Below are 541858 nucleotides of genomic sequence, written 5' to 3' on the forward strand. Positions count from 1 at the left end.
TAGCAGCACAGCAGTATACACTTGGGAGGGAGTTCCCTGGGAGTCATCAACATTGACTCCTGGCCCCATGAAGGCTCATGGCATCAGGTCAAACATGGGCAAGGAAACTTGATTACCATGCACTGCCCTCCCTCAGCTGATGAATCAGTGCTCTGCCCATGTTGGAGCCACTTGTAGGAAACACTGAGGGTGGCAAGGGTGCAGAATGTACTCTGTACAATGAATGTGGCTCTGTAGCCCCACTGCTGGTCAAATCCTAAATGACATAGCTGCTAGACTGGGTCTGTAGCAGGTGGGAACAAGAAGGGAAAACATACTTGACTTTTTCCTCTCCAACCTGCCTGCTGCACGACAGTATCAGTCGGAGAGACCACGGCACAGCTGTTGCGGAGATGAAGTCCCGCCTTCACATTGAGGATACCCTCCATGTCGTATGGCACTACCACTGTGCTAAATGGGATAGATTTGGAACAGATCTAGCAACTTAAGGCTGGGCAACCATGAGGCGCTGTGGGCCATCAGCAGCAGCAGAATTGTATTCGAACATAATCTGTAACCTCATGGCCCGGCATATCCCCCACTCTACCATTACCATCAAGCCAGGAGATCAACCATGGTTCAATGAAGAGTGCAAGGGAGCATGCCAGGAGAACCAGGTATGCCTAAAAATGAGGTGTCAACCTGGTGAAGCTATAACAAGGACTACTCGTGTGCCAAAAAGCATAAGCAGTAAGTGATAGACAGATAGAAGCAAAATATTGTGGATGCTGGAAATCTGAAACAATAAACAAAAATTGTTGGAAAAACTCAAGCAGGTCTGACAGCATCTGTGGAGAGAAAGACAGAGTTAACGTTTCGAGTCTGTATGACTCTTCATCAAAACTAAAGAGGGGATCAAAAAGGGGTGAGGATGGAGGAGAGAGTTCATGATCTGAAGTTGTTGAACTCAATATTAAGTCCAGAAGGCTGTAATGATCCCCTTTTTTCAAATATATATTTTAAAATTTTTATATATAAATTTTTTTTCTATTTCTATTATTTAAAAAAAATTATTTCCATTCATTGTTTTATCCCCACCTTTTAGTCTATTTCGATCTTTTTTCCCCACACCGTCCCCTCCCTCCACCCCCACTAGGGCCACCTGTCACTTACTCATTCTGCTTTTTACTCTTAATGTCACCATTAGCACCTCCTTTGCCAATATCACCACCATCAACACCCCGTCAACATTTTGTTTATGACATCTTTTGCAATCTCTCCTTTGCCTTCACCTATCACCGGCCTTCTATTCAGCTTCACCTGTCCCACCCCCCTTAAACAGTATATATTTCACCACATTTTTACTTCTCTTTAGTTCTGAAGTGATAGACAGGGCTAAGTGATCCCACAATCAGCGGATCAGATCTAAGCTCTGCAGTTCTGCCACATCCAGTCATGAATGGTGGTGGACAATTAAACAACTCACTGGAGGAGGCTCCACAAATAACCCCAACCTCAACGATGGAGGGGCCCAGCGTATCAGTGCAAAAGATAAGACTGAATCATTTGGAACAATCTTCAGCCGGAAGTGCCAAGTGGATGATCCACCTCGGCCTCCTCCGGTCGCTCCCCAGCATCACAGATGCCAGTCTTCAGCCAATTTGATTTACTCCATCTGATATCAAGAAAGGCACTGGATACTAAAAAGGCTATGGGCCCTGACAATATTCCGGCAATAGTACTGAAGACTTGTGCTCCAGAACTTGCTGTGCCCCTAGCCAAGCTGTTCCAGTACAGCTACAACATTGGCATCTGCCTGGCTATGTGGAAAATTGCCCAGGTCCTGTACACAAAAAGCAGGACAAATCCAAACCTGCCAATTACCACCTCATCAGTCTGCTCACAATCATCAGTAAAGTAAAGGTCATCAACAGTGCTACCAAGTGGCACTTACTTAGCAATAACCTGCTCACTAATAGCCAGTTTGGGTTCCACCAGGATCACTCAGCTCCTGACCTCATTACAGCCTTGGTTCAAACATGGGCCAAATAGCTGAATTCCCGAGGTGAGGTGAGGGTGACTGCCCTTGACATCCAGACAGCATTTGACCAAGTGTGGCATCAAGGAGCCCTAGCAAAACTGGAGTCAATGGGAGTCAATTTGTGACTCCTCAGATACTGAAACAGTCCATTCCAAAAGGAGCAAGATCTGGATAATATCCAGGCTTGGGCTGACAAGTGGCAAGTAACATTCGCAACACACAAGTGTCAGGCAATGACCATCTCCAACAAGAGAGAATCCAACCATCGCCCCTTGATGTTCAATGGCATTACTATTACTGAATCCCCCACTATCAACATCCTTAGGGTTGCCATTGACCAGAAACTGAACTGGGCTAGCCATATAAATACTGTGGCTACATGAGCAAGTCAGAGGCTAGGAATCTTGCAACAAGTAACTCACCTCCTGACTCCCCAAGCCTGTTCATCATCTACAAGGCACAAGTCAGGAGCGTGATGGAATACTCCCCATTTGCCTGGATGAGTGCAGCTCCCACAATACTCAAGAAGCTTGACACCGTCCAGGACAAAGCAGCCCACTTGTTTGGCACCACATCCACAAACATTCACTCCCTCTACCACCAACGCACAGTAGCAACAGTGTGTACCATCTACAAGATGCACTGCAGGAATTCATCAAGGCTCCTTCAACAGCACCTTCCAAACCTACGACCTCTACCATCTGGAAGGATAAGAGCAGCAGATAGATGGGATCGCCACCGTCTGGAATTTCCCCTCCAAGCCACTCACCATACTGACTTGGAAATATATTGCCGTTCCTTTACTATCGCTGGGTCAAAATCCTGGAACTCCCTCCCTAACAGCACTGTGGGTGTACCTACACGACATAGACTGCAGCTGTTCAAGAAGGCAGTTCACCACCACCTTCACAAGAGCAACCAGGGATGGGCAATAAATGCTGGCCTAGCCAGCGAAGCCCACATCCCGTGAATGAATAAAAAAAACCAAGACATGGAAGAGAGGATGAAACAGGGAAAGGAAAAGAAAGACTTGCAGTTATATAGCACCTTTCAGAACAGTCAATGAGGCAATTCTGAAGTGTAGTCATTTGAATGTAGGAAACACAGCAACCAGTTTGCACGAAGCAAACTCCCACAAACAGCAGGATGACAATGATCAGATAATCTATTTTTGTGATGTTGATTGAGGGATAAACATTAGTCAGGACACTGGAGGTAAATCCCCTGTTTGCCTTTAAAATAGTACTCGCCTTCAGAATAGTAATCTTGAGAGAGCAGGTGGGGCCTCAGTTTAACATTTCATCCGAAAGACAGGACCTCTAACAATTGAGAGCATGCCCTCAATTCTGCATTGGAGTGGTAGCCTCGGCTTCTGTGTTCAAGTCTCTGGAGTGGCTCGTGAGCTCACAATCTTCTAACTCAGAGTGTTACCAACTAAGTCATAACTGGCACAATGATATCAAATTGGCTAGCAAAAAATTATAGGCCATCCTCAAAAGTCAGAGAGAGAGAAATAAGTCTGACTCGTATTCTTATTTTGAACTAGTCTGTTATTTCTTGACGAATGATTGTGTGTTGGATTGTGGTATTCAGCAAGTCTTGTACAACAATTTTCAATGTCTTCCATTGGGAACAGCCAGCCAGGGTTTTTTTTCCAGAACTTGATAGAAGGACAATATATCCGCTAGAAATTAGATTGGGAATCTCAATACGCCAGTGCAAGTATACCCTTACAGTCTCCACAGAATCTTATCTAGGGCAGAGCATTTCCCATCTCAAACACAGTCAGCCACAACAGAGGATGTGGCTGAGGGACAAGGACTCCCTAACTGGGATCTTCCTTGCCGCTGACCTGAGACTCTGCTGGCAGACAGAATACCCAATGAAAGCAAATGCACCAGCCCATTGAACAGCAAACGTAACAACCGAATTGGATGGCATTTGATTGTAATCTGGACAACCCTCAAAGATTAAAGAGTAATGGAAATTTTTTGTAGCCCCTTTATAAAAGAGGCTGATGGAAACACAAAGGCCTCTGATTCCCTGCTGGAGCAAAAAGCCAATCTTACATTTTGTGGCCTTGTCACATTGATTGGCACCCAAGATGCATCTCTAGTAGCACAACAGCCTGTGCAGCTCATTAGAATTAGGGAACCTTGCCTAGTCCATGCCTTCAATGGCCAGGTTTTGGCACATCCTGCTGGGCACCTCATCCCATCACATCTCATATTGGGACATCGATTGTTGGGACCATTATTTTTATCCACTACACATGAACAGGGAAAGTGATTTGTTTTGCTAAATGCTTTGACTTCATTCAGATACTGGCTTTTTATTGTCTCTGAGAATTTTCACGTAAAATTGCAGTACTTTGATCGAAAATGTATGCAATAAATTTGTCACTCACAATAAGTCACTTGTGCTACACCTAGGTCCATGATAGACTATGGGTGTTTTACATTACACAAATTGCATCATGTAACTTCCATCATTAGATTGGAGACCATTTGTTTCATTTCATAGACGCACATTTTTTATTTCACAAGCACTTGAGTATAGCACACATATTGGTGAGATACAGTGATGTGAAACATCTGCTTAAGATTTCACATAGTATTAAGCAGTGTGGGCTTCCTTTCTGGAGGACCACACAACAGGATCTCCTTCATAAGCGTAGCAGCACACTCCAACAGAGGAAGAGAAGCTGATTTAAGAGGGATGTACAGGACTGTTGTTGGCACCCTTTCCCAAATACCACAACTATCTCTTTGACCAGATCGAACAGCCCATGGGTGTCCATGTTCAGTTAAAGCCCCCCTCCCATCAATCCACCCACTTCTCCCTCTCCATACCACCACCAACAATTAATCCTAATTCTGAAGCATATAACACAGATTTACAATAATATGCCATTATTCCAGCAGACTTCTTAGGAAGAAGAATCTGGTGTTAAACACCAACAGGCATTTGGCTGTGGGGGTGCTTTTTTTTATTCATTCCCAGGATGTGGGCTTCACTGGCTGGGCCAACATTAATTGCCCTTGAGAAGGCAGTGAAGAGCTGCCTTCATCAAACCACTGCAGTCCCTGTGGTATAGGTCATTTTTTTCAGACTTTGATACAACTGAGTGGCTTGTTAGGCCATTTAAGTGTCTGGAGTCACATGTAGGCCAGATCAGGTCAGGGCAGCAGATTTCCTTCCCTAAAGAACATTAGTGAACCAGGTGGGTTTTCACGACAATGGTTTCTTGGTCATCATTTGACTTTTAATTCCAGGTTTTTATTGAATTCAAATTCCACTATCTGCCACAGCAGGATTTGAACCCAGGTCCCCCAGGTCTCTGGATTAATAGTCCAGTGACAATACTGCTATGCCATTATCTTCCTGACGGCAGGTAATCAGTCAGCACCGGGGAAGGTCAAGGATGGCTTTCCCACCCAGAGGTCAATTAAGGCCAATAGATGGCTACTTTTGATTTCATAATGGTTTAGCATAAGTCCTCCATCTTTGTATTCAGTTCCTCTATTAATCAAGTCAAGGAACCCAAATGCTTTTTTTCCAGCCTTCTCAACTTGTCCAGCTACCATCAAAAATTTGTACTCATACACCTCCAGGTTTCACTGTTCCTTCAACCTTTTAAGAATTATATTCTTTATTTTATATTGCCTCTTCTCATTCTTCCTATCAAAATTCTCTCCATTAAATTTCATCTGCCACATGCCTTCACATTTCCCCAATCTGGCTGGGTCCTCCTGAAGCCTGTTAGCATCCTCCTCAATGTTTCCTACATTTCTAAGTTTTGTGTCATCTGCAAACTTTGAAATTATGCCCTTGGATACCCAGGTCCAAGTCATTAAACTCAAGACTGGGCACCCATGAGGCGCTGTGGGCCATTAGCAGCAGCAGAATTGTACACAACCACAATCTGTAACCTCGTGGCCCGGCATATCCCCCACTCTACCATTACCACCAAGCCAGGGGACCAACCCTGGTTCAATGAAGAGTGCAGGAGGGCATGCCAGGAGCAGCACCTGGCATAGCTAAATATGAGGTGTCAACTTGGTGAAGCTATAACACAGGACTACTTGCATGCCAAACAACATAAGCAGTAAGCAATAGACATAGCTAAGCAATTCCACAGCCAATGGATCAGATCTAAGTTCTGCAGTCCTGCCACATCCAGCCATGAATGGTGGTGGACAATTAAACAACTCACTGGAGGAGGAGGCTCCACAAATGTCCCCATCCTCAATGATTGGGGAGCTCAGTACATCAGTGCAAAAGATAAGGCTGAAGCATTTGCATCAATCTTCAGCCGAGAGTGCCAAGTGGATGATCCACCTTGGCTTCCTCCGTAGGTCTCCAGCATCACAGATACCAGTCTTCAGCCAATTCGATTCACTCCACGTGACATCAAGAAAGGCACTGGATACTGCAAAGGCTATGGGCCCTGACAACATTACGGCAATAGTACTGAAGACTTGTGCTCCATGACATGCTATGCCCCGAGCCAAGCTGTTCCAGTACAGCTACAACCACTGGGACATACTTGGCAATGTAAAAAATTGCCCAGGTATATCCTGTACACCAAAAGCAGGACAAATCCAACCTGGCCAATTATCGCCCCATTAGTCGACTCTCGATCATCAGTAAAGTGATGGAAGGAGTCATCAACAGTGCCACCAAGCTGCACTTGCTCAGCAGTAACCTGCTCACTGATGCACAGTTTGAGCTCCATTAGGGCCACTCGGATCCTGAACTCGCTAGAGGTTTGGTTCAAGCATGGACAAACTGAATTCCAGTGGTGAGGTGAGAGTGATGGCAAGGCAGCGTTTGACTGATTGTGGCATCAAGGACCCCCAGCAAAAATGGAGTCAATGGGAATCAGGGGGGAAAATCTCCACTGGTTGGAGTCATACTTGGCACAAAAGAAGATGGTTGTGGTTGTTGGAGGTCAGCCATCTCAGCTCAGCTCATCACTGCAGGAGTTCCTCAGGATGGTGTCCTAGGCTCAACCATCTTCAGCTGCTTCATCAATGACCTTCTTTCCATCATAAAGTCAGAAGTGGGGATGTTCGCTGATGTTTGCACAATGTTCAGCACCATTCACAACTTCTCAGATACTGAAGCAGCCCATGTCCAAATGCAGCAAGATCTGGACAATATCCAGGCTTGGGCTGACAAGTGGCAAGTAACATTTGCGCCACACAAGTGTCAGCCAATGACCATCTCCAACAAGAGAGAATCTAACCATCACCCCTTGCTGTTCAATGACATTACCATCGCTGAATCCCCCACTATCAACATCCTGTGTGTTACCATTGACCAGAAACTGAACTGGACTAGCCACGTAAATACTGTGGCTACAAGAGCAGGTCAGAGGCTAGGTATCTTGTGGTGAGTAACTCACCTCCTGACTCCTTAAAGCCTATGCACCATCTACAAGACACAAGTCAAGAGTGTAATGGATAGTGGCAGCAGTGCACAAGATGCACTACAGGAACTCACAAATGTTCCTTAGACAGCACCTTCCAAACCCATGACCATTACCATCTAGAAGGATAAGAGCAGCTGACACTTGGGAACACCACCACTGGAAGTTCCCCTCCAAGTCACTCACCATCCTGACTTGGAAATATATCGCCATTCCTTCACTGTTGCTGGATCAAAATCCTGGAAATGGGGGTACCTACACCACCTGGACTACAGCAGTTCAGGAAGGCAGCTCACCACCACCTTCTCAAGGGTAATTAGGGTTGGGTAATAAATGCTGGCCTAGCCTACAACCACCACATCCCAGAAAAGAATAAAAAATAAATAAACATATCTAGGTCTAAAACAGCAGATGTCCCATTGGGGACACTGCATTAAATATCCCCCAGTCTGAAAAACAGCCATACGTAGCTACTCTCTGCTTTCTTTTGTAGCCAGTCATAAACTTTCATTTTACTTCAAGACATGTATAAAGGGGCCAAGTTAGATACAGGCAACTATATCAGTCTATTTTCAGTCTTTTGTAGAATAATGGAATTAATTATCTGGTATGAAGTTGAAGATTCTGACTTCAGAGATACATGGGCCAGCCATTCCAGTTAATGCAGAAGATTGTGCCTGGCGGGAAAACCTGCCTTTGACCCCAGTGAATATTTTGAGTACAGGGGAGCTTCCTGATTAGTATATGAATGTAGAGCACCCGTACTAGTCAGGGCACATCTAGAGTCCCCACCATTTAAGGGAAGTCAGCAGGCCTGGTGTAGGTGTACAGGTCGAGTAGGAGATTAAAGGACTCCTGCTTCGGAATCAACACCAAGGTGCCCCTGGAAGTGTCCTGGAAGGGGGCTGCTTTCAAAAAAAAAATCTTTATTGAACCTATACTTCCTCAACCTGCTATGTTTCATTTATGTTGTTTCAATTCCCTATCTATGGTCACTGTAAGATGTTCTTGGGTCAGACAATAATTTGAGCATTTTTTACCTCATTTGCAAAAGCCACAATTAGAAACATTGGGAAAGGAAAGTAATCCTGACTAGCTGGGGCTATAATAGGGTTAATGTTCTTAACTTGTAAAATGCACGTCAGTCTCGGATTCACACTGTGGGCTCTGGCTTAAATTTGCCATTTTGAGGCCCAGAACTGCACACTGCCCATACAATCAGCTCTAACCAAACTGCAGAGGAACACTCCATTCGCATCAGTGTGTAATTGCTGTTTCCCACACCAGCTATCCTGGTGGGTTTTGAGTTAAAGTGGTAATTAATGTCTTAGAATAAGCAGGCTGATGCCCTGGGCTGGTTTCACTAGGAATCAAATTGTGAGCATCCAAACTTATTTCAGTTCTGACCCTTAATGTCATCAGGAAAAGATTTTCAGCACATCAGTTAGATTCCAGCTCAAGACCCTGAGGTGATGAGATGGTTTCCAACAAGGTTTCATGATGCTTTAAAATTCATAGCCCCATTGTATGTTCTACTCTCAGTGACTTACATATTCCCAAATATGTCCAAATGCCATTTAAAATGAAAGCATTTCATTATTTACAAGCTCAGTAAAGATGCTTTTCAATGAAATAGCATTATTCAAAAAAGCGTAATTTGAATTTCTAAGAGTTTTGAGTCATTTTCAGTTTTGTTACACTGCAAGGATGTTTCTGCAAAATGTCAAATTGTGGTTCAGATAATGATTCCACGGCACAGTGCTGTAATACTGCCGATTAAACAAACACGGCAGGTCATTTTTAAATCCATCATGAAGAAAGGCTTAAGCTTTCGGGTCCCTTTTATTATTTGCCTTTAATTTATCAGAAAATATTGAAGTCTCAGAGTGATGTAATTGCAATGGCAATGCTGTATGCTGCTTGACATATCCAATGAGTTTACCAAAGACTCTTCAAAAAACCCCCTCTGTGGGGTTGGTGACGGCACATCAGCACAGAGATTACTAACCACTTTTGAAGATCAAAGGTCTAAATAGTGATAGCACAGATTTTTTTGAAAGACTGTTGTGGCAACATTTTACGCATATTACGTGTGACTGAGCAACATCCAGTGATCCCATCTTGAGCACTGTGCTGAAGAATGTAACAGATAAACAACAAGTGGTCCAATCCTCAGTTATCACTATAACAGGGGCACTTAGTCAGAACATCATTGCTTAGTTCTGATGTCTATATTATTTTTGTTTATCCAAGAATAATTCCGTCAACATCCATTAATGGCAGGCTGCTGAGATTTTCCAGATTTGAAAGCCATGAACTTAATTTTTGGGCAGGAGATGAGTGTGGGGTTGGTGCAGCAAAAGGCTCGGGCTATTTCAACTCCAGCCTCAGTACAATATCCTTGGACTGAAACTGACCCAAAATCTTGTGGGAACAACAAGGAGGCTGGTGAGCTGATCCATTGTGCCTGGTTGCAAAAACCTGGCAGTTAAAATTAAAGCCGGCAAGAATTCAGCACCAATTTAACCCCCTCTACCCATTGCACATCTCATCTTCGTCAGATTTTTTTTCATTCATAGGATGTGGCATCACTGTCTAGGCCAGCATTTATTATCCATCCCTAATTGCCCTTGTTCAGAGGGCATTTAAGAGCTAACCACAATACTGTGGGTGTGGAGTCACATGTTGGCCAGACCAGGTAAGGACAGCAGATTTCCTTCCCTAAAGGATATGAGTGAACCAGATGGGTTTTTACAACAATCAATTCATGGTCATCATTAGACTTTCAATTCCAGATTTTTATTGAATTCAAATTCCACCATCTGCTGTGGTGGGATTCAAACCGTGGTCCCTAGAGCATTACCCTGGATTACTAGTCCAGCAACAATACCATTACACCATCGCCTTCCCCGATGTAACCCTGAACAGTTATAAATCATTCATTAAAAATAAATACCCACTCTTGATATCCATGAGGAATCTCACTGCTCAGTTTAATACTGTGGCACGAAGATCAGAATGGAACTGGCCTGTTAGCTGTCTTACTTAAAAATTCAATATGTTCAGAAATAATTCGGGAATAGGATCCATGGTTATGACATTATAATCTACAAAAATGTAGCTCACTCTTGGCAATCACATCAAATTGGTAAAAGGCATTGGCTTCAGGGAAAGAAAAGGTGCCACAAGTTAATCTGTAAACTTGCTGTGCTGTGGCCAGCATTGTCTACATATGTTTGGTACAGTTTTTCCTCTTTGTGTGAATGAAACCTGGAGTGGAAACCTGAAAGAATAAAATGGTGAGTGTAGAGACCTGAGAGTATAAAGCAAAAAGAGTGAAGACCCGAGAGTATAAACCACTTTCAAATGTGATTCAATAAATTCAGAGTTTTCACCCTAAATTGCATTACTCAGCAAGCTTAGCAAATAAGAGTGGTAGCTAAAAAGGCCATTGCTATCCTCAATGATAAATCCACTCCCTTTACTGCCCTTCGTCCATACTGATAGTCTGCCAGTGGTACTCAGATTGTACGGTGGGATGTTTCCCTTGTGAAGGGAGAGGTTGTTGGAAGGGCATTTCTAATGCACGTGTACACAACTTGAAAGTACTTATTTACCTCAGTGCTATGGTTCACATTACGTATGGTCTACATAGAAGAGATATGTCAACAGGAGCAAAAACATTCGAAAGGTGCTTAACAACCACGATTTTCACGATTAGCCTTTCTAGGACAGGAAGACAGCAACCAAGCACTGCATTTAAGAGGGGACACTTTCTGAGGGAAAACGCAAGGTCAGTGCCCTCCCCCAGTCAGATAAACACACACACATACACACATTGCTTCAGGTGGATGACGACGAGGAGACTGAGGCAGGAATGTTTTGAACGACAGCTATGTGGAGATAGTCCGATGATACTGCATTAGCAACAGCAAGAAATGGATGAAGTCACAGAAAATGAAATGGGAAAGGGATTAGGAGATATGTTGGGTGCTGTTCTGCCTGGCTGAATCCACATTAATCAAATTGGTCAAGGCACTGGCTTGATATCGAATAAATTGTTACAGTCTTCATTCTTAGTGTCAATGTATCCAGCTGTAAAGTCTTATCATTGAAACTGTCGGACTCTGGAATACAGCTGTCCTGCAAGCACACTTTAATCCTAGCATGACACTTTAGACAGAATGTCCCCACCCCCCACTTGGTTATACATTATCTAGTCTTTGGGACATTGGCAACCGAATGCACAATACGAGTATTCTTTTAAATAACAAATGTTAATAATCCAGTACGATGAGCAGCAGCACAAATTCCAGGCAGCGGCATAGCCGCTAAATAATTCAGACCCTCTCCACAGAACAGAAATTGAGCTGAAGTTCCTAATTATCTTTAGGCTGTTTTAAAGCATTTACTCAAAAAAAAATAAGCAAAAAGAAAAAATTCTGCACAAAAGGAAGTTGTGACAAAAATGTGGGACTAACCTGTAGCTGCTGTTGTTTAATGTTTTATATTTCAGACCTAAAATAATAAAATCATTTGATCCTTTAATTATGCCTAAAAGATTAAGGAAAGCCGAAAGAGAATTCAAGCTTATCACATTTCAGAGTGGGAACAGCTCAGAGAAGGCAACATTCTTGTGGTAACTGTGTTCTGCGCCACAGAACAAATATCACAGATTAATTCTCTATTTACATTTTTTCTACTTCGATAAATCACGAAATTAGCGGAAATAATTGACCCTAAGCAAATTGGCGAGAACATCCCTGGTGCGGTCTCTGATAAACAGCCCTAGCCTTATGAGCTCAGCCACACAACGCCAGTTTGGGCTGCAAAACATCCATTGTTGACCTATTTTCACAAGACACAAAGAAGACACCCTTGGGAGCAATTAATGTTCACTGTGGCGCTTCTCATCTCCAGGTAATCAGATAAATTAAAAGGGATATTACTAAAATGGCCTCAAATCGTAAATCTGGTTTACTTCTTTTCTATCGTCAGCTTTGAGAAAAGGAAACCGATTCAGCTGCGTGGCTCATTCCCTGAAGGGAGTGAATAGAGAAAACGAACAGGAGAAATGTGTCTCAGCTTCCTGCAATTAGTAAGGATGAACAATTTGGATTTCAGCTCCAGACTCACCTTGACAACTTGAACAGCCTTAGTTCCAAGTTTCAAAGAAAGCCCAACAAGAAAAGTTAGGGTGTAGATCATAGGGGCAACGAATCACAGCACCGTGGGAGGCCATTTGGCCCATCATGTCTGTGCTAGCTCTTGGAAAGAGCTATCCAATTAGTCCCACTCCCCCACTCTTTCCCTGTAGCCCTGCAAATGTTTGTTTCAAGTGTCATTTTTTAAAGTTATTATTGAATCTGTTTCCACCAGCCTTTCAGGCAATGCTTTCCAAACCATAACAATTCACTTAGTTAAAAAAATCTCACCCCTGATTGTTTTTGTCAATTATTTTAAAGATATAATCTCTTGTTACTCATCCTCCTATTGGAAACTCTTTCTTCTAACCTACTCGATCAAAACCCTTCATTTGAACACCTCTTTTAGATCTCCCCTAAGTCTTCATTGTTCTATGTAGACCAATCCCAGCTTCCCTCATCTCCCCTGATAACTGAAACACTTATCCCTGGGACCGTGCTAGTAAATCTCCTCAGAACCCTCTCCAAGGCCTTAGCATTGTTGCAGGCTGTATCAAGCTTCAGGTTTTCAGAAAAATCCATTCTAGATTCAAGTCGGCTTAATCCTTTTGAGAATCCTTACAGGTAAATGTATGTACACACACATACACACACACACACGCACACACATAAATATAACATATACTCACACATATAACTGGGGGCAAAGAGGGTTCATACAGTGGAGTTAATTTCCAACCTTAAAGCCCTATTCTCCCTATTTTTCATATCAATAGACGTGCTTCATTGTAGCTTCATGGAATTTAAACACAGTCTGCACCGCCCCTGCAACCACCCCCACCCCCATATCCACCCCACATTAGCTCTATGTGGCTCAGATAGAAAATGGAAACAATAAGGTGCACCATCCTCTCTACACACTTCCAGTTGTTCATGACATCAACTTTCAAAAGATTGGTGTGAATCCTAAGAGGTGTCATGCATGGGAGGAAGGAACGACTCTTTAAAATTGTCCATCTCTATCTGTGAGCTGTTCCTTCTCTCTAAAGGTTTAGGCCAACCTGAATCTGTGATGGATTTTTCTGAATACCTTGAATCTGAAGCACAGGTTGAAGTCTAGCGCTCTTGCTGGTGATGAGCTTGGAAGCGGAAAGCGCATTTATTTAGGTGGGGTGGTGGTGTACCTGAATCCCACCACCTTCCTGCCTCTACCAGAATTAAGTTCTGGGCAGGAAGGCCTATGGCCGACCTTCCTGCCCTGTCACCAACTCGGGCCCTTAAAAGTGGCTAATTAATGACCCCTTAGGCCTATATCCCATCACTGCTGGCATTAACCCAGCTGCAAGCTGGCCTGTCGCTATGAGGTGTGCATGACAGATGCACCTATGTGGACTGCTTATTTCCTTGGGGGGCTGGGGGTGGAGGGTCGCTCAATTGAAGGCACTCAGTGCCTGATCGAAGGATTGGACATCAAGAAGTGGGGGGGCCTCTGAGAGCCGCCTCCTGCCCTTGCTTCTGAGCCCTCAGACCCTCTTCCCATGACCCTAACCCCAAGACCCTACGTTACATAACTCTGGCCTGGGTCCTCTGTGATCTTGTGACTTGGGTGTGGGAGGTGGGAGGAGGTGGAGGTTGGCCTTCCAGCAGCAGTCATGGCCTCCTCAGCTGTTGAACACAAGAGCTGCAGGCCTCTGATTGGCCGACAGCTCTCACTAGGCACCACTTCTGCCCCTAGGGTCTTGATTCCAGGGGAAGGCTCACTGGTGGCTTTGCTGCTGCCTGATTAGCATGTGGCTCAGTGAGCTCTCCCAAAAAGAGGCATCTCAGGCCTCGCGCCAGCTCTGACACTGGCAGGCGATACCCCCAATGCCACAACAAGACCCTGCCCACACTTTTAATAATTTCAACAAGTTTAGACTCAAACAACCCTAGTGGCGCTGCTTGGACTGAAGACCTGTGGGCCCTCTGATTGGCTGGCAGCTCATGGAAAGTGAGCCTCGTCCAGAAGCCACAACCTCAGGTGGCAAAACAGAGCCGTGGCTTCCAGGGCTGGCAGAGGCAGGCTTACTCCCAACTTTCCAGCAGGTGGATAAGACCACTGCATCCACTTTACATCCTGGCCATTGTTACAAACCCAATTATGAAATACCTGTTGTGTACAAAATTTAATGTCAATGTGAAAGACAAATTTAAATGTATTCGTATTTCAGATAAATATGGTAGTCAAATGCCAACCTCTGCCGACCTGTTGAATTGATTGAGCCCTGGTTGGGCCTAATTCTGTTTCCTTCAAGTTCTAATTAATGGCACAGTGTTACAAGTGTTAAATTAATTATAGCACAAGATGCTGATGAAATTTAGGAATGTGCTGTTCAATAATCATTTAGTACATCTGAGTACTCCAGAGTTTGGCACAAGTGAATCTGTCTATGACAACTTTTGTTCTGCTGTTTTTAAAATTAAATAAGAGACTTTTTTTATTCAGTTAGACATCTTCTCCTGAAAACAGCTTATATGGCAGTTCGGGAAATTTTCATCTGCCTAATATCCCATTCGTGCTGAAAAATATGTTCCGGGTAGACAATTCTTCTTCAAAAAATCTTCCTCCAACTTGATTTTTGGCCAGCGTTCCTGACAGAAGAAGGTGGGAGCCTAAGTGAAATATTTAAATTGCTTATACTGCGCAGGTTTTTGCTTTCAACTGGGAAAAGATTGCTCTGTGAGTTCTGCCCGGTGGAACTAAGCGTTGAACATCCTAAGCAGCAATTCTCACAGCGAGCGTGCAGGGCACTCCGAAGAACTGAAGGGACAGAAGACTGGAGGTTGGAAAATGTTATAAGTCTGTCCAATAAAGAGCAGGCGGATAAAGCGGCAAACTGCCTAACATTGATGGTGGCGAAACCTCTGGAGGCAATAATTCAAGACAAAACTCATTGTATTAATTGTCACTTGATTTTTTATAGGCAAACCCCGTCAAATTAATCTTCGATGACATAACAGAGAGGGTTGTTGAAGGTTGTGCAGTTGATGTTGTGTATATGGATTTTCAAAAGGGTTTGATAAAGTCCCACATAACAGATTTGTGCCCATTGAAGCCCATGGGATCGAAAGTGCAGCGGTAGCATGAATTCAAAATTGGCTGAGAGACAGAAAGCAAGCAGTGAACAAATGCTCTTCAGACTGGAAGGAAGTATACCCCTATGATTGGTTTTAGATGGTTATTTCTGATATATATTAATGCCCTGGGCAATGGGATCATAATTTCAAAACCTGCTGTTACAACCTGGATGGAAGGAGTGCATGAATTATCAAACCCCACTACTCCGCAGGCCATACCATTAACTTAAATGTTTAATTTCTCACCAAAATGGCCAGTTGTGTACCTGTACCTCTAGTACCCAGAGGAGGAGACACCATTGATCCTCGTATAGCCTCTGAGAATCTCTGACTCCTGTCTGGCTGAGGGGCAGCTCACTTGAGCTCTGTGATCAGGGTCATATGATAAAGATGAGGCAGGGGCGCTAAGGAGGCCCTCACAACTGCTAGATTTCTGGAGGATGATGACCGCATGCGGTGAGGAGACACCATTGATCCTCGTATAGCCTCTGAGAATCTCTGACTCCTGTCTGGCTGAGGGGCAGCTCACTTGAGCTCTGTGATCAGGGTCATATGATAAAGAAGCAACCATGAAACCTTTAAAAACATCTGATCCCTTGTCCACTTTCAGCACCTGAGCCCTTCAGGAGCACAGTGTCACTGGTCACAGATGCTGAAGAGATGGGGGCCAGCCCCACCTTAAAGGTGCTGAGAGCACACAGAGAGAATGATGGAACTCTGTGACACCTGTCTACAACATTCTGGCAGCAATGACAAGCACCATCGAGGCACAGGTATCACTAATATGTCCAGGTTGTGTGAGGCTGGACCATCACTTTGGTCTGAAGGCTGCACAAGGCACAGGGAAGAGACCCTGGACTGAGACATCTGCCTTTATCTTTTGCAGAACGGTTTCACATCTGAGTGACACAAACACTGCCCATCAGAATAAGAAGCCATAGGCAGCGAGACAACCTTGGGAGTTTATTTATGATAGTGAATAGTATGTACAAGTGATTAACACCCATGCCCAGGCTGCACAACTATAACTTCTCAATTTTCCTAACCCTGCCGCTATGTCTTGGTGCTCCCCGGACATCCACAACAGAGGTGGAGACAGCCTGGTACATCCTGTCTGTGATGACATTGGTGGGCATCCTCTGGATGGCTGAGAGCTGGAGGACCCCAGCCTGCTTTTGGGGTCCTGCTGTGTGGCAGTGGCACCCTCCTCGGCCTATGGAGCTGGAGCTGCTGTGGTCACAGGAAGAGGGGATTCTGATGGTCCGGACACTCCCGCAGTCACCTGGGTGGATGGCCCTGGGTGTGCACCTGCTGATCCTCCTCCCTGTGGGGGCTCAAGCACACTAGGCTGCCTCCTTGAGGAGAAGGGGTAGCTGGAGTGAGATCAGTCTGCCCCAGACCACTCTTGTGTACACACTGTTGGAGACCAACTGTGGTGTCGGCGATGGAGTTCAGCCTGCACAGCAGTGCAGGAGCGACATCCTGGGCCAAGGCCTCCATGGTGACAGCCATCCTACCAGTGTTGACTTCAGTGCATTGGTACACTGGCGCTATCACCTGAGCCTGAAAAGGGACGGACTCCTCCATCGTGCCTTGCAATCTGAGGAGTGCAGCGGACATCCCTTCCTGCTGTCCCTGAGCTTGTCTTTGCAGCTCCAGCAACTGTGACACGACCGAGACCAGAGGCTCATCATCTGACTTGGACTCAGCAAATTTCTGAGGCCTCCAGCAGTCCTTCAAGTGCCGGACACCTGGGAAGTCCCTGCTGCCACCTGCTGTAGATCAGAAAATGCAATGTGCTCATCAGGTTGTGATCCTGAGCCTACTCTAAAGCTAGGTCCCTCCAAGGTGTATGTCTCTGCGCTGTTGGGGGTGTGGGTGAGCGCTGTGATGGGTCTTCATGAAGGGTTTCAGCAGATTCCTCTTTTGAACTTTCCTTGGGTCTTGACTGGAGGCCCTGGGTCATGGATTCTCTTGGCTGTGTCCCAGAGATGCCTGTGGAAGCAAGGAGAGATAATTAGTGCATGGCAGTGGCCTGTGAAACAGGACACATCACTCACAGCATGGTTATCTGACGGATGTTGCAGTGCTGGATCCTCACTTGGTAGAGCACCACCGACCTCACTGTCAGCACAGGAACAGACCAGATCCTTACTGGCCAGCTGGATGGCTCTGTTTTCAAAGTCTGTTTGGAACTTGATTTCAGGCCTTCCTCCACCGATCTGTGACCTCTCCTATTTGTTATGTACCAGCTTGTCCTGCATGAAGACAGATGGAGAGAGTATAAGCAGGATGTCTGCCAGGGCAGATGATAAGTGTGCCCGGCATGTGCGGGTGGTGAGTGATCCCGTGGACAGGATGAGGACAATGAAGGTGTGTGTGAAAGAGTGAATGGTGATGTCACTTGAACTGGCAGTGAGTGAGGGGCCTGTGGATGTCTGATGGGTTTGTGAGTGTGTGAGTTGAGAGTGATGGGAAGAGTGACTTACTCTGGTGGAACGGAGGAGATCATTCATCTTCTTGCAGCACTGGGTTGCTGTCCTCTTTTGCAGGGCATTGTCGCTGACCACTGCTGCTACCACCTCCCAAGCTGGATTAGTGATGTTGCCGCCCATCCTGCGATCAGATCGGGGGTCTCCACTGCGTCCAAAAGGCACTTGATGGATACATCATTGAACCTGGAGGTTGCAGTCCTGTTGCCTTTTGGGGCCATGTCTTCCGTGCAGCAGTAATGGGCAGAAAGCATTGAGAGGTGTGTGTGTAGCTGCACTTTAAATATGGTACTCGGTGTGAATAAACAGTGAGGTGATGGCATGATGGGCAAATGAGAGCCTGCCCACCATATTTCCTGAGAATACATAATTAATGCGCGGGTTTGGGATGATATGGCTTGAGAAGCCGCCATTGCGTCCGGCGGGTAAAACAACATTGTTTTACCCACCCACTACCGCACTTGGTGAGTATCTGGGTTGATTCCACCCATAGAGTCTCACTGCAGAAATCGGCTTTGGAGGATGGGCATTATAGAGTAAAGAATTAAGTCTGCAAGGTCTCGACGCCGTCAACCTGGACCTCTCTCATGTGCAGTTGGGCAACTGGTACCGGTAGATGCCTGGAAGTTCCCACCAGCTGTCCAACTTTCAGGTCCAAATGCAGACCAGTTACACACAGATGATGGTTCTCTGACTATATGTTGATAGCCAAACACAATTTCAGGCATGGTAGAGAGAGGGAGCCTTCTTTCCTCAGCTTGTTCCCCAACAAGACTGCTTTCCAAAACAAGCAGGTCCACAACTTAAGCTTTTTTTCTCTTTCCTATATGATTGCCTTTTTTGTGTCCCTGCTTCATTAATTAAAAAGCTTTGCAATTCAGCACAAACAAACAGCTCCTTCTCAAGTGCCATGTAGGTCAGGTGATCTCTTGGAAGAGGCCTGTTTGTTTACAGTTCCAATGTGAACTTATGGCCTTTTTAAAACAAACCAGGAAAGCATCCACATGTCCAGATCATGCCAAATCCACCCATTTTTTAAAAGATAATAAAAACAGAAAATAGTGGAACAACTCAGCAGGTCTGACAGCATCTATGGAGAGAGAAGCAGAGTTAACGTTTCGAGTCTGTATGACCCTCCTGAAGACAGACGTGAAACGTTAACTCTGTTTCTCTCTCCACAGATGCTGTCAGACCCGTTGAGTTTTTCCAGTATTTTCTGTTTTTATTTCAGATTTCCAGCATCAGCATTAGTTTGCTTTTATGTTTGTAAAAGAAAACTTCAGCCTTGAGAGATATGGTTCTAACACTGCAAATGGCACACTGTTTGGAAATGTAGTACACCATAACAGACTTCAGGGGGAAATAGAAATGGGAAGACACAAGGTGGATGAAATTTAATTCAGATAATTGCAAAGTGATGCATTTTGATAAGAAAAACGAAGAGAGGTTGAATAAATTAAATGGGGAAACTTTAAAGGACACGTAAGAACAGAGAGTCTTGGGTGCACACCTACACAAAACATAGAAGATGGTAGGACACGTCAATAATGGAGTTAAGAAAACATGAGATTCTTGTGTTACAAACGTGTAGTTCTAATAGTAATAATTGTTTGGTAGTCCAGACCTTGAGTATTGCTGAAGAAAGAGACTTTTTTTGTCAAAGCTTTTCATTATGCACTCATCAGGACAATTTGCAGCTCTTTCTGAACTTGTTGTGAATTGTGCTGATGAGTGCAAGACAAAAAGCCTCAGCAAAAAAGTCTCTTTTTTCAGCAATACTCAAGTTTTAATGTTATAGATTTTCATTAAAAAAAGCTAAACTTCCTTTTAAATGGATACAAGAAGCCTTAAAGATGGCTGCCAAAAGTCACCTGACCTTTTTCAACTGCGACGTGGTCAAGCTCTAGAAAGCTCCAATGGATTGCAGGTAGACATATCCAGGCATGCAAACACATTTGAAATTCAATTCGCATTTCCACATGGGTAAACAGAAATTCATTGTGGTTTCCCTGGAGGTGTAAATAGCTCTTTCTTATCTCCTCAAATCTGGGAGAATGGAAACCGTTCAAGTTAATGGATGAGACATTTAAAAGGTTAATTACCTTGGCTAAAAAGGAGCTGGAATTTCAGGAAAAGAGTAAGAGCAAGAAGCTCAGAAAAAGAGGGGAAGAGGAGAATGTAATTTCCAGCTACAGAAATTGGAACTGGAGCTGCAAGAGATTAAGATGAAAAACAGCTTGAAACTGCAGAGGGGAATCTCAATCTTCCGAATGACAGCCCAAATCCCCACACTCCCAAACAGGCCTCAAAGCCCTAAAAGTCTCTAAATTTGTTCCCAAATTCAAACAGGGAGATGTAGAATCCTTCTTTACTGTGCTCGCTATCTTTAGCCTTTTTATCATTAAAACCTTCAAGGAAGATGCCAGACAAATCTAAAGCTAAATCAGTTGTTGCTTCTTCATCTGGGCGCATTTCCTGTTCACTTCGCAGACTTAAACCTTTAGAATTATGTCTTTGAATGAGCATGTTCGCAATGGCCTTTCTGTGCCAGTAACTCAGGAGGAATAGCAGGAAATTACATTCTCCTCTTCCCCTCTTTTTCTGAGCTTCTTGCTCTTACTCTTTTCCTGAAATTCCAGCTCCTTTTTAGCCAAGGTAATTAACCTTTTAAATGTCTTTAAGTGAATTTCTACCAATGGTACCTCGACACCTTCTGCAGTTGGTCATTTAACTATCACTCTGGAACATGTCCTGCTTCTCTGTGGGAAGTCCTCAATTCTCCCTGCCTGCAGTGTCGGCAAACAACCAGTATCCCGGAGAATGTTAACTCGGTATCAGGTTGGTGACGATGGGTATAATCTTAAACTTGCCCATGCATGGGGTTGACCTTCTGCTAGAGAATGACCTCGCAGGCTGGAAGGTGTTACCCCACAAAACTCAAAAACAGTCCAGAGAGGCTGAGCAAACTGAACAATTGCAGCAGCAGGAATCTGTATAGCAGACAGCTGAAAGTTTCAGAAGCCCATGAAGGTTGAAATGGCTCAGCCTAAGTCCACAGAATGAGGGAAATCAGGAAAATCCCCAAACAGGCCAAGACACAGTGAGAGAGATGCTCTGCTTAGTTGAATAACCTGTGGGGTGTCACCTGATAGTTAAAAGGACTGAAGCCAAGCCCAGTGAGTGGAAAGAGGCAGAAAAGAGACCTACAGAATTCCCAAATCAAAAAGCACCACATCTCAGAGGTCTCAGAGTGATCCTAAAGGATTAATGGCAGCTAGCACTGAATTGGATAGCCCTGTTTGTGCTGAAGCAGCACAAAGATTAGCCACACCCATCAATGTGGAATTGCAGAATGCACAAAAAGTACGAGTCCCTGAACCATGGTGTCAATGAACTAATTTGTGAGTTAAAGGATATAGATTGAAGGTGTTAGAGCAAAAAGCAAAAACTCAAAATGCAGAAGCTGTGGATCTAGCTTGAAAAGATTAAATTAAATCCAATCTGATTGGAATGAGGAAAAACTGAGAGATTTTAAACTGTTCAAAGAACACACCAGACAAGAACATATCAAAGATGAAAGCAAAGTGCTGCAGAGGCTGGAAATCTGAAACAAAAACAGAAAATGCTGGGAAAACCCAGCAAGTCTGGCAGCACCTGTGGAGAGAGAAACAGAGTTAACATTTTGGGTCTGTATGACTCCTCTTCAAACATTCTTGCTAGAACATTAAAAACATCTGAATGACATTCTTGTATCAGCAAAAAGAGACTTTGATCCAAGAAGAGATGAGTTACTGGCACAGAAAGGCCATTGCGAACATACTCATTCAAAGACATAATTCAAAAGGTTTAAGTCTGCGAAGTGAACAGGAAATGCGCCCAGATGAAGAAGCAACAACTGATTTAGCTTTAGATTTGTCTGGCATCTTCTTTGAAGGTTTTAATGATAAAAAGGCTAAAGATAGCGAGCACAAAGAAGCTCCAAAGTTAAAATCGATGCAAACTGTGGTAAAAACTTGGAAAATAGAGAAGGAAGAGAATTCCAGATAAAACCTCACTGGAAAATGTAAGAGGGAAGCTGTATTGCATCAGCCATTTGTATGCGTGTAAAAAAAGTGCATTTCTTTATCTCATGTTTCCTCAATGTAATTCTGGAAGAAATGAAAACATATATATTTATTTTTTTCTGATAAGGGGAAAGGTATGTCATGAAAGTGTAGTTGTAATAGTATAGATTTTTGTTAAAAAAAAAGAGCTCTTAAGTGACACAAGAAGCCTTAAAAATGGCAGCCAAAAGTCACCTGACCTTTTTGAACTACAATGTGGTCAGGTTCTAGAAGAAGTAGGTTACAGATAGACATATCCAGACATGTGAAGGCATTTGAAATTCAATTCGCATTTCCACAAGGGTAAACAGAAACTGATTATAGGTTCCCTGGAGGTGTGAATAGCTCTTTCTTATCTCCTCAAACCTGGGAGAATGGAAACCACCCAAGTTAATGGCTGAGAGATTTAAAAGATTAATTACGTCGGCTAAAAAGACAATGGGCAGAATTGTCCCAGATTTGCACTGTGTGATAGTGGGTGGGAATAACCCACCGGCTGCAAAGCCGGCTTTTTGCGCTGTATCGTCCCATTCCCACCTCATTAATTATGCAGCCAGAGGAAACACGCCATCTTGCTTGTGGGTGGCCTCTGATTTGCCTGCCACCCCTTTACCTCGCTGTTTCCTCACATAGGGCGCCATATTTAAACTGCGGCTGTGCGCACACTTGTCAATGTTTGCAGCCTAGGAGGGCACTGGTGAAGACCTGGCCTCAAAAGCCAAGAAGGGTGCAGCCCCCTCATTCAGTGAAGCATCCCTGGGATGCCTTCTGGACACCATAGAGGCCCACGACAATGTCCTCTACCACCACTCTGGCAGCAGGAGGCTCATCAGTCTCACTACTCCGGTTTGGGAGACAGTGGCAAAGGTGGTCAGCTGCACACAAGAGGTTGGCCATCCAGTGCATAAAACACAAGAGGTTGGCCTTCCAGTGCATAAAACGGATGAATAATCTCATCCATACTGCCAGGGTAAGGCAATGATCTCATCACTCAAAACTCATCCATTCACAAGGCCATTGCACATTCACTGGCATCTCACTCACTGACAGCTCAAGGGATATCACCACTCACTCACTCATTCACACACACCCTCAAATCATCATCTGGTCTTGTCTCCTCTGGAGACTGCCTCTTCAGCCCTCACCATCTTGAGGCCACTTGCACAGATCAATATGTGCCCCCCACACACACCCTGGGATACCCTCCTTCCTCAGCACAGCCCTTGCCCTGCAACCTTTTCCCTTGCCTGAAGCCATTTCTCCCCCTTCCCCAAAGAAGCCATAGCCCTGCAGCCTTTGAAAAGCCACCCCCGCCTTACGGCTGGTCTGGTAGGTAGAGACCTGCCCATAAAAATGATGTGGTGCTGCCTGCGAAGTCTGGCGCTAATGACCATGAGTGCTGGCCAAAACAAATCTCAAAGTCCCCAGCGCAGTGTGGCTTGCCAGGTGCACATTGCTTATGTACAGTTGTGAAACACATTGGCATGATCCCAGATGATCCAATGCGGGTGGATGATTCTGGTGAGCAGGGCTTATAAGTGGATGCAAATATATTAAAATGATGTTCCTGACAAGCGGCAGTGGGAAATGCAACCCATCATTGACAGGCGGAGAGGACGATCGCAAATTGGTCTCATGACAGTGTAAAACTGACTTTTATACTTATCGGCATATTGTGTGCTCATGCCTGCCATGACACTCAATGCCAATGGTGGGTGGAAACTTCCGGCCAATAGAGGGGACCAGGACAAACCCAATACCTAATATGGAAGCATGATCTGACAGTTTGGGATAGCAGCCATTCTAAGTTTTGGAACTGTATGAAGTCTGGCTGAGAACAGTTATTTTGTGTACAGAACCACAGGAAGAACTGTGAGAAACATATCAGAGAGGGTCCTTGGCCAAGGAAGGACAAAGAGGAAGGAATTAATAAATCAACTGCCATTCTGCTGAAAGAGTCCAGGCAATCTGCAAGTGCTGTAACTGCAGAATTAGTGAGAAATAGGAAACCTTCTCTCTCTTCCAAAAATCTGCTGACCTGCTGAGCCCAACTGAAAAGTCAAACCTCAGAACAGTCGACTGCAGAAGCCATTGCGGCTGCTAAACCGAACCTCAAGTTTCAACCCCCTTTACTTCGGAAAGAAGGAATTCAAGCAACGGGTCTGCAATGATATCTCACAGAGGTTGATTTCAAATCTCATCTTTAAATATCTTATTGCTTTAACTGCATTTTAATTTTTGTATCTGTATTTTAGTTAATAATTTTATCACTTTTATGATAAGTAACTTCCAGCGGTAGTTTTGTAATAAACTTGCCTGTATCTTGTATAAGACTAAAGCTTGTCTACTGGGTTATTTTTAAGTGGAACTACACATAACTTAAAGGGGGGCTATAGACAGACACACACAAATTCTTAGCTCACGGACCACTTTAAGGAAACACCTTTAATGCTGTCAAAACATTTCCCTTATAGAGTCATGGAGTACAAAAACAAGGCCCAGGATTCTCATGCCCACTGGCATCAGGCGGGTTCAAAGGCGTGAGCGGACACTATGGCGAAAAGGCCAAAAGTCGGTTTCACGATGGCATGGAACCAGTTTGCAATCATCTACTCCACTTGCCAATGGTGGGCTGTGTTCCCCACCATCAGACATTGGGAACCTCATTTTAATACACCAGTATATCATTATAAGGCCAGCCTGCTGGAAGCATTCCCCCATGCACTTGGCGGACTGCACGCCACACAGGACTTCAAGATTTATTTTCCTACCTTGCTCCGGTCTGCTCACGCAGTCATCAGCACCAGGTTTCACAGGCTGCACCGCATCACTTTTGGGGAGGGGGGGTCACAGGTAGATCTGTACCTACCAGATCAGCCATATGAGGGTGGATTTTCAGCAGCTGCAGGGTTAGGGCATGCTTGGGGAAGGGGTGAATTGGCCTAAAGCAAGAGAAGAGGCTGCAGGATGAGGGCTGTACTGGGGAAGGGAGATAACCCAGGGTGTGTGTAGGGGCTTATGTTGATCTGTGCAAGTGGCTTCAAGATGGTCAGGGCTGAGGAGGCAGTCTCCAGAGGAGATGAGGCCAGATGGACATGTGAGGGTATGTGTGCGAGAATAGGTGGTGATGTCCCTTGAGCTGGCAGTGAATGAGATGCCAGTGATGGGCTTGAGTATGTGAGTTAAGAGTAATGAGATGGTTGCCATACCCTGGCTGCATGGATGAGATCATTCATCCTCTATCTGCATTAGATGGCCAAACTCTTCTGTGCAGCATTGTCACTGATCACCACTGCTATCACTTCCCAAGCCAGAGTGGTAATGTTGCTGCCCCTCCTGTGACCAGAGCGGGGGTAGAGGACACCACAGCAGGCCTTCATGGCATTCAAATGGTGCTTGAGGGCCGCAATCTTCTTGCCTTTTGGGGCCATGAGTTCTTTGCTGCAGTCCTGGTCTCGATGCACTGAGTTGTACTTTAAATGTGTACTTTAAATGGCATGATGAAGCGGCGAGGTAACAGCGTGGCAGGCAAATCAGAGCCCGTCCACCATGGAAACAGCATCTATCCCGGGAATACATAACTAATGCCGCCGGTTTGGGAGATGCGGTGTGAAAATTTGCCAACATCGCTTTACTTGCCTGCTACTGCACTTTGTGCAAATCTGAGACGAATCCACCCAAGGAGGCTATGGTAAATCACTGGGTTGACCTCAGCTAGAATATTGTACGGAATTTAATCCAGGTGATGGGAGCCTGTTAGCTGGAGAGCTGGCAAGAACCTGCGTTACCTCCTCTGGATAAGGCCCACCGTATTAAGCGCAAATCAGGCACTAAGTGGCGAGTGGCAGGCTTTCTCCGGGATCAAGGACCTGGGAGTGGAAATCCTGCCCTTCTGTAGCTGCAGTCTGGCAAGTTTCCGTTACAGGCAGCACCACTGGGAGAGGTGGAGCTGTCTGCAATGCACGCACCTGAGGCCCAGGATCAGAGGGGGACCCAGGCCACAGGTGAGTGAGGGCAGCTTGGGGCACAGGGTCATGGAGAGGGGCAGGGGGTCTAGAAGAAAGGGCAGGATGGTAGTTCTCAGTGGACCCCCCCCCCCTTCCTGACGCTGGGTCCCTCGGTCAGGTTTTGCTTGTCAGGTTTCCCACATGGTGACGCCCCCCTGAATACCAGCAGTGGTGGGATGAGGCTCTTAAGGGCCTCACTTGGCATCATAGTGGGAAGCCTGTCCACAAGCCCTCCCATCCTGCACTTGATTGAGGCAGAGGTGGGAAGGTGGCAGGATCCCCACCACACACCCTTTAGCCCAACTAAAAACCCCCCGCAACTCCAAATTCACTCAGGGGAGGGAAATAAATTCCGCCCATTGTGTCCACATTTTAGGAAGAATCCTAAGGCCTTGGAGAGGGTACAGAAGAGATTTACAGAATGGTTCCTGGACTGAGGCAATTCAATTATATGAAGGGACTAAAGAAGCTGGAATTATTCTCATTAGAGCAAAGAAGGCTAAGGGGTGATTTAATGTAGGTGAAGTTAGGAGGAGTTTTGATAAGGGCAATATGAAAACTGTTTTCACTGGCAAGAGGGTTGGTAACCAGATGACACGGATTTAAGATAATTGGAAAATAGTCCAGGGGGGTGATGGGAAGACATTTTTTTACTGAGCAAGTTGTTATGACCTGGAATGCGCTGCTCGATCGTTTAATGGAAGCAGATTCAATAGTAACTTGCAAAAGAAATTGGAAATATTCTTGAAGAGGAAATGTTGCAAGGCTATGTGGAAAAACCAGGAAGAGTGACTGGTTGGATAGCTCTTTCAAAGGGCCAGCACAAAAATGATGGGTCAAATGGCCTGGGTCTGCTCTGTATCATTTTATGATTCTATACAGAAGTGAGAAAAGTAAGAAGCATATCAAAACAGAGAGAAGCACAAAGACATACCAAGGATAGATACAGTGAACACAGAGACAGTGGGGTAGGATGTAACTTTGTGTGATAGTGTAAACGTGGTGTAGGCAAGACAACAGCCAGTTTCAAACCTCTCACAATCTTTCTGTGCTGTATTAATCAATGATTCGATGATAGCCACGGTACTGATTTTTGTTGGGTTAAGAGGAATACAAATACTCTTATCCCAGCCCCACAAAGATCGTCTCCCTCACTGGGAATCTTACTCTACCCCCATTCACACCTCCAAGTTGCCCCCTGAGGTTGCTTTCCCCTATCCAGCGATAATATGCAGCTTGGCTTTTCAACCCGCTCACAACCCCCTCACCACCCACAACCCCACCTGGGAAGGGTGAACTGCCTGTCAGGGCTCAGTGAGTGCAGTGGCTAATCAATCACATTTATACAGCGAAGCCTAACCATGAAACTAGGGTAGGTTACTCACAAGTGTCAATATCAACAAACAGTGCCATCGTTCCACCACCTGATATGCATGTTACCTGAAAATCAGACCCAGTGTGTTTCTAAGAGCAAGAAGAGAATGGAACTGGCTATTTAGCTGTGAGAGCCATCACAATTCAGCTGGACCATTCATTCGCTTGTGACCTACACATGTTCATTTTCAGTAGGGTGTCACAGAGTAGCAATCCTGATTAAGAACCCTGGCCATAGAATCATAGAAGTTTGCTGCCGATTTGCCTGTGCTGGTTGTGTGCTGGAGCAGTCTAAAGCTGATCTCACTGCCTTCTCTGCGTAATCCTGTACCTGCCTCTCTGCTTCACGTGTTTTTCTTACTTTTCCTTTAATGGATGCAATAATCTCTGCGGCTAAGGATCCCATGCACCAGCTTCCCTCTTAACTCTGTGAGAATAAATTCACAACCTCTCATCACTGAATCCCCAGAGGCAATAAGCTTTCCTTACGGAAACACTACATAGTTTAAAAAAAATCCTGATTGAATCTCCTCTTAGTCTTCTCCAGTTTAAGCAATCTGCTTTCTATTCTTGGGATACTGGAGGCATTTGACTTCAGCTTGTGCAAACATTACCATTGCAGAGACTGGGATTAAATCCTGCACTGTAATACGTGTGCCAGACAGTTACATTCACCCACTGAAGCTTTGGTTCAGCTCTCATTCTGATTTATTGATAAATGTCTGTACATAAAAATTAAAATAATGTCGAAGGCCTGTTATATTTAAAATGGTGCAAATATAAAAGAGGAATAACGATCTGTGTTGAAACACATAAAACACACAAATGTGATCTGTAGTTTAATTTCATTATTGCTTTAGCTAATCTATTTATTTAAATATAGGATAGCATAAACATATTCTGAAACAACACAACAATATGTCATTATACTGTGGTTGTAAACCCACGGTAATTATAATATTACAAACTTACATCGCATAATTGTGATAAAACAATTATGGAGAATGGCACCTGTCTATCCGAGAGATACCATTCCCTTTTCACAATTTCCACCCCATTATGACTTTGGGTCAAAAAGTAACTTTTAATTCGTTAAGTTATAAAACCTGCTGCTGCTTAAAGGGGGTAATGACAACACTAAAAGAAGCAGACAAGCTGAGTAACAAGGAGGAGAGCTAGACCATAGAAATGAGTGGCAATTTTTAGGGAGCTGGAATTATGTGTCCTTGTGAGCGAGGTATGGAGCAGGAGGAATGGTCACTTCTGGTTTGGGAACCAGATCTCCACCATAGAGAAACTGTTCGCATTGGCGGAAGGATCAAGAACCAGATAGCACAGATTTAAAGTAATTGGTAAAAGAAGCAAAAGCAACATGAGAAAAAAACTGGTCTGGAGTGCACTGCCTGAGAATGTGGTGGAGGCAGGTTCAATCGAGGCATTCAAGAAGGAATTAGATGATTATTTGAAAAGAGACAATGTGCAGGGTTATGGGGAGAAGGTAGGATAATGACAGGTGAAATGCTCACTCAGAGTGCCAGTGCAGACACGATGGGTGAAATGGCCTCCTTCTGCACTGCAATAATTCTGTGTTTCTGTGATGAATATGGTCTACTCTTTGTCTCTCTCTCCCCACTTCCCGACAAAAGTGAATGCCACCTGCTTTAAACCCCCAGAACTCCTTTGAAGTTCAACAACTTCACCAGAGCAGCGAAGATAAATTAGCTGCTTTCTTTGTGTGAGCCAGTCTTTCGTTCATTACTGTCAGTGACAGAGGAGTCAGGTCAAAGTGAGATCTGACAATGGGGAACAAACACACCTCAGATGTCAATGCTTGGGTCCTGACTCAGCAGGCACAGACCTCTAGGCTCAGCTTTCAAAGGAATGCTGGACGAGCACTACAATACATGGAAGCCAGATTGACCGTGAACCTGAGGCAACAGGGTGTGGTTATGGTAAAGTTGAATGTTATTCTTAGTGCCAATATTTAAAAAGAAAAAAAAGAAAGACTTTCATTTATATGGCACCTTTCATAACCACAGGACCCTTGAAAGTGCTATATAGACAATTAAGTACATTTACGTGTTATAATGTAGAGAATGCAGCAGCCAATTTGGACACTATAAGCTTCTACAAACACAATGTGATAATGAATAGATAATTTGTTACTGTGATGTTGTTTGAGGGATAAATATTGGCTGGGACAATGGGGAATAACTCTCCTGATGGATAACTAAGAGTTTCAGGACCCAGAAGCTTTGACATAAATGTTAACTCAATCCCAAGAAGCTCATGATACTAATTGTGGCCAAGCACTCAGGCCCTCAAGTATCACCCAGGCACAGCACCAAGATGGGTTTAAGAAAAACACCAGGGTACATCAGAGATAGACTTGATAGTAGTAGGAAGCAATCGCTGTAAGCATATATCTGCACAGCAAAACTATTTTTTAATATGAAGTTTAGTGTACTTCTGTTCGTTTTATAGTTCTATGTTTGAGAAGAAATTTGGAGGTTAGTTAGCAATGGAATGCACAGTTCCTTCTGCACCTTCTTTACTGAACTGTTCCTTCTGTGTTCAGACCACTTTTGAGACATCACTGATGGTCTGTGGTTTCATTGCAGGTTACTTCCTTGTTGGTTTTCTTCCACTTTGGCATAGCCTTACTGTCCGTGCCTATCTTATTTACTTCTCCTGCTGCTATTGATATGCCTCATTTTAAGCACATTATAGGGCTGCACATGGCGAAGTCCATGGCAATGATGGAGGGTGGGAAGGAAATAGATTTCCCTGAAAAGCAACTTGAAGAATCGTTTTTTAGTTGCAAAAGTTAAGAAAAGTTCCTAATTGTCTTGGCCATGCTCATGTTTCAGATAAAATTTAGGAACATTCAAAGCTTGTCAACTCACAAGAATTAGGGGCAGGAGAAGGCCATTTGGCCCCTTGAGCCTTCTCCGCCACTCAATAAGATCTTGGCTGATCTGATTGTGGCCTCAACTGTCCGTCCCCATATCCTTTGACTCCCTTGTCGATTGAAAATATATCTAACTAGGCTGTGAATATTTTCAATGACTCAATCTCAACTGCTCTCTAAGGAAGAGAATTCCAGAAAATGACCCTCTCAGAGAAAAAAAAAATGGCCTTATCTCAGTCTTCAATGGGAGACTCCCTAATTTTTAAATGGTGTCCCCTGATTCTAGACTCCCACACAAGAGGAAACATCCTCTCAGCACCCACCTCATCAAGTCTCTTCAGGGATCTTATATGCTTCCATCAGATCATCGTTCATTCTTCTAAACTCCAATGCGTATTGATCCTACCCGCTCAACCTTTCCAAGATAACCCCTTCAACCCAGGAATCATTCAAGTGAACCTTCTCTAAACTGCTTCTAATGCAATTATATCCCTCCTTAAGTAAGGAGACCAAAACCAGGGGCAGGAGTTTCAGGTGGTCGGGTGGGCATGGTGGGCGGGCTCGGGAGCAGCTGGGAGACCGTCTGCCACCTGCGATTGGCTCTCGACTGCGATTTCATGTTGGCTGGCCCATTAACCGCCAACCAGCGTGAAAGGCACACTGAAAGGCTCTGTACTGCTGCGGTGGTGGTGGGGGGGGGGTGGGGGGAGGAGCGCGAGCACAAAAGCTTGCGCATGTGCAGGGGAGCGCACACTGAAAGCTCCCTGAAGGCAGGGAGCTGAACAATTTTAACATCAAAAATAAAGATGTTCAAAATCTGAAAAAATTGTCCTGACATGGGACTCTGTCACAATAACATCAACAGAATAAAAATTCTGCCCAATAATTTATATTTATTTTTTTATTTAATTGTGGAAATCTCATCCCACCCATGGATGAGGTTTGCTAAAAAAAATCAAAAGGCTTCCTGGCCTATTTGCCCACCTGCCAACCATAAGGTTAGACGGGCAGTAAAAAATAGGATTAAATTAATTGTTTAAGGGCCTTAATAGGCCTCTGAATTGACAGCGGGTGGACTGCCGACCCTCATGTGCAAAATATCAGGCAAGTGTGAATTGATGTCGGGACGCTCACCTGTGGGAGGTAAAATCATGCCCTAGATGCGCTCTCACCAATACCCTATACAGCTATAGCATAACTTCCCCACTTCTATACTCAATTCCCCTTGCAATAAAAGCCAACATTCCATTTGTATTCCTAATCACTCACTGCAGCTGCATACCAACCTTTTGTGATTCATGGACCAAGATACCTGGATCCCTCTGTATGATAGAATTCTGCAGTTTCCCTCCATTCAATATTATACTGCTTTTCAATCCCTGCTGCCAAAGTGGGCAAGTTCAAATTTTCCCACATTATACACCATCTGCATTATACACCATTTTTTCCCCACTCACTTGATGAGTCAACAGAGGGATTTAAATAGGTTATATCCTCTTGACAACATGCTTACCTACCTATCTTTGTGTCATCAGAAAATTTAGGGACCATATGTTCAGTCCCATCATCTAAATCATTGATGTAGATTGTAAGTAGTTGAGGCCTCTGCATTGATCCCTGTGGCACTCCACTAGTAACATCTTGCCAACCTGAAAATGAGACATTTATGCCTACTCTCTGCTTCCTGTTAGCTAACCAATCCTCTATTCATGCTAATATCTTATCCGCTACACTACGAGCTCTTATTTTGTGAAGTAACCTTTGATGTGGCACCTTATCAAATGCCATTTGGAAATCTAAGTGCACCACATCTACAGGTTTTACTTTATTAACATTGCTTGTTACTTCCCCAAGTAATTCTAATAAATTGGTCAAACACAATTTCCCTTTCACAAAACTATGTTGACTCCACCTGATTGCAATACAATGCTCTAAATGTCCTACTAATGCCTTCTTAATAATGGACTCTAGCAATTTCCTTATGATAGCCATTAGGTTAACTGGCAAATAGCTTCCTGCCTTCTGTCTCCAGCCTTTCTTGAATAGAGGTGTTACATTAGTGATTTTCCAAACCCACTGGGACCTTTCCAGAACCATTTGGAAATATTGGACATTGATTGGAAATTGATCCACAATTTTGGAAGATTACAACCAATGCTACTATCTCTTCAAACTCTCACTGCTGCCTCTAGGTAACCCTCTATCTCTGGTAATTAACTTGTGACTTCCACAGCTTCTGGAGTCTGGGAAAAAGTAGAAAAAGGAGAATTTCTTTCCTCCTTTGCCCTGAATTTCCATGTGTACTGAATTCCCAACTATTCATTCAAGCAGTCTCCTCTCCATGCCATTTGAAAATCTGTCTGCTTATATAGAGCCTCTGATGACTCACTAGCTAACTCAGTTTTCTGTCACAGTAATTAACACATATTGAACAAACTACTTTCAGCTGCTTAACAGATAACTACTATAGCCAGGCAGCTCCCTGTTTAACTACGCTATTTAACTCACTTGAGGTTTGAAATTTCCATGTCAGGACCTGACTTGGAAGCTAAATTTAAACTTGAGAACTTACCACATCAACCCAATTCCCTACTACACACTCAGTCTCACTCTGGCATAGTCTCCTCTCAGTGCATCCCATTTCTCAACCTGGTTCGCCAAATTATACAACTTATTCCCCTTTTCTACAAGCATATCTCAATTTAAGTGCAATTCTGGTGTAAATTTTGCAATGTTTGTGACAGAGAATTGAATCTTCAATCCTGAAATTTCAGTATTTTCCTTACCTTTCATTATCCCTGTACCATGGGTTTGACCCGAACTTGATCTAGTACCCTAATAGTACAAAAAGCATCAAGGCCACTGCTTAGCCATACTAATTAGCCCCTGATCCATAGATGTCTGCTCCATACTGCTTTAGAAATGGCAGATTTGGACTACAGGTCAAAATTCATGCAGTTGTTTACACCCTCAAGCCAATTACTAGAGGGGATTCTGACTTTCAGTAATGGCATCAGGGTCAGAGCAATTTATTTCAGGATTGATGGAGTTGGTTAAGCCGAGAAAGTTAATTATTACAAGAGGTCCAGGTCACCAGAAGATTAAATCTCACAGGAAGCTCACTTCCTCCTTTGCAATGCCAATACCAGAAGGATCTCCTTCCTCAACTTCCTCAAGGAAGCGAGAAACAAGAATGTTCCCAGACTTGCAGGGCATTGACTGGATACAACGGGAAATTGCAAACATACAATATCAGGATTAGAGTTTAAGAACCCAGGCAACTTCAAAATTATTCTAGAACACAAGTGCTCAAGACTTTGCAGTTTTATTGATCAAACTAAAATTGCTTCCCCAACCACATCAATCAAAAAAAACCTAGATAAATGTTTTCCATTCAAGACAGCTTAAATAATTTTATTTTCTTCAACACCCACAGAAGCTAAGAAATGCAAGGGACTGCACAATCTCAACCCCAGTATATCAAACATAGGCCATGGCAGGTTAGACTACACCGAGGAGAATAGTAAGAAATCAGCTAATCCATTTGCAATTCTCTGTTTAACCGGTCAAAAATTACATCCAACCTAAAGGAACTATTCATAAGGTCTTTGAACTGTAGTAAACAACCTCTTATTGAAGGCAAAATACTGTGACTGCTGGAAATCTGAGATAAAAACAGAAAATCCTGGAAATACGCGGCAGGTTAGACAGCACCTGTGGAGAGAGAAACAGAGTAAATGCTTCAGGTCTACAAACCTTCTGTTTTTAGTACACTATTCGTTGTTTTTTTTTAAATCAGGCCACATTGGACTATATTTTTTTAACAAAAACATTAAGCAATTGAAAAAAAAGAGTTTTCAGTTTTTCTGTACAGTCAGGACTTTAAATGAGATTTTTTTTTAATTGATCAAAAACAGGCCAATACAAAGGCACCATTCAAAAATAAACACTTGCCATTCCTATTGATCAACCATGCATTAATGTTTCCCTCAATATTTATTCAACCCAAAGTGCTATTTTGGCATGTTATTACTTTCTTAATGAAGCAGTTAAATATTGCAAACATTTCCTCATATTTCAGTATTTACGAAATTTTTAAGAGTTGAATGTTAAATCCAGACAAGCCAATAAGAACTATTTTGCAGAAGTTGTAAGCACCGGGCCCTTAACATTCCATTCTATTCACACACTTGCGTTACAAACCAATCTTCAACTACATGTACCATTGTACGTATCTCTCCATGATCGTTCTGTTTTGAATGTCTCTGTCTCAGTCCACTGCTCAATTTTAATCCTTTTGACCCCCACATAGTTCTCCAGTCAAGGAACAAGTCTAGTTTTCTATTTGTAATAAAATAGATTTTATTTTCCACATGATAGAGTCAGACAGCCCCAAGTGGCAGACTTGACATTCCTTCAATAACTGGCCCTTCTATTGTTCCTGAAGTATTTCAACTGTGTCCTTCCTAGGGCATAGAATTCATAGGGGTCAAATTCCAAACCCAACTGGGGAGCTTGTGACCCGGGCAGGGAAGCTGATTTCTGTAGATGTCGAGCCTCAGCTCATCTTTCTCAAAAGCTTTCCCTGCAAAAATTGTACCTCCCTCAGGGCATTAAAATTATCAGTAACCACTGCTTGTTCCCTATGGCACTGTGTACCAAAACCAATTGAACGTGCATTGGTATACGGCTTAAACAAAAACAGAATTACCTGGAAAAACTCAGCAGGTCTGGCAGCATCGGCGGAGAAGAAAAGAGTTGACGTTTCGAGTCCTCATGACCCTTCGACAGAACTTGCGTTCGAGTCCAAGAAAGAGTTGAAATATAAGCTGGTTTAAAGTGTGTGTGTGGGGGGCGGAGAGATAGAGAGACAAAGAGGTGGGGGGGGGGGAGGGGGGGTGTGGTTGTAGGGACAAACAAGCAGTGATAGAAGCAGATCATCAAAAGATGTCAACGACAATAGTACAATAGAACACATAGGTGTTAAAATTAAAGTTGGTGATATTATCTAAACGAATGTGCTAATTAAGAATGGATGGTAGGGCACTCAAGGTATAGCTCTAGTGGGTTTTTTTTTATATAATGGAAATAGGTGGGAAAAGGAAAATCTTTATAATTTATTGGAAAAAAAAAGGGAAGGGGGAAACAGAAAGCGGGTGGGGATGGGGGAGGGAGCTTTGAAACTGACGCCTCTAGAGTAATTCAGAGACTGATCTTGAGCTATACTGCTGGCTGTGCATCATTCTCTGCTCAGGCAAAACACACCCTTGGGTACAGATTTTACATTCGTGCACAGGCTTTCAAATGTTGCTTACATATTCAATGCAATCAAATGGCTCTTTACTAAATATAAAATAATATAGTATTGGCTATCCGTCACTAGTGAGGATGATTGTCCATGAGTCTGGAGATGGATGATGATGCCAATTTGGGATCTGCAGACCTTACGGCATGCAGGACATTTGTTGTCATGTGGGATGTCAGATTGTGTAGTATCAGTTGGGGTCATGGCCGCTCTTGCTTTCCCTCTTCATTTTGTTGGCGTTGGGTCTCAAAATGCTGGGATCCCTCCCACAGACTCTGCTGCCATCTGGTTCAATCCAAGGAGTTGATGTCAATGTTGCATTTCTTCATGTTATCTTTGTTATCCTCGAAGTGCTTCTTGAGTCCTCCTCCAGTGCTCTGCCATGACTAAGCTGGGAGAAGAAGTCCTGCTTTTGGAGCCTGGTATCTGGAATCTGAACTATATGACGAACCCAATGAAGCAGATGATGGGTGATCTTGGCTTCAATGCCTGGGGTGCCTGCTTGTGAGAGCTCACTGATGTTGGTGCATCTGTCCTCCCACTTAATATGTAAGATCATCCGCAGGAGCACTGATGGTATGACTCCAGTGCTTTGAGGCACCCCCTATTTGTTGCTGATATTTCAGCACCGCACAATAAGAAAGGGATCATGACCAATAGTTAAAATCTAAATGCAAACAGTTTTCTAGAAGTCAGGTTAGATGACATTAAATTGAATCCAGGCTGAATTCACTGAAGTGTAGCTGCAAATTCTGTGTTAATCTGCATGAGTTGAATCCATGCAAAGTATGTAATATAAACGGACAAGAAAACATTCATCAGTCAATCTGCATCTTCAAGGTGAGCTTTCCTCCTGTAGGTTTTTTTTTGGTAACAGAGCCCTAAAAAAAACTTTCAGCTGGAGCAGGATTTTCCTTCATTTAACTGAGGTGATCTTATTGAATGGCGGAGCAGCCAAGAGAGGACATATTACCATCCCTGCTCCTATTTCTTACCTTTTTCTGTTCTGGGTGTATCTTTTTGAGACTCTATTGGAAACACAAGCCTAAGGCAATCTCTACCACACTTTTGCCAGAATGGTAGAAAATATTTGCTATCAGTTTTGATGGCATCAAATCTAAAACTGAACACAATGAGAAACAACTGAGATATGTAAAGATCTTAAGCAGATCTCATGTGCTGTTATTCTCATTTTGTTTTAATAGCACTGAGAGGACACTGAGAAACAGCATACAGTAATAACTGTTTATTCAACATGAAATCTTTAAAAGTGAATGCGCTTTCAATTACAAACTGTAAGCGTGGCAGCATCAGCCCAGGCAGAAGACAGTTATGATGTTGGCAGAGAAGAACAGTCTGTATTTTTAACTTACCCTTAAAGTGTGGTATCAGGACAAACTGATAAGGGTTGGGCTATGGGGAAAAAGTTGGGAATTGAGCTAATTTTGGCCCCACAATGGGTCGAATGACCTTCTTCTGTGCTGTGTGATTCCATGTGTTAATGATTTTAGGATAGAAGGAGTAGATGTTAGGGAACACCATCCCTCTCAACTTGTTTCACTGCAGACCACAATGTGTAATATGTGAGCAGACAGTTTAACACATTTATCAGAATGAGCAGAACCCAATGTCATTGCATAGCACTTACAAAATAAAGCTTCTGTGTTATCTTTCTTGATCACGAGTACAAATATAAATGAAAAATAATTTTATTTGTGTATTTATTAATTCTTGGGATGTGGACCATCCCATTTATTGCCTATCTCTCTTACCTGGAAACATGTGTGAATTGCTAGACAACTTCTTAGGGTAGTTAAGAATCAACTGCATTGGTGTGAGCCTTGGATTACATATAGGCCAAATCGAGTAAAGAATGGTAGGTTTTATTCCCTAAAGGACATTTGTGAATTAATTGGGTTTTTATGACAGATTGACAGCTTTGTGGTCACTTTTACTGATGCCCAATTCTTATTTCTAGACATTTAAACCCAAATCAAATTCTCAAACTGACATGGTGTGATTTGAAGTCATGTTCTCTGGATTATTAACCTATGTCACTGAATAAATAGCTCAGTAAAATAACCACAATGCTATTGTATTCAGTAACATAATGATACAGAATGAAAAGATTATGCTTCTTTTTAAGATTTATTTTTAAACTGATGATGAGAATTTTGCTTCCTTTCAATTTTCTCACATCCTCACCTGAAGATGTTAACTTATTCTTGGTATGTTACTATGGTTATATTTCCTTGTATATAGTGGTTGTTGGACTCTATGGCTCAGTGTTGCACAAGGAAGGGCATTTATCACAATACCCTATTGGTAACTCTTTAACTTAACTAGCCTTGGAGTTAGATAGAAAATTAACAGAACTATTGGGGGTATTCTGTTAAGTTCTGGGTAGCTCACTTTGGGAAGAATGTGAAAGCATTAGAGAGGGTAGAAATTAATTATGAGAATAGTTCCAGGCATGAAGGACTTCAGTTGCAGAGATAGATTAGAGAAGCTGGGGACTGTTCTCCTTAGAGAAAAGAAGGTTGGGAAGAAATTTGATAGAGGCATTCAAAAGCGCGAAGGGTCTGAACCAAGTAGATAGGAAGAGATTGTTCCCATTGGCAGAAGGACCAGAGGACAATGACTTAAAGTGAATGGTAAAAGAAACAAAGGTAACATGAGGAAAATCTTTTATACGCTGTGAGTGGTTAGGATCTGGAAGTAGGGTGGAGGCAGATTCAGTCAGGACTTTCAGAGGGGAATTTGATAATTATCTGAAGGGGGAAAAGTGCAGGGCTATGGGGAAAAAGCAGTATAGTAGGACTAGGTGACTTGCTCTTGCAGAGAGCTGGCATGAACACAATGGGTTGAATGACCTCCTTCTATGCTGTAACCATTCTGTGATCCTTCATTTCTCTTTGATGGTTAAATAGATGATGTGGAATCTATGATATTGTAGAGTGTATTTTATACATTGAGTGGCTTTTTATTGTTCTCCTTTTCCTATGCTTTCATTAATTCCATTGCAGCAGTTGGAACATTTTACATCTGGCTAAATTGGAAGTACTGTCTTTTAGTTGTTTCTTGATACAAATAATTGGATACTTGTCAGTCAGATAAAATAATTTGCTAAAGTAGTACATTATATTTTCATGAAGTTGTACCTTGATCCAAACAGCTGCATTGTTATATTGTTTAGGATTTTAGATCATTTGGATGCTTTTAATGCTTGAAATTTAGATTTCTTTTATGGAGGCATCAGTAATTAAACATTACCACACAATTCTACTTTAGTAAAGCAAGATGTAAACAAAATGGGGGAAGTCATGTGCAGTACTACAATAACAATCCATTGGCATTCCAGTGGAAATTCTGCAAGACGCAGGCGTATGCAACTATTGTCTGAATACTAACTCTTAACTGAACCCATGGTGGTCGGAAGAAGTCTTTGTTCAGAGAAGGATTCTTTACCTCTAAATGAGCAATCTACCTTGTTAGCTACTTGCTGACTAGGGTGTGGTTAAAGAGTCTTGTAGTGGTAATATAAAGGTTAGAGAGTAAAATTATATTTCAAACATATTGCTGAAAAAATTATAACTGATTGGGTGAAATGTTTATTATAATTATCTATATTAAAAACTCCCCATAAATATTTTGACAGATTCATAATTTTCCTACAACATAAAGAAATAAAGTGTATTTGTAAAATAAAAATAGCCACAATATTTTACTTTTGCTCAGCGATAATATCTGCATTATAATCTATTAATAAATTGTACTGCAACATCCCCAGTAATAGCGATAGTATTTGATGGGTTTCTACACAAGCAGTATGCATTGCATCAGTAGTAAAGTACTCCAGGGATGGTTTATGCTATATAATTGTCAAATGTAAAGTTTGCTGATGCAGTGAATTATATAGCCAAGTTTAAGCTGCGAATAAAACTGCATTTAGATTTTTTTTAAAGGCACATTGGATCTGCTATTCTATTCTTCCCATTGACCTGCACATGATCTGCCATGCCTGCAGCACAAATCTCTCTGTTGCTTGTTGCCATGGTTACAAAAAGCTAATGGTAAACCAATGGGCTTTCTGCAGCATTGCTGAAAAGGACCAGCCATTTTGGTTATGGGAACACACTGGAATAATGCTCTGCTTTATCCAGCAATAAAACCAGCTATTGAGGAGAAAGTCCTGCATTCCAGATGATTCTTGTGTCTCAAAATGCCACCTCACTAATGCTTGACTATCAGGCTGTTAATTGTTGCTTCTGAACTAAATTGAAAAAAAATCTGGAGTGCAAAGGGACAGATCTACACGCATCTGCTATCAGGGAAACACAGGCAGCGTTTTGTGTGGTAAAAGAGCGTTTTGCTGTAATGTTACCTTAACAGTGTAACTGTTGTCTGCAAATGCTGAGCAAGTAGAAGGGTGTAGCCCCGCTCTGACACTGTTTATGTACATTTTCTGCTGCTTTATTTGGACAGACTCCACTGAAGAAGCAGGTGTGTGATTTATCTGGGCTTCAGATAGGCTGCAGCCACTCTGGTTTTATATGCTGCTTCCAGCCAGGCTGCTGCATTTGGGACATCTGCTGTGAAGAGACTTGAGTTAAACCTGGTCAGTCGGGCTGCTCAGCTGGTCTCTCTCGTTTAAGGTAAGCTGAAATTATGTGTATTTCCCCTTTAATGACAGGGAAAGGAAATTGAGCGCACTAATGCAGTTTCAGTGGCTGTTGGAGTGTGCGAGTGTTTCTACCCGAGAAACAATTCACCTCTAATACCACAAAGCTGCCAGTCTTTATACTTCAATACTTGCCATTAAACTGGGGTCATTGTGTTCACTGTAATTGTAGTTTAAAAGCCCCGCTTCCCAATTTCGCGGGGGCTCCCACATCGATAGTTGTAAAAATCATACCACACCGCTGTTCAAGGACAGCAGTTTGTGATGTTCACATTGTACAAACGTATACACGGTACTCGCATGCTGGTCAAACAGTTGGAGCTACCAGCCATCAGAATGTACAGTGACAACGTTCCCCAGAGAAAGACAAACCCTCATTAAAAATTAAAAACTGTACAATTTAAAAAAAAAACTACACTGACGTCTTTGACAAACTCGGACTGGTCTTTGTTTTCTTTTTATGGTGGTTATAAATTGCAAACGCTGCAGAATTTGTGTTCCGGCGTCTGATGGATTATTTAAACATGAACCTATGATCAGTGTGAGATTAAATTGTATTATGGCACCGTGTCCATTCTGTCCAGCCGTGTAAAGAGCTGGGAAAAGGCTTTGTTGGCCAGTTTTAAAGATCTGCTCAAACTCAAATTATGTTTATTTCTCACTGCAGGCATCATTAACTGGTAAAGCTGTTTTTAATATTTAATCTCAGGCCACCGGAAAATAATCACTTCCTCAGCTAATTCCTTCCTATTAAAATCATTCTGGTTAACTTGAGTGGTCTTGAAGCGTGCAATAAATTTCATGGTGACAAAGGAAAATTGTCATGAAATGTAGCATGCATCTTACTTGTTCTGTAACTGTAGGTGTGGCAAGTTGTGTTTTGCAAATGTCCTCAAGATATATTTGTTTTCTTGCTCTCTGGAGTGGAAAAACAAAAGAAATGCATTCTGGAATGCAAGAGTAAAGATCATTCAGTAGACTTTTTTGACACCCCTTTTGACTGAGTATAAAACTATATCTGTGCTGGCTCAATCAGGTTTTCTTCTAAAGGAAATGTGTGCAATTTATATATTATCATCAGTGCAGTATAATTACTGAGAATTTTGCTGTATACATTCTGTGCGCTCATACACCATATCCTTACCCTGTGGTGGTTTTGTTTTGCAAATGCTGCTTTTGCCATCAATGTTAAATAAGATTTTTGTGGCAATTTCAATCATATTTTCAGGAATCTCCTTGTTTAGGGAGGGTAGTGAACCCCTAGGTCTGCTAACTTGTGGACGTAAAATATATATTCCCCATAAATTATGAAGATAGCCAGACACTGGTACTTTCTGAAAAAAACTTAACTTTCATTGCTGACAAATCTTTCAATGGTTATAGCTTCCACATTAATAGAGAATTTTTTGTCTGCAAAAGATGCTTTATGCATTGTCACAAAATACAGTCTTTATGCAGAGGATTTGCTTCTGTTCTTGAATTTTTGCTGTGGTTATATCAGTTATAATTGATGCATTATCATGCTCTAACTTCAAATTTTTGAAAATAGTTTAGACTGAAATAACAATTTGAAAAATCTATCAAGATTGTTTCTTTATAGATCAATCAAGGATTATGCTGTCTTGTGGCTCTAATAATACCTTTCTCCTTTTTGGTAAATTGTAGCCTATTATAACGAGACCCTTCTGTCACCCAGATAAGTTAGGTTAGGTAAAAACCAAAAAAGATCTTTCTGCCAAAAGATTCATGACTGTATTTATCACAATTTCTGTTTCTGTCTAGAAGGAGGTCATTTTTAATGACCTAGACAATGAATCTTTTATCTCGCTACAAGAATGATATTTTAATCATCCAAAACTGACTAGGGATTCCTGGAAATCTATTAGCTGCATGCTGCAAAACCTATCTAAAATTAGCCTCTTCTCTCCCCTGTCTCACATTATTACCACCCTAATACTCCCCAAGAGTATTCCTTTCAATTGGGGGGTGGGGAGATCTCTGCTGGTTTGCTATTTGTAGTGAAATTCCAACATGTTCTTTATACAAATATTTGCAATTTCACTAGGGACAAGATAAAATTTCCTGACTGCAGCATCCTCCCCAATGACAGGAGGTTATCTACCTAATGGATCAGCCAAAGGGAAAAAAATAGCCTTCCGATCTTTTAACAAGCTGCATTTTTTTTTTACTCCTAATCACCATAATCATTGAGTTCTCTGCCTAAAGGCAGGTCTGACCCACAGCGCGACGACCTCCCCCACAGGCAGGGCATAGAGGCAGGTTCTAAATCCACCCCAGCCGGAATGAATATTCACCCTGCACTGTTGGCACCCATCTGAACCACACTGGCCATCCAGCCACCTGAGCCAACTGGCCCCCGAAGTAGCCTTAGTTGCTATGGCAACATAGGCTTTCACATGCATGCTGTAGCCTGCTGCTATAGGTAGTGATGGTAGAGGCTCCAATTTCTTTCCATCACATGGCTGATCAGGGATCTCTCTCACTCTTACTGCCTGCCATTGGCGTGTGTTGGAAGGCTTTGTAAGTTGATATCTGTTTGGCTGCATTATGAAGGTAGCTTCCTTGGCCATCAAGTCCTGGATGGGGTTTGAACCCGGAGCTCCTACTTTACCTAGCACTCATCCTCTTCTAGCTGTGTCAAGGTGTGTCACTTTCTGTCTTTCTATCTCCACTGTGTGTGTGTTCAAGCTCCATGCTTGAATTTCAGCGCATAATGTTTCAGGAAGCATTGGAGGTATTGTTTCTTGGAAGAAACGATATCCAACTGAACCCCTATTCTGGTGGTTCAGGGAATTCTTAAAGATCCCATGACATTTTCATTGAAGACTATAGATTTCTTCCAGTGTGCTGGCACATGTTTCTTCTCAAAACCAATATCACCAATAAACAGGCTCTCAGTTATTTATCCCAATTACTCTTTAGTGGGACTTTACTGTGTGTAGAAGCTTACATAACAGCAGTGACTGCACTACACGAATACTAATTGGTTGTGAAAGGTTTGAGGGCATCCTAAAAACATGATCAGGCTCTCTACAAATGCAAGCTTATTGTGAAGAAAGTCTAGACGGTGAGTGAGACACATGCATGAGTTCTTGAAGATTCTGGGAGAATCAAGAAAACATTATTTATTAAGCAGCTACCATTACAAATAAAATGGACATAATGACTAGAAGTACAATAACTATCATTGAGAAAGTTGACAACTGCACTTGTGATTTCATTACGTTCAGATCTCTCAGTTAAAAGGGCCCAGCTTTAATGTACCTGAATCTAAATTTCAGAATCAAAATGGGGCATTTGCTGACCTTTATGTCTGTGCTGTTAAGCTGTTGTTAGGGCAATGGAGACATTCATATGGGCTGCTGCATGTTTAGACTGTGTCAGGGGCTTCAAAGTAGATGTCTTTTTTTTAAAACCAGCCCAGTCCCAGTCACAAGTCTTCTGTACTGGTTAATAAGTTATCAGGTACACTCAATGAGTCAATAGAAAAATCAAACACTGCACTAGCGCCACCCCATTGCTAATATACCAGTAATCCACTTTCCATATTCCCTTCCTATGATTATACAGTTAAGAGCAAAAATTGTAGAAGGGACCATTTAACTTTGATATCAAGATCAAGAGCTCCCTTCAGAGCTGAAAAAGAGATTTTCTGAAATTGCCTTTGGCTTAGGAAGGAGCTCTTGGTCAACCAGTGAAGCGACTACGTGCAGTTTTAACTGCTGTTGGTGCAACTCGGTGCGTGGGAACCTCCTGATTATGATAATGATCATGTCCCTGAAACACAAAATGAGGGGTTGTGTTTTCCTCAGGACGGATGGAGATTCCGCACTGCCCCAAGTGGACTGGGATTTTGGGGTCAAGTTGTTTATGTCCATGATAGTGGGCCAAAAACATTGATCGTTTTTCTTTACTTTGTGCATCAGAATACTGCATTACTGAATGTGTGCCCATTTTAAAAAAATATTGAACTTTGGTCAAGGATACAACAAAGCTAAAAAGTTAAAATTATAACTGTACATATCTTTTCTAAGACAAAGTCAACAGTTACTATTAATTATTTCTAACCTGCTGTAACATTATTGTCCACTAATGTTGGTTATAGTTTTAAAGAGGTAAATACAAATCAAAAAATGTTATTTGAACCTGTGTTTTAAAAATTAATAAATTGCAGAGAGTACATGGTATGTCATTCAAAATATACATTTTTAAAAATGCTATCGTTTTAGATACAACAACTTCTGAAGGGCAGTTCCTGAAGAAATAAAGGTAAACTTGGTTTGACTGCAATGGAGGGTTACATGGTGACCAAATAATAAAATGAACCCCAAAAGTTTTGACTTTTAAAGTCCAAGTGGCTTTAAGGCAAGTCATCTTTTTATAGGGATCAATTTTAACCCATCCACCCAAAGGGATAAGACAGAAGGACTTTTAAAGTTGATTGACTGGACGTGCTATCATGTTCCAGTGCTAACCTCTCTGGCAACTTTAATATTCACTTTGTTGAGGTGATTGAAGTGCCTGCCAGAGGCATGCAAATTGGGTCCTGATTGCTGTAATTGGGATCTTCGGTGCCACCAGTAAAAAAACACACCAAAGACTTGCCCAGTGGCCAACTTGCTGAGTAAAACCTGATGGGATTGGCTTCAGGCGCTGTCTGACACATTAGGAGCTCTGTTCAGATTAAGGGGATCTGTGCGTTGTTATGATTTTCACTCCGCGTGATTTTCATCTTCAAGTTTTGCTTGTTCTATCTCTTTTGCCTTAATCCTTAGAAGGAAGATGGTGGCGCAGTGATAATGTCACTGGAGTAATAATCCAGAAGCTCAGGCTAATCCCCTGGGGACATGAGTTCAAATTGGTTGGTGAAATTTAAATTCAGTTAATAAAATCTGGAATTGAAATTTAGTCTCAGTAATGGCGACCATGAAACTATCTTCAATTGTCACAAAAATCCTAATGTCCTATAGGGAAGGAAATCTGCCATCCTTACCAGTGAGTCCAGATCCATAGCAATGTGGTTGACTCTTAACTGTCCTCTGAAATGGCTGAGCAAGCTACTCGGTTCAAGGGCAGTTAGGGACAGGAAACAAATGCTGGCTTTGCCAGTGATGCCCACATCAGATGCCATTTTCAATTCATTTGTTTGGAGCAACAGCCTCAGTCATCAGGATGAGCAGTAAGGTAGACGTGTGAGAAGACAGCAGCTTTGGGGTGCTGCTCCTTGGCATTCCCCAGCTCAGAGTCTATTGGCCAAGTGCCGGAAGCCAATCCCATAAGACTTTCCTGGATGGAACTGAGCTTGGCATCAGGAGGCTGTGCTACATCAGGCAGGCTGGAGTGCATAAGCAGAATCCCAATGATCTATCTAGCAGGGCCAGGAAACACATTTACTTCCCATTAACACCAAGGTGGAGAAATTTGTCCGTGTAGCAGTGCTTCTAGAACTACTGTGTCCCTGAGGAATTGCTCAACTGATGCTAGAAGAAGCACGACAGGAATGAATTCCTTCCCCAATACTCAACTTGAGAGAGTGCTGTAGTGGCTGGCTTCTGTTATGCTAAAGACATTATAGCCTGCACTTGCTTAGCCATCAAGACACCAGTAGATAGCCAGAAGCTTTTGTTCACAGGAAGGGCTATCACTCGGGGTGTTGATCACAGGAGGATCATACAAATCTGCGCCAGTTTTAAAGGCTGTTGTCAAAACTGCTTCTTCCTGGAGGACTTGTTGAGGTGACAATGGCTGTCAACAGCTGGGTGCTCACACCGCTGGAGGCCCAACTCAGATTATAGCACTTCAACTGTTGCTGGGCCCATTTCTCACCCTCTTACCCAACATGGAGTCAGAAATCCTAACTGGCTTTCTGACTGCATGATGGATAAGAGGGTGGCAAGCGAGCAGACTTGCTGCCATCCAGAGAGCTGGCAACAGGAGCTGACCCCACTGCCACTCTTGTGGGACTGCAGTTCATCATTCCCACTGATCCATGGGAGAGCAGCCTGCAGGAGATGAGTAACTTCTTGAAGGGTGGTGATGCAGTGTGAGAGGACACCACTCAAGCTGAAAGCAGACTCCTTTGTATTTTCAGCCTTGGTATTGAAACCGCATGGTGTAACTGCTTATATAATGCAAGTAATTTTCTTTTCATAGCTGAAGTCCATATCTCTACCCCTCTCAGCAAAGCTGGTAGAGTGTCTTGCCCTTTAAGCAAGTCGTCCCTTAGGCTGGCCTTGCCACCATGTCCTGTTCACTTCTGGCTGCATTGCCATGTGCAAACCCCTGTAATTCACTCAGTAACCCACCCAGGGTGCCAAGGTTGGTGCTGGTCCATGAAAGGGATGCTGCACGTGCCAGTGCTCGGCTCACCTACTCCTCTGAAGTCGTCTTCGTGAGGCTTTTTACTGCTGAGAAAGAGAGAAGGGACATAGGGGTTCAGTGCAGAGGGTTGTTGGAGAATCTGTACTAGTAGTCACCCAAACTGAGATCAGCTAAGTAAGCATGGGACTGAGAAACTGAGAAAACTGGGGCCTCCTTTGTATAAATAGCTCAGCTACTCATTGATTCAATGAGGTGCAGTGTCAGTGGGAGCCCTGGTTATTATTTGGAAACTATTTAAAAACAGTAAGAGAAAAGGACAATGTTGTTCATTCCATTTATAACTTGTAGAATCGTGGAGCAGTTAAGTCGAATTCTGGTTTATTTTATTCTTTGTATAAACACTCTATGCTGCTGGAGCAACAGCCAACTGGGACCTTTGGACAGACACACAGGTATGGGTCTTGGCCAGATGATCAGTGAATTCCTGGTGTGGGGCCTTGGTAAACACAGTCTCTTTCCACAGATCCAGGGTCAGGTAACTGTAGGTCTTAGCAATGGCATCAAAAGTAGCTTTAGCAAAGCTGCCCAGTGTGGCTGTGCAGCCTCTGGCTGAGGTGTAGCAATCGTCAATACCAGCCATCTGAAGCAGTTTCTTGGGTACAGGGCCTGAGACAATACCAGTACCTTGGGGCGCAGGGATAAGATGTACCAAGACTGAACTGCAACGGCCAGTCACCTTGCATGGTATGGTGTGTGGCTTTCCAATTTTGTTACCTCAGTAACCACTCCTTACAGGGATGATTGACAGCTTTGCCAGAATAACAGCTCCACGAATGGCAGTGGCCAATTCCTTGGAACACTTGACACCCAATCCAACATACCCGTTGTAGCCACCAATAGCAACAAAAGCCTTGAACCTTGTGCATTGACCAGCACGGGTTTACTTCTATACAGGCATGATCCTGAGAACTCCGTTCTTCAAGGTCGATCCCATGAAGAAGTCAATGATTTCAGACTCCTTGATAGGAAGGGGGAAGAGGTAGATTTCCTCCAGAGTTTTGATCTTTATATCCTTTACCAAACGCCCAAGCATAGTTACTTGGCACCCACTTCTTATCTTCAGCCTTTCCACCATGAGCACCACGGCCTCTGCCACATCTCCTACCGTGGCCTCGACCCCACCCACAGCCACCAGAGCCAAAGCCCCTGCGGAAACCTCCCCCACCAGTGGCGTTGTCCACCATTTGGTGATAATTTTCAGTCTAGGGTTGTTTTGAAGTGGCTATTGATTAGTTCAAAGCAGTTGTACAGCAATTGTAACTTTCTGTGAAGAATGCATGTATCACTGAGTGTTATCAACCAATCAATTGATCGCTCTTCGTTTATGCAAAGTTGCAAAGTTAGTGAAAACCAGGTTCAAAAGGCTGCCAATTGGTGTGGCTATGCCATTAGCCAAAAACCTCTGACAATTAGCTAAATACAGTCACAGTAATAAAGGTTCATTATTGCTTTAATGGAACATAGGGACAGGAGGAGGTCATTTCGCTCCTTGAGCTTGCTCTGACATTCAATGAGATTTGATCTGTAACCTAACTCCATACTCCTGCCTTTGCACCATATCCCTTTACCTTTGGTTAACTCAAATTATCAATTGACCTAGCATCAACTGCCATTCGCAGATGGAAGTTCCAAACTTCTATCATCCTTTGTGTATAGTTACTATTTCCTAACTTCACTGTTGGAAAACCTAGCTCTAATTTTTAGGCCATGTCCCTTGATCTTCAGTGAAGGTCAATAGCTAGAAAGAGAGAAACTGTTTCCTCTTGTCGGGAAGTCCAGATGAAAAAGGTATAAACCTTAAATGTTGAACCATACCGCTCAGGGGTGGCATTACGAAGCACTTCTTTGCACAAAGGGTAGTGGAAATCTGAAACTATTTTACCCAACCCCCCCCCCCCCTCCAAAAGTTGTTGAGGGTAAGTTAATTGAAAATTTCAAAATTGAGATTTTTGTTGGCCAAAGGTATTAAGGGTTATGGAATCAAGGCAGGTATGTAGGGAGAACCTACAAATCAGTCATATTTTAACTCAACAGCAGAACATAGTTGCAAGGCTAAATGGTCTATTCCTAATCCTAAAAGCCAGGAGCGGCCTTCCTCTAAAACCTCTGCTACAAAGATTTCCATGTTGGATACTAGAGTGTGTTTATACTGAGACACGCTGTACCTAGTTACTGCAGTGCAAACCTTTTTCCTCTATAATTTTCATTTTAGTTTACTGTCAGTTTTCATTTTGTGATATTTTAGCATCCACCATCATTAAGACGGTAATGCCAGATTCCTGTCACTAATGGCATTGTTGTCAATATATGAATTGGCTTTAGAGGCCACTTACTGGATCACAATGTCCTTTTAAAGCACTGTTAGCTAACAACTGATTTCAAACAAACATTCCTCATTATATGAGAGGACAGCCTAATGCCTGTTGGCTTCTTTCCGCTGGAATGACCACTGTGCTTGTTGGTGATGGTTCCTTGTTTTTGTATTTATCCCAGAAACACATTGTGATTGTATTCTGCTGGCAGCAGTAGTGGAATATCTGCTGAGCGTTACAAGGCTAGCTTGTGCAGCCCAGCAGCAGCATAACCCTATAATTTTGGTTCTGGCATCTATTGACTTCTATAACCCCTAATGCAGCTTTACAATCCATTTATGTATGCTTTTTAAAAATACTAGTTTGCTGTCATTTTCAGCTTCATTCACTTCCCCTGTTGTCACTTTATGTCTAACTGCACTTGTTCACCTTGTGAATACCTTTTGACTCCTTTTCAGCCTATATTCCTATATATAAGCAGAAGAAGGGATATTCAAACTTAGCCCTGTGAGTGCAGACCTTTTAAGTAACTTGGTTGAATCTGTCAATCACAGATTTTAAATAAGAAGTGATGTAATGTCGGAATGGTTATGGTGACAGCTTAGCAACTTTAAAAATGCACGTGTGACATCTTTTTGGCTTCTGGCACAGTCAATGATACAAATTTGTTGTCTCACCTCCCCCTATTCATTCAGGGTCATGAGACTTCATCGTTGGAGCATTACAATATTACACAGAAAAAGCTCAACCAGCACATGGTTTGTACTTGGTAGTTAAACGGTAGATATAATTCCAGGTGCTCACCCTGTTTTCCATTTGCTTTCATCCCCATATCCCTGAAACTCATGGTCCTTCAACCACATAGCTAACCTAGGGGTGGATTTAAACACAAAATGGTTTGCCACTTGGGGGAGGTGGCGGTGTAGTGGTAATGTTGCTGGACCAGTAATCCAGAGACCCAGACTAATGCACCCGCCAAAACCCACCAAGGTAGCTGGAGTTAAAAGCTCGCCTAATGGCAACCACAAAACCATTGTCAATTGTCATTAAAAAAAACCATTTGATTCATTGCTGTCTTTACCTGGTCTGGCCTACATGTGACTCCAGACCCTCAGCAATGTGGTGACCCTTAAGTATCCTATGAAGTGGCCTCGCAAGCCAGTCAATTTTATCAATTGGTTGCCTGCCTCATCGAGTTGATTTTTTTTGTCTGTTAGAGAGGGTGGAAGTCATTTAAATGTTGCTGATTCACTTGCTGTCCAGAATGGGTGGGTGCAGATCTGATGGCCTCTCATCTTCCAGGAAAGTGGTAGGGAAGGGAGTAAGAGTTGGGGGCAAGAGAGGCCCTGGCTTTCCTTGTGAGGTCTAGAGGAACAGTCCTGCTTCCCCTGTCACGACAAAAAGAAATTTTAGGTTTGAATGGTCTGTTTTTGCTTTCAGAGCGGCTGCAGACCCACTTTCCCTGAGCAGAAAAGCTGCTGGCTTCCCTGTTCAGGCCCCAGTCCAAATCATCTGGGTCCAATTGATGTAATAGGCTCCTGATTTGCATATATTTAAGTTTCCTGCTACTTTAGTTGAGCACTTAATCTGACTGCAAAACCTGCAATTAACATGGCAAGCAGTTAAAAATGATTGGGGTGTGAGAGGTAAGTGACCTGTTTACTTTTTCAACTGCTCACCCACCTGGATTCTGCTTTGTGGGTAGGATTAAGATGCACAACCTGGTCTTAAAAGTTAAGATGGTTTTAGCTTCAGTCACAAAAGGCAGAATTTTACACTCTTTCCCGCACCCCCCTCCCCTCCCCCCAAGGCCCCAGGGTGTGTTGGCAGGCCATCAGGGGGCTGTAAAATGGTCACTTAAGGGCCTCTTCCCACCCATGGCACAATTTGTCCTGCAGCAGGTGGAGTGTGGCGCTCAGTTTGAAGCCGGACAAGTTCTATTCTGTGGGCTATTGGTAGGAAGTAGGGGGTACCTCCTTTCAGGCCTCCCTGGGCCCATTGGCGACCTCCTTATCCCCCAGCCCTCCCCAACAACTTGCCACTACTTGACTCCAGTGAAAATCTCCACTGGAGCCTGCTGCAGCCCCAGCAGTGGCTGACAGCTCTTGGATGCAGGATGGCCTCCCAGAAGGGGAGTATTAATCAGCTGCATGGCAGCCTGCCAGAGAGGGCAGGTTCACCAGCTCACCGTTGACTTTTTCACTGGGGGGTGTGCGGGCAGGAACCCTGATGATAGGTAGAATTCTATCCAAACTCTGCTACTGTGTTCCACACTCTTCCACCCCTTTCCACAGTCTCCCATCTCTTTCTAAAATGTTCATTGTGCTTTCTATCCTAAATCTCCTGCATTTCTTATGTCCTGTCATTCCAGACTCTGAAACTACTTAAAACAGTTTGCCTGTAGCAACTTTGTCCCATTCCTTAAGCTTAAACACCTCTCTCTCATCTGTACATATTATTACTGAATGGAGAGTCATTTTGTTTGATGGTTGCTTATGGGAAAGGAACAGTGAAGCAAATTTTTTTTTTTATTTTGAATTCTGAGTGTCACAACAATTTGAAAAAGAATCTAACAAGATCACTGCTGAAGTAGCCAATGTTCATTAGTGGCCTTGTTTTAAAAATCCTATTTGTAAAAGCTGCCTGTAAATGAGATCTGCTGCTCCTGGTGTTATCTTGAACTCATCCATGCCCCCTGCTGAGGCTGCACCTGTTCTGTGCTCATGACTGACAGTTTTACAAATGCTGCCTGTTTGGAGACCTGGCGCGCACAGGATATTTCTCTAATTTGCCCCCACTGACAGGAAGCCAAAATTCACACATTGATCAGGGGGCTAGAGAGGACCCAGTGAAAAGTTAGTGTTGCCAAGAGCCAGTGAAAGGAGGCAATCTGTGTTGTTGTGGGTGCTAGCTCATAGAACAGTCATAGATTTTTGTAAATTTTAAAATTGGACTTTGTAACATTTTTAGAGGGAGGTGGTGGTGTAGTTATAATGTCACTAGGCTCATAACCCAGAGGCCCAGGCTAATGCTCTGGGGACATGGGTTCAAATCCCACCACAGCAGCTGGTGGGATTCGATTAATAAATCTAGGATATAAAACTAGGCTCACTGATGGTGACCATGGCAACTATCATAGGTTATTATAAAAACCCATCTGGTTCGTTTAATCCCTGTCGGGAAGGAAAATTGCCATCCTTACCAGGTTGACTGTTAATGGGCCTCTGAAATGACCTAGCAAGCCACTCTGTTCAATAGCAGTTGAAGATGGGCAATATTTTGTGTGGTTGGGGTCTAGACAGAGGTTTTCAGGGCTGCCTATTCTCTCAAAGCATGCTGCATGATTTTGTTTGTTTCTTAAATAAAGAGCAATAGTCATAAGGAAAGTACTTAGACATCTGGATTTCTACACGAGGTTGGAGCTGCTCCTCCTTTAAGGTCTCGCTCTCTTCTCAGTCATGTGGTCTGACATCTTATTACATCAGCATCATGTATGATTCTGATGTTAACCCTTTACACTACGTCTCCCCCAAGTCTTTATCCCGATCATATTTACATCACTTACATCACGACACCTCCCCTACCCGCACCCCCCCAAACCCAAAATTTCAGACATCACAGGGTTAGTCTTTTAAGGTGCTTTCATCAATCTCCCTGACCTTGTCCTGATCTCCTTTTTTGATGTAGAGGATATTCTGTACTCTCCCTTCAGTTAGTGTGAGTGTTATTCTCCTGAGTGTCTCTAAAGCTTGTAGGTCCTGGCTCTTTAGGATCTGGGTAGTAAGCCCAAGTTTCTATTAGATTTCTTTCCAAGGATATTAAGGTGCTGCAGTTTCTCCTTTACGGCCTATCTCAATCCTGTACGATCTTGGTTGTGGAATTTTTTCAATGATTGTGTCTTCTCTTGGTCTTGGACCCATACCCTCTCTCCCCAGGCTTCAGCACTGGTAACTCGTATGCTCCGGGCCTGGTTGCTTCTGGGTTCTTCCTCACATTGTTTTACCCTCCTGTGGTCATTCATGGTGATATTGGGTTTGAGTTTTTGTTCTAGTAACATAGAAAATAGGAGCAGGAGTGGGTCAATAGGCCCTTTGAGCCTGCTCTGCCATTCAATGTGATCATAGCTGATCCTGTATCTCAACACCATGCTTCCTCTCTCACCCCATACCCCTTGACACTTTTAGTGTCTAGAAATCTATTTCCTTCTTAAATATAAAAATACCTGGAAAAACTCAGCAGATCTGACGGCATCTATGGAGAGGAACACAGTTAACGTTTCGAGTCCGTATGACTCTTCAACAGAACTAAGGAAAAATAGAAAAGAGGTGAAATAGACGCTGGTTTAAAGGTGGGGGGAGGTGGTGGGACAAGTAGAGCTGGATAGTGGGCCAGTGATAGGTGTTGATAGCATCGTTCCCTCCGGGACACCCTGGTCCACTCCTCCATCACCCCGTACACCTCAACACCCTCCCATGGCACCTTGCCATGCAACCACATAAGGTGCAACACCTGCCCCTTTACTTCCCCTCTCCTCACTGTCCAAGGGCCCAAACACTCCTTTCAAGTGAAGCAGCATTTCACTTGCACTTCCCTCAATTTAGTCTACCGCATTCGCTGCTCCCAATGTGGTTTCCTCTACACTGGGGAGACCAAACGCAGACTGGGTGACTGCTTTGCAGAACACCTTCAGTCTGTCCGCATGCATGACCCAGACCTCCCTGTCGCTTGCCATTTCAACACTCCACCCTGCTCTCATGCCCATATGTCCGTCCTTGGCCTGCTTCAATGTTCCAGTGAAGCTCAACGCAAACTGGAGGAACAGCACCTCATTTTCTGACTAGGCACTTTACAGCCTTCTGGACTGACCACTTTTCAAATAATTTATATAGATTTTTGTTTTCCCACCTATTTCCATTATTTTTAAATGTATTTCCATCCATTGTTTTATCTTTGCCTTTTAGCCTATTTCGATCCCTTCCCCCACCCCCACTAGGGCTATCTGTACCTTCATTATCACATTCCTTAGATAATATCACCAGCTTCAATACCTCTTTGTCCTTTTGTCTGTGACATCTTTTGGTTATCTCCACCCATCACTGGCCCTCTATCCAGCTTTACCCCACCCCCCCCTTTAAACCAGCTTATATTTCACCTCTTTTCTATTTTTCCTTAGTTCTATTGAAGAGTCATACAGACTCGAAACATGAACTGTGTTCCTCTCTGCAGATGCTGTCAGACCTGCTGAGTTTTTCCAGGTATTTTTATTTTTGTTTTGGATTTCCAGCATCTGCAGTTTTTTGCTTTTATCCTTAAATATATTCAGTGACTTGGCCTCCACGGCCTTCTGCGGTGGAGGACTCCACAGGTTCATTACCCTCTGTGAAGAAGTTTCTCCTCATCTGAGTCCTAAATGGCCGACCCAGTATCCTGAGACTGTGATCCCTTGTTCTAGACCCCCCCAGCCAGAGGAAACATCATCCCTACATCCAGTCTGTCCATCCCTGTCAGAATTTTATATGTTTCAATGAGTTCCCCTCTCATTCTTCTAAACTGCAGTGAATTCAGGCCTAGTTGTCCCAATTTCTCCTTATTTGAGAAGGATTTCCCAGAAATCAGTGAACCTTCGCTGCACTCCCTCTAGGGCAAGCATATCCCTCCTTGGGTAAGGAGACCAAACCTGCACATAATACTCCAGGCATGGTCTCACCAAGGCCCTGTACAGCTGCAGTAAGACTTCATTGCTCCTTGTCTAAAAACCATCTCATATACACTCCAGGAATTCATCCACCACAGTGTTATTCCTAATTTGGTTTGCCCAGTCTAAAAAGCAGATTAAAGTTACGCCCATGATAACTGTAGGACTCTTGTTACGTGTATCTCTAATTTCCTGTTTAATGTCATCCCCTACCTTACCACTACTGTTTGGAGGCCAAGCCCCAGTAATATTTTCTGCCTCTTATTGCTTCCTAGCTCCACCCAGATTGATTCTACATCAAAATTTTCTGAGCCAATATCCTTGCTCACTATTGCACTGATTTCATCCTTAACTAATGACGCCAGCCCACCTTCTTTTCCTTTTTGCCTGTCCTTCCTAAATATTGAATACCCTTAGATATTGAGTTCCCAGTCTTGGTCATCCTGCGGCCATGTCTCTAAGCGCTATCATATCGTACCTGTTTGCATCTATTTGTGCTGTGAATTCATCTATGTTATTGCGAGTGCTCCATGCATTCAGATACAGTGCCTTTATACTTATCTTTTTAACATTTTTACACCTATGTTTTTATACTGTGGCGCTATTTGCTGCATGTTCTTTTTTCCTCTGCCTTCCACTTTTGCTGTCTACTTTCCTGTCTTTCATTTCTATCTTTGTTTCCATCTTTGCCTGCTCAGGTTCCCATCCCCTGCCAATCTCGTTTAAACGCTCCCCCACAGTACTAGCGAATACCCCTATGAGAATATTGGTCCTGGGGTACAACTCATCCAGATTGTTCAGATCCCATCTTCCCCAGAATCGGTCCCAAAGCCTCAGGAATCTAAATCCCTCACTTCTACACCATCTCTCCAGCCACACATTCATCTGGTCAATTCTTCTATTCCTGATCTAGCTAGCACATAGCACTGGGCGTAATCCTGAGATTGCTCCCTTGGTCCTGCTTTTTAATTTATTTTCTAGCTCCCTATATTCTGCTTGCAGGACATCATCCCCCATTTTACGCATGCTGTTGGTACTGAAATGGACCACGACCTCTGGCTGTTCACACTCCCCTTTCAGAATGTCCTGCAGCCGCTCAGTGACATCCTTGACCCTGGCACCACGGAGGCAACACACCATCCTGGTGTCAAGTCTGTTGCCGTAGAAACATCTATTTATTCCATTACGCTAGAGTCCCCTATCACTATTGCTCTCCCACTCTTTCCTAACCCCTACTGTTCAGCTGAGCCACTTATGGTGCCACAGACTTGGCTCTTGCTGAATTCCCTTAAGAAACCATCTGCCCCAACAGCATCTAAAATGTAATATCTGTTGGAGAGGGAGATGGACCCAGGGGACTCTTGCACTGCCTGCCTAGTGCTTTTACTCTGCCTGGTGGTCACCCATGTATAAGTCTGTCATCCATATGGCATATTACTCCTTCCATGTCTTCTAGAGTGTGAGGCATCTGAAGCAGAAGCTATTCCAAAGGGAAATCTATTGAAGCAATAACGACTGACTGGTGTTATGAATGTGGTCAGCAAACTGGACTCTTTGTCCAGAGGCAACTGCCAAAATCCAACGTTCACATCCAATTTGGTAAATTAAGTACTCTTGGACAATTTTGCAAGGCTCTCATCAACTGAAGCCATCAGCTGGATCTCAAGTTCCATTGTTTTACTTAGTGGAGTTAAATCCGCACAGATTCTTATAGAACCATTTGGCTTTGAGAGCATAACCATTCCTGAACACCATTTTTTTGGCATGGTGATTGATGAGATAATGCCCAAGAGTGGGCGATGAACTTTCCTCAGTGGTAAAGAGGCAAATTGGTGGGTGATGTGGTACTCGGCCTTTAGTTTTCCTGGGCCTGTAAACCATTTTGGAACATTTTGGAATTTCATCAGCAACTTCGTCCACTTTATAGATTAATTTCAGTTTTAGGTATGCCTTTTTGCTTAATAGAGGGCATTCTTGATTTTGAATGACAGAGAAGTTCGAGGATTTCTCAATCTTTATGTTTCAACTTTGCCATGAGTTGGCTTTTCATTTTAAAGTTGTCCCACCAGGACCTGGTAATTTATAGATGAGGGTTGCAGTGTAATCTGTTTGAGCCATTTGACTTCATCTGATAGAGATGAAGAAACCCCTGCCCGTGTCTAGTTTAAACTATGGTGTGTTCATCCACTTTGAGTTTAACACTCGATTACTTGTTTATAGTATCATTCATCTCCCTGAGGAAGTATAGTTCCTTTTCTTGTCGTTTTCCACTTCATGTATCTGCCTCTGTTTTAAAGTTTTTCCCTAAAGACTGTCAGCATTTGAGTGATAAAACCAGTTTTGAAGTGGCCTATTTTTCCACAGTTCTACCTCCCCTGCTGGATATTCTTCTCACTTATGTGGTTTGTTCGCCACGCTGAAGACGTTTCAAAATGGTGGTTGGCAGGATTAAGTTTTGGTGTGCTTTCTCTTTTGTGGCCTACAAACTGAATAGTCTCACTCGATCTCCTCCACGGGACCGCCTTCCCTGTGAACCAATGCCCAACTGTGTTTCCCAATTTCCATTTGCCTCACAATCTGCACTGCTTTTATTAAGTGTTAATTCCTCTCTTGTCTGTAAGAGATCTGATAATATTTCACCTTGGACAGTGATTACATTTCTATCACGAATCAGCTCATCCTATAATTGCAGTTCCCTGCCAGCCTATAGAGATTGTTCATGAACAAATCCATGTTTTCTCTTATTTCGCCCTCTCAATTATTAAATTCCAATGAATGCTGAAATACGAGTTGAAGGCTTGCAGGGCTTCTTCATGAAGTTGAAGTCTCTTCAAATCCCTACCTTACGATCACATAGTCAGCGATAGATCCTACTGCATAAAGTAATGTAGTGCCCCGATATTTTTTGTGTAATCCTGAATTAGTTCTGTACCTTGCAAACCTTTCTTCTCCAGTTGTCCTGGGTCTTTTGCGAGCTTTCTGTACTCTGGAATGGTTCTGGGAGTGATAGTGTGGATTCCATGCTCCTGTTGAGCCTTGGGATTGTTCCTGCTTCTGTGATGCTGCTGGCTGCTTCAAGCAGCTTCACTATTGCCCACTCTCCGCGTCAGTGTCCGTTTGCATCTGCTGCTCCCATGATGTTCTGACATCTTGGTGAGTCTTAATTTTTTTCTTTTGTACTGACTTCAAGGATCTCTTTTCTTGCCAGCCCTATATCTTTTTAAGGTCAACGAGATCTTTTACACGCTGCCACCATGTTTCTTCATGTGGTTTTGATGGGGGATTTTGGGATTGCCTCTTCTACCAATGTATGCTGTAGTTTCTTAAAACTCTTTATTTACAGCAAGTATTTACATAGTTGGACCTCTACATGAGGTTGGAGCTTCTCCTTCTTCCAGATCTCTCATACTTCTCAGTCATGTGATCTGACATCCTTATTACATCAGCATCATGTCTGTTTCTGGTGTTAAGCCTTTACTCTGCAGGCGACAAATGCTGGCCTTGCCAGTAAAGTCCACATCCCATCAAAGAATATTAAAGAACTCACTTAAATTACCATTAAAGTAACAGTAAGCAGGAGTACTAGTGATGGAAGTGCAGGCATTTGGTGGGCATTACAATTATTAAAACGTAGAAACTCAGAAAATCATGGAGATCAATGGTTATATAAGTTCATCCTCTACACCTACTGCTGAGTTTTATTTGACAAAGCTGCTTTGAATGTTTCTGTAGGTTTTATCTGAATTCCTATTACAATTCCAACTGGGCACTGCTGGTATGATTTTTATTCGCTTTAGACCTTCATCGGATGTTATTTGCATAATGTCAGTTCTGCCCTTGTAGTAAGAAATCAACCGAATCTTATACCTCCATATAGGCCTGTTGGCCAATTAAATTAGAACTATTGTTCATAATTCTCTAATAATTTTCATTTTTTATTTTTGTGCTTGTGCTGCAGATTGCAATGTCTCTGCAGATGTTCATGTTATTGTCTCCTGCTCTTGTGGAACTACTTTTGTTCCACTGTATTTTGGTGTTGCAGTATAGGAAGGGTGAGGGTGTACCAGAGGCGTACCTATTTTATTGTCACCACCTTCTCCGTGATCACTTGCCTTTTTCTTTTTAGGTAGTACAATTTGAACTGTTGTTTGCTTTTTTTTGTGTGTATTTGGCCACGTGTAAGGACTGTCACATCTCTGTGTGACCTGAACATCCACTGTTTTATCACTCTGCATTTGGTATTTCTTTGTGAAAAAGGGCCAGCTTTGCATTAACATATAATAGGCATATTGATGAGGAGAAAAATATTGCACAGGTCAAATCTCAAGAAGCAGCATGTGGAAGCTTACAGTTTTGATGCTATTACTAGGTGAATGTTTCACATATGTCCTCTGTTGTTCCAAACAAACTTTTACTACCATCAGTTGCAACATGATAAACATGACGTCTATAAAGTGGTGTGTGTGATAAGTGGTGTCCATTCTATAAATAAGTCACAAGCCATATAATCTATTTTCACTCTAAATATTTAGTAGGGCAGTTGGATGACAGCAATACAAGATACACAAAATAAAATCCATTTTACCCAAATACTGCAGCAATAATCATTAGATGGATTTATGTCAGGGACAGGATTAGCAATATAATGAATGTTCTATGTATATAGACAGTATGATGTGTGGTGGTGCTGGAGTGGTAATCCAGGCTCTGGGGACGTGGGTAGCTGGTGGAATTTAAATTCAAATAATAAATTGATTAAAAATAAATTAAGAATTTTGTTTTTGAAAAACTCGTCTCAGTAATGGGTGACCATCAAAACTACCCTGGGTTATTTTAAAAAAAAAAAACCCGACTGGTTCACTAATGTCCTTTAGGGAAGGAAATCTGTCTTTACCTGGTCCGGCTTACATGTGACTCCAGGCCCACAGCAATGTGGTTGATTCTTAACTGCCCTCTGAAATGGCCATCAAGCCACTCCATTCAAGAACGGTTAAGGATGGGCAACAAATGCTGGCCTTCCCAGCAGCGCCAATATCCTATGAAAGAATTAAAATGGTTATGAAGATCACTAACAGGAAGTAAGGTGGCGATTTCTTTTTTATTCATTGATAAATGTGAGTGTTGCTGGCAAGGCCAGCATATGTGGTTCATCCTTAATTGTCCTTGACAAGGTGGTGGTTAGCATCTGCAGTTCCTACGCCTTAGGGACAAACTCGCTGCTGTTGGAGAGGAAGCTCCAGAATTTTGAGTCGGCAGCGATGATAGTCAGGATGATATGTGTGTGTTTGTGTAAGTATTTAAAAGTCTACTTCATGAAAACGGTAGAACTGTGTGAGCCTGGAAGTAAGATTTAGTGCTAGAACGTGAACCGATGCCATGGGCTAAAAAGGAATAGCTATAAAGCTAATAACTACATATAGTAGTGCAATCTGTTATTTACTTGGGAGATTGCATATTTATCTTGTGTGGTAGCTTGGGATGTTGCTTTTATTCTTTCAGTTTTCTCTCCCTTGCCTGATGGTGGTGGCTGAACTGGTTATTGCCCCTGTTCTTATTCTTTGTCACTGTTGCCTAGTCTCACACAATGTGCTATTCAACTGCAGAAATCATCATAGCCAAGCCCAGTGCTGGTCACACATGATGTATGAAAGCAAAAATATATACATGCTTCCCAGCAGGGGAGATTAGATAGCAATTGGCATTGAAACTGTAGACAATTTTAATCTTCCCCTTCTAGTTCATTGAGCCTAATTGTGGGACCCCCACCATGCACACATCAGCGTCAAACCAACAGCTTTTCTGCGCTTTGTGCTACTCCACACTATACATTTACCCCCAGAGCCATCAAATTTTGCACCATTTTAATTTTCAAACATCAATCCCTAAAACATCTGAGAATTATTATTCACGCAGGCAGAAATGTACAGAATTAAATCTGTACAAGAACATTATGCACTGGGAAAGAAAAGCTCTTGACAGGCTGAAAATGAGTTTCAGAAATAATTCATTTCTTAAGATCTCGTGAATTATACATTGGATTTCTGGGGCTGAAAACCTAAAAAATCAAAACACTGCTTTCATGTGATCAGTGAAAGCTGCTTGACAACAATTCTTAAAGTTAACTCTTCACTCTGGTACGAGTAGTAGAATTAAACATAGGAGTACGTCAAAGCGTTTTCAAATTCAGCTGCACTCAATTCATTTCCCTTGTAACAGAAGTAGAAGTTTACACTGAAAACAGCTCACTGACTTTGAGAAATACTCTATTTGCTTCATGCTGTGCCAAGCTTGCTAAAAATCTCGACCTGAGGAATGAAATTTCTTGGGGCTTAGTGACTGAAACAGGAACATGGAGGATATTCGGCAAGATTCTGACTTGCCTTGAAACTGGTAGAATCTCTGCCCCCTCCTTTTGAGGTTGAAAGTCATCAGGTGAGCAGTGCCATGGTGGACATTCCCAAGCCAAGAATTCCCATGTCGCTGGATCACTTGGAACTCAGTGTACATCTGAAGGCCAATTCACTGACCGTAAGATGTAGGAGCAAAAATAGGCCATTCAGCCCATCAAGTCTGCTCTGCCATTCAATAAGATCATGGCTGATTTGATAATCCTCAATTCCACTTTCCTGCCTTCTCTCCCTTACTGATTAAAAATCTGTCTATCTCAGCCTTGAATATAGTTAATGACCCAACCTCTAAAGCCCTCTGTGGTAAAGAATTCCACAGATTCACTACCCTCTGAGAGAGGAAATTCCTCCTCAACTCTGTCTTAAACTGCCCTTACTCTGAGATTGTGCTCTCTGGTCCTAGACTCTCCCACATAGGGAAACAACCTCAGCATCTACCCTGTCAAGCTCCTTAAGAATCTTATGTTTCAATAAGGTCACTTCTCATTCTTCTAAACTCCAATGAGTACAGGCCCAACCTACTCAACCTCTCCTCATTAGGTTAATCCCAGATTTGGAGGGATTTCCTTGTGAACCTTCTCTGCACTGCCTCCAATGCCAGTATACCTTTCCTTAGATAAGGGGACCAAAACTGTTCACAGTATTCTAGGTATGGTCTAACGAGTGCCATGTATAGTTTTAGCAAGACTTCCCTATTTTTACACTCCATTCCCTTTGAAATAAAGGCCAATATTCCATTTGCCTTCTCTCTTACCTGCTGAACTTGTATGTTAGCTTCTTGGGATTCATGCATGAGGACCCCCAAATCCCTCTGTGCTGCAGCTTTCTGCGGTCTTTCTCCATTGAAATAATATTCAGCTCCTCTATTCTTCCTGCCAAAGTGCATAACCTCACATTTTCCCACATTTATATTCTGTCTGCCAAGATTTTTCCCACTCATTTAACCTATCTATATCCCTCTGTAGACTCTTTGTTATCCTCACCACTTGTCTTCCCACCTATTTTTGTGTCATCCACAAACTTGGTGATAGTACATTCACTTCCCTCATCTAGGTCATTAATATATATATTGTAAATAATTGAGGCCCTAGCACTGACCCCTGTGGCACTCCACTAGTTACAGGTTGCCATCCTGAAAATGCCTCCCTTATCCCAACTCTGTCTTCTATTAGTTGGCCAGTCCTCTATCCATGCTAATATACTACCCCCAATACCATGGGCTCTTTTCTTCTAGTAGCCTTCTGTGAGGTGCCTTATCGAACATCTTTTGGAAATCCAAATATACATCATCCACTGGTTCCCCTTTATCTATGCTGCTTGTTACCTCCTCAAAGAATTCAAATAAGTTTGTCAAGCATGATTTCCCCTTCCTAGAGAGTCCGGAAACAGGAGATTGGGCCCATCATGTCTGTGCCAGCCATCAAGCTCCTATCTATTCTAATCCCATTTTCCAGCACTTGGCCCATAGCCCTGTATTCTATGGCGTTTCAAGTGCTCATCTAAATACTTCTTAAATGTTGTGAGGGTCCCTGCCTCTGCCATCCCCTGAGGCAGTGTGTTCCAGATTCCAACCACCCTCTGGATGAAAAGGATTTTCCCCAAATCCCCTCTAAACCTCCTGCACCTTTACCTTAAATCTATGCTCCCTGGTTATTGATACCTCTGCTAAGGGGAAAAGTTTCTTCCTATTTACCCTATCTATGCCCCTCATAATTTTGTATACCTCCTATCAGATCCTTCCTCAGCCTTCTCTGCTTGATGATATTGAGTATTTCTAATTTCTCTGCTATACATCCTTTATAATAGACTCTAGCATTTTCTCAATGACAGATGATAAGCTAACTGGCCTATAGTTATCTGTTTTTTGTCTCCCTCACTTTTTGAATAAGGGTGACAGTTTTCCAATCCTCTGGGACTTTCCCAGAATCTGAGGATTCTTGGAAGATTCCTACCTGTGCATCCACTATCTCTGTAGCTACTTCCTTTAACATCCTAGGATGCAACCCATCAGATCCAGGGAACTTATTGTCCTTTAGCCCCATTAGATTCCCTAGTACTTTTTCTCTAGTGATAGTTATTGTATTTATTTCCTCACCACCCCCCCCCACCCCTTTGCCCCATGATTAATAGCATTCTAAAAATACTAAATAGTATCTTCTACCATGAAGACTGATGCAGAATATTTGTTCAACTCCTCTGCCATTTTCTGGTTCCCCATTATTAATTCTCCAGCCTCATTCTAAGGGGCCTTTATTGATTTTGGCCTCTCTTTTTATTTAAAAACTGTCTATTTTTATATTACTTGGTGATTTACTCTCAAACTTACTTTCTCCCTCTTTATTTTTTCGTCATTTTTTTGTTGGTTTTTAAAACTTCACAATCTTCTGGCTTACCACTAATCTTTGCCACATTGTATGTTTTTTCTTTCAACTTGATTCTATCCTTAATTTCCTTGGTTAACCATGGTTGGTTTATCCCCTTCCTAGAATCCTTCCTTCTCACTGAGATATAGCTTTGAGTCATGAACTATTTTCTTAAATGTCAGCCATTGTTGTTCATCAACCATCTTTTCTGCTCAACTCCTTTTCCAGTCCTCTCCAGTCAACTCTGCCCTCATCCCTTTGTAATTACCCTTAATTAAGTTTAGCACAGTTGTTTCCATCCCAAGTTTCCCACGCTCACACTGAATGCTAAATTCAACCATGTTATGGTCGCTGTTTCCTAGGGGATCTTTTACTCTGAGATCATCCATTAAACCTGTCTCATTCCAGATGACCAAAATAGCCTGATCGCTGGTTGACTGCAGAACATATTGTTCTAAGAAACAGTCCTGAATACATTATCTGAATTCTTGCTTGTGGCTACCTCTGCCAATTTGATTTTCCTAATCTACATGAAGATTAAAGTCACCCATGATTTAATGTACTGCCTTTTTTACATGACCTCATTATTTATTCTCTGTCCTACAATATGGCTACTGTTAGGGGGCCGACAGACTATTCCCACCAGTGTTGTCTTCCCTTTGTTATTTCTTACCTCCACCCATAGAATCTACATCTTCCGATCCAAGATCATTTCTTGCTATTATACTTTATTCCATCTCATACTAACAAAGCTACCCCACCGCCCTTTCCTTCCTGCATGTCCTTTTGAAAAGTCACGTACCCCTGAATATTTATTTAGTTCCTAGCTTTGATCTTCTTGTAACCATGTCTCCATAACGGCTATAAGATCATACCCATTCACCTCTACTTGTGCCATTAATTCATTCGTTTTGTTACAAATACTACATGAATTTAAGTAAAGAGCCATTAATTTTGCCTACATACCATTTTTTACCCTTTTGACCCCTTTGCTGCTTTTTTGTAATGTTTGTACACTCTATCCCTTCCTGTCACACTCTCTGGGTATCGTTAGCTAAACAGCTGCCCTGCAATGCTGCCATATCCTTTTGCTTTGTAAGTCCATGTATCCCCTCTGCAGAGCCCACCATGGCCCCCCCACCCACCACTCTATTTGGTTTGAAACCCTCTCTACAGCCCTAGTTATTTGATTTGCCAGGACCCTGGTTCCAGCATGGTTCAAGTTTATTTTTTTACTCATTCACGATATGTGGGCTTCGCTGGCAGGGCCAGCATTTATTGCCCATCCCTCTTTGCCCTTGAGAAGGTGATGGTGATCTGCTTTCTTGAACTGCTGCAGTCCACGTGATGTAGGTGCACCCACAGTGCTATTAGGGAGATAGTTCCAGGATGCGAAGTAATTGCGATATATTTCCAAATCAGCATGGTGAGTGACTTGGAGGGGAACTTACAGGTGGTGGTGTTCCCATGTGTCTGTTGCCCTTGTCCTTCTGAATGGTAGTGGTCACGGGTTTGGAAGGTGCTGTCTAAGGAGCCTTGGAGAATTCCTACAGTGTATCTTGTAGATGATACACACTGCTACTGTGCATCGGTGGTGGAGGTAGTGAATGTTTGTGGATGTGGTGCCAATCAAGCGGACTGCTTTGTCCTCAAGTGAAGTCAGTCCCACCAGAACAGCTCCCTTCTACCCCAGTACTGGTGCTCGTGCCCCATGAACTGAAACCCATTCCTCCCACACTAACTTTTGAGCCATGCATTTAACTCCTTGATTTTACTTACACTATGCCAATTGGCCCGTGACTCAGATAATAATCCCCAGATCATTATGTCGGAGGTTCTGCTTTTTAATTTAGCTCCTAACTGTTCAAATTCTTTAGCAGAACCTTCTTTCTAGTCCTATCAATGTTGTTGTTACCAAAGTGGAGGATGACAACTGGATCCCCCCACCCACTCCAAGTTCCTATCCAGACCTGAGTGAGCTGAAGCTTATTGGCTTCCATGTGGGCCATTGTGGATCCACTCCATGGAAGAACAGAGGTTATACTGCCTCAGGCTGGGCAACTGTGGGCCTCACAGGTTGCAAAGGATGGACTTGGGGTAGGGACCAAGTGTAATCCCCTTTCCCAGAGGTGGGTGGATTTTTTTTTGCATGCAGTAGGCAGGTGGAGTTCAGAGATGTGCCCACAGTGACACTCATGGTAGCTTATCAAATGAGCTTCCCCTTCAGTGACTCTTTAAACCCACCAGGGTCAACACTGGAGGGCATTGTCTGTCCCAGTATCATCATGTGCCTTAATGAATTTTGACTGCTTGTTCCTTTAGGAATAGTGTCAATATTTTTAGATCAATAGCTGGAAGATGTAGCTCAATATGAATGTGTCTAAGATTATTCTGGGAGCAAAGAACCAAAAAAAAAACGTATTTAATGAAATGTTAATATACGTTGTCACACATTGCCCTAATAACTCCATTTCCCCTTGCTTTTTTGTCAACTCACGTTTGAACTTAAGTTCACAGAAGGTAAATTTTGTGACATCTGTCAGTCTTCCATTGATTCCATGTTTAGTTTTGGTGTAAGACTGTTGGTCAGAGGTTTTGTGTAGCATTTCCTTTTTGTAGTAATATATAGAAGATCTGATCCAGTGAACAGACCTGGCATGGGCCCTGATGGACCAAATAGCCTCTGTCGATGCTGTACTCACTTTGCCATAAATGAGACTCGAGGGCTGGAGGCATCAAGCCCAATTCACCAGCCCATATACAACCAGAAAAAGCTGGAAGTATCCAGCAGGTCAGATAGCACCTGAGGAGAGCTAATCAGAGTTGACGTTTCAGGTCTTCATCAGAATTAGGAAAAGCTAAAGATGTAAGAGGTTTTAAGCTACTACTGAGGCAGGGAAGGTGTGGAGCAAAGAAAAAAGGGAAGGCCTGTGATAGGGTGGTAAGAAGGAGAGTTTAAATAGCAAAAAGGATGATGGTACAAAGCAAAAGAGGGAGCACAGCAAATTCAGAAGCTGAGGAATGAGAGATTCAGTCATGTACAGGATTTTATAAATATGGACTATTTTTGCGGTTTCACGGAGTCTTATTTATCTTGCATTTCAATTACTCCTACTCTTCTCACCTTGTACCGTCATCCATTTTGCCACTTTAATATGTTTCTCGCCACAGATGCTGACTGCCTTGCTGAGTGTCTCCTGCATTTTCTGTTTTTACTTCAGATTTCCAGCATCTGCATTATTTTGCTTTTGAATTTGTGCCTGCCCCTTGGAGTGTCATTGTAAAGGAAACTGTCTACACGATGTTTGTTCCAGGGCTTTCTCTGACCAGCAGTTTTAGGCATAAAACAAAGGAACAAACAAGAGCTGAGAGATGCTTGTAAATGTACAAGTCATAAAATCACAGAAATTTTATGGTGCAGAAGCAGGCCATTTGGCCAACTGCACTGTGCTGGTCAAAAGAGAGCTACCCAGTCTAATTCTGCTTTCCAGCTCTTAGTCTGCAGCTCTGGCATATCCAAGTACTTTTTAAGCGTGGTGATGGTTCACTGAAAGGAAAGTAAGTTGTGAAGATCACATAAGGAGACTACAAAAGGATACAGATAGGTTAGGTGAGTGGGCAAAGATCAGGCAAATGGAGTATAGTATGGGAAAATGTGAGATTGTCCACTTTGGCAGGACGAATAAATAGGCATGTCATTTAAATGGTGGGAGCTTGTGGAGCCTGAGATGCAGAGAGATCTGGGTGTCAGTGCATGAATAGCAAAAGGTTAGTATGCAGGTACAGCAAGCCATGAGCAAAGCTAATAGAATGTTATAGTTTATTGCAAGGGGAATTGAATACAAAAGTAGGGAGGTTATGCTTCACTTATACAGGGCATTGGTGAGATCACATCTGGAGTACTGTGTACAGTCTTGGTCTCCTTTTTTAAGAAAAAATGCAAATACATTAGAAGCAGTTCCGAGAAGGTTTATTGATTAATACCTGGAATGGGCAGATAGTCTTACGAGGCAAGCTGGACAGGCTAGGCCCATTATCCACTGGAATTTAGAGGAAGAGGTGGCTAGATTGAAACCTATAAGATCCTGAGGGGACTTGACAGGGTGGATGTGGAAAGAATGTTTCATCTTGTGGGAGACCTGGGAACTTGGAGTTGCTGGTTCAAAATTAGGGGCTGCCCGTTTAAGAGAGAGATGAGGCAATTTTTTTTTCTCAGAGGGTTGTAAGTCTTTGGAACTCTCTTCCTCAAAAGGCGGCGGAAGCAGAGTCTTTGAATATTTTTAAGGCAGAGCTAGATAGATTCTTGATTTAACAAGGGGGTGAAAGGCTATCGGGTATAGGCAGGAATGTGAAGTTGAGGATAAAGTCAGATCAGCCATGATCTTATTGAATGGCGAGCAGGCTGGAAGGGCCTAATCTGTATGTTCTATACAACCCCCCACCACTGACGCTCTAGAAGAACAGATTTTTCTCCTCACTTCCCTGTAAGCATACTACCAATTATTTTAAATCTGAGCCCCCCAGTTATTGAATTGTCTGTAAAGGGAAATAGGTCCTTCCTTTCTATTCTATCTAGGCCCTTCATAATTTTATGCTTTGTACTTCATATTTTGTAATGGGTGACATTCCACATATATACTTTACACTTGCCCTTTTTAATCCCTTCCCTCTACTTGCACCCCTGCCCAAAAAATACCACCAATTTTTGGCAAACACTTGAAGGTGAAAGAATTCCTGATGTCAAGTAATGGGAATGTAGGAAGAAATAGGACTACATGTGACCTTTGAGATTCATCTTTCACTCTATTTCACATAGCCCTCAGTCTGTCTCTCTGCAAAATATCTAACTGGTCTCTTGAATTTGCTGGCGCTGCCTCTCGTCCACTTCTTCACTGGGTGATTTTAGTTCCATATGTTCACTGTCTTCTGCATAAAGTAGTGCAGTGGGTTTCAGTAAGATTTGCCTCATTGTGTCATCTATTTGCAAACAACAAAGATTTGGCAGATCTAATTTCACACAAACAGTGCTCCTTTGATATTGATCACCATCATGTGCTTGGTTTAGGCTGAGTAGGACATTGAGAATTGAGCCCCAGTTTTTTCAGTTTGGATTTGACTAAAATTATAGTTTGTACATTTTAATGCAGTTTATTTTGGAGTCGTGTTTTTTTTGTGGTTGAACTGCAGTTCCACACATTTCTAAAATAACACTTGGCTTGGGAAGATGTTAAGCAAGACGGTGATTCCATTTCAAACATTCTACACGTGACAGTTGTTTTACATTTAATACATGCACATGCAGACTAACCCAACGTACTTTTTAAAAATTCATTTACAGAATGTGGGCATCACTGGCTAGGCCAGCACTTATTGCCCATCCCTAATTGGCCTTGAGAAGGGGGTGGTGAACTTCCTTCTTGAATGGCTCCAGTCTATGTGGTGTAGGTGCACCCACAGTGCTGTTAGGGAAGGAGTTACAGGATTTTGACCCAGTGACAGTGAAGGAACAGTGATATATTTCCAAGTTGGGTTGGTGAGTGGCTTGGAAGGGAATTTCCAGGTGGTGCGATAGTGACCACAACATGATACAGTTTAAGATTGTTATGGACAAAGAAATCGACAAGTTGCAAAAAAATGTTTTGGATTGGGGGAAGAGTGGATTTTAGTAAAATAAGGCAGCATCTGGCCAAGGTAGACTAGGAACAGTTACTTGGGAAAAACCTACAGAGGAACAGTGGGTGGTATTCAAAAAGGAAATGGGGAGGGGACAGACTCAACATGTTCCCTCTTGGGTGATAGGAAGGAGTAACAAGCCCAGAGAACCATGGATGACCAGAGATATTCAGGTTACGATGGGAAGGAAAAGAGAGGCTTTTAGCAGGTACAAGGGAAGCAAGCTTAAGAAAGCAATTAGGAGAGCAAAGAGGGGATATGAGAAAGTTCTGGCTGATAAAAGTAGGGAAAATCCCAAGATATTCTATAAGTATATCAATGGGAAGAGGATAACCAGGGAAAGAGTAGGGCCCATAAGGGACCAAGGGGGCAATTTATAGGTGGAGCCAGAGGACATCGCTAGATTGTTGAATGAAATCTTCATGTCCATCTTCACCTGAGAGAATGAGGATGAAGGTATCAAACTCTGGGAAAGAGACTGTGAAGTCCTTAAGCAAATTGATATAGGGAGTGATAAGGTATTGGAGGTGTTGGCAGGCTTAAAAGTGGACAAATCTCCAGGTCCGGATGATTTGTGTCCCAGACTGAGGGAGGCAAAGGAGGAGATGGAAGGGGCTCTGATCCGAATTTTTAATTCCTCTCTGGCCACGGGGGAGGTGCCAGAGGACTGGAGAACAGCTAATGTGGTTCCACTATTTAAGAAGGGTTGTAGAGATAAGCTAGGGAACTACAGGCCAGTGAGTCTCACGTCAGTGGTAGGGAAACTATTGGAGAAAGTTTTGAAGGAGAGTATCTATCTCCACTTGGAGAGGCAAGGTTTGATCAGGGATAGTCAGCATGGCTTTGTCAGAGGGAGGTCATGCCTAACAAATTTGATTGAATTTTTTGAGGAGGTGACCAGGTGTGTAGATGAAGGTAGTGTAGAAGATGTGGTTTATCTGGATTTCAGCAAAGCCTTTGACAAGGTCTCACATGGGAGACTTATAAAGAAGGCAAATGCACATGGGATACAGGTTAATTTGAAAAGGTGGATTCAAAATTGCCTTAGTTGCAGGAGGCAAGAGGGTGATGACAGAAGGATGCTTTAGTGACTGGAAGTGTCTAGTGGCGTACCACAGGGATCTGTGTTTGGTCCCCTATTATTTGTCATTTATGTAAACAACATAGATGACTATGTGGGAGGTAGGATTGTAAGTTTATGGATGACTCAAAGATTGGCCGGGTGTTTAACAGTGAGGTTGAGTGTCTTGGGCTACAGGAAGATATAGACGGGATCCTCAAATGGGCAGATAAGTGGCAGACGGAATTTAATCCTGAAAAGTATGAGGTGATACAGTTTGGAAGGAGTAATTTGACAAGGAAGTATTCAATCAAGGGCATGACATTAGGAAGTTCTGAGGAAGAAAGGGACCTTGGTGTGTGTGTCCGTAGATCTCTGAAGGCAGAGGGACACGTTAGTGGGGTGGTGAAAAAGGCATATGGGACACTTGCCTTTATCAATTGAGGCATAGATTACAAAAGTAGGGAGGTCATGTTGGAGTTGTATAGAACCTTGGTGAGGCCACAGCTGGAGTACTGTGTGCAGTTCTGGTCGCCACATTATAGGGAGGATGTGATTGCATTGGAGGGGGTGCAAAGGAGATTCACCAGGATGTTGCCCGGGATGAAACATTTAAGTTTTGAAGAGGTTGGATAGACTTGGGTTGTTTTCGTTGGAGCAGAGAAGACAGGGGGCGACCTGATCGAGGTGTACAAGATTGAGGGGCATGGACAGGGTGGATGGGGAGCAGCTGTTCCTCTTAGTTGAAGGGTCAGTCACAAGGGGGCATAAGTTCAAGATGAAGGGCAGGAGGTTTAGGGGTGGATGTGAGGAAAAACTTTTTTACCCAGAGGGTGGTGACGGTCTGGAATGCACTGCCTGGGAGGGTGGTGGAGGCAGGTTGCCTCACATCCTTTAAAAAGTACCTGGATGAGCACTTGGCACATCATAACATTCAAGGCTATGGGCCAAGTGGTAGTAAATTTTGTGAAGGGGAGGTCGTGTCTCACTAACTTGATTGAGTTTTTCGAGGATGTGACAAAGATGATCGATGATGGAAGGGCAGTGGATGTTATCTACATGGGTTTCAGTAAGGCCTTTGACAAGGTCCCTCATGGGCAGACTGGTACAGAAGGTAAAGTCACACGGATCAGAGGTGAGCTGGCAAGATGGATACAGAATTGGCTTGGTCATAGAAGACAGAGGGTAGCAGTGGAAGGGTGCTTTTCTGAATGGAGAGCTGTGACTACTGGTGTTCCACAGGGATCAGCGCTGGGACCTTTGCTGTTTGTAGTATATGTAAATGATTTGGAGGAAAATGTAGCTGGGCTAATTAGTAAGTTTGCAGATGACACTAAGGTTGGAGGAGTTGCAGATAGTGAAGAGGATTGTCAAAGGATACAACGGGATATAAATTGGTTGGAGACTTGGGCGGAGAAATGGCAGATGTAGTTTAATCTGGACAAATGCAAGGTAATGCATTTTGCACGGTCTAATAAAGGTAGGAATTATACAGTAAATGGCAGAACCCTTAAGTGCATCGATGAGCATACGGATCTGAGTGTACAGGTCCACAAGTCACTGAAAGTGGCAACGCAGGTGGATAAGGTAATCAGGAAGGCATATGGCATGCTTGCCTTCATCAGCAGGGGTATTGAGTATAAAAGCTGGGAAGTCATGCTGCAGCTGTATAGAACCTTGGTTAGGCCACACTTGGAATATTGCGTGCAATTCTGGTCGCCACATTACCAGAAGGATATGGAGGCATTGGAGAGGGTGCAGAGGAGGTTTACCAGGATGCTGCCTGGTCTGGAGGTTATTAGCTATGAGGAAAGGTTGGAGAAGCTCAGATTGTTCTCACTAGAGTGATGGAGATTGAGGGGCGACTTGATAGAAGTTTACAAAATTATGAGTGGCATGGACAGAGTAGATAGTCAGAAGCTTTTTCCCAGGGTGGATGAGTCAATTACTAGAGGACATACATTTAAGGTGAGAGGAGAAAACTATAGAGGAGATGTGAGGGGCAAGTTTTTTACACAGAGGGTAGTGAGTGTCAGGAATTCGCTGCCAGAGGAGGTGGTGGAAGCAGGTACGAAAGTGGTGTTTAAGAGACAGCTTGACAAATACATGAATAGGATGGAAATAGAGGGATACAGACCCCGAAAATGCAAAATGTTTTAGTTGACAGGCAATATGATTGGTGCAGGCTTGGAGGGCCGAAGGGCCTGTTCCTGTACTTTTCTTTGTTCTTTGTTTGTTCTAAATGGCATTAGGTAGGTAGGTCAGGTGTTTCTCATGTGTCGGTGCAGACTCGATGGGCTGAAGGGCCTCCTTTGCACTTTGATTCTTTGATGGTGGTATTCCCATATATCTGCTGCCCTTGTCCTTCTACATGGTAGCGATCATGAGTTTGGAAGGTGCTGCCTAAGGAGTCTTGGTGAGTTCCTGCAGTGCTTCTTGTAGATGGTACACACTGCTGCCACTGTCTATCAGTGGTCGAGGGAGTGAATGTGCTTTGTCCTGGATGGTGTCAAGCTTCTTGAATGTTGTTGGAGCTGCAACCTCATGCAAGAAGTGGAGAGTATTCCATCACACTCCTGACTGGTGCCTTGTAAATGGTGAACAGGCTTTGTGGAGTCAGGAGGTGAGTTACTTGCCACAGGATTCCTAGCCTCTGACCTGCCCTTGTAGCCACAGTATTTGTATGGCTAGTCCAGTTCAGTTTTTGGTCAATGGTAATCCCGAGAATGTTGATAGTGGGGGATTCAGCGATGGTAATGGCATTGAATATCAAGGGGCAATGGATGGGTTTTCTCTTGTTGGAGAAGGTCATTGCCTGGCATTTGTGTGGCACAAATATTACTTGCTACTTGTTCGCCTAAGTCTGGATATTGTCCAGGCCATGCTGCATTTGGACATGGACTGCTTCAGTATCTTAGGAGTCACAAATGGTGCTGAACATCGTGCAATCATCAGCAAACATCCCCACTTCTGACCTTAGGATGGAAGGAAGGTCATTGATGAAGCAGCTGAAGATGGTTGGACCTAGGACACTATGCTGAGGAACTCCTTCAGTGATGTCCTGGAACTGAGATGATTGACCTCCAACAACCACAACCATCTTCCTTTTTGTGCTAGGTATGACTCCAACCGGCAAAGAGTCTTCCACCTGATTCCCATTGACTCCAGTTCTGTTTGGGCTCCTTGATGCCACACTCGGTCAAATGCTGCCTTGATGTCAAGGGCAGTCACTCTCACCTCGCCTCCTAGAGTTCTGAATATCAATCTATTGTAACATTGTCAACTAGTCAAACGTTGTCATGCAGCACCCCCCCACCCCCCCCAATACCCCACCAACCCCATTTAGTTGCATCCAGAGGTCCTAAAAGTAATGATATGAGAGCACAAATAGCCGGCAACCTTAAGGCAAAGTACTTGATGTACAGCCACCAGCCTCATTTTAGCCACAAGGTTCTATTTCAATGGTCCTAATTGGAAATCACACTCTTCTGTCGGTTGGGTCTAGTCCATGATGACCTAATTAGTCTCTGTCAGAGGCTCCTGTTTTTAGTGTAACCAAAGCAGATCCTTTGGGTTAATGATGTGCGAGAGATGGATAATATATTTCCAGAGACTACCACAAGCCATGCTCCTCCATCAAGGAGCCATGCTCCTCCTCATGTTTCAGGCCATGTACATACACCTTACTGATCAACCGAACTATGTTTGTGTACTCACCCGTTAATCATTCTACTTTCCACCATTGTCCATTTGCCACATTCCTGTTTATGCTTAAATCACGCTTAGGAAAATGCCTGACAAAATACTATGAGTTGCATAATCTTCTGCCACGTCACCTCAACTGATATGTTTATACCCCTGGGTTTGCTTTACTTTCGAAGTTACCGTGAATATTGTTTTGCCATGCATAACTCAGACGGCTATTTTGAGCCCTCATTCGCGATATCACCGGGAGTGATTTAATTTGCTCAGATATCTAGGTATATCTGTAGTGTGGCCAGGGAAAAAACTTCTTTATTTCAATGATCACATGCCCTGGTGTGATCTTCCTTGACTTTGGGGAAAATAGCAAAAAGCACTGGCTTAAGATTTCACTACCAAACACCTCTTATTAGATGGGGGAAAAAGAGTGAGTAAATAGTAGCAGGAACAACAGCTTGCTTTTAGATAGTGTCATTAACAAACAAAACCATCCCAAAGCACTTCATAGGGTGTTATCAGACAAAAGCAAAAAACTGCGGATGCTGGAAATCCAAAACAAAAATAAAAATACCTGGAAAAACTCAGCAGGTCTGGCAGTATCTGCGGAGAGGAACACAGTTAACGTTTCGAGTCCGTATGACTTCAACAGAGATTTCTGTTGAAGAGTCATACGGACACAAAACGTTAACTATGTCCCCCTCCGCAGATGCTGCCAGACCTGCTGAGTTTTTCCAGGTATTTTTATTTTTGTTTTGTTATCAGCCAAAGTTTGAAACTGCACCATGTAAATAAAAATTAGCATAAGCAAGAATTAGATCGGAAGCTTGGTCAAAAGGTAAGCTTTGAGCAATGACTAAAAAGAATGGAGAGGCAGAGAGGTCCAAAGTGGGAATTGCAGAGTACAGGGCCTTGGCATCTGAAGGCACAACCACCAGTACTAGAGTGAATGAAGTTGGGGATGCATAAGAACAGAACATAGATTATTAAAGTAGTGATTTTAAGTTTTCTTAATTCCAAGTAATAGGAAATAACCTGTGATTTGTTGAGCAGTGACAAAATATTTTCCAAGGGCAGTTAGGGATGGGCAATAAATGCTGGCCCAGCCAACGAAGCCCCATGAAATGAAGAACAAAAAAAAATGACCTCCTTTTTGTCACTGCTCATAGTTTATGGTCTGACTATCTCTCCCTGAGTTCTTCAGACAGATTCTCTAATTTGTGCCAAAATTGGTGAAGTCTTTCCAGACTGAAACAAATAATGATCTGCTGCATTTTTGTTACAAATTCTAATAGGAAGTTTTTAGTTTGAACAACATGGTTGGAAAGCATGGCATTTTTCCACCCAGCAAGCAGCTGAAGGATGTGGGAGTGTGAGGTGGGGAGGGGGGGGCTATCCGATGCAACTTTCAGTGCCTAACCCATCAGTGTAAAGATATTGTTAATCCTGAGGCCCCCTTCCTCTGCCACTCACTGCTTGTGGGAGATAGTTATTCGTATGGAAACTACAATTTGCCTTGAACATAGAGGGATTTGGGAGAGTTTTTGAATCATAACACTGAAACTCATTTGCACCATGATGAGCCCTCTTTGTCATATGGTACATGCCACTGTTGCCATGAGTAAAAGCTCAATCGTGAAATACTGATTATTGCTTACAGTCACGGTTGTTAATCCCAAGAGCTAAGTGTTGTAAGATATTGTGTGTAGTTTGGTAGGCTTATGAAGAGGTTCTCAATCTTGTATAGTTTAACAGTAAGTGTTTATTAACTGCTTGTAACTATATACAATATGAGGTCTAAGTTGGAACTGTCTCCATGCTTGCCTGTACACATGCCTCTGTCCAGTACAAGACTAACCTCTAGACTCTGTTCATGTGTTCCTTTACATCACACTGTGTGGGCAGTACCACTACCCAGTCTCCCATTAACCCTTTTTTACGCCAGACCCCAATGCTATATTAAGCCATTTAGGATGGAAATCAGTAAGCACTTTTATCACACGTGAGGAGTGGAAATCTGGAACTCAAGTCTGGATTTTATGACTCCCTGCCGGGCATGTTTTTGGCGGGGGACACGTAAGATATAAGGGGTGGCAAGCCCACCACTTTCCCACCCACCCCTGAGCTGTCCCCCATAAAATCGGCAGCACACCTGCCATTTTTAAATGAGTAATTAAGGGTCAGTTGAGTTTGTTACCAAGCCAGTTGACGCAGATAATAGACTGCCCATAACCCAATTGGCGTGGGCAAGTGGAGGGAGTGGGTTTAAAAAAAGCAATTGCTTTAAAGGCAGGAAGGAAGAGGGGGTGGGGGTATGTCCTTTTGGGGATTGCCCTGTGCACATTAGGGTTCCCCCACTGCCCCCCAGGATGATACTCCACCCCTTTTGTTCTTCCCCACTTGACCTTAAAAACTCACTCCTCCCAGGCTCCCCAATCCTTCCCTGTCCACAGCCCCAGACTTGCCCCTCTCTGATAGCCATATCCTCTTCATCCGTGGGCCTGCTTACAGTCCCAGCAGCGCCCACTACTCCATTTTGGTGCTACTTTAATTGCTAGTGTTGCTGGTCAATCTGATTGGCCAGCAATTCTCGAGGGCAAGACCTCCTTCCACTGAGGGGCGGAAGTCCCACTGTCACCTCGTTCATGCTGGCCGCAGTGTGTTATTACTGTGGGGTGGCCTTGTTTAACACCTCTGAGCTGGCATCTGACGTTTCTTTGTTTGTGGAGGAGGGATTGGTGGGTGAGCAGTATGCCCTCTTGCCCCCACCCCTGTAAAATTCAGGCATTGTGTGACCTGGATAGATTATTCTTAATTAATGTGGGATTTGGAACCGAGATGGGTAAATGGAGTTTGTTACGCTCAGGTGAGGAGGGGCAGAATGGCGTTCTCCTTTCCACCACCCCCCCCCTCCACTCCTCTTTGGACTGCAACAGGCTTTTTTAAAAATAAGGATGTGCTTGCCAATTCAGTGAGTGTTTAACTGTTTAAGTGCCGTGAACATAAAAGGCACACGCAGACAAGTTTTCTTTAAGAAGAGGATGGTATTTGTTGTGCTTTACCTGGTTGAAGTCAAAATAATAAAAATGCTCCAACTTTCATGTCGACACGTGCTGGAAGTTCACATGCGCACACCAATAAGAGGGGGAGGATAAATTACATTGGCTTCTTAGAGTCCAATAAAAGTTAAAGGTATACGGGCCTTGTGGATTGATTGACTGGGATGGTTTCAGGCTGAGCTCTGTGGTCCCCCTGAATCCAATGTTAAAATAATTTAAATACACATATGGACAATTTAATTTACCTTTTCTTCTGGAGATAGCTGCTGGGTTCATTTTTTTAAAAAAATCTCTGCCTGCGTGCATGAGTAGCCAAACAACAGATAGGGCTCAAATTTACAACTTGGATGGGGAGAGAGAGAGAGAGACTCCACACGGGTCTAGCTGCTCTGGCATCTTTTCTGCTCCTTTCTGTGGCTTGGAGGAAAGTTTTTAAAAACATTTAAAGAGGGTTAGCTGGCTTGTCACATGACCTTGTCTTGCGCACTGACCAGTGACCCAAATATGGTTATGGCTAATGGATTCTAGGCTTGATTAGATTATGCCTTGGTGAATTCCTCTCTCAGCCAAATTCTTTAGTCTGAAGTGGTTACGTCTAATGCTTGTTCCCACCCATTTGAGTCTGACTGAGCTGCGAATGGCTCAGGAGATGTGGCTCATTCACATTCTTCTCATCTTTGATGGGTTCCTGCAGACAAGTTGGCTCCACTTAATGGCTTTGGAATTTGTCATGTACAGTGATGCAAATATTCAGCCATCTTGGAAGCTGTGGTGTTAAATCACTGGAATGTCACTTCGATCTTTTAAAAATTCAATCATTGGTTTTCAGCCAGTAAATACGTAGTCATTTTCAGTATAAAGCATGGTTTTGCAACAGAATTGAGTAGTATTCAGGCATGATCTAAAGAAATGGTAGAACATACTTGAGGGCGTGAATGGCTTCCTCTCATTCCTGTGTTCCTAGCCAATAGTTAATGAGCCAAAGTTTTTAAGCAGGCAGCATTAGACTGTCAAAGAGGCAGACTGTTCCTATTGAGAGCCCACGTGGTGAAAGTTTTGTACAATTGGAACATGATAAACATAGGCTGCAGAGTTCTCTTCAGCAGCTGATAAATGTAACATTGACTCAAATAATTATCTCTGACTGGTCAGGATTGTTGAATTAAGTTTGTGCTCTTCCTAGTTGAACAGTCTGTTTTGAATTACATATGTTATTTATCAGCATTATTAAAAGGTGATTAATTCATATAGTACCAGGGGGAAGGGGCAAGCGGTAGACCTCATTGCTGATCAAAGCAGATTATGCAATGAGTCACTCAAACACTGCATTTTCATGAATCCATTAGAACACATTCTGATTCAATCATTTGTAACTTAATGCATCGTTCCTGCAAGCAAACACTTAAAACTTTGCAATTAAAGCATCAAAATGATTTGGTTGACTTGCAGTACTTTAAAGCTAGTTTTTAACTACAACAGATTTTGCAGTGTTTTATCAGTACTAATTTAAACATATAATGGATTGAAATCTTCCAATGGTGTAATCACGAGCTGCATGCTCATTAAGTTCATCCTTGAGCTGTGCAATTAAAGTTGGCATTTATTGTGATGATAGGATGGTGCTGGGCTCCCTGCTTGATCTGAGAGATGAAGATAATGCCATAATGGCATTGGGCAGTTCCAAAACTGACTCAGTGACAATAACAGAATGGCAATTATATGTCCAAGTCAGGACAGTGTTCTACTTAGAAAAGACAAGGGCACCAGGTGCATGGGAACACCAGCACCTCCAACTTTGCTTCTATTCTAAGTAATGGAAGTTACTCGAGCTTGCTACCAAAGAAACCCTGGTGAGTTACTACAATGTACTTTAAAGTCATGGTGTGCTTGTTGCGGTGGAGATAGTGGTAGGCTGGTTTAAGTGTTGAGCAAGCATGTAGCTTCACCCTGGATGGAGTCAAGCTGTTTCTACATCGTTACAGCAGCACCCATCCAGGAGGGAATTCCAGCAAATTCCTGACTTGTGCCTTATAGATGGTGGAAAGGCCTTGAGGAGTAAGGAGGTGAGAACTGGTCACTGAAGAATCTCTAGTAGCCATGACATTAAGTGGTGCTCCAGTTTAATTTCCTGTCAATGGAGATCTTCAAAATGTGGATGGAGGGAGATTTGGTGATGTTGCCATTGAACATCATGGTTATTATGGTCATTGTCTGGCACTTGTGTCATGTAAATGTTACTTGCTAGATGTTGTTCAGGCCTTGCTGGATTTGAGCATGGACTGCTTCATTGTGTGAGGAATTATGAATTGTGCTGTGCAATTATCAATGAACATCTCCACTTTGGACCTTCTTGTAGGACAGGTCATTGAAGCAACTGAAAGTAGTAGGGACTTGGATACTCTCCTTTAGAGGAACTCATGCACCGATGTCTGGGGGTGCTGAGATGATTACGTCTGACAACTACATACAGCTTTTTTTGCCAAGTATGACTCCGTTCACTTCAGTTTTCCAAGGGCTCTTTGGTGTCATACTCTGGCCCATGCTGCCTTGACATTGAGGGAAATTACTCCTGCCTCCCTTTTGGAATTCAGTTCTTGTTTGAATCAAGGTTATAATAATCTCTGGTAACGAGTATTCATGGTATAATCCTTGCTTTCAAATCTCGCCACTAGCCAAACCCCCCCACCCCTCCCCAACACCCCCCTGTGCTGTCTCTGATCTCTTCCAGCCCCACAACCCTCTGAAATATTTGCACTCCTCTAATTCTGGCCTTTTAGTGCATTCCTGATTTTTTTTTCAATTGTTCCACTATTGTCAATGGTGCCTTCAATTCCCTCAGCTCTAAACTTTGGAATACCGTTGCTAAATCTCTCCACCTTTTGACCTCTTTCTTCCTTTAAGGCCCACAATTGAAGCCTACCTCTTAGGCCAGGTATCAAAAGGTTAGTCAAATACCTTCCTTTGTGACTTGGTGTCAAATTTTGTTTAATAGAGCTCCTGTGAAGTTAAATGTGCTATATAAGTTATTGTCCTTGCTTGTATAAGTATATACACACATATCTGTACTGTGTAGTGTGCATGGCATAAAAATTAGTATTATAAATAGGCTTGAAATCCATATTTTGTAAAAAAAAAAAAAATAATTTTCCATTTTCTCCTTTTTAAGACTCATTAGCAACTAATGGCTTTGTCTGTGCAGTGGAAAATTAACAACGTTAAAGGAAAAATAAAGACTGAGCAATGACTTGCTTGTTTCAGCTAAGGATATTGTACTGAAAACAAACAAACCTTTTCAGATTTTTGTTTGTAACTTTTAGAGGGAGAAATCAGGATCTATTGAACAGAGTTTGAGCACATTTGTGAGAATTGAACAATTTATTAGGCTTTGGTAGGAAATTTATTTTGTTCACGTGTCTTGGTCTGCGCAGCCCTGATTGACAATAGCGGTTTTCAGTCTTGATAAGTAGGGTAGATTGTTCAGCTGAGGGATTTGGCAGAGTTGTGTTTGTATTGAAAGGAGCGCTAGCACGCTTGTAAAGATTGTCCGGTTAATGGCTACATTTATCCACGGTAATTAATGATTACGCATGGTTAGTATTTTTGCCTTTGTACAGTTGTCGTGTGAAATTTGGAACTTTTCAGTAAACTGTGCTAAATATTGCTGGGTCAGAATTTGTAATGTCAAAAGCTTTAAGCTGCAACCATTAAAAATAGTTTCAATGGAATTGAAAAATTGTATGCAATCCTAAATTAGCTGCTGCCATAAATCTGAGTGGAGCCTGTGCTGTTAACAAGTCATCTGACAGCTGGCATCTAAAGAATTCACTGGTGCTACTTATGAAAAATCCACAACAGAAAGTGTTTTTTGTGAAGAAAGGTATGATGGGTTGAGATATATACACACACACTCCATCGTGGGTGCTTGCTCTTGAAGCAGCAAACTGAAGTGGTACATTTAGGTTAATCTTGGCCCATTGAGAACTGCCAGGTTAAAGGATCATGCTGCAACATCCTCACAGCACTGCCGCCAATCTTCATGTGCTCCTGAAAATAGCTCTGAGTTCTAAGACAAGGGCAACAGCTGTACTTGTTCTGCTGGATTCTGCTTAGAAACTTTGCAATGTTGGTCAAATCTAAGCTCAGAGACCACAACTCCAAAAGAATGAAAGGAGGGCAAAAAATTGTTTGAAAACTCAAATCAAAGTTGAATACACTGGTAATCACTCTTTATTTGAGTAATATAGATGCTAATGGTTTGTGGGATTGTGTCTTGGATTAGCAATTAAATTCTGTTTAACAGTGCACGTGCCCCAGAGTATTTACAGCATTTCTCCGTCTTTACACCTACTTGGTTCGGTTATTTAACCAGCTTGTCCTTCGTCCATTTATTTCTGTAATTTGTGGAGTTAGAATACAACTATTCCTCATAGACTATATGGGTAATTTCAAAACTTGAAGGTTGTTATGGATAAAATAATACAAGTGAATGTATACATTTGTGTCCACATTTACGAAGATAGCTATGACTGTATTTGTAAATTGAAAGTTAAGTGCATTTGTTTAGATCCGTTGTATGTTTATAATTGGATCATAAAGTGTATTTGCAAGGATCCATGCATCAATCAGTAGAATGGTTATCAGATTTTTCATCAGTGGCCATTTCTGATTTCAGTGATACCTTTTTTTATTTTGTATGGTAGGACAAGTGCTTGGCTTCCAACTAGAAAGTTGTGTATCAGCGCTGTAGATCTGCTCAACTTGAGCTTGCTCCGCTTGGTTAGGCCTGGTCAACAAGTGAACGAATGGAGTACAGTTCAGCTTGCTCCTGAATCAAAAAGTTGTTGGTTGAATTCCTGCTGCAAACTTAAGCACATTACCCAGGCTGACACTTCAGTGCAGAACTGCGAGTGCATGAAATGTTGAGGTGAAGTGCCATGTGCTTGTTTAGGTGGGTGTATGGGATTCCATATTTGTCTTCTGATGTCCATGCCAGCATTCCTTCACAGGTTCATTGCAGGGATTGCCTGCAAAACAAGTGTTTACACTGAAAATGTGATTCATTGGTGGTAAAGTACTTTTGAATCGTCCTAAGGTTGTGATAAGATGCTATATAATGTACACAATTCTTTTCATTAACTGACTGAACTTGTACAGGGCATTAAAACTTGTACAGGGCATTAATGGTACTGTTGACTCTTCCATCCATCAATTCTACCCATTGTCATGTTTTTGAGGAAGTGTCAATGTTAACCTTTGCACTTGATTAGAATAGGGCATATGATAGGTTATAATGTGGGGAAGGCCTCCCTGCCATTCTTGTTGCCAGTTTAACTGGCGCATTTTGGCAACATCCACATCCCCCAGACTGTGATTGCATCCGGGCATTTACCAACATACTTAACTTTACTGTTGGGGACCATTCCATTGGGCCTTCTGCTCCCTGAAATTCTGCCCTTGCCACCAGACAAAATACAGATTCCCACCTGGATTGGATGGAAGAGTCACCTCGGCGATGGAAATGAGCCAGAGGAGTTCAAATGGCCCTGGCCTCAATTCAGCGCAACAAGTTGAGCTTTGCATCACCCCAGGTTACGATCTCAGCTTCTTCCTGACCCTGGCATATTTTTCCTTATTTTTACTTTCATACTTGAGGAAAAGGAAATAGCGCAACAGTCCCTTGGTGGTACAAAGCTTGATTATTGCCGAAAAGAGTGACATGTTGTTGAAGCTTTTCATCTTGCACTCATCAGCATAAATGCAAGAATGCCAAATTCCAAATGATCACGAAATTTATACTCCATGAGAAAAGGGTGCTGATTGGTTGGCAAGTTGATTCCGGCTGAAGGGTTGCCATGGAGAAAGAAAAGCCTCACTTCAAACATAAATCAGAAATATACTTACCACCTCAGTATATAATCAATATGGGAAGAGTTGACTACAGAGAAGAAGCTAAAAGGGACTACAATAGAATAAAATGTTTGTCATCTCAAGAGTATTGTAGAAATCATGCACAATACCCAGGAACAAAATCCTTTCTGTCGAGTATAGAGGTTGAGTTGTGAATAGGGCATTTTACAGTGTTGTTATATCTTAGTGGAAAAGGTCTTTTAAAAAAAAGGTAGACACAGCCTTTTACTATTTTCACCTAAATCGTACTGAAAGAAAGAAGTCCCAAAGGAGTTGTGGAATTCAGGACTGGTCTCAAATGTTGCTCTGTGTTCTTGCAGAACAAACAGTAATGGTATGTACAGCTCTGGCCAAGGTAACAGTGTGTCTTTGTCATTGCTCTGAATGTAGTGTTAGATTTTGGTCGACAAAAAAAATAAACTCAGGAACCTTTGTTTACATAATTAGTTTCTGAGAACCTAGTGAAAAATCTGGTGTTTTTTTCCCAGAGTCAGGAGGCTTAAGTGGAAAGTTTTTCACTAAAAGTGTATTGTCAGGGTAGAAGGAGGTGATATTGTGCAAGAAGTACAAGATGTATTTCTAAGCAAGGTTGAAGTCATCAGGTATATTTTTTTACATTCATCACTCAGGCAGCAGCTATGGAGACAAAGAGATAGAGTTAATGATTTAGGTTACCGACCTGAGTATTTCCATCATTTTCTCTTTTTATTTCAGATTTTCAGCATCTGCAGTATTTTATTTTTTGCAGAAGTTGTTGCAAATTTACTGTAGCCATTAATTTCCACTTCACATCCACACTAAAGTTGTGTAAGTCAGGGTTCGATTCTGACTCAGCTCATATACAGGATGAGGCGCCCCAGAGAGCAGGGTTACCCACGGCCTGGATTGGGAGCGTATAAAACATTCCTGCAATGTCAAGTGCTCAGGAGTTGTCTGGGTCAGGAAAAATCAAGACTAGGCCAGCATTTATTGCCTATCCCTAATTGCCCTTGTTCAGAGGGCATTTTAAGAGCCAACCACATTGCTGTTGGGTCTGGAGTCACTTGTAGGCCAGACCAGGTAAGAACAGCAGATTTCCTTCCCTAAAGGACATTAGGTGCTTTGTAATTGGATATTTTCTTGCAGAAAAGCTTAAAAAATCTGGTTACAAGTCTGACTGCACAGCCAGCCTTAACCCAATAATCAGCAGCAGCCAGATATTAGTTATGAAGCAAAAGCATGCTTGGTGCTCGCTTGCAATGAGTTTCAATCGTGCGGCCTTTTAATAGTTTTACCAAAAAAAAATTCTCTTTGCCCTTTTCATTGGTGCTTTCCCGTTTTCTCTCTTCTTTCTGTTTTTTTAATCTTCTTTCATCCCCTACAGCTACAGTTTACTGCTGTTCTCTATTGCTGCTTTAGGGTTTCCATCCTGGTAGTGCCCTGCACTACTCAGTTGCAAGTCTTGATTTCTCCTGGCCCAGACAACTCCTGAGCACTTGACATTGCAGGAATGTTTTATACGCTCCCGATCCAGGCCGTGGGTAACCCTGCTCTCTGGGGCGCCTCATCCTGTATCCGTGCTGAGTCAGAATCGAACCCTGACTTACACAACTTTCGTGTTGCTGTGAAGTGGAAATTAATGGCTATAGTAAATTTGCAGCAACTTCTGCAAAAACAAAATACTGCAGATGCTGAAAATCTGAAATAAAGAGAGAAAATGATGGAAATACTCAGGTTGTTGACCTAAAACATTAACTCTGTTTTTTTCTCTCCACAGCTGCTGCCTGAGCAGCTGAGTATTTCCAACATTTTCTGTTTTCATGCCCGATCATCTACTTATTTTTCTCCTTTTTTTGAGTTAATTTTCTCGATCTTTTATTTTTTCCATCCTACCCGCTGCCTTTTCCCAGGCTTTTTTAAACTAATGGAGACCTGCAAAGGTGTGGTCGGATGCCAAATTAGCATTTTTTTTTATTGTAGCAGTATTTATTTAAATACAGGATTCCTAGTTATTCTTTCACCAAAGATTTCATCAGAATCAAAATTTCTCGCTCTGGCAAAATCTACATAAAGCTGTTCGTGTGTAAGAACAGGCCTAGCAATACAAATACAAATTTCGTCATGAACCTGGCCTTGTAACTTGTTTGCAGTCATAGAATATGAAAATATAATTGGGAACTTTTTTTTTCCTCCCGAGTTGAAAAGGCTGGTTTACACTTGATGCACCTAATTAATATTAGAAAAATAAATGCCCTATTTCCTTGAAATCTGCCGGTTATAATTTCTTCATCGATCATCTAATAAAATAGTTTCCTAACTACCAGTCTTGTTCCATGATAAGTCATTGTTCAAGATTCAAGTTTCACAGCAACATTTATAACTGCTCCTTTCTTGAGTCTCGGTGTATGCAGTGACTTGCCCATCAGAGTGAGGCTGTGTAAAATCTTCTGGAGGGTAACAACTATTTTCTTCATCTTTCTTTACAAAATCAATGCTGACATATTCTTTTAGTTTACTTGACCAGTTTTTCTAAACTTTTTCCATTCAAATCTAGTGAATCTTCATTTTTAGCACAAAAAAACTTCTCAATAGTTTGTATATAATTGTCCCTGCCATTTTGCCACACTTATCCAATTCCAATATCTCACCCAACCCACCCATGTCAACCTCTCGCTCTCATGCCATCCCCATTCCATTCTTTCCATCTCTTCCATGCCATCTCTATTCTGCTCTTGCCATACCCATCAATCCCTTCCCATCCCCTTCCTTTGGGAAACACTCTTTCAAGCTAGGGTGACTTTGTTGTTGGGCATCCCTAGCTTCCACTGTTTCTCTTCTCCACCAACTCTTCCACCCCACCCTGCTGCCACCACCACCATCAACCATTGAAGCCGCATGTGCTCCAGTCCTCTGCGCACCCCACCTGCCTCTGGGCGCCAGACACTCCCTACCAAATCAACACACCTACAGCCACATAACTTAAACTGACCAAGCAACAGTCCGGGCACATTAAAAGCTACAGTATTCCTATTATAGATTGAGTTGTCAGTGCTACCACGTTTTGACTTCTGGGTCAGAATGTTGTAGGTTCAAGTCCCACTTCAAAAGTACCATTAAGAAGTTAAAACTGAGGCCTCATCTGTGTTCTCAGATGGAGATAAATGATCCCATGATATTATTCAAAGTAGAGCAGTGTAGTTCTCCCAATATCATGACAACTATTTACCCCTCTGCTGACTCTACTAAGACTGGTCTTATTGCTGTTTTTGGGACCTTGCCATGTGCAAATTGGCTGTCAATTTCCTTAGGTTACCACAGGAGCTTTTTATTCTTTCACAGAATGTGGGCATTGCTGGTTAGGCCAACATTTGTTGCCCATCTCTAATTGCCCTTGAGCTTAATTGTCTGTGAAGGGCTTTGGGACATCCTGATGTCATAAAAGTTGTTGCTGAAATGCTTGCTTTCTCTGCTCAAGTTATGCATCTTAATTTAATTTAAATATTTCATGTTTTAAGTGTTTAAGGTTTCAAACCAAAGGATGTGCTGACATCATTTCACAGAACAAAGGATTTATGGTTATGCTAATCCTAACACGTGGAGCGGGCCTTGTGGTGGAACGTGGCAGTTGGTTGCTCTGTGGTCTAGATGGAGGGACTGGTCCACCATAAGGATCTGATCTACGGGCAGAGAACAAAGCGGCTTTCTGCTGACCTTCCAGTGAAGGGGGCAGTAGCAGCTCTGAGGAAATTCTCAGCCCTGCATTTTTTCAGGGTGGTGTTAGCACAGTCGCACTCATTTGCCAATCCCAAGTTGCTCTAAGAAAGTGGTAGGGGGCTTTCGATTAAGTGTTTTAAAACTGGCCTTGGTCCAGATTTGAGCGGGCTGAGAATCCTATCTAGGCCAGGCCAAGCTTGCTTGTTTCAATTCCCTCAGGAAACATATTAGCACACCAGTTGGACTTTTACAACAATCCCATGAGTTAATTGGTTTGTTTACCTGTTTAATTTAACTAGCCTTTGGGCGTTGCTAGTTCTGCAGAAAAGTGCAATAGTTGCTGCCCTTGCCACAGGGGCCGACAATTACTTTTTTGTCTTTTTATTAAGGCACTGAAGATGTTGTCAGCTTTAAGAAGCTTTCAGGAAAGCTCCCAGAAGTTTCTGTAGCTTTGTTGAGCAACAGCAATATAGCAGAGAAATAGTGAAATTTAAATAAGTTCAGGAAAAACAACAATTTACCTTTTCAGAGCAAGGATCCAGGAGATGAGGCCTTCCTTTTAGAGCTGATGGTATGTGGGCGCTTACCATGCGGAGCAGTGTTCAGGCACTCCACTCAGAATATGGGATCTCCCCTTGGAATCTGACCTTCAATGCACAAGTGGGTGATTCAGCCCAACTAGCACATGAATCCAATGTTGACTAGGATAATAAACACAGGTATAACATTTAGAAACAAAGCAGTCTAGTGTTTGACAGCAGCTGGATGCTTTTGGCAAATGTTAGCCTGACAGACTGCTTCACAATATATCTATAATAAATGTATTTGCTAGTATTCCATGCATGTTACAGTGAAAAATGAAAGCATGTCCTTGGCTAGTGATCTCTGCAATGAATGTTAAATACTTTATATGGCAGCAGGATAGAAAATGAGGGTAAAGGGGATTTAAATAAAAATGAGAAATAGATATTGGCTAATCTGGGGACTGGTGCAGCCAGTACTTGTACACAGTGCATTTCTATAATATCTAATCTATACAATATACATTATAATCTTTATTTGGCACATACCAGCATTCCTTACATAGATAATAGCATTGCATCAAGTGCTGGTGGTGATATGGATAGTGAGGTGACTCTCAAGTGGAGGAGTGCCTACAGTCCTCGTGCTTTCCACATTTATACCAAGGAGTATGGTGTAGATGGACGGATTAGTGAGCTGTATGAATTTGTTTCGGCTCTTTTGAAGTAGCATGGATAGCACTACATACTGAAGAGGGGTGTGATCTGTTTGGTTCATTAAATCTGAACATAATGAAGATTCATATCATCCATGTGGCGTTGCCCACAGACAGTCCGGAGGCATTGGTCAGAGAGTAGAGCAATTAAGGGTCCAGGGATAGAGGGCTAGGAACCCACTATCTTGGTACTTCATACCATTTGAAAATAGCTATGAGCAGCTGTTCTAAAGATACAGCGGATATGTGCCTGATGCAAAATGTTTCTATATGTGTTAAAGAGGCACAATTTTCATGAACTTTTTGTCCTTTGTGTTTGAATACACATTGTCACAGCCTGAATTATAAGAGTTGTGCTGTAAGGGCTTATTCAGCTGAGGTTGAGAGGCATGCACAGTAGTATCTATGTAAATAGTTAAGTGTCACCAATATGTACAAAGTATAGCCCAGATCCAGACTGAGCTAATTCCATGCTGACTTCTACACAGGTCTTTGCATACTCCAACACTGATTCAGTCCTTTGTCATGTCCCTTTACATCACACTGGCGGTACTGTTCTCCAGTCCCGCATTAACCCTTGCTATGCTGAAAACCCTTATACTACAAGTTGTCAGGGCCCATAGCCTTTGCGCTATCCAGTGCCTTCAGACGTTTCTTGATATGACGTGGAGTGAGTCGAATTGGCTGAAGACTGGCATCTGTGATGCTGGGGACCTCCAGAGGAGGCTGAGTTGGATCATCCACTTGCAAAGATCTTCAGCCAGAAGTGCCAAATGCTCCAGCCTTCCCTTTTGCACAGATGTATTGGGCTCCCTCATCATTGAGGATGTAAATATTTGTGGAACCTCCTCCTCCAGTGAGTTGTTTAATTGTCCAGCATTGTTCACGACTGGATGTGGCAGGACTGCAGAGCTTAGATCTGATCTGTTGGTTGTGGGATCACTTAGCTCTGTCCATCATTTGCTACTTATGCTGTTTGGCATGCAAGTAATCCTGTGTTGTGGCTTCAGCTCATTTTTAGGAATGCCTGGTGCTGCACCTGGCATGCCCTCCTGCATTCTTCATTGAACCAGGGTTGATCCCCTGGTTTAATGTTAATGGTAGAGTCGGGGAATATGCCAGGCCATGAGGTTACAGATTGTGTTTGAGTATAATTCTGCTGCTGCTGATGGCCTATAGCACCTCATGGATAAACAGTCTTGAGTTGCTCGATCTGTTTGAAATCTACCCCATTTAGCACGGTGGTACTGCCACACAAAACGGTGAAGGATATCTCCAATGTGAAGATGGGACTTCGTCTCCACAAGGACTGTGCGGTGGTCACTCCTGTCGATACTGTCATAGACAGATGAATGTGTAGCAGGCAGTTTGGTGAGGATGAGGTCAAGTATATTTTTAATAATATATGTGCTGAAGAGTCATACGGACTCAAAACGTTAACTCTGTTTTTCACTCCACAGATGCTGCCACACCTGCTGAGTTTTTCTTCCCCAGCATTTTTGTTTCTATTTCAGAGTTCCGACATTCAAAGTACTTTGCTTTTATCAAATATGTTTTTCCCTTTTGTTCGTTCCCTCACCATCTGCCGCAGACCCAGTCTAGCAGCTATGTCCTTTAAGACTTGGCCAGCTCAGTCTGTGGTGGTACTAACGTGCCACTCTTGGTGATGGACATTGAAGTCCCCCCACCCAGAATACATTCTGTGCCCTTGCCACCCTGAGTGCTTCCTCCAAATGGTGTTCAACATGGAGGAGTACTGATTCATCAGCCGAGGTGGGAACATTATATGGTAATCAGCAGGAGCTATCCTTGTCCATGTTCAACCTAATGCCATTAGACTTATGGAGTCCAGAGTCAATGTTGAGGACTCCCAAAGCAACTCGCTGCCGACTATATACCCCTGTGCTGCCACCTCTGCTGGGCCTGTCCTGCCGGTGAGACAGGACAGACCCAGGGATGGTGATGGTGGTGTCTGGGACATTATCTGTCAGGTATGATTCCGTGAGATGACTATGTCAGGCTTTTTCCCTGACTAGTCTGTGAGACAGCTCCAATTTTGGCACTAGCCCTCTAGTAAGGAGGACTTTGCAGGATCGACAGGGCTGAGTTTGCCGTTGGTCGATGCTGATTGGCCTGTTCCTTTTAGACGTTTTAGTGGTTTGACGTGACTGAGTGGCTTGCTAGGCCATTTCAGAGGGCAATTAAGAATAAACCACCTTGCTGTGGGTCTGGAGTCACGTGTTGGCCAGACCAGGTAAGGATGCCAAATTTTCTTCCTTGAAGGGCATTAGTGAACCAATCTGCCAATTGACAATGGTGTCATGGCCATCATTAGAATTTTAATTCCATTTTTTTTTTATTTAATTCAAATTTCACCACCTGCTGAGGTGGGATTCCAACCAGGGTCCCCAGAGCATTACCCTGGGTCTCTGGATTACTAGTCTGGTGATGATGCCACTATGCCATCGCCTTCTCTTAAGATGCTTATTGGGAAGCTGAGAGTAAACTGGGTGCAATACTTTTCAGTTACACTGGAGTTGTAAGACAAAAAGGCAAAAGTTCAGGGTCAGGCAAAGCAAATTTGCAACAGATGTCAAGCAGTATTTCTTTACATAGAATGTGATGAACAACTGGGCTGAGGTTAGAAAAGATGTTTGTTCGTAGCTGGGACACAGTTATTTAAGAAATATCTAGATACATGGGATTGGTATTCTGGAAGGATGAGGTCAAAGGGCCTACTTTATCTTGTGGTCATGCCCTGTTAAGACATATTTTTTGAGAAATTGGGCGAGTATTTGTGTTGTGCGTGCAAATTTGTGGGGCAAATCACCCTGGATGTCATGTTAATGCCCTCAGCAACACTTGTGCAGTGAACGTCAATTGGAAGTACGTCGAGAAGGCAGATCATGACGTTCGTCAGCATGCACTGCTGATTTGACATCAGTGGGACCATTTTTGAGCTTGATGCTCCAGCTAATACCCTCTCTTAACCTTGCGTAGCAGAAACGACCCCACACCAGTGGTATTTACAGGGCTCATCAACTTCTTGCACATTGGTTGATTTCTTCTGGTTGGTGCTACAAGGCTACAAATCTTTGGTTCTTTCTATGGTTGTTTCAACAGTGGTCTACAGGAAATGGTGCAGCAGGTGCTGGAGGAGTTTTGGCTGACTTGTTTCTCCACAAACCAGTTGCCCCCAGACATAGTGAATTAGTAGGCATTCCCCTTCGGTTGTGGCAAGACGTGAAGCATGAACAGAGGCCTTGCAGAGCAAGAGAGGGTGGTGGAGGAGGAATGAGAAAAGGACTCTCTTCGGAAGGCCAATCTGCCCTGGGTGTTTAGGGAGCAATCCTCCTAAGTGAACCTTAGCGAAGAACAATGGGGTGGATTCTTGGCTCCCGCTGAGGCTGGGATTAGAGGCAGGGTGTGGCTGAAAGTTAGTCCCACCAATTGGCGTGCCAGTCCACTGGCTCCATTCCACCTCCGAATCTTTTTGTGGAGGTGGGATAAGGAGCATTAGGGATGCGTGCCCATTTGAGAGCTAAATTGAGGCATTTTCCAGGCAGCCTCTCGTTTCCTGTGTAGACTTGGGCCAGTTTATGTGCCTGGAGGCAGGCAACCATTAGCTGGCCAAGAGGGACAAGCACTCCTGGGAAGCCTAGAGTCCCTCCCTGCCTACTTGGGCACAGGAGTAACCACAAGTTACCCTGTAGAGGACAACCACCACCCTCCTCCTGCCAGAATTGTGGTGACCTGGCTGCTGAATCTATTTTTTAAAGATATTTTAAAAAATGAGAGGGTGTCTCCATTTTGAAGTCCCCTTTCTCTTGCTTGCCTTCCAATACAGCCTGCTGTTCCTCTGGAAGGCCTTTGATTGGCCCTGTCTCCATGCCAATACAGAGGCCACCCCTGTGAAAATCCCCAGTGAGCAATTTGTTTTGCTCCAGAGGCAGGGTTTGCGAGCCTCTGTTTCCTATTCCTTGAGGGAAAACCCTATCCAATATGTCGGAGTTCTGTACTTTTAGAATCGTCCTTGCTGAAATCTGCAACCTCCGAGCAAGTCAAGAACTACATTATCAAGTGACTGTGATGAACTTTTATGCGCCTGGATCTTTCCTGTCCGGAGCTTGTGATATTTGCAACCTCTTGCCGTTTGCATAATGGAGATGAATGGGTCTGAGTTATTCTCAAAGATCTGAAGACCCTTCACTCTTGCTAGAGACAAGCAGGCAGGAGTGAGCATGTGACTTCACAAGCATCACAACCATCCTCATGGTGCAGGTTGCTATTGACTGCCTGCACATTGCTTTGTGGCTGCCATATGTCAACTCTGTCCTACACCGAAACGGAAAAGGATTTCACTTCTTCAGTGTTCAGCAGGTAGTGAATCATACAGGCTCAATACCCTAGCAGCAGTCACAATGCCTTTGCTCTGTGGCAGTTCGCTGTGCCTTCTGTACTTGAACCACCGCAGCAAAAGCTGGTTAGTGAGGGCTATCTGCTGACCACATGGCCGATGCTCCCAGGCTGCAACGTGTGCACAAGTGCCCGGCAAACATGCAATGGAAGCAATGCTGCCACACGAAACATGATCAAGTAGAACCACTGGCAATGCTGAAGCAATGGTCTGGCTGCTCAGATCGCTTTGGAAGAACCCTGCGCTACACAGCAGAGTGAGTGTCAAAGCTCATTGTGGTCTTCTATATGCTGTACAACCTCGTCATCATGAGGGGGCAACCTTTGAGCAGCTGAGGAGGAGGAGGGGGAGCAGAAATGGGCGAGGCAGCCAGGACAGTCCTGTTTTGCCTGTGAAGAACTCATTTGAATGTAACACCAGCTTCAGAGACTCCAATTTCCTATTCACCAACAGTGCTACACCTACCCCACAGCCCCCCATCACTGGGATTTTCACAGCATTCAATTGGTCACAATGAAAAAAAACAAAAACCGCCACAAAATAAATATTCCAAACCACATTTACAAATAAAATTGTCCATATTGCATGCAAAAGTCAACTCTTCGCCCTTTTCTATTCCCTTCGTGCAGTGTTCCCATGTGCCGTTGCCTGTCCTCGTGCTCCTGTGCAGTGCTACCCCAGTGGCTGCAGCATGGCTGGTAGAAGGCTGCTAACTTTCATTGGGGGAGACTGCAGATGGGCTTGTAGGGCATCCTTGTGCAACTTTGGGTCTAGAAGACCTGCCTTTGGACTAATTCCCATCTCAACATGGTTGGCAACAGCCTGGGCCAGCTGGCCGACAGGCAAAACTATGACACTCCCCAAAGCTGGTGCGTCAGCAATACAAGTAATCTGTTGGAGGACAGATTGCTGGGCAGTTGTCTCACTCTCCAAGCTCCTTTTGCACACTCTGATCCGTAGCTATTATGGAAGTAGCCTGAGCTTCCACTGCAGTGCTGAGACATTTTGGGTGGAAGCTGGTTGTGCCGCACTGGAATCTGAGTCACTGGCTGTCAGCTGCTGCATCATGGTTGGGTCCACAAGTGCGCACATGGAGTGGACAACCACTTTCATGTGGAAAAGGTTGGCTCCAAGCTCTGTGCAAAGCACGGTGTCATAAAAACTTAAGAAATAGAAGCAGGGGTCGACCATTCAGCCCCTTAATCCTGCTCTGCCATTCGATAAGGTCATGGCTGACTATTAGGCCTTAGCTCCGCCTTAATTTCCTTCCTGCATCCACCCCCCCCCCCCCATAACCCTTGACTTCCATGTAGATCAAAAATCTGTACATGTGAACTTTAAATATATTCCATGACCCAGTCTCCTGCTGTCTAGGGGAGAGAATTCCAAAGATATTAATGACTCCCTGAGAGAAGAAATACCTCCTTATTTCTGTCTTAAATGGGAGGCCCCTTATTTTGAAACTATCCCCTCTACTCGAGATTCCTCCAATGCTGGATTATCAAGGATTTCATTCTTCTCGGTGTCTTTTTTCTCCTCTTATCCTCAGTCCCAGGGGACTATCTGACTTTTTTCCACTCTGGGGTTGTGGATCCTGAGGTGAATAAAGAGACCAAGGTTGGGTCTGCACACTCTGCCACAGGTGGGGCAGGTAGTGTTTGATGAGACGTGCGGGTGGGATGCTCAGATTTTGGTGCGCTCCTTCTGCTGTTTGCGCTTGGCCTCCACCTGGGCCTGTCGGAGACTTTCAAAATGGTTGGCACCTTCGCGGATGCTGCTTCTCTTCCAGTTTGGGTGGTTTCGAGCAAGAGATTCCCACACATTAGGTAGATCCCTGAAAAAAAATGCCTACCAGTCAAGCCCCTTCAGAATCTTATGTTTCAGTAAGATCACCTCTCATTCTTCTAAACTCCAAAGAGTATAGGCTCAGTCTGCTCAACCTTTCCTCATAATCCCAGGGATCAACTAAATTGGTGTTGGCCTCCTCCATACTCGCTGACACTGGCCACAGGCTTTCTTGATGCACAAAACATTTTGTTGCCAATACCCATCAGCTGCCATCCATACACTGCCCTGTTGAAGTGCTCATCTGAGGTCTCTGCAGCATAACCAATGTGTGTGACCTTGTCCTCTGATGAGCAGGCACCTGCACTACCCTCTCCGCCTAACCTGGCTGCAGCCCATTCATGCCCAGTGTCTCATCACGTGCAGACCCCACCTCTAACCTATCCTTTATGCTTTGTGCAGTGCCCGTATCTAAGCTGGTGGCTGCAAGCCTGAAATCACGTGTCAGTGCTGTGTCCCCAACTGTGTTCTCCACTGCCTGGCCAGGCTGCACTCCTGGGTGGTGAAGGGTGCGGGTGGGAGGTGGGGAGTAAGAAGTGCCTCCTTGTACCATCTGCAGCTTGTGAATCGGAAGAGTGTATGGGATGAGGGGCAAATGGGATGTGAAGGGAAATCGCTGTGAGGACACATGAGAGTAAAAGGGACAGTTACAACATGAATATGAAATTAGCTGAGTGAAAGGAAACAGAGTATGAATGTTGTTTTTCGGACTGGAGCAGCATTGGGACCCGTGCTTCTGTTGATTATATATTAATGATCTAGAATTTGGAGTATGGGACGCAATTTCAAAATTTGCAAATGATGCAAAACTTGAAAATATTGTGAACTCTGAAGAGAGAAAGTCAAATTTCAAAAGGACATAGACTTGTCAGTGGAATGGGTGGACAGGTAACAGGTGAAATTTAATAGAGAAGTGTGAAGTGATTCATTTTGATGATAAGAACACGGAAAGGCAATACAAAATAAAGGGTACAACTCTAAAGGGGGTGCAGGATCAGAAGGACCTGTGGAGATGGGCACAAACAATTGAAGGTGACAGGACAGGTTGACAGAGCAGTTAATGAAGCATTTGCCATCCTGGCCTTTAAAAATGGGCACATGGAGTACAAGAGAAAGGAGTTGAGATGAGCCTGGTTTGGCCTAAATTGGAGTATTACATCCCTATCTGGGCACCAAACTTTTGGAAAAATGTGAAGGCATTAGAGGATGTAGAAAAGATTGGTTTGAGAATGGTTCCAGGGATGAAGAATTTCAATTATGTTGATAATTTCAGTCCCTCCCCTCCATGGTCTCAGCAATGGGTGCCCCAATAATGGCTAACACAGTCTCTCCCATGGAGATTTGGTCATGTAGCTGTGCTTGTCCACCTCAGATTAGCTCCTGCTGCCTCCAGTTATGCACCACTTTGTCCTGCAAGAGAGGAGTGTGTCAGGGAGTGTTGTGTAATCTGTTTGGCTCATATGCTTGTCATGGATGAATAGCTGAAATTGTGTGAGCTGTGCGATGTGGGTGTGAGGTTTGCAACAGTGTTAATTGTGTGAGGGTGATATGAAGTGTATGAACCGCAGGTATGATTCCTGATGAATGGAGATTGTTGGTAGATGAGGGATATGGAGGTTAGTGGTGCAGTTGAAAGAAAGAGACTTTTATCTGGGTAGCACATTCCATGACCACAGGACATCCCAGAGTGTACAGCCAGTTAAGTACTTTGGGAAGTGTAGTCACTGTTGTGATGTAGGAAAAACAGCAGTTTGTGCAGAGCAAGATCCCACAAACACCTGAATGGCCTGCAGTGGAAAGCAGCCATCTATCCTACTTTTCACTTCCTTCACCAGTACTCTGAAACCTTGGAGCCTGCTCTCTCCCATGTTGTCATTCTTCTGCTTCTCTGGTTAGTTCTTGTATATTTTCCAGTCACAGTGCACCTCTACTTTAAGTAGGGTTGCCAGATCTGGCTGGACATAGCCTGGGAGACGTTGGCGGAAGTGATGGAAAGCCAATGGTGTGGTGCAAGTGGGTTCTAAAGTCATGGTGAATGAACAGAGATTTGTGGGGTGGTGGTGGAAGGGATACTGGGAACATCATCAAGAAAATCTCAGCCATAACTGAGCTGCTTCACACCCTCTGGCACAGCTGCATCCAGCCACTACTCTAGCCTTTTACCTCCGCTACTGGTACTTCAGGTATTCCGCTTGACAAGTCATGTCACCGTCACCATTCCCTCACCCAAATCCTGGATGCACTGTCCTCTGGGAGTTGTTCCCTGCTGTCTTCCCATTTCCCTGCTCTCTGCTGTTCATGGATAGAGACTACATTTCCCAGCCAGTGTGTGGGACGGCTCCTTCCTGGTTTGAGGGGTGATGATGCTTGTGGACTAAACTGACCCAACTCACGCAATGGCTTCAATGAAATGTTGTTTTAACATCTCTTGGAAGGATTTCTTTGGCCACTGGGAGTTTGGTGCCCATTCCAGGAGACTCCTGGCCATTCTGTGAGGGTTGGCAACCCTACGTTTCAGAGGTGCGGGCTAGTTTTAAGTAGTGTTGGGAAGTTATGATTTTGGGCCCTAAGCCTATGCTGTTGATGGGAGCCAACTGCACACAACAAAACTAACTCAAATGAACAGGCAGCACAAAGTTGCCATGCCGCCTGCATATGCCAAGGGTAAAGGCAAGGACAAGGGCAGCAGATGCATATTCCTCTTCAAGTTATACACTATTCTAATTTGGAACTATGTTGCTGTTCCTTCATTCTTGCTGGGTCAAAATCCTGGAACTCCCTCCCTATCTAACAACACTTCAGCAAACAGACTGTAGTCGTTCAAGATGGCAGCCCACTACCTTCTCAAGGGCGATTGAGGATGGGCATTAACTTCTGGCCCAGCGAGCAACAGCCACATCCCATGAAAGAATAAAAAGTGCACAGAACAGAGTGATGGTAAATCAAGTAGTGTGATCTCCTGGCCTGTTGTCTGAGACTATTCAATTCACTCTCCCATTTTATCACTTTCATGTAACATCACAGTAAAAATTACATATGGATCCTCTATCTCTTCTCTCCCCAGACTAAAAATAAACAGTCTGCAAAGTATTCTTTTTCTGAAAACATTATGCCTTGAGACATCTGCATCTGCCAAATTGAGTGATGTTTCATAACTCAATAACACATTTGTAAGATACAACACAAAAATTACATCTGATAGCAAAAATTTCTAGAGAAAATAAATGACATTACCTTTTTTCATTTGTTCATGGGATGTGGGTGTTGCTAGCTTGGCCTCACTGCTTCACTCTCTGAATTCTGTTCAAGAAAACATAAAATTTAAGAAAACATAACTAAGTACCCTGTATAACTATATGTAAGCAGGACTTATCATTTGAGACAAAAACAGAATTACCTGGAAAAACTCAGCAGGTCTGGCAGCATCGGCGGAGAAGAAAAGAGTTGACGTTTCGAGTCCTCATGACCCTTCGACAGAACTTGAGGTGGTCACTAAATAGAAATTAATATAAATCATTGAACGCAATCAAAATGTCATGGCAAAAACGATAAATGTATGAAATGCCATTAAGAATTAAGAAAATATAATTTTATATTTCATTTCTTTCTGGAAACAGTTCTGCAGCCTAACATTGAGTAGAAAATTTGAAAAGGAAACCGTTCGTGATGACAAATAAATGAGAACTGTGATGTCTTGTTTTGCTTAAATAATGGGACCAAGAACAGAGAACTGGCAAACTTTTTTGATGGTTTTGAATTAATAGAATGCCATTTGTTGTCTGCACGGTGCATTTTAAATATGAGCAATACCTGCTACTTCAAGCCCTCAGTGGCACCTGTAAAGCTATTATTTTTGGATGACATGTACAAGATTTTTGAGATGCAGAGCCAAGTTGGAAGCTTCTGAGGTAAAATGGAACCTGTGTTTATCTTAAGATGTGATGAAGGTAGCATTTTGTGATGTTTCCCCCCCCCCCCCCCACCCCTCTCAGTTTACAGTCTCTGTTGTATTTGTGCATGTCCTTTACAGAGAGGATCAGTCATGTTTCACCCTAGAGTGAACCACCCGGATGAAGTTTATGTGGCCTGAACAAATAATAGCACTTTTTGGCTGAATACCTGAATCACATGAAGTCCTCTTTTTTTTTTTCTAATATAACCAGTGCTCTGAGCAGGGATGGTTGAACATGACCTTTCAGGAAAAGCTTGTCTGTGAGCGCTCTTGTATTTTTAGCGCATTGCGCTGCTGGTAATCTCTTGGTGCTGTTGCATGATCCTGACACTTGCAGCTATTAAGTCTTGGCTTATTTACCTTGGTGAAGGTAGTGGAGCAAGCATGGAAGATTGCTAAGTGTATTGTGCAAGAACATTGTGGAGCCCATGCCAATCACTGGATCATCAAGAACTTATTTTGAAGTTGTCTGTTGGCACCTAAGTACAGACTTAACAATGTATAATTCAGTTACTGATCATGTTTCTGTGGAGGTGAGCACACATTATTGGAGTTTAATTCAACACTTAACGAGAACTTTTTAAGTCCTCCTTGAACACCATATGCCTGATCCACTGGCCCTGGATACAAGCTTCCTGCAAATCTTTAAAGAAGATTTCAAGGGGATTAATCTCCCAAATGAAGAGGGTAAAAGCTGGTGGTTGGATGCATGGAGCACTGGGGCTAGAATTAGCTGTAACCCACTGGCTGGTGAAAGCTTCATTGTTCAGCAGGGCGAGTGGGGTTGTCAATTTATGACTCTCAAGCATTTAGGGTGAATGGTGTTTATTACAGATATGTCTCTGCTGTTTTCTCTGGGCAAGTTATATTCCGTTTACTGAAACTCCGTTTAAAAAATGTGGACATATTGAGTTTTTGAGTTTTCATCTACCCTGAAAGTCCCAGCTGTGGAAATGTTCTGCAATATTGACATGCATAAGTCATTTTATCATTGGACCTGTCTACACCAAATATGTTAGGGCTCTTAAAATGCTGCCTTGCCAAATCTAGAAAAAGAAATGGCAAGGGAAAAAATGGTAAATAAAAGTGTTGTTTAGCTACAACCTAGAGGCAAGAAGTGAAGCCAAATACACATGGATGTGTTTATATTGTATACGGCCCACAGGCAGCAAATCAATCTTGCCCTTGCATTTGGATTGGTGACTTTTCCAAACACGTGCTCACTTCATTTTTGTAGTTGTTTATCAAGTACTGAAACGAGAGTAAAACGTCCTTGTGAGCTAAGTGGAAAGGGATGGGTGGAGGAAGAACAGCTGGAGGGAGAGGGTATCTGTGTGAACTGCAGTTTGATTTGAATGAGTATTGTGACTCTGGGAGCGGCTCTGAACTAAGTCGAGATTTAAAAGTGAGGCATTTTGCGAGCAGTCCATATGGATTTCCATGTTTGGCTGGCTTATTAATTTTAGACAAACCAGGATGTTGCATATCCTTTCTGAATTTTTAAGGCTGAAGCTGTTTCACTTGTGAAATAAAGCCATGTCTAAACTAGGCATTAAAAAAATGTAGTATTCTCCAAGAGGGTGCAAGCTTCATCCCCCTGATTATCTGAGAAATAAATCACAGCAGTGCATGATACAGAGCAGCATTTAGAAGGAGTGTGTGCAGTTCTAGAGTAACTGCACTGAACACTCAAACGACCATTTCATCACAGTACTTTCATTCAGCACTCTTTGACCCAGCTATTCCATATACCTACTTCAACCCCAGCACAGGAACTTCACTGGGAATTGATGTGTGTAAATGGGGCTTCCACCATACTTCTGATAAAGTTACACTGGGTTGAGCAGAAGAAGCTCCGATGAAATTCCTGGCTCTTTCAAATGTTAAACAGGTAAAAATGTTATGGTATTTCCTGACCCACATTTTGGTCTCCGTTATCTGTATTCAAAGCTTTAGCTTTAGATCAAAACTGAAATCGTAGTGTTTAGAGTCCACATAACCTGGCCTTGTGTGTTTATTATAGGTTCAACTGAGGAGTTGGGCTCACACAAGTAACTGCAGCTGCTCTTGCCCTTATGCACAGTTTCACTGGAGGTGCGAGCTTCTGCTTCATGGTTTCTGCACAGCTGGCTGCCACCCAAGTGTAAAATAGTTAGGATTCTCTGAGGCTGATGACCAGGAATATACATTTTTTTACCAGCTTTTTCTGACCTGCCTGTCTTGGTAAATCCTGGTAAGTTTACTTTCCAGCTGTGCAGAACAGCAGGCACCAGCATGGGTCTTGCACAATATGAAAGCAGCTCATATCAACTGGAGTTCATTCCATAATGTTATTATGCAGTGACATCCCTGCAGTAGGAGGGTCTGAGATGCAATGTAACAAGCGTTACCAAATTAAGGGGAATTGGTTTAAATAAAGAATGCCTTGCTTCTAAGTAGCACCTTTCAGGTCACAAGTGTCTTGCAGACGATGAAATGCTTTTGAACTGTAGTCACTGTCATGTTTTTATAATGATATAAAGGCACCAATTACTCCAGGGATGCTGTAAACACGTTGTAGGTTCATTTATTAAGATTAGACAGATGAGAACATATATACACCAAGACAGAATTTGACTGACTGGCATCAGGGAACCCTAGCAAAACTGGTATCAATGGGAATCGGGGGTGAAAGCTTTCCACTGGTTGGAGTAATACATAGCACAAAGGATGATGGTTGTGGTTGTTTGAGGTCAGTCATCTCAGCTCCAGGACATTGCTGCGGAGTTCCTCAGGGTAGTGTCCTAGGTCCAACCATCTTCAGCTGCTTCATCAATGACCTTCCTTCCATCATAAGGTCAGAAGTGGGGATGTTTGCTGATGATTGCACAATGTTCACCATTCGCAATCCCTCAAGATACTGAAGCAGTCCATGTCCAAATGCAGCAAGACCTGGACGATATTCAGGCTGACTTGTGCCATGCAAGTGCCAGGCAATGACCATCTCCAACAAGAGAGAATCCAATCATTGCTCCTTGATATTCAATGGCTTCACCAATGCTGAAAACCCACAATCAACATCCTGGGGGTTATCATTGACCAGAAACTGAACTGCACTAGCCATCTAAATACTGTGGCAATAAGAACAGGTCAGAGGCTAGGAATTCTGTGGCGAGTAACTCAGCTCCTGACTCCACAAAGCCTGTCCATCATCTACAAGGCACAAGCCAGAAGTGATGGAATGCTCTCCACTTGCAGCTCCAACAACACTGAAGAATTTTGACACCATCCATGAAAAAGCAGCCCACTTGATTGGCACCCCATGCGCAAACATTCACTCCCTCCACCACCGACACACAGTAGCAGCAGTGTGTACCACCTACTAGCGCAACTGCAGGAATTCACCAAGGCTCCTTTGACAGCACCTTCCAAACCCACAGCCAGTACTACTTAGAAGGACAAGGGCAGCAGGCACATGGAAACACCACCACCTGGAAGTTCCCCCTCCAAGCCACACACCATCCTGACTTGGAAATATATCGTCATTCCTTCACTGCCACTGGAACACCCTCCCTAATAGCACTGTGGGTGTACCTACACCACATGGACTGCAGTGGTCCAAGAAGGCAGCTCAACACCATCTTCTCAAGGGCAGTTAGGGATGGGCAATAAATGCTGGCCTAGTCAGTAACACCCACACCCAAGAATATAAAAAAACACATGGATAGAAAGCTTGAAGACATCAGCAGCAGAGCTGTGTGTTCTGTGCTCTACTCAGGGCCAAAGGGAAACTGAGACTGGATAACATGGCACACTTCTCTTCTAGCGATGTTATGCTGCTATCCCTTAAAGGCATATTACCATATTAAAGGCCCCCAGTGTAATGTTGGAAAGATGGCTGTTAATTTGCATACAGCAAACACTCTCAAAGAGCAATGTGATGATAACCAGTTAATCTGTGTTAGTGATATTGAATGAAGAATAAATATTGGCCAGGATATTAGGGAGAACTCCCCTACAAGCAGGCAGGGTCTCAATTTAACTTCTTATCTGATAGGTATCTCATCTCTGACAGTGCAACACTAGAGAGGCAGGGTGTTGCCTGCCAGCTGGAGAGTTGGTGAAAGACCCACGCTGCCTCCTCCAGGGAAAGCCCACCGTTTACGAGCCAATCAGGCAGAGTAGGTCACTATAGAGGATAAAACCATAAGATGTAGGAGCAGAGGTAGCATTCGGCCCATTGAGTCTGCTCTGCCATTCAATGAGATCGTGGCTGATCTGATAATCCTCAACTCCACTTTCCTGCCTTGTCCCAATAACCCTTGATCCCCTTACTGATTAAAAATCTGTCAATCTCAGCCTTGAATATACTTACCAACCCAGTCTCTACAGCCCTCTGCAGATAAAGAATTCCACAGATTCACTACCCTGGCAAGTGTTTCACAGGATCAGGACCCTAGGGGTTGGAAGTCCCACCCACTAAGAATTGCTAGCCAATTAGAAAGCAGTAACTTTTTTTCTTTTGATCTACAGCACCACTGGGGAGGCAGTGGTAGTGTGGGAAATACACCCAACAGAGACCTGGTATGTTGGAGCGACTGAGGCCAGAGGTAAGTGACAGCCAGAGGGTTTTGTTGGGGTGGTGAGGGGTTTCTAGAGGGATTGGCAGCAAGGGCAAGGGACTGGATGGCACTTACCCCTTTTTGATACTGGATGCCTCAGTCAGGCACTTAGCCTTTGAACAAGGGTCCCCCCCCTCTAAAACCACAAGCAATCCACCTCGGATCTGCATGTCATGGTCACCACATGGTGACAGGCCCGCCTATCGCTGGATTAACACCAGCAGTGGTGGGAAGAAGCCCTCAATTGTGAATTAATTGCCCTCTTGAGAGCCTTAATTGGCATCCACATGCCTTCCTGCCATGGACCTAATTGGGGTGGAGGACTGGAAGGTGGCGGGTTCCCCGCTCTCACCACCATTCTGTCCAATCAAATGCCCAGTCTGCCTCCAATCTTTCCATGGGCCGAGCATAAAACACTGCCGTGGACTATTTCGGTAAGATCAGGCCCCTGGAATGAAAATTGAACCCATGACCCCTGACTCGGACAAGAGTGCCACAGCTAAACTTGGCAGCATCACCACAAAATTGGTAGTTTAACAGATTTAAGAGATCAAATGCAAATTGAAATCCAGTCTTTTTTTAAAAATTCATTCATGGGATGTGGGCATCTCTGGCTAGGCCAGGATTTATTGCCCATCCCTAATTGCCCTTGGGGTGGTGGTGAGCTGTTTCTTGACCTGCTGCAGTCCATGTGGTGTAGGTACACCCACAGTGCTGTGAGGGAGGGAGTTCCAGGATTTTGACCTAACAACAGTGAAGGAATGGCGACATATTTCCAAGTCAGGATGAGCAGTAGCCTGGAGGGGAACTTCCAGGTTGTGTTGTTCCCATGTGTCTGCTGCCCTTGTTTGTCCAGATGGTAACGGGTGTGGGTTTAGAGAATGCTGTCTAAGGCATCTTAATGAGTTCCTGCAGTGCATCTTGTACACGGTACACACTGCTGCTACTGTGCGTCAGTGGTGGAGGGAGTGAATGTTTGTCGATGGGGTGCCAATCAAGCAAGCTGCTTTTTCCTGGATGGTGTCAAGCTTCATGTGTGTTGTTGAAGCTGCACTCATCCAGGCAAGTGGAGAGCATTCCATCACACTCCTGACTTGTACCTTGTAGATGGTGGACAGGCTTTGGGGAGTCAAGACGTGAGTTACTCACCACAGGATTACTAGCCTCTGACCTACTCTTTTAGACACAGTATTTACATGGCTAGTCCAGTTCAGTTACTGGTCAGTGGTAACCCCAGGATATTGATAGTGGAGGACTCAGTGATGGTAATGCCATTGAACATCAAGGGGCAGTGGTTAGATTCTCTTGTTGGAGATGGTCATTGCTTGGCACTTGTGTGGCACAAATGTTACTTGGCACTTGTCAAACCAAGCCTGGATATTGTCCAGGTCTCGCTGCATTTGGACATAGACTACTTCGGTATCTGAGGAGTTGTGAATGGGGCTGAACATTGTACAACCATTAGCAAACATCCCCTCCTTCTGACCATATGATGGAAGAAAGGTCATTGATGAAGCATCTGAAGATGCTTGGGCCGAGGACACTATCCTGAGGAACTCCTGCAGTGATGTCCTGGATGTGATGTGTCATGCTATAAATGCAACAATATCCCCAACTTATTTCAAATGGCATAGTCTACACTTGACATGGTCAGAAGTGACATTGAAAATAGGCTTTCCTGCAATACCAGATTTAATCTGAAGAGGAATTACTTGAGAATTTAAATAATCGAACATCTGTGTGATGAGTTTATTCTATGTACCAGCTGATCTTCCTGTGACATTGCTCATTAAATATTTTAAAAGCATATTTACTATTTGTTTTGTATCTTACTATATATTTATTTCCTGCATTTCATAGCTTACCCTTCTATGCTTCATGCATCACTATTAAATCTATAGTAACTTGAAACAAAATGTTAAATTCCCTTTTCCACCCCACTCCCCATCTCCATTCATACTCTATTCATGATCTGGTGACACTTTTATGAGGAATTTCTTTTTAGTCATTCTGCTAAATGGCTTTGTTCTTATGTACAACCCTTCCTTCTTACCATAGACCAATGACAGTTGGTCATTCGGGTAGAGATTTTGTGCCCCTCAAATGTGCCTTTGTCCTTTTGAATTTTACCTTGCAATCTGTCACATCCAACCTGGATCAGAAGCATGCTGGGTACAGTATTGGCTTGGGTGGCTTTTACTTGTCCAGGGCCACCTGCCTGAATTATGCATTAGGCTCCTTAAAGTTGGGTTGCTGTGCAGGTTGTGGGACTCCCTGTGTGAAATTTAAATGCAAATGGAAGAGCTTGCAACAAGATTATTTAATCCTCCAAAACGCACCCAAGTATTCAAGCATGTATGGTGAATTTAGCATATTTGCCAGCCGATCATCTTCCTGTAGATTGTCCACAGAATTTTAAAATTATATTTACTACTGGTTTTGTATTTTCTGATTATATATGGTTATTTTCTGCTATTCAACAGAAGTGTGAATTGTGGGACTGTACCATGTTTTAACTGGCCTAACCAGTGGCCCTTAAAGGGATTTCTGGGGGCTGCTCGGAAGATGTTTGAATACATTTTGCATTTTTATTATTGTGGTTCCAGGCGAAGCAGACCTCCTGCTTCTGGGGCTGCAGAAAAAAAATTTTAAGGCCAATAGCAGCACGTTCGAGGCTCCTTCTAGGATCGCCATCTAAACTGTCTGCTTCAGTGCCTCTCCTGAGTGACATTTTGGGTAATGTACAACTCAATTATCCTTTTGGCTGAAAATGTCTACCTGATACCCTTCCTCTCCTAACTTCCTAATATTTGGGTTTTATCTCTGATCAGCTTTTGTCAACTCCTTGTATCTTAACTTCAACATGACTTGGAGTTGTCTTCAAGAAAACCAGTCCAACTTCTTTAACCTTTCCTCATAATTCTGTGCATCAGGAGTTTAAGTTATCTTTTGTTTTTTTCCTCTGCATTCTCTCGAGCAATAATATTCTTCTGTAGATTTGGTGACTACAACTGTGCACAATCTCAGACGGGTTCTGCCCAACACATTGTACAGTAACAATCTAGCCTCTACCGATTTATGCACCATTCCTCTGCTAATAAAACTCAATATTTGCCTTATTTTACTTTAAATATTTTACGCGCTGATGATTTCACATGAACCTTGCCTTTCCTGACTTTTATATGCTGGACCATTGCTTTATTGCACACAGAAGGTTCAGGTAGGAATGTGAGAGGGAGTCTAGGGTCAACTGTGTGGCCCAGCTAAGATTAACCATGTTTTATTGTGTATTTAGTTTCTGTGTTAGTATATTTACTGTTGATTTATTTTTAGTGTCACTCTTGGGCCAACAGTAGCATTCTTGCCTGAGTCATAAGATCACGGCCTAGAAATATCAATGTCCTGTTGGGGGGGGGGGGGTTGCCATTGACCAGAAACTGAACTGGACTAGCCATGTAAATACTGTCTACAAGAGCAGGTGAGAAGCTAGGAATCCTGCAGTGAGTAACTCAACTCCTGACTCCCAAAGCCTGTCCGCCATCCACAAGGTACAAGTCAGGAGTACCCGCCTGGATGAGTGCAGCTCCAACAACACTCAAAACTTGCCCATCCAGGGCAAAGCAGCCTGGTTGATTGGCTCCACATCCACAAACATGCATTGGCGGTGAATGGGATGAAAGTGGCAGCAGTGTGTACCATCTACGAGGTGCACTGCAGAAATTCACTAAGGCTCCTTAGGCAGCACCTTCCAAACCCACGACTACTACCATCCAGAAGGACAACGGCAGCAGGTAGATGGGAATGCCTGGAAGCTCCCCTCTGAGTCACTCACCACTCTGACTTGGAAATATATCGCCTTTCCTCCACTGTTGCAGGTCAAAATCTTGGAAGTGCCTTCGTAATTGTACTGTGGGTATACCTACACTACATGGACTGCAGCGGTTCACAAAGGTAGCTCATCACCACCTTCTCAAGGGCAATTAGGGATGGGCAGTAAATTCTGGCCCAGGTAGCAACACCCACATTCCATGTAAATATTTTTTTAAAAATCAGACCATGCCAGAATGGCAATATACAATCGCATCTTTGCTAATATGAGACTTAGACAAATTGCAAATGAGTATGTTGCTATGGTCTTGCCCCTCTTGGTCATAGAGGTCATGCAGTTAGGCGGTCCTATTGAAGTAAGCTTAGCTTAGTGAGAAGCTGCAGCACATCCTTTAGATAATATATGTTGCACCAGTGTGCTGGGGATGGAGGAAATGGATACTGATTTCAGTGGCTGGCACATCAAGTGGGCTACTCTGTTCTGTTGCATTGAGATTCCTGAGTGTCCATCCAGGCTGGTGATGCATATTTAATCACACTCCTTGTACCCAGCTTCTACTGTGCTCTTGTAGCCACCGTGTTGATATTGCTAGTCCTGTTAAGCTCCTTGTTAACCCCCAAGACATTTGATGGTGCATGAACTGACTCCATGTTGGTGTGCCATTAAATGTCAAGGGAAGATGGCTGAGCTTTCACATACTCGAGAGTGCCACGTAATGACCATCTGGTTTGAGTGTTATCTGTCACTCATCGGCTTGAATGAACCTAATTATTAACTCAATGCTGATGTTGGCTGCTTGTTCTCAGAAAAATTATGTATGGTCCTGAACACTGTTGAATAATCCATTTGAGGGTCTTCCCACTGACCCACATTGGCCTCAGTTTTGCTAGACCGCATGCTTAACATAGTCTGTTAAATCCTGTCTTGATGTTGAGGGCAGGTGCTCTCACTTTCCTATAGGTATTCAGCTCTCTTATCTGAACCTGAATAGATCATTGGCAAAAGGTCATTGGTGAGCTGAGGGTAATGGTGAGGCTGTGGGGGCAGTGATTTGTCAGGTTATATTTTTCCTCCTTCTATTGCTGGGACATTTTCCATATTGTCAGGCAAATGCTAGTGTCCTAGCTGCAGTGCAGTAGCTTGGCTAAGGGACTCACACTCGTTCTGCTGTGTAGGTTTTTACAGCATTTAATGCACAATCTAACTAATTGGAAAAGGGCACTTAGCCATGTTATCAGTCTCAAAGCTGGAAAGACCATAAGACCATGAGACATAGGAGCAGAAATTAGGCCATTCGGCCCATCGAGTCTGTTCCGCCATTCAATCATAGCCGATAAGTTTCTCAACCCCATTCTCCTGCCTTCTCCCCGTAACCTTTGATCCCCTTACCAATCAAGAACCTGTCTATCTCGGTCTTAAATACACTCAATGACCTGGCCTCCACAGTCTTCTGTGGCAATGAATTCCATAGATTCACCACTCTCTGGCTAAAGAAGTTTCTCCTCATCTCTGTTCTAAAAGGTCTTCCCTTTACTCTGAGGCTGTGCCCTCGGGTCCTAGTCTCTCCTACTGATGGAAACATCTTCCCCATGTCCACTCTATCCAGGCCTTTCAGTATCCTGTAAGTTTCAATCAGATCCCTCCTCATCCATCTAAACTCCATCGAGTATAACCCAGAGTCCTCAAACATTCCTCATATGTTAAGCCTTTCATTCCTGGGATCGTTCTCGTGAACCTCCTCTGGACCCCCTCCAGGGCCAGAAAGTGAACTCAATGATTTATAAGAAGGATTTTGTACTTTTTAATAGTGTTGAGTTCAATGCATTCCTGATCAGTGTCCCATATTCTATCTTCTGTAAACTTAAGGTCACCCAAAACTCTGCTGCCTGTGCCTTAACTAGCAGAGTCCCCATCCCCATCCCTGTGTTCACTGACCTACATCGGTTCCCGGTCAAGCAAAGTCTTGACTTTAAAATTCTCTTCCTTATTTTCAAAACCTGTTGAGGCCTTTTGCCCTCCCTATCTCTGTAATCTCTTTCAGCCCAATAACCCTCTGAGATACCTGCGTGTCTCTAACTTTGGCCTCTTGTGTGCATTCCCAATTATAACTGCTTTACCATTGATGGCCGGGCCTTCAGTTGCTGAGGCCCCAAGCTCTGGAATTCCCCCCCCTACACCTCTTCGCCTTTTTACCTTGCATTCCTCCTTGAAGCCCATTCCTTAAAACCTACCTCTTTGGCCAAGCTTTTGGTCACCTGACCTAATATCTGCTTTGTCTCTGTGTCATACTTTGTTTTATAATTACTCCTGTGATGCACCTTGGGTTGTTCTATTTATTAAAGGCACTTTAGAAATATAAGTTGTTGGTGGTGAAACAGTGGTTGGTTAAATAGAAGACGTTGCATGAGTTCTGGGCATAATTTGAACAATGATAGGAACTGACTACATGCGCATCATGAGCAAAGGTGTGTGTGTGTGTGTGTGTGTGTGTGTAAGAGAAAGAGCTTGGGGAGGCAGGACCAGTGGAAGTGTAACATTTTAAATTTTTATATTAAAGGATCAAGTATTAATGCGGAAAGTTACTTGAGGCATCTTAGTAGCTTTCATAATTAGTATTGAGGATTGTTTCAGCAGCATTGACTGTGAGCTAAGAAACTTTGTTTAAAAAAAATACAATAATTGCTAGCTCAGGAGGCTGGAATTTCACCAGAGCTGCAAGCAGTCTGAAGGTTAATATAGTAGCCAAAATGCATTAAAAATAAATGATACTGTGAAAAATTGAAGGAAAGCTATATTAATTTAGTGGCTCTTTTTTTAAAGTTCTTGCATCAGTTGATCTCTATTGCTATCCATTGGATTATTCAGAGGTTTGCAGTCAGTCATTTTGAGCCTTAGGCACCATTGTTCTAAATTGTCCGACGGAGATATTGAATTGTGGCATGACCTTCTGTTAAGATGGGACACTTTAAGAATCTTAATGTTAATGTTGCTTTAATCAAAAGAGAAAGTCCTAGACACATAGGAGATGTGAAAATTGACGAGACAGGTTTGTCTTTTGAATGGTCTTTTGTCAGAACTCTGTTCTGTGTAGTTCCAGCACTTTGAGAAATTATTTTAGAATTCCAATATTTACAATTGCTCTTTATCTTTTGCTTGTTGATATTCTTTCTTTTGACAGTGCTTTAAAATAAATTTCTATATTATATATTATGCACTCTACAGATATATAAAATTTAATGTTTGGGCATGTTACTGAATTTAATCTGGGACAAACATGAATTTTGTTTCTACGTATCTAATGTAGAGCAATATTATCTTCCATTCATTACTATTTTATTGATAAGCTCCTATTAAAGTGCTTAAATACGAAATGCTGTTTACTGCATGCCAGTGCTGAACTCTGTTTGCAAATATGTGCTTCCGTCTCTAACCTTGCAGCATGAGAAAAAAGCACTGCTATAAATTCATTACCTTCAATTAGGCTCAAATGTTTCTCAGCTTGTAGCTGACTGGAATGCAGGCTCATGTGAGGGGGATTGTTTTATGGTAACGCACTGGTACTCCAAATGTGGAGCACACATGCACGGTTGGTTAAACCTGTACATCGATTTCATTCCTGTGGAATGTCTTTTGCTCCTTCAGTGATTCACTGGTTCTACTTTCTTCCATTATACCCGTGTGCTGAATAGAATTCACTTAGTCAACGCAGTAGTCAGGTAAACAAGCTGAAATATACTTTCATACTGTACTAAACCTTAGAAACATGCTGATAATACAGATATTTAATTAAAAGCATGGTTTGTTCAGATTGTCATTAATTCTACAATGTAAAAGGGGAATCATGTGACAGCAAGCTAGGAGAGTTTTACTGGTTTATTTTACCCCCATTGGCATCTTATTGTATCTATAACAAAGATAATGTGTGTGTAACTCTATTATTTGACTTATTATACTCATATATACTTTATCCCTACCTAAAGTGTTTTTTTAAATAGTATTATATAAGCTCCCGTTTGCAATTTTTCCTCTGTTCCCTCATCAATTTGTGACTGATCAACTAAAGATTTATTATAAATGCAAATTGGAGTGAAACAGAGCCTGCAGAGAGTACAAATGTTTTCATTGTATTTTCTGTTCACAAATGAACGAGGATAAGCCAAATAGAGATTTATTTCCTGGTAATGAAATGATAAGGAACTATAAATTCAAGTGCACGGATGTGTAGGCATTAAGAAATACAAGCTTTCCAACTTTGTACCAAAACATGAAGAGCATTCCATCAAATATGCATTGAACTTTACTCCTATACATGGTGAAATCCTTGCTGTTAATTAACAATGTTGAGGATATGCATCTACATTAGCTTTCTTTACAAGTATTAATATGCAGAACAGATGTAAAATCATTTCTTTTACGAAGAAAACAAGACTAATTTTAAAGATAAGGCCCTTGTCACACCCTCCTAAACAACCATCTATGTGCTAGGTATTCCCAGGCTGGGCTTGAAAGACATGTTTACATTGGTGGAAGGATCGAGAACCTGAGGACACTGATTTAAGGTGATTGACAAAAGAGGCAACGTGACTTGAGGAAAAACTTTTTTTTATGCAGCCAGTGATTAGGATCTGAAATATATACTGCCTAAGAGTGTGGTGGATGCAGATTCAATCATGGCTTTCAAAAGAGAACTGGATCATTATCTGAAAAGGGAAACAAATTTCAAGGCTATGGGGAAAAGGCAGGGGAATGGTGTTAGATGAGTTGCTTGCAGAGAGTTGGCACAGGCATGATGGGCTGAATGGCCTCCTTCTATGCTGTAACCATACTTTGTGCTGCATTTTGTGACACTCATTCGTTCTTTACCTTGAAAGGAATGGCATTCATTGTTTACCTTCAAACTGGCAAAGTTTTAGTGGACTTTTGAGCACAGACTTCCTCTGTTCCGATGTCATTTTGAATTTGGTAACTTCCACAGGGGATTTGTGGCATCTGTGAACTAGGCAAGCAACAACGAGGCTATCAACCAATCAGATTGAAGAGCTCTTACAGGCAGCAGAGCAGGGAATATAAATCACACTTAAATCATTGTACAAAAAGTAAAATAAGGATTGGGACATGCACATGTGATTAAACGAGAAATTTACATATAAAGCAAACTATAAAATTGTCGAATATCTTGTTGAAATAATCTGCCATTTTAAAATTTTGGTCTGAGGGAATGAAACTCCACACTTTTTTTAAAAAAAAAAGCTTTCCAAGGCAGGAGATTTTGTTTATCAATAGTGATGAATTACTATTCCATTAACAACCTGATTGTATGCCTGATTGAACAAGACTTAATTTTATCGCCAGTCTTTATGGTGAGGATATTGGGTAATTAGCTGAAGTTAATGACAAATCACTGATTCTACAAAGACTGTGATGGCGCACACGGTGGAGGAGCAGGCTATCTTTGACAGTATCATTGGATTTCTGCTTTTAGCAACGCATGCGCAGTTGCCAGAAGTTACCATTATTTTTACCAGTAAAAATGCCAAGTGCTGATGACCTCACCATTGTTACCACCACAAATTTGAGGCCATGGTATTTTGTAACCCAGTTCAGGTCCATTATATCCCTAATGTATTTGTAGCCCCCATTTTAGTTCCTTAGGTTTCCATTTATTGCTTCTGAAATAAAAATGATTCAGATCACAGGCTAGAATTAAAAGGGCCTATCAGCCCATTGAATTTCTTCCTCCATACCATCTACCTTATTGGAAGGCAGCCACATCATGATTGGTTCCAGCTTGGGTTTTATATTTGAATATTTTAAAATGTGGGCAATATTGTACTTCGGAATGCTCTTCTAATCAAAAGAGTTATTATGTGCTTCATTTGAAGGAACACACATACAGTTAGAATCCTGGGGCTGGATTTTAATTGAGTGGGCCAACTCTGGCCACTTTCAAAAATGGCAGGCGGGACCCTGATGCAGAAGACCTGCCACCATTTCCAGCAAATCTCATTTGTCATCAGAGGAAGCGGGTGGGTATGGAATCTCCCCAAGCGGGTGATTTGAAATTTACTGCTGAGTTCAGACAAGCCCTGTTTTCACTGTTCAAGAGCTTTAACCCACAGTGTAGGAGTCACAAATTAATGGAATAGACATAAACAGACCTTATTTGCCCTTTCGAGAGTGTTTAAGTATGGTAATGTGAAGTTTTAAACATGAAAAAAACAAGCTGGAGCTTTTATACGATACGAACGAGGAGCAGGAGTAGGTCATTCAGCCCCTCGAGTCTGCACAACCATTTAATAAGATCATGGCTGATCTGATAGTAACCTGAAAATCTGCATCCCACCTACTGCCAATAACCTAGACTGCTTTGATTGGTAGGCCATCTAGTGTAGATTAGAAAAAAAACCCATTACCAGTTGTTCCTGCAATTTCAATAGAATTCTTTGTTGACATTTCCTAAGGACTTAGTCAAGCACTCATAATGATTCCACTGTAATGAGTTTCAAAAGCTACCAAAGTACTTATGTTAGCAAAGGGATGCTGAGTTCACATTTTGGTTGACGGTTTAAAAAAGCTATTAAAGGATTAGCTGTCTTTGTGATTACAGAATAAAAGCTTGTTTTTATAATAGAATGAACAGCTGAGGATATTTTTAAATAATTGAAAGGGATTTCTTTGGTGTCAAAGGTGTATAATTGAGAACTCTATTAGATTGTTATAAATTTGTTTTTTCTCCACATGGCTCCTGAGGTCTGCCCATAGTGGATCTGGGTGACTGACTGTGGAGGTGACATGGGGGTATGATGTAGTATAGAGGGGATATGGTGAATGGGTGAGGGTGCAAGTGATGAAGGTTAGAGGGCTCAACAGCTTCTAAAACAAATGGAACAAACTCCCAGAGAACCAAGCTAGGCCTTCTAACCACCTGCCCCTGTGGTCACCTACGATCTACTTCCAGGGTTGGCATGACCGGCACTATCTCGCCTCTGTCTCCCTGGAGCGAAAATTGGATGTAACATGGTTCCTTAAACAAAGGCAGGTCTGCTAAGTTGGGAACATTCCGCACTCGATCTCCCCACCTTAGTAGCAACATTCTGTCCCTAATCTTTACTGCTCTCTCATTGTTTATGAAAATGCATAAGTGTAGTTTGGGCATAATAGCATGTAGCAGGGATTTAGGAGCATGTTACCCATTAGAGTTCGGTAAGAGATTACAAAGACAGAACAGTACAAACAGCAATTATTAGATTCCTGAAGTTGGGTGGGGTGGGGTTCTTTTTCCTCCTAAATCCAAAGGATGAGTGTGTGGAGTCTTTCTGATAACTTACTCATTCATGGGATGTGGGCGTTGCCAGCTAGACCAGCATTTCTTGCCTGTCCCCAATTGCCCTTAAGAAGGTGGTGGTGAACTGCCACCTTGAACCACTGCAGTCCACGTGTTGTAGGAACACCCAGAGTGCTGTTAGGAAGGGTGATCCAGTGATGTGAGCAAAAGACCTCAGCTAGGATACTACTGGGGCCACAAGCTTTGTTGTTTTTTATTCATTTGATTGCTTGTTGCAGACCTCCCATTGATGGTAGTTCACCCATGGCTTCTACCACAGGGCATTGAGGGATAGACTATCAGCTGCCATTTTGAATTCATGGTTGATGAGTTGTTGAAAATGTTCTTTCCAGCATTGATGGATGACATTGCCATCCTTGAGAAATGTCATCTTAAAAATGTTTCTGTATGAGTATTGTTTGAAGTTGTAGTTTTATTGTATCACTTGACCACTGTTGCTAACAGTAGGATTCTAATTTTGAATAAAGAAAATGGATAGCAGTGCAAAAATGTAGGAAGCAAGATGCACTGGTTGTGACCAGCAGAAGAAGGGAATCTATTACTGCTAATCTTAGTCCGAGAGTGCTAGGTAGAAAACCACTGGAGATAAAAACTGTCAACACCATAACTACAAAAGCAAAATACCATGCTAGAAAGCTGAAATAAAACACTCACTAGGTCAGAAAGCACTTGCAAATGGAGTAACAGTGTTAATGCTTTAGTTCGATGACCTTTCATGAAGCCATATGGAAAAACAGATGTCTGGCCATCTGTTCAACATTGATACAGTTACCAGATGGCCTCATTATGAATAATTGACTGAACTCCAAGACTAATACATTCAGCCCTGTAGGCAGTTTTTACACAGCTGCAAAGGGGAATGCTATCTTTGTTTGACATTTAAAATGAGGTTGTAATAGGTTTTCTTTCTTTTGAAGTGGTTTTTCAATGGCTTTTTGTTTATTTGGACAAGATTTAGAGATGTCAGGAGGAATAAAGCTTTTTTTCATTGATGCTACAAATGGTTTGATTTACAACCTCAGAGTAAGAGAGCAGTTTTTTTTTTCCCAAGGAGCTTTTTAAACCCTATTTGTTTATTTTGATAGTTTCAGCAGCAGTTCAACTGACTGGCCAGATTGGCTCATTGGTTCTGTATGCTGTGGATACTGGAAGAGTGGGTATTGCAAATGCTTGGGGGGGTAATGGAAGTGGTCTGGAAGGGGTATGCTGCAAGAAGGGTATATGAGGGAGCATGGAGGGGGATATGAGGGGGCATTGGGGTTGGGTTTTGAAGGGGTGGGGGTGAGACCTCGAGGGCCTAACAACCATATACATGACTGGAACAATGTCCCAGTGAATCGAGGTGGGCCTTCTAACCAGCCCACCGCTCCACTTGCATGTCTCTGTTGCCACCTCTGGCCTGCTTCTGGGCGCAGCATCCCTGACCGCATCCCTACCCTGAGTCCCGGAGACCAAAATCTCATGGGAGTTCCCTGGCTTTTAAAAGCCGGGAATGTGACATCAGGAAATAACCCAACTTATGGTTCCTGACTCTAAGAGGAAAATCCAGCTCAAAACCTTGGCTTTGGCACAGATGTCCTCAGTATTGCAGGTGAAGAGAGGAGGAGTGGACAAAAAACATTAGTTCAATGTTTGACTGATAGTGGTTTTATCCCTAATTGTTTACTATCTTTCATGAAGGAATGATTCTGTTTGAGATGAAAAGCTGTGAGCTACCCCAGTCAAGTGCTAATCCATGAATAACTGTTTCATTAATAATTCAAAAACACTTTGGTCACACACTGTAACATTCTAATAAACTGTACTACAAAATATCTAGCAGCAATGGCCACTATTCACCACTGAAACCTGAGGTAGAGGACAATTTACACAGATGGTGTATCACATTACTTCCAAAGTTCCTATGGCACAACCCTATTCTCAAATTTGTCAATATTGAGTGACAGATAAAAATCTCGCTTTTGAGGGGCCAAGGGCACGGAAAGCATGGAAATAGTTGGATTGAAAATATCACACTCTTTCTTTCAGTGGGGAGGCTGGGGTCAAAGTACTTTGTTAGGCAACACAGCTTGCACTACATTTGACCTGTGCCGCACCTGACCTATGAATGTTTTTGTGGTGTGGTCACTAAATACCTCATGGAAAAATGTTCCAGTCCCAAAGCCTGCAGTCCTTCCATAATAAGAACTATCTCTCCTTTATAACATGTCTCCAAAAAAAAAATCATAGCATGCCTTAATGTTTGCAAGAATTCTTTAGGAAATTGCTCACCAGAATAATACAACCATATGCAATGTATGTTCTTAAATGTCACACTTTGGAAAAATAGAACTTTTTTGTTTAAATTTTCCCCTTTGGGTGGTTATTTGGAGAACAGTATGTATAAGACTGTCATTATTGCAGTTGCGTCACATTGGCCTGAAATGTTCTCACTCCTTGAAGAGCTTTTGGCAGACCTCTCAGGTGTGTGAAGCTAATAACCTAGAAACAAAAAGCAATGCACCATAGTTCTATTTTGACTGTGGTGAGTTGTTTTAATTCACAATTACAAAGACTAGAGTTGCTTTAGATGTGGTTGATCATTAACTAGCTAGCATTAACAATAACAGAGGTGAGTTGTGTTCGAATGAAAACGCCTGTCGGATTTGTTCCAATTCCAACAGCGTTGCCTAGAAACTACTTGCTCGGTAGCAAAAGGACTTTAGTTGGCTTTCGGTACCTGTAAATTCACTTGTGAATTAAATAGAGATGAGCTTAATAGCTTGAAAATCATTATACTTCCATCTGATAGAATGTATCTGGACCACAGCAGGAATTACGTAGGTTTTCAATCGTTACAGGACCCATGGAATGGTCATGAAAGCTTCTGAGAGCAGGTATGTACAAGACTATAGTGACCATCCCTTTCACATAGAAAATTAGTATTGCCACAGATTTGTTAAATCCTGACAATTCCAGTTGCCAGCTAACTGATTAAGCCAGAAGAAACACTGCAATAAATTAGTTTTGTATTTGTACTTTGGATATGCTAAGTAATACAATGAACTGGGAACAAGTGATTGACCTTGTTGCAGGGCACTAGACTGTGTCCTTTCCTTCATGAATATAACTTGTATGTTTGTTCAACACTTAGAATTTTTATTTTCATGAAGATTGATCAACTCTTATTCTAATTAATGAAACCATCTGATTCCTGCTATTTTTTTTTTAATGGAGGGTTACAGTGTATAAGAACAGTTTTTCATGCATCTCTTCTGTCCCCTGAAGCAAATTCTCTCTCAAGCTAAGGTGACATATCAGATTTCCCTTGGTTCAGAAGATGTTCAATTGCAGGGAATAAATCCAGGGACTTGTTTCTGCTATCATCTGAAACCCTTAATTAGATAAAATTCCTTTTTGTGTTGTGGTGAATGCGCAAGATCAATGTTCATGTAAGTTTTAAAAATGAACTCCCTCCAGATTTCTTAGAAATATGTGTATAATTTGACGTTATTCTGGCTGGCATTATATTTAAAAGGCCGATGAAGTTGCACTTTTTAAGAGAAATATTTTGGGCACCTACTAGTGGAGAAGACATTGCAGTTAATCCTTGACAAAGAGTTATTGTCATTGTGTGCATTGGTTGCTTGGTGCTGTCACCATACATCTATTGTTAATAGCTTCTTTATTGCAAGGTTAAACTCTTGTAATTTGTACTTGATTATAAAAGGAGTTACATTTCTTTTGTGCCATTCACCTTGTCCCATTGTAATTCATTACTTCACTGACTCCTACACTTGGTAACAAATCATGAGAGGAAAATAGATTCAAATACAATTCAGAATGGTAATACTGTAATCAGTTTGAAGTACCTCCATGAACCAGTTTTCAAAATCACATTAGCTAGACTAGCCTTTAAATGTTTACACAGTACTTTTATTACAACCAAGTGTTTGCTAATATTAGACTACGGTCAAATTTGCTTTTGTTTGACACAAACCTTTGCTGAAACTCCACCTTTCATTCACTGAAATGCAAAATGTAGCTGTTACCAACAGTGAGAAGACTAAATTGTCAACAACACAATAACAGATCATCCATAATATGGGTGCCCCTATCATCATTCAGTATTCTCTGCTATCAGTACCTGTGCATAGAGGAGAGCAAGTTTGAAAAAAAAATCTTTAATTTTTGTTGACATGATTCATGGGACTAAATTCTGAAATGCATCTGCATTCTTTTTCCTCATTGTAATGATTATCTTGGTTTTGACCTTAAACTGCTTTAAACTTTTTGGATCTAATTCAATAATTTTGCTTTGGTAAGTATGTAGTTGGATCGCTGACGAGGCGACTTTAAACAATGACATTGGTGATAAAAACTTCAACCAGTTCTCACAGTTTGATCTCTGATAAAAAGCAAGAATCCCTAAATTCCCATTAATCACCATAAAAATATTTTAGAATTGGGTGTGCAAAAAGATGGAAAGGAAACAAATAATCTTTATCACATTTTGCAAACATTGCTAGGAAGCTTTCTACAGTTGAGCCCTTTGAGGAATGTGTCATGTTTTTCAGTGTCACGTTGTAAAGTGTTGCCTAATAGATTGAGGCTCAGTAGTTCAGCATTGCTCCAGTTCATGCACAATGTACAGTAAATGCTGTCGTCATTGGACCATTTATGCAAACCTGTGGCTGACAGATAAAAGTTGTATGAGATAAGTGTACCAGTTAAAAGGCCAGATCAAACAGCCATTTACCTGTACCAATGCTGAGGTTAAAGAAACCTGTCTCTTTTGGTTCACTCCTCTTCATGCATGAATACTTCATTGATCCTTACTTCTTATGGGATTGATCTAGCTATTGATTCATTAGATGCTGTCAGCACATGCCATAAATAGAAGCATCATTGTTCGAAAGTAAAGTTGCCACTCTCCACTCTGAGCAGCTTGGAAGCAGTGTTAAGCTTCTGCTATTAACGTATTTATGATGAATCAAATGGAAATCATGCAGTTGACGATATGCAAGCCTGATGTCAAAACCAATGAATGGTGTTTGTTGCCTGGAGCACTCGTGCTATCTGTGCACTAACCAAGGGAGATCTCAGATTCTTTAGTAGAGTGAAACATGTATTACATATGCTGTAGACCAGCCTGGCTCTGAATGCTAGTGCAATACCAGTCAGCTGTTATGTCGCCTCAAGTCTGGTGCCTTGTAACACAATATTATAATCTGCCTTTCATTACAAGCATAATTTATGAAATCACATTTCGTGTAACTTGGTAGTTCAGCCTATGGGACAAAGATTTATGAGGATTCTAGAAGTAGGGCTTTATTTACAAGGTACATTTTAACAGGTCAATAGCACAGAGTTTTTTAAAAAACAAAATAAATGCTAGCAAGACAGCTCCACATTTTAATTTTTCTTAATCAGTAGCACACAAACTGGTGACACTTGGAATCCACGGCAAGGGAATTTTAACTGAAGATTTTTCAACAAGTACTTATGTCTGTAGAGATGAATTCATTGAAATGTTCATTTATCTAAAAAGAAAACAGTGGGCTGGATTTTATACCCCCTGCCCACACCCTCGGCAGATGTGTTTTCATCAGGAGGAGGGACATGGGTGGTTAGTCTACCAGCTTCTTACTGCACCCCACCCACCCACCGGGTTGATCCCAATAATACACCAAGTGGCGCAGGTGCTGAACTTGGTAGTCCACCCATCATTTTTAAATAAACAATTAAAGGTCTATTAGGCTTGTTAGCAAGCCTATTGACCAAGGTAATACACTGTCTATGACATAATACAGTTGGCATGGGCAGGCAGGCAGGGTTGGGCAGGCCATTTTTTTTTTGTGTGGAGGAGAAAAAAGGAGGGAAGGAAAGGGGGCACTTGATTCAGGAGGTGCCCTGGCACCCCTCTCCCCAAGATGACACCCCCTCCCTGCCTGTCCTCAAACTCACCCCACCTTCCCCTCCCTGGGCTCTCCATTCTCTCCATGATCTCAAAGCCCAAGACTTAACTTTCTGTGGCAGCCATAGTTCTCTTTTGTACTCCTCACTGCTGGGACTGAGCGCTCTGGCGATGCTGGGATTGCTAGAGATGCCTGCTAATCGGATTGGCCCAGCAACTCTTAAGGGTGGGGCTCACTCCACTGAAGGGCAGAAGTCCCGCTCTCAACCAATTTAACCTGCCCCATCATATTGGACTCAAAACATTCACTCTTTTCCCCTCCACAGATGCTGCCAGACTATCTGGGTTTTCCCAGCACTTTCTGTTTTTATTTCAGACCTCCAGCATCTGCAGTATTTTTGCAATGTGATAATAAGCAGATAATCTATTTTTGTGATGTGGATTTGAGGGATAAATATTGGCCAGGCCATGGGGGTTAACTTCCATTCTCTTTGTCAAAATAATGCCAAGGGACCTTTTAAGTCCACCTTAAGAGAGCAGAAAAGACCTCGATTTAATGTCAATAAAAGATGGTGCTTCCAACAGTGCAGCACTACCTCAGTACAGCACCAGAGTGTCAGCCTAGATTTTTGTGCTCAAATCACTGGATTGCCATTTAAACCCTTGTAGCTCTTACACAACCCCCTTGTAACTCAGGTGAGCGTGATACCAACTGAGCTACAGCCAACGACCTAAAGGCAATGAAGAGAGAAAGATGCCTAGATGTGGCTTTGTTTGCGCAGTTTGCTGTACCATTGGACAAATGACAGGCCTTCCCACACAGGTGGGGACAAAAAAAATAAGTGGATAAAGTTGCCTCTAGCTCCTTCCCTGTGACTCCTCCTGGTCTCGATCGCAAACAGCATTTGCAGAATCCAAGGAGCCGGAGGCTGCCTGGCCACCCTTACAGCCAAGGAAATTTGCATGATATGATCGAGCTTAAAGGAATTGCAAATAGGAAAAATAAATAGATAATATTGTACGCAGGGAGGATAGTCATATAATGAAGGGTGCACTACATGTGTTTAGTGGCTGGAAATTTCGTTGGAGCTACTCCTGTTCGTAGATAATACAGAGAATTGTACATGGCCAAATGATTTATTTTGCTTCCCTGCATGTTTAAGTAGAATAAAACTCATGGGCATGGCCTGCTTGTGTTCTGTTTGTACCACAAAAAAATTTTCATTTGAAGGGTGCCCAAGTGGGAAACCCATCAGGCTCATCAAGAGCCACTAGAGGCCAATTAAAAGGATTTCTAGTTTGCCATCAGGTTCTTGTAGGAGGCGGGGGCCGGTTTAGCTACCTGGAGGTGGCCTTCTGGAATCAGACCAGGGGACCAGCACAGCAGGTAAGCTTCGAAGCCATTCCTGCCAGCTTGGGTGTAGCAGCAGCCAGAGGTTGCCCTGTAGAGGAGCTCCCTTCCCCCCACAGTGATGGCCTGGCTACAAACGCCAGTTTTTAAGTCTGTCTTTTAAAATGTTGGAGTGAGGGTGCCTTCATTTTGAAGCACCATCTCCCTCGCTTACCTGCCATGACATCCTGCTGCTGCCTTTGACAGCTCACCCATTCCCTTTAACGGACTGTGAGCCTGCCCCCTGGACTGCAGCGTTTCAAGAAGGCAGCTCACCACCGCCTTCTTGAGGGTAACTAGGGATGGGCAATACATGCTAGCCCAGACAGTGAAGCCCATATCCCTTGAATGAATAAAAAAAATGACTTTTAATTGGGAAAATCACAATGAGTGACTGTGTTTTCCACATGATGCTGGCTTCTGACTCACATTTGAGCCTCACTGCAAGGTTCACAAGCCAACAGGCAAAATCCTGCCCCTGACCTCCAGACAGAGCAAAATCTAACTAATCAATATGTGTTTTGCGGCTACTGTACTTTCAAATGCTAACATGCCTTTGAAACCTACAAGAAAAGTGAGTGCATAATACAACTTCCACCCTTTGTATGGAAAGGTAATAATGGAGGGATATGTCTTGTCTTTTTGCAACCATCTTGCTTTAATTGCCCAGTTGATTATTTTATTCCCTAGTTTGTTGCTAGAGTGCATACATTAAAATTAAGCAGCCTTGTCATAAAAATGCTTTTGACTTGATTAGGTTTTGGATGTTGACTCAAATAGAGATCCTGTTTGGAAGAGACTTCTCTCATTGCTGGTATTATATTATGGTGCCATTTATGTGCCTTGTTGATTTCCACAGACACAAAAGACTTCAGCCAGAGGACCAATTGACCATTGCCAATTTTAAACTATGTTGATCTTGTATCTATTAAAAACCTAATGCAGATATATGCCCGATTTTATCATTGTCACCCACTTCCCAGGGAAAACTTGCTCATTGGTGTCTCTGCTGTGCCATTTATGGATCCTGTCCATTGTCTGATTTGGGTGAATTGTCCTCAATAACGTTGGTTAAAGCACTTAATGGGATAGGTAAAGCCTCTACGGACAGCGCCAGTAAGCCAAAAGAGTCCTTGCAACAGATTTGATTTACAAAATAGTTAGCCTGAGCATACTTCTTCTACATTCCTTGTGATTCATGCACTAGGACACCTAGATCCCACTGAACCTCAGAGCTCTGCGACCTCTCACCATTTAGATAATATTCATTTTATTATTCTTGCTAAAATGGACAATTTCACATTTGCCCACATTATTCTCCATTTGCCAGGTCTTTGCCCACTCACTTAACCTATCTGTCATTTGTAGCCTCCTTACATCCTCTTCACAATTTACTTTCCTACCTATCTTTGTGTCACCAGCAAATTTAGCAACCATACCTTCAGTCCCTTCATCCAAGTCACTTAACTTGTAAAAAGTTGAGGCCCCAGCACTGATTCCTGTGGCACACCACTCATTACATCCTGCCAACCAGAAAAAGACCTATTTATGGCTACCTCCTTTTACAATTAGCTAGCCAATCTTCTATCCATGCCAATGTTACCGCCTACACCATGAGCTTTTATTTTCCGCAAAAACCTTTTAATGTGGCACCTTCACCTTATCAAACGCCTTATGAAATCTAAGTACAGTAGATCCACTGGTTCTCCTTTATCCACAGCACATGTGACACCTTCAAAGAACTCCAATAAATTGTTTAAACATGATTTCCCTTTCACAAAATCATGATCACTCTGCCAGATTGTCTTGAGTTTTTCTAAGTGTCCTGCGAGAACATCTTAAATAATAGCTTCCAACATTTTTCCTATGAAAGATGTTAGGCTAACGGGCCTATAGTTTCCTGCTTTTTGTCTCTCTCCCTTTTTGAATAAAGGAATTACATTTGCTATTTTCCAATCTAGTGGAACCTTCCTCGAATTCAGGGCATTTTGGAAAATTAAAACTAGTGCATCTACTATCTCACTAGCCACTTCTTTCAAGGTCCTAGGATGAAGTCCATCAGGACTGGAGGATTTGAGTCCATTGCTCCAACAATTTGCTCAATACCATTTCCCTACTAATGATAATTTTCTTGAGTTCCACTCTTCCCTCCATTCCCTGATTTACAGCTATTTTTGGGATGTTACTTGCATTCTCTACATTGAAAACTGATGCAAAATACCTGTTCAATTCATCTGACATTCCCTTACTTTACATTATTAATTTCTCTGACTCACTTTCTATAAGCCCAGCGCTCACTTTGTTAACTCTTTTCTTATTTAAATATCTATGAAAATTCCACTTTCCATCTTTATATTTCCAGCTAGTTTTCTCTCATACTCTAATTTTTCCCTCCTCCTTAATCATCTTGTCATTCTTTCCTGTTTCTTATATTCTGTCCAATCTTCTGAACTGCCACCCATCTTTGCACAATTCTATGCTTTCTCTTTAAGTTTGGCAGAATGTTTAACTTGTTTAGTTACCACGGATGGCGGGTTATCACCTTGCAAAATTTGCTGATGGCACAAAGATAGGTAGGAAAGTAAGTTGTGAAGAGAATGTAAGGAAGCTGCAAAGTGACATAGATTAAGTGAGTGGGCAAACATAGAACCACAGAACACTACAGCACAGAAAACAGGCCATTCGGCCCTTCTAGTCTGTGCCAAAATATTATTCCGCTAGTCCCATTGACCTGCGCCTAGTCCATAACCCTCCAGATCTCTCCCACCCATGTATCTATCCAATTTATTCCTAAAACTTAAGAGTGAGCCAGCATTTACCACGTCAGTTGGTAGATTGTTCCACACACTCACCACTGAGTGAAGAAGTTCCCCCTAGTGTTCCCCCTAAACCTTTCCCCTTTCACCCTAAAGCCATGTCCTCCCATGTTTATCTCTCCTAATCTAAGTGGAAAGAGCCTACTCGCATTTACTCTGTCTATACCCCTCATAATTTTGTAAACTTCTCTCATATCTCCCCTCATTCTTCTAAGATCCAAGGAATAAAGGCCTAACCTGTTTAATCTTTCCCTGTAACTCAACTCCTGAAGACCCAGCAACATCCTAGTAAATCTTCTCTGCACTCTTTCAATTTTACTGATTTACTGATATCCTTCCTGTAGTTAGGCGACCAGAACTGCACACAATACTCCAAAGTTGGCCTCACCAATGTCTTACACAACCTCACCATAACATCCCAACTCCTATACTCAATACTTTGATTTATGAAGGCCAGTATGCCAAAAGCTTTCTTTACAACCCTGTCTACCTGTGACGCCACTTTCAGGGAATTATGTATCTGAACTCCCAGATCCTTTTGTTCCTCAGTGCCCTACCATTTACTGTCTATGTCCTACCTTGGTTTGTCCTTCCAAAATGCAACACCTCACACTTTTCTGCATTAAATTCCATCTGCCATTTTCTGGCCCATTTTTCCAGTTGGTCCAGATCCCTCTGCAAGCTTTGAAAGCCTTCCTCACTGTCCACAACACCTCCAAACTTAATGTCATCAGCAAACTTGCTGATCCAATTTACCACATTTTCATCCAGATCATGGATATAGACAACAAACAATGGTCCCAGTACAGATCCCTGAGGCACACCACTAGTCACAGGCCTCCAGGCTGAGAAGCAATCATCCACTACCACTCTGTCTTCTCCCACATAGCCAATTTCGAATCCAGCTTACAACCTCTCCATGGATACCAAGTGTCTGAACCTTCTGAACTAACCTCCCATGTGGAGCCTTGTCAAAGGCCTTACTAAAGTCCATGTAGACATCATCCACAGCCTTTCCTTCATCTACTTTCTTGGTAACCTCCTTGAAAAACTCTACAAGGTTTGTTAAACACGACCTATCACGCACAGAGCCATGTTGACTATCGTTAATCAGCCCTTGGCTGTCCAAATACTTGTATATCCGATCTCTCAGAACACCTTCCAATAATTTACCTACTACTGACGTCAGGCTCACTGGCCTGTAATTACCTGGTTTACTTTTGGAGCCTTTTTTAAACAACAGAACAACATGAGCTACCCTCCAATCCTCCGCACCTCACCCGTGGCTGAGGACATTTTAAATATTTCTGCCAGGGCCCCTGCAATTTCTACACTAGTCTCCCTCAAGGTCCGAGGAAATATCATGTCAGGCCCGGGGGATTTATCTACTGTTATTTGCTGTAAGGCAGCAAGCACCACCTCCTCTTTAATCTCTATATGTTCCATGACACTATTGCTTGTTTCCCTTCCTTCCTTATACACTCTGCCAGTTTCCTGAGTAAATACTGATGCAAAGAAACTGTTTAAGATCTCCCCCATCTCATGAGGCTCCACATATAGACGACCACTCTGATCTTCAAGGGGACCAATTGTGTCCCTTACTATCCTTTTACTCTTAATATACTTGTAGAAACCCTTCGGGTTTACTTTCACATTATCTGCCAACCTCATGTTGTCTTTTTGCCTTCCTGATTTCCTTTTTTTAGTATTTTTTTACATTTTCTATACTCTACAAGCATATTTGCTCCTTGTTGCCTATACCTGCTATACACCTCTCTCTTCTTCTTAACCAGATCGCCAAAATCCCTTGAAAACCAAGGTTCCCTATGCCTGTTAACTTTGCCTTTAATCCTGACAGGAACATGCAAACTCTGCACTCTCAAAATTTCGCCTTTGAATGTCTTCCACTTACTGAACACATCCTTGCTAGAAAACAACTTATCCCAATCCACTCTTCCCAGATCCTTTCTCATTTCAACAGAATTGGCCTTTCTCCAATTTAGAATCTCAACTCGAGGACCAGACCTATCCTTACCCATAATTAACTTAAAACTAATGACATTGTGGTCACTGGACCCAAAAATGTTCTCCTCCACATACTTCTGTCATCTGACCTGTCTGGTTCCCTAATAGGAGATCAAGTATTGCATCCTCTTTTGTTGGTACCTCCTATATATTGATTTAGAAAACCTTCCTGAACACATTTGACAAACTCCAAGCCATCCAGCCCTTGTACAGTATGGGAGTCCCAGTCAATATGTGGAAAGTTAAAATCTCCGACTATCACAACCTCCTGTTTTTTACATTGGTCTGCTATCTCTCTACAGATTTGCTCTTCCAATTCTCTCTGACCATTGGACGATCTATAATACAATCCTATTAGTGTGGTCACACCTTTCCCATTCCTCAGCTCCACCCATATGGCCTCTGTAGACGAGCCCTCTGGGCTGTCCTGCTTATACACAGCTGTAATATTTTCCCTGACTAGTAATGCCACACCTCCCCCTTTCATCCCTCCCCCTCTATCACGTCTGAAACAACGGAACCCTGGAACATTGAGCTGCCAGTCCTGCCCCTACTGCAACCAAGTCTCACTAATAGCAATAATGTCGTAATCCCATGTGCCAATCCACACCCTAAGCTCATCTGCCTTTCTGACAATACTCCTTGCATTGAAATAGATGCACCTGAGAACATTTCTATCACGTACAAACCTTTGATTTCTGTCTATACATGCATTCCTCGCTTGACCTTTATCCTCCTCCGCCTCACTATCTGCTCTAACACTCTGGTTCCCCTCCCCCTGCAAATCTAGTTTAAACGCCCCGGAGCAAACTTACCCACAAGGGTGTTCGTTCTCCTCCAGTTCAGGTGCAAACCATCCCATTGGAACAGGTCCCACCTTCCCTGGAACAGAGCCCAATTGTCCAGAAACATGAAGCCCTCCCTCCTGCACTCAATTCCTTAGCCACATATTTAGCTGCATTATCCTCCTATTTCTAGCCTCACTAGCACGTGGCACGGGTAGCACTCCTGAGATCGTAACCCTGGAGGTCCTGTCCTTCAACTTTGCACCTAACTCCCTAAACTCTCTTTGCAGGTCCTCCTCCTCCTTCCTATCCACCTCATTGGTCCCTACATGGATCACGACATCTGGCTGCTCCCCCTCCCTCCTGAGAATACTGAGAACTCTTTCCGAGATATCGCGGACCCTGGCACCAGGGAGGCAACAGACCCTCCAGGATTCTCGATTTCCCCAACAGAACCTCCTATCTGTGCCCCTAACTATCGAATCCCCTATCACTACTGCTCTCCTCTTTTCCCTCCTTCCTTTCTGAGCTGAGGGTCCAGCCTCGGTGCCAGAGACTGGACCACTACAACTTGTTCCTGGTAGGTTGTCCCCACCAACCGTATCCAAAACGGTATACTTATTGTTGATGGGAATGGCCACAGGGGTGCTCTGCTCTTTCTGTCTATTCCCCTTCCCTCTCCTGGCATTCACCCAGCTACCTGCCTCCTGACTTTTAGGGGTGACTGTCTCCCTGAAACTCCTGTCTATTACTGCCTCTGCCTCCCGAAATGATCCGAAGTTCATCCAGCTCCAGCTCCAGTTTCCTATCTCGGCTTCTCAGGAACTGCAGCTGGATGTACCTTTTGCAGCTGTAATCATCAGGGACAATCGTGCTGTCCATGACTTCCTACATGCTGCATTTGGAGCACTGAACTGCTCTAACTGCTGCTTCCATTAGCTATTCCTAATTTAATTGAAGGAACTTACCTTGCCTTACCCCACTGGGAGCAAGCTTGTCCTCAGCCTCTGCTCGCCGAAGCCTCTCGAGCAAAAGCTTCAAAGCTCCACTCCTTCACTGGGCCACTCACACACTGGCCGCTCCTCTTCAGCTTCCCCTCCTTTTATTTTCAATCTCTGCGCTCTTTTTCAACTGCCTTCTCTTCAAGCTCCGTGCTCTTTTTCAACTGACCTCCCTTCAAGCTCTGCGCTCTTTTTCAAAATGTGGCAAATGGAGTGTAATGTGTATTCTATAGTCATCAGGGACAATTGTGCTGTCCGTGACTTCCCACGTGCTGCATTTGGAGCACTCGACTGCTCTAACTGCTGCCTCCATTACCTACTCCTAATTTAATGTCTATTCTGTGTATTCTGAAATATCCATTTAAAAGTCTGCCATTGCTTTTCTATGGACCTATCCCTTAATCTCATTTGTCAGTTCACTCTAGCTAAATCTGCTTTCATGTCCTCAATTGCCCTTATTTAAGTTTAAACTACTAGCCTTGGACCCATTCTTCTCTCCCTCAAACTGAATGAAAATTAAATAATATTTATGATCACTGCTACCTTGGGGTGCCTTCACTATGAGGTTATCAATTCCATCTCGTTGCAAAGTACCAGCTCTAGTACAGCCAGCTCTCTGGTTGGCTCCAGAACATGCTGTTCCTAGAAATGCAGAATTATTACGTTGCAGAAGGTGTCTGCACCAGCTCTCCAAATGAGCATTATGATTCGACCATTCTCCTGCCTTTTCTGCACAACCCTGCACATGTTTCTATTTAAATAATCATCTAATGCCTTGATTGAACCTGCCTCCTCCACACTTCCAGGCTGTGCACTCCCAACCCACACTCGCTGCATGAAAAAGATTTTTCTCGCATCGCATTTGCTTCTTTCGCAAATCACTTTAGATCTGTGCCCGCTCGTTCTCAATCCTTTTACGAGCAGGAACAGTTTTTCCCTATTTACTCTGTCCAGCCCCATCTTGATTTTGAACACCTCTACCAAATCTCCTCTTAGCCTTCTCTCTGAGGAGAACAGTCCCATCTTCTTCAATCTATCTTCATAACTGAAGTTTCTCATCCTTGGAACCATTTTGTAAGCCTCTTCTGCACTCTTCCCTAGTGTGCTCATATCCTTGCTAAAATGTGGCACCCAGAACTGTACCCACTACTCCAGCTGAGGTCTAACTGGTGTCCTATACATGTTCAGCATAATCTCCTTGGTCTTGTACTCTCTGCCCCTATTAATAAAGCCTAGGATACTGTATGCTTTATTAACTGCTCTCTCCACCCTGTTCTGCCACCTTTTTAATGACTTATGCACATGCATACCCAGGTCTCTCTGCTCCTGCACCCCCTTAAGAATTGTACCCCTTATTTTATATTGACTGTCCATGTTCTTCCTAGCAAAATGAATCACCTCACACTTCTCTGCATTGAACTTCATCTGCCACCTATCTGCCCACTCCATCAACTTTTCTATGTCCTTTTGAAGTTCTATACTGTCCTTCACACAGTTTACAACACTTCCAAGTTTTGCATTATCCGCAAACTTTGAAATTATTCCCTGCATACCAAGATATAGATCATTAATGTATATCAGGAAAAACAAGGGTCCCAATACCGACCCCTGGTGAACTCCATGGCAAACCTCCCTTCCTCCAGCCCGAAAAATATCCATTAACCAATATTTGCTGTTTCCTATTACTCAGTCAATCTTGTGTCCTCGTTGCTACTGTCCCTTTATTCCATGGGCTATAACTGTTCTCACAAGTTTGTAGTGTGGCACTGTATCACATACCTTTTTGAAGTCTATGTACACCACATCAACAGCATTACCCTCATCAATCCTCTTTGTTGCCTCTTCAAAACAACTCCAAGTTAATTAAATCTGATTTTTCCCTTAAGAAATCCATGATGGCTCTTAATCAACCCATATTTTTCCACGTGACTATTAATTCTATCCCGGATAATTGTTTCTAGAAGCTTCCCATCACCTCAGGCAATTGTATAATTGTTGGCTTACCCTTACAGCCATTTTTGAACAAGGGCATAATGTTTGCAATTCTCCAGTCCTCTGGCACCTCCCCTGAGTTTAGGAAGACTAAAAGATTATGACCAGTGTCCCTGCAATTTCCTTGCTCACTTTGTTCAATATCCTTGTATGTATCGCATCTGGTCCCATTGCCTTGTCAACTTTAAGTTTCGACAGTTTATCCAATACCACCACCATATCAATTTGAACCCTTCTGGTGTCAGAGTCTCCTCCTCTGTCACAATGGCCTGGATAGCAACTGCCTCCTTGGTAAATACAGCTACGAAGTATTCATTTAACACCTCAGCTGTGCCCCTGCCCCCATGTGTAAATCCCCTTTTTGGTCCCTAATCGGCCCTGCTCCTTTTACCACTTTTTTTTTTACTATTTATGTGCAGAGAGAAGACTTTGGGATTCCCCTTTATGTTGGCTGCCAGTCTTTTCTCATAATCCCTCTTTGCTTCTCTTATTTGCTTTTTCACCTCTCCTCTCAACCTTCTGTATTTTCAATTGTATTTTCTATCTGACACCAGTCATATGTGTGCTTTTTCTCCTTTATCTTAATTTCTATCTCCTTTTTCACCCAGGGAACTCTGGATTTGTTTGCTCTACCTTTCCCTTTTGAGGGAATATACCTTGACTGTGCCTGAACCATTTCTTCTTTGAAGGTAGCCCATTGTTCAGCCGTAGTTTTTCCCACCAACCTTTGAGCCCAGTCTATCTGGCCCAGCTCCGTTCTTGTCCCATTGAAGTTGGCTCTCTCCAATTAATTATTCTTATTCTGGATTGCACATTGTCCTTTCCTACCATCATCCTAAACCTTATAATACAATGATCACTGTCTCCTAAATGTTCCCTCACTAACACTTGATCTACTGGGCCCACCTCATTTCCAAGAAACAAGTCCAACAGTGCATCCTTTCTTGTTGGTCTGGACACATACTGCAGTACAAAATTCTCCTGAACATACACTGGGAACTCTGCCCTTTACACCACCACTATCCCAGTTTATATTTGGGTAATTAAATTCCCCATTGTAACTACTCTATAATGCTTGCATCCCTCTGTAATTCCCTGCAGGTTTGTTCCTCTACATCCTTCTCACTATTTGGCGGTCTGTAGACTACACTGGCAATGTAATTTTTGTTTCTTAGCTCTAGCCAAATTGTTTCTAACCTTGAACCCTTTGGGACATCCTCTTTCTCCAGCACGGCAATGTTCTCCTTAACCAATACAGCCACCCCTCCTCCTTTTCTTCCTGCCCTATCTTTTCTGAACACCTTGTACCCAGGAATATTTAACACCCAGTACTGCCCTTCCTTGAGCCAGGTCTCTATTATCACCACATCATAATTCTGCATGGCAATCTGCGCCTGTAACTCTTTATTTACTATATTCAGTGCATTCACATAGATACAGTATAAACCTGATTAAGACTTCGTTACTTTCTCCCTTACTCGGACTCAGCCTATTAACTTGCTATTCTCTATTCTACTGCTATCTATCCCTCCCAGTATTTTGTGTACCCTGGTATTACTCTTTAATATTCTCTCCTGCCGTGTTACTATCCTGAAAACATTCAATGAACTTCTCATCTAGGCTACCTTTGCCCATCTGATTTTTCCAGTCTATATGTTGATCACTTTAGCAATGCTCTGCTCATCTGTTGAACCACTTTCCAAATCTGACATTGGTGGGCTGAATGACCACCATCTGTGTGTAGGATGCTACAGTAGTCTCTGAAATAGTATGATATTCTCCTGGTCTCCTGAACACAGGAGATGAGTGGAATGGCAAGGCAAATGGTCTAAATGTTTGGTTCACATCAAGAAACCGGCAGAATCCCTGTGAAATTTTAGAGTTGTCATCTTCAATAGTTTAATTCAAATTGTTTTCTGTTCGTCATTATTGGATACATGAAGGAAAAAGTCAAATTTGATATTTCATCCTTGAGATCAACACTGAGTATTTGTGTGTTCCTGGGCTATAGAATAATGAAATAAAACACCAGTCTCAATGCTTCAGTATATAATGCCTTATATTTAATCTGAACATGTCTAAGATAACACCTCTGAGACTGACTGTGACCTACTTGTAATTGCTGGTGCAAGTTGACGATCTTAATGCGATCATGCTAATACATTTACCTACGCAAACTAGCTTTTTATTTTATTGGAAATAAAGAACTTAAAGTGTCATAGCCAGAGCAGCAATACATTTTGCTTAATAAATATAAGAAGCCATTTTCCACGGTAATTTAAGAAATTCCAGGAGATTCCTGAGACTGCATTTTCATTATACTGAGCAATTGTCAGCTATTCAAGATGTGTTTTTTTTTGTTCACTCATGGGATGTGGGCTTCGCTGGCTAGAGGGCATTTAAGACATGGAGTCACATGTAGGCCAGATGGCAGATTTCCTTCCCTAAAGGACATTAGTGAACCAGATGGGTTTTTACAACAATCGTTATAAATCATTAAATTTTTATTGAATTCAAATTCTACCATCTGCCATGGTGGGATTTGAACCCAGGCCCCCAGAGCATTACCCTGCGTCTCTGGATTACTAGCCCAGCAACAATACCATTACGCCATCACCTCCCATGTCTATAATATTGACTGTGTTGAGCTGCTCGGTAAAGAGCTGGTTAACTGGTATAAGTAATGTGCATAACACTAAGTAAGACTAACACATGCTCAACTGCAAGCAGCCATGATTGAATTAACTTTATTTATGTCTTTAAAAGAGGGCAGCAGAGAGGGCAATATAACAAAATGATCTTACACAGTACTACATTCTCTACCTAATTTAAAAAACAACTTGTGCCATTTTACATTTTAATATACAAGTGACTAAGTTCCCAGTGTATAATATGACTAAACCAACATCAAGAATATTGGAAAATTTAATAGGTTGTACCGTATGCTTGCTTTCACTGTAATGATAACCAAAGCATATATGATCGATACTGCTAGTGACTTCCATGTTTAAAAAAAAATCTTTAACACCAATACATACTTAACAAAAATATCATCATTCAACAAGAAATAATGAATGGAACAACTTATTTCTTCTTCTTTCCTACATACTTTCAATTAACCCACCTGGCCTTTTTCTCTTTCTAAAATAAAAACCGAAAATGCTGGTAAAACTCAGCAGGTCTGGGAGTATCTGAGCTCTGAAGAAGAGTCAAACGGACTCAAAATATTAACTCTGTTTCTCTCTCCACAGCTGCTGTCAGACCTGCTGAATTTTAACAGCATTTCCTGTATTTATTTCAGATTTCCAGCATCCTCGGTATTTTGCTTTTCTTCGTTCTCTTTCTGTTGGGGTATCTCTTTCCATTTTTATTAGCTTAACTCTGCTCTCTCAACATCTCCATCTTTGTCAAACCTGAACTTTGACTACCAGCTCTGCTTAATTGTTAGGACTGTGACATACATTGAATTGCCTCAATCAAAGATCCCAAATCACTTTGGAATTTGGGTTAGAGAATGTTTCTTGTGCTCTCCCTTTGTCAGATTTCCTCTTTCAAGCAAAGGATCCATCTACTTGACACTTGGGAGTATCTCTCAAACCATCTTTACAACATGCTTCTCCATATCACCACAATAGTTTTTCACCATGATCTTTTGACCAGCACTGAATTCTAAGTTTTGTGCCCAGTGTACCATGACTCCTCTTAGAACATAAGACGTAAGAGCAGAAGTAGGCCATTTGGCCCCTTGAGTCTGCTCCACCATTCAGTGCGATCACGGTTGATTTGATAATTCTCAACCTGGTGAACCTTCTCTGAACTGCCTCCAATGCTTGTATATCTTTCCTTAGATAAGAGGACCAAAACTGTTCACAGTATTCTAGGTGTGGTCTAACTAGTGCCTTGTATAGTTTTAGCAAGACTTCCCTATTTTGATACACCATTCCCTTTGAAATAAAAGCCAATATTCTATTTGCCTTTCCTATTACCTGTTGAACTTGTATGTTAGCTTTTTGTGGTTCATGCACAAGGACTCCCAAATCTCTCTGTAATGTAGCCTTCTGCAGTCTTTCTCCATTTAAATAATATTCAGCTCTTCTATTCTTCCTGCCAAAGTTCATCACCTCACATTTTCCCACATTATATTCCATTTGTCAAGTTTTTGCCCACTCACTCAACCTGTTTATATCCCTCTGTAGACTGTCATTGTCTCCACTTGTCTTTCCACCTATTTTTGTGTCATCCACAAACTTGGCAATAGTACATTCACTTCCCTCATCCAAGTCATTAATATATATTGTAAGTAACTGTGGCCCCAGCACCGATCCTTGTGGCACCCTACTAGTTACATGTTGCCATCCTGAAAATGCCCCCCTTATCCCAACTCTCTATCTTCTATTAGTTAATCCTGTATCCATGCTAATATCCTACCCCCAAAACCATGAGCTCTTATCTTATTAAGTAGCCTTATGTGCGGTACCTCAATGAACATCTTTTGGAAATCCAAATATATTACAACTACTGGTTCCTTTTTATCTATTCTGCTTGTTACCTCCTCAAAGAATTCTAATAAATTTGTCAGGCAAGATTTCCCCTTCAAGAAGCTGTGCTGACTCTGCTTGATTATATTATGCATTTCCAAATGCTCTTCTATTTCTTTATTATTGACTCTAACATTTTCCCAATGACGGATATTAAGCTAACTGGCCTATAGTTAGCTGTTTTTTGTCTCCCTCCCTTTTTGAATAAGGCTGTTACATTGGCAGTTTTCAAATCCTCTGGGACTTTTCCAGAATCTTCACTTTGCCTTGCTTTCTTCTTGTCAGGTTTAAAAAAACTAAACCTTGTCTTAGGAGCATGTTTAAACATTATGGGCAGGATCTTTAGGTCAGTGAACAGGGGGCGGGGCCCACTCGCCGACATGTAAAATGATGTGGGATGACGTTGGGCAGAACTCCTGATGTCACTCCGCATCATTTCCGTTTTCAGGAAGGCGGGGGCGCAGCCGAATCAGCTGTGCGCCCGCCAACCTGTCAATGGCCTATTGAGGCCATTTAAAAAGTCATTAACATAATTAAGGGACCTGCCCATCCAATCTTACGGTTGATGGGAAGGCTGGGTGCCCTGGTGGGCTTAAGAAAAAGCATGAAACCTCATCCATGGGCGGGATGAGGTTTCATGAGGGTTTTAAGATATTTAATAAAGGTTTGAGATAAAGTGATGGACATGTCCCCTCATGTGACAGTGTCACATGAGTTGGGACATGTCACAGGAATTTGTCTTAAAAGTTTTAATTCCAAGCTGATCTCCCTGAGGCAGCACTTAGCCTCAGGGAGATCAGTGCAAAAGAGCGCACTCCTGGCTGAGGGAAACCTTCCCCCCGCACAGGGAGCGCATAGTGCTTCCTGGCGGACATCATGCTGGGGCGAGCCTTAATTGGCCTGCCTACGTAAAATGGCGGCACGCCTGCTCCTGCACTCTTTTTCTTCCCTCTACCCCCACAAACGGGGGGAAAAATTTTCCCTAGCTTGTTGGTGAGCAACCATAGTTGTAGACTATGGGATTATGCCAAGGGAACAGAAAATTGTCTAGCCTGCGTCATAAACATAGAAATTACTGCCTAGCTTGTCACCTAGCAGATAATTCTGCAAAGACCTCTTCATATTCTGTACACCTCTTTCTGCAGCACCATTTGATGCTGGGTATATGGTGGTATTACTTCAGTATTTGAATCTCTTCTGATGTAAACTGTGGACCATTGTCTGAGACCAACACCTCTAGCACCCAACCTCAATAGTTTTGGCACTTGTGATGTTGGACATAAACTCAACATTTATCCACTTTCCATATCTATTGATCAAAATAGCGCATTCTTTCCTTTCCACTTCAAAGAAAACAACAAGTAGTCCTTCCCAAGATTTTCTTGTGTTTGACCATGGAATGAAAGGAACCTTGGCTGGATCATTTCTCATTGAGACACATTTCACAACTTTCCATTAACTCTTCAATATCTCTATCTACCTTTTGAATACCAAAACTATCTTCTTGTCAATGCTTCCATAAGGACTATCCGTGTCTGATCTTGATGGAGTTCCTCTAACAATCTCACTCTAAATCTTGGTGGAATAATGACTCTTAAACTGCAGAGGAGAAGGCCCTGATCTACTTGGTTCATTTCGACGCAATTTCTCATCACACTCTCTTTTCAGGCCAGCCATTCATGACATAATTGAACACTTTACTGAACACAACATCCTTGCAAATTTGTTCACTAATTTCTCTGATAGCCACTGGCATGTCATTTGTGCATGTAAAGTAATTCACAGGTAACTCAGTGACTAGCAATGAATCAGTATTCACAGGAAATCTCAAAAGAATGTCTCTGCTTTAGCATGATCTGCTGACTTGTGATATTAAATAACATACTGATGGCTAATTTTTTCACTTTGTCCTCCTTGCTGAAAGAACACTTTTCACTCTCTTAGCACTTGCTCAATGTCAGACATACTCTGACTGATCCCTACCTTAAATAATTTGGTCCAGTTTAACTGCATTTTCATAAGCCAATTTCTTTCCATCAGGGATGCTTTGTTCCCTCCTCCTCCTAAGACCAATGGTAAGTAATAGGATGTATCATCATATTCCATCCTAACACTACCTTGACTTAGAACTGGAATACTGTTATAGTCAGTTTCACACCAGTTTTGCATGAGGGAATGTGGCTTAGGGACTTCTTGTACTCTGAGATAATGGACACGGCTGCAGCTGTGAAATCACCAATTTTCATTTTTACTATGAGCTCTGAAATTATACCTTCAGCCCTTTTACTCTCATCTTCTACGTGCTGTTTTTCTTGCTCCCTGACCCGAGTACAGCCCTTGACCTTTCTGATTGATAGCTCCAACTTTTGTTTCCACATCTATCAAATTGTGCATTCAAAGGTTTCCAGACTCCTGACCTAGCTTTAGATCTACCACGATCCTGACCTTGTTGATTGGCTGTGACTTGGAGCTTTACCGTGACCTGGAGCATTACGATTTCCTCTATTCCTGCATGCCTTCTGGATAAAATCAACTTTCCCACAGACATAGCACTTTGACTGGAAATGGGGGTATTTAAATGGCTGGTGGCTACCATGGCAGTGCTAGCAATCTACAATTCTGACACTGGGATTGTGAACTCCGCTGCCTTGACCTGGATCTTGCTGAAATCCTGGAGAGCCACCCTGCTCTCTCAGAAAAAGAACACCCTTGAAATTTGCAACCACCTCCTTCTGCCACTTCTATGGCTGTGGCCTCATCACAGGCCTCCTTCAAAGTCAGCTTACTGCCTTTATTCAAAAGCTTGGCCTGGATTTTATTGCTCTTTAGGCATCCTACAAACATGTCGCAAAGGTTGATTTCTAAGTTCACGCCATACTCACAGTGATAGGGTTTCTTTAACTTGAGACTATAATCTGCAACAGTCTCACCTTGGCAACTGCTTCCTTTCAAAGAATGCAAATCTCAGTGCAATCCCATTCTTAGTCGTGCCATGAGTCCAGAATCTCATTAATTTCACAGTAGTCCATAGTACTGGGATCTTGTGGACAACATTGTCAGACACTGCTTCAAAAGCATCTGGCCCCATCATGGTAAGGAAAACGTTTACTTTATCCTCACATCCTCATCTCCTATTTAATTCACTTTCAGCCATATGTGTAACCTTCGTTCATAATTACACCAGTCCTCTTTTATTCGGGTTGAATTCCCCTTTGGTGCCATTTTTTCCCCATTACTTAGCATACTGACTGACTTGTTTACCTGAACACAATGTGCAGATGGAGCAATCTTTCAAATTACTCAAAGTCCACTTTGAGTCCCAAAAATGTGTCTCAATGTTCTTCACTTCATCACCATCATTGCACTGAGACTAGCATACGCTCAATTACAGCCAGCCATCGTTGATGAACTGATTTTCATCTCTCCAACAGAGAGGGCAATATAACAAAATGCTCAGATCTTGCAGAATTCTACAAATAACCCAGGTTGGAATTTTCCGGTCCCATTGATGTTGGGCATCATGGCTGCCGGGCATGGTGAGGGTGGGGAGGAGACACACAAGAAAGCCAAAAGTTGGTTTCATGCCGGCATAAAAACACAGCAGGACCGTCTGATAGTGTCCACCATGGCGGAGTGCCAATTCTGCTGGAGGCTGGCATAAACGCAATTTGCTAATGGGATGCAACGTAAAGCCTGACCAGAATCATCCCCACCAAGCCAGATTTACTTTTATACTGGTGGGAAAACACATTGGACTAGAACGCGTCTGGACCAAGTGTGATTCACCGTTAGGGCCTTGTTCACATTGTGGAAACCCAAGGAACAGAAGGTGCTGGAGCCATACAGCTAGTGGGCCCTGCAGGAACACGTGCATTGCATGCTGGGAGGACCATCGTACACATGGCTCAGCCATGAAGCAGCTCACGGAAGGTGGGAGGTCTCCGCTGATGTTCCGAAGTAGACCCGAGACATCACGGTTTTAGCCGTGGGCTGCTACAGATGAAGGGTGGGGGGGTAGGAAAGTCCAGCTGTAAGTTGGGGAGGAACATGTACAGGAGTGGGGAAGGATGGAGGTGGGAGAGGAAGGTCTAGGTTTGACTGGGAGAAGATGTACCAGGGGTGGGTGAGGTTGGAGAGGGTCGAAGGTGTCAGGGAGGGTTGAAGTTGGGATGGGGAAAACAAAGTTGTGAGGGTGGAAAGGTTGTGGGGGGTGGGGAGGGGAGGGAGTACTGGGGAGAATACAGAAGTGGGGAGGTAGGTGTAAGAGAAGGACTTTTAGAGGGGGAAGGAGTCCAGGAGGAGGAAGAAGTCCAGGAGAGGAAAGGAGGGAGTAAGGGGAGATGTTCAGGTGAATGTGCAAGGTAGGGGTGTGTGGAGTCAATGACTGCTTCCTGGGGATTAAACTGAGGGTGGGCATGGTAAGAGGGAATGGTGAGTATGAGAGGGGGCAGAGGGAGCCGGGAAGGCGCGGGCACATTGGTAGCAGTAGAAGGAGTGGCGAGGGTGCTAGGTGGGGACTCAGGCAGATAGGGACCATTGGGGGTGGGAAGTAGGATGTCGGTGAGGTCAACGTGGATGTTGTTGGGATTCTTGGGAAGGCAGGGTCCATGCATGTTCACCTGGATATCCTGGAAAGAAAAGGGTTTGGGTTGGTTGGTTTCATTTGGGAGGGGGAAGGTGATGCCAGGGGGTTAAACAGTGATGGGTGACTGGGGGAGGGGAAAGGATGGGGGAATTTAGCAAAAATCTGACTGAGCATTGTTGTCAAAATCATAAGTGAATGGAGCCTTGTGTTGGATGGGCATAGATGCTGCATGGGAGTGGAATTAGGTGTGGGTGGAGATGCAGGACAGCTCAGATTGACAAGTGCAAGAGGGCCCCCAGCAGGCAGCATTGTAAGTGCTCAGGACAGAAAATGAGTTTAATGGATGAAAGCTCCACGTTCTTGGGAGAGCTCACACGAAGCTCCGAGAGGCCTTGCCACATACTCCCACCTCTCCCTCCAGAATCACTTGTCCCGCTGTGAGCAGCTGAACTGCTTGTGGTGGGGGGGATGTAGTGGGAAGACTCGCGAAGCCTGTGAATGAAGTTGAAAGACAACATTGCACGTTATTCAGTGAAAGCGAAGATATTTTCAGATTATAAAATGGCAAAATGTGTTCACCTGTGCAACCACTTGTGTTCAGAATTTCTTAACTTTTCTAGGCCTATCACTTCTAGGTGCTGTCCTGACATCCGCAGCAGGGGTGGAGACAGCCTGCACAATGGTTGGCCCTGTTGCCTATCATGACTTTGGCGTGCATCCTCTGGAGAGCAAGGCCTTGAGTGCCCCAGCTTGTTTTGGCTGCTCTCCTGTGGACCAGCTGCTCCCTCTGTGGTTGGGGGCATCCCAGGCAAAGAGGACTCGGGAGCGGACAGCCTCTGAGATTCCTGAGTGGATGACCCACTGATGTCCAGCTACTGCCCCTCCTCCCTTCGGATGCCCCAGAGCCTTGGCCTGACTCCTTGAGGGGAAGGAGCACCTGGAGGGCCATTGAGATACCCCATTTCCCCCTCGCGTTGCCACTGCAGGAATTCCCTCATGGCTACCATGATGGAGTACAGGTCTCTGTGCATCTCTGCGTTCTGCTGGACCAGGGTCTCCATGGCGTCCACCATCCTTCCCATGGAGACCTCAATATGTGCACATGTGGGCACCACTTCAGAGAGCAAGGGGGCACACTCTGTTGAGGAATTCCAGCAGCCCTGTGAACTGTTCCGCTGCCTTCTGCTGCCTCTCCACGATGAGTTGGAAGGCCAAATCCAGAGGCTCGTCATCTGACTCGGACCTCACAGATGCCTCTTCCCCCAGCAGTCCTCCAAGTGCCAGGGAGCTCAGCTGAACCTGCCTCCTGCTGCAGACGCATGCCCGCGCAGTGACCTCCAGATTGTGAACCCGAGCCTGCTCTAGATTTAGGTCCACCGAGGTGTGTATCTCTGCGCTGGTGGAGGGTGTGAGTAAACGCTGTGATGGGTCTTCCAGGCTGCTTATTTCCGGCTTTTCAATGGAGGGATGCGTCCTCTTGGCTGGAGGTGAGGACATAGATGGAGCCGAGGGACTGGCTGGCTGAGGGTGGCGGTCACTTGGCAGAGTTTCTTGTGAACCAAAGTAGAGATAATTATTGCATGGCAGCAGAGACAAAAGCAGGAGAGAGAGCACTCAGTTGCATTGAGAGAGGGATGATGTGGTGCAGGATCCTCACTTGGGTATTGGCCGTCGACCTCATCATCACCATAGGCACGGCCCACGTCGTCACCAGTCACACTCCTCAGTGAGTGAGGGGCCTAACGTGCCACTCCGCCCCCCTGTCTGGGACCTCTCCCTGTTGTTCTGAGCCAGCTTCTCCTACATGAAAACAGATGGAGAGTGTGATGAGGACACATGGCACTGTGTGGAATGTTTGTGTGGTAAGTGAAACCATGGATGGGATTAAGACGTGACCTCCAGAGGATATGGGCCTGAATGCAATGTGAGAGTGAGAGAGAGTTAATGGTGTTATCCGTTGAGGTGTGAGATCCCTATGGATCTTGTGATGGGTTTGAGAGTGTGTGAGTTGAGAGTGATGAGGTGTTTGACTTACCCTGGTGGAATGGATGAGAGCATTGATTCTCCTCCTGCACTGGGTGGCTGACCTCCTCTGTGCTCCCATGTCACTGACCGCCACCGCCTCCAAGGCCAGGTTGGTGACTCTGGTGGACCTCCTGCAGCCAGAGCCAGGGGGCAGAGGACATCACAGCAGCTTTCCATTGCATCCTGCAGGTGCCCCAGAGAGGGGTCACAAAATTTGGGAGCTGCTGTCGTCTTTGCTTTCTGGGCCTTCTAGTCCTGGTCTGTAGACATGAAATAGGCTGCACTCTGGTGCTGTTTAAATATGGCACCCGGAGTGAAGAAGCACTGAGGTCATGGCGGGGCGGGCAAATCTGAGCCCCTGCACCCCCCCCACCCCCCCCCATCAGTGATCCAGTGTGTTTCCTGTGAATGCATTATTAATGAGGCAGGATGTGCCAGGAATGGGGCGATATGATGCGAAAGCCCGCTATTGTGGCCGGTGGGTAAAACGCCCTTTTTCCTGCCCGCTACCAGACTTTGTGCAAATCTGGGATGATTCTGCCCCAGTAACTTTTCTGGGAAATGACTGAAGAATAATCCCAGTTTACAAATCGGGCTTTGTAATGCACAAGCCTCCACAGTTCATTTTGTTCCTAGGTGATTATAATCTGCTATCAATTCACTATTTCCCATGAAGATTGATGCTACTATTACAACAACAATTTGTATTTATACAGTGCCTTGCATATACTAAAGCATCCCAAGGCACTTCACAGGAGTGTTAATGAACAATGACACAGAGCCATGTAAGGAAATATTAGGTCAGCTGACTAAAAGCTTGTTCTGAGGTTTTAAGGAGTGTCTTTAAGGAGGAAAAGAGGTGGTGAGGTTATAAGGGAATTCCAGAGCTTGTGGTCCAAGTAGGTAAAGGCATGGTTGTCAATGGTTAAGTAAAAATTGGGAATGTGCAATCGTTCAGAACTGGAGTATGAAGTTCCTGAGGGATATCATGCTGAAGGAGGTTCCGGGGATACAGGGGATTTCCAATACAAGAAGCTGAATTTTTAGACACTTAGAAGCGGGTGGACGCTCAAAATGGCGCTGCCGGCCAGAGTGCTAGTTCCTCGGCTCCAACCCATCCTGGACTAATTTCGCAGAGGTGGGATATCGGGTCGGCTACGTGCCCACCGGCAGCTTAAGGCCAATCATCAGAGGCTGACTGGGATTTTCCAGTTGGTTTCTAGTTCTGCACAGCGGGTGGGGGACAATGCAACTGCCTGGGGGCAGCCTCCCAGCAGTAGACAGGGGCAAGGTGGGGCCAGCGCTTCAGGCAGGTTTAGAAGCCTTCTCTGCCTGACTGAGTTCAGCTGCAGCTGCAGCCGCAGACCGCCGTGTGGAAGGGTAGACTCTGTTTTCTGGAGCCCTCTCTCTCACACTCACTTGCCATGGCATTCAGGTGCTGCTTTGAGAGACGAGGGGATCTCCTATTGGCCCTTCAGCTTCAGGCTTCCACACACCATGCCTAATGAGCCCATTCTCTGGCCACCAATTGGCCAATTCAGGAAAAATCACATGTTTCTTCACACAGTGCAGGGTTCTGACCACAATTTGAACCTGGCAATGGGGTCCTGAAGCCTGCGGGGAACTTGAATCTTGTCCAAGGATGCACATTATAAATTGAATGGTCCGACTGCACTTTGTGTATTTCGCTTTTTCCTTGACTGACTCTTTATATTACCCCTTTGTGACCTTGAGCTCTGATACAATGCTTTACACATAACAGCCCCATTAACAAACTGTCAGAAACCAAAGTCCAGTGGAGACTTAGAAAAGGAAATACGAGGGGCAAATAGAATGTTTGAGAATAGATTAGCAATAAACATAAAAGGGAACCCAAAGGTATTTTATTATTCTATAAATAATGGAAAGGTGGTCAAAGAACGGGTGGAGCTCATTTCAGTCCACAAAGTGGATATTTGTGTGGAGGTAGAGGGCATGGCTGAGGTATTATATGAGTACTTTGTATCTGTCTTCCTGGATGTAGGAGGACGTAGTGATGATATTGGATAGGAAAAAGTACTTAAATGGTTAACAATGGAAAAGTCACCCAGATTGGATGGGATGCATCCTAGCTTGCTGAGGGAAGTAAGGTTGGAAATTGAGAAGGCTCTGGCCACAATCTTACAATTCTCCTTAGATATGGGAGTGGTGCCAGAGGAGTAGAGGATTGAAAATGGAGGCCATGATCAGCAGGAGGTGGGGAGAGGGATCATGATAAGTGGGTGTTGGTGTAGAGAGAGAGAATAAATGAGGTCATAATTGGCAGAGGTGGGCCTGAAAGCTTCTATAAGAGACTGGGTGGAGAGCACTCCAGCTGCTCCTGACCCACAAGAAGTGCTGGAAAAGGCACACTCCTTGAGGAGCTGGCTGTTCCCAGCTCCCTTTACCTTCTGGGTTTCCAACCCCTGGTAAGATTGTAAAGTAACAGCGATTTTTAAATTGGGCTCCCAGTTACATAAGCTAAATATGTTAATTAAATGATCCACTTTTTCATGGTGGGACATGTGGACACCCTGATACCCATCATCATAATGAAGACAGTGGGTGTTTTTGCAGTTTGTTAGGAACACATTCCCTCTTTCAACATCTTTAACTCCATACACCTCCAACCCCCTCTCATCTGTCTCAGGAGAAACCATGGAACCAGGTGTGATGAAAGTCAAGTAGACTGCCAGCTTGGACTATCAAAAGAAGCTAAGTGCTTGACATGCTAATGAGTAAACATGGATGCTGGCTTAGCATGTAAGATGTGAAGGGAATTTGCATTTTTAGATAAATGAAGAGATTTGGATTTCAAAGGGATCTTAGTCTGTTTACAACTAGCCAGATAAGCAAGGCCAAGGAATGTTAATGTTTTCTCAAATGTTACTGGCAATAGTGGCAACATGAAAGTTTTTATATTATGAGGAAGATACAGTTTTAAAGATATGTGGAACAATAGAACTTACATATTAAAGCGAGAAATAATATATGAAGGAGAATGAAAGGCTATGTGTTGGAAGGCCATGTAAGATCTTACAGGAGTGTGTGAAATAGCCCTAATGAAGCCTCCAGCATTTGTGCATGTGTCAGCTATATAACAAAACTGAAGTTGAGAAAAAGCCATTTGGAATTTCAAGTGGGTATGGTATTAATTTGCTGATTCTATTTTAAATCTAACAGCTATTTTGGACTGTTTCCTTAAAGGGAGTATAACTGGGGGCCAGGTTAATTAGAGATTTTAGGAGTTATTATAGTGGTAAGTAATTGTAGTCTTATATATGTGCTTGAAATCTTTTATATTTTGTTAATAAATAATTTAATTTAATTTTTAAAACCTCTAAAGGTCCTGTTGAATTTATTACTTTTGAATTCAGTGCACACATCTAGTAAAAAATACAAATTGCAAAATTGTTGTGATTGCACGACCAAGTTTCCCTCGTGGATTTGATCCACCTGACACACATCATCTGCCGTGTCATAACACAGGACCTTTGGGTCCACAGAGTTTACAACACAGAAGAAGGCACTCAGCCCTTTGGTGTTTGTGTTAGTCCATCAACTAGAGCTGTCTACTTTTGTCCTCGAACCTGCCCTCTTTCAGAATCTCATTTATAGCCTCACTTTTCAAATATTTACCAATTCTACTTTTAACTATGTTTTATCCTTTGCCGAAACAGCCACTTATTCAAAGCATTCCATCATCCAATGAATTTACGTGGAATCCCTTAACTTCCCATTGCATTCTCTAGTGATCATCCTGAGTTTATGTTGGTAACTTGAACATATGATTCAATTAAGAGGTGAACATTTCCACCCTTAAGAGAGATCAGCAGCTTTACCTCTTGGGCTTCAAATGAAATCACCTCAATGAAAGGGAGAGCTCAAAAATGAGACACATCATGTATATATCTGCCTATTAGGGGAGAGGTTAAAGACCATTATTCCAACAAGTCATATGCTTTCTGAGGTCATATTGACTAATAGCCAAGAATGACTAATTATGTATTTGCTATTTACCGGTCTTTAGTAAATAGCTGGATTTATTGGTGTAGGTAATATTTGCTGCTGCTCTAATTGTATGTCTGCTGATTACTGGGAAAATCACAGTAGTTTTCATTATAACACTAACTCTTGCCTGCTGAAATGTGAATCATCTTCAGTTTTTAGATGTGACTTTCTGCTGTACAATCATCTACCGGATGTATGAAAGTAGCATTAATATCCTATTTAATTAATAACCCTATTTAGCAAAATGCTGCTGTGCACTAGAAAAGCCAATCCTAGTTTGTACAGTCTAGACTCTTGGCATTTTAATGTGCCAATTGGCAGAATTTATTTTTGTTTTCCAATATTATTTGGAACGTGTTTCATATCTTGCTGTCTGATTTACCAGAGGAATAAAGGTTCTTCAGCTATTTTACAGCCTTTCGTAAAACCGCTTCCCCCTCTCATAAAGTTTGAGATAATGAAATAAGTTGAGTTGCTCACACACAGTGGCAGTTAAAGGTTGGTGCCTACCAATGGGTCGGGTGGGGTGGCCAGAAGGCTTGTTGGTGAGTAAGAATAGGAAGTTAATGCTGAATGGAGGTGGCCACTGGAAATCAGCAGCTGAAGTGGAGGTACAACTTGGTGAAGGTGGGATTCTTTAGTGTATGGGATAATGACCGCAAGTAAATTGAAGAAACATTCCAAAGTTGGCACATTCACCACAATGACCAATGCCAGGCTCAAAGATTGAAAGTAGCCCTCAGCTTTTACATTCAAGGGACAGTATTCCAGCAAAATGCTATATCGTTGAATTAGAGGTTGGATCTCTTTTTCACTATTATAAATATCAGGATGACATGGGGTGGGCCGGAGGAGAAGATGTAATGGTGGATCAAACTCCATGCTGGATATTTTCTTGAAACACTGGTTAATATTCACGTCCAATATCCATTGTGTTTCAGTCAGGTGAGATGGTAAAACCCAACTCCAACCTGCTATGTCGCATTTTACTGGGGGGCAGGTGACCAAGGAGGCGAGTCAGTCGGTCACCAATTTTAAGGAGGTTGCACACTTTTTTTAAAAGCAATTGTTTTTACTTACAAACATTGGCCAAGTTTCCTTGACCTCGAGAAAACCAGAATGTGAAAGGAGGTAAGACGGGCTGGCTCCATAAAGCATTGCTTCAGCTACATTTCCCCATAGTATTCGGGACCTCAGGTGAGACCAGATGGGGGGTGCTGAGCCCACACTTACTGGGTAGCAGGCTTAATGGTGCAATCTTCTGGGATGGTGGCCTCTTAACTGACTGCGTCTGCACTCTCAGACACAGCAGGTCCAATCAGAGGACTGGCAGCTCTGGAGCCTTGACTCCAGGAGAGGTGGGTGCTGTTGAGGTAGGTTCAGGACCTCAAGGGCACCCTCTGAGGCTTGTATTTAAAATTAAAACTATGAGGGGCAAAACCATTAGGCCCCTCAAAGTGGAGGGACATCCCCTCTGGGTGCTTGGGTCACATGTGTGGCCTTTTCTGCCAGTGGCACTGTCAATGGGGCAATGGAGCCTTTGGTCTCCACTGGCCTGCTGCAGGGAGTTCGCCTCCTTTGAACTGGCAGCCCCTGTGTGCAGAGTCGGGGAGGGGGAGAAAATGCAGCTGTTGGAGCAGAAAAATGCCAGTGAGGCTGCAAAATCTGGCCCAAGCGGGTCTGTAATTGGCTGTCTGCCTCTGCGGTGTGGGCAGCCAGCCTGTGTCCCCGCCTTCCCATGGAAAACTCTCTCCCTGTTGTATTCCTGCTATCAGGTGAGCCATCGCAATGCGGCTCAGCCACCGTTTTCCCCATAATCTTTCGCTACCTCCCTACCTGCTCTCTGCTTGTTTTTTTCTAATTGACAGGCAGCTAGCCTATTAATCAAAGTCGGCTGTTGGGCAGGAAAACTGTAGAAAACATTTGAAAGCTGGCATGGTGTCTGGGAAGCTCATGCTTCTGGGAACCCGATTCCTTTTCTCTCCGCTTTGAACGTACAGCGCTGTAAATATCAGGGCCACTGGCTCCAGGAACCCACATTTCACTGATTAAAGTTCGTGCTTCCCTAACTGATGGGTAGAGACCACTGTGGGTTAAAATAGACATCAGAAGAGGTTGACATTGCCAAAGCTGTAGCAAGTATGATTAGCATGGGCAGGGAAACTGAAATTACTTGTAAGGGGCACACGATCAATGAGGGGGGACTGCAGCCTGAGCCTGAATTTGGTTCAATGTGGAATTCGGTGTATAGGGGGAAAGAGGTGTTGTAGGTAAGGTTTACTGCAAGAAGTGTGACTTAGAATAGAGTGCTGGGAGTTGGTTAGTTAAGGGAGGTAGGGAAGGAAGGAAAAGAAGTGCTCTTTTGCTCCTTGCTTTCTAACTTTCTCAGCCTTCGGGAAGTGGTCGTACTCTGCTATAGGAGAAGAGCGAGTTATTTGGTGAGTATCTGGTTGTTGACTAAGGCTTATTCCATTCCTAAAGTTCAAAATAATCTAGCAACTTAAGGTTAATGAAATATATAAAAACAAAAGTAAAATATATAATTGAATAAAATAATTAAGTAGTTAATTAGAGCACATTAAGGATGTCAGGACAGATGATGTGTCACAGCCGCAGCATGTGGGAGCTCCTGGATGCCAGTAGAATCCAAGGCAAAAACATCTGCAGTAAGTGTTTGAGGTTTGAGCAGCTTTAGCTCGGGGTTTGCGTTGGAGGCTGAACTACAGACACTGCGATGCATTAGGTAGGGGACAAGTTACCTGAAGACTCATTGTACCAGGAGGCAGTCACACCCCTTAGGACAGGGTCTTCTGATTTGGTCAGTGGTCAGGAGCAGGAATGTGTGGCTGTGAGTGAGGCAGTTAAGGGGACTCTAAGAGCAGGTGCACAGGAGCCTCAGCCATTGCAATTGTCCAACAGGTTTGAGGTTTCTTCAGCTTGTGTGGGTGATAGTGGGGGCTGCAGGGTGGATGAGCTGACTGACTATGGTACTGTGGTACAGGAAGCCATTTAAGTGGGGGGAGCAAAAAGGAATGTAGTGGTAGTAGGGGATCGTATAGTCAGTCAGAGGGATTGACACCGTTCTCTGTAGCAAAGAGTGTGAATCCAGATGACTGTGTTGCCCTGTCCAGTGCCAGGGTATGGGACATCTGCTCGGGGCTGGAAAGGAACTTGCAGTTGGAGGGGGGAGGACCCAGTCGTTGTGGTCCTTGTAGATATCAGTGACAAAAGCAGGACAAAGGAGGTTCTGCAAAGTCAGTATGAGGACCTAGGCACCAAATTAAGAAGCAGGACCTCAAAGGTTATACTCTCTGGATTATTACCTAAACTACATGCAAATTGGCAGAGGACAAAACAGATTAGGGAGATGAATGTGTGGCTCAAAGACTGGTGTGGGAGAAGTGGGTTCCAGTTCATGGGGCACAGGCACTAGTGCTGGGGAAAGTGGGATCTGTGCCATTGGGACAGTCTGCACCTGTACCGTGCGAGCTGCATAAATAGGGAAGAAGAGAGGGTTTTAAACTAAATAATGGGGCAAGGGATCAAATTTGGGAAGATGTGGGAAATCAAAGAGAAGCAACAAGACGAAAGAGAAAGGTATTTTTACGGGAAATAAAAAACAGATCATGACAGAAAGGGATAGAGAGTACAAATCTAACAATAAATCAATAGGTGAAACTGGAGGTTATATAAAAAAAAAAGATATAACTGAAGGCTCCGTGTCTGAATGCACATAGCATTCGAAACAAAGATGAACTGAGAGCGCTCATAGGAATAAATAATTGATAGCCATTACAGAGGACATAGAGTGGGACCTGAATATTGAAGGATACAGGATATTTAGGAAGGACAGGAATCTAAGAAATGGTGGAGGGGTGGCTCTGTTAATGATGGTATTAGGGCATCCCACTCTTGTGCCAAGTTCAGGAAACCAGGATGTGGAAGCAGTTTGGGTAGAGATGAGAAATGGTAAAGTCACTTGTGGGAGTTGTAAACAGGCCCCCTAACAGTAGCCACATGGTAGGGTTGACCATAAAGGAAGAAATAATTGGAGCTTGTCAGAAAGGCACGGCGATAATCATGGGAGATTTTAATTTACATATCGACTGGAAAAGTCAGATGGACAAAGATAGCCTAGATGAGGAGTACATTGAATGTTTTTGGGATTGTTTCTTAGTACAACATGCTCTAGAGCCAACCAGAGAGCAGGCTATCCTAGACCTGGGCCTGAATCTTGCGTTCATCAGGTGTGCGCGATCGGTGGGCCCGGAAGCAGACACGAAATGTGGTTCTGCCTGCGATTGGCCCCTGAACGCAATTCATGCTGGTTGGCCACGTAACAGCCAACCAGCGTAAAACGCACGTTGAGAAAGGCTCAGCGCTGCTAGATGGTGTGGGAAGAGGGAGGGCGCCGAGAGAAGGGAGGTTGTGGGCTTGCACTCCCTGGAGGCTGATGGCTGCTGTGGAGCTACCTCGGGGAGCTGCAGTAATTTAAAAATGAAATCAGCTCAATAAACTGCTGTAAACTGTGACAATACTGTAAATGTAAGCACTTGGCAGCGGACTACATAGCAGGTGATCCCCTCAAATGTCGTGTTTTATTTTATTTAACCCCGGACTTTTCATCCCGCCCTGGATGTAGCTTGTAGTGAAAACGTGAAGGCTGCCTGACTGCTTGGCTTGTCCGTCAATCGTAAAAGTGGACAGGCCACATAAGATTGCTGACAATTACCTCAATAGGCTTAATTGCCTACTTAGTTGCCGGTGGGCACGCTTCTGACTCCCATGTTTGCCCATTGACTGTAACTTTGTGCGCAAGTACGGTGACGTTAGGACGCATACCTGACATTATTTTGCACAGTTTTACATGTGTTTGGTTAGGGCACACACCTGACCTTTGAACGCAAGATTCAGGCCTTGATTTGTGCAATGAGCTGGGAGTAATTAATGATCTCATCATAAAGGTGAGCCTAGGTAGCTACAGCCGTAATATGATTGAATTTTACATTCAGTTTGAGAGAGAGAGGAGTGGGTCTAATACTAAGTTTTTAAACTTAGATAAGGGCAATTATGAGGGCATGAAAGCTGAGCTGGCTAAAGTGAATTGGCAAATCAGGTTAAGGGATAGGTCAATGGAGATGCAGTGGCTAATATTTAAGGGGATATTTCAGAATGCACAGAATAGATGCATTCCAATGAATAAGAAAATGCCCAAGGGACGGACACACCACCCATGGTTAACTAGAAAGGTTAAAGATAGTATCAAACTTAAAGAAAAAGCATATAATTGTGCAAAGATAGTTGGAAAGCTAGATGATTGGACAGAATATAAGGAACAGTAAACAATGACTAAAAGACTAATAAGGAGGTAAAAATTAGAGTATGAGAGAAAGCTAGCCAGAAATATAAAAACAGATAGTAAGAGTTTTTAAAAAATATGTAAAAAGAAAAGTTAACAAAGCGAGCGTTGGTCCAATAGAAAGTGAGTCTGGAGAATTGATAATAGAAAACAAGGAGATGGCAGATGAATTGAACAGGTATTTTGCTTCAGTTTTCACTACAAAGGATACAAGTAATATCCCAGAAGTAGCTATAAACCAGGAAATGGAAGTGGGGAAGGAAGTCAAGAAAATGACAGTCACCAGAGAAGTTGGAGCTGCGGGCTGACCAGAGCCTGAGTCCTGATGGACTTCAACCTAGGGTCTTAAAAGAAGTGTCTAGTGAGATAGTTGATGCATTGATTTTAATTGTCCAAAACTCCTTTGACTCAGGGTAGGATTGGAAGATAGCATATGCAACTCCATTATTCAAAAAGGGAGGAAGACAGAAAGTTGGAAACTACAGGCCAGTTAGCTTAACATCTGTCATCGGGAAAATGTTAGAAGCTATTATTAAAGAAGTTATAGCTCAAGGTCATCAGACAGAGTCAACATGGTTTTGTGAAAGGGAAATCATGTTTAACCGACTTATTGAAGTTCTTTGAGAAAGTTGTGGATAAAAGGAAACTGGTGGATGTACTGTACTTAGATTTCCAGAAGGCATTTGATAAAGTGCCACATCAAAGGTTATTGTGGAAGATAAAAGCTCATGGTGTCGGGGTTAATATGTTGCCATGGAAAGAAGATTGGCTAGCTAACAGAAAGCAGAGCGTAGGCATAAATGAGTCTTTTTCAGCTTGGCAAGATGTAGCACGTGGTGTGTGACAGAGATCAGTGCTGGGACCTCAATTGTTTACAATTTATATAAATGACTTGGATGAAAGGATTGAAGACATGATTGCCAAATTTGTTGATGACACAGGTAGGAAAGTAAGTTGTGAAGAGTACATAGGTTAAGTGAGTGGGAAAAGATCTGGAAAATGTCAAATTGTCCATTTTGGTAGGAAGAATAAAAGAGAAGCATATTATCTGAATGGTGAGAGATTGCAGAGCTCTGAGGTTCAGGGATCAGGGTGTTCTAGTGCACGAATCATAAAAGACTCATATGCAGGTACCACAAGTAATTATGAAAGTTAATAGAATGTTATCATTTATTGTGAGGGGAATTGAATACAGAAGTAGGGAGGTTATGCTTCAGTTGTACAGGGCTCTAGTGAGGCCGCATTTGGAGTACTGTGTACAGTATTGGTCACCTTATTTAAGGAAGGATGTAAATGCGTTGGAAGCAGTTCAGAGAATGTTTACCAGACTAATAACTGGAATGAGTGGGTTGTCCCGTGAGGAAAGAGATTCGTTGGAGTTTAGAAGAGTAAGATGCAACTTGATTGAAATATATAAGATCCTGAGGGGTCTTGTCAGGGTGGATGTGGAGAGGATGTTTCCTCTTGTGGAAGAATCTAGAACTAGGGGTCACTGTTTAAAAATAAGGGGTCACCCAAATAAAACAGAGATAAGGCAAATTTTTTTCAGTTGGAGGGTCATGAGCCTTTGGAACTCTCATCTGAAAAGGTGGTTGAAGCAGAATCTTTGAATATTTTTAAAGCAGAGGTGTACAGATTCTTGGTAAGCAATAGGTTATCGGGTTAGGTGGGATGCAGATTTCAGATTATCAGATCAGCCATGATCTTATTAAATAGCGGAGCAGGCTCGAGGGGCTGAATGGCCTACTCCTGTTCATATGTAACCTTACCCATAAACTCTCAAAACCATATGCCACTATTGTAATGAGAAAAGCAAAGGAAATATAGACTTGCATTTCTTTCAAGCTTTTCGAGACCACCAGAAGTCCCAAACTGTTTTATAGCTAATTAACTACTTTTGAAATGTATTTACTGTTCTAATGTAGGAAACACGGTGTTGTATTTCTGTTTGCTAAATAGAAACTTACCAATATTGCACAGGATTACTAAGTTGAACCTAGGTTCAGTTTGTTTGAAGATGTAGTACAAGATTGCTCAGCAGACAGATTTATTATAAAGATTCAACAGCTATTGTTAACAGGAAAGTACAGCCGCCATTTCTTCAGACCACTGCTGCTAGCTAAGCTGAAAGCTCCACTGAACAATGCCTGCTGGTCACATGGTTTACACCAGGGCTACTTGCTCAGTAGCATATTCTTTCTTAAAGCGATATGACAACACATGACAGTCAATTTGCGCACAGCAAACTCCATTTAATAAATAAATATGATAATGACCAGGAAACCTGATTTAATGGTGTTGATTGAGGGATGAATGTTTGCCAGGACACCGGGAATAACCCCCCCACTCTTTTTTGATATAGTACTCTTTTATATTCAGCTGATGGAAAAATGAGCCATGGTTTAACATTTCATCTGGCACCTCCCGAGTGTGTGGTACTCCTTCAGTATTGCACTGGAATGTTGGCCTTAATTTTAGTGCTCAATCCCCAGTGGGAAGAAGTACCCCATCTTTCTAGCTCTGTAGCAACATATAGCCCAGGCTATAGGCAGTCCCTCCAATTATGTGGGAATCAATAGTCCAGAATTATAGGAACACATAGTCCAAATACAGCCTGTCGTTTGGGTTCTGTAGGAAACCATAGCCCAACTTACAGAGCGTTCTTCTAGTTTAGGTCTCTGAGTATTCTGTTTTAGCTGATTGAAAAGGTATGATCAGGTGAAACAGCAGTGGAAAAGGAATGGAGAAGAGACATAGGGTAAGGGCTTCTTCTGAAACAAGAGCTGGAAATCTGCAATAAAAGCAGAAAATTCTGGAATTAGTACTCAGGTCTGGCAGCATCTATAGACAGTGAAACAGAGTTTCATTTCAGTTCTGTGACCTTTCCTCAGAGTCTACTGAGTATTTAGAGCATTTTCTGTTTTTATTTAAGTATGCTTCTAGGCAGGCATCAAATCGACCAGCGTGCTTATCTTTAATGATTTGTACTTTTTGTTCAGGAATTTAGTGAGCGATTTGATGTCCTGTGACAAACATCAAGCTAATTTACAGGTTGTAATTTTAATGACACTTGCACCTTTTCTTTAGTGCTTAAATGGGTAGATTTATGGTCTTGTAATGGAATGCTGAATTAAGGCTGAGAATTTAACTTGACTGGTATTTTAGGTCTTCAGTGGCCACTGTCAGCTTGGCTCATTTGGTAGCAGTTTCTGACCCACATGATTGAAACCCCAATCCAGAATTTGAGCATATATTTTGAACTGGCATAGACTCTAGCACGATAAGTGCGTTCAGTTGTTGGATGTGCCATCTTTTGGATGAGATATGAAACTGTACCTCTGCCTGCCTGAAATAATTAAAAAAAAACAAAACCATGCTGGAAACACGGTGCAGGTCAAGCAGCCTCTGCAGAGATAGCAACAGAGTTAATGTTGCGGGTTGTTGACCTTTCAACAGAATTAGCAAAAGCCAGAGATGAACCAGGCTTTAAGCAATTATAGGGGCAAAAAAAGTTGAGGGGGAGATTGGCCTCCTTCTGTTCTGTAACAATTCTGTAATTCTGTCAATGGGAAGATCAGTGAAAGGGTAGAAAGTAGGGAAGATTAAATGATAAAATGGATGATGGGGAAGCCAAAAGGAGATGGTATCGACAAGTGGAGAAACAAAAGGTCATTCTAAGGGAGCTGTAAATGGTAACAGCAGAATCATTATCAGCAGTTGTTGCCAGGAGGGAGAAAATAGTCGTGGTTATGATCTGAAATGGTTGAGCTCCATGTTGAGTCCAGGAGACTGTAAAGTGCCTAATTGAAAGATGAGATGCTGTTCCTTGAACTCCAATTGAGCTTCAGTGGGACATTGTATGAGACCAGAAGGACAGAAATTAATATGACAAACTATTAGAAACTTATGGACTGAATTAAGGCCTCCCTGCTTTTCCTGTTCTTTACTGTTCAGTAGGACATTATAAAGATTTTATGGCACAGTATGTGGAGCAGAGCAGAGTTTCCCCCAACGTTTCAGCTTTCTTCCCTCCATTTTTATTTCTCTCATTGGTGTTATGGGATCTTGCCCTGTGTAGAATAGCTGTGTTTGCTTACATCATAACTCACTACTAACCAGGACTGGCTAATTGAGAGTATTTATCAAATAATAATTAGATGCCATTAAAATATATTTATTGAATAAGGTATAAGCAATAAGGTCACTCCTTCCAATATTTCTTGCTATTGACATTTAGATTTTCTTTCAGACCACAATTGGTGAACATTTCCAGAATATTTTGTAAAACCCAATCACTATTAAATTTGCTTTATAGAAAAATTTCTGCAGTTGATTGGCACATAATTACCTTGAAAATTATAGTGCATCAAAGAATGTTACATCAAAATGAAACATATAGACTATATAGTGAGGTATGTAAGAATGCAATATAGCTAAGAAAAAAATTGAAGAAAACTTTTCATTGTTGTGCTCAGCGTTGATGAATTAAGTATTTGTATGTTGGTTCAATAAAATGCTCTGCACTATACTTCCATTTTAAAAAATGTTCCTGTATCCTATACACAATTTATATCCTACAGACACCATGAACTAGATGAAAACAATTATATAAGTAGAGGTTTTATAGACGGCAATGATATATAGATCTGATATACAATATTTCACAGAAAACCTCATACATTTTTATCATTTTATCAATACAATAGAAGTTTCATTCTCAAAACACATTATTGGAACAGTATGAATTTACAAGGTGATTTTATAAAATTGCGTTTGTGGGTCTTGTTAAAGCTTCGTCTAATTTAGCATTCCCCTTCAGTTAGCAACTATGAATCATTTGATTCATCAATCTATTTATAAGAATGAAAGGCTCATAAAAGATCAGGACTTTTAAGACCAGCCTGTGCAGTTATCTCGGCCTCTTCATGTTCGCACGATCCAACCTGACATTTACTTCGAGTGCAGTAGCATTTGACTCTGACCTCATGGCTGCCTGTGGTTTATCTTATCAGGATACCCACAGAATAAATTCTACTGCTATTTAAAGTAGTTGAAGTCAGAATAATCTGCTCTGCTGCAAGCAATGAAAGGTCCTTATCTTAAAATATTACCAACAGGGGATAGCTTTTCATCTTGTTGCCTGTCGGGCAGCTCACATGCAGCCTTGAAAACTGTAAATATATGCAATAGAACTGGCAATCACTGCTCCTTAAGAAACTTAAAAATTTTGTATAAATGAGATTCTATTTTGTTTAATGACATCCTAACACTTGCACTAACATTTTCAAATGCATTAGCAGGAACATCTTTCACAGTGAGAAAACAATGAAGTCACCTCCATCATCTCAGGTACTGTCCCCCTCCTCTTTTATCTTCATCCCCCTCCTCCTCCATAAGCCCACCTTTTGACTCCCCTCTCTCCATGGAAACTGAAGCTTTATCTCCAACCTCCCATTCCTCTCAAGTTCTGGAATATGCTGTTACCTGTCAAACCTGTACTCATCTGTCGTACAACTCTTGTTTGAATCTCTCCAGCCTGATTCCCACCATTGAAAAAGTATCAAAATGTCCCTAATTGAAAGTCCTAAAAGGTGTTCTCTGTGATGATGATCCCAGTGCTCTATCTCTCCTCAACCTCCTTGACCTGCCTGCAGTCTTTGACATGGTTGACCATACCATTCTCTTCCACTAGCCTCTTCTCAGCCAACCTGCTGGGTGGGACTGCTCTCACCTGGTTTCATTCTCATCAGAGAATCATTTACAAAGGTTTCCCTTATCATTCCCACCCTCTTATATGTGGTATACCCCAGGATCTATTATCCTTGACCCCCCTCCTATTTATTAACTAGACGCTGCACCTCGGCTCCATCATCATCCAGAAAAGGCAGGTTAGATCCCACATTTAAGCTGTCGACACCCAAGCTCTATCTCTTTATTTTAAAATCCTCATCCTTGTTTTGAGAAATTCCTCAATGATCTCATCTCTCCCTATCTACGTAAACTTCTCAAACCATACACCCTCCAAGATCTCTGTGCTCTTCCAATTCTGGTCTCTTGAACATTCCTGATTTTCATTGCTCCACCAACGGCTGATGTGCTTTCAGCCATCTAGGTCCTAAATTCTGGAATTCCGGCCCTGACTCTCTTTCCTCCTTTAAGAAACTCCTTGAAATCTACCGCTTTGACCCATCCTAATATCTCCTTATGTGACAAATTTTGTTAATCTTTCCTGTGAAGCATCCAGGGCCATTTTATCGTGTTAAAGATGATCTATAAATGTAAAGGTTGTTGTCATTTCTCTTAAGCAGATATTACTGATGGATGGGTAATGAAGGATTGTCTCTTTAAGTATGACAATTACTTGGTATTTAATATATCTCTTCATAATATGTTAAAGCCACCTTTTGTGCTTTCTAGTCTGAGATGTTTAACCTGTTCATGAGGTGTTAAGTAGGAAAAAATGGTTCCATTGTCCCTCTTCTATTACTTTAGCTAACAGTTGTATTAAGCTAAGCTGTTTCCCCATGGAAATTATTTATGTTGTGAGTCGTGCTTTGTGTTTTCAGAAAAAAATAGTATTATATAAGTGGTGTTGAGAAACGGGCATAAAAAATATCTGACCTTAGCAGCTAAATCCAGAAAAATGCATTAATCAAAAATATCTTTCTACAGTAAATCATGATAGTGGCTCTGCTAATTGGGCTTGCTGAATATCAATGGATGATTAAAGCACACTGACCAGTACAATTTGCACCTTGTGGCATGACCCCCAGGCCTGAGCAAATTATATTATGCTTGTGGTAATCTGGCCTGCCTCCAATGGAGGAAAAACAGGTGTGGGTTGTAAAGTTCCCCTGAAAACCAGCATTGCCAGCCACCTAGTTGGACATCATTATGATGCTGAAAATGCTTTCCTATATCCCCTCTGAGCAAAGTTTCTCTTGAACTTACGGAACTGACTGATGTGTTCTGCTCTAATGATTTTGATACATAACAGATTCTGGATTCAGCAGGAACGTAGGGTTATTACTGTTCTGTTTGAGAAAGGCAAAAGGACAGAGCTATATTTGTATACACTTGTATATTTATTTACAGAGTTACACATGACAAGCACATACCTCCTAACAGCCACCACAGTTTCAGTTTATGCCTATTTCAAGGGGTTAAAGTGGATCACCAGTTAATGTCCATACAAGTAAATACAATTATTATACAAATAGTAATTTGGTAGAACTTGAGTATTGCTGAAAAAGGAGACATGCTGTCGAAGCTTTCGTCTTGCACTTATCAGGACAGAATTTGCAAGAATACCAATTGTAAAGGTTTACAGTTTAACAGTGAAAAGCTTCAACAGCATGCCCCTTTTATTCATTAATTATTATACAATTAATATTTTAGCACAAAGACAAGAAGGGGAAGTTAATCTGGTTTGTGTGCAAGAAAGATTGATGAGGTAAATGTTTGTTTTTCTTCCTACCCTCTTATTGTTCTGCAAACCTGAAAGCTTCACCACGTCCTGCTTTATTACATCCTTGGCTTAAATTATTTAGAGGTAAGGCTGATTTTCAGCTCAATATGTCAAATGAGATGTGGCACTGCCAAACAGTGAGATGCCACCTAAGTATGGGTGCTAATGTGTGATATCTCTGAGTAATTCTCACAGTTATGAATGAGCCCAAGTCTCCTTTCTTTCTTGCCCATTTCTCCTTTGAGTATATTTCTACAGAAAGTATTTGTTGTATTTATGGTTGCCTGTTCTTTAAGTGAAGGAAGATCTTTTGGATATTGCATTGTATTTTACAGGATCAAAATCATTTTCCATGTGTTAGCAGCTAACCATAACTACAAGAAACATTTTATGCAGTGCCTCTAATGAACAAACATATCCCAAGACACTCCACAAAGGCATAAGAATGGGCATCAAATAAAAAGCTATTAGGAAGAGTGATCAAAAATTGGTCAAAGTGGAGGGTTTTGAAAGGAGGTGGAGAGAATTAGAAAATCAAACCTACATATTTTCAGATTAGAATTAGGGAACACTATAGAACCATGCAATTTTCCATTTAAATACCTATTCTATTTAACCAAAGGTGTAACTGGATGTTTTTGCTCTCTGTATATTTGATATGGGATTTATTATCTTCTGTCTTATGTGCACTTGCCTGTTCCTTTGAGTGAACACCACTCCGTCTTTGCCTCCCCTTTTCAAATTAGAGCTCCTGTATATGAATGCTCAAAATGTTTGCATACACACTTATAACTGATGCCAGTTGTCTTTGTATCACTGCTTGCTGAACATGATTGGCGAATATTTCGTAAACCTTCCAACACTAGCTTGTACTTGAATATCCATTTGCTCGCCTGTGTTTGGTTACACATTTGATTTAAACAACATTTTGTTGCACATTTACATTACATAAAGAAGGCCAGCAATTCAACAAGTCAAATCTATGTGACCAGTCGTCTAACGTAGTGCAATATATATCAGCTTACCAAGGCTAGAGCAAAGATAGAATTACACATCTAACTACAAATGAATTACTTCATTTTTGCTTTCAAGACCTAGTCCAAGTTTGAAATGCTTCATGCCTTGTGTAAGTGCTATTTAATATTCCAGGAAAATGATGCATTGTGACACCTCGGAAAATTTGATACAGAAGGGAATGTGTTTCCTTGATTAGCTTATCTGACACTAGTGAGGGTATTTTGTCTGAGTTTTGTGGAGAAGGTAAATAGAGCTGAGTGCCATTGAAAAATGCACTGTCAGCTGGACAGGCTTTATAAAACTTCCATGGTGTTTGTTCCTGTAACTTCATAGATAGAAACTTCGTTTAGGTGACTTGGCGATCAAAAAAGGTACTTAAACTAAAAAGGACATTATTTTTCTGGTAAGTTTTTCTGCTTACATCAATTATTAGTTTAGCTTATTTCTTTGTTTGCCACTTGGGCAGGAGAAATTGTTTGCCAAGTACTAAATAAAGCCTTAGAGTTCCATTGACATTTTCCTGTAATAGTTGAGTCAAATGGACCAGAAATGCATTAAATACCTGATCGGTACTGAGTTACTGATGCCAATAGAGTCAGTGGTGGGTGACCTGCCTCAATATTTTGAGACTAGGGAAGGAAAGGTTGGTTAAAGTTCCTGTATTTGATTGTTATTCAGGAATCTTTATTGGAAGTTTGCACTGGTGAGGTCCTCTGACTGACTTCAGTAACTTCGATGGCAGATCCGCACAAACTCTGGAGAAACTGTACAAATGATCTTCTACCATCTCTCTGGATGTTACTGTGGTCACTATCCTACAAATTCAACTCCAACATTCCTTCACTATATACTAAAAGCATTTTAAACAGCCCCGTGTTGTTGAATAGCCTTTATCTGCCTTGCATGTATATAATTCTCATAATGTATTCACCTTGTGTGGTAACTTGGCTAAATTTCGAACACTCAAGCCTCTGAATCAGGAGGTAAGTATTATAACCTGTTTTTGCAGACATGAAGGAGTACTGAACTCCAATCTGCTGGTTCATGTGGACATGTAAGATCCCAGTATTTGGAAATAAAGCAGTATATCTTTTTGTGATTGAGTAACCACTGAGAAAGGCATGAGGATCAATGACTCATTCTTGTTTGTGAACAAGACTATCATACCTGCTGCATTTAGTAACTTAAGAATGTCAAGGGTACAGATAAAATGAACCTGAAACAAATGTTTGACACATCTGTAATGTAACTGGGTGCATGAACTTGAACTCTGAAAACATAAGCTGAACAAAGAGTTCAGTTTAATTATTCCCTCCAGGCGGTGGTGAATGCTTGGGGAAATAGTGGAGTCAAACAGCAACATCAAATTCAAAAGGAAGCAGAATTTTTATTTTGGCAAAAGAAATTGAGAGAGTTGAGATATAGCATGGTTTGTTTTAGAAACATGGAAAATAGGAGCAGGAGTAGGTCATTCTAGAGCCTTCTCTACCATTCAGTATGATCATGGCTGATTCTCTATCTCAGTGCTGTACTCCCGCTCTCTCCCCCCCCCCCCTTACCCCTTGAAGCCTTTAGAGTCTAGAAATCTAGCTATTTCTTTCTTAAGTATATCCAGTGACTTGGCCTCCACAGTCTTCTGTGGTAGAAAATTCCACAGGCTCACCAACCTCCTGAGTGAAGAAGTTTCTCCTTATCTCAGTCCTAAATGGCCAACCCCTTATCCTGAGACTGTGACCCCTTATTTTAGACTCCCCCAGCCAGAGGAAACATCATCCCTGCATCCAGCCTGTCAGAATTTTATACGCTTCAGTGAGAACCCCTCTCATTCTTCGAAACTCCAGTGAATACAGGGGGTTGACCCAACCTCCCCTTATATGACAATCATGCCATCCCATGAATAAGTCTGGTGAGCCTTTGCTGCATTCTCTCTATGACAGGAATATCCTTCCTTAGGCAAAAAGACCAAACTACACACACTACTCCAGGTGTGGTCTCACCAAGGTCCTGTACAGCTGCAGTAAGACATCTTTGCTCCTGTACTAAAGTCCCATCTCAATAAAGGCCAACATACCATTTACCTTCAGTGATTGGTGTACAAGGACATCCAAGTCCCTTTGTACATCAAAGTTCCTCAATCTATCAACATTTAAATAAAATTTTGCCATTCTGTTTTTCCTACCAAAATGGATAACTGCACACCTATCCACGTTATACTGTATCTGCCACATATTTGTCCACTCACTCAACCTGCCTAAATTGGCTTGAAGCCGCTTAATATCCTTCTGCACACTCACATTCCCACCAAGTTTCATGTCATCAGCAAACCTGGAAATATTACATTTAGTCCCCTCATCCAAATCATTGATATAGATTATGAATAGCTGGGGCTCAAGCACTGCTCCTGCATTACCCCACTAGTCACCGCCTGCCACTCTGAAAAAGACCATTTATTCCTACTCTGTTTCCTGTCTGCTAACCAATTCTCAATTCATGCCAGAAATTACCCCCAATCCCATGTACTTTAATTTTGCACACTAACCTCTTATGTGGGACTTTATCAAAATCCAAATGCACCACAACCGTTGGTTCTCCCTTATCTATTCTGCTAGTTATGTCCTCAAAAAACTCCAGTAGTTTTTTCAAACATGATTTCCCTTTCATAAATCCATGTTGACTTTGCCTAATCCTGTTGATATTTTCTAAGAGTCCTGTTATCATATCTTTATAATAGATTCTAACATTTTCCCTATTACTGATGTTAGGCTAACCGGTCTGTAATTCCATGTTTTCTCCCTCTTTTAAATAGTGGGGTTACGTTTGACGCCCTTCAATCTGCTGGGATTTTTCCAGAATCTGCACAATTTTGGAAGATGACAACCAACACATCCACTATTTCCATGGCCAACTCCTTCAGTACCCTGGGATGTAGATTATCAGACCCTGGGGATCTATCAACTTTCAGTCCCATTAATTTCTCCAGCACTATTTTTTTAGCAATACTAATTTCCTTCAATTCCTCCTTTTCACTCGACCTTTGGTTCCCCAGTATTTCTGGGAAGTTATTTGTGTCTTCCTCTGTGAATACAGACGATAGTTGTTTAATTGCTCTGCCGTTTCCTTGTTCTCTATTATAAATTCCCCTGTTTCTGACTGACATTTGTCTTTGTTAATCGTTTTCTTTTTACATACTTAAAAGCAGATGTAAAAGCTCATATATGTTCCTTGCAAGTTTACTCTCATACTCTATTTTCCTCTTAATCAAAATCTTGGTCCTCCTTTGCAGAATTCTAAACTGCTCCCAATCTTCAGGCTTGCTACTTTTTCTAGTAACTTTATATGACTCCTCTTTGTATCAAATACTATCCTTAATTTCTTTAGTTAACCATGATTGGGCTGCTTTTCTTGTTGTGTTTTTGTGTCAGGAAGGAATGTACAGACTTTGAGATGCACTCGTGTACAATTCCTTTGTAACCTTTGTTGCTCTTGGAAAAACAGAGATCCTGTATAAATGTAAGCAGCTGTATTTACCCAATTCCATTTAACTGCGTCAGTCAATATAACATTACCTTATTTTGTTTGAAATGTATCCCCCCCAACATACATACTCAAGTCTAGAAGAATTTTCTCATGTATAATAAATATTGTATTTCCATGCATAGAAATAGCCTGCATATCTTTACATTATTCGTACCTTTTAACATAGTTAAGCCTAGCTCATACCCCTTATCTTCCATTCTGCAAGTTTAACCAGATAACTTTTAAAAATAGTCCTCGAGTCACCTTTGTCAATCTTCTTTGAATTGCCTCCAGTGTTTCAATAACTTGTTGAGAATGGGCTGCTTGAAAGAATATTTCACAAAACCTTACCAGCATCAATTCAAGATAAAACAAACTATGTTGTCATTTAATTAAATGTCCTTGAGATGCAATCCTTGCTGATAACAGCTTCGCATTGACTGGTTTATAAGCACAACCAAATCCCTTTTTTTCCAAAGGACACCCCTTAATAAAGTGTAGAATCTATTGCCTCTACTAATAATTTTTGAATAAGTCTTGAATAATCATTTCATCGTTCATCGATTTTAAATTTGTATGGAGCCTTTTGAATGCAATCCATCATACTAATAATTGAGGGACATTTTGTCTCAGCCCATTTTATATTTCTAGATATACCCTGCTTAATATTTTGAACTAAAATGGGCCCCTTCAGTCTGCTCAGTCAATGTCCAATCCAATTATTTAACCAATTTGCCACTAATTCCTCTGAGAAGGCCTCAGTTAGAGAACTCTAATTCCAAAGGCTTTTTGAAAACTCAAGTAAATTAAATCCAGTAGATAAGCTTCATTCGGTTGATTCTATTATCTTCTCGATGAATTCCAGTTGATGAGTAAGGCATGACCTATTGATTCTTCTAAAAGCACGCTGACTGCCCCTTCTAAAGCTCTCAGCTCATTCGATGCACATTAATTCTGTAAATTATTCTTGAGTACTTCCCAACTGGTCCACAACACCTTGATTATATTATCAGTCCTCAAATCCAGCTCCTGTAATTTTGGAGATCTTGAAACTATTAACCACAACCTTACCATATTTATTCCCATGGAGATTCCCCATTGTGTCCCATTGTGCTTTGTAGACACTTCATGCTTTGCATTTTATGATCATTCATTGTCAGCTTTTTAGAGGCCAATTGCATCGTGTATCAGTGCTTTAAGGGCAAAAATAGCTTGGTTCCTCCACTCCAGCGTTATTCCTTTTGAGCAGAAGTGATTCTGCTCTTGACATACTGTATGTGTTAATTCCCAGGGGAATAGGGGTCTTCACCAGTTTGTAACAGCTGGAGTCCTCTCCAGTGACTAATACCAGGAGTCAGGTAGAAGTGGAACTGTGAGGAGAGGGAATTGTGGAGAAATACTTGGCAATGAGAAGGAACAGGAAGGAGAGAAATAAATGACAATGAGTAGAAAGGTGAAAAAAATTGTCAGCAGTGAAGGGCAGAGTAAAGGGAGCAGAAAAGGGAAGTGGTGCTTTTGGATGTAGAGGGAAATGGTGTTTTGAGGCAAGATAGAAAAAGCAGCACTAGCTTTCACCTTCTGGTTTTGATGGAGGCAGGAAACGAACCCCTTCAGAGGCTTATTTAAATATGTTAATGAGGCTGTGTACCTCGCATTTTAGCAGCCATTAATATTTATTTCCTGCAAGCTGGGTTTCCCAACTGCTCTGGAAACTTGGCAGCTAAAAGCGGGTGTGACGGGTGGGGTGGGGTGGGGGTGGGGTCAAGAAAGGCCTCATCCAGCCGATAAGTGTGTTTCCTGCACTGCTTGTGGACCAGGGGGAACAGGAGTGTTTCCCTGGTACTCCAATCAAACTTGCTTTCCTCCCTGCAATCCCTTTTCCTCCCACCCCCAGGCTCCAACGCACAATCTCTTCACCTTCCCCATCTCGATCCTGACCAAGAATCTCTCCTGCTTCAATCTGCAATCTCTTTTCTCTCTCTCTCACACACACACACACACACACACACACACACACACACACACACACACACACACACACACACACACACACACACACACACACATCCCCACCCTCCCACCCCCAAATTACAAATGTTCTTCCTCCACCCTGGATCATTCCCTCACTCTTTTTGCCTCCATACCTGTGACCTTCTACTTTAAGCGCCACACCCCTGCCCTCCTCACACCTGCCCTAGCCAATTACCCTCTCGCCCTGCCAGCCAGGAATCTGAGATTTAAAAATTCGTTTGAATCCTGCTTGAATTTGGTAGGATGTCTGCATTTCCAGGTTTCCCAACTTCTCCAAGGGAGAGGGGTAGTTGCTCATGGAAACGGCCCCAGTGCAGTGCAAAAGCTGTATAGTGAAATCGCATTCTGGTTGTAAAAGCAGTGTTGGATTGTGCTAGTTCAGAGGACAATGGCAGGTGTTGAGTGAATATTGGTGGAACCGTTGCTCAAGGCAAGAATGAGGATATGCCATTTAATGAGGACAAGAATATGGAATAACACAATTAATTGTTCTATTGCTAAGGTGGTGGTAGGTATCAGCCCATCTTGGGAGACTGTAGCCAGGGTGTGTGTCATTACTTGGTTGAACTGACAAAGTGTATATGTGCCCCTTTAAGGGACATTGCCATTGATTAGTCCCCTTTATGAGAGTTAGGGGCTTAAATTGCTTCCCTTCAAATCTTGGGCTCTTCCCAAAGTCAGAAGGAACCACCTAGCTTGCTTTATCTTTGTTGCGGATGCAGGACAATCTATTTTAGACAGGGTAACATCTGTTGTGTGCAGATTTAAAGTCTGACTCAAAGAATCTTATAGGTAAAAAATCATGAAATACAGTATTTTCGTTTTGCTTTTTCTACTTTGTAGATAACAGGAACAGAACTAAAAATATTCTTTTGACCATTATGTCTGGCAGTAATACCAACATTAGAATTTCAGCCGACTAACATAGGGTTGTCCAATAGAAATTGCGGACCAACTATGGGGGTGCCATTTTAGTTATATGCTCTACTGTTTGCAGAAAATGTGTTCCACAGAATACAGGTAAATATACTTCATGTCTGTGTATAACTAACGGGCATCTACCACCATTCAGAAACCAAAGAATTAAAGTAACCCCATCAAAAAACACACTCTCTCTCTGCTTTCTGTCCTGTGTGTTTATTGATAAAACGCTAAAGGTTGAAGTACACATAGGGCAAGTAAATATGACTATTTACATCACATACCCAACATTAGTATCTATTACTCTTTATTTACTAATAAGAAATGCTACTTACACTTCCCATTTAGTTACTTGTGGCTTATAGTTAATGTATTGGACAGCACATGTTTTAAAATGCTTCTTTATCAGACAAGGCTAAACCTCATGTAGACTCACTTGCATGGAGATCTTCACAGAACCATCACCCTCTCCACCCTCTCAGCTTGAACATACTTTGTGGTGATTAGATCCTTTAGAAGGAAAGTCTGGACAAATTTATTGATATGAGTTTCAACAATATGTCACTTTCCACTTTATGCTGTATAGTGAACGTGCTTCAAAGTAATTTATCGCATATGAAGCTCTTTGGGACATCACGAGCCATGTACCAGTATTTTCTTTCGTTGTAAAATAGGAATACAAAGAAAAGGAATAAGAGGAATTTTATCTATTTCGATCACTTCTCCAGAGGCAGTTTCTGACCAGTGACCTTAAAGGGGTGGACTAGGTTACATGGGATGTCGACAATAAAGCAGCATTTATTGCCCAAGCGTAGTTGCCCTGAGAAGGGGATGGTGAGCCTTCTCTTTGAATCGTTGCAATCCTTGTGGTAATTGTGCAACCATGATGGTGTTAGTTGAGGAATTCAAGATATTAATCCAGTGAAATTGTAGGAACAGTGATCCATGTCAAAGGCAAGATAGTAATTAACTTGGGGGGGAAATTGGCAGTGGGGATGTTTCCTGCTTAATAACTGCACTAGTATCTCTGTGGGCAGAGGTACAAAATGCAATGATATTTATGCTTTATATTTTACATATATTACAATAGGTTTGTTCACCCTTATTGCGGCTGCCAATTCAAAGCAAAGAACATTGCAACCTTAAAAATAATGTACAATTTTTTCTGGTAGATAGCAAATACAAATATAAAGCCTCTGATTCACCTGAACACTGATCAACTAATACAAAAAGGTAGTCCCAGTTTTATATTCACATCACCAGTCTGCACCCTATTGTCTTCATAAAAGCGAGACTAATATTGTTGCTATAAAACCTCAATTTAGAAAACCCTTATTTTAGTATCTTTGGACCCAAAGTCTGATTTTACTCCCAATACTCATCTTGAGTGTTGAATCTAGAGTTGAATCAACTGTTGTTACAGCCACTGGGAATTTCAGACAGGCATATGCTGAAAGCACCTATAGTATTTCCTGGTTACTCCCTCAACAAAAATCATCTATAAATGAAGCCCCAATCCAAATATACAACATTAAGCAATTAATCTCATTTTTAATGTTTAGTGAGCATAATATGCTTAATCTATTGCCAAATTCCACCTACACTGTGTAGGTCACTATAAAACTCAAAGCATTTGTATGTAAAATTTATTTATGGAGATGATTTGTTAATGGTGTGTATTAGTTTTATTTGGAGTTGCTTAAAATCGAGATTTAAAGCATAATGTCGATTGGCAAACTATCACAATTTGAGTAATCCATAAAAAACACAATTTGAATAATTTGGTAACAACACATTAGTTGTTGATGTTTAAATAAGACATGTAGACCTCATGAATGAGGCCCGGACTTTGCTGTGATAATGGCACCGAAACCGGTAGCAATTCCAGGAATCCGCACATGCACAGATTAATGTGCAAGTCCAGAAGTTGCTGTCAATGTGTACACTGTTCCTTATGGTTCGATTATAGGGATAGCCATAGACGACAATCTCCGTGGCGACCATGATTTAATGAAAACTTTTTCATTCTGTGTTGTTGGTCTTGCTGTAAAAATCCTTGAGAAAAGTTATTAACTTCCTGGTTTGTTGTGGGTGAGTGAATACTTCACTGTAATTGATTCCTTGCCTGCTTGCTGACATCACTGCTTCTGCTTGCCACAGTAAGCCTTGGTGCCAAATTTAAACTGTTGTCAGGAGAGGGGAAAACTGTGCTAGACAAATGGCTAGAACTTGGTGGGTAGTTTTCTTAGACATCAGTGTTGAGTGTCTTTGCTTTGCCAGTGACTGCAAATTCCTGGTCTAAATTTTAAATCTGGATTTTTTTCCTCCAATTTTGACTTTCTTGTATGTAATTAGACGGGCACATACATCCACAAGTGGCTAACCCTAATGGTGGGTATCTCTTTTTGATTTTGGAGGGCATCATGGTGATACCTGGCCCTGAACCTTATCCTTAAACAGCATCTACACATGGGAAAGCTCCAGGCTGGATCATCTATTATAGCGATCCAGATCGGGAGCGCTAGTAAAGTTTCCCTTCTCCAATCCAAGCTCCTGGATTGAAGCACTCTCTCTGCTATTCTGTAACTTTGGAATATTTTGGTCAGACATGGTAGCATTGGGCAGAATCTTCCGTTTTTAGTGGGTGTCTCACGCACTGCCTGAAAAGATGGTGAGACATTCGCACTGACCCTGAGGTGGAAGGCCCACCATATCTTCTGCCATCAGACACTGAAGAGGACAGCAGAGGGCATTCCTTCTGAATGAGGGCCTGGGTTACGACGCCCTGCCAATTTAGAGCTGCCGGCCAATCAGAGGCTGGCAGCCCTTGTAATTGGCGGCACCATGGAGGAGGTTGTCCTGATACAAACCCACCTCATTTTCAGGCCCTCCTGCCTCCTTTCTTGCCTTCTATGGGAGAAGAAGATTCCGTTCATTATCTTTGAGCCTACAGGGAGTCTTAGTCACCATTTGGTTAATCTGCTTTGAGGATGAGCTGCAATTACTTCCACAAACATCTAATGTGGATCATTTTGAAGAATATAAGAAGTAGGAGCAAGTTTGATCATGCACTCTTCCACCCACTCCCAGAAAGGAATGGCGATAATCATGGGTGATTTTAATCTATCTTATAGGTTGGCAAAGGTTACTACACAAAATAAAAGCACACGTTGTAGGGGGTAACGATTAGCATGGATAGCTGATTGGTTAGCCGACAGGAAACAGGGAGTAGGCATAAATAGATCATAGGAAAATGGGAACACAGGAGCAGTAGTAGGCCATTCAGCCCATCAAACATGCTCTGCCATTCAACACAGTCATGGCTGATCATCCACTTCAATGCCTTTGTCCCACACAATTCACATATCCGTTTATGTCATTTGTATTTAGAAATCTGTTGATCTCTGCTTTAAACATAATCAATGATGGAACTTCCATGGCCCTCTGGGGGAGGGAATTCCAAAGATTCACAATACACTGGGTTAAAAAAAAAAGTAGTCCTCATCTCGGTCTTAAGTGGTTTGCTCATTATTTTGAAATTGTATCCCCTAGTTCTAGATTCCCCAACCAGGGGAAGCATCTTACCTGCATCTACCCTGTCTATCCCTTTTAAGTATTTTGTAGGTTTCAATGAAATCACCTCTCATCCTTCAAAACTCTAGAGAATACAGGCCCGGGTTCCCCAATCTCTCTTCGCAAGACAGCCCTGCCATCCTGGAAGCAAAGTCTGGTGAATCTTCACTGCACTCCCTCTATGGCAATAATATCCTTCCTAAGGTAAGGGGACCAAAACTGCACACAGTACTCCAGGTGAAGTCTAACCAATATTCTTTACAATTGAAATGAGACTTCGCCGCTCCTGTATTCAAATCCTTCTGTGATAAAGGATTTTATGGAATACCATTAGCCTTCCCAATTACTTGCTGCAGCTGCATGTTTGGGTTGGTAAAAGATGTAATGAGTGGAGTGCCACAGGGATCAGTGCTAGGACCTCAATTATTTACAATCTATATTAATAACTTGGTTAGCAGCATCGAATGTATGGTTTCTAAATTTGCTGATGACACAAAGGCAGGAAAATAAGTTGTGTAGAGGGCATAAGGAGTCTGTAAAAGGATATGGATAGGTTAAGTGAGTGTGCAGAAATTTGGCAGATGGAGGACAATTTGGGAAAATGTGATCTTCTCCACTTTGGCTGGAAGAATTAAAAAACAGCATATTATTTAAATAGTGAGAGATTACAGAACTTGGGGTACAGAGGGATCTGGGTGTCCTAGTACATGAATCACAAAAAGTTTGTATGCAGGTACAGAGTGTGATTAGGAAGGAAATTGGAATGTTGTCATTTATTGCAAGGGAATGGAATGTAAAAGTAGGGATGTTGCGCTACAGTTGGTGAGACCACATCTGGAGTACTGCGTACATTTTTGCTCTCCTTATTTAAGCAAGGACATAATTGAATTAGAAGCAGTTCGGAGAAAGTTCACTCAACTGATTCCTAGAATGAGAGGGTTATTCAGCAAAGAAGGTTGGACAGATTCGGCCTATATCCACTGGACTTGAGAAGAATGGGAGGCAATCTTATTGAAACATGTAAGATTCTGAGGGGACTTGACAGGGTGGATGCTGAAAGGATGTTTTTGCTTGTGGGAGAGAGGCGAACTAGGGGATACAGTTTAAAAATAAGGGGTCTCCCATTTAAGACGGAGATGAGGAGAATTTTTTTCCCTGAGGTTCATGAGTGAGTGGAATTGTCTTCCCCAGAGATCAGTGGAGACAGGGTTATTGAACATTTTTAAGGTTGAATTAGATAGATTCTTGATTGACATGGGAGTCCAAGGGTATGGGGGCATAGGAAGGAAAGTGGAGTTGAGGCCACAGTCAGATCGGCCATGATCTTATTGAATGGTGGAGCAGGCTCAAGGGGATGAATGGTCTACTCCTGTTCCTAATTCATATGTTCATATGCTTCCCTGAGAGACCAAAAGTCTGTCTCAGCCTCATATTCAATGATGGTGCATCCACAACTCTCTGGGATAGGAAATTCCAAAGATTCAGAACCCTCTGGATGAAGAAATTTCTCCTCATCTTAGTCCCAAATGATTAGCCCCCATCCTGAAGTTGCCCTTTGTTCTATATTCCCCAGCCAGGAGAAACAACCCTTAAGAATCTACCCTGTCAAGCCCCTTCATAATATTGAATGTTTCAATGAAATCACCTCTCATTTTTCTGAACTCCAAAGATTATAGACCCAATTTATTCAGCCTCTTGTTATAGGAAAACTTTCTTATTTCAGGGACCAATCTTGTGAAGCTTTGTTGTTTGTCTTTTGTACAAGTATATCCTTCCTTACATATGGACACCAAAACTACACGTCGTATTCCAGATGCGGTCTCACCAAAGCCCTGTGCAATTGTAGCAAGACTTCCTTATTCTTGTACTCCAATCCCTTTGTAATAAAGGCCAACATGTCATTTGCTTAATTAATTGATTGTGCCTGCATGCTAGCTTCTTGTGTTCCTTGTGCAAGTATATCCAGGCTTCCCTAAAAATCAATATTTACAAGTTTTCAAGCCTTTTTAAAAAAAAATTATTCTGCTGTTCTATTCTTACAGCCAAAATCAATAACCTCACTCTTCTCCACATTATACTCCATTAACTACCTTGTTGCCCACTCACTTAATTGTTTATATCTCTTTGCAGCCTCTTTGTCCTTCTCACATGACTTCACATTGTTACATTCCCACCTAGATTGGCTTTATCAGCAAGCATGGATACGTTACTTTGTCTCCATCTGAGTCATTATTTGATTGTAAATTGTTGAGGGTCCAGCATTAATCCTTGCAGCACTCTACTATTCGCTGCCTACCAACTTAAAAATGCCCCATTTATCTGCCCTCCTACTTCCTGTCAGATAACCAATCCTCGACCACGCTAATATATCACCCCTAATTCTGAGCCCTTATCTTGTGTATTAACCTTTCGTGTGGCACCTGATCAAATACCTTTTGGAAATTCAGGTATACTGCATCAATTGGTTCCCCTGTAACTACCTGTTAGTTACATCCTCAAAAAACTCTAAATCTGTCAAACAGGGTTATCCTTTCATAAAACCATGTTGACTTGTTCTAATCATACTGTGTTTTTCTAAGTGCATTATTAATACTTCCTAAATGATAGATTCCAGTGCTTTCCCAATGATTGATATTGGGCTAACTGGTCTGTCATTCCCTGTTTTGTCTCTGCCTCCTTTCATGAAAAGCATGGTTACATTTTCTAACTTCAAATCTGCTGGGATGGTTCCAGAATCTAAAGGAATTTTGGAAGATCATAGCATCTGCTATTCTGCAGCTATCTCTTTTAGAACCCTAAGATACAGGCCATTAAGCCCGGGAGATTTGTTGGATTTTAGTCTCTTGAGTTTCTCCAGTGCTTTTCCCTTTGCTGATATTAATTACTTGAATTTTCTCACTCTTATTAATCCCGAGGTTCCCCTCTATTCCAGGCATGTAACTTGTGTCTTTTACTGTGAAGGCACAAAATGTTTGCTCATCTCTGTCGTTTCCTCAACCTCCATGATAGTTGTTCCTGTCTCTACCTCTAAGGGGCCAACATTTATTTTAGCTGCTCTCTTCCTTTTTATATACTTGTGAAAGCTCTTACAATCTGTTTTTATATTCCCAGTTAGTTTATCCCCATAATTTATTTTTCCCTTTTTTATCAACTTTTTGGTGGCCCTTGGCTGGTTTCGAAAACACTCCCAATCCTCCTCCTAATCCTCTTTGCAACATTATTAGATTAAAATGAGAGGCCTATACTGTCCTTAGTCTCACCAAGAAAGATCTATCTGTAGCTTACTCAGGCGTTTTTGTTTTGCAATGGAATCTATTTTTGTTGAATACTTTGAATTGCTTCTTTGATTGTTTCCCACTGTTTATTTACGACCATACTTTTTGGTCTATTTTTTATTCTTTCATAGTCACTGGCAAGGCCAGCATTTGTTGCCCATTCCTAAATGCCCTTGAGAAGGGCTGAGTCACCTTGAAGTGCTGCAGTTCATCTGGTGTAGTTATACACAAAGTGCTGTTAGAAAGTTGGTTCCAGGATTGTGATCCCACGACATTGAAGAAACAGTGATATTGTTCCAAGTCAGGATAGTGGGTGGCTTGCAGGGGGACTTGTAAGTGGTAGTGCTCCCAAGTATCTGCTGCCCTTGTTCTTCTAGGTAGTACAAGTTGCGGGTTTGAAAAGGGTTGTTGAAAGAGCTTGATGAGTTGCTGCATTGCATCCTGCTGATGGTACAGTCTGCTGCAACTGTATGTCGGTAGTGGAGGCAGTGAAAGGTTAAGTTTGTAGCTAGGGTGCCAACAAGTGGGAAGCTTTGTTTTGGATGGTGTCAAGCTACTTGATTGTTGTGGGAGCTGCACTCATCCAGGCAAGTGGAGAGTATTCCATCGCAATCCTGACTTTTGCCTTGTAGATGGTGGATAGACTTTAGGGAATCAGGAGGTGAGTTACATTCCACAGAATTCCCAATCTCTGATCTGCTCTTGTAACAACTGCATTTATATGGCTAGTCCAGATCAGTTCTGGTCAGTGGTAATCACCAGGATGTTGGTAGCACGGGTTCAGCAATGGTGATACCATTGAATGTCAAGGGGTGATGGTTAGATTCTCCCTTGTTGGAGATCTTCATTGCCTGGCACTTGTGTGGCATGATTGTTATTTATCAGCCCAAGCCTGAATGTTGTCCAGGTCTTGCTGCATTTGGACATGGACTGCTTCAGTATCTGAGGAGTTGCGAATGGTGCTGAACATTGTGTAATATTCAGTGAACATCCCTGCCTCTGACTTTATGATGGAAGGAAAGTCTTTGATGAAGCAGCTGAAGATGGTCTGGCTGAGGAACTCCTGGGACTGAGGTGCTTGACCTCCAACAACTTTCTTCCTTTGTGCTATGTATGACTCCAACCAGCAGAGAGTTTTCATCTGATTCCCATTGGTTTCAGTTTTTCTTGGGCTCCTTGATGCCACACTCTGTCAAATGCAACCTTGAAGCCAAAGGCAGTCACTCTCAACTATTGAGTTGAGCTCTTTTTTTCCATGTTTGGTCTGTACAGGAGTGCTGCTTTGGGCTGCATTAGAGTGCTTCAGTTGGAGTTTGGTGAGAGAGGGACTTTTAACAATTAATTTCTATCTAAAGTCTAATATTTCTTTTAATTTAGCAATGAACTAAAAGTTGCTCTTTGGGTTGGGAGAAGGTGAGTTTTAGTCCATCTTTAAAACAGGGATTATACAAGCTCTGCTTGCAGCTAGTAAATTATTTAACTGACTTAATCAGGTTTTCAGAAGTGAGCTTCAGACAGCGCAAAAGCAAGACATCTACAGTGCTGCTTTTGTCTGCACTGGAATGCTGCTTTGGGCTGCATCAGAGTGCTTCATTTGGGGTTTGGTGATAGAGGGAGTTTGCTGAAGAGGGAAGGAGGTGATTCTTTCATTTTCTACCTTTCCTCTGTAAGAAGAGTGGTGGCCTTGGCATGTAGGACCTGGTAAGTATTTATTCTGTCCGTGATATCCTCTAAGCTAGAGGAAGTAAAAGTAAAGGGAGTAACTTAAGGGTAAGTCATGGCAACGCAGCTGTGGAACATCTGCAAGGATGAGATCTTCGTGGATAGTATGTACAATGAGATGGTCACACCACAGGTAAAGAGTGCACAGGCAGAAAGGGAATGGGTGACCACCAGACAGAGTGAAAGCACTAGGCAGGTAAATGCAGGAGTTTCCTAGGTCCATCTCCCTCTCAAACAGATTTTCCGTTTTGGATACTGCTGGGGGAGATAGTTTCTCAGAGGAATGCAGCAAGAGTCAAATCCGTGGCACCATGAGTGGCTCAGCTGCACAATGGAGAGGAAAGAAAGAGTGGGAGAGCAATAGTCATAGGGGATTCTATTGAAAGGGGAGGAGATAGACGTTTCTGTGGCCACAGACGTGACTTCAACTGGTATGTTGCCTCCCTAGTGCCAGGATCAAGGATGTCACCGAGTGGCTGCAGGACATTCTGAAGGGGAAGGGAGAAAAGCCAGAGGTCATGGTCCATATTGGTACCAACAACATGGGTAAAAAATGGGATCAGGTCCTAAATGCAGAATATAGGGAGCTAGGAAATAAATTAAAAAGCAGGACTTCAAAAGGTAGTAATCTCACATCATGGCACTGGGAGTAATCCTAACATGATCAGGATTAGGAGAATAGACCAGTTGAATGCGTGGCTGAAGAGATGGTGCAGGAGGGGAGGGATTTAGATTCCTGAGGCATTGGGACCAATTCTGGGGAAGATGGGACCTGTACAAGATGAACAGGCTGCACCCTAGCGGGACCAGGACCAATATCCTTGCAGGGGTATTCACTAGTACTGTGGGTGAGGGTTTAGACTAGATTGGCAGGGGGATGGGAGACACAAGAGATGGAAACAAAGATAGGAATGAAAGACAAAAGTAGACAGCAAAAGTGTAAGGCAGAGGAAACCAGGGCTACCAGCAAATAGGGCCATAGTACAAAAAATGTGTAAAAACGTTTTTTAAAAAAAAGACAGGTCTAAACGAACTGTCTCTGAGTGCACACAGAGCATTTGCAATAAAGTAGATGAATTAACGGTGCAAATAGATGTAAGCGAGTATGATATGATTGTGATTGCCGAGACCTGGCTGCAGGGTGACCAAGGCTGGGAACTGAATATCTAAGGTTACTCAGTATTTAAGATGGACTGGCAAAAAGGAAAAGGAGGTGGAGTGGCAGATGAAATCAGTGCGATAGTGAGAGAGGATATTGGTTCAGAAAATCTAGATGTAGAATCAGCCTGGGTGGAGCTAAGAAGCACCAAGGGGCGGAAAACATTAGTGGGAGTTGTCGAAAAGCCTCCTAACAGTAGTGATAAGGTAGGGAATGGCATTAAACAGGAAATTAGAGGTGCATGTAGCAAGAGTGCTACAGTAATCATGAGTGTCTTTAATCTACATATAGACTTGGCAAACCAAATTAGCAGATGTAGCAAATGAATTCCTGGAATGTGCATGAGATGGTGTTTTTAGACCAGTATGTTGAGGAACCAACCAGGGAACAGGCCATCCTCGATTTGGTGTGGGCAATGAGAAGAGTTTAATTAATAATCTTGTTGTGCAGGGTCCTATGACCATAACATGATGTAATTCTCCATTAGGATGAAAAGTGAAGTAGTCTGATCTGAAAATCTAAACAAAGAAAAATACAGTTGTTTTTTTGGCTAAGATAGATTGGGGAATTTCATTAAAAGGCATGACAGTGGATAGACGATGGCTAATATTTAAGGAACAAACGTATGCATAGTTGTACATTCCTTTCTGGCACAAAAACACAACAGGAAAAGTGACCCAACCATGGCTAACAAAAGAAATTAAGTATAGTGTTAGATCCAAAGAGGGGTCATGAAAAGTTGTTAGATAAAGTAGCAAGCCTGAGGATTGGGAGCAGTTTAGAATTCAACAAAGGAGGACCAAGAGATTGATTAAGAGGGGAAAAATAGAGTATGAGAGTAAACTTGCAAGGAACATAAAAGCGAACTGTAAAAATTTCTGTAAGTATGTAAAAGGAAAAGATTAGTGAAGACAAATGTAGGTGTCTTACAGTCTGAAATACATTTTATAACAGAGAACAAGGAAATGGCAGAGCAATTAAACAACTACTTTAGTTCTGTCTTCATGGGAGAAGACACTAATAACTTTCCAGAAATGCTAGGGAATCAAGGGCCTAGTGAGAAGGCGGAATTGAAAGAAACTAGTATTACCAAAACAATAGTGCTGGTGAAATTAATGGGACTGAAAGCCGATAAATCCTCAGGGCCCGATAATCTACATTCCAGGGTACTGAAGGAGGTGGCCATGGAAATTATGGATGCGTTTGCTGTCATCTTCCAAAATTCTGTAGATTCTAGAACAGTCCTGGCAGGTTCTAGGGTGGCAAATGTAACCCCACTATTTAAAAAAAAAATGATGGAGGGAGAAATCACCAAATTACAGACTGGCGAGCTTAACATCAGTAGTGGGGAAAGTGCTAGAGACTATAACAAAGGAGGTGATATCAGGACACTTAGAAAATATCAATGGGATTAGACAAAGTCAACATGGATTTATGAAAGGCAAATCATTTTGACAAATCGATTGGAGTTTTTTAAGGATGTAACTAGCAGAATTAGATAAGGGAGAACCAGTGGAGGTGGTGTATTTTGGATTTTCAGAAAGCTTTTGATAACATATTACATAAGAGGTTATTGTATAAAATTAAAGCACATGGGATGGGGGTAATATGTTGGCATGGATTGAGAATTGGTTAGCAGGTAGGAAACAGAGTAGGAATAAATGGGTCTTTTTCGGAGTGGCAGGTAGTGACTAGTGGGATACCGCAGGGACCAGTGCTTGGGCCCCAGCTATTTGCAATATATTTCAATGGTTTGGATGAGGGAACCAAATGTAATATTTTCAAGTTTTCTGATGAAACAAAACTTGGTGGGAATGTGAGTGAGGAGGAGGATGTTAAGAGGTTTCAAAGCAATTTAGACAGGTTGTGAGTGGGCAAATACGTAGCAGTTGCAGTATAACATGGATAAGTGTGAAGTTATCCACTTTGGTAGATAAAAAAGAATGGCAGAGCACTATTTAAATGGTGATAAATTGAGAAATGTTGATGGACAGCCAGGTCCCTTTGTACTTGTACATTAATCACTGGAAGCAAGCATGCAGGTGCAGCAAGCGGTTAAGAAGGCAAATGGAATGTTGGCCTTCATTGCGAGAGGACTTGAGTACAGGAGCGAGGATGTCTTACTGCAGCTGTATGGGGCCTTGGTGAGACCACACCTGGAGTATTGTGTGCAGTTTTGGTCAACTTACCTAAGGAAGGATATACTTGCCATTGAGGGAGTGCAGCAAAGATCCACCACACTGATTCCTGGGAGGGAAGGATTGTCATATGAGGAGAGATCGGGTCGGCTATTCCTGTACTCACTGGAGTTTAGAAGAATGAGAGGCAATCGCATTGAAATATATAAAATTTTGACAAATGTACAGACCGGATACAGGAGTGATATTTCTTCTGGCTGGGGGGCCTAGAACAAGGGGTCACAGTCTCAGGATACGGGGTAGGCCATTTAGGATTAAGATTAGGAGAAACGTCTTCACTCAGGGTGGTGAGCCTATGGAATTCTCTACTACACAAGACTGTGGAGACCAATTCACTGAATATATTTAAGGAGGAAATAGATTTCTGAACACTAAAGGCATCAAGGGTGATGGGGAGTGAGCAGGAGTACGGCGTTGAGTTAAAGGATCAGCCATGATCATATTGAATGGTGGACCAGGCTCGTAGGGCTGAATGGCCTACTCCTGCTCCTATTTTCTACGTTTCTTTGTTTTGTCCAAGTCCATAATGAGGTCAGGAGCCTGTGGAACCTAAACTGAGCATCAGTGCGCAGGTTATGGCTTTGTTAGTTCCGCTTGATAGCACTGTCAATGGCACCTTCCATCACTTTGCCAATGACCGAGAGGAGGCTGATGGGGCAGTAAGTGGTTGTGTTAGAATTGTCCTGCTTTTTGTGGACAGGACATACCTGGGCAATTTTCTACATTGTGAGGTGGATACCAATGTTCTAGCAGTACTGGAACAGCTTGGCTAGGAGCGTGGCAAGTTACGGAGCACAAGTCTTCATAGTATTGATGGAATATTGTTAGGGCCTATAGGCTTGCAATATCCAATGTTTGCAGCCACTCCTGGCCTTAATGTAGAGTGAATCAAATTGGCTGAAGACTGGCATCTGTGATGCTGAGGACTTCGGGAGGAGGCTGAGATGGATCATCCACTCGGCACTTCTGGCTGAAAATTGTTTCAGATGCTTCAGCCATGTCTTTCGCACTGATGCGTTGGGGCTTCCCTATCATTTGTGGATGGAGATATTTGTGGAGCCTCCTCCTCCAGTTAGTTGTTTGATTGGCCTCCACCATCACAGTTGGATGTGGCAGGACTGCAGATTTATCCAAACAACGGTAGCCAGCACTCCCTTGATACCTAAGTAATTGGCTTTGTTTAAGTTTGTGATTTTTGTTTGTGATTGGGCTATGCTGCTTTCGAGCTTAAATGGATAATTCAATTGTATTACGACCATTATTTCCAATGGATCTTTTACTGTAACATTACTAATCAACCCTGCCTTATTGCATGATACTAGATCGAAAGTAGCTTTATCCCTCGTTCGTTCCACATTATTGCTCCAGGATACACTCTCAAAAGTATTCTCCAAACTCATCTTCCAGACTGCCTTTGACAATTATTACATTGCATATAAAGATTAAAGCTCTTCAACTTTACATTGCCTCTGTTACAAAATCCAATAATTTCTTGTTTAGTTATACCATTCAACAGAGTATTAACAACTCTCACTTTCCTCAGTACTAGTGCCAGTGCAACATGAATTAAAACCCATTTCCCCCACACCAATCTCTGAACCACACATTCAACTCTCTGATCTTATTTACCCTACGCCAATTTGCTCATTGCTCAGATATTAATCCAGAAATTATCATTGTGGTTCTGCTTATTCATTTAGCCCCTAACTGCTCATACTCCCTCAGCTGAACATCTTTCTTAGTCCTAAATTAAAAGCAAAATACTGTAGATGCTGTATGTATGTAATAGAAACAGAAAATGCTGGCAAAACTCAGGTCTGGCAGCATCCGTGGAGAGCGAAACAGAGTAAACATTTCAAATCCGTATTGTCATACGGACTCAAAACATTAACTCCGTTTCTTTCTCTTCAAAGATGCTGCCAGACCTGAGTTTTTCTAGCATTTTCTGTTTCTATTTCATCCTTCTTAGCCCTACCTATGTCATTGGTACCCACAAGGACCTTGACAGTTGGATCCTTTCTCTCCCACTCCAAGTTCCCAAGGAGATGTACTTACCCCTGGTACCAGGCAGGCAACAGAGTCTTGAGGATTCATGTTCTCAGCTGCAGCAAATAGTATCTATCTCCTAACTGTACTGTCCCCTACAACAACTACATTCCTTTCTACTCCCCCACAACTGCACTGTGGTCAGTTTGCTCATCCACCCTGTAGCCCTCGCTCTTGTCAACACAAGCTACAAGAACCTCAAACCTATTGGGCAGGAGCTGAGGCTCCTCCCTTGCTACCTTGCAAGTCCAACCTGCCTCACTCATAGTCACACCCTCCTGCCTCTGACCATGGACTAAATCAGAAGTACCTGGCCTAAGGGGTGTGTGACTTCCTCCTGCAACAAAGAATCCAGGTGACTTTCCCCCTCCCTGATGCATTGCAGAGTCCGAGGCTCAGACTCTCACTCATCAACTTGGAGCCAAAGTTTCTTGAGCTGCAGGCACTTAAGGCAGATGTGTTTACCGTGGATCACACTAGTATCCACGAGGAGCCACATGCTACAGCTGCAATACCTCATCTGCCCTGAAATTTTTTGTTCTGTTTTTTTTTGACTAACTAGGTTTCAAGTTTAGAAATTTCACCCATCTGTTATCTATAGTTACATTAAGTAGTTTAGCTAATTAAGCTATAAATGTAATGTAATTCTTGTGTCCCTCTAGTACCACTTTAAACTACTAGCCCCGTTTAGAGGGATACAATCTTAAAACTCACCACCAGTTACCTGCTCACCTAATTAATGCCTTTGAACACTTCCCAGCTACTGGAGCTGAAAAAAGGTATAACACACAACATCTCCTTCCCCTTCTGCACTGAATTCTCACCTGCACCAAATTCCCAAGTTAGCGCTCATTCCTTACCGCACTTGGTGTGGTCACCAGTCGTCTACAAAAGCAAACTGTTTTTGCGACTGGACAAAGTTACAACTGCTATTGTCATCTTCCTGCCATGGTAATTAACACCTATTCAGGTAACCACTTTCAATTGATTGACAGGTAAGTAACTTGCAGTTTAAAAGTTCTAAATCAGAATCTGACTGTTAATCTAAATTATACCTTGATAAAAAGTTACACGATAGATTCCCATCAGTGCCAAGTTCCCAAGTTAGCACTTGTCCCTTGTCACACTCAGGCCTTGTTGTCTCTACTCTGCACAGTTGAAAAACCTGCCTGACTTTATATCTTTTCTGTATAACTAACATTCGACCAACATTTTATGGAATTATTAATATGACTACGATAAATAACATTCATGGTCAGTGTTGTTAGTCGTTTTGCAAAACTGCCTCCTTCATGCGGTTCAGCCACAGTCAAATGGTGTACACTATTGTCACATTTGTTTCATTGTTTCAATAGCAAAAGACTGGACCTTGAGAACAACTTCAGCTGTTGTAGATAGTGGGCTAGCGAAGCAATGTTATAGGATTGAATCTCAGTGGCAGAACTGAAATACTTGCTCGGTTAAAATATTTTAGAAAGTATATATTTATCAACAAGATAATGATTAAAAAAAAATTGCTCACAGCAGCTGACATGAAAGATTAGAAGGTGTCTCTACATCATCAAAACAAATCAATCAGCAGAGGGGAATTCAGAACATGAAGAAAGTAGAAAAGAGAGAGGATTTTACCAAAACAATTAAGAACAATAAACATCAACACTATTGTTTGGATTTGAAACCAAGGGAAAGAGGACAAAACATTTTGTTCCAGTAATGAAAGATAATCATCACAATCAATTAAAATAATTTTGCAATCCATCAAGTAATGACAAAGTAACAAATGCACACTGAGGCCTAAATTTAGGCACATTTTTAAAATAGTTTGCAAGAGACTCATTTCAGAAAAATGGCTATTGAAAAGAGTCCCAAATCAAAAGAGGTGGATTTTAGAACAGTAATGATAAACAGTCACAGTATTACTGACTTGGGAACAAGTAAGGTCTCATCTCAAGGGACTCTCAAGGTGTAATGGGAGCAATGATTTTCATACAATTAGAACTTTTAGTTTCCACTATTATATCCATAATTATTCTTATGGTAAAGCTGCCTTAGATTCTAGTCATCATTGTTCAGCCAGGTTTCCCACTGCCTCTTTCATGTGGTACTAATATTGATTTAAGTCCAAGTTAGAAAAAAATAGAGTCTAGCTCCTCTCCTTTGGCAGAGGCAAATATTTGAAGAATGCTGGCAGTCTGGAGTTTTAAAGACTAAATCTTAGTTATGTTGTCCAGTCTCTGAAAACTTCAAGATTTAAAAATCAAAAAGCTCTGTGCAGTATAGATACTCAAAAAGCCACAGTGAACATGCCTGATATTAAATTAAATGTTAGCAAAAATAGTACACTGGAGACTTCATTATTTCATGTCTTTTAAAAAAGAATCTACATAAGTTTTGAAAAGCAAAGTAGGAAGGTAACTTTAATCTTTTGCTTAATTGGAGTGTGTTTTGGAAAACAAATCTGTTGTTGCTTATGTTTCCTGCTTTATTATAATAGCTACATCCATATTATTAGTATTACATTTCCTAAATAGGTTTATCCTACAAGGCTTGTTTGTATGTTAGTGAAACATTTCGCCCACAAAATCTGGTATTGTCCGTATTATCCTTAAAAAGTCTGAAGGTCGTTCAAGGGTCATGAAAGGACTTGATGGAATGGATGAACATTGAGGAAAAACGTCAATATAAAAAGCATAGGCTGCAATATATTCCAGCTAATTATTATCCTGTTGTAATATAATCAAATGAAAGATAACACATAAAGATAGCAATGAGGTCTATTCAAATTGTCGTGTCTGTGGCTCCCTTGAACTGTGGGTGGCCTCCATCTCCTTTCTCCCTGATTGCCATTTAATGGAACATTTTAAAAGGAATGAAACAGAACAGACAGAAATACTTACTGGTGGCACTAGAAATGTAAAGTTGATGAGTGCTGACCAGAAGTGATTTGTAGAAGGTTCCACTTATTAACACTAGCTATTTGTGTCGTGACCTCCTTCTGAATTGAATCTTTCTGCTCCTAATACCACACATTCCTCTCGTAGCTTGGTGATTAATTTTCTGATAAAACAAAAGTGAGATTGTGAAAAATTCTTGCATCCAATCTACCGTTATTCTAGAAACAACTGACTGGCTGAACATTGTGGGGGTAAAAACAGAATAAATTGCCCATATTAGCAATTGTTTTTCCATTGGGACAGCTTGCCTCATCCAAAGACGAACCTCGAGTCAAAGTATTTGAACGACGTATTCTTTCTCTACACTGATGAAACGCCACTCCAAGCTACCTCCCTTCATTTCATCCCCTCCCCCCAACAGGTTTGCCTCTCATTTTCCCCTCCCCCAGTATCAATCTTTTGACCTTGCTCCCTCCCCACCCCCAAGATTACCCCTCTCACCTCATCTCCTTCCTCCGTCAACATTGCCTCTCTCCACCCAGCCCTTCTTCACTAGACCACAACCTATAGCCACCTTCCCCTTCCATTTGCTATGGATCATCCCCATGGGCCCCCAGCTGCAACCACCTGCTGCTGGTTTTCCTGCCTGGCAGTTGGCCAACTGGTCAACTTGGCCAGCTGTCAGGTGCAAAATAGAAGAAAAAATATACTGAGGTTGTGTCATTAAACCCAGCAGGGCCTTTGCCCTTTGGCATCAACATTTATCTTGGCCATTTTCTTGGCCTCCTTCTTCCCTTCTCATGAATCTTGGGACTATTTTGTACTATATCAAGTCATGCCTTTCCACAAAAGCTTCCATATAGAATGAAGAGCACTTAATGTACCTTTTTCTGATCTATTAGTGAAATATGTGGCAAATGCCTTCGAGTTGAGACGTATATTACAGTATAGCTGTTTCACAGTTTTGTGACAGAAGAAGCTTATATATCTAGTTCTATGTGGGAGATTACTTTATCGGATTTAAATGGGCATTTGTACTATCTTAGATAAAGGCTTCTCTATCACTTAATAACATGCAGTTAAGTGAAGCACTGGTTATATTTATGAGCATTCCTCTTTGGATATATTGCAGCAATTTTAGGACGTGGTATCCCAATTAAAAAGTATAAATTCCAATCTGTTCCGATAAATAAGACAGGAACCCATCTCCTTCAAGTAGGAGGGTTTGCAGAATGAATGATCTAATGGTCTGCTGTTACAAATCACTGAAGGATTCTTGCATTATTTTACATTGCCATGTTTGGCAAAGGTTTGGTCTGGACTGCACTAAAGCAGCTGTATCCTATTTATTTTTCAGGGGTAAACTGAATTTTCTGGAATAAAGCAGCTGGTCCTCTTATCGCCATGAATACAGGTATGCTCAGATCTCTTAAGGAGAAGGTTGAACATGTTGTTTGCGTTACCTATGCTTAAGATTATTATACACTCCAAAGGAATTAAAAACAGAAGTTCATTGAATTTTATTTGAAGAGCAAGTAAAGGTAAGATAATTCACACTTCTACCCGTTTCATGAGTTTTTAATATCCAATGCATAAAAGCTGCTATACTTAAAACATGAAATTATAAATTAAATACTGAGACATATATTTTGAAATGTCTGTCTAATCTAACTATTGAATAGCAGATTGCAGAAGCAATTTGCTACATTCCATTGTTTTTTTTTCACCTGAATTTCATGTTTCTAGCAAGTCTTCTGAAGAAATACAGGATCAAAACATCTGGAAAACAAGCTTCGTTGAATTTTTTTCCACAAAAAATGCTTCTATTAAGATGATGGCTATGTTCATATTTTCTATTTCTCTCGTTACATTTTTGCACAGTTTGATCTCGCCTCTCCTGAGCCTTGTTCTAGGGTATTGTTCCACATGTATTGGATACCTCACCTAATTGGCCGTTTGCTGTTTGTGAGCTTGACAGTAGCAGGCTACTCCACTGTGGCAAATATCACTACTGAATCCAGTGCTTTACTCACACAATGCCTGCATGTGCATTTCTAGCAGAGATCACAGCCTCATTAGCAGCAGGGACTTGTGTAAAGTTTCAAATAATTACAGCAGCTAAAGATAAGTTTGGTCCTATGAGTATTACATAAATACCCTACCCTGGAATATTATGTCAATTTTCTCCTCAAAGGATCAAACTCTCTTTTCCTCCTATACATCTGGTCACCATCCAGCTTTCATTCCTCTAGAACTTATTTCTAGCAATGATTTTTCTTTCCATGAACTAGGGACACCCAGGATGCTCAGAGCTAATATACTGGCTTCATTGAGAGCAGTGCTTGCTGCTGGCTGTTTTAAAAACCCTGCTTCTCAGCTGATTGAGAGACCTGCCTGGCTCCCTGATCTCCCTCATGGTGCTCAGTGCAGTGTTCCCATGCAGCAGCTCTGTAAGGAATAAAGTGAAAACTCTTGAAGTAAAAAAAAAGACCAACAAAATAAAAAGTGAAGAGAGAGTAAAAATAAATGAAAAAGTGACGGAAAAGTGACAAAATTGAGGGAAGGGGAACAATAGGGGAAAGAGGAAAGTTTTTTGTTTGCAGATCTGCCAATATTAAAATTCTTTGCTAGCGGACGGTGAGATTTTGGTGGGTCCAATTTGTCGAGGGTTGAGAACAGCTGAATCAGAAACTTTGTTGAATGTATAATGAGGAATGACATCAGATTCGAGCAAGACTTCGCATGAAGATGCGGCCAGGATATGCATGTGGATAGGCCTTTGATGCGCTGGCATTTTTGTCATTGGCTGTGCCAGTGGAGCTAGAGATCTTCATATTTAGAAGGATTTGTCTGCTCATTTGATAAATTCCCTGATCCATTGTGGAATGGTATGATTACTGTTTAAAATCCTTCATGGATTTCTTTCCCCATTGTGTTTGTGTTTAGATGGGCACCAATATTGTGCTAATAGCTGTACAGGGTTATTTTCTCTAGAATTGCTGTTAAACCTATTACTTGCAGACCATTATCAAAACAGCAGGAGTCCCAGCAGGGCAGTGACACAAAATGAAAGAGGGAGCATGCATTTCCCGTTTTGTCAAGTACAAGATTGTGATGGCTGGTCAAAAGACCCATTTATCCCAAGTCAGCTACTTAAAAGGGTTTGTTTACGAGATAGATTTGCCAATTGGATATAGTTTAATGAATCACATTTAGTTTCAAAAGATCACGTGAGCAAGCATTGAAGTATTGACTGAAAAGTAAATACAAAAGCTCACTTAACCCTGACTTTTAATATGTATTCTGTGCAACTAACACTTCAAAAATTGGTAATATAAGGAACCTTTGTTGAATATTTAATCAAATTTAATCAAATCATGTACAATTTTTAAAAATTAATTATCACTTCTCGCAGATGTGGATTTGTCCCAATCTCTTTCGATATGCAAGCTACTAAGATTATTATTGTTACCATTGACTCTTTAGTGCAGAGGCAACAGGTGGGCATGTTGGACTGTAATAAATAGCGTATCTTTTAATATTTAAATTTCATCTGGAGAGTTATTCGTAAACATTTTGAACAGGTGTTTTTCTTGCACTACTCGCATAAATTGTAATCTCTTTTTTAAGGTAGTTTCAATGACCCAGCTTCTCACTGTAATATGTGCTGTTACAAATGACTAAAACCTGTGTGGTCCTTCCTATATTGTTTCTGGTGTTAAATCTGCAATAAGGCTGCCACATAGTGGTTATATTTAAATTAATACAAGCTTTTACTAAAATCTTTCTGTCAGGGAATATTTTGAATTTTGTCCATCAACACAGCAGGAACTTCTAATGGACTTAAATTGACATCTAATGCAAATTTAAAAGAATGAAATTATGTATCTGAATGTCTACTTTATAATGGTAATTTTCCAACCCTGGTAAAGGACCCTTAGCCAGTGGCAGCACCTGTAATTCAGGTACCCAAATTGCCACAGACATGTCTCCATAGTCTGATAATGATCTATTGATTACCACGTAGACGTTCTGACACAAAAAAAATTCCTTTAGGTGGCCTGTGCAACCAGTGATTCCATATGTCTGACCTAATATCATTCTCAAACTCAGTTTTGCCTTACTCGAATAACTGTTTCCAGGACTCATGCAAGCTTCTCTTTTACAGCACAGCCCCTATTACACACATCAACCTCCAGCACCCTACCCAGGTTCTCTTTTCGCACAGACTCCATTTACACCCTAATAAAAGAAACCTAGAAATCTTTGTCTAATACAACTGCAACTTAAAAAAAATCAAGGTTACCTAGAAATGAATGATGAATCTAATGGTGCATTCACAGTACAACTAAGATTGCTCTGTAATAACACTGCAATTGTAGTGTAAGTACACCCCGAATCCAGAGTCGGGGCTTGATCTGGCACCAGACCAAAGTTCCTTGGAGGAGAGTCTCGCTCTGCTTTGCTTTGGAGTCATATTGCATCTTGATGCTTTATTTACTGGACAAATTTATTATGAGCACAAAGGTTAAATGCATCAGACTGATGCTTTAATACCTTGATATTTCACATGTTTTAATCCAACTTGTTGGAAATCTGACGTCCTTTTATATAACATGGTCAGCGGTAGCAGCAAGCTCACAATCCATCAGCCTAAAAGTGGACCGTATTTGGCATATGTCTCTCTGGTGGGTTAGTCAATAGTTAGTAAACTACTGAAATGTTAAAAGTCACTGTCATTTGCCCTTCTGATGTCCAATAGACCAATTGGAAGTGAGTATGTACCCTCATGCTTGATATTGTTGGTAACCTTGTAAGGAGATTGTTATGGATGGTGATGGGCTTCTATTCATGTTCTGCACCCCGATGGCTAAAGAAAAGAATTGAATTTGGTTACTAATTATCTTTCTATGTGTGAGAATTTTTTGTATCAAGGAAAAACTGTTTCTCTCCTGCATAATTCAGGCATAGGTAGTAATTTAGATGTTTGAATTTTTATTCTGAGCACTGCAGATTTTGGACTTTTTTGAAATGTAATCCAATGCTGAACTGTTTCAGATCTTCACAGGAATTGTTCAAAATCCCTTTTAAAGAGGGCCAGCCTTTTATAAACTGAATTGTGAAATTTTTTTTTGACTTATAGCACTGGATTTATGACTTGGGGATGACAGTCTTTTCTGACATTTACATTTAAGATTTCCCAAGGATCACATTTTTTTCAGTCCCTTAGCTGGGTTTTCTGTGGATGTTGAAGCAAGTTGTCCAAAGGGAATACTAAATTTCCTGTCTGAAGCATTGTGTGACCATGAGTAGCCCATGCGTATGTCCACAGGCGAGACCATTGCAATCTCCCGCCCAGCAGAGAGGCACCTTCAAATGCAGGGGCTACATGGGGAAATAGGACAAGTGAAACCTTGAAGCTAAGGATTATGTCAAACCTTTTACGTCTGTTGCCATCTTTCGACTAAGGCAAGATTGTAGTGCATACATAGGAATTTACCGGTTGTGAACCAACAATCCCAGAGGACTATACTTAACCCTTTTATGGTCCAGTATCTTTTCCTTCTTTGCCATAATATTACAAAGTAGCTATTCCATGTCCTTAACTACACTCACCCACCTTATCCCACTATTTATTTGCTGGATTCCTCGTGATGCAAATATTTTACAACCGCATCGCTTGTGATAATATGTAATGGATTTTTCAAGATCTTATTTTCATAGTTAATCATTTTTGAGGAATTGGTAATGCATCCAAATTGAACTAATGACTGAAAAGTTTTCATAAACTAGTGAAATGCTGTCTTGTCGTCTTTCTATTATTCCTGATAATTTCAGATGATACAGGTACAGTGTCTCAAAACCGACAACCTTGGGATTGTGTCCTTGCCAGATTTCTGATCTTGCTGCCTTTTGTGTCAGGCGGTTTGAGTTGGGCGGTCAAGGGCCGCTAAGATCACCCAGAGCACAGGAAAAGACGGGTGCACAAAGCTCGTAACTCGTTGGTACGCCACCGCGCTAATGCAGCACCTAGCCCAACAAGCTGTTGTTATTTTATTCATCTAATAAAAGTAAAAATTCATGCATGGCGGCTTTAAAAAAACATCTGGTTTTCAGACAGCCAGATTTGAGACACTGTGCCTCTAGTACTTTGGCAAAACTCTCTCGGTGACAACTTTAGTTTCCCTCATTCATCCTGAGTTCAACACAACATTGTGTAATAATGGGGCTAGAAATTGAAGGGAAACAGTTTACATTGTTTGTGACTAAGGAGTCAGGGACTGAATTTATGCATTTGAAACTTGTCAAAGAAAATTTAGCGCGTTAAAAAGGCTATTAATTGCGAGCTATCTCTTTCTTTTGGAAAAAAAATTGTTTCAAAAGAATTTAACAATTGATGTTTCAAAGAATTTGGATGTTTTCTTGATTTTTGTTTTAATGTAAATGTCAGTAACTGCAACAAAAGTGTAAGCATTCAGAATTAAAACTACATCACTTAACTAATTATTATTCACCCATAAGCAACTGAGTTTAAATTCAGCAATTTCCTTTGCCTTTGTGGTGCTCACTGCAGTCTGTCCTGACATCAGAAAAAAGGTTTACATATTATTGATAAGCTGGTGAACAATCTGATCCTGAAATTGAACTGAAAACACTCATTTCCTTCTTCTCTCCCCTTTTTGCTCGATAACATGAGCTGCAGTATTCTAGAAACTTTTAAAATATTTTTGTCCTGATGTGGAGCTGTGGTACCATAATTAATAAGCACAGTTGTTTGGTACTATAGAACTTGAATATTGCTGAAAAGAGAGACAGTTTGCCAAAGCTTTTTGTCTTGCACTCTTCAGGGCAAACGCAAGAATGCCAAATTTCAACAGGTCACAACTACTTATATTACAGGAGAAAAGCCTCTAGCAAGCACTTGTTGAACAATGCTGAGTGTGCTAATAACTACACTAACAACAAATTTAATATAATCAGGTGAGCTTGTAACATGGCTCATTTATGCTTGCTGGAGGCAATATACATTCATAACCTGTTCTTTGCAAACAAAAGGAATGTGTTCCAGCCTTGTGCTCCTTTGAATTACTCAGGAGCTTGGAGAGCCTATTGTTGCCCATTGTCTTCTCCTTGGCAGCACCTCAGCCATTCAGAGTCAACTTGCCAACCAATTAGCACCCTTTTTATGTAGTACAAATTGTTTTGATTGCTTGAAATTTGGCATTTTTGTATTTGTCCTGATGAGTGCAAGACAAAAAACTTTGGCAACATGTGTCTCTCTTCAGCTATTAAACTTTTCTCACAATGTTATTTCCAATTAACAAATTGTGCTAATTAGAATGATCTATTAGAACCAGAATGTAGAATTACAATAAAAATATTTGCAACTATTTTAAAGAAATTGTTTTCCAGAATCTTACCAAAGACTTTTGGTTTTGTACCATGTTACACCATGTTAATACTGCACTATACATGAAATGTATGAATTGTTAATTTTATCCACTATGATTAAAATGGGTTGTGAATAATTGGGCAAGTATTTGGAAACCTTCAGCTGGATATTTTACTGAAAAATAATTCTGCTATTTACAATGGCAGTTGTATGTAATTGAAATGTCTGTACTGATACTAAACAAGGACCCTATTCTTAAAAGAAAGTTGGGTTGCTGTGTTATTTTAAATTTGTGTTGAGCAAAGATTTCCACCCTGATTTGCTAAAACACTCGCTGAAATTTCTGTAATGGTGTGATATTGCAGAAAAGGAAAATTCATTTTTATGTTACAGATATGAAAATAATGCTGTTACAGACATTTGAAGTGAAAGCCATGGGAACTGCTAGATCTTTTGACATTGACTTCTATCTAAAAGTGGTAAAGATAAATATTCCAAAGAAGCAGTTGAGTTCCTTATTCTGAGGTTGGTAGCCATCAAGACCTTAGCCATGTTAACAGAATACCCCAGAGAGCAGGCAGGCACTCCATAATTTAACACAATCATGTCAACACAGGATGAACAGTTTGTGCCTGTACCAGCTCCACATGAGAGCTATATATTCTAACACCACTTTCCATGGCCCTTTAATATTTTTCTTTTCAAGCGTCCATCTAATTCCATTTTAAATATCCGGATTGAAGTAGTCACAATAGCTGTTTGTGGAAATGCGTTCTGCATTCACAAGTCTTTTTTATAAGTTTTCTAACCATCCCCTTTATGGATCTAATAAGAATCCTAAATTATACCACCCTTCCCACCGCCACCGCTTTGTCACCAATGATGCACTTTTGCAAAGAGACAGGCAAAAGTATGGGAAGAGGTCACTTGAATTAATGCATAAAAGGTGATGGACCTCACAAAGTTAACAAAGCCATCAGGAGACATTGGGCATGCAACAATTTGAGAAGCTTGGGAAGTGATTCCAAACCTGGAGAATTTGCAACAAAGCTTATATTTTTTTTAAGCAGTGCTAACATGTGCAAATGTAAGATTTGGTTGAGCTTCCGTTGATACTTTATCTGTAGGATCAAATATTGCAGCCTCTTTCCTATGGGGAGCAGCAATTATCTAAACCTGCTTATGTGACATGAGCATTTCTCTCTGAAATGGTTAAAGTGATGAATTTCACTGAAGCTGTGGTGTGATTTTTTTTTTTTGCCTATTCAGACAGATATGGACTTTCCTTCCTCTCCCACGGATTTCATTACCTGGGCTCTCTACTTATTTGGTTTTTCTAATCCTCTGTTTTCTATTTGCCCTTGCAGCAGGAACCTCAATCATTTATACCTGTGACATCTCCTCCTTTATTGCCTTCTCTGTGTCAGCTATAGAAGGACCAAATAGTCAGGATTGTAATTGGCAGCAGTGCTGTGTGACTTTCATTGTGGTTATAATAATTTAAAACTCTTGAAATTCAGTAGAGTGGTTAATTCCATTATTCAGGCCTGTACAAATTATTGAATTTTTGAAAAATCCCAGACCTATAAATATTTTGTGAATAGGGGCCTGTATCATGAACAAATCTAAAACATGTCAGTACTCCTCCTTTTGTGTCCACACCTATGTCCTTCTAAGAACACAGTAATTGCTGGATGAAAAAGACCTAGGCCCATCTATTTTTGCCTTCTACCATCCTGGTAGTTACATGATGAAACAATAATGGAGTTGACTAATCACTGTAATCAGTCTCTATCAATTAGTCTACATCCGACCCAGACATGAGACAAGGAAGCCCCCAGTGGTAGAAAGTTTTGGAAGCCATTGTTCTATAGTAACCTATCCCTCTCAAGCACGCAATACTTGACAGGCCATGTCTCAAATTACTGGAAAAATTGAGCCCCACAAAGAAAAGGCTTCAGCAAACATCACACCCTCATGATCCAATGTATAACTCCCAATGGAAACAAATAGTTATCATCATATTATGTTAGTGTTTTGCAAAATAATGCTAAGGTGGATGGAGAGGAGTTTTCCACCTCTTCTTTACCTCATTGGTCTAGGATTTTTTCTCTTGTTTTGCCTCCCACAGGAGATTATTTGGCTGCTGGTGGGTTGGAGGTGGACGTGTCTAGTCATGATGGCCCATGCATCACAACTATGTGGGATGGGCTTCATGGACCGTATCTATTTTTGTGTGGTGTGATTGCTCATGTGCTTTAGCGGAAAAAAATCTATGTTGGGTGTTGGTCCCTTAAGAACTGGGTCTCTGTCAGAGTTGATTTCTGGTAAAGCACTTGGTTTCTAGTAAATGATCATGTGACCAAGTTGCCTGGGAGATAAACAATAGAATAACAAAGGATTAAAAGGAGTTCATTATAGGGGTGAGTAGATTGTGGGCATGGCTCTGACCTCAAGTGGGGTTTTTAATTCTTAGTTTTTAGTTTTAAAACAAGTTGGCTGCAGGGCAAGGGACATTCTTTCCAGCAGTGTTCATTTGAAATTTAGTGTGCTGGCTAAAAAAGTTTAGAGCTCTTGTTAACTGAAGGATTCCTAATAGTGAGTTGGACTTCTGGGATAGCCAATCTGAGATATGAGAGAGAGAGAGTTTTAGGTGCACAACTCCAGAGTTAAAGAATATTAGAACCAGGAGAGTTCTGACCTGAGGTGGCTACTCTTAAGATGCTAGCTCGGAGAGTCTACAACATGGAATGGTTTGGAAAATTTGAATTAAAAACCTTGCTGTTAGTAAGGGGTAGGGCCCAAGAAATCTCAGCCCTTATACAATCTTTGAAACAGTACTCAGACCAAGTGGTTAATTTTCCAATTTCTGTTAACTCTCTGATTTCAGTTTTGTAGGGGTTGCATGCAGTGGGGTAATTTAAGTCAAATGAGTGTAGAAGGAAAGTTGAATTAAGAAATTCAGTTTAAAGTATAAGCATTTGTGTTCATTGTGATTTTAATATCTTTAACATACCGACTATTTAAGATAAAGTGTCGTTATTAGTATTCATGTTCTTTGATTTTTGTGCTGTTAAGCTCTTGATTTAATCCATAAACCTTCTGGCTATTTCTTTTGGTAAATACCTGGATTTTCAGATTCTTAAAAAAAATCACACAGTACTGGTCTCTACTGAGATTATAACAATGGGTGTATTAATAAACTCTCAGTTGTTATTTCTTTCATATGATATCTTGGTCACTACCTCCCTGATTCTCCCAGCTTAGTTTCCTAATCCCTCACTAGCTCATCCAGCCTCAAAATGCTACTCTATCACTAGTTATTAAGAGAGGTGTTGGTAGCTGGCTGACAGGCTTCCTACGATTCCCCTTAGCTTTCTTAAGGAAGCATTAGACTCTCAGCAGACAGCTCCCTGCAACAGTATGGCTGAGTTCAGCTGTGAACTTGCAGGCTTGGGCCTGGCCTCCCACTTGGTGATCTAGTAATTTGCTGCAATGTGCTGTCATCCCATCCAGGGGCTCAAATTCTGGATGGAGGCTTTTATATTTTTGGGAATACCATCCTCATGCACCCAAACTAGCTTCCCTTTCCCCTTCACTCATCTGTCATGCATTGCACTGCACCATGGTACTCCTAATTCTTGCTGGACTAAAAGTAATGGCATGTCTGAAATCGGGAACTGATGAAAGTGTGCTTCTCCCAGATTTGCATTGCTATTTAACTATGTTTTTAAACAAAAAAAAAAGACTGAGCAATATCACTGCATGTGAATAATGTGCTTGGTTTGATTTAGCTTAGTTGAAATATTCTACCACTGAATGTTACACCTGCTTTCTCACAATGCTCTGCCTGATATGTATCCTCTGCATCTGTGTGGTTCTGTGTTTTCAGACAGCGGTGGCTATGCTCGCAAACGTGCTGCTACATCTGTTAAATTAGCCTCTGTGAAGAGAGTGCAAAGTTCTCCCAACTTGTTGCTGGTTGCAGGTATTAACATTAACACTTACACCATAACTTAAATGCTATAGTGCTTTCTGCTTGGTTGGTATCAATATGAAATGTGTGATTATCCCTGCAACATTATCAACTTCAAGGATTAAAAATGGATTTGTTCCTGTGTTTCTTGTGCCTCCAGACTAAAAAGGTTTCAGTGTTGGTTATTTTATTTAAAACAAAATCTTCTCAAGTTGAGAGGCATCAGAACGTAAATCTCAGTTCCAAGTTTTTAAGTGAGCATCTACGTTTTTTTTCTAAATCCTGCAGGCCTGAACTGTGTTCTGGCTGGCACATGTTTGCTGTAAATGTTGTTCCAAATTGCATGGGGTCACTAATATACATGGACCAATAGCACCTGTAAATGTGTCTCATCAGAAAGTGCTCTGATGGAGACGAAGAAAGACATGCTGCTCTGACCCAGCATAGAAGGGCCTCCTCCGTCACAGAGCGACCTAACTCTACAGCTCCCAATGGAGCCATTAGGCCATCTCTGGTGGGGGAGTGACCCACTTGGTTCCCTCTTACATTTTAGGGCCTTTGGAAGGCATGTAATAGAGCCGGTGCCTCTGCTTAGCTGTCTTAGATCCTCTGTGAGGAGGTGGGCTGGGTAAAAACTTCTGGGGAAAACCTGTCATGCCCTCCGATGCACAGTCTGCGTTTGACTCTTTGGAATCTGTTTATGTAGACATGAGTTTGAACAGGTTTCAGGTTTTTCAGGCCCACAACACCACCTGCTGGGCCCCATAAATTTAGCAGTGAGCCGAAGACCTTTGCACATTGATCACAGACTGCCCCACTTCCAAGTTGGTAAGCATTGCACCAAATTTACACCAAAGTTTCTGCTACTGTGTGTTTTAATCATTTTATTTGACCACTTTTATATGCTAGTTATAAAAATATTGGAGTATAAAGGCTGGCTGATGAGACGTGTAGTCATGTGATGTAATTGTCAGGAATACACTCGACCAGGCTTGGCAACTTGGATGCGATACAGAAATGAACATGTATAAAAGGGCATTCTGTCTCTTTGCAGCTGTGCACTGTGGTTTTTAAAAAAGGGGAAATGTTTCTCCAAATCTGAAACTGGTTCAACCTGATGACCTCATCAACAGATCCAAAAGACCTGGCCTTGGACAGCAGCAATATTTAAATTAGTCAAGCGCTTCTCCCTATCAAAATCAAATTACAGTCAAAGCTTAATGGAGATTCCCAGGATAAATGTACCAGTTGAGCAGTTCGCTGTTTTGTTGTCTCAGTCAAGTTGATGTAAAAGAATGACCCTCGCTAACAAGTGCGGCTGAATTCCAAGAAAGCCACAACTGTTTGCTAATTCATTGCACACTTGGGTCAGAATTCAGAAAGCTTATAAAGAGAAAAAAAATGGTATTCTGCCTCTGCCCAATGGTGCAGCTGAAACACCAAAAACTGTTAAGGTTTATATTTTGTTTAATGTACAAGGGATTGCTAGCATAGGCTTCACTAAATATAAACAGCATGCTGAGCAATGAAAATGCGAGTACAGTAATTAGGAAAGGTTTTACGCTTGGATCAAGCTTGTAAAGTTCTGTGTTCTGCTGGATCAGGAATTCTATATAATGGTGTTTGGATCAGACATATGTTTAACTGCAGACATCTGTACTTCAGCAAGTCACGTAGAGAAACATTAAAGTCAATTCCGATTGCTAATGTCAATTGTGGGATTGACAATAGCAAAACAGTGTAACTGGGGTCAAGACTGTAGCTTACATCTGGAACATTATAAGGATTTCAATATGTAGGTGGAAATATGCCTAGCGAGGTTTCTATACTACAGTAATAACTAAAGTATGGTTTACAGGAAAGTGGCGCATGGAAATTTATCGGAGTGTTACGTGAACGCCCACACTATTTGTGTTGGTGACCGGTACTATTTGATGTTCATGGTGCATAGTTTTTACACAATGGCAAGCTATTGACTTTGGAAGGGTTGGAGCGTAGGTTTACCAGAATGATACCGGGCCTCCCAAGGTTTGAAGTGTAAGGAAAGTTTACACAAACCAGGATGTTATTCTTTGGAATTTAGAAGGTTAAAGGGTGATTTAACCAATATTTTGAAGATATTAAAAGGAACGTACTGGGTATTTTGCCGGTTGAGGAGTAAAGGATTATGGGACATAGCCAAAAGGTAGAGTCAGGCACTTCAGAAGTGAAGCTAGTAAGCTCTCTTCCACAAACAGAAGTTGGTGCTAGATGGATTTTTTTTTTTTAATCCATTCACGGGATGTGGCCACCTCTGGCAGGACCTGATAGATTTTTATTAATTAAACATAAAAACGGGACTTCGGCAAAGGCATGTCGTGAAATTAGGTCAGAGATCAGCCGTTAACTTCACTGAATGGTAGATGGACTCAAGAGGCTAATTGGCCTCCTCCCTTTTCCAATTTTCCTAATAGCAGTTCAGAGAGAGTGGCTTGTGTGCACCTTGGGAATGAAGATGTGCTCAAAGCCAATTAAGATAAATACTGCTGGCATAAATGTTTAAATCAAAATCGCACCATGTTCCAAGGCTTGCATGTTGTATGTGCATTGCTAACCCTAAAATTAAGCAGGTGTTGCTGCAAGCTCTTTGCTTGTATTGAAGGGAGCTGCCACTAAGCTGGGTCAAAACGTACAGTTTTTTTTTGTAATGATGGGCATTGGCCTGCATGATCCAGTAGTGCTGTAGCTGACTGAGGGTCAACAGCAGGAAGGCGTTGCCTGTTACGGGAACCAAGTGCGAGGAAGGATCATTGAACCCATGTAGTTGACTCCCATCTGAACCCATGTAGCTGGCTCCATACTGAGCCCATGTATGATTATTCTCTAGTGGGCTTCACCCCCACACAACCCCTTGATTTCACATTTTAGGGACCACGAACTTGCTTTCCAAATTTTGCAGAGGAAAGATAATCAGGTCTCCCGAGTTTCAGTCCTGCTCCTTTGGTATATGTTGATCCAGCTCCCAATGAACGCTGGCAATTGACTATGAATCAGTTACATTCTTTGGTTGTTCCACATGTTCACTATCAAATGGGAGATTTTCTAATCTCTAACCTTGAGGCTTACAAGGTATCACTACCCACGCCACCCTGCCCAGCTTGACAGGTCCAACTTCCCAAGAACAGCTATGTAGCAATGAATGAAGAGAAATGCCTCAAGGGGAGGATTTGAAGAGCAATGAAGACTATGTGTGATCAGTGCTCCATAAGGCATTGCTGAGGGCCATCAAAGCCGCATCAGTTTTGAGCTTTCGTCTTTTTCCAGACAAGTATTGGCAAAATCCTTCGTGTCCACATTTTGCCATTGAAAGCCTTATCAAGGAAGCCATTATTTTTTACAAGATGGATTTTCTGATTTTTCTTTTCTTTTCAGCTGCTTTCTCCCATCTGCTTGGTCAGCATCTATCCTGAATATGTCACAGAAATGACAAAGGATTGTGCCAAATAACTGCACTTCCCAGACATATTTTCCACCCCATTTACTCTCCCCATTAGCTGTAAAGCCAAGTAGTCGAACTCAATTAAGCTATATCCAACAGCGCATGCAGTTTGAGTGCTGAACTCTATTTTCTGGCAACTCTGCATGGGTAAATTCACAGAAGATATTTCACAAATCCTGGATAGGTCTCCTGCTTTGTGCTGCTTCTTGTGTTTCGAAGCTAACAGTGGTGTCACTCTTTTTAAAAAAAAAAACAATATCTCCTTCTATGTCCACCAAATCTGAAGGAGTTGACATAAGTTGAATTATCAGTTCAATGGGGATCATTTCATATATTCAAGAATATACTTCATATATTCAAGAAGGCAGCTCGCCACCACCTTCGCAAGGGCAATTGAGGATGGGCAATAAATGCTGGCCTAGTCAGTGATGCCCACATCACATGAATGAATGAATAGAAAAGAAATGAGTACTGACAGTGAGCGTTGAGCCCTGTTCTTTCACATCCAGTGCCCACAAACACACACTTTGCAGCAACAATCTTGACCAGGGTATGTGCCTTGACTCTATCGTCTCTACCCCATCCTCCAGCCCATAGCTGCTGAGATTAATCCTAACCTCCCTGCTGCTGCTCTGATTGAGACCAGCTAATTTGGGTATGATGAGGGTCAAAGTCATCCGTTACTGTTCACCTTGAAAAGGCTTATTGCTTCATTTGTGAAAACCACATAATATATATCAGTAGTGCCAAAAGTTGTTCCAGGAAATTTCTCTGGGAACACCAAGCCCATCACAGCAAGTATTGATGTTATGAGTGTATTAAGCAGCATGGGATCATAACATATATCCACAGATTCTGTTTCTACTGCAGGATGTCAGTGTACAGTAAAGTATCCAAACTATCCAGGGTTTATTTTCTGGTGAGATGTTTAATTGAGGCCTTGTGTGCCTTCTCAAGTGGATGTGAAAGGTCCCTATTGATGAAGCATTGTGAACTCTCTTGGTATCTTGACCAGTGTTTCTCTTTAAAGCTGCATCACTAAAGTCGATTATCAGGCCATGCGTCTCGTTACTGTTTGTGGAAGCTTGTCCAAAGACCTGGATTTTATTCCTTGTCTAGAATAATCTGACAGCACTCAATTCAGGTCTTCCATTTTTGATCTCCAAACCATGAGCCCTGTTGTAAAATGTGCATATATAGATATCAGGTGATCGGGCGCAACTGTAATGACCTGTGTAGTGGAAACTCACACCTGAAGGATAATCACTTGTCTAACGTTTGGGAGGACATCTGCTCTTTCGGAATTGCATCCCTAGAAAAATTGGCTTATTCAGCACTGAGCAGGTGGAGGGGAGGAAGGTTGGGGGGTGGGGGTGGGGGGGGCGGTGAGGTGAGTGAGAAAGAGGAGAACATTAGATGACAAAAATTAGGAATAAGTATAAAATAAGAAAATGGAGTGGGCATTTGTGCTGTAGTGGCTACTTGTTTAGGATGATATCTCTAGATTTCCAATTTCTTCCTGCTATGCTACCATAAACATGGTTTGGTATTAATAGCTGATCATCTCTCACCAATATCACAGAATGGGATGGATTTGAAATGTCAACCTCTTGGTATCATTTTCTCTGCTACTACAATGTGCAGCCCCTAAAATCTATTAATGTGCAAATTGGGAACAGACAGTGAGTTGGTGGGGCAGGACTTTAGTGTTTCAGTTCACAGTGCCACAGAACAGTATAATGTCCATAGCTGTCTACATGGTAAGTACCTGATCTGGCCGGGCTGGTAAGAGATTAGAGGCAAGGCAATCCGCTACAGAAACAAAGGAAAATGCAGAAGCAAGTTACTCAGTACACTTTTAAAAACCTAACTCAGAAGCAGCATCAGTGAAACCCTGGTGGCAGGTCATTTCCCTGTTCGGTCCACTGTATGAATGGTAGTTGACTTGAGACATAAATGCAAAGGTGGAAAATAATATGAAAAGAGACGTCTGAAATGTGGTTCAAATAACTATTTGGTTAATATGTGAATATTGATATATTTTCAAAAAATCTATCTTCATTTCAGCTTCAGTTTAAGGCATCATCTCCACCTACTATTAATTCCAATATTGAACTTTATATGGTTACAAACTTCCCAAATTACACCTAGGCTGTGGGCCTGAGCAGAGTAATAACTTGAATCAGGTTTTGGATTAAGAATGCCATTGGTTCAAGTGATGTCATTATGAGATGCCAATAGTAATAAACACTTTATTTGCTGATTGTTTTCATTGAGGGCCTGCAGTGACTCATAATTTCACATTGCTAACAAAATTATTTATGAACTCATACACATTTTGTAAATTATTAACTAAAACAATAACTATTTTATAGTCATCCTCAGGGAGCAATTGCTCTTGAACGATAATAAACTGTACTGTTAAAATAATTCATTGTACGCTATATAATATAGAGTAAATTTAATTTGCTTTTGAAAAACTTTACACCTCAGTACTTTTGACATCCATGTGGAATACAATGTTTAGATATGTATATATGAAGAAGTTTTTTGGGACACAATCTAGAAGTTCAGAATATTTTATAAGGAAAATAATAGTGGTCTTGACTTGTGAACTCTTTGTATTCCTTGTTAATAACTGGAGCAAGAGTGGATGGAATCTTGTGCCCTCCCCTGTGATGAGTGTGGTGGGAGATATTTAATCAGGCAGGAGGGTGGTTGTGGGATTCCGCCAGCCTTCTGCCTCTACCCCTATTAAGTCCGAGGCAGGAGGGCACATGAATGACCTTCCTGCCTCTCCACCAATCGAGGCCTTTAAACATCTTGCTGCTATCGGTATTAACCTCTCAGGGAGCAGCAGCTAGCCATATGGTGTTGCTTGCAGGCTCCTGGGGAGGGGTCTCGTTCAAAGGCACTCAGTACCTGATCGAAGAACCTGGCATTGGGAAAGTTGAGGGACCTGCTGAGGGCTACCCCTTTGCCCTTGCTGTTGTTCCACCCTTCCTGCATCCCCTCACCCTGAACCATCCGTGCAATGATCACCTGTGCCTGGATCCCTCCTTGATAGAGGCCTCAGGTGGGTTTATTTTTTTCTGTTCTTTGAATGTGGCTGTTGCTGGCTGGGCCAGCATTTTTATTGCCCATCCTTAATTGCCATTGAGAAGGTGGTGTTGAGCTGCCTCCTTGAACCACTGCAGTCCGTGTGTTGTAGATATGTCCACAGTGCTGTCAGGGAGGGAGTTCCAGGATTTTGACCCAGCAATAGTGAAGGAAGGACGATGTATTTCCAAGCCAGGGTAGTGAGTGGCTTGGAGGGGAACTTCCAGGTGGTGGTGTTCCCATCTATCTGCTGCCCTTGTCCTTGCTGAGGTCACAGGTTTGCAAGCTGCTGTCGAAGGAGTCTAGGCGACTTGCTGCAGTGCATCTTGCAGATGATGCACACTGCTCCCACTGTGCATCGATGGTGGGGGAAGGGAATGTTGAAGACTGGATGAGGTGCCAATCAAGTGGGCCGCTTTGTCCTGGATGGTGCCAAGCTTAATGAGTGTTGTTGAAACTGCACTCATCCAGGAAAGTGGAGACTATTCTATCACACCCCTGACGTGTGCCTTGTAAATGGTGGACAGGCTTTGGGGAGTCAGGAGGTGAGTTACTCACTGCAGAACTTCCAGCCTCTGACCTGCTCTTGTAGCCATAGTATTTATATGGCTAGTTTCTGGTCAATGGTAACTCCCAGAATGTTGATTGTGAGAGATTCAGTGATGGCAATGCCATTGAATGTTAAGGGGAGATGGTTAGATTCTCTCTTTCTGGAGATGGTTATTGTCCGGCAGTTGTGTGGTGCAAACATTACTTGCCATTTTTTTTTATATTCCTTCATGGGATGTGGGCTTCACTGGCTGGGCCAGCATTTATTGCCCACCCCTGGTTGCCTGTGAGAAGGTGGTGGTGAGCTGCCGCCTTGAACCGCTGCAATCCCTGTGGTGTTGGTACACCCACAGTGCTGTCAGGGAGGAAGTTCCAGGATATTGACCCAAAATCAGCCCAAGCCTAGATATTACCCAGGTCTTTCTGCAAATGGACACAGAATGTTCAGTATCTAAGGAGTCGCAAATGGTGCTGAACATTGTACAATCATCAGCCAACATCCCCACTTCTGACCTTATGATGGAGGGGAGGTCACTGATGAAGCAGCTGAAGATGTTTGGGCCTAGGACACTACCCTGAGGAACTCCTGCAGTGATGTCCTGAAACTGAGATGATTGACTTCCAACAACCATAACTATCTTCTTCCGTGTTAGATACGACTCCAACAAGTGGAGAGTTTTCCCCCTGATTCCTATTGACTCCAATTTTGCCAGGGCTCCATGATGCCGCATTTGGTCAAATATTGCCTTGATGTCACTCCTGCTGACGCTGTCATGGACAAATGCATCTGCGGCAGGCAGGCTGGTGAGGATGAGGTGAAGTATGTTTTTCCCTCTTGGTTCCCTCACCACCTGCTGCAGACTCAGTCTAGCAGATATGTCCATTAGGACTAGCCCAACTCAGCCAGCAGTGGTGGTACTGAGCCACTCTTGGTGATGGACATTGAAATTCCCCCACCCTGAGTACATTCTGCGTCTTTGCCCCCCTGAGTGCTTCCTCTAAGTGGTGTTCAACATGGAGGAGCACTGACTCATCAGCTGAGGAAGAGCAGTACGTGGTAATCAGCAGGAAGTTTCCTTGCCCATGTTTGACCTGATGCCCTGAGACTTCCTGGGGTCCAGAGTCGATGTTGAGAACTCCAAGGCAACTCCCTCCCAACTGTGTTCCACTCTCTCGCCACCTCTGATGGGTCAGCCCTGTCAGTGGGTCAGGACATACCTGGGGATGGTGATGGTGGTGTCTGGGACAAACAACCCACCAACCCCCCCCCCCCACCCCACCCACCATGACTATCTCCCACAATTGCTCACCTTTGCTTTGGTCCCTCCTTGATCAGACACCTCAGGTGGTGCACTACCGCAGCAGCCACTGCCTGCCTGGTGACACTACTCATTACTGAAAAGCTGCCAGCTTCTGATTGGCTGGCAGCTCTCAGCTGGTACTACTCCCAGGGCCCTTGTTTCTGGGGGAAGGTCTGCTGCTGACCTGTTAAATGCCTAATTGGCACAAGATGCAGTGGGCCTTCCCGAAAAGAGTCTCTTGCTGGCTCTCCAGCTGATACCCGATGCTCCCGTCACCTCCACAAGTATTAGGTCAGTATTCCTGTCAATAATTATAAATCATAAAAAAAACATGTTTCCAACCTCTGTAAAATGATTGTTAATATTAACACGCATATTTTATACAGCAACAAAAATGCCCTTTTCACCTGAAGGCCCGCACAAGAATTATCTAAGACCCTAATGTAAACACAAACCTTTCAAACTGCCAAAAATTTCAGTGACAACTTAGCAGCACCCTCACATCTGACTACATTTATATGGTATTTGGACACATTTGAATTAATCATTTAATTGGATTTTCCAAGTCATCTAATTCAGTTTACAGCATTTCATATGATATGGCAGTGCCACTGAAAGGGTCTTTTCATTTCATTTCATTTCATTTCAATTCCAGTCCATTTCAATTAGCTGGTATTATTTCAGTTTGAACATGGGAGAAACAAAATGACACAATGGCATGCTGATTCTGTACAGGCAGCTCTTTGTTTCTTGAAATATTACATTCTGGGCAATGCCCTGAATGATCAGACAGTAAAATCAATATAGCACATTTAATGTTAATGCATTATTTCACCCCTTGCCTGATGGTATTCATTCGTACCACGTGGTATGCTCTTTATTTTAATAGTTAGGAGATTTAAAAGAAATACCTTACAATTCTACAACATCTTTCACATTCCAAAGCATTGCATAGATTGGCCGTTACTTTTTACAGTGTAAAATACTGGTGTTCCATAAGCAAACACAGCCAGCACACGTTAGCAGAAACAAAAATCAGATGGATGACAAGTCAATCGGTTTTCTTTGAAGATCGAATATTGCCCAGGACTCTGGGAGAACTTGCTGCTCTTTTGCCAGAAGGGCAGTAAGGTTTTCACTTCCAACCCAAACAGCCAGATTGAGGGGTTATATTCCAGAAAGCCAGGTGGTGGAGGATATAACTGGAGCCAATCATTGCACACTTTTTAAATCATTAACTTACAGAGATGCACATTACAAATATGCATCTCCTCATCCAACAAACAAGGCTTCTGTCTGTTCTTATTTATGGGACTACAAGTGAAACTTCAATAAATATTCACCACCTACATACAATTGCAGTTCATATACAATTAACAAGCAGCCTTTATTTCATATCTTATTTGAAAGATGGCATGGAAGACAATGCAGCATTCCCTTGGCACTGCACTTCAATGTCAGCTTGAAATATGTGCTGGGTTCTGAACTCATTGTGACCACGATACTCTGATTTTGAGGCAGAGTGCTACTGATGAAACAGAGGTGGAAAAGACATTTGCGGCAGTATTTTATGCTTTCCCGTGTGGTGTGTTTGGAGGCAGGGTGGGCATTTAATCGGAAAGGATGGTGGTGGGTGGGGATCCTGCCACCTTCCCGCCTCTACCTCAGCTAGGTCCATAGAGGGAAGGCCCACAGGTGGCTTCCTGCCCTACTACCAGTTGAGGCCCTTAAGTGGGCAGTTCATACCCAATTAAGGACATTACCTTGCCTCCGCTACTATTAAACCAGTGACATTTGGACCTGTTGCCATGCAAGGAGCATGATGAGCAAACTGGTGTGGGGTTGCTTGTGGTCTCTGGGGTTGTGGGGAGAGGGTTTGGGGTGTGGTATCTCATTCAAAGGCACTTAATGCCTGATCGAGGGACCTGACATTGAGAAGGGAGGGAGCCACAGATAGCTGCTACCTGCCCTTCCTGCTGACCACCTGCCCCCAAACTGCCTCCTCCTGCCTTCACTTGCCGGAGTCCAGGGATCCAAAAAAGGTCTGAGCTTCGGATGGGGGTCTTTCCTGCAGCGCTGCTGACCAAAAGAGCTGCTCACCTCTGATTGGCTAGCAGCTCTTGGTAGGTGGGATTTCCGCCCCGGGTACTTGATCCCAGTGAAATTGCCTGCTTGGCACGCAGTACCGGCAGGCCTTAGCAGGAAGGGGCAACATGGGTCTTTTGGTGGCTCTCCAACTGACAGCTGGGAACCTGTTGCCCCCCCCATAAAAATCTCCCCATTGAATGAGATACCTGACACTAGTTCAAATGAAAAACCATTTTGAAAGAAAATTACAGTTAGGTAGTGCTTTTCACGATCTCAGGACATCCCAAAATCCTTCAAAGCTAATGAAGTACTTTTTGAAATGTAGTAACTGTTTTAATGAAAGAAACTTGGCAGCCAATTTGCACATGCCATGCCCACAAATAGTGATGTGTTAATAACCAAATCTGTTTGTTTTTGTGTGTGATGTTAATTGAGCCAGGATACTGGGAATAACTCCCCTGACCTCCTTTGAAATAATGTCATGGGATTTTCATAAGTCAGCCTGAGGAGGGCCATTGGAGTTTCATTTTAAAGTCTTACCTGAAAGATGGATATTTTTTACACATCGGTAATTTTTAAGCGCTGACTTCAAAGAAGTAACTTTGCCAAGTTTACATAAATAAAGTTTCGGGGACTTAATGGTTGGGGATTAAATTTATAAAAACAACGATTAACGTAAGACTGAAAATAGCATGCAAGTTTATGCTTAAGATTAAGCCCTGTCACCATTTCCATTGCAGCCCAGTGCATTGGAGAATATGGTAAATGAATATCTTTCTGCTAACATAAATGTTTTCTGTGAGTTATCTAGATTATACCTATTTGTGATGTCTGGCTGGCAGCTTTCTCATTGCGTTATTTATTCTTTTTAAGGTAATGAAGCACAGACACCCGATTCAGGTAAAGATCGTTATTTTCTCTGAAGAAAGCCGCATTTGTGAGTTCGCCGCAGGTCGTCTTGTTTACTTTTACAGAAAGGCATTGTGATGATAAGCGTCCATAGAAGATTTCCTGTCTGAGACTGCATTTCCCCTTGTGAATCTGCTGACTTACCATTTCCAGATATTTAATGTTTTTTAATTTAAAAAAAATGCTGGAAGTTTTAATCGATAAAGTTTTATAAATTAATGCTGGAACCCAAAGATACAATTGACTAGCAGCAGATCTTGTACTGCACATTTTGGAGCTTTATTTTACAGCAGAAACCAATACTGGAGTAAACAGATTGCACTCCTCACTGGAGTGTGAGATGATCAATGTGTTGTTTTTCTGTTAGCTGCTGTGCCCATCAGTCTGGTTTAAGCCATGAAGTTTCCAATGACTGGGGTGTTGCTTTTCAGTTTATACCTCTTTGATGTAATTTTTTGGATTCCAAGTGCCGGGAAGAACATTGTGCTTGTGTGATGGGTGGGATTTCCCATACCACCACCTGACACTGCACCCCCAACCCACCCCACCTATTCTCCTTTGTATTGCTAGGTGGGAATGGGATGATCCCTATTCCTTGACGCTTTATACCAGGTCCAGGTGGCAGACACATTGGCTCTCACACTGTTAACCCTGTAACCCAAAGAAGCATTTGCTGCCCTAATCTATCTGAAAGGAAGCTTTAATTGTCTCCTGCAGATGTTTGGAGATCTTACAACGTTAATGATGGCTTCAGAGGGGCACTGAATGGTGAAACGCACAGCTCATCACTGGCCGCCAAAGGTTTCCGCAGCGTCAGACCGAACCTTTCATTTCCGGAGAGGAAAACGCCTCCTCAGCAGGTGAATGGCAGCCAGCCGATTATGTGTAACAGTGCGTCTACAGTTAGAGATGTGTTTTAGAAAGAGAGGCTGTCTTATGGCTCATTAAAATATGCTGCCTGCCAGCACTCTATCCATTGTCAGGTAGTTGGAATAAAAACATGGCAATATGATTATCAGATACACACTTGGTCTTTTCCAGGCACTGCTTGAAGCTGGTAATACGTGTCATACTGACAGAAGTGCAGGCATAGTAAAAGCTCATTGTAAGCAAACATTCTAAAATGCTAATTGCCTTGTTGCGGGTTTAACCCTGATTTATTAATGAATATGCTCTACAAATATTATGTTGTCCAAGAACTTGTTGTAATTACTGTTCTGGAATTAATGTAACATGTGCTATTATGATTATAGATACTTGTTTGTCACCATGTTAGATTAACATTAGGGTTTTGCAAAGCACAGACTGAAAATCTCAGATCCTGCTGGTTACTTCTCAGGATGAGATCTTGAACTTCAAATTGCCCTGTTGTTTTAATTTAACTTCCCAGTTTTGTTTTGTTGTTTGTTCTGCATTTCAAAAGAATTAAAAGTATAGGGTTTTATCCAAATGCCACTCAATTCTGTCAGAGTTAGAGCTATGCCTTGAGGAATGAAGTCACCAGGGAGGATTTTAATAGGCAGTAAAGAGTCAGCTCCACACCTCTTTTAGTCCAAGGCTGTGGTTGGTTTGCTCAAGTGCTCACTTTAACACGATACATTGGCACTGACTGAATCTTTTAATCTTACCAGCTTGGCTATTTTTGTTTGTTCTTCCCAAATGGGGGAGGACTCTAGATGCAGTTGTCAGTCAAAAGGCACCTATTTATGTACCTGAAGAGTTCCTGATACAGATCACAATAGGTCAAATCCTTGATTTGTGCCTGCGCTGAGTTAGCTGCTCTCAGGTGTGGCGATAATTGAGGCATGTTTGGGTTGGGGAGTGAGGGAAACAGTCCGGGTGCCTGATTTGAGTAACTATTTGGTGAGTCTTGCTGAAAGTGTGGACAGGATAGGATTCAACTATGACACTGCCCCACTCTGGTTGAATATATTGCTGGAACATTTCTTCATAATACCCCAAGAATAATGGACAATTGAGTGAGGTACCCAGAGGGTTCTGGCACCCATACAGCTGTGTACTACCAAAGAACTTAGCATCTTCAGGTGAGCAGCGAAGAGATAACATTGTCAAAGGGAGCAAAATTTGGGATGGAGATTCAAGTAAGTAGCAGATACTGTTTTAGTGACTATTTATCTTGTTTCATCGTTCTATTCAAATGCCCTATTTAAGAGCAAATTGCAAAAATATCTACACACCATACTGAAAAAAATTGTATGAAAATTCCAAAGTTAAACAAATGGAAATTTCCTGACCAGACATGTTAATGAGCAGCAATATTTTTATTCATTTAACATAACCTGGTGTACAGTATTTCAGATAAGGCTGCACCCAAGAATAATGATACGCTACAGCGGCATTGCCTTGGTGCCATCACTGTGCTGTTAAAAATAATCTGTGAGGTGCTTCCACTAGATAAGCAATATGATGGCAAAGTGTATGCTATAGATCCTGTTGATGTTTTTGTCATGTATGTATGTACAGTTGGCAAGAATATTCACACAACATCACTTTGTATAAATACTTAGTGTAACTGAGATGAAGAAATGAGGGGTGCATAGCATTTTCTGCTCAAAGCCCTTTAATTTGTTGTTAGATGCAAACTGTTTAAGATAGCTTATAAATGCTTTGTGAATGTAATTAAACAGGAGATTTTTTTTTTCAGATTGCTCAGCTCCAATATCGACACTCTAAAGTCAATCTGATATATGAGCAATTTGATATATAGGCTAATGAGCCACATTAACTGTAACCCTTAAGTATTAGTTAGGATAATGCTCAAATATTTTATTTGAAATGAATTCTCCTTGCTGATGTTATCCATTTTTGTTTTTCTTTCTTTTTGTATGATTTCTGTCTTTCCTGCTGTGTGGTTATCTTTGACAGGTTCCCTCACCACCACCCAGAAAGGAAAGCTTTAATTGGTGTTCACTAACAGGCCCTGGCAGCCACCATACACCACTTAGTTCAACCCAGGATCTTACACATGGCAATTGGCCATCACTCCTAACACCTAGCCTGCAAATAACCTCCAATGTTACCCATTTGACTAACAAGGAAGAGTACACACAGAGCTCATCGCGTTTGGTTCGACACCCCAACACAATTTCCCCTTCTGCACAGCAGCCACCAACTTCCCAGAGCATAACTTGCAAAGTAGCCGATAGCACTGCTGACCCTTCACTTCAGACAAGCCATGGGCACTCCCAAGAGCGTAAAGTCACTGCCATCAAGCTAACCTTGTTGGAGGATCAGGTGGTTGCTAATTCCCACTGTGTGCAACAGCCATCCAAGCCTGACACTGATGTGAAACCCTCACTCCATTCACTTTCACTTGGAGATAGGACAGAGCCTGAGAGACACACAGCCTCTCTTTCCATTCAGATAGCTCCAGCAAGTCTGCATACAACAGAACCTGGGCTCGACACACAAGGATGCCCACCTGTATCTGCTGCAAGCAGTGGAAGAAGTCTACATGAGGACATGTTACAAGTGCTTAATGCGCCATCTTGTGCACGCACCTCAGGGCATCATCTGGTATATACTTTTTTTTATTGGCAGCAATTTTCAATGTAGTTAACATTTCATTCCCACTTGCAGAGGTCTTAGAAGTTAACAAGTTAGCTCTCAATCACGTTTAACAGTTTAAAGTACAATCAATGGCTTAAATTATCTTTTAAGTAGCATTATTATATCTGTAATTGTACATTGGCAATTCATCTTTCTTGCACTGGCAACTTTAAAGCTGCAGTTTGTCTACGCAGAATAAATTTCAGGAAGAAACCCCATTTTAGAATGGAAAAGTAGGGATTGATACAAACCCTCACTCCCTTGTCACTTATGTGGGCAAGCCTATGGGCAAATCTCTTGATTCCAAGTAATGGTTCCTACTCTGCAACATCAAAACTTTAAATTAGGGGAAAAGTGAATATCTATTATCTGAAATAGAAACAGGAAATGCTGGAAAAACTCAGCATCTGTGGAGAGAGAAACAGAGTTAACATTTCAAGTCTGTATGACTCTTCCTCAGAGCTTATATCTATTATCTGATGTTTTGTTTGCATTGATGCAGTTGGGTCACTAACCAGCATCTCCCTCACCTGATACCTGCTTGGCCACCCGTGGGGCAGGGTTGAGCAAATTACTGATACCTTACACACTGCTGCTGCTTCCAGCTCCCTCCTCTGCTGATACCTGTCCTCTTCTCCCCCAGGCGGCCAAATTATATTCCACTGCCATGACACCCACCCCCACTTCAAAATTTCATTCAGCCCGAAAGCTGAAAACCAAGAAAGCTGCTGGTAGCTGTCCATTATATAAACTGCCCAACGGAAACCCAGCTGAGATGATTAAACAGAATCTTGTGTTTGAAGTATCCTCCACAAGAGCTATTTAATTCCAACACACCTTATTACCGCAGATACTCAATGACTGGAATTGGTGTTTTACCATAAGAAGATCTAAGTCGTTAATGACATTAAGAGGGCAAGAGTGCATCTTGTCCAAAATAGAATGAGATGTGGATCAAAACACCTGTTTTGCAAGGAGAAAGAAGGTCTTGGTTTGAACTCACTCCCCTCGCCGCATATCCAAATACAGCACAACTAAAATTAAAGGCTGAAGCAGTTGCAACAATCTTCAATTAGAAGTGCCAAGTGGATGATCCAATTCAATTCACTCCATGTGATATCAAGAAACAGCTGAAGGCACTGGATAGTGCAAAGGCTATGGGCCCTGACAATATTCCGGCAATAGTACTGAAAACTTGTGCTCCAGAACTTGCGTGCCTAGCCAAGCCGTTCCAGTACAGTTACAAGACTGGAATCTGGCTATGTGGAAAATTTCCCAGGTATGTCCTGTACATAAAAAGCGGGCCAAATTCAACCTGGCCAATTACCGCCCCATTGGTCTACTCTCAATCATCGGTAAAGTGATGGAAGGGGTCAAATAATAGTACTATCAGGTGGCACTTGCTTAGCAATAACCTGCTCACTGACGCCCAGTTTGGATTCCGCCACTCCTCTCCTGACCTCATTACAGCCTTTGGTCAAACATGGAAAAAAGAGCTGAACTCCTCAGGTGAGGTGAGAGTGACTGCCCTTGACATTGAGGCAGGATTTGACTGAGTGTGGCATCAAGGAACCCCAGCAAATCTGGAGTCAATGGGAATTGGGGGGAAAACTCTCCACTGGTTGGAGTCAGCCTTAACACAAAGGAAGATGTTCGTGGTTGTTGGAGGTCGATCACCTCAGTTTCAGGACAGCACTGCAGGAGTTCCTCAGGGTAGTGTCCTCAGCCCAACTGTCGTCAGCTGTGTCATCAATGATCTTCCTTCCATTATAAGATCAGAAGTGGGGATTTTCATTGATGGCACAATGTTCAACACCATTAGTGACTCCTCAGATACTGAAGCAGCTCATGTCCAAATGTAGCAAGACCTGGACAATATCCAGGTTTGGGCCGACAAGTGGCAAGTAACATTCATGCCACACAAGTGCCAGGCAATGACCATCTCCATAAAGAATCTAACCATCACCCCTTGACATTTGCTAACATTACCATCAATGAATCCTCCACTATCAACATCCTAGGGGCTACCATTGACCAGAAACTGAACTGGACTAATGATATAAATACTGTGGCTACAAGAGCAGGTTAGAGGCTAGGAATCTTGGGGTGAGTAATTCAGTTCGACTCCCCAAAGCCTTTCCACCAAGCCTTCTACAAGGCACAGGTCAGGAGAATGATGGAACACTCTCCAGCTGCCTGGATTAATGCAGCTAATGATGAAGCTCGACACCGTCCAGGTCAAAGCAACCTGCTTGACTGGCACCCCATCCACAACATTCACTCCCTCCACCCCCGATGTACAGTGGCAGCAGTGTGTACCATCCACAAGATGCACTGCAGGAACTCACCAAGCCTCCTTAGGTAGCACCTTCCAAACTGCCATGCATACCACATGACGACAGGTCCACCTGCAACTGGGTTAATACCAGTAGCGGTGGGATGCGGTCCTCAAGTGGTCATTAATTAGGCCTCAAGAAGGAACTCAATTGGTGGTGGGATGGGAAGGTTGATCATGGGCCTTCCTGTCCAAAATATAATTCTGGCAGCAGCAGGAAGGTGGCGGGGTTCAGGTGCGCCACATCCCAGCTAAGTACAAGCCTTTCCTGCCTCTAAGCTCACCACCAGTGAGAGCAGAAGGTTCCACCCAGTGTTTCAGGTTCTTGATCAATGATCAGAATCATCATCAACCGGAAACTTAATGCCTCTTTTCATAGATGCTGCCTGACTTGTAGAGTATTTCCAGCACTTTTTTTTTTTTGTTTTGATAACCTGTTCAGTGCACACATTGCATTGTTTGCCATGATGTCCTAATTCTCTGCACAAAGTAAGTGAAAATGTGTTGCTCTGGTTCGCAATACCTTGGTAGCAGATTCCCTTTTTGCCTCCATTATTTATATGAGCCTACACTTGAATGACTTTGCCGCAGAAATCCATAAATGTAACAACAGCTGCATTAGATTATTAGTCAACCTGAGGTAAAATGGAGCAGTGGATACTCAAGTCTTTCAAAGCCACCAATATATCTTCCGTAAAAATCCCCGAGCATCTTTAATACTGGGGACATTTTTGAAAGAGGCAAGCATGTGCCACACTTTTACCTGAGTTTATTAAAGGCTTGTAGTTTATACAGTGGATGGATTAGGCCTTTTCAGGTCATATCTGTTTTAAAGGGTCAAACATTTGGCAAACCTATTTATTCTAGAAGAACAAGTTGCATTGCTTACGAGTAATCACGTAATAAAAGGATTTGTCCATTACATCCACTGATTTTCCCCCATGTCTGTGGTAGAACATTTCACTGTCATGCTTCTACAGTCTGGAGTTCTCTGCCCTGTAATATCTCTCTCTATCTTCAAAAGGTGCCTCTTTGGGTGCAACTTTGGTCACTGCTCCACAACTCTCTTCCCCTCCTTCCTTTCTTTTCTCCCATTGAAGCAACTACTGTTGCTTTCCTGATTTTAAGGCGTTGTATAAATTTTTGCCATATTGTTCTGGAACTTGCTATGATTTTTTGCCTATAAAGAGGTGGGGTGGAGAAAGAAGAAGTCTACCTTTTACCGAAATCGTCCAGGTTAGACTTGAGCTGTTTTAAAATGACATTCTGTATTTTTATTAGAAGAAGCTTGCTAGCATTGAAGATGTGATAGAGACTTTACACCTGGTTATTGCATTGGTATTGGTTGTTATAATTGATGGCGACCTGACGAACATGTTAAAAGACTGAGTTTGAAATCAATCGTAGAAAATTATTAATACAAAATTATTAATATAAGGGGAAGACAGTGGCATAGTGGGAATTGGACCAGTAATCCAGAGGCCCAGGCTAATGCTCTGGGAGTATGAGTTCAAATCCCACCACAGCAGCTGGTGGAATTTGAATTCAGTTAATAAATCTGGAATTGAAAGCTGGCCTCCACGATGGTGACCATGAAACTATATTTGCTTGTCTCGTGTCATCTGCCATCCTTACCTGTTCTGGCCTACATGTAATTCCAGGCCCACAGCAATGTGGTTGATTCTTAACTGCCCTCTAAAACAGCCTAGCAAACCACTCAATTCTAGGGTAATTAGGGATGGGCAACAAACGCTGGCCTTGCCAGCGATGCCCGCAACCCGTGAAAGAATAAAGCAAAAAAAACATAGCAACAGAAGCAATATCCCAGAGATCAGATCATGCCTGAAATCAGGCATCCAGTTGGCAGGTTCTGAGCTTCATTCTCCTGTTCGTATGGACATAGAGACCAGGTGATGTTCGTGCTGGATCCTCATTAACACGAGTCATGGGGTTATCCAACACTACCTGTGCTGCTTATTGGTTGTGCGCTTGTTTGGATGGTTGGGAAATCAGGCGCCTCAGGCAAACCTGCATGCCTTAAATGGGCGCTGCACTCTGACCTCAGACAGGAGGGAGTGCTTGTGAAAAAAGAAATGGCTACAAGACTTGAAATGTGGGCCTCCGGATTCGGCCATACCACAGTGGACAGGAGAAGGGAGATGTGAGTTTCTCTACCCCTCACTGCAGGAACTCACAACACCGTGGCCACCAGTGGGACACAGTTATGGAGGAGTTTGACACCAGGAGCTTAGCTCCAAGGATATGCTTATGATTTCAGGGGGGGAGAAAACAACACCCCCCCCCCCCCCCACCAACCACCCCCAACTTATTGTCACACCTGCAGTCATGTTACTCACAATATAGCCCTCCCCCTCTTTCCTCAAACACAGCACCATTCTTTGCTGCACCTCCACCTCATATTCAAAATTCTCTGTACTTCATACTCTCTCCACCATTGCAACCCTCACATCCCCACACCCTTGCATCTTCCACACAGAATATGAACTAAACCTCCATGACAGCCACATTCTCAAATTATCATCACACTTAACGTGTTGCGTTACCATTGCTGAATCCCCCAGTATCAAGATCCTGGGAGTTACCATTGACCAGAAACTGAACTGGACTCGCCATATAAATACTGTGGCTACAAGAGCAGGTCAGAGACGAGGAATCCTGCGACGGGTAACTCACCTCCTGACTCCCCAAAGCCTGTCCACCATCTACAAGGAACAAGTCAGGAGTGTGATGGAATCCTCCCCGCTTGCCTGGATGTGTGCAGCTCCCACAACACTCGAGAAGCTGGACACCATCCGGGACAAAGCAGCCCCCTTGATTGGCACCCCATCCACCACCTTCAACATTCACTCCCTCCACCACAGGCACACGAGTGGCAGCAGTTTGCACCATCTGCAAGATGAACTGTAGGAACACATCACACCTCCTTAGACAGCACCTTCCAAACCCATGACCACTGCCATCTAGAAAGACAAGGGCAGCAGATGCTTGGGAACAGCACCTGAAAATTCTCCTAGCCACTCACTGTGCCAACTTGGAAATATGTTGCCGTTCTGCACTGTCGCTGGGTCAAAACTCTGGAACTCCCACCCTAACAGTACTGTGGGTGTACGTACACCACATGGACTGCAGTCGTTCAAGAAGGCAGCTCACCACCATCTTCTCAAGGGCAATTAGGGATGGGCAATAAATGTTGGTGATGTTCACATCCCCGGAATGAATTTAAAAATACCTTCTGCAGAGGTCCCTGACTCAATATGGTAGTTGGTGCACTTCCGCCTGGAATGAGTGTTATCACTGCCTGTCTTGAGTACGCAGTTTATGTCTGTAAAACGACTGTAGTGCAATTGAATTTATGGATGTTAGAAAAATATAGAATACATAAAAAATATAGAAATCCACTGACCTTTCAGACCCCAGTTTGAAAAGCTGCATTGAGATGCCAAAATGGCAAACATCGTAAAATGGTTCCTTTCTGTTCTTTTACTTATTTATTGCCTTTTAGAAATCAGCAAAGGTCAGAGACTCGTGCTTTAATGATGTTTGGCTGATCTCAATGGGCCATTGAATGGGTTGAATGGAATATATTGAATGGATGGATGGGTGGATATATCGTGTTGTGTACTACCATGTCAGGCCATTGTTCTCATTTTTCAGGGTAAACAAATAATTCTCTCAATTGTTCTAAGTGTAACAATTCATCTAAATTGTCTGCAGGAGCCTTAAAGGAGCAAATAATAGTGGTAGAATTGCTAATATTGTGAGTTGATCACAAATTTAATTTACAAATACTTTTGAAAAATGCTCTGTTCCCCAGGCAGCCTATGGCACAGATGTTTGCCCCTTCAACTGATGTTCACAGACATGGGGCTTTGTGAATCAGGAATGTCCCAGAAAATTTGTAGTTAGCGATACAATTTTATAATTTAGAAACTTCCAGAGGGATTTGGGGAAATCTCATTCAGTTTAAAATTAGTAAAGCTCCAGTTTTGATATTAAATATATTAAAGATATTAAATCTCGGCTAGAGTGGAAGTGACTTCAACCTCACGGGGTCAGGGCAGGGGAAAGACTACCTCTAAGTTGATTAGTCACCCTCCACCTACTGAAGTTCAGCTTGGGGGTGCGGTTTTTTTTATTATTCACGGGATGTGGGCATCACTAGCTGGGCCAGCATCTATTGCCCCTCCCAAATTGCCTTTGTTCAGAGGGCATATAAGAGTCAATCACATTGCTGTGGGTCTGGTGTCAGAGTTGACAGCTGCAGTTGAGGACAAGATGGGATTGAGGCCTTCTTCATGACTGTGAAACGCTTAAGCTCACAATTTAAAGCAACAGTGTACGTTTATATAACACATTTAACAAAGTAAAACATCCCAAGGTGCTTACCGAAATCAATATCAATTAAAAAAAAAAGATTGAAATATTGAACAAGGGAAAGGTTATCACATCAGCACACATGCCCTTGCAGTATTTGATGAAACAGGGAAGAGGGGATTGACTGTTTCTAACCGCCAACCACCACACCCCCCCCCCCCCCCCCCCCCCCCCGCTTTATTGGGCTGAGCAGTTTTTTGATGGGACAGTTTTAGATGGAGATTTACACTGTATCCCTGGAATTTAGAAAGTTAAGGTCTGTTGCTGCCAGTTCAATGTGATACCAAATTCAACCAGAACTTTCCTCAGCTGAACTTTGCCAAACGTTAAAACTGTCCTGCGAAGCTCAGCCTATATTTTCAGCTCTGATTCTTTTTTTTTGTCCCTGGGACGTGAACAGCATCATCAAGGCCAGCATTTGTTGCCATCCCTAACTGCCCTTGCTGTGAATATTTTGCCATCAAGGACGGTGGGGAAAAGAGTTGTTTTAATTTTAAAGTCAACTTTTTCCTGAAATTTTCCAGGTTAGTCTTGGAACAATTTTAAAATGATATTCTGTATTTATATTTAAATAAGTTTGCTGGCATTAAAGTTGCAATCGAAGCTTGCCACTTCTTATGGATTGGTGATCTTAATTAAAAATAAAAGGAAAAATACTGAGGTTGAAATCAATCGTAGAAGATTATGGCTTGATGTCCATCACCTAAGGTGGGTAGCGAGAAAATTCCCGGCTTGGCCCGCCGGCCTTGGGTGAGAATGCCCGCATTGCCGGGGGCGGGTGCAGGCTGGAGATGGGCCAGCTGACCCACCTTGTCGAGGGCAACTAGGGACGAGCAATAAAAACTGGTCCAGCCAGCAAAGCCCACATCGCGTGAATGAATTAAAAAAAAAGGGCAGAGGCAGCAACAGGGGCTGTTGGGTGTCAAGACAGGCTGTTTAAGAGACCCGTCCCAGTGCTGTGCAACTTCACCCCAGTTATTATAAAAGCACAAAGGCTTGCCAGTCCTCCCCCCTCACACTCCCCATGCCACCTCATCCCCCCCACTAACCCAGTATGGCCCCCATACCACCAATGTCAAGCATGGGGCATGAGGGACTTTGGGTGGAGGGGAATAACTTAACGTAGGGGGATAAAGAGTTACAGAGGATGGGTGGAGGGCATAGGGGACATTAGGGGCCATAGGGGTGTGTGTGGAGGGACATGGCCTGGAATGGGGATATTGTTACAACCGCTCTCCGGGTGAGGTCCCCGAGTTTGTTAATTTTCCCAACGGGACCCCAATTTTGTTATGCTCCCGGGTGAGGAGGAACGCGTTGGCTCCCTTTCCTTTATTCAATCCTCTTGGTTGGTTGCAACAAGGTTAATTTGAAAAAGATCCTTTCTCCCGTGGATACCTTTTCTCAGTCCAAATGCATTTATATTTCAGAAGTAGCCAATTTAGCCAGGCTTTCTTGAGTCAAAGAAAGAGTAAGTTTTATTAGTTACTAAAAACCCGAGAAAAATAATAAAAATTCAGCGCCCATGCACACCGATCAGAAATGAGAAATTAAGAGTCCAAATAAAAATTTTAAAAGATATACGAATCAGTCTTTGGCTTGTCCATGAGGCAGAGACGGCGAAACATTGCAGCCATTAAGTTGGGTGATCCTGATAGAGCTGACTTTGGCATTTTCACAGTGGTTTGGAGATACTTGGTTCTGCAGGTTAGTGGAACAAGCTGTCCTATCTCCTTTTTGACTGTGGTTTCTTCTTTAAGTGCCCGTACTTTGAGTAACAGAGAGAGAGAGACTTTGCCTGCAATTGCAGGGGTGACCAGTTGGTTGTCTTGTGCTGTCATTCCCACAGCACACGAGCACACACTTGCACTGCTCTGCAGCTAGCTTTTTAACCCATTTTTTTCCTTGTGTGTTCTTGTAAGGGAAAAAAAAGCCTTGCTTCCAGAATCTGTTTTCTTTGATCTCTGACTATTTTACACGTTCTGAGATGTGAATCAACAGGAAATGGATTTTAGATGACTGCTGAGATGTGGTAATCAGTCTTTTATCTCTGCAACCACAGGAGATTAAAGTTCAGTTTTTTGTGTCTTTACTATCTTCCTTTCAAGTGTCTCTGCTTGAAGAAGGCCATGATACCTTTTCAGCTGCAACATTCCATGTTCTCTCAGGACAGATCTGTTAGTATAATCCAAATAGGAATTTTTCCAGCAAGTGGTCAATTTACATTATCAGCTATCTTTTGCTCAGTGTCCTTGCTCGTATTTCTTTAAAAATACATACGTCTTCCTTAAGTTCTATAAGCCCGTAAGTAATTCAAAATTGTAATCAGTTTTTCATGACATTCTGAAGGGCCAAAGGGATTGGGAGGGAGGCATAGCTTGACATAAGAAGGACCTTTTGAATTCACTGTCTAAAAGGTCCCATCATGCAGACTTAGGGTTTATGACTCCTCTGAAGGTCTGTGAACCACGACTCTTTTAAAAAAACCTGGTCAGACTCCATGAAAATTGTGGAGGAAAAGGACATGCCTACCCCCGTAACGGGGCCAGCCAGGCTGGGAGTGTGGGAGTGTTGGAAGTGGGCTTTTGAATGGAAATCCTGGAATCGGGCCCCCCCCCCCCCCCCCCCCCCCCCAAACACACACACACACACACACACACACACACACACACACACACACACACATAAAGAGCGCATCCCCCCCGCCCACCCCCCCCCCCCCCCCCCCCCCATTTTTATAGGGCTCCCAAGTCGTTCTGACTCGATAAAAATTCAGCCCTGTTAAATGTCACTTTAATTGTAGATACTGGTACAATGAATCTAACTTTGGCAAGCTATATATAACTTTTATTCACAAATCATGATATACGTTAGATGTTTTCACATTGTAAATAGCTGCACCGCTGACAGTCTGGTGTAGATCCCAAAGGATTCATTTACTGCACCAGTTTTAAAAATAAACTTTAATTGCATTGTGGAGAAAAATCTTATGTTTGCAAGGAAATCCACATATTTAATTTCTAGTCACTTGGATGAATAAGCTATCAGTTTTCTATGGTATGAATGTTATTAGATTTTATAAAACGGGAGTCTTATAAAACTCTTAGCCATGATACCTTGGAACTTTCAATCATATATTCTGCAAAAGAAAATTTTGTTCAAGTAAGATTTTATGAACCTGTACATTTGTTTTGGGTTTCACGACACCAAAGTGCCTGTTTTAACAAACAGGAAAATATGTTGGTGTATTTTTTTTTGAATGGATTTGGTGCCTGATTCCTATCTCTACTCAACTGTGTAGTTAGCATATGCCATTAAAAGCATACGAGATCCATGATTTAGAGCAACTGAATGCTGGTCAGCAACAGGCTCTTCGATACTAGTGTAATGTGATAGACCTAATTGTTCTTTTGTACATTTGAAACAGCTTAGAAATGGATTATAAAAATGTACGTGCAAATTCTGTCATAATCACCCTTAACAGCACAATAAAGGCACACAGTGAGACAATGATGTTATTTTGTTTTAATACAATCTACAATCAATGAGAATTAACTGAAGGCATTGTTTGGAAGACTGTTAGATTAATTTTCCCCAGCATTTAATAACTTGTTCTTGTGTTTACACCCATAATATTCTCCCTCCTTCAGCCTGAAAATCAGTCAGAAGAGAAAATGGCATCCAAGATTAATACATCACAGGGATGCCGGCAAATCTTACCAGACGTTGCTGCACCTCTTCTTCTGCTACCTACTAACAGGACTTTTCTCTCACCTCACTATGGTGTGGAGCGAGATCCAACTACCTTGCCAACCTTCGATGACTACATCCCTTCCCACCTTCAGAAGGCCCGTTATCCTACCCTGTCATCTTACAGTTTTCCTTCCCTGACCGCGAATCTTTTCACAAACCCGAATGAAGTTTCTTCGTTTGTTACTGACTCCACTCTGAGTGAATATTCGTCTTGCAACCTAAGTGAGTCCTCCACGGCCATTCTAGATGAGCTGCATACCTGTGGCTACGACACCACGGATCATTCTGACACTCCATCCCCAACCCTGAGTCGGATGTCCGCAATAACTGATGATACAACCACCACCACTACTGCTCCCGCTCATGTAATTACCCTTCCTGTTAACCCACCTCGCTAAACTAGGTGGCATAATTCCAGTAGGGAATAAGCATAACCAAGCCTCTCGTGTTCAAGGTGTCTGCATGTTCTGTATTGTGTTGCTCTTTGCTCATGTGATTCACCTCCTACCTGTGCCACCTGCAATCACTGGTATCTACTAACAGTTTGTCAATTAGATAATGGATGTCCTTTTTTGTTAGTCTGGTTTATTCACATAACTGTGGTGCATCTTATTGTGCTATACAACACACTTTTAAAAAAGGATCTGGAAACAAAGTGGGCCAATTAAAATGTTTACCACGGTTAGGAATTTGCCAAGGTTTTCTGAATTTATGCTGTGTAATTTTTGTTTGTTTAATTGTGATATATGCAACATACTATTTAATGAATCCCTTATATTACAGATACTAAAAACCTAATTCAAATCAAGACTGATCCGAAAGGCTTCTTAAGTCTCACTCACAATATGTGTTTTAACCATTATTTTACCTCAGGATCTTTAGAATAACCATGATCAGTTTGACTAGGGTAAATACAATCAATTTTACCAAGACCTAAACAAACTGTGAAATTACAATGAAAGTTTGCAAACATTTTTAATATGTCAAGGAATATTGGGCCCTTTGGTATCAAAATCTCTTCTTCCGAGTGCTAGAAGCACAGATAAAACTGCTGTGGAAGGTACTGATCTCCATTTTCTCAATGATTTATGATAAATTATAATTGAACTGTGCTTTCTTCTTCTGGTCTATCTTTGTTTATCAATTCTGTGATTCTGTTTCTGTCAAATATCGGAAGCCAGCAGCTTCTGGAAGGAGTCTTATAACAGGAAATCCTCACCATGTTTACCTTGCCACAAAGGAAATATTAAAGAGCTATAACTATTTCTTAATCTTTAAATACTTCTGCGCTTATTGTGCAGATAAACACACAACTATTTAAAGATTAAGAAATTCAGCAACATCCCTGAGCACAGATTGAGTTATATAGCGACCTTTCAGCTCAAGCACATTCTTCTTGAGTTTGACGTCCCTTTGAAGAAATGGCCATGTGTAGAAAGGTTCAAGCAAGAAAGGCTCAAGATAGAGGCAGATACAGATCTACTTAGTTCACTGATGGACCAACTTTCCACAGATAGTCAGACTTTCATAGAGTTTGTTTCTTTAAAAAAAAACCCCTATTTCACCACATCGTAAAATCCCCTCTGGGAATGTTAATTTTGAATTTGGGGAGGCGATGGCGTAGTGGTATTGTTGCTGGACTAGTAATCCAGAGACTCAGGGAGACCCAGGGTAATGCTCTGGGGACCCGGGTTCAAATCCTACCATGGCAGATGGTGGAATTTGAATTCAATAAAAATCTGGAATTAAAAGTCTAATGATGACCATGAAACCATTGTTGATTGCTGTAAAAATCCATCTGGTTCACTAATGTTCTTTAGGGAAGGAAATCTGCTGTCCTTTCCTGGTCTGGCCTACATGTGACTCCAGGCCCACAGCAATATGGTTGACTCTTAAATGCCCTCTGAACTCGGGGGCAACTAGGGATGGATAATATCTCAATGAATATTTTTTAAAAATCTAATACAAACCTTCAAGATTATGCGATGCCCACATCCCATGAACGAATAAAAAAATATTTTGTTAATCTCTCTGCGTTGAAACTAAATCCTTTATTGTTTTAAACCAACGTGATTTTTTTTTAAAAAAGGGAATGAAAGAAGTCAGATGATTTAATGGCACTAATGAATAATGGTGGTGGGCATCTGTAGGTGTGTGGCGTTTAATGTAGAAGAGTGAGTGTTAGGTAAATATACATTTAATGGACAAATGCACAAACACCTCATGTCAAAATCGGTGAAACTCAAGAAAATAACAAAGTTGTGTTTTACCAAATTTCGCAGGCATCTTCGCTGTTTATCCTATTCTAACCCAGATTTCTTTCTGTGGATGTGGTGACTGCATGAGGTGACAAACAACACATTTAGTTGTATTTTCATTGGAACTAATATTCCCTCATTTGGGGATAACTGTTAGCATTGTTGGAACCATAATGCAGTTGACACCAAACTAATTTGGAGAGTGGGAGGTGGGGGAAATTGTTTGACAGAAATGGCATCCCTGCCTGGAAGACTGCAGTTGTGTGTGGAAGCATTGACTGGATGGTTGGAATGCTTTGAGGTGGAGGAAAGCTCACTATATTCACATCAGCAATCTTGATAATCAGATGGCACTCTATACTCACTCTAGTGACCTGTGTGTGTTTCTGTACGTATTAATCACATCCCCACTGTTACCTTTTCTGGATAACAAAGTCTTACGTCGTCCTCTTCTGATAAAAGTAGCGCTAATTAATTGCTGGGCATTCATAATGGTCTGTTTGTTCTTGCTGCACACAGATGGCGGTGAATGGAAATTCTCGCACTGATAGTGGCAGTCCAATGAGTTATTTGCAAAGGCCCTTCTCACCATCATCAGCTTACTCTCCGGCACCTTCAGTAAATCCAAACATTGTTGCAATGCAACACAGCAGAACCATGGGTAAGCTGTTTCTGTGCAATGTTTACTTTGTGCAATTTTGTTAAAAGCTTTGAATTAATCATGTGGCACACAGCTGTCAGTTTAATCTGTAACAATGACCTATATTGTTCAGTGACATTTGCTTCACACACAAAAATGTAACTGTAGTCAGTATTCTTACACGGTTGAAAATCTCAAGGGCACTCGTGTTTGTAATTTTATTACCATAGAATTTATCTAATAAATGAGTAACAGTTTTGGTTAATGTGAAATAGTTAGACTCAAATTTACTCCCACTTTAAAGTTCTAAATAATTAAATGTCAAACGTTGGAATATTTTGTTAAATCATTACTGTATTAACTGTTTTCATGTTCTATGGGTATTTGATTTTTGGTTAATTGATGAAAAGAAAAGCATTTTAAAAAAATTATTCATTCACGGGATGTGGGCTTTGCTGGCTGGGCCAGCATTTATTACCCATCCCTTGTTGCCCTTGAGAAGGTGGTGGCGAGCTGCCTTCTTGAACCACTGCAGTACATATAGTGTAGGTATGCCCACAGTGCTGTTTGGAAGGGAGTTCCAGGATTTTGACCCAACGACAGTGAAGGAACGGTGATATATTTCCAAGTCAGGATGGTAAGTGACTTGGAGGGGAACTCCCAGGTGATGGTGTTCCCATCTATCTGTTGCCCTTGTCTTTCTAGGTGGTATTGGTCACAGGTTTGGAAGGTGCTATCTAAGGAGCATTGGTGAGTTCCTGTAGTGCATCTTGTAGATGGCATACACTGCTGCTACTTTGCGTCAGTGGTGGAGGGAGTGAATGTTTGTGCATGTGGTGTCAATCAAATGGACTGCTTTGTCCTGGAGAGTGTCCAGCTTCTTCAGTGTTGTAGGAGCTGCCCATTCATCCAGGCAAGTGAGGAGTATTCCATCACACTCCTGACTTGTGCCTTGTAGATGTTGGACAGGCGTTGGGGAGTTAGGAGCTGAGTTACTCGTTGCACGATTCCTAGCCTCTGACTTGCTTTTGTAGCCACAGTATTTATATGGCTAGTCCAGTTCAGTTTCTGGTCAATGGTAACTCTGAGGATGTTGATAGTAGGGGATTCAGTGATAGTAATTCCATTGAACATCAAGGGACGATGGTTGGATTCTGTCTTGTTGGAGATGATCATTGGCTGACACTTCTGTGGCGCAAATGTTACTTGCCACTTGTCAGCCCAAGACTGGATGTTGTCCAGGTCTTGCTGCATTTGGGCATGGACTGCTTCAGTATCTTAGGAGTCGCGAATGATGCTGGACATTGTGCACCATCAGCGAACATCCCCACTTCTGACCTTATGATGGAAGGAAGGTCATTGATAAAGCAGCTGAAGATGGTTGGGCCTAGGACACTACCCTGAGGAACTCCTGCAGTGATGTCCTGGAGCTGAGATAATTGACCTCCAACAACCACAACCATCTTCCTTTGTGCTAGGTATGACTCCAACCAGTGGAGTGTTTTCCCCCGATTCCCATTGACTCCAGTTTTGCTAGGGCTCCTTGATGCCACGCTCGGTCAAATGCTGCCTTGATGTCAAGGGCAGTCACTCTCACCTCACCTCGTGAGTTCAGCTTTGTTGTGCATGTGCGAACCAAGGCTGTAACGAGGTCAGGAGCTCAGTGGCTCTGGCGGAACCCAAACTGGGCATCAGTGAGCAGGTTATTGCAAAGCAAGTGCCGCTTGGTAGCACTGTTGATCGAGAGTAGACTGATGGGGGTGTAATTGGCTGGGTTGGATTTGTCCTGCTTTTTGTGTACAGGACATACCTGGGCAATTTTCCACATAGCCGGGTAGATGCCAGTGTTGTAGCTGTACTGGAACAGCTTGGCTAGGGGCGTGGCAAGTTCTGGAGCACAAGTCTTCAGTACTATAGCCGGAATGTTGTCAGGGGCCCATAGCCTTTGCACTATCCAGTGCCTTCAGCCATTTCCTGATATCATGTGGAGTGAATTGAATTGGCTGAAGACTGGCAAGTGTGATGCTGGGGACCTCCAGAGGAAACAAGGATGGATCATCCACTCGGCACTTCTGGCTTAAGATTTTTGCGAGTGCTTCAGCCTTATCTTTTGCACTGATGTGCTAGGCTCTTCCATCATTGAGGATGGTGATACTTGTGGAGCCATCTCCTCCAGTGAGTTATTTAATTGCCCACCACCATTCAGTACTGGCTGTGGCAGGACTGCAGAGCTTAGATCTGATCCGTTGATTGTGGGATCGCTTAGCTCTGTGTATCACTTGCTGTTTATGCTGTTTGGTACGCAAGTGGTCCTGACTTATAGCTTCACCAGGTTGACATCTCACTTTTAGGTATGCCTGGTGCTGCTCCTGGCATGCCCTCCTGCACTCTTCATTGAACCAGGGTTGATCCCCTGGCTTGATGGTAATGGTAGAGTGGGGGATATGCTGGGCCATGAGTTTACAGATTGTGTTTAAAGTACAATTCTGCTGCTGCTCCTCATGGATGCCCAGTCTTGAGTTGCTACATCTGTTCGAAACCTATCCCATTTAGCACGGTGGTAGTGCTACACAACACAATGGAGGGTATCCTCAATTTAAAGGTATGACTTAGTCTCCACGATGACTGTGTGCCGTGGTCACTCCTACCGATACTGTCATGGACAGATGCATCTGCGGCTGGCAGGTTGGTGAGGACGAGGTCAAGTATGTTTTTCCCTCTTGTTGATTCCCTCAGCACCTGCCACAGACCCAGTCTAGCAGCTATGTCATTTAGAACTGGACCAACTCAGTCAGTAGCGGCGCTGCCGAGCCACTCTTGGTGATGGATGTTGAAGTCCCCACCCAGAGAACGTTCTGAACATCACATCTGGTATCTCAGTTGGTCAACACATTTTTCAGGATTTAAAAAAAACCCTAAGTTCACAACGTTGTAAAAACTCCCCCTGAGAACAGTAATCTTGAATTTGTTACTCTCTCTCTCCAGTGGTACTGGTGAAACAAAATCCTTTACCATTTTAAATCCATGTGATTTCCTTTCTTAAAAAACAAAAGGAAATAAAAGATATGAAGAAGTCAGATGATTTAATGGCACTAATGAACGCTGCTGGTTGGGCAGCAGTAAGTTCATGTGCTTTAATGTAGAATGGGGAGCGATGGGTAAACATACATTTAATGGACACATGTACTAACATCTCATGTCAAAATGGGTGAAACCCCAGACATATACACGTTCATCATTTATTATTAGCTAAACCAGTTACCCAAGGAAATAACAAAAGCTTGTGTTTTACCAAATGTCAGGCATCCGTTTATTCTAACCGAGGCTTCTTTTTGTGGATATGGAAGCACTGACCACATGAGGTGCAAACCTGTTTAGTTTTATTCTCACTGGAACTAATATTGCGTCATTGGAGGATAACTGTAATGTCAGCATTGTCAGAACTCATAATGCAGTTGAAAATAAGCTAATTTGGAGGGTGAGGGTGGGATAGGAGTTGTGATAGGAGAAATGGTATCTCTGCCTAGAGGACAGAAAGAGTGATTAAGATTCGATGCCAGAAGACATGCCCACCAACGGTGGGGCGAAGGGAGGTGGAGTCAGAGGAGTGGAAGTTTCGGTTAAGGTTTACAGGGCGTTACAGAAGTAATGAGAGATGATGCTATGAAAGGTTTGAAAACTAGGGGTGAGAATTTTAAATTTGAGTATACTAAAATAGATCATCGAGAACAGGGGTGACTGATGAGCAGGGGTGAGCTGTGGAGCTTTGGATGAGCTGAAATTCATGGAGGGTGCCAGATGGAAGGCCAGGCTGGAGAATATGGATTTGTTTCATCATGATGACGGGAGCATGAGTGTGGGTTTCGGCAGCAGCAGGTGAGCTGAGGCTGGGCCGAGGAAGGGTGACACTTGGGGCAGGATTTTCATGTCGTCGGGCTGGCGCAGTGGGCGGGCCTGGGAGTAGCTGGGGAACAGGCCGTCACCCGCAAGCGACCCCCCCCCCCCCCCCCCATGATTTCACGCTGACTGGCCAATTAACAGGGTGCGCGGAAATGCTCAACACTTCTAGGGTGGGGACAGGAGGAGGGTGAGTGCTGAAGTCAGCGCGGGCACGGGGGAATGTGCAATGAAAGCTCCCTGAAGGCAGAGAGCTGCATCAGGAGCTGAAGAATTTTAAAAACAAAAGTAAAGAAAATGGAATACAGAAAAAAAAATGTCCCCTCATAGGACTCACTCACCTGAACATATCAATAATAAAAATTCTGTCAAAACATCTTTTTAATTAATCTCAGAGACCTCATCCTGCCCATGGATGAGGTTTCCTCAAAAATCCAAAGGCTGCCTGGGTGATTTGCCGCTAGCCAACTCTAAGGTTGGACGGGCAGTGAAAAATTGCTCTTAATTAATACATTAATGACCTTAACAAGCCTATGAATTGTCGGCGGGTGCGCTGCTGACTTTAGTGCGCGCCCACCAACCGAAATATCATGCAAGTGCGCGATGACGTTCGGATGCTCACCCAACATCATCGCATGCTATTTTACGTCCGATCGGGGGAGGGGGGTCTTGCTTTGATTCCCAGTTAACCCAGTTACAGCCCCAATGACACATCCTCTATGATTTATTCAGAGGCCATGCCCCCAGTAGCTGCTGCTCCCATGTGCAGCCTGCAGAGTTCCTTCCTGCACTGGGTTGTCTCCCTGGTGCTGCCTCCGCTGCAGGAGTCACTGCCTCCAGTGCAGGAGGGTTGGTCCTCCTTGCCCAATCGGAGGCCCCGATACTGATGTAGTGTCTTGGCCCCTATCCAACCACAGCTCGGCTTATGGCTCCCGTCTCCTCTCCTGGGACTGAGGGGGAAATTCCAGCCGGCCATGGTCTCGGCAGCTGCCACTTTACACCGCCTCTGCCTCGGCCTATCCGTGACCCTGGCATTACCCAAGCACCCACCCAGAAGGGAAAAAACAGTTTTACTGGGATTTGCAAATTTTTAAAAATCTATAAGACTGGAGCTCCGTTTTAAGGTATGCAATACTGGTTTGGACAACTTTTACAGGTATCCTTCATTTCCAAGTTTTATTGGTTTTCTGTTTTGGGCAGTGATGGAAGAGGCAACGCTGCCCACACCACAGGGGCCTGAGACCCCGGGCTTCTGCTCCACAGGAAGGTTGTTTGCCCTTCCAGAGCAGTGCAGATCCAAGTGGCACCGGCTAAGGTGGAGCTACAGCCACCTACAGACAAGCATGGTCAGTGGCAGTGGCAAGGGGCTGAGCCCTGGGGAAGGTTGTGAAATCTAGGTGTGCGGGAAAAGGACAAGAGTGAGGGAGGGGGTAAGTGAGTGGGGAGAGGATGAGTGGAGTGGTTGGGGAGGGAGAGGCCAAGTGGGTGGCTGGGTGGAGAGGAAAGGAATGAGTGAATGAGGGGTAGGGTTAGGAAGAAGGACTGTTGACTGAGTGTGGGGGAGGGGTCTTGAATAGAGGGACAGCTGAGTGAGTGAGTATGAGGGGAGGGGTTCGGGAAGAGGGTCTGCTGAGTGAGAGTATAGCCTGGTACGTGGGTTGAAAATAGCTTGGTGGGGGGAATGTTATGATCCCTGGAGAGACCTTTTACTTTTAACAAGAGATTCAAACTTCCATTTCATAGTTGAAAGAATGATACGGCAAGATTTTATGCTTTAAAATTTTTACTGTAACAAATGACTAAAAACAATAATGACTAAATACTATTTTCATTGAAGGCAACTTTAAACTACAGGGAGGGACCTTCCCTTTTTATACTTAGCACACATCACACACTCCTTGTAATTACGGCCCACATAACTAGCATTCTACAGTTGCTCCCAGCTTCCAATGGGTTCCTATATCCCTGTTTCAGAGTAGTAACTTCAAGTGACTGTCCCCAGGCACTTGCCTCAGTTTTTGGTGAATGTCTTAAAACCACCACCAGCAGTTAAGCCTGTTCCGATGATTCCTCTTTCCCAATGCCAGAACAAATTTCCCGGAATACATAGAAGGCTGCAGGATGCATCTCTTCAACAAGAGACTGCCCCCCCCCCCCCCCCCCCCCCCACCCCCACTCCCCCGACCCCCACCCCAGTAGCAGCAGGGTGTACCATCTACAAGGTGCACTACAGGAATTCACCATGGTGCCTTTGACAGTACCCTCTAAACCCATGACCAAGGCTCTTTAAACAGCACCTTCCAAACCCCACGACCCCTCCCATCTAGAAGGACAAGGGCAGCAGATACATGGAAACATTACCAACTGGAAGTTCCCCTCCAAGCCGCTCACCATCCTGACTTGGAAATATATTGCCGTTCCTTCACTGTCACTGGTCAAAATCCTGGAACTCCCTTTCTAACAGCACTGTGAATGTACCTACACCACTTGGACTGCAGCGGTTCAAGAAGGTAGCTCACCACCACCTTCTTAAGGGCAATTAGGGATGGGCAATAAATGCTGGCCCAGCCAGCGATGCCCACATCCCATAAATGAATTAAAAAAAGACATGATTTTGCCCAGAAATGATACTATGTTATGCATATTATTTAAAACTTGAAGACTATTAGAGAAATGATTTATTTTTTAATCCATATTTCAAGTATTTTTATGGAGGGGACTTTCCCCTCCATGAGGGCTAAACTCCAGGTGACCTAACTTTGAGTGCAAAATACAAAAATGTTCAACTTGTGTCACGTGGGGGAACAGATTATATTTTACCCAATCCTGATGCTTCTGACTGAAATGTGTTATTGGGTTTGTTTTAAAATCTCAAAGCTGCTGGAGTGAATGGGGCTGTAGGTTTTCTAAGTAAATGTGTTCTTCCTACAGAACTTGAGATTCAAGTTGAGAATGAATTGTACAATAGATGTACTGCAGCAGCAGCAGCAGCAACGAGGCAGACACTAAACCCATTCTTAAATTACGTGGTATGAGGAATTCTGAATTTTGAGTTGAGGAGCCTGAAGCTGACCATATCATAAAGAGGGACAACCAGCCCCGAATGCCCTAATCCACAGAGCACACTTATAACCAGTGTCAGCTCAGTCACTAAAGGATGTGCTTTGTTGATTTTTGTACTTATTTCTTACACAACTTAATATTCCTTTCCTCATAGAGAACCTGAATACTTCACAGCAAAGCAAGTCACTTGGCGCAGATGTCATGAGCATAGAACCGGTTTACAGAACGTCAGAAGAGGAGAAGAAAGTCACGGTAATTAAAGCACCGCATTATGCAGGAATTGGCCCTGTTGATGAATCTGGAATACCTATAGCCATAAGGACGGTAGGAATATCTTTCTCTTTTTCACTCTCTTAATTTTTTTTGGCTCTATCAAGTAACTTTTTTACTGCATGGCCATTACTTCCCAAATTTCTCCTGCTGTTGAATTCTGGTCACGGTTTTAAGCCAAGAAATAATGAGTGGATAAGGTTTACATTCGAGTCTCAATTTGTACATGGCCAAGAAAATTAGAAACGATTCCCTATTGGATATACTAGTGACTATCCATATTAATGACCTCTCATTCTGGTTTGTCCCACAAGTGGAAAAGTTGTTTCCACCTTCATTATCTTAAACCTGTATGGGGTCACCTCTCTGTCTCCTCTTTTTTTCCTCAAGAATCAATTCCCAGTCCATTCAGCTTTTCCTGTTAAGTACACCCTCTTAGATCCGGCATCATCCTTGTTTATCTTTATTGTACCTTAATCAAAGCCTCTGCAATTTTTAAAAAAGTTTAACATAATTTCTCTGCTTTTCAACTCTCCTCCTCCAGATATGAATCGCAGTGATTGTTTGCTTTTTTTTTATGGGCCTTAATAACTTGTGCCTTACCTCACCCAAAGGAGTCCCAGGACTCTATCCAAAGGTGATCCATAAGAATCCACCAAGTTCAGACTTCCTCTTACCTGCCCTAATCCGCATGGTTTGGATTCCACACTCCTGGTCTTCCGTAGTCTCACTTCAGTGGAAGCGGATGGTCAGCTGCGTGTGCAAATTGCGCATGCGCAAACCCAGGCCTGACTCCAGTCCCACTCCCGCATTGATACTTAAGGTTCTGATGCCAGGTTCGGGGGTGGGACTTAGAATTTTTGGCCATTTCTGAGATTTTCACCACGATGGAGAGGCTCTCTGTTGTGGTGAAAATCCAGGCCATAGAGTGCAGTGCTCCACACTAGTGACACTACTGGATGATTTTTTTTTTTTCAGCTTCATGCTATTGCTATCCACACTTAGCTATATAGAAATTTGTTTGCCAACTATTGTGCAAGTTTATTAATGTCTTTCTGTGTGTTGTCAAGTTCTTCCTTTGTGTTAACCACACCTTTTAATTTGGTGTTGTCTGCAAATTTTGAAGTTGTACTTAGAATTCCTCTACCAAAACCAAATTGTAAATTGCGAACAACACTGGTCCCAACGCCAATCCCGGTGGAGCACCACATCCCATCTTTTCCCAGCCTGAGTCATTACCATTAACACCATACTCTCTACTTTGATTTGTAGCCAATTTGTTATCCATTCTGCTATCTGCCCTGTGACTCCAGATGCCCTGATCCTGATCACGAGTTTACCATGTGTCTGATGGGGCAGGATTTTGTTTCCCGTGGGCGGGCACGTGCCTGACCCAAGCAGGCGTCAAATCGCAGGTGATAACGTCGGGCGAGCATCCCGATGTCACCGCGCACTTGTGCGCTATTTCACTCGGCGGGCACGCACAGAAGCCGGAAGTGCCCCCACTGGCAATTAAGCAGGCAATTAAACCCATTAACGGCGCAATTATCCGCGATTTATCATGTCCCGCCCAACCTTATGTTTGGCGGCGAATTGGCCAGGCGGCCTTTACGTTTTTCATCAAACCTCGTCCAAGGGCAAGACAAAATCTCTGTTAGGAAATCAGACAAAAATAAATATCTGTGGACAGCATTTTTATGAGGTATGCTTTCAGGTGCTTGGTTGTGATGCATGGATTTTTATTTATTTATTTATTTTTTGCTGCTTTTTACAGCTTTATTTCATTTTTTGCAGGCCTGCAGCTCCCTGAGGCAGCTGTCTGCCTTCAGGGAGCGCTCTTACAATGCTCGCCCGCGCCCGCGATAACACCGTCACCCGCCCTCTCCCTGCCCCCACCCCGGCGAGCTGAGCTTGTCGGCGCGCATTTCAGCCAGCGTGGAATCGCGGCCGGGAGCCAATCGCGGTTGGGGGTCCGTTTCCCAGCTGCTCCAGGGCCCGCCGATCGTGCATGCCCGGCGGCCTAAAAATTCAGGCCATGGTGTTAGGTTTGAGTGGCTGTGGTGACAAACTTTGTTTAATATTCACTGTAGCATCTTTTAAAAACGAAAACATCTATTTAACAGTGAAGTGTTTTCTTTAGTGATTAAATTTGTAATTTGGTGGAATTGATAGAAGATCCTGACGATGAATGTGGCAGTGAATTTTGATTTCCTCACCTGCTGTCTCTCAGTGGAACCAGCACTTAATTTATAGTTACATCATTAGCCCCGACTGTTTTCTGTAATATCCCCATAGGGAGCTTCAACAATTACGATGAATGTACCTTCTCTATTTCCCTAACAAGAACAGAAAATGCTGGATAAACTCAGCAGGTCTGACAGCATCTATGGAGGGAGAAAAACAAAGTTAACGCTTCAGGTCCCTATGACCCTTCTTCAGAATCTCTGTGCAGAAGAGGCCCTTTGGCCCATCGAGTCTGCACCGATATGTGAGAAACACCTGACCTACCTGCCTAATCCCATTTACCAGCACTTGGCCCATAGCCTTGAATGTTGTGATGTGCCAAGTGCTCATCCAAGTACTTTTTAAAGGATGTGAGGCAACCTGCCTCCATCACCCTCCCAGGCAGCACATTCCAGACCGTCACCACCCTCTGGGTAAAAAAGTTATTCCTCACATCTCCCCCTGCCCCCCCCCTCCCCCAAACCTCCTGCCCCTCACCTTGAACTTATGCCCTCTCGTGACTGACCCTTGAGCTAAGGGGAACAGCTGCTCCCTATCCACCCTGTCCTTGCCCCTCATAATCTTGTACACCTCGATCAGGTCGCCCCTCAGTCTTCTCTGCTCCAACGGAAACAACCCAAGCCTATCAAGCTGAAGAGAAGTGGAAGAAGGGCCTGAAGAAGGGCCATTCGGACTTGAAGTGTTAACTTTGTTTTTCTCTCTCCACAGACGCTGTCAGACCTGCTGAGTTTTTCCAGCATTTTCTGTTTTTGTTTCAGATTTCCAGCATCTGCAGCATTTTGCTTTTCTCCATTTCCCTATTTCTTAAAGAAAATTACATCAGACTATCAAAGCACCTACCTTATTCAGAAATGTGACTGCCATAATTTTTGCAGTTCCCTACTGAAGAAACAGTGCCATCAATTGGTAACATGAAACCCTGTGTAAACGATCAATGCAGTTACATATTTACTATACAAACCAAGGACCCAAGTTAAGGGGAATGGCAGAAATCATAATTTGAACAAGTCCTTCCTCAATGATAGTTTCGCTTTTGTTCCATTCCCCCCCACCCACTAAAAAAAAATTACTTTTGTGAAGTTTATTGCCAATACATAAATACATTGCTGGCCATAGCTGATCAAGCCATTAAGTTCGCTTTGTTTTACATTGCCATCCAATGATATCCCCAAAGCCTTGCTATCATTATCTCTACCTCTGGTATTGCATTGGTATTGCTAATTCCTTAAAAACTTTAATCATCCTGTTAGATGTCAAGAATATGGCCAATGAGGGAAAATAAGAATTGACTTGAACGTTTTCTCTCAACTGAGAAACTGCTTCAGCTCCAGTGTCTTACAGGAAATACTGAGGAAAGCTGAGCTCTGGTCATTCTGAGGTAGAACTGTGTTGTTGCAAAATAAAAACAGAAAATGCTGGAAATACTCCGACCGGGCAGTGTTTGTGGAGAGAGAAACAAAGTAAATATTTCAGGTTGTTGACCTTTCATCAGAACTGGGAAAAGTTGAAAACGGAATAGATTTTGAGCAAGGGGTGAGCGGGAGAAGGACAAAGGCAGGCCTGTGATAGGCTGAAAGATGGGAGAGATTGAATGACAGGAGAGTTAGTTTACCAGGGCCAAAGGGAATTGCGATGGGGCAAGAAAAGAAACCAAGGGAAGAATTTTCGGGTCGGCGACGGGGGCGGGGCCTGCTTACTGGCGTGTAAAATGACGCATGGTGACGTCTAGCGTGTGTCCTGAGTCACCGCGTGTCATTTAGATTGTCAGTTTGGCGGGTGTGTAGCTGAGTCGGCTGCACACCTGCTGAACTGTCAAAGGCCTGTTAAGGCCATTAAGAAAGTAATTAAGGTTGTTAAGAATGCTGCCCGTCCAACCTTAAGGTTGGCGGGCAGATGAAGAGCCCAGGCAGCCTTCACGTTTTTCATGAAACCTCATCCACGGGCGGGATGAGGTTCCATGAAGGGTTTATTAATTAAATAAAAATTTCTGAAAAAAATTAATGGACGTGCCCCAGCTCATGTGACAATTTCACATGAAGGGACATGTCCTTCAATTTTTTTTTCCCTTTCTTCAATGTTTCATAACTTAAACTAATCTCATATGCGCAAAAGAGCGCAGGCCCCGACTCAGGGAATCACCCCTCCCCCCCACCGGCCTGCGCAGGGAGTGCTCAGCGCTTCCAGGCGCGCGTCACACTGGGTGGACCTTGATTGGCCCGCCCACATAAAAAGGCGGCACGGCCCCAATCGAGAGGGAAATTTCTGCCCAAAGAAACAAAAGAAGCATCTAGAGCAGTTGTGCTGCCATTTGAAAGCAAAAATAAGAGAAAAGTGGAAACATGCAAGAAAAGTAAACAAAGTGGGGGTACAGAGTTTATAGTTTGAAATTGTTGAGCTCAGTGTTGAGTCCAGAAGGCTGTAAAGTGCCAAATTGAAAGACAAGATGCTGCTCCTCAAGATTACTTTAGGTTTTGCCTTTAGAGGAGATTCTGCAATTGGGAAGCACTTGCTGAACAATCCAGAGTGCGCTAATAGCTACACTAACAACCACTTTAAGATGATCAGGCAAGCTCATAATATGGCTCATTAACACTTGCTAGAAGTATTAATATGCAGGGACCTGTTCTCTGCAAACAAAAGGAAAATGTTCAAGCCCTGTTCCTTTTTTGAATTACCCAGGAACTTGGGGATCCAGTAGTTCCCTGTTGCTTTCTCCATGGCTATGCCTCAGCCAATCAGTCGATTTGCCCACTTAGGAGCACCCTTTTCCCCTGTAATATAAATTGTTATGATTGTTTGAAATTTGGCGTTCTTGTGTTTGTCTTGTTGAGTGCAAGATGAAAAGCTCTGGCAACAGGTTTCTGTTTTCAGCGATTTTCAAGTTCTGGACTACCAAGTGACTATTTACAAGTACTCCTTTCAATTCAGTCTATTGTATTCGTTGCTCGCAACGTGGTCTCCTCTACACCGGGGAGACCAAATGCAGATTGGGTGACCGCTTTGCGAAACATCTCTGCTCAGTCCACAAGCATGGGCCCAAGTATTCGGTAGCCTGTCATTTTAATTCTCCACCTAGCTCCCACATTAACATCTCTTTCCATGCAGTGAAGCTCAATGTAATCTCAAGGAACAGCACCTTGTCTTTTGATTAGGCCCCTTACAGCCTTCCAGACTCAACACTTGAGTTCAGCAATTTCATACCGTAAACTCTGCCCTGTCCTTTTCTTCGTTTTCCTTTGTGTGCTTCAGTTTTTCTCATATTTTCCCTTTCAGGCAGTGACACCCCTGTTCCAAGCACTTCTTTGTTTCTCTTCTTGTCCCATCACTATTCTCTATGACTCTTCCGTCATTCAGCCTCTCCTGTCTCCTAACCTATCACAGGCCTTTTTGTGCTTGTCCCACTCACCCCTTTCTCAAAACCTATGACTTCTTGAACTTTTCCTAGTTTTGACGGAAAGTCTCCGACCTGTAAAGTTAACTCTCTCCACAGACGCTGCCTGATCTGCTGAATGTTTCCATCATTCTCTGTTTTTATTTCAGATTTCCAGCAGCATTTTGCTTTTTGGTTTGTGTTGTTGTGAAGTTAGAACCAGTAGTTTTTGTTTCCTGCTTCTCTCCTTTTCACTTTGCAAAATTTTTAATTAGTTCTGATGCGTTGGGGGAAAAAACATTATTTTTAAAGGAGCATCTCCTGTTATAGTTCTTTAAATAAAAAAATTTAAAACTACTTCGTCACCCACTTTTTTTTCCTCTCAGTAATATAGTAGCTTATTGATAATAAGCAAGTGAGAACGTTTCTCCAAAAGTCTGAGTTGTAAACAGTCGAGGCTTCTTTAGCCACCTTGGGCAAAATTTCCTGCAAAATTTCAAAAATGAATCAATAGTGTTCTGCCCCTATTCATAAACTCATTAGTACCTCTCGCGTTTACAGTCATCCCAGAGGTTGGGCAAAGACGCACACAACATGATCTATTCTAAACTCTGGAGTACTTAGCATTCTGAACCAAACACTCATGGCATGTTGCACAAGCCACTAGGGTTTTTGTGTCTTTAAAGGGGATAAATTGTCCCTTCTAGGCCACCTAAGTTGTTAGTTCCACTGTTAAGACTGTGTTAGATGAGGAATTGCTGGCAAACCCGCCAAAGCTTTTCCTTCTACTCACTAATTATATCACACAAAGGTCTATCATGGGCTTAAAGGAAGACCCCTGTTTATTAGTTAGCTTATAAAACAAGAAAAATAATTTTTTCACTTTCCTTAGAGTTGTCATTTACAACTTCAAATTGAATGGTGTCATGTTTCAAATGTCTTGAGTTACATCACCGATGGCTCCCTCTCGTTTTATTTTTGTTGTTCGTGTTTCATTCATTTAAGTGCGCAGGCCATTTACATTTTTTGTTTGTGCAGCTGTGCATGTGTGGCTATTAAAGAGGACAACCTGTGCTTGACCTGAGTGGGAACCTCCTGGTTGCCACATAACCACATAGCATAGAGGAAACATTGCACTTCACTCTCTTTCTCTTTCCTGATCCTCCCAACCTCATCAAGCTCAGCTCGTTTCACTAACCAGATATCACAATGTAAATGTATTAGCCTAGTTCAGTCTTCCAAACGCAGTTTTTCTCCGAGGTAAATTTAAGATTAAGGCCACAGTTTGGTATCATCTCTATTTCCTTCCATAAAGGACATTAGTGAACCAGGTTCACTAATGTCCTTTATGGAAGGAAATCTGCTGTCCTTACCTGGTCTGGTCTACATGTGACTCCAGACTCTCAGCAATGTGGTTGACTTTTAAATACCCACTAAACAAAGGGCATTCGGGATGGGCAATAAATGTTGGCCTAGCCAATGATGCCCACATCCCATTAATGAATAGAAAAGACAAATCCTTTCAGTTGTTTACTGTTTAATTTACTTTTGTAAATTGTTCCTCCCTATTCCATTTTTCACTCTCTACACCCCTTAATAATGCAATGGAGGTTTCTGCTCCCAACTCCATCCATTATTGCTCTCAACTCAGAAACACACAGGAGCAAGCCCTTCCCCCAGTGTTCCCCTTTGCCCACTATTGCCTAATCCCTTGGCAGCACAGTTGAGATTGGAAACTTGCTGTGATGGGAATTGGGAGTGCTATCCTCTCTCCTGACATTTCTCCCATTTCAACCCGTTGGATTCACCAATACTGTCTTCATTCCTGTTCCAGATGGGACAGCACAAAGGCCTGGGACATCAATTGTTTCTATGGCAACCATCATTCTACTTTGTTGCTTGCCTGTAAAGGAGTGGCTGGAAGGAGGCTGTTCTTGCAGAGCATATCTTTACCATGAAACACTCCAGTTAAAACTAAATGGGGCCTTTAAATGGCTCAAGTTCAAATGACAGTTGAGAGTGGGTTTTCCAATCGGTCCTCTAAATAGAATCCCGGCCTCTCCCCCTGACTCTGTCCTGCTTACGGCAGGAAGATTAGAGATGCTGATATTGGGACAAGGAACTTTTTCCATCCCAGGCAACTAGTCAGTATCTGCCACCTTGTGGTCAGCCTCAGTGAGATTGACAGTTAATACTGAATTAGGGACAGTTTTCTGTCAATGATGCATGTTCACAAGGAACTGGATTGTGACTGATCAGATTTATTTCCTAAGACCCTACAACAGAGAAAACATTCATCACAGCAGCCTAGGCTGTTGCATATGTAACACTTCCATATTTCTATTTTTGCACTCCCACTTTGACAGCTATTGTTAACTTGATTCTCTGTTCTAATGTGTGTAATGATGCCCCTGGATTTAACCAATCTGTATCTATTACAACCTGAACAACTGTGTCTGCTATTTCTTTGTGCAGCGGGGGAAGTACAGTTCACACAGAGTTCACCCTCATTATTACTTGATGGTTTGCACACGTTTGTTAAGCCAGAATATCTTAAAACTTCAAACTCAGAATCACCATTCACTCACACAAGGGGTACTTCAAAAAAAAAGGTTTGAAAGATGAATAGTTTCCAGACACAAACTTTCACGGTTGGTGATGCTCATCCTTCACATATATTTACACTATGCACAAATGGTAGTTTCATATAGGTCTAAGTGTGTAAGTAAAAGCAAATTATGCATTTGTTTGTGGTAAATTACAATTTATATTGAGTAGCATTTTTTTATTTCTCCTGTCCCATTTTCCTTTCATTGCCTGAACTTAAGTTGAATTATGGTTCTACAGGCTTCTGGTACTTTAAGTTAGTCTGGATTTCTAAAAGGTCAGACCTACTTGGCAAGCTTTTTTTCTTTAGAGAATTCTATAAAGGAATATAGGAACAGGAGTAGGCCATTTAGCTCCTCAAGCCTATTCTGTCATTGTGAGATCCTGGCTGATCTGTGACCTATTTCTGTTAACCTGTCTTTGCCCCATACCCCATTATATCTTTAGCTAACAAAAATCTGTCAGTCACAGTTTTAAAATTAACAATTGATCTAGCATCAGCTGCCATTTGCAGAAGGGAATTCCAAACTTCTACCACTCCCTGTGTGAAGAAATGCTTCCTAATTTCACCCCTGAAAGGTCTGGCTCTAACTTTTAGACTATGCCCTAGTTCTAGACTCCCTAACTAGTGAAATAGGGTAGATTACAGTTCTATTTTTAATATCTTGAACACTTTGATCAAATCACCTTCTAAATTCCAGAGAAGACAACCCTAGTTTTTGTAATCTCTCCTTGTAGTTTGACCCTCAAAGGTCAGGTATCATTCTGGTAAGTCTCTGCTCCATGCCGTCCCAAGAGCAATATAACGTTCCTCAGGTGTAGTGCCCAGAACCACTCACAGTACTCCACGTGTGGTCTAACCAGGGTTTTGTATAGCTGAAACCAGAAAGCATTCCATTAACTTTTTTGATTATTCCTGTACCTGTTCACGACATTTTAATGATTTGTGAACCTGCACCCCCTAGTCTCTTTGGATCTCCTCTGTTTTTAGTCTATGTTGAAATTCATTTGTTACTGTTTCTTCGCATTCACTTAGTCTATCAATCTCATTGTAATTTTACAATCCCTTCAGTACGGCTGTGAATATGGGGATATAATGAGTGGGGTTCACATGGATTTTCTAAAAGCATTTGCTAAAGTGCTACATGAGAGCTAGGGCAACTATATTCAGATCTGGAACTAAAGAAGGTGTGACCACATGGATAGAGACCTTAGACAAAGGGCTGTAAGTAATGATAGTGAGAAAATTAAGTTTCTTTGACTGAAAAGCGTGGTGAGTCATCCAGATTAATCATTTCAGTAAAGGTTGCAGTACAGCTAAACAAGACCATAAAAAATGGTATTATATCTAGACACACAAGGAGAGAATGTCAACTTGTACAAGACCTTAGATTGCAATAAAAGTATTAAGTGCAGCTTTGGTATCTACTTTCACAAGTATAAAAGCAATGAGGAATATGCAGTTGGTCTTAATGAAGAGGGGTTACAGCCCTGAAGAGAGATTTTAAAAAATTGAGTTTTTTAAACAGAGCTAACAAGGTTTAGGTATCACCCTTGGGGAGGCAATGGCCTGGCGGTATTGTCGCTGGACTGGTAATCCAGAGAGCCAAGGTAAACCCAAGGACCCAGGTTTGAATCCTGCCACATTTGAATTCAATACAAATCTGTAATTAAAAAGTCTAATGATGACCACGAAACCATTGTTGATTGTTGTAAAAACCCATCTGGTTCACTATTGTCCTTTAGGGAATGGAAACTGCCGTCCTTACCTGGTCTGGCCTACATGTGACTCCAGACCCACAGCAATGTGCTCGACTCTTAAATTCCCTCTGAACTAGGTGATAAATAGGTAATAAATACTGGCCAGCGAGGCCCATATCCCAACAGATATTTTTTAAAACCCTAATACCATCCTTCAAGATTATGAAAAGTGATGATAAAGCTCCACTAGTCAATGGGACAGTTGTGAGAGGGTACAAAAATTAGATGACTGCAATCAATTAAGGGGGAGGTTTAAAAAAATAAAGGTGGTTGTAATGTGAAATTCTCTGGCTTAGCTTGTTTTAAAGGGTACCAGTTTACAAGGGGAATTTTCAAGGGTTTGGAAAATGAATAGGAGAACAAGACTAGGTGATGTGTGGAAACTTGGTAAAATAATTGTGGCACTCCTGTGCCTATGACTCTGTGATACATAGCAACCAGAGTAATCCTGCCTGGCCTGCTCCTCTGAATTAGTATAAGTAATAAAATTCACTGAAGCAGCAAGAATGGAATATGGAAAGAATGGTCATAAGAATTTTGTTTTTCAGACTTTTGCTTTTGGACAGAGCTGTTCATTATTCTGCCTTTCACATGCGCTCTGGACACATGCTTTGTTTCTTTACTACAACCATTACCACTCCCTTTGCCTTTTGTTTCTTGATATCTTTCAGTTAACCTCTCCCACCCTCTATCCTATCCCTTTTGCTCTTCATCCCCCTCCCCACTTGCAATGGCATAAAACTCATCACATTTCTAGCTTCCTTCAGTTCTGAAGAAGAGTCTTTGACTCAAAGTGCTAACTTTGTTTCTCTCCCCACAGATGCTGCCAGACCTGCTGAATATTTCCAGCACTTTGTTTTTATTTCAGAAAAAATTGGAAGTCAGTTAATGATTAAAGCTATAGTTGTTCAGTCTTCCTTTATTTGATAAAGCTAAATCTGAATTGATTACGGGCAATAACTGATGGTATCTAAAGAGAAATTAGGGTTTATTTTTAATCAAAACCTTTTTTTATTTTACGTAACTGACTGTGTTAATATGAATGTAACAAATTCTACGTTTTATAATTCTACAAGCTGGCCATTCCACTTAAGTGAGCCTTTAATAGTGAGTTTCAGAAGGCTGTTCCATCATGGGCGACCTGATCACATAACTCAAACATTATGTAAAAAATGTACAATTCTCCCAGCAGTGGCCATGACTGATATTTTACCTTCTGTTCCTTAGCCAAGAGGTGATGAAACTATTTTGTACTGGCTTAAAATTTGGCACAGACTTGGAGTTGTGCCTGGAGCTTTCTGATCTGAAATTGCACCAGGATCTCAAATTATTTGGATTTTATGGTACAGTGGTGATATCAGACCCATCATTGCTTTCCTTCTGGCACCTCGCAATCACTTCATGTTCTGCTACCAGTAACATCAGCAAATGGGGCAATGAAGGCTTCTATTATGCTTGTTAACAATAGATGCTTCCTGAGAGTCAGTTGAAATTATGATGGTTCAAAGCCCTTTGTGCAACTCAAAGCCACCAATATCCTGATTATAATGTGTTGCCTCAGCTTGGCCACTCAGTGGACATTATCAGTCGCTGCGTACAATGACCATTAGCATTTCTATTATCTACTCAGTAGGTATTAAATCCAAGTGCTGACATTTTAGTGTCAGAAAATTGGAGGAAAAATTTGTTACCTTCCACTTGCATAGAAAAAAAGTCATGATCACTGAATTTTGGAATTGGAATGAAGAATGCAAACAAATGTACTTTGCTGTTTGGTTACTAATTTTAAGCTTGCATTTGTAATCTAGACAGTGGATCGACCTAAAGACTGGTATAAGACGATGTTCAAGCAAATACATATGGTGCATAAGCCAGGTATGTTCAGATTGACGTCTGATTTAAATAATTTGCATTTCTAAATCAAACTGTGAATCTCGGAGTTCCCATTTCCATGCCATGTTATTCAACAACAGCTTGTATTTTGTATGTCGCCCACTCAATATAGAAAAGCATCTTCAGATGCTTCACCAAGGCATATGAGGAAAAGATGGATGCTGGCCCAAAGAAGATGGGGTGACCAAAAGCTTGGTCAGAGAGGTCTAACAAGGAAAGAGTGATTTAGGAAGAGTTCCAGAACAAAGCACCTACAAGGCTCAATAGACACTACTGCTATTGTAGGACGGAAGAAGGGTGGGGATGCCTAAAAGATCAGAGTCAGAGCAATAGCAAATTGTGGGGAGAAGGTGGGTGTGCAGATAGGAAGAACTGAGGCCATGGAGGGATTTAAACAAACAGATGAGCATTTTAAATTTGAGTTTTTGGGGGACATGCAGCCAATATATGTCAGCAAGGACAGGAGTGATGGACAAACAGAATATGGTGCTGAGGAGGATATGGCAACAGGGTTTTGGATGAGCTGAATTTTGCAGAGAGTGGGATCTGGCTTGAATATTGGAACAGTTGAGTCTGGAGGTGCCAGCAGAGTGAATGAGTGTTGCAGCAACAGATGGGATAAGGTAGGGTTGGATGTTGGTGACGTTACAGAGATGGAAGTAGGTATCTTACAAACTTCCCAATTTTCTTTTATATTATTGGCAATAAGAAAGGAAATTGGAAGATGTGTAAATTGGGCTGCTATTGCTTGTTTTTTGCCTGATAATAAAAGGCAAAATTACTTCAGGTTTTTCTAAATGTGACTGGTAAATTTGAATATAGGTCTGCAATAGAATGGAAATCTGTAAATCTTTTATATAACATTTTTTTAACAGTCGGCCAGTTGTTTGATACATGGGAAAATCGTCATCTTGTTTTAAGAGCATCCAAACAAATCTACTGAGGAATCCATACAGAGAGAATTTCTGCTGTCCCATTATGAAGTGTACACTTTCCACCCCAGGGGACATTCCACTTACCCAATTCCAAAACATGTAACAGCCAATAGCCAATTTTTGGAAACTGACAAGTATTCAAGGACAGATTGAGGACACATTCTAGTGGCTGTTGCATCAAGTCTTGAGCTTCCTCATGAACGAAATCATGGACACCTATCTTCAGTGTAGTTTTTAGGACATTTTGGAATGTACTAACCTTCTTGCTGTTCTAGCAGTTTAACTACAATGCTGCATTTACTAGGCGTGCTTGGTAAATTATTAAAGAGATGTGCCCACCGGGCGGTGGATGTTCTCCTATAATATGCTGAACATTGGGAACCTCACCCCTTCAGTCTGTGTCCTTTTTGCCACAAATCCATTTTGGAACATGATCTCAGTTTTTGGAAGTTGTCTGGAGGAAGCCCTCCTGATGTAATGCTAGGCACTCTGAATGGAGACCAGTTTGAACACATGACTTTTATCATCTTTGGACACATGATTGAAATCATCTTAAAGTTACAATTACTTACAAAGTGAAGCATTTTGAATCCTGTTCTCTGTGCTGCCTACTTTTATGGGATGATTGCCTAGGAAACACACATTGGCTGTCAAATGCTTTGAAACCAAATCCCTGGGTAGAGAATGGCTCAGATCTTTTATCCATCTCTGTGCACAAAGGAGACATAATAGCTCTGCCGTATAGCCTGCACCCAGCTACTTCAAGTGTTGCTTTTATTTTATTGTATTGTCTTTTTGCATGCCTGTTTAGTTATCAGCCTATGTTCCATGATCCCACTATAAATTATGCCATCTAAATTTTCTTTCCATTTTGTTAAACAAGTGAGCTGTTGGCTTCTGACTGACCTTGCAGACCAATAGTTGTGAGCCTTGATGGACATAGTGCCACGCTGGCAAGTACATACCCAAGGAGTGGGTGGGCAATCGATGTAGATGTAAAATGTCTAAATTAGGATTGATTGGATCTCTCCACTAGCAATTTAGGGAATTGGAGGGATCTTTACCTCTTTGTCTGAACAAAAACTAGAAATATACAGACTGAACCAGTTAGGCTCAATTTAAGAGTCAACTTTGATGCAAGCAACAATGATCTACGATATACAAAAATGAAAATACCCTGTAAACCTCTTAGTCCAGTTCCATTAGTATTGATAGCTAGCAGTAAACCACTTTCAACATTCCTTTTTATTTTTTTAACAGATGATGATACAGATGCATTCAATGCTACATATGCATATGTTTATCCTGGTAAGAATTTTATATCTTCTGTTCTTAGATCTCAAATTAAACTGGAAAACAGATTCTCCCAATTGAGCCACACTGCAAAATCCACACAGGAATGGAAATGTAACATTACTGACCCCTTTTCCAGTCTTCATCTAGCAGCCCTCATTACTAACCTCCACATCATTGACTGCACACAGGCCATAACCTTGTTAATGGCCTATGTCCCAGCTTTTATGGCTAACTGAAGCAGATAGTGGTAACATTATTATCAATCCCAACATAAAGTATTGGAAGAAATCCTCCTCGCTCCCATTCTGCACTTTGGAATGACAGACCTTCACTATACTTTTTCATCAGGTCTGTTGCCCAAAATTGAAATTGCTACCATCCAATGCCTTCAGACCCAGGAGGAAAAAAAACAGTTTGGACCAGCACTCTTATTTCTCAGTTTTTAATTTTCTTCTTTCTGGGGAGGCATTACATCCCTGTAAGTGATGTCTTCAGTAATGAAAGAGCAACCAGAGTTGCAGATTTCTTTCACTGAGATTGTCTCAGTGTTTTTGTTGCCGATTTCTTCCTTAATTTCAAATAGAAATCAGCAAAGAACTTGAGCTTCCAGATTAGGGGTTGAATCTGTCTAATGCATTTACTGAATGAGACTTTACAAGCATACACCTTCTAACTCGACTTCCACCCCAGTTTCTGAGTGCTGCTTTAAATCTGCTCAAGTGAAATCCCAATTGATGCCCTCCACCTGTAAATAATCAAACACAATTGATATATAATTAACACAGGGTTTAGAAGTTCTGTAATGTTATCCATAACTAGCTGGTTACTACCTAAAATTCATAAGTTCCATCCACTGAAGATTTTTCGCAGAAAGTGCTTTGCCTTAGTGATGTGTTTCTCCACACACCAATTTCATAAAAAGGATAAGTAGGCAACTAACCCGTAACAATATAAAAGTGAAAAGCTGCAAATGCCTGTAATCTGATATTAAAAACAGAATTTGCTGGAAGCACACTTGCAGGTCAGTCAGATCCTGTAAAGGGACAGGTTACGAATGTGTGCACTGGAACCTATGAAGTTGCCTCACTGTTCATTAACCTGGAACTAGGAAAGATTTAATTCAATATGTTTTACAGCAGCTGTTCATCTACTAATCCTTGCTAAGCAAGTTGGACTGGGATATGGCGAGTGTGGGTGTGTGCTCTATTTTAAAGGGGCAATGTCACTATGACAAAATGCAGTTTTACCCTGCTTATGCACAGAAGGGTGCAAGAACTCAATTGGCAATGTACTGTGCAGACTACTTGTTTATCATTACAAATTACTTAATCTTCATTTTGATGAAAGTTAAGATAAAACAACGCTATAATAGCTTGCTCTGCCCGACTGTAGCATAAGCGGATTTTGGAGAAGAGTTGGCAATGGAAGTAAGATTATTAAGAGCACTTATTTCTTGTTCAGGTAGAAACTTACCCTGCCCAACATGTCAACGCTTTTTCTTTAGCTATTACATTTCATTACTCATCCAAGCATGAAAAGCTTACAGAAAACAAGAGATATTTCAACTGTGTGTGCCTTGCTAGTTTTTGAAATATCTTTCATCTTTGGCTTTTTCTTTCATGGTCTAATTACACTAAATTGGGAATTCAGTGAGATTGGGTGTCTCCGTTGCTTCACACACTGGCCTTTTCACCTCTGGGACCTGTATTCGAATCTAGTGCAGACGGATGGGATGAGACCCTCTTTGTGATGCCTTTAAGGGATTTATGTGAAATGAGTTTGAGCAGCCGAAACCAATTTCTTGGTGGTTGTGTGCTTTCAGCACAAAGCTGGTAATCGCTGTCTTTCCGTTTCACTCAGAGGGAACAGGATGTTGTGGGAAATGGAAACATCATACTGACACAGTAGAAAGGTAATGTTCTGAGATTCAGGACAAGCGTGCATTACTGTGACAGATTAGAGGTGGGTTTCGACTGCTGTAGAGCTCTCCCAATAGCTGACTGGGTAAATACCTCACGTGGAGTATTGTTAAGCTATAGTTCTGGTGCCCTCTTTCCTGCTAATGATGGTCTCTGCTCTGAAACATAACTTTTTAGCCTTTTTTATATGCGGGTATCGTTCCACAAAGGCAGGCAGCTTTCCAGTACTTAACCAAGCAGCTATTCTTCACATGAACCTGGAAAGTGGGTGTTGCTAGCCCACTTGACATTGGAGAACAGAATCACCAAGTATAATTTCTCCTGGCCCAGCTTGCACACCCAGCAGCAGTGAGCTACAGTCAGAACCGGATCCATGGCTCCCTTTTCTCCTTCCTCCTTTGCCTAGCCCAGGGACAGAAGGTAAGATATTCTCTTCACTGCAACTCCAGCTGAGATCAGGCAACATGGCACCAACCAACGATAAACCTGGGTCCCTCCTGGTCTCTAAAGCTGCATGTTGTACCATCGCAGTGCACTTCACCAGTGGAAAATGAGTTAGGGATGTCAATATAAATATCTGTGATGAGGCATAACCATGCAGTTTGTTTTAAATAAGTCTGTTTAGTTTCTTTCCAGCACCCATTGGGAAAATAGTTAATATTGAGGCTGAGGTACAAGTCCAGAACCATTTATGTCAAGGAAAGGTGGAGACCATTTCACCTTGAATTTTGACAATAATCTCTGCAGAACTATTGAAATCCTGGAAGTGAAACTTTGTACACAATGATGCAGTTTCAGGAAAATCAATTCTGTTAGTGGTACCAAATAGATATAGGCTATTAAATTTGAGTATTGCTGTGCAATGACACATTGTCAAAGTTTTTCATCTTGTACTCATCAGGACAATTTGCAAAAATACCAAACATAAAGGGGACAACAATTTATACTTCATGAGAAGAGTGTGCTGATTGGCTGGCAAGTGGACACTGATTGGTAGAGGCCTTGCCATGGAAAATGCACCAGTTAACTCATGACTGACAGTTAACTGCCAAGCTTTGTTTAAATTTCAGCCAGGCAAGTTGACTCTGGTCAAGGCATTGCCCTGGGGAATGACCAGAGAATGACTGTCACCTATTTTGTTTCTGTAATACTCAATTTCCGTACTACCAAATGACTATAAAATTGTTGTAATATATATGGGGCAGGAATTTCTCTCGCCATCTTCACACTCTTCCACAGTAATTTCTCCAGAGATGCAACAGACATCTTCTAGTGAATTTTCTTCTAGGAAATTTTCTGCCAATATCTTTTGAGTATCTGAACAGAAGTGTAAGCTTTTTTTGTCTATATACAGTATTTACAAAGCCAACTGTTGTTTTCTATAAGATTAAAAAAATCTTTCATTGTTTTGTGCTAGATAACTACAGCTCATTCACCTCTGTTCAGGCGCACCCTCCTCCCAAGACACATACTTACCGACCTTTATCAAAAAGTACCTCAGACAATGGTGTTGAATTCTTCAAGGAATCTGCTCCATTACCACCACCTCCACCTGTTCCACCACCTGCACAACTAAGATTGCGAGAAATAAGTTCCACAGAAAAGTAAGTGTAATAAAATGTGCCCATGCAGAAAGAACATTAAATTATTTGAGGTTTGCGAGATTAATTATCCAGGGCTCAACAATTGCAAAAGATAAATGAGAGTTCTATTATTCGGTGGGATGCTTTAAGTATGTCATTTATTTACTGTGTCAAATTTTCAATATTGAAGGAGTTTGCCAGTTTTAAAGCTATCTGACTCCAGTAGCTTTAAAATTGAGAGTTTACATTGGAGCGGAGCTTAGAATAGGGATTCATGCTAACTATTTTTGTGACCAAACAAATTTCTTGTCGCACTGTAGAACATTTTTACATTGCTTTTTTTTTTCCTCTCACTCTTTCTTTGGCCTTGATTTTTATCAAGGGATGGGGGCTCGAGAATGGTGCTTAGGAGCCCCATAGTGGGCAGTGCACCCGAACAGTCAGCTACATTGGCCAGAATTTTATTGACATGTCTTGGTACCACTGCTGGGACCAAGTGTGGGTCTGTGCAGGCAAATGGCACGGTCGTGGAGGGGATTTGACTCGTGGACAATTAAGAGGCCACATCGGGACCACCAGTGCATTAAAGATGGTGGCCTGCCTCTTCTCACTGCCAGCCCAATCACATGGCCAGTAGGCTCGGCAACACCACCGGTAGAGGTGGCGAGTGCTGAGGCTGCAACTGCTGAGACTGCAAGGGGAAAGAGAGGGTGCCTCCATATTGTGGTGACATTGAAGAGCTGGTTAGAATTTTTTTATTGTGCCAGGGCCAGTCAAGCAGGCCTGGACAATCGAAGGGGCGAACCCTCTAGCGGCAGTAACGTCAGAGCTATGGAGGCAGCCATTGGGACTGCAGGGTTCCGCCATGGGCTGTTGAGTGTCGTTAAAGGAAGGCTCCCCACCACTGATCCTGGGAAGTTGCTAGGATGCTGTCTCAATGTATCTAATGCTCTCCATGGGGAGAGCGAGCAGGGGGAGGGTGGCATTCCAGTGTGATAAAATACGAGCAGAGGTATAATATGGCTGTTAATCGACCATTTAGTTATGTTAATTGACTGTCCACCTGTATTCTGCTGCTGGTCCCACCTCCACATTATCCTGCGGCAGCAGGAAAATATCGATCGAGGTTCAGTGGCAGACACTTAAAGGGATATTTCAGAATAAACAGAATAGATTCGTTCCAATGAGAAAGAAAAGTTCCAAGGGGAGGGCCCACCATCCAGTATTAACTTAAAAAAAAAGTTAAAGACAATATCAAACTTAAAGAAAAAACATATAATTATGCAAAGACAGGTGGCAGGCCAGAAGATCGCAAAGAATATAAAGAACAGCAAAGAATGACAAAAGGATCAATAAGGTGGGAAAAATTAGAGCATGCGAGAAAGCTAGCTTGTAACATAAAGACAGATAGTAAGAGTTTATATAGATATTTAAATAAGAAAAAAGTTAACAACAAAGTGAGCTTTGGTCCTATAGGAAATGTGTCTGGGGAATTGATAATGGAAAGTAGGGAGATGGCGGATGAATTTAAGAGGTATTTTGCTTCAGTCTTCACTATTGAGGACACAAGCAACATGTTGGAAATAGCTGTAAATCAGGAAATGGAAGGGAGGGAGAAACCCGTGGGGAAAATTACGATCACCAGGGAAGTGGTATTAAGCAAATTGTTGGGGCTGCAGGCTGGCAAATCCCCAGGTCTGGATGGACTTCCCCCTAAGGTCTTGAAAGAAATGGCTAGTGAGATAGTTGATGCATTGGTTTTAATGTTCCAAAATTCCCTAGATTCAGGGAAGATTCCATTAGATTAGAAAATAGCACATGTAACTCCTTCATTCAAAAAAGGGAGGGAGATAGAAAGCAGGACACTGCAGGCTAATTAGCCTGACATCTGTCATAGGGAAAATGTTAGAAACTGTTATTAAAGATGTTATAACAGGGCACTTCGAAAAATTCAAGGTAATCAGGGAGACTCAACATAGTTTTGTGAAAGGGCAATCATGTTTAATTTATTGGAGTTCTTTGAAGGAGTCACATGTGCTGTGGGGAAAAGGGAACCAGTGGATGTACTGTACTTCAATTTTCGTAAGGCATTTGATAAAGTGCCACATCAAAGGTTCTTGTGGAAAATAAAAGCTCATGGTGTAGGGGGCAACATATCAGCATGGATAGATGTTTGGCTAGCTAACAGGAAGCAGAGAGTTGGCATAAACGGGTCTTTTACTGGTTGGCAGGATGTGACGAGTGGTGTGCCACGGGGATCAGTGCTGGGGCCTCAACTTTTTAGAATTTATATAAATGACTTGGATGAAGAGACCAAAAGAATAGTTGCTGAATTTGCTGACGACACAAAGATAGGTAGGAAAGTAAATTGTGAGGAAGACATAAAGAGGCTACAAAGTGACATTGATAGGTTAAGTGAGTAGGAAAATATTTGGTAAATGGAATGTAATGTAGGAAAATGTGAAATCATTCATTTTGGCAGGAAGAATAAAAAAGCTTATTATCTTAATGGTGAGAGATTGCAGAGCTCTGAGGTTCAGAGGGATCTGGGGTGTCCTAGTACATGAATCACTAGTGTATGCAGGTACAGTAGGTAATTAGGAAAGCTAATAGAATGTTATCATTTATTATGAAGGCAATTGATTACAAAAGTAGGGAGGTTATGTTTCAGTTGCGCAGGGCATTGGTGAAACCACACTTAGAGTATTATATACAGTACTGGTCTCCTTATTTAAAGAAAGATGTAAATACGTTAGAAGCAGTTCAAAGAAGGTTTAATAGACTAGTACCAGGAATGGACAGGTTGTACTGTGAGGAAAGGCTGGACAAGTTAGGCTTGTATCGAATGGAATTTGAAAGAGTGAGAGGTGACTTAATGTGGGGTTGAGGTTACAATCAAATCAGCCATGATCTTGTTGAATGGTGGAGGAGGCTCGAGGGGCCTAGTGGTCTACTCCTGCTTCTAATTCCTATGTTCCTATGTATGTTTGTATGGGGTTGAGCTCAGGATGGGCGGGAAGGTGATGGAATGGGCGCCCATCCTATTTTACATGCCCCCCCCTCCCCCGATGGAAAACAAGCCCGCTGGGGGCATGTAAAATTCAGCCCAACAGTTCTGCGACTGAATTGAACAGGTGCTTTCCGGCACTTCCACACAGTGCAGAAATGAAATGAAATAAGTTCCAACGCACCATCTGTAATACTGCACTCTCAACATATTGGAAGCAAGAACAGAAAACTGCTGACTGGTTTGAGGCTAACATCAGTGTGATGGAACCTGTCATTGAAGCCAAGTGGCCTGCTGTTAATAATTACAAGAGATCCAAGCGAGAAGGCTGTGAATGCACTAAGAGTCACTCACAGTAAAGCCCAACAGGTTGTCAGGCTATGTGCCAATGATTACTGGTTACAACTTTTCCAGTATATCTAAATGTAAAATATAAAAGTCAGAGGCATGTATGAAGGGATCAAAAAAGCAAGAGGTCTATCAGCAAAGAAAGCAGCTCCACTGAAAACAAATGCCAGAGACTTATTCCCTGACTGCATTAAACAGTTGGAGAGATGGGTGGAACATTACCTTGGGTCACACTCTAGGGCAAACACTGTCACTGAGGAAGACCTGGACACCATTGAGCTGGCAGTCATGGCAGAGCTGGATATCAAACCCACAATGGAGGAGCTTAGCAAAACTATTAACTCACTTGCCATGACCAAAGCTCCAGGTGCTAACACACCACTTGAACTCCAGGCACTGGAAACCAACGCTCCTGCAGCATCTACACAAACTTCTCTGCCTCTGCTGGAGAGAGGGGGCAGTGCCCCAGGATTTGTGTTATGCAAAGATTGTGACCCTGTACAAGAACGAGGGCAGCCAAGGCAATTGCAACAACTATTAAGGCATGAAACCGGATGGACCACATGTATCGATCTAGGCACCGGAAATGACTATAACACACCCAGCCCTATTGATCATGCAAATTCCTCATTACTATACTAATATCTAGGGGCCTGTGCCAAAATTGGGTGAGCTGCCCCACAGACTAGTCAAGCAACAGCCCGACATAGTCATACTCACAGAATGGTATCTTACAATGTCCCAGACACCACCATCATCATCCCTGGGCATGTTCTGTCCCACGGCAGGACCGACCCACCAGAGGTGGCAGCACAGTGGTATACAGTCAGAAGGGAATTGCCCTGGAAGTTCTCACAATTGACTCCGGACCTCTTGCAGTCTCATGGCATCAGTTTAAATATGGGCAAGAAAACCTTCCTGCTGATCATCATGTACCTCACACTGCCCACTCCCCAGCCCCCGCCTCAGCTGATGAATCAGTGCACCTCCAGGTTGAAAACCAATTGGAACAAGCACTGATGGTGGCAAGGGCACAGAATGTACTCTGGCTAGTAGACTTCAGTGTCCATCACCAAGAATGGCTGGGTAGCACCACTAATGACCGAGCTGGTCGAGTGCTAAAGGACACCCGCTAGGTTGGATGGGCAGCAGGTGGTGAGGGAACCAGCAAAGGGAAATACCTACTTGACCTCGTCCTTACCAGTCTACCTGTTACAGATGTACCTGTCCGTGACCGTACCATCAAATGGTGCTATCATTACTGGTTCAGTAATCGCAACACCAGGTGTACCTAAAAATGAGATGTGAACCTGGTGAAGTTACAGCACAGGACTACTTGCATGCTAAACAGCGGAAGCAGCATGTAATATACAACTATGTGATCCCACAACCAACAAATCAGATCTAAGCTCTGCAGTCCTGTCACATCCAGTCGTGGATGGTGGTGGACAATTAAACAACTCACTGGAGGAGGCGGCTTTGGAAGCATCCCCATCTTCAATGATGAGGGAGCCCAGCACGTCAGTGCAAATTATAAAGCTGAAGTATTCGCAACAAACTTCATCCAGAGGTGCTGAGTGGATGATCCATCACGGCCTCTTCATGAGGTCCCCAGCATCACAGATGCCACTATTAAGACATTTCGATTCACTCCACATGATGTCAAGAAACAGCTGAAGTCACTGGATAGTGCAAAATCTATGGGTCCTGACAACATTCTGGCAATAATACTGAAGACTTGTGTCCCTGAACTAACTGCGTTCCTAGCTAAGCTGTTCCAGTACAACTGCAATACTGGCATCTACCTGACAACATGGAAAATTGTCCAGGTGTGTCCTGCCCACAGAAAGCAAGAAGAATCCAACCCGTTCAATTACCACCTCATCCGTCTACTCTGGATCAGCAACAAAGTGATGGGAAGTGTCTTTGACATTGAAATCAAGTGGCACTTACTCAACAATCACCTCATTAATTCTCAGTTTGGTTTCTGCCAGGGCCCCTCAACTCCTGACCTCGCTACAGCTTTGGTCCAACCGTAGATGAAAGAGCTGAACTAAAGAGGTGAGGTCAGAGTGACTTCCCTTGACATCAAGGCAGCGTTTGACTGAATGTAACATCAAGGAGCCTGAGCAATACTGAAGTCAGTAGGAATCGGGGGGGAAACTCTCCACTAGTTGGAAGGTGGTTGTGATTGTTGGACGTCAGTCATCTCAATCCCAGGACATCGCTGCAGGATTCTCTAAGGGTGGCATCCTAGACCGAGCCATCTTCAGTTGCTACATCACTGACCTGCCCTCCATAAAATCAAAGCGGGGATGTTTGCTGATGATTGCATAATATTCAGCAAAGTTTGTGAATCTCAGATACTGAAGCAGTCCATGCCAATATGCGACAAGACCTCAACAATATTCAAGCTTGGGCTGATAAATGGCAAATAACATTCATGCCACACAACTGCCAGGCAATGGCCATCTCCAACAAGAGAATATCTAACCATGTGCCCCTGACATTCAGTGGCATTATCATCACTGAATTCCCCCCATTATCAACATCCTTGGTGTTACCATTGACTAGAACCTGAACAGGCTGACTTGTCCAAGATGGTGTCAAGCTTCTTGTGTGTTGCTGGAGCTGCACTCATCTAGGCAAGTAGAGAGTATTCCTTCACACTCCTGACCTGTGCCTTGTAGATAGTGGACAGGCTTTGGGGAAATCAGGAGGTGAGTTACAATCCACAGAATTCCCAGCTTCTGACCTGCTCCTTGTAGCCACAGTGTTTATATGGCTGGTCCAGTTCAGCTTCTGGTCAATGGTAATCCCCATGATGTTAATAGTGGGGATTCAGTGATGGGAATGCCATTGAATACTGAGGAGAGATGGATAGATTCTCTCTTGTTGGAGATGGTCATTACCTGGCATTTGTGTTACTTGCCACTTACCAACCCAAATCTGAATAGTGTCCAGGTCTTGCTGTGTATGGACATGGTCTGTTTCAATATCTGAATGGTGCTGAACATTGTGCAATCATGAGCGAACATCCCCATTTTTGGCCTTAGGATGGAGAGTTGGCCATTGATGAAACAGCTGAAGATGGTTGGGCTGAGGACACTGCCCTGAGGAACTCCTGCAGCAATGTCCTGGGACTGAGATGATTGACCTCAAAAAAAAAAGCACAACCACCTTCCTTTTGCATTAGGTGTGACTCTAACCAATGGAGAGTTTTCCCTATTCCCATTGACTTCAGTTTTGCTTGGGTTCCTTGACGTCATACTTGGTCAAATGCTGCCTTGAGGTCAAGGGCAGTCAGTCTCACCTCACCTCTGGAGTTTAGTTAATTTGTCCATGTTTGGACCAATGAGGTCAGGAGCTGAGTGGCATTCGCAGAACCCAAAATGGACATCAATGAGCAGGTTATTGCTGAGTAAGTGCTGCTTGATAGCACTGTTGATGACACTTGCCATCGCTTTGCTGATGATCAAGAGTAAACTGATGGGGTGGTAATTGACTGGGTTGGATTCGTCCTGCTTTTTGTGTGCAGGACATTCCTGGGCAATTTTCCACATAGCTGGGTAGATGCCAATGTTGTAGATGTACTGGAACAGCTTGGTAACTAATATTATAGCAGCCGAGAATGTGGCAGGTTAGAGGCAGAGTTTTAGTCTTAACCCCTTGCCGAAACCTTCCTCCAAGGGTGCAGGGATGAGGGATGTTGAACCAACGCTGGTCACGCTCCTTTTCCCCTCTTCCGGTGCTAGCAGATGACTGATGTGGGAAAAGGGCATATCACACTGGTTCTTGCTTCTCCAAGCCCTGGGGCAAAGTTGTAAAAGGTTTTATCCAGTTTGACTCCAGGCACCTCTCATTTGAAAATGAAAGTTAAGATATCTCCCTCTCACACACACACATGCAATTAATCAAATGACAATTTGGGTAACTCGGTACTGTATTTGGAGATGATTTTTTTTTTCATTTTAAACCCCTCAAAGTATATTGCTTCAGCCCCTGTCCCATCCTTATAATTAAACCTAGCATGACATCACATCAGCATTATGATGACATCAGGATGTCATCAGAGCAATTTTACTTTCAAAGGAGCCAAGTTATTCTGAAATTATTTTTCTTCAATGCAGGTTACGATGTACTGTCTCAACAATTTTCACTAACAATTTGCTCTATCATGTTACTTGACGCAATCTGTATCTCTTCTCCAATGAATCTGTTATGCCCCCTTTTTCCCTTATAAGTGCCCACTTTGTATATTAATTTACCAATTGGATAATTGGATTCCTGTCACTGGGATTATTGCTATTTGTGTTCTTTATCACAGCCAGTGTGTGTGCTAGCTAGATTAACATTAAGTTTTCACTACCTAAAGACAACCATGTGAGTACCTGGCACATTTGTAAAAGATTTACTTTGTGAACTGCCTACACATTGTGGTCTGCGAGACCCAAAGACTTTCATATGGAAGCTATGAAACGTGATGGTTTCATTCTCATTTGCTAGGAACGATTGGGATCCTCCTGATAGAAAAGTTGATACTCGCAGATATCGTGCTGAACCTAGAAGCATATTTGAATATGAACCCGGAAAGTCGTCAATCCTAGAGCATGAGCGACCGGTAAGAACCTTGTTCTAAACAGTTTTTCTAGTGTGTCAAAAGAGTGATAGATTAAATTCTGAATAAATAAATGTATTTTTGCCAAGGTGAAACAAGTTATTGAGTAGCTTGACACCCAGTCAAATTGACCTAACTCCATTACGTGCCTGTTAGAAATGATTTTTTTGTACTCACATCACTGGGCGGGGAGGGGGTTTAGGAAGAGCTCAAATCCCTTGGACTTTATAAGGGTCTTAGCTATTGGATCATCACTGATCATTACGGAGGACACAAAGGTTGGGAGCATCCTGGTGCAATCATAAGCAGTGTTTGGGGCCAGGGAGGAAATTGTTGCTGAAGGTATGATGTTTGTGGTGGGGGCTGTAGACAAATCTTAGTCTACTCAAAACATTTACCTGAAGGACATTGTGGCTCATATAAAGTCTGGATGTCGGGCAAGCAATCTGACCACGCCAAGGCAGTCAAGCAGACGAGAGAAGCAGTGAAGAGGTCGAGCTGGGCGTCGTCAGAATACAGATGGAACCTGAGTCCTTGTCTTTAGATGATAGGGGCAGCCTGTAGGTGAGGAACCAGAATGGGACACCAAAAGGTAGCAGTGGGGGATCAGGAAGATCAGTAAGAATGGAATCAAATGAGGACAAGAATAGAGAGATGTTGATGGAGGATAGTGTGGTTGGCCATGTCAAAGATTGCAGTTACATCAGAAAGGATGATTAGAGAGAGTGCAGTGTAGTCATAGTCTGATAAAATGTAAGTATTTGCAACTTTTTACCAGGGTGTGCAAACCACCACCTCCCTGGACCCCCAGACATATCCCTGGATAAAACATGTCCAATCCAAATGGAGATTTTGAATTAATCACCCATTATTCTACTCGCCCAATATTCCTTTGCAGTTTCTTCAATGGAAATAGTTAGAGTCCAGCTTCCAAAATCATCCCAATCCGCTGAAGACTGCATGGTGACAAATAAATTGATTTGAAAGAACTTTCAAAGTTTATTTAGAATGAAGGAAATAATATTTGAAAAAAATAAAACAATGGCTTAAGTATGTTGTACAGGTTGCTGAATTGAGCACTACAGAGCAGGAAGGCTCTAATTGCAGTCCAGGATATCTGTTGATATCTGTTAGACTAGTGCTGGGGCTACTCTAGTGGGCCATGTTTTCTCTACTTTCCAATCGATGATCACTGTTTATTGACCTCTGCAGAAACTGCATTTGTGGAATGCAGACAAGTGCAATATCATGCTTTGCTTTGACATCCCTTCACTGACAAATAGTCTTCTAACTCTTACTGTCTAAGCTCAAGTCTGGAGAACGGCTACCTGGTTGAAGCGTTGGTCAATTTCAATACAACTCTATTCCAAAATAAACTATCACCTTCTAAAGGGGAGTTGAGAATACTCAAGTGGGTAAAAGACTAAAGAGGTTTTTACTTCATTTGTTCTCAGGATGTGCAGGTCGTAAGTTTTTCTGAAAAGGTTTGATATAACCGAGTAGCTTCATAGGTCACCAAGTTGGGCAGTTAAGAGTCAAACACACCAGTGTGGGACTGGAGTTACGTATAGGTCAGACCAAGGGAGGACAACAGGTTTTCTTCCCTATAGGATAGTAGTTAGCCTATCGTGTTCTTAAGATGATTGGGTAGTTTCATGGTTATTTTTGCTGTTTGCCAGATGCTTTTAAACTGCCTTCAAATTCTCAAACTCTGGAATATGTCTAGATACTTACTAATTATTTTTGGGGGTGTGGGTGTAACTCCCACAATGCTATTAGGGAATTCTATGATTTTTGACTCAGTGACAACAAAGGAATGGCAATATATATCCAAGTCAGAATGGTATATAAATTAAAGGGGAAGTTGGAGATGATGGTGTTCCCATGCACCTACTGCCCTTGCTATTTTAGATGGCAGAGGTGGTTAGTGTGGGAGGTGGATCCTGTAGCTAGCACACACTGCAGCCATATTACGCTGATGGTGGAAAGAGTGGATATTCCAGCTATTGAATGCTATTGAAGTTCTTGAGTTCTTGTAGGTGCACTAATCCAGACAGAGAGCATTCATCAAACTCTTGACTTCTGCCTTGAAGGTGGTGGACAGGCTTTGGAGTAGTTAACAACCATTTATAAAACCAGACTCAGGGTTGTCCAAGTACACCAATTTTTTTGTCCGCCTTGGTTGTTTTCATTAAATAATTTGAGACTCTCATGCATGAATCTTGTGTTCATACTCAAAGTGACTGCTTAGTGTAACAGTATTTTAGAGTCAATTCCTTATTTTTCTGTTAGCAATTGCATGTTCATGCACTGCCCTCAAATGGCCATTTGATCACAGGAAATCAGGTGATGTGTCCCCAATGACAAGTGTTTGCTTGGATACAGATGCAGCAGATCTAAACCACTTCTTTCATTGAGTGCCAATCAACTAGAGTACTTGGTTGACATTTTTCATTCAGAGTGACTTTCAGTACCTGGAATATTGATTTCAGACAATGGTCTGGGCCACAGTTCCATAGATGCAATCAAAAGCTTAAATTCAACATAGATGAGTCTTTCAATTTTTTTTTTTTGTTAACTGAACCCCAAATAACACCAATTCATAATGTAAAACAAGCCCTAACATACAAGTCAAAGCTCCTGAGATTTGCATTAAGTGTCTTGTCTTTCATCCGTCCGCACTTTGAAAGTTGGCTGCACTATGAACAATCTTTCTCCACTGATTTTTATTCTCCGCTGCCCTTGCCGCCTGTTCCATGGAGAGGCCAGTCCATGTTATGATATCCATCCCTGCCACCTTGGGCCTTCCTTGTGAATGTTTTCCCTGTGTTGAACCTTGCATTCCCTCTTTTAACAAACGCTCCCCTCCTCACATCACATGTCCAAAATCTGTGAGCTTCCTTGATATCACTGCCTCAAGCAAGCTTCTCTTAACTCCAGCTTTCTCGAGCACCCACTTGTTTGTCGGCTTGGCCGTCCATGACACACATAGTATCCGCCTGAGTCCTTTCATTTCAAATGCTTCTTGATGGTCCAACTTTCACAGCCATATGTTGTCACTGGCCACACAAGGGCTTTCAGAAGATGAATTTTCATTGTAATCAAGATGTGTGGCTACTCCATACTCTTTTAAGTGAGTTCAAAACACCAGGACCCTTGTTAAGTGGAGCCCAACTTTCTTTTGTAGACTCTGCAAATTGCATCAAGAGTGACTCAAGATAGTGGAAAGTATCAATCTGTTCAAGCTGGACTCCGTTAATCAGAGTCTTGCAGGTCTTTCCACCAGCCCCATCACCTTTATCTTGTCAACATTGATCAGGAGACTGTGTATTTCCAGTTAACTTGGCCGAGATGATCCACCAATTCCAGTAGCTCCTCCACTGAGTTAGCAAGCAGAATGATGTTATTAGCATATTGGAGGTTCAAAACCCATCACCCCCTCAATTAGTATCCCACCTTTTTATCCATCAAGTGTCTCTCTCACGACCATTTTCTGTCCCTCATGGTCGGGGATGACTTGCTTCCACACTAAAAATGAGTTCTCAGGTGACTGAAGAGTCCAATGCGTGACCTACAATCTCTGTCACAGGTGGGGCAGATGGCTTTCCCTCCACTTGGGGTGGTCTCGGGCCAGATGTTGGTGGGGATGTTGCACCTTTTCAAGGAGGCTTTGAGGGTGTCCTTGAAATGTTTCCTCTGCCTTTCTTGCTTGCTGTGTCGAAGCTCCGAGGAGAGCGCTTGTTTCGAGAGTTTCGAGGCAGGGATGTGGATGATGTGGCCTGCCCAGCAGAGCTGACCGAGCGTGGTCTATGCTTCAATGCTGGGGATGTTGGCCTGAGCAAGAACACTGACATTGGTGCAACTATCCTGCCAGTGGATTTGCGGGATCTTGCGGAGGCAGCGCTGGTGGTACTTGTCCAGAGTTTTGAGGTGCCTGCTGTACATAGCCTACGTCTCTGAGCCATGTAGAAGGGTGGGTATCATCATTGCTCTGTACACCATGAGCTTGGTGCCAGGTTTGAGGTCCTGGTCTTCAAACACATTCTTTCTCAGGCGGCTGAAGGCTGTGCTGGCACGCTGAAGGTGGTGTTGAACCTTGTCATCGATGTCTGCCCTTGTTGTGACAGTAGGCTTTCAAGGTGTGGAAGGTGGTCCATGTTGTCCAAAGCCTTGTCTCGGATTTTGATATGGTGAGAGGACACACCCCTGTCTAACACCCTTTTTGGCTGAGCCGTTCAGAGAGGATGCCAGTAATACTTATCCTAGCTCATTGCTTAATGATAAAGCAAATCAATTAAATGTGGTGGGTATCCCACATCTAACATTACCAACCCAAGTTTCTCAAATGAAACTGAATCGAATGCATTCTCAAAATCAATGAAGCACATTTTTATTGGCTGCTGGTGTTCTTGAATTTGTGCATTGTGATCCTAAGATTTTTGACTTGCTCTCTGGTCCCTCTTCCATGTCGAAATCCAGCTTGTTCATCAACAGTCTTCCTCCCTGTCTTTTTCCAGATCCATTCCAGGGTGATCCTGAGCAAGATTTTACTAGCATGGGAGATCAAAGCAATTGTTCTAGAATTTGTGCACCATTTTAAGTCTCCTTTTCTTTGGGAGAGGTGCGAAGGTTAGAATCAGTCCAATCCTCCGGCCAATCGTCGGTCTCCTACAGTGCCACATATGTTCTATGCATCCTGTCCACTACTGATTCTCCACCTATCCTAAGTAATTCTGCCAGTATATCGTCCAAGCCTGTGGTCTTACAGCTGGCCATCTGATGAATGGCTCTCAGTGCCTCAGCTCGAAGTGGAGGAAGCTCATGTACAACTTGGCCTTTAAATTCTGACTCACTATCATCCTTGTGAAGGTACTCATGATATTCACACCATCATGCAGCAATTCTCTTCGCTTCCATTTCATTACTTCCTGAAGCTGACTGAATGCAGTGCAGGCGAGGTTGAAACTTTTGTGTAATTAATCAAACTCTTTGGAAACGTTTCTGCATGTTCCCTTTCTGATTCTCCGCTTCTAGTTCATCACACATGTTATTTAGCTGTTTTTCTTCACCTGCTCGCAGCTTTCTTTGAATTTCTGTCTTTAATTGTTTGTTTTCCTTTTTCCCTGATTGAAGCCAAGGGGGAAGCAAAGTCTCATTAGATATCCATCCTTTCTGTCTCTCAGGCTGCACAAATCCCACCATTTCTTACACTACATCCGGACAACAGTTTTTTTGTTTCATGAAAAGAACACCAGAAAAGCTTTAATCAGCTGCCATCTGTAGACCTTGGAACCTATTGGTGATTTCCACCATATACTTTGCTGTCCTATCATTCTTAAGCTCGTCTAATTTCAATTATGTCATTAAAACCTGTTTTGTCCTTTTGCCCATCCTGACCTTCAGTATTACAGTCCACCCCTGTCTTACAATTCTTTAGACAGGATCTCCATCGTTTTGCTAGTGCAATGTAATCAGTAAGATTCTCAGTTTGTCCATTTGGTGAGGCCCAGGTACACAACTGTCTTTAACAATGCTTAAACTTGAACCAAATAGTGTTTCTCACCAAAGTTCCAGAGGTGCTCTCCAGCTTCATTAGCCCCTCCCTAATTCAAATGGGCTAGTCACTGTCAGAACCCTATCCATAACCACAGCACCAATTTTGGCATTGAAGTCAACCATAGCCATTAAGTATGTAAATAATACCTACAGTAAGGACTCCAAGAATTACAATCCCACCAACACTGTAGGACATTATAAGGAAGGGCAGGAGTGGGTTTTAAGCGGTAACATTATATCATCATAATGCTGAGGGCCCTACCTTTCATTGAACTACCATTCGAAGACCAAATATAAAATGTTTAAAACTTGCACAGTAATGAATGTATGTATAAATCATGCAAAGCATCTGTGTCCTGATTTCAAGGTCTAATGTTTCCCGAATACTACTATCACACTGCAATCGCACCCATTGTATTTCAACTAAGGGGAATATGTTTGTCAATCATGATGTAAATGTGCTGAGTGTTGTAAGGCTCCCTTTAAAGGGGTCTTGCTAATGTTCTACACAGTTCTTAATGTTCAGCTAAAGGAAATCTGAGACATGGAAAAAGTTTCTAGCATTTTGTTCAATACAAAGAATGGTGGGATATCTGTGAAAATTCAAGCAGTCTAATAAAGCTGAAATATGTGTAATATTAAACAACCACCAACCTACAATACTGTTTGTAACTAGCAGTGTCACCAGCAAGGACAACAAATATTTTTGTCTTTATCTGCAATCACTGTTCAACAATGAGGGTTCAACAATGAGGCAATAGCGACACAATTGGGAATGAACCTTGGTGCGAGAGTTTTAATGTAACGGAGGTCCAAGAATAGATGTGGGGGAGGTTTGTTTTCAGAAGGATCTCTTCTCTCTTTACCAGGTTGTAAACAGCACTATAAAAATGCCATTATATCACCAGTCATATTTACTGGTAACGTTACTGAAGCTAAATTTACTTCCTTGTAAAATCTAAAAAAAATAGTTACATGTGTTCCCACTCAATTTACAGTGCAGACTTTCCCAGATACGTGAGGGAAGATTTCCCCTGCTCATTATTTATAATGAAGTTGTTAAAAAGGTGTCTATAAAGAGCATGTTTATGATTTCACTGCAGATAGAAATGTTCTACATGATGGCTGTAAAGCAGAGTTTTCAGAACACCATTCCAATCTCGTCCAGAAATTACCTCTTCTGAAAACTCCATAAAGCCCTCATTAAGTGAATATAATAAGAGTCTAATATTGGAGCTGTGATGCACTTATCATACAATAACAAACATATTTCCTTTTAAATCTATCCAGTTCGTTTTGCAATTTTAAGTCTGCTTGATTGCTACCAAGATTGCCATATCCCATAGCTATAATTGAGGAATTATTGGTACCTGACTGATAACTGGATGGTTTGGTATCTACAGTGTTAACTGAACTATTTGTTTTCCTCAGTCCTGCACCGAGAAGCTCCAATTTAGGATTAATGGATCAGCTTGATTTTTAAAAAAATTCTTGTGTTCCATTTTATTAATTTTAATCCCTATGTAACAAGAAAAGTGTTTTTTGTTTATGTGAACTTGCTACATTTCCAACGCCTCAATTCCAGTTTTTGTGTACAGATGTGTATTGTTTTATTAAGGAAAATTGTCTCGCATTTGTTAAAGTTCATCGGAATAGACTTTCTCAAACGCAAGTGGCTCCGTAACTGGAATGATGCTGTGGATCGGAGGGGTCTTGGAGCATTTTAATAATCCCTCATAGTATCAATGTGCTCGAGCTAACTCCCAACTTCTTCATCACTACAGTACTTAACTTCTGAATATGGCAGTTTTAGTTCCATCTCTGCAGAAACGACCATTCACACAAAGTATAGTTAGGGGGAGAAAAGCTCAATAATGCCTTTTGCATAATGAAAACATTAAGTTTCTTTGCTGCATTTTCACCGTACTACAAAATTCCATGTCTATATACCAGACAGACTTGAGCTGACAGCCAGCATATAAATCTTGAGCAAGGGCGTGTACCCAATGCTTTTGTCTGTCTTTTGTTTCTCCAGATAATTGGACTGCTGTATGTTTCCAGCAGCTGCTGGGTTTTCATTTTAACATAGGCATTTTGTTCATGTTTATCTGTTGAAGTTCATTCAGTTTGTAATTGTCGTCTCATATTAGTAGTCATGAGAGTATTTAATGTTTCATCAGAGAACAAAATGTAGTATTGCAGTTGCTCCTTTTAATAATGTAACAGGCGGTAACTTCCAAGCTCCAGGGCATCGTATTGGGGTGATACTCGAAAGATGCACTGGGGAATCCCCTTTGAAGCTCCCAGGTAAGGTTTGCATGGCAATTGCCTGGAAGTGCAAATTCCCCATTGCAATTGGCCTGCGTTGGGAAGCATCTGAAAAAGTGATTTAAATCGCAAACTTCAGATAGCTCTGACGGAATTACATCAATAGCTGCCCTGAGAAAGTTAGAATAATTATAACCTCTTTTAACTTCTGGGTAATTATTGTACAGACCCCTGACTACTACCCCCTCATGGGATTCCCCCTACCCCTAAAGGGATTACACCCCCCCCCCACCCCCACTCCTCCCTCCTCCTGGACAGGAACTCCCCAACCCACAGGGTCCCCCCCAACCCCCCCATTCCCCCCCCCCGACGCAGGGACTCTTTTGCCCTCCAAACCTCACTGAGGTCCGGTCACCCCGCCACAAGTTCGAACCTCTCCCACTCCCACCCCTGAGGCTTAACCTCCCTTCTCCAACCCCGGTAAACAGCCCCCCAACTACCTCCCCCCCCCCCCCCCCCCCCCCACCTGCCACCACCTCCCAAATTCCTACCCAATTACCTTCTACACTTACCTTCTCCCAGGCCTATCAAGGACCTTTAGCTTACCTAATTTACAGCAGCTAGTGCTGTAAAAAAAAAAAAAAGAGGATGTGGCCTCCCCTTTGACAGAGCTGCCCTTCGATGCTAGGCCTCGGGATACGCTGCACAATTTGGATCTTGCCTGGCCTGAGTCGGAAGGTTGGGCGAGACAGGCTGGGGAAAGAAATGAAGGTAACGAACCAGGACTGGAGTAGCAATCCAAGGCCAATTACCGCTCCGAGGAAGTTCATGCCCAATATATGATATAATAATTTTTAAGCTGGGGGTCAAATCTTAGCTTTGTAACTAATTCACTCCTGAATAGAATGAAAGAACATGATATGTTATTACAATTAAGAAACGTTCAAGTCATTACCTGCTCAATTTCTTAACTACCCTCAAAGGCTAATTCTACAGAGGCACAACTTTCTAAAGGCAGGAGGTTCAATAAGCCTCAGTATGAGGTTTATAAAGAAAAAATACTCCAGAGAAAGAAGACTGCAGAAAGTAAGGTGCCCTCAGCCCAAAGTGTTGGAGAATTTGGTCTCAAACACCAAGAAGAGCAGAAGTGGGTTGTAAGTGGCATATAGACTGGTGCAGCAACTAACCTTGCATGTTACATTGGTATTCATCAGAGTAATACACTTCAAGGGTTGAAAAGTCGTCCATTGATCCAGGACCTGCTTTTCTTGGTTGAGATCACATGAAAATATTAGCCTACATCATGATGGACCAATGATAACTCTTCCAATAAATCTAAGCAGGTTGATTAAAAGTATAGAAACAAAGGAGCAGGAGTGGGCCATTTGGCCCTTCGAGCCTGCTCCGCCATTCAATATGATCATGGCTGATCCTCTTTCTCAACGCCATTCTCCAGCTCTCTCCCCATACCATTTTATGCTTTTAGAGTCTAGAAATGCACTTCTTCCTTAAATATATACTGTGACTTGGCCTCCACAGCCTTCGGTAGTAGAGAATTCCAAAGGTTCACCGCCCTCTAAGTGAAGAAGTTTCTCCTCATCTCAGTCCTAAATGGACTGCCCCGTATCCTGAGACTGTGACCCCTTGTTCTAGACCCCCAGCCAAAGGAAACATTCCTGCATCCAGTCTGTCCAGCCCTGTCAGAACTTTATATATCTCAATGAGATCCCCTCTCATTCTTCTAAACTCCAGTGAATACAGGCCTAGTCGACCCAATCTCTCCTCATATGACAATCCTGCCATCCCAAGTATCAGCCTAGTGAACCTTCGCTGCACTCCCTCTATGGCAAGTATATCCTTTTTTAGGTAAGGAGACCACAACTGCACACAGTACTCAAGGTGTGGCTTTACCAAGGCCCTGTACAGCTGCAGTAAGACATCAAGTCCTCTCACAATGAAGGCCTTCCTAACTGCTTGCTGCACCTGCATGCATGCTTTCAGTGACACCTAGGTCCCTTTTATACATCAATATTTCCCAATCTTTTGCAGTTTAAAAAATACTCTGCCATTCTGTTCTTCCTACAAATGTGGATAACTCAACACTTATCCATGTTATACTGCATCTGCCATGTATTTGCCCACTCACTCAACTTGTCTAAATCATCTTGAAGCCTCTGAACATCCTCATCACCACTCATGTTCCCACCTGGTTTTGTTTCATCAGCAAACTTGGAAATATTACATTTGGTTCCCTCATCCAAATCATTGATATATATTGTGAATAGCTGGGGCCCAAGCACTGATCCCTGTGGTATCCCACGAGTCACCGCATACCATCCCGAAAAAGACCCATTTATTCCTACTCTCTTGTTTCCTGTCTGCTAACCAATACTCAATCCATGTCAATATATTACCCCCATCCCATGTACTTTAATTTTGCACTATCTATAAATATTGATCAACCGAATGAAGTGAACAATCTTATGTGAGGAATGGTCCTGGAACAATAACTTGCTTTTCCACTTGTTGCTTTTTTTCTTGGTTAGATTAAGCTTAAAGGTGTCATTCAGTGATTATGTAGGATAAGTCTTAAAAACAGAATTAGCTGTCCATCAAAATATCTTGAGCTGATTTTATCATTCACAAATTTAATGAAATTAATAAGAACATATTTACCATTTTCTCTCTCTTTGAATATATTGAAGATATTAGTGTAGAAAAAGTAATTTAAAATAGTCTCTTTAAAAAATAGATTCCCTTTGGTGAAATGGTTTAATTTTGTATTTAAAATGATGGCTTGAGAACTCTTAATCACTTATCCTCATGGTTTATACATTTAGTTTCATTTTTCAAAATGTTAATCATGGTAATTAAGTGCAGACCGTGCAGAATAGAGTTGCTGATTTAATCCACAGCTGTATGTGTCTGTCTTTGTCTGTCCGTGGGTGTATCTGGCAGTCAGCAATAAAGTATTAAATGCTTTCAGCCCCAGGAGACTGTGATGACTGAGTGACAACCCCCCAGTGACGCACCTACCATCTACATGCAAATAAAGCAGCAACTCTCAGGATCTCAGCCATGTCCCAAATGAGCACTTGCAGTGAATCCCCACTCACTGCATGTGCTCGTTACTTGTACCAAGGGATTGCAACTTAGTAAACAAGAAGTAAATTTTCCCCAGCTTCTCAAATAGTTTTTTGCTTTTGCAACTGACACTTATGTCACCTAGTCATCCTTTACCCTATCCAGCTCAATGACCTATCCAATTAGACTGAGTCTAATCCTTTCAAAGACCTCAAAGTTGACCCTTTTCTAAGCAAAAAGCCCAGAATCTATCTGTCCTGACAGCTGAGGCCCCTTAAACTCTGTATGAATCTAGTGGTTCTTCTCTGAACTTTCTTCAAGGCTTCTACGTTTCTGCTACTGACCAGTCCCTAAGCAGAAACACTACCATTAATAAGTACATTTTTGTACAGAGGTAAGCACCAGTTTCTTATTGAATCCCACAAGGCTGCACTTTACTTAGCAGTCTTTTGTAAAGCATTTTTTGTAATTTGACTTTATAAAAGCCTATGTTACGTTTTTGAGTTTTTTCATTCTTTCGTAGGATGTCAGCATCTCTGGCTAGGCCAGCATTTATTGCCCATCCCTAGTTGCCCTTGAGAAGGTGGTGGTGAGCAGTCTTCTTAAACCGCTGCAGTCCACATGATGTAGGTACACCCACAATGCTGTTTGGAAGGGAGTTCTAGAATTTCGACCCAGCGACAGTGAAGGAACGTTAATATAGTTCCAAGTCAGGATGGTGTGTGGCTTGGGGTGGAGCTTGCAGCTTGTGATGTCCCATGAATTCGTCTGCTGCATTCGCCGCTCCCAATGCGGTCTCCTTTACACTGGGAAGACTAAACGCAGACTGGATGACTGCTTTGCGGAACATCTTCGCTCAGTTCACAAGCATGACTCTGACCTTCCTGTTGCTTGCCAATTTCAATTCACCAACTTGCTCCCATGCCCACATTTCTGTCCTAGGCCTGCTACAGTGTTCCATGGAAGCCCAATGCAAACTGGAGGAATAGCACCTCATCTTCCAATATGGCATTTTACAGCCTTTGGACTTAACATTGGGTTCAACAACTTCAGATCATGAACTCTGTCCTCCATTTTGATATATATTTTTTCTCAACCCCTTCCCTCATTGGGTCAGTCTGTAACTTGTTCTTATGTTTTGCTTTCAGAGAGCGTTAACTCTTGTTCTGCTATTACTACATTCTGCTATCTGACCTTTATGCCACTATTAGCACCTTCCTTAGTCTTTAACACTATCATTACTACTCTTTGTCTTGCGCCTGTGACATCTTTGTCAAATCTCTCCTGAGCTCCCACCTATCCCTGACCTTCTATTCTATTCCACGTGCTCCATTCCCTCTCTTCAACAATATAAAACCTATCACATTTCTACCTCTTATTCGGCTCTGAAGAGTCATACAGACTTGAAACTTTAACTCTATTTCTCTCTTCACAGATGCTGCCAAACCTGCTGAGTTTTTCAAGCATTTTCTGTTTTTATCTCAGATTTCCAGCATCACAGTATTTTGCTTTTATTTTAGTGTTCCCCTGCATCTGTTGTCCTTGTCCTTCTAGGTTTTAGAGGTCACAGGTTCGAAAGGTGCTGTCGAAGGATCCTTAGTGAGTTGCTGCAGTGCATCTTGTAGATGGTGCACACTGCTGCCACCGTGCATCAGTGGTGGAAGGAATGATTGTTGAAGGTGGTGGATGGGGTCCCAATCAAGTGGGCTGCTTTGTCCTGGATGGTGTCAAGCTTCTTGAGTGTTGTTGGAGCTGCACTCATCCAGGTAAGCAGGGAGTATTCGATCTCACTCCTGACTTGAACGTTGTAGATGGTGGACAGGCTTTGGGGAGTCAGGAGTTACTCTCTGCAGAATTCCTAGCCTCTGACCTGTTCTTATAGCTACAGTATTTATATGGCTGGTCCAGTTCAGTTTTTGGTCAGTGGTATCCCCAGGATGTTGATGCTGGGCTTACAACATCTACCATCTTTGTAGTTTCCTTAAGAAATTCAATCAAGTTGATAAGACAGAATCTCCCTTCTCAGAAGATATGCTTGGATTTTCTAAAAACCTTTTTATTTGCCAGGTGATTGTGACTTCTAGCAACCTGCCTAGTACCAATAGCCAAGCTAATTGGCCTGTAGATTCCTCATTCTGACTTATTGTCCTGTTTAAATATTGGTGCCACATAGGCCTCTCTCCAGACCATGGAAAGAACCCAAAATGATGGAAAACTATTATTTATAGAAGTGTGTGACTCAAAGGGCTCAGTTCCCATTTGTTTCAGCACCCTGGGGTGAATGGCATCAGGATGAGCAGCTTGATCCATTATCCACATCTACTTTGACATGTTCAATGGTAAAATCAATACTTGTATTTTTGTTAAGCCAGCATCTTCAATTGTGAAGACTGACTAAAAAATAGCCACTTAAAACCTCAGCCATATTCTGGAACTTCACCTTAATGTGTCTCATGGGATCCTTAAAATACTCTAAATCAATGGTTTTCAAACTGCAGCCCCCTTCCTGGAGGCCCTCGCTGAAGGCCAGTTTACGGGTTGGTGGTGTGGGTGACTGCCTAGGGCATTGTAGTGAAGAGTAGACAAGTAAGCCTAATGAGTAAGCATGGCCAGGGGTGTGCACCTGCTCTCTCTGCACTCCCGCTCTCTCTGCACATTTGTCTTCTATGTTGTGTCCATTGCTCTTGCTCTATCCCTGCTCACCAAGTGCTTTCTCAATGTCCTATTCTCCTTGGGTGCCTGCTCTCTCCAGACTCCTGCTCTCTCCGTGTTCCTGTTTAGGATAGGTGAGACCTGTAGTGAGAAATAGGCACACCCACCAAATTGATAACTGTAATCAAATACCTGTTTTCTTAAAAGCATTATTAAAGCATTTTACATGAACCAATTCCATATTAAGACTATTATATAGTATTATAATTTAGGTGGGGTGCGTGATTACTAATCCATTCATAAAAAGGGGCCCTTGAACCAAAAGAAATTGAGAACTGCTCCTAAATCATGCTTGATGGCCTCTGATACGGACCATGTTTTAAGATGACCTTGCCATTACTATAAGACCTGCCCACTCCTGTAGTATTCTTTTGGCTCATCTGATGGCAACTTTTGTTGTCCTCTGCTGCATTTGGTATCTTTCCCTGTTTCCTTGAGTTATTATCCTTAAGCTTGTTAATTTCTGCCTTAGTCGAATATGTTTTTGTCATGGTTTTGGTCATTTGGTTTTGTTTTTCCATGTGGCCTTCTCATTTAATCCCAGTGATACACATGGCTCCCATTTGTACTTGTGTAATTTTAAAAGCATTCCTGTTTCCTTCAGTATCACAATATTTGTCTCCTAGTAGGACTGCTAATCAATCTTGCTTAAGTCAGCTGCCATCTTCACAAATTTAGCTCTCTTCATATCTGTTACTCATGGCTCTCTAGGCTTGCCTGATCAAGGTAAATCTAATATGTTGAACATTAAACCTTCGCCAAAAAATAGAAAAGTAGAACATTTTCAAAGGGAATATAGAGTTGGAAATTGGGAGGTTTTAGCAAAAAATTCCATTATTCAAGTCATTGAACATAATTTATGGAAAAGGCTTGCACAAGCTGATTAGGTCCAAATCTAAACCACTTCATAAATATGCCTTTGGATAGTTGCAGTGATTCTCATTCCTGAGGAGGATCGCGAGCCACCATTTCAGTGGAAAGAGGGGGAATCAAATTTGATATTCAGGCAGAAGGGTCCATTAACTAATGACTTTTTGGATGACTAGTATGTGATGAGCTCAAACTAGATCATCACATAGATATCTGTTGACTGCTCAATCTGTCGATGCTGTTTTGTCATTCCCACCACACTGAGAAAGTTGGAGTAGCTTTGATTTTTTTTCTCTCACTGCAGCATCTTTCTCACTTCCTGGCAGAAGATTTCTTCAGAAATATGCAAATGTATTCAGCATGTGATTTGTTGCAGTGCTTCCTTAGAATTTGTTCATTCTCCAAAAACAATGAGAAGCACTAAAGGCGAGAAGGGTATATGATAATGCAGGGTAAAGATACACTGTGCTGAACTATACCTATATCAATTGCCACAAAAGTTATTGTATTTGGCAACTGTAAAGAATTATTTGTATATAGACTCGTTAAATATGCAGTTATTCCATGATTCAAAGAATATTGGCCCAGAACTTCCAATCAGTCAGAACTCCTGTGTCCAACGCTAATCAGACAGAAAACTACCCACTTACCTCCCTACATGGAAAGGGCTCCGACTTCCAATCGACGATGCAGAACTCCCTCAGCGCAGGAATCCTGGCAGAGAACAGCAAACAGAATCAGTGCAGAAGGCATGCCCCCTTTTTATGGCACTAGTGCTGTAAGGTAAGCTTAAATGTCCAGTGTGAATGTTAGTGAAGGGGTGAGTGGATAAATGAGTGAATGGGTAGGGTGGGTGAGCTAAATGGTTAGGTTGGAAGGTGGGTAGGGTGTAGCGTGGGAGGGTGGTATGTAGGTGAGATTGTAGGATAGCAGGTGGGTTGGATGGCAGATGGATGAGTGGGTCAGTAGGTCAGGGGGTAGGTGGTAGAGAGAGGTCGGGAAGGGTTGTCAGGGCAGTGGCTAGTCAGGTCAGCGGGGCAGAGAGGGGAGTTGGGTGGCAAGGACTAGTAAGGTTGGGTTGGGCCGGCAGTGGGATGTCGTCAGATGGTGGGGGCTATTCAGGTCAGGGGGTGCGCTTAGGGGGTCCAGGGGAAGTTGTGGGGTCAGTTGTATAGTTACCCAGGAATTAGCCTAGGATTTTTCTGTCTAACATTTCCTGGGTATCTATACAGGTAAGTAAATCGGAACTGTCCGTAGGCTTCGAATCTAACTCAAAGTTGGAGACTTTTTGGAGGGTCATGGGGAACAGGGGAACTGCCCATTGGAAGTTCAAACTTCCTGGGGAATTCCACTGAGTCAGCGCATCGTATGGTCCTGAAGTGGATCTTGGGATGGATGTTCGGTCTCCATCAATGTATCTAAAGGACTCCCTGTGCATTAGAGTTTTTTTTTTAAAAGCAATAATAGATTTCAGTTATTGCTCTGGGTGGTCAAGGAATATGGGATCATGACACCATTGCACATCCACAAAAGAAAACCATGGTTCATGAATTTGTGTACATTCTCAACTTCCTGGTGAATGGTCTATTGATGCACTAGTGTTCCTTATATTTTAACACTTGGGAATATACATAAGGCAACCACAGTAGATATGGTTTGTACCTTTCAAATCCTGAAGCAGTGATGAGGATGTTTTGGAAAGAGCTGATTATTCCAGCCAGTTAAGAACTGTGCTTTTTGTCTAATTTAACATTGAAGCGGGTTTGACAGGAAATTGATGAGGAGCAAATTTATACCGTGAAAACAGAGAATGAGCTTTCACAACTTCTTCCAGAGGGTAATGACACAGCATTGACAATTGATCGTGCATCAAACCAAAGGGGATAATTTATAATGTCTGAATGGAACGCTGAGTATCTACAGATTGTGCTTTTGTGCAGGCCATAATCCATTCATAAATTATTGGCATTAGTAGTGCGACCTAAACCTTTAGGTATCCCATTTTTTTTCAATATGATTTCTACATGGCATACGCAAATTCTTGACTAGTTTATAACTACTACTCTGAAATTGGATGATGTCTTTCAGTCTGCTGGCTATAGAGGATTATGCAATGCTCACCTTAATGATCAAAACTTTCATTTTGGAAGCCTAAGTACCATTTGTATGAAAGAGGAACCAGTGAGTACTCTGTTGATGCGTTAGGCTTGCAGCCACATCTCTCTTCTAGAATTTTGAACACTCTTGAATGCATCTTTTCATGATGACTAAGATCTGGAATCAGTCTGTCCACTTCAACCCATAAATCAATTGAGCCATTAAGATGTTATGTGGCAGGGGAATCAATCTGAGGAATGATGGTAAAATAATAATTGGCCTAGGTGTTGCTTGGCAATTTGACTGATGCGTTTACCAAAAGAACTAGGCCTATCCATAGAATCATTTTGTTTCAGCTTCAAACTCTTCACATCCTCTCAGATAATTTCATTTCTACATTGCACAATAAGTGACTATGCTGAATATTTTGTTTGGTCTGAATTGATTGTGCAACCCAATGTATTAGAAATACAATGTTACTGTTAAACATAACTAAGCACAATTCTACTTCAGATTTCCTGGACAATCATTATTTGGTTAAAGACCAATTATAGTTTTATTAAATTGTTTTCAGAGATCATACCAACTTTTTGTTCTGGCATAGTGTTTGACTGCTTAAGCACTTTCCACATCTCCTGCATTGCAGACTTGCGATTCAGCAGTTCTTGTGCAGATATAAAATCTTACTGCCTCTCAGGCTTTCATCCCCTCCTCCAACCAGCCATTTTGATGGGAAATCTCCATCTTTCAATTTCTAGTTCTTTTTGTGATGCCAGCTTGTAATGATTGCTCTTTTGTAAGTAGGCATTGAAATTCTTTGCTGACGTCCTTTGGGATGCTTTGCTTTATAATTAATTTGTTCCCTTCTCCAAGCTCAGTCATAAATCCAAACCTATAAAGTCCTTCTACTCATATTCAGCACAAAAAACAAGTGGCTGCTATTGAGTTCTAGGCAGTAATTGATTCTTACTTTGATATTCCATAGGCATTTATTTGATGATCAATAGAAGGTGGGAGGCCCAATCTCATCTCTTCGTAATCAATAGTGGGACGATGTGTCATCTCCCAGATTATTATTAATTTACAAAACATTTGGCTGGGAAGTTTATGCTTTAAACAGACAGCTACTTAATCAAAATGATCAAGACAGATTTCTCCCTGTGAGCTTTGGGTGCATCAGTTTGTTTTGAGGCTAGGCATAAATCTCATAACGCTTGTCTGGCTTGGTATCCATTGCGCCTTTCACAAACAACGTAAACTATTTCATCTTAAAGTAAAATGATCCAAAGGATGCCATCTAAATTGTATAAAGCATTCCATTCATGGAACTGTACTTTACGGAGAAGTTTCACAAAAGCAAACATCATTTTATAATAGAAGGGCAGCTATTGTAGCATTAAATATGGAAATTTAACTTGACAGAAATTCTGCAGTAAATGGTTCCATTGAATGTGGTTGGCAGTTCTGTAGACACGTTGTGAGTTTACTAAGCAATAAACCAAAGTGTGGCACCACTTACATCCTGTGCATGGCTTGCAATGGGCTAGTGTGTAACCATACTGTAAAGACCAGGCAAATTGTTGGAGACCTAGAGCTAGGGTACCTCATCCTGCCCAATATCCAGTGATCTTTGTTAGACATTGAATGACGATGGGAGCAAGCTTGATTGATGCCCTGCTTGATCCAAAAAGACTGCTGCCACTCGCTGTCTGAAATTTCAAAAAAAGAGACACGACTGGGTGAGGTATTGAAGGACTCCCAGGAACAAGAGTTAGGCATTCCAGGAATAAGGATTGAAAAGCACAACAAAATTCTTCTATTTAAAACTGTACACTTCCCTTGAATTAATGGTTACGTTACTCTGGATTAAAGAAATGTATTAATCTAAAGAACATTGACATCTAATCATAGATTTGTTCCACTTTGTGCATTGTTAAGTAGCCAAAGGCATCAGAAAAGGCAGATTTATCATCTGAATCGGATTTCAAATGCTAAAGGCTCAAAAGGATTGAGGTTAACTTGAACAGTCCTCTGCATATATTTTGTCTAGTTTTATGCATTTCAGTTCAAATCTCTTGACAGGTGGTCAGGACTACTGGAATCCAACCTTGTAAACCGAAGGATATTTAATAAAAGATCTGTGGCACAAATAAGCTCATAAGCGCAACTTAACTACTGAGTCAAGTAGGAGCACCAGTTGGGGAAACTGTTACCTCATGGAGATACCCACCATTTGTGTACATCTCTCCAACAAACTCATTCAGAAAACATTTTATGCTTTTAAATTGGGTTGCGTACAAAAACAAAGTTGCTTGCATATCATCCACATCCATGACTGTTTGCCTCTTACACCTTTCGCTTCAGAATGCTATCCCTTCTTTAATTCCCAGGACCATTTCAAAACTGCCCGACTCTTTAGCTTTTTTAATCACTCCTTTCCCTTACAATCCACCAAAACCTAAGGTTTTGCCCAACTACTACTTAATTTATTTTGCCTTTCCTGTCAGTCCTAACATGTGTGCTCCCTTTCCCCCACTTTGCAATTCAAACGTTCAGTTAGATTTTATAATTTCACAGGAAAAGAACTGTCAAAACAAATGAGTTTTTAACTAACTAGAATAGGGGGAAATATATTGTCCTGACAATGCTGCTGTTACATCCCTGTCAGTTCCTCAGCCATCTTTCTGTGGCCCATACCATCCTGTTGGTTAGTTGGAGGGGGAAGAAAAGAATAAAAATAGTTTTTTTTAAATGTGAGTAGATTACAAACCACTTATTTAGGAGTGGTTACAATTGATTCTGCTACTTTTTTTAATTCATTCATGGGATGTGGGCTGCGCTGGCTGGGTCAGCATTTATTGCCCATCCCTAGTTGCCCTTGAGAATGTGGTGGTGAGCCATCTTCTTGGACTGCTGCAGTTCACCCGGTACACCCACAGTGCTGTTAGGAAGGGAGTTCCAGGATTTTGACTAAGTGACAGTGAAGGAACGGTGATATATTTCCAAGTCAGGGTGGCGAGTAACTTGGAAGGGTGCTTCCAGGCGCTGGTGCTCCCATCCATCTGCTGCTCTTGTCCTTCTAGGTGGCAGTAGTCGTGGGTTTTAGCTAAAAAATAAATTGAGAATGCAAGCAGTAAGATCCATTAGGGATGGACAATAAATGCTGGCCTAGCCAGTGAAGCCCACATCCTGTGGATGAATAAAAGAAAGAGCTCATCTTGCTGTTCAGCTAAAACTGCAGACAGAAGAAAACTTAGTGCCAGAATAATCCAATTTGTGTCACATACCAAGCCAAAAATTCCTCTCTCTCTCTTTCCCCCAGAAGCCAGCTGAATTCTTAGGAGTAACTAGAGAGAGGGGTAGGTCAAATGAAGGGAATGTACATCCTTCCTTACCCCAAATCTTAGGTGGTTACATCTCCGATGGAATGAAATATTGTCAGTAATGATGTTTAGTTTGCTGCTACTAAACTCACTGTTCACCAGATTGGCTGGACCTGTAATTGTGATCATGTACTGCCTTTCACTGTCTGTACCGAATCAACCAACTCAAATTGCTGAACAATTCATAAGGCATAAAAAGGCAAACATCGTCACCAAGATTATTTTAAACAGCTGTAATTAGGGAGTGGGCAAGGAAAGAAATGTTTGAATTCATAGTAATCTTAAAAACCTCTCAACACACTTTAAATACGATTTACTTTGATGTAGGCAGCTCTCTTCAAAAAACCCTTTTCAATGGCAAATTTCTTCCGTTTCTTGCTTAAAATATTCAGTAGGAGTCTTTTTTGATGCATGGCTCTTTTGTATTGAGTCTTAACCCAAGCACAGCAGCTCTTGTGATGTCTTTGTATTAACACACAAGCCTACTAATGATAAATTTGTTCTACTGCATTTATCAGGAAAATGTCTCTTGAAAACTTGACACTGAACTGAGCCTTTTTAACAGAACTAATCTGGATTTTTGTTTGTATCGTATTTTGCATTAAAATCTTAAGTTTAAAAGGATTCTGTAACCTGGGGCGACATTTTCCCCCTGTCGGAGGGGGGGATGTGCAGGAGCAGGTGCCGGCGGGCGTGTTCCCGATCGGCACCCCCCTCCCAGGTCAGGGGCACGCTGCCATTTTATGTGGGCGGGCCAATTGAGGCCCACCCAGCGTGACGTCCGTTTGGAAGCGCTGTGCGCTCCCTGTGCCGGCGAGGGGAGGTTCCCTGAACCGGGAGTGCGCCCTTTCATGCTTGCACACAGACTGCCCTGAGGCAAAGTGCCGCCTCAGGGAGATCGCTGGAAGTGAGAGAAAAGTCCTGACATGTCCCCTCATGTGACACTATTGCATGAGCTGGGACATGTTAATTTCTTTTATTTCAACATTTTAAATTCCTGATGAAACCTCATCCCTCCCATGGATGAGGTTTCTTCATGGTTTCTCTAAAGGCTACCTGGCTTTCTTGCTTGCCCGCCAACCTTAAGGTTGGACGGGCAGGCCCTTTAATTGGCTTAATTACTTTTTTAAAGGCCTTTTAGTGGCCGTTGACTGTTTGGCGGCTGCGCACCCGCCGAGCTGAAAATCTAAATGACCCGGCTTATCCCCGCATCATTTTACGTGTCGTTGAGCGGGCCCCATCCCCCGCTAACCGACCGGAAGATGCAGCCCCTGAACAACTTTAATAAAGAGGATGAGGGTTGTTGAATATAGACAGGGGGTTCCAGAGCATCCAGTGTCACTCAGTTCAGTAACCAATAACTACTTGCCCATTGATGATCCTGGGTTGTTGCATATTTCAGTAGAATTAATTAGTTGTTCTGCTTGTGCCCCTGAAAGAAAATGCTGCCTGTTATGTCACCTGTGCTGTCAAGTCTGTCTCGTGTGTTTGCTGCCCTCTGCTGCCCTGCACATGAGAAATCCTCGTGGTTCCCAGCACATTGGGGAAAACAGGGTGAGCCGTGCTCCACTTTGGTTAGCACGTAAGAGCCTCTATTTAAATAGATGCAAATGTGCTTAATATAAGCAAAAAGTGCTGAATGATACCTTTACAGTATGAGATGAGTGACCATTTTTAAAAAAAGACTCTCTATAATACTTCACTACAAAATGGTATTATTTATCCCTTACTGTTTTAACCATAATTTAATTTTGCTTTCCATTTTGTTTGTTTGTGTGTGTGTGTGTGTGTGTGTGGAGTTTTGGGTTGATGTGATTTGACGTTCCCATTTTGTTTAGTTTGCCTCTTTCCTCTCCCTTTTTTCCTTTCACTTCTGCTTCAGGGTGGGCGAATAAACCCAGATGAAATAGATTTAGAAAACGAACCCTGGTATAAATTCTTTTCAGAACTGGAGTTTGGACGCCCGGTAAGTGAGGCTAGCATGATGTGATACAAGCAGTATTAGTAACCTAGATATTCGTAATTGTAATTCGTTGCAAAGGAACGGTCTGTATTTGCTGTTAAAAGAATTTATAGACCTCCTTATACAAAGTAGGTTAACAGCCTGTGTAGCATTTTGTAGTCATCATAGTGTAGATTAGGAGATTCTGAACCTCCCATTGATTGGTTTTTAGCCTTGGACTACTCGTTCCAGTTGATTGTTACTGAGTGGATCTAAACCAATCAGCTCTTAAGGATTATCGAGGAAGAATTTCTTAAAGTTGTTAAATTGTAGCATTCCCTACAGACCATTAATGCAATACCCAATACTGAAATTACTGTTTACCTCTAATACTCTGAACCATTACCTTCAGTATTCATAGCCACATAGCCTGATAAAAGCTTGGCATTAATTAATGGCATTTTCCAACCACTTACTTTAACCACAACTTGACTTGATTCTCATCATTTAACCAATCAATGGCTAATATTTGTAAGCGTTTAGTCCCAGGGCCCTAAGGTAGAAATGCATATTGTCACTTCCACTTTGCCTCCTCATTTTCATTCTGTTGGTATTTCTGTGTTTATATTATGCCAAGTGTTGCATTTGACACCTGAGCTTTTTAACCATGTCACCTTTTCCATGTGTTGTGTCCCATTTGACTTTCCTCTGCACATCTCTCCACCTCTGCCTGTGTTGCCATCAGCCTCCCAAAAAACATTTGGATTATCTGCCGGAAAGTTCTCCCCATGTTTCAGCTGATAATATTAAGGTAACTACTGATTCTTTATCCTCAAAATGCCGTACTTTGCCATCACATTTTTATCGTCTTTAACTCTGATCAGCAGCCCGTGTGAATCTTCAGTTCATTAAGGACTTCAACCACTGTGGTCCTTTTGTCATTTCTATCTGCTAGAAATGTAGTCCCGGTACTTCTGGAGAAATGCATTGGGCATGCGTATGACATTCTTCTGTGTACAATTTTAACAGGAATGTTAGCCTATTTAAGATAATTGAGCTAATGCCATCTATTAAGTAATGGGCAGGGGAGTATCATACAGATGCTGTCACCATCCATTACGATTATCACCAACAATCATGTCTAATTGCCTCTTGATTCGGAACATTGTGATTCAAGCCTCACTTGAGGAGTTAAGCATGCACATGCAGCATAGGGATTATGTTACAGGACGAGCAATCCAGAGGCCTGGACTAATAATCTAAAGAGCACAACCTCGATTTTCATGGGGCCACCAGGAAACAATTTAGGAGGCGATCAAACTGACAAATTCAGGGAGTTGGAGGCCCTTTCCGTATACATGACAAAATCTCATCATACAAACTCCCATCTGGCAATCAGCCAGATTCCCTTATTCCTTCATGGGATGTGAGCGTCACTGGCAAAGCCAGCATTTGTTCCCCATCCCAGTATTGCCCTTGAACTGAGTGGCTTGCTCAGCCATTTCAGAGGGCAATGAAGAGTCAACCACATTGATATGGGTCTGGAGCCATGTGTAGGCCAGGCCAGGTAAGGTTGGCGCATTCTCTTCCCTAAAGGACATGAGTGAACCAGATGGATTTTTACGACAATCAATAATAGTTTTGTGGTCACCATTACTAATACTAGCTTTCAAATCCAGATTTATTGATTAATTGAATTTAAATTCCATGAACTGCCATGGTGGGATTTGAACCCATGTCCCCAGAGCATTGGCCAGGGACTTTGCATTACTAGTCCAGTGATATTACCACAATGTTAACGTCTCCCCTCTTGAATAATTGGTGGCTGGAAGCAGGCAGCTGGAGCTGGGAGTCTGCGTGAAGGGGCCCTAGTAGCCTGTCAGTGGGCAGGGGTTTAATGGAGGGGAGCGTAAGATAATTTTGGCGTAGTTCAGGAAGGGGAAAAGGTGCCTTTAGGATTGGAAGAGGAGAACAATCTGTACGGAGCTCAGAATGGAAGGGTAGCCCAGTGCAAGGGAAGCCCACTTTGAAAAGTCCCTTCTGTGCCCATTCTGGCCTAGGATCCATCACTTGACAGGATTTGGAGGACCCAACATTGCTTCCCCATTCAGGCCTCAGGTTGAATAAGCAAATAGGTTGCTCATGTCGCTATTCGACTCAATCTGCATAGCCAGACTAGGATCCACTTCCTTCCTGTGGGTGTCCTGCTCAGTTTAATATTGGGACCTGGCACTTTGGCAGAAAAGTGGGGGGATGTAACTGATTTACATTATTTTAATTACCTCATGCCCTCCTTCCACCAGGTGGAAGTAGTTAATGTCGGGACCCATAGGTCAAATCCCACAATGGCAGTTTGGGGAATTTTAATTTCAGTTTCAGGTGCTGTAGTTTTTGCCTGATATGCCCTGCATGTGGTTCTTAACTACCTTTTGAGCCACTCAGTTGTCTCAAGCTGCTATCTTAGTAGGAAAGTGCACCACCACTTTGAGGGACACACTTCTTTTAAAATTGAGATAGAGAAAGTTGTCCCATCTTACAGATACATTAGAACAATGCTTGCTGAATTGGATATGAAGGATTGTTTGGTTTTACTTGAAGAAGAATGGGGTATATTCCCTCAGCCATGACCATAAACATGGATTAATTGATTATTTTATTTTCTGTTTGTAGAATTTTGCTGTACACAGACGGGCTGTAACATTGGCCTACATAATACCTACACTTCAGAAGTACTTCGTTGCTGTAAACCACTTTGTGTTCTCTTGAGGATGCAATGAGGTGCTATATAAATGCAATTTCTGTTTGGGACAACCCTAGTTGTCCAAGGATTTCACCTCTTGCTTGTGTTTTAATTTGCTACTTAAGTTAAAACCTTGATCACAGTCAGCCTCGTGGGTGGGGAGTGGGGGAGGGGGGGCGGGGGGGGGGGGGGGGTAGCTAGATGGCGCAGTGAACTAAATCATTGATTTTCTTTCACTTCTGGGCCTGGGTTTGAGTACCTGTCCAGGCAATTTATACTGAGCATTCGGTTTTAGCTACAGAATTGTTTATCCAATATCTGTATCCTCAAGGAAAAAAAAACTCTCTTGTCCTTCTTTTATGCTTTAACCTTTTAAATCCTGCACAATCACAATTTGAAATGAAACTTTCATCACGAGCTTACTTGTTGTCAACTGAGAACCAAAATGACTGTATTACATGCCAGTGGGAAGGGGAAGGGAAAAGCTGCCATGACTGAATAATAGGGTAGAACCAATCACCTACCAGGGCCAACACTGCCTGAGGAAAATGCTACAGGGCAGACTATCCCATCCTCCCAATGGAAGGAATGTGTCTGTAAAAAAGCAACAACCAACAGTCTAAGTGGGAATAAATATTCAAAACACTCAACCAAATTGTAGCCTCTGACAGAATACCGAATGTTGCTTTTTCTGAGGTTAGGGATCTTTGGTTCCTAATCAACCGAGAACAAAATGCTTAAGAACATAAGAAATAGAAACAGGAGTAGAGCATATCATAAGAGTAATTGAACCTGCTCTGCCATTCAATATGATCATGGCTGATCTTTGGCTTTAACTCCATTTTCTTGCCCTCTCCCTATACCGCTTGATTTCCTGAGGCACCAAAAATCTGTCTGCCTCAGTCTTAAATATATCCAGCGATGGAGCATCCACAGCTCCCTGAGGTAGAGAATTCTGAAGATTCACAATTCTTTGAGTGAAGAAATTTGTCCTCATCTGTCGCTATCAGCAAGCTTGTGAATGGTCTCAGCGTGATGTTCTGCTTCTCCACTTATTGTTCTGCTTCTTGTCATTTATAGTGTGAAGTAGTGGAGGATGTGAGAGAGAATGAAGGAAGGTGCTGAGAGCCATATTGGAGTGCTTTTTGATGGTAGCAGTTATGAGGTGCTGATTGCAAAAGGAAGAAAGCTCTCCAACCCCCCCTCCCCGCCCCCTGCATCACCCCCCACCCCCAGCCTTCCCTTTTATGCTGCTTCCTTTGCTCCTGGCTTTCCTTTGGGCACACGTCTTTCCCATTCTTAATGGGGATTATTGTTCAGGAGAGATTTTACTCTTACAATTACAGAACTGTTTGTAAATGGGGAACCTCTGCTAACGCTGGTGTTTGGCCAGCTTCTGGGAGACGCGTGAAAAAGGTTTGAGTTTTCTTTCTTCTACTGCACGCTCGAGAGGAAGTCACCTGGCCCTTGTATCATGTTGCTGTGTCATTGCAAGTCAGATGAGGAGCTAACCAGACCTGTGCTCCCCCACTTCTTCATCCTGTCCATTGGGGCTCCACTTCATACCTTCAGGGATCTACACAGGACAACTGCTTGTTACAATGAAACAAGCAGGTGACCTATAAACCTAAATGTAAAATAGCTTGTTAGTGGAGATAAATGAAAGGATTTACTTGTTGGATCCAACGAATTTTTTTCCTGTTCCTGCCAACTCCTCTATTCTCTTCCTATCTCATACTAGAGTGTCTCATGATATTTTAATTACGTGACTCCATTGTTAAGCTACTACATTTTAATACATGGAAATCCTTTGGCTCATTCTCTTTACGTACATTGCCAAAAGTAAATTAAGAATGCAGAGCCCATTGACAATAATGTATTTATGATGAAACAACAATACTGTGGCTCTCAATTTTAAGTCAATTAGACTCTTCATAGTAAATTGAAATTTAATTAAGTTTCTTTCTGTATGCTAAAATAAACCATGCCAGATGAGTGACGTTGGAATTTACTAATTGTGCAAAATTGCTGAATGTTAGATAAAACAAAAGCTGACTTGAATAGTTTGTTCCCCACTGTCTGGCTGTGACATTGAGCTAATAGAACGAAATGTTAAGTGGCATCGCTAATCTTTTCATTTAAAGACTTTCACTGTTTGCCACAGAATCTTTCACAGCATAGTTAACAATTGTGTGTCAGTGTTCTTCTTGTTCTATCAGTATCATGCTGCTGTGTGTGTGTCAATCCTGTTCTGTTTCTCTATCTCTGTGGGCTGAATTTTACAGGGGGGCAGATTGCTCACCGCCCCACACCTGCACCCCCTCCCAGGAGGAATGTTGGTGCCGCTCCGATTGATGTGCAACAAGGCAGCAAAATGAGGAGCTGCCGACGGCATAAGTGAGGTGAAAGTGGGACTTCTGGTCCTCGGTGGGAGGAGGTCTTGCCCTCGAGCGGCTGGCCAATCAGATTGGCTGGCAACTCCAGTAGCCACAGCAGTGCCAGAAGTCAGTAGGCTTTGCTTAGACTGCAAGTAGGCCCCAGGATGAAGAAGACCTGAATCCTGGACTGAGGTAAGTCGTGGGTATTGGACAGGGGGGGATCGGGGAGCCGTTGAAGAGGGGCAGCGGGTTTGGAGGGGACAGATTTTGGAGGCCAGGCAGGGAAGAACAAAGATGGGGTAACACCTTGTGGGGAAGGTGCCCCAGATATGCACAAGGCACCCCTCAAAGGATGTACATCCCTTCCTTCCTGCCTTTTAAGCAGTTTGCTTAAAAAAAAAAACAGCCTACCACTCCCACCTGCCTGCCCATGCCACCTGTTTGATGGTGTGGACAGTGTAATATTCAGGCCAGTAGGGTTGGTAATGAGTTCAATTGTCTGTTAATTATTTATTTAGAAATGGTGGGTGGACTACCAGTTTCATATTGTATCATGGGAACTTGGCAGGGATGGGCAGGAGGGCAGTGGAAAGGATATAATTGTCACCTCTAAATCTTGTGCATGCACAGTACCCATTGTGCTTGCGTCTGCGCCTCCTCTTGGGCTCTGGCCGCACTACTTTCCCCTCCCCACCACCGCTCTAACAGCTTTGGAAACAATTGCCCCAATCACCACACCCAGCTCCCCCCCCCAACCCCTCACCAACAGACCCCCATGCCAGAGTGTCACTTAATTTTCTCGGAGAGAGCTGGCCGCTATGGCGGTGGGCTTGCCACCTCTCATAATTTAAATGCCCCCGCACCCCACTCTAAACATCCTCAGTAGAGGACACACAAAATTCAGCCCTGATGTGTTATGTTCTCCTCCCCCCTGTTTTTATTTTCTCTGATGTTACATTTCTCTGCCTTTCTTGGATGTGAATTGGCATGGTAGGGAATGAACTGCTGAGAGCCACAGGCTGCATCTCTAGGTGGCGGTGCAGGGTTCTGGTTTGATAGGAAACTCCTGACATCTCCATCCCTCCCCCCACCAGCCACTCCGTTGGGCACACTTGTGTATAAACTTTTCCAATTGCTAATTCAAAAAGGTTTCTCGATAGAGACTATTGTTAGGGAGAGAGATCAGAAACCGGTTAACAGGTGTTTGCCTCTGAGTCAGTGGGATGTTGGTTGAAGCCACAACCTACGCACTTATTCTTGCTGATACTTCAATGCAGTGCTAAAGGAGATGTGATGTTAAACAAAACCCCCATGTCCTATGAGATGGACATATACAATTCCATAGCACTATTTGAAGACAAGGAAAGAGTTTTCCTAGTGTCCTAACCCTTTTCCCTCAATCAATACCATTAAACCATTATTATCTGGTTATTTATCTTGTTGCTGTTTGTGGGGCATTGTTTTGTGTGAATTAGCTGCTGCATTTCCTACCAAATATACTGATTACACTTCAAAAATAGTTCATTGGCTGTGGGATGCCTTGAGGGTAAGAATGTGCTACACCAATGCAAGGTTTCCTTTCTTGCTTACAAGCCATTCTGCACTTGGAAATAAAAGGTTGAAAAGGATAAGCGATAAAAATTTAACCTTCAGTGCACTTAGAGAGTGTACATTAGGATCTAGGTTATAAAGTCATAAAACATGAACTTTTCTCACTTCCAGATCAATTGAAAAGCACTGAACTGCTAGTGAGTTGTGGTCAAAATAATTTGATGGACTTTCTATTTGCTGACCCTATTTTGCAAGCACATATACCCATTTCATAAATTTGGTGTGCTGTAATTTTTTTGATATACTAACAAACTGCTATTTTTCATTTGTCACCTTTAGAGGGCTTAATTCTCGTGTTTTTATTTAAATCTGAAGTGGTAATCTCTACCCTTCCCTTACCTTTTGACATTGTTTAATGCATGGCGTTGAAGTGAATTATAGTGGAAATTGTGCTTCCATTGTAAATACCACCAACCGCTCGATTCATGCCCTGTTCTCTCTCTTTTCCCCTCCACCCCTATCCAGGGGTAGGTCCCCACATCTTTTTGTGTAGGCTAACATTTGATGATACTTCTTTAAAGTGTAGAGCTCACCTGTTCCATTTTTTTTTGCCATGAAACAGAATTGATTCATTTGGATTTACCAGTACTGAGAACCCTGAGCCCAGGCATAAAATGCCTGATTCGCGTCAGTGGTGAATTGATAAAACTAGCATAGATTTTCCTTGGAATTAAGGCTCCTCTTAGTTGAGAATCTGGAATTCCACCACCAGCAGGGGAGGGCGGAGAGAAGTACTGTCAGATTGAAGCTGTGAAGTTTGGGGTAGGATGCTGAGGCCCTCATTCTGGGCCTCATGAAGATTAAACACTCCAAAGTTTATCCCTCAACCAACATTAATTTGGCTATTATCAGGTTGCTGTTTGTGGGACCTTGCACTGCCCAAATTGGCTGCTGCATTCCCTACATTAATGACTACGCTTCAAAAAGTATGTCATTGATTATGAAGCAATTCTGGATGACCTGAGATCTTGGAAGGTGTTGAAACTTTCTTTTCTTCCCCTTCATCTCACAAGACGAGAACATTTTTTTTAAAAAGTTACAAATTGGCCTGAAGGTTAAGGTATCTTGCTGCTCACCCATAGCGGAAGGTGTCTTTGTTGTGCCACTGTAGGTACAAGGGCCTGCTCCTATTATTTAAATGACTCATCCTTGAGACCAAAATGAAGATAGCCACACTGGCCCTGGAGGGGAAGGAGCACAGTGAGGTCATGTCAGGAATGCACTGTGAGAAATTATTTAACGAGCTGAATATCTCAAGAAGAATCATTTTGAAGGTTTTTATTTAAAATTGACAGGGTAGAGATGGTGAAGTTAGAGCAAAATAGGTATTTTGCAATGCCTAAGCAACAGAATAAGGGGGCAGAGGTTCCCTCTTTATGAAGCATAAGTTTAGAGAAGATGTCATGACACATTCTTTGCTAAGGACTAATCAAAGCCAGGGTTTTGGATTAATTCAGAAGTAGCAAGATAACTACAGGGGATTAATGGTTGGATTAGTTCTCTAGAAGGATGAAATCAAATGAAGTGAAGGACATTTTCCAGCCATGCCCCTCTTGTGATCTGTAACAGCAATGTGTTTATTCCTTTGGACTGAAGTAACAGTTTAACTAAACTTAAAATTGGTCTGAAATGATTAGGTAGCATACAAAATGGAGTTCACCTGAGATGAAAAGAGGAGAAATTTTGCTATGAATAAGGAAAAAGCACTTAGTTTATGCTAAGTTATTGTTAATTAAAGGTTAATTGTAAGAATTAAGTTAATTGTAAGAATGAAAAACCTTCCAACCCATCCCTTTTATGATGTGGAATAAACTATCTGGATTTAGTTGAAAAGGAAACATTTTCAGGAACAGGGAACTGGTTAGCTATTTCAAAGAGCTGGCATAGACTGAATGGCTGCCTGCTCTGCTGTATAGGGCTGGATTTTATGGCCAGTGGTTTGTTAGACTTGCAATTGCCCTTAGACCTTCTAAGGGCTTTGACTTGATCACTGCTTCAACCATTACTCCAATAATAGATTCCACAGCCTCATAATCCTGTAGTTTTTTTTTTAAGTTTATCTTGCTCTCTGACCTAAATCTCAACATTTAATCTTATTTAATCAGCTCCTCGTTCTGGACTCCGCAATCACTAGGATTTTTTCTTACCAATCCCTTAAAGTTTAAGTGCCTCCATGAAATCAGTTCTAATAAAAACAATGCCAATCCTTTCAATGTTCGTGATTGTATTTTCTCATACCAGTCAGCATAGCTGGGTCAAAATCCTGGAACTCCCTTCCTAACACCACCGTGGGTGTACCTACGCCACATGGACTACTGCAACGGTTCAAGAAGGCAGCTCACCACCAACTTCTCAAGGGCAATTAGTGATGGGCTATAAATGCTGGCCCAGCCAGCGAAGCCCACATCCCCATGAATGAATAAAAAGAAGGAATCTGCCCTCCACCTTCTCTATTGACTAAACATCATTCCTATAGTGTGGAGCCCAAAATTGTTCACCATACTTTATCTGTCGTCTTACTAAGTTTTTGTATAGATTCAATATTATATCGAGACTCACTTAAAGGCAGTGTTGATTGGTGTAAGGTGAGTATTCTTTATATACTGTTTGTGTTTTTTGATGGTCCATTTGGGGAGAGCAGGTCTTTGGGCTTCAGGTATGCAGAAAGGTCAAAAGTTGTGACCTGGGAATCATACAAAAGGCGCATCCATATTTATTAAAAAAAACATTTCTGCATTTTGCACCAAGTGTTGTGAACTCATTGCTATTGTGATTAATGTGAAGCAGCTCCATTATAGTAAATTCTCGCTGCTGTTGTTCAAAAAATACCTTTCTTCTTGTTTGCATCTTGACTGGATGTTTTGACAGCTCTGATAAGGTCATTGTTGAACTGGAGCTGTCTTATAAGATTATTTTATTCCTAAACAGCTCACTGTTCAGAATAAATCAGCTGTATAACATTAATGGGATCAAGCCTGCAGTCCATCTTCCTGGCAAAGAAATATTCATGGTCCTAGAATGGAACATGATATAAATCTAAAATGTACTTTACAAGTACTCTGACCTTGTTGTTTTGCAGGAACAGTGTCATCCCGGTAGAAGTACAGATTCTAAGTTAAGGGGTAACTTCTGTATATTTGCAGTTAGCTTAGGCTGCCAGCTAGTGCACAGAATCCATTTACAGAAAAATGTAAACGTGCAAATGTAAGTCCTGATTCAAAGGTGTGGTTGGTGATGGAGCAACAAAGGAATGGCATGATTCGTAAAAATTCAGAGCGCTGATGTGTCTCGGGCTGAGCGGAATGACCTTCTCTTGCTCTTGCGATCCCACTTGCTGAACAAAGATGAAAATGATGCACAATTTCATTGTGTAAAATATTTTTCTTTCTTCACTTAAGAGTAAGTCTCTATGGTATTGACAGCAGCCCAAAAGGGAAAGACTAGGGGCAGGGGAATTATACATTTTAAAGTGTGCTTTATAGAATGATATTACACAGAAGGAGGCCATTTGGCCCATCATGTCCGAGCTATCCAATTAATCCTACTAGCCTACTGTTTCCCCAGAGCCCTGCAAAAATTATTTTCTTCAAATATTTATCTAATTCCTTTTTGAAAGTTACTACTGAACTTGTTTCCACCACCCTTTCAGACAGTGCGTTCCAGATCACAATATCTCACTGCATGTTATTTTTTTCCCTCGTGTTGCCAATCACCTTCAATCTGTGTCCTCTGGGACAGAATATTATGCTTGGCGTGCGGGCGGGCACGGGCCCGACATGCCAGAATGTAAAATGATGCGCGATGACATCAGGTGAGTGTCCCGATGTCATTGCGCAGTCTCGCAATCTTTCGTTAGGCGAGCACACACCGGAGTCAGTTGCGCGCCTGCCGACAATTATTAGGTCTATTAAGACCATTAAAAATCTAATTAAATTCAAATTTACTCTGCCTAACGGTTGGCAGGCAGGCAAAAAGGTCAACGTTTTTTAGGATGAGGTTTCCTGATGCAAATAAACATCAAATAAAAGTATTACTTTTGAATTAAAAACATGTCTCAGCTCATGTGACCAAGTCACATGTGGGGATATGTTTTGTGACAATTCTATTCCCTTTTTTTTCCAACAGCACTTCATCTCCCTGAGGCGGCTCCATACCTCAGGGAGATTGAAGCGCTCTTTCACGTGCATGCGTGACATTCCCACTCACCCCGCACTCACATTCCACGCTGGGTGAGCCTTAATTGGCCTGCCAGCGTGAAATCGCAGTGCGGAACTGATCGCGGGCAGTGGTCAGCTTCCTGCTCACCCCCACCAAGGGCAAAATCCTGCCCCTGGTTACTTTCTTCAATTTACTCTCTCACCATCATTAATGATTTTGAGCAGTTCTATCAAATTTTCTCAACTTTTTCAGCTGTGAGGGCAACAACCTCCGCTGCCTTCTCGCCCCAGAACTGAAAGCTCCATCCCTGATACGATTCTGTTTATTTTTTCCCCACCCTCTCCAAAGCCTTGGAGCTGAATTTCCACCATTGGGGAGGTTTGGGCGGGGGCGGGTGGGAGTGAGCGCGAACCCGATTGCCCCCCCCCCCCCCCCCACCCCCACCCCCACCCGATCAGGTACATGCTGCCATTTTACATGGGTGGGCCAATTAAGGCCTACCCAGTGTGACGCACACCCGGAAGCGCTGGGTGCTCCCTGTGTAGGGGGAGGGGGATTCCCTGAGTTGGGGCCTGCGCGCGCGGAAGAGTGCAGGAGGTGCCTCAGGGAGATTAAGTTTAAGTTCTGAAAAATTTAATAAAGGAAAAAAAATTTTAAGGACATGTCCCCCTCATGTGAAACTGTCACATGAGCCAGGACATGTCCATTAATTTTTTTCAAAATTTTTATTTAATTAATAAGCCCCTTGTGAAACCTCATCCTGCCCGTGGATGAGGTTTCATGAAAAACGTGCAGGCCGTCAGGGCTCTTCATCTGTCCGCCAACCTTAAGGTTGGACGGGCAGCATTCTTAACAACCTTAATTACTTTCTTAATGACCTTAATAAGCCTTTGACAGTTTGGCTGGTGCGTGGTTGCGTTCCCGCTGAACTGACAATCTAAGTGATGCACAGTGTCTTCGGGACGCACGTCCAACTTCACCATGTGTCATTGTACATGTCGACGAGTGGGCCTGAAAATTCTACCCTTGGAAACCTTCCTAAACTTTGGTGCCCGTATTGAACACAATACCCCAGCTGAGGCCTACGGATGGTTTTTGTTAAAGGCTAAGAATAAATTTGTCACTTTTGTTTTCTAATTCTCAATTAATAAAGCCAAGAACCCAATGTTGTTTTTCTTAACCAGCCTTCTCAATTCTACCTGTCACCATCAAAGATTTGCGTGCATCCACCCATAGATCTCTCTGTTCCTGCACCCACTTTGGAATTGTACCATGTAGTTATTATTGATTCTCCACATTCTTCCTAACAACCTGTAGCTCTTCACAGTTCTCTGCATTAATTTTCATCTGCTATTTGTCTGCAAGTCTGTCTTTGTCCTTCAGACCAGTTAGTCTCATTGTTTCATACATTTCCAAGTTGCGCATCATCTGCAAAGTTTTTATTATACTCTGAATGCCCAAGTCCATTTCACTTATTATTTATGTTTTAAATACAAAGGTTTCACGTTTTATCAACTTTCACATTTCCTGCAACTTGCTGTAATCTGAAATGTATTAATACTGATTGCAAGACTGATAGTTAATTCTCTTTTGCTCTCTCCATTTTTTTCTCTCCCTTTGCCCTGACGCTCTTTGCTTGGTTTCTCAGTTTGCTCAGTCTCCTTATTCAGATAAATTCAAATCCCAATTTGCAAAATTTTGTTGCTACATCTCTGAATCAACGCTCACAAGTGTACCATGAGATTGTGACTTTTTGACCCAATTGTTAAACAGTTGACCGTAACTTCCGTGCGCCCCAGTGTCGGATTTAGGGAGTACTCCAAAGCTGCGCTGGGGAATCCCTCTGGGAAATTCCCAGGGTAAGGGTTTGCACGGCAGTTGCCCAGAAATGCTAACTTCCTCTAGACAATTGTACTGCGCTGTGAGCCATCCGAAAATGTGGTTTAAATCGCAAACTTCGGATGGTTCCGACAGGGTTACACCAATAGTTAGCTAGAAAAAGTTAGAAGAATTAAAATCTCCTCTAACTTGTTAGGGTAACTATTGTAAAGCCCTGATCGACCACACGTGACTCCCCTCACCCCCCCCCGAACCCCAACTCAACTCCCCCGCCCCCCTGACCTCTGACCCCACCTCCACCCCAGGGGTCTGCATTGAAAGCCTCCTCGAAGACCCCAGCGAAGTCTATCTCCAGCATATTCAAGAAGGCCACGCCCCCTGTTTATGGCAAGTGCCCGGCGAACGCAAGTGTCAACATAATTTTCAAAACTAGTTAAGTAGGTATTTATTTCTTCTAATTCCTGTGGACCAGCACTTTCCGACGCTAGTCGGAGGTTATGGTCCAGTATGTTATGATTCTGGACCAGACCCCAAAGCTTTTGATACACTCTGGCTAGGAACCAGTAACTTTTTGTTTGTCGATTGAGATTCAAGACACTTGCTAAGAGAATAAAGCCATAAGATTCCATGGGTTTTGAACAAACAAAAATGAACTTTACTGTATAAGGTCACAAAGATTTACAATACCTATCTTATACTCTAACATTCAGCGCTAATATGAGGTACATATGAATTAACAGACAGCTGTGGTCGAGCACACCACACTACACAATAAATGACAGTTGTGACAAAGACATATTCCCCAGATTTCTCAACAACCCACCCAGTTTTCAGTAAACACTGTGAGTCAACCAATTTCATTGAAACTCTCTCTCTCTCACATATGAAGGATTCCAGTCTTCACCTTCAAAAATCTCCCCTTGGAATTCTCTCCAAAAGTAGCTCCAACTAGGACAGCCTCAACAACAGCCCACTCCAGGGTTTCAATCCCATCTCCTGAGAGTCTGTTTGCCGGGATTGCTGAGTATTCCCTCAAGCACCAACTCACAAGCACAACTTCAGCTCTTCAACTGCGCCAAGCACAATACGACTTCTCCAAAGGGGCACCTTTGCCCGAGTGGCCAGCAGCATAGTGTCACTAACCTTCTACTGCCTTCTTAGATCTTCAGGGTTTCTCCTGAGTCCTCTTTGACTGCCAGGGCTTCTCCTGAGCCTTCACCACTTAAAGTCTGCCAACCGCAGCCCTTTTTTTTAGCTTCGGGCCTCTTTCTCGGTTTCTCTATCTTCTTAACATAATTGAGACCTCTGCATGTCCTCTCTCCCTATGGGACTTTCTCTGGGACCTCTTCCTGTCCCTTTTGTTTCCTGTCTCTGTCTGGTACTCCTTTTGGCATTTCTCCCTGTCCCTTGCCTAAGACTCTTCCCAACTATGTGCTTTACTCCAAGTCACATGACTTGGGTTTTTGTGCCACTTCTTTTCTCATTTTCAAGGCGCACTGCTGTCAGGATGGCTGAGCCCTTTAACTGCCAGATTGTGCATGCGCCACCCGCTCCCAGCTTGCGCACATGCGAAACCCCCGAGGCCTGTCTGGACTTGGGGTTCCTGACCTCCCCACTCAACGTAGCAAGCTTGGTTCTCATAACAAGTATCACCATTTTGATGCATCTACTTGTGTAGCTTGAGTACTCTTATCGAGCTTGTTGGGCATGACCTGTTCTATTCAGAAGCCATGTGAATTTTTAGGTTATAAATTGTTATGTATGTTGAGTTAATGCAATCTTGTTTGTCCAAACACTCCCCTGGACCTTTCATATTAGTTGGTTCATTACTGCTTGAATAAAAGAGATTGAGGCCACAAGTTATCCGGTCAGTTGACGTGAATTTAAATTGAAAATACTTTCTGCTTCTGGACACCATAGTGCCTTGCAATAATTGCTAGCAATATGCTGAGCAGCTTCTGTTAAGGGTAGTTAGTAACTGATAATGGAAGCTGGGCATGTTTCCCAACCAGGAAAATGGATACGTTTTGCAGTTATACTCACAAAGAATTCTCAGCTTTGCTTGAAATGGAGACATTGGCTGGTAGAGAGGCAAACATTAGACAGTCCGTCCAAACAGTTTAACAAAATAAGTTAACGTTATGTTTTGACAGCCAGTTTTCACATCTCCATTTATTGCTTTTACTTTGAGTGATATTGGATCCTTCTGTTAATCCAACTGGGCATCTATTAATGAACTGGAGATGCGAAACCCAAAAGAAATATCCGAAAAAATTCAAAATGAGGCTATAGATGGAACTTCTGCTCCTTCAGTTCTAATCCTAACCCTCTCTTTTCAATTGCTTTTCTTGCAGACCTCCTTTTACAGTCCTTCAATAGAAAGGCAGTTGGAGAGACCTTCCAGGTAAGCCTTAATTGATGCTATTTAGTTCCTTTATTTCCATTTTGTTTCCAAATGATTATTTAGTATGATTTGAGCAGGTGATCCCTGATTTCAGTTTTTTGCAGATATAGTTTGGACCACGAAACTCAGCATTTAATAGTTACATTTTGGAAATTATGAAATGATATCTTCTGTGATATTTCATATTAACTGTTGTCCATTTAATTTGACAACATGGGAGAAATGTTTAGAGTAAGCCTTAATTTGTTAGAGATTTGGTTCATTAGATCAGTATATGACACAGTTTATTCATGGACTATAGTTAAATCTATAGACCTAGGCTCTCTCAATAATGTTTTGTAGTTACATTTGTATATTGTTTCTGTTTGTTGGACTCACTAACATTATCCAGATTTTAAAAATAATCAGATTTATTTGTTAGGTGAAGCAGGATGAGTTATTGCTTCTTGTTGGAAACAAAGGCTATTGGTAAGGGAGGCTGCAGCCTATACCAAGGAATATTGCTTTGGCTGTCTCCCAGTGTGCAAATGGAGAGTTTCAATGTCTGCATATATATAATGACAAAGGCTTACCTTAACCGCCCATAAGATGCAGGGTTCTCTTGTAAGGCTCTTAAACTTGATGCCTTTTTTTGAATTCAACTGGATCTTGGCATACTCAATGTTGAAGCAGTACATATGAATTTGGAGCAGGAATAGGTCATCGGGCCTTCGAGCCTCCTCTGCTGTTTGGTAAGATCATGGTTGCTCTGATTGTGGCCTCTTATTCCACATCTACCCACCATACCCTTTCTTTGTCAGTCAAGAATTTATCTAACTCAGCCTTAAAAATATTCAATGACCCTGTCTCCGCTGCTCTCTGGAAAAGAGTTCTACAAACTAACAATGGAGAAAAAATGCCTCCCCATCTCTGTCTTAAATGGGAAACCCCTTATTTTTAACTTCACAACTGTGTCCCCTAGTTCTCGTCTCTCCCACAAGGGGAAACATCATTTCAGCATCCACCCTGTCAAGTTCCCTCAGGATCTGATATGTTTCAGTAAGATCACTTCTCATTCTTCTAACCTCCAGTGGATACAGGTCCTCCCTGTCCAACCTTTCCTCATAAGATCAATCCCAAATCCCAGGAATCAGCTGAGTGAACTTTCTCTGCTCTGTAGTAGGAACTTGGAACAGGAGTAGCCTGCTCCGCCATTGAATATGATCATGGCTGGTCCTCCATTTCAGTGCCTTTTCCCCGCACTATCCCCATATCGCTTTAATCACTGGCATTTAAAAATCTGCCAATCTCTACTTTAAACATGCTCAATGACTGAACTTCCATAGCCTTCTGGGGTAGACAATTCCAAAGATTCACAACCCTCTGAGTAAAAAAACTTTCCCCTCGTCTTGGTCCTAAGTGGCTTCCCCCTTATTTTGAAATTGTGTCCCCTGGTTCTAGACTCCCCAACCAGGGGAAACATCTTACTTGCATCCACCCTGTCTATCCTTTTAAGCATTTTGTAGGTTTCAATGAGGTCACCTCGCCTCATTCTTCAAAACTCTAGAGGATACAGGCCCAGTTTCCCTGATCTCTCCTAATAGGACAGCCCTGCCATCCCAGGAACAAGAAGGTGAACCTACACTGCACTCCCTCTATGGCATTAATATCCTTTCTGAGGTAAGGGGGCCAAAATTGCGCACACTACTGCAGGTGCATCCTAACCAAGGTTCTAAACAATTGGAGCAAGACTTCGCTACTCCTGTACTCAGAATCCTCTTGCGATAAAGACCAACATACCATTAGCCGCCTTGATTGCTTGCTGCACCTGCATGTTAGCCTTCAGTGATTTATTGACAAGGATACCCAGATCCTTTTGTACATCTACACTTTCTAACGTCTTACCAATTTAAGAAATACTCTGCACACCTGTTCCTCCTACCAAAGTGGATAATCTCACATTTTTCCACATTATATTCCATCTGCTTTAATTTTGCTAACAAAACTCCCATGGATAGATGTGAACGTAGTAGACTCCAGCTACAAACATAACCATCAATGATTCTTTTATTTTTGTCATTTTCTATTACTTTAATAGAAAACTTAACCTTAATAGGACTCTAGTCACTCGCACCCATTCTTGTAACTTTGATGATTCATTATAACATGAAAAGTTATTTTTTACTTTTCCTATCCTAGTAGCTAAAAGACCTTTTGATCATTCATCGTTTCTTGCTCATAATAAAAACCCTACCTTTTTACAAAGCTTACTAAAGTTCACCAATACCCTAAAGAATTCTGGAATTGAACAAATTGACCATTTTTTATTATTTCCAGCTACCATACAATTTATAAGTCAAAATAAAATCTTTAATCATATGTGATTGAACCAAATCCTAATCCTACACATATGCATTGGGTATCTTACTCCCTAGATTAACATTACACAATGTAGCATTAGTTTAGGCAATTACCCTCTTAATCTTATTTATGCACAACAGGACATTAGAACCTGATTGATAATTATGATTAATATTAATCTTTTAATTGATTTGAAAATGAATTAAACAGTCTAATAATTGCCACAGGTGCATGGGTCACAAGGGATTCTTGCAGCTTCTAATTCACCTCTTGCTTTCGTGCACTTTGTCACAGTTTATTTATCTTCATTTATTATTTCATCTGAAACAAATGGCGATTTTAATTACTTTTGACATGTAGCCCACATAAAGGTATTTTGCAACTTATCACTACTTCTAAATGGCTGTCAGTGTTTAGACACCATGAAAATTGATTTGACGTTTTAAAAGGGCATTTTGTGTGTGATAGCTTTGCATTGGCAATATATTGGTTGCCAATTTAATTTGATTACCACAGCAACTGTTAGGTATTCAGTGTCCTTGTGGATTGTGAGATTGACGTCCCTGGAGGCATTAATCACTGCTAGTCTCTGAGGCTGAAATATCCTCATTACTTAGTTATCTTCTGGCCATAAGAGGCAGCAACACTTTGTCTTCGCTTCTAGGATTTGTGACACAGTAGATTTAAATCTGTAAAGCAGATGGCACTACTGCTGCTGGAAATTTATCATGAGTAATGTTTGTCTTAAGGTAAAAGCAAAATACTGCGGTGCTGGAAACCTGAAATAAAAAAATGGAAAATGTTGGTTTCGAGTCTGTATGACTCTTTTTCAGGTCATACAGACTCGAAACATTAATTCCATTTCTGTAGCCACAGATGCTGTCAGGCCTGCCGAGTTTTTCCAGCATTTTCCATAATATTTGTCTTGTTGCCTTCCTTGAAAATAGACGTAATGGCTTTTTTTCCCCATCCAACTGCATCTCGCTAATATTCAGAAACTCTGTCATGATTACTGTCAGCATTTTATAGACTGCATGGCGTCACTCAGCACCTGTCCATAGAACCAAAGAAATGTACAGCACAGAACAAGGCTACTCAGCCATTATGCCGATGTCATCACCTTGCTAGAGCAAGGGAATACTAATCCCACACCCTGTCATGCAGTTTTTTTTAGTGTCAACTCACTCTCTGCTGTAGGAGCTGAGTAGTTAATTAGCTAACTGGTTGAATCCAGTTACTGTAGCACCAGTTCAGGTTACTGCTACACCAGTTCAGTTTACTATAAATTCAGTGTTCTTTAGTGCAGCCTTTGCAAATGGAGTGCAGCTGACTAACTGCGTGAAGACTTGGAGTCTGGTGAGAGGGAGTTCAGAGAACTGGGGGGCGGCGGGTGAGGACTTGTTTCTTTCTTTTTTTGATTTTTGTCACTCCATAGAAATTGGTTCTTGCCCTACTAAAGGGAAAGGAGCTAGCTGTTTGGTGAGTATCTGCTAAGTAGTTAAGTTCTGTTCTATTCCTCAGGTTTAAAATAGTACACAAATTGGTGGTAAAGTTAAGAAAATATATAAGAAAGCAACATAAATAAATGATTAATATCATTAAGTAACTATTTAAAACACATTAAGGATGGCAGGACAGGTGATGTGTCAAGGCTGCAGCGTATGAGAGCTCCTGGATAACATGGTGATCCAGGGCAAACACATCTGCAGTAGGTATTTGCAGTTTGAGGAGCTTTGGCTCATTGAGCTGGAGGCTGAGCTGCAGACTCTGCAACACCTCAGAGAGGGGGAACGTTACCTGGATGCTTTATACCAAGAGGCAGTCACACCACTTGGGATAGGGTCTTCTGATTTGATCCGTGGCCAGGGACAGGAGGGTGTGACTGCGAATAAGGCAGATAAGGGGACCCAGAGAGCAGGAGTGTGAGCCTCTGCAATTGTCCAATAGGCCTGAAGTTCTCTCAGCTTGTTTGGATGAGAGCGAGGGCTGCAGGGTGGATGAGCAAACTGACCGTGGTACAGGAAGCCATTCAAGCCGGGGGAGCAAAAAGGAAAGTAGTGGTAGTGGGGGACAGAATAGTGAGGGGGTTTGACACTGTTCTCTGCAGCAAAGAGCGAGAGTCCAGATGGCTCTTTTGCCTGCCCGGTGCCAGGATTTGGGACATCTGCTCAGGACTGTAGAGGAATTTGCAGTGGGAGGGGGAGGATCCAGTGGTCCATGTAGGTACCAACAACATAAGCAGGATGAAGAAGGAGGCTCTGCATAGTCAGTATGATGAGCTAGGCACCAAATTAAGAAGCAGAACCTCAAAAGTAATAATTCCTGGATTATTACCTGAGCCAATTGGCATAGGTCAAATAAGTTTAGAGAAATGAATATGTGGCTCAAAAGACTGGCATGGGAGAAGTTGGTTCCAGCCCGTGGGACACTGACACCAGTATTGGGGAAAGTGGGATCCGTACCAGTCTACACTTGAACTGTGCTGGTGTTGGTGTCCTTGCGAGCCATATAACTAGGGAAGTAGAGAAAAAACTGAATAGTGGAGGCAAGCGTTCAAATTTGGGAAGATGTGGTAAATCAAAGAGAAGAGACCAGGCAAGAGAGAAAGATATTAATATGAGAAATGATAAACAGACCACGACTGGAAGGGACAGAGTACAATTCTAAGAGTAAATCAGTAGATAAGGCTGGGCACTATAAAAATAACAAAAGAACTCAACTAAAGGCTCTGTATCTAAATGCATGTAGCATTCGAAACAAAATAGATGAACTGATAGTGTAAATAGAAATAAATAAGTACGATCTGATAGCCAAGTGTAAATAAAAATAAATAAGTACGACCTAATAGCCATTACAGAGACATGGCTACAGGATGACATAGATTGGGACCTGAATATTGAAGGGTATGTGACTTTTAGGAAGGACAGGATGTTAGGAACAGATGGAGGAGCGGCTCTGTTAATTAACAATGGCATGAGCACATTAGAGAGGGATGACCTAAGTTCAGGAAACCAGGATGTAGAAATGGTTTTGGTTGAGATGAGGAGTGATAAAGGCAAGAAGTCACTTGTGAGAGTGGTGAACAGGCTCCCTAATTGTAACCACACAGTAAGTCAGAGTATAAAAGAAGGGATAATATGAGCTTTTCAGAAAGGTACAACAATAATCATGGGGGATTTTAATCAACATCTAGACTGGAAAAATCAATCGGGCAAAGGTGAAGTAGATGAGGAGTTCATAGAATGTTTCGAGGATAGTTTCTTAGAACAGCACATTCTGGAACCAACCAGGAAGCAAAGTATACTAGACCTGGTATTGAGCAACGTGATTGGATTAATTGATAATTTAATAGTAAAGGCACCCCTTGGTCGCAGCAATCATAATATTGAATTTTACAGTGATTTTGAGGGGGAAACGAGTGCGTCCAAAACTAGTATTTTAAACTTAAATAAGGGCAATTATGAGGGCATGACAGCAGAGCTAGCTAAAGTGAACTGGAAAATGAGGTTAAGGGATAGGTCAATAGAGGTTCAGTGGCAGACTATAAATGGATATTTCAGAATAAACAGAATATATACATTCCAATGAGAAAGAAGGGGAGGGGCCACCATCCTTGGTTAACCAAAAAAGTTAGACAGTATCAAACTTTTTTTTAAAAGCGCATAATTATGCAAATACGGCTGGCAGGTCAGAAGATTGGAAAAAATGTAAATAACAGCAAAGGCTAACAAAAAAGTTAATGAGAGAAACATCAGAGTATGAGAGAAAGCTAGCTAGTAATATAAAGATGGATAGTAAGAGTTTCTACAAGTATTTAAATAAGAAAAGAGTAAACAAAATTCTCATTGGCTGTATAGAATGTACGTTTGGGGAATTGATAATGGAAAGTAGGGAGATAGTGGACGAGCTAAACAGGTATTTTGCTTCGGTCTTCACTATAGAGAACACAAGTAACATCCCAGAAATAGCTGTAAATCAGGAAATGGAAGGGAGGGAGGAACCTGGGGAAAATTACAATCATCAGAAAAGTGACTTCACCCTAAGGTTTTGAAAGAAGTGGCGAGTGAGATAGTTGATGCATTGGTTTTAATTTTCCAGAACACACTAGATTCGGGGAAAGTTCCATTAGATTGGAAAATAACAAATAAATCTCATTTATTCAAAAATGGAGGGAGACAAAAAGCAGGAAACTACAGGCAAGTTAGCCTAACATCTGTCTTGGGAAAATGTTAGAAGCTATTATTAAAAATGTTATAGCAGGACACTTAGAAAAATTCAAGGTAATCAGGCATAGTCAACACTGTTTTAGAAAAGGGAAATCAGGTTTAACCAATTTATTGATGTGCTCACCATCCTGACTTGAAAATATATCACTGTTCCTCCACTGTCACTGGGTCAAAATCCTGGAACTCCCTTCCCAACAGCACTGTGGGTATACCTGCACCACATGGACTGCAGCAATTCAAGAAGGCAGCTCACCACCACCTTCTCAAGGGCAACTAGGGATGGGCAATAAATTGCTGGCCCAGCCAGTGAAGCCCACATCCCGTGAATAAATAAAAAAAAAAACACAATTTATTGGAGTTCTTTGAAGGAGTCACATGTGCTGTGGATAAAGGGGTGGATGTACTATACTTAGATTTCCAGAAGGCATTTGATCAAGTGCCACAGGTTATTGTGGAAAATAAAGGCTCATGGTGTAGAGGGTAACATATTGGCATGGATAGATGTTTGGCTAGCTAACAGGAGGCAGAGAGTTGGCATAAATGGGTCTTTTTCTGTTTGGCAGGATGTGATAAGTGGTGTGCCACAGGGACCAGTGCTGGGGCCTCAACTTTTTACAATTTATATAAATGATTTGGATGAAGGGACCGAAGGAATAGCTGCTAAATATGCTGATGTCACAAAGATAGGTGGGAAAGTAAATTGTGAGAAGGATGTAAAGAGGCTACAAAGTGACATAACTAGGTTAAGTGAGTGGGCAAAGGTCTGACAAATGGAATATAATGTAGGCAAATGTGAAATTGTTCATTTTGGCAGGAAGAATAAAAATGAAGCTTATTATCTAAATGGTGAGAGATTGCAGAGTTCTGGAATTGAGGGATCTGGGTGTTCTAGTGCATGAATCACAATAGGCTAGTATGCAGGTATAGCAAGTAATTAGAAAAGCTAATAGAATATTATCGTTTGTTATGAGGGGAATTGATTACAAAAATAGGGAGGTTATGTTTCAGTTGTACCGGACATTGGTAAGACCACATCTGGAGTATTGTGTACAGTACTGGTCTCTATTTAACGAAAGTTGTAAATGTGTTAGAAACAGTTCAGTGAAGGTTTCTTAGACTAATACCAGCAATGGGCAGGTTGTCTTATGAGGAAAGGCTGGACAGTTTAGGCTTGTATTGACTGGAATTTAGAAGAGTAATAGGTGGCTTAATTGAAACCTTTAAGATCCTGAGGGGTCTTGACAGGGTGGATGTGGCGTGGATGTTTCCTCTTGTGGGAGAATCTAGGACTAGGGGTCACTGTTTAAAAACAAAAGGTTGCTCGTTTAAGACAGAGATGGGGAGACATTTTTTTCTCTGAGCGTTGAGTCTTTGGAACTCTTCCTCAAAAGGCAGTAGAAACGGAATCTTTCACTTTTTAAGGCAGAGCTAGATAGATTCATTTTTTAAAAATTCATTGACAGGATGTGGGCTTCACTGGCTGGCCCATCATTTATTGCCCATCCTTAGTTCTTGAGAAGGTGGTGGTGAGCTGCCTTCTTGAACCGCTGCAGTCGATGTCGTGTAGGTATACCCACAATGCTGTTAGGAACGGAAGTTCCAGGATTTTGATCCACGACAGTGAAAGAATGGCAATATATTTCCAAGTCAGGATGGTGAGTAACTTGGAGGGGAACTCCTAGGTGGTGGCGTTCCTACGTATCTGCTGCCCTTGTCCTTTTAGATGGTAGTGGTCGAGGATTTGGAATATGCTGTCAAAGGTGAATTCCTGCAGCGTATCTTGTAGATGGTGCACACTCCGACTGTGCCTTGGTAGTGGAGGGAGTGAATGTTTGTGGATGTGGTGCCAATCAAGTGGGCTGCTTTGTCCTGGATGGTGTCAAGCTTCTTGAGTGTTGTGGGTGCTGCCCTCGTCCAGGCAAGTGGGGAGTATTCCATTACATTCCTGACTTGTGCCTTGTAGATGACAGGCTTTGGGGAGTCAGGAGGTGAGTTACTCGACACATGATTCCTAACCTCTAACCTGCTGTTGCAGCCACGGTATTTATATGGCTAGTCCAGTTTAGTTTCTGGCTAATGGTAACCCCCATGATGTTGATAGTGGGGGATTCAGTGATGGTAATGCCATTGAACATCAAGCGACGATGGTTAGATTCTCTCTTGTTGGAGATGGTCATTGCATTGCCTGGTACTTGTGTGGTGTGAATGCTACTTGTCAGCCCAAGCCTGGGTATTGTCCAGATCTTGCTGCATTTGGACATGGACTGCTTCAGTATTTGAGGAGTTGCGAATGGTGCTGAACATTGTGCAATCAACAGCGAACAGCCCCACTTCTGACCTGATGATGGAAGGAAAGTCATTGATGAAGCAGCTGAAGATGGTTGGGTCGAGGACACTACCCTGAGGAGCTCCTGCAGTGATGTCGCTGACCTGCAATGACTGACTTCCAACAACTACAACCCTCTTCCTTTGAGCTAGGTATGACTCCAACCAGCAGAGAGTTTTCCCCTTGATTCCCATTGACTCCAGTTTTGCTGTTTTGTAAGTGAAAAGGATTTCTGGGGTGGGGGTGTTTGAGGTCAGATGGGGATGCAAGGGGGGTTTGGACATCAGTTGAGGTGTGGGAGGCTTCGCACGTTGGGAGGGTGTGCAGCGGGCCGGACATACATGGCAGTGGGGCCTTGGGAGTCGGACATCGGGAGGGGGTGGGGGTGTCGGAGATCGGGAGGAGGTGGGAGGGTTCGGATATTGGCAGGGGCTGGGGGGTGTTGGGCATTTGGGTGAGATGGAGCGGGTTGGACGTTTGGGGGGGGGGATGCTGGTCAAACATGATGGGGTTGGGGGTAAGAGTAGGGCTCGCAGTGGGGTGGGGTGGTGTGTCAGGTGAGGATTTTCGTGTGGATGGGGGCAAACCTGGAGGGGGGGTGGTGGTCGGCAGGTGGGGAATACCATGGTTAGGGGTGGTTATTCAGGGGTGGGGGACCCCCCCTGAGGGGTGGGTGGGGGGGGGGGTTGCGGTGGGGTGGGGGGGGGTTCGTTGGGAGGGAGTGCCATGGGGGTATCGGTCTGGGTCTTTACAATAGTTCCCCAGAAGTTAGAAGAAGTTTTAATTCTTCTAACTTCTTCTGGGTAACTATTGATATAACCCTGGTGGAACCATCTGAATTATGTGATTTAAGTCACGTTTTCGGATGGTTCCCAGCACAGTGCAATTGTCCAGAGGAAGTTAGCACTTCTGGGCAATTGCCATGCAAACCTTTACCTGGCAACTTCCCAGAGGGATTCCCCAGCGCATCTTTGAGATAGCCTCCAAATCCAATGATGGGGAGCTCGGATGTTACAGCCCATCATCTTCCTGAATAATCCTGCTCCATGATCCCTTTGGCTTTAAGTCTTTTTCATTTATAGAGGCACACCCTGGTCTCACTGTGGGCTGGGTTTTATGCCCCCAGGCTGGGAGTGATTTTGGCGGAGGGACACGTAAATTAGCTTGGGTCGCTAGCCTACCATCTTCCTGCCCAGCCGCCAGGCTGACCCCAAAAATACGCTATCTGGGCAGGCACCAAAATTGGCAGTGCATCCCCCTTATGTAAATAAATAATTAAAGGTCTCTTAGGCTTGTTAACAAGCTTATTGATCTGGATAATGTGCTGTCCATGGCATAATATGGCTGGCATAGGCAGGCAGGAATGGGCAGGTCATTTTATTGTGGCCTATATGAAAAGAGTAGGAAGGAAGGTGTGGGGGGGAGGGGGTGGGGGGGACCTCATTCAGGGGGTGCCCTCTGTACATCAGGGGAACCCCCGCCAAGATGTCACCCCCCCCCCCCCCTTCCTTCTGCACTGTCTGCCCTCCAAACCCACTCTCTCCACTCCCTGGGCTCCAGGAACCCTCCCCGCCCTGAAACCCTGGGGCTTGCCTTTCTAGGGCAGCCGTCCATCCCCTTTGTGCTGGTTCTTGGAGTCCCGGCAGCGCCCACCACTGAGCTCCAGCGCTGCCGGGACTTCTTCCAGGTGTGTTGGCTTCTGACTGACTCACCCCACCCCCCACCTAAAACACAGCCCAATGTCTTCCATCTTTTGTTGTGTAGCTCTTTTTTTAGAAAAAAAAACACACATGGCTATTGGATTACATATGTTTTTATCCTCAAATTTAAAATCCTCGCCCTTGTGTTCAACTTCCACCGTGACCTTTTCTCTCCCTATCTCTGCAACCTCCTCCAGCTCTCCAAGCCGTCAAGAATTCTGTGTTCCTCCAACACCGGCTTTCCCCTGTCTACAAAAGAAAAATTCACTTTCATCCTCGTATTGTTTCTGTAAATCATGTCCCGATTTCCTTTGATGGCCGTGCCGTCAGCTGCCTGGGCCCTAACCTCTGAAATTTCCTCCTTAAATCTCTCTACCGCCCTCCCCCTCTTAGATGACTAGAAGTGTGGTGATGCATTTTGGTGGACTAATATGGCAAGGGAATACACAATAAATGGTAGGACCCTAGGAAGTACAGAGGATCAGAGGGACCTTGGTGTACATGTCCATAGGTCCCTGAAGGCAGCAGCACAGGTACATAAGGTGGTTAAGAAGGCATATGGGATACTGACTTTTATTAGCCAAGGCATGGAATATAAGAACTGGGAGGTTATGTTGGAGCTGTATAAAACACTAGTTAGGCCGCAGTTGGAGTACTGTGTGCAGTTCTGGTCACCACACTATAGGAAGGATGTGATTGCACTGGAGAGGGTGCAGAGGAGATTCACCAGGATGTTGCCTGGGCTGGAGCGTTTCAGCTATGAAGAGAGACTGGATAGGCTGGGGTTGTTTTCCTTGGAGCAGAGAAGGCTGAAGGGAGACCGGTTAGAGGTATACAAAATTATGAGGGACGTAGATAGGGTAGATAGGAAGAAAGTTTTCCCCTTAGTGGAGATGTCAATAACCAGGGGGCATACCTTTAAGGTAAGGGGAAGGAGGTTTATAGGGGATTTGAGGGAAAAAAATTTTTCACCCAGAGGGTGGTTGGAATCTGGAACACATTGCCTGAAGGGGTGGTAGAGGCAGGAACCCTCAACATTTAAGATGTATCTAGATGAGCACTTGAAATGCCATAGCATACAGGGCTACGGGCCAAGTGCTGGAAAATGGGATTAGAATAGATAGGTGCTTGATAAGCCGGCACGGACACGATGGGCCGAAGGGCCTGTTTGTGCTGTATAAATAACTCTGACTCTATGACTATGAGACTTCTTAAAGCTTACCTCTTTCACTAGGCTTTTGGTGTCAAGCCCTAATATCTCCTTATGTGGCTTGGCATCACACTTTTGTCCAATATGAAATGCATTGAGAGGCTTCATTATGTTAAATGCACTATATAAATGTAAGTAGTTGTTGCATTGCAGCTTTCAATTATTTATATATTTGAACCACTAGGGGTCTCTGTTCATCCATCCTTCAGGGTCTTTCCATTTAAGCATATGGGCGGAATCTTGAGAAGCTCCCGGAATGGGAAACGAGGCAGGTGGGGGTACTTATCTGAGCAAGAGGCAAAATGTCAGCTTCCCTATTGCAGGATGGAAGTTCCTGGTCAAGTTGGCAGTGAATTGAGGGCAGATCATGCTTCCCATTTCCCATCAACAGGAACTGAGTTAGCCTTCCTGGTGAATATGGACTGAGTAGAAGTGTTTTTCTTGCATGCGGAGCTTTGAACCAGAGGAGGCACCCTGGTTGTGAAAGGGGAGCAGGCACGGCTGACCGAGGGAGGGAGGGAGGTAGCAGCACTACGAAGGCTTGTGGGGGACAGGGGGGAGGAAGCTGGATTACATAGGGAAGGTCAGTGTCTACCACTGCACGACCGTAGAGAGATCAAGGATGATGCCCTGAGAGTCGAGGGTAACTGAGGGTAGGTCAAGGATGATAGAGGGAGGGTCGAGGATAACGGATGGCAGGTAGAAGGTAAGGGGGGGGCTGCAGTTCCAATGTACTGGGGACCGATCGATGGTGATGGGAGAAAGCTGTAGGGTGAATGGTAGTTGGTCAGGGGTGTTGGAGGTGGGCGTGTGGATTGAGGGTCGTTGAAGGCAAAGGTGACAGAATGAGGGTTGTGAGTGATAGAGGGAAGGTCAAAAGTGACTTGAGAGAGAGTGCAGGTTGATGGCTACCAGATCCAGGGATCTAGGCTGATAACAGATCCAAAGGGTGGGGACGGGGGGTGTGGTGGGGAATAGCGTATTCAGGGATTCCACATGGACTACAGCAGTTCAAGAAGGCAGCTCACCGTCACCTTCTTGAGGGCAATTAAGTATGGGCAGTAAATGCTGAACTAGCTAGTGATACCCACCTCCCATGAACGAATGTTTAAAAAAACCTTGAGCTATTTCTGGCTGCAATAATCAATGGGCGGAATCGTCCCAGAATCGCACTAAGTGCGGTAGTGGTGTGAAAAACAATGTTTTACCCGCCGGTCGCAATGGAGGTTTCTGCATCATTTTGTCTGCTTCATGTCTCATTAATTATCCAGCCACAGGAAACACTCTGTCTTGCTGGTTGGCAGCTTCTGAATCGTCCGCTATGCCGTTATCTCACCGTTTCCTCACTCCGGGCACCATATCTAAACTGCAGCCATGCACATAGTCCTCAATGCTTGCAGCCCAGTTCTGCTCCAGTGAAGACATGGCCCTGAAAGCCAAGGAAAGTTCAGTGACCTGTCACTGGAATATATTTTGGAGGCCTGCGATGATGTCCTCCACCCCCACTGCTCTGGCTGTAGGAGGTCCAGCAATCTCTCCATTCCAGCTTGGCAGGCGATGGCAGTGGTGATCAGTGCCAATGCTGCACAGAAGAAATTGGCCATCCAGTGCAGAAAGAGGATGAATGATCTCATCCATGCTGCCAGGGTAAGGCAACCATCTCCTCACTCTAAACTCACACACCTACAAGGCCATCACACATCCACTGGCATCTCTCTGCCAGCTCAGGGGCCATCACCACTCTCAATCTCTCACACACATACCCTCACATCTCCACCTGGCCTCATCTCCTCTGGAGACTGCCTCCTCGGCCCTCACCATCTTGAGGCCACTTGCACAGATCAACATGTGCCTCCCACACATATCCTTGTTCAGCCCTTGCCCTGCAGCCTCTTCCTTTGCCTGAGGCCACTTTTCCCCCTCCCCCAAGCAAGCCCTAGCCCTGCAGCCGTTATAAGGCCACGCCCCTCGCCTTACAGCTGGTCTGGTAGTTAGAGACTTGCCCATGAACCACCCCCCCCCACAAACTAAAAGTGATGTGGTGCTGCCTGCGAAGCCTGGCACTGGTGACTCATGAGTGCTGCCCTAAACAAGGTAGGCAAACAAACCTGAGTCCCAAGCGAAGTGCAGCTCGCCAGGTGCACGTCGCTTATGTACAGTTATAAAACACATAGGCGGGCGATCACGCCAACATGCCTGGATGATCCAGTGTGGGGGGATGATTCTGAGGAGCAGGGCTTGTAGTGAGATGCTGAAGTATTGAAGTTTGGTTCTGGTGGAGCAGGCGATCGCAAACTGGTTTTACACAATGTGAAACCAACTTTTGAGTACTCCTGATATTTTCTGCTCCCGCCCACTATGACGCCCGCTGCAAACTGGAGCAGACGATTCTGCCCAGTGTCTCTCAAAGAACTTATTAACATTGTCAATTTGGTACCAAATTAGAGGGGTTTTTTTACCTCGTGAATCGCTTGAGAGATATGAGGTTTCCTATGGAAATGTAACTTGTTAAGTATTTAAAAAAACACCTAGTTTCTAGAAATGCATCTTTTCCTCCTGCAGCAGTTGTCATCAGATATATTTGGCTTGTACTCAGGTCCCTTTCTTTCTAAACCAGCAGCCAAGCAGCAAGCAACAGCTTTGGAAATGAGGCAGTCAATGTGTCACAGAGACAAGGTGCAGATACCACATGAAAGGTGCGCAGTGATTAAGTATCTTCCTGTGACAGGTCAGATTGCCAGACTTTGTGCGCAGTCTGACATTTCATTCAACAGAAGATGCATCTAAATGATGCTAAATGTCACTTCTTTTTCTCTAAATCTCAGTCGAGATTTTTCTCCCAGCTGTTTAATATTAAAATGAAGTGAAGCCCAAGTACCCAGTGATTAGAAAACTTGCTATGAGAGTTCTCCATTCTTATGTTCCATTGGAACTGCGGAAACCTGCAAATATCACATGATTATACAGTGATGATCATCTTCCACAGCACAGTTGCATTTCGAGATGTACTCAAATTACTTACTTCCACTGGTTGCCCTGGGCTTCTACCAGTTATTGAGAAAGAGTCAGTGTTGCAAATCTGGAGGTCGATGGCAGGCGTACACCTACAACTTGCACTACTGCAATTGGCCGCTATTGGAAAAGAGAAGTTACCACCATGAATATTTTTTTAATGAGCTGAATTAGCTCCTATGTTGTCTGCTAGGGTAAATGAGGAAGGATTACTTATCAATAGGGGAGGGAGAAGGGAATAGATGGTTACAATGGTAGACTTAGATGAGGAAAAATGGGAGGAGGTTTGAGGGATAAGCGCAGTATGTAATATATACAATCCTCCTCTGCCCTGAAAAATTGTAAAAATTGGCACATTTTTTTCTGTATCACTTTAGTTCTTTACAGAGTGATATTATAGGAGCAAAACCACTACTGATATTAGAGTAAATTTATTGTTTGTTTACCTCTGATGTAGAGTGTGAACTGAAAGCTTGCAAGGTCATTTGTCTGAAGGATTCAGTCCTTTCTCTGAATTTGTCAGCAACTTCAGCACCCAAGATCCCTGACTATATCTTAAAGTCTTACTGACTTGGCCAGTAGAACTGGTGTTGTCTGCTTAATTTAAGATTATAAAGCCAGCAACATTTTTGTCCAGTGATTTCACTTGGGAGTGACCTGGGAAAGTTCAGTTTGCCTGCACTGAGCAAGCAGGCACTTTGAGAACAGTAAAATAAGTTGGACAGTAATGCAGTTAATCTGATTTGATCTGTTGTTAGCGCCACAAGTCCTGCAAGTGACTACAGAAAGAGGCGGAAGTCTGAACCTTCAGTGAACCATCAGAGAGCACAGAGTGATCACACAATGCAGAAGAGCAGTGCTGACCTCCATGGAATAACCAGGAGGTCATTAACCAATTCTTCACCATCTTCGCCATCCAGAATTAAAGGTAAGGAGTAAGATAACCAGCTAAAGAAAACTGCAGCTATGAGAGATGAAGATACCCTGCTTCAGTAAAAATAAGTTCAAATGGTTGGAGTTTCAATAAATGAAATGTTTCTAATCACTGCAAACATTTCAGGACAATATGAACTGTATGAAAATTAGATGTTTGTCACCAGAGTTTGGTCAAAAGCTTCATTTTCCCCTGTCATGCTGGGCTGAGCATGTGTTCATTCACCCTTGGCCTTGGTGAAGATTTCCCTTTGTGCTTATCGGGAAGCTGTAAATCCAAACTGTACAGACACCTTAGGCCCCCCACCCTGCCACCTCAGCATATGCATTAGCAAGTTGAGAATTGGCAGCTGACTTCTGGGAACTGTGTGAAGATAGATCTCACCTTGCAGCAGTAATGTGAAGGGTGATTTCTGGTAAATTAACTGATTGCAGGTTTTATCTCTTCCTGACTCTAAGTAATCGTCTTTGTTCTACAATTTTATTCAATGCAGTGAAGGAGTTGCACCATCACAATGTGTGAGATGTTTAAGTGGCTAAAATTATTTTTGTTTGTCAAATATTCGTTGCTAACTTTCAAAAGACCTCTCTTCAAACCTTTTATAAAATAAATGACTGGAAATACAAATAATGTTGTTTTAGTTGAAGACTGTATTTTCTTGTGAGTCTTTTTGGTGAAACCTTTAGCATCTCCACTAAGGTACAGTGGCCAAAGTAGCATGTCTTACAGCCTGATTTCAGTTCAGGCAGCCAAAGGAATAATGATACAAATGAATGGCTTAGCTTAATCAGGACTAAGGAGAAGGTTTTGCAATGATAAAGCTGCTATTTGTTTCTATTTATCAAACGATCTAATGTGTGAACTAAGATTTTAGATATCCCTTCCAGTGGGATGGCCCAGACTCAGCAGATTTCAGTATTGATACATTAGCTCCCTGAAGGTTTGTGTAATATGATAAAACTAATCAATTTTCAGCTGCTTTGGTGCTTATTTGTCAGACATATTATGCTACCAAAGCAGTGTTGCTGAAAATGTTGAGATTCTGTAAGGGTAGAAATTATGGGATTTTCTTAAAAGGTTACCAATGCTATCCCATTCCCATTGTTTTGTACCTGGGATCTAGAGTCTTGCCTATTGTTGGTGTGCTCATTAGCTCTTTCCATTGTTCTGTAATAGTGTGCAAAGCTATGGATCCATGCATAAGCTAAGAATCAATATGCTGATGTAAAATAGAATGTTTACATGTAAATTTGCATTGCCTTTCTTTTAAAGGTTGCTTCAATAAAATGGGGATGGGGTAGTGGAATGAAGGAATTTCCATTCTGAGTGTCCATACATCTCACACCATAAATCCATTTGAATGCTGCTGTCAATCCCACTCTTGATTTCTACACAATGTGACGTTTGAGAGGGTTTGATGAGAAAACAGATTTCTATTGATTTATTTTCTTTCCCATGTGACCTTTTTGGTCCCTGCTCCATCCCCTGGCAAGATAAGGAAATTGTAAAAGTAACACATTCAAAATTGGAAGCCCAGCTTGTTAAAATCTGTTGAAACTTCCTGTGCTGCCACACGATCCCCACAAAATTATGCCCCTTTGCACAAGTGGGCATAAATATATGTAATGCATATTACAGCATTTAACAAGGTTATTAACCTTGGCTCAATGTTTGCACTCCCGCCTGAGCCAGGTCATGGGTTTAAGCCCCAGTCCAGAGACTTGAGCGTATGCTGACAGTTCACTGTCTCAGGTGATAGCTGGCATCTAAAATGTATTCAAGGAAGAGAAGAGTTGCCTTCCTAGTGTCCAGACCAATACGTACCCGTTATCAGATGGATGCTGGATTTATCTGCATTACAACAGTGACTAGACTCCAAAGTACTTCATTGGCTATGGTGTGCTTAGGACAGTCCTGAACTTGTGAAAGATGCGATCCAAACGCAAGTTCTTTCTTTATAATATTTTTGGTACAATTTAGGCTAAAGTTATGTCTGTACAATTTAAAGTCTTGCTGCACTCACACCTGTGCTCCTAAGCTCCAATTCTGTTGAGTCCCTGAGAGCCCAAATTTTGCAGCCTGCAATGAGGAAAGCTCCCAGGCAACAATCTTCAGCCCAGTTACTCCCTGCTTCTTCCTGGCCGCTGTCTTCATAGCCTGAATTCTAGCCCTCCACTTTCACTTTTGCCGATATGTTCTAGAACATTTCTTCCTGACTGATCCCAGTTTGCACTTCCGACACAGTACGTGATGTCCACCATCTTGATCTGTTTAAAAAATGGATTAAATAGATATGAGAGCCACATGAACATGTGAGCAACGATGGACAGGTAAAGATCCTCTATTGCATCCAGACTGCTCCAATAACTGATATCTTATGTGGCAAAATGTATTCACGCTCCTACCCCACCGTAACCGTGGGCTGAATTTCACAGGAAGCCGCAGCCTCTGTCTCCCGCTAAAAGGTCAGGGGGAGAGCCCACCCATGATCCCATTGGTCGCGCTGCAGCAATTGAACAAGCAGCAATAATCGCTTCAAGCCGAGACTTCCCCTTTCTCAGGAGGAAGTCCCACCTTAGAGAATTGCTGACCAATCGCATTAGCACGTTTTAGCTGCCGGCCTTCCCGCATAACGTGGGCTACATCCACCGTGGGTAAAATACGGGTGAGTTGCCCGATGTCTTCCCTAGACAACAGGTAGGCCACCTGCTGGATTTATATGCCCCTGCCTTCAAAACCGACAGCGGGGGGAGTGTCCAATCCAGCCCCACGTGATATCCTGGAACAGGTGAAAGAAAGAGACTTTTATACAGCACTTTTCATGAGCACCTGACATCCCAAAGTGCTCTACAGCCAACGAAGTGCTTTTGAAGTGTAGTCATTGTTGTAATGTGGGAAACGTGGCAGCCAATTTGCACACAGCAAACTCCCACAAACTGCAATGTGCCAATGACCAGAAATGTGCTTTCTTTTTGTGATGTCAATTTCAGGGATAAATATTGGCCAGGACACAGGGATAATCCCCTGCTCTTTGAAAGAGTGCCATGAGGTCTTTTATATCCTCCCAAGAGGGCAGATGGAGTCTCCGTTTGATATCTCCTTTGAAAACCAGATAAAAACCCAGGTGAATTTGGGGGCAAAGAATTGAGGAACTTACTCTCCGACCCATCTTAGAAATTGAAACTAGTCCAGGAGATCACTCTATCCCTGAACTCTTTGTAGCACCTTACCTTTTGTAAGAGATGACAGAGAGCCACTTAGTCAAGCATCAGCAACTCTCTGACCTGCGCAGGCTAAACTTAGAGTTCCATAGAAGTTTTGACCAAGAGTTCGGGTCATTAGAAAAATCTGAGAATGAGAAACAGGTTCAGCTCTCACTTGAAGGAATTCGGCAAATCAGCCTTTGCCATTGGAGATGATAGCCTGTTCCAGGGGTCTGCTATTCTCAGGAAACGAACCACCACCTGACCTTTAATCCTACATCTGACCATTTACAACTTAAAATTGAAACCCGCTGGTCCTCCCTAATCTATTTATTGGAACAGGCTGTCAACTGGCACACAATCTATTTGTTATCTTACAAACCTCAGTCAAACTATCCCTAGGTCTACCTTTCTGTAAAGTGTAAAGTCTATCTTGACAACTAAGATTCCTTAAACTAGGAATTACTCTAGTGGTTCTCAGCACCCTTTCCAAAGCCTCAATATGACCAACCATGTGAAGAGATCAAAACCGGACACAGGGTTGTTGCAAGTGATACAAAAGAGAGAGGAGAGACTGTGGAAAAGAGGTAAACATACAGTAAAAGAGTGAAAGAGGGACGAATAAGCAGCAGAATAAGAAAAGTGCCAGGCGGCAATAAAGAAGCAAAGAAAAAAGGATAGAAGACAGAGTGCAACACAGAATTAGAGAGTTAATTGACCCTATCCATAGAAGTTTGCTTTTCAGTTTTAGTATTGAACTTATTTATCATAAATGATCTGTGGAATATGCTGACTTTTATAAATAAGTCTGCATATTCTGCATGTTTCTGTTGCTGAATTATTCCTGCTGTGTCAATTATTAGCTTGGTTTAATTATTTCCATTTTTGCACACTATTGACTATATTTGCTATTCCAATACTCTAATCTGTCTTGGCAAAATTGAAGGCCTGATTACTGTATAATGTCTATGCACTGAAACTGAAAAACAGCAGTTGTTTTCAAAGAAACATTAATTCTTATAAATGAGCTGGGTAAAAATGTTAGTAATTAAGTAACTATATGAACCAACATCCTCAAAATAGATACCGCAGCACTCCCTTCCAAGAAACTTGTTGAATGCCTTCTGAAATATGTTTTACCATGGTAGGTTTAAAAGTTTACTGTTTATTGAAGCTGACAGGTCAAGGATAACCTATTTATGAATGAAACTGCCATTCTTTTCAGCTCCAATATCCACACCTAAACATGGTTTTGAATGATGTTTAATTTTGTAGCACAGTTGACAATCACACAAGGTGAGTTAAAGTTAACAAGTGAGGAAATTCAGCATTGTTGTCATTTGATCAAACCACAAGAGTTGTGGGCTCATGGTTACAAAGCAAAGGTGTATTAAGGAAAGTATCTATTGAGCTGGTATGCATTATCCCAGACTGATGCCTTTGTTGGGGTGGGGAGCGCAGGGGGCAGGAACTCCTAGTATTTAGTCCCTTTCTACTTTATATGCTTTGATTTTGTACAGAAAAAGGAAAAGTAAATTTGACCTAAGTCTCATGACCTCTAGAAAGCAGAGCAACAAACCTAACATGACAAATGCTTGTGAAATTTTAGCATTTTTAGATATTATGTGGGGAACATCAAGTCAAAAGAAATAGATGTGACAATCTTAACAATGGCATTTTACCAGACATGGCTAAGTATATTAGATAGTAATTATGTTCATGCACTCTTCTTGCATCTTTGCTTTTCTTATTGGTTTTCTGCTACTGAAATACTGTCTTTTATGCCTGTTAATTCTGGAATTGTCTCTCTTTTAACCATGCTGCTCTATGGATCTGAAAGGTGGGGATATTAGCAGATCATACCCACCCCTCCTTAGCTGTGTACTCCAAAACCAGAATGCCTCTCGCGAGTTAGGTCACAGTAGTCGCTATAGCCAGCCCCTGGTTGTAATTACACCTAGCCCCAAAAGGTCTGTCCTATTCAAGAATGGCTGGCACCTGAACCGACAAAATGCAGAAGCTTGGAGCAGCACGGATGAAGCAACTTCGCCAAAGCTAAAGTCTCGCAGCTGTGACGATCTTCTGCAAAATGACTACGTTGAGGTTCAGGAGGAGCAAACAAAGTCTGAGAGCATGGTGTCATTGCTTTGCGAAGACCAATCCAAAGGTGAATACTCTAGAGGTTGGCTGACGCCTCATGGGACTGGGAATGGGAAGCCTCATAGATCTCGAATTCGCTGCAAGTCAGCACGTGGCGGCAAAGGCTTCTTGAAGTTGTACAAGAAAATGCACCATATAAACCGCAAGGAGTTAATAAATCCAGAAGTAATTTGCACTGTGAAGTCCAGGGTGTTACAGTATGAACAAGAGCAACACAGGGGCATCTTCTCAGAATGGAAAGAATTTTCCAACGAGGTACCTAGGGACATGGTGCCAACCAGAATCTCTGAATTTGAAAAACTTATTAAGTCAAAATCTATGCCCAATCTGGACAATGTGATTTTATCTGAAACCTCTTACACAGCTGCTAATAAGACCATCTTCCCAAGACGACGATTATCTATTGAATCTTTACTAGATGAGGAAAATCAAGGCAGGAAAATGTCTATGATGCAGCAACATTGCATGTCCAAAGCTATGATGCCAATTCATATAAAAGTGACAAATGAAAACCAACAAAGAATAGCATCAAGGTTTGAAAATTTGGAAGTGGACAGTGACCATGAGGCAGTAGTCTCAGACCTAAGTGATTGCATTCCAATTGAAGGCTCTTCCTTTTGTAGCGAAAGTGACTTTGACCATTACTCATTCACCTCTTCAGAAAGCTTTTATGGCTCAGGCCACCATCCCCACCACCATAAGCATCTCCTCAGCTCCTGCAAAGGCAGATGCCCAGCCTCATACACCAGGTTCACCACCATGCTGAAACATGAAAGGGCCAATCAAGAAAAAAAGACGACTTCAAAGAAACCCGAAGCCGAGTCCAACCTTTCAAAGTTAGCATTCCTCGTCAGCCCAGTGCCTTTCAGGAGGAAAAAGGGCTTACCGCCCCAAAGAAAAACTGAAAAGCCAAAATCGAAATCGGTGTTTGAAGCACTGGATTCTGCTTTGAAAGATATCTATGATCACATCAAAGCGGAAAAGAGGCGTGGGAGTCTCCCTGATAACAGCATATTACACAGGCTTATAACTGAACTGCTTCCAGATATTCCTGAAAGAAATTCCTCCCTCAAGATCCTAAAGAAGAAAGGGAGTCCACAGCCTTCTGAGCAGCAAGAGGAGGAGGTTAATTTTCCTTTGTACCAGTGTGATTATGAAAAAAATCCCATTAGTGCCTCTTATCAGGACATGGACACCAACAACAACCCAGAAAATGATTACACATACTACCAAGGTGGCATATAAACCATTATCTTCACTCTGTCTGGGAATTGTGTGATCATCAACCATTCATTCTTCATTCATTTTGCCATCTACACTGTAAATCGGGTGATAAAATATTATTTTTAGAGAACTGTTAAAGTCAGAATGTATGGCCTCATAGTTAACATCGAGATGCTTTACCTAGAGGCACTGACTATGCACAATAAAACAATTAAGCATAATTAGGGGAGAAAAAAATCAAAATTTAAAAAAAATTTAAGCAAAACTCAAATGGTTGAGACCTGTTGGATGAAGGCTTCTCATTCATCACCAAAATTGGCTCAGTTTGGCTCATGAATATTTCTGAAATGTGTAAATGCTTTAAAATTTCAATACATGTTAAGTAAACATAAGCAGCATTTTATTTTTTGAAATTATCCATTCATTAAACAAGTTGACATGTATCTATCACACGATATACAATAAGTAATACTTAATGAAGAAGTGACCAGAATGAATTTCACAAACTAGTTAAATTGCTATGTCTGTGTATTGTCTCCCATTATTGATTCCCAGACCTTGTTAAGATTAACATTCCATTTTCCCAATTAGTTTGATGTAAGAATATTTTTTTCAGTACAGTTATTTATCCTGAAAGTGGCAAGAGGTGAGGGGAAAGCATAAAATGTACCAACCATCTTTGTTCTTGTTTTTTTTTAAAAACAAGATCAAATTTAACATGAGTTTTCATCTTTTGATAGATTAAAATGGGTAAGTGGCTTTATAATACATTGTAGAAATGTTAGTGCTGAGGGTCGTTTTTTTTTTTTAAACCATTCAGTCCATTGTATCTGTGTCAGAACAAACCCTCCCAAAAGAACTGTCTACTGTAATACCATCTCCCTCCTACCCCTCCTCCTCCCACTCTCATACACTTTCAATGACTCAGATTCTGTGGTCGATGACGGCTCTTGCCACTGGCCTTGATTCAAGGCTGCCCACAAAGATTTAGTAGGGGCTGGAGCATCAATTTCCGTCCCCCTTCCCCCTTTTTTTTTAAGCTTGACTTTGAATCTGGTGCTATCTGTGGCATACAAGACTAAACATCAAGCAGGCTGAATTTTAATAAGCATGGACTTTTTTTAAATGCTATTTGACACTCCACAATTCAGGGCCAGAGAAGTTATTCAGCTGTAATTATGATTTAGTACAGGGGTATGCCATTACAACAACATTTGTGAAAACTTAACTTTTTCAGTCATTTTTGTAATGAGAATAGTGCTTGAAAATTTGGGGTTCACACCAAATTACTGACTTGATGTTGATTGCGTCAGCAAAGACTGCAACAGCACCCCCTGTGAAGGAGCAAGGTATCACTGACAGCAACCCCTGGATCTCCACATTTAACTGCATGTGTGGCCACCAGAAGTTGCTGTCAATTTTATACAATAATAACAATGAGTGCTGACAGCTTCACCCACATTGCAGCCCAAAATTACAGGCCAATATTTTTTTGCTTTTAAATCTTACTCTCTATTTTACTGTGTGTCAGAATATGGGCCTGTTTTCACTCCTCCTTCTATTTGAATAATCCAGGCCCACACAGTATTTAAAGTGGCGCTTGCTGCACCAGCCTAATATCTACTTGGAATGCAGCTGTATGTAATATTTGGTCATGCCAGGATATCACCAATGCGCTTGGAAATAAAGTTCTTTCGCTTTAAGCAAGGGAAAAAGAATGTATCCATTTTTAATTGACCTTTTACTTGCTCCCTCTGGTATCAACTTCCTGGAGCCATGCCAAAATGTTCTCTTTAAAAAATGGAAACAAATAGACTTTGGAAGAGTTCCCTATTCTATTAAGGGAGGCGTTGTGACCATCCATCCATAACCATCATGTTGCTATCGTTAATCATATTTCAATGTTGCACTGTTAATGCTGAAAAATATATATGAATTGCATTAAATCAAGGTTAATAATAGTTCAGGTACTGTAATATATAGGACCAGAGGGGGAAATGAGTTCAGGTAGTCTAAATATTTACTACTTTTCCAATCATTTTTATGTTCTCATTTGACTTCATGAATATCAACTACATGTAGACTCTTAACGGTATGACTTTTTTTGTCTTGCTTGGTCTTAAATCGTGTCTTCACATAACAAACGGTTTACTAATCAAATGGTATTAAATATGTGCAGTTTGAAATCCAAAACATTACTGTATGATTATTGGCCATGGAGGAGCAATACAGGACTGTCAATATTGTCATTTATTTATCCCTATGTCAGTAAATAATCTGACCATCCATTTAATGACCTTTTCTCATTTGCCCAGGTCATTGTGCTGTTTCTGAGCACAGGGGAACTGACTTCAGTGCAAAGTTATTTCGTAGATTAGATTAGGAATATCAGAATATTGCTTCACCAGAACATTACTGCCCAGATTCCAATTTAAACACTTATTTCTAAAAAAAAGGATTTCTCTTTTCCCAAACCCTTCCCCTCTGCCCATTTCATGCATCATTCCTAACTTCCACTAGATTATCTTCAGGAAGACAAAGTAAGAAGAGTTGGGTTTTTCAGTGCAAGGTAACTAGGAGAAAAATTGAAGAATGTGATTGCTCCCCCATCAGAGCTGTGGATGAATGCACTGTGTGGCAAAGCACTGAGCTGTGTATACCAGGGAGATCCAGGGTGAGGGTAGGTGAAAGGTGAGAACATGAGCCATGATACAAGAGTTCCTGAAGGATTTCTGAAGGTGCAGGGAGAAGTAGAGGGGCAAAGGAGTTTAGATAAGAAGTTCTGAAAGTAGAGCTATGACCATTACTACCCAACCTGTCCACGATGGGGGTTTACCCAAGGGTATTGGGTAGCTAATAACGTAGCATTAGCTTGTATGAATCCTAAAAGACTGTTTGCCAGGATTGCTTAAACAGTCAATTTTTATAAGTTCTCCCTTTGGTTGAGAAGGTTTGCAGATGATGGATGCATGACTTCTTGAAATTTGAGGAGCATTTGAAAATGCCCTAACTTGTTGCTGTTGCTCCTGTTGCTATCAGTAAAAATCTGAACAGTGTGGTTATGCTGCCCCTGAAATTAAGAAAAAAACTCCCCTTTTCTGGTTGGCTGTTTCCTTTTCGCAGTTGATTCTATCATATCCTCAGTATGTGGTCTGTGTCGACTAATCTATTTTTGTAATGCCAGGTTTGGTGCCAGTTATGTTACTTAGCTGAGTGCATATCAATGCAGGCTATAGGGTAAGTAGTGCTTCTGAAGCCCCACGGCTATTTTCTATTGGCATAAATATTTTATCAAATTGCTTTACGTTAAACTCTGAATACCTGTTTGCAGTGATTATCAGGCTAGATGTGACTTTGCCTAATTTTGAACCTGTCTATAAACTGAACAAACGCTGGATAATGAGCAATGAGTTATAATTCCGTTGCGCAGTTACCAGTGAAAACAAGTAGAGTCAGCATGCCTTAGATGAACGGTTAATAAATTTAGGATAGAAACCGAAGGAATATAGTACTACATATTGCCATGTGTTTTTAGCTTCTAGATCTCAACATAGTACTGGGTTTCTGGGTGACAGATGACAAGGAAATGCGCAACACTCTATATATTCTATCTCGTGAATACATGTCGATTGATTTTTTTTTTTTACAAATCCATTTATAGATTCTCGAGTTCTGCTTTTGGTGACTGTTTCAGAGACTAATTCCAGAAATAAAATAACAGAGCATACGTGTGGGCAGGAATTTAACCAGGCACTCCACTCTGCAAATATAGCAATCAGCCGGCTCAAAATAATGAGCCTCATGCCTGATGACTAGTTTTAAAACCGAAGATAGCTACAAGAGTGCACTGCTTCTATACAAGGTTTCATGCGATTTTGAAACAATTCTGGAGCATTTTTTTTTAAAATCAGGGAATGCAGTTGGCTGTTCTTCCATAATTTGTTTTGATTTTACTGAGCCTTGGCTGCACTCAGCTATATTCCAGTATTCCGCTGCCTCCAACTCTATTACTAGAACCTGCTGCCTTTAACCTCATGTCCCTTCATTAACAGAGACCTATATGAGGTTTATTCTTTCCTCACTGGACATCAACCTGTATTGAACTTAGCGACGGAAAATTCCAGAAAGACCGAAGCAACTGTAGATTCACTGTGCTCAGAAATCTGACCACCTTTGAGAAATGACAATTATTCTGAAGCCTGCATTTTCCTAGAATTACTACGCAAATTAGTAGGAATATATTTGAACATCTTTAGGATTAGTGCCAACATTCCGGTCAATTCATAAATGTTTTTAACCAAGCAGCCAAAAAAAAAACTCCATCTGGTCCATGGTGTGGACAACAGTGTTTGAGCTTGTTGCTTACTTCATTACGTTTTATTTTGAATAGATCAGGATTCTCATAGGATTGTCTCAGAAATGGGCCGAGCAACATTGAAAGATCGGAGGGGTCCAACAGATGAACCTCGTAGGAAACCAGAAGAAAAAGAGGTAACTGAAAAGAGACAACTCCACAATACCACAAATGATCTTTGATTTTGTTTCTAGATATAGATTTATAGGATGTTATAAGATGAATTTTTTGATGAGTTCCCCAGTAAAATATTTTTAAAATATATTGAGATAGTGCCGCAAGGGTTAAACTGTATCTAACTCAAGCCAGACTTCTTTCAATATGTCCCTGTTCCTCCATGTGGTTAAATTGAATTTGCATTGTTGTACAGATATTCTTGTAGCCATCATAAGCAACTGAAGACACAACACTTCACACTCATGCATATAACTTTTGCAGTTGGATGCAGGGAGAGGAAAATTGGAATTTACAACTCAATTGCTTGGTGTAAGAAAGAAATATAACACCTTTCATGATCACCGGATATCCCAAAGCACTTTACAGCTAATAAAGTACTTTTTGAAGTGTAGTCACTGTTGTGTGCACGAAATGTAGCAACCAGTTTGTGCGCAGCAAACTCCCACAAACATTGATGTAATAATGACCAGACAATCTTTATTTTTGTGATCTTGAATAAGGGATAAATATTGGCCAGGACACTAGGGAAAGCTCCGCTGCTCTTCTTTGAAATCGTGGCATGGGGTCTTTTATATCACCTGAGAGGGCTGACAGGGTCTTGGGTTTATTGTCTCATCCAAAAGATGGCATCTCCAGCAGTGCAGCACTCCCCGAGTACTGCACTGGAGTTGCAGCTTGATTTTTGTGCTGAAGTCCTAGAGTGGGATTTGAACCCACAACCTTCTAACACAAAAGCGAAAGTGGTTACCCGCTGAGCCAAGGCTGACAGAAACAAGCAGAGCAAAATGAATGAAAATATTCAGCGCTTCTTAGGAGTGTGGCTCCTCAATGAGAGTCTGGCATTGCTGCATCACTCATTAAACGCTATCCGACCTACTGCGGCATTTTAGCTCTGCTCCAGCACTGGAACCTGGACTACTATAACAAAACGGTTTTCTTCCTCCTTTGCCACTGAAGATACCAGGAATGGCCCCACTGCTGTGGCATTCACTGTTGCTATGAGAGGGAGGGCAGCAGCAGTGAGCACCTCAGTTAACTTTTGCAATCCAAGTGAAGGACAGGATTGAATTATCCTTTGAGAAAGAGGGTTTCAGCTTGTTAAAGAATGGATTTGAAATTGCAAGTTGGCCGGGCATCAAATGAATGAGAAGGAAGTTTCAGTTTGGGGTTGTGCAAGATCAGTGGTCCATGGTCTGACATAAGTGGGTCATAAGGTATTCAGAAATTTGTTAGCTTATGATATAGAGTGAATGCTGTGCTTTACAGGGTGTGTGGTGTCCTGTCTGTGAAGTAATTCCAAATTCAAGTTTTCTACTTTATGGCTATTTAGGAATGAGTATATAACATTTTTCCAATTAATGCTTTAATTTTTTTTGTATATAGATTATAATTGGATACCTGATATAAATAAGTAAAAGGCATTAATAAGTAAACTCTAATTGAAGCTCAGAAATTTAGCTGTACCTTTATTGCAACAATTAAATTGGAAAAGGTTAAAAACTTTACAATATTGTTTCAATGAGTTGCTTTTGTATTTAGTTTGAAAAAAACATTGGGACAGACTTGCATTCAGTATTGAAATTAGAACTTGTGTTTGAATAAAGATTTGAACCAAATAAACTGACTTCAGTCTTCCAATCAATCCTTACAGTTGGCAGGGCAATGCAAGATTTGGGTCAGACCAATAGGATCCACAAGTTTATTTTCATGTCTGACTTCTGGTCATATTTTTTAAAACTCAAAAAAATTTAGGTATGCCAACATACCAGCATCATCATGTTAGTGGCTTATTTATTTATTTAGCATGTGCATGGTCACAGAGCCAAGTAATAACCTTGTCGGTGGCTAGATGGAGTTCTTTAAGTCCGTATTCAAGTTTAGTCAGTGGACACTCCTCAAAAATATGAGTCATTGTTTGATGTGCACCACAGCTGCAGCCTGGATGGTCTTAGAAACCCCACTGATGTTGGGTGCCTGCAGAGAGGCCTTGGCCAATCCGGAAATGGTTTAAAAGGGACCGCTGTGGCCATGGAAGATCAAAGGAGCGGGTGGGTGACCGATGGGGTCTACGATGCGGGTGTGGTTTCTGGTGGATGTTTTCTCCTGCCAATCAAATCTTACGAAACAAATGTTTGTCAGTATATTTTGCTCTGTACTTCAGCATTTCTTATTTCTGAAACTTATTTCCTCTTTTCAGAGGCAGCCTGCTAAAGCAATTTATGATTTTAAGGCTCAAACAACAAAGTAAGTATTGTTATGATATTTACTGCTTGTTTGTAAATGTTAGGTTTTCAAGCATAAGATTTGGTCCCAAAGGGATCTGTGAGTAGATCCCTTGGGGACTGGACTGGATGAGAGGGTGTCAGCAATCAAAGGGATGATATGTAATATATCATTAACAGAGTGTCTTGTCAATGCTACATTCTATACTTTGCTCTGTTTGTGTCACAACATAAATAATAGCAACAGTAGTAACCATTCGGCTTTCTAAACCTGCTTCGCTATTCAATATGATAATGGCTGATTTCCTACCTCGGTTCCACCTTTTCCCCCATATTGTTCATTCTTAGTATCCAAAAATTTCTTGATCTCTGCCTTGATTATATTCAATGACTATACATCCACAACCCTGTGGAGTAGAGAATTTTAAAAATCCATGACCCTTTGGATGAAGAAATTTCTCTTCATCTCAGTCCTACATTGCCACAGCTTTATTCTGAGACTGTGATTTTGTGTCCTAGACACAATAGCCAGCATTTCTAATGGTGCGCCTTAGTAAAATTTACAGCACCGGTTTTCTTTGGGTAGCTGTATTTTAGAAGTTAGGAGAGGGAATTCTCAAGAGTGGGGCAGTACTTGTAGGGGTTCCTGAGCAATTCAATTCAAAGTTTATTGTCCATTTAGAAATGCATTGTGGGTACCTTGGGTGTTCATCAAAAACCACATACAAATGGATAAGTTACACTGAAAGCCATTGCCAGACAAACCGAAAACGACAGCCACACATTTCACGAACATCTTCAGGAATGCGTTGATGGGACCTCAGTTTAATGTCTCACCCAAAAGATGACAACTCCGACAGTGCAGTGCTCCCTCAGCACTGCACTGCTTGAACGCAGCACCTTATGACTTGGAGGCGAGAGTGTTATCAACTGAGTGACGGCTGACGCACGTTATTTTAGAAATGTGCAGAAAATTGTTTGGTTGGCTGTATGCCGTACTATTGCAGTATGATTTGTGATCAGTATGATATGTATATTAAAAACACGTTTACTTACAGGGAGTTACCATTCAAGAAAGGGAACATTGTCTACATTATTAGGCAAATAGATCAAAATTGGTTCGAAGGTGAACACCATGGAGCAGTTGGCATATTCCCCATTTCATATGTTGAGGTCTGTAGTTTTCTACCTGTTGCTGTACAAGTTGTTTTGGTGCATTATCCTAAACTCTGTTTGTGTTCCATTTCTTTTAACCATGTTATAAATTGGTGATGGAAGCGTATTTGTTTCTTCCAGAAGTTGCCCCTGGCAGAAAAGGCACAGCCAGTGAGACCCCCACCCCCAGCTGAGGCCAGAGATTTTGGGGAAGCTATTGCGAAATATAATTTTAATGCAGATACCAACGTGGAGCTCTCACTGAAAAAGGTAATTTTGGATTCTTTAATTCTTAGCTTGTCAAGGCAGATTGCTCCTTTTTAAAAAAAAAACAATGACTGGCAGGATAGGTAGCTGCCGCTGCGAAATAAAGTTCATTCTCCCTTTTGTGTGCTGCAGTTTTCCATCTGAAAGTGTATTTTAGAACTTTGTTATTCCAGCTTCCTTTCCAATTAGAGTGATCTATGATGCTTAAGATGGTTAAGGAATGAAACCAGATGGACCAGCCAGCATCAACCTAGACACTGGAAATGACAACGGCAAACTCAGCCCTGTTGACCCTGCAAAGGCCTCCTTACTAACATCTGGGGGGTAGTGCCAAAATTGGGAGAGCTGTCTCACAAACTAGTCAAGCAACAGCCTGACAAAGTCATCCTCACGGAAACATACCTTACAGGTAATGTCCCAGCACCACCATCACCATCCCTGGGTTTGTCCTGTTCAACTAGCAGGACGGACCCTGCAGAGGTGGCGGCATGGTGGCGTATGGTCGGGGGGAGGGAGTTGCCCTAGGAGTCCTCAACATCCACCCTGGACCCCATGAAGTCTCATGGCATCTGGTCAAACATGTTAACATGGTGCTGACCACCACATATCACTCTCCCTCAGCTGATGAATCAGTGCTCCTCCATGTTGAACATCACTTGGAGGAAGTATTGAGGGTGGCAAGGGTGCACAATATACTCTTGGGGGGGGGGACTTCAATGTCTATCACCAAGAGTGGCTCGGTAGCACCACTACAGACTGAGCTGACTGAGTCCTAAAGGACATAGCTGCTGGACTGGGTCTGCAGCAGGTGATGAGGGAACCAACAAGAAGGAAAACATACTTGACTGCATCCTCACCTTCCTGCCTGCTGCAGAAGCGTCTGTCCATGATAGTATTGGTAGGAATGATCACCGCTCAGTCGTTGTGGAGATGAAGTCCCGCCTTGACATTGAGGGTACCCTCCATTGTGTTGTGTGGCACTACCACCATGCTAGATGGGATAGATTTCGAACAGATCTGGCAACTCAAGACTGGGCATCCATGAGGCACTGTAGACCATCAGCAAGAGCAGAATTGTACTTGAACACAATCTGAAACCTCATGGCCTGGCATATCCCCACTCTACCATTACCATCAAACCAGGGGATCAACCCTGGTTGAATAAAGAATGCAGGAGGGTATGCCAGAAGCAGCACCAGACATACCTAAAAATGAAGTGTCAACCTGGTGAAGCTATAACACAGGACTACTTGTGTGCCAAACAGCATAAGCAGCAAGTGATAGAGCTAAGCAATCCCACAATCAATGGATCAGATCTAAACTCTGCAGTCCTGCCACATGCAGTTGTGAATGGTGGTGGACAATTAAACAGCTCACTGGAGGAGGAGGAGGCTCCACAAATATCCCCACCCTCAATGACTTGGATAACACCCAAGCTTGGGCTGAGAAGTAGCAAGTAATATTTGCGCCACACAAGTGCCAGGCAATGTCCATCTCCTACAAGAGAGAATCTAACCATCACCCCTTGAAGTTCAATGGTATTACCATCACTGAATCCCCCACTGTCAACATCCTGGGGGTTACCAGTGACCTGAAACTGAACTGGACTAGCCATATAAATACCGTGGCTACACATGCAGATCAGAGGCTAGGAATCCTGAGACAAGTAACTCACTTCCTGATTCCCCAAAGCTTATTCATCATCTACAAGGCGCAAGTTAGGAGTGTGATGGAATACTCCCCACTTGCCTGGATGAGTGCAACTCCCATAACACTCAAGAAGCTTGACACCATCCAGGACAAAGCAGCTCGCTTGATTGGCACCCTATCCATAAACATTCACTCCCTTCACCACCGAGGCACAGTGGCAGCAGCAGTGTGTGCAATCTACAAGATGCATTGCATGAATCCTGCCAAGGCTCCTTAGACAGCACCTTCCAAATCCACGACCACTACCATCTAGAAGGACAAGGGCAGCAGATAGATGGGAACATCACCACCTGCAGGTTCCCCTCCAAGTCACTCACCATCCTGACTTGGAAATATATCACCGTTCCTTCACTGTCACTGGGTCAAAATCCTGGAATTCCCTTCCTAACAGCACTGTGGGTGTACCTACACCACATGGACTGCAGCAGTTCAAGAACGCAGCTCACCACCACCTTCTCAAGGCCAACTAGGGATGGTCAATAAATGCTGGTCCAGCCAGTGAAGTCCACATGCTGTGAATGAATAAACAAAAACTGTTGCAATCTTGAATGCATTCATGTAACTGTTTGAACATATCAAAGTATATCAAAGATGCTTGTTTTGTTGGAGAGAAACTGAAACAGGTGTTCATCTTTCAATTGGTATGCTATATGTTAGGCTGTGGTCATGTTGAATGCCAGCTACTCTCTTGTAAATTGCTGTGCAACAAATTGGGAAGGAGGGAGCAGGGGAGGCCAGTGAGTAAAGAGTCCAATATCTGTCAGAACCAACGAATATAACTTCTTACAGTTTCAATGTCTTTTGTCAAGTTTGCATCACAGTAATGTAGCAGCTTTATGCACTGTTTACATATAGATCTGATTCCTAGTGGGCTGGTCAAGATAGGTATGCATAAGATGAGGTTATATCTGCCCTGGTTTCCATCTTTCCAGTCCTTGGTGTTAACTGGATCCATGCCAGTTGGTGAAGTTAAAACTAAGACACAACTACTTTCTTTGCTGGCGAGAGTTTATTGACTTAATTCACAGTCAACACGACTCCAGCACACGTGTCCCAGCTATCCCCATTTATGGGTATAAAAATACCCATCACCTGTTTAACAATGTCATTGCCATTAAATCTTAACAATGTGATCGCCATGAAGCATTAACAAAGTAATTAATAAGACATTACTGCTTGCCTACCAGCTGTCAGTATGCATACAAGCTTGTCACGTTGGATGTTTGTGGAAGGCATATATGCACATATATCTGTCTAATCCCATTTAGTACGGTAAACAGCCCAGTTGAGAGATTTGTCCCTGTCTAATATCAAATGGCTTCATGGTGATGATGCATGATGCTCTTTCCTATCAGGGCCACTAGACTGCCTGTGAGGGTAAAGGAGGCCCAAAAAATGGTTGATCTATTTTTTGACAAGAATTCTTCCTTTCAGGTGCACATTTGGGCACAGTGCAGTGTCGAATCCAATTATTGAGATGGATTTTAGGATCAGCAAAATTATTTTCTTAAATGTGAGTCAACTGGAATGAGCAGCTAGTTAGGGAATATGAACATAAATCTATCAAAGCTTTCTACATAATAGGCCATGTTAAAGTCAAAAAGATAAACAAAAATGGAAAACAAACATAGACTTAGGGCGGGATTTTCTGCACTTGCCTGCTGCCGGGATCATCCTGTCCCACCGCAAGTCAATGGACTATTGGCTGGGGCACCGCCTCGCCCACAGCGGGTCCCGCCCTTGACGGGGCTGGAAAATCCCAGCCTTAGACTTGCCTTCATTTGTCCTCAGGGATGTTTGTCTTGTAATCCACCTTTAGCTAAAAAATAACGCCTAATGGAAAACGAAACTTAAAAAGTTTGCTAAACTAAAGCATAACTTGCTTTATGCTGTAGTAAAACATTATATATGTCACTGAGTGTACAGATGAAATATCGGCTCTCCTCAGGGTGAAAGGGTCATCCTTGTCAGGCGGGTAGATCAGAACTGGTACGAAGGAAGGATTCCTGGAACAAATCGGCAAGGTATCTTCCCAATTACTTACGTGGATGTTCTCAAGAAACTTCAACCTAAGAACTCTGCAGAGTACCCCAGGCATTCTCTGCCTTTAAGCTTTTCCAGTGATAGGATTCACTGCTTGGGATCTACAAAGGTAGGTAGACCTGTACATTATTGAGCATTTTACCTTGGTAATTGTAAACAAAGACCATGTAAGAATAGTTTGGGTTTTCTTTTTTACTGACCTGCTATTGTAACAGTCTCTGGAGATCATGGAGTGAAACACACCACCCAGGAATATTGTGGGAGGAAGAAAATTAGAATTCCGAATCCTTTTTCTTTTTCTTGTATTTATGTGCATTTGTAAAAGGAAACCTGGTTATTGAAGATAAGCGCGATGTAATTTTTCACGTGTGCTTTTGAATATAACCTGCATTTCCATTTCAGTACTAGTTTGGAAAAAATTGGCCATTAAATCACTGCGTGAACAATATGCTATCATTCACATTACAGTTTCAGGGTTATTTGAGGCTAAAGTAACAGTGAACCTTAGAAATTTTGACTAGTTGTTAAGGTAAGCTCTTGTGGAGTTAATTTTTTGTTTTGCTTTTTCAAGCTATTGGGCCCATAGGGTTAGAACCCTCTTATTTTACTGTGAACTGATGTTAATCCAATTTAGCCCAGTGGGATGAAAAGTCCCCTGGTGACAAGACTCTAAGTGGGATTCTTATTGACATAGAACTGCCTACAATTTGCACCAGTGGGTTAGCCACACTCAGACAGGCTATGAGAATGATTGTGGAATGCTGCATTGTCACTTTTATTTATTAGAAAGGGGTAATAGCTCTGAGATTGGATTCATGGGGCGGCATTGTCACCACCTTTGGGCTAAAACGTTGGGGAGAGCCTGTCCCCTGGTCCTTTCAGCTGCCGCACAGTCACTTAACTCTGGGAGTAGCATTAAGTGGTTGGAGGTGGGACTTCTAACTCCCTCTTGGGAGGAAGTCTTGCTTTGGAGAGCTTTGGTAAGCAAGTGCCAGGTATTCTGGCTATGTGATCAGCCCAACTCAGTTGTGACTGTTTCAATATGTGGTGTGGATGCTTGGCGTACCAGTTTGGGTGAGAACCTCAGTGTCTGGAATTTTGTCCTGCCATCTGAGCTTCAGAAGCTTCCAAAGGTAGTGGTTGAGCTTCTTGGCATGACACTGGTACACAGCCCAAGTCTCATATGCGTGGAGCAGAGCGGGCAGGAACTTTTGCTCTGTAGACTTTCAGTTTGGTAGGCAGACTTACTCCTCTTCGTTCCCAGATTGATGTTCAAATTCTGCCGAAGGCTGCACTTGCTTTGGCAATTCTAGCTTTTGTCTTATCAATATAGGCAGCTCAAGAGAGTGTATTGCTGATATAAGTGAACTTATCCACAGCTGACAGGTTCTGGTGATAGAATGAAACCTTGGACTCACAATGGAACCTTTCTGGAGCAGCCTGGTACATTACTTAAATTTTCTTTGTGCTGATCATAAGGCCGAAGTTGTTGTGTGCATTGGAGAACAAGTCCATGCTATGTTGCATGTCCAGCTCTGATCCAACAATTGTTCACAGTCATCGACAAACAGGAAGTCACAAAGTCATTCCTAGAGTCGTCTTGGATTGAGCAGCTTTCCATCCATGCAATACCTGATTTTTGATGCCATTGTCACCACCATTGGAGACCATGGCCAAGAAAAACATGCTGAAGAGGGTTGGCACTAACGCACAGCCGTGTTTAACTCCATTAGTGACTAGGAATGGGTCAGAAGGTTCACCGTCATCCAGGACACATGTGAGCATGCAACACGAGAGAGCCATAAAAAGTAACAGATGTAACTAAAGTAATGACCTGCAAAAAGGAAGTATGAAAAAACATCTTGCAAGACATTTCAAAGCTAATAACGAAAGTATTTTTACAAGTAAGAGAAAAAAATGGTAAAAAGCAATGTGAATCCGTTGAAGACAAATGCAGACAAGGCTATAATGGATAATAAGAAACTGGCAGACTAGTTAAATGACTATAGAAGACAAAATGTCAGCAGTATAAAGGAGTGTAAATATAAATGAAATGAAGGAACTTGGTTGATTTAATATACGTTTTAAAATGATATTGAAGAAGATGATGGGAATTAACAACTTTTAATGGTTTCCATCACAAAATTTCAAAAGAAGTAGGAAGCGACATTGCACATGAATTAATCATAATTTTCCCAAGCCCTCTGGATTGGATTGCAAATGCTACTCTATTACTTAAGACAGGACTGATGGAGAAACCAGGTAACGACAGATTTGCCAATTTAACATCAATTGCGGGGAAGTTGCTGGATTATGCAGATAATTTTTAGCAGAAACTTGAACTATGATCTAACCTGTGCAATTTCAGGCATATTTTGGGCTCAAAGCAGAAACTCTACCCCAAGAACTTTAGCAAGAAACCTCTAAAGTTAATTGATTCAGGACCATAGAATGTGCATTAACAACATAAAATGATGTGAGTTGGGATCTTCTCCATAATTATAGGTGTATGGTTTGCACAGAAATAATGTTTTACGTACAACATATTAATGAACTGAAGTCAGATAATCATCTGTTGCAGTCTCATCCATATGCAATCTTGTATTTAAGTTGTTTTCTTTCCCCATGGATCAATTTCTTGTTTTTAAAGTTGATATAGACACGACATTCTAACACATGTTGGGCGTAAGTTTCCAATTGCATGGATGTGATAGGTCACACTCTAATTACTGCGATATTTTAGAAAAAAAAGAAACTGTGTCAGTGGTGGTGCATCAGTTAAAATATTTGCTTCATATTTTTAGGCTAACGTATCATAGACTTTTGGTGTCAGTAACATACCTAAAGGAGTTGATGCTTTCCCCTTTGAAATGGTTGGCATTCCATTGTCTTGCCCATAGGCAATTGCTTCTCCTACCAAATGCATTAAGTATCAGCTGAACATATTCATGTTATATGAAACTTTAATTGAGCAAAGCAAGTTTAGTATTTTGAGGGTGCAGGTAATTTGAGCCAAAAGATCAGTCAATGCTGCTGCTTCTGGACTAGTGTGCAATTTGTGATCCCTATCTCAACATACCACTGGTATATTTCTGAAAATCAAGTTTTTACGAGCAGTCATTTTGTATGTAACTAGCACATGTCACTGAACAAATTGATGAACTGCAGCAATATCCTGTTAGGTGACTTGAGTTAGCACTTGCTTGTACCTTTTGAAATCTGTCATTGAAAACTGCTTCCATTGTCATTGTTTTGTGTCCTTAATAACTTTGTTTTCTAAACTTTTCCTGTTTCCTTTCTAAGTTGGCTTCTTGTCGAAGGCTCAATGCAACATCCCCTGTTCTCAGTCATCACTCACCCTGTCCAAATAAATCTGCAGTCCAGGCAATCACCAATGAATGGATATCATTGACTGTTGGGCTGTCCCCTGTCAACACCGCAATCCCTACACCACCTCCTTCTCCTGACAGCCTGTTGTCTGATTTAGTTACTTCTTTGTCAGTGACCTCCTACCAATCTGACCCAAGCCCCTCAAGAAATACTGCTTCCTATGAAAAACTGAGTCATTTCATTCCAGTCACATCTTCAAAGAACCTTCCCAGTTCATCTAAAAATCTGCACGATCCACTCTACCCACCACTGTCCAATACTGTCTCATGTTCACCTATTTTCATGATACCCCATGGATATGACACAAACATAATGCAGGTGGCAGCTAAATCTCAGGAATCCCTTAAGAAATTCAAAACTATTTCCTCTGACGATGAAAAAGCACCCAACAGCATGGAGGTTTCTTTAGTCATTACAGAACCATTTGAAAGTAGCTCTCCAAAGAAATTCCTGCAGGTCAGGGATGAGCAAGAACAGGAACTCGGTGAAGAATTGCTGTCAATCATTGAAGGAAGCCAGTCAAAGGGTGATGGAATTAAGCACACATGTTTCCATGGGCATAGTCCGGATGTAAACAAGGAACCTCCAGAGCTCTATATAGAGGAAGATCCTAGTGAGGTCTATAAGGCACCAGTGGCAAATAAAAAGAAACCAGTTATGTCTGATGATCAGAAGGAAGCGAGAATTGATACTGAGGTACAAATACAGTGGAGCAAAAACTAGTTCTAAAAGAATTTTTTTACTAAATCTAGACAATTACTTAACACGCTTCTGAACAAAACGTGTTTTAACTCCTTTTTTTCCAGTGTGCTTTAACTTAAATATGAAGCTAGCTTTAACACATTTTTAAACATTGGCAGTGTCTCAGAAGTAGCATGCAGATGTTGATTTAAAGGGCTTCACCTAAGAGAATGGGGATAAATTAATGCCCATAAGTTTTTTTTAAAAAATGATGAATGGTGTGTGTTAATAACCAATGTTAGGGGAATATTCAATTCTACTTAGTACTGCATGGTTTTTGTGTTGACTGCTATAATGAAATTTCTGAAATATAATCATATGTTAGATGCATGTAGCAAAGTGAAGTACAATGAAAAGCCGGTAAACAATAAATTAAAAGTGCGTCATTTTCAGTTTGAAAGTAGTGTGCCATAGTTAGTCCTCTTGTTTTTTTTTTCTCTTCTCTTTTTATATATACAGACTGTAACATCTGGAACTGACAAAGCTATTGCTTCTCCTCCCTCACATTTGCCTGCTGCATATCCATCCTCACTGCCAAAGATCTCTTCCCCTATATCTTTCTCCTCACCTTCACAACTCCCTCAAAGACTTACATTCTGCACCAAATCTTCCAGTCAGGAGACTAGGTCTCCAAAGTTGAAGGTAACTTGGATCACATCAAGAGCAAACTAACACAAATGACTGAAAGTGAATGGTACAAAATACTGTGCTTACTAAGGTTTAATCTTATCTCATGAGTCGGTAAACAGCTTATAAAGATATAATAGTGAGGTAGAATAGTGACTAAGTAGCTCACCATGGAGAGATGTAGGCTTGTGTTTCTTCATGGTGTCTTGGACAGCTGCAAGCAGAAATTGTGCTATTTCCAAAAGGGACAAAGAAAAACTGGATAGAGCTCTCCACCAGATAATTGGAGATATAATGGTATGAGGTAGAATGTTTGGAAAGGAGATGAAATAGATTCAAAGCTACATTTTCCCAAAACAGATGAAAATAAATTTAATTATCAAGAATCTGAGGAATTCAAGTGATCAGAATAGTGCAAGAGAACAATACAGGGAGATATTAAAGAAATAAATGTTTTATATAAAAATAGATTAACTGCTTTCTTACCGCTCGTATTGAATATTTCTCTTGCACCTGCTGCATCACTTTTAAAAAAGAGACATTGATTAGATTTATGTCTTTTCAATAAATGTTAAGCGAGAAATTCTCCCTGGTAACATATACTCAGCTAATCATGTCATAACTGCTGACGGTTACAAAGACAATGGCCGGAATTTTCCAGCCGCCCAAACCGGCAGGATCTTCCGGTCCCGCTGATGAGGAGATTTCAATGGCTCACAGGCCCTGCTGCTGGGGAACCCACCGCCAGTGGGTGGGGGAGTGGAAAACTCTGGCCAATGATTTTCTATTTGTTTGGTTGCTGCACCCTGATTCAGAATGCAGTTGCAGAAATCAGATTTCAAACTCTTAATATTTTGACAGAAGCCTCTGAAATCAAAATATTTTTGTCAGTTAAGAAAACAAAAAAAAATAGAACTTCACAAGGGTAGTTTAGGGAGACTGGAAAAATGAGCATCTTACAAAATGGTGCTGCTTTGCCAGTACGTTCCTAAACACTCATGATTCTATACATGGTGAGCTCCTATTCTCAACAGAGCAAGTATGCTTATGAAAGGAAAGCAAGTTGAAATTGAATAAATTGCTGTAAGGAAGAATATTGAATTGATTGAGACTGCCCATAATAAACAGGGCATAATTTATCTTCAATTTGTTATTTTTTCTATAGGTATGTAGAACAGTCATTGAAAAGAGCTATGATCTTTAGATTAAATGAAGGAAAACCATATTTTACCAACTCACCGACCCTTTGAAAGAGTATTTCATTTTCAGTGGCTCCATGTTTTGTGAAAACTGAACCTTTACATGTTCTCCCTACCAAAAACATCCCTGTACACATGCCACACTCCTTAATGATCATTAATCTGATGCCATCATATTCTATTCAATCATAAAAAGCGTTCTGAACTCTCACTTAAATGTCAGTAGGTACCTCCTGCTGCATAACTTGGAAAAACCTTTTCATTTGCATAAAATCAGTTGTCATTTTGTACTTTTACTCGTATTTAAGGGAATGTGGAACAAGCACTCCCCTTTCATCTCCGAGTTCTGGGTTTTGGATCAGACTTGACTGATAGAATGCAGCTCTGCATTGCCAGTAACAGAAGAACGTTTGGGCAGTTTTAACCCAACTGCCCTTGAGGCTACGGCATAAGAAATTGCAAATTTGTCCAAAGTAGCTGAATCAAAGAGAAGTCTCAGATTCAGTCCCTGTTCTACATGGAGTTAGCTGATATCAGCTGTAGGGACAGCTAGGTTATTAGAATCGATCGTAGGATTCCTGGATTTGGGTGGGTCAAATCAGCCAACGTTTCTACTGATCCATTAACTGCCATTGGAAGTATGTATGTGTGAAGATTGGGTGAGGATAGAATGTTGTCTCCAGTTAAGTGCCATGCTTAGACTAATTATCAAGGTCTGCACATGAATAATGACCATTTGGTTGCGATAGTAGAGAGTGACCAGTATCCATGGAATCATATTCTGGTAAAGCAGTCAACCTCTTGAGAAGTCGACGGTGGGTGAATGGGACAGTCTAAAATTGGTGATATAATTTAAAGGTATATGTAAACTCTGAGACAACATGTGTTCTGGTTAAATAGGGTGATGTAGTATATGATTCACTTTCGGTGCAAAGATGCTATAACTGTAGCTTTGGTGTGAAGTGGCTTCCCTTTACATAGTAAAAACAAAATTACCTGGAAAAACTCAGCAGGTCTGGCAGCATGGGCATAGAAGAAAAGAGTTGACGTTTGAATCCTCATGACCCTTCAACAGAACAGTTCTGTTGAAGGGTCATGAGTACTCGAAACGTCAACTCTTTTCTTCTCCACCGATGCTGCCAGACCTGCTGAGTTTTTCCAGGTAATTCTGTTTCTGTTTTGGATTTCCAGCATCCGCAGTTTTTTGTTTTTATCCCTTTACATAGTGCTGCAGTTAAAAGGTTACTGCAGCATTCATCCAGAGCCAGAACTTATCGAACATTAGAGCAAAGTGGAGTGAGATTTTCTGGAGGCAATAGTGTTAGTTTTATTCACTTCAGAGTCACTTCGGACCGTGATATTTTATCTATGCTCTACATGTCATATATCTTTTGGAAGCCAAACCATTTTGCACAAAACTTGTTTGATTTAGATTATGAAATTCCAGTCAGCCTTTGGATTTGCAGCACTTGTGCACCATAATATTTGTACCTTGACATTTCTAAATCTTCCTTAAGAGATCTTTGCTCTTTTAAAATAACTTGAACTCTAGGCAGTCTGATTTCATTTTTGTGGCTCTTGCAGACTGGACTGAAGACTGATGTAGCTATTGTCGGTAAGCCTCCTCGCAGCCCTGTGATGTCTAAGCGATCCTGTGGTTCGCCTGTCAGGAGTAGCTTTTTACCATCTCATAGGGTAGGGGAATTGGGAAAGCATATGCCAGACATACAGAATTGTTTGCTTTTTGCTGAAGTGTGTTTTGTGTGAATTGAATTAATATTTCTTCCTTTGACTTAATTTTTGATGCATTCTGTGGCTTACTGGAGTGTGTTTATATTACAGGATGTCCTGTTGTGGTGATACTCACCCCCTCTTCCCCACTCCACCATTATCATCCCACAATGTTGTAGTGTGCTCTGATATTGTATTGCGCTGAAGGTTACAGAAGAATATTCTACACTATATACTAAATCAGACAATTTTCAGAAAACTGATGGCACTACTTGTGAAATAACAGTAAACATTTTGAAAATTGAACAGAATATTAATCTGCCATCTATTTATTTGCATGTTAATTTTTACCCTTATCAATTTAATTTTAAAATGTTTTGGCTCGCAATCCTTTTGTGATTTCTTTTTATGTCTTTAAGTTAAGATTACTTGTGTAAAATCTTGCTTTGAAAAGCAACAAATGTTTTAAACTTACAAATATGCCTCCTAACAGTGATCAAATCCCTCTCTTCATATTGAAACCATTAATATGTTTCCCAGTAAGAAGAAGAAGATAAGAAAGTGAGGCAGTAGCAAAGTTGAGGGCAGGGATTTTATGGAGCCTAGGAAGCAGGCTGGAGGGTCATAAAATCCGATGGGAAAGCAAGAGGTAGAATTCCCATTGCCTTCCCTCTGCTGCTGGCATTTTACCAGGGACAGGAAAGACAGTGGATGACCCTCTGGCCATAATCTAATTAATGCCCTTAAAGGGCCAGTTAAGGGCCTCTTCCTGTCATGGCTGGTATTTTCCAGGGGTACATGGGCTCTGCATGTGGAGAGACTGCCAGGTATTCCCTGGCAGCTTTTTGCAGGCGCGGGTGGGGGCCCTCCTGATCTCCTGATCAAGCATTCTGTGGTCCATAGAGGGCCCCCCGTCAGCAGCAGTGTTGTGCCCCACCCACCAAATGCTGAAAGACTTGCCCTCATGACTGACACTCTTTCCCCCAACCCCCTGCTAGAGCCTGCCTGACCTCCTGACCCTAGCCTGACTTACCTTCGTTCTGGGACCTCCTGCATCTTCACTAGTCCTGGACTGCTGCAGTACCAACAGTGGCCACTGGTCTCAGTGGCACTGCTGGGACTGGAGAACTGTTAGCCCTCTAATTGGCCAGCAGCTCTTTGGGAGCAGGATCTCAGCCTTAAAGGCTGGCAATTAATTGCCTGAGGATAATAAAATGCAGTCAGGACTTCCATCTCCATTTGAGGTGGGTTTGTCTCCGACTTTACAGCCTGTGGGTGGGGCCACCACTGCCCAGCCCAGGCGACCTATGGGGTAGCCAGAAGACCAGGGCGTGAGCAGCCAAGCTTGGGATTGAAGGCTGGAGCGGGTAAGGCAGAAATAGCAAGAGGTCTGAAATGGGGGGTGGAAACATCCAGAGGGAGGGAGTAGAAATGGATCTTATACAGGGAGAGGTAACAATTAAATGGGGCCTGTAAATCAGAAAGGTGGGCTTGGAAGCAGGAGACCAATAGGTTGTGTTGGGAAGGAGCAATCAGCAACAACTGGGGCTTGGGCTGCTGCAGGTTGGGAGGGAAAAGAAGAGTAAGAGAGAGGATTGAATATTGACTTTGGCATTTGTTGCCTGATTGTTGGCACTGCTGAGGCTGGATTTTAGGTGCCCCCACTGGGTATTTTTGGCAGCAGGGCAGTATGTAAAATAGGTGGATGCCAACCCCCCCCTCCCCCCATAATATTGGCGATGGGAGGGTGCCAAAATTGGCAGCCTGCCCACCATATTTAGATAAATAATCAAGGGTCAATTGAGCTTGTTAACAAGCTAGTTGACTCCAATAATATGCTGCCCAAGCCATAACACATCTGGTGTAGGCAGTCAGGCGGAATTGAGCAGGCCATCTCTTTAAAAGCATTTTAAAAGTGTAGGAGGGAAGAGGGGGGCTCCCTTAGCATTTTGGGGCAGTTGAGGCAGCTCCCCCCCACCACCTCCGGCCAAGAAAGTACCTCCTGTTCCTACCCACTTGCTCTGTACAACACACCACCAACCATCCCCCCCCCCCCCCACCCCCCCCACAATCACTCCTCTCCCTGAACTGCCTAAACCCTCCCTGCCCAAGACCCGGGGCTTACCTTCCTCCAGGATCCATGGGCCTTCTTGAACCTGCTTGCAGTTCTGGCAGTGCCCACTAATGTTCTCTTGGCACTGTCGGGATTGCAAGAGATTGGCTGGCAACTCCCGAGGTCAGGGATTCCTCCCCAGTGAGGGCTGGAATAAGCTGCCCCTGGTGTACGTTCTCACTCTGGAGGTTGGCTTGCATGGTGGATCATGCAAGTTGTAATGCAGTTGCTAAGCTCAGAAAATTGCCTTTGTGAAGCTGAGCTGCGAAGAGTATGGCAGAACAGGGCTGCTGACTGCCTGTCTTTCTGGCTCTGACTCTGTCTCAAATTCTGGGGATGAGAGAGCTTTGTATAAAAGTGGAAGGTGACATTAACAGCACAGGCTGCAGGGTCACTGGACTGTCGCTCCCTTGCTGATTTGCTGTTTTTCTGATAACAATGCCTCATAATGTTTTAGAAGTATTTGGATGTGCACTTGTGATGCCATGGCATACAGGGCTATGGACCTAGTGCTGGAAAATGGGATTAGAATAATTAGGTATTTGTTTGACCGGTGGAGACTCGATGGGCTGAAGAGCCCTTTTCTGTGCTGTAGACCGCTATGACTCTATAATCATTGTCTTTTAGACTATTATCATTCGAATGTGGCTCTGTGGGCCCTATTTCTGCTGTACAACTGTGGCATTGCCACAGGCAGCATATTCCCCCGTCATTTTGAAAATCTGAAAGCTATACCAAAATGGGGCGTAAACCCAAAGGAATGGGTTCCATCACAAATTCACTCTATTGATGGGTGGGTATTGTATTTGAGGGAGGCTTGGAATGGGGGAGAGAGACACTCTCAAGTGAGCCATTACCAAGAACACAGCTAGGGAAGAAATATCGTGTTTTAAGAAGATAGAGATGGTCACTTCGAAAGTCAGGGGCGAGGGGCACAGAGAGGTGTATTTTTTATTTAATTGTGGAAACCTCATCCCGCCTGTGGATGAGGTTTGTTAAAAAATCAAAAGGCCGCCTGGCTGATTTACCCACCCGCCAACCATAAGTTTGGACGGGCAGCAAAGAATAGGATTTAAAGTAATTGATTAAGGGCCTTAATAGGCCTCTCGTGTGCAGCCCGCCGACTGAGATGTTACGCGATGACGTCGGGACGCTCGTCTGAAGCAGTCCGTGTCCATTACTATCTTACGCTCGATCAGGTCGGGTGTGCACCCGCCCACCCGCAGGATGTAAAACCCTGCCCCAGGATGGTGGTGGTGGGGGAATCGGTGATGGTAATGCTGTTGAATGTCAAGGGGAAATGTTTAGATTATCTCTTGTTGGAGGTGGTCATTCCCTGGCACTGTGTGGCAAGAATGTTACCTGCCACTTCTTATCCAGAGCCTGAACATTGCCCTGGCCTTGCTGCACATGGACACGGACTGCTTTAGTAACTGAGGACTTATGACTGGAGCTGAACACTCTGCACTTCTGACCTTAATGATGAAGCAGCTGAAGATGGCTGGGCCTAGGACACTATCCTGAAGAACTCCTGCAGTGATGCCTGGGACAGAGATGATTGGCCTCCAACAACCACAACTTTTTCTAACTTAGGAATAGAAAGTTGGGGAGGAGAGGAAGAGCCCATAACAACGCTGTCCATTCAACATTATTGAAATTCTATATTTTTGAACATTCAATTAGGAACATATATTGTTTTATAAAAAGTTTCCTTTTATTAAATCGAAAGGCACTTCTCTCTATTTTCTTTGGTAATAATGAACTGGAAATTTTAGATCATCTTGATCATCTTGGCTAAGTCCTAAATCTAAGATTGTCATTAAATTGTGTGTTTAAAAGAAATTTTGTCTGGTTTTTATTAATCTTTCTCTTTTCTGTTAAGCCTCTGATTCCCTCTTGACTTAATGGAGTTAGGAAATCTGAAAGGAGTTTCTTCTACCCAGAAGTAGTACTCCATCGCTATCTGAAAATATAGTTCTTAAGGCATAACGTGACTATTGAAAGACTCTGGAGTTTGCTGCCTTCTGAAGACCTGCTGTTTTGAGTATCCTCCTTTCGTGCTGTAAATTATAGGACGGAGCTCACAGAGCAGCTATTGGTTTACAGTTTGGAACAGATTCAGTGCTATACTGAAGCCATTTAATCCTAGAGTACATGCTCTGGCTGTTGGATACTACAGTCTGTATTAGTGAGTTAACCACAGGTTCAACAAGATTCTCCTCCGCAGTGCTGGCTTACTTAGACGCAGCATTCTGAGATTCTGGCTTGGGTCTCTGCTCAGTTAAAAGCTTTTGCTGTTCATACACTGATCAACATTAAATGCTCAATGAGGATAAACAAAAATATTTTCCAGTCGCTTGGCAGTACAGAACTTGAATATTACTGAAAAGAGGGATATGTTGCTGAAACTTCTTTGTCGTGCACTCATCAGGACAAATGCAAGAATGCCAAATTTCAAAAGATCGCAACAATTTATGCTACAGGAGAAGTGTCCTGCTAGGTTGTCAGGTCAACTCTAATTGGCTAAGGTATTGTCATGCAAAAAGCAACAGGGAATTATAGGCTGCCCAAACTCCCTTGGGGCATGTTTCTTTGGTTGTAATAAACAGCATACCAACATGCTCAGCCAGCCATGCTTGCAAAACGGAAAAGAAAATGTCTACGGTTGGTTGTGATTCCACAGTTGTGCAGCACTTGCAGAACAATCCTGAATGTACTAATAGCTACACTAACAACTAATTTAAGACAATCAGTTGAGCTTGTAACATGGCTCATTTAGGCTTGTTAGAAGCAACATACATTCGTATGCAGGGACCTGTTCTCGGCAAACAAAAGGTATATTTTCAAGCCTTGCACCTTTCTTGAATTACCCAGGAGCTTGGGGATCCTGTATTCCCTGTTGTTGGCTCCATGGCAATGCCTCAGCCAATCAGAGCTGACTTGCCAATCAGTCAGCATCCTTTTCTCATGTAGTATAAATTGTTGTGATTGTTTGAAATTTGGCATTCTTTTGTTTGTCCTGATGAGTGCAAAATGAAAAAACTTCAACACATCTCTCTTTTCAGCAAAAATACTTCAATCGTGATCGCCTTTCCACAGCAACCTTTAATTCCAATCATCCATGTCACATCTTGTAAAATGTACATCTAGGGGGCTTTATTCATAAGTTATTGGTGACTTATCATTGAAAAGAGTGCACACACAACCAGCATTGTGGGATAAACGAGGATCATTATTCTTGACTGGCTGCAAAGCTTTTAGTTTTTTGAGGATTTTAATTATTTTGCAGAGCAATATCATGCCTTTATTTTTTTTTTCTCTGTCTATTGAGAACATATAGCATGCATGAAAAGTAAATGCATAAGCATCCATTGCAGTGTGTCCAAAGTGATCTGGCCTGTGATTTGACTTTGCAGTGTTGCAAACAGCATGGAGCTGAGCACGAGTAACGCATGATGATGCGTGTACGGAAGGCTCTTTGCTACAGGTTTTTTTTTAAGATTATCCTCTCTACGGCTTCCCTTTCAGTAATGCTTCAGTTTAATTAGAAATGTTGTTTTAGTTTCCAGATGTGAATAGTTTCACGATTTCATGGAATGCTATTTGTTTTCTGTCCAATGATGACAGTAACAAAATGAATGTGTGTCTCTCCCATAGCCTCAGCAACCTACTCTTGTTCACGAACGTTCACAGATCGGAGAGCCGTGAGTACAGTTTTATTTATTTCTGAATAACGTATTTGTTTAAAAATAAAATCAAATTGACTTAGTGGCTTGAACCTGAGGTCCTGAGTTAATATTACCCAGCAATCAGGGAGAATGAGATGTTGGTATCTAAAAGCGAGTTTATAATAACGTAGTAACACACAAGTCGTTGGTGCGTTAGCTCGATCCAGAAGAATCATATTGCTTAGGAAACCATTCAAGCCATTATGTAGTATTTCTCATGCAAATCTCCAATCTCAAATCTTATGTCAGATATGAACCTGCACTCAGCTGCTTTAATATAGCAAATGCCCCAAAAGGAATGTTATTGGACAGTTTTAAACAACATCTTAATTGGAGGAGAAAGGGTGCAAAGAGGTTTGGGGACTGAATTCTAGAGCGTGGGGTTAAAATGGCTGACAGCATGGCCGGCAGTAGTGGACCAAAGAAAGTGAGGGATGCAGAAAAGGCCAGAGTTGGAGGAACAGAGTTCTTGGAGGTTTGTAGGGCTGGAGGAGTTTGCATGAGATAGGGAGAGGTCAATTTTGGAGGGGTTTGAACGCGAAGATAAGAATTTTAACATTGAGGCATTGGTAGAGCAGGAGCTAATGTAGATCAACAAATACAGGATTAATAGATGAATAGGATTTGATGTGAGCCGGGATACTGGCAGCAGAATTTTGGGTTAGCTCACTTTAATGGAAGATGGCAGGTCAGCCAGGAGAACGTTAGCATAGCAGAGCCTGGGTTTGCTGAAAGCATGGGTGAAGATTTCAGCAGCAGATGGAGTAATACAGGAGATATTATGGGGGTGAAAGTAGGCAGTCTCAGCAATGGAGATGATATGGGGTAGGAGGTAGAGCTCAAGATCAAATAAAGTCTAGGATGCTATATGCTTTATTAACCGGGCTCTCAACCTGCCCTGCCACATCCAATTACTTATGCACATATTCACCAAGGTCCCTCTGCTCCTGCACTGCACCCCTCCCCGCCCCCCCACTTAGAGTAGTACCCTTTATTTATATTGTGTCTCCATGTTCTTCCTACCAAAATGAATCACTTCACACCTCTCTGCATTGAACTTCATCTGCCACTTGCCCGCCCATTCCACCAACTTTTTTTTTGTTCATTCATGGGCTGTGGTCTTCACTAGCTGGGCCAGAATTAATTGCCCATCCCTAGTTGCCCTTGAGAAGGTGGTAGTGAGCTGCCTTCTTGAACTGCTGCAGTGTAGGTACACTCACAATGCTGTTAGGGAGGGAGTTCCAGGTTTTCGATCCAGCGACAGTGAAGGAACTGTAATATATTTCCAAGTCAGGATGATGAGTGACCTGGAGGGGAACTTCCAGGCAGTGGTGTTCCCATCTATCTGCTGCCCTTGTCCTTCTGGATGGTAGTGTTCGTGGGCTTGGAAGGTGCTGTCTAAGGACTCTTGGGGAACACCTGCGGTGCATCTTGTAGATGGTACACATTGCTGCTACTGTGTGTCGGTGGTGGAGGAACTGAATTTTTGTGGATGTGGTGCCAATCAAGTGAGCTGCTTTGTCCTGGATGGTGTCAAACTTCTTGAGTGTTGTTGGAGCTGCACTCATCCAGGCAAGAGGGGAGGATTCCATCACACTCCTGACTTGTGCCTTGTAGATGGTGAAGCGGCTTCGGGGAGTCAGGAAGTGAGTTACTTATTGCACAATTCCTAGCCTCTGATCTGCTCTCTTAACCACAGTATTTATATGGCTAGTCCAGTTCAGTCTTTTTTTGAAGTCCTACACCATCCTCCTCATAGTTCACAATGCTTCTTAATTTCATATCATCCACAAATTTTGAAATTGTGTAGGTCATTCATATATATCCGGAAAAGCAAGAGTCCCAACAGGCTCCTGTGGAACACCACTACAAACCTTCCTCCAGCCCAAAAATACATCCATTAACCAGTACTCGCTGTTTCCTATCACTCAGCCAGTTTCTATGGGCAGAGTTTTGCCCTTGATGCGGTGCTTGGCGGGGGCAGTCAGGAAGCTTACCCGCGATCGGCACTGAATCGCAATTTCACGTTGGCGAGCCAATTAAGGCCCACCCAGCGTGGAACGCGAGCGGCAGCACTGAACACTCCCTGTGCGGGCGGGGGGAGGAGGGCAAGTGGGCCCAGCGCGACTGAGCGCTTCAACCTCCCTGAGGCATGGAGCTGCCTCAGAGGTGAAGCACTGTTTTTAAAAAAAAAACTAATGAAGAAAATAAAAATGTCATAAAACATGTCCCTCGTGTGACATGTTTCTAACTCAAGTGTAAAATTTTAAATTTATTTTTATTTGCTTTAGGACATAATAACCCGCCTGTGGATGAGGTTTCCTATAAAGTACTAAGGCCACTTGGTGTTTTCGCCTACCTGCCAACCATAAGGTTGGATGGGCAGTGTAAATTTGAATTGAATGATTTTTTAAAATGGCCTTAATAGGCCTTTTAATTGTCGGCAGGAGCGCTGCCGAATGAAATATCACAGTACAACGTGATGACATCGGGCCAACGTCATCGTGCATCACTTTATACTTGGCCAGGTCAGGCACGCTCGCCTGCCAAGCTCAATATTCTGCCCTATGTTGCCACTGTCTCTTTTAAATACATGAGATATAACTTTGTTTCCAAGTCTGTTCTACGGCACTGTATAAAATGCTTTTTGGAAATCCATGTACACCACATCAACAGCATTGCCCTCATCAGCCCTCTGTGTTATCCCTTCAGAAACCTCTAGCAAGATAATTAAGCACAATCTATCCTTAACAAATCCATGCTGCGTTTCCTTAATCAGCCTGCCTTTGTCCATGTGACTATTCATTTTGCCCCACATTTTATTTCTATAAGTTTCCCCACCACTGAAGTTAAACTGACTGGTCTGTAGTTGCTGGACTTATCTTTACACCCTTTCTTGGAGTGTAATGTTTGCAATTCTCTGATCTTCTGGAACAATCCCTGAGCCTAAGGAAAACTAAAAAAAAATTATGGCCAGTGCCTCTGCAATTTCCACTCTCACTTCCCTCAGTGTCCTTGGATGCATCTCATCTGGTCCTGGGTGATGTATCAATTTGAAATACAGACAGCCTATGTAATATCTCCTCCTTATACATTTTAAATCCTCCTAGTGTATTAATTACCTCCTCTTTCACCATGGCCTGGGTAGCATCCTCTTCCTTGGTAAAGACAGATGCAAGATACTAATTTAATATCTCAGCTATTCCCTCTGCCTCCATGTGTAAATCGCCTTTTTGGTCCCCAGTTGACCCTGCTCCTCCTTTTACCATCCGTTTACTATTTATACACCTATAGAAGACTTTGGGATTCCCTTTTATGTTAGTTACCAGTCTCTTTTCATGCTCCTTATTTGCTTCTCTCATTTGCCTTTTCACTTCCGCTCTGAACTTTGTGTTTGGCCTGGTTCTTCATTTTATTATCCACCCGACATCTATCATTAGCATGCTTTTACTTCTTCATCTTATCTCTTTTTTTCATCCAGGAAGTTCTAGATTTGTTTACTCTACCTTTCTCTTTCAAGGGAATATACTTTGACTGTGCCCAAACTATCTCCCCTTTGAAGATAGCCCATTGTTCAGCTGCCGCTTTTCCTGCCAACCTTTGGATTCGGGCCAAATAAATTGAAATCATTCTTACCCTATTAAAATTGGCTTTCCCCCCAGTTAATTATTCTTACTTTAGATCATTTATTGTCTTTTGATCACTGTCTCTTAGTTGTCCTCTTCCTGATATTTGATCCACTTGGCCCACCTCGTTGCCAAGAACCAGGTCCAACAGTGTCTCCACTCTCATTGGGCTGGTAACATACTACTGTAGAAAATTTTTGTGAATGCACTCTAGGAATGCTTGCCCATCCCTGACCTTTACGCTATTTATATCCCAGTCTATATTCGGATGATTAATGTCCCCCATTATAACTACTCTATATTCACCGTTCCTTCACTGTCAGCTGTGTCAAAATTCTGGAACTCCCTCCTAAACAACACTGTCGGTGTGCCTACACTACATGGACTGCAGCAGTTCAAGAACACAGCTCACCACCACCTTCTTGAGGGCAATTAGGGTTGGGTAATAAATGCTGGCCTAGCCAGTGATGCCCACATACCATAAATGAAGGTATTAAAAAAACCTTGTACCTCTAATTTCTTGGCAAATTGTTTCCTCTACATTCTTTCTACTTGTTGCTGGCCTAAAGACAATGCAATTGCACCTTTTTTGTTCCTTAGCTCTAGCCCAATAGGTTTCTGTAATAAAAACAGAAAATGCTGGAAAAAACTCAGGTCTGGCAGCATCTGTGGAGAGAGAAAAACAGAGTTAATGTTTTGAGTCCGTAAGATGCTTCTTCAGAACTAAAGATTTTTGTCCTTGGCCCCTTTGGGATATCCTCACTTCCCAGCACTAATGCTCTCATTAACCAATACATCAATACTGCTACCCTTTCCCCTTTCCCTTCCTTTCCTGTCTTTCCTGAAAACCTTGTACACAGGAATATTTAACACCCAGCCCGCCCGTCTTTAAACCAGGGGCTGAATTTTGCCCTTGATGGGCGGGCCCGACCGACTCGACAGTGGGCGGGCAGCCAATCGCTGCCGCTGAAATGGGCCCTGCCACCATTTTAAGTGGGTGGGCCAATTAAGGACCACCCAGCGTGACACCCGATGGGAGGCGCTATGCACTTCCTGTGCGGGTGGGGTGGGGGGAATTCCCCAAATGCGAGAGTGCGCTCTTTTGCACTCGAGGCTAAGTGGTGCCTCAGGGAGATCGCTGAAAGGCTTTCAAAGTTTAAAAATAAAAAAATCATTAACATGTCCCCCTCATGTGACAATGTAACACGAGATGGGACATGTTAATAAAGTGCACAAAAACTTTATTAAACTTTTTAAAAGCCAACATGAAACTTCATCCCACCACTGGATGAGGTTTGTTTAAAAAAAATCACTTACCCGCCTGCCCATTGGGCCCATGCGCCAAGCCCAAGTTCGCACGGGCTTTTCAAAATTGGCATCAATTACCGAGTTAAGAGCCTTAACGAGGCCATTAATTAATGGTGGGCACGCGTTGCACTGCACAGTGCGCCTGCCCACCTAAATATCGTGATGCTGCACGCTGACGTTGGGACGCTCGCTCCGCCACCCACGTGTCAGCCAGAAAGTTCAGCCCCAGGTCTCTGTTACAACCACAACATCATAGTTCCACGTCAATTTGAGCCTGTAACTCACCAATCTTATTAACCACTATCTGTGCATTCACATCCATGCACTGTAACCCTGCTGTGGACTTTTACTTTCTCCCTTACTCTGAACCCACCTAACAATTTACTGTTCCCTACTGCTCTCTATCTTTCCCAGTCCTCTGTGCACCTTGGTATTCCTCTCTAATAATTCCTCCTGTTGTCTACACCCCTCCCTAAAAGCACTGTGGGTTCAAAAAGGCAACTCACCACCACCTTCTCAAGGGCAATTAAGGGTGGGCAATAAATGCAGGCCTAGCCAATGATGCCCACATCCCATAAATGAATTTTTTTAAAAAATATAAAACCATGATATAGTTTCAAGTCAGGATGGTGCGTGGCTTGGGGGGAACTTGTGGGTGGCCTAGTTCCCATGTGACAGCTGCCCTTGTCCTTTGAGGTGGTAGAGGTTGCACATTTGGAAGGTGCTGTCGAAGGAACTTTGGCAAGTTGCTCCAGTGTATTTTGTAGATGGCATTCATTGTTGCCACTGTGTGCTGGTGATGTTTGAGGCGGTGGATGAGGTACCGATCGAGCATGTTGCTTTGTCTTGGATAGTGTCAGTCTTCTTGAGTGTTGTTGGAGCTGCAGTCATCCAAGCGGAGAGTATTCCGTCACCCTGCTGACTTGTATCTTGTAGATTTTTGGAAGTCAGCAGGTGGGTTACTCAACACAGAATTCCCAATCTCTGGCCTGCACTTGTCACCACAGTATTTACACAAAATAAATATGTTTAAAGATGTTTCAAGTGCTTGCAGTTTCTACTATTGTCTCTTTAAAGCATCTGGATAAGTTGATACGTTTATTGGACTGTGATTAAAAAGGAGTTTTTTTAAGAACGTGGAAAGTTATCAATGAGACTTTTTTTATAAAAATGTTTTTTTCACACATCCTGCTGTCATTGGTTCTATACCGTCTATAGTGTGTGAATGGGCATGGAAACACCATAATGTGGCATGAGGGGCATGGGTGGGGGGCATGAGGTCACATGGATGGGGCATGCAGAGTGTGGGGGGGGGGTGAGGGCTGGAGGGTCTTTCTGTTTTTATTATAGCTGGGATGAAGTTCCGCAGCACTGAGCCAGGCCATTTAAATAGCCTGCTTCGACAACCAGCAGCCCCCGTGGCTGCCTCCAAAGTTTTTTCCCCAGATCAGTTGGTCCAACGGTAGTCCGCACCCACCACCCCCACATTGAAAATCCCGTCCTTGAGGGCACTTTCCCCTGAGGCGCTCCAAGCCGGGGTGGGGTGGGGTGGGGGGGGGGGTGGGTTCTCCTGATTCCCACTACCCTCCTCGAGGATGAAACTCCAACCTGCTGTGTGAAGGATCTATGAAGGATGCAGAGGAGCCTGCAAATTGGATAATTATGCTCCAGGGAGAAATGTGTTTACCAGACGCACAGGGGTAAGACCAAACAGAAGCCACCTTCAGACCGTGTGAAGAATAATTGTTTTGCGTTGTGATTTTTGAAACCGCTGCCAGTGCTTGGTTTTCAGTACCAGCAGTTATCGTTCCTATTTTTGGCCACGGAAGTTTAATTTGCTGAAGCTAATGTAGAAACTGGACTTGGTGCAGAGCCTGAACTTCTCTGCCTTTTAATCATGAAGTTACTGCCACAGCCGAATAGGTATAACACAGAATAAATGTTAACAATTAAGACAGAACAAAAATACTACTTGTTAGATTCTCCTTGGGTCAAAGATTGACATGTTGCCAAACAATGGAGAGATATCATTTGAATTCTTGAAGGATCTTTCGCTGGTACACTGAGGAGAAAAGGAATCACACTCCTGCACTGCCAAGAATTAAAAGGTCCAAATTTATTAGAATTCCATACATGTCACAAGAGGCTTTATCTCAATCTGTGACTCTGCGTTATAGACTGCACATATACCATCCATTTCCTCATTCACTGGGATTGGAGAAGGCTATCTGGCCCATTGCACCTGTACTGATGATGATTCATAAGCTGGAGTGATCCAAACCTAACTCCCTGTATCTTTTCCTAATCTTCTTTCACAGATATGTATCCATTTTCCTTTTTAGAATAATGTTATAGTCTCTGTCAAATGGCTCTTTGTGATAATTAATTTCATGTTCTAAGTAACCTTCTGTCTGAAATTCCTTAAACAATTTTTCATGACCTTTCTCCTCCAAACTACCCATAATTTTAAAAACCTCGATTAGAGCCCTCTTACCCTCCCTGTTCCAATGAATAAGATCCCTTTTTTTTCCCCAGCCTATTTCCATAAGATCATTTGAGGAAATCCTTACTGTATCCTTTCTAAGTCTGCATTATCCGTTACTTAGTGGAATTCCCAAATCTGCACACAGCATCGCAACCATGGCTTAACAAACGCCTTGTGCAAGTTCAGCATCACTTCCTGCTGTTTCCATTCTCTGCCCCAATTGGCCTTTTTGATGGCCTATTCAAACTGCACCCAGATTGTTCAATTAGTAATGCAATTTAGTTTAATCAGTACTGCATTTCCATTTGATTTCTATAAATGTTTACATTAAATTTTTGGTAGCGTGAGAGGTATGGACGGGCTAAATTTAAACATTTTTTTTGTATTTTCTCACAGGTACCAAGCTATGTACAGCTACAACCCTAGAAATGAAGATGAGCTGGAGCTCAAGGAAGGAGATATTGTTGATGTAATGGAAAAGTGTGATGATGGTTGGTTTGTTGGTATGTGTCTTCTAAAGTATCTTTCTGCAAACAGAGTAGGGATGAGCTAACAAAGTAATGTTAATTTTTGAATCCCCAACGAGTAAAAAATAGGACACATTAGTTTGGGTGAGAAGTGAGCAAGTGAATATCCCAGGAAACCAAAGGAGATGAGGTGACTCATGAGGCCAACTCTAAAAGAGGCCTAGAAACACTAGATCAGATAAATCAGGCAAATTCCAAGCTATCAACATCAAACAAATGTAAGCAGATTTCAGTTTAGAAGAAGATAAACTGTTGACAAACTCACCTAGAGAATATGGAATTCATCAATCCTACATTCCTAGCAGGGGCCCATAGTCACTAGGAGAACAGGGCCAGAGATGGGGTTACCACATTGTAGCCATGACCCATGTTCCTTTTCAGTGTGGTTCCTTGCTGGACGAGTGATATTTGTGAAACCCTATCAAGGCACTGTTTTACTTTTTATAGTAAAATTCCAAAAAGGTTGTCAATTGACGTTGAGACAAGTATAAGAGAGTCAAAATGAGCATCTACCTGAGAGCTATTTTCCAATTACTATCAGAAAAACCTGTGAAACTTTCCTGTGAACTTTAATATAATTTTGTGAATGGACCAAGGGTGCCTTGTACATGGCTCCCTGCTGTTTTGATAAACGTAACATCCGAATGCAAACCATCTAGATTTTTCCACACAAACCTGCATGAGTGCAACCTGTACAGATTTTAACTCTGTGCTTTCATTCACAGCTCACCCCTATTCTCCTGTCAGCTACCATAGGAAATGTACTTGCAGAAATGTAATGCATTATTTTCAGTGGCTAATACTTTGAGATTTTTTTAAAAATTCCTTTTAATTCCACTTATTTTCTTTCAACTGGGGAGTAATGTGCAAGTGGGCAGCATGACTAAGTTTAACCATTGACTTTCTTTGTGTTTAATCCATGTTTTGTACCAAAAGGACTTTTTCAACTACATCACTAAAATACAAATTAGACATTCGTAATCAGAGCTGTCAACAGTGGGTAGATATTTTCATCAGATAAGCTGGTCATATTTGTGTAGACATTTCGCTAGGGCTGCCAATGGGAAACCCCAGTTCCCTTGATTGCTACCACCCTCCTACCACCGCCTCTCCCTCCCCTCAATGGAGTGAGTACGCCTCCATTGTTATATATAAATGTTAAAAGTCCATAAACATGACTTGGATCCTTACTATGCAGCAGACAGGACTCCAGGCTACAATCATTTTTGTAGAGGTGTAGGGAGCAAAGACCTTAAGTGGAAGCAGATGTACAGACAACACTTATATAATCTATGTCAGCTTGGTTTAAAAAAAAAAGCACCATGAAGAATAACAGCAACATTCTGTCCCTGTGTTTCCTCCACCTGAAACTGGTGGGTGCTCTGTGCTACCATGTTTGGAGTCGGAAATGTCTAGACACTGTAGAACTGGGGCACATTTGAATCTGCAATGTTCTGTGGTATTCTATGGATGAATTTTGAATGGCCGCAGTGAGATTTGATGTTCCATCTAATTTTAGCTGTACCCTTTAGGTTTTGTCATGAGTCATGCGCCCACAGAGTAAGCAAAGATCATCATGTCATTCAAGGATATTCTTGGTTCCTTGTATGCTTTATTCCTAAACAACAAATTTATTAAGTTTATAACACTCGATAAGTTTTACATAGCTTTATCCTATAGACTTGTGTGCACTGGAATTTGGATTGAAACTGCCAAAAAAATAGTTTGCTGGTGAATCTCAACTCTCCTCTTAGAGAGATGAAACTATCATATAAGCTATTAGATTTCGATTCTAATTCAGAGGGGAAAGTGCAATCTAACACACTGTACCATCCAGGAAAAAAAAGTTGGATATAAAATATAACTTGCTCTTAATGGAGGTGATAAACTGACCTGTAGACATTTAAAGCTGTTACCTTGAGCATAAGTTGAGCAATTTCTGCCTTGAGTTGGCACTGGAGTAAGTTAAGAGACCCATCCAGAACTAGTTCACATCACTGTCCCAAGGAGCCCCTGAATGTTTCATACTACATGCAAATGACTGCAAAATTAAACACTGCTTATTAATGTACAAGATGGAGCTCAGAAGGAGATGACGACAGCTACCTTTGTCCAAGTTTGAGGGGTTTTTTTTAATTGTCAAACACTTTGCCAAACATCAAGACACATTTTCTTAGGAGCAGCCACATTGCTACCATCTCCAGAAGGAAGGACATGCATATGGACAGTAAGGGCACAAAAAAAGGACATAATGCCCAGGATTTCCTCCGTTTCACAAAACTGTTGGAAAAGAATAATAGTCCGAAATGACTTCCGAGGGAAAAACAAATGAGAATGGCATTCAGAAGAATGTTCCATTGGAATACGCCTTCAAGGACAAGTCAAGCTGCCAGGAGGAGCAGACTGCAAAAGAAAAACTTCATTTGTACCTGAAATCAAAACATCATCTACCCCGGAGTCCATTTATCCGGTAAGTTTACCTTATGGTCTCTCCTTCCATGCAATCTCCCCATAAAGTAAAAATAATGGACAAACATAAATTTAACATATGCAGAATGCCAAGAATGTTTTAACATCCCCAATATGCATGTAAGTGGTCCTGTGTACAGTGGTCCATTGTTGCACTTCACCTGCTTTTATAAGTTTCTTCCAAATGGCTTCTGCACCTGTCTGTCTGCAGCTCCACTGCATATGTTCAAATAACTAAGGCTTTGTATCTTGTACCTATTTTGTCTCCCCAGATAGTCAGCCAACTTCCATCTTAAATCCATCCAATCGAAAGGGCATGGAAAAGACACCAAGTGCCCAGAAGTCCACCGGCAAGGAGTTGTCATCCTCAGCAGTTGAGGAAGCAAAGCTACATATGGAGGGGGATATGCAGTCTCTTATTGAACGGCATGAAAGCCAATCATCTGTCACTGCATCTCCAGAAGGGATGTCTTGGGCATACCCAAAACGTTTGGGAGGAGCTGAACAGAAAGATGAGGCAACAAGTCAGCCAGAAGAGGAGGAAACCAGCAATGTGTCTGCCTCAACATCCCTGAACATTAATTTGGCCAAGAGTCTTTCTCCAACTCCCTCAGAGTTACAGAGTCACAACACATCTTCCTTAGAATCTGAACATCTTGATGTGTGCCCCTCGTCAACACAGAGTTCTATAAAGGATTCTTGTCTGCCAGAGCAGGTTATTGACAGTGAACCAAAAGAGAAAGCGACACGTGAGCTGCAAGTCGAAATTGCTAACTTCCTCACGCCATCTGCCGATTTCCTGGAACAGATGATGGACAATGTTCCTACTGGTGTGAAGGCTAACACGACAAATGAGAAGACCTATCAACAACAAGAGACAGATGCCAGTCTCTTTGCACTCTCCACAACATTTGGAATGCTTGTGGAAGAGGGTATGCACCTGCTCAGGAAGACCATGGATAATGTCCATTCCAGTGTGCAGTCTGGCAACAAGCAAATGCACACAGACATGGTTCACCTTCACAATGTTATCCACCTGGGCTGGGTGCAGTTGGCTGAACAAATGAGCTCTCTAATCAAAGTGCTCACCACACTTGTACATAACCAGCAACCATCTTCTACCTTGTTACATAATGTAGCCCTTCAGCGTACTGTAGCAATATCTGAAGGTCATTTTTCAGACTACCTCAGGTGTGAATCCACTCCTAGGATAGCTGACGAAACACTGTCTGCAACGTGCTACATTACAGAGGAGACTTTGACCAATGCTTCTTCTGAAAATCCAGCAGCCAGTTCTCCAAATTCTGAAACATATAAATGAAATGCCATATGTTAGCATTTTCCTCAAATACACGTATTCTGCACAATGATGTTGTGGTGATAGGGTTTCTGAATAGTACTTTTACTTATCTTAAGGTTTTGAAAGAAGATAGGAAAGACTTGCATTTACATAGTGCATTTCACCCCCACTCAAGCACCTTACAGCCAATTAAGTACTTTCTTAAATGTAGTCACTGTTGTAATGTGAGAAATCTGACAGCCAAGTTGTGCACAGCAAGCTCCCACAAACAGAAATGTGATAATGACCAGATAATGTTTTCTGCAATGCTGATTGGGGGATAAATATTCAACAGGACATCAAGGATAACTCCCCTGCTCTTTTTCAAAATAGCACCATGGAAATTTTTGCATCCACCCAAGCATGAACATGAGCCCTCAGTTTAACGTCTCAACCAAACCATGGCACCTCTGATAATGTAGTGCTCTTTCATTACAGCACTGAAGTGTCAGCCATGATTTTTGTGCTTAAACCTTGGAGTGGGACTTGAACCCAGAACCTTGTGACTCGGAGGCGAGAGTACCACCGATTGTGCCAGCAGGCACAGAAGTCAAGCAAAAAAAGCTGACTTTGCACTAAGATATATTTGACTGTTGTGCACACATCACCTATTTCATTGAACAAGCTACTTCAGGCAAATGGGGATAGCTCCATTCATGTGTCTTCCTTTCCCACAGAGTTACAATATTCTATTTACCAATAATATCCTAGTTGTTGCAGTGAAAATGCTTATTCTTATATGTGTCTCCACTTTTGTCTTTTCCCCTGTACATATGTACATACATACATTCTGAACATAGTGAACCCTTCAGAGTGGTGACAGCCTGCCTCCTGGATGGACCTGTACCTGCCTTGAAACATTTGACTTCCAGGTGGAAATGCAGCATAGTGAAGCTTTAAACTGGCTGGGATTGGCAGGAGGGGAGGCTCTCATTCCAATGGCCAGGCCAAATTAGCATGCCACTCCTCGACTTCCTGGCCAATAGGACTGGTGAGGTTGGCATGAAGCAGTGCTCAACCCTTAGAATAGTGTGATCCAGTGGCTTCTGCCAGATTGCAGCATGAGGTAAGTCAAATGAAGGCAGTCAGTGGGGTGGGTCGAGCAGGGGAATTAAATTATTGCTTTGTTACTCTTGGGAATTGAGCATTTCTGGTAAAACCAGCATTTGTTGCCAATCCCTAATTGCCCTTGAGAAGGTGATGGTGAGCTGCTGCCTTAAACCGCTGCAGTCCACGTGGTTCAGGTACATGCATAGTGTTGTCAGGGAGTTCCAAGGTCTTGACCCAGCGACAGTGAAGGAATGGCAATATAATTCCAAGTCGGGATGACTTGTGGCTTAAAGGGGAATTTGCAGGTGGTAGAGTTCCCATGCTGCTGTTCTTCTAGGTGGTAGAGGTCACTGATTTGGCAGGAACCTTGGCCAGTTGCTGCTTTGCAACTTGTAGATGGTAGGCACTGCTATCACTGTCCCATGGTGGTGGAAGAAGTCAATGTTTAAGGTTGTGGATGGGTGCCACTCATCCTGGCAAGTGAGGAATATTCCATCATAATCCTGACTTGTGCCTTTGTAGATGGTGGACGGGCTTTGGGGAGTCAGGAGGTGAGCTACTCACTGCAGAATTTCCTGCCTCTGACCTGAGTCAGATTTACGGCCTTTTACTTTTGAGGTTCATTCTGTATGTATGTGTAGAATAATCTTCCAAATGTAAAATGCAAGTACACCACCATTAAAATATTGTACAGGGCTAACTGTTTCCGACACATGATCATTGCTGAGTACTATTTTGTGTTAGATGTAAGACCTAGTTTGCGGATTTAAAGAAAGTCAGTAATGACTGGGTAAAATTAATCAGATCATCCTCCTACTATCCCACCCTAATTGGTTTTACAGTTATTTATATTCCACAAGCATTAACATTTTACTGTGCAGTTATAATTGTGCTATGAAACACAAAAAAACATCTTTAACAACCAGTTTTCAAAGCTGAGACAAACATCATCCATTTGATACTAATGTTACTGAAAGGTAGATTATCACCCCCTCCACACCTGCAAGTTTTATCTGATTTTAATTTAAAATGTAATTAAGTGAACACATGGGTATCCTCAGGAAAATATAAGCGGGGCGTTGCTTATTACAAGTGTTTTTTAATCAAAATGTTGGTAACTAAAAATGATCAATAAGATGGCACACTAGGGAGATGAAACAATAAAGACTAAAAGGCTGGGAGATATTGAAGTTTGCTTTTTTCTTTTTAATCGCAGGAACTTCGCGGAGATCCAAGTTCTTTGGTACATTTCCAGGAAACTATGTGAAGCGACTATAAGATTTTATACATATTTGTATACACATTGCTTTGAGTTTAGCACAGTAACCTCTGCAGCTCTCATTAAAAGAAGTTTCAGTCTGTAGACACTCAAAAAACAACCTTTGTGACAGTTGTGTGATTGACTACAGCTAACTTCAGAAGCATTGCATCAATTGGCACCACCTTCTGCCAAGTAATAAGGACATTTTAAAACAAAGTACTGATCATGCCATCTGGAGGCTGTTCTACGTTCCCTTCAGGATATTTTGCAAACAATTGGTTTTTATTATTATGGTGCACTTATTTGATCAACCCTTTTTCCCCCCTATGTATGTAAACATAGTAAATGCCTATTTATTCTTCCGGGTACAGGAGCTCTGTGGTCTGTCACTAATACTTATTATTGATGATTTTGAGTAGAAAAAACACATAATACGATCAGCAAGTACTGCTAAGATAGTTTGTCACACTCCAAACTGGAGGTGAAGTCCTGTAGTCTACTCTTTTTCCTCCAATTAATTCACTTGGTTTGTTTTGCTGCTGAATGTTGAGATATGGAAACAATGTCACGTTTTGTACAGGTTGTTTGAAAATCGATGATTGTGTGTTTCTCACTTGCACCACGTTTTTCTTAAAAATGGTGGTTTAGAATACATAGTAAATGTCAGGTTTCACAATAGAATATTGAGTTGATCAGGCCATGTGACTGTTCTTTGAGGCAAGCTATATTCGGGCTCCCAAATCCTAATTGTCACATTTAGCGCTTTGGGTGGCTCCATGGACTCAGCAGTCACTGAAGGAGGGAGGTGTATAACCGTTAAATGTCTGCAGTTTGAAAGTAGATTCAAGTGAGGCAAAGTGTTTAGTCACTGTTTGCTCCAGTCGTGCTCAAGAAGGTTTTTAAGAAGAGAGATGGTGCACATCTTTAAATCCATTTATTTGAAATCAGTAATGCTATTCACAGTTATGTTCAACGTAACTCATTTATTTATATGGAAATGCACCTGCCATGCTTTCTTGTACTTCCAAAGTTCCTGAAAGAATTTCCATGTACAATTTGTTTATATGGTTGAATAATTGAGTAGCTTTTTTCAAATACATATAATTCCTGGACTAAAAATTGAAAAACATTTTCTTGGCTACTCAATATTTTTCCAAAATGGAATGCTCTTTGTGTTAAAAGAATCGGAGCACTGTGTTCCCTGGAATAAAACAGTAAATTATAACTGCCATGATTGGGTATGAACACACAGATGGGGAGGAGGAAGAAATTGTTACCGCTGCAGCACCTTAGTTCAAAAAGAGAGTGTGTGATTGTCCTTTTCATTTCTTTCATAAATGCTTGAGTTTACTACAGTGTATGTTGTCCACGACAGTTTGTATATATATGTGTCTGCTTTATTTTGTACAGTTGTTTTAGTTGTTGCATTTAAAACAGATCACTACTTTTCAGCAACTTTTGTAAGTCTCTGTCATTTCCCCTACCCCTTTTTACTAACCACCTCTCCCATGCCCTGGTTGCAAGCACATCTAGATGATGCGAGTGTGTATGATAGTATTTTATTGCAGAATTTTGCAAATTGTATTTCAACAAATATAGTGTTACCAGCAAAAAAAACCTAACTGTGTATATATATCTTTATAGTTATTAACAGGAAATGAGGAAAAAAAAGGTCTGGCTAGATTCAACAATACTCTTTTACAGTATGTCTTTATTACACCAAAATTTCAGGCCTAAGAGCTGTGTAATTCTGAAGCTTCAAATTTTGAATCTGGTCAATTGCATGCAGCGCGGCTGTGAAATCAACACCTTTGTTGTTTTATGAGGAAAATGACCATATTTGTTGCCTGTAAAATGAAAACTCTTTATATTCTCTGTAACTGATTTTAAAAGGATTATTTCATAAATGAACATCGGATGATTCATTTTGATGCAGTACGATTCTTACGGAGAAAACAACTTTTTGTGTTTTTTGTGAATTTCAATCTCTAATAAATTTGCCTGAATTGAATTCCCCCACTGTTTCTGTTTGGTTTTAAGTTACCTTAAACAGGATATTGATATGTTGAAAAGAGGCTTTTGCCAAGAGTGTTAAGGTTTCAAGGCACAAAACGCCACTCGATTGGTGGATTTGCATGCTCCTACGGGAGAATTGAAAATGTTTGAGGAGGCATAAATTAACATGTAGTATTTAATTCCTAAAAGACACTATAGCTCTATTTGAGATCTTGAGATTTTCGTTGTTTGAATGTCACTAGTATGGGTATCACTAAAAGCAAAAAATTGTATTTCATAACCTCACTTCATCCCTTCAGCCAATGAAGTAGCCATTGTTGCAACGTAAAGAAACATGGTAAATTGAGCATAGCAAACTGCCAAAAGCAGCAATGAGTTAAGTTAGAGGATAATCTGTTTTTAGCAATCCTCATTAAGGGCTAACCATTCGCTAGGATCCAGGCAGAACTCCCCTGCTCCTTTTCAAGTGACATTGGATCTTTTACATCCACTTAAAGAGGATGGCGAGGCCTCGGTTTAATGTTTCAACCGAAAGATAGCACTTCTGACAGTGCAGTACTCCCCTGAATTGTGAGCATAGGTATTTGTGCTCAAGCCTCTGGAGAGGGACTTGGACCCACAACATTTTGACACTACCGACTGATCCACATTCAAAACCATGAAAAAAAAATGAAGTTTTTGCTTGGTTATTTTTAGGCTATTGGAGGATTTATATTATCAAATAACTTTGGTATCTGTTTATTCACACCTATATAGGAGATTAAATAAACTCGAGAAAATCCTTGATGTTGCAACTTGTATGTGGCTATTGGAAGGAATAACCTTTTGATGGAATGAAATGCCAATCTTTTTGTACATTGTTTTTCAAACAACCTATAGCAAGTAATCATGCAAATTCAATTCAACATTGGGAGCCAGATTTAACTGTGATGTTGGTGAGTTTTGAATGGGCAAGGCCCTAGAGCACAATCCGTTAAAATCAATATCAAATAATTTTACAGGTTAATTTTAATGAAGAACCAAAAGGTTAATATGAATTTGAAACAATTTTCAACTAACTCATTTTTTGTATTTCAAATTCAAGCAGAGGACTAAAAAGTTAAATAAATCTCTTCAAAGCAACAGATGTTGTATTCTTTTTAAACTGAAAGATATCTTTAAAAAAATGTCATGTTTTGGTTTAAAGATCTGTAGTCAGTTGGTTTACATTTTTTTGAACATTACCTATTCATCATTGAAGGTAGGATTTTAAAAACATTAACTCCTGCCTGCTGTTTTTTTTTAAAAAGTTACAGTGCAAAGATTGTCCAAATGTGGAAGTGCATCTTCATTGGGCAGTATTTCAGCAAAAAAAAACTCTACACTATTAATGGCACTTTCAGGATGGAGCTGAATTGCACGTGGTGATATGAGAACAGATTGCCTCAATGCTGTCTTGAGATTTTGTTTTGAGATTCTGAAGCTAGTGCCAGATCCTGCATTCCATGATTTGTCTATACCAACTGTGTCGTGCCGGATACTGCTTGTACCGGTACTGCCACATCATGCTGTGTTTAACACGTAGAATCTGATTCCATCACCTGAACAATATGTAAACCAGCCAGTCACTTGTGGCAAGGAGGAGATACCCCGTGAATTGCAAATCCCCACAAGGTGCTTGTCGATTTGCACCACTCCACCGTTAACTTCATGAAAACAGCGCCTTGCCCTTTACCTCTCTGTGACTTATAACTGTTCAAACTGGTCCTCCATTCAATGAATGGCTAATTAGGGATGGGGAGTAAATGCTGGCCTAGCCAGCAATGTTCAAACCCCATGAATGAATTTTAAAAAAGAGATGATGGCTGATCCATAATACCCATCTTCGCCTCATATCTCTTAATACCTATGACTAGTAAAAAAATCTATAGATCTCAAGATATAAGATTAATTTAATTAAGACTAATTAATTTGAATGTTAATTGTCCATTACACTCCATAGAAAGTTAAGTTTTGTAATTAATGGTCCAATATCCTTTTAACAAAGTGATAATTGTTAATGATTGCCAATCATGCTTTCTTGCCCAAAAAGTTAAAAAATTGTAACTGGAGTCTCATTCCTTTAGGTTGTGAATTAAATTTATATTCTCTGTTTCTCTCTCACTCTCTCTCTCTCTCTCTCTCTCTCTTTCTCTTAATCCAATCTATCTTCCCCTCTGGGTAAAATTTTATGCCTGAAGTGGAGGTCATGTCCACTGGCTGGAAAACCAGTGAGGACCCCATGTCAAACATTTCTGTGAAGCCCAGTGCAATTTTGTAAGAATCAGGCACTTTACCTGGGCAGTGTTTGTCCTCTCTCTGAATCAAGCCTATTGCAGGTTGGAAATCCCACCCCAGGGAGCTGCTGACCAATCGGGGCTGGCACCTCTCCAGTGCCATCAGGAGTGGTGGCCACTGTTGATACTACACTAGGGCCTTCACCAGGGATCACTGATGGATCTCTGAAGGCAGGTACATGGGGCAAGATCAGAATGGATGCTCAAGGAGAGGGGCACTGATGAAGGAGTTGGCAGGGTGGGTGGGGGAGGGTGCAGTGTGGGGATCAACAGTAAGGGCAGGGTGGTGCCATCCTGCAGGGCCTCATCGCTGATGTTGGGTCCCTTCACAAGGCATGGCGTTCCTGAATACGAGGGTATTATCGTGCGTGCGCATGCACACACACACACACATTTCCCCCCCCCCCCCACCCCACCAACCGCAGTGGGCCACAGGCCAACCCAATAGAGTTTGTATGCTGTTGTCCTGTCTGGCATGTTCTCCGCTGACCATCAATAGCAACAATGGGATAAGGCCATTAAGTGGCTACTTATGGGCCCCAGTTAGCCTCTAGGTTGGAATGCCCTGTCCTCTACCCTTCCCGCCTAGAGCTTGATCAGGGGAGTCAGGAAGGCAGCAGAGTCCCCGCCCCATACTCTCACACCCAATCAAATAGCACCGCCCGCCTCTGAATTTACCTCGGCTGGGGGGGACGAAATTCCACCTTTTATTTCTCTATATGTAATTTTGTGTTGAAATCACCCACTCTAATACACTGTCTTTTGGATCTTTAAATATCATGGGTTAAGAAGATGCAATGTTTGTCCCTGTTGTTCACTGAGGGCCCACATGCCCCTGTTGGCCTCACTGTGCTTGCACTTCTGGCAACTTTGAGGGAAAAATTTTTAAACCTTAATAAGTACAAACAAGCCTAACTAATGGAGCACACTGTGGGATGCCCCACTCCAGCAAAATCTGGACTCTTGTATGCAACCTTCTAGTTCACAGCAACAGAAAATTAGTTGTCTAGCTGAAACATTAACATTTCTGATTTCTAAATGTTCTGGAACATGAAGAAATTCATTACGTAATGTAGGTGGCATAATAAAATTCAGATTGTCTCAAATGCAGTGCAAGATCCAGGATTATATTCCTGAATGCAGCAGGGCCACACAACCTCCTCTAAAGAATTAAAATGAAGTCGCTATGATTGGATTGTAAAACTTAAATTCTTTAAACTGCCTTGTGGAATAGTTGCATTCTTGGCTGCAATAAACAATTAACTTGCTGTCGAATTTTTGGAGAGCCTGTTGACAAACCTTTTATTTTCTCTGTAGAGAAGTCAGAGGAAAAAGTAACAGTTGAAGTTCAAGCACAGTAAATCAAATTAAGCTGCAGTTTTAATTGGCATCATTAAATGGAATTAGGAACTAGCAGGACAGTTAGATTAGACTCGTTTGGCTTCTGATGAAAAGCATTGCTCCTTGAGTACAGAAAATAATGCAGTGCAACCTTTTGCTAATAATGCAAAACCTCAGATAGTGACCCTTAATAAAAAAATTTAAATGGAATTTGTTTGGCTATTCCCACCCCCCACCCCCCAGAGCTTACTGCCTTTCTCCTGATGATCTAAGAACTGGAAGAAGATTGTATGAAGTATATTTCCTGTTAGGGACAAATGAAATGAAATGGGTATCTCGAACAATAAGATCAAGCTGTCAAACAACCACAAGGTTTAAAACATGCAAGATGCTTGCTGGCTGGGAATATACTTCTTCGATTCTTTATAGTTAAAACCTGGGCCAAAGGAAAAACATTGAATAGCAACTGAGTGATTATCTCAAATTAAATATATCAATAATTTATTTTATTCGTTTATGGGATGGGGGCATTGCTGGCTAGGCTAGCATTTATTGCCCATCCCTAATTGCCCTTGAGAACTGAGTGGCTTGCTAGGCCATTTAAGAGTCAACCACATTGCTGTGGGTCTGGAGTCACATGCAGGCCAAACCCAGGTAAGGACAGCAGATTTCCTTCCCATTAGTGAACCAGATGGGTTTTAATAGCAATGGTTTCATGGTCATCATTAGACTTTTAATTCCAGATTTTTTTTTTTTATTGAATTCAAATTCCATCAGGAATTCAAACACTGGGTCTCTGGATTACTAGTCCTAATGACAATACCACGACACCACCACCTCACCTTGGCATTATCTTTGTTGCCTTTCTTGCCCAAATTAGCAGCTTCATAAAATCCCCTCGCCTCTTTGGCAGGCCTGTTTTCTTTTGTGTAAAAGGTTTACAGCTGCATTTTATAATTCAATCTAAGTTATATTGAGAAGCCTACATTGCTGAGATGCATATTACCTTACTTCAAGGAAGATTATACATCATTGGGTAAATTCCACACTCCCTCAGGGATAGGGAGTGTGGGTCAGAAACAGGGTTACAATATAAACTATCTCACCCATGTTTTTTATGATCATATTGTCCCTTTTGCTATGCATGAGATTAGAAAATGTGTGCACAAAGGAAAACAATTATAAAACCAAGAACAATAAATTAGTCAATGATGTTAGCATACGAGTTGTCAACATTCATATCAAATACTATGCTCTGGAATGGAGGCTATATCCTGTTTAAAATAAATGTGCTAATGCCTCATTCAAGTAGCAGACAGATGAATTTTATATGAATGATTTGTGATTATGGAACAATTTTCAAGGTTCAACTGTTCCATTGCAAACACTTAATGGTTATGGTACATTTGAGTGAGAACACTAAATATATACAACTTTCTTTTCAAAACTGAATGAGAACTTCATAGTTTTCTTTCCATAAAAGTTGTGTTTAAATGAAATTGATATTTTCAAAAAAAAACTGTTTTTTCAATTGTCAGGTTTGATGATTGTCTTTACAGAAGGGGTGGAAGCTGAGTGATTTAGTAGTACCAGAGGAGACATCTCCAATTCAGTCTATGTTTTCTATACTGCAGGGACAGTTATTGCTGACATGATGAGACATGGCTTTGCCATCCTGTGAATAATTTTACTCTATTCCTGGGCAAACGGCAAAGCTCAAGATCGGTCTGTGCAAACATTTCAGTCAAAAAGAAGTAAGACAGTGTCTGTTGTTTTACATGAAATTCAGTGGTTTCCTGATGTTTTAATATAAATCCATATTTAGTGCAAATCAGCTTTAAAAATTAACTTGCGATCTGGATGTTTTTAAATAGTTTTTTTCACATTCTCAGAATTATAGCATCCTCCTCTTCTTCGCACTTTCACCTTCTCATTCCAGCTCAAATCTTTGCTATGCAGACTATAAACAGGGATACATTTCTGCCCATATATGTCAGTGTTCTTAGCACAGCATATGTTATTATGGTAACATTCCATGAAACAGTACAGAAATCAAAGCAGAAACATAAGCTGACTTGACGTGAATGAAGATAAATGAGTACTTTTTCCTCCATCAATAAAATCCCATATTGTAATCATTTAGTTGTATAATCAGTGATTCCATGATTAATGATTATGAAGAGTACTGAACAGCACTCCCTGTAAAACCTTTTCTATTTCTATTTGTTAGCTCTGATAAGTAATTTGGAGCTTATGGTTGAAGGTAGTGGTACAGGCCAAATTGTAGCTTTCCAACTAGCTGCCTGGAATTGTAGGTTTTGCCAGCCACTTTGCCAATGTCTCATTATTATGAGTTCATAATTGTCATCCGAGATTGCACTCATTCTGGACAACTTGATCTCTGGAAGGAGCTGTATAATCAATTCACAAAAGCACCTAGCATTTATATACCACCTTTAACTTGTGAAACCTGCCAAGCATTTCACAGGACCATAATCAAATAAAAGTTGTCACTGAACATGGTAAGGAGTTACTTGGCAAGTGACCAAAAGATGTTCAAAGAGGTAGGTGTCAAGGAGCATTAAAAAGGAGAGAGCGGCAGAGAGGTTTAGGGAGAGAAGCAGCTGAAAGCATCGCCACCAATGGTGTAGCAATTATAATTGTGCATGCGCAGGGGGAAAAATTGGAGGAGTGCAGTTATCCCAAAGAGTTGTAGGTTACAGAGATGGCAAAGGGTAAGGTCATGGAAGGATTTGGAATCAAGGATGCTGCCAACTTCAGAGTAAGTGACAGCAGTAACAGCAAGAAACCAAACCTGTACTATCCTCCCAGGTCCAGGATGAAATTTGAAAGACAATGATTCAGGAAAGAAAGAGGCAAAAACAGAAAATGCTGGAAAAACTCAGCAGGTCTGACAGCATCTGTGGAGAGAGAAAAATCAAGTTAACCAGAGTGAAGAAGGGTCATACAGACTCCAAACATTAACTTGGTTTTTCTCTCTCCACGGATACTGTCAGACCTGCTGAGTTTTTCCAGCATTTTCTGTTTTATTTCAGATTTCCAGCATCTGCAGTATTTTGCTTTTATAAAGAAAGAGGCAAGATTGTTTCTCATGATATTCAGCCAAATATAAACTGACTAGTAGTTATGATGGCAAATGCATCCGGTTGTATCTATGCAAGAAAACATTTTCAGTGTTTCTTCCAAAACAATAGAGGATCCTCTGACTGTAGAGTGACTTTTTGCTCTCTGAAATTTGCCTGTGATGAAAATAACCCACAACTGACAGTGCGATCTGTAATATAAAGAAAAATCCCACAGACACTCTTGCCAGGTGGTACAATTTGTCTGAGCAACACACAGTGGTGGGACAGAGGTTTAATTCTCAACAGCAATGAGTTCACAATCTCAATTATGAGCTGGTGGAGGAAGGGGCTGGGTCCCAAAAGAAAAAAATCTCTTTAGCCTCTTTACAAGGAGGGAAAATCAAAGACAGTGACCCAGGTCTTCTGGAAGCCACTTGAAAACCTAATGGTAAATCGAATGAGAAATTCAGCTACTTGTTCTTTTAGTTACTGGTGATAAGAGCCTGGGGCAAAAAGGGGAACATAAGAAAAAGCCTACATTTTGACACCCTACATCACATCAACAATTTACAGTTCCCTGGTCCCAACTGCCTCCTCTTCACCATGGACGTCCAATCCCTCTACACCTACATCCCCCACCAGGATGGTCTGGTGGCTCTCCGCTTCTTCCTCGAACAGAGGCCCAAACAATCCCCTTCCATCACTAGTCTCCTCTGTCTGGCTGAACTTGTTCTCACACTGAACAATTTTTACTTTAACTCCTCTCACTTCCTCCAAATAAAAGGTGTGGCTATGGGTATCCGCATGGGCCCCAGCTATGCCTGTCTCTTTATGGGGTGTGTGGAACATTCCTTGTTCCAGTCCTACTCCGGCCCCTCCCACAACTCTTTCTACGGTACATCGATGATTACTTCGGTGCTGCTTCATGGTCTCGTCGGGACCTGAAAACATTTATTAATTTTGCTTCCAATTTCCACACCGCCATCGTTTTCACATGGTCCATCTCTGACACTTCCCTTCCTTGACCTCTCTGTCTCAATTTCTAGTGATAGACTGTCCACCAATATCCATTACAAGCCTACTGACTCCCACAGCAACCTCGACTACAGCTCCTCACACCCCGCTTCCTGTAAGGACTCCATCCCATTCTCTCGGTTCCTTCGCCTCTGTCGCATCTGTTCTGATGATGCTATCTTCAAAAACAATTCCTCTGACATATCCTCCTTCTTCCTTAACCAAGGTTTTCCAACCACGGTTGTTGACAGGACCCTCAACCGTGTCCGGCCCATTTCCCACGCCTCCACCCTCACACCTTCCTCTCCCTCCCCGAAACATGGTAGGGTCCCCCTTATTCTCACTTATCATCCCAACAGCCTCCGCATTCAAAGGATCATCCTCCACCATTTCCGCCAAATCCAGCATGATGCCACCACCAAACACATCATCCTTTCACCTGACGGCATTCTGTAGGGATCGTTCCCTCCGTGACACCCTGGTCCACTCCTCCATCAGCCCCTATTCCTCAACCCCTCTCACAGCACCTTCCCATGCAATCGCAGAAGGTGCAACACCTGCCCCTTCACTTCCTCTCTCCTCACCGTCCAAGGGCCCAAACACTCTTTTCAAGTGAAGCAGCATTTCACTTGCACTTCCCTCAACTTAGTCTACTGCATTCACTGCCCCTAATGCAGTTTCCTCTACATTGGAGAGACCAAACGCAGACTGGGTGACCGCTTTGCAGAACACCTTCGGTCTGTCCACAAGCATTACCCAGACCTCCCTGTCACTTGCCATTTCAACACTCCACCCTGCTCTCATACCCACATGTCCGTCCTTGGCTTGCTGCATTGTTCCAGTGAAGCTCAATGCAAACTGGAGGAACAGTACCTCATCTTCCGACTAGGCACTTTACAGCCTTCTGGACTGAATATTGAATTCAACAATTTTAGATCATGAACTCTTTCCTCCATCCCCACCCCCTTTCCGTTTTATCCCTCTCCTTGTTTTTTCCAACAATTTATATAGATTTTTCTTTTCCCACCTATTTCCATTATTTTTAAATGTATTTCCATCCATTGTTTTATCTCTACCTTTTAGCCTATTTCAATCCCTTCCCCCACCCCACACCTACTAGGGCTATCTGTACTTTGCTTGACCTGCTTTCTACCCTTAATTAGTACATTCTTTAGATAATAATATCACCACTTTCAACAACTCTTTGTCCTTTTGTCCGTGACATCTTTTGGTTATCTCCACCAATCACTGGCCCTTTACCTAGCTCTTCTTGTCCCAACCTCCAACCCCCCCCCCCCAACCAAACCTAAACCAGCTTATATTTCACCCCTTTTCTATTTTTACTTAGTTCTGTTGAAGGGTCATGAGGACTTGAAACTTCAACTGTGCTCCACTCCACTGATGCTGCCAGACCTGCTGAGTTTCTCCAGGTATTTTTGTTTTTGTTTTTGATAAGAAAAAGCCTGACTGACTGAGCCAGTTGAGAATGACCAGAAACTCGTGCCACAATGCATATAAAACAAACTTGTGTTTAGATAACAGCTTTCACAATCACCAGACATCTCAAAGTGCTTTATGGCCAATTAAATACTGTTGTAATATAGGAAACAGGCAATTTGTGCACAGCAAACTCCCATAAACAGCAAAGCAATAATGACTAGATAATCTGTTTTTGTGATGTTGATTGAGGGATAAATATTGGCCGGGACACTGGGGATACCTCCCCTGCTTTTCTTCAAAACCTTGCACAAAGAGGTACTCAGTACTGCAGTAGAGGATCAGCCTTGATTTTTGTGCTCAAACCCTCAAGGAGGACTTGAACTTGGAACCCTTGTTACTCAGGCAAGAGTACCAACTGAGCCACATCAAAGGCCTAATTTCCAGCTCAAGTCAGTATAAATTTTCAAGGATTGATAGATATCCCATTCATCTGAAATTGTATATTGTTATTGACAGGGGGGATATAACCCTGGATGATGGCTCCCCTTTTTTCTACCTCTCAACTTACAACAGATAGATGTGTGGGGGGGGGTTTCACAGAAAAATGTTTTAACCCTTTGAATGCTGTGACTCTCAAGAACAGAGAAAAGACAGGTTTCCTTGTAAGGTTAAAAAAAGGATAAATATTTATAAAAGGAAAAAAACTGCGGATGCTGGAAATTCAAAACAAAAATAAAAATACCTGTAAAAACTCAGGATGTCTGGCAGCATCTGTGGAGATGAACACAGTTAACGTTTCGAGTTCATATGACTCTTCAACAGAACTAAGTAAAAATGGAAGAGAGGTGAAATATAAGCTGGTTTAAGGGGGGTGGGGGGGTGGGACAGGTAGCGCTGTATAGAGGGCCAGTTTGGTTATCTCCACCTATCACTGGCCCTCTATCCAGCACTACCTGTCCCATCCTCCCTTAAACCAGCTTATGTTTCACCTCTCTTCTATTTTTACTTAGGATAAATGTTTATTTCTCCACACCTGAATGTATGCAAAACAGCAGCCACTCACACTCTCACATGCTGACAAACACACACACACACACACACACACACTTATACACACACACGCACAAGAGGTGATTACAGAAGAGTTAGCATACACTTAGGCTTTAAATGTCCAAAAATTCACCATTATACTTGACTCTCTTGAGATGGGAGCTTATAGTATTGCAGGCCTGACAATTGCCTTTTCAGTTCACTGAAGAAATTGAGGTTGGAAGTTTCTGGTGATGAAGCAGTGGCTTCCTACTTGCAGCTGGAGGTTTCTAGCTTTACTCCAGTTGTGGTGCAATCAAACCCCTATAACAAAGATAAAAGCAAAAAACTGCAGATGCTGGAAATCCAAAACATAAACAGAAATACCTGGAAAAACTCAGCAGGTCTGACAGCATCTGCAGAGAGGAACACAGTTAATGTTTCGAGTCCATATGATTCTTCAACAGAATTAAAGAAAAATAGAAAAGAGGTGAAATATAAACTGGTTTAAGGGGGTGTGGGATCATGTAGATCTGGATAGAGCGCCAGTTATAGGTGGAGATAACCAAAAGATGTCACAGACAAAAGGACAAAGAGGTGTTGAAGGTGGTGATATTATCTAAGGAATGTGATAGTAGGTGACATTAAGGATAGAAAGCAGGATGAGCAAGGTACAGATAGCCCTAGTGGGGGTGGGGTGGGGGCAAGGGATCGAAATAGGCTAAAAGGCAGAGATAAAACAATGGATGGAAATACATTTTAAAATAACGGAAATAGGTGGGAAAAGAAAAATCTATATAAATTATTGAAAAAAAGGGGGAATCGGAAAGAGGGTGGGGATGGAGGAGAGAGTTCATGATCTAAAATTGTTGAATCCAATATTCAGTCCGGAAGGCTGTAAAGTGCCTAGTCGGAAGATGAGGTGCTGTTCCTCCAATTTGCGTTGAGCTTCACTGGAACAATGCAGCAGGCCAAGGACGGATATGTGGGCATGAGAGCAGGGTGGAGTGTTGAAATGGCAAGCGACAGGGAGGTCTGGGTCATGCTTGCGGACAGACCAAAGGTCTTTTGCGAAGCGGTCACCCAGTCTGCATTTGGTCTCTCCAATGTAGAGGAAACCGCATTGGGAGCAGAGAATGCAGTAGACTAAATTGATGGAAGTGCAAGTGAAATGCTGCTTCATTTGAAAGGAGTGTTTGGGCCCTTGGGCAGAGAGGAGAAGGGAAGTAAAGGGGCAGGTGTTGTACCTTCTGCAGTTGCATGGGAAGGTGCCGTGGGAGGGGGTTGAGGTGTACGGGCTGATGGAGGAGTGGACTAGGGTGTCCTGGAGGGAACGATCCCTGTGGAATGCCGCCGGGGGGGTGAAGGGAAAATGTGTTTGGTGGTGGCATCATGCTGGAGTTGGCGGAAATGGCGGAGGATGATCCTTTGAATGCGGAGGCTGGTGGGGTGATAAGTGAGGACAAGGGGGACCCTATCATGGTTCTAGGAGGGAGAAGAAGGATGTGCGGGAGAAGGGCTGGACACCGTTGAGGGCCCTGTCAACCACCGTGGGTGGAAAACCTCTGTTAAGGAAGCAGGAAGAAGGAAGACATGTCAGAGGAACTGTTCTTGAAAGTGGCATCATCAGAACAGATGCGACGGAGGCGAAGGAAATGAGAGAATGGGATGGAGTCCTTACAGGAAGCGGGGTGTGAGGAGCTGTAGTCGAGGTAGCTGTGGGAGTCGGTAGGCTTGTAATGAATATTAGTGGACAGTCTACCACCAGAAATTGAGACAGAGAGGTCAAGGAAAGGAAGGGAAGTGTCAGAGATGGACTATGTGAAAATGATGGAGGGGTGGAAATTGAAAGCAAAATTAATACTTTTTTCCAGGTCCAGACGAGAGCAAGAAGCAGCACCGAAGCAATCATCGATGTACCGGAGAAAGAGTTGTGGAAGGGGGCCGGAGTAAGACTGGAACAAGGAATGTTCCACATACCTCATAAAGAGACAGGCATAACTGAGGCCTATGCGAGTACCCATAGCCACACATTTTATTTGGAGGAAGTGAGAGGAGTTTGAGGAGAAATTGTTCAGTGTGAGAACAGGTTCAGCCAGACAGAGGAGAGTAGTGGTGGATGGGGATTGTTTGGGCCTCTGTTCGAGGAAGAAGCGGAGAGCCATCAGACCATCCCGGTGGAGGATGGAGGTGTAGAGGGAATGGACGTCCATGGTGAAGAGGAGGCGGTTGGGGCCAGGGAACTGGAAATTATTGATATGCTGTAGGGCGACAGAGGAATCACAGATGTAGGTGGGAAGGGACTGGACAAGGGGAGAGAGAATGGAATCAAGATAGCAAGAAATGAGTTCTGTGGACCATGACCCCACCACTGAACATCAAGCCATTGTTTCCAGGACTGTTACTGACCTCATATCCTCTGGAGATCTTCCTTCCACTGCTTCCAACCTCAGTCTCCCAAACTCGGACGGCCTGCTTCTACCTCCTACCCAAAATCCACAAACAGGACTGTCCTGGCAGACCAATCGTGTCAGCCTGTTCCTGCCCCAGGGAACTCATTTCTCGTTATCTTGATTCCATTCTCTCTCCCTTTGTCCAGTCACTTCCCACCTACATCTGTGATTCCTCTGACACCCTACAGCATATCAACCATTTCCAGTTCCCTGGCCCCAATCGCCTCCTCTTCACCATGGACGTCCAATCCCTCTACACCTCCATCCCCCACCGGGATGGTCTGATGGCTCTCCGCTTCTTCCTCGAACAGAGGCCCGAACAATCCCCATCCACCACTACTCTCCTCCGTCTGGCTTAACTTGTTCTCACACTGAACAATTTCTCCTTTAACTCCTCTCACTTCCTCCAAATAAAAGGTGTGGCTATGGGTACCTGCATGGGCCTCAATTATGCCTGTCTCTTTATGGGATATGTGGAACATTCCTTGTTCCAGTCTTACTCCGGCCCCCTCCCAGAACTCTTTCTCCGGTACATCGATGATTACTTCGGTGCTGCTTCTTGCTCTCGTCTGGACCTGGAAAAATGTATTATTTTGCTTCCAATTTCCACCCCTCCATCATTTTCACATAGTCCATCTCTGACACTTCCCTTCCCTTCCTTGACCATTCTGTTTCAATTTCTGGTGGTAGACTGTCCACTAATATTCATTACAAGCCTACCGACTCCCACAACTACCTTGACTACAGCTCCTCACACCCCGCTTCCTGTAAGGACTCCATCCCATTCTCTCAGTTCCTTCGCCTCCGTCGCATCTGTTCTAATGATGCCACTCTCAAGAACAGTTCCTCTGATATGTCTTCCTTCTTCCTTAACAGAGGTTTTCCACCCACGGTGGCTGACAGGGCCTCAACCGTGTCCAGCCCATCTCCTGCACATCCGCCCTCACACCTTCCTCTCCCTCCTAGAACCATGATAGGGTCCCCCTTGTCCTCACCTATCACCCCACCAGCCTCCACATTCAAAGGATCATCCTCTGCCATTTCCACCAACTTCAGCATGGTGCCACCACCAAACACGTTTTCCCTTCACCCCCCCGGCAGCATTCCGCAGGGATCGTTCCCTCCAGGACACCCTGGTCCACTCCTCCATCAGCCTGTACACCTCAACCACCTCCCACTGCACCTTCCCATGCAACTGCAGAAGGTACAACACCTGCCCCTTTACTTCCCCTCTCCTCACCATCCAAGGTCCCGAACACTCCTTTCAAGTGAAGCAGCATTTCACTTGCACTTCCATCAATTTAGTCTACTGCATTTGCAGCTCCCAATGCGGTTTCCTCTACATTGGAGAGACCAAATGCAGACTGGCTGACCACTTCGCAAAAGGCCTTTGGTCTCTCTGCAAGCATGACCCAGATCTCCATGTCGCTTGCCATTTCAACACTCCACCCTGCTCTCATGCCCACATATCCGTCCTTGACCTGCTGCAATGTTCCAGTGAAGCTCAACTCAAACTGGAGGAACAGCACCTCATCTTCCGACTAGGCACTTTACAGCCTTCCGGACTGAATACTGAGTTTAACAATTTTAGATCATGAACTCTCTCCTCCATCCCCACCCTCTTTCCGATCCCCCCTTTTTTCCAATAATTTATATAGATTTTTCTTTTCCCATCTATTTCCATTATTTTTAAATGTATTTCCATCCATTGTTTTATCTCTGCTTTTTAGCCTATTTCCATCCCCCCCCCCACCCCACCCCCACTAGGGCTATCTGTACCTTGCTCATCCTGTTTTCTACCCTTAATGTCACCTATTATCACATTCCTTAGATAATATCACCACCTTCAACACCTCTTTGTCCTTTTGTCTATGGCATCTTTTGGTTATCTCCACCTATCATTGGCCCTCTATCCAGATCTACCTGTCCCACCTCCCCCCCCCCAACCCCCAAAATAAGCTTTATGTTTCAATTTTTCCATGGTTCTGTTGATGAGTCATACGGACTCGAAACGTTAACTGTGTTCCTCTCTGCAGATTCTGTCAGACCCTATAACAAAGATCTGGTTTGACTCTTCAAATCATTACATAAAAGCTAGCTCCAATTCCTTGCCTGCTGGTGGATTTTAGGCAGAACACTTCTTTGGTTGTTCTCTCTTTACCCAGACTGACTCACTAAGGTTGCTCTCCACATGTCTGTTAATAACTGTTCCTTATCACAAGCTGATCTCTGTCAGGCAACCATAAGACCATAAGAAAAAGGAGCAGAAATTAGGCCATTCAGCCCATCAAATCTGCTCTGCCACTCAATCATGGCTGATAAGTTTCTCAACCCCATTGTCCCTCCTTTTCCCCATATCCTTTGATCCCCTTACCAATCAAGAACATATCTATCTCGGTCTTAAATACACTCAATGACCTGGCCTCCACAGCCTTCTATGGCAATGAATTCCATAGATTCACCACTCTCTGGCTAAAGAAGTTTCTCCTCATCTCTGTTCTGAAAGGTCTTCCCTTTACTCTGAGGCTGTGCCCTCGGGTCCTAGTCTCTCCTACTAATGGAAACATCTTCCCCACGTCCACTCTATCCAGGCCTTTCAGTATTCTGTACGTTTCAATCAGATTCCCCCTCATTCTTCTAAACTCCATCAAGTATAGACCCAGAGTCCTCAAACGTTCATCATATGTTAAGCCTTTCATTCCTGGGATCATTCTCGTGAACCTCCTCTGGACCCTCTCCAGGGCCAACACATCCTTCCTGAGATACAGGGCCCAAAATTGCTCACAATATTCTAAATGTGGTCTGACCAGAGCCTTATACAGACTCAGCAGCACATCCCTGCTTTTATATTCTAGTCCTTTCAAAATAAATGCCAACATTGAATTTGCCTTCCTAACTACCAACTCAACCTGCAAGTTAACCTTAAGAGAATCCTGGACTAGGACTCCCAAGTCCTTTTGCACTCCAGATTTCTGAATTCTCTCCCCATTTAGAAAATAATCTATGCCTCTAATCTTCCTACCAAAGTGCATGACCTCACACTTCCCCATGTTGTACTCCATCTGCCACTTCTTTGCCCATTCTCCTAACCTGTCCAAATCCTTCTGCAGCCTCCTCGCCTCCTCAATACCATCTGTCCCTCCACCTATCTTTGTATCATCTGCAAACTTAACCAGGGTTTCCTCAGTTCCTTTATCTAGATCTTTAATGTATAAAGTGAAAAGTTGTGGTCCCAACACTGACCCCTGCGGAACTCCACTAGTCACTGGCCGCCATCCTGAGAAGGACCCCCTTATCACACTCTCTGCCAGGCAGTCAATCTTCTATCCATGCTAGTACCTTGCCTCGAACACAATGGGCTCTTATCTTACTAAGCAGCCTCCTGTGCAGCACCTTGTCAAAGGCCTTCTGGAAGTCCAAGTAGATAACATCCATTGGCTCTCCTTTGTCTAACCTACTCATTACCTCCCCAAAGAATTCTAACAGATTTGTCAGGCATGACCTCCCCTTGATAAAACCATGCTGACTTTGCCCTATTTTACCATGCACTTCCAAGTATTCTGAAATCTCATCCTTAATAATGGACTCTCTAATCCTACCAACGACCGAGGTCAGGCTAATCGGCCTGTAATTTCCTGTCTTTTGCCTCACTCCCTTCTTAAACAGGAGGGTTACATTAGCGATTTTCCAGTCCTCTGGGACCCTCCCTGACTCCAGTGATTCCTGAAATATCACCACTAATGCCTCCACTATCTCTTCAGCTATCTCCTTCAGAACTCTGGGGTGTAATCTATCTGGTCCAGGTGATTTATCCACCTTCAGACCTTTCAGTTTTCCTAGCACCTTCTCCTTGGTAATGGCCACCATACTCACCTCTGTCCCCCTGACTCTCTTGAACTTTGGGGATGTTACTCGTGTCTTCCACCGTGAAGACTGACGCAAAGTACCTATTCAGTCCCTACTACTTCTCCAGCGTAATTTTCCAGTGGCCCGATGTCCACTTTTGCCTCTTTCTTACCCTTTATATATCTAAAAAAAACTCTTGCAATCTTCTTTTATAATACTGGCTAGTTTACCCTCATATTTAATTTTTTCCCTCCTTTTTTTCTTTTTATGTTGTCCTCTGTTCGTCTTTGTAGGCTTCCCAATCCCCTGGTAAAAATTGCCAAAATCCACTACTCTTTGCCGCATTGTATGCTTTCTCTTTAGCTTTTATGCTGTCCCTGACTTCCCTGGTCAGCCATGGTTGCCTCGTCCTCCCTTTAGTATGCTTCTTCTTCCTAGGGATGAATTTTTGCTGTGTCTCCCAAATTACTCCCAGAAACTCCTGCCATTGCTGTTCCACTGTCTTTCCTGCTAGGCTCATCTCCCAGTCAATTCTGGCCAGCTCCTCCCTCATGTCTCTGTAGTTGCCTTTATTCAACTGTAATACTGTTACATCTGATTCCAGCTTTTTCCTTTCAAATTGCAGGGTAAATTCTCTCATATTATGATCACTTCCTCCTAAGGGTTCCTTCACCTTAAGCTCTCTTATCAAATCTGCCTCATTACACATCACTAAATCTAGAAATGCCTGAACCCTAGTGGGCTCCACCGCAAGCTGCTCCAAAAAGCCATCTCGTAGACATTCCACAAATTCCTTTTCTTGGGATCCACTACCAACCTGATTTTCCCAGTCTACCTGCATATTGAAATCCCCCATGATCACTGTAACCTTGCCTTTCTTACACGCCTTTTCTATCTCCTGGTGTATCTTGCGCCCCACATCCTGACTACTGTTCGGAGACCTGTACATAACTCCCATTATGGTTTTTTTACCTTTGCGATTCCTCAACTCTACCCACACAGATTCTACATCATCTGACCCTACATCATTTCTTGCTATTGATTTAATTTCATTTCTTACTAACAAAGCAACCCCATCCCCTCTGCCAACCTTTTCAATAGGATGTATATTCTTGGATATTTAGCTCCCAGTCCTGATCCCCTTGCAGCCATGTCTCCGTGATGCCCTCCACATCATACCTGCCAATTTCAATTTGCGCCACAAGCTCATTTACCTTATTTTGTATACTGTGTGCATTCAGATACAACACCTTCCATCCTTCCCCTTTCTCATTGCTGTCCCTTTATCTGATGTGCTTGAAGTTAGATTCCTAGCCCTTTCCACACACTCTGTCCTATTTAGTGTTCTGGAGAATTTAATAGCCTCTCCTGGGCTCTCCTTTCTTTTCATTTTTTTCATAATTTTCCATGAAGTTGAATCCACACACCCCCAACATGCTAACCTGCTGCTTTGTTTCCCATTAGTCATACTTCTTGGAGTTTTACCCTTCCCTTCCCCCCCACTTTCTAGTTTAAAGTCCTGTTGACCACCTTATTTACCCTTTTCGCTAGAACATTGGTCCCAGATCGGTTCAGGTGGAGACCGTCCCAATGGTACAGATCATTTTACTTCCCTTATTCTCGCGTCCCTATGCCAATTTGCACGTGGCTCGGGAAGTAATCCGGAGATTATAACCCTTGTGGACCTGTTCTTTAATTTAGTTCCTTGTTCCTGATAATCCCCAAACAGGTCCTCTTTCCTAGTCTTACCTACATTATTTGTCCCGACATGGACCACAACAACTGGATCCTCCCCCTCCGTCTCCAATATCCTTTCAAGCTGGTCAGAGATGTCCCTCACCCTGGCACCGGGCAGGCAACATACCATGCAGGACTCTCGATCGTGCTTACAAAGGATGCTATCAATTCCCCTAACTGTAAAATCCCCTACAACTACCACTTGTCTTTTTGCTCCCCCCTCTTGAATGGCCTCCTGCACCATGATACCGTGGTCAGCTGGCTCATCCTCCCTACAGCCCTGTTCCTCATCTACACAGGGAGCAAATACCTCGTACCTGTTGGGCAAGGTCAAGAGCTGATGCTCCGCTGTTCCTGAACACAGGATCCCTCTACCTGCCTCACTTGCAGTCACACCCTGCTGATCCTGACCACTGACCGAATTTGAGGTACTTAATCTACCGGGTGTGACCGCCTCCTGAAACAAAGCATCCAGGTAACTCTCCCCCTCCCGGATGTGCCGCAGGGTCCAGAGCTCGGACTCCAGCTCATCAATTCTGAGCCGGAGTTCCTCCAGCAACCAACACTTGCTGCTTAGCACCTGTTTTCTCCATTATCCACACAAATGGTCCCTGATGACTTGAGCATTGACACGTTGAGTTGCAGCCATTTGCATCTCCTTGTGATAACATTGGTTTCTTCTCGCACCCATTCTGTGGAATTTCACTCCACAGCCAAGAAGTCTGTCAGGCCATTCTGAACTATCTTCTGCAGTTATTTGAACAATGGCAACCGTTGCATCCATAGGAAAGACCTGTTGCATTTTAATTTCTTCTCAATAAAATGTTTCAAAAGGTAGTTTTCATTTTAATGTCCTGTCCAGTGTTGTAGCAAAAAATTGATCTCTCTCAACTCTGTGAGATTCAAACAAGCAAGGACTTTATTACAAGCATATGCTGGGAGAAACACGCCTGATTCTACAGGGAGTCTCCCCGATAGAAAGGCTGTGTAACATATTTATATCCTTTAGTTATCAGATTTCAATGTACTGCTTAGTACTGCCTTCAGTCACATATCTAATGAGCTGAATTGTTCAGGTTGCAGGTGTTCTCTATTATCTCACTGGGCAGCTATTAATGTCTCGCTTCCAGTCTGTGCTCTAATCACCCTAACATTTGTTTACCTATCCAGTCAAAGCCATTAAGTTTTATGACTTATGTTCTTAGCTAAGTTCCCACAATATCAGCTACATATCCCATCATGCCTAGAGTATTGGCTAAATTTCCCACCACACCTAGAAAGAGCTCTCACTATGCATATCTATTCTAAAGCTGTTCATTTATCTATTCTAAAACCTATTAATGCACATTTTAATACCAATCTTAATATGAAATAATTTCAGTTATCCCACTTCAGGTAAGCAGGCTAACTCCCAGCCTTGTGTATTCCATGCACATTGTCAGACAAGAAACAAGGTCACCTGACTTCTCCACTTCTTTTGTTTCAAAGCAGATTATCCAATCTCCATTTTTGTTTTTAATAGTCCATTTTCCATAAATCCATGAATATAACTGTGTGGACATAACAATATGAGTCCTTGTTGTAAAGTAATAATAGGACACCTTGAAACTGGTTTAAGGATAAGAATATAAAAACCTGCCCACAGAAGAACATCCCATTCTCAGAGTAGAAATTTCCATAGTTCATTAATAAGCACAGCAACTATAGAAGAGCAAGGTAAGATGCTGACAGTGAATCCAGGAGGAGTCAAAACTCCAAACTAGAAGGTAAGCTACATTGAATCTACAACACAGGAACATCTTTGGCAATCTCTTCTTTGCCTCCATCTATCACTGCCCCTCTATCCAGCTCCACCTGTCCCACCTGCCTTCAACAGCTTATATTTCACCACTTTTTTATTGCTCTTTAGTTCTGATGAAGAGTCATATGGACTCAAAACGTTAACTCTGTCTTCCTCTCCACAGATGCTGTCAGACCTGCTGAGTTTTTCCAGCAATTTTTATTTTTGTTACAGGAACAGTCCCAACTGCTCTATGATACCATTTATGCTCCACACATGCCTCCTTTCACCCCTCTTCATCTAAACCTATCAGCATATCATTGTATTGTTTTTGTGATGGCCTTTGACTAGAAGCAGTAACATTAAGGAAAATTTGTAATTACTTTAAAATGTTTGGGGCATCTGTAATTGTTCTTAAAATGTTTGTAAAAGACTTTTAGGAGTCTATATCAATTGTGAAGGGATCAATTATAATTTTTGGATAATAAGAAATTCTGACAGTAAACCTGGGTGGTTTGGTTGTCGGAAATCAAAGTAAGGTTTCTCTGAGAAGAAGGTATAAGGTATTTGCACTTGGAGACAATGGCGGCAGTCTCTTGAGTTTACAATGAGTAGGCCCTGAGTCTGCTAAAGTCTCAGAAAGGTGTTGAAGTTACCAGGGTGTAAACAGTTATGCTGTAAACTGTACATCTACTTCTAAGATGAAAGGGAGTTGAGATCAGGATAGCTAATTAGCATTCTAACTAGATACAAGGCTAATGTATTTCATGGTGCTACAGAAAAGAGGGCAAAGGAAACCAATTTTGAGATCAGGTTACAGGCTTCCCTATGAATCAATGAATTTCAAGATGGAATTTTAAAGAATGATTTTAAAAATTAAGTTTGGCAACAGTTAAGTGGTGGTCATTGTAAAGGGGGAACTCCTCCATAGGTTGGGCCTATCGTTGTAGCTATGGCCCTCTGAACCTGGTGGCTCTGGGATGGGATAGTTTAAAGGAGCTGTCAATTTAAAGGAGGATGCTGGGTGGCCACCTCGAGACTCCTGTTGGGCTTCACCCTCAGTGAGGGCCCAAGCACCATTGGGAATATGGTGGACACTTAATTGCTGTTTATTGGCTATCTGTCACCGCCTGTCTGCTATCATCTCCAGCAAGATCATTCAGAGATGAGAATGCATTACGGAGCCATCCCAACATGCGATTTTCCACTTTTGCTCCCAGTCTTGGTTCAAGATCCATCTCCACAGGACCGAGAAGGAGCCACCCCTGGTATTTGCAACCCAATCATAATTTAACCCTTTTAGCCCTGATTCATTCTAGTGAATCTGCACTGCACCCCATCAAAAGGCAATGGATCCTTCTTGAGATGTAGTGCCCAGAACTGAATGCGGTTCTCCAGATGGGGTCCAACCATAGTTTAATATTACTGTAGCCCAACCTCCACTAATTTGTACTCCAGTTAACTTGAGCTGAAGGCTAACATTCCATTAGAATTTTTTTTGTACATGCCCACTACCTTTTATGATATCTCTGCATTGATCCCTCTCTCTGCTCTTCCACAATTCCTAGCTTCACACCAGTAGTAAAAACACTGGTTTGTGTTTCTTGGGTTTGAAATGAGGATGTTAAAGAGTTAGGAAGAGATGAGACCATGGAGGGATTTGTAAACAAGGATGAGAATTTTAAAACCAAGATGTTGCTTGACCGGGAGCCAATGCAGGTCAACAAGCACATTTGGGGTAGTGGAATGGGATTTGATGCAAGTTAAGACATGGGCAGCAGAATTTTGAATCACCTCAGGTTTACAGTTGGTAGAATGTGGGAGACCGGGCAGGAGTGCATTGGAATAGTCAAGTCTAATATAAGAAGTTAAGAAATAGGAACAGGATTAGACCATTCAGCCCTTCTAGCCTGCTCCACCATTCGATATGATCGTGGCTGATCTTCTTGTGTTTCGATTTCCACATTCCCATCTAACCCTGATAACCTTTGAGTCCCTTACCTAACAAGAATCTATCTACTTCTGCCTTAAAAATATTCAATGGCCCCACCTCCACCACCTTCTGAGGCAGAGAATTCCAAAGTTGCACAACCCTCTGAGAGAAAAAAATTCTCCTCATCTCTGTCCTAAAAAAGCGACCCCTAATTTTAAAACAGTGCCCCCTCGTTCTGGACTCACCCGCAAGAGGAAACATCCATTCGACATCCAGGCTGTTCAGGATCTTGTATACTTCAATCAAATCAGCCCTTACTCTTCTAAACTGCAGTGGTAACAAGCCCAGTCTGTCCAACCTTTCCTCATTAGACCACCCAATCATTCCAGGTATCAATCTAGTAAACCTCCTTTGAACCACCTCCAATGCATTTTCACTCTTCCTTAAATAAGGAGACCAAAACTGCACACAGTATTCGAGGTGTGGTCTCACTAATGTCCTGTATAACTGAAACATAACATCCTTATTTTTAAGTCTAAACACTCTCATAATAAAGGATAGCATTCCATTAGCCTCCTTAATGACTTGCTGTACCTGCATACTAACTTTTTGTGACTCATGATCCCTCTGCACCTCAGAGTTATGCAGTCATTCTCCATTTAAGTAATACTCTGCTCTTTTGTTCTTCCTGCCAAGTGAACAACTTCACATGTTCCACATTAAACTCCATTTGCCAGATCTTTGCCCACTCACTCAACCTATCGATATGCATCTCCACCTCATGTCCTCTTCACAATGTATTTTCCTACCTATCTTTGTGTCATCTACAAATTTAGCTACCATGTCTTCACTCCCCTCATCTGCTTCATTGATGTAAATTGTAAAAAGTTGAAGCCCCAGTACAGACCCATGTGGGACTCCACTCATCACATCCTGCCAATCAGAAAAAGACCCATTTATGCATACTCTCTTCTTTCTGCCAGCCAGCCAACCTTCTGTCCATGCTAACATGTTACCCACTACACCATGTGCTTTTATTTTCCGTAATAACCTTTGATGTGGCACCTTATCAAATGCTTTCTGGAAATCCAAGTACAGTACGTCTACAGGCTCCTGTTTATCCACTGCGCATGGTACTCCTTCAAAAAACTTCAATAAATTGGATAAACATGATTCTTCTTTCACAAAACCATGCTGATTCTTCCCAGCTATAGCCTCCTTAATGATCGATTCTAATAACTTCTCCATGACAGACGTCAAGCTAACTGGCCTATAGTTTCCTGTTTTCTGCCTCCCTACCCTCTTGAATAAAGGGGTTATATTTGCCACTTTCCAATCTGATGGAACCTTTCCAGAATCTAGTGAATTTTGGAAAATTAACACCAGTGCATCGACTACCTCATTAGCCACCTCTTTTAAGACCCTAGGATGTAGTCCATCGGGACCTGGAGACTTGCCAGCCCGCACCTCCATCAATTTGCTCAGTACCTTTTCCCTAGTGATTTCAATTTCACCACATTCCTTTTTCCTGTTTACCCCCTGATTTGCAGCTATTACTGGAATGTTTTTTGTATCCTCTATAGTGAACACAGACGTAAAATATTTGTTCATTTCTTCCGCCACCCTAGTCTAGATGCAACAAAGGCAAGATTAAGGGTTTCGGCAGCAGATGAGCTGAGCGAGGAAAAAAGCCAAGTGATATTACGGAGGTAGAAACAAGCAGTCTTAATAAAGGCAGCAATATGAGCTCGAAAGTTCATCTCAGGATCAAATGTGACACCAAGGTTGCAAACAGACTGGCTTAATCTCACAGCATTGCCAAGGAAAGGGACGGAGTCAGTAGCTAAGGAACAGAGTTTGGAAAACATCAACATTGTAAAGATTAGTATGATAAAACATTGCATCATTCCCTCCCCTGCATGACAGTGATTTATCAACTTAATGAATGCACACAAGTCAGATAAATTGGCATATCTTCTAATGTACTCCCTGGAAAGATTTGAGGTTGTACTTTTAGGCAGTTTTTGAGCACTGCATTCCCTGGGTATGCACCATGCTAATTCATCATCACAACAGTTGGGTTGCCTGTTATTATTGCAAGTGTGAATTTTATTGCACGTTTAGGAGCATCTGTTCAATTTGTTTCATTTTTAAAATTTTGTACGTGTCGTCCATCCTTGTTTGTAAAGCATAAATTTATGAATGTTGTGCTGGGGTACTTGGCACACCTTACATCTCCTTGGAGGCAGCTGGTGAAAAGAAAGTGGGGGGAAAAAATACATGCACAGCATTAAGTTTCATTGAAAGCCCTACCATGGGAAGATGTTTTCGTATTAGCTTACACTCTGGCCGCATCAATCAGAAAAGAAGCCTCATTAATCACTGCATGATTTCAAACTGATGCCGCCACTCCATTAGCAGCTTTCCATCTCCACCACAGCTGCCTCATCTTTAAGTACACACCACCTCTCTGCGTGCCTCTGGCTGCGGAATGAGTGAAGCCCTGGGGGCGGGAGGGAGGGAGGGGGGCTCAGTAGTCAGAATGCACTTTAACTTGAAACCAAATAAGGGCAAACGCCTCGGCGTTGACGTTGGATGTCAACGATCGGGGTGGATGAGAGCCACCGCCGATTGAGTGCCAGGGAGGAGGGGGGTGGTGGTGGTGGTGGTGGAAGCCGTCACTCATGACTCGGCACCTCTTCACTGTCACTCCTTTTGTCCCAGCGGCTCCTGGGGGAGGGGACGTGCTGCCCTGGATCGAAGGGGTGGGCGGGCGGTTATATAAAGACAAGGTGATTTTAAAGGAGCTGCCCGCAGAGCAACGTGAGCAGGAGGAGGGGGGAGGGTGAAAAAAAGGGGGAGTGGAGGTTTACGGTCTCTATAATATCGGAGCGCCTGGAGAGGGAAAAAGGGAAATTCATTTCCAATTAAACTGGCAACCCAGGCCGATTAGAGAGGGAAAAAAAACGACCAGATGCCGCAAAACGTGGTATTGGCAGGACCTGGTCCGTGGGGCTTTAGACTGACCGGTGGGGCGGATTTTAACCAGTCTTTGACCGTTTCACGGGTGAGTTATATTTTTTCCTCTGTGTCTTCTGCGCTGCCGGCTTGTCCTGGGTGACTGCATTTCCATTGTGTATAACAGGGGGGATGCACATGAGCCTGAATATAGAAATCCCTCTTTCGGCTCACCCTGTCCCCACCAAGTGATTCCCGCTCAATGTAGTCTTTTCTGATCATGATTCTATAACATTGTCTGATGTTTCTGTTGAGTTGAGGGTTTATCAAAAGCAGATCCATAAATGTGACATTGGAAAATACAGATAATATTGAAACTGTCAGCAAACTCCTCTGTTCTTCACCTTTTGTGCCCACTTCTTGGCATAGTTTCTTAGTCTTAATAGTCTCTCAGGAGCTAATGTTATTTCAAAGGTCGAAATGATTTTTAAACTGCAGCCGTTAAATAAACTGAAAATACTGGAAACACTACAGCAGGTGGACCAGCACCTGAAATGATGTTGCTGAGTGTTCTGGGAATAGCCACCTTGCACAAGCAAAAATACTGCTGGTGGTAGAAATGTGAAATAATAACAGATGTTGGAAAGACATAGCAGGTCTGGCAGCATCTGTGGAAAGAGAAACAGGGTTAACAATGCAGGTCAATGACTTTTCATCAGTTCTGAATCGACCTGAAACGTTAACTCTGTTCCTCTCTTCACAGGTGCCGCCTGACTGGTGGAGTATTCCCAGCACTTTCTGTTTTTACTATTAATGCCTTACTGACTGATTAGAGAGAAATGTGATTGATGTAGCAACTTGCACCATAAGCTTACATTTATACGACACCTGTCATTTAGTGAGCAAGTTCTGAGAGAGTGCTGCTTGTTCGTGCTTCGGACATGATCCACCGCTTTATTGGTGATTGTGAGTAAGCTGATAGGATAGTAATTGGCAGGACTGGGTTGCCCTGTCTTTTGTGGACACAACATACCTGGACCTTTATGCATATTGTTGGGTAGATGCCAGTGTTGTAGCTATATTGGAACAGCTTGGCGAGGGGGGTACCACTAGCTGTGGAGCGCAGGTCTCCAGCAATACAGCCAGAGTGGCGTTCGGGTCCATCTAGTGCATTCAGCTGTTTCTTGATTTCACATGGAGTGAATCAAATTGGCTGAAGACTGGCACCTGTGATGCTGGGATCCTCAGGAGGAGGCCGAGGTGAATCATCCACAACACTCTGGTGGAAGTGGTTGAGAACACGTCAACCTTGTCTTTTGCACTGATGTGTTGGGCTCTGCCATCGTTGAAGATGGAGACATTTATTGAGCCTCCTTCTCCCATTAGTGCTTAATTGTCTACCTTTCCTGACTGGATTTAGCAGAATTGATCTTTGACCTGATCTGTTGGATGTGGGATTGCTTAGCTCTGTCTATCACATATTGCTTCCACTGTTTAGCATAGGCATGTAGTCCTGCGTTGTAGCATCATGAGGTTGGCATCTCATTTTTAGGCATGCCTGGTGCTGCTGCTGGCATGCCCTCCTGCACTCCTTGTTGAATCAGGGTTGACCATTTGCCTTGATGGTAATGATAGAGTGAGGGATATGCTGGATTACAGATTACAGTTGTATACAATTCTGCCACTGCTGATGGCCCACAACATTTCATGATGCCCAGATTTGAGCTGTTGGATCTGTTCTGAATCAATCCCATTTAACACTATGGTAGTGCCACACAACACAATGGAGAGTATACTCAGTGTCAAGACAGGAAGTAGTATCCACAAGGGCTTTGCGGTGGTCACTCCTACCAATACTGTCATGGATAGATGCACCTGCAATAGGTAGGTTTGTGAGGGCAAGGTCAAGTAGGTTTGTCCCTCTTGTTGGTTCTCTCACCACCTGCCACATACCCAATCTAGCAGATACATCTTTCAGAACTCGTCCAACTCAGATAATGATGGCAGTATTAAGCCACTTTTCTTGATTAATATTGACATTCCCAACTCAGAGTACATTCTGTGCTACCTTCAGTGTTTCTTCCAAGTAGTGTTAAACATAGAGGGGTACTGGTTCATCAGCTGCAGGAGGACAATGGATGGTAACCAGCACGAGGTTTCCTTGCTGATGCATCACCTGATGCTATGAGACTTTATGGGGTCCACAGTCAATGCCGAGAACTCTAAGGACCAATCCCTCCTGACTGTGTACCACTGTGTCACCATTTCTAGCAGATCTGTTCTGCCGGTGGGACAGGACATACCCAGGTATGACGATGGAGAAGTCTGGTATGTTGTTATGATTCTCTAAGTGTGACTAATACAGGCTGTTGCTTGAATAGTCTGAGGAACAGCTCTTTCCAACTTTGGTACTAGTCCTCAGATGTTAGTGAGGAGACATTTGCAGGGTTCACTGGGCTGGCTGAGCCTTTGTAGGGTCCTACTTCAAGTGGTCTGTCTTGTTTTATTCTTTTTATCCTTTTATAGTGATTTGCCACCTTTCCAAGATGTCCTGTCCGCCCTATTCAAAATGTCCAACCCCACCCATGAAGTATGATTCTCTCACAATGTTGGACCACCCCACAATGTCCACTTCATTCCAGTAATATCTAACTTATCTGGCATTTCCATTCACTCCCCAAGTCACCCTTGATGATATCCCCCAGCCCCCACTCAACCACCCAACACAAAGGAAGATGGTTGTGGTCTTTGGAGGCCATACATCTCTGTGGGACATCAGGCTGCAGGCATTCCTCAGGGTAGTGTCCTAGGCTCAAGCATCTTCAGATGCTTCATCGGTGACCTTCCTTCCATCAGTTCCATTCAAAACTCTTCAAATACGAAGCACTTCATGCCTGTGTGAAACAAGACCAGGACAACTTTCAGACTTGGGTTGCTTTGTGGCAAGTAATATATTCACCATACAAGTGCCAGGCAATGACCATCCCCAACAAGAGAAAATCTGACTATTTCCCACAGAATCATAGAATTGTTACAGCACAGAATGAGGCCATTCAGCCCTTCTTGTCTGCACCAGCTCTATGAATTAGCAATTCATCTATTGCCATTCTCCTGCCTGTACATCCTCCCCTAGACATTCAACAACATTACCACTACTGAATCCATCAACGTCAACATTCTGGGGATCACCATTGACCAGAAACTGATCTGGACCAACAACATAAATACTGTGGCTTCAAGAGCAGGTCAGAGGCTGGGAATTCTAGAAAGAGTAATTCACCTCCTACTCCTCAAATCCTATCCACCATCAGTCAGGAGTGTGATGGAATACTCTCCACTCGCCTGGATGAGTGCAGCTCCAACAACACTCAAGAAGCTCGACACCATCCAGAACAACGCAGCCTGCTTGATTAGCAGCTTGTTCATCACCATAAACATTCACTCCCTCCACTACAGTGCACTGTGCTTGCATCATCTACAAGATAAGAACATGAGTAATAGAACCATATGCCCCCTCGAGTCTGTTCTGACATTCAATATGATCATGACTAATCTGCCTCAACTCCTCTTTCCCACCCGGTCCCACTATCATTTGATGCCCTGAGAGGCAAAAAGTTTGTCTATCCCATGCCTGAATTTAGTCACAAATGGAGCATCCACAGCTCTCCGGGGTAGAGAATTCCAAACATTCACAACTTTGTGAGTGAAGAAATTTATCCTCGTCTCAGTCCTAAATGATTGACCTCTTATTCCCAGCCAGGGGAAACAACTTCTCAGTGTCTACCCTGTCAAACCCCTTCAGAATCCTTCATGTTTCAATGAGATCAGCTCTTATCCTTCTAAACTCCAGCAACTATTGGCCCAATTTACTCAGCCTCTCATCATAGTACAACCCAGGAACCAATCCAGTGAACCTTTGCTATACTGCCTTCACTGCAAGTATGTCCTTCTTTAAATATAAAGATCAAAACTGCACAGTTATAGTTTTGACAAATTCCTATTCAATTATAGCAAGACTGTCTTATTCCTGGACTACAACCCCCTTGCAATAAAGTCCAACATGCCATTTGCCTTCCTAATTGCTGCTAACTTGTTGTGTTCCTTGTATTAGCACATACAAGTCTCTCTGAAGAGCAATATTTAGAAGTTTCATGCTTTAAAAAAAAATTCTGCTTTTCCATTCTTACTACCAAAGTGAATAACCTCATACTTCCCCAAATTATACTCCATCTTGCCACTTTGTTGCCCACTCTCTTAACCTGTCTATATCTCTTTGCAGCCTCCTCCTAACAGCTTACAACAGCAAATTTGGTTACATTCCTCTCAGTCATTTGATCAAAGCCATACTTACAGATTGTAAATAGCTGAGGCCCTGGCACTGTTCTTTGCAGCATTCCATGGGTCACAGACTGACAACTTGAAAATGCTCCATTTATCTGTACTCTGCACATCCTTTCCATTAACCAATCCTCCATCCATGCTAATATCTCACTCCCAACAACAAGAGCCTCTACCTTGCATATTAACCTTTTGTGTGGCATTGTATCAAATGCCTTTTGGAATTCTAACCATACTACATCAATGGGCTCCCCTGTATCTACCCTATTAGTTACATCCTCAAGAAACTCTAATAAATATATCAAACACGATTTTCCTTTCATAAAGCAACGTTGACTCTATCTGATTTTCTAAATGTGTAAAAACAAAAAAACTGCGGATGCTGGAAATCCAAAACAAAAACAGAATTACCTGGAAAAACTCAGCAGGTCTGGCAGCATCGGCGGAGAAGAAAAGAGTTGACGTTTCGAGTCCTCATGACCCTTCGACAGAACTTGCAAGTTCTGTCGAAGGGTCATGAGGACTCGAAACGTCAACTCTTTTCTTCTCCGCCGATGCTGCCAGACCTGCTGAGTTTTTCCAGGTAATTCTGTTTTTCTAAATGTGTTGTTGAGTCTTCCCTACTAATAAATTCCAGCATTTTCTTGGTGCCTGTTGTCAGGCTAAGTGGCCTGCAGCCTGTTTTCTCTCTTCCTCCTTTCTTGAAAAGCAGTGTTTTATTTCCAAATTTACAGACTACTGGGACTGTTCTAGAGCCTAGGGAATCTTGGAAAATCACAATGAGCACATCCACTATATTTGCAGCTCTCTTTCAGGATCCTCAACCATCAGGTGCTGAGGATTTGCCAACTTTTAGTCCCTTATATTTCTCCAATACTTCTTTCTACTGATATTCATTATCTTAAGTTCCTTCCTCACGTTAGCCCCATGGTTATCCTCTATTTCTGGTATGTGATTTGTGTCTTCTACTGTGAAGACAGACATATAATATTTGTTCAATCTCTCTACCGTTTCCTTACTCCCCATGAAAATTATTCCTATCTCTATCTCGAAGGGACCAATGTTTACTTTGCCTACTCTCTTCCTTTTTACACACAAAAGTTTTTACAATCTGATTTTATATTCCTAGTGAGTTTACTCTCATGTACCGTCTTTTTCCCTTTTTATCAACTGTTTGGTTGTCCTTGGTTGGTTTCTAAAACACTCCCAACTAACTACTATTTGCAATTTTATAAGCCTCTTCTTTTAATCTAATGCCACCTTTAACTTCCCTAGCAAGCCACGGATGGAATTTTCTCGCTGAGTTTTTGTTTCTAATGGAATGTATTTTTGTTGAACATTTTGAGTTGTTTCTTTAAATGTTTCCCACTGTTTATTTGCCACCATACCTTGTAGCCTATTTACCCAATCAACCCAACTCTCCCCTCATACCGATGTATATGTTTACCTTTATCTATACGTTTAAGTTTAAGATTTTAATTTGGGATTGGAGTATGTTGCTATCCAACTTAATAAGGAATTTAGTTGTATCATGCACTATGTAAAATGCACTGCACCAATTCCTCTGGACTCCTCTGCTGAGGAGAACAAAGGCAGCAGGCAAATTGAAACACTTCTATCTCTAAGTTCCCTTGCAAATCACAAACAATGGGAATATATTGTTGTTTGTTCACTGTCAGTGGGTTAAAATCCTAGAACCATAGAAAAGCACTCCCTAGCTAACTGCACTGTGGTTGTATCTACAGCATGTGGACTTCAGTAATACAAGAAGGTGGCTCATTACTACCTTCTCAAGGGATGGGAAATAAATGCTGGCCTTGCCTGTGATGCCCACATATCATGAATGAATAAAAGAAAAGACCTATAGAAATTTGTGAATCAGCATAATAACAACAATAGCAACAGCCATTTATAAAGTATCTTTAATACAGATATTTGAAGAAAACAGGAGCCAAAGTAAGAGAAGAAAAGTGATTAATAAATTGATCAAAGGTGGCTTTAAAGGAGAGTTTTGTAGATCAAAGCGGAGAGTCAGAGGGGAGTTCCAAAGTGTGGGACAGACGAGTTAAAGAACTGTCTGCCAAAAATGAAACAAAGAAAGGAAGAGAATTCACAAGAGACCAGTGTCAGATCTTTGGAAAGTTTGGGAGTGAGGGGTTATAGGGCTTCACAATGCAGTCACCTCCTTTAAAGCCAATGAGTGAAGCTTCAACTTCGAGATGTGTGCGTCTTACCTTGTGCTGGACATATCTGATTATATTGCCTTGTAACATACAGTGAAGTAAATTACAATGTCATTACCGTTTAAATCACTGATGTGAATTACCTGATTTGTGGAACAGTATAGTAATACTTAAATTTATTTTCATCAGCTGCCTTCATGAAACTTTGCAATGCATACAGCTCCTCAGGCCAGACTGCAATCTTTTGAAATAATACTCACACAGTACGACAAAAATGTATGTCGTTTTTTGTCACACTATCTCATCGTTGTTGGTTCCCCTTCATTATCTGAGATGGCTGTTTTTTGCGTAGAGCCATCTGTTGTGCATTTTAACATGGTTGTGGTGCTCAAATGCAGTACTGCATTTTCCACATAGCAGGCAAGGATGAATTGATTGACTATTTGGGACCTGCCCAGCTTTTCTAGCATACCTTTTTCCTTTGCCTGCCTGTATTCTTTGCTGTTCAAAGGAAACAACACCATGACTTGAGATTGCTCCCCAAATAGATTTCTTGTGCATTTTTCTCCTCGCCTGTAGTGGACATGCTTCCTGACCTTCACCTTCAAAGAGTTCTTGAATCTTAATCTCAGCCTCAGGTGGTGTCCTAGTTTAAGTTGTGAATACATGAATGCCTTAGGGATTTTATCATCAGTCGTACATACTACATGTCCACTCCTCCTGAGCTAGGCTCTGATTTATTTTTCCTTTATTCTTTCATGGGATATGGGCATCGCTGGCAAGGCCAGCATTGTTGCCAATCCTTAATCACCCTTGAACTGTGTGGCTTGCTTGGTCAATTCAGAGGGCAGTTAAGAGTCAACCACATTGCTGTGGGTCTGTAGGCACATTTAGGTCTTAGCTAAGAAAGGATTTACTTGCCATAGAGGAATTGCAGTAAAAGTTCACCAGACTGATTCCTGGGATGGCAGGATTGACTATGAGGAGAGATTGGTTCGAAGAGGCCTGTAATCACAGGGGTTTAGAAGACTGAGAGGGCATCTCATTAAACGTATAAAATTCTGACAGGGCTGGACAGACTTAAGGCAAGGAAGATGTTTTTCCTGGCTGGGGGTGGGTCTGGAACAAGGGGTCACAGTCTCAGGATACAGGGTAGGCCATTTACCTGCATGCTTGCTTTCAGTGACTGGTGGACAAGGACTCCCAGGTCCCTTTGTATATCAACATTTCCCAATCTATCAACATTTAAATAATACTCTGCCATTTTGTTTTTCCTACTAACGTGGATAACTTCACATTTATCCATGTTACACTGCATCTGCCATGTGTTTGCCCACTCAATCAACTTGACTAAATCGCCTTGAAGCCTCTTTACATCCTACTGACCACTCACATTTCCGCCTGTCTTCAGCAAACTTGGAAATACTACATTTGGTCCCCTCATCCAAATCATTGATATATAGTGTGTATAGCTATATATAGTATAGCTTTGGACCAAGCACTGATCCCTGCGGTACCCCACTAGTCACTGCCTGCCACTCCAGAAAAGACTCATTTATTCCGACACACTGTCTCCTGTCTGTCAACCAATTCTCAATCCATGCTAATATATTACCCCAATCCCATGTGCTTTAATTTTGCACACTAACCTCTTATGCGGGACTTTATCAAAAGCTTTTTTGAAAATTCACATACACTACGTCCACTGGTTCTCCCTTATCTATTCTACTAGTTACATCCTCAAAAAACTTCAGCAGGTTTGTCAAACATGATTTCCCTTTCTTAAATCCATGTTGATTTTGTCTAATATTTTCTAAGTGTCCTGTTATCACATCCTTTAGAATAGACTCTAGCTTTTTCCCTACTACTGATGTTCGGCTAACCAGTCTGTAATTCCCTCCCTCCACTTTTAAATAGTGGGGTTACATTTGCCACCCTCCAATCTGCCAGGACTGTTCCAGAATCTACAGAAAATGGAAGATGTCAACCAACTTATCCACTATTTCCATGGCTACCTCCTTCAGTACCCTGGGATGTAGTTTATCAGGCCCTCGGGATTTATTGGCTTTCAGTCCCATTAATTTCTCCAGCACCATTTATTTTAGTAATACTAATTTCCTTCAAATCCTCCTTTTCTCTAGACTCTTGGTTCCCTAGCATTTCACGGGAGTTATTTGTGTCTTCCTCTGTGAAGACAGAACTAATGTGGTTCTTTAATTGCTCTGCCATTTCCTTGTTCCCTGTTATAAATTCTTCCATTTCAAACTGTAAGGAACCTACATTTGCCTTTACTATTCCTTTTCTTTTTACATACTTATAGAAGCTTTTACAGTCTACTTTTTGGTTCCTTGCAAGTTTACTCCCATACTCTTAATTTGAGGGAAGTGCAAGTGAAATGCTGCTTCACTTGAAAGGAGTGTTTGGGTCCTTGGACGGTGAGGAGAGGGGAAGTAAAGGGGCAGGTGTTGCACCTTCTGCGGTTGCATGGGAAGGTGCCGTGGGAGAGGGTTAAGGTGTAGGGGGTGATGGAGGAGTGGACCAGGGTGGCCTGGAGGGAACAATCTCTGCAAAATGCCGCCGGGGGGGGTGAAAGGAAGATGTGTTTGGTGGTGGCATCATGCTGGAGTTGGCGGAAATGGCAGAGGATGAACCTTTAGATGCGGAGGCTGGTGGGGTGATAAGTGAGGACAAGGGGAACCCTATCATGTTTCTGGGAGGGAGAAGAAGGTGTGAGGGCAGAACACCTTTGGTCTGTCCACAAACATTACCCAGACCTCCCTGTCGCTTGCCATTTCAACACTCCACCCTGCTCTCATGCCCACATGTCCGTCCTTGGCTTGCTGCATTGTTCCAGTGAAGCTCAACGCAAACTGGAGGAACAGCACCTCATCTTCCGACTAGGCATGTTACAGCCTTCCGGACTGAATATTGAGTTCAACAATTTTAGATCATGAACTCTCTCCTCCACCCCTACCCCCTTTCCGATTCCCCCCCTTTTTTTCCAATAATTTATATAGATTTTTCTTTTCCCACCTACTTCCTTTATTTTTAAATGTATTTCCATCCATTGTTTTATCTCTACCTTTTAGCCTATTTTGATTCCTTCACCCCATCCCACCCCCACTAGGGCTATCTGTACCTTGCTTGTCCTGCTTTCTACCCTTAATTAGCACATTCCTTAGATAATGTCGCCACCTTCAACACCTCTTTGTCCTTTTGACTGTGGCATCTTTTGGTTATCTCTACCTATCACTGGCCCTCTATCCAGCTCTACTTGTCCCACCACCCCACCTTCCGCCCCCCCCCCCGCCTTAAACAAGCTTATATTTCACCTCTTTTCTATTTTTACTTAATTCTGTTGAAGAGTCATACGGACTTGAAATATTAACTGTGCTCCTCTCTGCAGATGCTGCCAGACCTGCTGAGTTTTTCCAGGTATTTTTGATTTTGTTTTGGATTTCCAGCATCTGCAGTTTTTTGCTGTTAACTATTCTTAATTTATTTTGTTCGCCATGGTTGGGCCGTTTTACTTGTGTTTTTGTGCCAGAAAGGAATATATAACTGTTGCAATGCATGCATTCATTCCTTAAATATTAGCCTTTGTCGTGCCTTTTAATGAAGTTCCCTGATCTATTGTAGAGGTGGTGGCGTAGTGGTATTGTCACTAGACTAGTATTCCATTGACTTAGGGTAATACTCTGGGGACCTGTGTTCAAATCCCACCATAGCAGATGGTGAAATTTGAGTTCAGTATTGATTGTCATAGAACTCATCTGGTTCACTCTGCCCTTTAGTGAATGACATCTGTTGTCCTTAACTGGTTTGGCCTACATGTGACTCCAGACCCACAACAATGTGGTTAACTTTTAAATGCCCTCTGAACAAGGGCAATTAGGGATGGGCAATAAATGCTGGCCTAGCCAGCAACATCCACATCCCATAAGTGAATAAAAAAACCTAACATCTTCATAGTTTCCCTTGTTTAGATTTAGGACCCTTGTTTCAGACTGAACTACTTCACTTTCCATCCTAATGAAGAATTCTATCATATTATGATCACTCTTCTCTAAAGGGCCCCTTCTCATTGCATAATACTAAATCTAGGATAGCCTGTTCTCTAGTTGGTTCGTCGACGTACTGGCCTAAAAAACCCTCTCATACAAGCTCCAGAAATACATCCGCCACTGTATTATTGCTAATTTGGTTTGCCCAGTCTATATGCAGATTAAAGTCACCCATGATTACTGTAGCACCCTTGCTACATGCATCTCTAATTTCTTGTTTAATACCATCCCCTACCTTATCACTACTACTTGGAGACCTATAGACAACTCCCACTAATGTTTTCCGCCCCTTATTGCTTCTTAGCTCCACCCAGACTGATTCTGCATCTAGATATTCTGAGCCAATATCCTCTCTCACTGTTTCACTGATTTCATCCTTAATTAACAATGCCACACTACCTGCTTTTCCTTTTTGCCTGTCCTTCCTAAATATCGAATAACTTGGATATTCAGTCCCCAGTTTTAGTCACCCTGTAGCCATGTCTCCATTATCACAATCATATCGTATCTGCTCACATCTATTTGCACTGTTAATTTGTTTAACTTACTGCGAATGCTCTGGGCATTCAGATATACTGCCTTTAGATTTGTCTTTTTCACATTTTTACACACCTTTTTTGTATTATGGCCCTATTTGCCGCTAGCCGTTGTTTCCTCTGCCTTCCACTTTTGCTTTCTACTTTTCTGTCCTTCATTTCTATTTTTGTTTCCCTCTCTTGTGTCTCCCCACTCAGGTTCCCAGCCCCCTGATAATCTTGTTCAAACTTTCCCCCACTGCACTAGTGAACATCCTTGTGATGATATTGGTCCTGGTCATGCTGGGATGCAACCCGTCCAATTTGTACAGGTCACATTTTCCATAGAATCGATCCCAATGCTTCAGGATTCCAAATTTTTTGTGATTTTTTAAAATTTAATTCACGGGATGTGGGCTTCGCTGGCTGGGCCAGCATTTATTGCCCATCCCTAATTGCCCTTGAGAAGGTGGTGGTGAGATGCTTTCTTGAACTGCTGCAGTCCATGTGGTGTAGGTACACCCATAGCGCTGATAGGAAGGGATTTTGACCCAGAGACAGTGAAGGAACGGTGATATATTTCCAGGTCAGGATGGTGAGTGACTTGGAGGGGAACTTCCAGGTGGTAGTGTTTCCATCTATCTGCTGCCCTTGTCCTTCTAGATGGCAGTGGTTGTGGGTTTGGAAGGTGCTGTCTAAGGAGCCTTGGTGAATTCCTGCAGTGCATCTTGTAGATGGTACACACTGCTGCCACTGTGCATCGGTAGTGGAGGGAATGAATGTTTGTGGATGTGGGGCCAATCAAGCAGGCTGCTTTGTCCTTGATGGTATCAAACTTCTTGAGTGTTGTTGGTGCTGCACTCATCCAAGCAAGTGGGGAGTATTCCATTTTACTCCTGACTTCTGCCTTGTAGTTGGTGGACAGGCTTTGGGGAATCAGGAGGTGGGTTACTCGTCACACGATTCCTAGCCTTTGACCTGTTCTTGTAGCCACAGTATTTATATGGCTGGTCCTGTTCAGTTTCTGGTCAATGATAACCCCCAGGATGTTGATAGTGGAGGCTTCAGTGATGGTAATGCCTTTGAACGTTAAGGGCAATGATTGGATTCTCTCTTGTTGGAGATGATCATTGCCTGACACTTATGTGGGTTGAATGTTACTTGCCATTTGTCAGCCCAAGCCTGCACATTGTCCAGATCTTGCTGCATTTGGACATGAACTGCTTCAGTATCTGAGGAATCATGAATGGTGCTGAACATTGTGCAATCATCAGTGAACATCCCCACTTCTGACCTTATGATGGAAGGAAATGTCATTGATGAAGCAACTGAAGATGGTTGGACACTACCCTGAAGAACTCTTGTCCTGGAGCTGAGATGACTGACCTCCAACAATCACAACCATCTTCCTTTGTGCTAAGTATGACTCCAACCAGCAGAAAGTTTACCCCCTGATTCCCATTGACGCCAGTTTTGCTGGGGCTCCTTGATGCCATACTCGGTCAAATGCTGCCTTGATGTCAAGAGCAGTTATTTATACCCCACCTCAGGAGTTCAGCTCTTTTATCCATGTTTGAACCAAGGATGTAATGAGGTCAGGAGCTGAGTGGCTCTGGCGGAACCCAAACTGGGTGCCAGTGAGCAGGTTATTGCTAAGCACGTGCCGCTTGATTGCACTGTTGATGACCCCTTCCATTAGTTTACTGATGATCGAGAGTAGACGGATGAGGTTGGCTGGGTTGGATTTGTCCTGCTTTTTGTGTACAGGACATACGTGGGCAATTTTCTACATAGCTGGGTAGATGCCAGTGTTGTAGCTGTACTGGAACAGCTTGGCTAGGGGCACGGCAAGTTCTGGAGCACAAATCTTGAGTGCTATTGCTGGAATATTGTCAGGGCCAATAGCCTTTGCAGTATCCAGTGTCATCAGCTGTTTCCTGATATCATGTGCAGTGAATTGAATTGGCTGAAGACTGGCATCTCTGATGCTGGGGACCTCGGGAGGAGGCCGAGATATATCATCCAATTGGCACTTCTGGCTGAAGATTGTAGCAAATGCTACAACTGGACTTGCCATATAAACACTGCTACTGCAAGAGCAGGTCAGAGGCTAGGAATTGTGCAACGAGTAACTCACCTCCTGACTCCCCAAAGTTTGTCCACCATCTACAAGGCACAAACAGGAGTGTGATGGAATACTCCCCACTTGCCTGGATGAGTGCAGCTCCAACAACACTCATGCAGCTTGACACCATCCTGGACAAAGCGGCCCGCTTGATTGGCACCACATCCACAAATATTCACTCCCTCCACCACTGATGCACAGTAGCAGCAGCATGTACCATCTACAAGATGCATTGCAGGAATTCACCAAGGTTTCTTCAGCAGCACCTTCCAAACCCATGACCTCTACCACCTAGAAAGACAAGGGCAGCAGATAGCTGGGAACACCACCACCTTGAGGTTCCCCTCCAAGTAACTCACCATCACTATTCCTTCGCTGTCGCTGAGTCAAAATCCTGGAACTCCCTAACAGCACTGTAGATGTACCTACACGATATGGACTGCAGCATCTCAAGATGGCAGCTCACCACCACCTTATCAAGGGCAACTAGGGATTGGCAATAAATGCTGGCCCACCCAACGAAGCCCACATCCTGTGACTGAATAAAAAAAAAAATCTGTGCCGGACTATTGCATTGAATTTACTCAGTTTATCATGCAGTAATCAAGTCGATTTATAACCACACTAGTATATACTATCTGAAAATTTCAGTTTGCAAGGAAGCGGTGTGGATAATCTGCTGATAACGTGACAACTGTCATGTGCACGTAAAAGATGTCACTGTGCAATTTCAAAAAAGAGCAGACTGAGTTTTTCCTGGTGTCCTGGCCAATATTTACGTCTTCATCAGCATCACACTAAGGCAGACTATCTAGTTCGTGGGAGCTTGCTATGCACAAATTAGCTGCTACATTTCCTACCTTACAAGAGTGGCTCCACTTCAAAATATTTAATTGACTGTAAATGCTTTGGAATGGCCTAAGGTTATGACAAGTGCTATATAAATGCAAATCTTTCTTGGTGTTTGGTTTGACATTTGCACTGCTTCAGCTGGTGTTAATCCACTTGCGAAATTCTCACTCTAATTGCTCAGTCATTCTCATAAGCCTCATAAATTTCATTTCACACTACCTGATGTGATGTGCCATCTATATGTGGCACTTTATCGTATAAAAATGGTGTAGACTATTCAACCGGACTGTTTTAATGAATCAATCCAGATCATGTTCATGAGCCTGACATACTTTGACAATCGTTTTACTCAGTTTTAAATGAAATTTGTGTGTTACAAATTGAAGCTTGAAAATATAACTCCATGCCTGACCACAGATTTATGTCACAGGTTAGTGTTTCTCTCACTTTTAGAAACAGCCATGGGACCAGGATGTTAATTGTGTATTCTTATGGGAAACAAGTTAATGATAAAGACAGTGATCAATGTTTTTGTCCATTCATTCTTGGAATGTGGCATTACTGGCATTTATTGACCATCCCTAGTTGTCCTGATACTACTCAGTGGCTTGCTTAACCACTTCAGAGGACACTAAAGAATCAATCATGTTGATGTGAGACCGGAATGCCGTATGGAATGGATTGTGTAAAGACAGCAGGTTTCCTCCCCTAAACAACATTTCTTTAGTATCTTCACACACTAATTTTCCCCTTTTTTGGGGAAAAGTAAGGAAATGTTGGAAAGATAAACAGGTTGATTGTCAACCTGCATGAACCACATCATAAATGTATCTTCCACAGCCAACAAATCCTGAACTGGTACTTTGGGTTCAGAAGCAGGGGCACTACCTACTGACCCACAAGACCCCCTCCCCTGAATGACAGTTGCCTGTCTTCCATATGGCTCCTTCATTTTAATGAGTGTACAGATTTGCGTAGAAGCCAACCTTGTAGGACCTGACCCCAGAAGAAATAGGACCTGACCCCAGAAGAAAACTCTAGCGACCGGGTATTTCTGTAGAGAGGTTTCCAGGGTTACATTGCTCTATTTCAGGTTGGGGGTATGATCTGAAGTTTCAGTCCCCATTGAAATGTGTGGCGCTGGGAATATATAAACTGGATCCTGAGGATGCTGGAGGAATCAATAGCTGTACTTGATATCAATGATGGAAGATGCAAAGTGCCTCAAACAATTGCCACAAATAGCTTTTTGACTGAGACTTGTGTTAATGAATGACCAGGTGTTTCATAATCAGATCACTGACAGCCAATTTGCTGGATTTTGCCAAGCTCTTTGCCCCAATTTTCCAGCAATTGCAGATGGTCATCTACATATCCACGATGGTCGATTCCAGCCTCTCCCCAAGATCGACCAATCCTAATCACACAGCCGCTTAGAGAGTAGACCCCAGATCAGAGCATTCTGAAATGATACTGCATGATTTATGTCAATCCCTGTTTGTATGGCAGCCTTCATCTTGGATGTGCTGTTCTCCACAGTGAAATGCGGAGTACCCATTGTTCAAGGTCGGTGCATATAGCAAAGAGGGAGGTCATGGGAATCAAACAGGGAACTTTACACATTTTCAGTTTCTGAGCTGCCATACTGTGCAGCAAATCAAAAATGCTTTATGTTTCACTGTATACTTTTGAAAGAAGTATCCAACTATTTTGTCCATCCACTTCTATCATTGATCTTTGGTTCCATAAAATGTCACATCCTCTGAGCCAGCTAAGTCTTCATTTCATTATTTAATTTCAACAAACTAAAATTGGGAGAAAAAGTGATTGCACTTCTGAAAGTGAGTAAGGCTGCTGAGCATTGTGTGACACTGACTGAAATTTTATGTCCCCTTGGGCTCAGGCCTTCCTACCCCACTGGTATTTTATCAGTGACAGGGTAGGTAGCAGACAACCCACCGGCCCTTACGTCAATTCAGACCCTTAAGTAGCCAAATAATGGCCACTTAAGGGCCTTCTCCTGCTGTACTAGTGGCAGGAGGAGCACAATGTCATGAGGCAAAGCTGCTAGGTATATCTGGCCAGCTTGTGAGCTCAGGAGAACGGGTTCCTTCCTAATTCCCCCAGGAGCCACTCAGTGTCAAGGACCACCTCTGCTGGAAGGTTCCCCACTGAACTCAATGTTGCCAGGGCCTGCCTGACTGGTCCTGATGAGCCTGGCCCACTCACCCCTTTTCCAGACCTCCAGCGATGCCCCTGGCTCAGGACCGCTGCAGTCCCAATGGTGGCCACTGCTGCTGGTGGGACTGAGGGCTGCCGGACCTCTGATTGGCCAGCAGCTCTTGGAGGTGGGACATCCTGCATCGGGGTGGAAACTAATTGTTTGAGCTATGTAACGTTCGGCCATGAGTTCCAAGGCCAGCAGAGCGGGCTGTCCCTGACCTACCAGCCAATCACATTCAATCCCAGCCACTGAATTACCTCCCTCATTTTTCACTGTGATATTGTTGTGACCAGGTGAGAAGGAGTGAACTGGCTCCCCTTTATCCAACCTCCTCGGCTGGTCACAACAAAGATTTAAGAAGAGTCATATGGACTCAAAACGTTAGTTTTGTTTCTCTCTCCACGGATGCTGTCAGGTCTGCTGAGTTTTCCCAGCATTTTCTGGTTTTTATTTCAGATTTCCAGCATCCGCAGTGTTTTGCTTTTGTCTTAAGGGGCAGAATTTCACCAATGTCGGGCAGGCTCGGTGGGGCCGGGCAGTCAGGAAGCCAACCGCTGCCCGTGATTGGCGCCAGACTGCGATTTCACGCTGGTGGGCTGATTAAGGCCCACCCAGCATAAAACGTGAGCGGCAACGCTCAGTGCTGCCTGTTTGGGTGGTGGGGGTGGCGCGGGCGGGGGTGGAACTTCGTGCATGTGCGCGAGTGCACACTTCATTATCTCCCTGAGGCACAGAACTGCCGCAAGAAGATGAAGAGTTATTAAAAAGAAATAAAGAAAATAAAATGTAATGAAATATGTCCCCTCATGGGGCTCTGTCCCGAGAGCAGGGACATGTTATTATTTAATTTTTAACATTTTTATTTTATTTTTATTTGTTTTATTTGTCCGCGAATGAGGTTTCCTAAAATGTGCAAAGGCCGCTTGGCCTTTTTGCCTGCCCGCCAACCGTAATGTTGGACGGGCAGTGAAAAATTCACCTTAACTGATAATTTAATGGCCTTAATAGACCTTTTAATTGTCAGCGGGTGCGCTGCCAACTCCAGCGCGCGCCCACCGACTGATAGCACGAGACTGCGCGCTGACATCGGGACGCTCACCCAACGTCAGTGTGTGTCATTTTACGCTCGAGCAGGTCGGGTGCGCACCCAAGGTTCAAGTTTGTTTCTTTTTCATGAGGTTATGCCTTTTCCAAATCAGTATGTATTTAATGATTTAAATACACTTGTGAGCAATAAGGAGCCAATCAAACAAGGTCCTCTTGAGTCAGCAAATTTATTAACCACTAAACACAAGAAAAATAATAAAAACGTGGTGTCAAGCTGTCAGCCCTCATGCAGTCATTCGGGCCCACACACACAGGTATCAGAAATAAGGGAGTTAGAGCCCAATGAAAAATAGGTAAAATAATATACGGTTAAGTGTCCTTTGTCCTTGAGGCATAGAAGTTGTGGCTGATTTAGGTTAGCTTGGTTCTTGGATGCAGTCAGATATAGAAGATGTTGCAATTATTACAAGATCTCGCTTTGCTGATAGGTTTCTGGTAGAGTTGGCTCCTTGAACTGGCCGACTTTCTTATTCCAAAAGAGAGAGCGGGAGGGAGAACAGCCCTCAGCATGTTGCCTCTGCTGAACACTTTTTTGACACAACCTGTGTCACTTGCAATCTCTCTCTAGTGGCTGTCAGCCTTGCCTTTAAATACTTCATCCATTGTGCACTTCCAAATGGTTTTGGGTGTATCTTTCTGTGGCAGCCATTGTTCTAATATCCAGTACTTTGCGTTTTTAATGTCTCTTCCTTAGACAGTTTTGAGTTTTGACGATTGTCTGGATTATAGGAAGTGTCTCACTCTTCACACTCCCCTGAGGGTGATTTGTTGCTTTCTCACCTGTACTTTGGAATGTGGCCTTGAATTTTTAAGTGGTTTGCACTATCTCAGTTTAAATTGCAAATGTTGAAAGTTGAAAAATCATATTTTCAAAAATAAAGGGCCTTGTGACATTATGCATCACTGTTCACTTTTTCTTCTGATTTTGATTTGAATATTCTTAATAAACACCAACAATTTTTTTAAAAACAAAAATAAGCTAAAAGCATAAGTCCATAGTGTGCTTTTCTGAAGCTCCTTCCTGTGCTCTTTTCAGATGCTTTTAAGCCATCTGTTTTAAACTCACTATTGCCTCTACTAAAATAGCAGAGTGAGGAACTTCAGATTCACATATTAATCGTTCTCCTACTTCGACTTGTGTCCAATAGGGTAAAATCAGGGCCAAAAATTCTTGGAAGTCAGCAGGACAAAGGAATTCATGATCTCCTTAAATTATTGCAATCTACTGTGCTTGGGGAAAAGAAAACAATATGGAGTAGAGATTAGCTTTGTACAATTGTGTAATACCGTTGAACTCAGTGTAAATAAAGGCCTCAATGTTAATTTCCGTCATGACGAGCCAGCCTGGTTTAGAGGGGATGATGTTGTTTAAAAATGAAATTCACATGACAACCCAAGGCAAATGCACATACCATTAAAAAGGTTGGGAAATTTGGCAGAGAAAGGGAGGTGGAAAATGCCGGATAAGGAAACTGTCCCTTTCATCACTCCCTGCGAACCAAGAGGTGCAGGATTGCTTCTCCCCAGGCCCTAGAAGAAGCCTTTGATCTCCTCCAGCCCTCCCAGCACCAGCTGCTGATCTACTTCCTATTATCACACATTCAAGAGTCTACTCCTCCAATGAAAGACCATTTCTCTATCAGGAATTTACTAATTCCTCTCTTAACAACTTGCTAATCAAGTCAAGAGAAAGCTTGGTTTTGAATTATGCAAATTGTGGGAATGCAGTTTTCATTAGTGCCTCCTCCACTGTAGAGAAGCTGTTCCCATTTTCCATTGAAAGAGGAATTTCACCACCTATGCTGATGCCATGGAAACCAACACAATTAGAGGAATAAAAAGAGAAGCCATAGAAGGATCAAAGTTGTTCTTCAGTAGAGTAGCTTTGATAAACATGTGGAACATTTAAGTGAACTTTTGGATTATTCATTGTGTTTAGAGACTAGCTTAATGCAATGGCATTTTCCACCAGCTATATTAAACAAAACCCTGATGTATAATCCTTTGAGCCAGCTGTTAGCAATCCAGTCACATTAGAGCCAGGGAAACATTCTCAAACATTTATTAATATATTGTAATGGATGTACAAATAATGACACCCCAAGCACTGGGAAATACTAAAAACAGAATGTGAGATCCTTTAACACTATTTCCTGTAAAGGTGGAAAGAGAACATAGCAATTTGAGATCTTTATTTTCATAACAATGTTTAAACCAAGATGTTTGAGTACAATGCCTATCATTCCAACACACTTACTGTTGGTGTACTTTAACATATCAGTTGTCCTTCTGGAAAGGTTAGTTTTAAATTGGATTCTGTTTTCATCTTTTTACATTTTGTCTTTATTAATCCAATACAGATTTCTTCATTTGTGGCAGATTACAAGCCTTGAGTTCAATTATTCCCCCAACTATGTCCCTGTCTTTTCACTTTAGAAGAGAGCTGGCCAATGATTCTGATCCAGCGACAGCCAAGGAATGGCGTTATTTCCAAGTCAGGATAGCGAGTGACTTGGAGGGGAACTTCCAGATGGTGGTGTTCCCATGTGCCTGCTGCCCTTGTCCTTCTAGGTGGTAGTGGTCATGGGTTTGGAAGGTGGTGTCTAAGGAGGCTTGGTGAGTTTCTGCAGTGCATCATGTATATGGTACACACTGCTGCTACTGTGCGTTGGTGGTGGGAGCGAGTTAATGTTTGTGGATGGGGTTCCATTCAAGTGGGCTGCTGTGTTCTGGATGGTGTCAAGCTTCTTGAGTGTTGTTGGAGCTGCATTTGTCCAAGCAAGTGGAGAGTATTCCATCACACACCTGACTTGCCTTGTAGATGGCGGACAGGCTTTGAGGAGTCAGGGGGTGAGTTACTTGCCACAGGATTCCTGTTGTAGCCATAGTATTTATATGGCGAGTCCAGTTTGGTTTCTGGTCAATGATAACTCCCAGGATGTTGCCAGTGGGGGATTCAGTGATAGTAATGCCATTGAATGTCGAGGGGACATGGTTAAATTCTCTCTTGTTGGAGATGGTCATTCTCTGGCACTTGTTTGGCGTGAATGTTACTTGCCACTTGTCAGCACAAACCTAGACATTGTTCAGTTCTTGTTGGATTTGGACATGGACTGCTTCAGCATCTGTGGAGTTACAAATGGTGCTGAACGTTGTGCAATCATCAGTGAACATCCCCACTTCTAACCTTATGATAGAAGGAAGGTTATTGATAAAGAAGCTGAAGATAGTTGGGCCTAGGACCCTACCCTGAGGAACTCCTGCAGTGATGTCCTGGAGCTGAGATGACTGACCTCCAACAACCACAACCATCTTCTTTTGTGCCAAGTATGACTCCAACTAGCGGAGAGTTTTCCCCCTGATTCCCACTGACTCACGTTTTGCTAGGGCTCCTTGATGCCACACTCAGTCAAATGCTGCCTTGATATCAAGAGCAGTCACTCTCACCTCACCTCGGGAGTTCAGCTCTTTTGTCCATGTTTGAACTAAGGCTGTAATGAGGTCAGGAGATCAGTGGCTCTGGCAGAACCCAAACTGGGCGTCAGTGAGCAGGTTATCGCTAAGCAAGTGCTGTTTGATAGCACTGTTGATGACCCCTTCCATTACTTTACTGATGATTGAAAGTAGATTGCTAGTAGTAACTGGCACTGTTGGATTTGCACTGTTTACAGGACATACCTGGGAAATTTTCCATGTTGCGGGGCAGTGCCATACAACACAATGGAGGGCATTAAATTATATAGATTTTTCTTTTCCCACCTATTTCCATTATTTTTAAATATCTTAAAATCTTTTATGCTCTCCCTACCCCCACTAGAGCTATACCTTGAGTGCCCTACCTTCCATTCTTAATTAGCACATTCATTTAGATAATATCACCAACTTTAACACCTATGTGTTCTATTGTTGTTGACATCTTTTGATGATCTGCTTCTATCACTGCTTGTTTGTCCCTACAACCACACCCCCCCTCCACTTCTCTCTCTCTCTCCCCGGCCCCCCCCACACACCTTAAAACAGCTTATATTTCAACTCTTTCTTGGACTCGAACTCAAGTTCTGTCAAAGGGTCATGAGGACTCGAAACATCAACTCTTTTCTTCTCCGCTGATGCTGCCAGACCTGCTGAGTTTTTCCAGGTAATTCTGTTTTTGTTTTGGATTTCCAGCATCCACAGTTTTTTTGTTTTGAACAATGGAGGGCATGCTCAGTGTGAAGATGGGACTTCTTCTCCACAATGACTGTGCGGTGGTCTGTCCTACTGATACTGTCATGGACAGATGCATCTGCGGCAGGCAGGTTGGTGAGGTTGAGGTCAAGTATGTTTTTCCCCCTTGTTGGTTCCCTCACCACTTGATGCAGACCCAGCCTAGCAGCTATGCCCTAGAATGACAGGAACTGAACACAGAAATATCTCTGGGTTCAAGTCATTGTGCCAAATTCTCCACTACGCAAGTCTCACTCCAGGAGGATTTGATGGGTGAAAAGGGGGAGGGTGGGAGGAGCTATACAGCAATTGTCAGAAGCCTGAGAGGAGTTCAGCCCTAATGTGGTATATTGTACCTGAGGCATTTGAAAAAAAAACAATCCTTACATTGTTGCTCAGCTTCTCGCTGCCTGCCACTTTCCAACCATCAGATTTAAGCTGGGCTGAGCCCATTCTTCCTGGCACCCTGGTTACCCACTTGTCCAGAAGCAGGATCCTGAGACAGAAAGGCCAGTTACATTTGCTGGAGTAATGCATTTATTGTGGTTGTTTAGAATCGTTGCACTGACTGAGGAGGTGGTGAGTGCAGACCAGCAATCCTGCAGGATCAATCTCTGGTTTGTGCTGAGTTTGTTTCTTTTAGCTAATTGAAAGATAGTTAAGATACCAGAAATGTTACACCCTAATGGTCATGCAACCTCTTGACTCGGAACGATTTGCAGTCGTCTGGTAGTGTTGCAATAAAACATTTTGAAAATATTGTCCAATTCTGTTTTGCATGAGAACCTCTTGAGATGGCCCTGCCTCAGAGATGATATGAAGTGCTGACATTTGGAGTTAAGGCAGTTGAGTGTGAAATAAGATCATAATTCAAGTACACAGTTCAGAATTCAATACCATTTCCCTCATTTGCAACCCCCTCTCCCCCCACTACCATCGGCCTCACCACCAGATCGATCAAAATGGATGACTGGTCATTAATGGCAATGGCCTGTGAAATGTGCTGACCTTTGAAGATAATTGCTTAATTCCCCTATAAGTATTATATTATTTAGAAAAAAGGTCAGTTTTAAAATATATCGTAAAGGAGAGAAGCAGCAATAAATCAGGAAATGGAAGCGGGAAAAGAAGTCAGGAAAATTACAGTCACCAGAGAAGTGGTAGTGAGTAAATGGTTGGAGCTGCAGGCTGACAAGAGTCCGGGTCCTGATGGACTTCATCCTAGGGCCTTAAAAAAAGTGACTAATGAGATAGTTGATGCATTGGTTTTAATTTTCCAAAATTCCCTAGATTCGGGGAAGGTCCCATTAGATTGTAATTTAGCAAATGTAACTCCATTATTCAAAAAGGGAGGGAGACAGAAGGCGGGAAACTACAGGCCAGTTAGCTTAACATCTTTCATAGGGAAAATGTTCAAAGCTGTTATTAAGCAAGTTATAGCAGGGCACTTGGATAAGCTCAAAGTCATCAGGCAGAGTCAGCATGGTTTTGTGAAAGGGAAATCATATTTCATCAACTTATCAGAGTTCTTTGAGGAAGTAACATGTGCTGTGGATAAAAGGGAACCGTTGGATGTACCGTACTTAGATTTCCAGAAGGCATTTGATGAAAAGCCACATCAAAGGTTGTTGCAGAAAATAAAAGCTCATGGTGTAATGGATAGAAGATTGGCTGACTAACAGGAAGGAGAGAGTAGGCACAAATGGGTCTTTTTCAAGTTGGCAAGATGTCACGAGTGCCACAGGGATCAGTGCTGGATGACTTGGATGAAGAGATTGAAGGGATGGTTGCCAAATTTGCTGATGACACAAAGATAGGTATGAAAGTAAGTTATGAAGGGAACATAAGGAGACTACAACAGATATAGATAGGTTAAGTGAGTGCGTAAAGATCTGGCAGATGGGGTGTAAGTGGGAAAATGTGAAATTGTCCATTTTGGCAGGAAGAATAAAATAGAAGTATGTTATCTAAATGGTGAGAGATTGTAGAGCTCTGAGGTGCAGAGGGATCTGAGTGTTCTAGTGCATGAATCACAAAAGGCTAGAATGCAAATAATTAAAAAAGCTAATAGAATTAATCATTTTTGTGAGGGGAATGAATGAAAAATTAGGGAGGTTAAGCTTCAGTTGTGCAGGACGTTGGTGAGGCCACATTTGGAAAACTGTGTATAGTATTGGTTGCCTTATTTAAGGAAGGATGTAAATGTATTGGAAGAAGTTCAGGGAAGGTTTACCAGACTAATACCTGGAATGGATGGATTTCCTTTTAAGGAAAGGTTGGACAGACTAGGTTTGTACCCGCTGGAGTTTAGAAGAGTAAGAGGCGACTTGATTGAAACAAAAAAGATCCTGAGGGGACTTGACAGGGTGGATGTGGGGAGGATGTTTTCTCTTGTGGGAGAATCTAGAACTTGGAGTCATTGTTTAAAAATAACGGGTCACCTATTTAAAACAGAGATGAGACAAACTTTTTTCTTTCAGAGGGTTATGAGTCTTTGGAACTCTCCTCCTGAAAAGGTGGTGGAAGCAGGGTCTTTGAATATTTTTAAGGCAGAGATGGATAGATTCTTGATAAGCAAGTGGAAGATAGGTTATTGGCGGTAGATGGGGTGCAGATTTCAGGTTACTATCAGATGTTCTTATTAAATGGTGGAGCAGCTCGAGAGGCTGAATGGCCTACTCCTGCTCCTTGTTTGTAGTTCATAGAGTATTTCATAACTGTTGCAACAATTCCAATAAAAATGTAATGGGGAGACCAAAAGTGAAAAACACAAAAATTATGGTGACTTTTGTGGTATTTGCTAGTGAAATAAAATATGGGTGGATTTTATCAGCCCTCTGTGGATGGGCTGAGAGATGGGGTGGTGGGGGAGTGGGGGGGGGGTTGCCTTGGGGGTAGGCAGTAAGATGGTGAAGGAAAGTGACAGGTGGAGCGCCCATCATTTTCCTGCCAATATGTCAATGGCAGGAATGTGATGGACAGCCTCCCACCCAGAGGCCAATTGAACCACTTAAGTGGCCAATTAGAAGTATCTTTTTTCTAGCAGTGATGGGTATGGACCTCCCACTACAGGGGTAGACTATCAAGTAAGCCCTGGCTGCCTTTTGGTGGGTTTTGTGGGTAGGTGGGAGTGGTTGGTGTCTCCATTTTGGGCATCCTTTGGCCCATGGAAGGGCCTTCCAGCACCATCTACCCTCACCAACTGCCCCTGCATGACTGTTCCTGGCACCACCCACCCCCTTCCCCCCCCCCCCCCCCCCCCCCCCCCCCCCCCCCCCCCCGCAAAGGAGGACGCACATTCATTGCTGCTCCCTCCTCCTCCAGATGCAGCCCCAGCAATGGTCGCCTCTCCCGATGTTGCCACTGAGGCTGCTGAGCTGCTGGCCCTTGTGATTGGCCAGCAGCTCTTGTGGGGAGGCCATCGCTCTTCATAGGGAGCGTTGCCCCAGTGGCAGCTACCTAACTGGCAACTACTGACAAGATGTGTACCACTGACCACCATAGCGAGTTCGTTCCCCTCTCCCCTCCACTTTTTGGTCCAGCAGCAGGACCCTACCAGCACTAAAGTTAGCTCTAAATTTCAAAAAGATTGGAAGACATTTAAAGAAATTAATAATCTATGTTCCACGTTGGCGAAGCAAGCCCGATGACTCAGAGAGTCACTACACCTCTGCCTGAGCTGCTGACACGAATATGAAAAAGTATTCACCTTTGCAGGGTACAGTATGCATGACTGACTGACTGATTGAGATATACTATCCCACCCTTTAAGCTGAGATAAATTCCAAACCCGGTCAATAAATTTAATAGCATACGTTTGGGTGCAGCTATTTGGAGCCAATTAAGTTTTGGCTATATAAAGACCATTGAGATTTAAAGGAGCGCGTCAGAAAACATGTAGAAGATCACCAAGCACTTAACCATAGCAAGAGGTGAGAGAGCAGAAGTCTGAAAGGGAATAAAGGGGTTAGGGAATTATCCTGTAGAAAACAAAGAGTGGCCTGTTAATTAAACTGACAAACTCAGTTTATATGATAGTCAAACTGGGATTTCTAATCTAAGTCAGAAAAGGGAATAAAGCAGAACATCATCAAGGCCTGAAGATTAAGTGAGAGAGATGAACACTAGCTAAGCAACACAGACACGGGCAGAGGCGAGTGCTGGTTTTTGTTTGATACACCCTCAATTTTCAACTGTACACTTGAGAAAACTCTTATTTAGCTCGAAATTAGGTAGAAATGTTCTTCGAAATGAGGTGGGCCAAGTATATCAAATGTCAGCAGGGGAACATTTCGGAGACAGTGATCAACGTATCGTAAGCTTTAGGATGATGGTTGAAAAGGACAATGTGCAATCCAGAGTAAGAATAATTAACTGGGGGAGAGCCGACTTCAATGGGGCAAGAATGGAGCTGGGCCGGAGAGACTGGAATCAAAGGTTGGCAGGAAAAACTAGCTGCACAATGGACTACCTTCAAAGAAGAAATGGATCGGGCACAGTCAAGATATATTCCATCAAAAGGGAAAGGTAGGGCAAACAAATCCAGAGCTCCCTGGATGAAAAGGGAGATAGAAATTAAGATAAGGAAGAAAAAATGTGCTTGTGACAGATGTCAGGTAGAAAACACAATTGAGAACCAAGAGGAATACAGAAGGTTCAGAGGGGAGGTGTAAAAGCAAATAAGAGAAACAAAGAGGGATTATGAGAAAAAACTGGCAGTCAACATAAAGGAAAATCCCAAAGTCTTCTATCAGCACACAAATAGTAAGAGGGTGGTAAAAGGAGTAGGGCCAATTAGGGGCCAAAAGGGGGATTTAGACATGGAGGCAGTGGGCATGGCTGAGGTTTTAAATGAATACTTTGCATCTGTCTTTACCAAGGAAGCAGATGCTGCCAAGGTCATGGTGACAGAGCAGTAAACTCTGTCACCAGAAGGGTTCAAAATTTAAAAGGAGGAAGTGTCGAATAAAATGTTGGAAGTTAAAGTTGACAAGGCACCAGCACTGGATGAGATGCATCCAAGGATTTTGAAGGAAGTAAGAGTGGAAGTTGCAGGGGCACTGGCCATAATCTTTCAGCCTTCCCTAGACTCAGGGGAGGAGCCAGATGACTGGAGAATTGCAAATGTTACGCCTTTGTTCTAAAAAGTTTGTAAGGATAAGATTAGCGATTACAGATCAGTCAGTTTAACTTCAGTGGTGGGGAAGCTTCTAGAGACAATTATTCGGGATAGAATTAGTAGTCAAATGGAAAAATGTGGGTTGATTAAGAAGAGCCATATGGGTTTTTAAAGCGGAAATCATGTTTAACCAACTTGCTGGAGTTTTTTGAAAAGATAACAATGAGGGTAGATGAGGGTAATGCTGTTGATGTGCAGTACATGGACTTTCAAAAGGCATTCAATATAATGCCACAAAACAAATTTATGAGAAAAATTATAGTTCGTGGAATAAAGGGGACCATAGCAACCTAGATACAAAACTGGCTGACTAGAAACAGAGAGTAATGGTCAATGGATATTTTTCAGGCTGGAGGAAGGTTTGTAGTGGAACTCCCCAGGGGTCGGTACTGGGACTCTTGCTTTTCCTGATATATATTAACGATCTAGATCTTGGTGTGCAGGGAACAATTTCAAAGTTTACGGATGATATGAAACTTGGAAGTATTGTAAACTATGAGGAGGATAGTATAGAACTTCAAAAGGACAAGTTGGCGGAGTGGGCAGATAGGTGGCAGATGAAGTTCAATGCGGAGGAGTACGAGGTCATGCATTTTGCTAGGAAGAACATGGAGGGGCAATATAAAGTAAGGGGTACAATTCTTAAGCTTGTGCAGTAGTAGAGGGACCTGGGTGTATATGTGCATTGATTATTGAAGGTGGCTGGACAGATGGAGAGAGCAGTCTATAAAGCATGCAGTATTCTGGGCTTTATTAAAGGGGCAAAGTGTACAACACAGGGAGGTTATGATAAGCTTATATAAGACACTTTGTTAGACCTCAGCTGGAATATCGTGTACAGTTCTGGGCGCCACTTATTGGAAGGTCATGAACATATTGGAAAGAGCGCAGAAGAGGTTTACGAGAATGGTTCCATGGATGAGAAAGTTGAGTTACAAAGATAGATTGGAGAAGTCAGGACTGTTCCCCTTGGAGAGGAGAAGGCTAAGAGGAGATGTGATAGTGATGTTTGATAGTGGGGGAGGCAATGGCATAGTGGTATTGTTGCTGGGGTGTAATGGTATTGTTGCTGGACTAATAATCCAGAGACCTGGGTTCGAATCCCACCACAGCCAGTGGTGGAAGTTGAATTCAATAAAAAAAAAAAATGATGGCCATGAAACCATTGTGGCTTGTTGTAAAAACCCATCTGGTTCACTAATGCCCTTTGGGGAATGAAATCTGTCATTCTTACGTGGTCTGGCCTACATGTGATTCCAGACATACAGCAATGTGGTTGACTCTGAAATGGTCACTCAGTTGTATCAAACTGCTACAAAGCCATAAAAAAGTGATGAAACTGGCTAGACCACCTGGCACCAGAAACTAAATGACAATGGCAAATTCAAACTTAACCATGTCGACTAACATGTGGGGGCTAGTGACAAAATTGGGAGAGCTGTCTCACAAAACCACACAAGCAACAGCCTGATATAGTCATCCTCATGGAATCATACCTTACAGATAATGTCCCAGACACTACCATCACCAGAGGTGGCGGCACAGTGGTATATAGTCGGGAGGGAGTTGACCTGAGAGTCCTCAACATTGACTCCGGGTCCCATGAATTTTCATGGCATCAGGCCAAACATGGGCAAGGAAACCTCCTGCTGATTACCATGTACCGCACTGCCTCAGTTAATGAATCAGTGCTCCTCCATGTTGGACATCATTTGTTGGGGGACTTTAATTCTCACCACCAAGAGTAGCTCAGTAACATTTCTACTGACCAAGTCCTACATGACATAGCTGCAAGACTGGGGCTGCAGCAGGTGTTCAGGGAACAACATACTTGACCTTATCCTCACCAACCTGCCTGCCGCAGATGCACCTGTCCATGACAGCATCGGTAGGAGTGACCACCACATAGTCGTTGTGGAGACATAGTCCTGCCTTCACATTCAGGATATCGTCCATTGTGTTATGTGGCACTACCACTGTGCTAAATGGGATAGATTTGGAACAGATCTAGCAACTCAAGGCTGGGCAACCATGAGGCGCTGTGGACCATCAGCAGCAGTAGAATTGTACTCGAACATAATCTGTAACCTCATGACTCAGCATATCCCCCACTCTGCCATTACCATCAGGCCAGGGGATCAACCCTGGTTCAATGAAGAGCACAGGAGGGCATGCCAGGAGCAGCACCAGGCATACCTAAAAATGAGGTGTTAACCTGGTGAAGCTAGAGCACAGGACTACTTGCATGCCAAACAGCATAAGCAGCGATAGACAAGAGTTAAGCGATCTCACAACCAAGGGATCAGATCTAAGCTCTGCAGTCATGCCACATCCATTCGTGAATGGTGGTGGACAATTAAACAACTCACTGGAGGAGGAGGCTCCATAATTATCCCCATCCTCAGTGAAAGAGGAGCCCAGCAGTGCAAAAGACAAGTCTGAAGCGTTTGCTAAAATCTTCAGCCGGAAGTGCCGAGTAGGTGATCCATATTGGCCTTCTCCAGAGGTCCCCAGCATCACAGATGCCAGTCTGCAGTCAATTCAGTTCACTCCACGTGATATCAAGAAACGGATAGTGCAAAGGCAATGAGCCCTGACAATATTCCGGCCATAGTACTGAAGAATTGCGCTCCAGAACTTGCCACGGCCCTAGCCAAGCTGTTCTAATACAGTTACAACACTGGCATCTACCCGACTATGTGGATAATTTCCCAGGTATGTCCTGTACACAAAAAGCAGGCCAATTACCACCCCATCAATCTGCTCTCAATCAGTAAAGTAATGGAAGGGGTCATTAACAGTGCTATCAAGCGGCACTTGCTTGGCAATAACCTGTTCACTGACGCCCAGTTTGGGTTCCGCCAGTGCCACTCAGCTCCTGACCTCATTACAGCCTTGGTTCAAACGTGGACAAAAGAGCTGAACTCCCAAGGTGAGGTGAGACCGGCTACCCTCGACATCAAGACAGCATTTGACAGAGTGTGGCATCAAGGAGCCCTAGCAAAACTGGAGTCAATGGGAATCAGGGGGAATACTCTCTACTGGTTTGAGTCATACCTAGGACAAAGGAAGATGTTTGTGGTTGCTGGAGGTCAATCATCTCAGCTCTAGGACATCACTGCAGGAGTTCTTCAGGGTAGTGTCCAGGACCCAACCATCTTCAGCTGCTTCATCAATGACCTTCCTTCCAACATAAGGTCAGAAGTGGGGATGTTCGCTGATGATTGCACAATGTTCAGCACTATTCGCGACTACTCAGATACTGAAGCAGTCCATGTCCAAATACAGCAAGATCTGTACGATATCCAGGCTTGGGCTGACAAGTGGCAAGTAACATTCATGCCACATAAGTGTCAGGCAATGACCATCTCCAACAAGACAGAATCTAACCATCAAGCCTTGACATTCAACGGCAGTACCATCACTGAATCCCCCACTCTATGAACATCCTGGGGGTTACCATTGACCAGAAACTGAACTGGACTAGCTATATAAATGCTGTCCCTTCAAGAGCAGGTCGGATGCTGGGACTCATGCGAAAATTACCTCACCTCCTGACTCCCCAAAGCCTGTCCACCTTCTACAAGGATAATTCAGGAGTGTGACGGAATACTCCCCACTTGCCTGGATGAGTGCAGCTCCCACAACACTCAGGAAGCTTGACACCATCCAGGACAAAGCAGTCCGCTTGATTGGCCCCACATCCGCAAACATTCACTCCCTCCACCACCAACACATAATAGCAGCAGTGTTTACCACCTACAAAATGCACTGCATCCCTATTCACCAAGAAATTCACCAAGGCTTGATGCCTCGACAGCACCTTCCAAACCCATGACCACTACCATCTAGAAGAACAAGGGAAGCAGATAGATGGGAACACCACCACTTGAAAGTTCCCCTCCAAGTCACTGATCAATCTGACTTGGAAATATATTGCCACCCCTTCACTGTTTCTGGGTCAAAATCCTGGAACTCTTTTCCTAAAAGCACTGTGGGTGTACCTACACCGCATGGACAGCAGCAGTTCAAAAAGGCAGCTCACCACCACCTCCTCAAAAGCAACTAGGGATGGACAATAAATCCTGGCCCAGCCGCAAAACCCACATCCTGTGAATGAATAAAAAAAATCATGAGGAGGCTGATAGAGTAGATAGGGAGAAACTGTTATGGCACATAACAGGATCGAGAATGAGAGGACACAGATTTGAAGTGATTTGCAAAAGAAGCAAATGTGATATTGAAAAAAAGCTTTTCCACACAAGGAGTGGTTCGACTCTGGATTGCATTGCCTGGAAGTGTGGTGGAGGCAGGTTCAATCGAGGCATTGAAGAGGACATCAGATGATTATGTAAATAGAAACAATGTGCACGGCTATGGGGAAAAGGCAAGAGAATGGCACTAAGTCATAATGTTCATTTGGAGAACTGGTGCAGACACGATGGGCTGAATGGCCTCCTTCTGTGTCATAACAATTCTGTGATTCTATCTTTCACTATTTCAATAATGCAGAAACAGACACTGAGAAGGAAATATGAGGACCAACTCTTGGTTAATGGAATGGATTTTAAGCAGAGTTTTGAGAGAAGTTGAGATGGAATCATTCTTAATTCCTCAAAAATTCACAGCTTTCTAATGAGAGAAACCTAAAGCAAAACAATATTCGTAACTAATGCTGTAATTTTCATGATCATTTCTTTACAATATTTACCTTTTATTAAAGTTTCTTTCCATTTATATTTAATTCATGGATTCATTTTGTACCAATTTTCCACCACGTCTTTCAAAAGCAACCAATACTTGATGGAAATTTTACATTTTACAAAAACTCACGGTCAAGCTTTAAAGAGATCAGTCCTTACGACCCCAGTGATAGCATGATGCACATATCGGCCTTTGCTGTCTTGGCTATTTCTCACTCTGTCAGTTACCTTTAATATTTAATTTAAAACAATGCTTTCTTAATTAGACTTGAGCAATCAAATAAACCCTGTAAATGTCTTTAAAAAAAAAGGATGTTAGAGGAATCTTTTGCATTGTCTCTTTGTAGTCAAATGGTTTTAGAGATTTTTAAACAGAATTGGGGCTGAATTTTCCCTCTGTTTTGGGGGGGGGGGGAAGTTGATGGGCAGGCCTGTGTGGGCGCGCTTCCGATCGGTGCCCCTGATCAGAGGCACGGCACCATTTTACGTGGGTGGGCCAATTAAGGCCCGCCCAGCTTGACATCCGCAGGGAAGTGCTATGCACTCCCTGTGCGGGCAAGGGGGGAATGCCTAAAATCGAGAGTGTGCTCTTTCAAGCGTGCGATCGAAAGAGCACACTCATCTCCCTGAGGCTAAGTGCTGCCTCAGGGAGTTCGGCTCTATTTTCCAAAATATTAAAAATAGAAAAAAAAAATTTCCCCTTACATGTCCCCTTGTGTGACAATGTCACGTGAGTTGGCTCATGTTCATAATTTCCAAAACAACGTTAGTAAAATTTTTAAAACCTTACATGACACCTCATCATGCCTGTGGATGAGGTTTCATGTTTTTTCTAGTTGCCGCCTGTGCTCCTGGCCTGCCCCTCAATCTTAAGGTTGGACGGGCAGGTCCACTAATTACTTTAATTGATCTGTCATTGGCCTCAATTGGCCATTGACAGGTCGGCGGGCGCGCAGTTTGTTTTGCTGAGCCCCCACTTACCTGAAAATTTAAATGGGGCGCGGTGGCTTCGGGAGTTCTGTCCAACGTCATCCCGCGTCATTTTATGCGTCGGTGAGCGGGCCCTGCCCCCGCTCGCCGATGGTAACATCCTGCCCTTGGTATTTGAGAGGGGTTAGTAGATTGCCACAGAGGTTGCACATGAAAAATCTTTTGGAGAATGTTGTTGGGTTAGGAAGAAGAGCCAAGCATCGTTTTCATCATGATTTTGTGCACAGTGTTGTATTTTCGCAGGAATTATAAAGTTCCTACGTTTGAAGTTTGTGAAACTTTATTTATGATGACAGCAACCCTTTGAATCAATTCAGTTGCTTTTATTTTGCTTAATTTTGCAATTATTTCGGCATGGTGTATCATGATCTAACAAGGACAAAAATTGGCATATAAATTTTTCCTGATAAACTTACAGCTGGTTCTAGATCTCAATTTGATAGATTGTGGCAAAACATTACCTGTATGTATTTGTTTTATAGGGTTTCAATTTTTTTTTAATATGTTTCGTGGGTTTCCAATATGTCTCGGATAGACACAGAACATTGGTGTAGGTTATTGTTGTTTGCTTCTGAAATCCTTCTCCACTTTTTGCCTCTACAGTAGGAATAAAATCTAAGCATCTGAAACTACCATTTTATGCTATAGAAAGTGGCAAAAGAGCTGCTAAGTTAGTTACAGATTTGTATTTCTAAGTTTGGTGACTTGTTAAGAAAAGTGGCTGAATTTTAAGATTGATCAATGCCTGAAGTGTTTCTGTTGCATTTACAAGAAAATGATCAGTGAATAGTAATTTGAATGAGTTTTATATAGCCAAGATGGAAATTGGACATCAGATTGGTTTATCATTTTGTGAATTCCTGACTGTGAAAAGAGCTTCCTTTTGAATTTCAAGATTATCGTCTGACCTTAGTTTTGTGGAAACCATTCGATCCAGTGGAAGTAATTATGTTACAAATGTGCTACATGAAACTTAGTTCACACCGCAAGATGGTTCCAGTTCAGTGGATCGGAAACCTGATATGGAAAACCATAGAGATTGCATGCACCTGTCACAAGAACAGATGTCCTCTGCAAATCTGTTAACAGGACTGTCAAGACTGTCCAGAACCAAAATCTATGCGACTACTGTGGCATTTAGTTAAGACCAGCCTATTTGCAGAAGGTCAGATCATTGGGGTACATAGTAAGTAGCTTTGTTGAATTATGTGTTTGGATGTAATGAAAGCCCTGGCCCATTGGGACAGTGCAGCATACTGCATATTAATCCAGGGAAATCTAGATCCAGCTGACAGATGCATTCAGGCTTCCCCAAAGGCAAATTGCCAAAGTTAATCAACTTACCACGCTTAATGGTGAACTGAGGGGAAGTATTTTGCCAATGGGAAGTATTGGAAAGTTGACAACTGTTTCTTGCACATGAGCATTTCAGTGACCCTTATCAAATGTCCATAGTGTTATGGGCAGCAAATGTGGTTTCTGAGGCACTTGTTGTAAATTCAACGTTTATGGACTGGAAGGATTAAAGTGCCGAACATAAAGACAAGACGTTGAGATAACGTCTTGGAGTAAATACTTTTCTTTTTCCAAAATGATGTACAATGTACTTCTACATCTGCAATCATCAAGGAGCTCGCTTTACATGTAATGTGGAAAATGCAGAAGCCCCAGTTCCTGAGCATGCTCTCTGAACTATATTAATCAGTTTGTACTTCAGCATATGCAGGGTAATATAAGGGACTGCAAAAACAACTTGTATTTATATAGTGCTTTTAATGTAGTTAAATGTCCCAGAAATCTTTCAGAAGTTAACATGCATATTTTGAACCACATAAGGCGATATTAGGATAGGTGACTAAAAGCTTGATCAAAGAGGTAGGTTTTAAGGGGCATCTTAAAGGAAGAGAGAGGGGCGGAGAGGCTTAGGGAGGGAATTCCAGAGCCTAGGGCTTTGGCAGCAGAAGGCACAGCTGCCAATGGTGGGATAAAGAATATCGGGGATGAACAGGAGGCCAGAATTGGAGGAGCACAGAGATTTTATAGGGTTGTAGAATTGGAGAAAGTTGCAGAGGTAGGAAAGGGAAAGGGCATGCAAGGTTTTGAGCACAAGGATGAGAATTTTAAAATCAAGGCATTACTGGAATAGAAGCCAATGTAGGTCAGCGAGCAAAGGGGCGATTGATGGACGAGTTGGTGCAAGTCAGGATAGAAGCAGAAGAGCTTTAGATGAGATCAAGTTTACAGGGGGAAACAATCAAAGACCGAGCTAATGTTCTTACAGAAAACATTTTATATTGTCCCTAATAATATTTTTGATTAAAATTGTAATAGCTTTAAATATGATGGCCACAAGAAACTAATGACACTGGACGGCAGGGACTTGAATACTCTAGAAAGCTACTCTGAATCCCAATACGTTCTATCTTACATTTTTAGCTGAGGCTGACAGTTCAAGATGTTTAAAGGTTAGCATGACATCAGCTCACAAGTTTCTCTTATGATCTGCCATAACCTTATTGAATGGCAGAGCAGGCTCGAGGGGGTGTATGGACTACTCCAGTTCCAGTTCCTTATGTTTTTATGTAGTAGAGTTTTGGTAGTGGTCAGGATCTTTAAACACTGAGTAACCTTAATGACAACCCACAGAAGTGGCCAATATGATCTTAGTATCTAATGCTTGATAGTTTGCATCTGTGGTTCATACATCACCCAGAGAAAGGGGAGCTAGAGGTAGGTGGGCCAGAGTCTCCTAAGTCTGTTATCGTCTTTGTGGGTCTTAGATGAGGTTGTCCGTGGTTAACATTAACAGATACTGCTTAAGACAAGGCTGCTGGTAACATTTACCTTGCATTGAATATTATACTATGCATAGTACAGGTTTAGCTCGAAGCTCTTCATAGAATTATCACTCATCATACTCTGGCTATGTGATCTTGCATCACTAGTGATGTAGACTATCCTATTAACATATTTAACATTAACCCTTTATACTAAATCTTCCCCTAAGTCTCCAGTAAATACGTTATTTACAATATCCTACATCCCCCCGCCCAAACCCCCGGCCACCATCCCCAAAGTCTCTGCCTTTATCCTTCATTCACAGAGAAGCCTTGTAGTGGTTTCACCAATCTCTCTGACGTTGTTCTCAGCTCTCTCAGAAGTTGTATAGGATTCAAGTTTTCCATGTTCTCTTTTGACCTTTCCTTGGTTGGGATTTGCAGATACTGTTGGAGGCAAGGCTGTTGGTAAACTTTACCTTTTGTTGAACATTATACATCCACGTATAGTACAAGCTCAGCAAGAGGCTCTACATAGAACTAAATCTCACTATATTCTATTCATATGATCTTATATCACTGATGATTTAAACTATCATATTTATATAGTTAACATTAACCTTTCATACTACGCTAAGTGTTATATTTGGCCAGCTAATGATGATCAAACCTTTAATGAAATCCCAAGTATCCGTTAAACTAGTCAGTGCACGAGACTTGTGAAGATGTGTCAATATGGGCTATGTTCTCTGCCTTCTTTCATATGAATGTGCTGCAGATCCCATTTTTTCTTGTCAATTTTACAAAGTATATAATGATAAAACATGCCTCTGAGGTAATGATAAGACCTTGCTTCTTGACCGGATAGTTTGGGACAAGATAAACAGCTGCCTGCTGAATAAGAGGTGTCTTTTTTCATAGGAGAAGCTTTTGGGTTGATGTCATGTTAGCCTTTAAACATCCCGAAGTGTCAACCCCAGTTACAAGTGTAAGATAGAAGAGGTATCAGATAGTGGAACAATGAGATCAGCCTGTAAGAAGAACTCCATGCTTCTTTGGAATATGACATAGTAATTTAAGCTTTCACATTGATGCTTTTCCAGCAATACCTTCAAGCTTTATATCAGGAATGAATTGCACATGAAGAAAATACATTATTTTAGCACACTTTTCCAGTTCTTATATGTTATAACCTTGACATTTTTCTGCATTCCATAAAACTAATTCTCTTTTAGGATACCCTAGTCAATATTTATCCCTCAGCCAACAACGTTAAAAAAGATAACCTGATCATTATCACATTGCTGTTTCAGGGAACTTGCTGTCTGCAAATTGACTACCATGTTTCGTACATCACGACAGTGTCTATGGACTGGATTTTCATGGATTCAAAGATACTCCATGGAGGGGTGAAAATGGCAGCTGGGACCTGATTTCAGCATTCCCAATGTCATTCCCGAGGTTTCTGATTTACAGCAGTACCATTAAAGGCGAGGGCTGGTTCGGGATGTGAGCCTGCACTCTGTATTCCAGACCCGCCGGCTCTGTTGCAGGAATATGTCCTAGTCCTAGTCCTAGGGCTAGCCCTCTGCAATTTTCATGGAGTTGGGCCAAATTTTCAAAGAGCTGTGGTTCACAGCACTCAGAGGTATGGTGAACCATAGTTTGCATGAGGGAACCTTTTGAAAGGTAAATTCACAAGGTCCTCCTCATGCCTCCACATGCTAACATATGCCCTCACCCACCCACCCCTCCCTGGTCCTCAGGTCCCCCATGCCAAGGTATGCCCCCCAAACATGCACCATGGCCCCACAGCTCCCCATTCCAAGGATGGCCTTCCACCCACCCCTTATGGACCCTCATGCCCCCATGCCATGGTATGTATCCCAACATCCCCTCCAGGCACATCCATGCCAAGATATGCCTCCCACCAATCCATTGTGGTCCCTTATGCCCCATGCCAAAATATTCCCCCACATACCCCCTATATCAAGCTATAGGCACTTGCATGCCTATTCATCCAGTTTTTTTTATTTGTTGATGGGATATTGGTGGCACCAGCTAGGCCAGTATTTATTGCCCATCCCTAATTGCCCTTAAGGACTGAATGGCTTGCTAGGCCATTTCAGAGGGCATTTAAGAGTCAACCACATTATTGTGGGTCTGAAGCCACATAGGCCAGACCAGATAAGGACAATAGATTTCCTTCCCTAAAGGACATTAGTGAACCAGATGGGTTTTTGATCAATTGACAATGGTTTCATGGTCATTATTAGACTTTTAATTCTAGAGTTTTCACTGAATTCAAATTTCACCATCTGCCATGGTGGGATTTGAACCAAGGCCCCCAGAGAATTACCATGGGTATCTGGAATGCCAGTCCACTATGCCACCTTCCATACACTGTATAGAACCAATGAACTGTATCGTGACAATAGGATGTATAAAAACAAGCTTTAAATAAAGTAATTCATTAGTAACTTTTCACTTTCTTAAAAAAAAGCTTCTGCTTACTACAGGCCAATAAAAGCATCAATCACCCAGACCCTTTAAAGCATCAATTGCTGAAACTGCAAGCACTTGAAACCTCTTTATCGTGTGTAAATAAATATTGTACAATTGACAGAAGAGATCACTGAGCTAGAGATGTCAAACAAGCAACCTTTTCCCTGAGGTTCCTGTGTTTCAGTACTCTAATGGATGTCTGTGCTCTCAGCCAAACTTTGTTATGCATTCTTGGCACTTGGGAAATAGACACTTCTCTAAAGTTCAGCCTCCAACTTAAAATCATTCAGAGGTTTGCATACATGGCCAGTATTTTTAGGATGGTGGGGTGGGAATACACCAAAAGAGATGGTACAGAATGCATCGCCGCTGATACTGGCTGCCCCACAGCTATTTAATTCTCCAAGGAGCTTTAAATGACTGGAGATGGGACTTTCACCTCCTCAGTTGGGAGGAAGTGCCACCTCAGAGAGCTTCCAACCAACCTGATTGGCCAGCAGACCTGTAGTATTAGCAGCGTCAGAAGTGCCATGGACAAAACTGGCACTATAAGTACTCCTCAGAATCTTAAGTCCCCCGATTCCAGAACCAGGTAAATGAGAGCCTCAGGGCAGGGTGGGGGTTGGGGGTGTTGATGGAGGGGGTCACATGGGTAGGGACATTCATAAAGGGTCAGACCTTGTGTGGGGATGCCCGATGTTGAAAAAATGCTGTTGATGGACCCAATCAAGGCCTGAGCAGGGTCACTTTTTGGGCCTCAACTGGGGCAAGGGCAGGTGGGCAGGGCAAGTGGGAGCCCAATAGGAAGGTAATCTGAGGAATTTTACGGCCCCCCCCCAATCTATTGGAGGGGAAACACAAAATTCTGCCCCATATGACAGGAAGCAGGAAATACACCATTTACAGTGCACTTGTGGACACACTGGGCTGATTAAAGTTGATTGATGTGTGTCCATACATAAGCAGCATGGCAGTAACTATGGTAACCATCAACATCCTGGGGGTTACCATTGACCAGAAACTGAATTAGACTAGCCATATAAGTACTGTGGCTACAAGAGCAGGTCAGAGGCTAGGAATCCTGACTCCCCAAAGCCTGCCCACCATCTATAAGGCACAAGTCAGGAGTGTGATTGAATACTCCTCAATTGCCTGGATGAGTGCAGCTCCAACAACACTCAAGAAGCTTGACACCATCCAGAACAATGCAGCCCATTTGATTGACACCTCATCCACAAACATTCACTCCCTCCACTATTGGCTTTGGTGACATCTCAGCCACGGTTAGGACATATTGAGAGGTAAAAATGGACCAAAATTCTCCTTTACAGGACAAAGCCAATCGTAGCAGTAGCTTATGAATTAGGGCAAAATTTTCCATGCCTGCTGGCATTGGGCGTGTTTGGCAGCGTGAGCAGACAATATGGCGAGAAAGCCAAAAATCGATAGCACGACGTTGTGAAACTAATTTGCAGTTGTCTCCTTTACTTCCCTCGAGATGTACTCCTGAGAGAGAGAGAGAATTTGTAGCTTCTTTCTATCAGCAGGGTAAAATAATCAAACTACAAATCTCTCCAGATGTGTCATTTTTCCAATACTTGTTTGATTTTATAGGAAAAACAAATGGTCCCTCAGCAGGTAAACTAACTCAGAACTAAGATTCTACAAACAATGGGAAAAAAAAAACACACTGGAATCACACTATTGTCACCTCAAAAGAAAAAAGTGTTTTCCTGCCTCCTTTCTTCATTTACCACTCACACCACCTTTCAAATCTTCCATTGTCTCTAAAGTGTCAGATTGTTTGCCTGATATCCAGTACTGGATAAGCAGAAATTTCCTCCAGTTAAATATTGTGAATGTTAAAACCATTGGGTAGAATTTATTCCAGACGACGGGGGTCCCACCTCTGTTGGGGAAGGCCCATTAGCCATTTAACTGGCCAGTGTCAGGCCTTTCCCAAGATTTAGGATCCCAGGGTGGAAATCCTGGACCCCAAACCACCTCCCCAAGCCCCCACCCCCACCAGATCTGCCATCCAGTCAGAGGCCAGCAGCTCTCCATTAAAGGCAGTGCCACCAGGAGTGGTGGCAGTAGCCGATAATGCACCCACCCAGGGACCCAGGCCACAGGTGAGTGATGGCGGAATGGGCATTGCATGGAGGGGTCAGAAGAAATGGCAGGGGGCTGGCCCTCAGCAGGCCCCCCTTCCTGATGTCAGACACAGAGTGCCTTTGAATGAGGGAATGCTCCCCCCCCCCCCCCCCCCCCCCCCCGAACCCCATCCACACTCCAGGGGCCTGAGGTTTTTTTGTTATTCATTCCTGGGATGTGGGCTTCGCTGGCTGGGCCAGCATTTATTGCCCATCCCTAATTGCCCTTGAGAAGGTGGTGGTGAGGTGCCTTCTTGAACCGCTGCGGTCCATACAAACATTTGAAATAGGAATGGGAGTAGACCATTTGGCCCCTCGAGCCTGCTCCACCATTCAATAAGATCACAGATGATCTTTTAGCATTTCGAGTTCCACATTCCCATCTACCCCTGACAGCATTTGATTCCCTTGCCTAATAAGAATCTATCTGCCTCTGCTTTAAAAATATACAATAACCCTGCTTCCACTGCCTTCTGGGATAGACAGCTCCAAAGTTGCACAGCCCTCTGAGAGAAAAAAATTCTCCTCATCTCCATCTTATTTTACAACAGTGTTCCTTAGTTCTGGACTCACCCACAAGAGGAAACACCCTTACCATGTCCACTTTGTCAAGACCATTCAGGATCTTATATTCTTCAATCAAGTCACCCCTCGCTCTTCTAAACGCCAGTAGAACCAAGCTCAGCCTGTCCAACCTTTCCTGTAAGAAAATCCGCTCACTTCAGGCATCAATCTAGTAAACCTCCTCTGAACAGCTTCCAATGCATTCATATCCTTCCTTAAATAAGGAGACCAAAACTACACACAGTATTCGATGTGATTTTACCAATGCCCCGTATAACTGAGGTATAATATACTTTTATGTTTAATTCCTCTCATAATAAAGGAAAGCATTTCATTAGCCTTCTTGATTACATGCTGTACCTGCATTCTAACCTTTTCTGACTCATGCATTAGAACACCTAGATCCCTCTGCACCTCAGAATTCTGCAATCATTCTCCATTTAAGTAATAACCTGCTTTTTTATTCTTCCTGCCAAAATGAACAACTTCACATTTTCCCACATTACACTCCATCTGCCAGATTTTTGCCCACTCCCTCAACCTATCTATATCCGTCTGCAAGCTCCTTATGTCTTCATCACAACATACTTTCCTATCTATCTCTGTGTTGACTGCAAATTTAGCTACCATGCCTTTACTCCCTTCATCTAAGTCATTGATGTAAATTGTAAAAGTTTGAGGCCTTAGCACAGACCCCTGCAGGACTCCACATGTCACATCCTGCCAATCAGACAAAGACCCATTTATGCATACTCTCTGTTTTCTGCCAGCCAGCCAATCCTCTATCCATGTTAATATTTTACTTCCATGTGGTGTAGGTACACCCACAGTGCTATTGGAAAGGCAGAATTGCTCTTTGGGCTTCCCGCATGGTGACTCTCCCTTCCACTACCCCACTTAAGGCTGTCCAAAAGCCTTCCCACCCTGGAATTAATCAGCGGAGGTTAGAAGGTGGCAGGGAACCCACCCTGCACCCTTCTGCCTGATTTAATGCCCTCCCCCTCCCATTCAAATCCAGCACCAGGGCAAGCATTCAACTCCAGCCATTGTCTTCAGACCTTGCTACAAACTCCATTACTTAGCCATTAACTCCGTCCCTCTTACTGACAAATCTTTGAGGCTGAACCAACCTTGGTGCCATAGTTGACCTGACATGAAATTCTGACTACATATCTACGCCATGACTAAAACCACCTTTTTTTTATTGGTTCAAAGGATGTGGACATCGCTAGCTAGGCCAGTATTTATTGCCCATACCTAATTGCCTTTGTTCAGAGGGCATTTAAGTGTCAACCATATTGTTGGTGGGTCTAAAGTCACATGTAGGCCAGACCAGGTAAGGATGCCAGATTTCTTTCCCAAAAGAACATTAGTGAACCAGATGGGTTTTTACGACAATCGGCAATGGTTTTTGTGGTCATCATTATCAGATTTTTAATTCCAGATTTTTATTGAATTTAAATTTCACCAACTGCTGTGGTGGCATTCGAACCTGGGTCACCTCCATGTCACTCATCATCCTGGCTTGGATATGTATACTGTTCCTTCTCTGTCGCTGGGTGAAAAACCTGGAATTCCCTCCCTAACAGCACTGTGGGTGTACCTACACCACATGGACTGCAGTGGTTCAAGAAGGCAGCTCACCACCAACTTCTCAAGGGCAATTAGGGATGGCCCAGCCAGCAAAGCTCACATCCTGTGAATGAATTTTAAAAATCACGAGGAGGCTGATAGGGTAGATAGGGAGAAACTGTTATGGCTCATAAAAGGATTGAGAATGAGAAGGCACTGATTTGCAGTGATTTGCAAAAGAAGCAAATGCGATGTGAGAAAAACGTCTTTCACACAATGAGTGGTTTGGGTCTGGAATACACTGCCTGGAAGTGTGGTGGAGGCAGGTTCAATTAAGGCATTCAAGAGGGCATTGGATGATTTTTTAAATAGAAACAATGTGCAGGGTTATGGGGAAAAGGCAGGAGATTGGTACTAAGTCATAATGCTCATTTGGAGAGCTGGTGCAGACACAATGGGCTGAATGGCCTCCTGCGTCATAACAATTCTGTGATTCTGTGATACACTGGGTCACTAGAACACTAGTCCAGTGACAATACCACTGCATCACCACCTCCCCATGTTTCCACCTTTGTATCATTGCCGGTCTCTGCCCCTGCTTCAGCTTATCTGCTTCTGAAATCCTCCTTCATGCCTTTGCTGCCTCTAGGCTTGACTGCGCTGGCTGGCCTCCCACTTGAGCTCGTCTAAAAGTAGCTGCCTGGGTCTTTATTCACACCAATTTCTGTTCAACCATCACTCCTGTGCTCACTGACCTAGATTGGCTCCTGGTTGACTCTCGCCTAGATTCTAAAGTTCTCTGTTCCAAAGAAGAGTAATATTGAACTTAAAACAAAACTCTGTTTCTCACTCCACAGGTGCTGCCAGACCGCGGAGTTTTCCAGCGCTTTCTGTTTTTCTTTCAAATGGCTTTTGGTCATCTTCCCTAACACCTCCTTATGATGTCAAATTCTGCTTTACAACACTCCTATGAAGCACCTTGGGAGATTTCGGGCGGAATCGTCCCAGATTTGCACTAAGTCAGTAGTGGGCGGGTAAAACGACGTTTTACCCACCAGCCACAAATGGCAGGTTTTCACGCCGTATCATCCCATTAGTTATGCATTCCCAGGAAACACGCCGTTTCAATGGTGGGCGGGTCTCATTCGCCCGCCACGCCATCACCTCGCTGTTTCATCATGCCGCGTGCCATATTTAAAGTCCAGCTGCACGTACTTATCTCAGTGTTTCCAGCCCACGACTGTTGCAGGGAAGATGCCACAAAAGGCAAAAAGACTGTAGCCCCCAGGTTTAGTGACATGTCACTAGAACATTTTTTAGACACCGTGGAGGCCCGCCACAATGTCCTCTACCGCTCTGGCCGCTCTGGCCGCTCTGGCCGCAGGATGGGGTGCGGGGTGACCAACCAGGCTTGGGAAGCAGTGGCAGTGGTGATCAGTGCCAATGCTGCACAAAAAAAGTTGAATGGTCTCATCCGTGCAGCCAGGCAACCATCTCATCACTCTCCAACTCAAACTCACACACTCAAGCCCATCATACATTCACTGGCATCTCACTCACTACCAGCTCAAGTAGGTTTTACAAACATGTAACAGGGAGATGATGTTGGAAATACCTTAATTCACACACTGTTTCTTTACAAGCAGTAAACCAACAGTGATTAAATACTTCTGGTCACTGTTTCACCATTTTGATTCAGGTTTGGCACTGGCTGGGTAAATTTTCTTAAATGAGGACATAGTTTAAATCTCTGTATGGATCTGTGCCATTTTAAATTGTGGACTTTAAAATGGTCCATAATTGTTTATGGGAACAGAGTGGTTTTAAATGCTCTCACACACACACCCTCATATCTCCATCTGGCCTCATCTCCTCTGGAGACTGCCTCCTCAGGCCTCACCATCTTGAGGCCACTTGCACGGATCAACATGTGTCCCCCCACACACACCCTGGGATACCCTCCCTCCCCAGTACAGCCCTCGTCCTGCAGTCTCTTCCCTTGCCTGAGGCTACTTTACCCGCTTCCCCCCAACAAGCCCTAGCCCCGCAGCCATTGAAAAGCCACCCACATATGGCTGGTCTGGTAGGTAGAGACTTGCCGTGATTCCCCCCTAAAAGTGGCGTGGTGCTGCCTATGAAGCCTGGAGCTGATGACTGCGAGTGCTGCCCGAAGCAAGGTAGGCAAACAAACCTTCAAGTCCTGAGTGAAGTGCAGCTCGCCAGGTGCACGTCACTTACGTGCTGTTGTGAAACACGTCCACATGTTTTCCTGCCAACATGCATGGACAATCCAGCGGGGGCGGGGGGATGATTCCGGTGGGCAGGCCTAATAATGATATGCTGCTGTATTACAATGAGGTTCCCGACATCCGATGGTGGAGAATGCAGCCCGCCATCAGTGGGCTGAGTGGACAATCGCGAACTGGTTTTACACTGTCGTGAAACCGATTGCGCCACATTGTCCACTTGCGCCACCGAACATGCCCATGCCGGCGGGCATGGAAAATCCGGATCTTTATTACGTTAATGGTGCTGTGTAAATACAATTTGTTGTTTGGTATTGGAGGTCCTGATTCATGTTGAAATGAAATATCTTTGCTCTTAAGATCATCCCAATTTAGACGACAGTGGAGTTCCCTGGAGGGAATGATTTATTTTTATCAAAGGGAAGAAACATTGCCTCAAAACTCTTTTGGAAATTGGTTTTACAAACATGTATCAGGGAGATGATGTTGGAAATACTTTAATTCACACACTGTTTCTTTACGAGCAGTAAACCAACAGTGATTGAGTATTTCTGGTCACTGTTTCACCATTATGATTCAGATTTGGCACTGGCTGGGTAAATTTTCTTAAATGAGAACATAGTTTAAATCCCTGGATGAATCTGTGCCATTTTAAATTATGGACTTTAAGATGGCCCATAACTGTTTATGGGAACAGAGTAGTTTTAAATGCTGCTGGCTGGCTGGCACAAATTCCTGTTTTGCTGAATAACCTTTCCAAATGTCTAAGTATACACAAGAAGCAAACTATGAAAGCCTCATTGCAATGAAGCTTCTCATGCCATTGACATGAATAAGCAGCAGTATAATTGGTTTCAGTGCACTGGTCTCTATTGCAAGTATATCTGTATAATATTTCAGGAGGCTGAGTCACTTGCTTTCTTTAAATCAGAGGTGAGGAGATGGTTTCTCTTCTCAGAGGAATGGTGCACTTTGATACGTTTCTCTTGACTGGGAAAATGATTATTTTCTAAAACAATAAAAGGCCTCTATGGCCCATTTACACATTTTTGATTGATTATTGCCCATATTTGGCCACCATCAGTATTTTAAGCTGTTTTCAAAAGAAACCCAGGCTGCTCACTGAGACCGGAGATAGTCGATATCAACCAGTCAGATCAGCTGGACTGTGGAACAAGCAGATCAATAAGGGACTGCAATCCGTCAGAACCCTGTTGAATAGCAGCAACACTAAATCATTTGGAACCAAGCAATCAGACCTTCCTTTCTCTGTTTTGTTGTGCACGAACTTCGACAGGGAAACGAAAAATGATCTGATGATTCTGAGATTCAAAGGATTATTTGTTTTCCAAATGAAATATTTGCAACAAATAAGCACTTGCATTGAATTTTAAAAAGAAACATTACATTTTCCGTGAGAGCTTTCTAGGATGTACCTCCTAAGGTCTTGTATAAAGGTTGATATTTCTTCGGTGGTGGTTGAAGCAGCTTTCTTTTTAGTTAAGGTGCTGCGCCAAGGGATGAATGCATTAAATGGCTTTTCTATCACTTGTAGAATCTGGGACTAAAATGGGGAGTGAGAATTTACAAGATTGAGATTTGAATTACAATAGGCACCAAAATGTATCAGATCTGTTGTCAGAAATTTCAGGCAGAGGAACATACCACCAGATTCCTTCAAAGATAAATCTCATGGTTTTATCATTCCCCTTCAACAATTTATAACTCCACCACTCCTGTCATATATTGTTGTGAACATTTAGTTCCTAATTCATGTGTTTTGGAATATAACTTTTAGTTTTAGGAATTAAAGATTTAACTGTAGATAAATGGGGTATCTGGTTGAGAAACTGATACACAACCCTGAAGTAAATGCAAATTAAACAAGCTTGGAGTCAATTATAGTTAAAAGCTAACCTATGTTTATCTTCAATGTCAGAATTAAAAGTGTAAACACAACAACAGATGGTCCATTTCTGGGACCTCCTGGTAGAGCTAAGGTAGCTATCATTATCTCCATAGGAGTAGCTAAAAACTAGCAATTCTGGAAAAAGAGAGTCATAAAATTCCATTAGGGATGAAAATTATTCATATGCATTACAGAATCAAAGAGTTGTGTTGAAGGTAAAATAATTGGCTTGCATTTCTCTTTGCATTTAGAATTTTCTTTTGTTTAATTTATCTGAATGTGTGTTTGCTCACAGAAGCAAGTAGCCAGCGGTCAGTCAGCTTGGAACAGGCAGGGAGAAAGCATCTGCCAGGATCTGTGTGTTTCTTGCAGAAGGAAGTTCCCTTTTTGTTTTCATATAGATTGCATCTCACTGGGTCAAGAGAGCCAATGGGAGATGATTGCCTGTCAGACCTGCACTTTAAGCAGAGAAAATACTAACTTTATCTTTCACTGTACTGAATGCAGGTGGAGCTCAAGCTCAGTTTAAATTTTGTGAAGGAAAAAGCAACTGGAAGATTTGCCTCGTTTGAGGCTCAAGGAAGAAATCTACAGTGGTCCTCACAGTAAAAGGCAGCTAGCCTTGTGACAGAAGTCAGTCAGTTCAGAGATTTGGAGTTTGTCAGGGGCAAAGAAGGTAGAAGAGTTCTCTAGCTTGGAGTGACAGGAGGAAGTCTAAAGTAACTCTCAAAGTGAAAACCAGCAGATAGCTGGAAAATGCAGTGTAGCCTAAGTTTGATATGAGAAGTCTACAGTCGTGAGGTTTTGAGAGAATTTGAAGGATCACTTAAAAGCTAATGGGAGGGTCCCCAAGAAATTTCATACCTCGGAGAAAAACTTGAACACTGAGGAGAAATAAAAGTGACTTCCAGGGGCCTGTGGCATACCTTTTGTTGGTCCCAGGAAAAGGAAACAAACCTTCAAGATTCTTGTAATGTACAAGGTCGGGAAGGAAAAAGTAGAACTTAATTCATAGCATTATTAATTATAAACTGAAGTGTTAAGTTAATAGTGCTTGCTTTATTTTGTTTTTATATACCATAAAGTTTGTTTTTATGAAAAGACATGAAATCTTGTGGCGTAGTTCTGTCGGGTGATTGTTCAGATTTCTCTCTAAATGTTAACGGTCCCTAACAGGATTGTAACAGTATATACTGCAGTAAAGGTGAGCAATGTCACAAAGTGTATTTAAGACAGAGATAAATAGGTTTTTGATTGGTAAGGGGATCCAAGGTTATGGGGAGAAGGCGGGAGAATGGGATTGAGAAACTTATCAGCCATGATTGAATGGTGGGCAGACTCAATAGGCTGAATGGCCTAATTTCTGCTCCTATGTCTTATGGTCTTATAAAGGGTATACCTGTAACTTAGGTTAAAAAGTCTGTGTCCCACTGTGCTTTTAGTCTAACACCTTGTCTTCACATTTCCTAAGGCTCATGATCAGATTTGTTTTGGGACAGTCATGTGTTTGAGAGAAATGCCAGCTTTTTTGTCATGGCCAGCTTTTGATAATTTTCTAAGTTTTCATTCTTACATCACCTACCCCATGCTTTTCCCTCACTATATCCAATAATCTCCTCTCCCTCCAGAAATACATGTAATTGCCTCTTGTATATAATCCTAGTTGTTCACGTAATTGGTCATTTGTTCCACAAATCCTTTGGATAAACAAAATGAATTCCACCAGAGTTCTCTTCTTTTTCTTAAACCCCACTTTAATTAATATGTCCTGGGGTTTAAACCTTTCACCAATCTCCTTGTACAAGTGATGTTAATTTCCTTCAAAGTCTTGAAAACTGCAATTAGATCATGACAAAAACATGCCGACAAAAATAAAAGCCTTAAACTTTACTCATATCATAAATTCCTAATGTCCCAAATCATCTCTGTTGCTGAACTCTGTTCCCTGCCAAGGGCATTAATATTCTGCCTGCAATTAAGTGACCAGAGCTGCATATACCTATAAATGGGATCTATACAATCCTTTGCACAGCACTGTTTAAATCCTCCCATCCTACAATTAACCAATTGCAAATTACACTTTGGTTTGGCATGACAGGGGCCGGTGGGGGTCGTGGGGTGATTTGAATCGGGGTAGTGGGGGTTCTTAGTGATGGCCACTCTGGACCTCAGCCTTGTTTTTAATGTTCTTTCAACAAATCTTCAAATTAATCGGTGCCGACATGGAATGTTTACTTACTCATGCCAGACTAATTTTAGGTCAGCAAAGAACATGATATCACTGCTTTAATCTTTATGCAGTTTGTTATGGAGTTCTTTTAGTTGGTTTGAAAGTAGGCTTGGAATCTAAAATTCCTTACATTCTTCCATTGCCCTTTTCAAATTTCCTTCTGCTTCTACCAATCAGGATTTAATCTACTAAGAGATGATGTATGGTTTTCTCTCTAGAATCACCATGCAATCAAACTCAAGTATACACATCTGAATGTCTGTTTATACCTTTAAACCATTTTTTCTTACCAAAGGTCCCAACCTCAATTGAGTTGATGGATGATACATGAACTGAGTATACTGATATAAATGTCAATTGCAACAATAGGATTCTTTTTCCTGTGGGAAGAAACATTATTTAAAAAAACTGCATAACACTATAGACATTCATTCTTAACTTTGGGGTCTCACATAAAAAAATGGCCATCATCCATTTGGGTCAGGGGTGTATTTACTCCATTTCTTGTGTTATGGCACAGCCGATGGTAAATGCTGATTTGTTCAAATACCAAACATAGAAATATAGAAACATAGAAATTAGGAGCCATTCAGCCCTTCAAGCCTGCTCCACCATTCATTATGATCAAGGTTTACAAGAATGTTGCCAGGGTTAGAAAAGTGTAGCCACAAGGAGAGATTGGATAGGTTGGGGTTATTTTCCCTAGAGCAAAGAAGGCTGAGAGGTGACCTGATTGAGGTGTACACAATTATGAGGGGAATAGATTGAGTGGACAGGATAAAATTGTTTCCCTTGATGGAGAATTCTAGAACCAGGGGACATAGATTCAAGATAAGTGGCAGAAGATGTAGGGGAGATATAAGGAAGAACTTTGTTGCGCAGAGGGTAGTGGGTGTCTGGAATTCACTGCCGAAGTTGGTGGTAGAGGCAGAAACTTTAAACTCTTTTAAAAAGTACCTAGATCTACACCTAAAGTGCTGTAAGCTGCAGGGCTATGGGCCAGGTGCAGGAAGTTGGGATTAGAAAGGGCACCTGGGTGTCCTCAAGCTGGCATGGACAAGATGGGCCGAATGGCCTCCTTCTGTGCTGTAACTTTTGTATGGTTCTATGGCTGATCATCCAACTCAATAGCCTGCTCCCGCTTTCCCCCCCCCATCCTTTGATCCCTTTTGCCCCGAGAGCCATATCTAACTCCTTCTTGAAAACATAAAATGTTTTGGCCTCAACTGTTTTCTGTGGTAATGAATTCCACAGGCTCACTGCTCTCTAGGTGAAGAAATGTCTCCTCATCTCCGTCCTACTAAATGGTCTACCCAGTATCTTTAGACTGTGACTCCTGGTTCTGGACTCCCCCACCATCGGGAACATCCTTCCTGCAACTACCCTGTAGAGTTCTGTTAGAATTTTATTGGTTTCTATTAGATCCCCCCTCATTCTTCTGAATTCCAGCGAATATAATCCTAACCAACTCAATCTCTCCTTATATGTCACTCCCGCCATCCCAGGAATCAGTCTGGTAAACCTTCACTGTACTCCCTCTATAGCAAGAACATCCTTTCTCAGATAAGGAGACCAACACTGCACACAATATTCTAAGTCTGGTCTCACCAAGGTCCTGTATAATTGTAGCAAGACATCCCTGCTCCTGTACTCGAATTCTCTCACTATGAAGGCCAACATGCCATTTGCTTTCTTTACGCCTGCTGCACCTGCATGCTTACCTTCAGCGACTGGTGTATGAGGACACCCAGGTCTCATTGCACATTCCCTTCTCTCAATTTATAGCCATTCAGATAATAATCTGCCTTCCTGTTTTTGCTACCAAGTGGATAACCTCATATTTATCCACATTATACTGCATCTGCCATGCATTTGCCCACTCACTTAGCTTGTCCAAATCACACTGAAGCATCTCTGCATCCTCCTCACAGCTCACCCTCCCACCCAGCTTTGTGTCATCTGCAAATTTGGAGATATTACGTTTAGCTCCCTCATCTAAATCATTAATATATATTGTGAAAAGCTGGGGTCCCAGCACCGATCCCTGCAGTACCCCACTAGTCACTGCCTGCCATTCAGAAAAGGACCGTTTATTCCTACATTTTGTTTCCTATCTGCCAACCAGCTTTCCATCCATTTCAATACACTACCCCCAATCCCATGCGCTTTAATTTTACACGCTAATCTCTTATGTGGGACTTTGTCAAAAGCCATCTGAAAGTCCAAATAAACCACATCCACTGGCTCCCCCTCATCAAATCTATGAGTTACATTCTCGAAAAATTCCAGTAGATTTGTCAAGCATGATTTCCCTTTCATAAATCCATGCTGACTCTGTCCGATTCTGCCACTGTTTTCCAAATGCTCAGCTATTAAATCTATTATAATGGACTCTAGAATTTTCCCTACTACCGTCATCCCTTTAAGTAACGTTTCCCAATCCATCAAAGCCAACTCGCGTATCATACCATCGTAGTTTCCTTTATTAAGATTCAGGACCCCAGTCTCAGATTCAACTGCGTCACTCCCCATCTCGATGAAGAATTCTAACATATTATGGTCGCTCATCCCCAAGGGGCCTCGCACAACTAGATTGCCAATTATTCCTTTCTCATTACACAATACCCAGTCTAGGATGGCCTGTTCTTTAGTTGGTCCTCAACGTATTGTTCCAGAAAACCATCCCTTATACACTCCTGGAATTCCTCCTCTATGATATTGTTACTAATGTGATTTGCCCAACCTATATGCAGATTAAAGTCACCCATAATTGCAGATGTTCCTTTATTGCACGCATCTCTAATTTCCTGTTTAATGCCATTCCCAACATCACCACTACAGTTTGGGGGTCTATAAACAACCCCCACTAACATTTTTTGCCCTTTAGTGTTTCTCAGCTCTACCCATACAGATTCCAAATCGTCGGAGATAATATCTTTTCTCACTATTGTGTTAATTTCCTCTTTAACTGGCAATGCAACTCCACCGCCTTTTCCTTTTTGTCTGTCCTTCCTAAATATTGAATACCCCTGGATGTTCAGTTCCCATCCCTAGTCACCCTGCAGCCACGTCTCCGTAATCCCGACTATATCATACCTGTTTACATCTATCTGCGCGGCTAATTGATCCACTTTATTGTGAATGCTCCTTGCATTAAGGCACAAAGCCTTAAGGCTTGTCTTTTAAACATTACTTGTCACGTTCCCACTGTTTTTCACTGAGGCCCTGTTTGATTCTTGCTTTTGATTTCTCTGCCTATCAATTTTCTTATTCCCCTCTTTGTCTTTTGTTTTTGTCCTTGATTCCCCCTCCCCTGACTCCTTGCATAGGTTCCTATCCCCCTGCCATTTTAGTTAAAACCCTCCCCAACCACTCTAGCAAATGTTCCCCCGAGGACATCAGTGCTGGTCCTGTCCAGGTGTAACCCGTCCAGTTTGCACTGGTCCCACCTGCCCCAGAACCGGTCCCAATGTCCCAGGAATCTGAAACCCTCCCCTTCACACCATCTCTTCAGCCATGTATTCTGATATATCCTGCTATTTCTACCCTGACTAGCACGTGGCACTGGTAATAATCCTGAGATCACTACCTTTGAGGTCCTACTTTTCAACTTACTTCCTAACTCCCTATATTCTGCTTTTAGGACCTCATGCCTTTTTATATCTATGTCGTTTGTACCAATATGTACCACGACCACTGGCTGTTCACCCTCCCCCTTCAGAATGTCCTGTAGCTGCTCTGAGACAGGCAGCGGGCACACGCCTACAATTAACAAGCCTATTAAGGCCATTAAAGTTATAATTGAATTAAAGTTTTTGCTGCCCGTCCAACCTTACGGTTGGTGGGCAGGCGAAATTGCCAAGTGGCCTTTGGAATCTTTTAGGAAACCTTATCCATGGGCGGGATGAGGTTTCCAACAGCAATTAAAAATTAAATAAGAAATTTTAAATTTAATTTATAACATGTCCCTGCTCATGTGACAGTGCTAAGTTTTTTATTTTTTATTTTTAAAAATCTTCAGCTCCCTGAGGCAGTTCTGTGCCTCAGGGAGCTTTTATTACGTGCACTCATGTACATACATGAACTTCCTCGCTCGCCCTCCTCCTGCCTGAAACCCGGCAGCGCTGAATGCTGCAGCACGCATTTCGTGCTCGCTGGACGTGAATTGGCCAGCCAACATGGAATCAATGTTGGGGCACAATCGCGGGCCGTGATCGGCTTCACAGCCACTCCCAGGCCCACCTGCCATGCCCGCCTGACGAGAAGAAAATCCCGCCCATAGATTTTAAAAGACCCAGGCAAAGTGACACACAGTACCCTGAACAAGTCAAATACAAAGTGAGTTTTCTTAACTTCATTTCTTTGAAAATAGCAGCTTGAAGCACAGATGCTATCACACTTGACAGATCCTAAAATGCCTACCTTTACACACAGGCTTCACTCCTTTATGCACATTTTCCGCTTTGAATGCAAATTGCCATTGTTTCAATATGTCTTTGGACTTTACCTTTCTGGTAATAAAAACCCCTCAAAGCACTAAGTTTTACCAGTAATCTTTGGGGAAAATAAACACACTGGGCAGAATCTTGCCTTTGGCAGGCAGGCTCGATGGGGGCGAGCAGGGGCAAGCCGAAAGCCGCCCGCGATCGGGACCAGAAGGCAATTTCACACTGGCAGGCCAATTAAGGCCCACCCAGCATGAAATACAAGCGGATGAGGGCAAGCGGGGTGAGCATGAACTTTGCACATGCTCATGAGTGCGTGCTTGATAATCCCCCTGAGGCACAGAGCTGCCTCAGGGAGATGAAGAGTGTTGAAAAAAAATTAATAAAGAAATGAAAAATATAATAAAACATGTCCCCTTGAATGACTGTCACATGAGCAGGGACATGTTAAGAATTAAATTTTAAATTTTCTATTTTATTTTTATTTGCTTTAGGAAACCTTATCCCGCAAACAGATGAGGTTTCCAAAAAAGTGCAAAGGCTGCTAGGCCTTTTCGCCTGCCCATAAGGTTGGATGGGTAGTGAAAAATTTCATTCAACTGTCTTTTTAATGGCCTTAACAGGCCTTTTCATTGTCAGCGGGTGCGCTGCCGACACTGGTGTGCGTTCACTGAATGAAATATTGTGCAACTGCACGTTGACATCGGGATGCTTGCCTGGCATCAACGCGCATCATTTTACATTCGAGTGGGTCGGGTGTGCAGCCGCCCGCAGAGCTAAAAAGTTTGCCCTCTCTAAAGTTCAGCCGGCTAGGTGACACATTTCACTCCTTCTTTGAAAACAACCTAGTCTGATTTATTTAAAAATGCAAATGTTCTTTTGCACCTTACATTCTAAACTTCCCCCATGTTTATCAAATTTACATCAAAGTCTTCAGACCAGCTGCCTTGAATCCAATTAAGTCTCTCACTCATTCACACACACACACACACACACACACACATATAGACACAGATAATACGGTTTTACAATAAATTCCAATAACATTATTATATCTTCCTGACACTTGATCATCAACAGTCAGGAATGTAATTTTTGAACTATGGGATGACCAGATCGTAATGAAGTTATTCCACAATCCATTAGCCTGTATCTCCGCTTTTTTCTATGATTTTGAAATCTGTTACATTAACATTTGTATTCTCTAGGCCTAGTGACTCCGTTGATAAACTGCACTTGATTCCCATTCTTGGCTGTTCTCACAGTGGGATCTATAATTGGACTCAGGACTAAGAAGAGGTAAATCAGCCAGAATCATTATCCAATGACCCATGCCATTCAGTGTTTGGGCAGGAAAGATCAGGCTCAAGTGCGATGCCTCTGCAATTAAATATCATGCCATCACTCACTGCCGAGGCTCACACATGAATGTCCTGTTGATCAAGATAGCGAAAAGCACCTAACCTTGATCAAATTGTACTACAGCAGAACCAAACACCTTCAAGAGAGGCAAGTGAGGGCGAAGTGGATAAAGTAGACAAGGAAAACACTTTTTGATGATTATGTCTAAAACATTGGTGATTTAGCTTACTTAAAGAAACTATGCCTATACTCTGTTCTTCCCTGGAAACAATAACTCCACTGACTTTCACGGGGCTTTCCTCCCACTGTTGGCACATTGCACTTTTCTGCTCCAGTGGGGCTTCCATTATTAAGCAATGGAACTTTGACGTGATATATGCTCATAACTCTGTTCTAATATTTACTTGGTCTTTAACTTTATACATTTAACTTGACAATAATGACCTATATTTTCCACTCATGCTAAAAATTTCTGATGTGTGGTTTGAACATCTAGATAACACCTGGAAGCAAGGCATCGCTAGCCAATCTCTCCCCTGGTGACGTCATCCTGGCCATTGATGGAGTAAGTACGGACGCTATGACACATGTTGATGCTCAGAATAGGATCAAGGCTGCCTCCAATCAGTTAAGCCTCAAGATTGACCGGTTAGTATAGCAGTAGTGCAATATTACATCATCAATAATTTAAAGCAGATTTGCAGGGAAAATCATCTTTTTTGTGGAAAAAAACAATTTTGGAGCGTTGCATTTGCAACAGAGGAGTGGGGGAGCGCAGTATAAAAAATTGCTCAGCATAATTACCATTGGGAATGACTTTTTTATTACTAACCAGATGGTTCTTCTAGCAAAAGTACTGCAGTCATTTTATATCCCAATGCTTCTTGCTTTTTGCTGGTCTGTACATTTTAAATAAATGATTTGATGTAAATATCTTAAGTAATTTGTAATGTATAACAAATAATGTATTGAACTATGAGAAACAAAATGCAAATGTTGGTGTTTTGTCCACTTGTATCCCAGGCCTGAAACTAAGCTTTGGTCTCCTCAAGTCACTGAAGATGGCAAGGCAAATCCCTTCAAGATTAATTTAGAGGCTGAACCACAGGTAAATATTGCAAGAGGAAAATTCAAATGCTTAATTTGCTTAAGATAAGCATAATTGTTGGGGATTGTGGTAAGAAAGCTATGTTAAAACTGGTAATTCTTCACAACTTACCTACTTTATTTGCAACAAGGTGTGCTCACGAAGGCAATCACAGGGCCTAAGCATTCCTGTGTCCTTTAGCGAAGGAAATCTGCCAGCCTTACCTGGTCCGGCCTACATGTGATTCCAAACACAAAATGGGGTTGATTCTTAACTGCCCCCTGAAATGGCCTAACAAACCACTCAGTTTAAGGGCAATTAGAGATGGACAATAGACACTGGCCTTGCCAGTGATGTCCACACCCTATGAAAGAATAATAAAAAATCTTACCATCTGGCCAATTCACACACTTTTTAAAAAATATTAACCTTTTACAGATAGTGCACTAAGTGTAAAGCCAGTAGATAAATAATTGCTGAAACTTACAGTTTACACATCTTTACATACAAAAAGTTACTTGGTAGATAAGAAATTTGGGAGGAAATAGTGCTCATTAAACTTGGAAGAAAGGGGCAAACAGGTTCATATCAGATCTGTGACCTAAACTCCATATACCTGCCTTTGCTCTATATCCTTTGATATCTTTGGATGACAAAACTCTATTATTCTTAGATTTAAATTTAACGATTGATCTAGTACCAATTGCCATTAACAGAAAAGAGTTCCAATCTTCTACCACCCTTTGCATGTAGAAGTGTTTCTTAATTTCACTCCTGAAAGGGCTAGCTCTAATATTTTGATGATGCCTCCTAATCCTAGACTACTTAACCAGAGGAAACAGTTTCTCTCTATATACTCTATCTGTTCCCCTTAATATCTTGATAACTTCAATGAACTAACTTTATAACCTCCAAACATTCAGGGAATACAATCCTAATTTATATAATCTCTCCTTGTAATTTAACCTTTGAGTTTGGTCTATCATTTTGATAATTCTACACTGCACTCCGTCCAAGATCAATATTTCCCAGGAATAATGTCCAGAACTGTTCGCAGTACTTCAGGTATGGTCTAAACTTTGCATAGCTGAAGCATGACTTCTACCCTCTTGTACTCCATTCCTTTGATATAAATGCCAGCTCTTCATTAGCTTTTTGATTATTTTCTGTCCCTGTTCATGATCATTTTAATGATCTATGTGCATGAAATCCCCCCCACCACCCCCATCACCCATGTCTCTTTGGACCGCCATTGTTTCTAGCATTTCATCATTTAGAAAGTACCTTGTTTAATGTTGTTTAGGTCCAAAGTGGATGTCTACGTACTTGCCTCCATTGAAATCCATTTTCCACAGTTTAGTCAATTCACTTAATCTCTCAATGTCGTGTTGTAGTTTTATGTTTCATCTACACTGCTTACTATGCCATTTATGTTTTGTCATCAGCAAACTTGAATATGTGGCTTTCTGACCCATTATCTAAGTGGTTAGTAGATACTGTGAAAAGTTGATGCCCAACACAGATCCAGGTGGAACACCACTGGTCATAACCTGCCAATTAGGTTACTGGTTCATTATCCCTACTTCTTTCATCCGCCACTCAGCTAATTTCCCAACCAGATACGTAATTTGCCTTCAATTCCATGAGCTACAACTTCAGCCAGAAGTCTCTTGTGAGTGACTTTATCAAATACCTTTTGGAAACCCATATAAATAAGATCCACAGACATTCCCTGGTCCACGACTTCAGTCGTGCTTTTAAAAAATGCAGTCAGGTTTCTCCGTCATGACTTACTCTTTACAAATCCACGCTGACTCTGCCTGATTAGCTGTAAATTTTCAAGGTGTTCAGACACCCTATCCTTAATTATAGACTCCAGTAATTTCCCGGCAAAGATATTAGGCTAACCAGCCTATAATTCCCTGATCTCCCTTTCTCTCTCACTCTCTCTTTTCTTAAATAGCTGAATGACATGCATAATTTTCCAACTAAGCTCCTGCATCAAGAGAACTTTGGAAGATTATAGCTATGGTATCTGCAATGTTCTTGCCTACTCCCTTTAAATTCCTGGGATGGAAAGCATCTTGTCCTGGGGATTTATCACACTTTAGTGCCATTATTTTCTTCATTACTGTTATTTTACTTCGGTTAATTTTGTTGAGTCCCCGTTGCTGCTTCAGTATTTGTTTTCTTGAGACGTTCAACATGCTGACCTCATAATCTACTGTAAGTACTAAGGCAAAGTAATTATTCAGCATGTTCAGCATTTCCCTATTTTCATTGGATATATCACCATTATCAGTTTTCAATGGGCCTACTTTGCACCTGACCACCCTCTTTTTCCTATATAATCGTAAAATGTTTCTTCACTGATTTTGATAAGCCTTGCAAGTTTCTTTTTGTACAGTCAACTCGCACCCCGTCCATCGCTATTCTGTTTACCTGCACAAATCTGTTCGTGTATCCAGTCGCGGTTCATGCCCCCGAAACTTCGCTCGCCCGCGATTAAAAATGTAACCATCCAGATGCCACAAATTCACAGTGACATTTAAACAGCGCACACCTGTGTAATGGGCGGCAAATCCCATGTTTTGGGACCCTCTTAAAGCACTGGCGTCACTGCAAACTTAGAAACATTGAAACCAAAGTGTCACTGCTCCCCTGCCCTCCAACCGTTAAAAGATATAGTTTCACAAACTAAGCAACACTTACACAAGCGAATGTTTAAAGTTTCTGCATGTGGCCCCGAAAGGTTAATAAAGAACTCACTTTATAAAATTTTTAGAAACCATTAAACAAACGCTGCCTGCTCCCTTTACCTTGAAGAAAGTGCACATGGCAAATGCCCCTTCACTGCACATGTGTAGTTGCCATGTGCACATGTACAGAAATGTACGGCACTGTGATTTGTAAGTTGTACTACAGGTACGTACTGTATTCTGTAATTGAAAAGTTTTAAATTGTTTTTGTTTTCTTGTGTTGGCAAACAATTTCTTCAGCAAAATGGTCTTCAATTTAATCAAAAAAGCAGTTTTTATTGACTCCATTAATGTAAAAATGTGAGGTTTGGAGATGGCTGGAACGTATCGAATTGAGTCCAATTATGAACTGTGTTTGCCGTTTGCGATTTCACCCTTTGCGAGACCTTGTGGGAACAGAGCCCCTGCGAATGACAGGAGTTGACTATACTCTTGTTTTTAAGCTATTACAACCTGTCTCGTCACCCTTTGTTGTTCTTTCCTAGTTGCCAGGATCCATGCTTTTTTTCACATTTTTTGTATGCTTTTATGTTTTATGTTGTCTCTTACCTCTTTAATTCTCCATGGCTGTTTTTTTTGGCAAGTAAAGCTCTGCTTCTGCCTCTGCTTCTGCTTTCAAGGTGTAAACTGGTACTGTATTATATTAAATACTTTTTTGAACACCTCCCACTGTTCATCTGTTGTTTTACCAATTAGCAAATTTGTTGAGTTTACTGTGTATATTCTCTGACTCATTCCATTGAAGGCAGCCTTACCTATCTCTAGAATCTTAATAGCTATTTTAAGTTTCTTTCTTTCAAACATTATGTTCAACTCAATCATATTATGATCACTATTTAATAAATGTTCGTGTATTTTCGGGCTGTTAACTAAATCTGGCCTATTACTTGTTACTAAATCTAACATGCCATGCATTCTTGTTGGATCTGGGACATATTGCTACAGAACACTATCCAGAACACATTCCAGAAATTCACTACCTTTCTGGCACGTGCTATTTTACTTATCCCAATCTATATAAAAGTTAAAATCCCACCATTAAAGCTACACTGCCTTTACTACATGCATGTCTAATTTCTGCATCTATGTAATCCTCCACTTCACATCTGCTACCAGGGGACCTTTATACAATTCCCACTGAGATCTTAAATCCTTTTCCATTTCTTTATTCTACCCATAAAGTCTCCTCTGCCTGCTTACCACTTACAATATTCTTTTCCACCATTGAAATGATTGTATCCTTAATCACTAAGGCTATTCCTTTCCTCCCCCTCTATTTTCCCCATCTTTCCAGTAAACCTTATAACCTGATATATTTGGTTCCCAGTTCTGATCATCTTGCAGCCAGATCTCAGTAATGGCTACTACTTCACACCCTCCAAGTTGAATTTTCACCTACTATTCATTCAATCTGTTCCTTATACTGTGAATTTGTATAACAATGCTTACTTGGGCCATACAGTTTAATCTGTCCTTATATTCTAATGTTTCACTCTTCCATTTCTTATTTCTCTCTCTTGATTTAATTACTTTACATTTTTACCTACAGTGCCTAAAGCACTATTTCTGAATTTTACTGTACTCTCTTCCCTTTTGTTTGTTTTTGAATTATTTTGAAAAGAAAGTTAGGAAATATTACCTTTTCTACTTGTGCCTAGCCCCCAATTTATTTGTTTAAAGCCTCTGTAACTGCTCTATATTAATTTTCCACTAGGACTCTGGTACTAGCCCAGTTTAGGTGAAGCCCTGCAATGGTATTGTTTCTTCCTATCTCATACTGGTGCCAGTGTCCAATGAAATGGAATCCCTCCTTCTCACATCATTCCTTCAGACAGACATTCACCTCTCTAATCTGTTTATCCCTATATGCCAATTTGCATGTGACTTGGATAATAATCCAAAAATTGTAATCATTGAGACCCAGTTTTAAAAAATTTATCTTCCACTTCATGATACTCTCCAAACAGAATCTCTGCCAGAAACAGAAATACCTGGAAAAACTCAGCAGGTCTGGCAGCATCGGCGGAGAAGAGCACAGTTGACGTTTCGAGTCCTTATGACCCTTCAACAGAACCAAGTAAAAATAGGAAAGGGGTGAAATATAAGCTGGTTTAAGGTGGGGGGGGGGTGTTGTTGGGACAAGTAGCCAGTAATAGGTGGAAATAACCAAAAGATGTCACAGACAAAAGAACAAAGAGGTGTTGAAGGTGGTGATATTATCTAAAGGAATGTGCTAATTAAGAATAGAAGGCAGGACAGACAAGGTACAGATAGCTCTAGTGGGGGTGGGGGAATACTAAAAGGTAGAGATAAACAATGGGTGGAAATGCATTTAAAAATAATGGAAATAGGTGGGAAAAGAAAAATCTATATAAATTATTGGAAAAAACAAAAAGGAGGGGGAAAACATGGAAAGGGGGTGGGGATGGAGGGGGTTGTTCAAGATCTAAAATTGTTGAACTCAATATTAAGTCCGGAAGGCTGTAAAGTGCCTAGTCGGAAGATGAGGTGCTGTTCCTCCAGTTTGCGTTGAGCTTCACTGGAACAATGCAGCAAGCCAAGGACAGACATGTGGGCATGAGAGCAGGGTGGAGTGTTAAAATGGCAAGCAACAGGGAGGTCTGGGTAATGCTTGCGGACAGACCGAAGGTATTCTACAAAGAGGTCACCCATCTGCGTTTGGTCTCTCCAATGTAGAGGAAACCGCATTGGGAGCAGCGAAGGCAGTAGATTAAGTTGAGGGAAGTGCAAGTGAAATGCTGCTTCACTTGAAAGGAGTGTTTGGGCCCTTGGACAGTGAGGAGAGAGGAAGTGAAGGGGCAGGTGTTGCATCTTCTGTGGTTGCATGGGAAGGTGCCATGGGAGGGGGTTGAGGAGTAGGGGGTGATGGAGGAGTGGACCAGGGTGTCACAGAGGGAATGATCCCTACAGAATGCCGCCGGGGGGGGGTTAAGGGAAGATGTGTTTGGTGGTGGCATCATGCTGGAGTTGGCAGAAATGACGAAGGATGATCCTTTGAATGCGGAGGCTGGTGGGGTGATAAGTGAGGACAAGGGGGACGCTATCATGTTTCTGGGAGGGCGGAGAAGGCGTGAGGGCGCATGCTTGGGAGATGGGCCAGACACGGTTGAGGGCCCTGTCAATCACCATGGGTGGAAAAACTTGATTAAGGAAGAAGGAGGACATGTCAGAGGAACTGTTTTTGAAAGTGGCATCATCAGAACAGATGCGACGGAGGCGAAGGAACTGAGAGATTGGGATGGAGTCATTACAGGAAGCGGGGTGTGAGGAGCTGTAGTTGAGGTAGCTGTGGGAGTCGGTAGGCTTGTAATGGATATTAGTGGACAGTCTATCACCAGAAATTGAGACAGAGAGGTCAAGGAAGGGAAGGGAAGTGTTAGAGATGGACCATGTGAAAATGATGGAGGGGTAGGGATTGGAAGCAAAGTTAATAAATTTTTCCAGGTCCCGACGAGAGCATGAAGCAGCACCGAAGTAATCATTGATGTACTGGAGAGCAGCTAGAATCTCTTGCCTACATTTTCCAATGTTGTTGGTCCCAATATGGATCACAATGACTGGACCCTCTCCCCCCTCCCTCTTCAATATCCTTTCAAGCTGGTTCAAGATGTCCCTCAAGCTGACACCATGAAGTCAACATACCATGTGGGACTCTCAAACCTTCTTACAAAGGATGCCTTCTGGCCCCTTAATTATTGAATCCCTTACAAATACCACATTACACTTCCGAGACTAAGGTCATGGTTTATCGGACAGCAGCGATCTCTCTGCGCCTGTACACTTCGTAGACTTGGACGAACTACAGCAGACACTTCAAAAGTACTGGAGAAGAACTACCAGCGGTGCCTTTACAAGATCCTCCAAATCCAATGGCAAGAAATGTGTCCAACAGCAGCATCCTCTCCAAAACCAATTAGCCCAGCATCAAGGTGATAATCACTCTGCTGGGCAGGTGATGTCATTTGTATGTTTGACGTCAGACTCCTGAAGCAATTGCTCTACTTGTAACTCAGTCGCAGAAGGAGACCCCCAAGAGGACAATGTTAACACTTTAGGGACGTCCTCAAAGCATTCCTGAAGAGGTCAAACAGACCTCCCAACTCATGAGAGACCCTGGCTTGTGACCAATCAAAATGGAGAAGGCTCATTCGGGAAGGCACCAAGCACATCAGGAATGTGCAGAGGCAAAGTTGAAGTGTGAGAAGGAATGTATGGACCTCAAAACACCCCATCCAACTGCCTGCCCCACCTGTGACAGAGTCTGTAGATCATACATATGATTTATCAGCCATTTCAGAACCCAAGTGGAAGTAAGCCATCCTCGATCCTGAGAGACTGCCCAAGAAGATGGAGGATGATTCCCCTCCTCCTCCCCTCCCCACCCCTCCCACTCTCACTCTTTGGACAGCTTCTTGCTCCACGGTGCCATGATCCACATTCTGATTGTCCTTCTGACAGCTTTTACCCTTATCTCCATGGGTAGCAAGTACATTGTAGCTGTTGATAAGATCAGTTTCCACAGATCCTCATTCCCTATCTCCCCTGGGTTCCCCATACCCTGCACACCATCAGTCACACTAATCCTATTCTGAACCTGCACCTTACTACAAGACGTGACTGAAGCCTGGAGCAACTATCCAGATAGTATTGCCCATTGCAGCACCTCCCCACTTTATGTGTCAGAGTGTCTCCAGCTCACACTCCATGTCTTTGAACTGAGATACCAGACAGACACATCTACTGCAGATATTTCACTCGAGACAGTCTCACTGCCCACAGACCCTAACATCCTACAGTCCTAGACAACCTGCTCGGCTATATCTTAATCTAGATTATTTATATTATCTATATCTACTTTTTATTTTTTGTAAGTTTTTTTTCTACGCACTAACTTGCACTAAGCAACTCCAAGAAGAGAGAATCCAACCAACTCCCTTTGACATTGACTGGCATTACCATCACTGAGTCCCCCACCATCAACATCCTGGGGGAGGTGGGGGAGGGGGGTGGGGGGAGTGGGGTTACCATTGACCAGAAATTGAACTGGACCAGCCATTTAAATACTGTGGCTACAAGAGAAGGTCAGAGGCTGGAAATTCTGTGGAGAGTAACTCACCTCCTGACTCCCCAAAGCCTGTCCACCATCTACAAGGCACAAGTCAGGAGTGTGATGGAATACTCCCCACTTGCCTGGATAAGTGCAGTTCCAAACACACTCAAGAAACTCAACACCATCTGGGTCAAAGCAACCCTTGTGATTGGCATCTCATCCACAACCTTCAACATTTACTCTCTCCACCACCGACACAGAGTGGCAATAGTGTGTACCACCTACAAGATGCACCGCCGCAATTCATTGAGACTCCTTCAACAGCACCTTCCAAACTCATGACAAGGGCAGCAGATGCATGGGAACGCCATCATTGGCAAATTCTCTTACAAGCCAGACCCCACCCAGACTTGGAAATTTATCGCCATCCCTTCACTGGGTCTAAATCCTGGAACTCCCTCCCTAAAAGCACTGTGGGTGTACCTAAACCACATGGACTGCAGCAGTCCAAGAAGGCAGCTCACCACCACCTTCTCAAGGGCAATTAGGGGTGGACAATAGATGCTGGCCTAACCAGCGACGCCCACATCCCATGAAAGAATAAAACAAAACGCTGGAAAACATTTTAAATGCCTTTATTTATTAGATTACTATCTAAACTTATCTGAAATAAATGTAAGGCTTGTCCCTGGTTTGATCTGAAGAAAGAAACATTCACCAGCCACTCACTGATTAGCGCCTTCCCTTCTGCTGATGTCACTTTAGTGTATTTTTAATTCCCTCCCTGACACTTGCACTCCCTTAAGAACATAATAGAAATAGGAGCAGGATAGGCCATTCGGCTCCTCAAATTTGTTGTGCTATTCAATGCAATCATGGCTGACCTGCCTCAAACCCACTTTCCCACCCACTCCTCGTATCCCTTGATTCCCTGTGGGAACAAAACCTTACCTCAACCTTAAAGATATTCAAGATGGAGCATTCACAACCCTCTGGGGTAGATCACTTTAAAGTTCCACAACCTTATGAGTGAAGAAATTTTTCTTCCTCTCAGTTCTAAATGATCAACCCCTTATCCTGTGCCATTGTGTTTTACATTCCCAGAAAACAGCCTCTCAGTGTCTACCCTGTTATGTTTCAATGAGAGTTTGGGCCAGGTTTACTCAGCGTCCCATCATATGGCAACCCTCTCAGCCAAGAAACAATCTTGTGAACCTCAGGGCTCTTCCAATTGGACACAATGTGCATTGCTACAAAGTTAAATGATTGCAACACCATACAATGCAACCTGCCCTTCAATCCCCCCCTCCTACTACACTTTCCCCTCCACCCCAGAGCTCAACCCCGCTTGCTTCAAATCCACTGTGAAACAGGAAGTGGGTTTAGGACTGTAATTCTGCATGGCGAGGCGACATGTTCATAAGTGCTGTAACTGGAAGGCACCAGGTGGTAATGAGGGAGTGCACTTCTGGGTCTAACCTGAAGACCCCCTTCCCCAACTAAAAGATAGCATTGGGAACTGGTCACCCCATAGTCACCCTCAACCAAAGATGGCAGTGGGATGGGGAACACATTAAATACGTTAAAGTAGAAAAATATTTTAAAATTCCTATTTTGGGTTTCCAGTTCTGTTATGACAGTCTCTTTTATAAATAGTGTTGTGTTTAGCATGCCATAAAAGTAACAGAGCCAACATTTAACTGTTGAGCGATCCAACCAATTTTAATTCTTTGGCCCCAAACCAGATAGAATATATCATTCTATTAAAATAAGTGCAAAGTGCTGATCTTTATTTTATACTCATGGGATTAAATTTTGACTTTGTAAAATGGTGTAAAACAGGTTATAGTGAATTGATAGCCAGTTTACATCTCTCTCAATTTCTATTTCCATTGACTTCTGTGGAAACAAATGAGGAGAGATGCTAATTTTCCATCATGGCACAATGTCAGAATCTTCTTCGTGGATTTTGGCTGTCTGATTGAAAGGATGGAGACCAGAGTTAAGTGATCCCTAATTAACATAACTAACCTATCAATCTAGGCACTGTGCACTTACCAATATCAGTCTCTGCTGTAAAAGCTACCTTAAAGTGTGGAGAACTGTAGAGTTTTTTCTACAATTAGTCTGTAATGCTATGACTGATGGAGAATGATTTACTTTGAGGGTACTACAGGGATAGGTGGGAAGTAATCTACTGCTGAGACTGCCTTGTAGGGTAGAAGTTACAGTCAGTGATAATAGCAGATTAAAGCTTTACATGTTCTTGAGACATTCCTCGGTCCACTATTTTAACAGATATATTATTTGTTTTAAAATGGTGACTCCCTCATTAAAATAACAGATATTGGAGGATCACATGAATGCATCAAATGCTGATATTGCCAACAGTAATTTCTAAGCTCATGATTTGGTACAAGTGCAAGAGCTGGAAGAACTATCTCTGCTTTGTCTGTCGCATTGTTTTGTGCGCTTACAAGAATATTACTAATGAGAGGTAATGTTAAAAAGTTAATCAAGGTGGAAGAAATTATTGTGCTTGGTTTCCAGTTTTAGTCTTGCTGTGAAGTTTTGAATAAGCTTAAATAGCATTACTGCAACTTGGAAAAAGCCCAAATCCATTTGCTGACATCAGCTGCTTTACCTTGATTACTGAACAATAAACTGAATGAAAAAGGGAATTTAAACCCAGCAATTAACATTCCCATATGCAACATTATATTCATTGTAAAGCCTAGAGATTGCTGTTGGTGTGCTGTTTGAGGATTAACTGTGGGTAACTAAAGCATTTTGGCAGGAATTACTAATGCTGGTTTACACACAGTGTTTTTGTTTTCAGTCTGTGTGCAAACAGTGGGATTTTTCTCCCACTCAGCTAGCCAGCCAATGGAAAGCGAGTGGCACTAATCCTCTACATTAGCTGTGAATTGCAATTGTGAGACACTGAAGCACCTCAAGGGGGTAAAAGGTTATTGGGGGTAGGCAGGAATGTGGAGTTGAGACCACAATCAGATCCGCCTTGATCTTATTGAATGGCAGTTGAGCATGCTCAAGGATCATACCCCTGCTCCAATTTAGCCACGCCAGAGACCTAAAGTGTCCGATTGGACCAACTGATAAAATCCTGGAAAGCTGATCCTCAAAACATTAACCCAACTCCTAAAGTCTGTATATTTTTTAAAAACCTAATCTATGGCTCTTCTTCTGGCTCTTGAGGTTTGGAAAGTTGGCCACTTCTGCTACACGATTACTGGCAGCCATAGGTAAGAATAATAACAATTCATAAGGACACAAGGAAGCATAGAATAAGAAAGGATTAACCAATGTACTAAGCCAATAATCTATACTGTCTTAAACCTGTGCCATCATGGGATGTATGCTATCCACTACATCCCCTGAGGGAACTTCTGCTTAAATATAGAAGTGGGGAGTTGTGGCAAAATTAAAGAGGGAGATTAAATTTGCGTTTAGACTACATCCAGAGAATTCATAAAGCAGCCCTGGTTCATGTCAACACCAAAGTTGTAGTGTGACTCTGGAGTCAGTACCTGATCTGTATCCGGATTGAAATGTAGTGAAAACTACTTGATGTAGTGAACCTCACACAGCTTCACACTGGATGGAGTCAAATCATGCTGAGACTTCACATTTACACGACATTAGCGTCAGCATGAAAAAAAAACCTGCTTCACCCTGATGATAAACGTGGAATAACTTCACTGTGACCTGATCATCCCATAGTTTGAAAATTACATTCCTGACTGTTTATCCTCAGGAAATAGAATAATTACACCCATGACCCAATTGGACGATAGCTACTGCTTTTATTTGAGAAACCAAGGTTAAGTATCAATCTTTGTATTATGAAGTTATTTTAAACTTGTTTGTCCCTATAGGAAAAAAATCCTTTAATTGAAATTGAGGCATGCAGGACAAACCAAATAACTTGTGAATTTGAGAGAGTACAGTAGTAAAAGCCTGATTTTGATTATAACGCGTGAAATTTTTTGACATAAATCTAATATGTCCTGTTCCTGAGAGCCATAACGCTCTTATATAAAATTAATTTGAGTAATCACAAACCAGTTCCTACTGGATCCAGGCCCACAGCACAAACCGTTGACAACTTAGCACAAAATTTCCCTTTACTCTGAGGCAGGAAAGAGAGATATTTACACTGACACAGTCAGGATTGTCTCTTTTGAACCCATTGCTAATGTGCACATTTGGAACAGAGTAAAAGTGGTTTGGAGGCTGGTTAGCTTAGTTGGCTAGACAGCCAGCTTGTGAGTTAGATTAATGCCAACAGCATGGGGTTTGATCACTGATCTGGCTGAGTTAGACTCAGGACCTGCCTCCTTGTCCTGCCCCAGAGTGAAAAAAAATCACAGCACATTGCCGTGGTTCAGTGAATAATTGCCAAGGACCCACCTTCTGGCAGAGAACTGAAAAAAAAGAAAGGTGGTTTACACTTCAACAGGCCTGGCCTTCTCCAGCTATGACATGTAACCCCTAGTTCACTTTTCATAGTTTATCCTCATACTGGCTAACAAGAGTCAAAGAAAATGTACTGTTTTATAATTCACCTTGTTGAGTACTAAAAGAAAAATCACCAAAAAAGACAATGGGCAGAATCCTCCCTGATTTGCACTTAGTGCGGTAGGTAGCGGGCAAGAAAAACGACGCTTTAGCCACCAGCCACAATGGTGGCTTTTCACGCCGTATCATCCCAAACCCACTGCATTATTTATGCATTCCCGGGATACACACCGTTTCTATGGCAGGCAAGGTCCGATTCGCCCACCACGTAATCGCCTCACCGCTTCATCATGCCAGGCACCACATTTAAAGTACAGCTGTGCCTGCTGCTTCCAGCCCAGGACTGCGGCAAAGAGGACATGACCCCGAAAGGCAAGAAGACTGCAGCCCTTGAGCACCTTTTTGGACGCTGTGGAGGCCGCTGTAATGTCCTCTACCCCCGATCTGGCTGCAAGAGGGGTAGCTACATTACCACTTGATAGGCGATGGCAGTGGTGGTCAGTGCCAATGTTGCACAGAAGAGGTTGGCCATCCAGTGCAGATAGAGGATGAATGATCTCATCCATGCAGCCAGGGTATGGTAACCATCTCATTGCTATAAATTCAAGCCCATCACACATTCACTGGTATCTCACTCACTGCCAGCTCAAGGTTCATCACCACCCATTCTCACACACACACGCTCACATGTCCATCTGGCCTCATCTCCTCTGGAGACTGTCTCCTCAGCCCCCATCAACTTTAGGCCACTTGCACAGATTAACATGTGCCCCCACACACACCCTGGGTTACCCTCCTTCCCCAATATAGCCCTCACCCTGCAGCTTCTTCCCTTGCCTGAGGCCACTTCTCCCCCTTCCCCAAGCAAGCCCTTGCCCTGCAGTCATTGAAAAGCCACCCACATGGCTGACCTGGTAGGTAGAAACCTGCCTGTGAGCCCCCACTAAAAGTGATGTGGTGCTGTGAAGCCTGGCACTGATGACGGTGAGTGCTGACCAAAGCAAAGAAGACAAACAAAACTTGAAGTCCCATGTGAAGTGCAGCCTTAAGTGCACTCCTTATATATGCTGTTGTGAAACATGTTGGCATGCTTTCCCACCAACGCAGGTGGACGATCCAGTGGAGGGCGGGTCATTCTGGCAGACAGGCCTAATAATGACATGCAGATGTATTACAATGAGGTTCCTGACGTCCATTGGCGGGAAACGCGGCCCGCCATTGCCGGGCTGAGTGGACAATCGCAAACTAGTTTCACGCTGTCTTGAAACCGATTGTGCCATATTGTCCGCTCACAGGACCGAGCATGCCCGATGCCAGTGGGCACAGAAAATCCCGGCCAATGTCATTGGCTAGCTGCTTGAGTGCTTTCTTGTGTCTTGGATCTTTATGAGTAACCAGCACTTTTACTTAGATTTTAATAGTAGACTTTCCTGACAATGCCGATTAACCTTCTAATGCCCCAAAGTATAATTTTAGGAAGATTCTCTGTCTCCTAAAATTCACTGGGAACGGAGCTGTATTGAGCTGGCGTCTTGAAAGAAAATACTGAACTATGTAGCCAAAACAGTAAAGTCAATACAATTGGTGGGAAGTCAAGTTGTACAATGCCCTTGTTAGACCACACCTTGAATGCTGTATTCAGTTCTCGTCACCAAGGCATTCAAGCACTGCAGCTAGTTCAGAGGGGGCCCATGAGACAGGCCCTCAATCATAGAGAAACTTCGGCTTTTCAACTTCTAAATGAGGGCGTTGAAAGATGCAATATTGATGTATGCTGTGAATAGGAGAATGAAGGGTCTTTGTGGATAATAAAGTAACTTGAATGGTCTTTCTCATCTGTACTGATCTAGTAATCTGCTAAAATAACACCAATAATTGAAGTACATACAGGCAGTGAACATTGCAGAGTTGGCACAGTATATTCGAAGAACATTGGAGTAAATTCCCTTCTATCCTTTCCTTTCCCCCAATACCTACCATTTAATCTCACCCAGTCCCTTATACAAAATATGATATCACTGGCAGGATTTATCCTGTGCTCATGTATTTTTTTGTGCTTTCAATAAGAATAATAAATCCAATTCAGCATATGTGAGTTACTCTTAACAAAAGCTTTTTTTTATTTAGCCAATTATAATTTGGAGACAGATAGATTCATTTGAAAGTAGAGCATTGTTAAGGGGAAAAAATACAGTTATTTCCAGTAATAAAGTGACCTTTAATAACCAGATGCATGGTGTGGCTGCTGGTGCTTATTAGCTTCAGCATGAATTGTAGTCTTGTGTATTTTTGTGCCCTTGTATATGCAGGAATTCAAATCTATTGGAGATTCCCATAACAGAAAGGCCCAGCCATTTCTTGCTGCGGGAAACATTGATGACAACAGACAGGTAGTGAGCTCCAGCTATAATTCTCCAATTGGTCTGTACTCTGCTGACAACATACAAGATGCCATCCAGGGGCAGCTGCGTGGCCTGGCCATTGACCCGCAGGAGCAGTAAGTATAGGGTTTGAATTCTGCTAAGTCCCTCTGCCTTAGACTGATCTGTCTTTGTCCTGTCCAGCTCTCGCTACTTGTACCCTCTGTGTATTAGAAATTGTGTTCTCCAATAAGCATGTCTTTTGTGGAAGAAATCATTTTGGAGAAATGAAGCTGTTTTATAAAAATGATGACAATGGTGAAATAAATTAAGGAATAACACTTTACTACCTTCAATTTATGGGTGATACAATCAAGGAACCAGGTCTACTTTAAAAGATTTTTGCAGTTGGGGCTCAAGTAACATCTCACGTATGTCGACATTTTGGCATGGGAACCATTTACATTGTGGTAGATACAGGTAGGTTTGAGTTTGAAGTGAATGAAATAAATAAAGGTCCTAGTGTGGTGGTGATGATATTTAATAACATGATGGCAGAACATTATAGAAATGCTGCAATAATTTATTTTATTCAGATGCTTAGAGGCTAAATATGATTTTTCCAAACTCTACAAAGTGAGGTTTTATTTCAGGTATCTGTGTTACCTTTAATCATTTTTCCTTACAGGAACTAGGCTATTTTGAACACAAGTTCAATACCAGACCCAAACCCTTCTCAGTAGTTTCCACACAGAGCAGGTTTTATGCTTTATTTTTGATGGACATGCATGCTTTTCTGTCTTGATTTTTGTTTCTGACAAAAGAGGACCAAGGGAAGCACACATGGTACATTATATATCTACCCCTTTTAAAATAAACCTGTTTAATTAAAATAGTTCAAGAACCTTGCACAGAAATGCATGTGTTTCAAATTCTAAAACTTACTGTATTAAGCTATTATACACACCAAAATTCTTTTTCTAATCAAACACAAGTTGTTTAGTTTAATTTTAGGACTGTTTATTTATTTGTCCATCTATCACTCTTGGATGTTGCAATGTTTCTTTAAGGTTTGACAGCAAAGTTCATACATTGATTCTCAAATTTTAGATTTTTAAAGGAAGAAGTGCTTTAACCCCTTGATCCTCTCACATTAAAAATAAAGTGTTCCCTTGAATTGTCTATTACATATCCCTATGTGTTTGGATACATTGTGGTTTGCTGTTGTTTTATAAGCTCCATGACAGCATATTGCACTAAAGCTTGGTTGATGCTTGATCCCTTGATATTGCATGTCAAGCGGTTTGCATTTTTATTCAACAACACCGCTTAAAGATGAAGAAACTAAAAGCAAGACCCAAAGCTTTGGAAATCCAAAATATAAACACGGAATTCCGAAATATAAACAGGGAATTCACAGCACTGGCACATAAAATAAAAAGATGGGTTAACATTACCGTGTCAAATTTCATCTAAGCTGTTAAACTGTCTTGTTTTTTTTTTTCTGATGCTGATCCATCTGCTATGCATTTACAGCATGTTTTATTTTAAAGAAAGACAATTTTAATTCATGTACTATAACCAAGCAAAGACTATATAAACAGAAAGGATAACTAATGAATCTCTTAATATTATCACATTAATATGGCTTAAATATCATTTTAGTAACTGAGCCATTTATTATCAAGCAATGCAAATGATACTTGACATTAATGCAATTGCGGTCGACTTGTGTGTACTTATCCTTGCATAGGAAATAAACCTATAGATATAAATAAAATACTGCAGATGCTGGAAATCTGAAATAAAAACAGAAAATGCTGGAAAAACTCAACAGGTCTGGCAGAACCTTTGGAGAGAGAAACAGGGTTAATGTTTTGAGTCTGTATGACCCTTCTTCATACAGATTTGAAATGTTAAATCTGTTACTCTCTCCTTAGATTCTGTGGCGTTTTTCCAGCATTTTCTGTTTTTTTATATTAAATAAATCTATATTCTGGGAAATATCAAAAAAGAAATGGTACTGGATTAAGTAAGGATAAAATGAAAGCTCTATAAGATATGTACCATTGAATATGTTATATTATCTCAATGGTGAATATGCAAGATTTTGTCCTATTATTTCTCTCACCTCAAGACGTATCAATGAAAAGTAAAAATATGTTATTAATATAAAGTTTTAAAATTCGATTCTCGGTCATGAATCTACTATCAAGGAACAATAAGCATCCCTTTCTGTACACCATAATCTACTAATTCAAAATATATATTTATAAACCTGTTAGTGTACTTTTGCAGCACCCATACATCTTATATACTTAGGTACATTCAAAAATCTGTTACCTGTTGGTCAAGGGCGATGGAGGGAGGTTCAGGGATGACAGTTGACAGGTCCAGGGTGCCTTATGGGTATCGGTGAGGGGTGGTGGGGGGGAGCTCAGTGGTGACTGGGAAGTTCTAGGATTGACAGGCAGTTGAGTCAAATGTTATTTAATTATACAGTACATTCATAAACCTGTCATACTATTACAATACATGATTTAACTGTACTATTACTGCAGACCACAAGCTTTTTGCATTAATACAGCACAGCCATAAACCTACCACAACAACTTGTATTTATATAGCATCCTTAACATAGAAAAATTCACTAAGGCATTTTACTGAGGCATATTCAGACAAACACGGACAATGAAACAAAAGAAAGGTTATTAGGAAGGGTCACAGAAGTGTCATTTAAAGGAGGCTTTGAAGAAGGCTTTGAGGCAAAGGCTTTTGGTTAGAAATTTCAAAGCGTGAGACTTAGATGGCTGCAGTCACAGACGCTAGCGATGGTGTAAAGGGAATGGAGTTTGAACAAAAGTTTGGAGTCAGAGGAACAGAGAATTATGAAGAGGATTGTAAGGCTCGAGGAGGTTACAAAGATAAGGAGAGGCAAGAACAAAAGATCAGTTATACATAAGGCCGATAATTTTAGATTGGAAGTGTGGGGAAACTGGGAGCCAGTGTAGATCAGCAAGGATAGACTGGTGGTGAGCAAAAATGTACTAATTATATAGCAATTGACTAAAACCACCACTATTATTGCAGGAAAATACTAAGTATGCTACAATATTAATTATGAAGCACATTCAAAAATCTGATGTCACATTAATATTATTCATAAACTGTCCAAATTATACAGTACATCCAAAACCCTACCTACAATCAGGAGCTTGCTACAGTACTAATTGTACAGTATTTTCATTAACTTGCTCTTATACTAATTACATCATATATTCATTAATTTGCTGCTGAATTAATTGTACAGTTCATCCATTAATGTGTTACTGTACTAATGGTATATTCAGAAAACTTATTGTACTAATTTTTTCTTAAATATTGACATAAAATGGTTTAGGAAGAAACACTTAAGTCTTTCACTTTATAAACTATCAAAAGTGTAGAGTGATTCAATAAAACTCTAAACTTTCTTATAAATTAAATCAATATATTTTACCACTAGTTAGATAAATAGTAATTTCTTAATCCAATACAACAGAAACCCTGGAAATAAATGCACATTTTTATATAACATGGATACCTTATGAAATTACAAAGTAGAATTGTTGCATGTAGTGCAGCAGCATGATTGACACCGAATTATTCAGCTACTGCACTGTAACGCAGTTAGTAAGGAAAATAGATAATTGCATTATGTATAATCCTTTCTTAAAATTTGAAGATATTTTCATTTGACTCTAATAATATCCGAACGTTTTATAAGACAGTTTCAGAGATTTAACTATTCTGAAAATGTAACAGTTTTGTTATAAAGGAGGACAACAGCACAATCTAACAAAAGCCTGAGTTTTAAAGCTGCAGTATTTTATTTCCACTAATCTAAATGCGTTGACTTCGAAAACTAAAAATCTTCACCTAGCGAGGCGAGTTTAAAACTGGCTCGCCAACCGGGACATTGTTTGTGTTGCCTTTAACAAGTGCATCTTGTTAAAAGGTTTTGTACAAGTCTAACAGTTATCAAAGACAAGGGATACTGCCAAGATAAAGTTTCCTTGATATTAAAATATGCAACTTAACTACACCATTGCAATTCTGGAGTTCGACGCCACGTATGTGAAGAATTCATAAAGACTTTTAGGGGGAAATTTTAACCCCAAAGAAAGGTTTGGATTGGGTAAAGAGATGAACTGTTAAAAACCTGGATCCTGACCCATCCCATCCCCTACCTGCCCACTTCTGATTTTAACGGAAGCAGTAAGTGCCAGACAGACAACCAATTCCAAAGTTGGGATGGTACTTTAAGTATTATAATGAGGCTGTGTGTCTCATTTTATTCACCATTTAAATTTAATCTGGCAGTTAAATAGGAACATAGGAACAGGAGAAGGCCATTCAGCCCATTGAGCTTGCTCTGCCATTCAATACGATCATGGCTGATCAAACACTTCAATACCTTTTACCCACACTATCCCCATAACCCTTTATGTTATTGTTAATCAGAAATCTATCGATTCCTACCTTAAACATACTCAATGACTGAGCTTCCACAGCCCTCTGGAGTAGAGAATTCCAAAGATTCACAACTTTATGAGTAAAGACATTTCTCCCCTCAGCCCTAAGTGGCTTCTCCCTTATTTTGAAATTGTGTCCCCTGGTTCTAGACTCCCCAACCAAAGGAAACATCTTACCTACATCTACCCTTTCTATCCTTTTGAGTATTTTGTAGGTTTCATTAAGATTGCTTCTCATTCATCGAGACTCTAGAGAATACAGGCCCAGTTTCTCCAATCTCTCTTCATAAATCAGTCCCGCCATCCTCGGAACAAGTCTGGTGAACCTTTGTTGTACTCCCCCTATTGCAAAAATATCCTTTCTAAGGTAAGGGAACCAAAGCTGCACACAGTACTCAAGGTGCAATCTAACCAAGCTTCTATACAATTGAAGTAAGACTTCACTACTCCTTTGAGTACTACTTTGAGCACTACTCAAATCCTCTTGCAATGAAGGGTAACGTTCTATTAGCCTTTCTAACTTTCTAAGGTGCCTGCTGCACCTGCACGTTAGCTTTCAGTGACTCATGAACAAGGACACCCAGGTCCCTTTGTACATCTACACTTTCCAATCTCTTACCATTTAGGAAATGCCCAGCACACCTGTTCCTTCTACCAAATTGAATAACCTCACATTTTTCCACATTATATTCCATCTGCCATGTTCTTTCCCACTCACTAAGTCTGTCCAAATCCTCCTGTAGCCACTTTACATCTTCCTCACAACACACATTCCCGCCTAACTTTGTATCATCCACAAACATGGAAATATTACATTTGTTCTCCACTTCCCAAATCATTGTTTTATGTCGTGAATAGCTGTGGCCCAAGTGCTGATTCTTGTGGTACCTCAGTGGTCGCAGCCTGCCAATGCGAGAATGACCCATTTCTGTTTTCTGCCTGTTAGCCAATCCTTAATCCATGCCAGTATATTGCCTCCTATCCCATGTGCTTTTATTTTGCTAATCAACCTCCTGTGGGGGACTTTATCAAAAGCCTGAAAATTCAAGTATACTACTTCCATCAACCCTCCTTTATCAATTTTGTTACTAACATCCTCAAAAAACTCCAACAAGTTCGTCAAACATGATTTCCCATTCGCAAATCCATGCTGACTATGCCCAATCAGATCATGATTATCCAAGTATCCATTTATCACATCCTTTATAATAGATTCTAGCATTTTCCCTACTACTGATGTAAGATGAACAGGTCTGTTGTTCCCTGTTTAATCTCTTCCTCCCTTCTTAAATAGTGGGGGCGACATTACTACCTCCCAATCTTCAAGAACCGTTCCAGAATCTATAGAATTTTGGAAAACGATCTGCAATGTATCCACTATCTCTATAGCAACCTCTTTCAACACCTTGGTATGCAGAATATCTGGTCCCAGGGACTTATAAACTTTTAGTCCCATTAATTTCTCCAATCTTACTTACACCCATTTCTCTCAACTCTTCATTCTCCCTAGTCCCTTGGCTCTCTAAAGCTGGGAGATTTCCTGTATCTTCCTCAGTGAAAACAGACACAAAGTAATCATTTAGCTTCTCTGCCATTTCTCTATTCCCCATGATGAATTCTCCTGACTCTGCTCGTAATGGACCCACATTTGACTTAGCCAAATGATTCCTTTTTACATACCTATAGAAGCTTTTACAGTCTGTATGTTTTTTGCTAGATTGCATTTATAGTCTATTCTCCCCTTCTTTACCAGTTTCTTGGTCTTCTTTTGCTGTATTCTAAAAACCTCCCAATCCTCAGATTTACTACTACTACTAGCAATTTTATAAGCCTTATCTTTTAATCTTATACAGCCCTTAACTTCCTTTGTCAGGCATGGTCGACTGACTTTTTTTGGTTTTTTGCACCTTGAAGGAATGTATAGGTGCTGTAAGCTATGTAATAGTTCTTTGAAGACTATCCATTGCCTATGTACAGTCATACTTTTTAATGTATTTTCCCAATTGACCTCAGCCAATTTTGTCCCTCAAGCCTTCATAATTTCTTTTATTCAACTTTAATACCCTTGCTTCATAGTTAACTACCTCACTTTCAAATAATGTAAAATTCTATCACATTGTGGTCACTCATCCCTAAAGGTTCTTTTCCAACAAGATTATTAATTAGCCCTTTTTCATTACATTATACTAGATCTAAAATAGCCTGTCCTCTAGTCGGCTCCTCAACATAATGCTCTAGAAAACCATCCCTAACACACTCCAGGAACTCGTCTTCCACAACATTGGTGCTCAATTGGTTTACCCAGTCGATATGCAGCTTGAAGTCACCCATGATTACTGTATTGCCCATGCTACATGCTTCTCTCATCTCCTGATTAATACCATGCCCCACATTACCACTATGTTTAAAGGCAAAATACTGCAGATGCTGGAAATTTGAAACAAAAGCAAAAAAATGCTAGAAAAACTCAGCAGGTCTGACAGCATCTGTGGAGAGAAAGAGTTAACATTTTGACCTCTGAAGAAGAGTCATATGGACTCAAAACGTTAACTCTGTCTTTCTCTCCACAGATGCTGTCAGACCTGCTGAGCTTTTCCAACATTTTTTGTTTTTGTTACCACTACTGTTTGGCGGCCTATAAACAACTCCAACCAATATCTGCTGCCCTTTGCTGTTTCTTAGCTCCACCCAAACAGATTCCACACATTATTCTTCCGATTTGATATCCTCCCTTACTAATGCACTGAACCCATCCCTTATTATCAGTGCAACTCCACCTCCTTTCTCTTCTTGTCTGTCCTTCCTAAATGCCAAATATCCTTGAATATTCAGTTCCCAGCCTTGGTCACCATGCAGCCATGTTTCCTTAATGGCAATTATATCATTCCCTTTTACCTCTACTTGTGCCTTTAGATCACCTACCTTCTTGCAAAAGCTGCGCACATTCAGGTAGAGTGCCCTTAACTTTGCCTTTTTGACATCATTCTGCATTCCAAACATACTCAATGCTCTGCTTTGTTTCTCCTGCCTTCTAGCCTCACCATTACTCCCTGTTACCAACTTTATTTTCTTCCAATTTGGGCCACCCCTCAGGTTCTCACCTTCCTGAAAAGCTAGTTTAAACCCACCCCATCAGTGCTAGCAAATCTCCCTGTGAGTATATCAGTCCCAGACCTGTTAAGATGTAACCCGTGCAGCTTGAACAGGTCCCACCTGCCCCAGAACCGGTCCTAATGCCTAAGAAATCTAATGCCCTCCCTCCTACACCAGATTCCCAGCCACGTATTTAATCGATCAATCACCCTAATACTATGCTCACTAGCATGTGGCACTGGAAGTAATCCTGAGGTTACTGCTCTTGAGGTCCCGCTTTTTAATTTCCTTCCTAACTCCCTGAAATCTGCTTTCAGGACCTCATCTCTCTTCCTACCTATGTGGTTGATGCCAATGTGGACCACTACTTCTGGCTGATACTCCTCCTGCAGCTGCTCCATGACATTCTTGACCCTGGCACCAGAGGCAACATACCATCCTGCAGTCACATTTAGTGTCGCAGAAATGCCTGTCTGATCCCCTGACAATGGGGATCACTATCCCCTATCACTATAGCCCTTCCATTCTCCTTCCTCCCTCCTGTACAGCTGATCCACCCATGATGCCACAGGCTTGGTCCTGGCTGCGGTCCCCTGAGGAACCATCGCCCTCATCAGCATCCAAAGTGAAAAACCAGTTGGCAAGCAGGATCAATTCAGGGGGCTCCTGCACTACCTGCCTGGTTCTCTTAGACTGCCTGGCAGTCACCCATTCCCTCTCTGACCGTACACTTCTGACCTGTGGTGTGACCATCTCCCTCAACATTCCATTCATGTAGTCTTCTGCCTCGTGGATGCACAACAGTGATTCCAGCTGCCACTCAAGTTTCGAAACCCGGAGCTCAAGCTTGTGCAGCTGGTGACACTTCCTACAGGTGTGTTTGTCAGGGACACATGATATATCCACGACTTCACACATACCGCAGGATGTACACTCCGCTTGGCCGAGCTGACCTGCCATCCCGTTACTCTAAAAACTATTTATTACACTTAGAGTAAGTAGAATGAGTAGAACAAGTTACTAGTAACCAAACTTTACTACACTTATGCTAACGTTATCTTACTTTGGTTTACTTTATTACTTTATTTCACTTTGACTTGATTTAACTTTACTTCCCTATTACTAGTGTACCTAACAAATCTAGGTCACTACTTCTTTATAAATGATATGTTTTTTTCTAATTTTAAGCTCTTTAAACACTCTCCCTAACAGCAGCTTCTCACCACTTACAGTTTTCCTGTGATGTCACCCCTGGGGCAGGATTTTATGTGTCGGCGAATGGGGGCGGGGCCTGCTCCCTGATGTGTAAAATGACATTGAGGGAACTCCCAATGTCTCCACGCCCTATTTAAATTTTCAGGAAGGCGGCGGCGCAGCAAAATCAGCAGCGCCACCGCCGACCTGTCCATGGCCAATTGAGGCCATTGACAGAGGCTATTGAGTAATTAAAGGACCTGCCCGTCCACCCTTAAGGTTGGTGGGCAGGCCAGGAGCCCTGGTGCGAATTGGAAAAAGCATGAAACCTAATCCACGGGCGCGATGAGGTTTCATGTAGCTTTAAAAAAATTTTAAGAAAGTTTTTGTGAAAATTGCGGACATGTTCCAATTCATGTGACATTGTCACCTGAGGGGACATGTTAGGGAAATTTTATTTTTCTATTTTTATTTTCTTGACGTTTACAGCCTGCACTTAGCCTCAGGGTGATGAGTGCACTCTTCTGTGCATTGTGCTTCTGTGCGGATGTCATGCTGGGTGGGCCTTTATTGACCCACCCACGTAAAATGGCGCCGCACCCCCAATCAGCGGTACCGATTGGAAGCGTGCCTGTGCACACCCACCATTCAACTTCCCCCCTCCCCCCCACAACGGGGGGAAAATTCAGCCCCTGGATTTTTTTTTCAAACTCAGCCCACTGCCTGAGTGGAGGTGTCCCCCGCAGGCCTGACTGCTTCCGTTCCATTCCTGGAAGATGAGGGACTGCTGGATCAGGAGATAAGAGTTTTTCCACTTACCTGCTGGATTCAATGTGCCTAGAAAACCAACCCCCCAATCCCCTGAGAATGGACACCCCTAACCCCGAAGACCCTTCCTATCTTCCCGCATCAGTGCTCCAAACTCCATTACCTCAACCCCTCCATGGAGATGTCAGATCTTCTCTCCTCCCCTAAATCCTTTCCCCACCACCCTACACCTCTGAGTTCTTTCTCATCTCTCAGGCCCCCTTTCTTCCCCTTTACCCAGGATCTCACTACCTGCCCCCCACAACCTCTCACTGGGATGAGATACTCCCCATGTTGATCCTTTCTCCCCCTCAACTGATCAGCCACCCCATCTCTGGGATTGGACCATTATCCCACACCTACCTGGTCTTACAGTCTCCACCTGACTGCTCCCTGGCAAACTGGAAGGCCAGCCCATCAATTAGACTGTTTCCAGGCAGGGAATCTATCAGTGATTTCACACGTATGCTATGGAGCTAAAACTGTGGAGTTAAGGTGTGTGAGACAACCCCAGATTTCCAGCTCCCGGAGAATCAGGAAAGTTAAAATTCCCCCCTTGTAATAGGTTTTGAGACCAGGCAACAAATTTCAGACGAGGATACAATTAATGCAGAGGTATCAAGACAGTTTATTAAGCAACAAAAGTTATATTTAACAAATGAAGACAGTCCGATATCCTAGTTTAGATAGTTCTTAATTCTCACCATGCTATGGGCACGGACAGCTCATGATGCCTCTTCTCTCTCCTCTCCCTGTGTCTTCTTGAAACCTGTGAACTGAACACCTTCAAGTGAGTTTTTTTTATCCTCTGAAGCAGGGATCTTACTGTGTTCCGATGCTGCAGTCGTGCTTTAATCTTGTTATTTCATTTGTCATGGACAAATGTCCCCTGGTCGTAACCTGAACAGGATATCCTCAGCATCTAAACAATCCACTGTTAACTTTATCCATTTGCCAAACTTAATAACCCTTACACTCATTTAGTTGTAGCCGCAAAGCCCATTGATCTCCACATTTCAAAGCATATCCTCTGTGACCATCTGTTCTATTTCCCTTTTGCTTTTCACACTATCAATTCATGTTACATTGCAACTTCAATTTGATTCAAGTCACACAGTCCATATGTCCTAAGTATACATTTAGAATTAACCTTTCATCCACCAGGAGCTCATCCAAAATACGCATTAAGAGGACTCATAGCACAAAGTATAAAATGTACTAAAAGTATATAAAGATTCACATTTCCTATACCCTCACTGTCAGCTCTACAAAGCAATCACATATGTGTATATTAAACAGGAACTGTGTAATAGGATACTTTGGCATCCTTTTAGTAATGCATTTCAAGGATCAAGGTGCAGTTTTGAATTTACATTTAGGGATGGTTGGTATTGGACAATTCTGGTCCGTTTGGTGTGCAATTATTCACAGCAGCTTTGCTGCAAAACAATTTTTTTTCCTCTTCTTTTCCACTGCAACTCAAATGGTGAGACAGATCTTTGGAGTTGGACCTCTGGAAGGAAGAAAGGTCCATATTTATAAAGCAGTGAAGAGATTTGTTCTCCTGTTTGTAACAGCATAAATTTGAGGCACATAAAATCAGAGATGGTTGCGAGGAGTAGGCACTCATCACGCCATTAACTATACTCCAGTGAAATATCACTTCCCATCACAAGGCTGTTGTTCTAGGAGTCTGATTGGCATCAGGGACTTCTTTTCCAAAGAATTGGAGAAATAGCAGGAATGACTGATTTTTGTTCAGCGATATCCTTCCATTGAAAAATGGAATTTCAGTTGCCATGCAAAAGTATTTTCCTTATATAACCATCTAATACTACACAATTTACCCTACATGCCAACAAATAATTATCTGGATTTTGAGGTAACGGCAGTATTCACTGGGTTTTTAACAATATACAATTCATAATTACTGCTAAACAACCTCATTGATCTTGAAAAGCTAATGTTATATTTGTAGAATGTCAAATTTCCCCATGATAATAAAAAAAAGTTATAAAAATTTTCTTTAAAAAATTGTTTCTGATATTTTAGCTTCTATTTTAATCCAATCATAATAATGAAACTTTTCAGATAATGAAAAAATTCAAAGTGAAACATAAAGTGCTTTTAACTTCCTGGTTTTCTGTCTATGAGAATACTATAATATGATTGGCTGTTTACCCTGCTTGCTACATCATTGCTGCTGGATGCCTGGAGGTCACCCTGATTTGACATCAGATTGAAATTGCCATTGGGAAAGGGGAAATCAACACCGCAGAGATCACTAGCCCTTTTTGGGCAGCTTTCTTTGAGGCCAGCATCAAGCACCGTTACTTCACTGCTGACCACAAAATCCAATATTTGGACTTGTGATGCCCTGGATTGTGATTAGTGATAATGCCGGAAGTAATGGAGTTCCTCCCCTATAAATTCTCATTGGCCTGTTAAGGTTTACACTTTGCTGAAATTCACAATTTTGATAAGAAATCTTATATCTATTCTGGAGGGTTTGAGTTACACTGAAGGGAATTGAATTGTTACTTGATAGAGGGAGTGCAAGGTCCTGTGTTATTGTACAGATCACTGTTCTGAGGTTCGGAATTGGGTGATGTCATTACAACTTCATGGATAGAGGAAATCTACTTTAATATTAACCTACACACATCTGGGTTAAGAGTGTTTAGTGACATACATGGATTTCTGGAAAAAAAAATGAGTCTCACCTTAAGGCTAATCCCAAAGCATAATGGTGGAAAGTGAGTGCCTGAAATAATTACCCAGTCATTTCTGAAACATCTCCTGATTAATAAAATGTATGTTGTATTTTATATTCCTTGTTCTTTATAACTAATATTTCTGATGTTCTGTTTTTGTGGCCATACAAGATGTTTTGTAATTTTGTTCATATATGTGGTCCTAAGTAGGTAGTTCCTTTACAGGTGGATGAAATAAGTGTAGCACTCCTTTTGTGGCTGGTACCATTGACCTGTGTGAATTTGAGAGCCGCAATAAAATTTTACCCTCAATAGAACTGTCAAGGTGAAGCTTCCAAGCCAAGATTAGGCATGCTCAGTGTATCTTCCCCATACAGTTGTATCCTGAAGGCCATGTTATCGAAATACTGGTGTGCCAAATTACCATTATTGATATATTAGGTTGCTTCACTCCTCCCTGTAAGGTAAATTGAAGTTAAAGCATGAAATGTATAATTTAGAAGTTCCTTTTCTCTTCCATAATTGCCCTTGAAAGACAAGGACCACAATCTTATGGAGGCGACAGGGGCTCTTGGCCACCAGCTCAAGAGCCGTCGAGAGCCACACATCACCTCTTTTCAGGAAGGCCCGATGAATCATGTCTCATTCAGGCACTTGACAGGCCAGCGACAGATCTTACCCCGGATCAAGGACCCTGGGGGCAGAAGTTCTGCCCGCCGAGAGTGACCGGCCAATTAGAAGCCAGTAGCTCTATTGAACAACAGCGCCACCAAAGGGGCCGTGGCTGCTGATAGTATGACACCTACCCGAGGCCTAGGATTATCACTGAACCTCAAGCCAGAGATGAGTGATGGCAAGAGTGGTGGGTTGGTGGGTCACTGAGGAGGGTGCTCAGCAGCAAGGTCAGGGGTGGCTCTTGTTGCCGGGTCCCTTGATCAGGCACTAAGTGGCTTTGAATGAGCCCCGGGAACCGGAAGCAACTCTGCACAGGTTTGCTTGTTGTGTACCCTGCATGGCGAGCCCTCTGACCACGACTGGGTTAATACCAGCCAATTAGCCACTTGGGCGGGAAGGCCATCCACAGGCCTCCCATCACAGTCTTAATCGACGTAGAGGAGAGAAGGTGGCAGGGTCCCCACCCTCCATCCTCCCACCTGATTTAATGCCCCCCAACTGAAAGTCAATCATCTGTCTTGAGTAATTTTAAAAATAAAATGCTGAACATTCTTTTTAAATGTTTGCACTCCTGTGTAGCTTAGTGCTGAGGTAATGATGAGCCTTTATAAAACCTAAATAAGAGCTCAATTGGTGCACTGTGCCCTCTATTGGGATCAATGCTATAGGAAGGATATTGAGGCTTTAAGGAGACTAAAGTGCAGGTTTACTAGGATGTTGCCTGGGATGAAATAAAAATACAAATAGACCAATACAGCTTACAGGGCAATATAATAAACACACTTAAAATTATGAAAGGATGGGACAACATAGATTGAAGCAGGCTATTTCCAATAGTTAAGGGACCAAGAAGTGGATACAAGACTAACTGTAAGATTCTGTAAGATTCACAAATGAGAGAAGGGGAAACTTCAAACTTCTTCATAAAGACAGCTGTGAGGATGTGGAATTCAGTTCGGCCTTGATGGTCGAGGCAGAAATTATGTCAACATTCAAGAATAATTTGGATAGCTGGATGAAGGAATAAGGGAACAGGGTGATTAATTGTGATTGGAAATGCTTGCTCATGTGGAGATTAATGGATGGCTTGATCTGGTTGGACTGAGTAATGCATTTCCATGCTGTAGAGTTTGATGTATTTCAGTGTATGAACTGTGAGACCCCTGCAGGCTGCTGTAAGATGACTTTAGTGGCAGATGCAATGGATGCACTCTGTAAGTTGCAATGTCCCACAGTCAGAGCAGAATGCACTTTTCCCCTCTCTGGCAAAATCTTTTACACAAAGTAAATGTTTCAGGAATGTGCGTGCAAGTCAACAAAAGTCTTTATCCAGACAATACAGTTGGTGATATCACCCATCTCATAATATGCTGTGCTAAAGCCAGACATTGCAAGAACATATAGGCCAGTCATATATTTCTTTTGCAAGTACAAGCATAATTCAGTATTGCTGGGGGAAATAAATGACAACTTGACATTACGTGGCATGGTATATGGTACAAATTGAAGTCCAAGGAAACGTAAATTGGATGGGGTTTAAAAGGAATAGTCGATCTAGTAGTGCCGATAGTTGCATCACATACTCAGCCATGCCGTAGGTTCCCTGAGCTCATCAATTCAGTTGCATTGATCCATTCATCTCTTTAGTTTTTCAAATGACAGCTTTACCCTTTTTTGTGTCTTAAAGCACAACATATTTATCACTGGCAATAGCAACAGCCCTGGCGTAGGTTAAGAAATAATAGAGTTGTTACCATGTTGCAGATGCATTACAAGCAGGAAATAGTGTGAAGGAAATTTGGCACGAGGCTTGTGACTAATTTAAATATATATACAGTAGTGAGAGTTGTAATTATTGAGGACTTTAATTGTCCTAAGATGATAAGGCAAAATGCATGTTTCTCAATGAGTCATGTCAGAAAGAATGCAAAAGCAAAATACTGGAATGCCGGAAATCTGAAATAAAGATAGAAAATGCTAGAAATACTCAGCAGGTCTGGCAGCATCTGCTGAGAGAGCAACAGATTTAATGTTTCAGCTCTGTGACCTTTCATCGGAACTGGGAAAGGTTAGAAATGTAATAGGCTTTGAGCAATTGAAATTGGAGAAGGGTGGGGAGAAGAACAGAAGGGAAGATCTGTGACAGAGTGGAGGGCAGGAGAAATTCAATGACAAAAGGTTTTATGGTGCAAGGCCAAAGGGAGTGGGGCAAGTAAAAAAGAACAAAAGATGTGTCTAGAGGAGGTGTGGATGGCAGAATCCTGAACAGATGCTGTCACAAAGCAAAGGAAGTGAGAAACAAGAGAGAAGATAAACAGCAAATAAAAGCAAAACAAAATGGGGGCAGAGGTTATGATCTAAAATTGTTGAACTCAATGTTTAGTTCAGAAGGCTATGATGTGCTGAAAAAAGAATGCCATGCTAGGTCTGGTTCTGAATAATGAAACAGGACAAGTAAGTGAGCTGAAGTTACGAAAACATCTGTAAAATAGTCACCATAACCTATTCAGGGATAGAAGGTACTATAGCTAAATTTGCAGATGACACCAAAATAGGTGGGAACGTGAGTTGCAAGGAAGAAATAAGAAATTTACAAATGGATATGGACAGGTTAGGTGAATGGGCCAAAATTTGGCAGATGGAGTTTAACGTGGATAAGTGTGAGGTTATCCATTTTGGTCAGAAGAATAAAAAGGCGACTTATTATTTAAATGGAGAGAAACTTCAGAATGTTTCAGTGCAGAGGGATCTGGGTGTCCTCGTGCATGAATCGCTGAAAGCTAGTATGCAGGAACAGCAGGTAATAAGGAAGACAAATGGAATTTTGGCATTTATTGCTAAAGGAATAGAGTATGAAAATAGGGAAGTGTTGTTGCAACTGTACAAGGCATTGGTGAGACCGCGCCTGGAGCACTGTGCACAGTTTTGTGTAGTTGCACTGGAGACAGTTCAGAGGAGGTTCACTAGATTGATTCCAGAGATGCAGGGCTTGTCTTATGAGGAGAGCTTGAACAATTTATGCCTATACTCGCTAGAGTTTAGCAGGATGAGAGGAGGTCTAATTGAGGTATTTAAGATACTAAAGGGGATAGACGAAGTAGACGTGGAGTGGATGTTTTCCCTTCTGGGGCATTCTAGAACAAGAAGCAATAGTTTTAGACTAAGGGGTGGTAGATTTAAGGCAGAGATGAGGAGGAATTACTTTTCACAAAGGGTCATGGATCAGTAGAACTCACTACCTCAGAGTGCAGTGGATGCCGGGACACTGAATAAATTTAAGGAGGAGATAGACAGATTTTTAATTAGTAATGGGTTGAAAGGTTATGGGGAGAGGGCGGGAAATTGGAGTTGAGGCCAAAATGAGATCAGCCATGATCGTAATGAACTGGGGGGGGGGGGGGGGCAGGCCCAAGGGGCTGAATTGCCTACTTCTGCTCCTAGTTCTTATGTTCTTATGTGGAGTCAAAGATAAAGCTTTTGGCTTGCAAAGTAGCAGAGTTCAGTGTGAGGAAAAGGACCCAGCTCAGATTAATTGACTGGAAAAGAATTAACAATCAAACAATAGGTAATCATTGGGAGATGTTTATACCTGAGATGGATTGAACAAAGATTAAACACAATTAAGTGCAGGAGAAAAGCGGGAATATTAAACACTGGAATTCCACGGATAGAGAGGTCAGAACAAAAATTATTTAAATAACAATTTACTTGATAACTATAAAGAATAAAATTATAGGAAATAAGTAAAAGTATAGAACACCAAGTTTCAAAAAACGAGAATTATGGAAGTATGGAAGGAAAGCAGAAAAATTAGGATGCTGAGGGAGGATTATGTTCAGTACTTGACATTTTACTCCATTAAATTTCATCAGCTATTACTCTGCCCAATTAAAGTCTGTAATCTCTGCATGGTCTCTGGCTCCCCTAGGAGATGAAATTGGGCTTGGGTGTTAGCACAAGATGAGTAATAACCAATCAGCAGCCTGTTTAACACACCACTTGACTTGTTTTCCAACTGACTTTAATGGAAATGATTTTAATGACAGGGTTTTACACAGACTATGCTATTGCCGAAGACTAATTTCACCTCCGCAGTTTGATAGCATCTACACGTTACCAATTTGCATTGACTTGCTGAAAATAACTCTCCGTTCAACCAACAAAATTTGTACAGTGTAAAGAAGTTCCATACCATCTACAGGTTTACTGTAGTCGGTAAGGTACCAATACCGGAAAAAATGAGGTGTCAGAAAATGGAAACATCTAAGAAATGGAGATTAAAGGTAGAACCCCCTCCTCTGAGGTGAGTTTGGTCGTGGCGGTGCATTTACTCAGGCGGGAGGATGGGGACCCCACCATCTGCCCTGATTAAGTCCGCGGTGGGAAGGCCCATGAACTGCCAATTGCGACGCCTAAGTGGGCAATTGATGCCCACTTGAGGGCCTCACCCCACTGCCACTGGTAGTCATCCAGCAGCAATTCACTGTCCAGGAAGCCCAAAAAGCAAACCCCAGGCTTCCAGAGGGTTTCCCTCTTTTAAAGACACTCAAGTGCCTGACCGGAGGATCTGGCATCAGGAATGGGAGGTCCCACTGAGAGCCACCCCTGCCCTAGGTGCCGACTGCCACCCCATCCCCAGTGAACACAATTCTGCCATCACTCACCTGGGTCCCTCAGCAATCCTGGGCCTTGGATGGGTACATCCCAGTCCACTGGCGCTGCTGAACACTGCACAGCTGCCAGCCTCTGATTGGCCAGCAGCCTCTGGGGGCAGTGGTGGGGGGAGGGTGCAGGATTTTCACTCCCCAGGTCCTTGATCCCAGAGAAGGCCCGCTGTGGCCCAGTTTTCAGTGGGTCTTCCTGAAAGGAAGTGATGTGGGACTCTCGCTAAGAGCACCCATGGCCTCCATTAAATAGGAAACTGCCAAATATTATTAGAGTCTAAAAAATATTATCACTATTGTTTTGAGATTTTAAGTGGCTGTACATAGCTTAAAGAAATTCCATCTGCTTACTGTAACCTACATGTTCATATAGAACCGAACCAGCACCAGGAGTTCAAAACTCAGAGGTGTACAAGATGTTACAAGGCAACCAGGAGGAAAGAAATGAGCCAAGGCAATCCGGGTCCTTCCGAGCAATCCAGGATTACCTGGAGGCCGATGAAAGTGGTGAGCATCACTGACTCCATGTCTTTAATAGTGTTGATGCATGCTGAGCTGGTTGGACATGAAAGGGGATCCAATTGTGAAAACTCATTGAATGATAGTGTATATGTTTAATCACCAGATGACTTGGGATCTGTTCCATTTTGTGACATCAGTGGGTGAAAAGATGCTCAGGTTAAAGACATGATTCACTGTGCATATAGAGTGGAAAGGGTCCATTTCTCCTTGGGTGTGGTGACACTAGAAGGGATTGTGGAAGTAACTCATAGTATAAATCACAGATATATTACCAGCTGTCACTTTGTTTCTGTACCAAGCAAAGTTTCCACAAATGGCTGATCAGACAACAATATTCACTCCATTTACTGCAGTTAATTGTGTGCAGCTGACTCGTAGATGGTTCAATAGTGGCTATTTCAAATTTGGAATCATTTATAACCATCAATTTAATTTTCTGCCAAACGACACAGGTACTCGCCCCACGGTTACTAAAAGTGTGAGGGCTCCAGTGACAAAAGCCGGTGCTTCCATAGGAAGTGTTCAAAAGCTGCCACTGTGTGACAAGTGTGGAAATGGAATAGTGTAAGTATGTTTAAAATGGAAGAAAATTTACTGTAATAGCAACAAGGTGAATCCAGCTTGAAAGCGGGTTTTAAGCTACCTCTTGGTTACTATTTCTAACTAATGCAGAAGTTGAAAATCAGCTGAATTGCTTTGCGACATATCATTGAAATTGTAGCACAGGATGGGAGGGGCATCCATTTGCCTCTTCTTAATTTAAGCCCATCTTGAGTAATAATTTCATTAAATTCCTTTTTCTAACTAACCCCGTTTTCCTTTATTCTGAACAAAATCACCATAGTGCTGTGATTTAGCCCACTGTCCTTTCCACTCTGAGACCCACGTGCCAAACCATCCAAAACTGATGGGATGAGTGCAAGAGTCTTATGTGAAGTGAGTTTGCCAGCCTCGTGATTTGGACGTTGGTTTAGTTTTTGGAGAGAGGCTCAATTAACCATTAACAATTGTGGTTCCCACTGTTACATGGGAAGCTACCACTGTCATACAGCTTAAAGGAAGACAAATCTTTCAGTTTCTTGAATTGGATTATTATAAAACAGTCATGTGACAGAGCAGGTACTTATGTTATAACATTTTGTGCATTGAACAAAACTTAATTTTAATAGACTAACTTCTACCTTAACGGTAATGCTTAACTGCTCATTGTTCAGCATGTGGATTTTTTTCTATTCTTTCACAGGGTATGGGCATCGCTGGCTAGGCCAGCAATTTGTTGCCCATCCTTAATTGCCTTTGAAATGTCGGGGGGATGTCTTCTTCTGCCTGTTATGTGTAACATCTTCATAAATCTACCTATGAAGGGTTTACGACGTTGTCACTCATGATGCAAAGGGCAAATCTCGTCCGCTGCGATTATAACTTATAAAAGAAACACCCACACCACCTTGGTTCTTGGGGACTGTTCCCAAACTGTCAATCACTAAGAGCAGAATCTTTGCGCTCAGTGGGCGCGCGCGTGCCCGACCCGCTCGAGTCTGAAATAATGCGCATTGATGTTAGCCGAGCATCCCGAGGTCAACGTGCACCCTCCCGATATTTCGCTCGGTGGGCACGCGAGGGAGATGGAGGTGCGCCTGCCATTAATTAAGAGGCCAGTTAAGGCCATTGACACACCGGTTGTCTCCGAGTTTACGTAGCCCATGCAACTTTTCAGCCGTCGCACGGGCAAAGTGGGCAGGCAGGCAGGCTACAATTAACAAAAGCTTATTCCACAGGTGGGATAAGAAGGGCCAGTGGCATTGTCAATGTAAGTAGTAAGGAGTTTCGGATCAAACCTGCTGCTGTTGCTTCTGTGAACTGGACAGCTTCATCTTGCTTCACCGCTGCATTCTGAGCATTTCTAGACTTCATTTGAGGGCTCATTGTTGTCTTCCAGGCCCCCAGAAGATTCAGACCGTGTGGGACCTTCCATAACCCTGGTAATGGGGATTGTGGTCACCGCTGGAGGCATCTCTTCTGAGGAGGAAGAGAGGGGCAGAAGGGAGAGGAGGGCAGGTGCCCCAGTGCAACTTCCAGGGGAGGGACCTGTGGGAGAAGAGACACAGGCACGGGGGGTGGGCAGGGCCAGCTGGCAGTCCCAGGCAGAAGGGGCCACAGAAGACGGCACTATTCCGCTGCCAGGGTTTACAGAAGGCGATGCAGCTACCTCAATATGTCTGAGGTGCAATGCCAAAGGAGGCTCCGTCTCTCAAGGGAGACAGTGACCTCCATCTGTCGGATGATCAGACCTGAGATCAGCTCCAACTGTATGGCTGAACGCCCTATGCCAGTGGCTCAGGAGGTCACAGTGGCCCTCAACTTCTATGCTTCCGGCTCTTTCCAGAGCTCAATGGGGGATCTGTGTGGTGTCTCCCAATCAGTTGAACACAGTTGTGTCAAACTGGTGACCGAAGCTCATTCATTTCCCCATGGATTGGGCCAGCCAGGCTGAGCGAGCCAGAGGCTTCGTGGCCATTGCTGGCTTCCCCCGCGTCCAGGGTGCAACAGACTGTACACATGTGGCCATCAAGGCACCAGCAGGTGAGCCCGGAGCCTTCGTCAACAGGAAGGGCTTCCACTCCATGAATGTGCAGATAGTGTGTGATCACAGGATGCAGATTCTACAAGTCTGGTACCCAGGCAGCTCCCATGACGCTTATATCCTGAGACACTCCCAGGTACTGAGGCTCTTCAGTGCTCCAGCCCGACTGGATGGTTGGCTGCTGGGTGACAAGGGCTATCCCCTCAGAAGGTGGCTCATGAAGCCTCTCTCCTACCCAAGAACAGAGGCCGAGCAGCAGTACAATAGGGGCCATACCTCTACAAGGGCACTGATAGAGAGGATTATTGGTCTACTCAAGATGCATTTCTGGTGCCTGGACCATTCAGGGGGCACACAGCAATAGCCCCCAGAGCAGATGTCACTAAGAATGGTTGCATGCTGCGCTCTGCACAATCTGGCACTGGCAAGGGGGTGCCCACTGGAGAAAAAGGATGTTGACGTAGTTGCACAGGCCACAGATGATGAGTCCATTAGTGACTCCTAGGACGAGCACTGTGAGGAGAACGCTGAGTGCATGGACGCTGACCTGGGTAACCTCCAGGGAGGCAGGGACACCTGGGACACTTTGATTCAATGCTCCTTCAGCTAGACTACCAAATAAGAACCACCACCCCATGCCAGGGCTGCAGGCTCCATACTCGATCTCAGAGAGGAACACTTTCTTGGCCAATAACATACACTCTGTGGAGAGGAAGACAGTTAACGTTTCGAGTCCGTATGACTCTTCATAGAGTTCTGATGAAGAGTCATACAGACTCAAAATGTTAACTCTGCCTTCCTCTCTGCAGATGCTGTCAGACCTGCTGAGTTTTTCCAGCTATTTTTGTTTCAGATTTCCAGCATCCGCAGTATTTTGCTTTTAACGTACACTCTGTGCCTGTGCAATAAAGTTTCAGGAGACACGTCCATCATTATGTGATGGCCTACCTTGCACCTACAGAACAGATGAAGCATACTGAGGCCAATAGCACAAAATAAAATCTTGTTTAATGTTGAATGACACATTGCTGAACTAAACACTAACCAGTGTTGTTTATCTCACCATTAAAAACGTTAAAGTCAAATGGGGGATCAAAATATCACCCGTGATAAGCCTGCCTTGTGCTTAAGGTGTTATACATTTACGTTTGCCAGTGTTACGTCTAGGTGCTCCCCCTCGCTGGTACCGGCATTGGAGGCAGGCTGCTGACTCTGCTGTCCTGTTGGCCTTGTTGACCTTAGCGGTCATCCTCCGGCCAGTGGAGCCTGTACTGGCCCCACCTGGGAGGGAGCAACCAGTGCCATGGCTGGCATCTCCCTAATTGTCACAGCCTCATCAGATGCCACAGTCACTGGCAGAGGGGTAGAGAAGCTGCTGCTGTCATCCAGAGCATCCTGAGAGGAGCCTGCAGGGACTATGGGCAGCTCATGCACCAACATGAGGTTGCTTTGGACCTCCCTGCTCACCACTGGTGGATGGGCACCTAGCTGGGATACTGGGTGTCCAATCTATCTCCCACACGGACACTGACCAGCTGGGGTCAATGCCTGTGTGAGGGCTTGCAGATCTGAGTGCATCCCCAGGGACCCCTGATTCTGTCCCTGGTGGAGCCTCTCCATGAGAGCCTCTGCTTTCTCCATGGAGGAGGCATTGCGCTCCGCAGGGACTCCTCCCAAATGGAGACCATGACACATGTTCCCTCATGTATCTCCGCCAGATCCTCCCGCACACCCCGCTGGGCTTCCAGCATCTGCTGCCTAATAGACAACTCCAGAGGCCCATCATCAGCCTTTGACTGAGCATTGTCCTGGTCCCCAGCAGTCCTCCAACTCCCGGCAACCTGGGCACTCTCTGCCTCCACCTGCACCTCAAGCGAGAGCGAAATGCCCTCACCAATGTGCACCAAGATACCAGACAGTGATCTTATGCCCACCAAGGTGCTGGTATCTGCGCTGGTGCCTGCTTGACAGAGCAGGTGTGACGCAGGTGTGTGGGGAGCATGGTGCTCCTCAGGAGTCAGGGGTGGCCCTTCAGGGTCCTCAGTGTGAACGCCTGCAGGTGAACCTAAAAGGGAGAAGAAGGACATATCATTATTTAAAGTCATCACACTGTCACTGCGCATGCCAGGCATTTTGGTGAGACAACAGAGATCTGCATCATGGTGCCCTCATCTTTCCATTCACATCAATATAGAGACTACACTGCAATGGTTACAATATCCGACATTCTCACATCTGTGTACTGCACTCTTACTTTCGTCTGACACCCCAACTTCACCGCAGACGGTTGATCAAGGAGCATGCGTCTCTCAAGCTCCAGGGCCTCCTGCTCATAGTGGGTGAGGATGTGGAGGTGCGGGGGTCCCCTGCCAGTCCATGACCTCTCAATGTTGTCATGACCATTGATTAGTCCTCCCTCTACCTGCAGCACCATTGCAGTCTGGCCAACCCCATCTGAGGGGCACCTTGCAGGGTACATCTGGGTTGTGCTCCTTGAGACACAAGGCACTCAGTCCAAGCAGCCAGGACTCATCCCCTTGGCCAGCTCCGGCATCATTGACAGTTGCCACTCACACTCTAACACCCCTGAGGTCCGGGGGGAGTTGGGGATGGCCAGCCCGAACTGCTCTTCACACTGACCCATGCCAACATGGTACTCACCCTTCCCGATTGCAGCAGATCATTGAAGCGCTTCAGGCACTGCACCCATGTGCGCATCACCATGTCGTGGCTGCTCACCTGGGATGCCACCTCCTCCCATGCCTTCTTGGTGAGGTGCGGGGGCCTCCTCTTCCCGTCTCTGGGGACAAGGGTGTCCCTTCTGGCAGCCACCTCCTCCAGGAAGGCGGTGAGGTACTCGTCAGAGAAACGGGGGGGCCAACTGTCCCGCCGACCTGTCCTCCCGCCTGCCGTGTCCAACCGCACTCGAATCCATAGCGACACAGGAGATGTCCTGCCGTGGCAGCCTTCCAGGGGCTGCCTGGGCCGCCAGCCACCAGGTGCCCACCACCCGGCAGACATCATGCCCCTGCCTGCCCCTTCTTGGAGCTTCCCCAGCCACCTTTCATGCTGGGCGGGACTTAGTTGGCCTTCTGGACCTGATCACGGGCGGTGGTTGGTATCTGACCACCCCTGCCCTGCCCCACCAAGCTCACCTGCCAAGGGCAAAATTGTGCCCTAAGTAATTCAGCAATGGCCTACCCACCTTTTTTAAAAGGGGAAACTCCATTCACCAAAACTTGTTCAGTGAATTAACCTTGGGACATGAATGAAACATGGATGCTCTGGTTCTTCCTCCTCCCCACCAGCAATGACAGTAGTCAGGATATGTTGTTCAGTGGTTTGGGGTTGGAGATAATCTAACATCACAGGGGACGGGGACACTGGGGGTATTAGTGGGATAGCAGATGCCACTTAATCTCATTCCCTTTATGTCCTGGATGAACTTTAGGTGGGTATTGAGGCCACCTCTGGGCTATTCCTGGAATTCCGCCCAGCTTGGCTCCTGAAGGCCCCAAAGACTACTGTAAGAATTCTCCTGTGAGCAACGCATATGCCCTTCATTTTTATAAGCCTTGGCCTGGTCAGGTCCTCAGGTGCCCACTATAGGAAGGGCAGGGTGCTGCCCCAAGTCCTCACCAGCACGAGAGTCTCTGTTGCACTGTTTCAGGTGCTGATCAGCAGTCCCAAACATTTAAATAACCCTCTCCTTGGGAACTGGGACAGGGTCAACAGCTGGCAAAGGAGAGGGTAGAAGAATAGCTGGCAAAGGAGAAGGTAGATGAATAGCTGGCAAAGGAGAGGGTAGAAGGGTAGAAGTGCCATCCCACCACAGTTCACTCCAGACCAACCCCACCTCCTCTCCTCGACAAAACGGATCCACAAAAGGTCTAGCCTAGTACCTCTTTAAAGGTAGAAACGTTACACTTCAAAGAAAATTTTTGTATCTATTTGAATGTGTCTTAGTCCTCAAAATCATGGACCCCTCCACCACCTTTGACTTATTGCAATATTCACAAAATAAACAAAAGAATGACAAGCTACTGTATGACTGCTCATGTTCTAACTCTAATGACCTGATCTTCAGACTCCGATTATCCTGAGTAGCCAAGTTCACCAGCTGCATTTTTCACTCATGCATCCTGGGTGACTAAACATTGTTTGATTCAATTTCTCATGAGACGCGCTTCACTACTCAATTGTCCATGGGAGATCATACCCTGATTTTAGACTCTCATCCACCTATTTCATGCCTGAAAAATGGGTGCATCAATGCCCAATTGCTCCCCTAACCCCCTACAATACTTCCAGTTTCTAAATCATAAAATGGCCTCCATGCTTTGCACACTGACTTAATTATTGTAAAATAATTCTTACACACAGAGGCACAGTGGTCAAGGCTCGTGACAAGTACCGGCACCCAGAATGCTTTATCTGCTCTGACTGTGGCGTGAACCTCAAGCAGAAAGGTTACTTCTTCATAGAAGGACAACTGTACTGTGAAGCCCATGCAAGAGCACGAACGAAACCACCCGAGGGATATGATGCTGTACCTGTGTATCAAAATATGAAGGCTTAATTCTTCTGTAGAGATCTGAAATATCGGATCCATTAATATGAGAAGCCTGTCTTGTCACTGTTTTGCTGCATCTCAAAATGTGGTTAATCTTTAAATACAGTCTCCCATTGCAAGACATATTTAGAAAATGCGGCTTGTTCAATTATCCATGTTAGCAGATTGCTACCTTGTAGACCTTGCCGAAGGAAACACTGCTGTGTGCATCGGCACATTAATGCAACTAATTATATAAAAAACTTGGTTTGTATAATCACATCTGTAAAAGCTATTAAATCAATGCATTGTTAAAACACATTGTACAATGAGTTCAAATGAAATGTATGGAGCACCAGGCCTGTGAAATATACTTTAAACAAATGTTCTGGCAGACTTACAGCATGTTTTAATGGTGTTGTGATATTATTAGATCATTGGGTAGAATTTTTATTGACCTTGGCTGCAGGGAGTAATTCAGTCAGAAAGCTATGGTGAAGCCGTAGTCATGTGGCGAGCTGCTCACTGACGCCAAGAGCCTGGGATCAGGGGAGTGGGGGGGAAGGGTACATCATTTGAGGCGGTTGACAGGAAGAGAGTAGGTGATTGGGGGTAAGGCAGGGGTGGGACAATCAGCAGGGATTCGATTGGGTTGACTGCCGATCCTGGAGGTGGTGGCGATGGAAGGCAGGGAGGAATCAAGGCCTGGTTAGGTGGTGGGAAGATTGGAGGCCTTGTGGGAAACGTGGTGACAGGGTGTGATCGCAGAGGCTGCCCAGTCAGGGACCTGGATCAGCAGCAGGAGTGAAGACACCTACCTCCTGTAGCCACACCTCCATGAAGCTCCGCCATGTTCTCCATCGCCCAGGAAACCTGGCCAACAGCAGTGAAATTTCAAACAAAACATGACAGCCTCCTTATCAAATTTAAAGTACAGTCCCATCTCCATGGAGCAAGTTGGTCACCTGCCCACCTTCTGGCTTCAGTTAAAGCTGGAAATGGGTGGGTTGGAAAACAGATTCCTGAGATTTTAAACATTCCACCTGCCCAACTTAAACCCACTCAGTTTTTCAGCAAAGATGCAACCCATTGCATCAGAACACATAGGGCAAAATTTTTACCTTGGCAGGTGGGCATGCACCCGACCCACTTGAGCATGAAATGATGCACGTTGGCGTCAGCCAATTGTGCCGATGTCGACGCACAGTCGCGCGATAGTTCAGTCAGCGGGCACGTGCCGGAGTCGGCAGCATGCCCGCCGACAATTAAAAGGCCCATTAGGGTCATTAAACAACCAATTAACTTAAATTTTTCAGGTGAAAAGGCCAAGCGGCCTTTGCATTTTTTTTTGAAAACCTCAAAAAGTTTTGAAATTGAATTAACAACATGTCCCTGCTCATGTGACAGGGTCGCATGAGAGGATGTGTTTTATAACATTTTTCAATTCTTTATTATATTTTTTTTAAAATACTTCATCGCCCTAAGGCAACTCTCCACCACAGGGAGATTATGTGGCACACACTCGCGCGCATGTGTGAATGTCACGCTCACCCTCCTCCCCCTGCCTGCACAGGCAGCGCTTAGTGCTGCTGCGAATTGGCCCACCAGCGTGAAATCGCGGTCCGGCCCAGATTGTGGGACGCGGTCGGCTTCCTGACCGCCACTGTCGCCGAGCCCACCCACCAAGGGCAAAATTCTGCCCATAAATACATACATTTATGGCATTGTGCACACATTTATACAAAATACATGTTAAAGGTTTCTATCTGTTTCATTAGTTGGGATTTAACTTTCACCCAACAGCTTTAAGCAGTTGCCAGATGTTAATATATTACTATTATCAGTAGTAATAATAAAATCTATTACCTCCATACATCAAAAGTGGCTGAAAACTACTTTCCAATAAAAGATCAGATGTCACCTGCTTGAAAGGAAGGATGTTTCAATGCAATCACCTAGTTTGCTTGCATTCTTTGATATTGAGGAACAAGATGAAGTGAAGAGCATTATCTGTGCACAGGTTTATTCTAGAGCCCATGGACACTTCTACAAACCTAAACCTGGAATGGCCAAAACCTCGGGAGACACTCATAGACTCATAGACATTTACAGCACAGAAGGAGGCCATTTTGCCCATCACGTCTGCATTGGTCAACAAAGATCTGACTACACTAATCCCATTTTCCAGCACTTGGCCCTGGAGGCTATGGCAACGCAAGAATACTTCTTAAATGTTACGAGAGTTTCTGACTCAACCACCCTTTCAGACAATGAGTCCCAGACTCCCACTACCCTCTGGGTGAAAATATTTCTCCTCAACTCCCCTCTTAGCCTTCTATCTCTTACCTTAAATCTATGCCCCCTGGTTATTGACCCCTCTACTAATGGAAAGAGTGCCTTCCTATCCACGCTATCTATGCCCCTCATAATCTTATACACCTCTATCAGGTCCCCTCTCAACCTTCACTGCTCCAAGGAAAACAATTCCAGCCTACCCAATCTTTCCACATAGCGCAGACCCTCCAGCCCAGGCAGCATCCTGGTAAATCTCCTCTGCATCCTCTGCAATCACATCTTTCCTATAATGTGGTGCCCAGAACTGCACATAATGCTCCAGTTGTGGCCTATACACTTCCAGCATAACCTTCTGGCTCTTGTATTCCATGCCTCGGCTAATAAAGGCAAGTATCCATATGCCTTCTTAACCACCGTATTTACCTGCCCTGCTACCTTCAGGGATCTGTGGATATGCACACCAAGGTCCCTCTGGTCTTCAGTACTTTCCAGGGTCCTACCATTCATAGTGTAATCCCTTATCTTGTCAGCCCTCCCCAAGTGCATTACATCTGCAGGAAGCATAAGCAGCTGGCAGAATTCTGGATCAGGATTATTGATCTGCAAGCCGAAAGGCAGACACTGCACAACATAGGGCAGGGGGAGAAATAACTGGACACTTTGTTCCAGAAGACAGTCACACCTCTTAGAATAAAGTCATCTGTTTTGGTCAGCAGTGAGGGACAGGAGGATGTGCCTGTCAGTGAGGCAGGTAATGAGACCAAGCAGACAGTACTGAAGGAGCCTCAGACTTTGCAATTGTCAAACTAATTTGAGGTGCTCACAACCTGTGTGAATGAAAGTGAAGTATGCAAGGTGGATGAGCTGGCTGGCTATGGAACTGTGGTACAGGAAGCCATTCAGGCAGGGGGAGCAAAAAGGAGTGTAGTGGTAGTAGGGGATCATCTTGTCTTTCATTAATTTAGCAATTAACTAGAAGTTGCTCTTTGGGATGGGAAAAAGTAAGTTTTAGTTCAGCTTTAAAACAGGGCTCAATCAGGCTCTGCTTCCTGCCAGTTAATTGGATAACTGGCTTAAACAGGTTTTCAGAAGCAAGGTTCAGGAAGCATAAGCACAGGGTTGGTGGGGGAGAAAAAAGAATGAGATAGGAGATTCTATCATATGGGGAACAGATAGATATTCCTGTGGCCACAGACGTGACATCAGGATGGTATGTTGCCTCCCTAGTGCCAGGGTCAAGGATGTCACCGAATTGTTGCAGGACATTGTGAAGGGGGAGGGTGAACAGCCCAAGATCGTGGTCCATATCGGTACCAACTACAGAGGTAAAAAGAGGGATGAGATCCCACACGAAGAATATAGAGAGCTAGGAAATAAATTGAAAAGCAGGACCTGAAAGATAATAATCTCAGGATTACTCCCAGTGCCACATGCTAGCGAGATCAGGAATAGGAGAATAGACCAGATGAATGTGTAGCTGGAAAGATGGTGCAGGAGGGAGGTATTTAGATTCCTGAGGCATTGGGACCGATTCTGGGGAAGATGGGACCTGTAAAACCAGGACCAATATCCTCGCAGGGGTATTCGCTAGTACTGTGGGTAAGGGTTTAAACTAGAGTGGCAGGGGGATGGGAACCTGCGTGGGGAGACACACGAGATGGAAACAAAGGTAGAAATGAAAGACAGAAAAGTAAAAAGCAGAAGTGAAAGGCAGAGGAAACAGGGGCTAGCAGCAAATAGGGCCGTAGTACAATAGGGCCATGTGTAAAAATGTTGAAAAGACAAGTCTAAAGGCACTGTACCTGAATGCATGGAGTATTTGAAATAAGGTAGATGAATTAACAGCGCAAATAGATGTAAACGGGTACAATATGATTGCGTTTATGGAGACATTGCTGCAGGGTGACCAAGACTGGGAACTGAATATTCAGGGGTATTCGATATGGAGGAAGGACTGGACAGTGCCAAGACTGAACAGAAGAGGTTGGCCATCCAATGCAGAAAGAGGATGAATGATCTCATATGCGCTACCAGGGTAAGGCAACCATCCCCTTAATCTAAACTCACACAGTCACAAGCCCATCACACATTCACTGGCATTTCATTCACTGTCAGCTCAAGGGACATCACCACTCTCTGTCTCACACATACCCTCACATCTCCATCTGGATTCACCTCCTCTGGAGACTGCCTCCTCAGCCCTCACCATCTTGAAGTCATTTGCACAGATCAATACGTACACCCACACTCACCCTGGGATACCGCCCCCTTACCCAGTACAGCCCTCACCCAGCAGAATCTTCCCTTGCCTGAGGCGACTTCTCCCCCTTCCCCAAGCAAGCCCTAGACCTGCAGCCATTAAAAATCCAGTCCCGCCTTACAGCTGCTCCAGTAGGTAGAGACCAGCCTGAGAGCTCCCCTAAAAGTGATGTGGTGCTGCCTGCGAAGGCTGGAGCTGATGGCCACAAGTGCTGCCTGAAGCAACGTAGGAAAACAAACCTCGAAGTCCTGAGCGAAGTGCAGCTCGCCACTTATGTACAGTTGTGAAACACGTCGGCATGATGCCCAGATGATCCAGTGTCAGGGGATGATCCTGGCGAGCAGGGCTTATAATGAGATGCTAAAGTATTAAAATTTGGTTCTGACATGTGGCAGTGGGAAACGGAGTCTGCCATTGATGGGTGGACCGGATGATTGCAAACTGTTTTGCGACCACATGGAACTGATTTTTGCAATTTCCTGTAATTTTCTGCTCCCGCCCGCTATGACCTCCATTGCTTATGGGAGCAGACCATTCGGCTCTAGGTGTGCTTAATGTTCAACACAAGTTTAACATAACTTCCTTACTTTTTGATTCTATCTGACTAGAGATAAAGCCAAACGTTTGGTTTGATTTTCAATTGCCTTGCTAACTTGCGGTGTAACTTTTAACAACTGATGCATTTGCACTCCGAGATCCCTTTGTTCCTCTGCTCCAACTAGACTAGCACCTTCCAAGTAATAAGTGACCCCCCTATTCTTCCAAACAAAATATACTACCTCACATTTATCTGAGTTGAACTTCATTTGCCAATTATTTGCCCATTCTTCAAGTTCATTAATGTCCTCCTGTAATTTGTTGCAATCCTCCTCAGTATTGATTATGTCTACTCCCATTGTGTTGTCATTGCAAATTTAGAAATTGTTTATGATTCCAAAGCCCAAATTGTTAACGTGAATTGCGAACAACAGTGGTCCCAGTACTAATCCTTGTGGAACATCACTTCACACCTTTTGCCACTCTAAATAACTATGCTTTACCCCTACTCTCTGTTTTCAGCCTTGAAGCTGGCTAGTAATGCATTCTGACACTTGTCCCTGAATTTATATTTTTGGTGATATCGGTTGAGGAAATAATCTTGACTAGGCAGCCAGGAAAATTCCTCATTCTTCTAATATGGAATCCACCTGAACTGGCCAATTGGACCACAGTTTAATGTCTCATCTGAAAGGCATTACCTTCAATAATGCAGTACCCCTGCAGTAGTGCACTCACAACCCTCTGTCTTAGAGCTGGGTGCTACCAGCTGAGCCAAGCTTGGATAGTGTGAGACATTTTTTTAAAACCAGATTTTCCATGGGATGTTCAACTCCACTCTGCCCCTCTGTGATTCTAGTAATTATTGCTCGGGATTTTCCTGCCCTGTCATGGGTGGGACCCGCCATGGGTGAGGAGATGTCCCAGCCAGAAGTCCATTGACTGGCGGCGGGACCGGAAGATCACGGTGGCTGGCGGTTGCAGGAAGTCCTGCCAATGGTGTTTTATTCCCTCATGATATCATCGAACTTGGTCCATGTAATCTCCTGTTGCAATCGGCTAATGGGATTGAAGAGGAATTTCCCAGGGTATGTTTTCCCTCATGGCTTTAAGTTTTCTCTCTTGCTTTTTTTTTGCCTCCCTCGGGAGATTACTTGGCTGCATGGATGGATGGGAAGCAGTGAAGCCTTGATGGCCCAGTCACCATGGTGGGACACAGGATTGATGTGATCACAGGCCAGGATTTTGAGGTTGGCGAGCGAAGGGGCGCTTGCCGAAGTGTAAAATGACACGGGGTGATGTCTCCCGATGTCACCCATCATTTCAATTTTCAGGTTGGCGGGGGCGCAGCCGAATCAGCTGTGCGCCCGCTGACCTGTCAACGGCCAATTGAGGCCGTTTAAAAACTAATCATACTAGTTAATGGACTCGCCCGTCCAACCGTAAGGTTGGTGGACAGGCCAGGAGCCCTGGCGGGCTTCAGAAAAAGCAGGAAACCTCATCAACCGGCAAGATGAGGTTTCATGTCGCTTTTTAAAAAATTTAATAAAGGCTTAGTTAAAAGTGATGGACCTGTCCCAACTCATGTGACAGTGTCACATGAGGGGACATATCAGGGAATTTTTATTTCTCTACGTTTACCATTTTTGAATTTGGCGCCGATCCCCCTGAAGCAGCATTTAGCCTCGGGGAGATGAGTGCGCTCTTTCCGTGCATGCACAAAAGAACGCACTCTCGGCCAAGGGAATAACCCCACCACCCGCCCGTGCAGGGAGCACTTCCTGGCAGACGTCATCACGCTGGGCGGGCCTTAATTGACCCACCCTGTAAAATGGCGGCGCGCGTCCCCGATCGGGGAGCGCTGATCGGAGATGCGCCCGCACGCGCCTGCTCCTGAACATCCCCCGTACTGGGGGGGGGAATTCTGCCCACAGAATCACAGAACTTTAAGGGCACAGAATGAGGCCATTCAGCCCACCGTATCTGCACTGCATCTCCAAATGAGCATGATGACCTAGTGCCATTGCCTGCCTTTTCCCCTTACCCCTACACATTCTTTCTATTCATATAATCATCTAATGCCCTCGAGTGCCTTGTTTGAACCTGCCTCCGCCACACATCCACGCAGTGCATTCCAGACCCGAACCACTCGTGTGAAAAAGTTTTTTGTCACGTCACATTTGCTTCTTTTGCAAATCACTTTGAATCTGTGCCCCCTCGTTCTTGACCCTTTTACGAGCGGGAACAGCTTTTCCCTATCTACTCTGTCCAACCCCCTTATGATTTTGAACATCTCTATCATATCTCCTCTTAGCCTTCTTCTCTCCAAGAACAGTCCCAACCTCTCCAATCTATCCTCTTCTGTAAACCTCTTCTGCACTCTCTCCAATATGTTCACATCCTTCCTATAGTGTGGCACCCAAAACTGTACATAATTCTCCAGCTGAGGTCTAATGAATGTCTTATATAAATTCAGCATAACCTCCTGTTCTCTACGCCCCTATTAATAGAGCCCAGGATGCTATATGCTTTACTAAATGCTCTCTCCACCTGTCCTGCCACCTTCAATGATCTATGCACATATACACCCAGGTCTTTCTGCTCCTGCACCCAATTACTCCTCCTCTTACCACCTTTTTACTATTTTTAGGTCAATAGAAGACTTTGGGATTCCCCTTCATGTTGGCTGCCGGTCTTTTCTCATAATCCCTTTTCGCTTTTCTAATATGCTTTTTCACCTCCCCTCTGAACCTTCTGTATTCCTCTTGGGTTCTCAATTGTATTTTCTACCTGACGCTTGTCATAAGCACACTTTTTCTTCTTTATCTTAATTTCTATCTCCTTTTTCATCCAGGGAGCTCTGAGTCTGTTTGCCCTAACTTTCCCTTTCGATGGAATGTACCCTGACTGTGCCCGAACCAATCCCATAGACCAGCTGCTTTCATCCTGCCCGTCAATTTTGTATATTCATATGTAATCTGCTTCAGTTAATCCTCCACCTCATGAATAATAATCACACAATATTTAAATATCTTAGTTATTTTTCAAGGATTAGCCAAAATCGACACATCCCATATGTTTATTGCAAGAGTTAAATTTGTCTCCCTTTATCCATCAGTTTCTCATTTGTAATGTGATTTTCTGTAACCATTGTTGAAGATTGCACTGAAGGTCATCCCAGCAGAAGAAGAAACTATGGAGGTTTCCATGTTCTATTTACCACCCAGTGTTGGAAAAAGCAAGTTTGCTAAATGAGATGTCTTTAACCCCATGTCTTATTTCATTGGACTCTGATTATGACATCCAACCTAAGCCCCTCCTCCAGCTTCCTCAAAATTCTAGTTAGCACCCCATTACCCCGCCCCCCCTTCCCCATAATTGCTATTTTATGATTGGCTCTTCTTGAGTTACAGAATCTTATTTAAAAATGCATTCTAAACTGGTGCTCAGCTTGAGAACAATAGGTTAGGGTTTCAGCTAACTTCTCCCTAAGAAACCTTACTGTCAGTAATCTAAGTGGCTTCTGAACCTGATTTTTAAAAATTTTTTCATGGGATTTGGGCATCACTGGCTAGGCCAGCATTTGTTCCCCATCCCTAATTGTCCTTGAGGTAAGTGACATGCTCGGCCATTTCTGATGGCAGTTAAGAGCCAACTGCAATTCTGTGTGGGTCTGGAATCACATGTAGGCCAGACCAGGTAAGGAAGGCAGATTTCCTTCTCTAAAGGGCATTAGTGAACCAGATGGTTTTGTACAACAATTGATGATCGTTTCATGGTCACTATTACTGAGACTAGCTTTATATTGCAGATTTTTAAAAAAAAATTAACTGAATTTTAATTCCATCAGTTGCTGAGGTGGGATGTGAGCCCATGTCCTTAAACCTAGGCCTCTGGATTGCTTGCTGAGTGACATTACCACTGCACCACCATTTCCTTTGGGCAGCAACAAAAGCCAAGAAAATATACTACAACCCATCATACTTGTAGAATTACACATGGAACATGGCAGTCAATTGCGATCACCATACTTAAGAAAATAGAGGCAGTGAGGATACAGAGGAGGGCAATGATATTATCATTAAGTTAGAAAGATAGATGAGTGAAAATAAATTGATTCACTCTGACCTCTCCTTACATGGCACTAATGTTGCAGAGTCCACCACCTTCAACATCTTGAGCAGGGGATACCATTAACCAGAAGATTAATGCGTCAAAACCTCCACCAATGATCACACCATGTGTTCGATGCCAAAATTTTGCACAGTCTTGGACATTTGTAATTGCGACTACTTATTATGTACAACAAGTTTCCTGGAGTTTTCAGCTATCTTTTTAAAATTATTTTTCACAGGATGTGGGCTTCGCTGGCTGGGTCAGCATTTATTGCCCATCCCTAGTTGCCCTTGAGAAGGTGGTGGTGAGCCGTCTTCTTGAACCACTGCAGTCCATGTGGTGTAGGTACACCCACAGTGCTTTTAGGAAGGGAGTTCCAGGATTTTGACCCAGTGACAGTGAAGGAACTGCGATATATTTCCAAGTTAGCATGGTACGTGGCTTGAAGGGTAAAACCTTTAAGTGATGGTGTTCCTATGTGTCTGCTGCCCATGTGCTTCTAGGTGGTAGGGGACATGTTTTTGGAAAGCGCTGCTGAAGGAGCCTTGGCATGGCTTAATGGCATCCTGAGCTTTTGTTCCAAACAGGTTCTTTTTCCATCGAACCATAGAACCATCGAAAATTTACGGCACGGAAAGAGGCTATTCAGCCCATTGTGTCTGCGCTGTCCCTGGAGCGTCCTTGACATTCTTTTGTTTACTAAGTTGTACCATCATTGGGGGTTTTATGAACCACGGTTTGCCTTCTCCTCTTAGTTTGTCTCTATTTTACTGATATACAAATGATTGTCTGACTAACAGTATCGCCTTCTCCAAAGTCTTCTTTGTGTTGTAGTAGGTCAGTGTGTCATCGGTTACCCCTGACTACAATGCGGTCTCACATCAGCTCAGATTTAAGATCACCACATTCAGAACATTTAGCCAATCAATATAGGTCATTGATAAAGGTATCTATTGGCTCACTAGGTTTCTGAACCCTTTTGTTAAAATTGGCTCTTTCCAATATCTTGTTACTCTGTAAATTCAAATAATTACCAAAGGCTTTTAAGAGTTCTTCAAATTTGTCTGATGTTCCATTGATGCCTTGTCTTGCTATCCTATCATCACCATTTGCTCCAATAGAGTACAACAATGTATTGACTTGTTCTGCCTCAGACTTGTTCAGCCTGGATGAAATTCTGAATCTTAAAAATCTCTTCCTACAAGTACCAAATTCTGAGTTTGGTCTAGCCTTCCCATGTGCTAAATCAGTCTGGCAAGTTGAATTTGGAATCCGTAGCTGTTCTAAGCTTTCAGGAGGCTTGCCTTGATTTTCAAAACTTCTATTGCAGTAATGGAGTTTTCCCATGCTGATCAGCCTTTCCACTGTGGTCACTGACCCTTTTGCTAATTGTTCCTAAACTCTGCAGAATTTTAAACTAATCACTGGAAGTTACAATGAAGCCCTGTTCACTGTCTTCCTCCAATTGGGGAATCATGTTTAAGCAGTGGAATTTTTTTTTCCAATTGCTGTCTTGCGGTGTAATGGTGCCATCATCCGACCCAGGTTGCAGGGTGTATTGAAACCATGCTCGCTGAAATGGAATTTTTCCCAGTACTGCCAGTTACTGCACCATTAATTTGGAGATTTTGGGCCTTTTGTCAATATTTGCTCATCCTTCCACGATCGTCGCTAGGTTCTTTGACTTTGCTGCTGGATTGGGGTTTCTCACGGACCATCACATTCTCTGGTGCAGCCCTTAGTAAGCTGAGCAGGTGATTTTTTTTTCTGCCTCTCTGCCTCCACATCTTCTAAGGAGTTCTTTAGGCAATTTTCAGCTGTCTTACCCAAGTCTTAACTTTGGCGGCTCCTTTTCAGGTCAGACTTGCAAACTTTTTTCGGAGATTTTGTGGTCCTTCAATGCTGCCACCATGTTGTATGTTGGTTGTGACTGGCTAAGGAATGGCTGCAGAAACATAGATATGCATGAATGATAACTGTTTATTGTATGAACATAACTATTTACAAATATACTAGCCTACAGTTAAAAAAATTAAAAGATTGATCAAGGGGAAAATGGAGTATGAGATTACACTTGCAGGGAACATAAAAACTGACTGTAAAAGCTTCTATAAATATGTGAAGAGAAAAAGATTAGCAAAGACAATTGTAGGTCCCTTACAGTCAGAAACGGGGGAAATTATAATGGGGAACAAAGAAATGGCAGAAACATTGAACACATATTTTGGTTCTGTCTCCACAAAAGAGGACACAAATAATTTCCCAGAAATGTTAGGGAGCCAAGGGTCCAGTGAGAGGGAGGAATTGAAGAAAATCAGCATTAGTAAAAAAAAAATGGTGCTAGAGAAATTAATGGGGTTAAAGGCTGAAAAATCCCCAGGGCCCGATAACTTACACCCTAGAGTATCAAAAGAAGTGGCCCTGAAAATATTGGATGCATTGGTGGTCATCTTCCAAAATTCTATAGACTCTGGAGCAGTTCCTATGGATTGGAGGGTGGCAAATGTAAACCCACTATTTAAAAAAGGAGGGAGAAAAGACAGAGAATTACAGCCCTGTTAGTTTAACATCAGTAGTGGGGAAAATGCTTATAAAAGACGTGGTAACAGAACACTTGGAAAACATTAATGGGATTAGACAAAATCAGCATGGGTTTATGAAAGGGAAATCACGCTTAACTAATCGACTGGAGCTTTTTGAGGATGTTACTAGTAGAATAGATAAGGGAGAACCAATGGATGTGATGTACTTAGATTTCAAGAAGACTTTTGATAATGTCACACATAAGAGGCTAGTGGGCAAAATTAAAGTACATGGGATTGGGGGTATACTGGCATAGATTGAGAATTGTTGACAGACCGGAAATAAAGAATGGGAATAAATGGGTCTTTTTCCGGATGTGGCAGACAGTGACTTGTGGTGTACTGCAGGGATCAGTGCTTGGGCCCCAGCTATTCACGATATATATATATATATATATATATATATATATGTATATAAATGACGTGGATGACAAAACCAAATGCAATATTTCCAAGTTTGTTGAGGACACAAAACTTGGCAAGGTTGTGAGTCGTGAGGAGGATGCAAGGAGGCTTCAGGGTGATTTAGACAAGTTGTGTGTGTGGGAAAACACCTGGCAGATGCAGTATAACGTGGATAAATGTGAAGTTATATGCTTTGGTGTTAAAAACAGAAAGACTGAGTATTATTTAAATGGTGATATATTGGGAAATGTGGATGTACAAAGGGGCCTGGGTATCCTTGCACACCAGTCAATGAAAGTAAACAGGCAGGTGCAGCAAGCAATTAGGAAGGCAATGGTATGTTGGCCTTCATTGAAGGACGATTTGAGTTCAAAAGTAGGGAAGTCTTATTGCAGTTATACAAGGCCTCGGTGAGACCACACTTGGAGTATTGCGTGCAGTTTTGGTCTCCCTACCTAAGAAAGGATATACATGCCATAGAGGGAGTGCAGCGAAGGTTCACTAGGCTGATACCATGGATTGTCAGGACTGACATATGAAGAGAGATTGGTTAGACAGGGCCTATATTCACTAGAGTTTAGAAGAATGAGAGGGGATCTGATTGAAACGTATAAAATTCTAACAGGGCTAGACAGACTAGATGCAGGGAGGATGTTTTCCCTGGTTGGGGGGTCTAGAACCAGGGGCCACAGTCTCAGGATACGGGGCAGGCCTTTTAGGACTGAGATGAGGAAAAACATCTTCACCCAGAGGGTGGTCAACCTGTGGAATTCTCTATCACAGAAGGCTGTGGAGGGCAGGTCACTGAGCATATTCAAGGAAGAAATTGATAATTTTTTGGATATTAGGGGCATCAAGAGGTATGGAGAGAAAGTGGGAATATGGCGTTAAGATAGAGGATCAGCCATGATCATAATGAATGGCGGAGCAGGCTTGAAGGGCCAGATGGCCTACTCCTGCTCCTAGTTTCTATGTCTCCTACAGGTGCTTTCTCTTTCCAGACTCTTGGTCATATGACTCTCTCTTACACCATCATGTGGACGGTACTATTTCTCCAGTCCCACACATTAACCCTTTCAGCCCTGTACACCCTAACACTACAGTCTCCTTCAACAGGCCTCCTTTCCACATTGGGCACCACCACTGCCCGCACGCCCCCCTACCAGGTCTGCCCAACCTCCCCCTCCCCCCTTGATCTCTCCACAATGGCCCCAGAACCCACACCTGCCCATCCCTCCAGGCCTCATGCCCTCTCCCTGCTCTGAGGCCTCCACACTCACCTGGCCCTGGACTCCTGAGACTTAGGCCCTCCCTGCAGTCTCAGCCCTGTCAATTGCAGATTCTGGCACAATTGTGGAAGCAATTCTGAGGGACAGAATTAAGTTACACTTGGAGAGGCAGGGATTAATCAAGGACAGTCAGCATAGTTTTGTTAAGGGGAGGTCATGTCTGACTAATTTGATTTAATTTTTCGAAGAGGTGACCAGATGTGTAGATGAGGGCAATGCATTTGACGTAGTCTACTTGGACTTCAGCAAGGCTTTTGATAAGGTCCTGCATGAGTGACTGATAACGAAGGTAAGAGCCCATGGGATCCAAGGCAATTTGGCAAATTGGATCCAGAATTGGCTGAGTGGCAGGAAGCAGAGGGTGATGGTTGAGTGGTGTTTTTGTGACTGGATGCCTGTGTCCAGTGGGGTTTCACAGGGATCGGTGTTGCGTCCCTTGCTCTTTGTGGTATATATAAATGATTTAGACTTGAATGTAGGATAGTTGATCAGTAAGTTCGCAGATGACATGAAAATTGGTGGGGTGGTAAATAGTGAGGAGGATAGCCTTAGATTACAGGAGGATATAGACGGGCTGGTCAGATGGGCTGATCAGTGGCAAATGGAATTTAATCTGGATAAGTGTGAGGTGATGCACTTGGGGAGGACAAACAAGGCACAGGAATACACAATGAATCGTAGGACCCTGGGAAGTACCGCGGATCAGATTGGTGTGCATGTCCACCGGTTCCTTAAGGTAGTGGGACAAGTAGATAAGGTGGTTAAGAAAGCATATGGGATACTTGCCTTTATTAGCCAAGGCATAGAATATAAGAGCAGGGAGATTATGCTGGAATTGTATAAATTGCTGGTTAGGCCACAGCTAAAGTATTGCGTGCAGTTCTGGAATCAGATCATAGGAAGGATGTGATTGCATTGGAGAGAGTTGCAGAGGAGATTTACCAGGATGTTGCCTGGGCTGGAGAATTTTAGTTGCGAGGAAAGATTGGATAGACTGAGGTTATTTTCCCTGGAGCAGAGGATATTGATGTATATAAAAATATGAGGGGCTGAGATAGGGTAGATAGGAAAGAACTTTTCCTCTTGGTGGAGGGATCAATAACCAGGGGGCATAGATTTAAGGTAAGGGCAGGAGGTTTATAGGGGATGTGAGGAAGATTTTTTTCACCCAGAGGATGGTGGGAATCTGGAACTCACTAACCTGAAAGGATGGTAGAGGCAGAAACCCTCATAACGTTTAAGAAGTATTTGGATGTGCACTTGCGATGCCATGACATACAAGGCTATGGGCCTAGTGCTGGAAAATGGGATTGGAATAGTTAGGTATTTGTTTGACTGGTGCAAACTCGATGGGCCGAAGGGCCTTTTTCTGTGCTGTAGACCTTTATGACTCAAGGGTGCTGCTGGAGCTAGAGGGCTGCTGGCCAATCTAAATCCCATCTCCATGCAATTAATGCTCCTTGGAATATTAAACGGCTACTGGGCAGCCAGTGTCATCATGATGCATCCTATTTTTTCTGAAAACTCCTGGCTGAAGTTTTATTATGGTCTATTACTAGCCAGCACATAGACTATGGGCGGAATCATCCCAGATTTTTCAGTCAGTGCAGTAGCCGGTGTGAAAAATAACATTTTACCCGCCATCCGCAATGGTGGATTTTCACACCATATCGTGTCCTTCCCAACATGTCCCACCTCACTAATAATGCATTCACAGGAAAGAGGCTGGATCACTGGTAGGTGGGCTCAGATTTGCCCACCATGCTGTGACCTCAGCACTTGCCTGCTCCAGGCACCATACTTAAAGTCCAGCGGAGCACAGCCTACTTCAAGTCTTCAGACCAGGGCTGCTTCAGGCCACAGTCTCCACCCTTGTTGCAGATGTCAGAGCAGCACCTAGATGAAGTGATAGGCCTAGAAAAGTTAAGAATTTCTGATCACAAATGGTTGCATGGGTGTACACATTCTGTCACTTTATAATCTGAAAATATATTCACTTCCACTGAATCAGAATCACAGAATCACAATGCAGAAAAGGCCCTTCAGCCCATCGAATCTGCACCGACACATGAGAAACACCTGACCTACCTACCTAATCCCATTTACCAGCACTAGGCCCATAGCCTTGAATGTGATGATGTGCCAAGTGCTCATCCAGGTACTTTTTAAAGGATGTGAGGCAACCCGCCTCCACCACCCTCCCAGGCAGTGCATTCCAGTCACCACCCTCTGGGTAAAAATGTTTTTCCTCACATCCCCCCTAAGCCTCCTGCCCCTCACCTTGAACTTATGTCCCCTCATGACTGACCCTTCAACTAAGGGGAACAGCTACTCCCTATCCTCCCTGTCCATGCCCCTCATAATCTTGTACACCTCGATCAAGTCGCCCCTCAGTCTTCTCTGCTCCAACGAAAGCAACCCAAGTTTATCCAACCTCTCTTCATAACTTAACTGTTTCATCCCAGGCAACATCCTGGTGAATCTCCTCTGCACCCCCTCCAGTGCAATCACATCCTTCCTATAATGTGGCAACCAGAACTGCACACCGTACTCCAGCTGTGGCCTCACCAAGGTTCTGGACAACTCTAACATGATCTCCCTACTTTTGTAATCTATGCCTCGATTGATAAAGGCAAGTGTCCCATATACCTTTTTCACCACCCCACTATCATGCCCCTCCACCTTCAGAGATCTATGGGCACACACGCCAAGGTCCCTTTCTTCCTCAGAACTTTCTAGTGTTATGCCGTTCATTGAATACTTCCTTGTCAAATTACTCCTTCCAAAGTGTACCACCTCACACTTTTCAGGGTTAAATTCCATCTGCCACTTATCTGCCCATTTGACCATCCCGTCTATATCTTCCTGTAGCCCAAAACACTCAACCTCACTGTTAACTGCCCAGCCAATCTTTGTGTCATCCGCAAACTTACTAATCCAACCTCCCACATAGTCACCTATGTCATTCATTTAAATGACGAATAACAGAGGACCCAGCACAGATCCCTGTGGTACGCCACTGGACACTGTCAGTGAAGCATCTTTCTGTCATCACTCTCTGTCCCCTATAGCTAAGATAATTTTGAATCCACCTCATCAAATTACCCTGAATCCCATGTGCATTTGCCTTCTTTATAAGTCTCCCACGTGGGACCTTGTCAAAGGCTTTGCTGAAATCCATATAAACTACATCAACTGTACTACCCTCATCTACACATCTGGTCACCTCCTCAAAAAATTCAGTCAAATTTGTTAGGGATGACTTCCCTCTGACAAAGCCATGCTGACTACCCCTGATCAAACCTTGCCTCTCCAAGTGGAGATAGATTCTCTCCTTCAGAATTTTCTCACTGGCCTGTAGTTCCCTGGCTTATCCCTACAACCCTTCTTAAATAGCGGAACCCCATTAGCTGTTCTCCAGTCCTCTGGCACCTGGCCCATGGCCAGAGAGGAATTATAAATTTGGGTCAGAGCCCCTGTGATCTCCTGCCTTGCCCCCTTCAGCAGTCTGGGACACAGATCATCTGGAACTGGAAATTTGTCCACTTTTAAGCCTCCATTACCTTTTCACTTCCTATATCAATTTGCTCAAGAACCTCGCAGTCTCTCTCCCCAAACTCAATACCTTCATCCTCATTCTCTTGGGTGAAGACAGATGTGAAGTATTCATTCAACACTCTAGTGATGTCATCTGGCTCCATCCATAGATTTCCTCCTTGGTCCCCAATGGGCCCTGCTCTTTCCTTGGTTATCCTCTTCCCATTGATATACTGATAGAATATCTTGGGATTTTCCTTACTTTTACCAGCCTGGGCTTTCTCATATCCACTCTTTGCTCTTCTTAGAGTCATAGAGGTCTACAGCACAGAAAAAGGCCATTCGGCCCATCGAGTCTGCACCAGCCAAACAAGTATCTAACTATTCTAATCCATCTTCCAGCACTAGGCCCATAGCCTTTTATGCCATGGCATCGCAGTGCACAACCAAATACCTCTTAAATGTTATGAGGGTTTCTGCCTCTACCACCCGTTCAGGTAGTGAGTTCCAGATTCCCACCACCCTCTGGGTGGAAAAATGTTTCCTCACATCCCCTCTAACCCTCCTGCCCCTTACCTTAAATCTATGCCCCCTGGTTACTGATCCTTCCACCAAGGGGAAAAGTTCCTTCCTGTCTACCCTATTTATGCCTCTCATAATTTTATACACCTCAATCATGTCCCCCCTCAATCTCCTCTGTTCCAGGGAAAATAACCCAGTCTATCCAATCTTTCCTCATAACTAAAGCTCTTCTAATTGCTTTCTTAATCTCCATCCTGCACTTTCTGTACTCCACTAATGCCCCCGCTGATTTGCTCCTCTTGTACCTGTTAAAAGCCTCTCTTTTCTTTTCTCATCGTATCCTGAATACCTGGTCATCCATGGTTCTCTGGACTTGTTACTCTTTCTTATCACCCTAGAGGGAACATGTTGAGCCTGTACCCTCCCCATTTTCTTTTTGAACGTCCCCCACTGTTCCTCTGTAGATTTCCCCACAAGTAGCTATTCCCAGTCTACATTGGCCAGATCCTGCTTTATTTTACTAAAATCCACTCTCCCCCAATCCAAAACATTTTGTTGCAACTTGTTTATTTCTTTTTCCATAAGAAGCTTAAATTGTGCCATGTTGTGGTCGCTATCACTAAAATGCTCCCCCACCTCCACCTCAGCCACCTGTCCTGCTTCATTCCCCAGAATTAGGTCCAGCACTGCTCCGTCCCTTGTTGGACCCTCTACATATTGACCTAAAATGTTCTTCTGTACACATTTCAAGAAATCCATTCCGTCCAAGCCCTTAACACTCTGTCTATCCCAATTAATGTTGGGAAAATTGAAATCACCTCATATAATTACCCTATTATTGTTTTTACACACCTCCGCAAATTGTGCACATATTTGCTCCTCAATTTCTCGCTGACCATCTGGGGGTCTAAAATAAACACCTAACAACGTGGCTGCCCCTTTTTTATTCCTAAACTCTATCCACAAAACATCATTCGATGCCCCCTCCAAAATATCATTTCTCCTTACTGCAGTAACTGACTCCTTAACTAATAATGTAACGCCTCCTCCTCTTTTACCCCCTCCCCTGTCTCGACTGAAGATTCTATATCCCGGAATGTTGAGCTGCCAATCCTGCCCCTCCCTCAACCACGTCTCAATGATGGCTACTATATCACAATTCCACGTGTCAATCCTCACCCTTTACTCATCCGTTTCACCTGTAATACTCCTGGCATTAAAGTAGAGGCCATCCATCCTTGCCTTACTCCCTTGAAGCTTAATGCAGCTGTACTCCCACTGACTTAATTATTTTACTGTAATAATGTTATGATGTGCCCCTATTCTGCTAACATTGTGTGTCCCCTTCCCCCTGCCGAATTAGTTTAAACTCCTCCCAACAGCACAAGCAAACCCGCCCACAAGGATGTTAGTCCCATTCTGGTTCAGGTGTAGACAGGTCCCACTTGTACTGCTTCTCTGAATAATGTGTGATGTTGTCTTTCAGACTTCATTTACAGGCTTTGCAAGTCCTCCCCCTGCATCCCCCTCACCCCCCACTAGCAGTTCAGCTGCATGTAGCCAGACCACGAGTGAATCTGGAGGGAGAAGTGTGTGTGTGGGGGAGGGCCTCTTGGAGACTCATGCAAGCACTCTCCATGCACGCGGAGCCTTCATCCATCACACTCATCTCACTGTCCCGATCATTTCAATGCTGCCTGCTGGAGTTCTCTTGCAGTTGTCCATCTGAGCTAACCAGCATCTCCGCCCACCCACTGATCACACTCCCATGCAGCACCTGTGCCCGTCCATGTCGAGGCTCCGCTCACTTTAGACTTTGAGATCCATGGTTGTGGTGAAGTTTTGGATCAGTACCCCATCCTTTCCTGTCCCCCAATCACCCATGTCCTTTCCTCCTTCACTGTCGACAGCCCTGGCATTACCTTCCACCTCCCCACCATCACCTACCAATCAGATCCCTTGTCGTTCCAGGATGTGCTTTCACATTCCCTACCTTCTAGAGAATCCCAGCCCAATCTACATTGACCTCCTCCTTCCCACCCCCAGGGTTCGTGGCTGCCTCCAAGTCCCCACCAACCACCCTCACCATCCCTTCTCCCACTAACACACACCCTCACCTTCCCCCCCCCCAGCAGCTCTGTTTGCCCCCTCTCACACTCACCATTCCGTCCTACCATACCCACCCTCAGTTTGCTCTCCAGGAGACATTCATTGACTCCACAGGCACCTGTTTTGCACATTCAATTGACGTCCAACCTTACTCTGCCCCCACCCTTACTCCCTCCTCTACTCTTACTCCCTGGTCCCCCAAGACAACTTTTCCCCTCTGAACTCCCTCCTGCCCCCCAACACCTTCCCCCTTCCGAACTCCCTTTTGTCCCTGGACACTTCCCCCCTCCAAACTCCCTCCCTTACAGCTTCCTCCCCTTTACACTCACCTCCCCACTTTCTGCAATCTCCCCCGTTATATCCTCCTCCCTCATATTCACTCCACCCCCACAACTTCACCCACCCCGACACCTTTGTGTCCCTCTCCCAACTTCAACCCCCAAACACCTTTGTTTCCCCCTCCCAAACTCAGCCCTCAGCGACTCCTTCTTCCCCCCAAACCTCAGCACCCCCCGAGTATGCCTTCCTCTCCCACTCACAGTTGGACCTTCCTCTCCCCCCAACCCGCTTCGCCGATCACCTGTAGCATCCAATGGCCAAAACCGTGATGTTCCAAAACATCAATGGACAGCTCCCGCCTTCCAAGAGCTGCTTCAGGGCGGAGCCACGTGCATGAGGATCCACCCAATGCAATGTGTATGTTCCATCAGGGTCCGGTAGCTGTAGGGCTCCAGCAACTCCTTCTGCCCTGATGTCCGTGATCTGAGCAAGGCCCCAATGGTAAGTCCCGACCTCTGCACATCACACATGTCCAGACGTGTTCTGGACCGGCGTGTTATCCCGCCAGCGTAACAGTAGTTCTGGTGTGGGGGGGTTGATTTGCACCCATTACAGGGATGCAAATTGGGTTGACGCCGGCCTCCAGTGGGCTTCGTGTTTCGCCATGGCGAACACCCTTGGCTGTGGATTCATGCCAGCGTGAAACCGATTCCTGCCCCTCACGCCGTATTGCCCCTCCCTGCCCACCATGGCGGCCACTGCCAACGGGACCAGGTGATTCCGCCCTATGTCACTGAGAGTGGGATAAGACTACCTGCTATCCTTTAGTCACTGCACCAGAGACCACCTGGCGTGCCCAGTGTGCTCTCCTGAAGACTCCAAAAGGCAGTAAACAAGCACATAAACAAGCTGCAATTAAAAGTGAGATAATTGCACAGAAACACTTGCGCATCACTAGAAGTTCACCTGAGTGTGCAGACAGGAAATCAGATGGGATTAATAACTGAGATGCAAAGTTTCTGACAGGAGCTGAGTGATTTGGCTTTCTGTCTTGGCCAATGTTAAGCTGAAGAAAATTCTGCTACATCCATGACTTGGTTGCTCTCCATTTATGGAGCAGGCTGCCACCTGGTGGATTGAATGCTGTGGAGCAAAGCAATGGAAAGGGGATTGTTTGACTTGTAGGAAGAACAAAAAGAAAATTTGGTTGTAAGAAAAGAATGTCAGGTGAGGAGTGGTGGGTGGAGTTGGTGGTCTGAGATTAAGGGACGAGTCAAGTAAAAAATATCATGGCAGACCAGGGAAGGCAGATGCATGAAGTAGATTTACCAGTTCCAGCCTTTGCAAATGAAAACTGAACAAATACTGAGCCCAATGGTTTTAGCTTAGAAACCCATTCATAAGGAAACATTGCTAAAGAATTTGTACGGAAGAAATTGAACCCTGAAGATTACACTATATGATAGTACTGCATAGCCATTTAATGGGGTTGTATCGTATTATTCTATTCACCATTTAAATAGGGGCTTGAATCCATTTATATTTTTGTAAACTTTCAACGCTTTAAAACAGTGGTCAGGTGAATTCACTACGAACATACAAACTTATTTGTCTATATTGTGAAAAATAATTGGCAGAATTATTCACAAAGAATCCACCCTGGAATGTCTGTATCCTTTGAGGGAATACAGGAGGGAAAGTCAGGGGTAAAAACAAAAAACTGCGGATGCTGGAAATCCAAAACAAAAACAGAATTACCTGGAAAAACCCAGCAGGTCTGGCAGCATTGGCGGAGAAGAAAAGAGTTGACTTTTCAAGTCCTCATGACCCTTCGACAGAACTAGGTGAATCCCAGGAAGGGTTGAAATATCAGCTGGTTTAAGGTGGTGGTGGTGGGGGGGAGAGAAGTGGAGGGCGGTGGTGTGGTTGTAGGCAAAAGCAGTGATAGAAGCAGATCATCAAAAGATGTCACAGACAGCAGAACAAAAGAACACATAGTTGTCGAAGTTGGTGATATTATCTAAATGAATGTGCTAATTAAGAATGGATGGTAAGGCACTCAAGGTATAGCTCTAGTGGGGGTGGGGGGAGCATAAAAGGGTGACCGCTTTGCAGAACACCTGCGGTCTGTCCGCAAGAATGACCCAAACCTCCCTGTCGCTTGCCATTTCAACACTCCAACCTGCTCTCTTGCCCACATGTCTGTCCTTGGCTTGCTGCATTGTTCCAGTGAAGCCCAACGCAAACTGGAGGAACAACACCTCATCTTCCGACTAGGCACTTTACAGCCTTCCGGATTGAATATTGAATTCAACAACTTTAGGTTTTGAGCTCCCTCCCCCATCCCCACCCCCTTTCTGTTTCTTCCCCTTTCCTTTTGTTTTTTTCCAATAAATTATATAGATTTTTCTTTTTCCTACCTATTTCCATTATTTTTAAATATTTTTAAATCTTTTATGCTCCCCCCGCCCCCACTAGAGCTATACCTTGAGTGCCCTACCATCCATTCTTAATTAGCACATTCGTTTAGATAATATCACCAACTTCGACAACTATGTGTTCTTTTGTTCTGCTGTCTGTGACATCTTTTGATGATCTGCTTCTATCACTGCTTTTGCCTACAACCACACCACCCCCCTCCACTTCTCTCCCCCCACCCAACCACCCCGGCGCCCCCCCACTCCACCCCCCCACCACCACCACCTTAAAGCAGCTTATATTGCACCCCTTCCTGGGATTCACCTAGTTCTGTTGAAGGGTCATGAGGACTCGAAACGTCAACTCTTTTCTTCTCCGCCGATGCTGCCAGACCTGCTGAGTTTTTCCAGGTAATTCTGTTTTTGTTTAGGGAAAGTCAGGGACTTGAGTTAACAGTCTGAAAGTTCCAATGGACATGCTGCACTGAAAATGCAGCAGAAAGTGCACTGATATCTGTGGGCTCTGGAACTCATTTCAAATTATGGGAATGGGTGCTTTATGTGGTCAGGGTGAGTGACCCCTTGCCTGGAAGAGCACATCAACTGTATGACCCAAAGCCACTCCACTTAGGAGAACACAGAGCTGACAAGAGTTCCAGTGAGGCCTTATCAGGCTTCACTGATGCCGCTTGGCATACAGAGGAAAGAATAAGGCTTATTCGATGTCCTCTTGTTATGTACCTCACTCCATTTTCTAATTTGGACATCAGTTGATGAGAAAACCAAACTAAGTGTATAAACAAGCAGATAATCTGCTGCTGCAGTTTTTTTTAACTGGTCTTACCAAAAGTGAACATTAGCTCTGATAGGTTATAAATCAATGGATGTGCTATAAGCTTATTTAAAGATGCCATTTCCTAGAGGGCTTCAGAAAGGACAGAGAAATGGAGCAGCGATATTGATACGCGATACAATCATAGCGATAGAAAGGAAGGGCAGCAGTAAGGGTGAACAGCCATTGGAAACAGCATGGTTATAACTAAAACAGTAAAGAATGCAAGGCTGTGATAGAAATTGTTCACTAGTCTTCCAACAGTGGTGATGTAGTAGGGGAAGTCAGGGATACATGCTGCAGAGGCTATGGGCTAGCTTTTCCTGTTAGAGGTGGGTCGCAGGAGTCAGGAAATTTCCCAGCTTGGTGCGGCCGCCTTGGGAAAATGTTCTTGAAAGGCATGATTTTTGTTCTAGGGCGGGAGGGGGGAGGGGTGGGGGTGCACACTTGGGTTGGGTCCTGCCGATCCAGGAAACAGTTTGGAGGCAGCCACAGGGGCTGTTGAATGCCAGGTCAGACTGGTTAAACCGCCCACCTCAGTTCTCTGGGACTTCAACCCAGTCGTTTTACTCAATATTAGGCCCTCTAACTGTCACTCCTCACTTCCCTTTTGGATTCTTGCCCCGTCTGCCAGTTTTAAAGACCTCCAGAGTCTCTCCAACTCCGCAACAATCCAGCCCTATATGGTCAAGCAGAATAGCTCAAGCAATAAAGGCAATACAATTCTGGAATGTATTTAGCATAGTTTTATGCAATAACATGTTTTAGAACTGATAGATTTAGTGATGGAGTAATGAATCAGGATAGGTTAACAATCTGACTGTAAAGGAACAGCTTGTGAATAATGACCATAAATTACATGACTGAATTTGAGGGAGAAGCAAGAGTCATAAACCAAGATGTTAAATTTAAGTAAAGCAACTTTTGAAAGGTTGAGAAATAAATTTACTGCAGTAAGCTGTCTGGACCTAAGAATGGGTCAACCTACAACTAAGCAGTGGATAGTTTTTGATACAATACTAAACTAGCACAGACCCCTAGCTGGCTGCATGACAGGAAGCAGAGAGTCGGGGTAAAGGGTGGAAGAAGGTGGGAAGTGGAGTACCACAATGATCAATGCTGGGACCATAAATTGTTGTTCACAATTTATATTAACAATTTAGATTTCAGAATCAAAAACACCAGGTCTGAATTTTCCTAACCTTTTAGAGATGGGTTTGGAGTCAGAGGTCTGGCAATTTGGCAGGAGAAGGCGTCGGGAGGGGAGCCCTACGATTTACCCTTCATCATGGCATATTGATAATGGAGAAAATAATTGAAATTAAGATAGCCAGTTCTCCAGGACCTAATGATTTCCTCTCTGAAAGTACTGGTGCGGAAGATGCATCACCGGTAGTCATAATTTTCCAAAGCTCTCTAGATCTGTGTCTTTAGGTTGGAAAATTGTAAATGTCACTCCATTGTCTAAGTAAGGAGGAATGGCAAAACCAGATAATTCTCAGTTTAATTTCTGCTGGGGGGAATTTGCTGAAACCTACCATCAAGGAGAGAGTACCTGAGTCTTTGAACGAGGATGAGCTGATCAAAGAGTGCCAACATGAATATGTAAAGTTCAGGTCTTGTATGACAAATTTAGTTGAATTTTTCAGTAGTTGTCTATGGATGTTGTCTATATGGACTTCCACAAGACACTTGATAGGATTCTACACAAGAGATTAAAGCAAAAATGAGAATACATAAAATAGGAGATAATATTGTGACATGGGTTAACAATTTGTTGGGGGATAGGAGACAAGGTAAAGGGAATGAGGGGATGTGATGAATGGTTTTCCCCAGGGATCTGAACTAGGTAGAGACTCATCTTGTCACCAAACAGGTAAATAAAGTTGTATAGCCAAGTTTTCAGATGACAATAAGTTAGGAGGCAGAGTAAATGGTGTAGATGGAAGCTGGAAATTTCAAAGGGACATTGGCTGTGTAAGTGATGGACAAAACTGAACTAAAGTTTTAACACCAATTAGTATGTATGCAAGAGTCATTATTTAACCCATTCTAAGTATTTGAGTAGTGTAATATATTATGAATGAACCATTATCTTTGGGCCAAGATTTTATGCCCCCTCCTGCCCGGTGGGATATTACAGTCCCGCCAAACTGAATGGAGATTTAAATGGCTCGCCGCATCTGCCCAGGGGAGACATGTTGCAGCAGAGGCCGTAAAATCCTGGTATTGGAGATTTTCCTGTCCCATTTTACAGCTTTGAAACCTGGCTTGGGTAAACCTGAACTCAGCACAGATGGAAAGCTTTATAAAATGATCCAGAACTTAAACGCATGGGGCTGAATTTTGCAGTCGGCGAACAGGGCGGGGCCCGCTCGCCAACACGCAAAATGACACGGATGATGGCAGGCAGAACCCCCGACGTCATCCCGCCCCATTTAAATTTTCAGGAAGGCGGGGGCACAGCGAAATCAGCTGTGGGCCCACTGACCTGTCAATGGCCAATTGAGGTCATTGACAGGATAATTAAAACAATTAAAGGCACTGCCCATCCAACCTTAAGGCTGGCGGGGAGGCCAGGAGCCCCAGCGGGGAATAGAGAAAACAATCTACCGGCGGGATGAGGTTTCATGTAGGGTTTAAAAAACTTTAATAAAGTTTGAGTGAAATTTATTAACATGTCCCATCTCGGGTGACATTGTCACATGAGGAGGGCATGTTAAGGATTTTTTTATTTTTCTATTTTTAATGTTTGTACAAGTGTAAGTGATCTCCCTGAGGCAGCACTTAGCCTCAGGGAGATGTGCGCTCTTTTGTGCACATGCGGGCAAGAGCGCACTCTCGCATTTGGGGAACTCCCCCCCCCCCCCCACACAAGAAGCACTTAGCGTGACGCTGGGTAGGCCTTAATTGGCCCGCCCACTTAAAATGACGGCAGGGCCCACTTCTCTGGCGGGGATCAGCTCCCCGCCCACTGGAGATTGGGTCGGGCCCACCCGCCCGACAGGCAGAAAATTCTGCCCATAGTAATAACAAGAACTATGATGGAAATCTTTTGGTCCCTTTAGTGGCAGGGGTCATGGCGGATATGAGTGGACAACATGAGTAGGCCAAAAATCAGTTCCATGCCTTTGTGAATCTAGCTTGCAATAGTCTACTCCACCCATCAATGGTGGGTCGCGTTTCCCACCGTCCAACATCAGGAACTTAATTTTAATTCATGTGCATCTCATTATTGTGCCCTCATGCCAGAATCATCCCCACATGTCAAATTTACTGTCCATGTTGGCGTGACTTCAGGATGGCACCTTTCATGACTGCCTTTAAAAGGCATGCACCTGGCAACCTGAACTGTGAGAGGAACTCGGAAGTTAGTGCACACAATCTTGCACAGAGATCACAAGCATTGCCTGTAGGGCATGAAGGAGGAGGCAATGTGCATTTTGGGGGAACGGGCAAAGGTAAGTCAATTTTCCCTGCTGGCTTTCAGAGTGGTTCTGGGGCAATGTCTTTATTAAGGCTTGGAGCAGTCTCCTCATGGTTCAAACTAACAGTGCAACCTTGCAGTGCGGGTTCGGAGAAGGTCTGTGCCTGAGCTGAGAGCACAGCATGCAGTCCAGTGGGCAAAGCTGCCGCCAATCGGTCAGGTGGAGCAGGGTGGAGGTGGGGGGGTTTCAGACAGCCATGAAGCGCACTACACACTGGCCATCCAAGTGCTACACTCCAGCATGCATTAAGGGGCCTTCAGACTTAACCAAGAGAGGTTGTTGGCAAGCCCATGCTAACACACCCATCTCTCTCATTGATCCTGCAGGAGGACAACATCAGGATCGTGGAGACTAGTGATTTAGCGGTGTGGCTCATGGCTTACAGGGAGCAGAGAAGAAGAAGAAGAGAGCAGCGGAGGCGCTTGGCTCAGCAAAGCGAGGCCCACCTCCCTCAAGATGAAGGGGTGGTTAGGCCTGCTAGGCACGCAGCTAAAGATCTACAGAGAGCCGTCACTCGTAGGCGCCTCGCGAGACCCAGGGTCTATCGATGGTGTCTGTCATTCCTGCAGATGACTGAGAACCAGTGTCATTGAAGACTGCACATGTCTAGGGAGTTGGTCGGTCACATGCCACTTGCTGCAGGATTTGGTGCCACAGGGACATGGAGGGCATCCATTGCCTGTGGCCGTGAAAGTGACCACTGCACTCAATTTCTATGGCGGTGGCTCCTTCCAGGGCTCCATAGGTGACCTCTGTGGGATCTTGCAAGTCCCCATGCACAGGTGTAGACAGGAGGTCCCGGGCAGAATCCTCTTGAAGGTACAGAGCTTTGTGCATTTTGCCCGGGATCAGGAAAGCCAGGAAGCAAGAGTGCTGGGATTTGCGCAGATCCCTGGTTTTCCACAGGTGCAGGGTGCCATTGACTGCACTCAGGTGGCACTTAGATCTCCGTGGCAACAAGCATTCAACTATGTCAACCACAAGGGCTTCCACTTGTTGAATGCTCGGATAGTCTGCAACCACCACAAATGCATCCTACAGGTCTGCGCACGATTGCAGGGAGCGTCCACGACTCCCACACCCTTAACAGGTCTCAGGTCTCTGACATCTTCCAGGGTCCACAGAGGCTGCAGTGTTAGCTTCTCGGGGACAAGGGCTACTGACAGAGGACGTGGCTGATGACACCATGCAGCGGCCTCAGACTGCAGCTGAGCGACAGTATAACGAGGCTCATGCCATGACCCGGACTTTGTTGGAGTAAACAATAGGCATTTTGAAAATGAGGTTCCAATGCCTTGACAGGTCTGGTGGGCACTGCAATACAGTCCCCAAGGTGTGTCATGCATCATCATAGCTTGCTCGCGCTACACAACCTGGCACTGCACTGGGGAAGGACCTGGCTGAGGAAGAGATGAAGGAGCTGCATGTCTCCTCCGATGATGAGGACATCCAAGGGGATGACGGTGATGAGGCCCTCAAAGTGAGGATACTGTCGATGAGGCCATCACACTGGCCAGATGAGGTGAGTGGCGCTTGGGAGGCCCTCATAACCTCAAGATTCGTGAAGGACGATTACCAGATGCCGTGAGGACACTCTGTAGATCTTCACCTTGCATGTGCAAACGTCTGACTCCTGTTGGGCTGAGGGCAGCTCGCTTGCCAATCGGAGCCAGCAATCCAGTGTGTTTTCCGTAACTGCATAATTTATGAGGCAAGAAGGGGCTGATACAGCATGAAAACCTGCCATTGCGGCCAGCGGGTAAAACGTCTTTTTTCACGCCCGCTACATCACTTAGTGCATATTTGGGATGATTCCACCCTACACCTGTGTTGTAACTGAGGACACCAGACAAAATAGCCTAGTGCTTCTGACTGATCTGCTTATCACTCTGGGCCGAATTTCACATCTCGCCCGCCTCACTTCTCCTCCACCAACGGGGATGGGTTGGCAGGCACCGGGGGCGTGGTGGGGTTGGGGGGGGGGGGTGGTGGGGGGGGTGGTGGGGGGCAGGGGGGGGGAGGGGGGTGGTGGGTGCAAAATTGGGCCCAATGCTATGGGGCCATTCACAGTGTCAATGGGGCCCGCCCCCTTCCCTGCCACAATTGCAGGGCACTCTTTGGGCAGCCTGGTCACTTAAGAACATCTCCCGCGCCCACTGCAATTTTTCCCATGGCAGGCAGAGGCCGGCATCAAGTGTGAAGATTTCACTGCTCAGACTGGTGGCAGGCAAGGAGATTGGACGTGGGGTGTGACATCATTCAGGGGCCCTCCAGGCCCATTGGATGCCTACCCCCCACCCCAAAATCTGCCCACCCCTTAGCGAGGGCCTGCTTGCACCCTCCACCCACAGTGCCCAGCTCCAGCGGCGATCGCCATTAGGGATTGGCTGCAGCAGTGGCCACTGTTCCTGGTGGCACTTCTGGGACCAAGGAGCTGCTGGCCATTTGATTGCTGGCCAGCAGCTCTTGGAGGCGATACTCCCTCCCCTGATTGGAGCAGAAGTCTTGTCTCAAGGAGCTTGATGGCCCAGTGATGGGGCGAGCCAGCAGAACAGGGGCGGGTTCACCCTAGCATTTACACTGGGGGCACGGGGACCCGAACCCAGGATAAAACCTCAGCCTATTTCTCTGCTACGGTACAGATGTTCATTCGTAATTTGGTAGATTTTTTTTTTCCCCGAACTATGTTAATGTAGCTTTAGAATTTAAGTGCATTGTGCCTACTGTTAGCTTATTTTCATTTCTTTTTATTATAGAAAACTCCTCTGAAGTAACAGAAATGCAGTTTAATCCGGAGACCGCTTTAAAAGTAAGTTACAAGCTGTAGAATCATAATGGTACAGGAGGAGGCCATTTGGTCCATCGAGTTCATACTATCTCTGCAGAACAATCCAGTCAGTCCCATTCTCCTGCTCTATCCCTGTACCCCTGAAGTTTTATTTCCCTCAATTGTCCATCTAATATCCTTTTGAAGTCATTCATTATCTCTGCTTCCACCATCCCTGTAGGCAGAGAGTTCCAGGTCACTACCATTCACTGCTTAAAAAAAAGTTCTTCCCGACATCCCCCCGCATCTCTCGCCCTAAACCCTCAAACTGTGTCTACTTTCTCCCTTCAGATTAAGTTCACTGTCACCCTCTTTTACCTGCTTAATGTACCCCCTTAACATACCACACATCAAACTAACTTTATTTCCCCTGCATTATTCTCTTCCAATTTTTCGATGCTAGAAACAGAACCGGAAGAACAGCTGAAGGAACTGGGGTTTTTAAAAGAAGCAATCAAAACTAACTGTAATCACCTTTCCATATAGGAAAATAAAAGGTGCTTTCTATCATGGAATTAAATTCCTCCAGGCATCAACAAACAGGGATACAAAAATAAGCAGGAGGCTTAGCTGCAGAAGGACCAATCAAACCAGTCAAAGAAGGGTCTGGAAAGAAGACAGTAGATAGCCAGGATGGGAGTAAGTGGGGCAGTGATGGTGGTGTGGTGGTAATATCACTGGGCTAGTAATCCACAGCTCCTGGCTCTTTCTTTGGGGACATTAAGTGAAATCCCACTACTGTAGCTGGTGAGATTTCAGTCCCATAATCTGGAATATAAAGCTAGTCTCAGTCAATAATGGTGGCCATGAAACTCTCATTTTGTGTTGTAAAAAAACACATGTGACTTGCTAATATCCTTCAGGGAGGGGAAATCTGCCATTCTTGTCTGGTCTATATGTGACTCCAAACTCACAACAATATAGTTGACTCTGAACTAGCAAGCCACTCAAATTCAAGAGCAATTAGGGATGGACAACAAATGCTCGCCTTGCTAGTAACACCCACACCCCATGAAAGAATTTTAAAAAACTACACACGAACCAGCAGAATTGGTTGGGACATAGATAAGCTTGCAAACCACTGCCAAACTTCTTAAGCATTAGGTACAATTTACAGCACTGGCCTCTGGGCCTAGCTAGTCAACGCTGGCACTTATGCTCCTTCACGGACCTCCTCCCACCTCTTTTCATCCAACCATATTGCACAATATAATGAGCTTTTAAACAATCTGGAGGAAAACACCATTGATGTTTGTGTCTATGGTCTAATATAATTCTATCTGTCTCCAATGCTGTTTTATTACAATTATGGAACATTTCTTTAAAAATATCTTCAGACACTGCAGCAGCAGCTCGAATCGTTTGAAATCCTGCGCCAGCAGACTTTGCAGAATGCCAGCTTGGTAAGTGATCTCCATTCACAGAACTCATTGAGAAAGTAGTCAGCTTTATTTCCATAAGATTAAAAGCTTTAAAAAACTTAGTATAGATTTGTGCTGGAATTGATTTTGCATATCCTACAACAGCATAACTCAAAGCAATCGACATAACTGACACTTAACAATTCAAAGGTGCCCAAGATTCACTGAATCTTTATCTCCCAAAGCTGAATGGTATTTTCCCCACTGCACTTACAAACATTCTCAGCTAATTTCATTTTTTTTAATTCATTCACGGGATGTCGGCTTTGTTGGCTGGGCCAGCATTTATTGCCCATCCCTAGTTGCCCTTGAGAAAGTGGTGGTGAGCTGCCTTCTTGAACGACTGCAGCCCATCTGGTGTAGGTACACCCACAGTGCAGTTAAGAAGGGAGTTCCAGGATTTTGACCCAGCGATATATTTCCAAGTCAGGATGGTGAGTGAACTTCAAGGAAGGGAACTTCAAGGTGGTGGTGTTCCCATCTATCTGCTGCTCTTGTCTTTCTAGATGGTAGTGGTCGTGGGTTCGAAAACTGCTGCCTAAGGAGCCTTGGTGAATTCCTGCAATACATCTTGTAGGTGGTACACTCTGCTGCTATTGTGCATCGGTTGTGGAGGAAGTGAATGTTTGTGGATGCGATGCTAATCAAGCAGTTTGCCTTGCCCACAACAGTGTCCAACTTCTTGAGTGTTGTGGGAGCTGCACTCATCCAGGCAAGTGAGGAGTATTCCATTACACTCCTGACTTGTGCCTTGTAGATGGTGGACAGGCTTTGGGCAGTCATTCATCACAGGATTCCTAGCCTCTGACCTGCTCTTGTAGCCACAGTATTTATATGGCTAGTCCAGATCAGTTTCTGGTCAATGTTAACCCCCAGGATGTTGATAGTGGGGGATTCAGTGATGGTAATGCCATTGAACATCAAGGGGCTGTGGTTAGATTCTGTCTTGTTGGAGATGGTCATTGCCTAACACTTGTGTGGCACAAATGTTACTTACCACTTGTCAGCCCAAGTCTGGATATTGTCCAGGTCTTGCTGTATTGTACATGGACTGCTTCAATACCTGAGGAGTTGCGAATGATGCTGAATATTGTGCAATAATCAGCGAACATCCCCACTTTTTACCTTATGATGGAAGGAAGGTCATTGATGAAGCAGCTGAAGATGTTTGGGCTAAGGACACTATACTGAGGAACTCCTGCATGATGTCCTGGAGCTGAGATGACTGACCTCCAACAACAGCCATCTTCCATTGTGCTAGGTATGACTCCAACCAGCGGAGAGTTTTCCCCCTGATTCCAGTTTTGCTAGGGCTCCCTGATGCCACACTCAGTCAAATGCAGCTTTGATGTCAAGGGTAGTCACTCTCACCTCACCTCAGGAGTTTAGCTCTTTAGTCCATGTTTGAACCAAGGCTGCAATGAGGTCAGGAGCTGAGTGATCCTGATGGAACCAAACTGGGCGTTTAGCAGGTTATTGCTAAGCAAGTGCTGCTTAATAGTGCTGCTGATGACCCCTTCCATTACTTTACTGATGATGGAGAGTAGATTGATGGGGCAGTAATTGGCCAAGTTGGATTTGTCCTGCTTTTTGTGTACAGGACATACCTGCACAATTTTCCACACTGACGGGTAGATGCCAGTGTTGTAGCTGTACAGGAACAGCTTGCCTAGGGGTGCAGCATGTTCTAGAGCACAAGTCTTCAGTACTATTGCCGGAATATTGTCAGGGCCCATACCCTTTGCAGTATTCAGTGCCTTCAGCCATTTCTTAATATCACATGGAGTGAATCGAATTGGCTGAAGACTGGCTGGCATCTGTGATGCTGGGGACCTCTGGAGGAGGCTGAGATGGATCATCCATTCGGCACTTCTGGCTGAAAATTGTAGCAAATGCTTCAGCCTTATCTTTTGCACTGATGTGCTGGGCTCCTCCATCTTTGAGGATGGGGATATTGGTGCAGCCTCCTCTTCCAGTGAGTTGTTTAATTATCCACCACCATTCATAACTTTAGGTGGCAGGACTGCAGAGCTTAGATCTGATCTGTTGGTTGTGGGATTGCTTAGCTCTGTTCACCAGGTTGACACTTCATTTTTAGATATGCCTGGTGCCATGGTCATCATTAGACTTTTAATTCCAGGTTTTTATTGAATTCAAATTCCACCATCTTCCATGGCAGGATTCAAACCTTGGGTCTCTGGATTGCTAGCCCAGTGAAGATACCACTACTCCACCACCTCACCCCCCCTTTTCTCTTTTCCTTTGTTTCTGCCTTTTTAGCTCAGTCCGCTTACAGAAATCAAACAACATGACCCCACCACCACCTCCCCACCCACCAAACTTTCAACCAAAAAACATCCTTAAAAATTTGTAGCCAGCAATGTAAGACATCCCACCAATCACAGCTACTCTCCCGACTGCAGCGTGATTCAGATTAACACAATCTGAATGTTCCATCACCATACATGGAGGGGAAATGGAAGCCTGAGAGGAAAAGTTTATCGTGAACCAGACAGGGATAGAAACAAAGCATCGGAAATATTCAGCAGTTCAGGCAGCATCAATGGAGAGAACTGAACTAAGGTAGAAGCATAATGGATTTCATCCCTTTGAAATGGGGGGATGGAGGAAGAACAAAAAGGAAGGTATGGGATTGGGTAGAGGAAAGTAGAGATTAAATGACAAAGATATCTTGGAACAAAAGGCAAAGGGGGTGGTAATGGTTAAAGTTAAGGAACAAAGCATTTATCCCAAGTTAATGTGAATGGCATAATAATGAACAGCTCTGGATCATTGCCATTTTGGGGGAAATATGGGTGGGTGGGGAGAAATGGTGACGTAGTGGTAATGTCACTGGACTAGTAATCCAGAGGCCCAAGTGAAATCTCTGGGAATGTGGGTTCAAATCCCACCATTAAATTCAGTAAATAAAATCTGGAATTAAACACTAATCTCGGTGACGGTGACGATGATTGTCATAAAAACCCATCTGGTTCACTAATGCCCTTCAGGGAAGGAAATCTGCCACCCTTACCTGGTCTGGCCTACATGTGACTCCAGGCCCACAGCAATGTGGTTGACTCTTAACTGCCCTCTGAAATGGCCTAGCAAGCCATTCAGCTCAGGGGCAATTTGGGATGGGCAAGAAATGCTGACCTTGCACATCCCATGAAAGACTTTTTAAAAATTTAGCAATGTCTTGCCATTTCATTTCACCACCTTGCTGTCACGCTCACATTTCTGTCCTCGGCCTGCTGCAGTGTTCCAGTGAAACTCCACACAAGCTTGAGGAACAGCTTCCCATCTTCTCAGTACAGCTTTCTAGACTCGATACTGAGTTTAACAATTACGGACCATGAACTCTGTTCCCCATTTTGCTGCTTTTTTGTGTTGTATGCTGAATCTTGTTTTTTCATGTTTCTGATTTTAGACAGAGCTGTTTATTATTCTGCCTTTCACACTCACTCTGGACAATCCCTTTGCCTTTTGTTCCATGACATTTTTGTCATTTAATCACTCCCGCCCCCTATCCGATTCCTTTTGTTCTTTGTCCCCCTCCCACATTTCAATGACATAAAACCCATCACATTTATACCTTAGTTCAGTTCTGAAGAAGGGTCATATACGCTTTGAAATGTTAACTCTGTTTCTTTGTCCACAGATGCTGCCAGACCTGCTGAGTATTTCTTGTACTTTCCGTTTTTATTTCAGATTTCCAGTATTTTTAGTTTTACTTTCGATAGCAATGGGATACTGAAAGCCGTGAGCAAGTGGTCAGGAGTCAGGGAAAGGGGAGTTGGAGACTGGAAGCTGGAGAGGCATTTAATGGATCATAGAAGCATTGGAGCCAGAGTAGGCCATTTGGCCCTTCGTGCCTGCTACACAATTCACTAAGACCTTGACTGATCTGGTTGTGGTCTCAGCTCCACTTTCCGGTCTCTCCCTATAATCCTTGACTCCCTGCCTAACAAAATTCTGTCTGACTTAGCCTTGAATAAATTTAAAGACCCGGCCTCCACTACTTTTTGGGGAAGAGAATTCCACACTCCAACGGCCCTTTGGGAGAAAAAATAATTTCTGTCTTAAAAGGGAGACATTTTATTTTTAAAGTATGTCCACTAGTTTTAGACTCCCCTACAAGAGGAAACATCCTCCTGATATCCACACTACCCAGTGCCCTCAGGATCTTATATGTTTCAATAAGATCACCTCTCATTCTTCTAAGCTTCAATGGGTATGGGCCCAGCCTGTTCAACATTTCTTCAAAAGACAACTCCTTCATCCCAGGAATGAGCACAGTGAACATTCTCTGGACTGCTTCTAAAGCAATTATATCTTTTTTGAGATAATTAGACTAAAACTGTACATGTTACTCCAAATGTGGTCTCACCATTGACCTGCACAGCTGTGGTAAAACTTCTCTACTTCTATGTTCCATTCCTCTTGCAATAAATGCCAACATTCCTTTTGTCTTCATAATCACTTGCTGTATGTGCACACTAACCTTTTGTGATTCATGCACCAGGACACTAGGATCCCTCTGTACCACCGAGTTCTGCAGTCTTTCTCCATTTAAATAGTACACTGGTTTTCTATCCTTCCTGCCAAAGTGAACAAGTTCATATTTACCAATGTTATACTCCACCTGCCAACTTTTGCCCAATCACTTAACCTGTCTGTATTCATAGAAACATAGAAACTAGGAGCAGGAGTAGGCCATTCAGCCCTTCGAGCCTGCTCTGCCATTCAACATGATCATGGCTGATACTCTATTTCAACGTTATATTCCCGCTTTCTCTCCATACCCCTTGATGCCCCTATTATCCAAAAAATTATCAATTTCTTTCTTGAATATGCTCAGTGACCCGACCTCCACAGCCTTCTGTGGTAGAGAATTCCACAGGTTGACCAGCCTCTGAGTGAAGAAATCTTTCCTCATCTCAGTCATAAATGGCCTGCCCCATAACCTGAGACTGTGGCCCCTGGTTCTAGACTCCCCAACCAGGAGAAACATCCTTCCTGCATCCAGTCTGTCTAGCCCTGTTAGAATTTTATACATTTCAATCAGATCCCCTCTCATTCTTCTAAACCCTGGTGAATACAGGCCCAGTCAAGCCAATCTCTCATACAACAGTCCTGCCATCCCCGGGATCAGCCTAATGAACCTTTGCTGCACTCCCTCTGTTGCAAGTATATCCTTTCTCAGGTAAGGAGACCAAAACTACATGCAATACTCTAGGTGTGGTGTCACCAAGGCCCTGTATAACTGCAGTAAGACATCTCTACTTCTGAACTCAAATCCTCTTGCAATGTAGGCCAACATCCCATTTGCCTCCCTAATTGCTTGCTGCACCTGCCTGTTTACTTTCATTGACTGGTGTACAAGAACACCCAGATCCCTTTGTACATCCACATTTCCCAATATATCACCATTTAAATAATATTCTGCTTCTCTGTTTTCACACCAAAGTGTATAACTTCACATTTATCCACGTTATACTGCAACTGCCATGTGTTTGCCCACACACACAACTTGTCTAAATTGCCCTGAAGCCTCCTTGCATCCTCCTCACAACTCACGACCCCACCAAGTTTTGTGTTATCAGCAAACTTGGCAACATTTGGTTTCCTCATCCACATCAATTATATATATCGTGAATAGCTGGGGCCCAAGCATTGATCCCTGTGGTACACCTCCAGTCACCGCCTGCCTTACGGAAAAAGACCTATTTATTTCCATTCTCTGTTTCTGGTCTGTCAACCAATTCTCAATCCATGCCAGTACATTAGCCCCGACCCTATGTGCTTTAATTTTGCCCACCAGCCTCTTATGTGAGACCTTATCAAATGCCTTCTTGAAATCCAAATACACCACATCCACTGGTTCTCCCTAAAGTATTCTACTAGTTACATCCTCAAGAAACCCCAGTAGATTAGTTAAGTATGATTTCCCTTTCAGAAACCCATGCTGACTTTGTCTAATCCTGTTAATGCTTTCCAAGTGTTCTGATACCACGTCTTTTACAATAGACTCTAGCATTTTCCCCACTACTAATGTTAAGCTAACTGGTCTGTAATTCTCTGTTTTTTCTCTCCCTCTTTTTTAAAATAGTATGCTTATATTTGCCACCCTCCAATCTGTAGGAACTGTTCCAGAGACTATAGAATTTTGGAAGATAACCACCAATGCAGCCAATATTTCCAGGGCCACTTCCTTTAGTACTCAGGGGTGTAGATTATCAGGCCCTGGGGATTTTTCAGCCTTTAACCCCAATAATTTCTCTAGCACCATTTTTTTACTAATACTGATTTTCTTCAATTCCTCCCTCTCACTAGACCCTTGGTTCCCTAACATTTCTGGGAAATTATTTGTGTCCTCTTTTATGAAGACAGAACCAAAATACGTGTTCAATTCTTCTGCCATTTTTTTGTTCCCCATTATAATTTCCCCTGTTTCTGACTGTAAGGGACCTACATTTGTCTTTTTAATCTTTTTCTCTTCACATATTTATAGAAGCTTAGTCAGTTTTTATGTCCCCTACAAGTTTATTCTCATACTCCATTTTCCTCTTGATCAATATTTTTGTCCACTTTTGCTGAACTCTAAACTGCTCCCAATCCTCAGGCTTGCTGCCTATCCTGGCAATTTTATATATTTGCTCTTTGGATCTAGCACCATCCCTAATTTCTTTTGTAATCCATGATTGAGCCACCTTTCCTGTTTTATTTTTGTGCCAGACAGGAATGAATAATTGTTGTAATTCATGTATCATTCATGCATTAAATATTAGCTATTGCCTATCCACTGTCAACCCTTTTTGTAAGGTTCCCCAATCCATCATTGCCAACTCATGCCTCATACCCTTGTAGTTCCCTTTACTTAGATTCAAGATCTTAGTTTCAGATTCAACTTCTTCACTGTCCATCTTAATGGACAATTCTATCATTTTATGGTCACTCTTTCCCAAGGGATCCTACATAACAAGATTGTTAATTAAGCCTTTCTCAGAATCAAAGAATCACACAGTGCAGAAGAGGCCCTTCGGCCCATTGAGTCTGCACCGACATGTGAGAAACACCTGGCTTATCTACCTAATCCCATTTACCAGCACTTGGCCCATAGCCTTGAATGTTATGATGTGCCAAGTGCTCAACCAGGTACTTTTTTAAGGATGTGAGGCAACCCACCTCCACCACCCTCCCAGGCAGTGCATTCCAGACCGTCACCACCCTCTGGGTAAAAATGTTTTTCCTCACATCCCCGCTAAACCTCCTGCCCCTCACCTTGAACTTATGTCCCCTCGTGACTGACCCTTCAACTAAGAGAAACAGCTGCTCCCCATTCACCCTGTCCATGCCCCTTAGAATCTTGAACACCTTGATCAGGTCGCCCCTCAGTCTTCTCTGCTCCAACGAAAACAATCCAAGCCTAGCCAACCTCTCTTCATAACTTAAATGTTTCATCCCAGGCAACATCCTGGTGAATCTCCTCTGTACCCCCTCCAGTGCAATAACATCCTTCCTATAATGTGGTGACCAGAACTGCACACAGTACTCCAGTGTGGTCTCACCAACATTCTATACAACTCCAACATGACCTCCCTACTTTTGTAATCTATACCCCGATTGATAAAGTCAAGTGTCCCATTTGCCTTTTTAACCATCCCACTAAATGCCCCTCCGCCTTCAGTACTCATTGCACAATACCTAGTGTAGGATAGCCTGCTCTCTAGTTGGTTCCTCAATGTATTGGTTTAAAAAACAGTACACACTCCAAGAAATTCTCCTCCACAGTATTATTGCCAGTTTGGTTTGTCCAATCTATATGTAGATTAAAGTCATCCATGATTACAGTTGCACCCTTATTGCATGTGTCTGTAATTTCCTGTTTAATACCTTCCCTTCCATCTCCATTACTGTTTGGGGGCCTATAGACAACCCCCACCAATATTTTCTGCTCCTTGATGTTTCTTATCTCCACCCAAACGGATTCCACATCATGATTTTCTGAGCCAATATCCTTCCTCACTATTGCATTGATTTCCTCCTTTACTAACAGTGCTACCCCACCTCCTTTCCCTGTTTGTCTGTCCTTCCTAAATATTGAATACCCCTGGATGTTCAGTTCCCATCCTTAGTCACCCTGCAGCCATGTCTCCATAATTGTAACTATATCATAACCATTTATATCTATTTGTGCTGTTAATTCATCTCCCTTCTTGTGAATGCTCCATGCATTAAAAGATACAATGCCTTTAGACTTGTCTTTTTAACTTACTATTCATCTTAGCTTTATTTTGCACTATGATCCCATTTGTTTTTCGCCCTTGTTTTTTCTGCCTTCCAGTTTTGCTTCTTACTTTTCTGTCTTTTGTTTCTATTCTTGTTTCGCCCTCCTCTGTCTCCCTGCTCAGGTTCCCATCCCCCTGCTATTCTAGTTTAAACCCTCCCCCGACCGCACTGGCAAACACCCCCCTGAGGACATTGGTCCCGGTCCTGCCCAGATGCGACCCGTCCTGTTTGTACTGGTCCCACCTTCCCCAGAACCGGTGCCAATGTCCCAGGGATCTGAATTCCTCCCCCCTACACCATTACTTCAGCCACATATTCACCTGAGATAGCCTGTTATTTCTACTCTTGCTAGCATGTGGCACTGGTGGTAATCCTGAGATTACTACCTTTGAGGTCCTACTTTTTAATTTACGTCCTAACTCCCTATACTCTGCTTGTAGGACCTCATCCCTTTTTTTTACCTATGTCGTTGGTACCAATATGTACCACGACCACTGACTGTTCACTGTCCCCCTTCGGAATGTCCTGCAGCCTCTCCAAGACATCCTTGACCCTGGCACCAGACAGGCAACATACCATCCTGAAGTCTCTTTTGCGGCTGCAGAAAAACCTGCCTGTTCCCCTTACTATTGAATCCCCATATCACAATAGCACTACCCTTCTTCTTCCTCCCCTCTTGTGCAGCAGAGCCACCCATGGTGCCTTGGACTTGGCTCCTGCTGCTTTCTCCTGAGTAGTCATCTCTCTCAACAGTATCCAAAATGGTATATCTGTTAGAGAGAGGGACAGCCACAGGGGACTCCTGCACTACCTGCCTTCCTCTACTCTGCCTGGTGGTCACCCATTCCCTTCCTGCCTATTCAGTCTTTACCTGCAGTGTGACCACCTCACTGAATGTGCTCTCCACGATAATCTCAGCATCGCGGATGCCCTACAATGAACCCACCCGCAGCTCCAGCTCCAAAATGTGGTTAGCCAGTAGCTGCAGCTGGACACACTTCCTGCACGCTTGGTCGCCAGGGATACTGGAATTGTCCTTGACTCCCCATATAGCGCAGGAGGAGCATATCACAGGTACAGTCCGCTGCCATGACTTCCCTTTAGATTAAGCTCGTTAGTTACTCCCTTTAAAGAATACTAACTATGCTAGGGGCCTTATTCCGCTTCAAACTCTCCCACTACAGTCCAAAGTCCTCACCTTATTTTGTTTAAGCTATTGGACTGCAGCAGTTTAATTAGTAGAAAAAGTAGAAGTAGAAGTGTTCACCTGACCCTACTGACCAATCAGCTGCCTCCCCTGCGTCATGTCACTTTTTGAATCATGGCGTCACTTCAAACTCCATGGCCTGAAGGTCCTGAGGGTACACCTCTCCTCTCCGGTCTTGGCCTCTGTTTTTCGCGCCCTTTTATACTGCTGTCGCTGACCTCTCCTCTCAGGTCTGAAACTCACCTTCTTCCAACCCTAACAGCTAATTATAGTTAATTTCTAAATTGAAGAAACACTAGACTTTAGATAGAATTTAACCCTTAAACTCCCTCAGTCACCAATCTCCAACTGAAGCTCTCTACTGCAACCAAACACAGCACTCCAGTGCAGACAATTGCAGACTCTCCACCTCCTCTTGACAACTTACTTTCCTACCTATCTTGATGTCATCGGCAAAATTTGGGAGCAGGTGAATCAAGGATAGGAAAGGGGGTCAGACTATGACAGGAGCAAATAAGTGTGGTTCTCAGAGTGAGCTCCAGTACCGTCACCACAATGACTCATTAGTGAACCTTTTCCTTCCTCTCCAACACAGTGGCATAATTTTCTAGCCTTATATGAAACTATGCACAGCAATAAATATGGAATAATTCAGAGCTGATTCTGGAATAAATTTGTATTTGGACTATATATATTTGTGAATTGTGAAGCATTTTTTCTGTATTACTCATATTACTGTATTACATGAACATATCTCTTATCAAGCCTGAAAATAAAAGGTATTTTTCATTCCTCTGTATTTGGCAGTTCAATGTGAGAAATGTCTGTATTTTTTAAGCGGTCCATAAATCACTGTTATCTGGGCAGCCTCACTAGGATATTTGCCTAAAAATCCATGCTGTTGCTGCGTTACTCACACAGGCAAGTTCGTAGAGGGCAGATGACTGCAGGGAGGAATTGCTAAATGATAAGAAATTATACGAATATTCATTGTTGGTTACCGTGCCTGGGGTGTATTATCAATGTTATCAAATGGTTTTCTTTTCCTTTATTTTCCCTGCATTTCTTTGTTATTTTGTGCACATGCACTAGGCAGATCATGTGTAAAATATAGCGAAGCCAATTAAAACAAAACAATCACTCAGCATAAAAATCATGAGAATTTTTTTTTGTTTGTTTTACTTTTGGGGTACTACACTAGACCGTAGTATTCCTCAGGTTATGGAAAGCAAATCAGGATTTTGGCTCCTTATTGCTGTAAGAAATGCTATCTTTAAGAACATCATCAATTAGTAGGCATTGTAATAACAGAAGGTTGTATACTTACTGTTTGTCTCTCTTCAGAAATAGTATTCTTAGCAGTCAGGGACTGAGGCAAAACAAAGATGTATATTCCAAACTGATAGCAGAGAGTCTTCTGGAGCCTTGTGTACCCTTTTATCTATATGTGGGACTGGTAAGGGCTAGCACATGATCTTCAGCATGAGGTAAACTAAAAAGTGACCTTGAGCTAAGTGATGGACGGGGCGGGGAGGTGACAATCGTGACATCTTGGGTAACCATCCTGTATTCACTGGGGAGAAAAGTTCAAGCAAGTGATTGACATCGGACAAATCACCAGGCTCCATATTGATGAGTACTCAGACACAGAGGGCAGTTCTTGTCAGGCAGCCTCCTTCCTCATATATAAATAAAAACAAAAAACTGCGGATGCTGGAAATCCAAAACAAAAACAGAATTACCTGGAAAAACTCAGCAGGTCTGGCAGCATCGGCAGAGAAGATAAGAGTTGACGTTTCAAGTCCTCATGACCTTTCAACAGAACAGTTCTGTTGAAGGGTCATGAGGACTCGAAAGATCAACTCTTTTCTTCTCTGCCGATGCTGCCAGACCTGCTGAGTTTTTCCAGGTAATTCTGTTTTAGCCTCCTCCCTCAGATGGAAGATGGACCAGGGAAAATGGAGGAAGTCTGGGAGCCAAGTTCCCTAACACTTAAGCTAGAGAGCAGAATGCTGCCATCACGAGCTACTGTGATCAACACACTTTGTGCCAACTAATCGTTCATCCTCTGGGATCAGTGAACCATCCTCATCTGTCATGGGTCATATACTTTTCCTGTCTATTTAGCTAATGTATCATATCTAAACTGTTGCTTCTTAATCAACTTAATAAATTACCTTAAAATTACTTGCAAATACTCGCCTGCCTATTATTGGTAACTGTGCCTCCAGAACCCAAAATCTTACATTGCTTTCTTGTGATTCTTATTTGAAAGGAAGCGCAAGTTGACAATGGTTTAGATCAAGATTAGGCCTGGTTTTAGTTTCCTCCTGATGCCCCACCATCCCCTTCCCCAACCTGCACAGCCTCTAGTCTGTTATGATCCCATAAAGACCAAAAACTTTTAAAATAAATTTAACTTCCATTGAAGAACTGAAGGGATAACACAACAAAATTTCACATTTTAAGACTTTTACTGTAACAAATAAACTAAAGCAACATGACTAAACACTATTTTTGTCAGCAACGTAAACTTTAAACTGCAGCAGAACGTTTCCTTTTTATTTCTAACACAACTGAAAATCCCATTCCACAGTTACACACTGTATCTTAGACATTCAACTCTCCTGAAAGCAGCCCAAAGTGATTCTTAGTTTTCAAGGGTTTAGTCCTGTTCTTTTCCTTTCCCAGCCTGGACGGCCTTTACCCCCAGAACTGTCTCGGTGAGGGTTTTCCTGGAGATTCTCACTCTAGCTCAAGCTAGGTGAATCTTCCAACTTTGTTTAAAATCTCCACCAACATGGTGCAAAATTTTACGTTCGGTGTATGGGCACGCACCTGATACACCCGAGTGTAATATAACGTGCAATGACATTGGGTGTGCATCCTGACGTCATCACGCACACATGCAATATCTTGTTCGGCGGGCGCGCGCTGGAGACGGCTGTGTGCCTGCCGATTACTGAAAGGCCTATTAAGGCCATTAACAAGCTAATTAAAATCAAATTAATGCTGTCCATCCAACCTTACTGTTGGCGGGCAGGTGAAAAGGTCAAGTAGCCTTTACATTTTTAGGAAGCCTCATCCATGAGCGGGATGAGGTTTCCTAAAGCAAATAAACATTAACAGAAACTTTATTTTTGAATTAAAGACATGTCCCAGCTCATGTGACAAATTTTTAGTGTCTTTATTAATTTTTTAAAGAATCTCAGATTGAAGCCCTCTTCCACGCGTATTCACGAACAGCATGCCAAGCCTCTTCTCCCTCCTCCCCTGGCCCACACAGGTAGCGCTAAGCGCTGCCACTCGCGATCCACACAGGGCGAGCCTTAATTGGCTCATCTGCATTAAACCACAGAGCGGAGCCGATTGCGGGCGGCAGTCAGCTTCCCAACAGCCCCCGCCACTCCCACTGAGCCCACCTGATGAGGGAAAAATTCTGGGCATGGTCTTTCAATCTGAGTGTGACCTCCGACCTGCATTTCTGCGCAGTGAAACAGAGACTTGCTACCTCTATCTGCTCTTCTCTCTCTACGATAAGGCTCCTGTCATGGAGACTCAGCAGATGGCCATAGTCCCTGCATTACAGGAGGATGATGACAACATGCAGTGGGGACACTCCATTGATCTTCACATCGCTTGTGTGAATGTCTGACTCCTGTATGGCTGATGGCAGATCATTTACGCTCTGTGATCAGGGTCATATCATGGACATGCAGCGGGGAAACTTTAACTTCTTCTGATCCTATGGCATCCTTCATGAGCTGAAGCCTTCAGGACCGCACTGTCATTGGACACAGATGCTGATGAGATGGGGACCAGCCACATCTCAAAGGTGCTCAGAGCACACAGAGAGAATGATGGAACTCTGTGCCATCAGCCCAGGACATTCTGGTGACAATGATAAGTCCCATCGAGGTGCAGGCATGCGTGACATGTCCAGTGACTATGAAGGTATATCATCAATGTGCTGGGAAGGTTGTACAAAGCACAGGAAAGAGGCCGTGGACTGAGACATCTGCCTTTATCTTGTGTAGGGACCAAGGTTTCATGTCTGAGTGACACGGACACTGCTCATCAGAACAAGGAGCCATAGACAAGGAATCATTCTTGGGGGCTTAGTTACAATAGTCAACATTACTTACAAGTGATTAACATCCATGTCCAGGCTGTGAAACTACATCTTCTTAACCTTCCTAACCCTGCTGCTATGTCTTGGTGCTCCCCCAAAACTCATAGTGGAGGTGAAGGCAGCCTGCTAACTGCTACGCCCTGTCTGTGATGACCTTGGCTGGCGTCCTCTGGAGGGCTGAGACCCAGAGGGCCCATGCTGGCTTTCAGGGTCCTGCTATGTGGCAGTGGCACCCTCCTCGGTCTGTGGAGCTGGAGCTGCAGGGTTAAAGGAAGAGGAGATTCGGATGGGCTAGGCACATCTGGAGTCATCTGGGTGGATGGCCCAGGTGTGTGCAGGTGCTGATCCTCCACCCTTAAGGTGCCTGAGGGCCCCTGACTGACTCCTTGAGGAGAAGGGAAGCTGGAGTGAGATTGAGCTGCCCCGCACCCTCTTGTGTTGACACTTCTGGAGGTCAACTATAGCATCAGCGATGCCGTGCAGCAGTGCAGGACCAATGTCCTGGACCAAGGTCTCCATGGTTGCAGCTATCCTACCAGTGTTGACCTCAGTACGTTGGCATGACAGCGCGATCACCTTGGACTGAAGGTCGATGGACTCTTCCATCGTGCCTTGCAATCTGAGGAGTGCAGCGAACATCCCTTCCTGCAGTTCCCGTGATTGGCGCTGCAGCTCCAACAACTGATTGAGGACTGAGTCCAGAGGCTCATCATCTGACTCGGACTCAGCAGATCCCTTGTTGCCAGCAGCCCTCTGAGTGCCGGTGACTTCGGGTGTCCCTGCCTCCGCCTGTTGTGGAACAGATTGTGTGCTGTGCTCACCAGGTGGTAAACTCGAGCTTGCCGTACGTATAGGTCCCACTGAGGTTTGTGTTGCTATGCTGGTGGAGGGTGTGGGTGAGAGCTGTGATGGGTTGTCGAGGGTGCTGTCCTCAGGCTCCTCATCCAAGGTGCTGTAGGTGCTGGAGTCGGGGTCAAGGTTGCCTGAGGGTGACATGTCAGGTCTGCCTATGAGAGAAAGTGGAGATTATTAGTGCATGGCTGCCGCGGCACACAGAACAGTGGACACACAGTTAAGTTGCCTTTCGGGGCAATATGTCTTCTGTGCAGTGGTCCTGGGCTGTAAGTACTGAGGGGTGTGAGCGCAGCTGCACTATGGTGCCCGGCGTGAGGAAGTGGCGAGGCGACAGTGTGGCAGGTTAATCGGAGGCCGCCTGCCAGCGAAACGGCATGTTTCCCGGGAATGCAGGATTAATAAGGTGGGGTTGGGGTGATACTCGCCATTATGACCAGCAGGTAAAACGTAATTTTTCCGCCCACTACCACACTTAGTGCAAATCTGGGACGATTCTACCCAATGAGTCAAAGAGGTAAGTATTAGAGAGTGTCTTTAAAGGAGGTGGAGGTTCAGCATGGCCAGGACAGTGGGGAAATCAGGCATTGTATTTGAAGTTGGGGAACCAACTTTAATTGAAGAAATTTCCCTGTGGCACAGGGTATGGGAGAAGGAGGCTATAGTCTCTGCCAGGTACCAGTTGATACTCAGCAGGAAAACATAAAACAAATCAGAAAACTTAGGTACAATTGACCTCCATTCATTGGTTCAGATTACTGAAATGACTTCCACCACGGGGTATTGCTCAATCAGTTCAGTAGCTCAAAAGATAAGGCTGAAGCATTTGCAACAATCTTCAGCCAGAAGTGCCAAATGGATGATCCACCTTGACCTCCTCTAGAGGTCCTCAGCATCTCAGATGCCATTCATCAGCCAATTCGATTCACTCCACGTGATATCAAGAAACGGCTGAAGGCACTGGATACTGCAAAGGCTATGGGCTCTGACAACATTCTGGCAATAGTACTGAAGACTTGTGCTCCAGAACTTGCCGCACCCCTAGCCAAGCTGTTCTAGTACAGCTACAACACTGGCAACTAACCAGCTATGTGGTAAACTGCCCAGGTGTGTCCTGTACACAAAAAGCAGGACAAATCCAACCCAGCCAATTACCCCCTCATCAGTCTACTCTCCATCATCAGTAAAGTGATGGAAGGGGTCATTAACAGTGTTTTCATGCGGCACTTGCTTAGCAATAACCTGCTCACTGACGCCCAGTTTGGGTTCCACCAGGGCTACTCAGCTCCTGACCTCGTTACAGCTTTGGTTCAAAGATGGACAAAAAAGTTGAACTCCCAAGGTGAGGTGAGAGTGACTGCCCTTGACATCAAGGCAGCATTTGACTGAGTGTGGCATCAAGGAGCCCTAGCAAAAGTGGAGTCAATGGGAATCAGGGGGAAAACTCTCCGTTGATTGGAGCCATCCCTAGCACAAAGGAAGATGGTTGTGGTTGTTGAAGGTCAGTCATCTCAGCTCCAGGACATCACTGCATGAGTTCCTGAGGTTAGCATCCTAGGCCCAGCCATCTTCAGCTGCTTCAGCAGTGATCTTCCTTCCATCATAAGCTAAGAAGTGGGGATCTTCGCTGTTGATTACACAATGTTCAGCACCATTCATGACTCTTCAGATACTGAAGCAATCCATGTCCAAATGCAGCAAGGCTTGGACAATATCCAGGCTTGAGCTGACAAGTGGCAAGTAACATTTGTACCACAAAAGTACCAGGCAATGACCATCTCCAGCAAGAGAGAATCTAACCATTGCCCCTTGATGTTCAATGGCATTACCATTACTGAAACCCCCACTATCAACATCCTGGAGTTATCATTGTCCAGAAACTGAATTGGACTAGCCATATAAATACTGTGGCTACAAAAGCAGGTCAGAGGCTAGGAATCCTGTGACAGGTGACTCACCTCCTGGTTCTCCAAAGCCTGTCCACCATCTACAACACGCAAGTCTTGTGATGGAATACTCTTCATTTGCCTGGATGAGTGCAGCTCCCACAACGCTCAACAAGCTGGACACCATCGAGGAAAAAGCAGCCCACTTGATCGACACCCCATCCACAAAAATTCACTCCCTCCACCACTGATGCACAGTAGCAGCAGCGTGTACCATCTACAAGATGCATTGCAGGAATTCACCAAGGCACCTTAGACAGCACCTTCCAAACCCACAACCAATACCATCTAGAAGGACAAGGGCAGCAAACAGATGGGAACAGCATCACCTGGAAGTTCCCCTCCAAGTCACTCAACCTCCTGACTTGGAAATATATTGCCGTTCCTTCATTGTCGCTGGGTCAACAGTGCTGTGGGTGTACCTACACCACATGGACTGCAGCAGTTCAAGAAGGCAGCTGAGCATCACTTTCTCAAGGGCAATTAGGGATGGGCAATAAATTCTGGCCCAGCCAGCAAAGCTCACTTATAAAAAAAAGACCTTTCACATGTCATGAAAGGATGCAATGTATGGAGAGATATTTTCATCAGAGAAGAATTTTATGAGTATTTAACAGTGACTGCACATGTAGAATTACCTTCCTCAAGACTAAGATTATTACATTTGGATTTCTATAATGTCAAAAAGGAACTTGCTACAGGATCAGGAGGCTCCACAATGTTATAGAGGTAATGAGGCAATAGATTCCTGTGGTTTAGCCAAAATCAAGGTGTTTCTCCAGAGGAGCAGAAGATGGGATTTCTGGGGTCAGACTTCAACATCCCAGGGTCCTACAAAATTTGGTTTTGAAGAAATAATTCGTGGCCAGAAGTTGATTTCTGTGCTATCTTATTTTGTTTAGCTGAAATAGGTGCAATTTGTGTACATGTTCTCTTTGTCTCCAAAGAATAATGTCCTGTGTATTAATGTATGTACCTTCAAGTTGAGGCAAATGTGCCACATTGCAAGCCTGATTGTGAACCAGCCCGTGCTTGGAAAGCTCAAAACACAGTATCCAACATGAGATGTAATTCTACGATTGGACAACGTTTGCTAAATAATCCTCGGTTTAATAAGAATTATGCTGACAACTAATTTGAGATTGTCAGTCGGGCTTGCAGTGTGGTTCATGTACACACATTGCGCCTGTTTCAGTTTCACAGAATAAATGACATACATTCGCTGACTCATTCCTCAGGGCAATACCTTAACCAATCAGGGTCAAGCTGCCTGGTTTAAATTTCAAACAATGCTTGGCAGTTCACTGTCAGTCACCATCAATAGAAAGGCCTCTACCAATCATAGTCCACCTGCCAACAAATCGACACTCTCTACTCATACAGTATATATTGTTGTTTTCTCCTTATATTGGTATTTTTGCAAAGTGCCCTGATGACTGCAAGACAAAAAGCTTTTTTAAATGATAACAATAAGATAATGGCGTTTTAAAAAATCCTTACATTAAATGTTTTGTGCTTCAGGTTCAATCTGAAATTAATGAGATATTCAACAGGGGTAAATCGGATGCAAGCAGCCATCAGTTCAAGCCATTGCAGCAACCTCTCATCTGTAATCAGGAATATCCTCAACTGTTGAAGGTGTAGTATTTAGCCAAAAAAAGTCAATCACCATCTCATTGATAAAGGGACAAAATTCTATTAAATTTGTAACCCGCCACAATTGTGCACCATAAATGAGCCCCCCTCTTTCTAATGACTATCAGTGACAGTGGCACATATTCTTACTTCTCCTCATTAATTTCTATCCTCCTATCCTGAGGAAATTGATCCTGGTTGGGAGAAACTTCCATGGGAACCTTTCATCCTTTAGTGACTTGGCCAAATAACTACTATATTGATGCGTAACCCTCGTGAGAGATACTTATCTGAGGGCTATTACAGTTGAGTTAAATCTTGCACAAAAGTTAGATACTGTGGACACTGGAATTCGGTAATAAAAATAGAAAATGCTGGAAATACTTAGCAGGTTAGGCAGCCATCTGTGGAGAGAGAAATACTTTAATTGGCTGGATAATCCCGTCCCAATGCTGGGCCAAAGTCTATCAGGTGGACTTCAAAAGTAGGGGAATCATTTTCACAGGCCTGGGATAAGGGCAGCTTGGAACTCCACATACTGATGTCCCAACATTGGCAGGACCATTGAGGAAGTGGGAACTTTAGAAGTTCAGAAATTTTAATGGAGTTAGGCCAGTTTTGTAAGGCAACATTAATCACACCAGCACAGAGGTGTTATGTACCATGGAGGAACCATAGGAAAGGTAAGTACAAAAGGTATTACCTATTTCACAAGTCATAATGAAATGCTGTACCAAAGTCTATATGTTACTAATACAGTGAGTGATCATGGTGCTCTGTTTTGTAAAGGTAAGTGCCTTTTAAATAATGTGGTTTCCAGGTTGTCACTTCTGACAATTGGCAAGCTGTGAAGGGAAAAAACAGGATTGTACAAGTAGAAAATTCTTCACATGCATTAGGGCACATTATCCATGGATAAAGAGCTATTCTGTATTGTAGAATAGTGGAAGACGGATGTGGTGTGGTGTGAAAAGCCTCCATTGTTCGGATTTTTTGCCTTGAAGTTCAGCTCAGCCACTTTTTGACTATTTCAAATCCTCAAATGCTGAGCTTTCACTCAATCTTTGAAGTTCAGCTCAGACATCTGTTTGGCTGTTTCAAAGCTTTGACAGATGGTTGACCTTTCAATCAATCTTTGAATTGAGGTCAGCCATTTGCTTGGCTGTCTCAAAGCTTTGACAACTTTGAGTTTCTGTCTATGATCAGAGGCTTTCATGGATTCTGTTTAGAAGGGTTTGTTGACACAGTTGTTCAATGGGATGTCATTATGAATGCTTGCTGACTTTAACCTACTAATGGATTATGCTCAGCAGAGTTTATTGACACAGCTTTCAGGGGAATTTGAGATTGATTATTTTGACAGATTTATGAGCTTTTCAATGACTTCAAAAAACGTTACAGAGCTAGTGAGTTCTGTTTATAGCAGGCACTGGATGAGTGGGTTGGGGAATGGGGTGGTACCATGGGTGAAGGGGGTTGGGATAGTACTGGGCTGTTGGGGATGAGGGGGCATGGATGGGTGAGGGAGTTGGGGGTGGCATGGAGTCTGTTATGGGTACTGCTGGAGGCAGTATTTGCAACTCCAAGCCATCCCCTACCCCACAATGAAAATAACATTGGCAGGCACTGTTAAGTAGAAGGTGAGATAACAATGTCAGGAAATCTCCCGAATCCCAGTTCCCATCTCAAAAATGAAAATCCAGCCCAACGTTTTAGATTGATGATCTTTCATCATAACTAAGAAAGTTTGAGATTTAACAGGTTGGAAGCAATGGTGAAGTCTGGGAGAGGGAGGAGGGGAGGAAAAATGAAAGAGGGGATCTGTGATAGGGTTTAAGATAGGAGATATTAATTGGAGGGATAATGGTGCAAGGCAAAAGGGGTGTTAATGGGGCAAGTAAAGAAACAAGCATCGTTCCAGATTCAACATTCAGTACAACAATTTCAGATCATAACCCTTGCCTCCCTTTTTATGTTTGGTATCTTTTGGTTCTGTTTTTGGATGGCAGCTGTTGGTAAAGATTCTGTTTTCCCATTTACACTATGGTTTGTATCTTCATTTGTCCTGTATTGCCTTTCAACATCATGTCTTTTGTCACCAATTTCTCCTGTATTTTCCCCTATCACAGGCCTTCACATTTGTTCTCTCTTCCCTTCCCCTGTTCTCTGCCTCTATGCTTGCTTTAAACTGATACATCTCTAATTTTTTCCAGTTCTAATGAAAAGCTCAGCAACCTGTAATGTTAACTCTTTGTTTCCCTTTCAACCTGTTGAGTGTTGCCAGAACCGTCAATTTTTATTTCAGATTTCCAGCATCTGCAGTATTTTGCTTTTGGACCTGCAATATTACCCCAATTGAGAGCCACTTAGCTGTCAATTAGCACATGATTTGACAGGTCAGGTTCTCAGTTGGGATAACACAATATTTTGTCTTAACTTTACAATTAGGTTTTGATCCACCAGCCAAAGCATGAGTTCCCAATAAAATTCCAAACTCCAGATACACTGGAAAATCAGGATATTGAGATTAAGGCCTGATTTGCTGGATGGGTGAAGTTGCATGTAATGGTCTCATGGGGATTGTTGGCTGAAGACCCACTGTTTCGGCCCATTTAGACTAATGTGGGCAGAAAATCTGTCCCTGGAGACCAATGATTTCCCAGATGAACCTTACTGCTCCGCCAGGAGAACCTAAATGCAGAATCAGTCCAAGTATAATGTATATGCAACAGATCCTCATGCCCACAAGTACAGCAGCAATCTGAGCAACATGGTAAGTAGAGATGCATTATGCTTTCTCCTTGCACTAAGAAATTCAGCTTCTTTTCAACCAAGAAAGAACATTTTCTTGGTGTTGTTTCCTTATAATAGTAGCATTTTATTGAATTTGTGAACTTATATTGGCTGTTTATCTTTGCTTCCTCGGAAAAATTCTTTTGACATGCTGTACTAACCCACATATCAGTCAGATTCTATGTTGGGCATTTGACCCATACTTGAGTTGTCTTATTTCCCCTGGAGGAAAGGCTCAATTTCAAGCTGCAACTAAATGGAAGTTAAATAGTCATTTGGTAGTGCGGAACTTGAGTATTGCTGAACAAAGAGATGTTTTTTGTTGAAGCTTTTTGTCTTGTACTCATCAGGACAATTTGCATGTATACCAAATGTAAAGGGAACAACATTTTATACTATATGAGAACAGTATGCTGATTGGTTGGTATGTGGACTCTGATTGGTAGAGGCATTGCCATGAAAATTGTGTCAATTGATGGTGACTGACAGTTAACTGCCAAGAATGTTTTGAAAATTAAATCAGGCAGCCTGACTCTGATTGGTCAAGTCATTGCATTGAGGAGTGAACCAGCGAATAGCTGTCATTTGTTTATTTTAGCTGAAACAGGCACCATTTGCAAAGAAGAGTGCCCTATATATTAATATATTTAGCTCCCAGTACACACAAATGCACCACACTGCAAGTCCAACTGATAACCTTAAATTGGCTGTCAGCATAATTCTTAGCACACTGAGATGCTAGGTGGTACATCCAAAAGACTGGCAGATCATATCAAACAGCATGTCCCTTCCACTGTTCACAATGCGCAAGGTACAGTATGTACTCAAGCAGCCCATGCTTGCAAAACTCAAAATGCAGTGTCCAACATTTAGGTGTGATTCTGTGATTGGACAATATTGGCTAAATGGTCCTCAATGTGCAAAGAATTACACTGACAACCAATTCAAGATTGTCAGTTGGGCTTGCAGTGTGGCTATTTATGTGTACTGAAAGCTAAATATATTAATACACAGAGCCCTGTTCTTTGTAGACAGAAAGAAAGGTACGTACATAGCGCCTGTTTCAGCTTCACAAAATAAATGACACACATTCGCTGACTCATTCCTCAGGGCAATACCTTGACCAATTAGGGTCAAGCTACTTGGTTTAAATGACAAACAATGCTTGGCAGTTAACTGTCAGTCACCATCAATTGGTGCAACACCTCTACCAATCAGAGCCCACCTAACAACCAATCGGCACTCTTTTCTCCTACAGTATAAATTGTTGTTTTCCCCTTATATTGGAATTCTTGTGGTGTCCTGATGAGTGCAAATGAAAAGCTTTGACAAAAAAGTCTCTTTTTTCAGCAATGCTAATTGGAAGTTTTTACGACTGGGATGGGAGGAGTGTACGAATTATCACACCCCACTACTCCGCAGGCTATACCATTAATTTAAATGTTTAATTTTCTCCCCAAATTGGCCAATTGTATACTTATGCCTCTAGTACCCAGAAAAAAAGAAACTCTGACCAGGCTTCTTTCAAAAACTCAGAATGATTCAGTTAGTTTAAAACAAAACTTCTTTTAACAAGTTGCAAGTACTAGTTAATATACAATTGTAATCAGGAAGTTTACCTATCTATCTCTTCCTAAAGAATTCCCCCCAGCAGACACACACACAGACAAAGGACAAATAGATAGCGTCTCTCTGCAGAGATGGGCTTTGGAGGATGGGCATTATAGAATAAAGGATAAAGTCTGCAGGTTCTTAACCCTGTCAACTTGGAGTTCTCTCATGTGAAGACCCGGGGAATGCCAGGACATTCTCACCACTGGTTTCAGCTTTGCAGGTCCTAATGCAGACTGGTTACACTCAGATAAGGGTTCTCTGGCTGCAGGTTGATAGCCACATACAATTTTAGGCAAGGTAGAGAGAGGGAGCCAGTAAAGGTAGCCTTCTTTCCTTAGCTTGCTCTCCAACAAAACTGCCTTCCAAGCAAGCAGATTCACAACTTAAATTTTTTCCCTTTCTCCCATGTGATTGCCTTTTGTCTCCCAACTTTTCATGAATTAAATTGCTTTTCAATTCAACAAACAAACAACTCCTTCTCATGTACCATATTGACTAGGTGACTTCTTGGAAGAGGCCAGCTTGTTCACAGTTCCAAGGTGAACTTATGACCTTTAAAAAAAATCCCAGGTTAGCATCCAGATGATCAGATCATGCCAAATCTGTCCATTTTGTAAAAGAAAACTTCAGTCTTGAGATATATGATTCTAACAAAGTCAATGCAAGAAGTTCAACTGGAATAATTATAGACAGATAAACATGACCAAAATAATCCAAACAATCAAAACATGTTTGGTTCCTTGTAACAACTATATTTCACCAAATGACATTTTCTAGAATAAGCATTGCAATTCAACTTTTGAAAGGTAATTTAGCCATAATTTTCTGAGTTTAGCTAAAGATAACTGCTCCTGAGGATTGTGTGTTTGGAAGGGAATGCACCTCAAGTGATTTTTCTTTTGCTTTATTTTAGGCTAGAAATAGTCTAGATGGAATCTATCCTCAAAGTCTCCATACAGAGCACCAGACATCTACTGATAAAACTAGTCTGTTGCATGGCATTCATGTCAATAAAATTAATGAAGGCTTAATTCAAAACAAAAATTCACTCCTGCCACCTTCAGAAGATATTTTGGTGACTCTGATGCCAGCAGGCTTAGCGGAAGAGCTCCCATTAGGAAACACCTCTCTTCAGCACAAGAGCAATCAAATTGATTGCAAAACATCTCTTCAAGTTTGTGATTCAAGTTCCGCCTCCCATTCTGCCACACTCTCATCTATCTCAAATTTGAAATCTTCTCCTACTAAGATAGCTATGGATGCTCACAGTAGAAGAGAGGGGCTTTTGCTACAATATAATGATGAAAGTCAGGCAATATTAGAGAAAATTTGTATTGCCAGTGAGCAGATGAGGCTGCAACCAGAAAGGTCACAGAAGTGGGAGCTGATCCTTGGCTGTGAACTTCAACGCCTTCGGAACCTGGCTCAAATTACAAGGAGAGCAACTGGCGCAATGTCTCCCCAAACCTCTCAAGAAATATCCCTTTGCATTGAAAGCTTAAATTTGGAAATAGAAGTAGATAATAAGCCTGAGAAGATTTTAGAATTGGAAACTATAGTAGCTAGGTTACAGAATGCCATGGGTGTATTGGAAGGATGCAACCTAGATCTTCCAATGCAACTGGGAAAAGGAAGTGTTTCCAACAGCCCACATCATAGGTACCATTGGACCAAAACAGCAAATAAAACAGTAAGTCAGAACAACCTTAAGAACCAGAAGGAAGAGAAAATAACTGAAGTTCCTAATCTTCACAAAAAACATGTGAGCTGTTCAAATAATGAATTAGCATTACCGACCAAGGCTCTAGAAAGATCCAGCCTTGTTTGCCATGTGGAGAAACAAAAGGAATACTGCGATAAGGTGGTTGAGGAGAAAAAGGCTGAGATTAATTCTCTTGCTGATGAATGTGCCTCAAAGTTTCCTTTATCAAAATATAGCAATAATGTTTTAAATGGATTGAGACTTAAGGATGAGAAACTAGATGTTCAATTGGAAGCTGAAGAATTCACCACAACCATTGATTCTGTTCTGCAGGAAAATGCAGAATATAAAAGCAAAGTTTCTCAGTTAGAAGAAGAGAGAAGAACACTTCAGGTTCAATTCACTGAAATGGAGGAGAAAAGGAAGAACTGCCTTGAAGAGTTCAGCGCATTACTAAGGAGGCATGAGGATCTCTGGGATCAAAATCAAGCACTTGAAGCAGGTAGAGAGCAGCTAATCACTGAAAAGGAAAGCATCCAGAGATTAGTAGATAAGATGGCAGGAGAAAAAGAAGACTTACTTGTTGTCATTGGAGCAAAAGAAACCGTTCTGCAGTTGGAGAAGACAAAGGAAGTTGTACAGGCCGTTAATGCAAATGCATTGCAGTTAGAGAATCAGAAAATGAATCAAAGTCTAAAAGAATTAAAGGAAGAGATAATATTCCTGAAAAATGAGCTACAAAAAGCTCGTTGTGAAATTCAATGCACAAGAGCAAAGTATTTCGTCATGAGGACAAAGAACCTGATGCTTTTCCAGCTTGTTCAGGAAGCCAAAGACAAAAACTACAAACTGGAAAAGTCCCTGCAAAACTCTGTTGCTACAAGCAAGTTTCTGCAGAAAGAGGTCAATGAAGCTAAACTGGAAAAATCAACTATGAAGGAAAGTTTCCCGAATGAGATTGAACAAGCAAAGCAAGGGAAGATCTCGACTGGAAGCTGCTCAAGTGACCTGGTCAGGAAATGTGAAATGCTGTCAAAGGTTGTGGAGATGCTCACTGAGGAAAATCAGATTCTCAACCAGGATCTTGAGAAGTACATAAAAGCAAACTCACAGCTGGAGTCCACCATGAGAATGCTGGATGAAGAATGGCTGGTATTTGGAAATCACACAGGCAGCATAAAGCAAGATATGAATATCTTAAATTCAGAAACAAGGGAAGTGTGCATATCTTATTTAAGTGATGGTGACAACGCTACTTGGCTCCCCTGCCAAAGTAGAAAAGGTGGGATGTCAGACAATCAACTCAATCTTTCAGATATATCCCTTAATGGCACAAATCTTTCTTATGGTCATGATTCCAGCATGGCATTATGCAGCAGCCCCAAAGGTACAAAAAAGATTTTATCAATCCATTGAGTTATTTTCTTACTTCTATCTCATAGAGTAAAAAGGCTGATTGATAAACAATGTTTTTAAAATGGATGCACAGTGTGCTAATATGGTACAGGCCGTCATAGATTTACACTTGCAATTGTCAAGCTATTGGGGAGGAATTTTCAGAGGGAATTAGGGAATGTTAGAAAATTCATGTTAAACTACATTCAGCTGCTACAAACCTCTGAGTGGAGGGTTTTCAGTGCCTGTTTTGAAGGGAAGTCATTCTATTCCAGCAGCCATGTTTTTGGTTGTTGATCTTTAACTTCTTAAAGAATGAGTAGACACCCTCTGCTGGACAGCTATGCCATGACAGAATATTGAACACGACAGGAGTGATTCCACAGTTCCACTATTCCAGTTGGAAAGTCACACACGCAGGGTGTGTGGACTGGAGCTGGACGACAGTTTTATAGCCCAGATTCCCCATCTCATGATCCTCACTGGCCGCAAGGGATTGGGAAATCACTAGATATCTTCCAAAAGTCCAGCATCCAGGAATGGCAAAACTTAACTGCTAACTTGTTTAACAAATACTGAAAATCCTGGGAGCCCTCAACATGTCAGACAACATCTGTGATGGAGAGTACAGATGTTTTGGATATAGACCCTCCAGTGAATCTCAATGGATCCATACTCATTGGGTTGAATTCTACGGGGGTGGGGGAACATATTTCATCCCCTCACTCCCTGGCAGAAAAGTCGGTCGCAAGGCAACCAACATTAAAAAAGGCTGCCCTGCAGCAATAATATAGTGTGGGAAGGCTTAGTGAGGTAATTGTGGGACTTCTGCTCCTCAGAGAAAGGAAATCCCATCTTCGAGAGCTCACAATGGCCACTGCTGGGAATACAAGCTGACCCTACGAGAAGATCCAGGGCAAGCAGACTTTGAGATAAGTCTGGAATTCTTAATCGGAGAAGGTTTGAGGACCTAGAGTGGGGAGAGGCGTGTGGGGATTCAGGTTTTGGAAACTTGGGTGGGGGTGTCACAAAGGGGTGGGGAGGGGGGGTAACATCTTGCGGGATTCACCCCGATGGGCACAGGGCACCCCCAAAGGAGGTATCCACTCATCCTTTTCACCTGAGATAGTGAAGTAGCAGGCTGGCCTCCTTTGTTCCACCTTCCTCCACTGCAGGTTTTATTGTGGCAGAGGTGGAATTAAGCACTTAACTGGCCATTAATTTTGTTTCAGAAATTCAGCATCTGTTACTTTCTCCTGACTTCTTTAATATTTGAATTTCTTCCACACCCCTTTCCCCAGCCTCCAAGACAATACCGCCAAGACCAACAAGATCACAAACCCACTATTCCGTCCCTGCCAACTATGCCACCACTTAACCACTGATCCTTCCCTGCCTCCAGGCCAATATTTCTTTCCCTCCAATTACCAATTGCTCTCACCCCCACCCCAGTCACACATCAGGACCCTCCCAATACTTAGAACCATTGCTTAATGTCGCAACTTGTCTGCTCCATAGAATTGAGGCATGTAGCTCAATACCCGAGGTGCCTCGGCCCTCACCATTCAGGCTCAGGGACTGAACCAGCCACCCAAAATGGACATGCCACAATTTCTAAGTCACAGCAACACGGAGTTTGGACCTGTCAACCAGAGGATGGCGAATGGTCTATAGTTACCTAAAGAATGGGTGCAAATAACTTAAGAATGGGTGATGGCCTTTTCTGCTTCAATTTTGACACCAAGGGTGGACACCAAGAGGAGGCAGGATTCAGTAGGTTGGTCCATTTCCATGTCATGAACCCACCCCCTATGGTGCATTTCCACAAGCACATTGCAGGTAGGGCTCCCCAGTAAGGATGGGGAGTATTTCATTCCACCAAGTTAGGATGAATTAGAATCCAGGGCCAGAATTTTGCATCGATGGCAGAAGTCATGCTGCCAAGCCTGGAAGCTGGGGGATTGACACCCCACTTCAGCAGGCACTGGGACAGAGAATTGCACTTTGCCAGCAGCAGCCAAGTAAATGGCTGTTTCTGGGGCTACAATCCAATTAAGGACATCAGCCCAACCCCCCCCCCCACCCCACAACAGCAACCAGCTCAATCAGAAGGCCAGCAACTCAGCAGCCTCAGCAACACCATCACTAGCATTGGCCATAGCTTCAGCTGTACCTGAATGATGAGGGTGCATCAATGGGTATTTGGGAGTCTGGGGATGTTGTAGGACTCAGCAAGCGGACAGCCATTGTTGCTGGGGTCCCTTATGTTAGCTATAGAGTGGCCACCCTGGAACCTGCTGGGTGGCTGCCATGTTTCACTAGGTGGTCTCCCCATGCAGCCGTGACATTAGTAAAATGCCCATGGAGGTGGCAAGTGGCACTTAATTTGCCACTCAGGTAGATCAATTGAACTCCCGGTGGGCGGCTGGTCTGCCACCTTTCGCCCCACTGGAAAAATGGCATGGTGATGAGAGGAGACCGGGCACACCTGCCCATGTCATTTTACCAGCCATCCCACCTCCAGCCTGTCAACAATGGGCCTGGAAAATTCCAGCCCAGGTTTCAAAGAGGGAACGGTAGACTATCCTTAAACTCTCATAGTGAACCTTGAATTTAATCTCTTCCTATCTAACATTCAAACCCTCGTTGGCCAGGTTTCCCCATTTCGGAACTCTGTCATATCCATCTATGCCTCTTAACCATCAAGCAGTGTGATGGTAATCCTTTAAAAATGTGACTTCCCAATGGAAAGAGAGTAGCACAGTGTTCGAAGATGGCCCATTGGAGAAATAAATGGAGAGAGGTTAAAAAGCAACATGAGTGTTGGTTGCTAATATTTGCTGGTTGTCATCCATGAACCATTCGGAGTTTCATAATTGTGTCATCAGAATCCCTATCATAAATTACAGTCTATTGATCATTTACAATTTTTATGAGAGTGGATCTGGGGTGGCCTTTCAATATTAAACATAAATATTATTTTTCTGTCTATTATTCTGCAGATCAAACTAATATTGATGAGTTTAGAAGAAATTTTGAGGAACTGCATGGGGAGCAAAGATACAAAGACACAATCCAGCATTATGATGCAGACTCACTACATAGTACAACAGTCACAGACTGGTGAGTAGACTTGAATTTCAAAATATTAACTTACACATTACAACTGTATGTCTGAGGGATTCAAAATCTCTGAAGATGCACTAAGACTGATTAACATTGATAGACATGGCCCGCAAGAAGTATATGTTATTCAGGAATTGATTGATTGCACAAAGCCAAGAGATATGCACAAGTGATAACTAGGTTGCCATTTTGCCTCAATGGAAATTTGACAGATTTGAACTGCCAGAAAGGGTTAGGTTTAAATTGGTTAGAACTTGTTTCCAGCCTAGACTGCAATTATGTTTGACACTTTAGAAAAGATGTGAAAGTCCTTGAGAGGATGCAGAAGAGATTTACCAGAATAGTTCCAGGGAAGGGGTTGGGGGGGGGGGGGGGGTTGGGGTTGTTAGTTACAAAGTTAGTTTGGAAAGGCTGGGGCTGTTCTCCTTGGAATAAGGAGAGTGAGGGGAAATTTGAAGAGGTGTACAAAATTAATACAGGCTTGGATAAGGTAGAAGAGGAAAAACTATTCCCATTAACTGATGGTACAAGAACTAGGAGACACAGATTTAAGATTTTGTGCAAGAGATACAGGGGCATGTGAGGAAGAACTTCTTTACAAAGTGAGTGGTAATGACCTGGAAATTGCTGCCCATGAGGGTGGTGGAAGCAGAAACAATTAATGATTTCCAAAGGAAGATGAAGGAAAGTACTTGAAGGAAATAAACTTGCAGGGCTACAGGGACCAAGCGGGGGAGTGGGACTGATTGGATTGCTCCATGGGGAGCTGGCATGGACTCGATGGGCTGAACAGCCTCCTTCTGTGCTATAAATGACTCTATGACTCAACATATTCATGGCATCAGGAGCACTTCTCTGGACCTTTCATGATAGGTCATTGACAGCCCTATCGACACTACAAAATCTTCCTCACTAACACCTGGGGCTTGTGCCAAAATTGGGAGAGCTGTCTCACAGACTAGTCAAACAACAGCCTGACATAGTCATCTTCACGGAATCATACGTTGCAGATAATGTCCCAGATACCACCATCACCATCCCCGGGTATGTCCAGTTCCAACAACAGGATCCAGCAGAGTTGGCGGCACAGCGGTATACAGTCAGGGGGGAGTTGACCTGGGAGTCCTCAACATCGACTCTAGCCTCCATGAAGTCTCATGGCACCAGGTCAAACAAGGGCAAGGAAACCTCTTGCTGATTACCATGTGCCGCCCTCCCTCAGCTGATGAATCAGTGCTCCTACATGTTGAACACCACTTGGAGGAAGCACTGAGGGTGGCAATGGCGCAGAATGTACTCTGGATGGGGGACTTCAATGCCCATCACCAAGAGTGGCTTGGTAGCACCACCACAAAACGAGCTGGCCGAGTCCTAAAGGACATAACTGCTAGACAGGATCTGCAGCAATTGGTGAGGGAACCAACAAGAGGGAAAAACATACTTGACCTCATCCTCACCAACCTGTCTGCCACAGATGCATCTGTACATAACAGTATCGGTAGGAGTGACCACACAGTCTTTTTGGAGATGGAGTCCCGCCTTCACATTGAGGATACTCTCCATCATGTTATGTGGCACTATTACCATGCTAAATGGGATAAATTTTGAATAGATCTAGAAACTCAAGACTGGGCATCCATGAGGCGCTGTGGGCCATCAGCAGCAGTAACAGAATTTTACTCAACCACAATCTGTAACTTCATGGCCCAGCATATCCCCCACTGTATCATTACCACTAAGCCTGGTGATCAACCCTGGTTCAATGAAGAGTGCAGGGGCCATGCAAGGATCAGAACCAGGCATACCTAAAAATGAGGTATCAACCTGGTGAAGCTACAACCCAGGACTACTTGCATGCCAAACAGTGAGAGCAGCAAGTGATAGAACTAAGCGATTCCACAACTAACAGATCAGATCTAAGTTCTGAAGTCCTGCCACATCCAGTCTTGAATGTTGCTGGACAATTAAGCAACTCTCTGGAGGAGGAGGCTCCACAAATATCCCCATCCTCAATGATGGAGGAGCCCGCACATCTCAAGGCTGAAGCATTAGCAACAATCTTCAGTCAGAAGTGCCAAGTGGATGATTCATCTTGGCCTCCTCCGGAGGTCCCCAGCATCACAGATGCCAGTCTTCAGCCAATTCGATTCAATCCATGTGATATCCAGAAAGCATTGGGTACTTAAAGGCTACGGGCCCTGACAATATTCTAGCAATAGTACTGAAGGCATGTGCTCCAGAACTTGCCGCGTCCCTAGCCAAGCTGTTCCAGCAGAGCTACAACACTGGCATCTAACCAACTATGTGGAAAAGTGCCCAGTTATGTCCTGTACACAAAAAGCAGGACAGATCCAACCCGGCCAGTTACCGCCCCATCAGCCTACTTTCCATCATCAGTAAAGTGATAAAAGGGGTCATCAACAGTGCTACCAAGTGGCACTTGCTTAGCAATAACCTGCTCACTGACGCTCAACTTGGGTTCCACCAGGATCACTCAGCATCCGACTTCATTACAGCCTTGGTTCAAACACGGATAAAAGAGCTGAACTCCCGAAGTGAGGTGAGAGTGACTGCCCTTGACATGAAGGCAGCATTTGACCGAGTGTGACATCAAGAAGCCCTAGCAAAGCTGGAGTCACTGGGAATTAGGGGAAAACTTTCTGCTGGTTGGAGTCATACCCAGCACAAAGGAAGATGGTTGTGATTGTTGGAGGTCAATCATCTCAGCTCCAGGACATCACTGCAGGAGTACCTAAGGGTAGTGTCCTAGACCCAACCATCTTCAGCTGCTTCATCAATGACCTTCCTTCCATCATAAGGCCAGAAGCGGGGGTGTTCGCTAATGATTGCACAATGTTCAGCACTATTCGCGACTACTCAGATACTGAAGCAGTCCATGTCCAAATGCAGCAAGACCTGGACAATATCCAGGCTTGGGCTGACAAGTGGCAAGTAACATTTGTGCCACACAAGTATCAGGCAATGACCATCTCCAACATTAGAAAATCTAACCATCGCCCAACATTTAATGGCATTACCATCACTGAATCCCCCACTATCAACATCTTGGGGGTTACCATTGACCCGAAACTGAATTGAACTAGCCATATAGATACTGTGGCTCTGAGAGCAGGTAAGAGACTAGGAGTCTTCTGGTGAGTAGCTCACCACCTGACTACAAGACACAAGTCAGGAGAGTGATGAAATACTCCCCACTTGCCTGAATGAGTGCAGCTTCCACAACACTCAAAGAATGTGACACCATCTAAGACAAAGCAGCCCGCTTGACTGGCACCCCATTCGCAAACATTCACTCCCGCAACCACTGACAAATAGTGGCAGCAGTGTGTACCATCTACAAGATGCACTGCCAGAATTCACCAATGCTCCTTAGGTAGCGCCTTCCAAACCCACGATCACTACTGTCTAGAAGGATAAGAGCAGCAGCTGAATGGGAACACCACCACCTGGAAATTCCCCTCCGAGCCACTCAACATCTTGACTTGGAAATATGTTGCCGTTCCTTCACTGTTTCTGGGTCAAAATCCTGGAACTCCCTCCCTAACAGCACTGTGGGTGTACCTACATGACATGGACTGCAGCTGTTCAAGAAGGCAGCTCACCACCACCTTTTCAAGGGCAACTAGTGATGGGCAATAAATGCTGGCTTAGCCAGTGACACTCACATACAGTAACTGAATAAAAAGGGCTCCAGTCTCCTTGCTCCCATCAATCAGCCACCCAAAGTTTAAAATCTTTCTCCACTCTGCTATAAAGTGCTCTTTTATCCATTATCTTAACAATGGGTGCTGACCTATTAAAATAAGCAAATTGATGCCTCTTTTATAACACTTATGAGGGGCCTAGATAGGGTAGACAGTACAGGCAAGTGCCCCCTAGCTGAGGGGTCAATTACCAGGGGGCATAGATTTAAGGTGATTGGTAGGATTAGAGGGGACATAAGGAAAAGCTTTTTCACCAAGAGGGTGATGTGCATCTGGAATTCGCTGCCTAAATCGATGGTTGAGGCTGAAAGACTCAACTCATTTAAAAGAAACCTGGATCTACACCTGAAGTGCTGTTACCTGCAAGGCTACGGACCAGGTGCTGGAAAGTGGGATTAAAATGAGCGGCTAGTTTCTTCTTCATCTTCTTCAGGCATGATGGGCTGAATGGCCTCTTTCTGCGCCATAGTTTTTCTATGGTTTCTACTGATGTCACAGGAGTGAACTAGATTCCAGCTCCTAATAGCAGGAACATTACACTTAACAAGAAATTAAGTATCAATTTTATAAGTGTCATCACACTGGCTGAGTGTTTAGTGGCAATTATTCCAATATGTTTCTTATGTTGCAATCTTTAACTTTAGGAAAATAGAGAATAATGTTGATGGGTCAGGGGATGCATCACAAATACTGAATGATCAGAACTTAACATTACTCAGTGTCGAGCAGCATTTACATGGATCGGATAGGAAAAGTGCTTCACCCCTTTCAGGAAAAGAAATCAACTGGAAGTTGCAGAAATTGGATGGTTGTATTGATGAGATCCTGAAGGTAATTCATTAACTTTCCAGTGGCGGTGCAGTAAACTGAGTGATCCCGCCCCCCCCCCTTTTTTTTGGCAGTGGATTTAATCACTATACAGAGATGATTAACTGTGTTTCATGGTCAATTTCCTTAAAGCTGCATCGATAGTAAATTGGATGTCACTTCAACCATTTCAAGGTGGGCTGTGATACCCTCCATAGTTGGAAAGCATGTTGCTACTCATTAGGTAGGCTTATATATGGAGAATACCATTTGGGTGAAAGACTGGAGGGCTACCAAAGCCTGGAGAGCTGTAAGTCCCCTGAGGGCACCTACAGGAAAAGGAAAGAGCGGGGAAAATTGGGTGGATGATAAGTGGAGCTGATACACCAGGGTGGAAATTTATTCTGTACAGAAATATTTAACTTGATATCCCAGAGTAAGGATATCATAAAATGAATGAGGAATGTTCCACATATCCCCAAAAGAGGCAGGCATAGCTAGGACCCATTTGGGTACCCATAGCAACACCTTTCATTTCGAGGAAGTGAGATGAGTTAAAAGAGAAGTTGTTCAATGACTGAACAAGTTCAGCCAGGCAGAGGAGGGTGGTGGTCGATGGGAAACTGCTTAGGCCTCCGTTCAAGGGAAAAAAGATCATTAGGCTATCCGGGTAGGAGACGGAGGCGCAGAGACAGAAATTGGATGTCCATCATGAAGAGGAGACAGTTAGGACCACGTAATTGTCTGATCTGATGCCTCTGGGATGCACTGGTACTTTCAAAGTGAGGGCAGGGGCAGAAGGGAATTGGGAACCTGTTCACCTCCAATTGACAACCCAGTAAGCTCCTTCAGGAGCACTGGCTGGGAAAGGCCAGAAAGTAATTTTCAGTTCACAAATTGCCAAGCCCAAAGAATTTGGTACATGTTAGTGTGCAGCTGTCAGTTTCAATACAGGAAGCAAATAAGCGATTTTTTTTATGCCACTAGGAGTTTTTGGGTGTATTGGGAGCAGTACCTTCTTGTTGACTTTTGGTCACTTCTCTGTGCATTAAGGTTGCTGGCCCTCCAATGTCCTGTTTCCTCTCCTCTGCAATGCAGCGATGGGCCCTATCATGGCTGCATTTACATTTGAAGATAGCATCACATGAACATTAGTAATGCGGCGCAGTTATCCAGGCATTGGGTTCCCAGTCTCAGATTGAAAATCAGGCTCCCTTTGTTTAAATTTAATGCTGCTCACATAGACACCGTAATTTTAGTTGATGACTAATCTTTACTTCTTTTGAATGACAGAAGAAAACTTTCAAATAACCTAATTTCTGGTTTGAGCCTCTCTCCATTATCAATTTTCCTCATCCTCTCCTAAGTGGAATTGGTTTCTGGCTAGGATAGGAATACAGCTATATTTGTGCCTTGAACTGCCTAACATTGCCTCATTAAAGCATTCGATTTGATGTAGAAGTATTTAAATAAACACCTAGCACAGGGTTCACTTCATGGATATCAGCCCTTAATTATGAACTAATGGGTTAATTTCTTTTCTCTGTCCATTGTACGTGGGCGTTACTGGCTAAGCCATCATTTTTTT

General features: G+C 42.8%; 3 protein-coding genes and 1 pseudogene across 32 annotated transcripts; 3 read left to right on the forward strand and 1 right to left on the reverse strand.

Annotated features, from left to right (window-relative positions):
• The first annotated feature begins 40049 nt into the window (after window positions 1–40049).
• Window positions 40050–355807, forward strand: LOC121277508 (sorbin and SH3 domain-containing protein 2-like). 29 transcript variants are annotated; one of them, XM_041187078.1, is made up of 30 exons: window positions 40050–40263; window positions 40393–40562; window positions 102822–102898; window positions 183703–183759; window positions 193631–193726; window positions 205103–205129; window positions 205856–205998; window positions 208025–208675; window positions 219086–219553; window positions 221966–222107; window positions 229201–229370; window positions 241107–241173; window positions 243387–243434; window positions 246759–246945; window positions 254786–254900; window positions 263705–263875; window positions 276750–276833; window positions 277555–277620; window positions 291890–291939; window positions 307512–307681; window positions 318665–318765; window positions 321003–321049; window positions 322086–322200; window positions 322324–322452; window positions 326108–326311; window positions 329506–330288; window positions 330793–330975; window positions 339661–339707; window positions 347547–347653; window positions 353752–355807. In XM_041187078.1, exons 4-30 carry the CDS (start codon window positions 183750–183752, stop codon window positions 353811–353813), a joined length of 4443 nt encoding a protein of 1480 aa, XP_041043012.1. In that variant the 5' UTR covers window positions 40050–40263; window positions 40393–40562; window positions 102822–102898; window positions 183703–183749; the 3' UTR covers window positions 353814–355807. The 29 variants fall into 29 exon arrangements, with proteins under 29 accessions (XP_041043012.1, XP_041043013.1, XP_041043021.1 ...); XM_041187079.1 differs by having other exon boundaries at window positions 40050–40562; XM_041187087.1 differs by lacking the exon at window positions 193631–193726 and having other exon boundaries at window positions 40050–40562.
• Window positions 47334–48174, reverse strand: LOC121277511 (annotated as a pseudogene).
• LOC121277510 (sorbin and SH3 domain-containing protein 2-like) lies at window positions 310603–314522 on the forward strand. The gene has a single exon (XM_041187109.1). It carries the CDS (start codon window positions 312718–312720, stop codon window positions 314293–314295), a length of 1578 nt encoding a protein of 525 aa, XP_041043043.1. The 5' UTR covers window positions 310603–312717; the 3' UTR covers window positions 314296–314522.
• Window positions 355808–380427: 24620 nt separating the features above from the next.
• On the forward strand, window positions 380428–476516 carry pdlim3a (PDZ and LIM domain 3a). 2 transcript variants are annotated; one of them, XM_041185434.1, is made up of 7 exons: window positions 380428–380853; window positions 435490–435641; window positions 436017–436101; window positions 450759–450946; window positions 468844–468977; window positions 469445–469556; window positions 475960–476516. In XM_041185434.1, exons 1-7 carry the CDS (start codon window positions 380761–380763, stop codon window positions 476153–476155), a joined length of 960 nt encoding a protein of 319 aa, XP_041041368.1. In that variant the 5' UTR covers window positions 380428–380760; the 3' UTR covers window positions 476156–476516. The 2 variants fall into 2 exon arrangements, with proteins under 2 accessions (XP_041041368.1, XP_041041367.1); XM_041185433.1 differs by lacking the exon at window positions 450759–450946 and adding an exon at window positions 451498–451568.
• Window positions 476517–541858: the final 65342 nt, after the last annotated feature.

Source organism: Carcharodon carcharias, chromosome 4, assembly GCF_017639515.1.
Source record: "Carcharodon carcharias isolate sCarCar2 chromosome 4, sCarCar2.pri, whole genome shotgun sequence".
Lineage (NCBI taxonomy): Eukaryota > Metazoa > Chordata > Chondrichthyes > Lamniformes > Lamnidae > Carcharodon > Carcharodon carcharias.

Excerpts from the sequence above, each read along its gene's own strand:
- LOC121277508 (XM_041187079.1), top strand. Across the intron at positions 229,371-241,106 it reads TACCTATAGCCATAAGGACG|ACAGTGGATCGACCTAAAGA; the intron begins GTAGGAATATCT and ends TTTGTAATCTAG. Across the intron at positions 322,453-326,107 it reads TGGAGCTCTCACTGAAAAAG|GGTGAAAGGGTCATCCTTGT; the intron begins GTAATTTTGGAT and ends GGCTCTCCTCAG.
- LOC121277510 (XM_041187109.1), top strand. The coding sequence starts at position 312,718 with ATGGATCTGAAAGGTGGGGATATTAGCAGATCATACCCACCCCTCCTT.
- pdlim3a (XM_041185434.1), top strand. The coding sequence starts at position 380,761 with ATGCCGCAAAACGTGGTATTGGCAGGACCTGGTCCGTGGGGCTTTAGA. Across the intron at positions 380,854-435,489 it reads AGTCTTTGACCGTTTCACGG|ATAACACCTGGAAGCAAGGC; the intron begins GTGAGTTATATT and ends TTGAACATCTAG. Across the intron at positions 468,978-469,444 it reads CCTGGAGGCCGATGAAAGTG|GTACTCGCCCCACGGTTACT; the intron begins GTGAGCATCACT and ends CAAACGACACAG.